Genomic DNA, 540,486 nt, shown 5'->3' on the forward strand with positions numbered 1-540,486 from the left:
TAAAACTCTGGTTTTAAACAAGGATCTTGTGGTTTGACTCATCTTGGGAAGCAATGGCAGCAACAAGGCTGGTGCGTTACAAACCCAGGGCAGAGAGGAACACGAGCGCTGAGCGCTCGAAGCTCCATCCCTTTGTATCTTGCTTTCTACCCTGATAAAATGTCTGTGAGCACCCTGGGCCTTCGAAGAAACTTCAAAGGAGGCAGCACACCCTCTCCTGTTAGCAATGAAGGCTGATGAATAATAGAGTGGACCCACCCACTTGTGCTTTAATCTGTCATGTTCTATGGAAATTAAGCCTTTCTCTTACAAGAAGGCAATTTGTGCTCTTGGCATCCTCAGCGAGAAAGAGCTCTCATCTCTCCTGCTGGATTATTGATACCTTTTGTATTAAGTAATGCAACGTGTAATTGGGCTCTTTGCCTGTTCTGAGCTGCTCCCCAGCCAGCACTCGATAGAACAGAGACCTTTTGAGATGGCGGGAGTAGGTGCTGCCGGCGCCCTGTGCCCAGGGCTTGCCGCTGCCTGCAGGGATGGGGTGGGCAGGGGAGAGCCGCGGGCGCCCGGGGTCTGGCCGGCCGTGCTCCCTGCCCTCTTCCTGCTCCGGCGGCTCGGTTGCAGCCAGCCTTCCTGCAAAACCCTTTGAAATACCCCTCCTGAGCTTTCCACCTTCCTCTCCTGCCAGGAAAACAACCCTTGGTGCTGGATGAGAAGCAGCCCCTCTCACCAGCCCCCCAGGGTGCTAAGGAAGCACATCCCTGGTAAACAGTTCACCCAATTGGGACACAGGTGTGAGCCCAGCTGGCACGGGCAGGTGTGTTTTCCTTGTGCTGAACTGGGGTTATAAACAAGCAGGGAGCTCAGGCCATCCTGCCTTGCCCTGCTGCAAGCTCCCCTGGTGAGAAAGGGCTCCTTGTCTGGGGCAGGCACCTGAGCCAAGCCGGGGAGCGTAGGGCTTCATCCTCCTCCTGCTCCATCCCTCGGCTTGGGGCAGTGGGCAGAGCTCCGGGCAGGCATCCTGCCCACCGGCCGTCGCATCTCCTGCCAGCCAAAACCCACCGGCTGCCTTTGAAGAGGTTGCACCTGAAAGGGGAGATGGAAGCTAAGGGCAGGCAGGAGCCAGGAGGCTGCCCAGCCCTGGGGAGCGGGTGGCCAGTCCCCCCTGTGCTGTGGGTTGGGAGGGGAGCCAGGACCCTGGCGGGGTGTGAGGAGGAGGTGGAGGGGCTGGGGCTGCTCCCCTGGACCCAGGAGCGTGCTGGGTCCTGGGAGGAGAGCAGCCTTCCCGGGGGCAGCGATGGTGCTGGCCTTGTGGCAAGGGGGGAACAGCCCTCGCCTGTCTGGGGTCTCTACCTAAGGCGTCGGGGTGTAGCCCGGTGTGGCCATGGGATGGAGGGACGTTCGCCAGGCGGGTGTTGGGAAGAATTGCTCTTTCTTCCGCAGCCTGGGTGAGGCTGGAGGTGATGCCAGCATTTTGCATACTTTGAGGAGTGAGGAGTTTCTGTGTATCCCATGATAAATTGTGTCAGGAATGAAGGTGGGGGAGTCCAAAATCAATAGGCTGGGGAAGCCAATGTCAGGGTCACACAGCAGTGCTGCCAGAAACCAGCTATGCTAAATGCTTAAATCCTTCCTTCCGCCGCCTTGGGACCTTCTCCTCTGCTTCAAAGGGAGCCCTTGGAGGCCAAGGAACCACTGACTTTTTTTTTTATATATATTTTTTTTTAGTAAAGGTCAGCCTTTCTGGAAGGTGCGTGTGTGTTTGGGGCAAAGCAGTGTCTGTCCCAGGAGCTTGAGCCATGGGAGCCTGATGGGACCAGGTACAAAGCCACCCGCTGCCCGTGCTCCCTAGCTTTCCATCGAACGCCGCTGCACGCAGGCAGGTTCCTCGCCTCCAGCCCGTCCTGCCTGCGAAGCCAGACTCCAGTTGCTTCCCCTGACGTCCTCCCCGAATCCCACGGGGGATCCACGTCCCAACGCATCTCTGGTTCACGTCAACCGGGAACTCTCCAGTGAGACCATGAACCCCCAGGGCTCTGCTGGGAAGCTGCAGCGGGAAGTGCCTCGCTTCCAGGGGGGCTGGATTTTGGGCTTGGGAAGGGGGGGCAGGACGAGGAGGGAGAGCACCCAGGCGATGTGGAAAGCTTGCCATAAGGCATGGGAAGAAAGGAGCGGTGCCAAACCCATGGGCTCCTCTCCAGCTCTTCAAAGCAAGCACGCCAGTCGTTAGAGAGAGGAGAGGAGAAGGCGGCGAGCTGCAGCTTCCCAGGAGGTGGGGAAAGGCAAGGGGAGGAATATTATATCAAGGGAGGGGAGCTGATGGACTCGAGTCTCCTAAATGAAGGGGAAGGAAGAAAACAAACGTGAGCAGGAAGGTGTAGAAGTCTTTTTACGGGAGAATTTGCAGAATCATTGAGATGCATCATCAGTGGCCAAAAACAAAAGAAAAATTCCTTAGCCCAAGAGATGAACTGCTCTTATTTAGGGCTCTTATTTTGTATTTTGCCAGTGCTGGGCAACTGGGAGAGGAGGAAGGGGAGCAGCAGTGTTTTGATCAGGAACAAACCCTGGCCAAGCCCAACATGTGTTGTTAGAGGCTATGGTTTACATTAGAAAAGGCTCTAATATTGTGCTACGGCTTCTAAGTGCATTTTGATGTGATGATGACTATTTTCAGCTGCGCAAATGGCAGGAAACACAGGCAGGGTATTGAGAAAAAAAGGCCATTTGGCTCCAAGAACAACATCCACCGGTGCTGGCGAGCCCTTGTCAGAGGGACAGCCAATGCTCTCCTCTCTGCCCCCATAACGTGCTACCCCCCGTGGCTTTGGCATCCTACGTCATGGCTGCTGCTGCAACGCTCCTCGTTCCTTTAACGATGATGAGGGTTGCATAAGCAGGAACCGATGCAGATTTGCTGTTGTCTCCTCCCCTGGCTCCAGCTTCCAGAGAGCGAATTATGGTGTGTTCAAAACCCTCTGAGTTCCCCCAAACCAAGCCCCATCCCTGTAATCTGGTTGAGGTCTTGCCGCAGCGGTTGCCGCTAGAAAATCAGCTTCTACCCACAGGGTCTGTGCGGCTGGAGGTAGGGAGGTGCTGGGCTCGGGGTGGGGAAAATGAGGTCCTGGAGAGGAGAAAATGTGATTTTGGGGGCTGGTGGGGAGGAGGCAGGGCCCGGCGCTGCGTGGCAGAAGTGCTGCCTGCCCACTGTGCACCAGGGAGGAGAGATGGTCCCGGGGGATATCCCTGGAGGATAAGACACCGGAGGAGCAAAGAGCACTCATGGCAGGGCGAAGACTGGGATAGGACTGTGATCTGTCCCCAGGCCAAGGGCATGATGGCCAGGGCCTCTCGGAGGCTCCCAAAGTCAATGGAGAGCTGTTCTCCTCCAGCCCCATCCTCTGCTGGGCTTGGGACCGGCGATGCCTCCAGCCTCCTTCCTTCCCCATGGATCGCCTGGCTGCCCCCTCCTCTCAGCCTTTTTTCCCCCCTTCTAGACAAAATAACAAGCTCTCTCCATTTCTGGGACTGCTCCCTTCTTTTCCAGACTTGCCTAGGCTCTTTCATCGCGCCAATAAAAAAGTAAATGCATCACACGTTGGCCGGGGAGAGCGGAAACCCTTAAACATCTAAGAGGCGAGAGCGACGCGCTGTGTTTTTTTGAGGCCGGGCTAAGCTCCCCGATGCCCTGTTAGGTCAAATGTCTTGCTCTGAAGAAGGAGAGAGGGGACTTATTAAAAACCTTTCATATTTCTTGTTTTTAAGGTCCTGTTTCGGGAGGCCGAGGCGTGAGCAGGGCTGCCGAGGGGGAAGGGCACCGGGCTGGCGGCATGCAAACAGATTGTGCAATATTTGCCTTGCACAGAGCTCCCATTGTAAAGCCTGGGAGTTCTGCTTTCAATAATTCCCCTGCCATAATGCCCCATTGATGGGGAGAAAAAGGCAGTATTGAGGGCTGAAGGGGCTCTGGCCCCAGGAAGGGTTAAAAAATAAAGAAAAGGGGAAAAAAAAAAAAAAAAAAAAAAAAAGATTTGAGGCTTAGTTTTAAACTTTGCTGTGTGGCCCTCGTGGCAGATCGCAGCCGCTGAGAAATATGCGGAGCCTGTTTGCATAACCCTGTTTGCAGCGAGGGCTTTCGAAGCCAAAACGCAAGTGCGGCCAGAGCCGGGGGGCGGTGGGGAGAAAAAAGCAGGAAAGGCTGTGATTATTTTCATTCTTGCCCCAGGCCACATAAAATTAATAAAAATAATATAAAAAAAAAGTAATATTCAAATATTTGGTTAGAGAACCAGCTGTGCAAATGTGAGGAGCTGTGCCAGCTGGAGGGACATGGAGGGACCTGGCCCGGGCACTGGTCAGGGTTTGCTGCCTTGCAGGTCGTGCCGCAGGGCTAAAAAGCACCAAAAAGGAGCATATTGGGCTTTGGGTGATGGCTTTACTCTGGCTGCTGTGTGATTTCTCAGCGTGGGGAGCTTGGTCCCAGCTGGAAAGTGTCCGCAGGCACGTGGAAGCGCTGGGTTGGGGTGCGGGTGGGTGATGCTTTGCCCACGGAGCAGCTGCGGGCCCCGCAGCCAGCACCCGGCTCACCCGACGGGGCTCCCCATCGCCTTGGGTTCGGTCACAGATCAGGCTGGGAGGGAGACTGAGCATCTTTTCTTGCAGCAGCTGATGCGACGGGGAGGAGCGGGGCTGTCCTCGCCTGGGCAGATGCAGGACCGAAGCAGGCAGGGTCCACTGGCTCGCTCAGCATCCACGGCCAGGCCAGCTGCCAGGGGAAACCTCCCCATTGTGCAACGCGCCGGAGCTCTCCAAGGAAGCTCCTGGCTCTTGAGACATCTTTGAGCGAGGCTGAACGAGTGACTGCCTTGAATTAAGAGTGGTCAGGAGGGGGATTGCTGCAGGCCCTGAGTACTTTTTCCATCCCTAGACCTTGTGATGCATTAATCACCCCCAGAGCAGCCTCTCAGCCGGCTGAAATTGTCCTGACCCTGAAACTCCAGAGTTGTCATTTCTTCCTCTCCCTCCCTCCTCCTCCTCCTCCTCCCTCCCAGCCGCTCCCAGCTCCTGCCTCCCCTTCAGAGGATTTCAGTGGGGCTGGTTTGAGGGTCCCACTGCACCCCATTTCTCCTGGGGTCTAGAGCGGTTTCCCCATACCCCTCGCTACTTTTCACCTTTTTATCATTTCTTGGAGGAGAACCAGGCTGTGCATCCCCCTTCCCCAGGAGGTGTCCGAGTGCTGCTGGGACCCCGCTGCTGTCCCCGAACCATCAGAGCAGGGTCGCTGCCAACAAATCCACTATTTATTCACCCTTTGGCTCTTGGAAAACCTCACTCCTACTGCCCACCTCCCGCACCTCCCTCCGCGCTCAATCCTCCGGCCCCAAACACGACACAGTTTATCAGCGGTCTGTGCTGCCTTAAACATCTGCCGCACCTCAGCCCTGACATCTCCAATTTCCTCTCTAATCTGTCATCTTCACCCAAACCGACTATTATTTATTATTTGGAAGGAGCTGTGATTATAATCCCTGGCGATAACTCTGTCTCCGGTCCAAGGTGTGCATGGAGCCATGTGTACGGGGCCGCAGGTCGGGGTGCTCGGGGAGCCCCACAGCCCCAGGTAGCTCAAGGGGGGCACAGAGAGATCTCCCCGGGCTGCAGGGGTCCATCGGGAACAGTGGAGGAGCACACAGGACCCAGGAGTTGGGGTCCCAAACCACCCCCCCACCTCTATTCCCTTTCAGTCAGGTCCAGATTTTTCCAAGAGGAGGGAATTGTTCAAAAAGATGTCAGGGGAGAAGAGGGAGATGTGCAGGAGGCAGGCAAGCGGTGGGAAGGAGCGAGGAGAAAGGAGAAGAGGAGCGGGTGGAAGAAATGAATGATGAACCCCCAGGGATTAATCAAACCTTGCTGAAGGGCTCGACCCAGCCCTGCCGCACTCCTTCGAGCGAGCAGGGGTTTCTGCCAGCAGGGAAAGGCGCAGAAAACAGCTATCCATCCCTGCCTCCCACTCCTGTCCCCCTGCACCCCTCCCTGCACTCCGCAAACCCCCCAAGCCCCGGCTGAAACAGGCTCTCTCCTTGTCCATGTCCTTGTGCCTGTCCCCTCTGCCTGTGTCTAAAGCCAGGAGGGAGAAGCCCACCCACCCTTGCCTTTCCTGGGAGTGGGGACCCTTGTGCTCCCCCCTGCCTGCTCCTCCACAGTGCCTGAGGTGCCGTGGGGTGGGCTGGCGTGGGGCAGCGGAGAGATGTGGGGCGCGGGGGGCTGGAGGCATCAGGGGAAGGGCAGTGCCTGGGGTGGGGAGAGCCCAGAGAGGGGACCCAGGGGAGGGGACATGGAGGGGACCTGGCAGAGGGAAGCCTGGGGATGGGGACCAGTGGGGAGCCCAGGGCAGGGGGCCAGGACCCCTCAGGTCCCCATTGGTACGGTACAAACAGCCACAGGGCTCGGCTCCCAGCTCTACCAGGGGTGGGTGAAGGTGGGTGGGTTTGCGCTACCAAAATCCTCTCTCCTGGGCCAAGTCCTGCCCTGGAGAAAGTCGAGGAGGTGAGATGCATGCCAGGCACGATGGCTTCCTGATGCCTGATGAATGCTGGCCCTGCAAAAGGAATTACACAGGAGCATCGCTCATCTCTCCCAAAAGCTCCCCTGAAGCATCAGGGCACCGACCTGGCCCCTTGTCCCAGCACCCCAAGCTCAGACCAGTACCCCTGCATGGGCAGAGGTCTCTAGTTCACATCAGACCTTGTCCCTGGCTGGCTGTGGCCATGGCCAGTATGAACGGCCCCTCTCTGCCTCAGTTTCCCCACCTGGAAAATGGGTGCAGCAGCACCCACCCCACTCTGTAGTGCTCTGCATGCCCCTGGGTGGTTTTCTTCAATGCTGGGAGTGTCCCAACAAGTTTTTGCAGTGTCCCCTTACCTGGGATTTATTTTATGCTGTGGGGGCTTCAGCTGAGCATCCCACCAGGGCCCTGGCCCACGTGTCACACGTCTTGGGGCAAGCAGGGAGGGAAGTATCGGCAGCTCAGGGAATGCCACGCTTAGGACCCTGCACGCTCCGGGGCTTCCCAGCTTTTTCCTGGAGCTGCTGAGCTGGGAGGGGCCGAGCCTGCAGCTCCCCATAAACCTGGCGGTTTAGCCCACGTCCCGGGCAGATGTTGGGACACTCTGCCTTGGAGCGGAGGGTGGGAAAAGGAGAGGGCGGCTCTTTCCCGGAGGGTGAGGAGGAGAGCTCAGCGCCCCTGGGCTTGAACTTTAGCACCCTCTTCCGCAGGAGTTTAAAGAAAAGGATCGTCGTATCCCAAGTGAGCCGTCCGGACAGCCAGGCAGGCACACGGCTGGAGCAGAGGAGAAGCCAACTACTTTCTCCAGCGAGGTTTTTATAGGATTCTTTATAAAGAAATAACACCGGCGAGAAAACACCAAGAAGCCAGGGAGTGTTTCTAGCGCTCAGGACGCTTGGTGAGCGGCTGTGGGGCTGCCGTTAATCACTGCGAGGAGCCCGTCCTGCCGTGCAGATGTGTTTGATTGGAGCGGCGCGAGGGTTATTTTCTTTTGACTGAAGGCAACCCAGCCCCGGCGGATTAAGCCCTTTGTGTGTGTACGAGTGTGCCTTCATGGGAGCTGCTCCCACAAAACTGGCTGCAGGGGTTTCAGGGACCATCCTCTAGGTCGGGGGGCTCTCCCGGAGGAGGGGGAGTCCTCCTGCTTCCGTGGCTCTGAGACGATGCCGGGTCAGTAGCTCCCTTCGTGGGCAGCGCAGTGTGCTCCGGGATGGCCGTCTATGCCCTCACGGGCTTCTCGCTCGTCAGCCTGCTCAGCTTTGGCTATTTATCCTGGGACTGGATGAAACCCAGTTTGGTGGCCGATGTGGCCACGGACCCCATGGAAAAATCGCTGCCTCCCGCCTTCGCCAGGCCACCCCACATCATCTTCATCCTGACCGATGACCAGGGCTACCACGACGTCGGGTATCACGGCTCAGATATCCAGACGCCAACGCTGGACAGGCTGGCAGCGGAGGGCGTTAAGCTGGAGAACTACTACATCCAGCCCATCTGCACCCCGTCCCGGAGCCAGCTGATAACCGGCAGGTAAGCCAGCGCCTGCTCACACCCCACTCGTGTCCCCCTTTCCGTCCTTTCCTTAGCTCTGCGGGGCTTAACCCCAGCTCACCACTAGACAGATGCCCCAGTGTGTTGGCAGATGATGGAGATCCTCCAGAGAAAGGCATCTTGCTGGCTTTCTCTAGAAGGCTCCCTGGGTAAATGGTTGATTTTCGCATGAGATAAATAGCGGCACATGGTAAGGCCAAAAATGCGGATGCCATTGGGCAACGGACGTCACTTTGGGAGGGGGTGGTCTCTGGCGAGGAGCTGTGTCCCCAGGGCAGTCCCATCCTGCTGTCACACTGGCCCTTGGGGATTTGCTGCTGGGCTGTGGGGTCGAAGGATCATTCTCCCCTGCATCTCCAAGTCCCTTGGACCGTGCTTTTCCTGCTTGCGCGTTCAGTGCTGCACTGGCCAGGGCAGGCTGGATGCTGGTCCGTCACCCTCCTCCATGGAGGCACAGCCAGATCTCCCCTGATCCTGGGCCCTTCTGCCTCCTGGGACAGATGGGGCTTTCCCTGGAGCAGGGCGGGAAGTCAGCACTCACCATAGGAGGCAGATTTCATCAGATCATCTCCTACTGAGGAGTGGGCCCCAGGGAGGTGCCTATGGATGTGGTCACCTACTGCCTGGGGGTGGTGGAGGCCACCGGGGTCCAGGCAAAGGACTCTCTTCTCTCCTGGTGGCTCTGGAGGGATCCCAGGCATCTCCAGGGTGTGCAAAGCAGGAGTGGGCACCCAGGTGGGGCACTGCAAACCCCTAGGGATCAGTGCACAACTCTTGCTTGTGCTGCCCAGCCCTGGCAGAACCTAGCCAGCAACCCTAGGTTGGCAGCAGCGGGGTCAGCTGCTGGTGGCACCCTGGGAGAGCAGCCCAGTGTGCTTTTGAGATGTCTGCTGAGCCCCCTCTCTCTTTTTTTGCATCTGCTTTTGGTACTTCTGGATGGATGAGGAGCTCCCTATCTCTGGCATGGAGCTTGCTCCATGGGGTTGGGCTGGGTGACACAGAGAGCTGCATGCATTTGGGGTCTCTGGTACATAAAGCTCCACCATCTCTCCACCCAGCGCTGCTCCCCATCACCGCTGATTCCTCCTGGCTCTTCCCCGGCAGGTACCAGATCCACACAGGGCTGCAGCACTCCATCATCCGCCCTCGGCAGCCCAACTGCCTGCCCCTCGACCAGGTCACCCTGCCTCAGAAGCTGCAGGAAGCCGGCTACTCCACACACATGGTGGGCAAGTGGCACCTTGGCTTCTACAAGAAGGAGTGCCTGCCCACTCGTCGGGGCTTCGACACCTTCCTGGGCTCCCTGACGGGGAATGTGGACTACTACACCTATGACAACTGCGACGGGCCGGGTGTCTGCGGCTACGACCTGCATGAAGGGGAGGACGTGGCTTGGGACCAGAGTGGGAAGTACTCCACCTTCCTCTACACCCAGCGTGTCAGCAAGATCCTGGCGTCCCACAGCCCCAAGGAGCCCATCTTCATCTACGTGGCCTTCCAAGCGGTCCACACACCTCTGCAGTCACCCAAGGAGTACATCTACCGCTACCGCTCCATGGGCAATGTCGCTCGCCGCAAGTACGCCGCCATGGTGACGTGCATGGACGAGGCGGTGAAGAACATCACCTGGGCCCTCAAGAAGTACGGTTATTACGACAACAGTGTGATTGTGTTCTCCACTGACAATGGCGGACAGACCTTCTCCGGGGGAAGCAACTGGCCGCTACGGGGCCGCAAAGGGACGTACTGGGAAGGCGGTGTCCGTGGCATTGGTTTTGTCCACAGTCCCTTGATCAAGCGCAAGCGCCGGACCAGCTGGGCGCTGGTTCACATCACGGACTGGTACCCGACTCTGGTGAGCCTGGCCAGGGGCAACCTGAGCAACGTCCCAGGCCTGGATGGCTACAATGTCTGGCCTGCCATCAGTGAGGGCAAAGAGTCTCCGCGAACTGAAATCCTGCACAACATTGACCCCCTGTACAACCACGCCAAGTACGGCTCCTTGGAGGACGGCTTCGGCATCTGGAACACGGCCGTGCAAGCCTCCATCCGGGTCGGGGAGTGGAAGCTCCTCACCGGTGACCCGGGGTACAGCGACTGGATCCCCCCACAGACCCTGACCAACTTCCCAGGGAGCTGGTGGAACCTGGAGCGTCTCACTGACGGCCTGAGGAAGTCCGTGTGGCTCTTCAACATCACCGCTGACCCCTATGAGCGCTACGACCTCTCAGACCAGCGCCCAGATGTGGTCAGGACCCTCCTGATGAGGTTGGTGCACTACAACCGGACAGCCATCCCAGTGCGGTACCCTGCGGAGAACCCACGGGCTCACCCGGACTTCAACGGCGGTGCCTGGGGACCTTGGGCCAGCGAGGACGATGCGGAGGAGTGGGAAGGCGTTGGGAAGCCCCTGAAGAGTAGGAACAAGAAGAAGAAGTGTAAGATCTGCAAGCTGCGCTCCTTCTTCCGCAAGCTGAACACCAGGCTCATGTCCAACCGCATCTGACAGGAGACTCCCCCAGCATCGACCCAACCTGGCCAGGGTGGAGCTCCGGACAGCAGTGCCGCGGGGTGGGAGCGAGGGAGAGGGACAGACAGGGAGGTGGCCAGCACCTTCTTGCTTTCCCTTGCTCCAGGGTTCACCCCAAAACACCTCTCCTCTCTGGCTGGACTGGTGGCTGCAGGGAGGTGGTCCCGGTAGGTGAGGCAGGGCTATGTGGGCTCAGCCATGCTGCTCAGCAGTGGTGTCCGAGTCTGCTGAGTTGGGCTGGCCCATGCACAGCGCCTTCCAAAGCGAGAGACCATGTTCTCAAGGACTCTGCAGGCAATTGGAGGCTTTAAGTGTTGGCCATTGCAATGGCAGGAGGAAGCACAGGACCCTGGGGTGGCGATGCAGAGGGGCTGGCCAGGCTCGGCGGCTCTGCCTGCAGGTTGTCCCTCGTCATTGCCCTGTATATACGTGCTCCTGACTTTCTGTGTGCTGCCAGGCAGCTGCCTTGTTTGCTCTTGCTCTGGGAACTCGAGGGCCTGCCCCACACCCAGGTCCACAGCATTTCCCTGTTATACTTCTTTGTGGAAGGATCGATTCCTGACCATGGATGTCAGACCTGACACCACCAAGGCTGGACTCAGCCTTGCTGCTACAGGGACCTCATGTGGGACTGTGGCTTCTCCTCTCTGCTGGCTTGGGGTGCCAGGAGCAGCCCCGGTGAGGAGCTATGGCCCACGGAGATGTGGCTGGAGGCATTCAGAGGACAAATAGTTCTTCACGGCCCCACATTTGGGAGGCAGGTTTGCCGCAAGCTCTGGTGGACTTCAGTGGGTCAGCCACCCAGCAGACCCTTCCATCCACAGTTCTGCCTGGCCAGACCGCCCAGGTGCATGGCTGTCGGCACCTATATGTTCCTCCCCATGCATCCAACCAGCCAACCACCCCAGCTGCCCCTTCCCAGTGCTGGGGCTGTCCCTGTCCCCACGTCCCCGCTGCTGAACCTAGGGCAGAAGGAAGATCTCAAGAAGGTCTCTGCAGAGGCTGATGTGTTGCTCTGTAGCTGCAGGACTTCGAAGCCGGGGGGGGCGGACGGGGACGACTCCCGGCTGCCAGCGCCGCACCGTGTCCCCTCGTCGCAGATGGGCACCGCTCTCCCAGCAGCGCACGCGTAGGGGGGGAAACACCTCCCCATCATCCGCCTGCCATGGGGAGCCAACCCATGCGATTGCCGGGGGCCAGGCAGCTCGGGAGCTGGGGCAGCCAGCAAAGCGCCGTGCCCCCGCGCCTTCGGCGGGGTGCGAGCGTGCGTACGTGCGCTCAGAGGAGAGCTGGCGAGGATGAAAGAGGGTAAATAGCTTTAAAAGCATTTTGGATGCATGGTGCATTTCCATTTACACAATGTGTTTTACATTTCTCCCCACAGGTTTCTCTTGGTGCAGCATGTGTAGGCGAAGGCCCTGCTGTGAATTTTGAAAATAGTTATTTTTGTCTCTGGAAAATGAGGCCCGTTAGGACTTGTCAGCTCTTGGATGAGCAGTGTGGGCTTTTTTTTTTTTTCCCTTTTTTTTCCCCCTTCTCTCTCCTTTGCAAAATAACATTCATTTAAAATCTGTCATTGAAAGATGTGACAATTGGCAGCGTGCACGCTGAATACCTTTCAGTATGCTTTCAAGCCCTGTGTGTGAGAGAGGGACGGGGACGGGAAGAGAATGCAATGACACATTTGTATTTCTTTTTTTTTTTTTTCTTACTCTTAGCTGGATTATTTGGGGGAATTGGGATTTTCTATAGAAACAAAGAAAAAAAAACCTGCTGACAGCAAGGCAGAATAGAGGAGGCCTCTTGTTGCAGCGATGGAAAGGAGTTTGCAAAGCCAGAACGTGGCAGTGTGTGCACTGGTCCCAGCTGCTCCACGCACGCCCATCACCGTGCCGTCCCGTCGGCCTCCCACATCCCTATGGGCATGTCCCCTGCAATGGCATCAAGGCCAGGTTTCACAGGGGGACTCAGCTCCTCCATCAGCCCCATCTCCATCCCCAGCTCCCTTAGCACGTCGCTCCATGGGGACCGGGCCCCGCAGCATCACCCTGGCCGAGGTGAGCCCCGGGAGGATGCTGCACATCCTCGAACTACCTCAACCAGCCAGCCTGGTCCCCCGGGATGCGCACTGCCAGCATGCCCGTCGGCAGCAGGACTGCGGCACTGGCTGCCATTTGGCAAAGCCAACCGGTTGCTGAATATAAAGCAACACTTTGCTGAAGAAGAGGAGGCCGCTGCAGGCTGAGCCAGCACCGGAGGAAGGCAGGGGGTGAAGGCTGCGGGGGGCTCAGGCATGAGTCTCGGCAGAGGGGAAACCAGTGCCGGAGGGAGCGGGAGAGCAGGGCTGGCCGTGGGGCGGCGACAAGGCTCGGGAAACAGCTTTCATTTCCATATTTATATAAACGCATCCAAGTTTAGTCCTTCTTTTAATTTTTTTTTTCTTCAAAAATGGAAATTTCCATGAAAACATGTTTGATTTTTCTCCCTTCAGTTTTACTAATAGCCCCAAGAAAAGGTTCGTCTGGTCTTGCTTCTTTTCCAGTTTCTGATCTGCTGGGCCGATGCTGGGTTTGCACAGTCAGCCTAGCCATAGCATTGGGTCTGTGTTCTTTTTTTTAATTAAAAAAAGTTGCATTCTGAATTTTTACAAAAAGAAACAGTTGAAGGAAAGTCTTAGTCCCCCAAAAGCAAGAGGAAAAGTAGGCAGGAGCATCTCTGGGTGCATGGAGAGCTCAGAGCCTCCAGCCTGGGGACAGCAGTTGTCCTTCACCGCGTTTCCAGTCCTGCTGTATCTGAACCTTGGGGTGGGAAGGGGTGGGTGGTGGCCGCTGCACGGGCTCCCCATCCCTCATTAATGGTCTCTGTGGGGAAAAATGCAGCGATGTGCCAAAATCCCATGTTTCACACAGTTCAAGCCCCTTGGGAGTGCCTGTGCGCTCTGGCTGCCGTGGGGTTAATGCAGCCCGTGAGATGCTGCTGAGCTGGCGGTGTTGCTCCCTGCCCGGCCCTGATGCTGCACCCAGGAGGGTGCACAGACAGGCTGAGCGCTCCCCTCCTTCCCAACCTCCCTTCAAAGAGCCGCGCAAGCCCAAGGCTGCTCCCAGCACCGGGCAGGAGCTGGGTGCAGGATGGGGCCCTGCGGAGGGGACGGGGCAGGGGGATGTGTCTGGGGCCACTGGGGCTCTGGGCTGGGGGGGAGGCGAGAGCAGGGTGGGATGGAGAGGTAGTGTCTGCCTCTCCTCCGTCGGGATGGACTGGCTGCCTCCAATCTGATGGCTGGAGGGAGTCGGAATGGGGATGGGATGGAGATGGTGGAGTTGGGATGGGATAGAGATGGGGAGGGGGGATAGGATGAGGATGGAGATGGGGATGAGGATGGGTGGAGTTGGGATGGGATGGAGATGGGGGGACAGGATGAAGATGAGGATGGGATGGGTCAGGCAGGACTGGGGATACCTGGGAGCTTCTCCAGCCCCACAGGAATCTTCCACCTGAGAGACGGAAGGGAAGAAGCCCAGTGGCAGGAAAGGGGATGGATATCTCAGCAAACTGCCATGGTGGAAGGGTGGCGGGACACCCTGAGCACCTCATCCCGGGGAGAGGGTGCTCTGGACCAAGGTATCTCATGCCAGGCAGTCATGCTCTTTCTCCTTCCAGGGGTCCGAGGACGTGCGGTTTTGCAGAGGTTTCTCCCCTGGCAGAGCCGGTGCGCGATGGCCTCAGGGGGCCGCATGGCGCCTGCTGGGGGTCCCCACGATCCACGGCCATGTCTGCAGGAGGGTGGCCCACGGACCCTGGTGTCGGGGAAAGGGTGGCCTGGGGACACCCTGATGTCAGGGAAAGGGTAGCCCTGAGAACACCCCATCCCAGCCAAAAGCAGTTTTGTGTGGCCGCAGGAGCGAGCGCTGGGGCCCGCAGGGACAGGGCACGTTTGCAAACACAACCCTAAATGTAAATCAGCCCTCCTTACCATGGTATTTATAAACCTTATCTTAAAATAACCCCAAATTCAGCTTCCCAGAGGACAGCAACTGAGCATCCCCCAGACCCCAGCTTGTGTGCGAAACTGTCCCAGTAATTTTGGGATCTCTGCAATATGTAATTGGCAGCCCCGCTGGTTTTGCACGTGTGGCACTGCTGCAAGCTCCCCAAGGCCCATGCAAGCCCCGTCCCCTGGGAGGAGGGGGGACCTGCCGCAGCCCCCCGGGGACACGCTGGTCCTTCCTGAGCCCCGTGGGGCAGCTGCCCATCCAGTGCATTTGGGGTTTGGCATCAGACCTCAGATGCCCATCCTGGGGCAGTCCCATGCCGGGATGCAGAAACTAAATATCTGCAAGTAGAGCTGGAGCAGGCGTGGGGAGAGCAGGAGGCATTTCTGGAGAGGCAGCCAGGTGATGGAGAGGAGCCGCTGGGGATGAAGGTTTCCATCAGGTGGCCAGACCCCAGCATGGCAGCAAGAGAGCAGCTTGGCTCTCCAAAGCCCTGCAGGAGCAAATCTTGGCGTGGCCAGGAACAGAGACATTGGTGAAGGAGAGACACCCAAAGAGGATCCTGAGGCCCTGGGAGAGAGCTGGGACTGCTGCGCTCCCCGGGAGCTGGTGGGAGAGCCCCCAGCCCGGAGGGGGAAGGTCCCATCCAGAGCTCCTGCTCCCCTTGGGTTGTCCCCAGGCACTGGGGAGCGGAATCATGCAGTGGTTCCTGCTTGGGAAAACATCATCGGCAAAGCAGAGCGTGTTCAGCACCCAGAAGCCTGACACCCCCTCACCCTCAGAGAGGGAAAAATGCTGAGGAAAGGGGAAAAAAACTAAATAGAGAGGAGGGCAGGGAGGGAGAAGCCCTTCCTGGAGAGCCGCGTCTCTGCCAAGCTGGAGAAATCTGGGGAGGGAGGCAGGGTCCCCGTGGGGGGCTTTGCCATCACCCCCTGCCCCGGGCAAGGGGTTCAGGGTTCAGGGCGTGGGGGTCAGGGGGAGGAAGGGGCAGATCCCTGCTCCCGGCTATGGGAGCACGCAGTCACGCGTGAGGGGCTGAACACGCGTGCCAGCGTGGGGGTGGGCCTGGGAAAGGGGGGGCAGGTCACACTGCGGCGCCCACGGGGACACGTACATTAGTGCAGGCGGGAGCGAGGCGGGGGTGCGCAGCCACCCACGGGCATCCGTGGGTCTCTGGTGTGGGGGGGCTCCCGCCTGCAGGGCTCTTCCTCTCACCCTTCGGCTCTGAGGGGCTGCTGCGGGCTGGCAGCAAAAAGCCAGAGGAGGAGAGCGCTCCCCCGAGCACCCGGCTGCACCAGCCCCCGCAGCAGCCCCCCGCCTCCCAGCATGGCCCGGGGGATGGTGAATGAAGCCCCCTTTGGTGTGGGAGTGGGATGGGAAGGAGACATGCACGGACAGGGAGGTGTTTTGGGGACCATCACGTCCCCAGGGCACAGATCGCGCACATGCATCGCCCTCACCCCAAGTGAGGGTGCCCAGTGTGCTTTGCCTGCGCGGTGGCATGGCCAGGGTGGGTCTGGAAGCCACCAGCCCTTGGGAACCATGGCCCTGTCCCCATGCCTGTGAGTGGAAATCGGGCCCCCAGGGCCACAGGGTCTGCTCTGGCTGGGCCACACAGGTGTGGGAGACTGGATGCGGGGATGCAAGGTGGGGATGAAGGTGGGTAATGGTGCAATTAATGGAAAAGCCATTAGACCTTTCTCCTCCTCCCCCTCTTCTTCCTCACTCCGCCACTTGCTGTCCTCCTCCACTTCCACCTCCTTTCTTCTCTCCCTCTCTCTGCTCCTCCTTCTCTCCTCTCAAAGATTTCTCCCTATTTTTGTCTGGTTAGAGCCTTTTCTTTTCCTTTTAACCCTTCCATGGCAGCCTGAAAGGGAACTCAATCCATCTCAGCTGCCAAAGGCGATGCCCTCGCAGCCAGCAGTGGGAGCCCCTTCTCCTGGGGAGGCAGGAGCTGCTGCTGCAAAATCATCCAGAAATGGGACAAAAGCTTAGCAGAAAGCTCTGCTGGGGGGGTCAGAAGGTGGGAGGGTGTAAGGGGTGGTGTAGATGGAGGAGGGGGTGCTGGGTCCCCAGTGGGTGCTGCCAGGGGTGCTGGCAGCAAGGTGGGCTCAGAGGGAAACCACTCCCCTGAGGTCTTGGACCTTGTTACTCCACTTTTATTCCCCTTTTTGTCCTTTTTTTATATTAAACACAGCAGAGGGGTGGCTCAGCAGCAAAACACCCAAAGAGGAGCGGGACAGACCTTCCTTTCCTCCTACCCCGGCTCTGAGATCTCCCCACCTTTCCACCCCGGCTTGGGCACTGCAAGGAAACGGCAGCCCAGGACACAGCCTTTTTGCTCCGTCTCTAGCTGTGCTTTAGGCCAAGCCACTCGCCCCACGGCAGGGGGGACCCACGGGACCTGCTTCCCCCTGGAGAGAGCCAGCAGGCAAAGCAGGGAGCAGCTCCCCGGTGCATCCAGCCCTCCCCTTGCAGAGAGATCGGGGCCAGCCCCCCCCGGGGAGCCCGGCTGATGGCGGGCCGCTCTGGGGACCTGGGGACCTGCCATGGTTTCTCCAGCTTCTCCTGACACACTTCTGCTCCATCTGCTCCCACCTGCCCCGACCCCGTCCCGCAGCCCCCCAGGCCCAGAGGGATGCCGCTGCGGGCACCAGCAGGGCCTGTATTTTGGGGGGGAAGCAGTTGCCGGGGCGACAGCATCCTCCTGCAACATGGAAACCACGGTTTCCATGGAAACCCTTTTTGCCCCAATTATTCTACCACTACCACATCCTTTAATTTGCCTTTAATATTTGCATTTTAGACTTCCCCCCCAGCCTGCAGCAGCCGGGTGACCCCTGGGCAGGCCCCGGGGCCGGGTCCCCAGCAGGGCCCTGGTCCCCACGGGTGGGCGGCCGGTTTGGGAAGCAGTTGCCCCGGCAACAGAAACAGGGCGTTTCTGGCAGCGGTGGTCGCCATGGGGACGGGGATGCTGACGAAGGCTTGTGAAGCTGAGAAGACAAATTGCCCTCATCATTATCTCTGGGCTTGTCAATCAAACATATTCCCTTATTTACCTCGGTGAGAAGAGAGCCCCGGGAGCACACGGAGAGGGAGGGAGGGAAAGGAGAGCTGCTTGCCCCAAACTCTGCACTGGGGAGGGAGCATTTCCAGCCCCTCGGAATGGCCACCATCACCTGCAATCGCTTCACCGAGGAGTACCAGCTCTTCGAGGAACTGGGCAAGTAAGTTGGGGCTGGGATGCTTGGAGCAGTGCTGAGCCCCGGCTGGGGAAGAGCCTCAGCGGTGCTGGGAACTGCCAGAGATGGGGGAGAGGAGACAGGCATGGAGCCAACGTACCGGGGAGCGGTGGGGGGGACTCGGGTGAGGATGGGGGCTGCCAGCCCCAGCCCTGCCTGCTCTGTCCCTTCCCGAGCTCGGGTGGCTGCTGGTGGGTGCTCGGCCAGGGGCTCAGGTCACCCCAGGGGGCTGGAGCTGCCCCGGGGAGGGGGCGGCTGCCCTGCTTATGGAAAAGCCGCTCCCGAAAGAGGACGCTGCCGGCTCCCCTGGGAACTTCTCCAGTCGGGAGGAGGGATGGGACAGCCGAGGAGGAAAGCCAAAGCAGCGGGCGCCCCTCACATTTCTTTTGGGAATTCCTCTGTGTGGATTCACTGGGGTTTGGCTAGTCCTGCAGGAGACCCAGCCCACCTGGCAGCCCCTGGAGAATCCCGGCGGCTCTCGGGCAGACCCAGGGTGTCTCCCACCCCTGCCCGTGTCCCAGCACGAGTGCCCCCGAGTGAGCCACAGCCCTGCCTGACCCGGCTCTCCTGCCGCGGAGGGCTCAGCTCGGCAGGTCCAGGTGTCATCGCGTGTGCCTGGATCAGGGTGCGTGTGTGTGTGCAAACAGAAATGCCCGTGCATGGCAAGGCGATCCTGGGGGGCACTGAGCAGGAGATTTCAGGTCCTCCATGCAGGGCAGAGGGATGCTCCATGTCTCACCAAGCGTGTGGCTGTAAAACGGGTGCAAAAGCGAGCAAATGTGTGCCTGTGTTTTGGTTTCTCCACCTTTTTTCGGAGCTGGTGTGTAAATCTGGGGCGTCCAGCCACGTTCCCCTCGGAGCGGTTCAGTGGCGTGGTGGTGGGCTCGGGGTGCCTGTGCCGGGTGGCTGGTGCCTGTGCTTCAGGTGGGCAGCTGTGTCCACCCGTAGGCATGGGCACTTGCTCCAGCCCTGCAGCCCCGTATCGCCCGGGCACCAGGCAGCCTGCGCCGAAACGTGCCCCCGCGTGCGTGGGTGTGCAAAACGGGGGCGAGGGAGAAAGGACAGGACAAAGATGGAGAAATCAAGAGGCTGAAATAGGGGAGGACTTTGTGCCAGGCTGAACGCCGCTAATATTCGCCATCCTAATGGGGGGGCCAGGTTGCTGCTACAAACAAAGTGCAGCTCCTTGGAGGCGAGCAGACTCTCGGTCCCAGGACGTGCACGTCCATCCCCTCGGCGTTGGGGTGGCTGCAAGGGTCTGGTGGGGAGCAGCAGGTTGGGGAGCAGGTCCCTGCAGCGGGGACAGTCCCAGCCGGTGCTGCAGGCAGGGGGGACAGGCACCCGCCGGGGTGCTGGTGGCAAGTTGGGGTTTGGGACCTGCTTTTTCCAGAGGTTTCTCGGGTTTTCTGGGCTCTGAGGCTCTGCGGTGGTGGCAGGGGGTGGGCAGGGAGTGGGCAGGAGAGGCAGCGGCTGCTGGGTGCCTGTGGGGAGGCTGCTGGGCCCTGGCTGGGCAGCCGTGGCTGCGGGGATGTGGACGGGAGCTTGGAGGTCAGGCGCGATGGGGGAGGACCAGGAGGGCTCCTGGAGGCATTTGGGGTGCGATGCTTTGCTGGGTGGGCACCGACATGGAGGGCTGAGCACCCAGACCCAGGGGCTGCCCGCACCACCCGGCACCACGGTGTAAAACCACCTCAACAGATGCATTTTAACATGTTCACGAATAAAGGAGCAAAGCTGGAGCAGGGGCTCGCCAGCCTCCTACCAGCACTGCACCCCGGCCAGCCTGGCCCCTCCAACCTCCCGGGGCGATGCCGGGGCAGCGCGGCTCAGCCGGCAGCTTGGGGCAGTGTCCCCAGCTCGGAGCATCCCACATCTTTCTGCTCCACTCCAGGGGGTCAGGGACCACCACAGCACTGAGGCATGTTCCTGAGTTAGGGGATTCACTGGGCTGGTCACAGCACCGTGGAGCTGGTTGGGGATTTTCCACCGGGACGGTTTCTAGCACATCCTGGCACATTCAAAAATCAGCGGTTTCCCATGGGGAAATTTCCGCTTCGTGGGCTTAGAGAGGGAAACCAGGATGAAGCGCTGCACCTCCGCTCTGCTGCAGCAGCTGCTCATGGTGGGAAACAGCATTCTTCCCCCGGCGAGATGCTCCGGGCGCTGGTTGGGGTGGGGGTACCCCGGCGGGTCCGAGGCAGGGCAGGCAGCACGGCTCTCCCCCACCCAGACCCCGAAGGGGAGCAGCATCCCGCAGGGGCTCAGAGCAGAACGGCTCCATCTTGAGTTTGCTGTCCCCAAGGGACTGGGACAGTGGGGAGACAGGGTGTCCCCGAGTCTGGCTGGCAGGAGGGGAGGTGTTGGGTGCCAGGCTGCTGTGCCCACTGTGCTCCTTTGCTGTCTCCTTGGCTGTCACCCATCCTGACACCCAGGCAAGCCGGGGGTTTGAGGTGCTACACACCCAATGGTAGCACCACGATGGGGCTTCGTGGGGTGGGCAGAGATGGGGAGGGGGTTCTGCAGAGGCTGCCTATGGGGCACGAGCCCTTGGCGCATCCCTGCACCTCCCAGACAAGGGGAAGGCATCTGTCCCGAGCAGGAGACACGGAGCTGGGGAAAAACCTGCTCCCACAGCAGTCTCAGCAAAGCCCAGCAAGTGAGGGGCTGCTCTGATCCCCCCCGCCGCCCCGTGCTTGCAGGAGGGGATGGGGTGAGGGCGAGGGGCAGCGTGGAGGAGATGGGGAGAGGATCCTGCCCACGGCCCCCCAGAGTAGGACAAACATGAAGTGCAGCTCCATCGGTGCCTCTGAATCCGCCCCCGCAGCAGGTTCAGGGAGAGGCTGGAGACAATTACCGTGCCGAGCCGTACGATCAGCCCCTCCGCTCCCAGAGCTGCAGGAGAGGGGTTTTATTAAAAAGGAAAAAAAAAATATATGGAGAAACAAAAAATCCCCAGCCCACACGCTTCTCTAGAAAGGAGATAAAATGCCTCGGAGGAGGAGGAGGTGTTGAAGAGAGGGAGGGCGGCAGCAGCGCAGCCCGGCACTGGCAGGGAAGGTGTGAAAAAGGGAGAAGCGGAGCATCCCAGAGCTGCTGCTCGGGCTGGCAGGAGGCCGTGGGGACAGGGCATGGGGGTCACACCTGGCCCGGGGGACCAAGGGGCTGCAGGGCTGGGACCCAGCAGTGCCAGAGCTCGGGGCTGGAGGGACAGGGCTGGCTGCTGGGCTGCAGGTCCAGCGTCACCCTGAAATGGCAGCTGTCAGGAGGGACATGGACGCGGTCCATACCCATGGCCCTGTGGGTGATGTGCCCGTCCAGTGCTAAAACTGGGACATGCTGTCTCCTCTGGGATGAATTCCCCACCTCTGAGCCAGGCAGAGATGGGAGACCCTGGCTGCCACCAGGGTTGGGGCTGGCACGATCCGAAGAGCCAGCGCCCTGGCAGGGAAGGGACCCACGCTGCTGCCGACGGCCAGGGAACAGGACGCGTCTCCTTCCAGAGGGGTTTCTTGCACCAAGATGGGGCTGAGATCCCTGCCTGGCCGCCCCTGCACTGCCCGCGCTGCCCCGCAAGCCCCTGCTGCAGTGGGGGATGCCTGCACTTGCAGGGAAGGAGATGCTGGATTTACATGGAGTCAAGGGGGAATTTTTCCCCCAGGCTGGGAAGGTCCCACATGGGGCTGGGAAGCATGGGAGCAGCCTGGCATGGGGACCAGAGCCCGTTTGTTGTGAAATGCCCAGCAGGGTCAAACACCCAAGGTGGGGGTGGTCTCGGCCAGCACAGACCCCCTCAAGGACCCGACTGGGACAGGGCTATGGCAAGTGTGCTGTACCCCTGGGTGTCCTGCACCCACACCCAGCACCTCATGTCCCCCTCACTTTCCGGGCTCACAGGGTCTCACTTGTGCTTCACAGAGCACAAATCGACATTTGGTTTCTGTTAAAAAGGCCTGGAGGAGTGAAAAACAATGAATGCAGCCAGGGGTGTGAAACCCTGCGCTCTGTTGGTACGGTGCATCCCGTCCCCAGCCGCCACATCCCACTTCCCACGGCTCCCCCTTCCCCGCAGTTTGGTTTAGCTCAAATAAATGGATGAGCGAGTGGCTGTGGGCACTGGGACCAGGAGTGGCGGGGGGTCCCCAGCCTCCAGGGGGTCTGGGACACCTACATCCCTCCAACCCCACGTCAGGTCCCGCAGCAAAACCTTGCAGCTGGGGTAGAAACCCCGAGCTGGGGCGGTGGGCATGGAGGCTTCCCTGCTTGCCGCGCTCACTCCTGCAGGCTTTCCTGGCACTGCAAAAGCAGCACACGCGTCTTTAGGAAAAAATGGGAAAGATGGGTCACAGGAGCTCACAGGACCCCCCAAACCCTGGGCAGTGCAGGGTTCCTGGTGGCATGGGGAGAGCGGCACCGTGGGGCTGGCGATGGCTCCGGTCTCCCCCATCCATGGCAAGCTGGATACGAAGCATTTTGCCCCCCGTTTCCAATTAATCCCCCCTAGACTACAGGGATATTAACAGTTCAGCTCTTCCAGCAGCCAGGATTAAATGGCAGGACGGGGAGGCCGGGAAGCGCCAGGGTGCTGTTCTCCCGGCTCCCGCCTGGCACGTGCCGTGAGCGATGCTCTGCGCGGCGGCGCTGGGCGCGTGGGCTGCCGGCTCCACCGGGGCTCCAGCCCCATCCCTGCGCACCCTGCCGCTCGCCTGTTCTCCTAAAGATCACATGCAAACCCAAATTGCCCGTCTCCACCCGCCCCCACCAGTAAAATCAATTATCCGCCGCCGCTTGCCAGCCTGCGGCCTTTTATTCCTCAGCAGGGAGCGGGAGCAGGGCAACGGGGAGCGGGGGGAAGGTGGAGCAGGAGGTGGGATTGCTTTTGATAGTTGTTATTTTAGCGATTGGAGAGGTTTGGCAGGAAAGGGAACCTGGTACAAAGGTTGTGCTCAGCAGGGCTGGAGCGTGCGTGTGCGTGTGTGTGTGTGTGCAATGCCGCAGCTCCCAGCAGCGCGCTGGCATGCTTTCAGTGCAACGAGCTGGCAGAGCTTGGGATACAGGGGCAGAGGGGCTTCTTTGGAGCATCCCAAGCACCCGTGTTTGTTTGCCTGCCAGGCTTCAGGAGACCCCTGCATGTTGGTTCACATGTGTGCAAGCCGCAGCACCGTCAGTCCCCATCCTGCTTGGCGCCAGTGGTCCTTACTCGCAGGGTCCCCTGGGCTGTCCCTGCCGGTGCCACAGGTTTGCAGCTGAGGGGGACCTTGCACTGCTCACCTGCACCCGCGGCTGGTGCTCGCACCAGCTTCTGCAAAGTGCTGCTGTGATTGCAAGGTCTAGAGCATGCAAAGACGCATACACGGGTAAAAGTGAAGCGGCTGAGTGCTGCGTGGCAGCTGCAGCCATCCTGGTGTCCCTCGGGAGCCAATACAGGGTAAATCACTGCCCCTTCTCTCCCCGGGGATAGGTAGGGCAGAGCCTGGGAGGGAGAGGAGGAAAGGTGCACGATGCCAGGCTGTCCCCAGGGGAGCAGGGAGGGTGGATGCTGCATTCATCCCCACGTCTACCTGTGTCCATCATCCCCCAAGGACAGCGCTGCAGGGAAGCTCACTGAGAGCCCTCCATGTTTTTCCCAAGCCCCTTCCCCAGCCAGCACCCATCCCCATCCCCATGCCCGTGGCTGCCCCTTGCCCCACAGGTACGTCAGGGCTGAGCCGTGCCCTTGCCCGTACCAAGCCCTTCACCTCTCCCTCTGGTTTCTTGTCTTCCCAGGGGCGCTTTCTCCATTGTTCGGAGATGCGTGAAGGTGTTGGCAGGACAAGAGTATGCGGCCAAGATCATCAACACCAAGAAGCTGTCTGCTCGAGGTAGGTGCTTGGGGCATTTTCACGGAGGCGAGAGGCAAGCAGGGTTTGCAGAGCAGGGAATTTTCTCCTCTGCACGGCGCCAGCATGATGCCTTGGATGTGTGATGAGGCAGGGGGTGTTTGATGTGCGGTGGGGGACCCCCTCATCCCACCCCGTCTCCACTGCGGTACACACTGACCTCCCTGATGGATGGGGAGAACATCCCAAGGGGACATCTTGGTGGCTGCTCACCGCATCCCATCTGATTGCAGGGATGCGCCTGCAGCTCGGCTGTGCCAGGGCTCGGGGCGGGGAGCTCCCGGACTCCAACCTGCCCGGGGAGCCGTAGGACCCCGTTTCTCTCCCTGAGATACCACCACCACCCTGCATGCCACGTCATGGCAAAATCATGGTTACAGCCTTGCAGCAAGTCAAACTGCTGCTGGCCTCGGGCGCTGGGTAGCGCAGTTATTTCAGGAGCATCGCCTCCCCAAGAGGCCCCCCGCTGACCCCGCTCTCAGGGACTGCGATTGCCTTACTTGTGTACCTACATCAGTGAAACGGGAAGGTCTTTTGGGTGTGGGATTGATTTCATTCCTGTCTGGAGATGGGCCCTCGCCCCTCGCTGCCATCTAATTAATCACTCCGATGGAGCACGCTGGCTGCTTTGCTGCTGGAAGGGGCACTGGCCGGTCTGTCCTGGCTGCTCCTCGGGGCAAGGCTGAGCTGAGCCAGCACAGAAGAAGCTTCAGCCAGCCCTCGCCCCGAGGCAGGGACCCCTCTGCCCCCAGGCATCTGGCAGAGGAGCTGTGATGAGGAGGATGGAGAGGATGGGACAGCAGCTGCTGTGTCCCCGGCTCTGGCTCCTCCTGGCCGAATGCGTTGGGGAGCGCAGGATGGGTGCCAGGAGCAAGCACCCTGCTGGGAGGTTTTAATTAACTCGCTCCCTCGGTTTCTCTCCCTGACGCCACTGCTCACCTCCGAAGGCAAAAATGAAACACAGAAAACAGTGACAAACTCCTTTCTGACCTCAAATTAAACCAGTCCTTTGCAATCTCCCTCCCACAGCGCTGCCAAAGTGGCACAGCACTGACACTGAGCTCTCCCAGCTGCTCCCCTCTTTGGGGATGCAGACCATCGCCTTCCTCCGAGGCCGAAGGCTCCCAGCCCCGGGCTGGGCTCCTGCCTGCGCACCCCAGCTGGCAGCGGGGCGGGCAGCAAACGCCTCCCGATTTGCAGGGGTGCCTGGAGGAGCAGATTGAGCTGCCTTCCCTCTGCTCCTCCTGCCTCCGCTCGCCCGCTCCGGCAGTTTGCCCCTCTCCATCCTCTTCTGGGGTTTGCACCATCCCTGCAGTGGCTCTGTGTCCATCTGTCCCCTGGAGAGACCTTGCCAGGGTTATTTTCCCTGCTCTGCCAGCTGAAATCACTAGCTGCTTTTGCTAACAGTCTTGAAATCCCCATTTCTGCAGTGCTAGCATGGGGCATGGTGCTTCCCCACGTTGGGAGCAATCGCCAAAGGGACACATCGCCACCGGGATGTGCCACCGGCTGTGTCACACGCGAAGGGCAGGAGGGAAGGTGTGCAGGGAGGAGAGGGGTTGGGGGAAAGGTGAGAGGAGCTGCAAAACATCCCCATGGTCTCTTTGGACATCCTCCCGGTTGCCTACATGGGGAGCCAGCAGGAGAGAAACTGGAGTTTTTGGAAAAGAAATGGGTTTTGGGTCCAGGCCACAGCTGGATTTGTGGGGCAGGAGAGGGGCTGCGGCCGTGGCTCGCTGCCCCCAGCAGCACTTCACTGCGTGGTGGCCATGCTGTCCTGCATGGGTGGGAGGATGCTCTGACCCACAGCAGCTGCCCCACAAGCTCCCAGGGTCCCTCTGCCTGAGCGACATCCCTCTGTCCCTTTGTCCTTCTCTCCCTCTGCCCTGCTGCTCTGGCAGAGCCATCCCACCTATGTGCAAAGCCCCTGCAAGCCGTGTCCCGGAGATTGGCACAGCCAGAAGGCTCCCCGCCAGCCTGCGGCCCCATGCAAGGGTTGTATCATGATGCTCAGAGGAAACTGCAGACCCGGAGACCCAGCCCTGGGCTCTTCCCCCGCTCCCAACCCGTCCTTGCTGTGCGTTGACGGCAGGACAGCTCTGCCCAAGCGGAACCCACGCAGCCTTGGAAAGAGCAAAGCCCCCGGAGCACAGCCTGCCTTCGCTCCCTGGGCAGCGGGTGCCTCGTTTCAGGCAGCTCTTCCCCTTGCATTTCGCAGCTGAGCCCATGACACCAGGGACAGCGATGGCCACGCTCCCTCAGGACCTATCCTACCAGGTGCTTGCACACCGAGGTGTGCCGAAGGGAAGAGCCGGGGTTACCCAGGGCTGCGTACCCAGGCGCTGCAGCCTCGCAGGCATGGCAGCCTCCTCCGCACCTGCACAGCTTCGCCCTTTGAAGGCCAGCTGGATGCGTTGGCGTTTGCCCGCCGGGGCATCGCTGCTGCGGACTGCCCGGGGGTCCCTGGGCCGGTGTCCCTGGCCCTCACCCCGTACGGATACGCACCTTTCCCAGCCCCTCCTGGGTCCCGCTGGGTCCCTGCTGCTGTCCCCTTCCCCTTCAGAGGGACCCATCTCTGCCCCCCTTTAAAATCCCTGATCCGTTTTCCATTTTGCCTGGTTTTCACTGGTCTCCCATCCCTTCCCCATGCTGTTTGCGGTTTATCGAACCCCACCAGCCTCCTGGTGCTCCCCACGAAGCTGCCTGTGCCGGGCTTTGCATTCGCAGGCGTTTTGGTGGCGACAGATTGCAAGGGTACAAAGAGGGGGGCAGCGGCTGGGGAGGCCGCACAGCGCTGCTGCTGCCGCAGCTCAGCCGGGGAGCCAGAGCCGAGTCAGGTGGCTCATGGCAGGGAAGGGACGGGGCAGCCTGTTGCCCCCTGCCAGTGGCCACGCTTGCCCCCGAGCAGCCAAAGGATCTTCTGGCAGCGACGTGCAGGCACACAGAGCGGTGCCGGGACCCGCTCCATACTTGGGGTTGCCTTCACCTCTCTTTCCTCTGATCTCTGGCCTCTTCTAAACAAGCAAAGGAGCTTTACTGGAAACCAGCAATACTGGGCTTCCCCATTTGGCCCCAGCCTCCAGCCTGCAGATGGGGAAACTGAGGCAGACAGTGATGATCAGTGACTCACCCAAGTTCTGGGGTGACTTGTCCGTGTCGAGCCCCACGGTTGCTGAACGGGGGATACTGAGCCCTGGGGAAGGCTCCAGCCCCTGCAGGGAAGGGGCTACGTATCCTTCACATCTCAGCGGTCGGAGACACCCGGGTTTGGTTTGATGCAGAGCGAGACTCTGGGGTGCGAACCTGCAAGGTAACAGCGATAGTGCTGAGAGACGAGCAGCCCTAATTATATCCTCGCTTCTCCCGGCTGCTGGGTTCCTGCTAGCCCAAAATACCTCCAGACAAGGCACCTCCACGCAGGGTGGCTGGGTCAGGTGTAAGGAGGCAGAAAAGTGCAGAGGCAGGGAAAAAGAAACAGAATGATTTGAGAATTCTTCCTCGGCTGCCCCAGGGCTGAGGCTTTTTTGGCTCAGCTCAACTGGCTTTGCCCAGAGCTACACTGTCTCACATCCCCGAGCCTGGCAAAAGCCGGGGAGAGGGACCCGTGCTGCCTGTTTGGAGCCAGGCACCAGGGCAAAGCAAATTTTCAGAGCCAGGGTTTTGCGATGTAGGAGAGCAAAAACATGACGTGAAATGGCTGGGGACGGAGAGGGGGAGCGGAGCGGATAGCCCTGTTTCAGCTTGACATTTCTCGCTGGTCGGCTCCATCTTTGTTCAAATTGTACCAGTCGGGGCCAGAAATGTCCTTGCTGACTGCCTGTGCCTGGCTGAATAAGAGAAAACCGAGCAGGCGCTGCTGGCACTGATACCTCAGGCAGCTCCAGGGTATTCGGGAGGAGATGGGGACTCGTTCAGCAAAGAGAAGGGAGAGAGGAGAGCGAGGGACCATCCAAAGCCCAGGACTGCCCATGGCATTGGTGCTTGGGGGGTTGGCTGGGGGCTGCGTCTGTGTGGGATACCGCCCATCAGGTTCCGATGCTGAACGTGTCCCCAAAAGTGTTATTCTTTAGCAAAAAAAAAAAAAAGGACAGGTTTGCTCCTTGCCAGCTGCTCTGTCCCCCCAGGTTTCCCGTGCTGGCAGCTCCTCTGAGAGAGCACAGCAGGGACTGAGAGCGCTTTATTCCCTTTCCCCAGACCCTAATTTAGGGCTGTTGCCTCTTTCAGATCACCAGAAGCTGGAACGAGAAGCCCGGATCTGCCGCCTCCTGAAGCACCCCAACATCGGTAAGCGCACCCTGCTCCCCCACCGCGTGTCAGCCGAAGAGCCGGCCAAATCTGCCCGTGCTCCATGCCCAGTTGCGCTGCCCGCCTGCCCTCCCATGCCCCCGCCGGGGCTGCGGGGGTCCCCACCAATAATTCAGCCCTGCTCGCAGCAGCACGGGCTGTTTGTCCTTCCACCGCCCAGGAGATGGAGCAGGGGCTCGGTGGCAGCCCACCCTGTTGATCCGTGGAGCTGTCCTTCCTCTTCCTCATGGGGAGGCAGCATCTTCAAACGGGGTCATGGGAAGAAAGGCCCTTACCGAGCGTGGGGGGATTGAAGTAGGTCCTACCTAACCCACTTGGCCAAAGCTCCCTCAGGGAGAAGCGGGGCCCCAGTAGGCTGCAAGGGGCTATTTTTAATCCTCTCCCCCCCCTCGGGTGCTGTATTCCTCTGCATGCTCCAAAAAAGCGGCTGCAGCTCCGAGCAGCAGCAGCAGCGCGGGGCGTGTAGGAGGAGCGATGGAGGGGGGGAAGCGAAGACTTTCCCACCGACCGTCCATCTGAGAGTAGCCTCCTTCGGAAAAGCTGTTTCAGGAAAACTCCTGAGCCCCTGCAAAAGGCAAAAATAGGCCAGAAGGAGAGAGAGAGAGGGGAGGGGAAAAAACTGCAGTAAAAAAAAAAAAAATCCCAAACCCCAGCCTTGAGAGTGATGCTGATGCAGGCTGTCGGTCCCCAGGGATGGTCCGGCAGTGGGAGCGCCGCGTCCAGAGCCATGGCTCTGGGGATGAACCCCCTCTCCCCTCTGCAGCAGCGATGCGCTGACCCTGCTGGGATCCTGCAGCTTTTGGGAAAGCATTTGGGGGTAGGACAGGAGCTCTGCAGCCCTCTCATCGCGCAGCCAGGAGCTGGGAGGTTTCCCATTTTGGCTGAGCTCCTCCCTGGCCCCCTCACTGCTCCCCGTGGCCTGGATCTTTCCCACCCTAGGAACCGCTGCAGCAGATCCAAGGAGCCAGACCCAGGGCCACTGGGACCAGCAACGCCACTCCTGCCCCATAAATATTTCAGTTCGGAAAAAGCCTGTCAGCTTCCAGCTGCCTCAGGCACACAGCTGCGTGGCAGGTCCTCTGCATTGCCGGGGCACCGGACCCCGCAGGATCCGGCCGCCATCCTTCCCCCTGCCTCCGCTCCTGCAGGACCGATGCCCAGCACAGGAGCTGCCCTGCCGGGGTCCTGGTGGGGCATCCAGCCTCCCCCAGTCAGAGCAGCAGCCGGGGCCTTTCCTCTGCACCAAAATATGCGTGGGGATTGCTGAGCCCTGAAGAAAACACACCGTGAAGTGTGTGAATAGCAAGAAATACTAAAACTGGAGGAACCCACCCTACGAGGACTTGCAGGATGGTAGCTGGGCCATGCAGCTGGAGCTCCCCAGGCTCCCAGCCTGGCACCAGCTTTTCCCTACCACTGCCTGCCTTTCTCCCTTCCCTCTCCATCCCCTGCCCGTGGGGCTAGCAGGGTCTCCAAGGACAGAAATGCCTTGTTCTGCGGTTCAGCCCCTCTCTGCCTCCTTCCCATCCCTGCACCACACCTCGCTGTTTGGCCATGACCTGCAGAGATAGCAGGCTTCTAGCAACCCTGCTGCACAGGACTAGAAGGGGTTAATGGCATGAGATCCTAACGAGCCCAATCTCGCTGCTATTTATACCCAAGAGGCTCTTCTCCACCCCCCCACCCCACACCCTCAACCCCCCCCACTGCTCCTGCTGCCTGGAAACTTGGGCTCACAGCTTCCCTTGCATGCAGCACAAGCCAGCTAATTACCCACCCCGGAGCTGGAACGCGCTGTGCCACTGCAGACCAGCCCTAATGAGAGCAAGAGGAGTCTCTGCTACCAGGGGCATGGGGAAGGCGAGGCAGAAAAATCCTTCTCCATCCCTCCCCAGGAGAAGCACCGCAGCTGCTGAGGGGCTTTGCTGGCCCCTTAATTTGTTCCCTGCAGCAAGGTGGGGTCCCTCTGTCTCCCATGGGAATGCTGTGCTCTGCAGGTGGGGGTTATTGCAGCTGTGAGTCCAGAAGAACCAACGTGTGCCTTGCACCATGCCTGCAGGAGAGCCTTGCATAGGAAGCCATGCACAGGCAGTCAAGGGCAGGTCCAGCACCGGGTGATGTATTTGGGATACCTGCTGTTTCCCAAAGTTGCGTGTCCTTGCAGGGAAGTCTTGCTTTATCAAGGAAACTTTGGCTACACCCAGCCCTGGAGTTTCAACTCCGGGTACCCATCGTCTTCGGCCCCTCAGTCCTGACACTGTGTCCTGCTCCTGCCTTGGCTCTCGGCACTGAGCTGGAGTGGTTTGGCTGGTGCAGCTCTTTCTGACTATGGTCAGTAACAGATACTTGCAGGACCTGGCTATATTTAGAGGGGCTGCTCCTTCTTATACCTTCTCGGCTCCTGGCAGCCACGGGCATTGGGACTTCCCCAAGCATATCTGGACCATCTGCTTATAGTTACACTGGCCCTATCCATGCTGAACTCGCCTAATCCCCCTTTGGACGCTTTGGCTTCTGCAGGACCCCAGGTACAATACCCCCAAATTCCTCTCGGGTGAGATGAAATGGGAGAAAATGTGTTTCCTCCAGCAGAGGAGGGCAGAAAAGCTGGTATTATGTGTCATTGAAAAACAGGGAGCAGACAGAGGTGTCGGAGCGCAGGGGATGTCTGCGGAGGCCGGCAGTGGGGAAGGATAACCAGGGAATATGATGAGAAACTTGCATCCATAGACAAGAACGCGGGAGACCCCAAGAGGAAAGATGCCGTCTGGCTCAGCAGACCTCCTCAGCCCCTTGCTCGGGCCGGGTGAGGCGATCCCGCTGGCATCTCGCTCTTGGCAGCTGCTGGATCTGCCCACTGAGCTTGGAGGAGTAGGACCACCCCAGCGGCGTTTGCTGGCCTGGGAGATAACAGCGATGCAGCGCAGCGTCTGCACTTGGTGGCAGGGCTTGTTATCTCCCCCGGCTCAGGCTTGAGTCTGGAGGATGTTTCCGTACAGGGCTCAGCTGATTTAGTTGCAGTAAAATGGGCTAGGAGCAAAAATTCCCACAGAATCATTCACCTGAATGTTTCCTTTTCCTCCCTGGTTTCCAAAGATCTCAAAGATGTTAAAAAGTTGTATCAAGCTGAAACCAGGTGAGCAGAGAGGAAGGGTTAAATATTTACAGCCTCAGGGAAATTGGAACAAGATGTGAGGTGGGAGGCAGAGGATGCTGGACCAGGCTCTATTTATATGTCCTACCTGCTTCTGTCCCTGTCCCCTTGCTGCACATCTGCCTGCTAAGCTGTGAGCAGGGATCTAAGCCTGAATAACCCAAACCCAGCTGCAGGGTAGCAGGTTTGCACCAGGCTCTATTTGGCAAGACGTGCCCCAGGGGAGAGCGTGCCTTCCTCCGAATGAAACTCATCCTGCAGTGATTCCTGGATATCCCCAACCTGAGACCTCCCAAGGAGAAAAGGAAGGTCACGAGCAGAAAATAAAAAAGCCCTATCGGTGCCAGGGCTGGCAGCCCAGCGCCCTGGCTGAGCAATCCCTGCGCCTGGGCACCTCTCCTGACAGGGCAGAGGGCTGGGGGCACCCGTGCCCAAAGCCTGCCCAGTGCCCAAGATAGCCCAGCAGCTGCCCGGGACCTCGGCCAGGCACCAGCCCCAGGCAGTCCCTGATTTGGATCTGACCTTTGAGCCTTGCACCGCTGCCCAAGGCTGGGGCTGTGGCTGGGGTCCCCCTTTGAGCGGGGGGGACCGCCCATCCAGCCGGCAGCAATAGCAAGAGGAGGATGGAGGAGGAATAGCCCTGCTCTGCTCTGCTCTTCCCCAGCTCCTGCTTGTGCCCAAAGGGGATCAGAGGCATTCCCGGGGAGTGGGGTGGGAGCCAGGCATACCCTGTAACCCTTCTGTCTCTGCCACAGTGAGGCTCCACGACAGCATCTCCGAAGAGGGCCACCACTACCTGATATTTGACCTGTGAGTAATGGTTAAATGCATCTCTTAATCCACCGGCAGCTGCATGCTTCCACCCCAGGGCGACGTGCCCTGCACCCCCACAGCCCCCCCTGAGCTTTGCCCCATCCGCCACCTCACCCAAGTCCTTCCCACAGGCTGGGTTTGAATCAAGCTCAGGTCCCCCAAACCGGGCAGAGGGCAGGTCCCTGCCCTGCACCCCCACGGGGCCCCCGTGCATGGTGCAGCGGCATTTCGGGGGGGTTTGCCAGGGCTGAGTGTGCTGTAAATCAATCCAGCTCCCTTGTGTGCTGCGCTGAGATGGCTGAGCGTGACTCCCCCCGTTTCCTCGCAGGGTCACCGGTGGGGAGCTGTTTGAGGACATTGTGGCCAGGGAATACTACAGCGAAGCGGATGCCAGGTGAGCAGGGACACACACCAGGCCACGGAGGGGACAGCAGTTGTCCCCTTCTCCTGCGAGCTGCTCCCTCCCAGGGTCCTACGTGTCTGGCTTTCTGCAGCATAAGCTCCTTCCATGCTGGGAAGTGTTTTACAGCCGCTCTGCAGCGTGTACTCATAAACCAGATGTGTAGTGCAAAAAAAAAAAAAAAAGCTCTTTTTAACTCACTCAGCTCCTGTGCCAAGAAGTGCGTGTGTTACTGCAGGGCTGGTCCCCACCTCGAACCAGGCGGCTGCCAGCCATCGCCCACAGCATCCTCCTTCCTTCCCGGGGCTGATGGCATAGCCCGCATCTGACCTCCCTGTAAAGGAGCAAGGCATTGGGGCTCTCTGGGCTGGGGGTATCGGGGCTCCCCAGGCAGGGGACAGCAGGGGTCCCCAGGCAGGGGACAGCAGGGGTCCCCAGGCTGGCAGGGAGGAAGCCCAGCATCAGGCTGGTGCCCCAGCCGGGAGGGTGGTAGCACAGACACCCTGCAGTCCTCACCCTTTTCCCTCGCAGCTACAGTACAGAAACAAGCATTTCTCTGGCATTTACCACTTGAAAGCACTAAGGAGGAGCAGTCAAGACAGGCTGGGTGGGAGGATGTGCTGGAGCTCCGCTCTGTCCCACGCTCCTGCTGGCACTTTCCAGGTACCCTGCTGCAGAGGCAGGGGACTGGGTACCATTTCAGCCACCCCTTTGGTCCTGGCAGCTCGGCCAGGGGACAGCATTAGCCTCATTTTTTTTTGAGGGGACATGATTTGGCTCTCTCCAGTCTGCAGATATCCCTGTGCCTGTTGGCTTTGCCCCCAGGATAAGCATAGCCCGTACAAATGTCCAAGGGGGTGGAAAGCTCTACACTACCTCTGTCTGCATGGAAATATCCCTTATTTCTAGGCAGAAAGCAATCTCATTTAATGGACTGCCTGCACTGAATCCACTTACAACCCATTCACTTATTAGTGTCATACAAATAAAATAAAATACATGTAAATAAAGACCTTCTGCCTTGCATGCAACTGTTTTGGAGCAGAAGTGCTCATCGCCTCAGTCTTTTTCCCTTCCTTTCTCACGCATGCAGCAGAGCTGAGGTTTAATGAACTAGATATAAAGCAAACAGACGCAGTGAGAGCTGCCCGCGTTAGAGGAGGCCAGGGAAATGGGGCTGAAGCGAAGGTTAGCTCTACGTCTAAGGATCACATCTGCTCTGCCTGGGTTTGGAGACCAAATCTGGGCCGGCATTGCAACTCCACCACTGATCTCCAGCTCCCCCCGCAGTGTTGCGTCTCTGGGGACCCCACGCGCTCTGCCGTAGCCCCCGTGCTCCTGCTCGCCACGGCTGGGTGTCCAGCAGCTCTGGTGGGGTCTTACTGGGTTACAGCTGCTCTCCACAGGTGTGTGGCTTTCGGTGGAGGGGAACACTGAGCTGTGCTGCGGGGCTGCTGGTGGGAAGCACGATGGGGAGAGGGGCAGAAAGGATGAAATGCAGCCAAGTAGAAGTGTCTAAGTAAACTCTGCCTCGCTGGACACTTCTGTGAGCTTTCTCCTCTCTCCCACAGCCACTGCATCCAGCAGATCCTGGAGGCCGTCCTGCACTGCCACCAGATGGGGGTGGTCCACCGGGACCTGAAGGTAGGAGCAGCAGAGGAAGGGCCTGTGGGAGGACGTGGGGACCCCATTTGCGATGCAAAACCCTGTGGAGCAATGCCCAGGGTCCTCCAGGGCAGCTGAAGCACAGCAGGGAGGAAGACCATGTAGGGCTTCTGGAAAGCCACAGAGCAAAGACCAGCTCCAGGGTGAAAGAGCATGAGGGAGAGAGGGTAGGGAGGTCCTTGTAGTCCATGGTCCTCTAAAGATCCACGGACATCATGACACACAGAAGGACAAACCGGTCAGGAGGAGCCCTGACCTTCCTCCCTGCTGTGCTGGAAGCTCCCCCGTGATGGCAGAGTCCCTGGGGGGGGGGTTTTGCTCCTCTCCAACCCCTGTCTCCTCCTGCAGCCTGAGAACCTGCTGCTGGCATCCAAGCTGAAGGGTGCCGCTGTCAAGCTGGCTGACTTCGGCCTTGCCATCGAGGTGGAGGGGGACCAGCAAGCATGGTTTGGTGAGTAGGACTGGCCCGAGGTGGGCATCCTCCAGCCCTCATTGGTGTGTTTGGTCGGGGGGGTCTCCAGGAGGGACACGCATCCCCAGGACCTGAACCCTGGACTATGGGAGTGCCCCGGCAGCACCAGCCTGGGAGGCAGGGTAGATGAGGATGGCTCCAGCTGTGCCCCTGGAAACAGCCCAGTATTGATCCAGGGCACAGGCAAACAGCTCCACAGGGACTCAGTGAGTCACTGAGATGTCCTGGTGAGCTGGACAAGCTGGTGACGGAGGCAGACCCAGGGAAGGAAAGCTTCGTCCAAGAGCTGGAGGTGCATGCCAGAGCACCCCAGCCTTCTGCACCATCCTGGGGTTTGGCTGCTGTTGCTGTTTGCTCTGCTCTCGGGGGACACAGAGGTTTCTGGAAGGAAGGTGCCCATCCCACCGCCTCGGCATGTGCCAGGGCTCTCTGCTCTCGCGGTGGCTGGCCGGGCACCAGGCAAGCTGTGTGGGGATGGGGGCTGCCTGCCAGCAGTGCATGACAAGCTGTCTGTCCCAGGTTTTGCTGGCACCCCGGGATACCTCTCCCCTGAGGTGCTCCGGAAGGACCCCTATGGCAAAGCCGTGGACCTGTGGGCTTGCGGTAAGTCAGACAGGGGCTGAAATGCCGGGAGCGGGCTGGGCTGGGCTGGGTGGGATGAGTCAGGCTGTTGATCCACTGTGTCCCAAGTCAGAGTTGCTAGACACATCTCGGGGAGGTCAGGGCGGAGGATTTACCCAAGAGGTGGCACATTACCCTGGGCTGTCCCCAGAGCAGCACCCTGCTTCCCAGTCCAGTGGCACCTTCCTCTGAAGGATCAGCCCCCTTGCTGCACACCCAAAGCTCCCAAGCAGGGGAGATGCCAGCTCTTTTGCCCTGCAGTGCTGGTGGAGTCAGGCGATGCCTCCGCATAGCTGCGGCCGCAGGGGAGCCTTCTTCCACCCGCGATGGGGAGGAAGCATCACCCAGCCCTGATGGGGCTGGGCGCGGTGATGGGGCTGTGCGCAGTAGCTGCCAGAGCCATGTGTCTGGCTCAGCCACGTATCTCCCCAGCCGCTGAGCACGTCAGCATGGAGCTGGACCCACCAGCGAGCCTTTTGCTTTTTAATCAGAGAGCAAATCCTTCCGTTTCCCTAATTTCTCAGTTTCTCTGCTTGAGTTGGGCCAGTCCACAGGCTGGGTCTGCTCATACCTTCCACAATGAGCTCTCTCCCACTGATCCCACATCTCCTCTCCTGGGCAGGTGTCATCCTCTACATCCTACTGGTCGGGTACCCGCCCTTTTGGGATGAAGACCAGCACCGTCTCTACCAGCAGATCAAGGCTGGGGCTTATGATGTAAGTGGGTTTGTCTTGCTCCCCCCTTGCACTGTTCTCCCCTCTCTCCTGCTGTCCCTACGTTGCAGTCTGCTGCTCCAGAAGGCAAATTCAGACAGATGGAAGCAAGTTTCTTTCCTCTGCTCTGATCACAGAGGGTTGGCCGAGCTGCCGTGCCCAGGTGCACACACTGGCACGTTTCAGGTCCACTTTGCAGGACAGATAGGTCTTGTCCTGGGCCTTCCATCTTTCTCCCTCCACCCCTGCTCTCCAGTTTTCCAGCTGGCAGCTCTTTCCAGTTGCTACTGTCTCTCCAACCTATCCCATGGGCGGGAGCAAAGGGTTGCAGGAGAACCAACCCAAGTGCAAAGGGACTTCTGCTCCTTCCATTGCTCCCTGCCATTTCTCACCTTGGTCCCTTTGTTTTCGCAGTTCCCCTCCCCTGAGTGGGACACAGTCACTCCCGAAGCAAAAGATCTCATCAACAAGATGTTGACCATAAACCCATCCAAGCGCATCACGGCAGCGGAGGCTCTGAAGCACCCCTGGATATCGGTGAGTTTGGTGGCACTCACTGGTTGGGGTTGAAGGTCCAGAGATGTGGGGGTTTGCAATAGGGGAACATCTCACTGAGGAGCACGTGTTATCAAACATGCTGTCCATCTCTTTTCTCCATCCTGGAAGACGGTTTCCTGGCATGGTTTCTCCCAGTGCTCTCAGAGCAGCCTTTTCCCCAAAGCTTTACAGCAGAGAAAAGCCCAGAGTGTGAATGCAAACAGCGTGTCCCAGGGGAGCTCCTGATGGAAGGGACATGCACGTTCCCAGCCCTGGTGGGGACAGGCTGGTTTCTTGGTGTCACGCTGTGCTGGGGGGGCCTTTCCTCAGGGTGGGTGGGAGTAATCTTGTGTTTATCCATCCGTCCACCCCAGCAGCAATCCTCCCCTGCCCCTCGCTGCACCCCGCTGCTCTGGCTGCTGGTTCTCACTCTGAATCAGCTCCTAAAGGCAGGAGGAGTCCATGGGCTTAACCCTGGGGCCCCACACCACGTGCAGACCCGGAGCACACTGCTAAACGTGGCCAGTCAGTCGAGGGGTTAACTCAGGGGGCAGCCAGCTCTTCCTGCAACCCCCCCCCCACCGCCAGAGCAGATCCTGCTGACTCCAGAGCTGTGATCTCCCACTGCCTATTAAAGTTTTATCTGCTGCTGCTGCTGCTGCACAGCGTGCAGCACGTGTGCATGCGTGTGAGAGCGGGGCCGGGGGAGCCCCTTCCCCCTCGGCGCCTGCTCTGAGCCGGGTCTCTCTCCTCCCAGCACCGTGCCACCGTGGCGTCATGCATGCACAGACAGGAGACGGTGGATTGTCTGAAGAAGTTCAATGCCCGGAGGAAGCTGAAGGTAACTCTCATAGTCTCCAAGCTGGCTGCAAAATGCATGATAAGGTCATTGGGGCGTTTGTTCCCCAAGTGGGAAAGGACAGGGTGGTGTCTCTGGGTCAGCGGTATGGGGGTGATGGACATTTGGAGATCCCTGTTGTGAAGAAGGAAAAAGAGGCCAAGTGGAGTGGCGGCTGCATCTGGCTGGGGTTCCCAACTGCTTAGAGGAAAGCTGTGGTGAAGGAAAACACTGAGTCACACAGCAGCCCTGGACACTGGGGCAAGGACTTTCCAACTGGAGTCAGCGTAAAGAAAGCTCCTCTTTGGGGCAGGACATGGATCTGAGCGGCACAGTGAGACCCCTTTGCCTGATGGCCAAGCGATGTAGCAGCCAAGGAACAAAGTCATCCATAGACAGGCAAAAAGCTCTGGCTCACCCACACCAGCAGCCCCAGAGGCTTTCCCTTCTCGGATGCTGCCGTGTGCCGCAGCCCGTACCCCCTCCAAAATCACCATCTCCCCAGGCTTCACCATCGAGCTGGAGCACCTCCCTGAAGCACCCATCTCCCGGCTGCTGCTCAGCCTCAGCCAGCAGCACGGCGCAGGGAACGGGCTCTGGAAATCGCAATGTGTCCTCCAGAGCCGGAGACACAGAATGGGACGGTGCTGATCTGTGCCACGGTCAGACCCATCATTGCTCCAGGCCTGAACACGATGTGGCACAGAGCAGTATAGCTGCAGGATACTAACAAGATTATCAAGAAAAGAAACTGGCTATAAACTACTATTACTTTTCAGCTAGACAAGTGATCAAATTAGTTCAGGCATACACTTCAAAATAGTAATCCATTACTGTAAGCAATTAGTCCAAAGTAATCTCATTATATGCTGAGCAACTAGTTAGTAGAGTCAGCTGGAACAGAGGAAACATTTTTATGAATGTTATTTTGCAGTGGTGATCTTTGCGTGGCTCCCATGAAAAATTCCTGCCCTGCTGCACGTAGCTGGCACGGCTTTAATTGCCATTAAATCCGGTTCCGCTCCCGGTGGCTCCCCTCACCGCCAGCTGCCGGCCCTGGTCAGTGGAGTCGTGCTACATCTAGGGCAGGGTAGAACGAGACCAAAATGCACCCCAGGGATATTTAATATCCCTTTAATCTTGGAGGGAAAGCAGTTTTGGAGAATGCAACCCAATGCCCTGGCACTGGGGATACGGAGTCGGGTACCGAGGGCTGCTTTTGATGACAGGAGGAGAATATCAGCCCGTGGGCCAGTTTCCTTCCAGCGAGGTGGCCAGGGGACAGGTGACGCACAGGGCTTTCCTCCCCCAGGGCTGGCGGGAGCGGCAGGGGTCCGGGGGGCCAGGGCCCAGCATGCCCCTTTCCTTCTGCCTTCTCTGTCTTTCAGGGAGCCATCCTCACCACCATGCTGGCCACCAGGAACTTCTCCGGTAGGTGCCGTCTCCGGGGGCTCATCTCCTTGTCTTACAGGGTGCCCAGGGCAAACCCGTAGGATCCCTGGAGAGCCGGCTTTGCCTCGGGTGTCACAGTGGGGCTGAGGTCCTGGTGCCTCTGGGGATTGGGTGGTGGTCCAGGCCAGGCCACCTGGTACCTCCAGGCTGGCTGCTGGCTTAGGATGCAAGAGAAAAAGTGCCTGGCTGAGGCACAGCAGTCCCCAGAGGTTTAGATTTTTGGGATTTGTATGCACCCACCCATCTGGCTTGTGCTGGGGTGGGGATGTGAGTGCTGGGGGCAGCCAGGGCTCAAGGCAGCTGTTTTTGTGTCCTCCTGGAGATGTTTGTGGCTCAGGGAGAGCATCCTCTGCACCGGGAAAGTGTCGGGAAGGTCCCCAGGCGCCACTGGCAGCAGGGTCCCTTGGGTCCCTCCCCAGGCAGGAGGGTGCTGATCCTGCGGGGACCCCCACTGTCCTCCTGATTCCCTACGTCCCGAGGGCTGCATGGAGACAGAGGAGCAGGGACAGAGCACGGCAGCCCAGCCTGTGCACCAGGAATGGTCTCTGTTGCAGCCACAAGCTGCCCCCTGCCCCAGTGCCCTTGCTGAGAGCTGTCGCCTCTGGGGACACCCTGCTGCCTCGGAGCAAGCCATGCAGCTGGGATTTCAGAGGCAGGGATCATCAGGTCCCAGTGATTCCCAGGCATGGAACCAAAAAGGAGCCGGGTGACTGTAAAGCTCATCCACTCACTGTCACCTCCAGCCATCCCCAGCGCTGGGGATGGCCCCGGCAGAGGTGGGACAAGCCAGCCAAGCCTGGCACATGGGCTGAGCGGGCTGGTGGCAGCTGTTTGGTGTTAGATGGGTGTTTTGGGGTGTTTCGCCAAGGCGCCCCAGGAGTTGAGTGTAGTAGGTGGGCAGGGGGTAGATGGGGGCTGCTGGCCCAGCCAGGTGCTGGAGGAGGGTCACAGCTGGGGCTGGTATCTGCATTTGTCGTGGGGGGATCGTGCTGACACATTTAGCACTTGTGGGCAGTGTGCGGCAGGGCTGGAGGAGTCCAACAGCTGGGGGGATCCGGTGTCAGGCCCCGCGCCGGCAGACGTGGCGAATGCAAAGCATCAAAGGGCAGGAAATTCAAAAACATCTCTCGTAGCACTGCCTGTCCCACGCACAGCCCAGGGGCTCGCCGGTCCCTCCTGCCCAGGAGCACAGCGGGGCCAGCGGGCGATGGGATCCCATGTGGGGCTGAACCCCATCGATCCCACCCTGCCCTGGGGGCGCAGGGGGAGCGGGATGGCTTGCGCAGCCTGGGGGGCTGGGGCAGTGCCGGCAGCGGTAGGTGGGCACCAGGGAAGGCATCTGCTTTTCATCATTGTCAAAATGTGGGCTGCAGCTGTTGGGCCGACGGGCCGGCAGCACATGATCCCGGCAGCATGGGGCTAAAATTAGAGGGCGGCAGGCGGGCAGCCCATTCCATTGCGCTGCGCCGCGCTCGGTCACCAGCACCCCCCGGCCGGAGCCCGCCTGCCACCGGACGGCCCCGCCAGCCCTCTCCGAGCCACCCCGAGGACTCGGCGTATCGAGGAGATGGGTCATGCCCCTGGCTGAGAGCCACTGGGGTAGGACGGGACGGTGCCGGCAAGGTTGCCCCTGAGCTCCTGGGGGTTGCACCAGGGGTTGCTGGAGAGAGGACAAAACCCACCGGCTGGTCCCGTGGGGTCCTGCCGCTCTGCCACCCGGCACCATGCTGCTGATCCTCGGCCTCCTGGTCTTGGTGCCCTGCCTGGCTCTCCTAACCTCCTTCCTCCTCTCTCCAGGAGGCAAAAGCGGTGGCAACAAGAAGAATGACGGCGTGAAGGTAAGCCCCCTCCCTGCCGCTCTCTCCCACCTGCCCCTCCGCTGCTGGGGCAGCGGTGGGGGTCTCCATGCCATGCTGGCGGTCCCTGCGACACCCTACGCTTTAAAGGGCAGCTGTTGGCCCGGCTGTCCCGGTGTGTCCCCATGCCACCAGCTCAGCTCCTGCCAGGACAGGCAGTGCACAGGAGGCTTTGCAGCGCGGCGAGCAAGGGGAGCTGGAAGGGTGCACGGGGGGAATTCACTGCTGTTTCATTGCCTGCAAAACACGCTCTCCCCTTGCTGCCCTCAGGGACGGGGAGAGGCAGAGGCTGGACCAGCAGAGGGGACAGGGGGAGGCAGCTTTGCAGCCCGGAGCCACGACTTCAGCCTGGCAGCAGCTGTCCGGCCAGATGGGCGTGTGCCCTGCTGCGGCTGGTGGGGCTGGGCTCACCCCCCGGCTCCTGTCCCATCCCATCCCCAAGGGCTGGTGTGCTGCTGGGTGGCGTATGGGTGCCTTTAACCCTCTCGGCAGCACTGCTGGCTCCCTGTGCCCAGTGCAGACAGGACAAAGGAACTTGGTGATGCTTGACAGAGCAAATGGCTTGGTGATGCTCTAAAAACAAGCCGGTGCTTGGTGGACCTTGTTTCCTGGGTGGCAGAGCCCTCAGGTTCGCCTGCCCCTCCGAGGTGGGGCCACAGCTCTTCTCCAGGACAAGGTGGCTCCTGGAGGCAGCAAAACCCTGCTGCTGAGCAGCTTCTTCTGATGATACGGAGATGTGTGGTTAGCGAGCTCTGTCAAACTCCTCCTGCAGGAAGGAATGGTCCATGCGAGGGTCTTTCTCTCCCTACCTGTTCCCTTCATGAATACAAGCCATCACTCAGCAGGGCAGAGCTGGTGTGATCACATCCCCCATCGCAGGGCAGGGGTGCGAGGTGTCAGGCAGAGCTTTGGGACCCTGACTGCAGCATGGCTGCTCTCCTTCCTCTGGCCCTTTTGTAGGGACCCAGCTGTTGGGCTGTGAGGGGCGCAGGGTTTTGGAAGAGCAGAGCCTTCAGCTGGCTTCTTCCCTCCTCAGTCCAAATGGTCAGTGGAGCCAGAGGTCGAGGGATGGCTTGTCTTTCTCCCACTCCTTCCAGACCCAGCGGCTGGGACAGGACAAGCCTGCAAAGCTTGAAACCATGCACAACCCTCCAGACCTGGGCTCAGCTCCACAACAGACTGTTCTGGCCATGCAGCATTATTCGGCAACATGAAGCTGATGGCCTGCATTGCTATGAGAGGACATTTCTTTAGGCTGTGGTGTCAGGATATCACGTGGCTTCCAGGACAGCATTGCTAGGTTTGGACAACAGTGCTGGCACAGAGGGGACAGGTCCCATGGGAGTCACAGCAACCGATCTGCCAGCCACTGCTGGCCTGTCCTCTGCTGCTCTGAGGTCCCGGCTGCTTTTGGGAGTCACCTGAGAAGTGACACCCCAGGTAGAGCTGACTTGGTACAAGTTGCTGGAGTATAGGTGAGAGCAATCAGGAGATGTGTTTTTAAGCTGTAAAAGGAGAGATTGGTGGATGGAGAGGCTTCATCAGGCACAGTCCCGAATCTAATTTTCCAGCAGAAAGGGACAGCCTTGAATTTAATCTGTAGCATCGCCAGGATGGTGTGGTGGTAGAAGACCATTTGCCAGCCCAACTTGCTAATGATGCTGCCTCTTGGAATTCAAAGTAGCTTTGAGGACAGACGTTATCCTGGGAAGAGGGGCACTTGCTGTCGTAGCAAAATAGCTAGTTTGGGTAAACAGTCTTCTGGCCCATCACTGAAACTCAGCAAGGACGGTCTGGTTTCAGAGCAGGATGGGAGCGGCTGGGTTGTATCCCCAGCCCTCAGCCCCTCGCTGGTGAGCGGGGAGCAGTGAGTGAGGCTTCATCCTGACTGCAGTCTACCAGCCGACACTCAGCTCAAGAGGGTGTACAAGCTCTGGAGATTGAGATTGCTTTTTTATTGCCCCCTTTCCAACAAATGGAGGCGAGACAGCTTGGCTAGATGGCCAAGAAGGTAGAGGAGGAGAAGACAAAGTAGGGGCGAGCTCATTCCCTAACAGGTTTCTTGTGTTGGCCACCTTCAGCATTACCATTCCCACCTCTCATTCCCATGCTCAGCCTGGGGGAACTCTCAGCGTAACCCACTCACGGGGGCACGGGGAGGCTGGGTGCTCCGGGCAAAGCTTTAATGGCCCACCGTGGGCAGCTGGCAGATGTCAGGGCATCGCTGGGCAGTGTTCATTTCTGTCCATCTTGCTGGAAAAGCAAGGCAGAAACATGGAAACCTGCCTTGGGCGGGTGGGAAGGTGGGAAGGGAAGGGTCCTGCCTGCTCAGAGCAGGGCTGTAAGTCAGGGCAGGTGGTGTGGTTCATTGTCAGAAAAGTTGTGTCCCCATTTGGAGAAACCTGCTGGACTGACTGTCCCCATGAGAGCAAGCAGGTCCCAGGCAGCCACCCCTGCCGTTCCTGCCCAAAGCTATGCAGGTGGGCAGCAGGTAGCTGGTGCTGCCCTCCAGCCTGCCTGCACAGTCCTCTGGCACCGGGATGGTGCTAGCCCAGGCTCAGAGGGCTCAAAACTCACTCTCCCGAGGAGGTTCCTCCCCTACTAAAAGCATTCACGGGACCAAAAATCCCCCTCGAGCCCTGCTCTGGGGTCTGTGGGAGGTCTTCTGGTCCCAGCAGCTATGATACCTTCACTGCCCTGTGTAGTGTCACATCTCGTCGCATTGTAAACTAATGAAATCACTGCCCCATGTTGCATCCTGTCCCGTCCTAAATTAATGAACTCACTGCCCCGTGTTGCATCCTGTTACTGTATGTCCAGACTCGACGCGGTCACTGCTTTGTGTTGCATTCTGTTGCGTCTGAAATTTCTGCAGTTTACTGCCCCGTCTCATGTCCTTGGGTAGCAGAAGCTGTCAGCCCTTCCTGCAGACAGCCCAACTCCGGCGGCTCCATTTCCCATGAAGTTCCTTCCGAAATACTGCAGCTTGCTCTGCCCTTTAGGACATCTGTTGTTTCGGTGAAGGAGGGGTGAGGATTAACGTAGGACCTAGCGAGGGAGGGGAGAGCTGCACCGCAGAGGGGGAAACTCAGTGACAATGCTGGTGGGAGCCACTTAGGATGTGAAAGGAGCAATGAGGGGGAATGGATATCAGCAGTTTTTACACTGCAGCCCACCCATGCACCCTAACGGGTCGCTCCATGGACTTTTCCAAGAGATTTGCACTGTGTGTGCTGCTTTTCCCTCTGCAGGGCAGGCAGAGCCAGTGCCTCGTTAGATATGCTGGTAAAACACTGTGGTTTTTGGCACTGTAGCTTCTGATTCCTGCACGCTGGTGTTCCCTGTCACCTGCTGTGATTCATCCCCTGGGAGCTGGAGGTGGAAAAAGGGCCTGAGGCCAGCATGTGCGTCCCCCTGTCTCCTAGCTAGATTAAAGATGGAGACGGGGAGCAAAGCACAGCAAAGAAGGAGAGCCTAGAAGTAGTTTGGGATTGCAAGCAGAAACATGGCTGTGGGGTCATCCAACCCAAAAGCCTTAAAGCCTAGTGGTAGTGGTCAAGGATGGAGATAAATATGTGCATGCGTAAGGTCTTCTCTTTGGAGGAGACTTGTCCTGATTTAAAGCATTGGAGCTGTGTGCTCAGGACAGCTTCCCACATGGTGTCTGCCTTGCGGGGTTGAGTAGCAATAGCCACGCTGGCTTTAAACCAGCCAGCTTAGTACTGGTCTAGGTCCAAAGCTAATTGAGCATCTCCACGCTAGTCAGCAGCATGGGAAGATGCACCCAGAACAGCTCCAGAGTCTGTAAACATCAGTACGGCATTCACACCGGGTGCAGGGCTGTGCAGGTGGGGGAGCTGCCTTAGCTTTTCAGCATCCCACTCCTGTTCCTGTGAGCTTGCTGGCCTGGTCACGAAGCCAGCAGAGTGGTCATCGACTCCTAGGGGACTCCCTTTTGGACTAGGCAGGTCCTTGGGATGAGCAACACCAGAGATTATGGCAGGTCAGGAGAGAAAGGTGCCAGCAGGAACGCGGGGAGGGAGCTGGCATGGCACCACCAGCACCGCAGCCAGCGGCACATCCCTACGGGAGCAGCAGGTTGCCCCCCCGTGCCTTTCGTTTGCCCCTCCACGAGGACCACGAAGGGTGGCTCAGGAGCTGCTGCCTCTCACGTGCCGCTCTCTGCCTTTCTCACTCTGTGTCTCTTCCTGTTCCATCTCTTCTCCTTGTTTTTCCAGAAAAGAAAGTCCAGTTCCAGCGTTCAGTTAATGGTGAGTGTCCTTCGTCTTCCTCAATACCGATATTGCTGGGCCTCTCTACATGTTCCAGCTTCCCCCGTTTTTGGAAGTTACCTCCGGGTAGGGAAGAAGGGACACTGGGGTTGGAGGGAACATCCTCAAAGCCGTATCACCCACAAACCCCATTAACAGGGTTGGTGCAGGCACTTGCTGGCCACCAGCTGGTGGGAAGCCAGCCCTGGTTCTTGCTGATGGGTTCTCATGCCGTTTCTCCCAGTTCTCCTGACTCAGGTCTGCAGGCTGCATCGGTCCAAGGAGCCTTGGAGAAACACCTTCCATGCCTCTGCGGGGACTGTATGGTCATGGGACACCTTGCCAACCTACATCGGGGTATTATGGGTAATACATAAGCAAGGCTCTGCTGGGAAGAGCTAGCAGAGCCATTGCTCTAGCTCCGCTAGCAGAGTCGCCTTGATGGGGCTCCTGGAGAGAGATGGGGGGTCAGTACCCCCCTCCCCCCCAAATCTGTGTAGTGCTCAGCTGTTTCTTGAAGGAGCTGTGTCTCAGCCTTCAGTGGTCCATGTGGGTCTTGGAAGCACTCTGTTTTATTGTACATTTCTCTCCCTACTCTGCGGTCAGTGTGGTCTCTCTCACTCCTGCACAGTCCCCTCTTTCTCATCCCAGCTCCTCCTCGCTGTTTAATTTGTACATCTCTCTCTTTATCGTACAGTCAACATGGTGTCTTCCACCCCTACACAGCCCCTCTCCCTGCCCCTCCTGCAACGCTCCTAGGAACCCACCAAACCCCCGCGGACCTGCCCCCATCTCTGTCCCCACAGGCGTCGGTAGGAAAGGCAGCGCCGTTCCTACAAGACCCTCCACAGCCCAGCTCTTGTGCCCTTGGCTACAAGGAGTGGAGGTCAGGGAGGGCTCTGCCAGCACTGCCCTAGAGCTGTGGTTGAGGACGGGTTGGACCTGCTGGCGTTTTCCTTGGTTTCTGTCCGTTGGCACAGTCAAGCTCTGTGGGGTCGGACTCGGGGGGCTGTCGAACACACGAGCTCTGTCTGGTGTGGGGCAAAGACCCCTCTCACCGTCCCGTCTCTCCTTTCTGTTCTTTGCTCAGGAATCGTCGGAGAGCACCAACACCACCATCGAGGACGAAGACACCAAAGGTACCGGCGGCAGCACCTGGGAGGGTGGGCAGGCTGTTTCAGAAGGGTGCCCCAGGGTCGTTAGTCCAGCCACCCCTAATGAGATATTGGCTACAGCAAAACCCATGACCATCCAGCTGCCTCGGGGCCTTTCAGAAGTGGCTTTCATTCCTTAAGGGTGAAATGCCACAGGTGGTTTTGCTGCTGGATCACCACCACGAGCAGCTGGGGCACTGCTGGCGAGGAGCAAGGGGCTCCCAAAAACAGGGATGGTCCCTGAAAACACCCATGGAAATGGCAGAAATCTGCAGGGATAGCAGCCCGGCCACCTGCTCCTCCAAAATAAATGGCCCTTTGGGAAAAGCCTCCATCCTCCAGGGTAAATCCCTGCCTTCTGCCTGCCAGAGCCAGCTTTCTAAGAATAACCCAGGGAATAATTTATTGGTGGTAATTTGTAAAGTCTCTCAACGAAGTGATCTCAGCACAAAGCAAGATGGACTGTGGCCTGACATGAGAGTTAATGGGACATTTGTCCTCCTGGGGAATGGCTCCTTGAGAGCAGACACAGAGACAGGTGGTGCTTGGGAAGTGATGGGGCTCCCTCTCCTCCTTTCTGAATGACTCTCAGGAACGTGATCCCTTTCCTTTCATAAGCCACGATACAAAAAAAAAATTAAGTCAAGCATGACGCCGATTTGCATTTGAAGCAGAGCCTCATTAATAAGCCCAGGGTTACCTCTGACAGCTCCTCCTGCATCCTGGGGAGCCAAACCCACTTTCGCAACCCGGTCCCTTCCCAGCTGAGCTGGCAGTGCCCGGGGTCCCTGGCAGCAGCCGCACGGTGCCGTGCTCTTCGTGGGGTCCCTCCTTGTCTCTCCTGGGGTGGATGGCCACATCACCCACCTGTCCTCCCCCGCAGCAGAGACCCTCTGCTCCCATCTCAGAGGGAGGTGAGGGCATCCTTGATCCAGCCTGCCCTTGGCTGGCCCCTGCTCTGAGTTCATGGATTAGAAAGTCCTGGCTTGGCAAGGCTTTGCAGCCAAGACTAGCCTGTGCCACCTTTTTGGGCTGAGGGCAGCTCACCACTCAGTGATTAACCCTTTTGCTCTTTAGGAAAATACAGGGGTTTTCAGTTTTGCCCTGACTTTGGAGGTCTTTCCTCCCTGGGGATGAAGAGCCCTTCCCCACATCTCTCCCCCAAGTCCCTCTCCTGCTTTTCCCCTGGACAGTTTCCAATGGCCCCCAATGTCTGCCGTCTGTTTCTAATGAGAAAAAGATACCTCACTGATATTGCAACGCCAGCACTTTTGGTTTGTTTTCTCCTTTTATTTTCTTTTTCTCTTTAAACCAACAGTACGAAAGCAAGAAATCATTAAAGTCACAGAGCAGCTGATAGAAGCAATAAGCAATGGCGACTTTGAGTCCTACACGTGAGTGTGCCCAGCGCGGGCTTGGGCTGGGGTAGGGGCTCAGCCTCCCGGAGCGGGTGCTCTCCCTGTGACAACCCAGCCCAGGAGGTTTTACTGCTGCCCAGGCTGACATGGTGGTGGTGGGGCACGGAGACCATCCAAGAGAAGCAGGGGACATAATTTTCCAACCCTGGTGCTTCTTTCACACTAAGCTTACCATATCTCTTGGGTCTCATTATTATGGATGAGCCCATTTTCTGGTTTGCAGAAAGATGAATAACTGTAAACGTGATTTATGGTGGAAGAAGGAACATTGCATCCGTGGTATCCATTATATCCAGATTGCCGCAGGCTGCTTGGAAGCGTAACTGCTTTCTACTCACTGAGCTGATGCTCCTAAGAGTACACTTCTTCTATGTTCAAGGCCGATTTAATTAGCGATTTCTGAGCAAGTGCAGGTCTTCATCCCTGCCTCAGAGAATTGCAGCAGGGATATTTTGATACAGAGCAGAGAGTATGAGTTTTTCCTTGCTGTTTTTCTTTCTTACAAAGAAGATGGCGATGTTTTGGGAGGTTTAATTGGAGATGGTGACTGATGGAGAATTCACCCTGCCTCGCTGGGGTCCTGGCTGCAGTCGATGGGTGGAGGTGAGGTGGGGTGGGTTTCATGCAGAGTGCAGGGACGAGGCCAAACTTCTGCTTGAATTGCTCACTGGTGCAGAGGCTCCTTGGTCTCAGGCTGAGGGGGAGTCATCCCGAGCACAAGCCATTTGGGTTTTACAGGTTCTCCACCAGAAGCAGTGAAATAACCTCTCCCTTTTTTTTCCCCTTTCCACCTCCCCAGGAAGATGTGTGACCCTGGGATGACTGCCTTTGAACCCGAGGCTCTGGGCAACCTCGTGGAAGGCCTGGATTTCCACCGATTCTACTTTGAAAACCGTAAGCAGCCCCCTTGCCTCCCGAGGGACCCTTCCCACCTCCCATGGGCCCAGCTGTGTCTTGACCTCCATCAGCTTGCTGGAGGGAGGAGGGTAAGGGTGGCTTTGGGAGCATCTGTGTCTGATCTGCAAGATCCCAGCAGGAGATGAATCAAGCCTGTTAGGTCACCTGGGTCTGGGCTGTATGCAGAGTTGTTGTTTGGTTAGCTGCTTTCTATGTGGACCCGTCCTGAACCCACCCGTGCAGCATTTACTCAGCCCCTCCAAGCAGAGAGCTTAACCCAAGCATCTCCTCTTCCCACATTGCTTCCGCCCTGGGCAAGAGCCACCCAAACTCCTTCCCCTGCCTAAAGCTGCCTGTACTTATCCCCTCTCCAGTGTGGTCCCGGAACAGCAAGCCCGTGCACACGACGATCCTGAACCCTCACATCCATCTGATGGGAGATGAATCTGCCTGCATCGCCTACATCCGCATCACACAGTACGTGGACGCGGGAGGGATCCCCCGCACCGCCCAGTCTGAAGAGACTCGCATCTGGCACCGCCGGGATGGCAAATGGCAAATCGTCCACTTCCACAGATCCGGCGCACCCTCCGTCCTACCGCAGTAAGCCCTGTGAGGCTCCGGGAATGGGGCAAGGGGGGCATGGAGGGGACGGTATGGGCTCCTTGTGGCATTGAGGCTGCAAAGCGGGTGGGGTCCTGCCCTGAGCATCTATGGTGGGGAGGAGATGGCCGATGGCTGTGAGGTGGCAATGGGGAGAGGGATGCTCTGCCAAAGGGATGGTCGAAGCAAACTCCTTCTCCGCCTGGTTTGTGTTTTGCAGCTGAAGCGCGGTCCTGCCCGTGTGGGGTTTGTCACTGACTGACTACCAAGGGGAGACCTCCTCCGACATCTTCACCTACGGGACTTTGGCTGTTGGCTCTGCTGCTTGGTTCCCGCTGGAATAACCCCTCGCTTCTCACCGCACACACTCAACGGCCCTGCCGGCGCCGTGCAAGCATCCCATCAAACCCCCCACCCCACCGGGGCCGTGGCACTGGGCCCCCTTCCTCTGCATGAATGAAGAAAAGAGAAACCATGAACCTAAACCCGAGCATCTGGCCAGTGAGATGATGTGTGCCGGGGTAAACGCCTCCCTCCTCGGCTGCATGGAGTTGCCACTGCCTGGCACATCTCCTGAATTGGGCTCGGACTCATCATCCGCCTCCATCCCCGCCTCTGCTGGGAGCCCCCCCGAGGAAGAGGAGGGCAGGGGGGCAGTTGTGAGCTGCTCTGTGCCGCACCCTCTCTGCGCACTGGTGGATTTTGCTTTGCTGCTATCGAGGTTCCCATCTGCCGCCATGGCTCCCGCTTGCTCCCAATCCAAGCTCCCGCTTCCTGGCAGCCTCGGCCAGGAAACTGGGGTTTAAACCCTTCGCAAATTCCATATTCCATGTGCCCCTGGGCAAGGAGGGCAGTGTTCAGATGGGTGAGTAAAGACTATCTGTTTGTTTTACCTTCCCAGGAGCGTAGGCTGGCTCCTTCCCAGGAGAGCGAGTAGGTTTGCGCTCTAGCTCCAGGCGGCTGCTGTGCCAAGAGGGATGCTCTCCCTCCTTCCTCCCTTCTCCCTTCGGAGCAGGGACTGGCGAAGCTGGGAAAAGAGAGGAGGAGAAAGACGACTGCTTCCCAGCACCGCATCGGCATAGCCGGGAGCCGGGGCTCTCCCAGCCATGCCATGGCGGTAGCACCGCTCCCGCACCCTCCTCCTCACCCACCACGGAGCCTGGATCCTTTACTCCAGCACCCAGCCCTGCTGAGCACCCACCCCTGCCCCTCGCATGCAGCACCCGGCGCTCCCCCCGCACCCGGCTCCCGGGCTGGGATGGGGGCGGCCGAGCTGGCCACCGATTCGGGGCGCAAACCTCCATCGCCCACACGACTCCTTCCAGCGACGACGAGGAATGCAAGCTTTATAAAGTAACAAAACTCTGCAGAATCTGATCGTGCTTCGAAGAAAACAAACAAGCCTTTAGCTGTCTTCTACTTTGAGCGCATGCCTTTTTATAGGGAAAAGAAAACAATCTACTGTGTATTTCGTAACTTGATTTTGAGTATTTGCTGAAATGGATCTTTATGTAATAACTAGAAACATTCAACTGTTTAGGGTGGGGAGGGTGGGGGGATTTTCCGGGGTTGCTGTTTTTTGTTGCGTTTACATTTGGAGAGGCGTTGTGCCGCCACGATGCTCCGACCAGGGGTCCCGTGGCTGCCAGCCCCCACCCCGTGCCGCGGCGGCTCGTCCCATCCCGTCCCGCAGCACCGGGCGGGCGAAGGCACCCGCCTCCCCAGGGCACCCACCTCCAGGGGCACTCACCTCCAGGGGCACCTTCCCGCACCCCACGGGTCTTCCTGCAGGGCAAACCCAGGCGGTGGCTCTTGGGGAGCCACCGGGACGTGGCTTTCAGGACAGAAGACATGGCCGGGAAGGGGAGTTTTGGTCTCACCTCTTTGCCGTCAGGTAGAGGTCCGATGGTGGGTATTTTTCTGGCAATTCTTCTGTTGCTTGTTCTCTTTTTTTCCAACTGGAACCTCTTTGCTCGTTGACGTGAGACTCCTGCAGTGCTGCTGCCCCGGGGGACTTTCTAGCTGCACTCTCTTCATCTGCATGGCGTTTAACTTTCTAGACGGTGCGTGTGTTGAAAAACAAAGAAATGAACAAAAACCCGCTTGTTTTGGACATAAAAAAAAGGGAAAAAAAAAAGAAAAAAAAAAAAGGAAATGTTTTCTCCATGTAAATTCTGAGCGTGTATTTTGCCTTTTCTGTGGTTTTGAATGCTTTGCTCTCTGTCGAGGCAGGGACGGCTGCTGCGCGAAACGCAGCCACATCCTTGCAGACTGCAAAAATATTTTCCCACTGGATGGAGTGGTAGAAATCCAAACTGTTGGGGCATGAACAGGCCCCAAGAGGTGTTTTGGTGTGTCCTGCTGTGCCGGCGGTGCAGTGGTTGCTTGCTGGCAATGTGTGTAGGAGATGCCTTTTTGGGGGCAAATCACACAGGTTCTCCATGGGTGCAAATGTGTGTCCCCATGTCCTTGGTAGACCTGTGCTGTTTGACCATGGGGCTGCATTGGCTTGCAAGAAATGGGCCCAAAGCAGGGAAATCCATGCAGGGAGAGAATTAGCTTTTAAGGCAGTGTTTGGGTGTTTTTACAGATCTGTTTTTCTTCCTGTAGTCACGTAGTGCTGAAGTTTTTTTCATTTTTTAAAGGAAGGACTCAGCTCTTTCACAGTTCTCTCTCTCCCTCTCCAGAGCTGGCTCTGAAGCCAGCCGTGGTGAGTGTCTCATCCACCTCCTGATGCTCAGGCTCTCTGGGTGTTAGGAGTATTTTTGGAGATCGATATGAGATGGATGAGGAAGGAGGAGGTCATGGCAGGGCTCTGCATGGGGGCTGTAGCGCAGATGTGATTTCAGCCTGGTTTTGGAGCTGTCGGTAGCTGTGGACCTCAGGTGGGCTGTGAGGGCGAAGCTGCTCCAGCAGCTGCTGCTGGAGAAAGGTCTGGGACAGGGGGTGCAGTGGGGTTTGCCAGGGATGACGGATGAGATGCTGGGGTAGATACAATCTCTTTTCGCTGAGAGCCCACTTTGGGCAGTCGCTGCTAGGGAGGAACGTCTTGGTTTCCAGGGAGGCTTTGAGCTGTCTTCTTGGAGATGGTTTCTCCTCTTTGAGGCTTCCCTACTGTCATCTCTCCAAGGACAGGATCCTCTGGAGGCAGCTGGATGTCCTTGCAACATCTAAAATGCTCCTGATCCTTTCCAAGGGAAGCAGAGTCTGGGGTTTCAACTCCTTTCTAGTCTTCCAGTCAAGCTGAAGTCTGACCAAGGAAGGCCCAACTTCCCAACCTGCCCATGTTGGCAGCATTAAGCACCTGCACTTTAGGGGTCTGTTCTGCCTGGTTTCTCTTCCCCACGTCACCCTGCTTCTCCAGACCAGGTTCCTGTATCCCCAGAGCATCTCTGAGCAAGCACTGATAAACCACCGCCCTTTCTTTTAGTAGCCATGGTGAACAGCTTCTGTCTCTGTCTTCCTTCACATTTCCTGATTTCTCCTAAACTTGCAGGAAAACTAAAAAAAAAAAAATAAAAATCACCAACTGCCACCGTCCTTCTTTGGCTCACAGGGGACGCTGCCCTTACATCTCTACTTTTAAGCTGTTGGCACCATCCCTCACACATACTAACCAGCATCGCCCCAACAATCCCACCATAGTTCTGGGGATGACAAGGTCCAGGACATGTTCCCAATAAGCGGTATGGACAAGGCCACCTTGTTGGGATGGAGTTCACCACCACGGACCTCCTGTCCCCAGCAGGCTGGGGCATGTTTCATTTCCTAGCACAGACACAGCCCGACCCACCTGGTCACCTGGCCATCAGGGTCAAACCAAACTCAGAAGTCCTCCAAATTGATCATCTCTTCCATCTCTCATAGACCACAGGGGATATCCGAGTGGAAGCACTTGCTGTGGCAGCCTCAGGCTCCCAGCTCTGCGGGTGGGCTTGGGAATCTCCTGTTTTCCCTTCCTGGCTGCCAGGGTCCAGGTACAGCTGCAACATCATCATTTCTCAGGTCTTGCTGGTGTAGCCATTCTGGAAGAAGAAGAGGCCACTCCTGAGCCTCTGCTCTTTGCTGGAGGAGTGGGCGCTCCTCTCCTTACCCCAGCCAGGCACGGCTGGGAAAGCTGTCTTTTCCCGCGGAGTAAATGCCCCATCTGCCAGGCACCAAACCCCCATCTGACCCCAAACCTGCCTCCCCTCCCTTTGTCCTCCATGAGTTGATGCCCCCATGGAGCCCCAGAGGTCAGAGCAGGCAGTGGCAGCCATCTGCCCCCACTCTGAGCTCCCAGTCTGCTCTGCAGCCCATGGCAGGATCACTGGGGAGGACCAGCAAACAGCAGTGCGCTGTTTGAGAGGGCAGCCACATAGCCCCGTGGACCAAGAGGTGTCTGTCAGCAGAAGATCCCATAACCATCTCCTCTGATCATCCCAGGAGCCAAGCTAACCCTTCTTCCCCACCGCAGGACACATCTCATTGTGTACACCACTCTCTTGATGCAACCACCATCCTCCTGATAACGGGGTAGAGACCTCACCGTTACCCGTTTCCAAAGGGTCCAGTTCAAATGTCCCAGCTCATCCATACCAGACAGGGAAACCCAGACGTGAACAGGCTGTGGGAACATCAGAGGAGGGGCTGGTGGCCCCTCTGGCATCCGTCCCCAAAAGGCCACCCAGCGGCTCCCTGCCCCTCGGCTGAATGTCCTTCCCACCCGCAGGTCGACAGGGAGTGGGAGAGGGGGTGGTGGAGGGGGCTATATCGAGCGGCTCCTTCCTTCTTTGAGTTGTTGTCCCTTTTTTCTAACTGTTGCACAATTTTAGGGCTTTTGTAACATTTTTTTGGACAAGCAGGGAAAATATGTTAACAGTGGTTTAAGAAAAAAAAATGAGATCTCTCTCTTATATATTATATATATAAAAAATATATCTATACATACAGGAAATCTCTATGGAAATATTTATTTAAGATGGTTGCAAAAAATATATTATAATTAAGAGTATACCAAGCTTTGTCAGGTAACAAAAAATCAGGCCCCAGGGAGGGGTAGCTGCCTGTCCCCTCGTGTCTGTCAGTCCGTACGGTTGCAGCTGAAGCCTTTCTCTTATCTTTTTGTAAGTGCACTCGAGCTGTCGAGCAGTGTGACCGTGTTGGATTCAGCGGGAGCTTGATGTGGGGGGAGGGATTGATTTCGTTTCCTTTTCCTTTGTTTTTTTGGAACCTGTGGCTGTGAACAGAATGATCACTGCTCAAATCGGATGCTCTATTTGGGGAGGGCGGCGGGGGGACCGGGCGCGGGGTGGGTGCGGGAGGGAGGGCGAGTGTCAGTTTTATTCTTGGTGTTCAAGTGCAATAAATAGCTACCAACTTCTGAGCATGGAAACGGATGATTCTCCGTCACTGCAGTGACTCAGACCATCTGCCACCGCCTTGTCCCTCCGTCACCGCGCTCCTGTCCTCGAAAGCATCAAGGCCGGGATCAAGCCTTGGGCAGCGGCTGCAGGCAGCAGGTGTTTGCTCCTGCCTGCAGGATGCTGGTACCCTGGGCGCTGCCTGCCCCTGGCCACCAGCATCCCTGGGGCTTCGGGAGAGCTTGATGTCACCCCCAGACTTGGCTCACCCTTTTCTCAGGGACAGAGCTCCGGGGGGGCTGCAGGTGTCTGGGAGACCCCATGGGGGTGGCTGGGAGGTGGGGACCGAGCTGTCACCCTTGCCCACTAAGAGTTTTGGGGGAGCTGGTGCTGCAGGGTGGGGGACGCAGAAACCCCCAGCCGAGCCCGGGATGGGTTTGAGGTGGCTCCCAAGAGCAGCTGCCGGGCTTTGCCCATGCAGGCAAGTTGGTAGCCCGGTGGGGCTGGGGAAGGGATGCGGCAGTCCCTGCCGCTGCCCCGCACACCCCACTCGCCCCCGCCGTCCCGCAGTGGCCGGGGTGCCCCGGTGTCGGCCCTGCCATGTGCCGCGGCCCCGGCAGGTGTCAGCACCGGACCGCTGCCGCCACCGCGGCCACCCCTTCCCCAGCCCTGGCCGGGCGAGGGGCAGGGACCCGGGGCACCCTCGGGCCACCCCTCCCTGCCCAGCCCATCGCCGCCCCGGGCGTGCCGAAGGGTCTTGGGAAAAGCCTGGGAGAAAGCCCAGGGCTCACCGGGAGAGCAGCGGGACAGGCTGGGAGGCCGAAGCGTGAGGGTGCCCGTCTCCGGGGACGTGGCGAGGATGGCATCGGACCCCAGGCCACATTGCGGTGCAGGGTACGGATGCACCCCTGCCCCGAGCGAGCCCCACGCCTCCCCATGCGCAGCCACGTGTGGCCCTGGGGACACGTCCTCCGGCTGTGCCGCTGCCCCGGCACCTTTTGCCCTTGGTTTCCCCTCATCGCTGTCAGCTTTGCTCCCCACCGCATGCCCGGCATAGTCTCTGCTCCGTCCTTCCCATCGGTCTGCAATGCAACGCTGATTGATGGCAGCTGCCAAGGGAGAGCCCAGAGGATCCCATGATTACAGTGGGGATTTGAGGAATGTGGCAGGACCCCATGCGGGTAGGAAAAGATCAGAGACATGCAGAGACCAGACCAGCTTGGTCAGCCCAAGGCACCTCCATCTCCGTGCCGTGGGAAGGCGTCAGGCTCTCCTGGTTGCTCTGGCACATTGTGGCTGCCAGCGACATCATGAAACGCTCGAGCCCATCACCTGCTCCATCACACCATGCAGACCCCCGTGTGTGCCCCTCCGGGGGCCAGCCCATCCCGGGCTCCCCGGCCAGCACCCACAGCGATGGCTGGGCAACACCATGACCTCCCAAGGCCTCCCTCTCAGTAAATAGTGTCAAGGTTAGAGCGAGGAATTCATTGGGGCCATAAATGTTTATGGCAGGCCCTCCCCGCTCCACAGCCACCATGGCCTGAACTTTCCATCAGCGACACTTTTATGGCTGGCCTCTAATGATTAACCCAGGGGCTAGCAGCTGAAGGTACTTTGCAGCGTGGTTGTGCTGCCAGAGCCCCACGCACCCAGAGAAGCTGGGGCTGGGGGACCCCCATCACGGCATGGTGCGGTATGGCGAGGAGGACGTGGAAAACCATCGGTGCTCCTGCAGGGAAAAGGAAGAGCAGAGCCGGCCAGGGAGGGCATGGGGAGGCAGGCGCGCAGGAGGAGAAGGTGTGGGAGCTGGCCCTATGCTCTCGGAGGGGTGAAGGCAATAATTAAATCTCTTCCACCCTAGGGAAGGGTCATTAAGGAAAACCGCAGCCTCATGCCAGGATTCACCCTGGAGGCTTGGCCCACGGTGCTGGACCCAGGGCTGCGTGGCCCATGGGATTAATAGCCCAGTGCACTGGGGCTGCATGCATAATCCAGACATAAACCCTAATTTTTCTGTTTATCCTGGGTTTTTGGCTTTTACTTGACCAGGACAGAGATTTGCAGGACAAAGCCGGGGGGACCTGTACCCCCCATCCCTGGAAGCCCCCCTAGATGTGCCCTTCTTGCATGCTGAGGCCCCCCAAATAAACCACGCAGAGGCTGTGTGACACACACCTTTTTAACAGCGAGCCAACAGTACACGGGAGAAGGTGCACACGACACCGGAGTGATGGGGACTGGCAGCGTCGGGTCCAAACAGCCCCATCCAGGAGCTCACTGGCACCCCCCAGGCCAGCAGCATCAGCAGGAGATGGGGTCTCTGGGATGTGGGCCCCAGGCTGAGCTACCCCAAAATCACATGCAGGCACTGAAACCCAGCCTTTTGCCTTTCCCTGGGAAAAGCAGCACCCAGAGCTAGGGACAGCCCTCGGATCCCCCTTGGGGATGGACACGGATCCTCCTTTGGCACTGGGTCCAGTTGAGACCTGTCCCTGACCTCCTGCACACATAGGGAACAGGTCACCCAGCCTCTTCCCTTCCTTCAGCTCACCCCAGCCCTGCCAGGCACCATGGGGAAGAGCTGCCCTGACCCACTGAGGTCCCTGGGGGATCTACAAGCTTGGAAAGGTCCAAGCTCGTTTGTTTATAAAGCTTTTTTTTTTTTTTTTTCCCTTCTAATTGTTTTTAACTGCTCATTTATTAGGTCAGATTTCTTTAGCAGGGCACTGATTTGTACTGGTTTTGCTGGAGTACCTCCACGTGAGCGGAGTGTGCTGGCACACACTGTCCTCAGGGTATGGATGATATTACAGTCCTTTCTCACATGTGTTTGTGGGTTATTGGAGTTAAATACACATGAGCAGAGAACAGACCAATGCAGAGGACCTCCTCCTCCTCCCCACCTCCTGCAGCCTGAACATACCTGGAGCCCGAGCATCCCTGCATGGGGAGGGCAGGGCTGGGGCCGAGGGTGGGAGTGGGGCAGCCTGGACACTTGAACCAGACACCGTCACACGAACGCACGGACTCGTCACACAGCTTGCCACACTGAACAGAAGCACCTCAGGGGCACCGGGATGGGCAGCAGCTCCGTCCTGGCAGGGCCAGGGCAGTGGAAAGGAGGCCGGCAGGGCTGGCAGCTCCTGACTGCTCCCCGAAAGACCCCTGTGAGCCATCCTGAAGTGCTGCAGTGCAACCTGTGCAAATTGGGAGGGTGAGCCCTGCCCCAGACTGTGGGGCTCTGGGTCCCCTCACATCATGGACTCCTCCTCCTCCTCCTCCTCCATCTCCCGGTCCACCTCGATGGCCGTGTTCTCATAGCTGGTGATGCCCCCGTATTTCCGCATGTGGACCATCAGCGGCTTGGGGGACTGGCTGCCGGCCAGGCTCGCCACGTACATGCCAGTCCGGTTCTCCTCCAGTGATGGTCCCCAGTCCATGGCGGGCCGGCTGGCTTGCTGGACTCGCTGCGAGGAGACAGGTGAAGGGAACACGGGCATCTGGCACCAGCACCCTTCCACTCCCTGGCTGGCACCCCCACCCAGCAGCTCACCCACCCCTCCCAGGGGATGGTGTGCTCTGCCAGCCCGAGGGACTGGAAGAGCCCCCGATGAGGATTGGATGGGGCCAAAAGCTTGTCCTGAAGCTTTTTGAGAAGGCAGCTCTGTAGAAGTGCCCTGCTGTGGGCTGGGGAGGCATTATGGTCTGTGGGTGCCGGTGGCAAGGGCTTGCAGGAGCTAGGAGCTACTGTAGGAATATGGCCCTGTGGTGTGGGGTTAGTCACCCAGGCAAGGGGTTAGCCTCAGCCAAGGTGGTTCCTGGCCATGCCACGGCTGTGCCAAGCCAGGTTGCAGCCAGTAAGTGCTCCAGCTGGTGAGTTGCTGCCTGGGGAGGGCAGCAAGCTCTGCTGCCTCTGCTTCTAACAGCCTGGGGAGAGCAGCAAAGCCCAGCCAGGGCTGGGAAGGCTGTGAGCAGCCAGGAGCTCCGTAACCTGCTCCTAGGCGAAACCTTTCAGCAGAGGGATCCCACCTGTGCTGCCTGTGGCTGCCTGCACCGTCTGGCAGCTGCCTTCCTTGCTCTGTCGTTGCTCCTGCAAAATGGGTGCAAAGTCCTACGTGCCCACGCCTGCCCTTCGCTAGGGACAATGTACTTCCCCATAGGGGAAGACATAGCAGGATTGTTTTGGAAGGGGGATGCGCACAGGGCTGCCCTTTGGGAAGCGGCATGACTCAGTGCCTGCCTGGCATTGCGGGAGGGGACGCTGCTGGAAATGCCCTGGGATGCGCCATCTCTCACACCCCATGGGCAGCAAGGAGGGATGGGGACATACACCTCCAGGAGAGAGGATGCAGAAATTGTGGGAGGATACAGGCTCAGCAGCAGCTTGTGGTCACCCCTGCATATTTCTGGGGTGTTCCCCAGCAATGCTGGGCCCCAAAACACCTCTTACCTCCCACAGCGTCCCTTCTTCTCGGAGCACAGCCACCACCATGCCCAAAGGAATCATCAGGCAGGAGAGGACTCCCATGAGGATGCCCAAGACCTCAGCCCAGGTGGGGAAGCGGTAGGTGCCGTACTCAGAGGGCTGGTACTTGACAATGTTGTACACCAGCAGAGACTGCGGGATGGGAAGAAAGCAAGGTCAGCCCAGAGCCCTCTGAAGGTATCATGCTCAAAAAAGGCCTGGAGACCTCCCAGCAGAACCAGAATGGTCCCTGGGGCAGGAGATGCCAGCACAGCGACTTCTTGCAAGGGGAGGTCATCTAGGGATGCTGGCACCACTGCAGCTCTCCAGCACCATCCAGCACCTCAAGCTGAGCAATTACCATCATTGTTGCCGGGGACAGGACCATCCAGCAGGCTCTGAAGTAGGGCCCTGGTTTGAAGCCCAGCATCATGTGGATATCTCGGCAGAACCTCTTCATGCCTGGAGGAGGGAGAGGGACTCAGAAGCCGTGATTCCTCCCCCAGAGCCAGGTGCCTGTACCAGGTTGCCCTGCACTGACCAAAAGCGGTGGTTTGCATCCTCTACAGCAAAGAAGTGTCTCTCCTCCCAGATACGGAATGCAAGAAGGGGAGCCCAGCTGGTGCTGTCTGAGGGACCAGGCTCAGCACCCCAACTATCTCTGGAGAGGTGAATCCAGTGATGGCCAAGAAGAAACAAGAGGTTGGAGCAGAGGTGTTTCATGCTCCATTGCGAGGCTGCTGGCTCCCCTACTACTCTCTCTAAATCCCTCTCTTCATGCAGAGCCCACTCCCCCCTGTGCTCCTGTGGGGACAGAACTCCTTACCATAGACACGTGTCACCACCAGGCAGGTAGTGATCACAATCACCATGAGACCGAAGCCGGCACTGTAGTCATCCAGTAGTACCAGCCAGTACATCCCACCCTGTGGAGGCAAAGCACAGTGGCCAGCATCCCTGGGACCAGCATCACAATAAACCCCCACCCATGTCCTCCCACTTTTGGGGACATGTCCCCGTAGCCCCTTTGGATGCACTGGGGACGACAGCGGTCAGGCACCCTCAGGAGACATCACTCTCCTTCTGGGGTTGCTGCAGGGACAGGAATAACACTGTGTCGCTCCCCTTGGACCTCACATCCCCAGGAAGCCCAGGCTCATCGATCGTCTCTCTTCCACCTTGTTAGCCCATGTGAATACATGTGTCTCTGCAAACTTGTCCCCTGCCTTAAGCTCTCCCTAAAATGAGGCCCCAGCTGGTCCCCACGATGCATCCAGCCCCACACCCTTACCTCTGTTGTGAGGATGAGCCCCATCAGGAAGAGAGCAATACAGATGACAGCTGAGAAAGAAGCTTTCTTTGGCCGCAGGTAGTAGGGAAATTCGTCTGTCACTGCCGTAACGATGGTCTCCATAAAGGCAAACTGCACACAAAAGAGAAGAGGGTCCCCTGAGCCCCCTGGACTGCCTGGACACCACGGCTGGCTTGGTGGGCTCTGTCCTTACCTGGCTGTCCAGGCCCAAGGTTAACAGCATGAAGAAGAACAGGAAAGACCAGAATGGAGAAAGGGGGAGCATTGTCATGGCCTGGGGGTACACCACAAAAGCCAGGCCAGGACCTAGGGGAGGCAAAGGACAGCAGGGTGAAAAGGGGGTGACAGTGCTGGTCACGGGGGGATGGAGGAGAAGAGAGGAGAGCCCAGCAGAGCAGCACCGTGGCAGGGACCTGCTGGGACTCTTGCAAGATGGGCAGGAGGGGTCCTGCAGCAGAGGGGGGAGAAGTGCAGGAGAACCAGCCTGCTCCTTGCTCAGGCCTTTATTGGACATCACTTGGTGCTGCTCAAGGTTTGCAGAGCAGGAACCAGTCTCTCTTCTGGCCAGCTGAGCATACAGCTCCAGCCCTCACACTGACACCCTCAGATGCCTTCCATCCTGGAAGGGGTGCTGCTCAGTGCACCCAGGCAGAGGGTGAAGGAGAAAGGGTCTTCGTTTGGCCTCACCTGCTTTTGCCACCTGGTTAACAGGGACCCCAAGCTCCTGGGACATGTATCCCAAAACGGAGAATATGGCAAATCCTGCCAGGATGCTGGTGATGGCATTGCCCAGGGTCACTATGAACGTGTCCCTACAGAGGAGAAAGAAGATGCTCTGAACATGCCCACTCCTTCCCACCCCACATCAGTGCATGGTGGCATTGCCAGCTGCAGGTGCCACAGTAAAATGACCCAGTGTGATTCTCCTCCAGGGCCTCTCTTGGCATGTGCTTTCCAGGCTCAAAAGGGGCATATATCTAATGACCTGGGTCATTTTGTGGGGTTTCTCCCAAGCTTGCTTTCCCCAGTGGAAGAGATCAACCCAAATGTCCAACACCCAGACTCTCCTCTCTCCTGGTAACCTGCAGTGGATGCTGGGGACAGGACAAACATGCATAACTAGCCTCAAATATCCTCAGCCTTCAGCACCGGCAGCCCAAAACTTCTGAGCCAGGCACTGTGTCTTGATGCTTAGGAGAATTTTCTTCCACAGATCCCTGTGTCCCTCTCGAGCCTGTGCAAGCTGCCAGGTATCTGTAAGGTGCTTGGGCAAGGAGCAGCACTGGGTGACCGTGTGCTGCATCGCCTGCTTCTGCCGACTTTGAACCCACCATCTGAGATTTTCATGGCTCCCCTCAACCCACGATTTTTATGAGACAGCAGCTGGCTCCCACCTGTAGATATTCTGATGGAAGGTGTTGTACGAGGCAAAGGTGAGGAGGCCCCCAAAGCCTACTCCAAGGGAGTAGAAAATCTGCAAGGCTGCCTCGATCCACACCTGGGGAAAGGAAACAGGTCTGAGGAGAGCAGGGGTTTGGTAACCTCCCCCTGAGGAAGATGGAGTTGGAAATATGCTTCCCCAGAGCCCCCGGCACATCTTCGCCAGTCCTCCAGGCATGCAAAGCCCACAGGGTCTTTGCCTTTCCTTGCTAACACACTCACCACTCGCAGTGGGTCAGTGGGGTAGTGGAAGGGTTGATGAGAGCATTTTAGAGCCAGCCCAGCATGGCATTAAATGCCCTTGTAAACCTGGGTGGTCTCTGCTACCAACACTGCTGACCTGAGGAAACGCCCAGCTCTGCATGCCAAGAAAAACAGAACAGCCGAATCCACCATGGGCACCCATCACCACCCCCAGCCTGTCACAGGGGCTGGGCTAATCCTGCCCACAGTCCTGGTACCCAGCAGAGGTGGTGAGCACGCCATTCCCTGCATGGACAGCCAGAAATGCAGCCACGGGGCTGGGCCGGGTGGGAAGAGCAGTATAGACAAGGTGTGGAGCAAAGAGAGATTGCTGAAAGACAAATACTTTTGGTCTGGGAGCAACTGAGAGAGGACTATGGGTGGGGGGTGGCCAGAAAAGGCACTTGAGTAAGGGAAACACCTCTGTTGCATGCTGGAGGTGGCAGGAGAAGGTTCATTTTAGTGTCTTGAACAAATTGAACAAGATCCTGCTCACCTTGGAAGACAGCAAGTGATCAAACTGGGGCGTGAGGTAAAACCGGATCCCCTTCCAGGCCCCCTCCAGGGTCACACCACGAATGAGCAGCATCACCAGGATGAGGTACGGGAAGGTGGCGGTGAAGTACACGACCTGCGGGAGAGCAGAGCCAGCTGGGAGAGCCGGGAGTGAGAGCACAGCACAAGCGCTCCCCCCTCAGCCCTGTCCCCAGGGTGGGACACCGCATCGCCCGGCATCACCCTGCAGTGCTGGGGTCCTTGGGATGCAGCAGGGCCAGTGGGGTCAGCCCTGCTGGTGTCTGGGTGTGCAAGCCATCCCCGAAGTGGCCTGTGTCCAGCTGATGCTGTTTATGGGTCTCACTTTCCCAGATGTCCAGAGAATCACAGGCACTGGTGAGCATCGCTGTAGATCCCCCCAAAAGAGCCTGTCCAGCCCTCACCTTGCCAGAGGATTTGACTCCCTTTAGGATACACAGATAGACGATAGTCCAAGAAAGGAGCAGGCACAGACACAAGTTCCAGCGGATCCTCCCAGGATCCCCGATCCCAGAGCTCCCTTGGATGTGCAGGACGTACCGGCTAGGGCAAAAGGAGAACCGCAAGTAAGCAGCCACAGGCACCCCTTGCTATCTTCCAGAGACCCTCTCTGAACCTAACAATGCCTCTGCTGCAAAAAATAACCTTGTCAAAAATCTCAGCAATGAGAGAGCAACAAGGCGCTGGCACCTATTTGCCAGGGAAGGGGAGCAGTTGGTGTGATTTCTCCACTGAGCATTAAAGAGCCCAGAGGGGATGCCTGGTGGCTTGAAAGCAAATTCCCAGCCGGTCCAGGCATGGGATGCATTTCAGTCTAACATATCTCCAGGCCAACAAAGTAGTGCTAGATCATAGACACCTCCTACATCCCAGGGACATGATCCCAATGGCTAAACTGAGATATCACCCACAGCTGACCCCAAGAGCTCATCACTGCACCCACAACACCCACCATGGGTGTCCACCATGCCATGAGATACGCAGCACAGACCTTCACCCCTCATCCCATCCCCCTGCTCTCCCCAGTTGGATGGCAACCATGTCCCCATGGCCAGACCAGGCTGACTTCTCTACCTCCAGTACTCCTCGCTGGGGCTGACAGTATCGGTGATGTTGACGGGGAAGGTGGTGTTCCCCGCCTTGATGACGTGGTGGTCCAGGCACAGGTCGGTGTTCCACCAGTTGCCGCAGTGCTGCCAGGGCAAGTCGCTTGTGAGGGATGCAAAGAGGTAGAAGAGAACATAAGCAATGATCATATTGTAGTAAATGGCCACCAGGGAGACGATGAGGATCGTGCCCATGCCAACGCCTGGAGGAAGGAGAGGGTAAAGAAGGAGTGAGCCATCTCTCTGGAGCGGAGCACATCCAAAACCAGGGTCAGACACTGGATCTCAGCAGCCAAATGTTTAACCAGTCAGAGGTTCACCTGGTGGGGGAAGCCTCTTATGCCATTATACCTTCCGGACATGCCTTCTCTGAATTGATGATCTATTGCATCATACAGATGATTTTACTCCAACTTAATCTTGAGAGTAAAAGTATTTGATTTGACCTTTTTTTGAACTACCTTTGTCTTTAACAGTCATTGCTTGGCTTTGATGCTGGATTTTGTAAACTAGCTGGCTTAATAGTTCTCATACAATTTCTAGAGCTGGTCATGACATCATGAAGGCTGATAGATCTTATATATATCTTGCAGCTACTAAAACAGCTAACCCAGAAGTCCAGCCTGCTCCACCAGGATTCCCCTAGGATTTAACCATGGATTCTCCCAAGAGCTTTGAGGATCATGGGACGATGCTGCTCGTCCATGTCCTCATCAAGCAGCTCTTCCAGAGGCCCTGCAGAGGCTCTGGACTTCACTCACGCACCTTTAAAGAGAGGGCTTATCTTCCAGACAGCGAGTGGCCCCAGGCTGGAGAACTGGCCAAGTGACAGCTCCATGAAGAAGATGGGGATCCCGCAGATGGCCAGCATGATGAAGTAAGGAACCAGGAAAGCTCCTGCAAGAAGCAAGAAAAACACCCTAAAAATAACAGAGCAAACACCGAAAGCCTATCTATGACAAGGAATAAAGTTCATTCGACATCTGTGGCCCTAAGGGATCTACACCAAAATCTGGAAGACAGCAAGGGGCGGCAGCTCACCATTAGTGCAGGAGGAAAGGGCTGGGATTCACCCGGTGCCATGCTTTCCCACTCCACAAAAAGTCTCTTTTCTCCTTGAATCTTTTGCAAACACCATGAAATTCTCCAAAGATTATTGCATGTGACAAGCAGTTACTCTGGGAGTAGTTGAACAAGCTGGTCACTTTGCACCATCACACCAGGCTCTTGCATTGCAAAAGGCTTGCTCCCTGCCTTCGATACCTGGGAAGCATTTGCTGACCCCACTGAGTCCTGGAGGACACCAGACCAAGAAACTATTGGAAACCAACGGGGATGCTCAGGAGGTATTTGGTCCAGCACGGAGCTGGGGATGTCTCCAAGGCCATGAGTGCAGAGATGGACTGGTGAGTCCCTTCCACACATGGATACATGTGGTTAATGCCCTACAGCAAGCACAGGGGGCAGGAGGAGGCTTCACCCCGCAACAACAAATGCTACTTCCCAGCCCCAAGAAGCGGAAGGGGCATCTCCTCAGAGACACATCCCACCAGCCCAGCTCAGCGAGGGGGAGACATGGCCACTCCAAAGGATGCCCGTGTACCTCCTCCATTGGTGTAAGCCCTGTAGGGGAACCTCCAGACGTTTCCAAGGCCCACGCAGTATCCGATGCAGGAGAGGAGGAAATCCAGCCGCCCCGTCCAGTTCCCTCTGTCTTCCGGGCACTCGGAGCCCAGGTCCCCGTCCTGGCTGCTGGGGCTCACCAGGAGGTCTGGCGTCACCGGCTAAGAGAGAGAGCAGGGGATGGGAGAGGGCAGCCGGGGGTTGAGGAAGGAATAAAAACAGGGGATGAAGAGCCGGAAAGAGGGAAGGAGTGCCAAGAGCTCGAGTGTGAATTGGTGACCCCAAGTCTCAGCATTGATGCTTGTGCCTTGGGGACACCCCGTCCCAGCAGTTCTCTGTGCACCACCCCAGCTGACATCCTGCTCTGCAAGGAAAGGGGATAAATGCGATCCCACCTGGCCAGAGCTCCCCTGGGAAAGGCAGGATCGCCCCAGTTCACCCTGGGAGACCAGGACCCATCTTGCAAGCCCAGTTTCCCAAGAAATCCTTCCAAGGGGCCATGATAAACTTTCCTGATCTCCTGCAGAGCATGGGCGTGAAGACAGCAGGGGAAGACGCATCGCCAGCGTGCCAGGGAGTGCGATGCCCCCAGCCCCTGCCGTGCCAGGCACTCAGCTGCCATTAAATGCTCCGTGCGTTTTTCACGCTTTTCCAACTGCCAAAAGCCTACACTGTGGTGGTTTAGTGACGTGCTCCCAGTTGTCCCTGCTGAACAAGCTCCTTCCAGCTTTCCTAATCTGCCCTGGATCAGTGAGGCACAGGCAGCTCTTCAGCAGGCAGGGGATTAACCCATTCCCTTCCTCACTGGAGCTGCCTCAGCTCTGCAAGAGGGAGCTGCGAGTCCTGCAATACATCTAGGTTGGGGTTATGCACCAGGAGGGCTCCTTGGTGTCTGCGTGTGTACGCACATTGGTCCTGCAATGAGATGTTTGGTCTATCTGCTTCCCCAACCTCCTGACCCTGGGAGAGCAGTGAAGGCATCCCTGATGACTCCCATCCCACTGGCAGTCACCAAAGTTGAAAGCCCCAGCCAGCAGCTGCTGGATGACATCCCATCACAGATATCTCCGAGGCAAGACTGGGAAGCAAAAAGGGGTGGGATGAGGATCCTGCCCCTGTGCCACTGTGTGTTGCTGTGCCCCTGCCTGGGTGTATGTCGGGTTTGGCTGGTATTGAGGCACGGAGACAGAAGGATACTGGGGTCCCTGCTGACAGAGCACCAGGACCAGGGCAGAAGGAGCCCATTTGGGAGCCTCCCCTTCCTCCTGGACTCTCAAAAGGAAAAAGCAGCCATCTCCATGTCCCTGAGTTCACAGATCATAGGGAATGAGCCCATGGGATGTGGTTGAGGGAGAGGGACCTGGGTTTGGAGGGATAGCCAGAACAAGGTGTGGGTCCCCTGGCCGCCAGCGTGGATGTGTGCTCAGAGTCCACAGCAGACCTCCATCCCCTGGGGAGATCAGAGCTGGCTGACGAGCAGAGCCAAGGGGAAGGTGGCAGCCACCTCCTCTCCTCCTCCTCCTCGGCTGGACCGCAGGATGCTCCTGCTGCCGGTTCCCATGGAGACAAGGAGCCGTGTTGCTGATGGCGATGGCCACATGCTCCCACCCGTCACAGGGTGCGCCCTGCTCCTCCAGCCGAAGAACGAAGGCACCCAACATGGAGGTGAACACGTCCCCACCCAGCGCTGGGCAAACTCTTCCCAAAGCCAGCCTGAAATGCACAGCCCCAGCAAAGGCGTTACACTAAAACCCACCATTAAAAGCCCATCCCCACTGGATGCCACCGTCACAAGGCAAGGGCTGGAAGAAAAGCTTCAGAAACACAGGCTGAAAAGTCAAAATGTGACCCAAATATAATGCTGTTGCTATAAAACCGTTACTACCTGGCAGCCCTCCTGCAGCTGTTTAACGCAGCTCTCCAGCTTAGCAACTTCTCCAAACTGTGGCCATGCCTGCTAATTAAGCCAGCCTGCACAGCGGGCATGACCCATAGCAACCTGTGTTTGCGGGTGATGGACAGACTGCTCTGCAACATCCCTCCCAGAATTTTCAGCTGCTAAAACCTGTATTCACAAAGGTCCTTGCCGGGTGGGGACAGAAGCTATGGGGCCAGCACAGTTTGGTCTTCCCCCAGAAAATGCTTCCCAGTCCATCACGCTGCCTGGGGAGCTCTTGCTTTCTAGGTTTGCATCACAGAAAAACAGCAAGCAGGGATGCTGGGAGATCATTAAATCCTCTCGCCTAATTCCTGCACCTCTGCCTGAATCCTAAATAGCTGCAAGAGGGCACAGGTGGAGCCACATGACCTGATGAAATGCAGGTGCCCATCCATCAGATGTAGCGTAGAAGCAACAAAAAGAAAAGAAAGGAACCAACCGGACCTTTTCCAAACTGTACATAGCCCGGTCCCCATCTCAGTCACCCTTTTCAAAGGCCATGGGATGTAGTTTGTCACCTGTGTCTCAGTGATGACCTCCTCCCTTATTAATATCTTTAGCTGCAGCTCTGCAGTTTAAATTCGGGACCCCAGGGCAGAAAGCAGAGACTGCTCAGGAGTCGGATAGACCCCAAGGATGGTGACATTGCGGTCTCCATCGGGCAGATTGGGGAGGCACAGGCCAGGGACGCTGCTGGAAAACACACACGGAGGCTGCTCCATGACTGCAATGCCCAAAAATGCCCCAAATCATAGCCTTTCCATAGAAATCACAGAAAACCTGGCCTATTTGTCTGACTTAAAATGCATTGCAAAATGCAGTATTTAAGGATCTTTGTCCCAAATAACAGAGAGATGCACACCTCTCTACTTCATGCTGCTGGAAATCTCACACGCCAGCTCGATTCCAGCCCTTTTTTTAGAATTAATGCTCCCTTTCAGCCTTTGTCATAACAGGAATTTTCTTTTTCAGCAGCTGTTGAAGTGCTCTAGTGCTATGATATTGCTCTAGTGCTTTCCACCGTCAACTGCCATCTTTCAAACCGGGCTCCCGCCTCGCGGTTATAAACAGACGGAGACTAACAGCTCCCTTGGCAACCACGTCCTCTTTGAACACGGCATCACTTTCCATTATTCACCAGAAGATGCTCCCAAAGAAGTCAGCAAAGCAAAGGTCACCAAGAAGAAAAAGCACTTTAGTCTCTGCCAAGATAACTGGCTTCCATAAGGAAATTGCCCTATGCTAATTATTTTCTGCAAACCAATTTACTTAAACCAGTGCAAAACTCAGCTGTATCTGTGCAAAACCAGCCGGATTAAAGTTACTTTTTCATCATATTTTGTCTCCATTCAAACTGGCATTGTGGGGTTATTTTGTCAGTGTTTTGTGCGTGGACCGCAGCCTTCAATTGGGAGAAATGCCACCTGACGCCAGATTTCTCCCCTGCGGATCTGAGCCGCGTGCGAGCACAGTGCGTCTGTAAAGCGTGAGTCACTTCAGATCAGTTTGAATTGCTTGTTAATCTCTTCGAGAAAAAAAAAAAAAAAAACAACATAAAAATTAATTCAAATGTAATATCGCTTAGAAAGTGAAGTAAATAAAGCATCTCTACGGTGTGGAAGTGCCCCTTGAAGGGTTGCGCTAACCCCGGTTTCCCCCAGCACATGCCAGGAGAGGGAGCAAGCGATGCTGGAGCCAGCACAGGGGGTTTGGGGGCTGGAGATTGCTGAGGCTGAAGCAAACTCATTGCAGCGATGTCCAGAGCACAGGGAACATGCACAGCTGCAAATGCTTATGGCTTTTCATCCGAAAACCCTGGGGAAGGAGCAGGGAAGGTTTGAGGCAGTTTGTGGCAGGCAGAGGAGGGCAGCGGCTCAGGCAGGAGGATGCTGCTTGGCAGCCTGGGTGGCTACGGGGAAAGGCAGCCCAAATCCTGCCTCCCACCACTGTCCTCCACGGGCTTCAGCCTGTTTCTACCAAATAACCCCCAAAAGCAAATAAGCAAACAAATAAAAAAAATCCACTCAGCTCTTCTGGAAATACTGTTATGCAAAAGCCAACCTGAAATCCTTAGAGCCTGAGAAAGATCTTCTCTATTAGAGAGGAATTTCCATATGTCTAAAACAGGTCTGGTGAGAAGGCTTAAAACTCCGGCTCACCGATGGGAAGCAGATCATAACAAGAGGGCAAACTCCTCCATCGGCCACCAGCAGCTCCGGGCAAGCCCAATGCCAGCATCGGACTTGGTGTTCCCAAGGTGCCGGGTGGCTGCAAGCACCAGGTTCTCTATCTGGAGCTCAGCAAGAGTATTTTTGGGTAATGAAGGAGAGCAGGGCCCTGAGCAGCACTGGGAATGAGGAGAATAACTCAGACACATCTGCTTTTCATTCTAGCTGATCACTGTGGGACTAAATGAATTCCTGAATAAATGTTAAACAGGATCACCAGCAGCAGAGAAATTCTTTCAAGTATCTCAGAAAGCCTTTGGAAGGGACAAAGACAACTTTTAATGGATCTTGCAGTCACAAAGTCATCTGAAAAAGCAATCTGTAGGAAAGAGGAGGAGAGGGAAGAGCCAGACGATGCCTCCAAACAACAGCAGAGAAAGGTAGGCAGCCCTGAGGCTGCCAGGGCCAGCAGATAGCTGCTGGCTTTCACCAGGCCACTGCTAGCTTTTTTACATCATGTCCCGTTATCCTAGGAATTTCTTGGCAGGGATGAAACTCTCCTGGGTTTTCATTCATCTGAAGACTGGTACAGGTTGGAGTCGCCCTGCCCTGTGGTTAGTGGGCACGGTTTGGCAGAGGCAGAGCCAAAGGGGCTCACACCCCTGGGTCTCTGCCTGGGATGCTCTGGGAAGGGCTGACCCACCAGCAGCAGCATGTCCCCAGGAGGGAGCTGTGGCTGCCAGCCTCTGCCACCCCGCACCACCGTGTCCCCATGTGGGATGGGCATGAGAAGGGGTTCAGTCCCCAGCACGGGGGGAGGTGGGGACCCAGAGAGCCTGGTAAGAGCCAAGTGGCAGTGGAGGGGAACCTAGGATAGGAAAGCCTGAAAGCTGGGTTTAAAGAGGGTTTCCAGCAGCATATAAAAAGGGTTTCTAGTTCTGCCAGCTGCCAAAGGGCACCAAGGGAGTTCAGGGTCCAGCACTACCCAGACCCCTTTAAATCCTATGGAGGAGGAGGCAATCCCAGCTGCAGGTGGGAAAGCCATTGCCCAGCTCCTTGTGCTCATCCCGGTGAGGGGGGGAACCCCTCACCACCCCCTGAGACAGTCCCCAGGGCTGGCGGGAGCAGCGTCCCCGGGGTGCCACGCTGCGGGGCGCCAGCTCTGCCCCCGGGTGCCCACCCACAGCCGCCCAGCCAGACACAACATGAATCATCGCCGGCAGCACCTGCTCGCAGGGGAGGGATGGGAGAGAGCATCCAGCCAGCCGGAGCGGGCAGCAGGCATCTCTGCCCGCAGCACAGGGCCTCTCTGGTCTGCTAATTGCAGCGAGGCAGGAGCAGTTGTTACAAAAGGCCCCCCCATCCCTTGCCCCACTGTCCCGCTTCGGCCCCATGCACGCACGCTATCCCCGTTCACAATCCCTGCCAAGGAAAAGTCTGCCAGCTGTACGTGGAGGCTCCCTGGGCAGGGGATCACGGGGCGATGGGCATGCATTGCACCCGCTCCCCTGCTCCCAGCCCTGGTGGGGACCCCCGCTTCCCGGCTCTCACCTCCCGGAGATGCTGCTGCCGAATCTTCTTCATCCCAGAATCCTGTTGCTATGCGCTCCCCGCTCCGACACTTTTTCCTCTCGTTTTCTCCAGTGATAGGGAGGGAGAAGGGGGAGCGGACGAAGCGATAACAGGCAGGGAGGGGTGCCACTTTCCTGCTGGCTGGGCTGGCAGGGTGGAGGGAGGCAGGGGGGACGGGGAGAGTAGGGCTGGAGGAAAGATTTGCCTGGAGTTGAGGCTGGCTGCGTGCTGGGAAGGGAGGAGGGGACGGCTCTTGGCAAGCTGGAGAAGGGCTGTCTGTCAAATGCACCCCTGCCAGGGAGGGGGGGGTCCAGGACCTCAGCCCCCCGCCAGGGCAGCGAGGAGGAACGACTGCTGCCTTACTTGTGCCATGAATGCGTCAGGTCTCTCTAGTGATGGACCTGACTTTGCAGGCACCCTGCCACTGGGCACCCCCGGGGTCCCACGTGCCCCAGGCAGCAGTGGCAGCAGTGCAAGTGCAGATGCCAGAAGCTCCCAGCATCCTTCTGTCCAGCTCTGAGCTGATTTTCCTATAGCAGGACACGGCTGGAGCCTGAGCAGGTCAGAAGTGACTTCTCCCCATGCTGCCCAAGCCCAGTCCCCAGCCCAGGGGAGGGGGATGCTCAACAGCCATCGGTCCCTTTGGGTAAGACCAGTGCATCCCGCTGTGCTGGGGGCAAGAGCAATCCTCGGGCAGGCCCCAGGGTGAGCAGCCAAGCATATTGTGGGCACAATGCTGGCACACAGGTCACACCTCCAGGGTTCAGAAGTCCCTGTTGAGCCAGCAGTGGGATCCTACAGCCCCAAAGCCCAGGGAGATGCAGACTTTTCCCCGTCATGCTCAGTCAAATCCCCAATGAGGTGGCAGAGAGCTGATCTGTGGTTTCTCCCACTTTCATGGTGGGAAATGTCCCCTGCAGGGCTGCGGGAGGGGACAACCCCACATGCCCCAGGGCCAGTGTGGCACCAGGAGGGCTGCTGTCTGCCCCAGGACCCACAGCAATGCCTCTTTCCCTTGATAATATCCTCTTGTCTTTCACTTTCTCCCTGAACTGTGCCCAGTCCATTAGGATGTGTGTCCCTTTTCCTTGCAAATGCCCTACAGTGCTCCAGCCTGCCCCAGACCTGTCCCCAGCTGCTTTGCTCAGGTTTAAGGCTGAGCAGGCAGCACTGGGGATGTGGAGGACAACGACAGGGCTGGGACTGAGAGGACTCAGCCTGCCCCATGTAAGAGCAAATCTCCCTGGCATCTAATGGCAGTCGTGCTCCTACAGCCCTCCAAGCACTTCCAAAAATTTTCCCCGAAAGGAAACGGATCCCGAGCATAAAGACACATTTCTGCAGAATCCAACACGAGGAAGTGGCTCAGCGTTTGCACAGTGGGTCTTTCAGAGCTAACATTTACCCAGATTTCCCAGCGGGAAAGGAGGAAGAAGCAAACTATATAACCCAACAAACATCTTTTTTCACACACTCACAGCTTCCTCAAAAGGAAAAATCTTTGGGAATTCACCCATCCAGGTTTTACCTGCCTTAGACTTACCCATCGCTTCTCCCTCTGCTGAGATGCTGGCGGGGAACGCTGGGCCCAGAGATGGCCAGGCTGATGGCCAGGGCCCGCGTCGGGCACTGTCCTAGCCTTACCTTTCCTGCTCGGGGCAGGGATGCTTTGTTTGCCTTTCATGCCTGTGTGATCTGAATCACCCCTTTGGCTTTTTCCCTTGGGATCCACCTAAAAAGAAGTGTCCCACGGCCACCACCATGGCACAGGAGGGAGAGGCTGGTGCCACCTTGTTACAGCTGCCGCAGCCCTGTGTCGCCAGCATGGACTGAGCCCTGCACAAACCACCCAGCCTTCCCTGGGTGGACTTCAAGCCCCCATCTTCTTGTCTCCAGGGCGGTATTTACCAGCAGAGACATCCAGGGCTGGTGCTACCCTGAAATGTCCATGTTGATACCGCTGCTGGTGGGGTGCTCTGTGTCTGGAGCTCCCTTTTCTGGTTTGGCTGGTGATGGTCTGGTAGCACCATCAGCTCTCCTTTGCCTGGGACTGCGTGGGAGTAGACACCCCACGCTAGGAATCTGGGGTGTCCCAGCACCTCATTGCAGAGCTGGCTCGAGTCTGGCATCACCTTCGAGCCGACAAGAGACCCACCTCATGGGACAGCTCCCGCCAGAAGCAGTAGGAGCCAGAGGGGTGTTCCCATGAGGAGCAGCGCAGCCCAGGGACCCCAGAAAACCCAGGAGAGCTCAGGCAGAGGACAGCGGTGTTGCACAGCTGTCCACATGCCCTGATCCCCAAGGGCCCGGCACTAGGGAGCACACACAGGGCTTGCAAGCATTTTTTAGCAAGCTTTGCCTTCTCCCACCCCACCCCTGACCCACCCCTGGGACATCAAGTAAACCTTTCCCTTCCCATGGGCTGAAGCATGGGTGCACTGGGATGGTAGGGCTGCAGGAAAGCAAACGTGTCTCTCCATCCCGATGCATCCCGACAGGCACTGGCACTGCCCGCGCTGCCTGCCATCAGTGGGAAAAGAGAGGGCAGCACACAGGCTGGGGAAACACCCTTGCCCACCCTGCTCAGGCAGCCCACCCGCATCCCAGCGGCAGCCACCCGGGAAGACACAAGAAGGTGGCTGACAGGAAGATGGGATCGTGCCCAGATCCGCTCCGCGAGAGACGAGGAAGGCGACAACGGCAGCGGCACTCCGGTTAGTCACTGCTGGGAAGCGTGCCATGCCGGAGGCTGCTGGCAGGCCGGCGGCATTTTTGGCCACCTGGTGTGCGTGGCCTTATTTTGATGATGATTTCAAGATTTCTGTGAGGAGGGGTGCAGCCGGGCAGCGGGATCCAGTGGGAAGCTCAGAGGAAGGATCAGGAAGAAACTGCAGGGGCTTGTTAGGGACAATCCCCAGGGTCCCCTGGCTGTGGGGCCAGGCTGTCTCCATAAGGACCAGACTCCACGTGGGGCCATTCGACTCGGGAGGCAGTTGCTGCAGGTGCTAAAACCGGTTGCCTGTCACCTGCTGGGGGTGCAACTGTCAAGGTTACACATGTCCAGGAGGTTTGGACCAGAGGTCCAAAAGCTGGTGGGGACATGGGGTTCACCAGCCCCTTTCCTGGCACGGGGGGGACCCTGCAGGGCTTGCCAATCCCTGCCCAAATGACGGCTGGAGGGAGGCAGGGGAGGACACAGGAGCGGGGACACGGCAGATGCATTTCGTCACCCGGCCAAGGGGGGTGTGTGTGTGTGTGTTGGGGGAAGGGGTGGCTGGGTGTGTGGGTGCATTTATTGCCTCTTCCCGCCAGCACCGGCTCCCTGTGCACACACGGGTGGCAGGGACCCAAGGGCACAGCCCACAGCTCACTGGACTTTTACCCTGCTGTGCAAACAAGCAGGCGCCAGATTAGGGTATCAGTTGGAATTTCATCCTGTCAACGGCACCCGCAGTCTCTCCAGGTGGGTGGTGGAGCATCTTCCCTCCAACCAGGCCCCTTGCCCACCCATGAGAACCCCAACACAGCGAGTGAATTTGAGAGATGCACGTTTTATCCCCCACCAGGACTCTGTTCCCCTTCAAGCTTCCCCCTTGAGCAACACCTTGCAGGTGATGGTGATGCTCGGGGCTGGGCTGCCACCACCCTGTCCCCGGCCAGGGCAGGATCCCACCGGCCAGTCCCCACGTGGCAATGACAAAATTGGATGTCAAAGACAGGCGAAGCCTGGCGAGGGAGGAGGATGCCTGTGGAGGAACCAGCCCCCGGCGTGGGGACCACACTGGAGTCTCCGTGCAGAAGTGGACCCCAGTTGCCCCAGTCCAGCCCAGATCTTTGGGCAAGTGGCCCATCCAGTCTCATCTCTTTTCCCATATGGCACCGGCTCTGTTTCCTTTGCCTCCCCCAGCCTGTTTTAGCTCCTGATGCCCCACATCCCCTTGCAGGGGTGCAGGGAGGCAGTGGTCCCATGCCGCAGGCAGCCCAGGTGCCATGCCAGTCAGCACGGGGTCACCAGGGTGCAGTGGTAGGTGCAGCCACTGTTGCAAGATCAGGAAAAAGCCCTTTGCTCTGTCCCTCTCTCTGCAATGCCACCTCATCTTGCCCCTGCTCCTCCATCTCCTCCACCCATGAGGACTTTATCCCGCATCAGGTGTCCCTCCACAGCCACCTGCCCTGCCCGGGCACCTCAGCACACGTGTCCCCACCTTGTTCCAGGCAACGCTTGGCACATTTTGGGGCTGGAGGAGCCATTTTGGGCAGGGATTCAAAGGCAGACCCTTGCTCGGTGCCCTGCAGGACCAGGGGGATGAGGCCAGGATGGAGAGAGGAGAGTGTTGGGCACTGATGCCAGCTGTCCCAGGCACTATCTCACATCCTCGTTCTCTGTTTGCTCTTCTTGGACAAGGAGGATATTCAGCCCGTCAACAGCCATAAAACAAGATTAGAGGCCAGGAGGCACCAATGGGAGGTGGCCACATCCATGGGCAGCTGGCCTTGTTCTTTGGCCTCTCTACCAGCCCAAGCCCAGCCTCACCCTTTGCCTGGCTACCCCCAGGGCTGTGCGTTTGCAGCCATTGGGTTGCCTGTCACGGCCAGCTCTCTCGGTGGCAAACGCCATGCCACCCCCAGCAATGCCCCCGTGGGACAGGCACACTGCATGCTACAGGGGCCAGGCTGCTGCATCAAGACATCTATCTGCACCGTTTTTGGTGGGGCTGGGCAGGACCCCTCACTCCTGATCCTGGCTGCACTCAGGGGCATCGGTGCCAGCATGACCCTGGAGCCAGCATCCCTCCCCTGCTGCAGCACCGCGGGCTAGCAGGAGACAGCAACAAACCCGTAGCATGCGGGATTCCTGCTCACTTTTATTTTCACCGATGCCTAAAAAATAAAAAGGAAAACCAGTTCTGCCTTATATACACAAAATCTGAGCCAAAGTCCTGAGTCAATGCAAACATTCATCATTGCCACCAAGTGCAGCTGGCAGCTGTGGCCAAGGGAGGCATCAGCAGCCCCCGTGGGCGGGAGACCCAAATCCTGCAAGAGCTGGAGCAGGGCGGTGGGCACAGTGGGATGGCAGGAACACATTTGTAAAAGCCGTAGCATGCCTGGGCACCTTGTTTTCTGGGCCATGAGGGGCTGGGAGCAGTGTGAGGCTGGTGGCAGACAGAGTGGCCAAGGGATACGATGCACAAGCAGTGTCGGGTGTGATGTGAGGGCTCGGCCAGGTGCTCTGCAGGCAGTGGGGGACATATCTGCTGCTCCACCTTTCTGGAGCTCAGAGAAATGGTGCTGGGAAAGGCCATGCAAGCTGCCACGTGAGGCCCATGCACCCTCATCCCTGTCTTGGTCTTGGAAAGCTGCAGCCCAGGAGCACCAGGTGCAGCCCCAAGCAGGAGCTGCAGACCCTCCTGTGTCCCAGCCGTGCCCTGCTGGCCTTTGGGGCATGGGAAACCCAGGCCAATACAGTGGTCAGGACTCAGCAGGGTGAAGGAACATCTCAGCTGCAGTTCACCAGCAGGAAAAGAGGGGTATCAGTTACTGGCTTAGGCACATGGTGGGCAAGAGGTAGTGCAGTGCATGGAGGAGGGGGGAGATGGAGAGCAAAACCTGGAGTCCTTTAGGTTTTGAATAAAATAGGAAAAACCTACTTCTCTGTCTTTCTGGAAACCACCTCTCCATCACCTAACACCAGGACACATGCCAGCCCTTCCTCTGCCTGAGATGGCCCCTGTCCGCCCTGGCAGCAGCTCCTAGTGCCCACGGCAGCTGCACTCCCTTGGAGCAGCACCACAAAGCTCTCCCGGTATCGGCCCTTCTGGACAGCCTGAAGCTGATTCTTGCACCCTGTCTCAATGGCAAACCTTCTTGTTCCCCTTCCTTTCCCCACTGGAAGATGGTCTCAGAGCTCAGCAGGGTGGTCCAACTCCAGCACACCTGGCTCCTCTCCTCTCCTCTCCTCTCCTCTCCTCTCCTCTCCTCTCCTCTCCTCTCCTCTCCTCTCCTCTCCTCTCCTCTCCTCTCCTCTCCTCTCCTCTCCTCTCCTCTCCTCTCCTCTCCTCTCCTCTCCTCTCCTCTCCTCTCCTCTCCTCTCCCTGTGCTCCAGGTGGAGGATGGCTGCAGCGCTGCCTTGCCATGGCACAGCCGGGGCACTGGAGCTGCCGGACATGTCTCTGTGTGGCTCTTTGTGGCTGCAGGGGCAGAGCTGGGGGCGCAGGAGCAGGCGTTGCCAGGGTGGCTGGAGGATGTGGGTGGGGATGTGCAGGGACTCTTGCCAAGGGTGCGCTCCAGCTCACCACCATTGCCATGGTTTGAAGGAGTCCCCCCTTGGGTCCCACGGCCAAGGGTCCTGCCTGGCTCCCGCAGTCCAATTCGCTCTGCCTTTGTCACCCCCCATTCCCAGCATGGCAAATCCAGGATACCAGCTCAGTGGAAATTTGTTTTGCCCTGAGTGCAGCCAGGTCTTTTTTTCTAGTTTGGTCTTGTTCAAACTGCCCCAAAAGTGCCAGGCAGCTGGATCACCAGGAGGACCAAAGGAAGTGTCCTACGAGCTCCACCTGAAGCACCGCAGGAAAGCCATCCTCCACCACCACCCCCTTCCTTCTGCTGTCACTAGGACCTTGCCTTGGTCTACAAATACCAGAGACCAGACCGGTGCATGTTTCCTACAGGAGAGCAATACTACCTAACCTATGGTTTTTACGTAGGAGAGAGCCCACCAGCCCCTTGGGAAGGTCCCAGTGCCACCTCACCCAGCCTCGCTGGCCACCCCGTTGGTTCAGCCGAGGACCATTGTGTCTTTGGGAAGGGGGTGTCACTCTTCAGAGCACACGGACCGGCTGGGCTCTGCTACATAGTGCTTATGTCTTGGTGTCTATAGCTGGTGAAGGAGGTTAAGGCATGAATTCCTCCTTGATCATCAGCGGAGACGAGGAGACGAGATTCGGGGCACTGCTGCTGCAGAGGCCTCCAATGGGTCCCGGTGTGCCGACAGCTGGCGGGGTCGGTGTGGTGGTGCTGGTGGGCTGGCTTTGCTGCTGCATCTTCTTTTTGTTCACCTTCCTCTCCTTCGCCCTCCGATTTTGAAACCAGATTTTCACCTGCAGAAAGACAAAGATGGCAATGCAGAGATGGGGACAGATGCAGCCAAGGATGACAACCCTCGGGGTCCCCCTGGGGCAGGGGGAGCATCCTGGAGTTTGGAACAGAAGGTGGAGATGCAGAACAAGGTTGGACCACTGCCGCCTGCTTGGGCTGCAGCCCTTCCCCTCCCCAGCCCCATCTCCACCTGGGACGTGGGTTTTCCTGGGACACCGCAGCACTGACCTGCCGTTCGGTGAGCCCGAGGGCAGCGGCCAGCTCGGCCTTGCGGCGGATGGTGATGTAGCGGCTGTAGTGAAACTCCTTCTCCAGCTCCAGGCGCTGGTGGTCCGTGTACACCACCCGGTACTTGTCTTTCGTCCTGGTCTTGCCTGGCAGAGAGAGCAGAGCAGGGTGAGCTGAGAGGGGATGGAAGGGAGGGACAGGAGCATCACCGAGGACATGGAGGAGCTACACAGCCACCTGTGTAGAGCTCAGGAGAATCATGGCAATGCCCTGGGGATCAGTGGAAAAGAGAGTTGTGAAAGTCTGACTGGATTTCATGCCCATCCTGAGTAGCACCAGGGTCTTTCTCCGTGTTGGAAAACACCCGGGCATTGGGGAAATTGCTGGGTGGAAAGAGCAGGAAGGATTCAGAGGCATCTCGAGAAAATGGACGATAAATCCCACATGCCATGACACACCATCCCAAGAGGAGCAGAGCTGCAAGCCGTGTGGTGGGCTGAGGACAAGCTGCCTGCAAAAATACAGCTTGGGAGGGCTGAGAGAAGCCATCACTCAAAGGCACATGGATCAGGACAGGGGAAAGAGGGAAAACCCAGGGATGACAGCATTTCTCTGCCACCAAGAGGGTTATTTTCCTCCTCCCAATATCGAGCTCAGATGGAGGGCAGCAGCTTTTTCATTTGGTGCAGTCTTTAAAGATGCACTGCAGAAAGCCCACATGGTGCATAAGAATTCCCAGGCACTGGATCCATGGGCCAGCCGTGTTTGACCAAAGCCAGCCCAAATCTCACCTTGGGGACCCCCAGATATGGACAGAACTTGGGGCCATCGAGCCCCATATCTCATCTGCACAAGGCATCACCTGCCACTTTCTAGCAGAAAAATACAGTCAAAAATAGCCCAGCTGCCTTCTCCGTTAGCTCCTTCATTAAATCGCACACATGCAGGGTGAGCTGCAGAGCAGGACCCAATGGCTTGAACTCTGCCTGGGCTGGGGACTGCGGGGGGTGCGGGTGGCACTTCGAGGAAGGGTGCCCATGCCCAGCAGTTTGCTGACAAGTCCCTGGTGCTTTCCTCTGCAGAAGAGCCCATGGGCAGGGAATAAACACAGCTGTGAATATTTGCTTCTCCACCCGAAATAACAAAATCCTGTTCCAGGGCGTGGGGAGGGATGGAGCCATGCTTTCAGCTGAGCAGCCACTTTCCTTCTGACTGGAAACCCAGCCATTTGTTTGCAGACACATTTTCTCATCTTCTCCTGAATTTCTGCTGCTGAGAGCAAGCCCAGAACAGCTCCATGGATTTCTGCGGGGCTGCCCTGAGTGTACCAGCGTGGACAGGATACTGCCCATCACTGCTGCAGATGTGCAGGGAAGGATTTCTAGTGACTCAGCAACCCGTATAACCTTGCTGGCAGCCTGCTTCCCCCAGGAAAGGAGACCTTTTTGTGCCTGCCATCCCGTTCATCTGTTCCCCCTAATGAGTCCTTGGCACATCCGTCAGTTTGGGCCAAATCTGATCAACATCCAGACATCTCAGCAATATTATTAAATTCTGACCATCCTAGTGGAAGCAGGAGTCTGGGTGGCGCAAAGCAAAACTGTGCTTCAGAGACTCCAGAGTGGACTCAACCCTAATCAAACGTCAGAGAATCTCCACACAGCAAAACCCCAACCCTCAGGCTGCAAATCTGTTTCTCAACCAACTCAATTTTATTTTTACGGGTGTCTTCCCCCTGCTTCCCCGTTGCAAGGAGATGGGGACTTTCCTAAGCCACCTCTGGTGCTGAAAGATAAATGTAAATGAGGATCAGAGATAGGACAACCCACGGCCATGGTACACTGCGAGCAGGAGAGGGGCTTCCCTGGGGTCATTTCCCTCACAGCATCCTATGGGAATGGGATTTAATTTTCTATTAAATAAGCAAAAACCAGCAAAGGTCCAGCTCCTGCTGTTGGCCACTGAGCAAACCATGTGTGGAAGCACGTGAGTGTGTGTGCACCCCTGGGTGCACGTGGGAGCCGGGGTGGGCACGGGAGGCATCTCACCCTGCTGGGACTTGACCCCAGTGCTTCCAGGCACAAAAGCCTTGTGTGTCGTCCTGCCATTGCTCCTGGAAGCTCCTGGCATGGGCTCAGCACAGCGTGAGTGCGATGATGCCAAGGGGCTGGCTGGGATGGCCAAGGGTCCCAGCGCGATCCCTAAGCAGCACCAAAGGGAGGAGGGTAAGAGCACGGCAAGGCTGCAACACAGCCATGAGTAGAAACCACATCTCCCAGCACCAGGGCTGGACTTTAGCCACTAACTCATATTTGAGGGATGTGATTAATTCAGTCACCACTTTAGAGAGCAGGGAGCCCAGCTCATCCCGGGGCTGTTTGGAAGCGAACACCTAATCCCTCCTCACCACCGCCGAGAGCAAACCTGCCTCTGGCCACACGGGGTGACTCTGCAGGTAAGAAGAGGATAAAAAAGCTAATTTGATTGAGCAAGATGTGTATGGAGATGTGTGCAGACACGCGGCTGAAACACAGTGATTTAGTGCAAGAGGGGTCTACAGCAGCATTCCTGGGCATTTGTCTCCTCTTTGGCACACATTGGCCACGGTGGCTTGAAACAAAACCAACTGCGGCCCAGAGCGGGGCTGGAGCGATGCTGGAGGCACCTGGCCCACGCGGGACTCCGTGCTCTCCCCTCACTCTCCCACGGGACCCCTGCCCTTCCCATGGGGTCACTGCCTCCTCTCGCCGCCCCGCAGGTGAAGGGTTTGTCGGCGTGAGAAGGACTTCTGCATCTCAGCCCAGGAGGGGCCTGTGCTGAATTTGCAAACACAGCGATTCCCAGGGACTTACAGAATAAACCAGAGGCGCCGGCGGAGATTTATGTGGGGTTTAGCAGCTCTGTGAGAAGCCGGGCTCCCTCTGTTTGCTCCAGGCTCAGGGACTCCTGCAAGTTTTTTTCTTTCTCATATAAATTTAACTTTTTTTTCATATGAAAGCAAAAACCTTTCTGAAGAGATAATGACTTAAAAATGATCTTTTTTGCAATACTGCTATTTGAATACCACTGCTTGGAGAAAAAACAGCTGGAAAGCAATGGAATTGACAGATAAAGTAAAAAAAAAAAAAAGAATAAAGAAATAAGGTGGTTTGTGAATATCATGTATGCCATGGATTTCAGCAGTAATTATTATTTCCTGCTGCAGCTGTAAATAGATCCATCACAGCTTGTTCTTTGTTACTCCCTCTTTGCCGTTCAGCCCTAATGAAGCCTCTGCTTTGCCCCAAGTCTGGCAGACACCCGGCCGTGCCGGTGAGCTGTCACCGTGTGAGCTGGGCACCAGTCTCTTGCTGCCCAATATCAGGTAGCAAAGACTCAAAGCAGAGGGCTCACAACCAAGCCAGAGGAAGAAAGTTATTCATCTCAACTAATTGCTGGTTTCAGTGATGTTTGCTGAATTCGGGAATGTATTGTGGGTGATTCACAAGGAAAAGAAAAGGACTCGAAAGAAATACTACTGACAATGAATAATTCAGCTACCTTGAATATGAATGCTGGGTTACACTTAACTCTCTCCTGGAGACTTTTTATGGCTCTGTGAAAGGAAAGAGGAAATTTGGGATGAGCCAGCCCAGCTTCTTATGGGGAGCCCTCGCACCTATGGGGGAACCCCAGCACTGCAGTGGGCAGCACCGCCAAGCAGAGGGATGGAGCTGCTCCTGCATTTCCAGGGAAGCCCATCGGAGGTGGACTGGGCTGTCCCACAGCACTGGGATAGCCCAGAGCTGCTGCTGCTGCACCGGCAGGGAGCGCAGATGGGGTGCATGGGGTGCAAAGGGGATGCCGGTGGTGCCTCCTAGCACAGCTGCTAGCCCCTTCCAGCCCCACTATGCACTTAAAGTCTCTCCTTCTTGTCCTCAAAAGACCAGGCAAAGGAACTGCTCAGGCAGCCAAATGGAGCCATTCGTGGGGCCAGTGGGAAGAGTTTCGGCTTTGGGATCAAGGCAGGGCCACTGGCTGCACGGGGAGAGGGTATCATTACCACTGTTAACGTATAACCCTAATAGCACTCACCTGAGCCGTGATTAGATAAGGGAATAGCTTTAATGTGCTGTGCAAACCCCAAAGGACGCGCTCCTGAGTGTGCATGCACATGCACTCGCACACACGTGGGGGGACGGGGTCCTGACCCCCAGCCTGGATCCACTCCCCGTGGCAGCCCTGCCCCAGGGATGGGGATGCTGGAGCTCCTGCCCTGAACCGCAGCTGCTGGGGAAGCAGCGACAGGGGAAGGGAAAACCAAACCAGATCCCTGTGCCCACCATCCTGGGCTCTGCACCCTCGTGGCCACGGCAGAGGCTGCCAGGGAGGTGGTAATTCACCCTCTCCAGCCCTGGCCTGCCCAAAGGATGGCTTTCAATAAGAAAGAGTCCCCCAAATACCCTAACAGATAGGCTATAGGGTGATGGGGTATTTTGAGGCTGGTGTTGAGCAGCTTTAGGAAGCACTGGGAAGGGGCTGGTTCAAACCAGGGAGGAAAGAGACTGTGGGGTGGCACCGGCACCCAGGGAGGAGGCAGAAAATAGCAACGGAGCAAGAGCTGGCATATATTTTTTGGAGCTTGTCTTTTCCCCAGTCACACAGAGTGATGCACCCAGCCCAGTGTGCCCAGGACGGCTAAGAGGGGATCAGGCCAGCTCCGAACAGAGCATCCCTATCCATGGGACACAGCCCTCCCAGTGACAGCAGGAGCAGCACGGCTGCCAGCAGCGAGGAGCATAAACCTGTGCGCTTTTCTAAAGGTCTCTATTATTTCACAGGTCAAAGCAGCTCAAAATTGCAGCAGCAGCAAACCCTGGCTCTGTGGGAAGTCACTATGCAGCCATCAGGACTCCAATCAGGGCAGCCGGGGTACGGCAGCTCCGACCTGCTCGCCGGAGCCACCGAGATGAGAGTCCGCCGCGGTGCTGGCTGTCGCGCCCCACCGCAGAGGTCCCCGAGGCCTGGGGACGCGGGTGCATTGCACGCTGCTTTGCACGGGAGGTGCTGGCGTGGGGGACGGCGGTGTTGCTGCCAGGCTGGCCAGCCCCGCGGCTGCTCGGCGGCTCTGCACGCCCTGCTGCTCGGCAGCTCCTCGCATGACTGGCATGAAAAGCCTGAGCAATGTGCTCCCAGAGCGTGGTCTCACCTTCCTGGCGATGCTCTGGCCGTGCAGTGGCTCCATCTGTACAGCCTCGTCTGCCTGTCTGTCTGTACTGGGTGCCTTTCCACACCATCTGATGGCACTACAATATTTTACTGCTGAAAAACATTGGGTGTGAAAGTCCCGTCACCAGTGAGCACCAGGGAAAGAACTTGTCCACACTGGAGTTAGAGTGCGGCAAGACGCGGTGCAAGGCTGTCCCCCCGGGTGGGTGCTTTCTCTCCATGATAAAGCTGCTTTATTCTGAATGAGCAGCATCTACTTGCAAAGAGGATAAAATCCTCTTGCCCCAGAAGAATCAGTGCTCTATCAGGATTTGCCATTCCTCCCTGGGGAAAATATCAAGGAAAACTTCCCCCCCCCGACACCAGCATAGCTCAGGGAATGCTATGCGTGGAGAAACTGAGGTACAGAAGCAGTTTCAAAACAGAGTGGAGTCCCAGGGGCTCTGATCGCTGGTAGGACTCCCCAGACAGCTTAACCCCCAGTCCCTCCACGGAGGGAATCCCCACACACACTGCAAAGAGGGGGGCAGCCAGCAGTGCAGTGCCCTGTGACAGAGACCCCAGGCCTGGGAGAGGGCTGGGGTCATCTCCTAATGCTCGGAAGCCTCCAGGTTGGTTGTAGTCACCCCCATCTGGCAGCCAGATGTGCTCCAGCTGCCTCCGAGTGGAGGGGTCGATGCTCCCTCTGCTGAGCAGAGGCGATGGCAGCCACGCTATGCAGTGGTGATGCTGATGCTTGGGACAGACAGCCCAGCTCATTTCACTGTCCCTAAACCTCAGAGGAGACCTTATCCCGCTCTGCAACTGCCTGAAAGGATGCTGTAGAGAGGTGGGGGTCGGTCTCTTCTCCCAAGTAACAAGCAATAGGATGAGAGGAAACGGCCTCAAGTTGCCCCAAGGGAGGTTTAGATTGGATATTAGGAAAAACTTCTTCACCAAAAGGGTTGTCAGGCACTGGCACAGGCTGCCCAGGGAAGTGGTTGGGTCCCCATCGCTGGAGGTATTTAGAAGATGGGCAGATGTGGTGCTTGGGAATATGGTTTAGTGGTGGGCTTGGCAGTGCCGGGTTAATGGTTGGACTTGGTGATCTTAAAGGTCTTTTCCAACCTGAACGATTCTATGATTCTATGATTCTAAAACCATGCCACTTGTCCTGATGGCGTTCTAGTCTCCTGCACACAGAGGATTGAGATCTATGCTTCCAAAAAAGCCCCACAGCTTTGCTATAAGTGCATGTGTGTGGCTGGGGGTTGCTTGCCTGGAGGTTATGGGACTGGCAGAGCTGGGAAAGAGAGACCGGGGCTTGGTGCACAGTACAGCTGCACAGGGCAGCCCAGCTGCTGGGAAGGGGCAGAAACACCTGGGCAAAGAGCCGGATTCGGAGAGCACAGACTGGTGTGCAGGAACACAGGCTGGCCCCAACTGGGCTCCATGCTGCCAGCACAGCCGGACGGGGCCAGATCTGCACCCACACCCACACATGTGGTTGAAGGCACCCCTCCTGCAAGCCTCATCTTCCTCCCAGGAAGTGCAAGCCCCAAGAGGATGAGGAGCAGGTTGCCGGCGGCTGCAGTGAGCCGATAGTTCCCCATCACAACCCCACATTCTTGGACACAGAGCAACACAACAGGAGATGACTCAACCCCGAGGCTGGGCATTGGGGCAAGCATTTCCCAGCCCTGCAGTGATTCAACCCTTTATTTTGGCAACTGGTGGATTCCTTCGGTTGCTCCCATGGTTTTATGAGCACCGAGCCAAGCACCACCAGCCCGGCTCCCGTGCTGGGTCAAAGACCACACCAATGCAGGAGGGCGAGGAGAGCCGGGGTGGCGCGTGGGCTGGCGAGCACATGCGGGCTGGAAAGAGCCCTTTTCAGAGCATCGCCTTCATGCCAACCCTGTGGCACAGAGCCTGGATCCAGCTTATCCGGACTGGCCACCTGGCTGGATTTGGCCTGGCTGCGGCAGGAGGAGGAGGACAGTAAGGTGGTGGTGGTGCCAGCTGGGCACTGTGACCCCTCTCTCCCTTTGCAGCCCCATCGGGCTCAGCCCATCCTTACCATGGGGCAGAACGGGGGAAGGATCCAGCCCCTTATCCGGGCGATCGCAAAGCTAACAGTGCTGGAGTGGGCGTCCTTGAAGGGTCCCCTGTAGGAAACATCTGCCATTGGCCAGAGGTTTAAAGTGTCCCTCTGCTAATCCCAGGGTATTAGCCAGCCAAGCCCATCACGTAGGTACCACCAGTGCTCCAGGGAAGCCCTTTTTGTTCAAGGAAAGTCAATTCTAGGAAAGTTTGAAAGGCCTGTACCTTGGCCAGCAGACTAAGCACTCAACAAATCCCAGCTGGGGCCAGGAGCAGGTTGTGGGTTAATAATTCAAGGGAAGAAGACCGATGGGGCTTGATGCATGCACACGAGTGACCCGGGGGAGCAAAGGGTCTCACGGGGAGCAACCATGTCCTAAAGAGGGGTCCCCCACGTAGGGACTGACCGGGGAAATGCACCGTCCTCCAGCCACCACCATCACCCCAAAACATACCATGCATGGCATGAACCCCACCTGTCCAGAGGAAATGTTTCTGTCTCATTATTGGGGTTTTCCCTCTTTCCTCCAGCTTTCATGGACCTCACTAGGGCAACAAACAGAGCTGGAAAACTGAGCTGCAAATAGTGAAAACTGAGACAGAAAACTACAAATCGCCGCTCACCCATTCTTGGAGCATTACTGTTTGCTCTCCACCACCCCAAAACCTGTCCGGGCACCACAGACACTGATGCCACGCAAAGCCCTGAGCACATGCGCCTCCCCAAGGGATGCCCCAATTGCACTTTCACTTGCAATATTTAGCACTGCGGGCCCCGGCTTGATTAGTGACCTAAAAGCCAGACCAGAGGCAGTATCTGAGGATTTGCATAACTAACGAGCAGAGGGTGAATTTCAAAGTTCAGCCAGCCGCCGTTTCCAGCCACCTTCCTGAGCTTTTTATAGAGCCGGGGTGCAATTCACAGGGAAGTTTGCAAATAATTGCGAATAAGGAGGAAGCATGAGGCTCTGACACGCTGCTCGTGAAGATTTTATGAGCAGAAAAAGAGGTGACATAGGAGAGAGAAATGAGGCCTGGGGACATCTTCCAGCTTGGCTCCCTTTAACTCCTGATTTCCAGCCCACAGCCCTCTGGTGTCGCAGTCCCTTCTGCTGCAGGGTTATCTTGACTCAGCCGGGTGAAGCACGCACGTATTTAGCAACAGGTATATAAAATCATCCCCCTGTAAAGCCTGACTCTGCAATGAGTCACTGGGAGATTTCTCATTGATTTTTCTCTGGATCACATTTGCAGAAGCCCCCAACACACTCATATTCCCTGTGAAACATTTTCTTTTACCACCCCACAGCTCTTTCCCAAAAGCTTTCAAACTGTGGCCAAGAGCCGTTTATACAAGGCAAGACAGAGAGGGAGACTTAATTTACAACCTTCTGAAGTATTATGATTTATAGCATTCGCAATGAAACTGTTGATATTTATAGCAAAAAAGGCTGCGTATTCATTTCCTATTCCCACTGCGGTGAGATGGGTAGTTAATCAATCCAAGACCAGTTTATTGATTTCAATAAAACAATTCATCTACGAATTTCACCCTTATCTATGTCAAACCCATCTCTGCCCTGCTCTCTTTCAAGCTTAATGGAGAAAGGCTCTTTTTTTTTTTTAATTTAAAGGGCAGCACTGGAAAACACAGGCTCCATCCCACCATTTCCCAGCACATGGTCCCACCGCGACCGAATCCTGCAGCCGCTTGGCACCAGCAGCACTGGGCTTGGACCCAGCAGAGATGCAAGGACAGGTCCTTAATCTGCAAGTGCCTTAAAAAGGGACCTCGCTGGTCATCCGACCTGGGGAAGCACCACAAGAACGGGGCTTTCACCCTGGCACCCATCCCCACATCGCTGGGGCTGGGCTGGGCTGGAGCAGCTTCTGCTCTGCATGCAAGGGGAACAAGGCTGATTTATTTCTCCCTTTGTATGTATTTAATCTAAGAGATACAAACTAAGCAACTAATGGTATTTTTCCAGAATTCAATCAACTCAATTGTCATCTAACTCAATCAGAGGCACTTTGAAGCCCCTATTTTATCTCGGCCCCACTGCTGGGTGTAAAACCGTGCCCTTGATCCAGAGGAGAGGTGTGCTGATGTCTTTCTCCCCTCATTAATTTTCCCTTCCACCTCTCTCCTCAGAAGAAACCGAGACATTCGGACCTACAAAACCTGCAGAAGTGGTGGGTTCCCAGCTGCAGAGGGGGGCTGCAGGATCACACCCCCCTCTTCCACCCCTGGGCAGAGGGAAGCCCTCAGCCCCAGCATGCCTGTGGGTCTCCATCACTGGGTATGGGAGGAGGCATTTTTCCTAAATAGGTATATTCAGTGCTTAAAATGGGCCCGGAAATACCAGCCTGCCTCTCCCCTCCTCTTTCCAGACCAGGGCTGGTTTTTTTCCATTTATTGGGATGTTCTGCCTGCTCCACCACAGCCACTGGTCCCACTGGGACAGCCCCATCCTCATCCCTGCCACACGGATCCAGTGAACACGAGGAGCTGTTTTCCATGCTGGAAGACCCCAGGCACCTCTGCATGAGCCCCTTGCACGAGGGTCTCTATCCGGAGCTTGGCCAGCCCCACGCAGGGACAGCGGGGAGCCAGAAACAAGCCTAAAATTGGAGACACTTTGCAAACAGGGAGCCCTGGCCCCGATGTCAGGGATATGGGGCAACCAAAAGCAAATTCACCCCCAAGAGATGCACAGACCACTCCTGTAGTGAGTTTGGCCCCAGCAGTGCTCTGCAGAGCTCATGGCCAGCACGGGAGAGAGGGGTGGCGGGTCTGGGCAAGCCCGGCGGGCAGAGGGTCCCCAGGATGGGTCCAGGCTGGGGTCGCAGCCTGGAGGGGAAGATGAAAGGGCACAGGCAGGGCAGAACAAAGGGCCCCGCACCTCACCTCTGCTGCCAAAGGAACTGGCCACCATCTCCATGACAAAGCGAAGCGCTTGGCAATTTGGGCTGGCCCCAAGGGGGGATCTGCCCACCGCCTTTGAAGTGGGCAGCAGGGTCCCCCCCGCCCAGCATGGGCAGGGGACTGGGGTCACCCAGACGCTTCCCCCCCACTCCCAGGTCAGGAGTTCAGTGGGGACAGAACCTCAGGGACAAGGGGACAGGACCCTGGGGACATGGCGACAGGACCCTGGGGACAGCAGGGCTGCTCGGTGCCCAGGCCAACGATAGGCACAGGAGCGGGGGCACCCACTCATGCGGTGTACAGCACCCGCACACTGTGCACCCGCACACACGGCGTGCTGCTCCCAGAGCACCCACACGCACCCTCCACGTGGCATCGACCCCAAAAGCACCACGCTTTGCACACACACTACATGTGTGCACACGCACCACACCTTGCACATGCACCACACATGCATGCACACATGGCACCTTGCACACACACTGTGTGTGCGCGCACACGCTGCGCATGCACACGCACACGCACACCCTGTACCTTGCACACACTGCACACGTGCACACGCGCACTGCACCTTGCACACGCACGGTGCACGGCACTGTCCTCAACACACAGCACCTGACATGCACACATTGAGCGTGTAGCATCCCCTGTACACACTCACTGACACTGTCTATACAGCAAGCCCCATGCACACATACTGCTCACGGCACCTTGCACACGCACACAGAGCCTGTAGCACCTCACGCACACTGAGTACACCTTACACGCATACGCACAGCACATGCAGCACTTCCCTCCTCATATATTCATATGGTACCTTCCCTGTACGCATATACACACACACTACACATGCATGCAGCATAAGGTACCTTGCACACACATGCACACTCCTCACACACGGGCTCTCACATGCAGGTGCATGCCGGCTCATAGCCGCAGCCCCGCACGCTCACCCTTGCACGCAGGAGACACCCCGTCCAACACCCCCTTGGGGCTGGCAGGGCCCTGGGATCCCGGGGGGTCTGGCTCTGCTCACCCTACTCACTGGCAGCAGGCAAGGGCAGGGGTGCAGGGGCAGAGACCAGCTGGGAAAAAGGACCTTCCAACCATATAACCCCAGCTGCCAGCAATGTGGAAGGACGGCACCCTCCCTGCCCATCCTCGGCCCCTGCCACCTCGGCAGTGGGGTCCCCCTGCTCTTTGGGAACCAGGCGTCATGCTGAGGGCAGGCCAAGCATGCTGTCCCTCCTGGCACTCCCCATGCAGGGAGAGCTGAGGAGCAGGATCCGGCCCCGCAGGACTTCAAGCCCAAGGATCCTCTGCACCCAGAAAGGCGCAGGGTTGCAGGGCTTGGGGATTTTCCTTACCGCTGCTGCTGGTGCTGGGAATGCTGCGCCTCATCCACTCGTACGGGGTGCGTCTCTGGGCGTTAGGGGAGAGCTGGGGGACCGAGCTGCTGATGGGTGGAGGCAGGAGTCCAGAGCCCGGGGGCTGGATGGGGTTAAATTCTGGGGTGCTGAATCCAAACTGCCCCGGGCTGGCGGTGGAAGGTGCAGCGGCGGTCCCGTAGGAATGCCAGTCCTCCTTGGCAGGGGTGTAGGGAGAGCCCCAGGCGGCCGCCGGCTGCCCGTGGTGCGGGTCGTTGTTAATCCCCGGCACATGGTGGTAGCTGGCGAAGTCCGTGTACTGGGGTGGCCCCGGCACGTAATTCTGGGGGTTGAGGTTGAGGCTGGGATGCCGGACGGGGCTGGGATACATGTTGGTGTCCTTATCCAAAAGATAACCTACATACATCTTCCCCAGTTGGCTCCGCGCACATGCTGCACCGCTGTGCCGCTGGCTGCGGGCCGGGTTTGGTTTGGCAGGGAGGCAGCCACCCCTCCTTCGCTGCTGCTCACCTGGGCGCCTTGGGGAGCTGTGTCCTGGGGCCAGGCACCTCCCTGCCCACAGGCTTTTATTGGGCCCAACCTCTTCGCAGCATTTGCATTGAAAGGCAGGTTTGCATTTCAAAGTGCAGGAACCCCAGCGGGCGACGGGGGCGAATTCAAACCTCCCACCCCAACTGCAGGGGGGCCGAGGTGGTGGGTGACTCTGGGGAGCACCGAGGACCCCACGTCCCCTCTGCTGTCACCACCCCACAGCTGTCCCCACACCACCAGCCATGGTGCCTTTGAAGCAGCCGGCTTTGGGGACACTAGGGCATCGCGGGTGTCACCCACAAGGATGCCCCAAGGGAGCCCACCCCGTCCCTGAAGCCGTCTGTACCCCAGGAGCAGGGTGCCTTGGTCTGAGCCCTCATATTAAAGCCTGGCTGCGGGCAAGGGACAAGCTGGGCTGTGCCTACCACCAGCCCTGTCCCCACATTGGGGGACACCAAACCCTTGCTCTGGGGTGGTGCTTTCCCATGCCCAGTAGCAGCACCACCTGATTTGGAAATGGAGGGCTGGTGGGAAGGGAAGTCTCCGGGTCCCCCTGCATTTACTCCATCTGAGGGCAAACCCACCCCTCCAGCCCCTATAGCAAAGCTCAGCCCAGCCCCGGAGAGTGGGACAGACGGACAGACAGAGCCAGCTGTGTGCGGGGGGAATGCCCCCACCGTGGCCACAACAGGGAGTCCCTGGGCTCCGACATGGCTCCAAGGGGCTCCCAACCTGGTGGAAAGAGGAGTTTCTCATCTATTTTCTTTCTTAAAGAAGCAAGAAGATCCCCATATGTTTTCTGATAGGGAAACCCAAGCAGAAACAAGACCCCCGCAAAGCCGTGTCTCCCTGCAAGGTGGGACGTGGGAGATCACCCAGTTGTCACCCATCAGGCCAGACACAGCTCTGCTCTGGAGGGGGATGAGGGACCAAGGACCAGCTCCAGGCCAGAAATCCCCATCATCTGCAGCCGGGAGCCTCCTCCCCGCCAACATCCCCCTCCCTGCCAGTGTCACACTCCGGCTGTGCTGGCCACCGCCACGTAGTCACAGTCATCGTTTGCAGGCTGGCTTTTTCTCCTCAAACCAAAGCACAGCCCCGCAGAGGCTCCAGGAGGGTGTTTTGTCACCTCCCCAAGGCCACCTCTTCCCTTTTCTCTGCACCAGCCCCTTCCCCTACTGGAAACATGAGCGGGGTGAGGACTGGTCGGTCCTCACCCTCCCAGGAAAGAAACAGCCTGAAATTTGACAATAAGAAACAGAAAGAAAAAAAAAAAAAAGCGGGGAAAAAAGAGATTTAGGATCAAATTGAGAGGAAGGGATAAAACAAGAGACTTTCAGAGCTTTTTCCTGATACGAACCTGGGACGTGTTTCCAGTGTGGAATTGCCTCCCAGATTTGTGGGGTTAAAAGGAAAATGGTAATAAAACCAGCAAAGCCTCTCTGACTCAAGGAGCTCAGTGCATTTGATGCACGACCATTTCTTGCTTTCCCCCCTGCAGCCGGTGGCAGATGTCCCCAGTTTTAGCTGGAGGGTTGGGGACAACTCCGCTCACTCCCACACCAGCCCTTCCTCCCCACAGCATCCTGAGCTCTCCTGTGTTTGTGGAGGGATCAGCACGTCCCCGAGCCCCTGCAGCACTGCTGTCATCTGTTTGCTCACGGTGGACTTTGCGAGAGCTCGCTGTACCCACCTCACAGCCCTCCCAGCCACAGCCAGGCCAGGCTGCTGCCCTTCCCTCCCTGCAGTCAAGCACAGTGCGCTGGAGCCATAACAGAGCAGCACCCCCAACCCTGGAGCTGTGGACCCGCAGCAGCTCTGCATCAGCCCTGGGTGCCTCGTCCCATTGCTCCAGCCCCAATTCCAGCTGAAACTGGGTGAAAATATTACAGGGATGTCCCTGTGCCACATCCACTCCTTGCAAGGAGGTGGGAGCCAGGATGAGATCAAAGGGGGACGGTAACAAGTAAGGGATCTGATGTGCAAGAAGGGAGCAGAGTAAAACCCCAGCAATGGGAAATCACCCCCAGAGCTGGCATCGCCCAGGCTCTGCCTCCTGTGACCTGGAGAGGTACTGTGAGAGGTGAGCAATTTGCAGCATCCTCCCTGTGCCCCCCAGCATCCCCAGCCCCTTGCCCAGCCTTGTCCCGGCTCCCTCCCTCGTGACAAAGGTGCCATCATGACCGTCCCACCCGGTGACGATCTCAGCTCACACCACAGCACAGATTGACTGATGTGCCATATAACCCCATCTATTCTGTTTTTTTCCCCAAGGTCTCAGCACAGCCATGGCTTTGTTTAAACAAGAGAGCCAAGGCCTTATTCTTCCTCCTCCTCCTCCTGACAGCAAAGAGACGCTCACTCAGGGAGTGGGGAAAAAAAGAAGAAAATCCCCCCCGAGTGGATGGCGGGAGGTACGGAGAGACGCAGGTGGCTACTGGGTCCCACCCCAGGGGAGGCTGCATTTCAGGGATGGGGGATGCTGGGGTTATTCCTGCTGCTGGCTGTTTCACTGGCGGCCCAGGCCCCCCTTTCCTTTTTCCCAGCCCATGGAGCCAAGGCCAAGGGCTCAGGCAGCTGCCAGGGACTGGGAGTCCAGGGGTCTGGGGGCAGCACCCCACACCTGCATCCTCCCCGCAGGAGGTGAAGGGCTTTGCGGGGCACCAGCATCGCCAGGTGCCTGCTAACAGCCGTGCCGCAAGCTCCGTCAGCACGGGACGAAGGGGGCAGGGGAAGACAATTGGGCCATAAAGATCCATCGACAATAACTTCCGTCTTTTCCTTTTCTTTGGCCTGTTTATTGCTGGTGAGGATTACGGTTGGCAAAGTTTACGTTAGGGAAGAGCCAGGTGAGGAGCCCTTCATGGGCTTCCCTCCATGGGCTGCCCAAGGAGCATCCCAGCTGCTAGATTGGGGCTGAAGGGTGCGGTTGGGGACCCTTGGTGCCCCAGGATGCCACTCGTACTGGGGTCCCACGAGTGAGCAGGTCAGGGGCTGCCAGAGCCCCCAGGGATCCCCAGCTGGGCGAGAGAAGGTGGCAAGTACCCTTTCCATCCACCCCAGAGACCCCCAGCACCAAACCCAGCCTGGGAAGCTCCTGCTAGTCCTCCAGACCTGAGATTCCTGGTGGAAACAAGGTGGATGCAGCGGAGAGGGAGAGAGGCCAGGGTTCCCCAACGCTCCCTGGGGCTTGGTGCTGCTATCCCTGATCAAGTGATGCCATCTCCTGGAAGCAGGAGGGCTGGGGAAGGGAGGACCGGGAGGTCCCCAGGGCCAGGCTGCAAGCAGCTATCACAGATGGAGCAGGTTTGCAGGGGAGAGCACCCCACCACCTCCTCTTCCCATGGAGGAGGCACTCATCCTGGGAAACCAAGCCCCGCCTTGTCCCCCCGCTTGCTCTGAACCCCCACCATGGTTTCAGCAGGACAGGGAGATGCCCACAGAGGGTTGAGTAGGTGCCTCCCATTGCTCCCCTTTCCCCCCAGAATCTCCTGCCCCACCACCTCCCTGGCAGCCCCGTGGGCCCATGGCCTCCCCACTCCCCCCAGCCCCTGTCGCTCCCAAAGGCAAACCTGTGGCCTCAGACCAGCACATCCCAGAGCTGCATGGCCCCCCACACGCCCCAGCCCAGCCAGCACCTTCCTCCCATTCTCCAGCTTCTCCTGCCACCCGCCTGCCAGAGGAGGACAGAGAGAGCAGAGCATGTCTCCTATGCATCATTCCTGCCATCCACTTTTGGAGCAGCATCCCAGAGAGCAAGGGACAGGGCAAGCACAGCTGCCCCACCAAATGCCCCAAGAGCATCCCCTTCTCTCTGGCAACAGAGACATCAGTGCAACCCTCTTGCAGAGGACAATCCCCTGCCCCATCTCCATCAGCCCCACTTCAGACTCCCATGTGTTCTTTGGCTTTTCCCAGATGCCTGAACTGCGTCTCTGCTGGCACTGGTGTCCCCATGCTGAGGAGGGCTCTGCAGAGCTGGTCCCCAGAGAGATGGGTGCTGGACTGGGATAGCCCAAATTGATGTGCTGCCAGCACCTCCCTACAGCCCCCCTTTCCCCTCCCCAGGGCTCGGTGTCGCTCTTTGGGATCTGGATCAGCTTTCCTGGCAAAATGCAAATGCCACAAATCTTAGGACTATCCTCAAGAGGGCACTGGGGACAGGGACACACGCTGGCATCTCTCATTGCTTTCCAGTGCGTTCGGGGCCCCTGCTTTCACTGGGTTGGTGACGTGATTCTCCCTGCACTGGCACAGAGCTGGGTGCTCGCCATGCAGCTGATGGGTGCTGAGCACAGCTTGCCCACCTGGCCTGCAACAGGAGATGCGGGGTCTCGAAAGTGGCTGTGTAAGCAGAGGGTTAACGATTCCCACATTAAGTGGCTGCAGATGTGTGGGAAAGTCTGGGGCGACCGGACGGCATCGCTATTAGTATTCACTCAGGAGCCTGCCGCTGCCTCCCGGGGCTCCGCGGAGTACATTTAATACCAAGGCTCATCGTGGGGGTTAGGAAGAGTGCGTGGGATGGGGGCGGAAAGGCCCCGAAGCAGGGAGAGGCAGCGGGCTAGCATCCTCTGCTGCTGGCTAGTGCCTCCTCCAAGCGCCTGAACCTGGGGGATGTAGGGGATGGGCCAGCATCTGTGGGGACACAGCATCATATGGCGTACGGTTCAGCGCTACCCCCTGACACCACTGTTGCCCCGCGGTGTCTGTGACCAGCGTTCACGGTGCTGCAGGATGCTCCGCAGCCTGGGATGCTCCCCAGGGTGTTGTGCTTGGCTGTATGGTCACTCTGGAAGGAGCCCAGCACCTTCTGCCTCCCCTTCCTCCCTGGGCACTGCTGTCACCCACCGCCACCCTGGCAAAGCAGGACCACGCACAGGGTAGCGGTTCCTCCAGAGGCTGGGGCAGAGCTCTGGAAAGGGCTGGATGAAGCCTCCATGCAAGTCTCCCCAGGGCCCAAGACCTGGATCCAGCCAGGAGCAAGTTCTGGCGGCTGCTGTGCCAGATGGGTTGCCCAGATGTGGTGCCGTGCTCCCCAGCACCCGTCGCTCCTCTCTTGTGGTCTGCAGCTCGACACCACACAAGAGAGAAGAGCAATGCTGAAATTCCTGGGCTGACTTTGAGTTGATAGAGGCTCAGAGGAACCAAAGCCAGGGGCGAATCTGGCCTTCATTAACCTTCAGAGAAGCAGGAAAGGCTGACATCTGCTTCTTCTTTCTTACCTGCCTCTCACCTGCTGGCACATGGACCTGTCGCTGACTCCAGCATGGCCGTTCCCACCATCACGTTGGGTCACCTGGCTCTGGTCTCTCTTTCCCACGTCAGGTGCAGGATATGGGCTTTTTCTTGTGGTCCCAGCTCCACCTGGGATGGGGCAGGAGGTCAGAGAGCTGCTTTGATCCAGGTGATACCAGAGCAGTCCAAATACCCTGGAGTGTCCCTATCTCAGTGGCTGCTCTCCCCACCAGAGATGCTGCACTACATGACCCCAAGCCCCCACTAGCACTTAACGATGCTTTATTGAGGCTGGAAATCTCAGCCGAGAGCAGCTCTGGCAGCCCACACTGCAGCTGTCCCAGCCCCGGGGGAATCACTAAGTCCTGCAAGCGCCACAAATGGGGGTGCAGGCGCCAAAAATAGAGGTGAGCAACGAAGGGGGGGATGAGGCAGAGGTGGCTGAGCTGCTCCCCTCCACCCACACACTCACACAAATGAGTCCCTCTGGCTTCGGTACTTCCTCTGAGCTGGCCTTTCCCAGGAGCTGCCGTAACCCCAACGTGCTGTTCCTGAACAAAGTGCGTGGCCCTGGATGCTCCCTGGGGACATACAGCGTGGGCCGCCATGCGCTTGCCGGGATGCTGTGGGCTCTCTGGGGCTCTCCCAGCATCCCAAAACAATGAATCCTGGCCTTTGCAGACTTCTCCTGGGAGAGGGTTTTGTTTGTGCTAGTTGTCCCTGCTCCCAGCCCCGGAGTGGGCATTGGCGTCATCCGTTTGCAGGGGGGAGATGGGGGGAATACGTCCCACCTTAGGATCAGGAGGCTCTGCCCTCAAGCGTGGTCCATGCTAGCTTTTCCACCCCCTGCTCACCCCAGGTAGCCCGTCCCTGGTACGAGGGGCCCCACAGGATTGTACCAACAGGTTTCTCCCTCTCCCACTGTTTTGGGAGCAGCAATGCTGTCCTTGGAGGGGGGACGCTGCCAGGAAATAGCTCTGCTGACCTATTCCCAGCAGCCCACGTGTCCCCGCACAGGGACCTGCCAGACATGTCTTTACCCCTTGGGAAATGTGTCGGGAAGAGCCATGTGCGCAGCACGTCCCCTCTGCCGCCTGCCCCCCACATGAGCCGCCCTCACGCTCGCTGGCTCCTCTTCTGCACGACAGACCGTCTCGGCTCGGGGGGGCTGCCAGGGCCCCCTGACACGTGGCCACCGCCATGTCTGGAGTCGGGGAATCCGGCCAGCCCGGCGCAGGGGAGCAGCAGGGTCTCGCCCAGCCATCACCACTTCACCCCACCATGCAGCCTGGCGTAAGAGCCCCTCCAGCTCCCAGGGGCCACCTCTCCAGCATCCTTCCTTTTCCTGGCCTCCGTCTCCTGCCGGGGCTCAGTCAGGCCCGCTTCTCCCCTGCCCTGCCTGCGGCTGTACCTGCTCAGCTGCCAGACCCTGCCAGGCACGGAGCCGGCACACGAGCCCTGTGCAAAGTGCCACTCATTGCCTGCGGATAACCAGATAACCAGGGTTGCCACAGCCCCGCTCTCCTCACCCTCCGTGGCTGCACAGATTAAAGACCTTCCCCTTTGGTTTTCCATCAGTGCAAAGAAAATACTGAGATAACGGGCGATAAGCGGCAATCTCGTGCGCTCATCCAGCCGGGGAATCATTAGCTGTGCCCATTGTGCAGGCATTCATTAGCAAGGCAGGAGGGGATGAGTCTGCCTTGCAAACAAGCCAGGAACACAGATTTCAGCAGTGTTGTCTTTATGGGAAGGGCTTTTTCATTCTTGGAAAGGAAAAAAAAGAAAGATAGAAAGGTATCTTTTCAGGGGAGTCTCCTTTTTCAAGATATCCAGTGCATATTTGCGGTCTTTTGTGTTTGGATCAGACAAAAGCATATCCCCAAGATGAAAATGGTGGCAAGAAATGCTGGGTCAAAAGAGTTTTGATCCAAAGAGCTTCTGCACCTTGTTATAGTGCTGAAACAAATTGCAAAGAAATCTCCTTTTGGACAAATGACAATGTTTTGCCTATTGAGAGATTCTCAGAAACTGTCTTTGAACTCATCAAGGCATGGGAAGGATTTAAAGCAGGTTCATCAGCTGGCTTCCATCCCCCAAGGCAGGAGGGGTGCAGGACAGCTGAGATGATGGCATGGCCGAGGTGGAAACTCCTGCCACCTCTCCCCGCTCCATGCCCCTCGGCAGCCCAAACGGCCCTGAGTCCCCACCAAACCCACCCTCTGCTGCAGCATCCCAGTTGGACAAGACCTTTTATTCCCCTTTCAAAAAAAAAAAGGATTGGGAGGGTGCGTTGGCGGTCCCCGAGTGGCCGCAGCCGGCCGGGGGTCAGCGGGGCGGGAGGCACAGTGCCGGCACGGCACGGCCCGGGGAGGCGTCCGGGGGGAATACGCGGAGTCGGCTCAGTACAGGCCTTCTTTAATAAAAACATGAGTCAGCTGCTGGCGTGGGCAGCGGATTTTCTAAACATCCCCTCATATCCTGAGAAAGGGGAAAAAAAAAAAAAAAAGAAAACGGGAGAGGGGGGCTTGAGGAAAAAAAAAAAAAAGAAAAGAAAAAGAAAACAGGGAAAAAGGCCAGAATTGAAAGCAGACACAGGGAGAGAGCAGCTCCTTCCCTCCGGTTTAAGGAGGCGAGAGCCAGGCTGGTCCGGGCTCCTTTTGTTTCCCGTTAGCCGGGCCCTCGCCGCTCCCCCTCATCGTCAGCCTGCAGCAAAACTCCCCTCTCCTTGCAGCCACTTTGGCTTCTCCTCCTTTTTTTAATTTTTTTTTCCCCCCATCGCACTCTTCTGCCGGGCTTTAATCACAAGTTTTGCTCTGCAAAGGGTCCCCGCAGAGGGTGGAGGGAGGAAGTCGGAGGGACTTCGCTGCTCATTGGTGAGGCAACCTCCCCCCTTCTCCTCCTCCCGAGGTCTCTTTTATTTATACACGCACGCACACACGCGTGCACATCCCTCGGCCCGGCTCTTTGCTCCACGCTGGGGCCCGAGGCGGCCGGACCCCCTCCCAGGTGGGCTGGGGGCCGCCCAGGGCTCTGCTGAGATGCACTAGAGGAGCAGAGTGAGGGCTTGGCGGCAGCCCAGCCCTGGCACAGCCTTGCCTATCCTTTTGATTTTATTTTATTTTTTTCCCCCCTCCTCCCCTCCACTTCATTTCTTCCCTTCCCTCTCTTTCTCCTTTAAGTGGAAAAGCCTTGCCAGCTGGGGAAGGCTGGGAGGGCAGGGAGAGCCTCGGCAGGCAGCAGATAAAGAGTGCGGAGGAGGAGAGGAAGGAATTTCGGGGCGGCCAGCGCCCGTGGGACGTGCGGCACAGGCGCTCACCCAGTGGGACCCTGCCCAAGGTAAGCCCTCGCGTTGCCCACCCGGGTGCCGGCTTGCTCTCCTGCTCTACTCTGGCTCTCCGGCTGGGAAACCTCGCGCCGGTGGTGGTACAGACCCCAAGGACCCTCTGCCCGAGCCAGTCCGGTTGCTCTGGAAGGGGCTTTGCTCCCCTGCAAGGGGCTGGCACTCCAAAATACCCCACCAAGCCCTGGGGAGGTGGTGTTTGGTGGAGAGCAGCTGAGCTTTGCAGCATCCCGCAGGAAAAGCCGTCCCATCAGCTCTCGCCAGCTCCTGGGCTGGGGCGGCTGCAGGGATCCAAAGGGACGCTGAGGCTGTAGGGCAGAAGGGGGTCCCTGCTGCAGCAGGAGCGGGACCCATGGGATCTCTGCCTCTCCCTAGGGAGCTCTCCGTCCCTCCCTGGATCGGACGGTTACCCTGGCTCTCCCAGCCCAGTGGCTGTGGGAGGGCTAGGGTGTGCATGGGGAAGGGGCTACTTGCTGTCCCCAGCAAGACATCTTTTAGAGGCGTGAGTGTTCCCCACTGCAGAGCAGTGTCACCGCAGCGTTAGACCATCCGAACACATCCACAGTCATCCTTAAATGCAGGGTGTTCCTAGGACCACGCCGCTTCACTCTGTGCCCTTGGCGGGACTCCTGTCCCTGTGGGCCAGGCCAAGGTGGTGAGGGACATCTGGAAGCCCTGCTCAGGGCCTGTGCCCTGGCATGCCAGGTACCGGAGGGGGAGAGCCTGGTAAAACCCTTCTAGGCATGGATGTGGGCAACTGCTCTGCTGTCCCAAGAGCCCAGGAGCTGAGGGTCTCCAACAGGCTGGAGCTGGTCTGGAGTGAAGCTGTGCTGACTCAGGCAGCCCTGACAGCCTGGGGACAGGGGGTTGCACAACCTGCAGGGCTTTGGTGCTCACACTGGGACCACTGCGGGCTCAGAGCATCCAGCTCCTGCCCTCATCTGCCAACAGGGAGACTTTCAAAGCAGGACTTGCGGTGGAAAGGGATGTTGTGCTGCTCCATCCTTGCCCTGGAGCACCTGGGGCTTCTGCTGAAGCAGTGGGCAAATAGCTAAAAGTAGTCAGTTTGGCATGCAAACCCTGTTTGCAGGGGCTTGGTTGGCAGTCCCAAATCTTTTCAGAGGGTCTCCCACCGATGCCAAGGACCAGCAATGTTGAGCCCCCATGCTCCCCAGGAGCCATTGAAGGGTTGGTTGAAGGGTCATTTCCGCCTCAACACCCTGCAGGACAAGGTGTCTGTGCACCCCATGCTCTCAGGAAAGGGGCACGTCTCGTTCAGGCAGCTGGAGCCAGTGGCAAAGACGCGGCTCTGCCTGTCAGAGGGAACATGCCGGGCTGGCTCGGAGGGGGAGCCACCAGGTAGCCACCCCAGTTGGCAGCCAGCCCTGGGAACAGTCTGACAGGAGGCTTGAAGTCACTTCTTGACTTTGATGTCACCCAGGCTGGGGTGTGCTGTGGCTCCAGTGGTAGTTGCCAACCCCAGGCAGAGTCCCTGGGTCCAGGAAACACCCCCCGAGTCAGTCGGTGCATCCAGAGGGGTCAGTGTTTTGGAGAAGCATCAAGTCACAGCGACCCATCTGCAGCACGCAAAGGGCTTTTCTCTCTCCCTAAAACCAGCTGTCCCTTCCTCCAGCTCAACAGCATGGAGGGTTCTCACTGAAGGAGCAGCAGGAGGGACCACAGCCACCACATTACCTGCCTTCGGCTCATCTCCCGCATCCCCGCCCAGGGCTGGGGGTTCAGGGTGCCCACAGTCTGAATGGGGAGCACGGTCTGAACACACGCACAGCCAGCTGTAATGCTGCAGTCAGGGAGAAGTTAGCCATGGCTTGATGTCCAAAGTCCTGGGCATTTCTAATGGGGTCCTGCAGGGCCCTGGCCTGAGCTTGGTCCTCTGCCATCTCTACATTAACTACCCGGGCGACGGATGAGCACACGTACTGAACTCTGACCTGGCACCAAGCTGGGTGGACAGCCAGTCTGCAGGCAGATCAGAGCACAGGAGGATCCCAAGGGCTCCGGGAGGAGTCTGGTGTCGACATGCATATGACAGCATGCTGCCATTAGGAAGGAAATATTAAATGGCTGTGCGTGATCTTGGGAACTAACAGCCCAGGCAGCTTGTACAGTGGGAAAGGATCTGGGGGCTGTGGTGGACACAAACCAGATTGCAGCGTGGTGCGGGGAAACCCACAGCTCTTCCCATGGGATGTGCTGAAAGGCGCATGGCTGGAGGCAGCGTGAACAGGCAGGGTGGAGGGAGCGGGTCCTCCCCAGCGAGCAATGCCGAGCGCTTCAGCAGGGATGCACATGGAGTGGAAAGGCTCAGGGAGAGCAGGGAGTATGATCAGAAATCCAGAAGAGGCTGCAGAGGACTGGGAGAGGGGTTGACGGGGCTCGTCGGTCACTGGGTGTTGTGGGGAGGTAGCACATGGTCTTCATGCACGCAAAACGTCACTGCAAAGAAAAAATTAGCTTTTAGGGGAAATGTCTGTACGTTTAAAGACATGAGGCTGGCTGCCTTCAGCCCCACAGGTTTGAAAGGACACGTCAGGCAAAATTCTGGCTGGGGAGACGTGGGCACTGCAGCAGGGCAATGACCCCATCATCTCTTTCAGCCGCACTTTTGATGGGTCTGTGACAGGATTTCCAAAGCCTTCAGAACACCACTGTTAGGAAGAGGAGAGCACTGAGCCCTTCTCCAGGACTAGGGCAAGGTGAAATTGTCTTGGTGAGCACCAGAGGAAAGCTGAGGTTAAGAAATGCTCTCTAGCTGCAAGAGCAATGCCATGCAAGAAGAGACCATGTTGGCTGGCCATGGCATCGCCTGAACGATGGAGAGGTGTGACTGGTCGCTGCCAGAGGGTCCAGGCAGGGACTTCTGCACCCAGCTCCACCATGGGGCCAGGCGGTCCCCGAGGTCCCTCTGGCGCCAGTGTCTGATGCCATGCTGAAGCAGGATGGGATTGCAATGGGGTTCATAGGGTCAGGCTCTGGCAAAGCGTCTTCCCGGGATGCAGCGGCAAAGGGCAGGGAGCAGAGGAGCCGTGCGGTGGCCGAATCCCATGGGAGTGCAGTCAGAGGTGCTGGCAGCAGGGGCTGCCTTTGGCCCAGAGCTGGAGGGAGCTGGGGACCATGCAGGCTTGGGGCTGGCTGGATGCATCTTATCCCTGAGAGGGAGGATCCGGGCCGAACACTTCGTGGAGTTTGTTTGTTTGTACTTTAACCAAGGGAAAGAAATCCCCTGGAGAGGAGCTGCGAGGGGAGGGTATAGACTGCGTATTGTTTCCTGAGAGGCTGGAGCAGCTCCAGGAGGCTCCTTCCGCTCTGCCAGGCAAATTGGACATAACGAGGCTTGTTTTAGGGGTGGCTCTTTCCCCTCCTCCTCTCTCCGGTTGCCTAATTAGGCTCTCTGAGCCAAGCACACCTCTGCCCTGCTCCGCTCCCACCGGGATGCCTCCTCCTGGAAGTGCAGCACTTTCCTGGCACCACGGGGGACACGGGGCAGACCCAGCCGGGACAGGGACACGTGCTGGGGATGCACAGAGGGGTGCTGGGATGGGTCATGGGCTGAACAAGGGGGTCCCACAGGTCCATCACCCCCCCAGCCTGGTAGCGAGAGACGTATAATGATGCGCTGCCCCTCACACCCTGCTTTTCCATTGTCCCTGGGCACACACCTGGGACACAGGCTGTGGCCTCCCGCAACCACTGACCTGCAGAGCCAGAGGAGGACCGTGGTGTGGAGAGCCCGTGCAGGGAGCAGGGAGCTCACAAAAGCTCCCACAGAAAGGCTGCTGCCAGGAAAGCCAGGTTGGTGTAGTGCAAGTGGTGTGCGTCCTGCACCCATGGATGGACTCGTCCTCTCCAGGGCATGCCTGCAGGGGCACCTGCTTATCTGTCCAGGTCTCCACTAACACCCATCCTATGCTCTTCCCCAGGGCTCAGCAAGAGCCGGTGTGTGATGGGGCAGGCTGCAGGGTCCAGGAGCAGGGAAGGGTTGGAGAGTGCAGGGAGGCAACCAGGGCACTGCGCTGGCTGTCAAACCCCAGGCTGCAAACCAGGAGACAGAGGGAGTAGGAGGTTCCATACCATCTCCCTGCTACAGAAGGGGACTTCTCAGCACATCCCCATGGGCAGTACCAGGGCTGCTTGGGGGGATGAGGATCCCAAAGCAGGCAGGAGACAGGCAGGCAACAGGCAAGCCTGCCCCTCGGTGCGAGGCCCCATCCTGCCGGTCCCTCTGCCTTCCCTCTTCTGGCCCGTCTACCATGCAAAAAGAGTCTGTGACTGAAATCTTAATGCTACCAAGACACAGTAATTGGCACCAATTAAATTGCTACATTCATGTTTGAATTGCTTTAACTGGCGAGACACACTGTCTTATTTATACAAAAAAATATGTTTGCTTGTGGGTTTGTCTGAACTGGGGCCAGCAGAAAATACACCATTTCGAGGCCCGCTCTCTGAAAGCGCATTCTCCGCTCGCAAACTGGAAGTCACCTCGGTTTCAGCCTTTGCTGAGCAAATGGTTGCAGAACAGAAACCCTGCTTTCCTCAGGGCCGAGCGCTGCCGGCATCGCGAGAGGGGTCCCCTCCTCTCTCCTCACAGGCAGCAGCCAAGTTTCCCTCTCCAGCCTGGGAGTTGTTTGGGAGAATATAGCCTGATTCAGGGAGGCGAATTCCTGGTGCGGGGAGCAGGACTCTGTGCCCATTTTAAAGCTGTGCTCAGGGGAGGGCAGGGGGTGCTGGCAGCTGCCAGCCCCAGCACCAAGTCCTGCCTCGGTTTCTCCTCCGGAGGATCCATGGGGTTTTGGGGGCAGGGGCTGTTTACAGAGCATGCGTTCAGAGGGGAACTGATTTCTGCTCCGTGACTGAGGGCAGAGGAATCGCTGGAAGTTATAAAGAACCCTGTGTGCAGGATGGCAAGCACAGCTTGCGCTGCCTGCCCAGAGCACGTAGGAAGAGGTTATCCAAGAGGGAGGCATCCCTTGTGCAACCCGCAGTTGCGCAGGGGATGTGCTTGGCTTTCTGTGCACCCCTCACTCCAAAAAGCTCCATTGTTGCCCCCAGGTCCTCTTGTTACAAGGAGGTGGGGGCCAGCCCCTCATCATGTGCAATTGCCTTCTGGGGGTCTGAGCCCTGCTTGCCAGCGGGGAGGGAAGGAGGCACGGGGTGAGGGTGGCTGTCTCCAGCGCTGCGGTTCGGCTGTCTCTGAGGTCCTGGTGCTGGGTACCACCATCCCAGTCTTCCTGCCCCACGGGTGGGCTTATGGAGGAGCAGGCAGGATCAGCCCCCAGCACCAAGAGCGGCACCAGCAGCTGCATTTTCTCCCTATCAGGGACCCAGAAGTAGCAGTGCCAAATCAAACACAACCCCCAGATAAAAGCAGCCTCTGCCCTTCACACCCCAGTGCTGGCTGGCCCCATCCTCTCCCACCCTGGCCCCGGTGCCAGGCTCCTCTCCAGGTCCCACAGATAGGTGAAGGGTGCCCTGACCGCAGAGCTGGTGAGTGCCTAATCCCAGCCACGAGAGCCTAAAACCCCAGAACAAAGCGATTAAGCTTGGGTCCCTCATAGGCAGCCGAGAAGAGCAGAGCCAAGCCGATACATCCACAGAGATTACCTCCTTCTCCCTGGCAGATCCATATCTCATGGAAATTTTCAGAGGATCAGGTTGCCCATCCTTTGCTGGGACACAGAGCTGGAGAGCTCATAACACTCTGGCTGCTCCCAGGACTTCACAAAACTCCTGCATCCTACTAGGAGGAAGGGGAGAGCAAGATGGCTCTATTTCTCCTCCTGCCTCCATCACCCTCCCCTTTCAGCTGATGATTAGTGGTTAATTAAAGCCAGCTGGGACCTTTGGCCCCAGCCCTGGCCCCACCATAGCAACCACTCTTGAAGAGAGACCGTGAGTAGGTGATAGAGATAGAGATGCTGATGTGTTGGGGTGTGTTTTCATCCTTGTGTATACCTTAACAAAGTGCTTCTGTTGAATAGCTGTGAGAAGGCAGACATGGCTTTCTGGTAGCCATGGCATGAGAACAAGGAAAGCCCTGGGGGCAGCAGGGCATGAGATGAGCAGCCAGGATGGTCCCCAGCCCTTGCTACCACATCCTCTGCTTCTCCTCTCCATGCTGCAGGTGGTGGGGAAAAGCATCAAGTGAGTGGATGGGCTCTGCTTGAAGAGGCCAGCCCCCATCCAGCCCCACATGCTTGGGAGCTGGGACCCCCAAATATTCCAGTTTGGGGATGGAGGGGTCAGAGAGCTCTTTGAGCAGCTGCCACCAGTCAGCCCCCAGGCTTTGCTACCCGGTAGGAGCTGCCTTTTCCTGGGGCCAGCAGCAAGGCGATGCAGGGAGCTGTGTGGGTCCTGGCCCATGGTTTGGGTGTCCTGCAGCCACATTCATAACTCGCATTGCTCACATGCTCGGGAAGCAGCGTGGTATGTTTTCCTGAAAATGTCTTTGCTGCCAGGGGCAATGGAGAAGTTGGGGAATGGTCATGGGCAGTCCCGGCTGGGCTCTGTCTCATCCTTTAGAGCATTCTGCTGGAGAAGGGCACTGGGAAAGGCTGAAATGCTCCCAAGGGGCACATTTGTGCCTTCCTCAGGGGGTCATCGCACTGCAAGGGGTGAGCCCCAAGGCCGAGCAGAGCCCTGCTCCCCACACCCGGTGTGAGCATCCCCAGTCGTGCACAATGCCAGTCTTCAGGGCTGTGCTTGAAAATGCTGGCCAGCCCCCAGCACCACCATGGGCCAGTCCCAGCACCACCATGGCCCTGGCACCGTCCAGCTGCCCTAGGGAGACCAAGGGGGCCAGGATACAGCCAGGGCGAGGAGCAGGGTATGCAGCAAGAGACAGCCAGGCACCACATCGGCCTTGCCTGGCACATGGCAGCCGTTCATCCCAACATCCCCATCCCTCCTTCCCCAGCCCCAGGTGAGCCCTGGTCCTCGCCCAGGGTTTTCCCACCGTCCGGGCCAAGCTTGCAGGCTCTGGGGAGCAGCCCTGCCGGCCCCGGGACCCGGCCTTTCCTCCGAAAGCGGAAGCGGGGGAGCATGCGCAGCCGAAAGGGCCATGAATACCAACACTCGGGGCTGGGGGATTATTTATAACGCTGGCACCTCTCCAAACAGATGTTTCGTTTTATTTTGAACTTGCACTAAATAGGTCACTTGTTTCCTCCATCTCCCATGGGCTTAAAATGGAGGGGGAAAGCAGGGGGGATTCGGGGTGAGAGAGCAGGGCTCGCTGTGGTCCCACGTCCCCCCATGCCAGCTCCTCTCAGTGATGCATTGCAGAGAGCCCACAGCTGGAGGTTTGCTGGATCGCGTGCATGGATGTTGCGGTCCCCGCACGCTCGGAGAGGGAGGATGGCTGCAGCCAAAACGGGGCTGCGTGGGGCTTGCCACCCCACCCCATTCCTCACGTGTCTGACCCCAGCACTGCTGAATCACGCTGCTGGGGCTCAGCGTGGACTCGTCATCCTCCCTGGCAGCCTCACTCCCTGCTCCACAGTCCTCATTTTCGGCTTTCTGACAGATGCTGTCAAAGCCTGCGATAGCCCGTGGCTGGCCCAGAGGAAGCTGGCTGTGCTAGCTTGTGTCCTGCCGTCTACTGCAGGACCAGCATCCTCATGACCATGCAACCACCTTCTCCAGGCACCACCGAAGCTGGGGAGCAGGGTCTGGGGTTCTGGGCAGGGACTCTGGTCGCACCAGTCCTGCTCTCTGCAGCAGAGGCAGGCAGGAGAGCTGTGCCTGTGTATGGGCACGGTTTCCCTGAGCGCATACTGCCCCAGAGGTGGCATCTGCCCATGCTTTGACCATCTAGAGAGCTTGTGGTTGTGGCTTTAATCACATATTCACAGACCAAGGAGCTCTGGCAAAACTGCTGAGAGGGTTAAGGCATTTGCAACACTGCCTGTGAGTGCTTGCAAAACCTCACCTCTGCATGATTAAAAGAAAACCCCAAACCCAGGCATGTTGCAAGCAGGCATCCAGGGCTCTCAGCATCCCTTGGTCTTACCAGCTCCTGGGTAAAGCCTCAGGACCCCCTTGGCACTGGCAGGCAGCCACACGAGGTGGGTTTTGCCCCTTGGGCAGGGACAAACCTGTGAGACCCCAGGGACTCCCCAGCCCCTCTGCTCCTCAGCCTGGTTTCAGATTTCCCACCTCTGCGTTTTATCAGCAGCTGTTTATGGGCCTTGGGACGACAGGCTCCCCATGTGTGTGCCCTGCGCAATTCTAGCCATGTGCTGGGAAAAAGAAAAAGGACTCTCTGATGATAATCTGGCCTGTGAGTAAACGCGGTGTCATGGGAGCCAAGGGACCCCAGAGGAGAGATGTTGCAACTCCAGACGGTTCCAGCCAAAGGAAAAAAAAAAAAAACCCTCTCAGTTTTATTTAGATTAAAGGGTGGGAAAGAAGCAGTCGCGGAGGCCGGGGGGAGGGTGGCAGAGGAAAACGGGACAAGCCAAGGAGTTTCGCTGCCGGACAAGCAAGGCTTGGGTTTCAGGGGTTGCCAGCCTTTGCTCAGGGAGCTTTTTGCCTTCAAAAGCAGGAGACGGTGCCCCCACAGCCAGGAGAAGCCCTCATTCCCTGGCTGTGAGCAGCATTGATCATGGGATCCATACGGGGCTTTTTTTATTGCATACGGGCACCCATGATCTCACTTAATGACTCAGATGCTCTTAGACAAAGAAGAAATAAAGTATATTTTACTTCCCGCTAATTTGCACCAGATGTCCCTGCCCTGCTTGGCAGGATGGTGGGGCCAGCGAGCATTGTGGGAGCGCCTGGAAGCGCAGCCCCAGCAAGGCAAGGGGCTAGAAATAGAAAGCCAGAGGAAGAGAAAGGACCAGTGGCTGTGTGAGAGGCCTGGCTTCGTTTCTCCGCTCCTTCCTTTGCCACGGTCGTGCTGCCACTAGCCGAGATGCCCTCACGGGCTGCAATGGCAGCCAGCACCTCTGCCCAGCACCGCAGGAGCAGGGAGGCTCAGGCAAGGGGACCATGGCCAAGGGAGAAGAGCAACGTGGGGCAATGGATGCAGGAATTGCCCCTAGAAATGCAAATGTGATTTGCTGAGACTGGGCTGCACACCCTGATTTCCAGCAGACAGCTCATCCCCTTGCTGGTGATCAATGGTCTGTAGGGACCAGAGCTCTTTCCAACACGGCCATCAGGGCAGCCGCGGCTGCTCTCCCCCTCCCCAGCACACCAAGCTGTCCCCTTCCCTGTGCGCCAGCTTTGCAGGCTGGTTCCCAGCTCCCACAGCTCTGGGGGTGCTTGCAGGAACCCCATACTGGTTCTCCGCAGGGCGTTAGTGGTTGCGGAGAGGCGAGAAACGTGGTCTAGGCATGCTTGGGAGGAGGGCAGTGGACTGGGAGACCCTCCTTGCCGTGGATGCCTATCTGTGTAGATCTCCCATGGTTTAAGGCATTTGCAGGGCTGGAAATGGCCCTGTCCCACGTGATCCATGCTTGGGGATGGACAGTGCCGTGCGATGCTCGTGCCAACAGTGGCTGCCATGTGTGCCGAGGTGCTCTGCCAGGAGCATTGCACTGTACACACTCTGGGAGCAAGCACAGAGGGAAGGGGGCTCAGAGGTGTGGCAGGGCACGACGAGCAAAGTCAGAGGAAATTCTTGCCTCGTCACCCAAGAATAGTCAAGACTGAGACCACACAACATATTTTGGGCATTAGCAAAGGCATCTTTGGCTTACTAGCATCCTTAAACAAGAGATAGGTCTGGAGTGGTGGAATGGTAATAAATCAATAAGGTTTGGTGATGCTTGAGCTCCTTAGCAAGGCACTGTGAGGTGGGAGGATTGGCAGATATGGCTGAAGGAATCATCCTCTCTAGGTAAAGGTGGGACCATCCCCAGCAGAGGCTGGATACAGCTATTCCTTGTATCCAAAACTCTGGGCGTAGCCCTGCTCCCGCTGCAGAAATTCCTGTCCAAGTTCATCAGCCACAGAGGCATCAGCCCCCAGCCGCTGCTCACAGCAGTGAGCGGGGGAGTGGGAGAGGAGGCGGAGGAGAAAGCTCAGCTGTCATCAGATTTGGGATGCAGGAGAAAAGGGAGCGGGCTGCTCTGGAGAAGCTACGAAGTCATGAGATGAGGAATCATGAGACTTGAATCCCGGTCCTGGCACAGCCATGGTCCTGCTGCGTGGCCTTGGCCGTTCCGTTTGACCTCTCTGCTCTGGCCCTCTCGCCTGTGTCCTGTCTGTGAGAGCATGGCTCCACGGGCCATCAGAGCCTGGAGTGCCCTTTGCACAGCGCTGCTGTTGCTGCGCAGGGATGTCGGGGGCCCCCCATTTATCCCCTTGCCCCACGCAACGTGCCGCAAAAGCACGAGGCCAGAGGTGTGCAAACAGGCTTTCAGCGGTGCCTGGCCCCAGCCAGCAATGGGACGCTTTCCTTTCACCACCACGGCAGTGGGCTGGGAAACCCGATGGCCCCGGCGCTGGCTCAGCTCTCCCTTGCCTCGCCTGCAAACGCCACTCGCTGCTCTCGGTGTCCGGAGGAGAAGTGGCTGCTAGGTGCGTTCCTGTGGCCACGCATGCAGCGTGCCAGCCAGGCTGATGTGATTACAGAGGAGAGATAAGGACAGCCAATGTGTCTGTGTCACTGGGCAGGGACAGTCACCTGTATCTTTTGTCTTGTTTGGACTCAAAACCCTCCCAGACATTCACAGTCCCGCGATGCCCAGCTCCCAGACTCACTGGGCGGCAGCACGGGGGTGAGCAGAGACGCGGCGTGCAGGCTGGTGGCGAGCCGTCCTCCCCCGTGGCCCTCAGCAGAGCCCCAGGGTGGCCCCAGGGACCTGAGTCCCCAGGAGATCGCAGCCACCCCACAGGTATGTGGGGCTGAGTGTGGGCGTGGGGCTGCATTGCCCAGCCAGCCTGGCCTCCCTACGAGCCAGCTGACCTCCTGTCTCCTCTCCCAGCCAAATTCCTCTTTTAGAATAATAAACAATGCAGTTCAAGAGAAAAGCTCCCTGCATTGCCAGGCCAGGGATGGCTTGCCCTCACATCACGATGCTGGAGAGGGGCAGAGGGAAGGTCTGCACCCACACTGGCGGGAAGGAGAGGATGGTGAGGGGTATAACGTGGTGATGGAGAGCTGGGACTTCACCTCAGTGGCTGCAAGGTGGGAGGCTGTGGTGGAGCTGCAGGGCTGAGTGAAGGGCGCTGGACGTGGCATCACTGCAGCTGCAGGACCTCCCTGGCCTCCAGGCATGTGCCAGCATGGGTGGAGGCAGATGGTCCCATGGCTTGAAAATGCTCAGGTCCTGGCAGCTGGGGAGGATGTAGGAGTCTGAGGGGTCTGTGGCACCCTGCTCACCCATAGGGCTGGGAGGAGACAATCCACAGCGGCTGAGCATGGTGTAGGTGCCCGTGTTTGTGTCCCTGGGTGGGATAACGTATGGGCGCCTGTTTTCGGACCACTGAGCGGGGCTGCACCCACCTCAGCTCCTCCTTGTCTGGCATTCACAGGGTGCATCTTATTGCTCTTGCTGAGAACAAAAGCTGAGACTGAGGAGGGAAACAACAAGTGCTCTCAAGGCTGGCAGTGAGCTGGGTGCATTTGCATCCCTTGCGAAATGCTTGTGTGCACCCACGTGTGCAAACACACATCTCCCCGTGACAGGGAGAGAAAGGTTTGTCCTTCTGCTAGCCAGGCTCTGCATGCATCCTGCAGGACAGGCAGAGCTCAGCATCTCTGAGCATGCCTCTTGCCCTGGCCAGAGCAGACAAACAAGGGAGAGGTCACCACTCTTTGCGAGACGTTGCCACCCTCCCACTCTGCTTGGGAAGCATCTCCAAGAGAAATGCCTTTCTGCAAAACCAGCAGCTTTATTAAAACCAGCTATGAACACAGGGGAGGCAGCCAGAGGCAGCAGGCGGAGGCTTCAGGGCTCTCACTGCTCGCTGAAGCAACACCCATGCTAGCCCAGCACCAGCATGCACCCGCGTCCAGCTCTGGCAGAGCAGTGGCTTGCCCCACGAGTGATCCTGCAGAGATCACTGACGGAGTGAGGGACCTGTCTGTGTGGGTAGAGGAAGCCAAGATCTCACCTGGAACAGGACTAACAGTGACAGCCATGAAGCTGGACAGGCAGCTAAAAGCTGGGCATGAGCTTGGGAAGACCTTAGCTGCTGGCAGGCAGACATTTGGGGCACAGGCAGCAAATACAGCCTGGCTTGTGCATGCAGGCAGGGAGAGGTGAAAGGAGAGGATCCCAGTTGTCCTTAAAACCTTGCACATTGAATAATGGATGAATCACACACCTCTGTAAAGGAAAATTGGGAAACAAAGCTAATTGTTCTCATGGCAGTGCCTTGGAGGGCAGCGAAATTAGGTTGTCCATCCTCCTCCTCTCTCCTGCAGGTTGGTGCTCTCTGAGGGTGGCTGCAGTGAGGTCACATTCATTTACAGCCTGAATTTCACCTCAGTCCTTTCATCCTACCCCCCCGCCCCCCCCCCAGCTCTTCCCTGTGAGTGCTCTCATCCCCTCTGGCAAATGCAGAAGAGAGAAGGAGTCACGGAGGGGTTTTCTGGAGCAGGGAGAGGGAAGCTGCTGAATAAGCTGGAGGCCTGGAAGGATTTGCTGGTAGATCAGACTTTTGTTGAGCCAAAACAAGAGAATAATAAAAACATCTGACAAGCGCACGTCATTTAAAAACCATTTCCTCCTTAACATCAAGCAGACCAGGAGGCCACTCCAAGGCCAAGAGGCAGCAGAGCCACTCAGTAAGAGGCAGTGCCTGGGGCCAGGTCAGCAAGTCCGGATTGCCACTAGCCATCCTTGTGCCTGGCGAGCAGCTCCCAAGAGCACTGTGCCAGCATCCCAGGGGCTTCTCCTCAGGGTCAGCTTTGGGAGCAGGTTCAAAATGCCATCAAGTTCAGCTCCATGTAGCAGCATCCTCAAGTTCAGGACTACTGAACTCCTTTCCCCCCAGCTTTGTCCAAGCACAGAGGAAGCCTTTCCCCTTATTCTTCCCCTTGTTAGCTGCTTCATTTTGCTTTTCAGAAATACTCATCCCCGTCCCTGCAGGCGCGATGGGGAGGGTGAGCTGTCACCCCGTTACATGGGGGACAGACCCCACTGCTCTTAGGGAGCTCTGGCCTCGTCTCTTCTGGGCTCTTGGTTTGCACCAGGGAGGGCTGAAAACACTCTGTGGAAAAGATTCCTTGAGGAATGTTGATAAAAGGGATTTTTAACTAAAAAGCCCTCTTAAATATTCCCTTAAAAATATATATATATTTAAAAGTTAAATACAAGAAACTCTTTTTTTGTGGGGTTTCTTTGGGCTTGTTTTGTTTCATTGGAAGAAGCAGAAAATGTGGGAGGGGGTGGGGGATCTGTTTTCTAGCAAGTTTTATCTCACTGGGACTGAGGAAAGCAAAAACTAAGGGGAAAAAAAAGGCAAGCGGTAGAGCAGAGGGAGGGAGAAAGGCAGGGCTCTGCAGCGGGGGGAGCGGCATTTGGAGCAGAGATGAGCAAGAGTTGACACAACTGCTGGAGCCTCCAGCAAAATCCCTGTTTACCAGCAGGAGATGCTTTAGAAACAGCTTCTTCTGCAGATCCAGCATGAGGGGGAACCAACCACCTCACTGGGAGGAAAAGGCTGAAAACTGGAAAGAGATGGGAGGTTTCTGAGGTGGAGAAGGGAACTCGGGGCTCAGGTGGGGGCTTGGGGACCCCCTGCCCGGGGCAGCTGAGGGACACCTCCTCTGCCGGCAGTGCTGTGCTCATCCCGCTTTGCTCTTGGCAGGATTTGGCCTCCAAGCCACGGAGCCCGCCATGCTGCGCCTCTCTCTGAAGACATCTCTCTGGCTCCTCATCCTCACCGGTGAGTGCTGTGGCTGGGGAGGTGTGTGCAGGATTGAGCCCTGCGCGGGAATCCTGTGCTGGGATGCTCACTCCAGGGCAAGGGGGAGGAAAGGGGCCATGGGGGGCTGTCCCCAGCTGCCCTGCCCGCGCATGGGGACACCGGGAAGGAGCACATGTCACAGCCCAACTGGGACATCTGGGCAAAGGGTGAAGCAAGGAAGCTGGGAGAGACACGGGGAGCCATTCAGGAAGACCTTGCCTGCTCTATTGCTTCCAAAGGATTTCCTGCAAGGTTTTGCTTTCATTCATTTTTCACTTTCTTGTAAACTGACATTGTTTCAGCCTAGTCCGTGTCCCGTCTGACACTGTCCCTGTGGAGAGGCAGCCCGCAGAGCAGGGAATTGCCTCATCTCCTCCTCTCCCCCTTGCCCGCTAAATGCACGACCTTTCCAAGCCTTTGAAAGTGCATCTGAGACCTACCTCTGCCTTTACAGAGACAGGCTCATTTTGGGGTCAGTGGTACTGTCTATACTGTCAGCTCCCCGGGCCATCTAGACCAGCTCACAGAATGCACAAAAGCCAAGAATGTGAGCAAACGTGACCTGGGTCTCCCCATTTCCAGTCCTCACCAAGGACGCCCCTTGGGCTGATGCGACAGCATCACAGCATGGCTGCCTCCCAGCACAGCTTGGTTCGCACCCAGTTTCAACGGCTGCCCCAAATCCCTCCCAAGCCTCCTCACCGCCCGATGACACTGGGCAGCACTGGGTGGCACCGAGGGTGCGGTTACCTCGCAGAAAGGTTGGACAGGGGCAGACAGAGTTAAAGCATAAAATGAGGGGTTCTCCACCCAGCATTGCCACAGAAAACATGGGCAACTTTGAACACTGCTAAACCCTGTGATGTCTTATTTCCTCTCCAGTAAGGGTTTCGGGAGGTACAGGGAATGAAGGGTGACCCACCAAGGTCAACAGGACATTTCTGAGGAGAGCATGTGTTTGTCAGTGGTGGCTATGCCAAGGAGGACAAACCCAGGAAAGTTATTTTTCAGTGTAAAGGCTGACACTACAAACCAAATACGTTGGCATGAGGTTGTGCTGCAGCATGCTTCTCCTTGGATTTCAGAGGAATCCAATTTGGTCTCATCTCCCTCCTCTCTCAGGTCTGCTGGAGGTAACGTCTGGGGGCAGCGGGCTGCACATCGAACCCGGAGACGCTGAGCTTGTCCTTGGCCTCCACAGCACCTTCTCCCTCTTGTGCTATGGGGATGGCATGCTGGTCTGGGAACGGGAGGGTCAGCCCCTCACCGCCTCGCTGGAGCACAGGGATGGTATCTTCATCAGCAATCTCACCCTCAGCAACGTCACGGGCCGTCACACCGGGGAGTACGCATGCAGCTACAGCCCTGACCAGGCTCCAGAGCCAGTGGAGAGGAAAGCCCTGTACATCTACGTTCCAGGTAGGGGACAGCATGTCATTGTCTCTGCATTTCCACAGGGTTTAGCAACCAGGAGGAAGAGGGCTTTGAATTATCATTCTGTCTCCAAGCACCTGGATTCCCAAAATCCTTCCTCCCATTGCAGAAATGCTCCTGTGGCAGGTCATCTGGCTGTGGCATGTCTCTGGTACGCCAGGTCATGGGAGAGGCCCATGTGTGGTGTGTTGGGACAAGCGATGGGGGAGGCAATAGTGCTAGGCAGCAGTGTCTGGGTCTCTCTCACCCTCCCGGGAGAGGTTTGGCAAGCCCACGACATGGCAGCTCGACTTTGCAACAGGGAGTAAGGGAAGAAGCATCCCACCAGTCTGGAGACAGAGCCCTGTGTTGGAGCAGTCCTGGAGGAGCTCAGAGCAGCCCTGATTCAGCTTCAAGCAGCTTTCTGTAACCAATGTTCCCTCTCTCCCACAGATCCCTCCCTAGTCTTCCTCCCCACCATCACCTCCGAAGAGCTCTTCATCTTCATCACGGGCTACACAGAGGCTGTCATCCCATGCCGCGTGACCAACCCGCAGATGCAGGTGACCCTCTATGAGAAAAAGGTGGAGAACCCCATCCCAGCTGCTTATGACCCACAACAGGGATTCAAAGGCTTCTTTGAGGATAAGACCTATTTCTGCCGGACAATCGTGGATGACCAGGAGGTGGATTCAGACACTTTCTACGTCTACAGGATCCAGGGTGAGCTGCCATTGTCTTAGCGTACCTGTACACCTGCTGTGGCTGTTCCTTCAGCCCAATGGCAGGGGACAGCAAAACTCTCCCTGTCTCCTTAGTGATGCGCCTGATCAATTTGGAGGCTGCATTTAGTCCTGTCTCCATTAGAGAATGGGTTCTGCCAAAGTGTCAGCTCAATCCCTCAGGGAAGAGACTTTCCAGTGGACCAGTCCACCCAGCATAAATGGACTGGGAACCCACTCATCCCTTCCTTCATTATTCCTTCCTTTCTTTTACCTTTCCCACAGTCTCATCTGTGAACGTCTCCATCAGCGCAGTGCAGACCACAGTGCGTCAGGGAGAAAATGTCACCCTGATGTGCACCGTGAGCGGCAATGAGCTAGTCAACTTCAACTGGGATTATCCCCGCAAGCAAGTGAGTGCTCCAGCCCCACAGGCTCTGGGCAGCAGCTCCAGCCTTTGCCCAAATGTCCCATGGCAATCACTCAGCAATATCCCATGGCAGAAGCAATGGCAGAATCCTATGGCAGCAATGGCAGAAGGTGCAGAATGCTGCTGCTGTCACACAGGGAGGCTTCATGGGGAGATCCTTGGATTAAGGCTGTCTGTCTCAGTGGCCTCTGATCAGTGCACGTTCCCTGTCCCTGTGGCAGCCAGACTGGGGTCCTCTACCCCCTCCTCCTCCCTCCCTGTGAGCCTGGCTTTGTAGCTCCAATGGCAGAACATGCTCTTGACTTCTCAGACCGTATCTCCTGTCCCCGTTGTGCAGGCAGGGAAGGCTGTGGAGCCGGTGACCGACTTCCTGCCTGGATCCACCCATGAGATCCGCTCCATCCTCATCATCCAGAATGCGGAGCTGGAGGACAGTGGGACCTACGTCTGCAACGTCTCTGAGGGCTACCATGAGAAAACAGACCGGAAAGATATCACGGTCCATGTGATCGGTGCGTCGCTGCCCACGTGCCCAAAGCCAGTAAACGATGTGGGCGTCCAGGCAGGATGCCCCAGGGTGACACCCTCTTCTCTCCGCACAGCCTCCAGCTCTCTCCCCTCCTCGCCTCTGCCCTTAGTAACTGTGGCAAAAAAACAACCCTCACCCCAAGTCACCTCTGCCCACCTCTTGACTTCAAAACATCCGAAATCCCCCACCACAGCTTTTGGGACCCTTTATGATACTTGAGGGTGTGGGTGAGAGCTCTTCTGCACTGTGCAGTGCCAATGCACTGTGAGGTCAAATTGTCACCTCCCATCTGCATCTGTCCTTTCATGTAATTTGGAGGAACCTGCCCCATCTCTACAAGATAACAGCCTTTTCCCTGCATGCTGCCTGCCCCATGAGCTCCCTTGCTCCAAAGCGTGGCTCTGCACCCCCACTTCCCTTAGACACAAGCCTGAAGCCTTGAGGGATGGATCTGGAGCTGCCCCACCACTTCTGTGTGTTCAGGGTGTTCTGTTCCAGATCCATGTTTGTCCAAAGGGCAGGAGAGGAGTCTCTTTTTATCTCTGACCCCCCTATCCCTCCTGCCCCCTCTCAGAGCGTGGCTTCGTGCGCTTCCACACCCACCTGCCCAGCACGGTGTACGCTGAGGTCCACAAGAGCCGCACCATCCAGGTGGAGGTGGAGGCCTACCCACAACCCAACATCATGTGGCTGAAGAACAACAAGACGTTGACCATGGAGAGCAGCAGTGAGTTCACCATCACCAGCAGGAACCTGTCAGAAACCAGGTGAAGGCCCATCACTCCTCACCAGGGTGCAGGGAGGGGATAATTCACAAAGTAAGCTGTAAATCACTGGTTGGACATGGGTTGGTGGTTGAATGCCTTTCTGTGAGTGGATTTCGAGCATGCCTCAGTTGGGTGGGAGCTGGTCACCACCAAGCCTTGTCAGTCCCCAGGTACCCTACCATACCCATCACTTGGGGACTGTGTCTCCTCCAGGTACCAGACAGCTCTGGTGCTGGTGCGGGTGAAGCAGGAGGAAGGAGGATTTTACACCATCCGGGCTTTCAATGAGGACGATGAGCAGGAGCTGTCCTTCCATCTGCAGATAAATGGTGAGGATGGGCATGCAGACATGGGGCTGATGAGTGTGGGGGTAACCTCAGAGAATGGCTTCATCCTTTGACGCAGGACCCTCAGGCTGAAGCCCTTACTCCTCTGACTACAGCTCCAGAGTGGTTTTGGTCAAGGGAAGAGCATTAAAGCAAGTAACGTGCTCACTTGAAATATCTCACATGGGGTCTCAGAGCAAGGGGGACAGGGAGGCAGTGCAGAGACCAGCAGCTTGGCCTTCATGCCCTGGCCCAGGGAAGTAGATGTGGGCAGCTCTGATGTCCAGCACCCTCCGCTGTGCTCGCCTCTGTTCTCTAAGCAACCTAAATGCAGACAGGTCTCCTTCATGACCCCCTCAAACCTTTCTCTTTTTGCTGTTAGGTTTCAAAAGTGAAACACAATTGCTGTGATGAGTCCTACCTCACTGTCCCCTCACCCCCAGGCCGTGTTAGGGGTACAGGGGAATCATGTTCACCTTCCATCCTGCAAAGTGAAGGATGACTTCTCAACGGTGTCTCTTGGTTTCAGTGCCAGCCAAAGTGGTGGATCTCAAGGAGAACAGCAGTGCCAGCAGTGGGGAGCAGACTGTAACGTGCTCTGCTGAAGGCATGCCCCAGCCAGAGATCAGCTGGTCTACTTGCAGCGACATCAAATGGTAAGTGGAGTGATGGAGCCCATGGGAACAGCTGGGCTCTTGCATTTATTAGAATAATAGACTAATATTTTATTGCATCCTGCTGGCCCGCAAGCCCAGGCATCCCATGGTGGTGTGTGGTCCCAGCTGCCTCACAAGTGCCTTTATCCTCCCCCTGGCCAGGTGCAGCACCAAGGGACAGCCCACCCGGCTGCTGGGGAATGAGTCCGCAGAGATTGGTCTGCAGACCAATGCCACGTACCACGCAGAGCTGCAGGTGTACCGTGTGAACAGCACCCTGCAGCTGCACAGGGTGGATGAGCCCCTGCTCCTGAGATGCACCGTGCAAAACTTCCTGGGCACAAACTCCCAGGACATCACTCTGGTCCCACATGGTGAGCGCTGCGGGAGGTGTTTGAGCCAGCGATGGGGAGCTAGACTTTCTTCTCTGTGCCTCCAGCCTGGAGGGGCTAGGAGCCAGGACTGTCCTCTGATGGCTGCAGTCCTCAAAGGCAGGAAGGCTGGGTATTCTTCCCAAAATGAAGCCTCCTTTGGGTTGAGCAGAAAAGGTTGCTCCAGGAGGAGTCTGGAGCCCTTATGTCCACTGACCATGGACATCCTCTTCCCATCACTGGCAGGGTCATCCCTCCAGGGAGGCAAGATGAGAGTGCCTGAGCAGGTCCCTGGTGTCTTGTTATTAGCCCACGGGTCACTAGATGGTGCCACGGACTAGAACATCCGTGCGCTGAACATCCCAAATATGAGGAAGGATGGCCTAAGCCCAGGTCCGGAGCTGCCAGCTCTCCCCCAAGCAAATCAGCCCCTCTAAGCTCCTTATACCCTCCCATGGTCAAACCTCTCCCAAGGCAGCAAGCGCTTCAACAGGCTGTAACAACCCATCACCCTATTATCCCTGGGGTGCTGGCCCTGCAAGCGTGGGGCAGGTCTGCCCAGGAGGAGAGGACAGGGACTGCCCCCACGCAGAGGAGAGCTGAGGGTCGATGTCTAGGGGTAGATGTGTAGCAGGAGGGGGATGGTGGCTAGAGGAGGAAAGGGGAAGGGTGCAGGCATCCCTCCGTGCTGCTGTCCCCTCCTTTCCTCAGGGTACCCAGGCCATGCAGGGTTGGAGGAGTCTAACTCCTGTCCCTGTTTATTGTTGTAGCCTTGCCGTTCAAAGTGGTCATCATCTCTGTCATCCTGGCCTTGCTGGTCCTCACCGTCATCTCCCTGATCATCCTGATTGTCCTGTGGCAGAAGGTAAAAGAGAAGTGTTCCCAGGCTGCCACAGTGGTACCCCCACGTCAGGGTGGCTGGGAAGAGCAAAGCTGTGAGCTCCTGCTGGCATGGGCCTGACAAATGTCCCACCCATTCCAGGGACCATGGCCCCCCCTGGCATCTGTAGGCTAGATGGGGCATGAGGCAATGGCTGCAGGGACAAAAGACTTGCTGACAAAGCCCATCCACACCCCCCATGCCCTCTCTGACCCTCAGTCTCTCAGACCTCTCTTTCCCCTTTGCTCCCCTTTCCAGAAACCTCGTTATGAAATACGCTGGAAGGTGATCGAGTCAGTCAGCTCTGATGGGCACGAGTACATCTACGTGGATCCCATGCAGCTACCTTACGACTCCACCTGGGAGGTGCCCAGGGACAAGCTGGTGTTAGGTAAAGGCTGTGCAGGTCCCAGTGGTGGACCCCTGGGGTCCTGGCTGTCTGGGGGTAATGGGTTTGGGATCTCCAAAAGAGACCAACCCAGGAAGGGCACAGAGATCCCTCAAGGTACAATGTGGTCCTGGGACAGAGGGACCATCTGGGACCATGGTGGGAAGCCAGCTGCTCCCTTTGGCATGAGGCTCTGGGTTATTCCTGGCTGTCCTTTCCTGTGGCTGGAAGATCCTTCCCTTTCCAGCCAGCCAGAAACCAGCCCCAACCACAAACATCATAGCTCACCACCACCTCCATGCCCACCAGGATAAATGCAGCAAGGCTGGTGTGGTTTCAGACAGAGGACTTGTCTTTTCCCAGCTCCTCACCTCACCTCTCCTCGAGGACTATCGCCAACCTTATCTCCTCACTGTTTTTTTGCAGGACGTACTCTCGGTTCTGGTGCCTTTGGACGTGTGGTGGAGGCAACAGCCCACGGCCTGAGCCATTCGCAATCCACCATGAAAGTGGCGGTCAAAATGCTCAAGTGTGAGTTGTCCCCACACCATACCTTTCCCCATCCCAAAGCTGTGAGGCCAAATGGTGCCCAAGTGCTCCCCTCCTCGCCCTGCCACTCACACAAGCTCTCCCCAACAGCCACTGCCCGGAGCAGCGAGAAGCAAGCCCTCATGTCCGAGCTGAAGATCATGAGCCACTTGGGACCTCACCTCAACATCGTCAACTTGCTGGGGGCCTGCACCAAAGGAGGTAGCTGAGCCCTGGGTGCCTTGTCTCCTCTCCCTGCTGCCCTGGGCTGTGCTGAGGAGGAGAACTATCCTCAGAGAGAATAATTGCTGTTTTCTGGTTCAGAATGATTCACCCTTCCCCTAGGAAAGCCTTGCAGGGCTCTGAAAGCGTTTCTTTCTGACCTGATTGAAACTGAGAAGGCATGTTTCTGTTAACCCCCACCTTCCTCCCCAAACACAAATTTCAAATTCCAAAAATACTTGATACCAGAAAGATGGCTTTCCCCCCTGGCCCTGCCTAGACATCCTGCAATCTGATAATGTCCCTGTGGGATGAAATTTGCTGCCCCAGGGAGCAAGCGGGGCCGAAGCAGGGCTGACATGGGTGCTCTCTCTCACCAGGGCCCATCTATATCATCACTGAGTACTGCCGCTATGGGGACCTGGTGGACTACCTGCACCGCAACAAGCACACCTTCCTGCAGTCCTACGGAGAGAAGGCACGGCGAGAGGCAGAGGTGTATGGGAACACCGTCAAGGAGGACCACGTGCAGAGGTACCTGGAAAGCAGCACTCTCCTTCTCCCTGATGCCTACCCCATCCCAGCCCCCATCAATGAGGGAGGCTGGTACTGCCAGGAGGATACCTACATTTCCTCCAGACCAGTAAAATAAATACTGGCCCAGCACTGGGACACAGTTGGCCACTCTCTTACTTTGTGAGACTGGCCCATGTGCCAACCAGCCACCTCCAAACAGCTCCTGGCAGACGGGGAGTTGGCAGAGCCAATCTGCGTGTCCTGGAGGCTGAGTTTGCTAGCACACACGCTGGCTGCTCCATGCCAGTTGGGAATATTCCCTGGCATCATTGACTTCACTGGCATAACCACAGCTACACTTCTAGTACAGAGACAAAGGGTTTCCCAGCATGTCTTAACCCTTGGAGACCTCAGCTCTGCATCTTCAGGGCAGGTCACGTAGCTACCGAGCCTGAGGGAGAAGTGCTAGAAGAAGTACAGTTGCACAAGAGGTGCTACAAGGAAAGGGAAACGGTCCTTCGTCCAGTTGCCAGCTGTAAGGGATGCAGGCAGATCAGCGCACAGAAACAGTCCCATGGGAAGTTAGAAAGCAGCATTTCCTTCCAGCACGCCAAAACAATAGTAAAATAGAACAGCGTTAGGACATCGGCACAGCTGCCCCCTGTGCTTTGTGCTTGAAGGCAGCGGAGATCTTCCCAAGCACTGAGCACAGCATCCCATGCCCATGGGGATGTGCCCCACAGCTCTGGCCATGCAGCAGGTTTCCCTTGCCCAGCACCATCACATGGAAGGCCTCAAGATGCTGCTTCCCAGATGCAGTTGTTACTCACTGAAGGGAGAGGTGCTCAAGGGTGCAGATGTTTGCTGATCCAAACTGGAAAGGTTTAACCCTGGACAGAGGTTTGTGTCCTGCCTGCTCAGTTCAGCCCTCTCTAGGCCAGTCCTGGCCAGCCTGGCAATGTGCACAGCCAAGGTGGAGGGTTTCGCCTGCCCACTCTGGCTTGGGTCTCCTGCCCTCCTGCCCTGTGGGTGCCTGTGGAGCTGCATGGTCCTGGCTCCCCTTCCTGCCCTCCTCAGTGCTGAGCTCGTGTGCTGAGCCAAGCCTGTGCTCTGCCAGGCAAGGTGAGCATGAGAAGCTGCAGCCTGTGGGCAAGGACACCTGGAGACCAGCCAGGGAATATGGCAGAGCTGTTTAAAGCTAGTGCTGAGGACACCACAGCTGTTAGGTGGTGGAAGGAGGTCTCCAGCGCCATTTGCACTTCTCTGCATGCATAACGCAGGGCTTCTTTCCCTGCTATGTGGGACATTTCAGTGCTGGGGCTGAGGATTCAGGAATTGCAGTCCCAGAAATCATTGCTCCCATCCCCTGCATCTCCTCCTCTCCTCTGGGTCTGAACAGCCTCTTTACTTCTCCCCACAGTCACCTCTCCTTGTCTGTGGAGAGCGACGGGGGCTACATGGACATGAGCAAGGACGACTCCCTGGATTATGTGCCCATGTCCGACATGAAGGGTGAAGTCAAGTATGCTGACATCGACTCATCTAACTACGGCACCCCATACGAGCTGGACAGCTATTCCCCATCAGGTAACAGCTTAGCCACAGTAGGAGGGAGAGATGCTTGCACTTTGGGCGCTGAATGCCTTTGCTTGCAGAGACGGATGGTCCATATTGCAAAGGTCACCTTTAGGACGAGTCCAGCAGTGGTGGCAGATGCCCCCGTGATGGGAGCTCCTGGCTCTGTCCCTTCATTACTGGAGGCAGAGCAATCCCCAGTGGGTCCTTCCACTGGCGGGCAGCCCACGAGTGTGCTGAGTAACGCCAACATCCACCTCTGCTTGCCCTCCAGCTCCTGAAAGAACAGACCGGGTGACGCTGATAAATGAGTCTCCGCTCCTCAGCTACATGGACTTGGTGGGCTTCAGTTTCCAGGTGGCCAATGGAATGGAGTTCCTGGCTTCCAAAAATGTACGTATGCCGGCTGGTCCATGGTGCCTGCGGTGGTGGAGGCCAACAACGCTCTGCCGTGTCCTGTGGTCAGCTTCTGCTCACTGTCCCTCTGTCCATGCCAACCTCCTCGTGGGAGAAGTGGCTGTGCAATTGAAGAGCTGCTGACCACTTCTCTTTGGAAACACAGTCCTGGGGATCAGCATGACTACATTTGCACATGACAGTTAACGCTGGCTCAGATTAAGCTTCAGACCTCAGATTCCCTGACTCTGAGCTCCTCCCAAGCCATGTGCAGCACAGCTGTGGTGTTGTATCATCCCTATTTACCAGGATGACCAAACAGTGATAACCTCCCTGTGCTAAAGCACAAGGCACCCTGCAGCAGAGTTACTACTCTCCACAGACACCCCTATTGCACCACTTGCTCTGAGCCCCCCAGGCCTCAACAGAAGTGCTTGTTTAGTGGAAATTAAGCCACCACAGAGGACTAGGCTCTGCGATTTCCTAAGGTCCGGCTTAGCCCAGGGCAGGCAGTAACATAGTTGGACCGTGGGAAATATCACACAGGGCAGGGCGCAGAAAAGGGGTAGGGATAGCATCAATGATGTGTGGAGAGAAATTCCTGGCTCTCTGCCTCCAGCCAGACAGTCTGATCCCCAAAAGTGCATGGTCAGTGCTCCCCCATGGAGCACAGAAGAGGAGCTCCCAGCTTCCCACAGCTTCCCACAGTCATGCTTTACAGTGGTGTAATATCAACATGCTCACTAGTGTGGCACGGTCTTGAGCAAACCTCGGGACTGTTCATATGGAAAATATCCAACATGCTGGCAAACGAGGAGGCACAAGCTAGGCTGGTGTAACTCTGATGTCTTCAGACTGCTGGGTTGGATTGTCCAAGCAGAGATGAAGACATCCCCTCCTTGCCAGCCTACCACCCCTCTTTCTTGGTCAGGCCCTGGCAATCCCCTCTCTGCTGGGTTGTTCAAATTGCCCTTGCCAGGTTTGTATGCCTGCTGCTGTCACGGGGGTAGCAGTCCAGGCAAGCAGCAAAAATGTGGTAGCTCTGCTAGTGGCTTTGAGCCATGGGTGTCCCTAGAGGTGGAGGTGATGCCTCAAACGATGTGAGGTGACTCCTGTCCCTGCAGCCCCAGAAACGGGCTAGTGCTAGAGCTGGGCTGCTTCCTCAGGCTGTTTGGGGGCCCCTCGCAGTGACAGTGCCCTGCCTCCCCCTTATAGTGTGTGCATCGTGACCTGGCTGCCAGGAACGTCCTCATCTGCGAGGGGAAGCTGGTGAAGATCTGTGACTTTGGCCTGGCAAGAGACATCATGCGGGATTCTAACTATATCTCCAAAGGCAGTGTGAGTACCAGGAGCCATGCAAGCCCTTTCTTCCCGGGGGTCTGGGCCTGGCATCCCCTACATGCTCCCCCTGAGAGTCGTCTGTCCATCATTGTGCCCCGGGGTGGTGACAGGGCAGGACTGCCAGGAGATGGTGTCAATGGCCAACCATCCTGCGCCTGATGTGCTCTGCATGCTGTGGAGTAGCAGAATTGCACACCCATATCTCCAGGCTCTTACAGAAGAACATGGGCAACAGCAGCAAAACTAAGGATTGTCCCCTGTACAGCCCATCGCTGGCAGCAGTGCTGCATCCCTTCCCTGCATAGTGCTGAGTCCGGTCCTGAGCTGCAGGCAGGAGGAGTGCAAGGTTAGGCAGCTTGACAGTGCCGCAGTCTGGGAAGAGGTTCACAGACTTCTGCTCTAACCACTAGACCACAGGGTAAGAGGAAGTGTTTTCCTGCAAGCAGCCACTTTCCAGAAAGACGTCTCCAATCTTTCGAGGCAGGAGAGGATGAAGCTGTCACTGAGCTTCCCCAGAACCTCCCCTGTGACTTCAACAACAGCATGGTCACTCCAGCCCTGGGGCGTTTGGGAACATGCAACCCCAAGCAAAGCAAGCCATGTAATTCCCAGAGAAACTGAGGCTGGGGTAGCTGAGGGCGGAGCCAGGCCCCTCAAACCCCAATCTTTATCTACTCCATGAACTACTTAACTTCTCTTGTGCTTTCTCCCATTTGCGTGGGATGGCAGACAGGTACTCAGTGCCTGGGCAGGGAGACCCTCCTGCAGAGTGGCTGGGGTTTTCCAGTCCAGCCTTGGCATAGCTGCTTTTCCTTCCAAAACAAGAAATGAAACTGGGCCCCTTTGCAATCCTTCCTGGAGATTATTTTGGTATTCATTGTGCAAGCAAATCCCAGGAACAGCACAGCCAGTGCTGCATACAAGCTGGTCAAGTGAGGCTCCTTTTCGTATATCTCTCTGAGTGAGTAAGGGCAGGAAAAAGCTGGATGTGTCCTTCAGCTCTTTTCTGGTCTTCCCATAGCCCTGTCCAGCCTGGTCTCAGGTTTCCAAAGTCCAGATAGGCCTGGACTCCCTTCAGGAGTGCTGTGGTCATGTTGTGCAAGTCAGTGGACTCCCCAAGAACTAGGGAACAGAGAACGCACACCATGACAGCTCATCATGGTAGACTGGTGGAAACGGATGTAGCCCACCCACTCTTTCCTCCTGCCTGCTGGGTTCATCTTTCACAAGGGAAGAGGAAACTGGTCCCTCCAAGAAGTGGCTGACAGCAGACATCAACAGATGAGCTGGGCTGATGGGCAGCTCTGAAGGGTCTTCTCTGCTTGTAAATTGGGTGTCAGGCTCTCATTTGTTGAAACGAGTGTTGTACATGCAGCTGACTCTCTCCTTGTTCCATTTTTTTCCCCATAGACCTTCTTGCCCCTTAAGTGGATGGCTCCAGAGAGCATCTTCAACAACCTCTACACCACCCTGAGTGATGTATGGTCCTTCGGGATTCTCCTCTGGGAGATATTCACTCTAGGTAAGTGCCCTGGAGATCATGGTGGTGTCTGTAGATCTGATAGCATGGTAGCAGGATCCCTTCCCAGAGACAATAGAAATCCATTTCTAACCCCCAAGTCCCAACCTTACCAGTCAGATTAGTGCTTCATTCCCTTTCTCCTTCTTTCCCATGCTGACATTGCCATTTGGAAGTGAAATGAAACAGGAAAGGTAAAGAAAAAAGGAAGCCTTGGTGTGAAATGCATGTTGGCATGGGGGTGGCAGGAAATCCACCAGCCTGATTCCCTCCTCTCCCTTTACACCCAGGGGGGACTCCATACCCTGAACTGCCTATGAACGAACAGTTCTACAATGCCATCAAACGTGGCTATCGGATGTCCAAACCCACCCACGCCTCTGATGAAATGTAAGTGCTGCTCATACGCATTTGCCCTGTGCCTGCCCTACACAAACTACAGAAGCATTTCTGCCTCTGTTCTCCCCACCCACTAACTCACCAGAGAGCTCTCTTCTCCCTCTTGTTAGCTATGATATCATGCAGAAGTGCTGGGAGGAGAAGTTTGAGATCAGACCATCCTTCTCACAGCTGGTGGTGCTTATGGGAAACCTCTTGGTGGATTGCTACAGAAAGGTACGTTCAAAGGACCCTGTGCTGGAGGGACAGAAGAGGGTCAATGCTCTGTGGAGGATGCTGCCTTGGTTAGGGCTCTTGATCAGGGTTTGGCAACCAGTGTTCATGCTGCTGTGCCAGAGGATTTTGCTGTGACTAAGGCTGCATTAGTTTGAACAGCCAATTAAGGTGGTTTGGGCATCCTGGGGACATTGCTGAGACAACTGGCATCACCAGACAGTCTGGTATCTTAGCAACTGCGGAAATCAGAACTGGCAGGAGATAAAAACCTGCCTCCAACTGTTTGGTATTTCAGAGCTGTGGAATTGTGCCCCTGATCTCTCCCTTAGGAAAGGTTCATGACCTGTCTTTGGTAGAGTCAGGGTAGCTGAACCCAGCTAGAAGATGCCAGCCCCTCTAGAAAAAGCCTAGCAGAGAGGGAAAGCAAATACAAGTGCATTTTCTCCACTCACAAGACCTTCCCATTTCTTTGGTAACCTGCCCTGCGAGAGCAGAGGTACCAGCAGGTGGATGAAGAGTTCATGAAGAGTGACCACCCTGCTGTTGTCCGCACAAGACCCACAATCCCTGGGCTGAACAACGCCAGGCTCACTCCCAGCTCCCCCACCGGCAGCATCCTCTACACAGCCGTGCACCAGAACGGGGGCGAGAATGACTATATCATCCCTCTTCCTGATCCCAAACCCGAGGCGATCTGCGATCTCCCTCAGGAGGCCTCCATCAGCCGGGCCAGGTAAAAACACTGTTTCTGAATATTGTCCCTTCCTCTGACTTCCCAAATGTGACAATGGGGGCCTCAGGAGGAAACGGGGATGCTCTGCTATGGGACAGACCAGGGGTGGGTTTACCAGGAGAGAAGGGTGGTGTCATCCCCATCTGAGGTGCTGCGACCTCGCATGAGCCTGCAGGGATGAAGATGAACCAGAGGAGCTGGGATGTGAGCTAAGATAGGGTGTCATGTCACATCCCCGTACATCAGCTGGCACAGCTGGGGACAAGAGACCCCACTTACAAGGAGCAGGGCACACTGGGGCGCACAGTCTGCAGAGCCCAGCTGGCTGTATGTTGTGTTTGAAGGCTGAATAGACCCGGGTCATATTGTCTGTCCCCCTGTGGAAAGCTACTCAGATAGACTGGGGCTGCCAGGAGATTGACACGTTTCTCAGCCATTTGGAATCCTCTCTCACTGTGAGACGGGACAAGGCGCTCATTTCTCTCTCCTCCTTGTCTCCCTTCAGCTCTACGCTGAACGAGGCCAACACATCATCTACAATATCCTGTGACAGCCCTCTGGGCCTCCGGCAGGAGGAGGAGCAGGAATCCGACCCACAGCCAGGCTGCCAGGAGCCGACCACAGGGCACCAAGAGGTGGAGGAGAGTTTCCTGTAGTCAGAGCTGGGCTGACTCTGCATCTCCCCACGGCAAGACCAGCCGAGGGGCTGACCCAGACATCGCAGAGAGCCATGCTTTGTGCTTGTACATCCGGACATTCCCACCTGTCCCAGCATTCCTCCTTCCCTCGCATGTCCCAGCGTTGGGTGGGGAATGAAAGACTTTTCCCCACTGCCATCCCCTTCCCCCTTACAAAAAGGTGGCTCAGTGCCAGCAACCTTGCAGATCACTGCCACATCCTCCTTGGTGATCAAACCACTGCAGGAGGGAGACATCTCACAGACCAACATCTTCTTTTCAAGTGGAAGACGTGGGTTGGATCTCCACAAGAGGCGCCACTTTCTGCATTGCTAAGATGATGCTCCAGCCTCTTCCCCCTCCAGGGCAATGAGTTTCATCTCCTCTGCACCAGCACTTCTCTGATGGTCTCAGCACCAGCCACACCGTGGTTCTGTGAAATGTCACCAGGATAGATGATTTGCTTGGAGCCCATTGCTGGGGTGTAGAGAACCTACAGCACCAACCTTCAGCTGCTGGAGATCAAGAGTACATTGGGTAGATTCTCCTCCAAGCACAGCCAAGTCCTAGAGAGACCAGCCAGTGTCTCAGAGATACTGAATCACTGTTTTCCTTTCTGGACAGCTTTTCTACGGTGGATAGAGCATCACAAGCACTACAGGTACCCATGGCTCTGGGGCACAACTCTGCACCCACCTAGAGGGGCTGTCACACCTTGAACCCTTTCATGCCCAGCATGGCACCAGGAGCCCTGAGAGCATGCCAGGAACTCAAAATGCTCTCACAAGAACTCTGTTGTAGTAGCAAACAGGGCAGTCCAATGTTGTTCATGTCGTCTGTGTGGACACTAAGCTAATTATTCTCCACTGAAGATTTAAAGGGAACAAATATATTAATCCACTAGCCAGGGCCAGTATAAGAAGCAATATGGCTATTCATTAATCTACTGCCACTAAGCCCAGCTGATCTGCTGGGAAATCATATAACCCCGCCAGCTGTAAAATCTTTGTGCCTTATCTTTGGGAAGAAAGGGCTCCCTGTTCACCCGAACACCCTTTCTCAGGATGGGAGGTCTCACCGGTCCCTCCTGAGTCATAGCAAGACTATGGGGAGCAATAAGGATGCCAGAACACCAACCCAGGGACATCTCAAAAGAGAGAGAGGGAGAGAGGCTGGGAAGCTCTTTGGTCACAGCCGAACTGTATCTCACACCCTGCCACTTTCTAGGGGTCAGGCACAGCCACTCACAGCCTGCCGGGGCTGTGGATGAAGTGTCATGGGGAACCAAGCAGAGCAAGAGGAATCGGGGAGGATTCCTCTCTCTTGGAAAGTGTTTTGAAGAATAAAAGGGCAGAGACCTTCCTCCTGCTTCTCGCCTCCTTCCTTGCTTCTCACAGGCAGGCCTGGGACTTCTTGTGCTCTCAGCTGCCACTTGAACGAGGAGACTCAAAGCAGGAGGAACACCAGGCTTTTGAAGTCAGTGGTGAACCCCACCTCTGCAGAGATGAAAGCTAGACCCCCAAAACTACAGCTCTGACACCATAGAAACCAGCGGGGTTTTTTTCTGAAAGAAGTTTTGCCTTGCACAGAGCTCTCTTCGCTGCATGCCCCCCACTCCCATTAACCCCTTCATTGCCCTACTCATGCACATCTCTCTGTGCATCCTACAAAAATTGCACAGGCAGGTTTACAAATTCAGAAATTCAGTCAGCATCTTGCTGGGCTTCTGCCACCTCAGGGCCACTGAGAATTATTATGTTTTCAAAATATGAAACTTCTGCCAGAAATCCCCAGCAAAACAGCTTCTGTTTTAAGTTGTCTGTCATTGCAATGCTGCCATTTATACAGCTAAGAGAGGAGTAGATGTTTTGTGGGCTGATGTCCTTGGTAAAATGTGAACATAAGAAATAGCACTTTTATTGGCAGCCGGTGGAGTATATTTTCAGCCCATGTGGTCAGATTCCCCACCATCCGTAGGAAACACACTGTGAATGACAACTGTTTTTCCATGCTCTGTTCCTCCTGCTTGTAATGAAGGAGCCATCTTCTGTGGCCACAGTTCATGAAATGATCCTAACCACGGAGAAGCAGTAACTCATGAGATCCTTGGGGTCAGACCACTTTATTGTTCTAACACGTAAGGTGCTTGGTAGGATCCATGTCACTGCCACTTGAGCCCATAGGATGGCCCATCCTAATAGCCCCTGTCTGCACCAGCTCCATTTTTAATTTACCCTTCTCTACCAAAGGTGACCAGAAGTATCCAGTACTCCAGGTGAGGTCAAATCTAGACCTTGCATAGGGCATTAATAGTTCTGGTCTGTACTGGATTTGACTTGCCTGGTGTAGCTTTGGATAATGTTGGCCTTCTCCCAGCCACAACATACTGGTAGTTTGGAGTCATCCTCTGACCAATCTAAGCATCTTCGTCTTTCTATCCTTCCAGCATTTCTAACCAAGATACTCCCCGCTGTTCCAGACATTGGGTCATCAGCACATTTTGTTAACAAACCGTTATTTTTGGGCTGGACTGACTAATAAAAATATTAAATACTTCTAGCACCAAGAGCAACTCTGGAGAGCTACTTTTACTACCTCCGTCCAGCCCAAAGATTTCCCCATCAGTTAACCCCTTCTCGCTCTCCCTTTGGCCATTTGCTTATTTACTTCACAAATCCTGTGCTAAACTCCATCTTGTCCAGATGAATTACTAATTAAATTACTAATTTCCCACTATCAAATAGTTTCCATGGTCCTGAAAAAGGAGATCTATTTCTTCTCCCTGCTGGGGGAACTCAGGTATCCTGTCCTATTAGCTGGGCATTAGCTACATTTGGATGCCTGTTGCATTTTGTCCCATTTGTAGATTTATGGCAATTATTCTTTGCATCAAAACCTGTTCTGGCTGCTGACAGGGTGCTAACCCCACCTCCCTCTTCCTTCTTAAATAGGTACACCAGACTCTTGATAAAATGGTACCATTCTCCACTCCAGAAAGATATGACCAAATATTTGCCTTTGGCCCTGCGATTGCAAGGGCCAAGTCTTGCACTTTGTGGTACTTTCCTGTCCTTACTCAACTATTCCTATCACCACTTAGCGAGGGCATGCACACCCGCTGCAGCGAGCAGATCTTCTCAGCCAGGGACAGGCTGGCAGCTGGGTAAAGCCAACATGTTTTGCTAAGCATCCCTGCAACTCTCCTCAAAGAGAGGGCTTGGCAGGGCTGAGGCTTACAGCAGCCCCCCAGACAAGCTCTCTCCGCTTGGGGAACCAGCTCCAGCCCCCTGCTCCCTCTCTCTCTGCTGCCGACATTCCAGTCCCTGCATGGCCTGGCGGGTGAGGGCCAGGAGAAACGATCGGCTGTTCTGGGCCCATCAGTTCTGTAGCCATAATTTCTCCGGTGAGACTCTGAAGGGAACCGGTCCCTCCAGGTGTTTAGTTTCGACAATCGGTATTTCTGTTTGGGTGTGGTTTTGTGTTTAGAGGTGGACCCAAACTGAGCCCTCCAAAAAGATGCAACAGCTTGGGCCCATCTCTAGTGCAATATCTTTTATTTGTAGATTATATTTTACTCTACAGCTGTTACATCGTTATCAGCACCAGTATATGCATAAGCCTACTGCCAGTCACTATTTCATACATACCTAGGTGTATCCCAGAAACTAATGCGACACTCCGGTGTCTCTTTCCACATTTAAGATGCTTCTCAGACTGATGTGTGCGCAGGTTTTAATCCTTTTGTCCTTCTCAGTTTGAGCGTGTTATTATTTTTTTAAGCAAGAGTGTCACGTTTAGTGTTTGTTTGTGTCGTGTTAAGAAATCTAGAGCACAGCGGACTTTACTTGTAACTAAATTGTCTCTGTTCACCTGCCGAGGGGACTGTGGCAGAGTCCCATGGGGACGGGAGGCAGAAGTGCAGTGCAGATGTGCAGCCAGGAGGAAGCCAGCCATAAGTGAGAAACGGCTCTTCCCCTTCTTCCCAGTCAGGGCTCTGGGTTGGGGGAGAGACAGCACCACAAATACAAGGTACTGGGCAGTGGGTTAGGTTTTGGCTGTGGGGAAGCTGGGCCTGTGTAAAGCTGGGCAGATCTGGAGAAGGGGATTTCACAGATGTCTCCTTTCGGGGGCTTTTTCTAAAATGAGATGTCAGCTAATGTGCTAAGGAGGCAAACCCCATGCTCCAACGCACAGGCGCGAGGCAGGGCTCTGGCCGGGCTCAGTGCTTAGCTCAAACCCCAGGACCTGTTTGGCCAGTTCACAGTGCAGACCATAGGATGTCCCACGTGGACAGGAGAGCAGCGGGCTGCCAAGCCAGCCCCAGGGAGCTCCTGCTTGGAGAACATGAAGGTTGCCCTTTGGCAGCCCTTGGCAGCCTTTTGGCAGCCTTTGCCCCAGGTGGTTGCGCAGGCAGAGAGCAGCCAGGGCACCTGCAGGTCCTCACTGGGCACCAGGCAGCTCCTGGGCCATGCACAGGTCCTTTCTGCAGCAGACCCCAGCCCAGCCTGGATGCTGAGCGGCCAGGGCTGAATGTAATGGTGGAGGTACGATGTTGTCTGAGGGACTTGCCCAGGGAAGGCCAGGCATCGTTCAAAAATCAGATTTCATGGGTCAGCACACAGGTTGCTGGGCTCCCAGCATAATTCCCATGTTTCACCTGGAGGGCTGAAGTCTCTGGGACATGCCAAGATGGATCCAGTTGGCTTTGGCAAAGGCAAGGGAACTGCTCCAGTTCAGCTCCAGCGGCACTTGGAGAGATGACTCTTGCAGGGGTGGGAGGAGGCAGGGAAGCCAACTCGTGCTGGGAGGCCTGCAGCGTCCCATTGTTCTTGTCCTGTCCTCCTTCATGGATTGCACCATAACTGCAAGGCTTGCCCAAAGCGTGCCCCTCCTGCTGTGCTGGCATCACGCTGTTACTCTGCAGCATCTCTGAACAGAAGCAGCACCTGCCTCCACGCTGTCTGTCAGAAACCATCCCCATCCCGAGGGCAAAGGAAAAAACAGAGTTCGGAACTAAGGTACCAAAGAGTTAACATTTTCCTAGGTTTACAGATGTATTGTAGGATTTGTACTATGTCACATCTATAGCCATGAGATATTATTTTTATGCCATAAACTTTTACAAATACGTTTTTAAAGAAAGAGTTTAAAAATAAAGGTGTTTTTCTTTTTGCAAAGTTCCATCTCTTCTTTTATTTGCCTGGTTTTGGTTGCTGCCACCTTTTCACACTCAGATGGGGCTGGGAATACAGCTTAGCCATGTGGTGGGTGAAGGCTAAGCATGTTAATACGCTGTGCATGACTCCGACACTTAGCGAAAGCCAAGCTGGGAGCCAGGCAGAGAGAAGCACGGCAAGGCAACAGCTGAGCCCAGAGACGTGGTAAGGAAAAGGGGCTGCGAACAGGGAAGGATCTGCCCCATCTCTCTGGTAACTGGCCAGCCTGTGGGTCGTGTTGCACTGGGAGGAGGTGAGTAGAGGGAAGGACACCGGGAACAGTTCCCCTGTGTATCCCCAGTGCAAGAGGTCTCCCAGTCACCTCTCCAGAAGTGCTGGGGTTCCCCAGCCCCATGAGAGACAGGCACCTCCTGAGTCCAGCCCAAAGTTTTCTCCTCTCTCTGGCTCCAATGAAACTGCTCCTCTCGAAAATGACCCCAGGCTGCTGAGCGGAGCTGTTTGCAGCCAGCTCTGAGCCACATGCTTGGAAAGCCCGGGATTGCTGCTAACAGTGGGTTTTGAACTGAGGTTTAAATATATCGATGTTGACCCTGTTTTCAGGCTGCATGATGCAGCCCCAGTGCAAGTCCCCCCGGCAGCAGTCATGCCTCCCTCATTTCCTGGAAACCCTTCATGTACCGAAAAACCCAAGGCACCAGCTGCAGCAGGAGACAGGTCCAAGCCCCAGGAAGGCTCCCCTCTCCAGCACGGCCTGTCCTGGGCTCCTGTCTTTGCTCAGTTTGCCGGAGAGGAGGTTTGCAGGCTCCCTGACCAGCTCAGGCTGATTCTCCCCAGATATGCTCTGAGTCACCTGGCACGGCTCAGCCATGAGAGGCAGACAGGGCATTTTTCTCCAGGAGCTGAATCAGCATGGAAAAAAATCACCTTGTCTCCAGAGAGGCTGCAGCAAAGGCTTGGGGGGGAGCAGGGAGGGGGAATTGGTAGACCTCAGCCCTGAACCCAGCTGGCTCCCACTGCCCGATCCCTGCCTGGCAGGCCTTTTGCATGTCAGGATGCACCAAGGAGGGGTCACGGGGCTGGGAATGAGTAGGCAGACATGGGGACTACCAGCCTCCCAGCAGGGCATTTTCCCCACCCCGAAACAAGTGTCCTCTCCAGTGATGAGACAGACACCTCATGGAAAAGCTCAGGGAAGCAGAGAAACTCAGACTGCAGAGACAAACCCTGGCCTGCTGCAACCAGGGTTTTTAGCTGTTTGGGTACCAGCAGCTCTCCTGGGACATGGGTGTTTCACATGTGTCGCCAGATTGCTGCAGAGCAGTACAGGCAGGCATGACACCATGGCCAGCTGTACTCAGTGCAAGGGTCCTGTAGGGCTGTAGGGCCCCACTCCTCGCCTGGAAAACAAGCCTGAGCTCCCAGTGCTCCCAACCAGGGCTCACAGCAGCCTCCCACTCTTCCCTCCACAGCCAGCCTGCAGCCAGCAAGGCACTGAGCAAGTCTCATGCCATCTCCCAGCGCACCTTCCTGGCCATCGGGGCCTCCACAGACATCCCTGGGCTTCAAGTGACTCAAAGTAAGGCTGCAGCTCCTCTGAGAGCATCCCTGCCCCTTGCTCAGAGCTGCTTGGGCACATGAGCCCCAGCAGCACTCCTGTGCCTGAGCTGCTGCTGGCAACCACAGGATTTGGGGTGCAGCCTATAGGCAGGAAGAGATGGCCACCAATGAGGAACGAACCCCAGCTTGTCCCACTGAGCATCCCCAGGTGTGCCCAGCCCAGCTTGCGCACCTGTGTGTACAGGCTGTGACTTGTCACCTGTGGACCACTACCATCAGAGATGCTCTGCAAGGGGCCTCCTCAAAGAGAAGAAGGGAGGCTGAGAGGTTGTTTCCCTTCTCTGTATTAAACCTATCTTTAATACAAGTTTAATACTTGTTCACACTGGTGAGTCAGTTCTCTCTGAGCTGGCATTTGTTCCTGGAAAAAAAAAAAATTAAGAAGAAGAAGGAGGGAAACAAACATCCTTTAAAAAGCCCCTTTGGCTCAAAAGGAGGAAAGAATAATCAGGCAGACGTCTCCTGCGGCCCAGCCGCTCGACGGTCCCCCAGCTCTGGGCAGGAGTCCCCCAGCGCAGCATGCTGCCTCTATCCCCACATCCTGCCAGGAAAAACTGCTGAGAGGAAATCTCTGGCCAAAAGCTGCCTTTCCTCCTCTCTGGACTCCCTCACACTCTCCAGCTATCCTTCTGGCCAAAACCAAGAGCTCTTTCCACATTCCCATGACTCTTAATCATCTCCAGCACAGTCAGCCATGCTCTCATCTCTTGGCCCCAAGACCTTGTCTTGCTGGTACCTCTCTAATTGCCCCCTTTGGAGAAGCCCATTCCCCTCCAGTTTGTGGAGGCATGAAGGGCAATCCTCCGCCTGGCATCTTTGCATTGCAAGCGCAGATTCAACAACCACCTCTGTGCAGACATTTTGGAAAAGCCTATCTCCTTCCACCCACGTTTCGCAGCCAGTGTCCCTGTCACCTCCCCATCAATGGGTGCAGCTAAGGCAGAGCCCTTGGGCTTGCCCGAGGCAGGACCTTCCTCCCTTGTGCTTCCCAGCACTGTCAGGTGGTGGCCATAACTTCCCACCCCAGAGCTGCCACGAACTGTCGTGAACTTCTGCTGCAGCATGAGGTTATCCAGAGACAGAGCAGAGAGCAGGGGGCACCCTGTGTCTGACTCGATCTGCTAACATCTTGCTGACTTGAGTGTCCCTAGGAGAACTCTTTTGCTTCAAGCCTACCCTCACCCCTTGTTTTGGAAGAGGTGTGGTCCAGGGGAGGGTTAACGAAGTGCCTAATTACCACTCCCAGGTGCCTGCCAGGTTGTCAATCAGAAAACAGCTTCAGAAAGCCTCCCCACCAGCAAGGTAGTATGGCTGGGTGAGATGGGCTCCTGGAGAGGAAGGGTCCCTGCTTGAGCTCTGTGGCTGCCTGATGGTGACAGGGTTGCTGTGAGCCCCAGGCTTGGAGGTACTGGGAGAGGAGAAGAGCTGGGATCCTCCTTGTGTCGCCCAGCCCAGCTGGGGACAGGGAAGGGTCTGCAGGCTGGACCCCAACATGTGTCCCTGCTGGTGAGGGAGGTGAAGGCAAGCCTGCAGCTGGCTGGGCTTGACCCTGCCCCTGCATGGTGCTGGAGTGGGGTTTGGGAGTGGTCCTCTGTAGCCACAAGACCCCACTCTGCACCAGGGATCATGCTCTTGGTTAAAACAAAATAATTTGTCATCTTCACAGGCCTTTTCCTACCTGGGAGCTGCCCCAGGCTGGAACATCTTTGTGGACTTCTTGTGAGGGAGTCAGCCATGTTCCTGTGTGGGTCCTGAGGACCTGAAGCAAGCAAGATTCACCGGGTCTGAGGTAAACCTTGTCCTGCTGAGGTAAAATGGAGTCTCCTGCCATCAAGGCAGGTCCCAGCCAGGCTCTTTGTGTCCCCAGGCAAGAGGAAAGAGTGCAGTATTCCCTGGTGGTTTGGGTGGCAGTAGCCAGGGCACATCAGGATTGTCCTGACCCCCAGCGTGGTGCAGTGGCCCCTGACAGCCCTGGGGCGCGGTCTGGGGCTGAACCCCATCCCCGAGGCAGGCGGGGGGCCCTGCAATGGGGGGGCCCCGCAGTGGGGTGCGTACATGGCCCCACCTCTGCCAAGGGGGTTTGTCACCAGTGACGTCTCAAAGCATCGCTTTTTTTTTTTTCCTCCCTCCCATTTCAAAAACAAACAAAAAAAGGGAATTTCTTAACTCGTGGTCAACTCAGAAAGGAGAAGCTCCTGCCAAGGGGGCGTTGGGGACGGTGCCCGCAAGGAGAGGCGCCCGCCGCTTGAGAGGATCCTTCAGCCACGTCCCTGCTCCACGCTGGGGGCACCGCGGTCCCTGGGGACATGGGTCCTGCTCTCCTCCTGCTGCTTACCGCAGCTGGCGTCTGGCACGGTAGGTCCACTGCCCTCCCCAAAGCCCTACGGTGTCCCCATGTCACTCTGGGGCAGGTTTGGGATGCGGTGAGGGTTTCCTGGGTGTCTGGTGTGAGTGCTCTATCCCTCCTTGGCTGAGGAAGGGCGACAGCCTTGGTGGGGATGGGGCAACGCTGAAGTTGGACTAATGGGTACTCGGCTCCTGGTGGAGAGTGAAGCTGGGCTCCCAGTCCTGTCTACCAAAAGCCTGCTGTGGGCTGGGATGGTCCCTGCTTCATGAGGCAGCCACCACTGCTATGGGCAGGTTCAATGAGCTTTGGCATAGGCAGGGAGCAGGCAAGAGAACATGTCTGCTCCATGGCACAGCAGGGAACAGACATCAGCTTGGTTTTTAGTGCAGACTTGGCTGTAGCAGCTTCCTGAAGACTGTCCAGAACTATGTCATTACAGAGGGAGGACAGTGGTGGAAAGAGGGTGTGTTACTTGTCTCTGTTGGCTCTGGAGCCAGCTGTGCTGAAGGCTGGCTGTTGGCTGCCTGCAGCACTGCCAGGATAAGGCCAAGCAAGGGGTATGGAAAGGTGCACGTAGCATCTCCTCAGCAGTGGAGAGAGAGGAAAGGAAAACTTCCCGCTGTTTGGGTCTGGGCAGGGGTTAGGAGGTTCAGCAGAAGGTGTGTCCTGAGGGAAGCTGTCTCTGAAATAACCCTTTGCCCAAATGGGGCAAGAGCTGGAGATGCTTGGCCTGCAGGTGAAAGGGTTGGGAAAGTTGGCTGCATCGGCACCTTCCAATGCATCTTGTGCCCAGCTGAGATGTTTGAGGATTGCTGTTTTTGGGTGGTGCTGGCATACACAACAGGGCTGTAGAGCCAGGTGTTAGACCTTGTGATGGAAACAGAACTCAGGCAGCCAAGAAGGGAAAGGTGAATACGCCTGGTTTTTGAGGCTGCAGAGATGGCCAAGAGATGATAACCATCAACCTCAAGAGTCACTAAGCCTGTTCTGAGGTTTGCAACCAAACAGACAGAAACTAGTATTGCTGATATCGTGCCTTAAGTGCTGGCAGCCTCTTGGATCTTGTGTGACACTTTCCTTCACTATCCTTTTGAGCTCACTCCCCACATGATGAGACTATGGTGGGAAGTCCCCCCTGGAAGGGGACAATCTCGGAGGGAAAGCATTCAACATGTAACAGGGAGGCAGTGGGTCCTTCTTGAGCCACTGCTGGGTTCATATTTTCAGCCCAGGAAATTTGCATTCTTCTCACTGTTGCACTGCATGATACTTCACTTCAAGTCACGTCTTTCTTTGACATGCTGAGCAGACTTTTTCCAGGTGTGCTGTGGTGGGAACTGGGTTGTAAAGGCTGCAGAGTTTTTGATTTCTTATGTCGTTTTGTTTTGTTTTGTTTTTAAGATAATAGGGACTAGGCAGGTCTGATGTAGATTTGTGAGACATCATAATGATATCTGTCTCTCTAAAGGTTCCTTGAGGCACGGGGCAATGCAGGTCACCAGCTGTGACATCCTTTTCAGGCACTGTCTGCCATGTCAGGTTGTTAGACACACATTTTTGAGTACCATTGCTGTTGGCCATCTGCAGCACAAAGCTGCAGCATGCCAAGGTTGTCCAGAGCAATAGCCTCAAGCTGGAGCCAGAGCCTGACTTCCTTCTCCTACTTCTTGGATTGCAAGTGCATCTCCTGAGAGTACCCAGGGCTGATGTGGTATGACCATGGTGATCTGGGCTCTTGCTGGGGGAGTGTCAAGGGATCAGATCCCAGCTTCGGATCAAGCAGAGGAAGGATTTGAAACCTGATCAGCTCGCGTGTGTGTTCTTGGCCTTCTTGAGAGGTCTTCCTGGGATTTCTTTTGTTTTCTTGTTGTGGACGAATCTAAACCTCTGAGGTAGAAGTCCCAGGCAGAGATGTGATAAGTACCCTTTTCCCTATCCCCTGCTCCCAGATACTGTAGATGATTCTGGGGAAGGTGTTCTCAGAAAGAAATCTTTTCCCTCCCATCGTTGAGGAGGGAGCAAGGGGAGCTCAGGCCTGGTATGGGTCCCTCCCAGGGCCAGACCTTAGCCCAGTTATCCCCCAGGACCAAGTCCAGGTCCTGATGACTGGCTTCTATGGTAAGGTTCTTGAGCCCTTCTGTCTTACCAGCCTTCACTTCTCCTTCCTCACCATTTCCACACCCTCAGCAGAGGAAAGCAATGTTTTGGCTGGCATGGGAGAGGCAGGGACAGAGCCTGCAGCTGTAACTAGAGGTCATGGTTACACAACCCAAGTGTGGTAAAACCTTTGGCCAGCAGTTACCGGCAATGCTGCGGAAGCTGCTGGAGAGCAGCAGAGAGACATCCCTGGGCTTCGTGCAAGATTGCACACTGGTCAGCAGCGAGAAAGCCTCCCCCAGCAGCCCTGCTTCCCCATTCTGGAAAAGGACCTGCTGGTCTGACTCATTCCACAGCACCCATGAAGGAGTGGACACTTGGGTGGCCTTCACCTGGCATTGTCCTGCATCTAATGTCTTTGCCCTGTCTGTCCTCACTCCGCTTGTGTGGTGGTTGTGCCATTGATGGGAGTCTCCAGTGACAGCCTGAAGGCTTCTGGCTGCTTCTTCACTGTTACGGAGAGCACCTACCCTGAGCCTTTTCTGGCCATAGCATCTCAGTAGTAACTGGAGGTTGACAACAACAAGGTGTGACATGACTCTTGTTTTTCTTGTCTTCCTGCTGTGGCCAAACCAAGGACTAGTTACAACATGGTGTTTCCCTGAGCCAGTTTGAATGCAGCTGTGAGTCAAAGAGCTTGGCTCCCCCATCAAATGGTGTTGAAGCCTTGGATATGGAGGGATAGCTAAAGCAGAGAGTAGTTGAGGGAAAAGCATCCAGAGATAGAGAGTAGAAGCAACAGAAATGTGTCAAGCCCTGCTAGAAAACAGTTTAGCAAAAAGGGAGCAACATTGTACCTCAGATATGTGGAAAATGTTGCTTTGCAAAGGATTCTGGGATATGTTTTTCTCCGCTCTGGGAATAAATGAGACTTTTCCTGTTTCCACAGAAAGATAAAAGCATTAAAAAAAAAAAAGGGGGGGGGGGGAGATAAACTGTCAAATATTCCATGCTCCAAAGCTCCCTGTCCTCTGCTGCTCCCCTAGGGGCAGTGAATTTGATCCAGGCCTTGTCTGGGTTTCCCCTGGGCAACTGCATTGTTGTCACGTACCAGCAATGCTCTCCAGGGCCTCAAGTCTTGTATTCTTGACCCTTCGTTGCATGGAGGGAGGCATCAGCCCAAGACTACTTAAATGATGCTCTTTGAGCTCTGATGGATGGGCTCTGGTGCTACAGCCCTGAGCACAGCTGGTAGTGCAGGACAGACATTTGTACCTTGGACATAGTCTTCCTCACCAAATGAGCTGTGAGCAGGGGTGGATGAGGATGGGCGCATGCTGCTTCTGCTGCGTTACAGGGACAGTGTCCAAGGCAGCACCTGGGAACAGATTTGCTTTAAACTGTCTTTGCTGCTCATGACCGTAAGCAGCCTTCTCTTCTCTTCTCTCCTCCCTGCAACAAGGGCTGTAACATCTGGCCACTACTCCCCTTTCCCCTGAACGATATACAAGTGCAGCTGGACTAACTGTGCCATTAGAGGGTGCTTTGCCCTCTCCCACTTCTGGATGAGTTAGGGGTTTTTATGTTCATTTGGACAACAAATCTTTCAACTAAAGAGTGCTTGTGAGTCCAGAGCAGTCTGCTGTGGAGTTTGAGGCATCACAAGACCAAAGTCAGCCCTCGTTTCTGCTGTCACCACCCAAGAGGAGCACTGCCTGCAGTGACCTCCTCTACAAAGAGCAATGCGTTGATAAGTATGGGCAGCTACCTTTCTACCTGCTATTATTTGAACCTGGGTGTCTTGTCCCTTTAAGATGTTGGGGATGGGTTAGCAACCGGGAAGGAAAGCAGAAGTGGGAGAATAGCCCTGGATAGGGGCCGGAGCGGGGTGCAGAGCCCCCTAAGCACAGATAGCCATTTGCAATGTGTTTCCTGTCCTCTCCGAAGGCCTGGCGTGGGGGTAGCAGTACCGTTTCTTCCCTAGCCCCGCAGCACTGATTCATTTCTCACTTCCCCCCACCCTAAATATAGGTGGTGACTCAAAGAACTCGCTGATGTGGCAAAACAGGGAAAAAAATATTTCCCTCTGACACTAAGGGCTGGAGTGGGACCCTGGTTCCCCTTTATTCAGCCAGCAGAGAAGCCATCTTCAAAGTAGAGATGGCATCCGAAATCCAGCTGGGTTGCCAGTGTCAGCGTGGCCTGGTGTGCTGTATGTACAGCTGCAGCAATGGGCTTTCATGGGCTGTTTACCTTTTCCGTGCCTCAGTTTCCCACCTCCAAATATGAATAATGATGCTGATTCACTTCATAATGTTTTGATGGTATCTGTGAGGAAAACACACTGTTTGACATACGTAGGTGTCCTTGAAAATCCACTGCCCAGCAACCAAAAAGCCGGTCTTCCCAAAAGGCATGCACTGACCTCCTGCTCTGCAGAAGCTTTCCAGGTGTGTTCTAGCTCATCACAGCACCAATGCAATGAAGAGAGCCCTATCTACTAGACTTGGCTTAAACTTCACCAAATGGTGTTATGGGTTAACCAAGTTCATATAGTAGCTCCAGCTCTGCCACAAAAGGAAAACTATTGCAAGAGGCAAAACCCAACAGGAATAACTTCCAAGCTAGCATCTGGCCTAATCAGCTCCAGATGATTTATTTTTCCGTCCCGGTGCTCTAAATGTTCACATGTGGGGTTTTCTCTCTTCCCTGAAATTCATTCCTTGGAGTATCAGGCCATATTGGTCTGGTGGGATGGAGAATGGCTGGAGTGATGCCAGCCAAATAGCCAATTTGAATCCCAAGCCCAGCTTCTTCCTGATGCTGAGCTACTCCATGCTCAGCAGTGTGAACTCCAGCAGAGCATTATTAGGGATCATTTTTGTATCCTCGCTCTTTCTCTTTTTCCTTTGTAGGCTTGGCATCCCCAGTGATCAGCCCTGACCTCCCTGCTCTGGTTGTCAACACGGGTGATCCAGTCACCTTGCACTGCTCAGGAGAGTCTGAAGTTGAATGGAAAAGCCAAAAGAACACATTCAGCAACCACACCAGCAGCACACTTAGTATTCCCAAGGCCACTTACAGGGATACAGGCACCTATAAGTGTGCTTATGTCAACAGCAGCGACAAGGGCATTGCAACCGTGCATCTGTTTGTGCGAGGTAACCATGCTTCCCTCTTCCCACATATGCTGGCAGAACGGCCTCCTATCAGGGAGCACAGCCATTACACAGGTCCTCTCTATGGCTGTGGTTGTGCATGTATTTGGGGGAGCAGTGCAGGTTCCTACTGGGGCAATGGCTCACCCACAGCCATGTAAGCCTGCATACAATGGGGCCCATGGCTGAAGCACTGGGGTAGAGTATAGAGCATCTACGTCCCATGCATATCTGTGAGTGGCCTGGACCTCTCCCTTCATTTACCTTGGCTTCCCTTCCTGAAAAAAACAGGGGTGAAAGTCTGTTCGGTGTTGTAATGAGCAGTGAGATCTGGAAATCAGAGAACTCTATTGCCAGCACCCCAGATAAAGGAAAGTCACACGAATCACATCCTCGCAACATGACCTGAACCCCAAATATTCTTTTACCCCAGAAGAAGTTATGCTGTGGTAGCTCCACCACTTGGGTTCACCCCTTCCCCTGTACCAGAGATACAGTGCTGGACAGGGAAGCTGCATGTCTGATAAATAAAACTAACACCATGGTGAAAAGTTTAATTAGAGGTAAGCATACTTCTCAGTCTCTCTTGCCTATCTACATTTGTGAGTTGATTGCTGTGCTCTCCTCAAATGCCTTAGCTGAAATAGAGCTTGTCTTGTGAGTTTTTGGAGGCTGAGTCAGGCAGGCGTTGAGCAGGGCTGCCCCAGCATCGAACTCCCACTGGGCACCAATGCTGGAGGCTTGCCTTTGCTGGAATGTGTCTCTCGGCTTCCATGCATTTTCTGATCCCCTTCTCTGGCCTATCTTGTCTCCTCTGCAGATCCCAATAACGTGTGGTACATCCCGACTTTCCGGATCTTTGCGACCAAAGGTGGTAATGCTGAGCTCCCCTGTCTCATCACGGCCCCTGAGTATGGATCCAGCGTGACTCTGATAATGGATGATGCCTCCCATCTCTCACCCGGGACCAACTATTCTTTCAGTACTGAGAAAGGAATAACACTATATAATGTGCAAAGCAAGCAGAAAGGCTCTTACCGATGCCAAGCAGTGATAAATGGAAAAATAGAGAAGACACCAAGAATAAGACTGATTGTGGAAGAAGGTAAAGGATTGGGGTTGCTGCAGCCCTCAGGGAGACAGCAATAGTTAAGCTGACCACAGTAGATAAGGAAAAACTCCTTGCCTGTGGTAGGAAAGACCTTCTAAACCTCCAATCTTTAAAGGGTATTTAATGGAGACAAAATTCCATTAGCTTCTGGCAAATTGGCTCCTTCAGGTGGGTCTCCATCAGTTCAGCAGTGTTCAGATCTTTGCAGGCACTATCACAGAACAGAGGAAAAAAAGTCCACCTATGTCTCTGATGTTCTCCAAGTCCTCAGGCCCTGATGCTTAGGATGTAACCATGGCAGAAGGTTCTCATTCCCTTTCAACCCTTAGTGCTGACTGCTGTGCTGTCCCCAACCTGTCCTGCTTCCCATAGACACGTGCACAAATAGGAGCGATGATCCCTAGGGAAGAAGGCTGGGGGTAAAGAGACTGAAGAGGATGGAAAGGAGAAGGTAGCCAGGCCCTGGGGAGTCTCCAAAGCACACAGGGTTACTGGACCAGCTGACGTTGAATCTTTCCCTGCTTGCCTTTGTGTAGCACTGGAGAAGCCTGTGTCAGTAATGATGGACCCTAGAGACCACGTGCGAATCGTGGGTGAACCTTTTGAAGTCACTTGCAGAGTAATTGCTCCTTCCCACAAGTATGACATCAGATGGGTGACTGCAGCAAAGACTGTAAGTTGTGCAGCTTCAAGGGGGTATCGGGCTTTCCTGGAAACTGGGAGATATAGGGTGGTAAGAACTGCCCAGACCCAAGTCACTTGCAGCAAAGCCTTGAACTGCCCAACCAAAGCAGCTATTCAAACAAACTGTAGAAACCTGAATATGGCCATCCTTTCCTTGAGATGGCACAGGGTTAAGAAACACCTGCCCATGGTCAGGATCTCACTGCAAGAGAGAAGGAAAGTATGTTTTCAGCTGAGTTCATTGAGCAGGAGCCACAGTACCTACTAAGGCAACATTTTTCCACCCAGCCCTGCTGGGGCTTATAAAGCAGCAAACATGTTCAGGACAGACAGTTCCCCAGAGAGAAGATATGGGTGAAGAAAAGGAATGCATTTCAAAATCTCTGTTGTGCTGACTTCTAACCTCTAGATGGTTAGATAAGGCCTGCTAGAAGTTCTGATTATATCTGATGCCTTTATTAAGGAGTTGAAATAACATACAAGAAATTAATGTATGTAACATACAGGGAATATCTGCCCTGAATACCTAGGTTTACTATGCCTCTTGGTCTCTGCACAGATGCCTTTCAGTGTCAGGGGCTCTATAACAAAGTTCAGCAGCCCAGAACAGGAGAGGGTGGGTATGTTTGTTGTTAAATATTCAGTTCCATCCTCTGCCCTTCCAAGAAAGCGCCTGATGTTCCCTCTCTGCCTGACAGGTCAGGAGAACTAAAAAGCCTAGCTTTGAAAATGAGAACTACTTCATCAGCGACACCCTGTTTGTTCCAGCAGTGACCATGGAAGACAGTGGGAAATACACTTGTATAGCTAACAATTCAGCAGGATCCAGGAATGCCTCGACAACGCTTCAGGTAGTAGGTGAGTGCTTCCCCAAAAGACAAGGAAGATGTGGGCTGAATCACACCTAGCCTTGAGTATTTGCTGCTTCTACCTCCATCTTGTTCCTAGTTTTGTTGTTGGAAACATCATTCTTGCTCGTGCCTGAAGGCTCACGTGAGAACTGTGGAGCTGCTAGGACAGGAACTGGTGTTCCCTTCAAGTCTTGGGAGGGCAGGAGGACATTTTTTGGATTCTGGATGAAAAATTGGAAAGCTCTTCTCAGTTTCTGTGTGTATATCTAAACAGCTTTAAAACAAAAAAAGACTGGGGCAACATTATGCTGAAGACCAGGAAAGGCTGGCTAGAAGGAAGGGCAAGCCACATGAGCAGAGTATGGATCTTTGTCTCTTCCAGTAACAGATCCACATAAGGGAATTCAGGTCTATTGTACACCTGTTTGTATCTCAAGACAGAAAATTCATCCTCACAGCTCGTAGGCTGGGGTTTGCTGATGACCCAAAGCCGCTGCATACCATGGCTGAGAAAGAGGGCTTGGTCTGAGTTGTTTCCAAGTGAGAAGCCAGGAGTTTAGCTAAGGGGCCTTTCTTCTATGGATGATCAGGAGGTACAGTTTTAGCCTCATCGCTTATTAGGATACAGCATGTAAAACCTCTTTCCCCCATGAAAGTTCGCTAAGATTTTCTAGGTCTCCTCAGGCAGAGTGTAATCCAAGCTGCCATGACAAAGAAGCAACTTAAAAGTACTCCTTTGGCAACACCATCTGTGTAATGCCTCATTCCCTCCTGCAGTGCCCCAGCTGCCCTTTCCAATAATGGTCCATTTATGAAGCTGGTATAAGCTGGTTCCAGGTCTCTGGACATGGCTGCTGATGGTCATGCTCTCCTCCATCCTGCAGAGAAAGGTTATGTGCTCCTGACCCCAGTGCAAGCCACCAGCCAGGAGGTTGCTTTGGGAGAGAGTCTGAAGCTGCAGGTCCACATTGAGGCTTACCCAAAACTTCTCCACTGGGCCTGGGAGCACACGAACCCCTTGAAGAACTCTGGGATTACCACATTCAAGGACACAATGACCTCTGAAAACAACTGGTATGTGCTCTCTCTCTTTGACACTGGCCATGGCATGTTTCCAACAACGCTTTCCTTGTGAGACACGCAGACCCCATGCTACTGGCTTACAGAAAAATCTCTGATTTTAAAGAGAGGAACTGTTCTGCCTTTCTGCCTTCTCTTTCCAGTATTATTAACAAACCACAGTGAGCAGGTCTGATCAGGTCAAGGAGGACACCACCTCTGTCTAACTTGGCAGCCTTCTCTTTAGAAAACCCTGTGGAAGTCGCTGTCACTTTTGTGGTCTGGTTGTTCAAGTTCACACTTTCCTTGTAGAAAAAAATTGCAGGGGTGGATGAACAGTACAAAAACCTGAATTCCCTCACTGCTCCTCAGACCTGTCCCTTTCTCTGCAGTCTGGAGAGTGTATGTACCGAGCGGCACTGTATGCCCCAGGTCAAGAGAAGCCGGAAAAATTGTTATGTGGATAAGACCTAATGGAGGGCACAGTCCTGCTCTTCCAACGCCTACAGCCAACTGAGGCCAAAAGGAGACTGAAAGGAAGAATCAGTCCATTTAGTGGGGAGTTTTGGCAATTCCCCTTTCATTTTCTTAGAAACCCAAAATAATCCACAAGAGGAACTGTGCCACTCAGCAAGTGTGATGGCTTTAGGGCGAGCTCTTTCTTGCATCAGGATCTGGGAAATGGGCTAGGGGCGGAGGGGAGTGGGCACTAGGGACCATGACTTGATGGGCGAAGAAATGGGAAGAATAACTCATTCTGTCAAAGGCAGGAGGACCAGCATCCTCCAGCCCTTCAAAGGCAATGATTTAGATGTTAAACTCTCCTGTCTTTCTGAGCATTCACCCACCCGCAGCCTTTCAGAAGTGCTGTGCACTTGGTGGCAAAAGGTCTTTCCTCTAAGGAAGATCAGACCCTCCCTGCTTGCCCTGAAGGAGCAAGTAGCAGATTCCCCTCGTGGGCTGGGATTAGTGCTGGGAAGCGTTCACCCACTCCAGGGCACAGGGAGCAGCAGCATCTCGCTGAGCCAAGACTGTGTGAGTGCTTGAGTTTCCTCAGCACAGCTTTCTTCACAGTGTTTACTCTCTCTGTGTGAGCAGGTATAACAACACGCTCTTCCTGACCCGCCTGCAGGAAGGAGAGGGAGGTCTCTATACATTTCATGCCCTCAACAATGAGACCAATGCATCAGTTACCTTCAGTATCTCTGTGAAATGTAAGTGCTTGGCATTGCCTGTTCTTTCACCCTGCTTGCCCTGGGACTGGTGCCCAGCTGGCAGCAAGCAGGGTGGGGTACCAGGGTGCTTCCAACCCTGTGCCCCCAGGACACACAGCCAGACTGCATCTGGGACCCAGCTCAAACCTATGCATAGCACAGGGGTTCCTGGTGTTTTATTGTTGCACACATGGAAAGTAAATCAGAGCACAGGGAACGTGCTCTTCCTCTGGTCGTAGCATTCACTGTTTATCTGCCTTCCCTAACAGCTCTTCCAAGGGTCTTCAAAATCAAGGTGCCAGACAATGACTCCAGCATCCTTCAATGCACGGCCATCGGCTACCCTGCCCCACGCATTGAGTGGTACCAGTGCCCCATTTACTCCGACAGGTAAGAAATGCCCAGGAGACGGAGCACCTCCAAGGTGTGTGCTTGCCCTCGCTGTGCTGGCATTTGCTGAGCAGGCAATACAGCAGAGCCTGTTCAAGTAAGAGCAACAGGGATGTTGCCCTGCTGAAAAAAGAAGCTCTTGGGGACTGTCTGAGGAGAGGGGGCAGGTACTACTCCTGAAGCCTTGACCTTGAAGGGTTCAGCCACCTGTGATTCATGTTCTCCCAATGCTTTTCCAAGGAACGTGTGGGTCCCTTGAGACGTGCCCTGGTGTAGGCTGCTGTAGAGCTACATCCTGGCTGGTCCTAGTCATCTTTCTGGGATCTCCACAGGCCTGAGGCTCCACAGAGCACAGGCTTACTGAGCTACAGCGTGACAGAAGGCAACTGCAGCTGCCTGGAAAGGGGCGGTTGTGTCTTAGTACCAGCCCCATTAAAGGAGGGAACTGCTGCCAGAGCTCTAGCCACTTAAAGGTAGTTAAGGCTCTGTCTGTACAGGTCTTTGATGTTCAGGGAGAGGTCTTTTAACCAGGCAGTGAGTAACATGTCTCACAGAGCTGCAACCCTAATTCCCAGTGTCTCCTCTCTAGCCTGATACAGGCATCAATTCGCTTATGAGCAGCTATGCTGCAGAGGAACTCTCATTCTCTCCTGCTTGGTGTCTCTGCAGATACAACGAGGACTATAGGCTGCTACTGAATGACTCCAGTCCCCAGGTGATGAATATGTTGCCCTTCCAAGAGGTGGAGGTGGAGAGCGTTGTCCCGTTCCAGGAGCTGGGTGCCAATTTCACCTTCTGCTGTGTGGCCATTAACAGAGAGGGGAATGCTTCAGACATGTTTCACTCACTCACCATCACCAGTAAGATACAAACTGGTAGCTTGGTGGAGCGGGGGAGAATTTAGGGGCTTTTGAGAGCCCATCTTCCTATATGTATATCCCTACTGTCTTGCAAGAGAGGTGGAATAGATTCCACAAGCCCTGTATCTTCACAGGAGGTGGGAGGCTTTGGCATTTGCTGGTCCTAGGAGCCATGTGGGAATTGCTGGGTGGGCGTAGCCTGGTGCCAAAGCCTGACCCACGCCATGAACACCTTTTAACTGCAGGACCTAGCTCCAGGGCACAGCTGCTGCTCAGCCCACTGGAGTCCAGGGGTTGCATCTTTTGATGGGCCTGTTCTTGCTGCACAGATCTTGGTCCCCAGTCAGTCTGACCTGCACCTGGTGCTCTTTGTGTGGAAATTGGGGTGCACAGGGGGAACCATTGCAGCCTTGAGTTTGGCATCAAGAACTTCCCTCAGTTCCCAGCAGCTCTTTTGGGTGTCTCCGAGGCCAGTGCTGGGTTGTGTTGCATACAGGGGAAGCCTAAGTGAACAGCTGGGCAAAATGCTCTGAAAGATGGGATTGAAATAGGAGTGGTTTACTCATCCCTGGTTTTTTGCTCCTCCAGGAAATGTCATGGCCCCCCCAAACAAGCTCTTCAGCCCTGTTCTCTCCACCTGCTTGGGCACATCGGTCCTGCTGCTCCTCCTACTCCTCTTCCTCCTCTACAAGTACAACCAGGTCAGACTCCCTGTTGCATAGCAAGGATTCACAAGACCTGCCCAGCCTCAGAGACCACGCTGCCTCTGCTGGCAGCCACAGGCAGGGAACATTCAGCTTGCAGGTACCAGGCAAGCTACCTCCTCATCTCCACTGCCTCCCAACTTCCCGCAGGAGTTTCCTGCTGCAGGGCAAGGCTCATGCACCAAACCCAGTGTGTAAACACCTCTCCCACCCTGATCCCTCAGTCCTGTAGCCCAGAGGTCATTGTGGATATTCCTTGGTGCCAGACAAAGGTACTTGCTCTGTGCTGTCAGTTGCAGCTGGTTTTGCTCTGGTCACCATGAATCCATGCAGTCAATTAAGCAGGGGGAAAAAAAAAAGTGGTTTTCAACTTGCATCGACTTTTTATTCTCCTCCCTGCTTTATAAAAAGCTGTCTTTATGGGGAAACAGGATGATGTTAGAAGGCGTTTGTCTCCAGGAAGACTTGGTCACTATTTTTATACAAGAACTTGCCCTGTTTTCTCTGCAAGACTCATTTTCAGCATTTGGATTCCTTCTCAGTTGTTTCCATAAACTGTACCAATCAATAGCCACCTCTGCTTCATCAGTGGGTGAAAATCTGCTGGTTTTTTCAGCTCTCCCTTTTGGCACTCTTCCTTTGACAGCCCATCAAGGCTGCAAATTTTGCAGTAAAGTTCTGGTGCTGGTTGTCAGAACATCCAGCAGAGCCCTCTCCCAAACAGGCACCTACAGCTTTGCAGGCAGAGCTGTCTTTGGCCAGTAGTCCAGAGAGAGAGGTGGATGGATGTGTAAGCACAGCTCTGAAGAAATAGCTTTTAGGAAGGCCTTGCAAGTCCAAGAGAAGCAGGACATGTTTATAAACAATCTTATCTATCTCAGCCATGGGCTTCTTGAGCCATGGCTGATTGCTGCAGTGCTAGGTGAATCATGGAGCAGAAAGCAGCAATGCTCACCCTCTGGGAGCAGGCAACAGCAAATAAACTGAATGCACGTGACATTCTTTATGAAGGACCTCCACCAGAAACTGTGCTGCTTGGAGCATCCTCTCTGGGCCTTTTTCAACAGCCTGCATGGGCATGGATGTTCAACTCTTGGGCAAGGGAAAAAGAAGTGGTGTGGGGGAGAAAACAGATGCTTCGCATCAAAACTGCAGGTCTTTTTTCCTTGGTTATGGTCCCACGTGCCTGTGCTAACCTAGCTTTGAGCATCTACCCATATGCTGCATCCTTCTCTGCAACTATCCAGGGGAAGTGGTGAGGAGAAGCATTTCAGCACACAGCTCCCAGTAACTGGGGCATGAAGTGATTCATCACAGCCATGGTCACTCCACCCATGCTTCCCTGTGTCTGTCTTGATGGACCTGAGACCACCTTTGCCACTCTGGTTGCAGGTCCTTGCCTGTCTCCTTGTACAGGAGCAAAGGCCGCACGCAGTATTCTCGTGGCAAGCTATTTCACTGCCTTTCTCTGTATTTGTGCCTCCAGCCTGGCTCCCTAGCCCTCCCTAACATGAATGACAACACCCAGCACAAGCTGGCAACTGCCTCTGCCCACGGGCTCCAGCACCGCTTCTCTCTGTCCTTGCCTGGTTACTTCTGCCATGAGATTTGTGGAAAAAGAGAAGAAATTCTTACTTCTCTTTCTCCATTTCTTTTTTTTCCCCTTGTAAGGGAAGCGGGGCTGGGCCAGCTCCACCCTTCTGCTGTGATCAGCAACCCAGGGTACCAAGGAAGGAGACACAGCAGGGACACCTTCCTCCAGTACCAGCTGGGTACAGCTCAGCCAGTGGTCTGGTGCTGTCTCTCCCAGCTCTGCCATCCCAAGTGAGGGCAACGGGCTACTTTAAGTGAAAGAGGCAAGAGAGCCTCCTTTAGTCACAGGTGATGACTTGGGGGGACTTTGTAACAGCAAAGGGACCAGGCTGTCCAGACAAAGCCTCTCTCAGGCCAGATTGAAAGCAAGAAATATTTGATGGGCTGAAACCTAAGTCTTCCCTCTATGCCTGCAGGGTGAGAGCTAGAGTGCATGCTGGGACTGGGGAACCCTCAGGACTTGAGGAACATTGAATAACTGGAGGCTCTTCCTTACAGAAACCCAAGTACCAGGTGCGGTGGAAGATCATTGAGGCCTGCGAAGGGAATAACTACATCTTTATCGATCCCACTCAACTGCCATACAATGAAAAATGGGAGTTTCCCAGGAATAACCTCCAGTTTGGTAAGAAACCTTCCTTGCTGCTTGCCTGGTAGCATGCAGCTCACCACAGAGCTGAAATGCTCCAAGGGACAAAGCCAAAGCAACTGGGCAACATCCAAAGCTGCATCCAGACATTACAGCAACATCCTTAATCAGGCCTCGCTGTCCTTTTCCACACAGGGTAGCAAATGCCAGGGTACAAACTGCCTCCAGCCCCCCCATTGCTCCAAGGAAGGTTGAGAGGATCACATCCCTCCTCTTGCATCTGGGGTCATTCCTAATGCATAGAGCCGGTGAGCCCATGTTTGGACGTGGCCTCTTTCATACCATCTTGGCTCACAGTAGAGTTCCCCTTAGATGTTAACCAGCTCTTGACTAAGGGATGTGTCATCTCGTCTGGGCTTAGCAGGAATCCCCACCCACCAGACATTTCCTCAAGGCTGCGTGCAGGACAACTGCTCACTCTCTTTCTATAAAGCATCTTATAGGCATGTTTTGTTCCCCTCTGCAGGAAAAACTCTTGGAGCAGGAGCCTTTGGAAAAGTGGTAGAAGCCACCGCTTTTGGGTTGGGCAAAGAAGATTCGGTCCTCAAAGTGGCTGTGAAGATGCTAAAGTGTAAGCCCAGAGCAACTTGCAAAGGCTGAAATCCCCCAAGCCTCTTTGGGCAGGATGTAGTGTGTGTTCAGCACATGTGTTTGTGCTCCCAGGCTGCAACATCTACTTTTTTAGATGTTTCTGTGATAAATACTGGGTGCTGGAATTGCGCTGCTGTCATTTTTGTGGACACATGTGGCCAGAGGCACAGACAGAGGACACAATTTCCTCTCTGAGTGTCTCCTCCTTTTGTTCCATCTCTCTGTCTACGCCTTTTTCTGTCCTCCCCCATCATCTGTCTTCCTTGTCCCTCCCTCACTCCTTCACACAGCCCTTTTCCCCTTGTCTTGCAGCATCGGCAGACACAGATGAGCAGGAGGCTCTCATGTCCGAGCTGAAGATCATGAGCCACTTGGGACACCACGAGAACATTGTTAACCTGCTGGGAGCCTGTACCTATGGAGGTGGGATCCCACAGCCCTGCTTCCCCCATGGACCCCTCCCATGGCCTTGCTCCTCTGAGGCTGTTACCTCTCCTCGGTCTCACAACAGAGACAGCTGATGAGCTCGGCGGGCTTTTTTGAACCTATAACTTTGTGAGGGCCTGTGGGCTGGCCATTTCCAGATACACTTATGTGCAGTGTGGGTTCTGCTGCCAGGGGAAGCAATCCTCAGGACAGGGCATGGTAACATCGCTTCTTAATGAACCTTTTCTGCCTCTCCCCCAGGCCCAATCCTCGTCATTACCGAGTACTGCCGCTACGGAGATCTGCTGAATTTCCTGAGGAAGAAGGCTGAATCCATAATTATCCAGGATTCTGCTCTGGACACATCTTTGGACAGCACTGCTGATTACAAAAACATTGACCTAGAGAAGAAATACATCCGCAGGTAAAAGCAGAGCTCTGGTGGCCACAGGGCTGAGCAACGCAGGGCCTGGGTGCTTGCTGGCAGAAGTGCAGAGGGCTGTGCTGGGGAGAGATTAAGGCCAAAGTTCTGGGGACTTGCAGAATACCAGGATGTGAAAGCCCCTGGGGTTGCCTGTGTTTAGACTTGGTTACGGTTCCAAGTTTTTCAAAGTCTTTGACAGCAGTCGTTGAATATCCCACAATAAATCCAGGCTTCAGTCCAGTCTGCCCTCCCACAATCTGCAATCAGAATTTTTGGGGCTTCCTGCACTGTTGGGCGCGTGGGTTTTGCGGGACCAGAGGCTGAGCGCTCCCCATCAGCTAAGGGCAATCCCTTGACAAAAGGGGAGCAGTACTTGGAGCCCCATACCACGGGGTGCCTGGGTCCCCTTTCCGAATCAGCCTCAACGCTGACTTTCCCTTTGCCCTTAAGCCTCCAGCCAAGCTGCTTCCTGCAGGCAGGGATGGGGTTTCTTCTCTCAGTGGCTGTGGAGAAGGGTAGAAGGTGCTGCTGGAGGGTTGCTAACAGCCTGCCTCCATCTCCGTTGCTTCTGACTCAGTGACAGTGGCTTTTCGAGCCAGGGTTTGGAAACATATGTTGAAATGAGGCCTGTGTCATCATCATCATCATCTTCAGCGTCATCAGATTCTCCGCAAGCCAGGGGTGAGTTAAAGGCTCATTTCTGTGTTTTTATTATTTCTTTATTCTGGCGATCCTGTCTGGTTTAGCCCCAGGGAACCAGGGTACAACATAGCTTGCATTACTCACCAGGTTTGCAGCAACTCTAAAACTTCACTTTGAATTTCAGGGAAAAGCTCAGAGGAAGATGATGAAACCAGGGAGGACCTCCGTCCCCTCAACCTCTCTGACCTGCTACAGTTCTCCAGCCAGGTGGCCCAGGGCATGGCATTCCTCGCATCAAAGAACGTGAGTGCCAAGAGGACAACTGCCCCCAGCATCCCAACTAGGAAACGCCAGTCCAGCCAGCAGGCACCAGCCATCCTGTCTGCACAAGGCTCAGGGTGTTTTTGGATGGGGTGGCCAAGCTCAGGCAAGCTGCTGCTGGAAATGGGCCTCTCTGCTCTGTTGTTTGGGTTCAGACACGCTGGGCCATGGTGACTGGTCTTCCCTTCAGAGCCTTTGTCTCCCACGGTCTCCCGGCAGGCCATCACAGCAGGGCAGTGTTACGGGGGAGAACCCAGGGCTGCACATCATGTTAGTCTCAACACTTTCTCTCCAGCTTTTACATGAGGTCAGAAACTTTGATGCAAAGCTTTCTCGCGTTGGCAGCTTCCCCACTGCCCCAGGGACAAGGAACCGAAAGTGGCCGTTGAGCTGTCTGCCAGAGCTGGCTCATCTAGAGTATGAGAGTAACCGTATGACTGTTTCAGAGATGGGGGCACAGTGTCAGCAGCTCCTGGCTCTGAGCCTCCTCCCACGGGGAAGACGGCGGCCCCATGAGTGATTAAAGGACTCGGCATAAAATGCCACAATGTCTTAGCACTGCAAACGAAGTGGTTGCAAGAGAGCCCATATTCCTTGTACGTGGTACCTCTTACAGGGGCTTTTTAAGCAGTACGTGTTCCCCCTGCCTCTAAGTGTTGTTTCGGTGTCAGGCCTGGGCTGTAGGGAATTAACTGGGACTGCTGGGGGACGTTGGCTGGGTCTCAGTTGCGCTCTCTTCTCCCCAGTGCATCCACCGTGACTTAGCAGCCAGGAATGTGCTCGTATCAGATGGACGGGTAGCCAAGATTTGTGACTTCGGCCTAGCCCGTGATATCATGAATGATTCCAACTATGTTGTAAAAGGCAATGTAAGTAATTAAAATGGGGAGAAGAGAAGGTACGGGGGTAGGGTGCAGCTGGAGCACGAAGGACAGGGTGTAGCCTGAACTGCCAGTTTGTCCCAGTCTGCAGGACTCTTTGCTCTTCCAGGCCCGACTGCCCGTGAAATGGATGGCCCCAGAGAGCATCTTTGACTGCATTTACACAGTGCAGAGCGATGTGTGGTCTTACGGCATCCTTCTCTGGGAGATCTTCTCCCTTGGTAAGAAAGAAGCGAGCTTGTAAACCTCTTTCATTTTCCATGGCTTACCACTGCCCTAATGTCTCTGCAGAAAAGTTTCCAAGAAAGGAGGAAGGTTGACAAAAATCTAGGTTTTATCAGGGCTATAAAATGCCGTGTTATGCTTCCAGAGGGACCATTAAAAGCAATGGATCCTGGATGATTTGCTCTAACCCAGAACTCCCTGAGAACGAGTAGCACTGGCTCAGGCGATGCTCCAGGCTGCCTCTTCTCACCCCCCCAAGGCTGGAGCGTTAAAGCCTCTGATCTGAGAGCCGCCTCTGCTCCTGTTACTGTCACAGGTAAAAGTCCGTATCCCGGCATGGTGGTGAACAGCAAGTTCTACAGCATGGTGAAGCAGGGGTACCAGATGGCCAGGCCCGACTTCGCTCCCTTGAAAATGTGAGTGGACGCGCTGAGCTGCACACAACGGGTGGCCGGAGCCACTTCACGGGGGACAGGCAGGGAGGTGGCACAGGGACCTTGGTGACGGGTCTGCCTGCCCTTGAGGTTCAGGTTGGATCCTACCAGGCTGCTCCTTGCTCCTGTAGGAAAGCAAGACCTGGGGCAGTCAGTTACGATGCTCCATCCAGTATTTCCCCTCTTTATGGACAGGAAGATGGCAGAGCTCATGTTGTATGCCTACATTCCTGAATTTGGTGGATTATTTTTTTTTTTCAGTCAGCTACTTTTGACCCTAGGACTGTGAGAAGAGAAGCCTGAGTAGGTTACAGGAAGGGAATGAGTTTAAGCTTAAAGAAAAAAGTACTGGCAGCATAAAGCCCCTTGTTGATAGATCAGAGAACTTTGCTCTGTCCACTTCTGTGCTCACCTTTCCCTGGAGCACTGCACATGCGCTGACCACGGGTTTTGAAGACAAGGGACTGCTCAGTACCGTGCGCCTGCAATAGAAAGCGCTGCAGGGAAGAGCCTGGGGCTGCAGACGCTCCCGCAGCTTTGCAGCAGCACAGTGCAACCGCCCTGTCCCTGTTTGGCTCTGCAGGTACAGCGTCATGCAGCAATGCTGGAGGCTGGAGCCCACGGAGAGACCTACCTTCGACCAGATCGGCTGCTTCATCCAGAAAGAACTGGAGGTGCATAAGGAGCAGGTGAGGACCTTTGGGGAGGAGAAAGAAGGGAGACATGCTTTCCCCCTACATGAACATAGCTCCTGGGTAACTTTCCTGGTGATGTCCCTTACCTTTAACTGATGGGAGCAGTTCAGTGTTGGTGAAAAGTCCAGATTTTCCCGTGCTGAAGGGTTCAGTCACTCCCCACCCTGACCAAAGGAGGCTGGACAAAGCAATACAGCTGCTTTGCAGCAATACAGGTAGCAATACGACCGCCAGCGCAGCAGCCCTGCCTCATTCCCCTGGATTTTGTGCGCAGCTGGACAAAAGGCACGCTGCCTCCTGATGAGCTGTCCTGCAGCTCTGCAAAAGCACGGGCATGCCTGTCCTGCCAGCTAGCCGTGTCCCGTGGCCACAGCAAAGGGTAGTGTTGAGTTAGCTGGTCACCCAGACGTCGTACACCATTGAAGGGACCTAAACACACTTGGGGTGGGTGTCTCTCTTTTTTTTTTTTGCTTTCAAGGACTACACCAACCTCCCCTCTACTGCTGAGGAAGACAGCGGCTGCGATACCTCTGGCTGCTGTGAGGAGTCCTGTGAGCAAGAGGAGAGCGGTCAGCCCCTTCTCAAGAGCAACAACTATCAGTTCTGTTAGCTGGTACCATCGCCCCGGGGTAGATCCCCGTCCTCCTGGCTCTGCAGAGCGCACGGTTCTGCTCTGCCCTAGGACGCAGACTCCTCCCGCTTTGGCTCTCCTCTCTGTGCTTTCTGACGTGATGAGCGTTACAGACTCCCTCCCTGACAGGATAGCGCTGGAGCGACTCAAAACCGAGACTCACCATGGGGTCCCTAAGGTCTTATCTCAAGTGTAGCATAGAGTTGTTAGGACGATAACACGCTCCATGTCTACAAGGAGCAGAGAGGACCCTCTCACCTGCCTCCCCACCCCCACAGGAGGCGGTGGGTGAGGTTTTTTTGTAGTTTTTTTTTTTTTTTTAAATACAAGTTGCAGCCAAGTAAGACATTTCCAAAAGTCACTCACATGACTGAACCCTCGTGCCTTATGAGCACATCTGGAACTAAGCCCTGAAGCTGGAACTGCTCCACACACCGGAGGCAGCCCTCCTTGGTGGTCCTGTTCTCTTCCTGTTGTCACTCTGACTCCGGACGGTGCAGGGCGAGTGTTTAGAGATAGGTAAAGCCTCTACTTAGCATTAAATATGCATTAACCTCTACATTTCCTCACGCAACCGACTTCTCTGCAGCTGATGCTTCTGCAGGGAGTGTTTGGGTGAAGCGAGCCAAGGAGACAACCCCAGGGTGATGTGAACTTGTGCCCCAGGAACAGGAGCGAGGGGCAGTTATTCCTCAGGTAAACTACAGAAGTAACCAGCGCTCTTCCACGTGAGCACTGAACACAACCCCAACCCAGGAAAGAATGGCAGCTTAAACAGATCTGGAAATGATCAACATAACACATATCCTACAAAACTTCTGAATTATTAAACATGTAGCAATCACTGCCTTTGTCACAATTATAGATATGCTCTTGTACATATCTTCCTGAGTGTATTTTTAATAGTATAGTTAAGGTAATTTTTTTTCATAAGCTAGGGCCTAATGCCCTTAAACTTATTTCTCATCTAGCTCTTGTTCAATACTATGAATGCCACAGCCACCTGCTCCTGTGTAGCTATCAGAAGTAGCTAACGAACCTTTGTAGCTTCACCTGACTGCAGGTAAAGGATCAATATTCCAGATACAAGCACTGACAGGGCTCGGGCAAACTACAGCAAGACAGAGCTACTGCACGGCAGGCGGCCTTCGTCAGGCTGTGAGCAGTTACGCTGTGGGCCACTTCTGATTATGTTAAACCTGGTTTTATGCTAACACCAAGTGATTCATTTCTCCTTACTAAACAGAAATACATTAGCTTTTTATCTGTCAGCATTATAAAGAATAAAATAAGATGTTTAACAAAACTAGTTTCTTCTAGGGCTTTAAGGACTGTTCTCAGAGGGGAATGGATCAGAGCACGGGTGACGCACTGGCCCATCCTTTTGCACCCTGCAACTCTGCTCCAATTCCTCAGACACTTCTCATTGCAAGTTCTCAAAACCATTCAATCTTGTGTAATGCAAAAAAATTATTAAAGGCAAGGTTTTAAAGCACTTTGCTCTGACTGGCCTGTAATTGGGAAAAATGAAGTAATCCCCACGGATGGATATAACAGGGGAGTCATTTCAGTTGTGATGATGGGATGTGTGGAAACAGTGACGGTGTTTGAGAGAGGTGTGTGGCGGCAGGCTGCGTGGCAAAGGCAGGGCAATGCCGAGGGCAGGGTAGAGGCAGGAGGGCCCTGGCGACAAGAGACTGAAGCTTACCACAGCAGAACCTCCTGTAGCAATGGCTTAGGTGCAGCAGGAGCCCCAGCCCCGGCTGTTAAACACATCGTGAAGAGAAGGCGCAGACTCTTTCCTATGAAACTCACCTCAGGAGCTGGCCTGTGCAGGGACCAGAGCAGGTAGACCAGGGGAGTCAGCCATCTGCAGAAGCTACTTTCTTGCCACTTATAAGAACTATACCTTAGCTATATTTAGCAGGATAATTTTATTTGATGCTCTGGTGAGGTGGCCCAAGCAATTTCTTGAGCTGTTCCTCTCAGAACACCTTGCTTCTGAGAATACCAGGCTTTTCCCTACCACCATGGCAGCACAGACTGAAACGGTGGCGCACGTGCACAGTGTTTGTGTGCTCTCCCACTGCAGTCCTCCAGGTCTTGTACACAAAAACAAGTCACTTGGCCACAGTTTCACCCCAAAAATTGGAGATAATTTATTAAACATTATCACTGACTGAAAAAAGTCACTAATGTCTCTTATAATAAGTTAATGTTCTTAACAGAAAAACCCCAAGCCATAATTACTGCATTTGCTCAGACTTAATACATTTACTTTAACAGTAGGTTCCCCTTCACAGAAGGGAGCTTTCAACCACACCACAAGCCTCTGAATCTTCCCCCCTGCTCACCCAGACAAAATGAAACTCCTTGGATGGCAACTTCACAATCTAGCATCCCGCTTCTCTCCTCCACGGGTCCCAGCAAACATCCATCCACCTTCACCTTCACCGCCAGCAACAGCGAGCTGGTGGCAGACAACGCGCAAAGCTTTACAGCCGCAGCCCAGGGTGTTCTTCAGACACGGCTGTAGGGGCAGAGGTCTCAGCACAACTCCTCTCAAGCAGCTGATGAAGCAACCTGGGCAGCATAAGACTTCTCTAACCCACGCAGGGCTGCGTGGACACGGGCAGGGCAAATGTGGCGCCTTAACAGAGCGCTGAGGCTGCACACACGGACACAGCTCTCCCAGCGCCTCCTCTGAGGGTGGAATACCGAACTCTGCTCGCTCTGCTGACACTGCATTTATCGCTTCTCCTTCATCCCACGGTCTTTGTGATTCTGTTCTAAGGGCAGGACAACAGAAATGCAAGTCCTTGAACAGAATGAAACTGCTAAAAAAAAAAAGTGTCCAGGGGACAGCACAGGAATTTTGAGTGTCCTTCCCCACCGCCCTACACAGCGCTCACGTAGCCCTCCAACGAGCTTGGCTCCCCTGGGGCTCACTCAGACAATTCTTCCTTTAACATACAGAACACTTTTCGCTCACTGTGTTTCAGTTTCTAAATCATTAGTGCTTACGTGAAAGGACAAACAATTCTAGAAACTTTCTGTAGCCGAAGCACCCCCAATCCTGGACCCAGGAGTGCAGCCTCCAGGGAGGCTCCCCAGATACAGCAGGTTAAAGCCGCATGGCTCCTTCTCCTCGACTAAAGACTCCTTGCAGCCAAGGCGTATGAGAGCTCTGCAAGATCTCCAAGCAGGAGTCAGTGTCCTAAGCTATTCTATTCAGAATGTTTTGCGAGAAAGCTTCTTGGCTGTCTCCCTTTCATGCCTGCTCCCACACCCCCAGCCCTGCCATCAAGATGCACAAGTCAGCAAGCAAGATTCAGAATTAAAAAACCTGTGCGCTTGACCACACATACTCCCCGCTACCAGAAACACCTCTCCCTTCTCCACTCGGCAGCTGCAGCATTTCACGCCACTGAACACAGGTCCATCGCACACCTCGGGAGGCAGCTGCAGCCTTCGGCAAGGGGGGTGACAGACCCGTGCACACAGCAGCGCTCACGACACTATGGAAGCACACAGCTCTTTGGTCATTAACAGCAGTCAAAGCCACTGGCATCACATCACCAACCTGTAAAAATAAACTCTCAAGCCAGACAGCTGCCCAAACCTTGCAGAAGCTGGCCCAGCCCACCCATCCACAGGACCAGAGAGAGAAACCAACAAGCTGTTTTGTTACTCAGCAACCCCTGTCATCCTCCTGCTTCCTCTCTTCGTCCTCTTCTGTTTCTGTTTTAATCTGGGCCACCCCAAGCCGGTACAGAGCATCGCGAATTACCACCTCCCCAGGCTGGCAGCTCTGTACGATCTCCTGGATCTGCCGATTCACAATTTCCCTGCTTGTGAGGAAGTCCATGAGGCGGTTGTAGAGGTAATAGTGCGTGGCGTTCTCGAAGGTGATGGGCCTTTGGCGGATGTTGCTCGTTTTGCTGTCGTTGATAGCAGCGATGATGGCGCTGTAAGGCTCCAGCTCTCGGCACAGGGAGATGCAGTGATGCCGAGCCGTTGGATCTCGGTGGCTGTTCTGCTCCGAACCCGTGTGAACAATTCGGCGTGCAGACGACTTGGTGATTGGGTGCTGAAGAGAGTGCTCAGCCACAGTCATGTCTACGCTGTAGTGCTGGTCTAGCAGTTCAGGGCAGGACACATACTGAGAGAGACACACACACACACATCAGGTAGAACAAGAAGCAACTTCCCCACAGATAAGAACAAGACAAAACTAGCGTTTGGTTGAACTCCAACCAGCCCTATGACCCGGGACAGAGGGAGGGCTAACTGATTCAGGCTTCCCCTAAATGCCACAAAGGTGGTTCTGTACATTCCCTCCTCGCTCGTATGCATTCAGAGATAATCCCAAGGCGCTGGCAACCCTCTTCCTCTCCCATTTCTCAAGTAATAGCAGTAGTTCGAGAGAAGTGAGTTGCTGTGTCAAAATAACTGACGTGCTCCAGAGTTCATGATTTGAACTGTTACAATGCACTTCCAGCACAGCTCTTCCTATTAAGGAGCACGAACCTAATACAACGCTCCAAGCAACACGTAACGCTTTCCGTTATGCTCAGAAGCTATGCGCTGGCAAAGCTGTGAGTCAGGAGACACTTATCACGTCAAATTATCTTGAGGCACAATGCAGGTTACATATACTTTTTTCTTTTTCTTTTTTTTTAATTTAATTTTATTTTAAATCTCACTTGAAAAACTTTTCCATATTGGACTGGCATAGCAGAGTGCAAAGGTGGATATAACTAACCGTTGGAGGATCCATGGGGTCAGAGAAGCAGCCCTGGTTTTTCCCCCACATCTGGGAAGTCAGGCCAGGACAGCAGAGGTCTGCACACAGTGCCACTGAAGAGGCTATATCAACAACGTACACTGGAGGCCAGTGACGGGAGGAAACCAACAAGTCCACATGATCCCGGGCATTTTCTCCTCTTACTATGTACTTTGAGCCACATACAACCTGGAAAGAAAAGGATTAACACCAAATGGCACAATAAAACTGAAAACTTAGGGAAAAAAATGTAGTCTTAAAAAAATTAAGCTTCCTTTCAGGTATTCCAGACAATACAGTAACCAGACAGTTACTTTTTCTAAAGATATTCTGTTTCCTCCTCATACACATTCACTTTATCTTGTTCAGGAAGAGGTGATTTTCAACTCCACCTCAGCAGCAACATCAAAACCAGGCTTCAGATCACTAGTCGATCTTGAAATCTCCTGCAGGACTGCTCATACTCCAAGGCCCCGAGGCAATGTCTTTCATTCCCAAGGCTCAGAGAGGCCCACTCCATTGCTTCTATTCAATGAGGGAGTTCCACACTGGTAACTCAGATAATAGTGAATAGCAAGGTAAGAAAAAACATTGCTGACTCCAGCTTTCCTTACCTGATGTGGACACACTTTATAGATTTTCCCTCCTGTGTGATCAGCAGAGGCTTGTGTGATGCTTGTCCCATTCTGTACAAACTCATAGAGCGCCAGGAGGGAGTAGCAGAGCTGGTCCTAGAAAAGACGGGCCCCAGAGAAAATCTGTATGGACTCCTCCAGAGAGGGAGAAGGCTGCAGGCAAGGTCTCCCAAATCCTAATTTGCACTTCAGCCAGTAACGTCCCAATCCCACACTCAGCATCGTGAGGACGACAAGCAATTACACGATGCTGAGCCTGTGACAAGGTAATTACAGGCTTCCTTTCTTCTAGCCCACAAAGGTTCAATTTATTTCACCATGTGTAAGTTATCCTATAATCTGCAGGCACTCACTTCTAACCCACCCCTGCCCTTAGTGCAGTCAGATGAGAAGTTAATTATCTAGGATGGCAAGTGTGAATGAGGGAAAGACAGTGTAGAACAGCTCCACTCCTGTATGTGGGCAAACAAGCCATTACCTTTGTATCTGAAGCCTCCCAGGGGATGCCACACTGTGTCAGAAAGCTCTGCAGCTCTTCCTCGCTGTAAGAGCTTATCAGCTCAAGCCTGAAGTTTTCTTCCTGAAGGAGCCTCACCAAGGCACTCCCATTACCTGCAAAGGCAAGAAACAAGTCTCAGCGCTCATTCTCAGGAAGGGAAGTCACCAAAATAATTTCTTCTGAAGACTACAGAGGCTGAGACCGCACAACCAACTGCCAGCAAGAGAAAGCTGTGAATAGTCCTATTTCCAAAGCGCATCACAGCTCACACTTCTCTCAACCCTTTTGCTAGTGAGGTCACCAGACTGAGCCCAGCAGAGCTGCAGACTCCATGAGCACTTGTCCATCCTGTCGTTTGAAACCTTTAAATGACCGGTTGGACTGACGTGAGGATAAACAAGTGACAGAAGAGCGCAGAGAAATGTGACTGCAGCCTGCGGACGGGGCAGCTCCAGGCTCACCCCTCACATCTCCTCCCTGGTTCTTCCTCTGGAGCTCCACTGCCACGAAAGCCCATGTAGCCCTTCTGCAGCTCAACCCTCTAAAACAGCTGCAGCCCTGTCTGCAAAGCCAACTCATACACTTGTTAAGCTTGCAAAGCCAGTTTTCCTTCTTATACCTAACACCTAAACTGTTAAGGGAACCGGGTGCTAACTAAATTTAGCTCTCATACATCTGAACTTATTCATCTCATGGTTTCTTGTTACGTGCAGTCAGTGCCCTGGATATATTGAATGTTGACAACACTGGTCAGGACTAACACATCCATCGCCTAGTCTTTTTTCAAGTTCTATAAAAACTTATTCACCCTTTAATGAGATCATGATATTGAGATACTAAGCACTGCCTGCAGCTTTCACAGTCCAAATATCAGTCTAACATGAAACAAATACTGACTGGCATTCACGTTGTGCATGCATCCCTCTGCAATCAGGCCGTATCTCATTTGGGGTGCAGTGCTCTCATGTCCCCCACGTCTCAAATGCATCAGAGCACACCAGTGCATGCAAGCTTCACTGAACAGGCCAAAGCTCAAGCTGCTAAGTATCCTGAAAACAGCTGAACTCACCCCAGCATTCTTGCCTTCTCTCAGCAGACATAACTTTTAAAGAGTCATGCAATCTTCAATTCTCAACTCTAAACATCACCAAAAGTCTAAAATCACTGCCACGTAAAGCACTCCCTTGATAAGCACAACCTCAGCAGTTACCTGGCACTGGGTGTGCATCCAGGTTCTTGTCCTTCTCAGTATTGATCACCATCGCTCCCCTCATCAGTGGAGGGAAGAAAGGAGCAACAATAGAGGCATCAAACTTGGTGATAGGGATGCTAGAAGGAAAAGCCACCTGCTCAATCACCTCCGTCTCCATCGTGGACCAGAAGTCTTCCACATTCACTTCACTTGATGGCAAGAATTCTGGCCAAGTAAACTAGAAAGAGCAAGAAACACACTGATCAAATACAAATAACCGCAGATCACTTGACAGTTTTGTGTCAGCCTCATTCAAGGCATGAGGACTACCCAGGAGAGTGCTCAGCCCAAATATAACAAGAGGACTTCAGGCTCCTAGAGTTCTCCACAATCACTTTTCGTTGGGTGAGAGTCAAAACCATTTATTTGACATAAAAGCCAGACATGCTGCATACTACTAGTAGGCCTTTTTTCCCCATTAGAGGAGACCACCTCAAGGAAACTGCTGTTGGGGAAATAAAAAAGGAATGCCTTCGTGTCCAAGGAAGAAGGCCAAGTTCAGCAACTTTCATCCAAGGTCCCTACTGTCAGAGGCTGCTGGACAAAAGCTGTGGTCCAGGCACAGAGAATCTTGTTTTCCCCAAACCATACATCAACACCTCTAAGACGAAGTGCAGGCATCACCACTCCAGCCACATCCTCTTGCCAGGCATCAGCAGAAAACTGCTCGCAAAGGTCTCGTGTAATTATTGTGCATTACGAAGACCAGAGTCAGCAAAAGTCATTATGATCTGCTTTGAACATGAACAGGATGTGAAGTTTGTGAAAAGCCTACCTCTATATTTTTCAGTGCCAGGACATTTTCCACATTCCTCTGGGCTATTTCCACCTTGGGGGTTATGCCACAGATTCCACAGATCATATCATTGTAATCCCGGACTGTTAGGCATTCAAAGGCCCAGTAGCCATTGCACAGCAGTTCCTGGAGCTGAACCTGCTCATCAGGGCTCAGGCTTTTTTCTGAAAAGAGAACATGCCACTGTTACAACTTTCACTTCCTAAAGTCAGTGCAGAGGTAGTAGAACTCTCCTATGCAGAATAAAAACAAACCTGTCCTCCAGAGAACTGTTACAAAGAACTGGTCACAGAGGTATTGATGGGTTTAGGAGATGATTTAACAGAAACGTACCACACTAGAATAGGTGAGGTTTGCCTTTTTATAACCTAACAATCATCAGCAGGTTACAGTTTGCTGTAAGTGTTATGGTAAAAAAACAAGAAGGAAAACCCACCAGTTTGCTCCTGAACAGAGTCGAGAATATTGCCAACAGCCACTCTGGGATCCTCTCCAAGTTTAATGTGGTTTCGGATTGCAAACAGAAGATCCAGGCTCACTAGCAACTTGTTACCCACATTGAAAAGGCCTGCAGTTAAAACAAGACGGTTATTGTCTGTCAGGTTCCAGCTCTTCCTCACGAAGAAATATATTCCTTACTGATACACAACATACTCATACAAGCAAGGTTCAGAGGATAACGGAAACATTTGGATAGTGCTTCTGGGACTGCTCCCTCTGCATATTAGCAAGATTAGCTCCTTTCACAGACTTGCCTTTAAATTTAAAAAGCTACAAGGAACAGCAGCCAATCCATCTCCTCAGCTCCATGCTGCCTTGCAGCAGGCCCGCAGTGACTGTCACTCAAGTCTCACTAGTCAACACTGAGAAACAGCGCTCTGCAGAGATGTCTTTGACTGTGATCTCAGGGGTTGCCTTGCAGAACTCAACATTTATCACTTACACAGAGGAGACCTACACTGGTGAAGCAAGGCACAGTCTTCCTCATCAAAGCATTTATACATGTTTTTCCTCACAAATATAGATTTACTTGCAGAAGAAGCAGAAGAATAGCGCAAGTCAAAAACAATTCAATACACTGTGGAAGGGAATAGGCTTTTCTGTGCAAAGACAATGCCCTGATACAGTCCCAAGGCTTCTGAAGGGTTTATAAACTGTAGTCATGCTGTAAGTTGGTATGCTTCCATTTTTCCTACCTGTGTAAATATCCGTGAAGCTATGGAGGGCCAGACACTGCAGGTTCAAGCACACTTTGACCTGAGCTGTAACCACCTGTAATCTATTAGCTGTCAGCAGCCAGCACTCCTGAGGACCAGCAAGGGAACTGTAACAGACAACAAAAGATGACTCAGAGAGTCAAGACAACAGCTTTTTCAGTCCAGTCCTGCAGTAACTTAAAACGTTCTGGTTGAGATGAGTTCATTAGTATGTCAGTCTAAGCCAGTTCACATTATTTCACACCAGAAAAAAAAAAAAATGTTACATTTTAAAATGGATTCCCCTGGCAGAGTCAGGTCACTGCTCACATTCTTTTAACAGCACTACAGCATCTCTCCAGCTCCATACATTGGGCACGCAGTATTTGAGAGGTGGAGAAAAATCTACGGCCCCAGCTGCCCCAGGAGAAGCGTCAGCCCTGTTGCTGTGGGACAACAAATGGCGACCAGTAACACAATCTACCCAACAGCCTGTCCCTGCACACACAAAGATTCAGAAAGGCCTGCTCCTCTACAGTACAGCTGCCGAGGAGGAGGTTCAGAGAGGAAAATGCCAGTTGCGCCCTAGTGGCAGAAATATAGCTGTCCACCTGAGAAAATAGGAATCAAAGTCAAAGCTAGCTCCCTCCCGCTGGCAGGGGTTTAATTAGAGCCTACGCAGGCACATGTGAGAGTCCCACACACAGAGCATCACAAAGCAGCCCAGCACAGAAGCAAGGATTTACAATGCACAGGTTGGTAAGTCACAAGGTGAGGGACAGGGTGCAAGACAGCGCTGTTCTGCAAAAATTACTGAGTATAAAAAGTATCTCTGCTGGAAAAATGTCAGTTAGTACTAGCCTGACCAAAGCAAACATCTCTAATTGGTATCAAGAGAATCTTTTTTGTTGAAGAAAGAAACACAACAGTAAACTACCCAACATTTTGCTGTGGGAAACATTTCAACTCATGCTTTCAGCAACAGGAGGGTGTTTGGCAGACTCATTGAGGAGATATCCTATGGGCTTTTATACAAATCTAGTTAAGGTAATCTAGCCTATACACTGGTAGTTTCTGAAAGTCCTTTAGGTTTCAATTTGGATATTTGTTCCAAAAAAGGATTCACTCAAGCCCACGCTAAGCCATGAAAAGAAGGAAAACATCATAAGCAAAAAGATCCACACAGGAAATATTCAGATCAGGAAGAGAGAGAAAAGGGAAATCACATAATGCACATCTATAATCCCACAAGTTTGCCTCTGTCAGCCTCAAAACATCAGAATGGAAAACAAAGAAGGGATGACTAATGAAAAGACTCTCTTGCAAGACAAAAAAGTTACATCTAGACTTAGCAGTCACTCTTTGATCAAGCCCTCCTGCTGTACGGAAATGTTAACTATGACAAACTACACTGCACAGGAGAAACAGAAACAGCTTATTGCTAACCAGCTAAACCCTTTCCATACACATGTAGCTTATGCAGCGTCATTTCCACCAGCTTCAGCACCAGGGCCTAAAGCAAATATTATTTCAGGCATGCTTGTAACATAGAATATCAGCACGAGGTTGAAAGAGTCACAAGTCTAAAACAGAATCTTACTTCTGTCCCCCTTTGAACAATGGGCTGTTACAGAGGAGGCACTGCGCAGATGGAGACTCATAGTAGTTTGACCAGGAGGTCTGCTCTATGGTGACTGTCTCCTCACTCACGTTGGACAGGATGAGCCGCGAACTGTTGAGTTCATGGATGAGCGTGAAGACCTCGGCCAGTTCCGATTCATTCTCTGGGATCTGCATTACCTTGCGCAGCAACTGCAGGGTGGATTGACGCTGGATTTCCTTCTGGGATGGGGTTAGGGGCTCGCTGGTGTTCAGCACATCGGACTGACCTGGACTGGCCTCCTACAACGCAAGTCAAACACTCACATATTCAACTAGGCAAGCATGGGGATGAAACATTAAGAAGCCCAAAGAAGTCATAAAAGGCAGCAGAAACACAGTAACCTCTGTACCCAGTAGACTTGACTTCTCCACTGCTCAATCATTGACCCCAGACAGTTGCTTCAAGCCTAAGTTACTTCACCAAAAATACTTTATTTACAGCCCAGCCTTTCAGGAACTCCTATAATACTAGGATTGCTAGACCATCATACATTTGCCACTGAACTGGAGTGTTAGCGCAGAGATGGAGGATCAAGAGGGTGAGGACAACCACCAACAGGTACAGAAACACTTCAATAATCCTGGCAATCGTCACTGCCTTTCTCCCTAGGTTATCAAACACATTCTCCCGTACAACGTGCTCAGACAGCCACGGCAGTCTGCACGCCTCTCTGGAAGCTAGAGGAGACAAGTGCTAAACGAGAACTAGGGACCCCAATGTATGAATACACTAATCAATCACAATTGATCAACTATAGTCCTTAGACATACACCCCACAACACACATATGCTATCAAGACAAAATGTACAAGCACGGGAGAATGAAACTCTAGGAGGCTCAGAAGAACAGCAAGAACGCAAACAGGCTAATCTGTTTAATCACTTAAACTCTTCTGCCAACATTTCAACCTGTTTTTCTGTCTAGTCTAGCAAGGAGATAAATGATCAGTCCAAAAGCGCAGAGACGACAATGAACTGTGTGATAGGAATGTTAAACAGATCTATAACCAGAAAATAATAAACTAAATGAGGAAGAGACAAGCCGCATGCCTCTCAAAATGCAAGCTGAGCTAAGCACACTGCTGTTCCTTACACAGCTGCTTATGTGTGAGTTTCACACAGGCCATTTCAGTTTGTTTGTATTTTTTTTAAAAACACTACACAAAGTTATGTTCTTCAAAATAAAAAAGGCAAGTGGAAGAGTCATATTACCACACAGACTAAAATGTAGTCTGTCTATATGCTGAGTGGGCATTTCAGCTAAGAACAGGACAGCTCCTTTTTTTATTTAAAAAAATTCTCTATGAGAAAAGCTAACCTTTGAAACTTCAAATGCAAAAAAATCCACAAACAAACAAAAACGAGAATTCATTATTTACATTCATGTAGAACAGCAGACAACTGAAAAACATCTTTTTACAACAGAAAAAAATACTACATCCAGAAATAAAGTCAGGCTGGAAGTAAAGTTGCACTACAAACCCCTAAAAATAGGAAGCTCTAATACAAGATGCACTAACCCAACTGGCATTAGCCACAAACTGGTCACAAAGCAGAGCATACTTGGGAGTTTCTTGATGAAGTCTGAAGTTCAACAAAGCCAACAGAACAAGTGTGACTTTAGGGGTGGGGGTGATTTCCCCAGCATGTACCGACACATCGTAAGCGTTTTTAAGCTACAGAGACATCCAGTGGTAGAACTGAGCGCACTCAGTCTCATTCTCAGCCCGAAGCACCACTGTTGCAGAAGCTGGACACTACAAACATTGTCACAAGTATTTTCAATAGGACATTATTCTGTTAGAAAACCTTACCGTAATGAAAAAAAATTAACATGTTCCCACAGGCACTTGCAAACTAAGGTACTTCCCTGCCCACCCCACAATAGCCATTTGATGAAACAAACTATTCTGAACCTTACCAGGGATTTTGCTGTTTTCTCAGCCCTGTCTTTGGCAAGATTGTATCCGCAGCTTGGACAGACTCGTGGCTTGTGCCTGTTTGTATACACGTAACTACAAGAGGGGTTCTTGCATTTCCCTCTGCCACGTGATGTGGCCAATCCCAGATCCTAAATGACACAAAAAAAGATGTTTGCTGACCTTGACTTTTAGGTGCTAACAAGATTCTAAAAAAGCCTGTTTGAACATCATATGCATTTTCACCACTTCATAACACCTCATTTAAAGGTCAAATAGCAGGCCCTGTCACTCTGCACAGAATATTTTAACTGGCACTCAAACATTTTGGCATCAGTTCCAGAGACCACAAACACTCACACATTAAGCTAATTCAGAAACCACTGATCCTCCCTGCTGAACTCAAGGAAGGGATGGGGATTATGCTAGGACATGAAGAAAAATCCAGTTCTTAACAAGGTCCCAAACATGACTGCAACAGAGTACAGTCACCCTGGATTAGGTCAACAGATGACGTAGAAAGTACAGATTGTCTCACATCTTAATGTATGAGATACATTTCTGCAAATCAGTAAAACAAAAATCACAGAACAGTCTCTTCCCAGAGATGACACTCCCCACAGCATAAGTCAGACCATCTGAAAAATTCTCACCAAAGTTACGGTGCAGCTGTACTTGTAGGAAGGGAATATGTCTGGTTTGACCTCCACCACTTTAACCTGAGACGCCCTGCTGGTCAAAGCACTGTGGAGCTAAAGATTGAAAGCAGAAAAAACACCACCCATAAGACACCTACTACTGAATACATACATCTATCTATTAGCATTTTTTACCCCCAGGAAATCAATTAACGTTCATTTAACATCAGAGGACTACAAGACACTGTTTTACATACTAAAGCATTACAATTCAAACAGAAGTATTCCAGCACCTTGGCATACTCTGTCATATTTCACAGGTGAAAGACTCAGTATCGCATGTCAGATTATCAAAGCACTGGCAGATCCTCAAAACATGTTCTGGAAGTAGCTGGGAGGTTCTCAAAGCAGCCAACAGAAGGATTGTCCAACAGCATCTCTCAGTTCAGTTCCTACACCCAGCCATCTAGCATTCGTGCCGATTCCGAGCTATCTCATAAGAACTGTCAGTCACAGATCTCATCATCATAAGGCTGCTACATTTTTATGTTCTATTTCTCACCACTCAAGTCATATCCCTCATCTGGGGAAAAAAAAAACCCACAGGATAACAATATGCATTTGAAGAACAAACCACACTTACCTTTTCCTCCTCCGCACTTGGTGGCTGCAGAATCGACTGGCCCAATTGTTTCAGCGTACTGGGCTTCAAGCCTGATGTTCTCACAGGGGAATGCTTGTCTTGAAGGAGGAAAAGGATGCAGCAGGTTAGACATGGGTTAGACAACAGGTCCTGTTTCATTCTGACGTCTTTGCTAAATGCCACCATAGTCACGTGAGATTTTTCCTCTGAACCTGAAATGACTCAAGCAGGTGCTTCATGGCCCATTTACCTGCACTCCCAGTTAGAGACAGAGAGAGTATTTTTTCCTAGGGTAGGTCACTATCTCCCTTCAGACATAAATTATTATTTGACAGAGACCACTTCAGCGTGGTGAGGAAAGACAACCACTCCCAAAGCATACCAGAGAATACTGCTTTTACCGGTATTCGCAAAGGCCTGTCTGTTGCTAGGCTGCTCGGTGCTGGCTTCTCTCCCCACAGTGGCCGGTGCGGGCAGAATGGCTCGCATGGGTCTTGCTGCAGCCAGCAAGGAGGGCTTAGGTCTTGGTTTATTCTTTACATCTTGTCCTTTGTGTGTAGCAGCTGGAGCATCAATTCTGAAAGACAAGAGCTACAACTGGAAAAAATTCCGTGGTTTCCCCCTCAACTTTAATTTTCTTCTCTTCCCTGAACTGTGCTTTATTAGCAAAATAATCACAGCTATTTCAGCAGCAAGGAGAAATAGTGCTAAGGGTACATCTGCCCTGTGACTACAATTTAATTGTCACTTTAAAAAAAAATTTGCTCTAATGGACAAAACAATCTCAAAGGAATAATCCTGAACTGGCAGAAAACAGACAGTAAACAGAACAGGGCTTAGAGGAAGTACTGCCAACAGCCTTCAATTTCTTGGATTTGTCTCATCAGTGCACAACAGACATCATACACTCCCATAACATATGGAAAACTGACTCACCCCGTTGGCTTCTTTGCAGAGGCATTTGGACTCGGCACCTCAGAAGACGGCGGCATCCCCAGCCCTACACTATCTTTTTCTGCCTGCTCCAAAGAAGAGTCTCCTTGCCGTTGGCTCTCTTGACCCAGCATCACTCCAACAGCACTCCCTCTGTCTTCAGCAAGCACACTGTTCGCAAGAATGTGAGCCTCAGAGATGATCACTTCCTTCCACTCTGTCTCCTGCATTTGCCCTCCAACAGGCACAGCATTCAGCAGCTGGCTGACAGCTTCAGAGCTTTCCAAGACAGACTTGGAGGTACTCTCGCTAACAGCTGCCGGTTCTGTGAATACTGACTGTTGACCTCTTTTAGCTGCCGGAGTTTTAAGAGAAGTGCCTGAATTTGGCTCAGATTTGCTTTTTGGTTGCTTTTCCTGGAAACAAAGAGATAGTCTCATTTCAGAGCTTTAGGCTTTCACAGATAAGTAAGTTCCCTTCACATATGCCAGGTTTGCCGTGGCCTATTCAATGCTGGATCAAAACAGCAAAATCCTAAGTGTTTAAGCAGTAAATTGTACGAGAGCAGAAAGCCATCATCTCCTATAACAGCAAAGCCCCTGTTAACATTTTATCTAGCCTCCTAGCCCTTCATGTGTTATTTTTAGACACTGTTTACTTTGAAGAATCAGTCTTTCTTAAACTCCCTCAAATACCACCATTAGCATCAACATCACAAACTCACCCACCACCCTCTGTAACAAGGACCCACCTCCTACGCTCCCCTTTCACGGCTTCAGCTCTCTGACGCTGTCTGTTCTTCCATATTATTGAGGAACCAAAGGGATAGAGAACTTTTATCTTTTGGATACGTGCATTCAGAAAAGCATGCATTTGAGCAAGTCAGGAAACAGATGATTACTCAGGAAGGTTTTTTAACTTTGAGAAAAATGTTTCCTTCAAGACTAAGGCTACAGAAGCCATGTATTATGGTTAACGAAGGTACAATGGAACACTGAATCTGTGATATGCAAAAAGATATCAGAAATGGAATCAAGAGTTTCTGGCACGATAAACACAGTTCTAAGCTCTCTACAGAGTTCATACTCAGAAGGATAATCTAGGTTTTCAAAAACTGACATCTTCTAACCAAGTACCTTTTCTTTCTAAGGAACAGGAAGGTAGGTATATATTTAGTTTCGTTTCTACTGATGTTATTACCAGTTAAAAAAACCTGCTGGTGCATGTTTTTCCCAAGGCACGACACCATAAAAATAAGTTAAACTGTTTATGCAAGTGTAGTCCCAGAAGAGCAGAATAAAACGGAAAGCCAGAAAGAAAACTCCAAGACCTTTCAGTTCTAATCAATGTAGGATTTAGCAGGAACAGGCATGCCATATTCAGGCAGAAACACTTTTTTGCAGTTAGCCACCTACCTACTTCAACAGGTTTACAGAACAAAAGCTAAGAAGCCATCATCCCTATTTGTATCCTACCACATAGGAAGCCCAGCCATCAGCTCCGACATTACAGTTTGTAAGCTGCCTAAAAAAGTTCTTGCCCGTAAATGCTTAATGGATCTATACACAAAACAAAGCAGGTTCAGAACAAACCCACATAAAGCCACTCCCTGTCAATGCAAATTTTCACACTGAGAACATCCTTTAGCTTGTGCCTGAGGAGCCTTGTTTCAGACAGAAATTTAATGAATGCACACCTCTTCAGAGCTGACTAATTACCATGACATGGCCAAGGTTTAAGGAGCAAGTGGTTTTTGCTGTATACAGCTAGTAGAGATGCCAATAACTTAAGCAGAGTAGGTATGGTGTGGAGAAAGCCTTTTCTACTCAAGCTTCACAACTCCACCAACACCTGGGAATTTCCTTCCAGCCAACGGTCAAAACATCATGAATGATCAGACACACAGCCATGAGTCAACAATACCCAACAGCACTTCAGCTTCCACTAGATCAACTTTATTAGCTAGCTCCCAAAGGATCACATACCTACTACAGTTGAGATAAATTACCACAAAAAAATGGTTCAACCAAATCCCTGAGCTCAGCTAGGGCTGTAGCAGGAAGAACAGGCAATGCCTTCCAGTCACAGGCACCAGAATGCAGGCAGAGGGCCAGAAGAACGTATGTCCTCTCAATGAGAGTTACCAAACACAGCCTCATCTATTCTGACACCATTACAAGTGGCATCTTTACCCAAGGTGTGGTGATTTCAGATCTGTCTCACCTTGGCCAAGTGTCCTCTGCAATGGTGACTTGCTCCAGCACAAGCAATGGAACACAAGTGCAGGGATCAATTCTGGCATACCTGACCTCCTGTGCTAGACCTACAGGTCTAGAAACATCACAGGCATTCACAAAACCAGCACTTTTTGTCTGAAAATCCAGGAAGGAAAGGCATATTTACCTTTGGGATCCATTTCCCTCCCAGGAAGTTCCCACATGTCGGGCATTTTGGTGGCTTATGCCTGGTGACGTAAGTGAAGGAACAGCCAGGATTGGTGCAATTTCCGTGTCCCCTGCGAGTGTAGGTGGTTGTCTGAAACGAGAGTTGTCAAGAGTTTCTCTACAGAGCTGAAAAACACAAAGCTGTGCTCATCGCTCCCTTTTTCCTCGTAAGCACTTTACAAACATTATTCAGCAAATCACCAGCCCTCCACTCTTATTCCTTATATGATCAACCACCACACAGCTGGATCAGAGTGAGTCAGCACCATAACTACTTGAGTCTAAATGTTCAGTCTATACAAGAGCCTTCAGTATTACCAGAATTTAGATCAAATTGCAGAGCAGAGATGAACAATGCATACAACCTACTGGAGAAGCTCACCTTGCATTTACAGTGATGTAACAGTTCACTTGTGAATAAGAAAAACCCATAATAAGATGGTATAAAAATGATTCGAACAGCAGTCCACAGTGAGGCAAGATGTGATTAACAGACTTACGTCAACAGGGTGACGAGACTTGAGGACAAGCACTCATGATGCAGAGGCAGTTTTCATCAGTAATTTGTTGTTGTATGCAGTGGTCAAGTACTCCCCGGTGCTTTAATGTAACTTGCTATACCCTACTGTAGCACCAGCAGCACCACTAGGTGCTGTTTATAAAAGCAACTAAAGCAGAACCTGTCATCTTTGCCAGGACAAGTGCATTAACACATTGAGTTTTTGTCAGCACAGCACTTCTCAATATTCTGTACCCAACACTCCCGAGGGAGCTGTTGTGCCATAAGTCCCTAACTAGGTATGTTTTTTTCTAGAAATGCAAGTGCTGCTGTTAGTTGTCTCAAGACACGAGACAATTTAAGCTAGACACTTCTCCTCAGGAACAAAAACCTGAGGTATTTCCATTCGCCCTAAGGCACCTGAAAGAATATCATGCTATGCACCACTATAAATATCCGCAGTGTTCCACCAGCTGGAAGCATAGAGGACCTGGAAAATGGGATTTGATGCTAGCTTATACAACACTAGGAGCTGCAGTACTGACTGTACAATGAAGTCCTACAATGGCTACAGAAATACAGGTGGCTGGAGTGGTCAGATTAGGGAAATAAAACTGTTCTTCCTCATGCAACGGGCCGCACCACCTTTTACATGGGTTCTCAAAACCTTAGGTCACTGCTCCTCTCCTGTCATGCGGCCAAAGCAACAGCCATCCACAAGACTGGGGAGCTCACATGTTCCTGTCACAAGAGCAGATTCTTGCCCTTAAAGGGATGGACACTGACACTTTATGAAGACAAATATGCATCCAAGTAGAGGACATAGATGGCTACACAGACCCTGAAAAGGGCAAGACAGAAACTGCTGTTGGCCAGATACGGTGCGATAGCATTATCTACTCCATCTGTTTCCAAGAACTCCTTGAGGAAGAAGGCAGCAGAAACAGGCCCGTATAAGACACCCTAGGAAGTCAGAGACCCCCATCAGTATACACAAGGCATAAAACCAGAGACAAGAAATATATCAACTGACACAAGGACTCCAAACTGGATTATCCTCAAGAACTGGACCACAATCAAACCCTTCCTACTCTAACATCTTTAAGACAAACCTATGGTAATATATCCATACCTTAAATCCATACATATCCATATAAGACTCTGAATTTCTTACCAATTTAATTGATGCTGGATTCTCCACAACAGAATGAGCTGGCAAAGGTAACATAATGAACTGTGTAGCAGGTGTGGAGGAGCTACTCTCTTCAGTATCCTAAAATGAAGCCAAAGGGAAAATACATGCAGAAAACAAAAGACACAGTGACCTGTGTCCCACCCTCTCACGAACGCTACCATTGAATATATGTCTTAAGGACTAATGAGACCAGAGAGCAGGAAAGAAGAGCGATCGTTTCAAAAGCAATGGCGTTACCAGGTCTGCTCTGGAAATTACCAAACTCTTCACAGCTTGAAACTGAAAACAGCAGATCCAGTTCTTCACAGAATAAGGTTTTCTATAACCAATCCCTAACACCTCAACTTATAAGGACTCCCTTCTACCTCTCTGCAACCAAGAAAACAGCTATCAGGAGCACAGAGTTAACATTTTTTCTCTCCAAAATCTTGTAGTCCAACTGTGGAACCCACCCCAAATACTGTTGTAAGAAATAATTTAAAAAACCTCAAGCAGTCATCTTAAGACACAAGTGATATCAGCATACGGCAGAGTCAATCTGCAAGCAGAGACGCTGCCATCACCGAGTTACAAAAGCTGCCATTTCCCTCACCACTGAGCGTAAGCACGCTGGGCGATACAGGATCTCCTGCAGCCACCAAGGACCTCAAGTAAAATGTGTTAAAACAGCACTCGGACGTTCAGGTGATAGGCTGACAGGAGGCTGAGTGTCACTAGAACAACTTACCTTCCCAGTCACCACCGTCACCACAGACACACCATCGGAAACCTGAGGACGGGCCACAGCGATGCTCCCGTTCGAAATGTCTGTGGAGCTGCTAACTAGAGTCTCTTCAATAACTACCCGAGCTGTCTGATACGGTTGCCCTTCTATTTCCAAAGAAGCCTCATCCAAGAGGATATCTCCAGCCACTTTCTCTGTCACAGGCCCAACATAGTGAGAGAGAACTTCTGATGCAACCACTTCTTCCACAGCATCTGGCTGACCAAAGGAAGCAGTCTCTTCTGCCAGTCCTTCGATGGCAATGCACTGCTCAGAAATGCCAACGTGGCTTGAGTCCACAGAAAGGACGTTTTGCACAGCATCGCAGGAGACATTTGTGACATTGGTGGAAGCCGTTAACCCTTCGGAAGCTGCCTGACCCTGTGTCACACACAGTTCCAGCGACTGCCTGCTCCTGTCCTCTTGAAGAGTGGTTTTGGGAATAATTATATAATCTGAGCGAGGAAGAATCTTACGGAAACCTGGAATGTCTGGAACTACTGCAGTTCGAGAGGACACCTTGGAGTTCTGTTGGCAAAAACAGAGTATGGAATAAATGAATACGAGAAAAGGAAGAGATTCAGTTCTCAATCCTGCTATTTCAGTGCCTACAGTTCAAATGGTTTCCTGAGGTAGTTTGCTGGGAATTTCTCCACATGACAGAGCCTGCAGAAACCTCTCAGCCCTGGTTTTATCATCCACTTTACCATCAATCACCCTGATGACATGACACAAAAGTAACTACTATCCCTGTCAGCCAGTACGAGACGTATCCGCCTTGAATTTCAAAACATTATCCTCTGACTGAACAGAAGGCAAAAGCAAGAGGCAGTGGCCTCACGCGCTGCTTCGTTACAGGCTGTCCTAACCAGAAATACAAACTGGAATCTGCAGTTAAGTGACTCTCCCACACACAGTGCTGCGTAAGCAGTTAAGCACCTCTCTCTTCACACAAAAAGAGCTAAAAGAAAGATGACTTACCGGGTCCAGTCCCTCTTTCTCTAGCTTGGCTTTCTCCAAGTAATAGCTTTTTTCAGCCACACTGAGCAACCTCCAGCTCTCACTGATCTTTTTGTTGATTTCAGATTGAGGGAGGTGGGGGAGCTCTTGTTGTACTTTCAAGTAAATGTCATAATAGTAGAGGAGGTAAGCAGATCTGAAACGCAACCAGAGACTGAAACCTTAACGTCATTCTACGTAAATTTCTTTGGAAAAAGAAATCCACCAGGTTTACGTTTGTCTCAAGGTCAAATGACAAGCACACTAAATTCGATTCTACTTGTAAATGCATTTTTTAGCCAAATGAGAACTAAGGTTCTGAGGAGAACCTCTGAAGTAAGGAGAAAGAGCCTAAGGCAAATTACTCTGGAGTACACAAACTTTAGATCGAGCAACGGTAGCACCCATAAAGGCAAGGATGTCAGAGCGGGCCCAAAGTGTCAAGCTAATTTTTTATATATGCAGTTTTACACTATGAAGTGTTCCAAGCGCACTGCAAAGTTCACTTTTATCAGAAACAAGGAAAACTGCTCCCATACCCTACACAGGTGTTAAAGGAAGACAGAAAGAACTTACCTAGGCTTTTTGGCTTTTTCTCCATGATCGCCAGTACTTTTATATTTCTTCTTCTTCTTAGATGGCACTGGTGATGCATAAGTGTAAGTGCCCTCTATTTCCTCCATTACCACAGTTACTTCAGTGCCATCATAGGGAGCCTCCATTGCTAAAAATACATATTTTACGTTATGCACTTGCCAAGTTAGACAACATTCCTCCAACAAAGACTGCTCTTAATCACCTTTGCAAACCGACAGCATCACTGGCATGTAAGATTGACTTCAATTAACCAAGATAACTACATGGTAGCTATTTATCTATTTTTAGACAAAAACATCTTTATTACTATGACCTCAATGCCATCGGTTCAGTGCAGACACACCGCACCTGCACCTAAAGGCTGCTATTTCCCAGGAACCTCTCAGATAAGTTTGGTGATCTAGGAGCCTTACGCCCAGCAAGCAGCTGTCCAGGGACAAGAGATCACGGCCGTGCTCACAAAAGCGAGGCCGAAGGCTGAATGAGCGCGGAAGCCTCATAATCCTCTTACCCACCAGGAGATCTCCGGGCCTCCTCGCTTACCACCGATGACAGCTCCGGCCTCCGCAGCGCCGGGAGGCAGAGAGGACACAGGAGATAAAGGGCAACGCTACCCGGGCTCAGGTGCAGCCCACCCGAGACCCGCCCCACGCAGTCGCTAATCTCGGCAAGCCAAAGCCCGTTAAACCGGGGCCCGGTCTCCCCCACAGCGCCCGAGGCGAGGGGACGCGGCGGGGCCCCCTTCGGCCCTAGTGAACCTTCCCCCCGGACCCCCCTCCCCGAGGAAAGGCCCTGGCGCCTCGGCCACTCACCGGGCAGCACCGGCGACGAGCGGTCGGAGAGGCAGCGAGCTGCGGTCACGTCCCAGCCGGGGCGCAGCGGCGCGGTGGAGGCAGCGGCGGAGCTACGGGCCAGCCGCATAGAGAAGAGCGGGCGGACGGGCGAGGCGGGGCGGGCCGCTCCGGCATGCTGGGCCGGCTGCCAGGCCGGGCCCGGGCCGCGGGTCGGGGCGGAGCGGGAGAGCACCGGACCCCTCGCCTCGGCAGCCACCCGCCGCCGCCGGAAGTGCTGGCGGCAACTGCATCCGGGTCGCGGCGTGAGGGCCGGCGGGGGCGGGGCCACGCCGGAGGGAAGGGCGGGGCCGGGCGCCGGGGCGGGACGGTGGCCGGCGGGGCTCAGTCTTCCCGCGTGTGCGCGGCGTCCCCTGGCGTTGTGGCGGGCTCCTGTTCCCGCCGATTCTCCTCAGGGCGGCGCGGGGAGGCGGGAGCTGGTGACGCGGGAGCGCCGCGCAATTAGAGCGCAATTAGCACAGGGCCCAGGCCGCTGGAAGCCGGCGCGGGCGCTGCAGGAGCAGCGCCGTATGCTTGCGTTTCTCAGTGGCGCTAGGCAGAGTTCATAGAATCACAGAAGCACAGAATCGTTATGGTTGGAAAAGACCCTTAAGATCATCGAGTCCAACCACTCACCCAGCACTGCCAAACCCACCACTAAACCATGTCCCTAAGCACCACGGCTTTTAAATACCTCCAGGGATGGGGACTCAACCCCTTCCCCAGGCAGCCTGGGCCAGGGCCTGACGGCCCTTTCGGTGAAGAAGTTTTCCCTAATATCCAACCTAAACCTGCCCTGGCGCAGCTTGAGGCCATTTCCTCTCGTCCCATCACTGGGGAGAAGAGACCGACCCCCACCTCGCTACAGCCCCCTGTCAGGTATTTGCCCGTTCTTCAGGTGGGTGCTCTGTTCGCTGGCACTGTTGTCAAAGGGAAATACCAGATAAAAGGACACCCAAAATTCAGATCCAGCTGAAAATCCAAGGAAGCTCAGCACCCCTCGACTGAGGCGGGGGCGGTTCCACAGCCAGCCGGCTGTGCGGCCAGCGCTGGGATGCCTCCAGAGATCTCCCTGTCACGAAACGCGGTATCGACCCAGGTGGAATAGCCGCTGCAAATATTCACGGGATCTTTGGGTCCCAGCATCTGTTTACCAACGTTTTTCACTCAGTTCTGAAGAATGAAAGTTTCCACGCATGACAAAGTTATTGTTTTCACACCTTATAGGGCTCTCAACCCGTAACCCTCTTCCGTTGAACCTTTTGGAAAGCACAATATTGTGTAGCTATTGCTTTAACACGTTTTACAAATTACACATTTTGGCTTTTTTTCTTTTTTCCTATTCATGTCTATTTCTGTGTTTTACATCATGACTTCTAACTTTAGAGAAATGTAAACCACATCTATCTCGTGTCTTCTCAGATCTCGGAGGAGCAGAATAAGGGCTCCTCTTGCCTAGTAAGTCATTAATAAAACCCACAAAGCAGTGATATGACAGCCAGTATTAGCTCTGCAACCAGTTATTTATTCTGAAGCCCTGCAGCCGTTTATGTGCTCTGCTAGTGTTTATGTGCAATAATTGGTGGCAAACTGTCTGTTCTACGTCAAACGCTGCGCGGCTTCGTCCAACCCGTGTACTTTTCCGAAGCTCCGTACTTTTATCCGGATCAATATATAACTGCTAGAACTTTGTTGGAATTATTACCTAGCCAAAAATTTTGGGGAAAAAAGGCTGATTGGCTTCACAGGACTAATGAACAACTGAAAAAACAATTTAAGAGACAAAATCTTAAAGGAAAGCAGCCATGTTTCCCTTGTCGGTCACGGAGGAGTTTCTCACGGCATGCATACTATCGATGGCATTAGAAGCTCAAACTCGTCCCTAAACTGGGCATTTTCACTCTTCCATGGACATACGGCTTTATGTCAGAAAAATGGTATTAACAGCATGTAAATTATTTTAACTGTGCCGTAACAGTATTTTGAGGAACAGGGGAAGCTGCTGTGTAGCGGTGTCTATTGTAAGGCCGAGGAGGGTTACAGAGGAGTACCTGCTGTGTCAGGAGGGGAAAGGCGCTCTCCCCCCAGGACACTTTATACACCATTACCTTAAGAAATGAAAGGTAACGATGGAGATTACACAGGGATCTCCCTCTTCATTTCCCCGATAAAGTACAAGGGCCACTTTGAAGGAGTTCAAAAGACAGCCAGGCGCGCTGAACTACAGCAGGTACCGGCGGTTTTTTTTGAAGAGCTGACTTCAGAGTCTGCTTAAATAGATGAAAAATCATACAGATTATTATTAGTTTCATCCATCTCCAGCTCCTTCATCTGCAAAGCCTTCCAAGGCTCAATCCCTTCTCCTATTCAGTCGACATAACGTTGTCATGCAAGTAATGTGGGGCTGAGGCATCTTTTCTGAGAACGATTTCACATCATCCCTGTGTCTGCCCTTCAACGCCACCAGTTCCCAAGAGGCTTCCACGACACCAGCCCCTGAAACGAAAGCGACGTGGGATTAAGACGGGCATGCCAGCGAGGAGGAAAACACTGCCAAGAGCTTCGGGGGGGTCATTTTCACAGTGGAGGTGGAGGGCTTAAAACCCCGATGGGACCTGCTCTGAGCCCGTCAATGGTGAGGGAGGCGTGCAGGTGATTTAAGAGCAGTTAGGTGGACCTGTTATCAGCTATAGTCAGCAGGGACAGTTCTCATTAGCTCTTCTAAGTCATTTTAAACCTCCCTGAGATTTGCTGGAACACTACACTGGTCATGGTTTCCTCTGAGAGTAAACACACACTGAACTAGTTCCCCTATGGCTCTGCACACATCTGCTATAGCTCCCATTTCACCCCGCCATGCGTGGTCTTTCTGCTGATAATAACCGCAACAGCACGATAGAGCCGCAGTTGGAGGACTGGAGACAATGAAGGAGCATCTGTCTGTCTGTAGAAGGGTAAAGGAGCCCCTTTTCCCTTAGAAATATCGCAATAAAAATGTTACTATTTTTAAAATGGCACCAGTGGAAAGGCAAAACGGGATTTGTTATAATTCTGATGAATTCTGGTATGTTTGGGAGCTGTTTGCAAGAACAAACATCAGGGATCTCAGAAATGTTAACATTTTCAGTGTTTCTAATTATATACACAGGTTTGGGGGGGGGTGGGTGTTACAAAACAACAAAACTTTGGCTCCTAAATGTGGCTGTCTGTAATGAACAGGTAGCTCACAGCACAAAATTATCGAACAAGAAAAGGGACCAAAAGTGATATATTTGATTTAAGTAGCAAAAGGTATCTTCTTGTTTTATCCAAAACAAAGCAGCTGTTAAACCGAGAGAGTTACTGTACCAACCTCTCATTTAATCTTCCAGGATCATAAAAATTTCAGTTTCTCCATGAGGCTGCTATAACCACACGTAGTACTTGGGGTATCTGTGTTTATAAAACAGAACCCGCCTCTCGTCTTTGAAATTGCTTTGGTTTCTGAGTCGCCATTCAACCAAACCTATTCAAGTACCTACCACCTATTTGACAGTAGTCCAACTAGCACGTATTTGATATGTTTCTTTCAAAAAGGTTACATAAAGCATTTTCAAGACAGTTATTCAGTTTTTCCTAAATGATAAAATATGAGCAATGATTCATATTACTTCTCTATTCTAGTTATTTCAATAAAATTGTTAACAAGGCTTAGAGGTGACCTTCATATTTTAAACTAAAATTTGATCTCTACACGGTTTTCTACTAAATGAGGTATAAAAGTATTATCTGTTAGGTGATGAAAATAATAAAAGCTATGAGAAGAGGCACGGTTAAAAAGACTGTCTAGAGAGTTTATGAAGGAGAAGAGAAACCTAGTGATACATTTGTGTAAAATAATGAACAGTACAGAAAAGGCTAGGCAAGCATTCCCCTTCCTTCTTTATTGCAGATAAAGGAAAAGGGATAGCTTTTGAAATTGAAAATTCTAATTTCATACAGATTTGGAAAGTGAAATTGAAGCATAACCATTCAAAGCTCACGGGAAGAAATACCTCCAGCTTTGCTGCCCGTTGATCACGGAGCAGCACAGTACATCAGCAAGTATCCAAAACCCACTCAAACTTCATATGGATAATGCATCCATCTAGAAACCGTGTCAGGATAAACAAATAGGAGCTAAACGACTTCCTATTTAAAGAATAAGCTCACCACTATCTAAAGGACTAGGAAAAGTTCCCTGAGGCCCCGTGTTACCGTAAGAGTCTATTAGAAAGGGTTGAATACAGTGCTGGTGGCTCTTAAAGAGAGGCTTGACTAGGTCTGACACTTTCTCTGTAGAGTCCTGAATATATTTTCTTTAAATAAACATTTTTCTTTCCCCAGGAACATCAGGACTAGTGTGTCATTGTCCCTGTTTTAGCTGGAGTTCTCCCCAGAGAGCCTCAAGAAACAGATTACGAGTTTTCTCCCACTATCTGCGTTCACTGTTTGCTTACAAAAAAAGCAGTGGAGCCCTGAGATGCTGCATGGTCTTTCTGTGGCACAGCCGTGACAGCGCCCGACCCTGACGCAGCTGCAGAAGAATCAGCCTTGCAGAGAGCAGAAAGCCGGCGTCCCTGACAGTGCAGCGGCTCTGCAGCCCCTTCCAGAGCAGGCAAGACTGGCACCGCAGCTCTGCGCTCTGATGAGCAGCGCCTGCGCGAGAGGAGGGAGTTATTGTCTTCGTGGCAGTAAATGGGAGTCCGAGACGGAGCCAGCACAGGGCTGCACGCGGGGCCTGACAGCCCATCCCCAGAAGGCATGTGAATTCTGTCCTTCCTGCCGGCTGCAGCTGCCGAAGTGTTATTATTTTCCAGTGTTCGTGCTGTGCTGCTCTCTCTGACAGGACGTATTGCTTTATTTCATTACAGTTTTGTTAAGTGGCATGTAACATTTTTCCGAACTCAATCAAGATAACTGCCTCCTTTCTTCAATGAAGGTGTTAATGATTTTGATCCATGTTGGGTTTTTTCCTGTTGTTCCCAAAGCGGTGTCTTTGCTCAGATCCTTTCACAGCTTGTGAAGTACAGAAATGTCTTTAACTGAATGGTAAATACATTCGTTAGCAAGGAGCTGCCCCTTATGAAGGCATCACCTTATGAAATTCGTGTTCTTTGTGCCGAGCCTGTTAAGTATGACAAGCTTGGCTTGGTCTCTGTGGTTCGTGAAGGAAAAGCTACTCAAAGACTTGGCATTTTAGGTTGCAGCTCTAATCTGACACTTTACCAGCAACAGTAGTGAAACCTACTCGACAGCAGTAATTAGCTATGTGATGTGAGGTGGGTAAACACTGCTTCTCACTCCCCATTTTAATGATGAAAAAAATGAAGCGCAAAGAGATGAAAAAGAATACCTGAAGGCTGATATCTCACAAACCCACTGAAGTCACTCACTGGTTGACACAGATCGCTGATTCTAACTCCATCTCAGTCAGTTTGGGGGGAGGGGGGGCGGAAAAAGCAGTCCCAGGTTAACAAACAGGGAATGACCATACAATAATGAAATGTGTAAAGACTTTCCCCACCTGTATCCTACAGCTTTCTGCATCCCTGAGAGTTCAGAACAGTCATGTGTGATGTTTGGGATGCCCTAAAATATTCTCAACCCAAGACCAGTGAACTGGATCCAGATAAACATCTATTCCTGTCCCGCTGAAACTGCACCTTTTGGCACCGCTGCCCATAGCCACAGCTGTCACCAAAACAGCAGGACTCCAGGCTGGCCCCGCACCGTAGCTTAATTCTTTCTCAGAAACGCAGAGCCAGCAAGGAAGGGGAATCTTCCAGTCATATTTTCTGGGTGAGACTATCTAAAGTCTTTGTCTACAATGCAGACAAAAGACCCACATGTTGTGCACACGGCTGTAAATTAGGCGGCGTTGGGTTGGGATTTGGTAGCTGTGTAGCTGCAGCAGCAGGCTCCTCTGACGGAGCTGGGTGCGATTCCTCAGGAAGGCTGAGCCTCACTGTGTCACAGCAGTGCTGGCCCTCAACCCTGCTAGAGTAAAGCTTTCTCAGAAAGGCTGGCAGAAGTTCTGGCCACACTTTTCACTGCAGCATGGACATACAGTAAAAGGCAGCACAGTGCCAGGAGTGAACGCAAGAGCCAACAGCTTCTCTCCTGGCACGGCACAGCTGGTTGCCTGCAATAAAGGGTAAAGCTTGACTGGGCGGGAGACAGCAGAGCCTTCTTGGAGCTGAGCTGGAATTGCAAAATGAGCTCCCTCAGGTCCTGGGAGCCATGATAAACTCCACTAATTTCTGGTCCCAAAGCAATGAGGCTGGTTTTTTTAATCTTGTCTCCTGCAAGATAATTAAATACATTTTTTTTTAAGAGATAGCCACCAGAACAAGACACTCCTTGCACTCACATCTTCCCCTAGAGATACAATGGGAGAATGAACAACCGGATAGATGTCAATCACTTAGTGCTATATTGGAAAGAGCTCAGATACCGGTACAGGTAGTCTGGGATATATAGAGTACATGTGAACCCCTCCAGAGTCTTGCTCATTCTCCTGCTCTGCGGTGTATATGAAAACAACGAGGCTCCGGTTTGCTCTCTGATGTCACGTTTGAGGTACGTCTGGGATGCTGACAGCGTGCCCCACTGCTGGGCCTTCAGCAGCGTGGCTAGGACAGAAATCCTGCAGCTTCCCCTTCAGTGGTAGCTGATGGCTTACACCGCACCGGTGCTCTGTGACAAGTACTGGAGTGCCACCCCAGCAAGGAGGCAGTTTTCCTGAAGACAAAAAGCAGCTCCAACTGTCAAATACAAAAGGTGCAATCCTGGCCTCTGTGATGTTAATCTGGTTTCAAACAGAGCAACTGAGTGGAGAATCAAGTACCCCGATGGATGGTTGGTGTTTTTACAGTGACATTCAGAGCAACTCCATCTCCTGGTGTTTTGAACAGGATAATACCATTACTGAGTGCAATACTGCTAATCTCGTCTCCACTCTTTCCACAGAAGGGGAGAACATCAAAGCTTTAACATCTGCGCCTCCTACCTGCTGTCTGTCTACTGTCTCTCTCCTCTCCCCTCCCTGTTCCCCAGTCCATTTTGAGCTGAAACCCTTGCCTTATCACATTCAGCAGTTGTCTGTTGATTACAAGAATTAAAAGAACTTTGAGCTGTGGCTCGGCTTGCACGACAGAGCATTTCTAAATGGCTGCAAGTCTCTGGCAAGGAGAACTCAGTGCCAGGGTCTCTTTGCATGTAATACCTCGAAGCGACTTGTAATCTTCATCAGTCTGGAGGGTCCCTGAACAGACCCTGAGCAGCACGGTTTGCATGGAGAGACACAGTCAAGCTGCCTCCAGCCTCCAGAGCTCCAGTGTCTCACAGAGGTTTTGTGGACTGTAAAGTAGGATGATATCCAGGAATGAAGTCACATGCCCGTGCTTCCTTCTAACAAGTGCTAACTTGTTTATACGATCCCCTCTGATAATATACCGCTGGAAAGTCCCAGCCAAAATCATTTCTTTGTCGCACTGTTCCGGCTGCACCTGTTTGTTAATGCCAAAAGGCATCTATCTCATATTTACTAGCACAACCACACGGCAACAGAAGGAATGAGCTCTGTATAGCATTGTGCTAACCATGAAACTCAAGAAGTCCTGGCTGTTATAAAAGGGCTACAAACATCCAAGAGACAGTTTATTAATACAGCAGGTTGAGCTAACCTAATGCCTACAGTACAATAGAGATAAGATTTCTTAAATCAAAATAGACTGATAAAAGAGTGCATATCCTTGCAACTCTGGATTGAAAATATCAAATCTGCACTGAGTTACAACCACTGCAACAAGAAGGATATGTTAAATTCCATTTAGGAACCTCATTTTTAACTTGCTTTTATAAATCACCGGTCATCTGAATGCATAACTGAAGAATTTTTGCCATAGGACGGGCATTCTGGTTTTTGAGTGGGCACAGTGAAAGGTGTGCATATGAGGAAGGAGAGTATTCATTTATTTCTCCCAAGATGGTGCAGGGTACCAGAAACACCAGAATACAAGGGGGCATGACCAGACCTGATGAGAAGACGGTAACAAAGGGGAAATATATGCTGAGAAACAGAAAGCAGCTTCTCAGAGTAGGATCCATTCATCTATGGAATGGCCCTTTCAGGAACCAAAGGGAACCCATGACTTGAAACAGAGCTTGAAGAGACAAAACAGTAATGAATACACGGGAGGGAGCAAGGAGATTCTGCCCCAGCTCTTCCATTTGACAGGACTCCCGTGCGGCGGGTGCCATGCCCGTTCGTTAGTGCTCGTTAATGAGAAGTCTCAGCCAGAGCTCAGACTTGTGATTTGTCTTTAATAGAGGAGAAGTAGGTTAAAAATTCCAGGGGGGGACACACACAAGAGCCTCTAAGGAAAAAGAGAAGAAGGGGCTGCTAACACTCACGTAACAACTGACATCTTTTAGGGTGTCCTGTGGTGAAGGGCAACATTAAGATACAGTTCCCTAGAAAGCCAATTACCCTCATGCCCCATGACTCCAAAATTCATGAAGTGCCAATGGGGTAGAAAGCCCCATTTAACTTTTAAACCACTTGATGAATTTCAACAAAATTTGACAGAGGGGTCAAGGTCTCCACAATGTTGTATTTGAAAAGTTTTGTGCAAGAACACAGCAGGTAGAGAGTGCCACTTGTGTGAACTGACACGTTATTAGACACCAGAGAGACAGGCAGCAGGCATAAGGACATTAGGAAACCGTCTTTCCTCGTTCTGTGGCTCACTGAACTACTTACAAATATATTTGTCATGATCTGCAACTCACAATTCCACAAGGAGCAGCTCAGCAGGATAGACTCCAAGCTCTGGGGAATGTGAGCCACTTTGAGACCCTTGAATAAAAGGGTCACAGGTGGGGGACAAACAAGTATTTTGCTAAAAAAAGAGAAATAAATGTCTCTGCTAATAATTGATGCAACATGGACCACAGATTAGTGAAGACATGACCCGATCATAAAAGCCATGACAGCAGGTTGCTTTCTAGCTTCTTAACCTGGCTGTGACAGATGTTCTGCCTCAGGAGGTCACCCCCACGCTGCTCCTAAATTTAATTTTTTTCTTGCTGATTCCTGGGGTATGCACACAATGCTGTAAATTTTCTTTGCAGCCAGGGTACCCCGTCCTTCTCGTCATGGGTGCTGCAGCCCAGAGCTTGTCATCTTCCAAAGTGGTTTCAGCAGAGGAAGCTCCTTCTTCCAATTGCACAGCAATCATCAGGGAGGGAAGCACAAGACAACAATAAGAATTGGCTAAAAATTGCTTTTTTTTAATTAGCTTCCTTGGAACAGCAAACAACTGTGTTGGTATTTCTTTAGAATCATTCTTGTCCAAACAATTCAGAAATGCTTATGAGCAGTGGAGCAAAGCCTGCGGTCATCCTTCAGTCAATACTCATACCCCACATTGAAAGCAGTAGGTGCTGCTGAAAAATTCCAGGCACTGTCACCATTAAAAACCCTCCCACACCTGGATTCACAAATCATTACTTTTTTGAGAGTCCGGAATAAATATTTACCCCTGAGAATTCAAAAGTTGCTTTTCTCTGAGTATTTAACAGCACTTTCCAAGTAAGGTCTGCCTTCTTAATACACCACTGATGGAAACATAATTATTGTAAGATGTGTTCACTTAAAATGCTTTTTATTGCAGTAGCGCTATTCAGCTGGCGCATACAACATGTTTTACAAGCCTCTGGGTGCTGCACTTGTCCTGTTTCACAGAAGAGGAAAGCAAGGCTCAGCACTTTAAGATCAGCTCATAGGATTTATCAAAGCTGGAAGAGAGAACTAGCTGAAAATAATTTTACTTTCCATTCAGAATACAAGGAAATAAAATATAAGTGCTGTTCTTTGACTCAAAGTGGAAGAAGTAGCAATTAAAAGTTCCCTGAACAGGGGACACCAGGGACAGTGAGAAGTCAGCACTGCCCCTGTGTTGCTGGTCTGCTGGCAGAGCTGTTTGTTCAGGCACCTCGGTGGGGCTGGGGGCTGCAACCTCTTCCACCAGTGCCACTGGGTCCAAGAGCGGGGGCCAACCACAGCCTGAAGTTTCCCTGGGCCTGTTTGTAAATGAAAGGGGGTAAGGAAGTGACTGCTGCGCTCACAGCGGGGATGGGGAGTGGAGAAAGGAGGCTGGAGCCGGGGGGTCGGTCTCTTCTCCCCAGTAACAAGCGATAAGATGAGAGGAAACGGCCTCAAGCTGCGCCAGGGCAGGTTTAGGTTGGATATTAGGGAAAACTTCTTCACCGAAAGGGCCGTCAGGTCCTGGCACAGGCTGCCTGGGGAAGGGGTTGAGTCCCCATCCCTGGAGGTATTTAAAAGATGGGTAGACGTGGTGCTTAGGGACATGGTTTAGTGGTGGCCTTGGCAGTGCTGGGTTAACGGTTGGACTTGATGATCTTAAGGGTCTTCTCCAACCTAAACAACTCTATGATGAAAGCTGCCAGGCAGCACAAGAAATAGTCCTGAGGTAGACTCAGAGAGGGACACATTTGCAAGGCACCAAGTTCCTTGGGAAAGGCAAGTTTGGCCACGATGACTGTGGCCTCCTGTCACTTGTGTCCCTATGTCCTAGAGAACAGGGCCACATGCACAGTCATGCTGTGGACATACCCAGAGCTGCACACACGACGTGACACCCACAAGGTGCAAAACTCCACGACTGATGCAAATTGTAGGGAAACTTTTGCCTCATGGTTGTTTTCACCTGTGAGGGCTTGAACAGTGCTGCAAAGTGCTGCTGCTTTCACCCGCGTAGAAACAGCCGTTGATGAGTCAGAACGTGGAAATAGCTCTGCTGACAGCGAAACAAAGACCCTGGTCTCCTGCCATAGCGTAGAGGCAGTCACTGTGTTTGGAAAAGAGCGGTTCCCAGTTATGCATTCCGGTATATAGAGTGATTGCTCAGACAACCTAACATTTCTGCAGAACCTTTTTACCTCCTTCAGCCCTTTTGTTTACCTGCAAAACTAGTGGCTGTTGAACACAGAAAGTCCGGAGGAGAACAGCGAGAACAAACAGAGGTACAGCAAATGAGCCTTGCCAGGAAGGACAGGAAAAAATGACTTGGTTTAGTCTGGAGGGGGTGGAAGAGATGCATGATAATATCCTTTAAATATGTAAAGGTGTGGTACAGAAGGTATTAAACTACTATCTGTGTCTGCCAGGAGACAAGAAGTAATAGATTGCAGTAAGGGAGATTTATTGGTTAGACATTAGGAAGGGCTCAGAATAGACTGTGCAGGGAGTGGATGAAATCTCCATCCCAGGAGCCTTGGAAGAGGTGAGACAGCCTGGGATCAGGAATGGTTTAGCCAGAGGAGTTCCAACTCCCTTCCATTTATTTCCTATGATCTTTTCTTATACTATTCTTATAGTATGTACATGATTAAAATACCCCAGAACATCTCCCTGCTGTCTGGGAAATCTATGAGAAGTACTCTAATAGCTGCATTTCAGAGAGAGGAGCTCTTGCCGGGCCGTTCTAGCTGCTTGGGTTGCAGTGAGCTTAGCTCATGTCCTTTTAATGACATAATTACAAAGACCAGGATTCCAAACAAACTATTGGGTATTAACGACCCAACTCTCACTGATTTTGCATGAAGCCAATTGGAATTTCACACAACGAAGGACTGCAGTGCCAGGCAGACCTTACAAAGACCAAGGAACCCTATGCTTTATAAGACGTCTTTGCCACCGTAGCAATCTCGTGTTATTGCACTCCTTGAAGCAAAGGACATTTTCAATCAGTTCTCGCCATGCTAGTTTTGCTATCTTAGCTTTGCTTAATTGGGTACTGCAGGGTTGTCTCGGAGAGTTGAGATCTGCACTTTGAAACCACTAGATTCTTTTATCTAACCTAGGAAAGAGAAATGGGATTTCACATAGCAAAGTTGTCAGTAACAAAACTGGACCAAAAATGCCGAACCACTGCATAAATGCATTAGCCGGGGTCCACTTACACAGCCATCGGCTGAGTTCAACCTTGGCGATTAGCTCCCAGCAACTGAAGCCCTAAATTATTGTTGTAATAATCATGTCTGAATTCCTGTCTGAAGTCAACTGCCACTGCAGGAATCAAGTCAAATTTTACTCTGGCCTCGTTGCCCGGGTTTGCTATCGCTGTATGTACATTCACCGAGCCTTCAGGTCTGACTGCTCCCTCCCCAGTTTTCACATGCAGATATCTTGCTGATTCCTGTTTTGAAGGTTTTTGTTTCTGGTGCTCAAATCTTGGCTGACAGGAATGCAACCGTGCTGTGTGCTGATTGCAGCTGGCAGGTGGATTAGAGCACATTCAGATGGCTGTGAAATGCCTCTGTGAGACAGAAATAGCAGAACAACGGATTATTTCACCATGAAGAGCACAGAAACTGATGCAGACAGTCACATCGAGGAGACAAGCTGAGGAGCATGCAGACATAAAGCACTTTCTGCTTCCACGAGCCCCAAGAGATCTTCCCAGCTCAAAGTTTTGGGGATCGGCTGCCAGTTCCCTTCCTCCTCACCTAAGCTGGTTGATTTCTCTGAGGTGCAGGATGTTCTCAAATTCTTCCGAAATATGTGGGAGCGACAGTTGCCAAGTAACAAAAACTCGTCACTCTTTTCCTGAAATGCACAATTCCTCGTTCTTCTCTTTTGTAGAATGGACAGATGAAGCTGTGATTTAGGACACCAGTCCAGGATCAGGATCATTTGGACTCCAGTCTTGCCCCTTGATAAATCTGTCGGATACAGAGTTCAAGGTGAAGTAGGGCTACGACTGCCCTTGTGGCTCTCAGCTTCAGAAACAAAACTGGGGATGCATTTCATGATTCACTGAACTGACTCAGTGACCAGTGTAATGAGATTTCATTAAGAATACAGCGATGCTGCAGCCAGGGAGAGGCAGCCTGACATTTTATCAAGAGGTGTCCTTCCCACACACACACTTAAAAGCCCTCATATGGCTGATCTCAAGCAAGGTTGGAACAAAGCTGATAGATCCCACTCCTTTACAGGAATTATGAGCAAAATTCAACCCATTGTGGTATTTGTGGAACTAGAGGAGGTCCACAGAAGAGCAAATAAGATGATCAGGGCTGAAGAAGCTGCCTTAGGAGATGTGACTTGAGCTAGGAGAGGAGAAAGCTGGAGAAGGAGGACAGCATCAAGATTTACCAAATGAAGAAGGCACTGGGTAAGCACTGCTTCAGCTGCTGTTCAGCAATCCCACAGTACTGGAACCAGAGGGCATTTGCTGAAACTAGTAGGGGATTGGTTTTAACAGATAAAAGAAAGTACTTTTTTACACTGTGGGGAGTGAACTTCTGGAACTGGCTGCCACAGGAGGCTGTGGAAGCAGACAGAATCGTCAGAGTCAGGGAGGGATTAGACAAAATCACAAACAAAAAGTCTAGAAATGGATACTAAATGGTCTAGACATCTCTAATACAACAGTTGTGGCTGCTGCTAGGGGTATAAGGGGAACGGACCACTAAAGTGGCCAAGTTAACATGCTTTCCCTAAACAGCATCTTTTATTGCCTCAATCTAAGACAGGATACTGGATGTGGTGGATCCAGATTTGCTGTTATTTCTTACTTGTCTCTAGTTTGATAGAGGCTCTGTTCTTCCTACACCATGGCAGAGTTCATTCCCCGTTTGATGTTACTCATCCTGGTCCCAATAGAGCCAACAATCTATCCCACGTTCCATCAACAACTGTGTTAACCTCCAAATTTCATCCAGGGGCTCATCCTCTCCTGAATATCTTGAAATCTTGTTCTGTGAACTATTTTCCTTCTTCCTTCCACGCAGCAGCAAGGAGAACCACCTTGAGGCTGAGCTGCGTGCGAATCCTGAAGACGAACGGTATCTGAAAGTTTGTGACACATTAGCAGAGTGACACAGTGACAACTCCATGCTTGTGCACTTCAATAAGCTAGTTATAAACGAAAGGGTTTCTCCTCTAATGTTCACAGTCTTTGCTACCACACTGGAGAGGACTGAACTAATGAAGATCTCCTGTGAGCTCCATGAGGCCTCTGCACTATTCCTTCTGTACTCATTACACTGAGCAGAACATAGACCAGAAAAAGTATTCTTTGCTGGCTATAAATCATGAGTGACACTAAGGTATTGCTATTAGTAACAGAAAAATGCTTTCCTCCCACAACCTCATTCAGCCCCATATACATACAACACTTTGACAAAGAGTGCTGGGTTGTCTGGATAGAAAATTAAATAGAGATTGTGTTGTCTGAAGATAAATTGGTACCTCCCTTGGTGTGTGTGAGTGACTTTGTCTTTTTCTGATTTGTCTTTTGACTTACAGAACACTGAGACTAGAGATAACGATGAGCTTTAAAAACCTAGCCTTCTTCCCCTCCCAGGCCCTCCCGAACAAATCCCTTCTCTGAAATGAGCTCAAAGAGAAGATAAATGTTCTGGCAGTAATACACAATATTGTTTTTGGCACTTGAAGAATCTCAAGCTAGATAAGGGAAAACTGAAAGGAAGACAAAGCTCTGTTTTTTCAAATGCAAGGGACCAAATTCTGCTCACCCACATAAACCCAGAATCTTTTCTTTTTTTCTGGATTATTGCGGTAATTCCTGATTTTCACCAGATTAGCCGATCCTAAAGCCTTATTTAAGATCCAGCACATTCAGAGGCCCTGCTGAAATCGCAGAATAACAGAGCCGAAAGACAAAGGCATGCAAAGAAAGTGCCAGCTCCACAGCTCCTGCCCAAACAAAGGCTAATTTGGTTTCAGACCGTGTTAGCTGTGCAATGATAAGATTAACAGCTGATATCAGGGGAGAGGCTGAGCTGTCTGTGACCTCCTTCAGCAGAATGGCACTCCAGCCCCTCTCCTATTAGCATATGTTAGAGGAACTGCTTCTTTCCTGGTCTAGTACGTATTTCCCTACAGAGCCTTTGTGAAAAGCTCAGAGCAATGTTTCTGCTGATACATTTGTGGGCATATTGAATAAAACATGTGCCATTTGATGTTGGTCGCTTGGGCTGCCACTGGTGATGGGAGAGGGCGCATGTTACTGCAGGGCAGAGAGCCACGAGGGGCTGGATCTGGCCTTTGTAGGAGCAGGATGAAGCACAGGCATATGCAAGAGTGTGTCACGTCTTTGATTCTACCAGAGCCCTGACCGAAGGACCCAGCTCACCCTGCATTGATCTAAATGCTGGCTGTATATATTGCCTTAAGACAAGGAAAAGTAAAAAAGCCCAAACCTTTGCTCTCTTTATGCTCATTAGCTTGTTACAGACATACATGCTTTGGAAATCAAATGGGAAGGGATTTTCAGAGCAAACTGTGTTTTAGAGGCAAAATTGCTAGTGCTCCAAGAGCCTCCTGTGCCCAAAGCACAGCCTTTGCTCTGCAAATTTCAATGTGCTTTGTCAAGCCTGGAAGTTTGATAAGAGACTCTGGGACTCCTGAGAGCTCTTAGAGCAGCCTGTAATAGGGAACAACAGTTATTGATGCTGCTGTTTTTAAATGGCGATGTTGCCTCATCTCAGCTGTTCTTGTATTTGTCTGGCATGTGAGTAATGGTTGCATGGGATAGCTAGAGGCATCCCCACCTGTGGTGTCTATTCAAAGTTAATCATCTGCTAGGGGTCACTTGGCAATTAAGAACTGTTCAGTGGTACTTTTTATAATACAAGATTTGTATGATGTGACCAGAAAGAGTGTCCTAGCATGAGAAAGAGGGTGTTTCTCAGGGAATTCAGAACCTCTCTCCTAAAAGCTGTGAAATATCCTCGGGTCAGTTCAGTGAAGCAGCATTTTGAGAAGGATGTCAGCAAGAGTCAGGAGGAGCCCTAGAGGAAATTCATTTGGTCACCAGGAACAACACTGTCTTCCAGACAAGCTTTGATGAAACACTTGTTCATTTTAATTTTTGTCACCGTGTTTCCAACTCTGTAATGAAATACATTATCCCTATCAGCTGTTGTGCCATTGATATGACTCATTCCGTCCCACGTCAGTAACACCAGGGCCAGCTCTGCAGAGAGGAGCCTGGCTTGGCGGGCATTCACTGATGCACCTTTGGCAAGGAGCAGACAGTGGGAAGATGCCTTTGACTCCAAGAATATCTGTAACTGCTAGAGGATCTGCCCTTGACACCAACAGAGCAGGGTTGTACCCTGTCCTGAGCTCTAAATAGTTCAAAAACTTAAAATGCCTCTGGTCTTTGGTTTCATGGAACTGATCATGGCAGTAAGGCCATCTTCAGCCGAGTGCTAATATTTGGGGAACCTTAATCTCCAAGAGATTTCTGTTTTATGGAAGCAAATTCATTCCTGTCTTCTATGCAGTCATGGCAGTCTATAACATACTATTTATTTGCCCAAATCAACCTTTGGTAAGAAGCTTTGCTTCTTTGCTCTCCACCTTCTCTTGTTCTGTTTGGCAGTGGACACTGGGGCCACTTTCCCTCAATAAAGGCGTCGTGGTTTTCCACAGGGACATGTATACACAACCGAGAGCTGATTTCCTTGCTTGCAGTGGATGTGGAAGGTTGTTACTTTTTCCAATGGCAAGGAAAAAGCAGCAAGCTTGCAGGCAGAAATCATCAGTAAAGCTGCACAAGTGTATTAAATAAAGCAAACGGAACTTTGCTGTTACACTTCAAGTAAATAGTTTCTCCTTCTCAGTTTGCTCCAGCATAAAAATCTCTCTGCCCTATAAATGCCATTGCCAGCATTTATTTGTGAAGAGCTGAGATCTATTTATTTATTTATCCATATTTACTTTAAAAGTTTGGGCTCAAAATTAAACAGTCATTCATAATGATATCTGCCTTGCTTCACAGTCAGATACCATGTGTGGTGTCACAGGACAAAACCTTTGGCAAGGCCCCTAGAAGAGCAATTTAGCTCCTCATCCATCTCAGCTGGCAGCGTGATTGGCTTCCAAGCTTGCATTGCTGAGTGTGTTATTTTACTCTGACATGTATTATTGAGCGTTAAATCACTTTCTGAAGTGTTTATTGGTAATCATTGAATTCTTTCCACTCATTTAAGCTGCTTTTGAAACATAAACATTTCCTTGTATCTTGGAGTCTGATGGAACCACGGGGAGAGTTCCTTGGGAGGATGGATTGTAGAAATGACCAGCTCATTAGACAGGGACAGAATTTACCAGTGCTGTGGAGGAGAATATCCTCCTCCTTCCGTCAGGATGAAACAGCAAACTCCCACCGTCACGCCATGGCACTTCACGTGGGAAAGGTTTACTTGTGTCTTGGTTCTCCCATCATGTCTTGGCCTGTCAGGAAGCAGATGACTTTTGCTGGAACACCAGTGACCTCCTGACAGGACCTTCATAGAGTCTGAAGCTCCCTGAAAAGAAAAGTGGGCTGTGATCTGCAGAATCAGGTGCTGGGGAGGTTATTAGGCATCAGCATGGCCATGCCTCCAAGTGTGGAGCATGGTCTGCAGCCCCTGCCTGGCAGTGATGTCTCTCGGGAAGGAACCAGAGATCACTTTCTTGTACCTGTTTAGGAACATGAAGGAGGTCATCAGAGAAAGAAATAAACAGAGAGATTAAAATCTAGTGTGGCAGTCAGAAGCTGAGCTGGAGAACAAGGGCCAGAGGCAGGTCAAGCTGGGGAGGAGGCAGGAAAGCCGTATTTTCAAGTAAGTCCTTTGACAATTCATCTCTTGAGGACTCCAGATGTGACAGCCCAGCAGCCTGATCCAGGCTGGCATACTCAGCACTGCAAGTCCTCTTACCTCTTGTCCTTGCTCCAGTGAAGACCTACAAATCAAAGTTTTTCTTTTCTTTTTGTCTTTAATGAGGAGGTCTGTGGAGTCTCCTTCCTGCATCTGGGAGTTACTTTCCAATCTGATGAACACTGACTTTTAGAGACAGCACCAGTGACGAGCTGCTGAGATCACAGTAGCAATCAAGCCTCCTTTGATGGCAGAGCTAAAAATATGCTCCCCAGCTGACACAGCCTTAGGGAGGAGAACATATAGTTTGGTATGAAAGAATACATCTTCATTTGTCTCCATGTTGTCTTCTGCCAGAGCACACCACATCTTTGATAACCATGCAAGCAGGTTACATCTGTCTTCTGAACTGAAGCACCCATGTACAGACCCATACTACCTCCAACCCGAGAAAGAGGAAAGCTTTGAAACCCTTTGAGGGACTTGAGAATAGTGTCATTTGCAGCTTTGCCTCTCTGGTTGTGCTGGCACCCGTCAAATTATTGCATGGCAGGAGCCACATCTTAGGGTCTGGAGGAAATCACCTTTGCCAAAACCCTAGGTTCAGTTCCAGTCCTCTTGACCAGCTGCCCGCAGCTCTTTCCTTTCCTATCATCTGCTTCTCTGCCTGCTCTCCTCCTTGCTAAATCCAGGGCACTGGCTCACAAGCTTCCTGGCTAATGAGATGTCCCCAAAGCCTTGCTTTGTCACTTGTAAAGCAAACTGTGGTAAGCAGTGTCACTGCCACCTCCTGGGCTTTCCGAGGATGAGAGCTCATCCCATGGGTTGCAAATGCAGATTCATGCAAACGCTTTGCAAGAGATCATGGATTGCCCAGCTTCAACCTGCACCGGCCCGCTCCCTTCCCAGGCCTGCGGAGTGATGGCACTAGCCAGCCCGTGTTTGCAGAAGAAAGTAGGTCTCCTTCCCCTTAGAGGCGTTAGCTAAAGATGGATCATTAAGGCTTTTGGGTAGGAGATGTATGGATGAACAAGCATACACAATGAAGGTTCTGCATTTGTAATGTGTAATATGTCGGGGGGTAAAAGGTTGAGCAACCCACTTTGGCAAATGGAAATAGCAAAAAGGGCGTATTTTGCTGGCTAAATGAAAGCCTCCTCTGTGTGTGTTTTTTCGTGCTTCTGCATGTATAATTTGAACTCAGAGAAAGGAAAAATTCATTTGTTTGGTCAGACAGAATACACCAGATTTATTGTTTTGAGAGATACAGGGGAGTATTTCTATGTGGCTGCGGTAGCTATAATGTTTTGGCAACACAATCTCCCACCAAAAAAAAGCATTCACTCAAGAATGTCTCTGGGCTCAGTCAGCCTCAGTCCTAGAGGTGGATGTCGCATCCCTAAACCTCTGTGGGCAGTGGTCCGTTGCCAGGAGTCTGTTTGATGCTCCCATTTAGGGTGTTGGCCCTGAAGATATACGACCTCCCTCTAACTGAGCCTTCAGTGTGGATGCTTTCTGGCTTGTTCTGGCAACGGAAGAACATAAGGAAGCCGTTCCGGTAGTTCTTGTTCATCCATCCGTAGAGCAGGGGGTTGACAAATGTAGAGCACATGGCTCCAACATGGAAGACGGTGTACAGGAGTTTGTACTCATGGAAGATAAGAACCAGATCAAGATCAATGGCAAGCTGGAATATGTGGAAGGGGAGCCAACAGACTGCGAATACCACAACTACCATCACTAGCATTTTGGTTGTCTTCCTCCTCCGGCACTGGTTTTCATTCCTAGAAGTGGGACTGACATGGTTTTTCAGCTTGAACCAGATCCTGGTATAGGCATAACAAATAATTGCAAGAGGAAAAACATACTGCAGGAGGAGCATGGACAGGCTGTAGATAGTGGCATCTCTGTTATTACCAGAAGGCCATTTCTCTGAGCAGACAGCCATTTTGAGGTTGATGGATGGGATTTCCTCATACCGGTACTCTCTGAAGATGGCCAGAGGACCTGCTAGGACAGCTGCTGCTAGCCACATGACAGCTATGATGGTGAAGCTGAGCTTCTTGGAAATCCTGCTGTCCAGGTGGAAAACAATACACCGGTACCTATCCAGGGCAATCACGGTTAGCGTGAGAGTGGACACATGGACACTCAGAGCTTGAGCATAAGGGACCAGATGACAAAGAACAGCTCCAAACTTCCACTCATCCAGCAGCGTGTACACTAGGGTGAAAGGCAGACAGAGCGTGTCCACCATCAGATCTGCCAGGGCCAGGTTAGCTATGAAGAAGTTGGTGACGGTCCTCATGGTCTTGTACTTCACTATGATGTAGATGACCAAGGAGTTGCCGATGAACCCCAGCAGAATGATGAGGGAGTAGGCGGCAATCAGAACGACCTGGACCCCTAGGATCTTGGTGCTGTCCATCATAACACTGCGGGACCCAGAGAGATCCTGGCTAGGAGTGACAAAGTCCTTGGCGTGCCAGCCGTGTGGCAGCTTCTCATCTAATGCTGTCTTCTCCACAGTGAGGGTGCTGTTGGCTCCCTCCAATGGTCCCATGCCTGGCCTGAGCCCTTCTGTCAGGAGGAGGAGGAGGTCTGGAACACAGACAGAGCAGAAGTGAGAGCACAGGAGACAGCAGAGCATCTGGAAGAACTGAGACTCACACGGCAGTGACATCCTCCTTCCTTCTCCCTTACCCCCCATCCTCCCTCCCACTGAATGGCCTTTCAGCTCTCTTACACCTCCTGTTAGAGCCTATGATCAGTTGAATGCCGATTCCCCAAGGAAAGGTCAGGGGAAAATGCAAAGTTTCACACAAGTTTCTGGGATTCTGTTTATTTGAATTGAACAGGGAAAACCCCCTCAACCAGCCAGGGCTAGACTAGTAGGTCCTGAAAAGATCTCCTGCTCATGGAGGCCCTTTGCACACTGCCTCTCCTGCTTCTTTGGGCTAGGCTTTGCAAAATAGCGAAGTTGCTTCAAACAAGCCAAAAATTTGGGACCTCTTGGGGCTGACAGAAGAAATCGATGAGGGTGTCAGTCATCTTTGATGAGATTTACTTGTCTACAAAAATGCCCTGAATCCTAACTCCTTAAGAACTAGGAAAGGAGAAAAATAATAAGACACTCTCCAATTCAAAGTGTTCTTCTCCACCTCGCCATAACAATTATTTCCAGATTGTGCACCGGGTTTTTTCAGTTTCTTATTTCTCACCTGTCTGGGTGAAAATATCTGTCACCCTGTCTCTGCATAAGTCTCCACCACTGCTCCTGCTGGTGACCCTACCACCCAGCTCAACCCAGTGTGACCAGTACCCCCTGCTCCCGACCCCTGGCAATGGGGTTAGCATAACTAACGCCATTTTATGGGGCAAGCAACCATTCTCTGTGACCAAGCAGGTCATGTTCTCATTCCCTTTCCCTCATTATCAGGCCCTGAAGGTCCTGTGAACCAAGCAGACAAACCAAACAGTTTTCTTCTTCCCCTCCCTGCCAGACTCGAGGTTCCTGGGTGCCAGGCCGATTACTCCCTTCCTTGCCAGCCTTAAAGGTCCCAGGCACCAAGGTGTTGTTGATGACCCCGTCACAGAACAGGGAAGCATAACAGCCCACAGATCACTGTCCATAAAATCAAGCAATTACAAGTCCTAAGTGGGAACTGCTGGACAGTGAGACCCGTGACCCGCCGTGGCCGGGGACACCCCCACCGTCCTCTGCTTCCTCCAAGGATTGAGTGAGGGACTCGTCTTCTTTCATGTGATTTTCGAGTCTAGATTATGATTGTTATATTGCTACAGCAAACCATGTGTTAGGATTTGACCCGATCTGCAGAGGGTCCAGGTGATCACAAATTATAAGTTAAGTTGTATTATAAATTCTGTATTACTTAGGTGATTAGAAATCAGAAGTTAAGTTGTATTATAAATTCTGTATTATGCTACTTGTAGATTGTACTACATTGATTCTGCTTGTAGAAATCCTGTGCCTTTCCAATCATAAATTCTGTGCTATACTAATCACAACATCCTGTTAAGGAAATAAAGCTTTAATTGTAACCACGATTTAGTGCCATCATCAATCTGCCAAAGATCCCTAAAAGAACCTGTCTGTCCCCTCAGTGTCGGTGACGCCCAGGCATCCGCCGGCTTTGCCAAGGAGGGAGCTCCTGCAGGGATGTGCACGTGCAGGGCGCAAACAGCTGAAGCTGTGAACAAGCCTCCCGCAGAGCTGTTGCTGAGCGTCCAGGCACAAAGACGCCCGAGAGCCAAAGCCCCAGCGTCAGCGAGCCTCCTGCCACGTGGTGCTCAAATATCTGCGTGAATATGGCTTTGGGAGCGGGGAACCGGACTGATGAGCCAGAACTGACTCAGTCTGGAACCCGCAGCTGGCGTTTGGTGCCATTGTAACAGCAGAGTGTTGTCACGGCAGGATGTTCGTTCAGTCCAAACACAGCAGGAGAAAAGCTGTTACTGGCTCCTTCTCAGCCTCCGTGTCTCAGCATTACTGCTGGGGTACGTGGAGAGGGCTGGATGTGGCCCCTCACATACCCTCTCTCCCCAGCACTGTGTGTGGGACCCCCATTCCCACCACACACTTGATCAAAAGTGAGCAAAAGTCATCATTCTGCCCAAACCGGGTGGTCTGCAGAGCATCATGTTTTCTCTGACCTGCAGAGCGAAAGGATAATGCCCTGCTACGGAGGGAAGGAGGCACAGGGCTTAAACGAAGCTGGGAATTAGAGGCAGCCTGCTGGGCAGCTTCTCAACCTCCCTGAGGAGCAAACTGCTCTGGGTTTGTACAAAGTGAGATGGGAGCACTGCTGCCTGGGTGCTGGTGGGCTTCCCGCAGGTCCGTGCCCCGCAAGCCAAATGTTTAAGGACAGCCTGTCCTTGGGAAGGGAGAATGCTTTCTGTGCAGAGCACCGGCATTTAAGCTAGTTCCTTAAACAAATAGCATAAAATAATGGTGGTGAGATGGTAAAGGTGGCAGCAATTACATTGCAATGAATAATAAAAGTCTGCTTGTTCTTTCATTGCTCCTCAGAGCAAGGGTTGTGATTCCCCCTTGGGAGCTGCTCCTAGGAATCTGCCCAGCCGGCTGCAAACCGGGGACCCTGTGGAGACCCAGCTAAAGAGCTGCCTGCGGCAGACCGCCCCTGCTTGCACACTTGCTTTCTCCTGCCCTCTCCATGACCACTGGCTTGCCTAATTTGGCTAACTCTGCTGGCCGATTTATGCCAATGATTCCTGTAAATGAAATTGTTGGGGTCATATACCATGGTAATGGAGACCATGTAGCTACCGCTAAGAGGGTAGGAAGGTAGCTTTCAGCAGCTGGAGGGAAAAGTGGGTGGATTTGCTGGAGTGAGGGTTTGCTTAAGGGTGATCCCAGACCTCCATGACCCAGCTGCCCCCAGCCCTGGAAAGGTAACCTCAAAGACAAAAGGGGGGCCCCAACTTCTGAGGCAGGAGAGAGGAGCTCAAAGCCACCCTGCACAGCCGCCGCAGTGGGAAACAGAGCAGGGGAACAGGGAACACCCCGGGAAGGCGGCACAGCCACAGCCTCTTCGGCAGAGCCCGACCCACACACAGCAGCACCCAGCCCAGAGCCTCCCCTCAGACAGCGGTGCTCAGCTGGCCCCAAGGCAAACCTTACTGCCAGGAGAGCAGGGTCCGTGAGGGAAACAGAGCAAGGGCTGGGCACACTTTCAGTGGCTGTGCTTTCCCTGCTTGCTCTCCATCTGGGTTTTTATACCTTCCAGATTTTCTAGCATTACTTTATCACTATCACTTGTTATCCCCTTTTCTGTGGCTTGCCTGTCCCATTTATCTTCGGTACTCAAGTCTTGGCATGACACCAGTGGACACTCCCTTCCCTTTTTCCCCATCTCAGCCACCGACTGGCTGCTGGTTCCCGTGTTCACATCTCAGGCGATTTCCTTTCGCTGGAGACTGGCAGCTACCCACCATCTGAGAGGAGCCAGGAACATCATGATTATTGGAGCTTTTGCTTCCTAACAAAATGGCCTTAATGGAGTTATTATTTGATTTGGTTTGCTTTGTTTTTTTCCAAAAGAGAACTATTAAAAATCAATTACGGCATTTTAATTAAGAGACAAAATGGTCATAATAAATGTTCCCATGCCAGGGGCTGCCTGGAGGTCGCAGGGATGCTGCTAGGAGTGGGCCAAGGTCTGTTCCAGCAAGTAATGGAAGTGCTGGCATATGTGTAGGCTGCTGCCAGGTGCACGCTCCCGTGCCCAGCAGGCCTGCCAGGCTAGATGGAAAAATCCTTGGAGCTGAGAACCAACTTCTTTTGGGAGAACAAAACAGCAGGGCAGACCAGGAGGAGGCAGAAATACTACCCTAAGCTCTTTCCTCTGTGCTGGGCTGCCATGAAGGGATGCAGAAACAGGGTATTGCCTGGATCCTGCTGTCACCCTCTCCTCCAGCTGAGGTTCAGCCTGAGGCAGGGCTGGGACCCCGGGATGGCTCCCAAAGGATGCAGAGAGCTGTGCACTGTGCCCTGTGCCAGCAAGCTTCAGCCTTTGGGAAGAGGGGAAGAGGAGGGGGAAGCACAGAGGAGCTGCGAAACCTCAGCCCTTCGCTGAGCACATTGCTCTCGGTGACTGCGAGAGACAGTGACCACCGTGACAACTCCAAAATCCATTCCTACAGAGGGCCTGGACTGCCCTGGGGCTCACACGCACCGCTGCTTCGTGGGGACACCCCGGCTCCCTCCATGTCCCTGCTGCAGCCCTGGGCACGCAGCCAGCCTGGTCCAGATCTGTCAGGGCACATCCAGGCCTGGCAAAGCCATCTGCAAACCCCAGCAGGGTTCAGAAAGCTGGGCTGGAGGGGTGGGCAGAGGGCTGGAAAAAACAGGGCTTGTTAATTAAAATTCCTCATTTTGTCCCAAGCAGTGAGACTGGGGTCACTGCAGCCAGCAGGCACGCAGTGTGGGGGCAAGGGGTGCAGAAAAGAGGGAGGTAAGGACACAGATTGCTCAGAGGTTGGTCAGAAATTACAATCCTATCACATTTATCATTGATTCAAAAGGAGGGAGTGGCGGGACTTGGGCCAGCCTCTGCCCTCTGGCTGATGACAGCCACAATCTCTTTCTACAGCAGCACTGGGGCATGAGGGCTGAGGCTGATGGATATTTTCATGGCTTGGCCCACTGATTTATTCCATGCTGTGTCCTTCCTCCAAAGCAGCTCAACTCCATGAAACCGTGTCATCTCCAGCAGCGCAGTCTGGAGCACCGGCTTATCTCATCCCCACTCCCAAATCTGGCAGCAGTCAGGAGTCCATGGCAAAGAGGTCTGAGACCATCCCTCATCACCAGAACCCGGTTGTCATCCCGGGGCAAGCCACCTTCTGCCACCTTCATGTTCCCCTACAGCACTCGAGAGGCAGCAGTGTTCAGCCCTGCACCCCACAGCACAGCACTTAAGGGAGAAGAATACAATAAACTGAGATATGGAGCTTAACCAGCTTGCCAGAGGCCACACAGCACATCCACACCAGGGCTGGGAACAGAGCCCAAGTTTGCTAACTCCAGCCTCCTGCACTCACCACCAGAGAGGACTCTGCATCTCTCAGGATAAAACCTGAACATAGATTTCAGGAGCAGCATGGAAATGCAAAATGTGAGTGACGGAGGGGAGGGCGTTTTGCCTTCTCTGTGTGATGGGCTGGTTTCAGGGCAAACAGCAGCTCTGGGATGATTTCCTGAAGCCAAAGAGCAGATAGAAATTGTCCCAGGTCCTTCCATCCCCAGTGAAGGGGTGATTGCCCCACTATGACACTATGGCAGAAGGGAAGACCCTCTGACCTGCCCATCATCCGCTGCAGCTTTGTAAATTATCTATCCAGATCAGGCCCATTGGTGCAGAAACCTAATGGCATCAGACACGCACTGCCACCCCTGCACTTGCAAAGCTCCAGGGCCCCGGAGCTGCTCCTGGGGGACCCCAGGGTAGAACTGGAACTGGGACACAAAGTGCAAGGATGAGGAGATACCCCAGGGATTTCTTGCAGTTCCTCACTCTAAACATTTGCATGTCCTTGCCTAGGCTGGAGCCACGAAAGACTCTGAAGGGGACAAGGCAAGGAAGATGCCTTAGTCACTCAGCTCAGGACAGGATGAAAAAGAAGGTGATGAGAAGAGATCCGTTGGGCTGGGATACGCGCTTTCTCCTGGAAATTTCTCCTACAGAAAGCAGGGGGAACAGTGCAGAGCCGTCCGCCCCACAGCACGTGCCATGGGAGCGGAGCAATGCTGGCTGGGAGACAGGGCTCAGCGGGTGATGCTGCGATGGAGCCACACTAGTTGTCGGGGCTGCAGAAGGGAAGAGACAGCCTGGTGGAAGGATCCTGGTTAACCTGGGGAGTCTGTTGCCTCCTGAAATTTAGGGAGTCTGGGGTAGATGAGACAAGGGAGGGGAGAGAAATAACAACCCCACTAACAGAACAACCAGGGAGCAAACACAGCATCCTGCTTTGGGACGGATGAGAAACTCTGTGGGTGAAATGCAGGCTACAACAGGACTGTAAGAGGCTCTCTCTGTTCAACAATTAACATGCAATGAGTGCAGAAAGCAAGCAAGCACCAATATTCCTCCTGCAGTCCCCTGTCTCCCTTTGCATCTCTCTCTTTGAGGGCACTGATCTCTGGCAGCGAGCCGAGTGCCAGCAACATGTGCAGTCCCAGCACGGAGGAGCTGACGGGAGGTTTGTACCAAGCCACAAGGAGGCAAATCGCGGGAGAGATCAGGATTTCTCGGACAGCCACACACCTCAGCCCCACACCTGCAGCACGCTGCTCTGTAGCTGTACGTGCCCGGTTTCTGCAGCCCCCTGGAGCAACCTGCTCTCCTGACTGCTCTCGCTCAGCATCCTGCTTCCCAGACTCCCTGCTTCTGCTCGGGGACCGTTCAAAACTCTCCTGCCAGTATTTCTTGTTCACTTTCTCTATTCCAGCTCTGGGCTGTCGGTCCCCAGATTCAGTTTCCCAAAGATGCTTGGACATTTTTCGCTTGAACCATGTGGCGTGGCCAAGACCTGGCCTCATCTCAGCCCTGCTGCTTGGACCAGCCCTCCCCGACCCACCTGCAAAGGCCAGAGCGTCCTCCTCCGTCGGGAACCAAGCCGCTCACCTCCAGTTACCGTCTCATTGCCGGCCAGGATGGCGCACTCGGTCCTCTCCACTCTCTGGGAGTCAACCTGTGGTAAAGGGGTGAAAAGGACTTTTCTGCAACTGTCCTCAGAAAAGCGAGGAAGTCAGGCGAGGATCTGGGCTGCCGGAGGGTACTTCATTGCCGGGGGTAGCTTCGGTACCCCACCCTGAGCATCCGGAGAGCACCCTCTTGCAGGGTGACTGACAGCCCCCGTCTCACAAAGCTGGATGCCGTGTTAGCTCCTGAATGAGAGAAAGGCAGGGAGCGTGTGTTTAACAAACAGAAATGGAAAGGGGGAGGGAGCCTGCTGCTGCTGTTTATACAGTGTTCAGCCACTGAGGGGCTTCTTGCATCGAGGAGAGAGAAGCTTCTCCACCACATCCAGTTCCCTTTCCAGGGAGAAGTGGTGGGAGCTGGAGGTCTGCAGGCTCCTCATCTGTGCCACTGACCTGGGCAAGTGTCCATCTGCCCTCACTCTGCACCTCTCCCATCTGCTCAGGCTTTAAACTCGTTTGGGACTGGCATGGTCTTGTCCAGGGGTGGAACTCCCCTGCAGCAAGGGGTCTGCAGGTCCTGCAACTCAGCAGAGCCTTCGTGGACCCCTCCCTACCCTCCTCTGCCTCGGCACCTGTACAGCACCCTGCACAGAGCAGGCTGCTGCTGCGGGACAGGCCTTCGGGTACTCTTGGAATGCAAATAAAAGTAATGGTGAGAAGTTTTAGCCACTTGGCAATGGCTCACTCTGTTCCAGAGCCAGATTCAGCGTGGAGCTAGGAACCCGAGTGAGTTTCTATTTTAGGGTTCTCAGCACTGCCCACAGACCTGGAGCAAGAGAGAGGGAGAGGTACAAAAGCAGCATCCTCATGTCCAAATCTACAAAATCCAAGCTTGCGGGAGCCCAGGAAAGCACCCTGCGGGCAGCACAGGGAAGCAGGAGAAGCACAGCTCCCTACCTGGCCAAAGGTTTTGCCTTCAAAGAGAAGAGGTCAGGTGTGTTCCCAGCATAGGATTTCCACCACAAGCAACGTGTGAGTTTGCAGCCCACCTGGACTAGGAGATGCTCCCAGAGGTTAGGGATGAAGACACTTCTCCTTGGCTTTGAGTATCTACAGCTAGAAGTTTAATAGAGGAGTCTTGCTCTTCACCTCCACAGTGGACTTTGGTTTCCTTTTCTTTGTGAGAATGGAAATGAGAAGGGTTTTCAACTAACTTTCTGTGCCGCAAAAGTCATGATGTACCAGGAAAAAGAAAACCCTCTAATGGCTCAGCAGAAAAAGGAGAGTGAGAACATTCCTGAAGTAAGTCACGCAGAAAGTGGCACGAGAACCCAGGACTCAGACAAGAGTCCTCGTGAGTCCCATCCTTCTTCCTCTCCCCATCTCCCCTTCAGGTAGGAAAGGGCTCGGCACACCGGCACTGACAGCCAGCCAAATCCAACAGCTGCACTAGCTGGATTTTTGTGGGAGTTTTGTGTCTTCTCCCCCTTCATTTTCCCTGAGGCTGTTGACTTAGCTGCTCTGGAAAGCTGAGAGTGGAGGGGAGCAGGATAAGACAAATCTGCTTGGAAGGGGCTGTTGCCATCTCCCAGCCGTCCGCAGGGAGAGGCAAAGAGCAGCTAATGGGAAGTGCATGCTATTCCCCATGTTCCTGGTGGATGGATACTCCTCCTCTCCAGGGTCCTCAGCAGTGGATGGTTGATTTCTGCTTGAGAGAGATTTTTTTCCTCCTTTCTCTTCTGGCGTAAGACTTGTCTTGCCCATTCCCCAGAGTCCTTTGCGACAGCTCCCCACTCTTCTCTTCCCCGGGCTGGAATAAGTTGCCTGGGGAAAAGGCAGTGATTGACAGGAGAGAAACTCACTGCAGCCTGAAGCTGCATCAGGACCACTTCATCAGGACCATGGGGTGAATTCCAGTCATTTTTGGCACATGGTGTTTGCTGGATGACAGCAAATGCAAACTCTTAAATCATGGATTAGTCAGCGCAAGTCCCCAAGACTGTCCTCTCCCATGGTCTCAGGGATCCAGTGGAGAGGTTAGCACCAAAACCTGCGATGCTCCCAAACATCAGCTCACCTCTTTGATCAGATAACTTAGTCAGCTGAAGAGCCCCCATGATTGGCAGAACAGACGGAGCTCGGGAAGGGATTGCTGCCTGAAATCCATGGTGATGGACACGGTCACGAATTGTCCCCCTGCAAGCGATCGCCCTGTGACACGGAGCAGTGCAGTAAGAAGGGAAGGTCGAGCTCTCGGCACGCCTGGGGTGTCAGTCCAACTGGCAGCCACCGAGCCGAGGTTTGGCCCCTGCTCCCTCCACGTTCCCCAGCTCTCCCCCCGGGAGCCAGGCTCTTCTCACGGCACTGCAGACGTGGGCTGCCTGCCAGCCTGCCTAATCTCACCCAGCTACAACATAATTACTGCCGGCAGTGAGTGCATGCAGCGTAGCCACGATGCTGCCCGGCCCCCAGCTTCTCCGCAGCTACGGGACACCCGGGGTCCACTGTGCCAGAGCCCCTCGCCCTCTCGGTGGGTCGAGAGGAGCCGTCGTGGCACAGGCTGTCTGTGGCAGCCTGAACACCAAGGTGCAAAAAGGCCTCCCCATGCAGCTAACAGATCCCAAAGCAGCTGAGGGTCTCCCCGGCCTCAACCAGCAACTACACCCTAAAGTACGAGGATGGGGAAGTACGAGGATGGTCCCTTGCATCGTCCTAGGGTGTGGGAGGCTCCACAGTCCCGAGCAGAGGTGCCCAGACCCTTAAACCCTGGGGTATTTGCACACACAGGCTGGGTACACACAAAAGGTGTGCCGGGAGCCTCGTGTCCTTTCAAACACGATGGGATTGTTCAAAGGATCTTTGCAGCCCAAAAGCCTTTCCCAGTGGTTGGGTTTTGATTAGGCAAAAGCGAGTCTGCTCACCTGCTCTTCTGAGAATACAACAATGAATTTTATGCTTCAGGGAGCAAAAATGATGTCAAAAAGCTGAGAAATGGGGCAGAGGAGAGCGCCGTCTTTTCATCGGCCCGTAATCTGCTCTGCCTCAGAGAGCAGGCAGGTCCTCGGTCTGAACACCTTGCAGCTGTAAGCCATACTCTGTAGCTCAACTTCTGTCATAAAAGAAAGGCATATTATCTGATTGCTCCCTGGGAGAAATCTCTAAGAAATCTGTTACCAAGGCTTCCAGATGCTCCAGTTCATCCTGCTTCATCTGGAGCAGCAACACTGACATACTTAAAAAAGCAGCTTTTCATTTTTCAAACATCTGTTTAATTCCACCTGCGTGTAACCAAAACATTTCCACTTCTCCTTGCTGCGGTGTCAAGCCTGTGTTTTGCTGAGCAGCCTCAGAAGCATCAGCATGTTGTGGTAACACAAAAGCCCCTTTTCCATTTGAGCCCTGGAGTTCACGGATGCAGTGGATTTGGGAGTCTGTGATGCATTTGGGAGCTAAATTAGCCACAAAGCTGCTCGGAGGTGGGAGGGAGGATAGAAAGCTGTCTGCACCCTCTCTGAATTTAAAAGCAGGTTCTCATTTCATAACTGTTTTTTGTCCCCATATGAACATTTCTGGAATTAGTGGAGGAGCAGAGATAGCATCAGGGACAAGGTTTTGCTGAAATACCTGAGCGATCCAATACGGCAGTGAGAGGCGCTGGAGAAGCGGGAGGAGAGGCGAGCTGCCTGGGTTGGCCTGGGACTGCCGCAGCTCCACGCTCCTCCAGGGCAGGCAGAAGACGGGGCTGTTGAGTGTGTCTGCAGGACAAGAGCCAGTGAGCCAGGAAAGAGGAGATTGTATGGAAAGAGATTAACGGGGTTTGTGTCCTACCAAAAAGGACACACATCACCATGCTTCAGCTCCTGGCAGAGCCGGGAGCAGATAAGGACAGGGCTCCAGTTGGGGCAAACCCACAGGGCTCATTTGATTAAGTTGATGAATGCCAAAGTGGGTTTACCCCTTCAACTCCCTTCCCACCCCTTGATCATCAAGTCAGGGCAGAAGGACGCGGGGCAGCTCAGCAGGTTTCCCCTGGGCAGACACCAGCGCCTCGGAGCCCAGAACTGGCCCCTGCATTTAGCTGCCATTTCTGCAAGTCACTGCACTCAAAGCTTTGCTAATTTATTAGAGGGTTGTTGCTTGTTGTTTGTGTACTGAGCCAGCTAGAAAACAGCTTCTGCAGAAGAGGATAATTGCAGTCAGATAAGCTCTTCAGAGCCGGGATTGCAAAAATATGATACATGGTACACCAGCAGTTGTCCGGATAAGCTAGAAATCTGGCTGAGTTTTTGGGTAGGAGCGTGTCTCCCGGTCCATCACAGACTCCCTGTCTGACTTTGGGCAAATCACTTGAAGTGTCTGCGTTCCCTGTACATAAAAGAGGTGATAAAAATGCTTCACTCCGGCACACGCACAGACGGAGCGGTGGGCTACGTGCACTGCGGGGGACTGCGTGCTTGGATGTGCGGTCAGGGCAGCCTTGCCAGGACAGCTGAGGGATGACACTTTTGCCCTGTGGGATTTCTTTCTAAGTTGCCCATATCATTTCGGCAGTGCGTTCTGCAATCAGGGTCTTGCTCTCCCAGGCTGGATACTCCTGCTTCATAGTCCCACGATGAAGTTACAAATCTGGGGTCAGCCTGTCACTCTCAAGGTGACAGACAGTGCTATAAATGTTGGGTTGTGACAACGGGAGCAGGCAGAGCTGGATGGGCTGATGGCAGCCCCAGCGTAAACTCCACGTAAGTGTCAAGACTAAAGGCAGTGCAAGTGCCTGGGAAAAACTGAGGGCATGGCGTGTTTTCTATGGGCTTGGCGCTGCCGAAAGGCACCAGGTTGCCAGGAGCTGAGCTCCAGTGCTCTGCACCACTGTAGAGGCAGGAGGATCACGTTTGCTGCTTCGCTACCTTGCTCCATCTTTTCTAGTCCTGTGGGGACCCACATTAGCCATCAGCAAGGAGCAGCTTATCCGCGCTGTGCTCAGCTCTGCAGTGCCGGGCCGGTGGCAGCGTCAATGTACACTGGCTCTTCACACCGGGGCAGGAGGGTCAGATCCACTCCTGATACTGACCCAGGGATTTGGCTGGGAATCCATTTGGCTCCGTGTTCCCCAGAAACGTGACTCGGGAGCCACCGTCTGACACTGAGAGATAGGTATGACACCGAGTCCCCCAGGAGAAAGAGCAGCATCCCCAGGGTACGAGCTGAGCACGCACAAGCCAGGCGGAGACCGTGCTGGAAAGCACAAAGCCTTATAAAGGCAGGGCTCTGGGTTTGTCCTTCTTTCAGCTCTTCCAGGCGATGAAAAGGATGGCTCACAAGCCTAATTAACTGGAACATGCTAATACCACTGAGCTTCCCTGGCCAGCAAATTTGGCACAAGGCGTGTGGGACACTTTCCAAACAACTGTGCAGGGGAGCGCGTGCCTGCAATTTATTATTCGATGAGCAGCGTCTCCTCTCTGCCTCCACTGAAAAGCTCAGACCAGACACATGAGGGAGGTGAGTCTGGAGCCTGCAAAACCACTTCGAAAGCCATTTCATGCTGGAGGGAGAAGAGACTTATTTCTCCCCAGGTGTTAAAGGTATTTAAGGTGCCAGGGGAAATAGAGCTTTGCACAGCATTACCTCTGTGAGCACTCAGGGCTTCTAAACGCTGCAGCATGTGGTGCTCAGCTTCCCACGGGGAAAACCTTATTCCTTCAGGGTGACATTGGCTCTGGGAAGATGTGCAGCCTCCCGTGACATCCTCGTTTGAGGACCAGGGTGGTGTGCGTCATTTTGCAGAGCGAACTAGAGGAGCGCAGCCTGCCCTGGTAGCTGGAGAAAGGGGAAAGGTGGCAGGGGCCCTGGAGCCATGTCTCCGGGGTGGGCTATTCCCTGTTTTGACAGCTGTCCTGGGCAAGTCAGTGCCCCGGCTTATTCCCCTGGAAAAGGAGGGGGAAGGAGGTGCCTAGCTCCTTTTACAAATAAGTCAGTCTGTGAACTTTGAATGGGGAGCAAAGAGCAGGGCTCTGAAAAAGATCAATTCATCCCCATGGTAAGATCATCACTCTCGGCGTTTAGCATGCACCGCTAAAACTGGAGGCAGAAGATGCAGCCTCCCGAAGGCCACCGCCTGCCTCTGGCCTTGGCTTCAGCCCGGCTGCCTCCTGCGGTGGCCCTGGCCCCAGAGCTGTTCGGGACATCTCCGGCACAGCGCTTCGGTGGCAGCGAGCTGCCCGACCGAGTGCTGCCGCAGCCTTGCTGGTACAGACACCGGGAACAGGCCAGAAGATTTGTGCAATATTCCTAGGACCACACCGGTTTGACCATCCATCCTTCCCACCCTGGGGCCAAAGGACTCCTCCTCCCGTGCTCCTCCCCATCACCAGCATCGTGCCCGTGCATCCCGCCTCCTCGGCTGCCTGCCCCTCCGCCTCGGCATCGCCTGCGTGGCCAGGCATGGCAGCATGTGCTTACAGAGGGCACGTCTCTCCCTGCTCCCTACCCATCGCATCCTTTGCAAACATTCATTCTTATGGCAACAGCTCCAGAAGGAGAATCTTTTTGAGGATCTCCCAGATTTTTTTACAAAGACATAGCCACTTGAATTATTTTCCTTAAAGGAGATGGTTATCTTGCTCAACAGCAACTGAATTTCTTTAATTGTGTTTCTGGTGACCACTTTGGTAATGCTCACTATGTGGCAATAAGAAAATGGAAGGCGGAAAGGTAAAGACAAGTGCAAAGAGCTGCTTTTAAATCCTGCCTGGGGTCACAGGAGGGGGCCTCCAGGCTGAGGCTGCCGAGCTGCAGGCAGTGATGGGTCTAAGTTTTTTCCAAAATGAGTGAGATTTTGGAGCACATCTGCATCTTTCTCAGATAGCAAAGCCCAAGGCAAATAGCAAGGGGGAACATTTATGCCCAATAACCTGTGCTTTGAAGGAAATGCTGCACCGAGAGATCTTGTTCTTCTTGCGGGGTCTTCTACAGAAACATCCCTTGGCTTTTTGAAAGCTGCATGATGGTAAATAAATTTGCTCCATCTCCACTGAATGGGCTGAAGATTTTCATATGTGACATTTGGGGGTGCTGCAGAGAACTGGACTCTGTGGGCATCTTTAATGCAAGTAATGAATACAGCAAACAGCCTCAGACCAGCCAGGGGAAAGCAATCTGGGGATGTGACATGGCCACTGGTCTGGATTTCATGGCTACTGTGTTCTGACCATGGAATATGGATGACAACCCACAAAAGACTCGAGCACCTTGAGTGGTCAAGCCTGTCCAGCCCATTTTTGGAGGACGGACTCATGAAGACCTTTCCCACGTCCCTGCTGTATGGAGATGAGGTCAGAAACCTCAAAAAGAAAAAAACAAAACAATCCCCATGTTTCAGGCCCTGCAGAGGCAGCTTGACGTGTCTGTGAATGCTTGGAAGCCTCACCATGAACCAGGCATCCAAGTGCAGCAGCGGAGCGTTACGGGGCATCCTTCACCTGGGGCCCAGGCAACGGGCTGGCTGGGGAGCTGAAGCATGACCCATCCTGGGGAAGGCTGAGAGGACAAAGCTGTTTTGGCCAAGCCCTGTGCTGTGTGTGGAATATCAGAGAGGTTTCATGCATAGCTCAGAATACACAGGCAAACAAGCAGCAGCCAGAAATGTTAATATTTGCAGAAATCTCCTGGTTTTGGCGCCTGGGTGTGGGGAGCTGAAGGACGCTGGTGGAATGCAAACATGGATTCCTGGCTGCCCGGAGGGACGGCATGGGGAATCTCACATCTCGGCGTGTCAGACCGCCCGGCAGGCCAGCTCGTGATGGTTTACACGCAGAGTCCTGGGGAGGGAGACTGGGCTGAGAAGTTCAGCAGCCATATGAATCTGGCCCCTAGGAATTGAGCTATTTGAGCATCCCTGGGAAAAAAAGCCATGATTAAGTGGCGTTCATCCTCCTGTGCCTGTTTCCTACACACCATCACCCGTGGGCTGTGAGTTAAACCCTCCCACAGCCCCAGTGCCCCCAGCGCCATGCAGCAGCCAAGGGCTCAGAAGAGCCCCAGTCCCATGGTGCAAACTCCCTCCCTCCACGCAGTAGGAAATGGATTTCTCCATGCTGTTTCCTAACCTTCTCCATGAGCTCCTGGACGCACAAGGGACAAAATGACACAAACCTTTAGATCACTGGTCTTACTTGACCTGGGTCCTTTCACAGCATGTTTGGGATGGTTTGAACCTGCTCAACAGCTCTCACCATCTCCATCTGGCTCTTATCTGGACCACGGTTGCCACTTCATGGGGGTACTTGGGGCCAGTTGGATGCCTTTGGAGCACAAGGCTCTGGCCTTAGCAAAACAGCGGTGTCATTTGGGCCTGGGAAGAAAATACTGGCAAATAATGGCCTACCCTTTGGTCACCCTGCTCCTCCAGCTATTTATCCAAAGATATCATATCTCAGAGCATTGCTTCATTTCCTGCTCGCTTTTCTAACCGAGGCCTTTAAATCATGTCACTGCAGCTGAGGTCACGGAGGGATGCATAATATTTGTTAATGGTGATGCAGCTGTTACCTTGATTCACCTCATCACTTCTTCTTTCACTTTTTTCTTCCTGCTTGCTGCTTTCCCTTTCCATTTCTTCCTCCCTCCTGGTCTCAGCGCAGGAGAGAGCTGGCAGGACCCCACCGAAGGAGAACCTCCTGGGGTGCAGCCTGCTTTTGGGGACATGGGGAGTCTGGGGATTTCTCCTGGACCAGCAGCACCACACTCCCTCCTGGCCAGGGATGCCATGGGCAGTGGGAAGGGCTGGCTCCAGGCTGCCCCATCCTCACTCCCATAGTCTTTCCGCTGGGGCTTGTCCAGGTCAGCACGTGGAAAAGACCAGATTTAATTCAACTCAGTGTCTGAAATGTGGAAATAAGGACCACCGAAGGATCCCAGGGTAAGGACAGAGGATAGGACTGATAAGTCTTTCAACTGTGTTTAAAACAAACTCCCACATGTGGACTTTCAAACCCCAGTAGGCAGCTGAGCTGGGAATTGCCAAGTGCTGCTGCTCTTTGTTCCCTTACAGCCGCACCAAAACCGCCGACTCGCCCCGACGTCCGTGGCTGGGGGACCCCCCGCCCCTGAGTTTCCACTCTACAGGGGCCGGGCCGGTGGGTGCAGGGGGGCCCAGCACAGCAAGCGCAGGAGTCACCCGCTGAGGGGCTGCCCAGCACCTCCCCGGTGCAGGACCCGAGTGCTCCAGCCCCAATTTACCCCTCTGCTCCCTCCCCTGCCCCGCGGCCAGGCACCGCTCAGGCAGAGCCGTGCGGGAGAGAGGGACCTGGAGGAATCGAAGTCCTCAGTGTTTATTTGTACTCAAAACAAAGTGAAAAAGGGAAATCGAAATACAAAGCTTCTCAACCCCTGTTGAGCTTTTCTGCCTCCATTTGGAGAGCTGACACAAGGGACCGATACTGCGGATCAGCAGTTTCTTCCCCTTCCACTCATGTATCACGGGTGAAGCCCTCTGGCAGCCGGACCCACCGCGCTCCCCCCTTCATCTCCCTCCTTCTGCAAGGCCAAACAGTGCCTCTGACACCCATTCTCCAAGAATACTTGTTTACTGCACGGAGCGGAGAACTGCGAAGGGGTTTGGACTCAATCCATGAGCTTTCGGCCAGACCCTTCCCAATCCACGTTATCCTTCATCTCCCCAGTGCATAATCAGGCTCTCCAAACACGGCGTTCTCAGGTCCCAGCCCAGAGCTTGGAGCCTCCCAAGAGGAATATGCTAAAAAAAGAAAGAAAAACATTACATTGCCAACTGAAGCGAGTGCTGAAAGGAAGGAGATGCCAGGAGCACTTAAACAAGAATTCGAGACTGGGGGACGCTTGGGCGTGTGTTTTCAATCCGCAGACGAGAGACGTGTTCATTGGGAAATGACTGCCACTCTCTGTTAACTTTAGATCTCGTAGTTGATGTCGCAGAAAGGTAAATGGCCACGACGAGGGCATCCCCGCCTGTATTAGAACTTTCTTCTGCGATTGATGGATTAGTGCAGCATGTGGTAAAATGGTGCTGCTCCTCCTTTGTCTCCGAAACCTGCGTTTGCAGCTCAAACCTACAAAGATGGAGACGAGCAATTTTACACGGGCTATCGGTCCTGTCGGCAGCGAGCAGAGTTATTTGGGAAAATTGAGTCAAGACATCGGGGGTTCAGGACTCCCTTGGGTGCTGTGGGGTGTCCTGCAGCACACGGACTCAGCTGGCAGCGCCATGCCCTGGTGCAGAGCATCTCTCCCATGAGAGCAGCATCCCGCAGCCCCAGGCCAGCCCTGGGGGCAGGGTATCCGCTGCCACGGCCCCAGCCCGGTGCTGCAGCGGGGGGACGCTCCTGCTGCTCACACTGCACAGAGTGCCCAGGACCAGGCTCCAGCTGGGGCTAACAGGGGAGCTGATGGTGGAGCTCAACACCAGCTGAGCTATCCCAAATTCTGCTGTTTAAGGCTGAAGCTTCAGTTATCTGGGTACAGAGGGACTCACCTTCTCCAAACAACAGGCCTGCAGCTGCCATGGGGTGCATGGAGGTGCAGGCTGGAGGCTGTCACCTCCCTGGGCTCCGTAACCAGCCTCGCGGGGAGGGATGAGCTCTCCAAACATACCACAGGCGCTGATTCACGGGGACATCTCCCAGCACTGATGGCTCGGGCTGCTGGGGGAACGTAACCTTTCGCAGCACATTCCAAATCTCTGCTGAAAAGCAATTATTGATGCTTTTACCTCTGTGCAGAGCGGTACAAATAATAATCATATCTCTGCAAGTTGCAACAGGTCAGGGAGCAGCACCGTGGCTCACCCCAGGCTGCGTGTCCTGCGCTGGGTGTCTTGTCTGCTGGCTTGTGTGTGTGTATATGTGCGTGTCTGTGCATAGTCTGTAATGCTGGAGAAACGGTAGCAAAGCCAGGAGATCAGAGGCTGGACACAGATGACGAAGCCATTTCCCTCTCAAAAGGATGCATCTAAGCAGATGATTCAGCTCCTATCCAAAATCCGCCAGTTCAAACCAGCTATGTCTTGGGGATTGCTGGTGCGTGGTGGGAGGATGACACGTAACGCCAGCCGCTCTCCCGCTGCGCAGGCGCTACCCATTCGCGCAGCGGCTGCAGCACACTGGGCTGGTGGCATTCACTGCTCCCAGCAAGCCCCGGCCCGTTTGCATGGTGAGATCCAGCCTCGCGGAAGCACAAAACTCCGTAAATGTGGGGAGTGAGGTTTTGGTGCATTAAGTCACAGCTAAGTCAAGATTATTCAGTCGTCCCTGGATCCCTGTGTCATCCCTGGGTCCCGGTGTCACCGTCCTAGTGACATTCCCATGGGGACCCCGCTGAGTTGAGCAGTGGAGAGGGGAAAAACAGAGCAATGGGAGCAGGTTCAGCCTACTGGAAACAATTCCTGCCCGGGGAGTGCTTCCCATCCCCCAGCGCCTGGCGAGCAGCAGGGGCTGAGCATCCCTGTCCCACTGCCACCACGGGGACTGGAGCAGGAGGGTGCAGCCAAACCCTGCCTTGCTTAACCAGCTGGAGCAGGTCCTGAGCCCCCAGAATAACCATGTTGGGGCTGGCAGCATATTTGGGCATGGCCTGACCTTGTTGGTGTCCACGGATGCCACTTGTTTGGCCGCCCAGAGGCATCAGAGCACTTTCACAGCAGCCCACATCCTCCCCCCTTGTCCACGGCACCCCCTGGAGCTCCGTGCTTTCCTGGGGGCACCCCCAGCCCACCACACACACTCCAGCATTCGCACTGCCTATGCCAGGGCTTTGCAGAGCAATGGGGACCAACGAGGAGCTTCAGCTCGGCACTGCTTTGTGCCCGGGTGGTTGCAGGAGGCTGCCCGGGGTGCATCTCGCCTGCCATGGCCAGCGTCCCCCAGGACCGATCGCTCCTCATGTAGTCAGCGATGCTCCAAGTCCAAACATCAGCGTGGGGCTGTGGCTGAGTGTGTGACCCCGAGGGGCTGGTGGGGACAAGGGGGAGGCTGACGCCTACAAGCAGGGCTGCTGTGGCCACATGCCAGTGAGCACGCATGCACAGGGCAAGTGAAAGCCTGGGAAAATCCCTCAGACAAGCAAACAAAGATGAGAGGAAACATTTTCTGCATTAATTGCACTGCTCTACTGGCAAGAAAACGCAGAGCAGCAGGAGGGCGGTAGACGGACACTGCCTGGCACAGCTCCCTTTTGGGGGGATGCTCTGATTCTAGCGGCGGTTAGGAGAGAGACGGCCTCTGCAACAGCTGCTTGTCCCTGAGCGTTCCCTCCTTTTGCTTTTCTTTGCTTTTACTTCCAGTATCGACAGCTCTCGTAACTTTTCTCACATGTCCGTCAGTGTTTGCTGCTTCCCACAACATCCCATGGCCCAGCATCAGCTGACCACACAAGGATGAAAACCCTTCCTTCTTCCTTTTGCCAACAAGCCTGCAGCCCTTGTGATTCCTGAGCGAAACCTGAAGCTGTGACCCCAAAGCATCGGTCTGAGCTGCTCGTCAAAGGTCCTGTGACTTGCAGAGCTGGCTCAGCTCCTGCAAGCTTCAGGCCTCTGGCGAAGGGAAACTGGGGAAGAGAGGGGAAGGCATTTCCCCCCGGGGCTCATTTCCACGCTGTCATTGCTGAATGCAGCAGCGGGGCAGTGCAGTGCAGTGCAACGCAATGCAGTGCAGTGCAGTGCAATGCAATGCAATGCAATGCAATGGAACGCAATGCAGTGCCGTGCCGTGCCGTGCCGTGCCGTGCCGTGCCGTGCCGTGCAGCGCCGTGCAGCGCCCGGTGCGCAGCACGCGCGCCCCCCGCGGCGGCGCGCGAGGGCCCAGCAGCCGTCCCGCCCGGCGCACACGTGACCACGTCACATGCCGGAGCCCCGCCTAGCCCCCCCCATCGCAGCTCTCGTCCAATGAGCGGGCGGGCGGGTCGTGCATCCGCGCGCCGATTGGTCTGGGAGGACGTCAGTCAGCGAGCGGGGCGGGAGGGAGGCTCAAAACTCGTAGGCTGCGGGGCGCGGTGCGGTGCGGTGGCGTGAGCACGGTGGGTGCCGCGGGGAGGCCGGGGCTGTGCCCGGGGGAGCGGGGGGTGCAGGCCGGGGCGCGCACCCTGAGGCTCGGGCCCGCAGCGGGCTCTCGCTAGCCCGGGGCTGAGCCCCCTGGCAGCCGGGGGGCCACAGCGCACGGCACCGCCGGGGTTCGCCCCAGGGCTCCCCAGGCTGTAGGGCGGCTGCTTGCTGTGCCTGAGCCGGGGGACCCCTTCCCTTGGGCCCTGTCGGGGGCACGCGGCCTGTTAGGCCCTGTCAGCAGTTTTGCTGAAGTAACAGGAAGCAGGCGGCTGTTATTCTGCAAAGGGACTGACCCTTTGCCGGGGCTTCTCTGTAATTCCCACTGTTCGGGGCTTTCCAGGGCTGGGTACGCCCAGTGCGGTGCCTGGGCAGGCCCTGTGCCTCCTGCCCAAGGTCTGGTAACCAAGTCCTGCCCCAGAGCACCCAGCAGAGCCCAGCATGAGGAGAGGCCGAAGTCCACCCTAGCCCAGAGAGAAGGGGGAAGGGGATTTTTGGGATGGTGGTGGCAGGAAACTCAGGGTGGGACCCGTGTGCCAGCAGGGATGGCAGGCAGGAGCCAGGACCGGAGCCTGCGGGAGGAGCTGACGTGTGCTATCTGCTGCGAGCTCTTCAGCGAGCCCGTCATGCTGGACTGCATGCACCACTTCTGCAAGGCCTGCATCCAGGGCTACTGGGAGAGCTGCACCCGCATCCCCTCCTGTCCCCAGTGCCGCCGTGAGTTCCCCAGCCGGGCTTTCCGCACCCACTACCTGCTGTCGGGGCTGGTGGAGAAGGTACGACGCTGTGGTTCCACGGAGCACCGGCACAGGATGCAGGTGAGTGGCTTCTGGTCGGCTCGGGAAGAAGGGGATGGGTGCCGCATCAGCCCTGTGCGGGCAGCAAGAGCCCACCGCCCCGTCCTCCTGCGGTCAGTTCCTCTGCCAGGGAGCCCTATGGGTGCCTTACCTGGCCCGAGTGCAATGGCATCTGTGTCTCTTCCTGACTCATTCCCTCTCCCTATTTCCTTCCAGCCATCTGTCTTTTGGACACTTTCTTTTCTTGCATTTGTTTCCCTCGCTGCTGTGCCCGACTTCCATTGCAGCCTGATTGTTTCTGACATAGGGACCACGCAGCCGGGGGTGAGGGCTGCTTGTGCCGGGTGTGCTTGGTGTGCTGTCAGTCCCTGCACAAGTCAGTTCACAGCACACAGGTTTTAAACCTTCTGCAAACAGATATTCCAGGCTGGAGCTCCCAGTCTTAAAAATAAATTCGTTTCATTATGTGCACACACACACATATTTCTCAAGCCTGTGCGTCAGGTGTTTGCTTCTCCTTACTGCCTTTATAAGAAATCCTGTCACAGCCTCTGTGTAATGCTGGCCTCAGGAACTGGGATTGCTCCTGAATCACAGCAGAGTAGTGAAAAGGTCTCCTCACCTTCTTTTCCTTGTTCCTGCAGAAGCGCCTGGAAGATGCTTTGCAAGCTCGTCAGAAGGAGATGGAGAACTTCTTGCGGAGGAAGCATGCGACGCAGGAAGATATCTGTGGCCTGACGGTAATGCCCTGTGATAGCTGCTTTTTGTACAGCCCCTGGGTTAATGTTCATAGAGGGTCTGCGTATCACTTCAGCTGATATTTAGCTCAGCTTCCTGTAAAAAATCAGGCAAATAATTATGTAGGGATCTGAACAATCTCCCCTGCATGTAGGCCAAAGCCCATCACTACTGAATATTCAGTGGAGGCTTTGGGAAGAGGCATTAAGCACTCATTAATGCAGTGTTTACAAGGTGTGTTGGTGCAGCAGAGCCGAGATAGGGTGAGTGGTGAGAGCTGTCGGCAGAGCAGCCTGTTCTGGCCCTGCAGCGCTGCCACTTTGGGAGGGGATTAATTCTTGGAAGCTCTAAAATCCTCTTGTATGTCTGAAGGGCTGGCACCAAAGCTGAAGGAGCTGGGTCAGCAGCAATGTTGGCACTGCAGAGAGCAGTGGCCTTGTCACAAGGACCATGTTTAGATTCGCTGCGAAGCTCTGAGATGATGCGAGGAGCCCGAGTGCTCTCTCCAGGTTTGAGTGGCACCAGGCCGCCTCCTTGTCACTGATCAATGAAGCAAGAACAGCCACAGGCTGACTGCGCTTCCTTCTTGAGTGGCGTGAAAGTATTACAAGCCAAGGAAGGAGGGTTTAAGGAAAACACAAGTAGTTCAGAGGTGAGATAAAACTGATGGGACCCTGCCTTCTGACTGGAGTCTCTGATCCCCCCTGCCTGCAGTGTGTTTCATACCTCTATCCCACTGCCAGGTTTGGAATACACCTTTGAGGTTAATGAAGAAGTGTTAGCAAATACACATGTGCGGCCGATGTCCTGTTGCAGTGAAAGAGCTGACTAAGAGGTGCTTCAGGAGTCAAGGAGCAAATTGCGGATCTGAACGGGGAGGCCTTGCATGTCCTCTGTGGTTCTGGTGTGTCAGCACGAGCACCTGCTAGAGCAGAGGGAGGCTGGGGTGCTGTGCTGGCTGGTGAAGCTTCAGATGTACTCTGGGGGAGACAGATTTCCTGCTGGTAGAAAGAGATGTGTGTTTCAGGAAGCGCTCCTCAAGAAAATAATGAGGGCCAAGGTTGCACTTAGAGATTAAAAGCTTAAAGATTGGGAAAATGAAGAGTCATTGGCTGTTTCTTGTAAACAGGCAGGAAGGCAGTGAGAGCACCACAAGGTCGGCTGGCCGACTAAACAACTGGAAAAAAGTGACCTCTGAAAAGAGCCGAATGGGATTTTATCAGCGTTAACTACAGAGATTAGTTCCTGCACCTCCCCCGTCTCTCCCATACAAACAGGAGCCCTGAGAGAGGGAGGCATCAGAGAAAAAGAGCAAGTTACCAGTGTTGGGCAGCTCTGCCTAAGGTCTGGCATGATGTGAAATAAATCCCAACTAACCTGAACAGCTGAGTCCGCAGCTCCAGAAAAGCAAAAGAGCTCCAGTCTTGCACACAAGCAAATTCCTGGTGGTGTGGGAGAGGGCTGTGGGCTCCCACTGTGGCTGTGTGCAACGATTTCTAGTTAAGGTGACCAAGCCGTTGGTAGAGCTTGCGTTTGTGTGGTTTTGTTTTGTTTTGTTTTTTCCCCCCTTTGGCTCTGCAGCCTTGAAAGTTGTCCTTGTGTCCTGTTCTCCATCCAAAAAGTTGTGGGTATGTCTGAGACTCTGATTTCCAGGACTCTAAGCAGATTAACAGGCCCAGCCATCCCATGCACCTACTTGTGTTTTAGGTGCCACACTCAGATTCTGCCTTTTCCCTCTGCTCAGAAGGTGTCTGGGGAGCTGACCTTCAAGATCCGTGCAGAGTTTGCCCGCCTTCATCAGATTCTGGAGGAAGAGGAGAGAGCTGTGCTGGCAGAGCTGGGCGAAAAGGAAGAGCAGTTGCTGGCACGGCTGCACAGGGACGTCCACCGGCTGGAGGAGGGGATGTCAGTGCTGCAGCGGGACATAGAGCGCATAGAGCAGACCCTGAGCAAGATGGAAGAGGTGTCGTTGCTGGAGGTGAGCGTGCTTGGCTGACCCTGGCAGGAGGCTGAGGGGTGTTTCAGGATCTGAATTTGGGATGGGGAGGGTCTTAAATGACAGCACTAGGCTGTACCTGGAAGTTATTCTCACTGCCATCCCTCCGGATTATCTACCCAACCCCTTGGAGCCTGGAGGCTTTAGCCACATGGGATATGGTGATCTCTCCAGTGTGGTGGGTCTCGGGAGCCTTCCTCCTCCCTTGTCACTGCTGTGAAATTGCCTTGGCTGCAGTGCCCAGGCAGTTTCCCCCAGGGTGGGGGTCCTGGCAGGTTGGTTTCCTGTCTCTGTGCTGTGTGACAGCAGGAGGCAGAACAGGGAGCTTTTTTTACAGCTGCATGAATTACAGACAGTGACTGCTAATTCTCTCTGCTCCTCACTGCAGGTGGAGAGCCTGGATATCAGGTAAGTGTCTGGCATGAAAGAAGCTGTTTCCCTTTGCAGAAGCTTATCTCTGTCCCTGGCTGGGACCACATGGGGAGGGATCTTATCTCAAGTTTTAAAAGCATCACAAATTGCTCAGTGAGCTGCTGGTGCTGTGCTAGGTGGGGGCTGGTCCCCAGCACATGTTGGATGCTCTCCCCAGGGAGTATGTGTGTCAAGACAGCTGGGCTGGAAGAGCGGATGGAGATGGGCTGGTTTGGAATGGGTGCAAGAGCCATGCTCGCTGCAAGCGAGAACAAGGCTGATGCCACAGGCTTTGGGTGCTTTGGCTTCTCCCTGCCCTTTCTTAGCTTCTTACAACACACAGGGCTGCAAAACTGACCCTGAGGTGCAGGATTGTCTGAGGCTGTGAGTAGCTGAGGGCCAGAACTGCCATAGGGGAGTGTGTCCCTGTCCCCTCCCCGGGGGCCACAGTGGGATGCAGCCTGGCTCCGCAGGCCTGGCCTGTTCACCCATGCAGGAGTCCTGCTTGGGTGTGCTAGGTGCTGGTCTGCCGTGAGTCACTGCTCCACGAGCGGTGCTGCCAGATCTGTCTCGGTCCACAACGCCTCTGCCCTGAGCCCCTTGCCACGCCAGGGGTAGCGCCACATCAGGGGGAGCAAGCAGCTGCCAGGGAGGTTTGTGTCCCATCTTTACCAAATCCGTCGTGTGCAGTAGCATGCTGCAGTCCTGACCGCGCTCTTCCCGTGTGCCTCGCTAGCAGCGCGGCAGAGGGGTTGACTGCCGCTCTCTCTGCCCCAGGCCCTCGGTGCGTGTTGAGATCCAGCCTGCCTTCGACCTGGAGCGCTACAGGGACAGCCGCAGCGGCCCTTTGCAGTACATCTTCTGGAGACAGATGCTGCAGTCCATCTGCCCCAGTGAGCGGATCGGCATGAGGGATGGATGTGCTGGGTGGTGGCAGGGCTGGGGATGCTCTGCAGAAGGAATATGCAACCGGTAAAATGCTGTGCTCAATGTCTCCACAGCTCCTGCCCCGCTCACCTTCGACCCTGAGTCAGCCCACCCCAACCTGGTCTTCTCCAGAGACCTGACAGCAGTGACAGAGAGGGATCGAGCCCAGCCCGTCCCCATCAGCCCCCGGCGCTTCCGTCAGTGCGTCAACGTCCTGGGCTCACGGACCTTCGACAGTGGCCAGCACTACTGGGAGGTCTGGGTGGGCAGCAAAACCAAGTGGGACCTGGGGGTGGCCGCCGAGGCTGTGGATCGGGCGGCGAAGGTCAAGCTGTGCCCGGAGAACGGCTACTGGACGCTTCGCCTGCGGAACAAGACAGAGTACTGGGCCACCACCACTCCCTGGGTGCGCCTGACTCCCCGCCGGCCACCCCGGAAAGTGGGGGTCTTCCTGGACTGCCAGGAGGGCACCGTTGCCTTCTTCGATGCTGGGGACATGTCCCACCTCTTCACCTTCCACCATCTCTCTGCAGAGAGATACTGCCCCTTCTTCAGCACCTGTTTCAGTGATGGGAGGGACAACATGGAGCCCATGCGCCTCTGCCACCTCGCTCTGTGAGGGACAGGGGTGCTTTGGAGACACCAGCCTGGCTCCGTGTCTCTCCCCGCAGTGCTGCCGGTGGGCTGCCCGGGGCTATGCTGCAGGCTCACCTTGCACACATGGACCTGGTGGGTGTTGGAGGGGCTGTTTTGCTTTCAGTTTTGGGAGGGTGGAGGGGGATGAGTGTCTTCCCGGCTCCCATCTGCCCTCCCTTCTCTGTGCCATGGTCTGTGGGTGCTGCACCGCCTTCCTGGAGGTGCCTGGCACCCCTTGAAGACCAACCTGTGCCTGAGCATTGCATGTTTCAGTAACCAAAGCCACAGAGCTGTGGTGGAGGTGGCCGCAGGCTGCTTGCACCTCCTCTTCCTGTGCACTCCCACCCATAAACCCTGGGGAGGAGAGGGTGGTGGTCCCAGATCATCATCAGGTGCCTCTTGATGCTCAGCTCCATGTCCCAGGGGCGCGTGGGCTTCCTCTGCTCCCAGAGCTTCGTGGGGAAGGGCTGCGGGCCAGCGGCAGAGGGAGCTCGGTGCACAGCGTGGGACCCACCAGGGACTGTGGCACTGCCTCCTCTCAACTCTTGCACCATTAAAGCTCATTAGAAAGACCAGTGCTTGCTGGACCTGCTTAGGGCTTGCATGCTGGGGGGGGAATCTATTGCACTGGGGTGTAGCAGAGCCTGGGGGCACAGAGCTGACCCCTGCTCCAGGCCAGGCTCCTTCCCTCCGCCTGCAGCACAGGAGGCACAAAGAGCCGTTGCTCTCACTCGGCCCTTCCCTGGGAGCGCTCCCTGCACATCTTGCAGTGGCTCTTGGCCTTTTGCTTCCCCCCCTGCCTCTGTGGGGCTGCTCGGGGAACGCGGTGGGGGTTTGGCAGCCCCGTGGGGTGGGGAGGCTTGTCTGAGCCCAGCCGTAGGCTCTTGGGTTTTAAGATCCAGTCTCCTCTGGCCTGCCTGGGTCTTAAGGATTTGTATATGTGAGAAATGCAAAGTCCCATTTCAGGCCAACTTCATGAAAGCCCCAGCAGCCTTCACTGCCTGGAGCGAGCGGTCCCAGCGTGCCTCTTTGCCTGTCAGCCCCACTGGCAGCGCTGCCGCTGCGGGAGGGTGGCCGGGGGCTCCGGGGCTGCTGTGGTTGGTGCCTGGGGGTGCTGGCCGCATCCCCAGCTTGCTTGGCCTCGCTCACGAGTCAGCGGAGTTGACTTGAGGCAGGAGGTGCTGGGGTGGGTCCGAGCCTGGCTGGTGGGAGCCGTGAGTGGGAGGGAGGATGGCAGTGCCTGGGGTGGGTGGGATTGTCCTGTTTATCCCACTCAAGTCCACTCCAGGGTGAAAGCAGAGGCTGGAGCTACCCCGATCCTGCGTAGCCCCTGGTGCTGGCTAGAGCCTGCAAATTCCTCCTCTGCAGAGGCTCAACTTTCTGTGCTGCAGGAAGGGCCAGGCACGGGGGCTTTTCAGCTCCCACAGCTGGGCACAGGGACACTGGCCAAAGCAAGTCCTTCGCTGGTCATCCCCCGGCCCAGCGGGGATGGGACAGGGGGCCCCGTCCTCCCATGGTGCCACAGGGGACATTCCCCCTTATGGTGCACCACCACTGCAGCGTGCCAGGGCCAGGCTCCACTGCAGCACCCGGTTTTGGGGTTGCCTAATGCCTGTGCTGGGGCAGGAGAAGACTTTGTGCTCAGCCGGCGGGCGGGGTGACCCGTGCAAGACGCAGGCAGATGTGCTCTCCAGTGCAGCAGCACCAAGCAGCCTGGAGCTCTGCAGACATGGGGTGGAGGTGGGTGCAGAGGGGACCCAGTTATTGGGAAGCTGCTGCTCTGTGGAGCCTTGCTTGGGGGTTGGGTGTGCTTGGAGGGGCTGTCAGGGGTTTCTGCTCCGTCCCAGTCCCCAGTTGGGCTTGAGCTGGTGGGTGAGCTCTGCTCCCTCCCTGCTGAGCCCCTGGGCTGGACTCTGAGCCTCCTCTCAGGGCTCCTGCCTCGTCCTCTCGCTGTCCCCCAGCCTCAGCTGAAATAAGAGTGGAGAAGAAAGAGCTGTTGGCTTGGAAATGCTGCTGTGAGCAGGAAGAGGTCCCGGTGCAGGGGGCTGTCATCCCCCCTCCAAGGGCTGGGAGCCTCTGCGGGAAGGTGAGGCTGGCTTGATCTCAGTGGGGAGCTGTGGCTGGGGGAGCTGAAACCCATCACCTCCCTGACCTGCCCCGCCACTGCGGGCAAGTAAGGCTGGGCAGCAGCAGGCAGCCGTCCCCGAAGCAGGAGCAGGAGCGGATCCGCCAGGCGCTGGCAGGCAGCGAGCGCAGCCGGGCTTCGGCGGCTGCCGGCAGGCAGGAGGGTGGCAGCCAGCTCCCGCTGCCCACCGCTGCCGCGTGCCGCGTGGGCCGGTGTGGCGGCACGGGCTGCGAGCAGCTCGCTGCGATGTGCGCCAGTGCCATCGCTGCCACCTCCTACACCTTCTCCTTGCCAAAGGCAGAGCTGGAGAGCAGCAAAACCTGCTTGTCCCAAATCCCTGGGCTGAGCAGGCTCCCGAGGAAGCATATCCTTCTTCCTCCTCCTCCTGCCGGGCTGCACGCGGTGGCCGTGGCGTGCTGCTCCCAGGCACAGCCACGTTTCAGGTATAATGTCCGTGCCTGGCCCTGCCAGCGGGGAAGGGCTCTGGCAGGAAGGCTGGGGCAGGCAGAGCCCCTGCCCTGCAGGCAGCACGTACGGCAGCTCCTACGTGCGGGGAAAACGCTGCTCTGGGCTGCCATACGTGCAGCGGTAGCCTGGCGAGGAAATACTGCCTGCCGTTAAACGCTGTCTGAAAAATGCATTTCCCTGATAAACCATAGCACCGTGGAGTAGAAACCACGGGTGCGGTGTGAATGCAGTGACCGGCTGGGCCTGGCCCTGGGTTCAGGCAGGAGGGGATGGGGTGGGCGAGTAGGGGAAGCGCCCTCGTCTGCTCCAGCATCCACGCTCTGAGCCTGCCAGGGCTGGCTCTCGCCATCTGCCCCAGGACCAGGCTGTATTTTCCCTGCAGGTTATCTTGTCGTTTTGTCCCTGGGTGTCCTCAGAGCCACCCCAGTGTGCCTTTCCCATGGCCATGCCTGGGTCTGGGCAGCGTCTGGCAGCCCTGGTCCGCTGCCGCCACGAGTCTGTGTCTTTATCCTGTGCTTTGGGGAAGCCCTTGCTTCCTTGGGTCCCCCCACGTGCCGGAAGAGGGGCAAGATTTTAAAATAAGATCCTTTTGTTTCCCAGGGCGGCAACAATGGAAAGGTCCCATCGGTCCCACAGTTACCCTGTGTTTGTGATGGAAAATTCCCCGTCGTGGCGGGGAGAGCCCTCCCCGGCGTCCCGCCGTTAGATGGCAGCATGGACGGGCTGGTCCAGGCCACCACCGCCTGCATGGTGCCACATTTGGACTGCAATGGGTGGAGGATGCCAAAAGTCCTTGATTTTTGGAGTGCCAGAGGATCCCCCCCGCCCCAGGTCAGAGCCTCTGTGCTTCTTACACTCGGCCTCTCTGGGCAGCTCTTGGGTCATGCATTTTCTCCAACATCTCAGCGGTGTGATGCGATTCATCCCTCCGTCACTGTCCGCACCTCACCAGCTCGGTGCTCATCTCTCAGGCGCACGATGACCCCTGATGCTCACAGTGGTCCCCGGCGTGGGTACGCTGCCGTGGCGGGGAGCCCGTGGCTGCCCCATCTCTGATCACAGCTCCTGGCACTGGGGAGGGGTCTGATCCCGCAATCGCAGCTCTTCTCTTCAGTGCTGCCCCTCTGTGCAGTCCCCAGCTCTGCCCCATCACCCCATCACCATGGCAAGTTGTAAAAATCTCTCTCCAGAAACGTGCAGGGATTTGGGCACCCACCCGGGATGGAGGGACACCGCTGCTTTCTGCTCCTTCGGGATGGAGGAGGGAGGTGGTCCAAGATGAGCGCGCTGAAGAGCAATGCCTCCGGCACTCTCAGGGTTAAGAACTCACTAACTGGGCCGGGGGGAGTCGGGTAAAATAAATTCTGTGGCTTGGAGCCCCTCTGACGGCTCCGGGAGAGGGACAGGGTGATTTCTTCCATGGGTTTGGCAAGGAGAGCAGCTGAGCGCACAAGAAGTTTTGATGCCTTTTCGAAGCCATGAGCACATGGTTCTCATTCAGGCTCTTTCTTCGCTGTCTGCAAGTGTGCGTAATTAATAACCCCACCGGGCACAGCATGGGGCCGTGCTTATTTATCTGCTCAGCGCTCGCTGGGTGCGCAGGCAGCTGGCCGGGGCTGTGCCCGCCATGCCGCCATGCTCCCGAGGCTCTGCCATCACCTCCATCCGCAGCGTGTTCGCAGTCGGTTTGCACCGAGCTGGAGCCGCTGTTGCTGGCAGTGGCGGTGGTGTGGGGGCAGCGCCGCTGGCACGCATGGACTGGCACTGTCACCATCCCACTGCCAAAGTCCCGGTCGTGTGCATGGGTTTCGGTGTACGCCTGCCAGAGAGGGGTGCGTGTGCCACATGTAACGGTGCTGGGGGGTAACGTGGCTGCCTTTACGCTGCTGGCAGTGTGCGTGGATGGATGGCGTGAGTGGGGGCCCCCAGTGCTCCCCCAAATGAGTAGGGGTGCAAGCGTGTGCAGAGAGGTGTTAGAAAGTGCGTGTGCATCTTTGTGTGCCCCTGGGGGAGCGGGGGCTTGGGGGCGAGCGCAGGACTGCGTGCCTGGGTGTGTGCACACGGGTGGGAGGTACGGGCTTTGCGGGGCATGCATGCAGGCATGAGGGTGTGCATGCAGGCAGGTGTGAGCTGCGTGTGTTCACACGAGGCGTGCGCGCACCGGCGTGAGAGGGTGTTTGTGTGCATTCCCTCTGGCCCGAGAGGTCGGGGTGCGCACCCGGCTGCACGCAAGAGAGGAGACGTGCGGGCATTTGCACACAGGCGATGCGCGGTGCACACGGATGCAGATGGGGCGCACAGGGGTGCACGCAGGCGTGCAGGGCGTGCGTTCGCACGCATATGCACACAGGTGTGGGGGTGCCGATGCGTCCGGGGGGGGGGGGGGGGCAGGGGGGATGCACACCCATGCACACAGGTGCGGGACGCACTTCCACCCAGCTGCAGGGGGATGCGCGCCCACGCACGCAGCTGCGGGGCACCCGTGCGCACAGGTGCGGGGGGGTGCGGAGACCCCGCAGGTGCACCCACACCCCCCCAGCCCCCCGCCCCGCCCCGCCCCGCCCCGCCGCCCGCCCGGCGCCCCGCAGGCTCGGCGGAGGGCGGCGGGCGGCCCGGGCGGGCGGAGGAAAAGGAAACGGCCCCGGTGCTCCCCGCCCGCCGCCGCGCCTTGCCGCAGCTGGGGCGCGGCGGGAGCAGAGCTCGGGAGCGGGGCGCTCCGCACCGCATCGCTCCGCGCCGCCCCGCACGGACCTGCCGGCAGCCCCGGAGATGAAGAGAGTTTGTACGCTGCCCCTCTGGCTCTGGCTCGGCATTGTCTCGGAGGCAGGTGAGTGCTGCGGGCTGCCCGGCCCCGGCCCGGGGCTCGGCCGTTCGTCCCCGCACCTGCGGGCGCGCTGGGGGTGCGGGCTGCCACGGCGGGATGGGACGGGACCCGGCGCTGCCCACCCGCATGGCCCCCAGACCCCGCAGGGACCCGCACTGCCTGCTGCGGCGTCCCCCATCCCCGACGGGGACCGCCACAGCCCGCCCCGGGGTCCCCCCATCCCCGATGGGGACCGCCACAGCCCGCCCCGGGGTCCCCTAGCCCCGCCACAGCCCGCCCCGGGGTCCCCCCCGTCCCCGATGGGGACCGCCACAGCCCGCCCCGGGGCCCCCCAGCCCCGACGGGGACGCGCCGCGGTGCCCCCCCGGGTGTCCCCCGACGGCTGTGACAGCGTCCCCGCAGCGGCAGGACGGGACGGGGGGAACCCTGCCGCCGTCCCTGCGGGGTTCGGGGCCGTGGGTGAGCCCACGCCGTGCCCGTGCCGCGGGTGTGCTCGCTGCAAGCACGGAGAAACCCCAGCGGGCTCCGGCAGGAGGGATTTCTCTGCGCTCCCCGGCCGGGGAGGGCAGCCCGGAGGCCGGCTCCTTGCTCTGTTTATTTATTTTTTCATGCACAGAGTCATTAATTTGTGAGCGCCGGGCAGCGTGTAGGGGAGGAAGGCGCAAAGAGGCGGTGGTCCATGCGATGCCGTCCAGCCTGCCTCTCCCAGCCGATCGCTGGCAGCTCTGGTCCGCCTGGGAAGTCACCCAAGGCAAATCCCGGTGAAATGCTTTTCCTTCCCATAGCACTTCTGGGGCAAAAGGCTGTTGGGCAGCGAGTTGAAGCCCCTGGCTGCAGCTTGGGTCAGGTGGATGTGGAACCACAGCAGAGATGGGGCTGCAGTGCCCTTCCAGCGGGCAGAGACCGTGGGGCAGAGCCCGTGGGGCAGAGCAGAGCTGGGTGGGCACCGCCAGGGCGGCGGGGACAGGGCACCAGTCCCACCAGCTTCCCCCAGGGAAGCTCCTGCTTGCACGGGTAAAGCATTTACAGCCTGGATCAGAGCGAGACCGACAGAAAGTTAGTAACGCTGGAAGCGTGCAATGTGGGGAGATGAATTTTGGGAGCATAAATAGAATTTTCTGTAGCCTCGGCTCAGTGACTCACTCTCACCGGTGGTGTTTGCTGCTGTGGTTGAAGCGAGCTCACGGGAGGACCGCAGGTCTGGCCGCAGCAGTGCAGAGGTGCGGTACAGACAGCATCGCCGGCAGTGGTACCGGGAACCTGCTCTGCCCAAAACGCTGCCGATGGCTCTGGCACCCCGGGGCTGAAGGACCCACAGGGTACCAGAGCCCAGGGGTTGCTCCCGGAGGCAGGGCAGAAAGCGACCTGCTGCTGGCGGCATGGCGGCGGGAGCTGCAGCTGTTCAGAGCTCTCTTGTTAGCAATTTGTACAGCGTGGTGTAGCTGTTCCCAGGTTCTTTCATCTCCCGGAGGTGCGGGGAGCAGTGCCTGGGAGGCTCTGGCCGGCGCGGCTGCATGATGTGTGGGCCTCGTCAACGCGGGGCTGCGCAGAGCTTTGAAGCTCTCCGGTGCTGCCTGATTAGCGCAGCGACGAAGGGCGATGGGAGCTCAGGTGGGGGACTGTACCCTGGGGATTTGCTGCCTCTTCTCTCACCTGACGCCAGTTTGTCAGTGTGTAAAGGACCCACAAATTCCTCATTAACCATAATCCCAACTGGGTGCAAATATTTGCTCCCCTTGGGAGCAGGGATGGGGATGTGAGACTGTTCCACCTGGGAAGGGTGAAATACTCATCTCGGGATCACGAAAGGTCTGTTCTGGCTCTGGGTCCTGTGTCCTGCTTGTTCCTGCACGCCAGTACCCGGTTAAACAGCCCGGCACTAGGACGGGATGCCGTGTGTCAGAGCACATGGGCTCTCCACGCGTCCTAGCTCTGCGGTGCTCCCAGGATGGAGCGGAGTCGGGTGCTGCCCTTTGCCGGCGGCGTGATGGGGGAGCGGGTGGAGGTTCAGCCCCAGCATCCTAGGGCAACCCTTTGTGGACGGCGATGAGAGCGTGGGCTCCCTGAGCCGCGATGCTCTGGGCGCAGAGCAGCGTTGACCACCCCACAGCCCAGTAATCCTGCTGGAGACTCTGGCTTGCCGCTTTCAGGAGCATATGCCCTTTGCGTGAGGGAAGGGCCCGTGCTCGTGCAGGACCTCAGCCGATCGCCTTGGCTGGCGTTGCCTGCCCTCCTCTAAGATCACGCAGACCTCCCCGGCTGGGTGTTCGGACAGCCCCGTGCTGACCGTGCCAGCAGCAACATTCGCCTTCGCAGCTGGGAGTTGAAGCAGTTGCTTTATTGCAAGTAATAAACGTGGGCCGTTTCAGCAACACCCTTTCATGCAAAAGCTCGCAAGTGCACAACAAACCCTGCTCTGGCTTAACCCAGTTGCTTGTTAGTGCTGAAGCAGAGCCAAGGCCTCCAAGGAGGAGGTGAGTGATGGGAGGGACGCAGCCCGTGGTCCCTGGGGGCTGCCGGGGAGGGGGCAGCCCACGGCCCTTCTGCCCCACCGTCTGCTTAGGGGTGAGTTCGGATGAATGGGCTGCAACTGCCACTCTGGGATTTGGCTTGGGCCCGCGAGCCCGCGGCTCGCTGCCTGCACAAATGTTTGTTGTTGAGCTCAATTTGACGGCTGGTCGGGGGAACGCTCCCCTGGCAGCACAATGTCCCTGGCCGGCGCAGGCGGGGCAGGAGGGGGCTTCCTCCAGTGTCTCCCACCGCACTCCGCCACCTCTCTCCTCTGGGCGCATTCCATGCGGGATCGCTGTCCCCAGGGTGTCTCTTGGCCCCATGTTGGTGCGGTATTTTCCAGGGCAGGCGTGGGAAGGGCAGGTGCTCCCGGCCGGCCAGGAGGGAACAGGCTGTTCCTGGTGTCCCGGGGCAGTTCCTGGGGAGGGAAAGGGAGAGCGGGATCCCACGGGAACGGCAGCGGGAGAGGGCCATGGCCAGGCAGCAGTTTCTCCTATACTGTATGGGGCATCCGCAGCACTCAGGAGGTTGCTTTGCAGAGTGGCTGACGAGCAGGAGGGGGCTCTTGATGTGTCCCCAGGTCTGCCCAGCTCTCAGCAGTTTCAGGGGGGGCAACGTGAGCCCTGGAGATAGCGCCCATCTGACCCACCTTCTCCCCAACCACTCGAGCTGGAGCAGCAGAGGTGTTTCCAAATGAACGTGGCATCTTTGCATTCAGCTTGCTGGACTGAAACAGCCCCAAGCAATGGGGGCAAGGCGGGGGGTCCCTCACCCCCAGTTCGGGGGGCTGTGTATTTAAACCCAGTGGCAGGGGAAAGCTGCAATAAGCCGGGGTGATGGGGGTCCTGGGGGGGGTCCTGCAGGTGTGGGCAGAAGCAGAAAGCCCTGTGATGGCCAGACCCCGCAGGCTGCGCTGCCCGCAGAGGGTGGGAAGCCAGAGCGGTGGTGGTTTCCGTGTGAGGAATGACTAAACGTCGCAGGGCTCTTCCGCTGGGAAAGACGGGCCGGAGCATTTCAACAGAGGGCTGCAAAGTCACGGCTCGCCTGGAGAAGGCAGTCCCTGGCAGATTCCCGTGGTGGGAGGATGAGGAGCGTGGCGGGGGACTGGTGGCTTGTTGCATGCCACCGTGCAGAGGTGGAGTTCATTGCCATGGGGCCTTGTGGGTGTTAGACATTTTCCTGGGCCCAAAGGCAGTTGTGCATGGAAAAATATGTGGATTTGCAAGGAAAAAATCCACAGGTGGTTAGCTAAAGCTGAAAGCCCCCTTTCCCATCCCAGACTTTGAGCCGGAGGTGCCCAGCACCATGTTTCACGCTGACCTACCCCAGGCAGCTCCTGCAAATCTCCACCTGGGCAAGGGGCAGCAGGGAGCCAGGCAGGCAGCCCCCAGAGGGTCCCACGCCAACTGGGTGCCATGGGGGGGACCGCAACCGCGCGGTGCGTGCCAGTGTCTACCGGGGAGGCCAGCGCTGAGACTTGCCCTGGGCCAGAGCTGGAATTATCTTTTTGTCCTTCATTAGGAGAAAAAAATACTGCTGCAGCTGCACTGGCATCTAGTGACTGGTTAAATTAATTCCAAGGGTTTTATTGCCTCTGGCTATCCCAGACCTTTGTTTCTTGTTTCACGTTGTTAAAAGGGAGGATTAGCCGGGTCCCAGGGGGGCTTTTTCTCTCTGGTCAAAATAGTTCTGATGTTTTCGGCACACAGTATTATTGCCCATCTGCGGTGCCTTATTGTTAATGCAAAATAGTGGAAGCGGAGATGGCCTGTGGTCAAGTCGGCAAGGAGGCACGAGCCCTTGAGCCCAGCGTCACCGCTCGGTTTGTTGAGCAGCCGTGGGCAAATCGCTCCATCTCTAGGTGCAAGTTCAGCAGAAGGAGGGTGAAAACCTGGCCCCGCGGCAGCCAGTGGCGAAACTCCCACTAAGTTTTATAAGCTGAGAATATTAAACAGGGAGTCTCTCCTGGAGTCGTTTCCCTGCTGAGGTAGCAGAAACAGGTTTCAGCCAGTGACTTGTGTTTCACCTTACAACTTCTCCCACGTGTGAATTGTTTTTCTTGCTGCGTTTCTGCCCCCTCCTTCCACAGGGCGAGGATCTCCAGTGCAGGCTTTGCGGGCCAAACCTGGAGGTGCTGTGGGACAGACATCATTTGCTAATGAGGGAGGATCGGTTCAGGGGGTCAGGAAAAAACTCCAAACTGGGGAAACGTAGAGATCGAGGTGGTAGGGAAAAGCAAGAGAGAACTCCGAGTAAGTGCTGTGGTCTCCCCTTCTCTGAGCATGTAATAACCAGGCTGCTGCTGCTGCTGCTCCCCTGCTCGGCTTCTGTGCAGTGAAAGGCAGCAAGGACTCCAGGGCTGTCCTCGGGAAGGACCATGAGAAAGAGCTGAGTGGGTTGCAGACCTTCCTGCTCTTTATCCTCCATTACTGATGGGCAGAGCCCTGGAGTGAGCAGAGAGAAAAGGGTGATGAGATTTTACCTGCCTGCAGCAGCCAGTCCAGAGCTGGTTACAACTCCCAGCAGAGCCTGGAAAACCCTAGTGTGGTTGCAGAGGGCTTAGCGAGAGAATAAGCTTGGCCCTGCTCCCGGTCTCGGTGCACGCAAAGAGGGAAGCGAGTCAGAGTGGCTCGATGATGCTTTCGGGACCCGTTGCTGCGATGTGAGCTGTAGCCACCCACCCGTGTGTAGGCGTGGAGGGGTTAAGCCTTCTCCTGGCCCCGGCTCCAGTTGGCTGGGCGAGCGCCAGCCGGTGCGCCGAGTCCACCCGCCTCAGTCTGCAGTGCTAGCGCCGGTGACGCGGTGCCCGTGTGCCATCCCGCCACAGCTGCGCTGCACAGCACGGCGAGGCCACCCACCCAGGCAGGCTCTGGCGGCCGGGGCAGCCCCCTGGGGAAGGGTTAAGCGAAGACGAGAGGTGCTGATGCCAGGCTGGGTGTCCAGGTTCTCCCTTGGCGGAGGTCAGCGGTGGTTCATGGGAAAGGAAAAATTGGCAGCTGGGCCGGATGTCCCTGCATTTCCCCTCTTCCTGCAGCCGCCTGAACGACGTTCCTTATTTAGCTTTCCTGACGGACAGGAGGAATCTGATGGCGGAAACTGTCACTGCCTGATAACAGCTCAGGGACCCATTTATGATGGGCGGCACGGCAGGGAACAGGGCAGCGCTCCTCCTCGCCAGGAGGGGAGAGCCGGGCAGCCGGGGCTGCCCTTTGCACCGGGTTTTCGGGGGCGGCTGCGGGTAGGGAGGGGAGGGCACTCGCAGCCCTTCCCTTTGTGCTGGTTTGTGTACAAACCCCCTCAGTGCTATTTAAAAGACTCTCAAGGCCAAGGAGCGATGGCGCATATATATTATTTTGGCATTTTTTTTCTTCTTTTTGGTGAGGCATCTGAGCTGGTGGAAAGAGCAATGGATGGGGAGAGGGGAGGCGTGGAGCAAAGCCACCCTGCCAAGGTCTGAGACTGGGCAAGGCTTTCCACTGACTGGCAGTGAGGACGTGAAGGGCAGCCAGGTCTGGGATGCCTCAGCAGGAGCTGGGAGTGATGGCCAGTGCCAAGAGTTGAGCACACGCATCAGTACTGGGACCGGCTCCCGTACAAGGGTGCTCTGACTGAGCAGATAACCACTGCAAAGGAGATGTGACTGCATGTTTTATTGTCCCCAGCTTTCTCTCCATAGAAGATGGCATCTTGGTAGTGTCTGAGCCATTCTCTCATATGTGCCCATAGTGACCAGCCCCAAAACCACAAAAGGTCCTGAAATAGAGCCTGTATTTTAATGTATCCATTGATTTTTATCTTGCATCTGTGGAGGCCACCAGGCTGCTCCCATACCAATAAGAGCATTGTTTCCATGGCAATTAATGTATTTAAAAAAGGGCAGAATGTACAGCGAGACTGTTTTGTTTTTTTTTTTTTTTAAAGAGCAACCCCTAAGCAAGGCAGCCGTGCCGCTGGCCTGGACGTTGGACTTTTAGTATGTGCAATGCACAGATTGGCGTCGCTGTGCTCTGCGTTGGGATGCTGGGCATGGTGAGCCGGCTCAGCTGGGCTGGGTGGCACGGGGCTCGCTACAGCCCCTCAGCCCTGAGATCACCAGTCCTCTGCTGCTCAGAGTTTTGTGTTCCCTGGGGTGGTTAGAGCTGCGTGCTCTAAGGTGCGTGTCTCACCGTTTCAGTTTTAGCTGAGCAATATTAAAAATCTCCCTGTGAGACTGAAAACCTCAGCAGGAACTCGCAGGAGTTGTTTCTGTGCTCTCTGAGCAATCCGCTATATGACCAGACCGTTCACCTGAGCATCCATGAGTTGCAGGATTGAGATTTAGGTCATCAAACTATGCTGGTACCTCAGGACCAAATGCTTTTCACTTCAGCTACGTTCGAATTCCTTTTGTGTTTGCTTTTGGTCATCAAACGGCACAGGCAGGGAGATTGGTGTGAAGGAAATTGCTATATCAGTCCATTTGTGTTCATATATTGCTCTGTTGGTGCCACAGGTGTGTGCAAGGCTGGTAGATACGGGAAGGAAACAGGAGCTCCTGCTGCAAACCCCAGTGCACATTTCGGACGGCCATGCTGGGGATGAGGCACCCATGGGGGATAAGAGGGCTTTGCATCCTCCTTGCTATTCTGAGGCAGAAAAAGCAGTAAAGTTCATATTGCAAGTTATTTGTTTAAAATTATACGTGTTTCTTATGGTGTCATTTCCTAGCGTGATGCATAGTCGCCATTGCGGGGAGATGAGTTAACTTCCTCCTGTACCTTCCTGGGCAGGAGTCATCTCACCCAGTCCCTATCGGATAAAAGTTTAGCGTATAGCCTAAGGCACTTGCTCTACAGTCGGTGGTGGGGAGAAAGGCTTTTCTGGAGGCACTCCATCCCATCCTCTAAGAGGTGTTGAAGGAATTGCCTTTGGGGAGGTGACGGCTGAGACTGCTCCCAGCCTGCGTGGTGTCCGCACACGTGCGTGTCCCCAGGACCGGCACTGCCCCTCTGCTGGGTTGCGTTTCACCCTGCGATCCACCCTCTTCCTCACCGGCCGCCCCGGCTCCCTCCGCCTCAGCAGCTTGCAGCTGCAGGAGGGGACAGGCACAGTCCAGCGGAGGGTAAAATGAAAGAGCAGCATCAACCAAAACAACTGATGGCCCCAGTCTCAGGAGACGTGGCCAGGAGGAGGCCGGGAGGTGGTGGATCATGTGGAGTGAGCAGTAGACAAAGGAAGGAAGTTTTTATTACTGGGCCAAATCCTGAAGTCCTTCAGTTGTATTTTGGCCAATGCCTCAATGACTTCAGTGGAGACTGGTCCGAGTAAAGAGAGATTCAGGATCTGGCCCCTGGGTAATTTTGTCACGTGGGAAGCTTATAAAGAATTTGCAAGCTCATGATGGCTTTTCTGAGTGGCCAGCACTAGCCAGCGAGCAGTGCCCGTGGCAGCCAGGCCTCCTGCCTGGGTCACCATCCCCTTCCTCCGTGGGGACACAAAGCGCCCATCCTGCAGCGGGGTCACTGTGTTGGCCACTGGCAGGCCTTCACGGGGCTCGGCAGACCCCAGCCAGGTGCATGGAGTTGGGTAGCGGCTCCAAAGGTTTGTGAAGGTCTGTCTGCACGTTCACAACTCCCGGGAGACCCGCGGAGGGTTTTTTGGTCCTCCATCATCTTCCTGAGTTACAGAGGCACATGGGCTCTTCATGCAGTGGGGAACTCTGTAAAAGGTTTACTGGTTTCATGCGTTCCCCCCAAAAAGCTACAAAAAGTGCAGGGCTGCGTAGCAGACCCTGGAAAACCCTCCATTGGTTTCCCTGGGTGCGGAAGGTCCCGCGTCGGCTGGGGGAAGCACGTACGTGTCTGCGCAGACACAGGCGTGTGCGCTGACAGTGGGGTTCAGCTCTGGGCTTCGCTCTCCCTCTGTGACTTGTTTTCCTCATTTCTGAAATACTGGCATCTGCCGAGATGGATGTTAGACGTAGTGACCTAAAAAAATAAATACTGACAGAAGTAAGGGTCAAGTCAATAATTGCCATGGATGACAGTAAATCTTGATGTTTACTGAGGCAAGAAGGTTGGGCACGAATTGTGGTTTATACTCAGATTTGGAAACTGCCAGCTCAGAGTGATGGCAGCAAGCAAAATCGCATCCCGCAGAGGTGACAGCATCCAGCACCCACAGAAATCAATCACTCATGCATTGGGTTGCCCTGCCTCAGCAGAGTCCCCGGTGAGGCATAATTTGGTCTAAGTGGCCATCATCCCTTCACCATGCTGCAGTGCTTGGCCCTCAGGAAGCAAAGGGCAGAAGTTTAACAGCAGTCCTGAAAGCGTGGTGGCCGGCTGCGGTGCGGGATGCTCCCATGGGAGATGTGTGCATTCACACCAAGAAACTCCCGTGCCACTGGGCAGGCAGCGCACGGTCCTTGTGCTGGGATGAAACACGGGGGAAGCAACCACCTTGCCCGCAAACGGAGTTACCCGCTGACACCTTTGTGAAGCAATTTAGCTACTGTAGGGTGCATCTGAGTCTGAGGACTCCTCATTTTGTTTGTTGGTTGTTGCTAAACTATGAGATTCAGCAGATCCTGGGCTGCTGTCTGTAAGTGCTGGCTCTGGCAGTGCCGGCGGTGTTGGGATGGGATCAGGGCGTATCCTGTTCTTCATCTCCTCCCCGTGCTGTGACATCCCAGTGTGCAAGTGAAGGGGAGCCACAGTGTACCCCGTACAGCCCTGTTCTGGGCAGACAGGCTCAGACCCCAATGTGTGCCCCCTTGAGTGACAGCGTTGTGGTGGGATTTTCCCACTTGGTCAGGTAGATCCACCACGCTTGCTTGCTCATGTGCTACGAGGACTAACGACATGAGTGGTAGCTTGATGTCCCCAGTTTGAATACTTGAGGATGGGTTTTGATGTCCCCCAAGCCTCCTGTGTCGTAGGGAGGCAGGAACCTGTCCAACAGCATAAGTCACACCAGAACTGTGCCCACGCCAAGATGCAATGCCTGCTGCCATGGTGCCTGTGTTGCCCAACATTGCTCCTCCACAACCCTCGCCATTTCACAATATTTATGGCCGCTCCTCACCCTTGGCTGCTTAGACAAATAAAGCCTAATGCAGCCTGAGGCAGTTAATCCCTGGTTCTCCAGCCTCCCAGCAATAACAAGGTCTGGGTGGCATTTCAAAGAATGCACTGGGGGAGAGGGGGAGCACCGGGATCTATCTTTTATATGGTAGTGGAAATACAAGCCTGCCTTCATTGAAGATAAGTGGTGTTGGCTGGGCTAAGCTCCTGCTCAGAGGTTATAGCGGTGATGGAAGGCAGGAGACTCTGCGTGGCGTTGGCCCCGCAGTAACCTTTACCAAAAGAAAAACACTTCTTTAATACAATAGTAGATTAAAAAAAAAAAATAAACAGGGCCCCATGTGAACTTAGGAAACCTGTGCTGGCATGAAGAGAGATGCGCGTGGTGAAATGGCCTGAGCAGCACCTGGAAGGGCTCTGGCCCTTGGACCCACGTTGCTGGGAGTGGGAAAGGGCCAGTGGCTGTCCTCAGCCCCTTGGTTCAGTGTGGTGCCGAAAAGGCTTCTCCTGCCTTTGTGGTCCAAGCCAATGCGGCTTCCCTTCATTCACACCTTGGCTTTCCCATGGTGCTGGGAGGGCCATCCCCAGCCTTGCCCCATGGCTCTAAGCACCAAGCACCTTGCGGTGACCAAATGGGGACAGCCAAGGAAGTGGCGTGTTGTCTCTTTAGCGCAATTTCCCTGTTAGTACTTGTGCTCCTTCGGTGGAAGTCATTAGCATGTGTAAACGCTTCCTTCCCGTAGCGTCCGCTTGCGTGCTCTCCCCGCTGAGCTGCGTGGCAAGGGAAGCACCTTCGAACGGGAAAACAACAGTCAGCCTCTGAGTATTAGCAAGAGAGTAACTGGGTGTTTATGAAACTTGGTAACCCTCTTGTAAGCTATTTTTAAAAAGCAGCATAAGGTGTTTTAGCTTGCTGGCCTTCCAATAGCACCAGAGTCCGACACTGCCATTTAGGCTGGGTGTTTCACTGTAGGAATTGTGCTATGATGTACATAGTGTGACATTTCCAACTCAGCCTTTCTTGGAAGGGAATTAAATGAGTTTCATGGCTGCGTGAGGAGTGTTATGTGGAGGTGGAGAGAGAAATCTGTGCAGATGTTAAACAGCCAGCTAATCTCAAGTGACGTGAATGCCCCGATACACTTCGGCTCTCGGAGATGATGATTATCATCTCCTGCTGCAGCGGGTCCTGGCTTGCAGTCACAGCTCTGCGCCAAGAGAAACTGAGAGCACACGCGTTTGTAACTTGCCATCGATGCCCCAGGCAGCCCCGCGAGGCCGGCTTTCCTCCCAGTGCCCCGTGTCTCTCCATCTTCAAGTCTCTGCCCAGCAGGGAGCAGACCAGATCACTGACCCAGGGGTGAGGAGCAACCCAGCAAAGCCCTGCGTGGGGGAAGAGATTTGCAGCACTGTCTAGAGCCTGTCCCTCTTCAGGATCCCGGAGAGAGCAGAGTAAAATTTTTATTAACCACATCAGGGAAGACTCCAGGTTTGGCCGGCTCCGGCTGCTTTCAAGGATGGCAGAAAGCCGAGCAGCACAGTGTTTTTCAGGAGAGTTGAAATTTCTTATCTCCTGCGTTGCCGTAGATGTGTTTACCCCAGGGAGCTGTACCTCCTGCCCTGCTCACGTGGATGCCAGGAGGGCTCTTAGATCTGCAGCAAGCGCTCGGAGCTCTTCCAGCAGCCCTCTCTGCTTGTGCACGTCTGACCTCGTACCTGAGGTTTCCTTCCTCTGCCGCTACCTCTGATGACTAATGCTGCTTTGAAGAGCGTGTGCCTGTGATCTTCCTGCCTCCCCTCGTGCCCACCCCGTCGGAGGCGGCAGAAGGGGTCGTGCAGACGCGCGCGTGTGCGCACGTGCGGGTGTGCATGCAAGAAGCTGCGCCGTGGAGGAGGGTTCGTCTTCTCCCGCTCCCCAGGCAGCAGCGCGCTCTCATGCCCGTGACCACTCTTCCCTTTGCTTTATTATTATTATTTTTAGATTATACTTGATGCTTGAAAACCCTGCTTTGATAATCAGGAAGTTTGAATTCCTCCTGCACTTTGCTTGTGCTTCCTACTTTCTGGACCCATCCACGTCTAATGTAGCTTTTTCATGTTGCGTTGGCTCTGGGATAAATCCATTTTCTTTGTTCCCTGTTGCCTTTCATTAGAAGGAATAAGGATTCCTCCTTTCTTGCTTGAGTATCTCTTTTTTTCCAAGCCAAAGCAGCCCAGTTCCTGCTGCCCTACCCTCTGTGGCTCGAGCAGGGATGGAGGTACAAATAAGCTGCATGATGGGCTTGCAGGGAGCCTGGAGCAGATGGGGAATTGAATCCAGGTTTTCCAAGGCCAAGATAATCACCTAATTGCAAAACTGTTTTTTCCCACTTAGCCTGTTCATCAGCTTCTCTTCCACTCAGCAGCAGGAGATCAGCTTGAGGGTGGGTTGTGCTGCAGAGGAGAACAGGCACTGCCAGCTCCAGGGCAGCTGTTTGGTTTAAGGGCTCCGAGTTGATTTCAATTCACAGCTAAGTAGCAAACATCTGGATGCAAACTCCAGGGACATGAAGATGGAGGAGCAGGTCTTTCGTGCTTGGCACAGTGCCTCCCAGTCCAGCTGCATGGCTTGCAGACCCCTGAAAAAGTCCAGCACAGTCAGCCTGGCTGCAGCAGCCTGGGCGGGAGGCAGGCAGGGTCCGCAGGCTTTGCTCACATTGGGGAAACCTGCCCTGAGTGGGGTACAGGGGTTTCTTCAGTGTCCTGCTCAGCCTGTCCATAAGCCAACGGTCTTGGGAAGAGCTAAACTTCAAAGGCCAGCAATTAAGCCCACACACAAGGAAAAAGCAAACCTACGACTTGCTTTTTTTCTTTCCAAATGCTGCTGCCCTTTTCTCTCTGTGCTCAGTGCCAACCCGCAGGCTCTGTCTGGCTTCCCGGTCAGCTGCCTCTGCCTCCTCATCTCCCAGCAAGAGTCGGATGCCGAGGCCTCGCTTAGCTTGAACTCCCATCTTTCCCCAATGGCAGATCTGCGGCTTGCTTTGACAGGAGCTTCACCTGAGCCTCTGGGAACAGCTCATCATGGAGCTGTAGTTAATGATGTCCAAACTGAGGGTCTCCTCTCCGCTGCTTGTCAGGCTTTTCTCTTCCTCTGTGTCCATGCAGCAAAGCCCCAGTGCTGTGGGTGGAAGCCCCTGCCCAGGCACTGGAGCTGGTCCTGGCTCTGCCTGGGCTGTCACCAGCCTCAGCGTGGGCAGCTGGGGCTCTGGGGAAGGGGACGATGCCCTGGCGTGGGCAGGAGGTCCTGCCCTGAAGCACCCGCTCTGTTTTGGCAATGGGTGGGTTAGAGACTCCTAGACCTGGATGTCTCACCTGGATCACTGTGTGCAAGAGCTGGTGGTGACTTGTCCTCTGGGAGCTTATCCCTCTCTTTGGGAATCTCTCTGTGGGTATCCCACAGTGGCAAAATCCAGTTTAGCTGAGCTACTTGGCAAGGTACTTTGTCATCTGCTCGTCACTTCATCAGGTACAGCGTGAGCAGCAGTGGATAATGATTTCCTTTAGTCGTTTACCCTTTGTCACTGTATAGGCTATGGTTTCTTCTCAGTGGCTGAAGGCATCTCTTTAGTGTCCCATGGGTTTGTACCCTCTGCTGCCAGAGGTACCTCAGCCCAGTAAAGCCCCTGGGGTTACACCTGAACAGACACGGGCTGGAATTAAGCTCTGAATCCTGCAATGGTCAGGCAACTCCTGAGCAGTCCCGAATAGGTTAACTGGAGGTAGCTTTTCCCAAGCCCCCTGCACAGAGATCCAGGGCCCACGGGGGGATGTCCCTGGCCCATCCTGGCCATCTGTTTGTGCTGGCAGTGCCTGTCTGCCAGGTACCAGATTTGGACCAACACTCATTTCACACGAGCTGTGGATCATCTATTGCATCCCTTCAGGTTAAAGATGTAATGAACGGTGCTGATTTCTGTTACCGGTCCCCTAAAGCCATCCGATCCCTCTGCTCTTTCTATGCCACGTTAATCACATCCTGCGGGGGCAGAGAATGTGAGCAGGGCAAGTTTTTGAAAGAAGTAAATTAAAACAGGAAGAGAAGCAACTTGACAGTCCTTAAGATGTGGGAGGATAATTTTAATTGAGTTTTGCAAGGGTTTAGCCATGCAGTTAATAGGGGCCACTGGAAGAGCGGTGGCTATGTATGCTAAGCAGGGCAGCTCGCCTTGGGCTCCTGCAGAGCCATGGCGGTGGCAGAGTGGGAGCTGCCACAAGCGGTTTGGCAGGCCTGAGGATTTCTGCCCCTTGGGGAATGAATCCTGCGGACAGAATAGGTCCTGTTCCTGTCTGAGGGTGCTGGGCTCCCCCTCCCCTCCCCGCGCATCCCGCTGAGCCAGAGCTGCCCTCTGAAATGTCAGGGAGAGGAAGCAATCCTTGGCTTGTTAGTTTCTACAAGGAAATAAAACGCACAGATGGCTCAAGCATCCTCTATCTCAAAGGCAGGAAAAGGATTCTCGGGGCAGGAGCAGGCAGCCAACAAACCCGGAGCGATTCAGGGAATGGGGGACCAAACAAAGCGGCGTCTGGCCAGCCCCTGGCCAGCAGCAGAAGGGGTGGGCCGGCGGCCCGCCGAGGGGAAACGAGCTCTCTGATGTGCGGGAGCATCCCTCGCCCGAGCGGGAGCAGCAAACAGCCAGCTCCCCCGGGGGTCGGGGAGGCTGCTGACAGCAGAGATCCTGGAGGAGGTCTGCAGGGTGGCCCCGGCTGACCCGCTGCCCCAGGCCGGACATGTGGCTACCTGACACGGGCTAACTTTGGCTCAGGACGTAGCCTCTTGGGGAGGATGGAGTAGGGAGCGAGCGCGGGGGGGTGTAGGGAGAGGAAAGACGGCAGGAGACAGAAATGCAAACATGGCCTGACAGCCGTGGGGCAGGGGGAGGGGAGGAGGAAAAAGCAGGGTAAACCTGGCAGGATGGAGCAGGAAACCGGGCTGAGCGAGGCAGGGCGATGGTGAGAGAGTGCTTCCTGCGGGGGAGAAAGGCGGACAGATAAACACTCCCGGACAGGCGCTCGTTGACGCCTCTTTGGGATGCTCTGGGATGACGTGGTGGCAGGTCCCAAGGGCATGGGTGGCTGTGCCCGTGCAGACCAGAGCCCTGAAAGCAGGTGGCGGCGTGGTCGGGCATTGGGTGTAGCCGTGCTCAGCTCGGGGCAGCTGGCTTGTGAAATACCCTGATTTAAATCCCCAAGGCACCAAGGGACCAAGGCTGAAGGTTACAAAGGTAATTTTGCTCCTCAGGACAGCCCAGCTGTCTTGAAAGTGGCTCCTGCTTTCAAGCTCCTCTGCTTGTGTCCCTTGCTGACGCTGCCAGCTTGGAAGTCCAAAAGCTGAAAGAGCCCAGGGAGCTCTTGACTTTCTTTGCCTCGTTCCACACATCAGTGTGAGTGGTTACGAGATTTTTGTGCCTTGCCAGAAAAGAACCGGTTAATTAAAGTTTATGAGCAATGAGAGGCTAAACAGGCCTGTTGGGGTGCGTGCATTGAGGCCAGAGCAGCCTTTTGGAGCGAGGCCGTGGGGCTGTTTGGCCAGACCCGTGGGTGCTGGGTGCGTGGCTGTGCCGCCATGGAGTGCCAGGGGCTGCGGGAGCAGAGCAGGACGCCCGGCCTCATGGTGCTGCTGGTCTGGCTGTTGCTCCTTCTGCTTGTGTCGGGACCATGCTGCCATTGCAGGATGCACTGCTCGCATCTCTGCCCACCCCCTCCCACTCCCCGCTTGGCTGGCAGGCAGGGGGATGCCTTGGCTGGGGTCTCCCCTGGCCGTGGGTGCTGAGCTGGAGGAAAGCCCTGACTTTTTGCATCCCCCAATTGCCCTGTCTGGTTGGACACACATCCTTTCTCCTCACCTGGCATCGTTGCAGACCCATGGTGCTTGGGGCATCTCTGGGGCTGGTGCCAAGAAAAAAGCCTTTCCACCAGCTCTGGTGGCCCCTTCCTCTGCCCTCGTATTGGTCCCTGCTCAGGGGGCTCCTACCTCCATACTTACCCCCAGGTGTCTCTGGGCAAAGTTAATGTCTCGTTCTGCTTTTGGTGTTGGACAGGAGGGATCAGACACCCAATAATGATGATCGCCTCTGTGTTTCTGAATATTGACCGAGGTCCTATAATTATTAGTCCCTTGTGTCCCCTGAAAGAGGACAGCCTGCCCCAGTTGGAACAAAGGAACATCTGATGTTTTGGGAATATCCTCACTAAATGGTGAGGACATAGACCCACCACACTTTGATTTGGTGACATTTCAGGGCTTTGAGGTCCGTGGATGAAAATCTCTAGACCAGAGGAGTGTTGTCTCGCCATTGGTGTTGCCCGCCGTGAGAAGGGGAAGGTGTTGCCCCAGGCCTGAATGAGCTTTTGGTGCGTGGGGGTCAGTTGTGTGGCTGGGACAGCGATGCTGCCATAGCACAACACAGGGCGCAGAGGGGCTGATCCTGCACAGAGGAGCACAGCCCCCGTGTTTAACGCTTTCTGGGACAGGTCTGAAGCAATGGTTAACCCCGGGCTGCAGAAAAAGGAACATCTTTCATGAACCTCGTAAAAGAAAGGACCTGCTTCCTTTGCCCTTGTGCAAATACATAGTTTTGGGGTATTTACGGTTTTCTATCACTATTGTTTTTAATTTATTCATTGCTTACACCTCAGCCTGTTTCCCTCTTGCCCACAGAGCCCTTTAGCACGCCGCCTCTCCATTCTTCCCCCAGCCTCGCCATGGGCAGGGGTGGCTGCTGGGCAGAACCTGCTCCATTTTGGTGTGAGTTCCTGCTGTGGTTTGGGGCTCGCCCTGCCCGCTGTGAGGCTGCAGAGAAAACACCTGGTGTTTCATCCCCACGTTGGCCGGAGCCTGCCATTCATTTCTCAGCCTCGTGTGATATCTCACCTCTCTGCAAAACAAGCCTTCCTCCGTGCTGGCAAGCACCAGGAGGAGGAAGAGGAGGAGCTGACATCCCTACGTCCAAATTCCCCCTGCTGCTCTGCCAGCTGCCTGCTCCTTGTCGTGACGTGACACTCACGCTTTCCCGCTCCAACCCCCAGCTGGATGCTTGCCCCGTGCATGAGGAGGGATCGCTCTGTGCAGGAACTTCAGCCCTGTAGGTGGGAAGTTGGCCCGGCTCTGCCTCCAGCACGTGGACTTTCCGTGTGTCTATGAGCAGCTGCGGGTCCTCCAGGACCAGGGCAGCCAGTTACACCAGCACGGGGTTGGTGGGGAAGAGGTAACTGGAGCAGAGGGGGAAGATGGCACCTGCAGTGCTGGGGTTAGTTCCTGCGGGGCAAGGGGAAATGGTGTACATGCGGTTTCGCCAGCAAATGCTGCTAATTCAAACAAGCCCAGCTTGGAAGGCCAGAGGAGAGGTCTGCAGAAAGGGCAGAGCAAGGTTTCTCCTCCCTCTCCCCCAGTGCCAGGCATTGCTTCTCTTCTGCATCAGAAAGGGTCGTTCAGTCCCTGTTTCCCCAATTGCCAGCAAGGTACCGGAATTTTGTTGTTGGCTGTTCCGCAGCAGGTGTTTGCTCACATAGTAACTATGGTGTGTGATTTCATGTCTAAGTGCATGCCTTGCCTTGCTTGCAAGGGAGGAGCCCCACCACCAGCTTTGCAGCCTGCATGAGCAGCTCAAGGCAGCCAAGGCTTTAGGCTGGGGGTAAAACCCAAGAGAAATGGGAAATGCTTTGCAAGAGGAGCCACATCGGGCTATCCGGTAGCACTGGGCGCTGAGCAATCCCAGGGCATTCAGAGCACTGTTGAGCCCCAGCCAGGGACAGGCCAGAGCAGCTGCCTGAGCCCGGCGAGTTGGAAGAGGCTCATCCGTGGTGCTTTGCATTGCAGATGCAGGATGTGGGTAAATTCAGGGGCTCCATCCTGGACCCTTGGTCTGGGGATTCAGCTGCTCAGTGCAAATCTGCCAGAAATCCCTTTTGTAGAAAGATCGCAAGTTTCTGCCTTGCTTTGTTGGGATGCTCATTGACTGGGAATTTTTGCCTGAACACAGCAGTCTTTTGGGGGGCAGTAGCAGGGTCAGGGGGAAAGGACACTGTTTTTTTTCCCTTCCAGCCTATCTTTTACCCCAGTACAGCACTGGGCTGGGCAGGCTGGGTATGCGAGGTGCAGGGAGACAAGCGGGAGCGCACAGCCTCATCTGGACCAACTTTGCTCCGTGCATGTTATTTTGCAGCTCTGGTGACAAAACCCCGAAGCAGTAAGTTTGGTGGCAGGAGCGTGAGCTGCGCCGGTTAGCTGGGGACACGCAGCGGCTGTGGCCAGAGCGATCCAGTCCCAGCGCCGGGGAAGGAAGTCAGCGAGAAGGACAGAGCGTGAACAAAATCCCTCTCCGGAAAGGCTCCCCGTTAATCAGTCAGCGGGGCCGACTCAGCAGAGAGGGAGGGAAGGGGAAGCAGAGAGGGGCTGAGGTGGTGTGCGGGGGCTCGGAGGGAGGATCCGGTGCAGGGCTTCCTGTGAGTGGAAGCAGAGAGAGAGTGGGAGCCATGCCGTGCCATGCCATGCCATGCCATACCTGCACCTCTGCCCATGTGCAGCCTTTGCACGGGTGCCCAAAGCCATCACTCGCTGTGGCAGTGCTGGCTCTGGCACAGGCGTTGCTCTGCAGTGATTTAGCCATCTGCAGCCATCACAAAGGAAAACCAGGCCCCTGGCAAGGCTTTCCCACAGCGTGCTCAAGGTCAGGCACAAGGCTGGAGCCTGCGGGCTGCTCAGTCTCTGTGAGACACCCTGGGGTGGGTAGCACTTTCCAGGGCGAGCATGGCTTCCCCACCAGGTAGGGAGAGCCCTGGGATGCAGGACCCCAGCAGGCAGCCCTGCCATGCTGAGAGCAGCAGTGATTTCAGGGTGCAGAAAGAGGTGGACGGGGCTGGAGAAAATGAAGGAGCCACCGGTGATAAGGAGAAGGCCCTCGGTGCAGCCTGGCCCCTTTCAGAGCCACACACTGAGAGATCAAGGCTAGGAAAACCGCTGGGAAACACACTTCTCCGAAAATAGACAAGGTGTGAGTGGCTGTGGGATCCTGCTTCCTCTCCCCGCATCCCATCAATCCCCCTCTGTTTATTTTAATATCCCACTGCCAACTTGCTTGGAAACCATCTTGAAAAAACAAAGCTCGCCGGGGCTGCTGCATACCTTTTTAATTACATTAATGCTCTCCCCGTGCAAGGGCGCGATTTAGTGCACACGAGAGAGCGGGCTCTGCTTAGAGGGACAAGGAGATAAAGCATCGCCGGGGTTGGAGGTGGGGAAGGAGGGACTCGGAGGAGAGGAGACGCTCCATGCTCTGGAGACATCTCCCTCGCACCCAGGGATTTGACGGAGACACAAACCATCTGTATGTCGGTTAGCAGAGATTTAATGGCCAAACCCAGCACCAAGTTCAGTGCTGGGGAGAGTGAGACACGGGAGGGCTGTAGCAGGGCATATGCTCCCCCAGGGAGGGAAAGGGCAAGGGCAGCAACGGGGTGGATCCGTCTGGCAAGCACAGAGAGGGATGGAGAATTTTTGGGGGGAAAGCTGATGGCCTTGAAGATGCTTTTGGAGGCTGGGAATGGCTCTGTGCATCCCTTTGCCTGTCCTGGATGCCATGGGTGGCTGTGGGCATCAGCATCCCAAGATGCCAGCCCCAGTGTGGGGTGTCGGGGTGAGTAGTGGGTCCCAAGCATGAGCCAGTGCCTGATGCAGGGAGTCCCTGAAGCTCCCGGCAGTCCGGAGCTGATGAGGAGGCTGGACGGCCACGAAGGCCGGCCCGGCGCTGGCTGTCAGCAGCGAGAGCGTCCCCAGCCCCGCGCCGCGGTGCTTTCGGAGGCAGCAGTGGTTCCTTTTCCTGTTGTACTTGCGGAGGGCCGCGGACAGGATGCATCTGCAGGAATCCCACAGCCTCAACCTGCACAGATTGTACTTTTTCTTTCTTCCCTTCCACCCCCCGGCGTTGTTTGCTAACAGGTCACCGAGCAGCACGTGAAGGGAGGCAGGGGGTTATTTCTGCAGCCATCCCACTCCCCCCGAGCCCAGCGGGGGGGCAGATGTGCTGTATAGCATCGGCCGAGAGGCTCCCACCGCCCTGGACTGCTTTTTTTAGTGGTTCAAGCAAGAGGGACCACCCCAGTTTTGAGACCCACTTCGGTGCCTGTCGCAGCCAGCCCCAGGGATTGCCGTGCCAGGATTTTGGGGATTAGCTTTCTGCTCGCTGCCTAGGGCACCAGCAGGATAAGAGGGTCTGCCGTCCCCAGCCAGCCCTATGGTGAGCTGTGTCTTTCACGTTTTGGGTTGAGTGCCGTGGGGCTGCTTGCCGGGGCGATGGACTGGCAGGCTGTGGCCATCTGGAGAGTGGTGTTTGCACTGGGATAAGCATGTCCGGCATTAATAGGAAATGCAGCTTAGCGGTCAGATTCCTCTCCTCCTCTTTTTTTTTTAATAAACCTTGTTACATTTTGAAGGGATTTTACCAAAAATGCACTCATTTATTTTCACAGCCCCAGGGCACATTTTTGTGCATGACATCTGGAGGCGTGAGGCGGGGTGTCCTCCATGGGGGCCAAGCACTGCCTGGTCCCAGGGGCCGTGGTGACGCCGACCCGACCGACGTGTTGAATGACGAACGATGGCTGCTGTTGTTGCTGTTGCCATTGAGAGAGTGGTGTCTGTAGAACGGGCCGTGGGGAGCAGGACCCCCGTGCAGGCAAAGGTGGACTGGGGCAGCCCCTGGGCTGAGGGAAGAGGAGGCGGGAGATGGCGGACAGAGATGGCCGGCGCCCCGCCGTTGCCATGGGGGCAGCCGTGGGGACGGCCACTTCGGAGCCGCGCGCAAGCGGGAAGGAAGTGGAGAACAATCGGGGAGAACAAGGCCGGCAGCCCTGGCCTGGCCGTGCCGGCGGTGCCGCTCAGCACGTCCCTCCACCGCCGCATCCCCCTCGGCGGCCTCTCCTGGTGGCGGCGGACCCTGGGCACCCCAGCTTCCCCACAGGCATGGCTCCTCACGCCGCACCTCAGGGTCCTTGAGTCAGAGGGACTGGTGGCCATTTGGTGTCTCCCAGGGCAGCTTTAGTGGCTTCCCAACATTCATGGCATGGCTCTACCAAGGGGCTTCCAAGGTCCACAGTCCTCAGGCCGCGGTTTTGGAGGAGAGGCGTCATATGGTGTTCCTGCTGCTCATGAAACTCGTGGAAACACCATGTCCTCGAGACCTCTCCCTCTCTGCCAGATCTCTCTGATACATGGGTTTGAATGTTACAGGGCAAGGAGACAGACATGCACAGAACGCGGTTGCAAAAACCACACGTTTCTGTAGAAAATTGAGCTAGCAACATATTTTTGCATTCTTTTCTTCCCTAGCATTTAGCATCTACCTGAGTCACAGCTTCACATTTCGCAACTTTTTTTTTTCTTCTATTTCTGGTTAGTTTGCTTGCTTGTTTTTGCAGTCACTGAGACTTTTCTTTTGAATTATCTCACGTCTCCAGAAGCTGGAGTTTTAAGATAAAGATCATGAAGTAATGACAGTCAGCAACACCATGCTAATGAAAAACAAGGGGTACGTCTCTGAGGGTAACCGGTACTTCGAGATGTTTTGTCCATGAGGAGCTCACTTAGGGTGCGTGTCTGGCATGCCGGAGATGCAAGCACAGGAGAAGTGGGACTCTCCCAGACAAAAGCTGGGAGAAGAATTGCATGATAATGTGTTTAACTGCCCGTCCTTGAGCCTGGATAATTTCACTTCTGGCATGCCTACCCGGCTGTGGTGCAGGGAAGGGGGCTGCTGTAATCCCCAAGGTTTGGTCCTCTTCGGGTGACTGCCTGTACCTGAGAGTGCCCAGCAGGAGAAGGGCATTCAGTGAATGCCTGCTGGCTTCTGAGAGCACATCTGTACAAATGCAAGAGTTTTGCATTTGTGGTATCTGGGCAGATGGGTTTTTGTCCCTTGATTACAACAAACTACACGCGTAGAGAAAAATCTCCCACCAGACTCCCTCCAGTTATCAGATAAGGTGATTTCAGAGCAGTAGTCCAAGTGAGCTCAATCTCAGTCACCTGGTGAGGAATGGCCGCACCCAGATTCCCTGATTTCTGGTCTTCCATTCTTTTTCTGGCCCTCGTCTGTGCTAGTCTGTCTGTCTGAGCCCACGGGCTCTCTGACCCCAGCCCTAGAGCTGTTGCTGAAGAGCAGACTCCTATGAGATGTTTCCCTCAAGAGGCTTTGCCCCTTTCTGGGCTTGTGATGCCAAGCTACTGCTGCCCACAGCGGTGGGTCCAGAGTAGCAGATGTCTGCATCATCCCCTTTCTCCTCTCTCCCCACAGATCTGGTGAGCAGCTATTCTATGACCCCACCTACTCTTAGCATCACCGAGGAGGAACACGTCATCAACGCCAAGGATACGCTGACCATCACCTGCAGGTAAGGCGCATGGCTCTGCCTAGACTGCTCTTACCTCTGATAAGTGTTGGAGGACCAGGCAAGGAGAGCCCACCAGGGACACCTTGACTGCAGTACACCTGCAAATTAGCACGGCTGACTAGAAATCTGCCACATTCACGAAGCATGAATTCATCTAATTAATTAATTGAAAAAGAAGATGAAGATGTCTCGGAGGAGATGGTGATAACCTTTGCTGTAGTCTTGCAAGCAGAAGGAAGATAGAGAAACATTTGTGTGATCTCATAGCTTTCTTGTAAGGTCTTTAGGGAAACTGGCCTTCCTAACTCCCCTTGTCTTTCTCTGACATTGCTTATTCTCACCTCATCAGGGGCTGCTAGGGTTGTAGTTCCAGTTTCTAAATCTGGCAGGTCATTTTGGGCGACGTTGAGGAATATCCATGGGAGAAGGCAAGGCTGCACTTGGTGGTGGCTGTGAGAGGCTTCCAGCTTCTCTAGGAACTGGGATTTAATGCTCTGCCTTGTACACGTGGAGGTGAAGAGAAGCCCTGGCCAAGCCAGGTGAATAATTTTGTGAGAGGAGCTGGAGAATCTCTGGTCGTTTTGGAGACTGTGGCTCTGAGAAGGTGATGTGCCTGAACTGATTTGTCCCATGCTGGGACACTTGGCTGTACATGTTCTCAGCACTACACCCTATCTTGGAAAGAAAGAAAAACAAAAAAAAAACAAGTGGGAGAATTGACCAAGGTCAGTTTTCCTGACAAAGCTGGAGTTTCCCTTCAGCAGCTGAAAGCAAATCCATGCTTGGGATCTAAGTGCTAGGGCGCAATGGGGGTATAAATTCAGCGTGGGCCTCAAATGGGTGTTTCTCAGTGTTATATATAACCATGGAGCAATTACTGCAAACACTTGGCTGGCATTGTGTTCCTTGTCTTGTCACAAACATATTTAACTTTTCCTGGAACAGATGGTATTGCTTTTACTTTGTGAATCAGTTCATAGCCAGGGGATAGGGGCAGAGATTGTTGATGGCCATACTGAAGTGATTTCACTCAGTCTGGGAAGCTAAGCAGTTGTGGGCTTCATATGGTGACCTGAGGAGCCGTGGTGTGTGCTAGGTTGTAGGAAACGCGTGAGTTGGAGAACTGTGGTCAGGCATATAGCTGCTGTGGGGGCACAGAGGAAGAGAGAGGAGGCTGGGGACGCCAGTGCTCTGCCATGGTGGTTCTCTCTGCAGGGGGATGCGGGAGCTGACGTGCTCTGTTGAAACCTTGGAAGAGGAGAGGTTCAGTGAGATTATTCCAAATGAGCTTATAATCAGGCCAGACCCTTCACAGCAGTGGCCCAGGGAGGGACACAGAAAGTGGTTTCAAGAGCGTGGGAGAGGTGTGCACTGCTGGTGCCCACAGTGAGCCTTGCGCAGGCGCCCCGAGGACTCTGCATCGGGCAGCGCTGCAGCCGTAGCGTGGCATCCAGGGCTGGCTGCTGCGGGACTGGTCCCATCCTGCCACTTACCTGGGTGACTGCCGTGGAGCAGGGTGCCTGAGAGTGCTACACACGATGGAACGGACCTGTGTTCTTGCAGCAGCTTAATGGGTACTTGGGACATGCAGGGACAGCCCTGTATTGCTTGCAGATTGAGCCAAGGCTAAAGGACATACTGAAGTTAGAGGTGTGGTTAAAGAAAGTGTCTTCTGCAGTCAAGCATGAACATACCTGTTGAGCACCATGAAGCGGAAAGCCTTTCTTTTCGGGTAACCCTCCTGGACTGGGAAAGACAAGATTGCCCTTTCCTTGAGCGCTTGTTGGATATCGATTAGTATGAAGGAAAACCACATGAAGTGGGGGGAAAAAAAAAAAATCTTATTTCCAGTGCAAACTCTGCGTGGCCTGCCCTTGCAGGGAGCATCGTACAAGCTACAGAGTGTCTCCAAGTGGCAGCAAGCTCCCTGTTTCCTGCTGCAGTGCCAAGGCTCATCTTTCAGGCTCGCTAGGCGGTATCCATACAGTGGGCTGGTATGGACACAGCTGAGATAAGGAGCATCCCTACCCCTGGCTCCCAGGCGCTGTGCAGGACTGAACTGGCCAGCAGAAGACCAGCAGGACCATCTGCAAACAGTACTAAAACCTACGCACCCTCTGCCCACGTGCTTCTTGGCTGCCCTCTGTCTCCTAGATGTGCTCCTCTGGGATTGTGCAGGGTCCTTCACACCATCTGCAGGTAGACAAGTCTCAGCATCTCTTGCATGGCTCAGAGGTTCCCGTTCTCCCTCTGAGCTCTCAAGCCTGTGTTTGTCTAATGTCTTGAGGAGAGGATTTTGACTGTGGGACACTGTTACTTCATTTGAATGAAAAGTAAATCTTTCCTGGTCCCTGGCTCTCTAATTACACCCAGCTGCTTCTCCAACCTCTTCTCTGGACCATGGCCCACCCTGGGAAGACCTGGCTTGTGTTAATGGGAGCTGAAGGGAAAAACATGCAGACCACCAAGAGAACAGGCAAAGGAGAGGGTGGCGGGGCAGGGTAGGGCAGAAACAAATACAAAATCAAATCCAGGATCCAGGGATTCCCTGCTGAGCATCGTGTTGGAGGTGGCTTCAGTTTGACCCTGGTTTTCCCTTGAGAACAATGTCCTCTGGCTGCTCTTTGAGCTGCCCTGGAGCCAGGAGTACAGGGCTGCTTGAAGCAGTGCTGCAGCAGAAAGCTGAGCTCGAAACCCGCCATGTGAGACTCCCTGGAGACCTTTCAAGCTTCACCCACTGAGCATGAGAGTCCCGCAGCCGGCTGCACTCTCAGGCTGCCTTGCAGCAGCCTGAATCTCTCACACCTATGGTTCTGCAGCCCCCTTCCTGCTCCACAGCCCACCTAGCCTCATCGGTGACCAGAGTCCGTGCCAGGCCATGGGGTAAGCGATGCCTCTGGAGCTGGGGATGCTTAACAAAGATCCAAAGACACAGCACACCCGCAAGGAGCTACCAGATGTTGGGGTAGCTTTTGCAAATGGCATCACATACAGACATGTTCCCCCCATCACCCAGTGCAATGCACCCTTGAGAGGTCCAGACAGAGCAAGGGACCAGTTTAGGAGCATTCCCCAAAATACAGATCATGCCAGGGCTGGCTGAGAGCCCCAGTGATGTTTTGATCTAAGCAAGTGGCAGAGCAGGGCAAAGGGGCTGATGCCCACATGGACAGTGCATCTTTTATTAGCTTCCATCCCGAGAAGGAAGGAAAGAATATTGTGAATCTCTGCATTCATGCCCTCAGCAGCCTGTGCTGAGGGAAAACGGAGAGCTTGTGCTGTTCCGGCTCGTGAATGTTGGAGCAGAGCCCACAGGAGCCGGCTGCATAACAGCAGAAACCTCCGGAGGGATCGACTTGGTCCTGGCTGTGCCAGCCCAGCCCAGCCCATTGCATCCCATCCTGCAAGTGCTGGGCACTCAGATGGAGAGGGAGCGTCACCCAGCCGTGGTATTTAGAAAAAGAAGGGCAAGGTTGTCCTTTGCTGCCCGGTGACTTGTTAATAGAGCTGACTTGCAGATGGCTGCAGATGCACAAACCCTGCTCTGGCAGAGAGGAAGTATTTGACCCCGGAGCCCTCTTGGCTCCCGTGGAGGAAATGAGCACTATGGCAGGGCTGAAGGAGCCTGAGGACAAGGCAGTGCCCCGCCATGGCTGCTCTCGAGCAGTGTCCGGGGACACACATCACCTGCTGCTCTTTCCTACGCGCGTGTGACCGCTGTGAACATCCTCTGTGGTGCTGATGAGGGATCTGTCTTATCCCAGCTAAGCCACAAAGCCACAGCCAGCTTTGCCCATCATACCGCGCTTGGGAGCTTCAAAGAGGATTGAAGAAAAACGGTGCCAATTGCAACGTCTCCCTTGAAGAGCATCTGTCCTGAAAAGATTTAGGAAAACAGCTGCGGAGAAGCCTACAGTGCATCTGTTTCCAGCTGGCATCAGCAGGTTCCATCGCCCAGAGGCACATTATCACAGAGCTGAAAGAAAACAACTTGGGAACAAATGTGTGAAGGTGACAGATAGGAAGGAGGGAACCATCCAAAACTGCTGCCTGAACCTTTCCCCAAATTCAGAAGAAGGTAGATTCAGAAATAAACCCAAGTGAGCCTGACCTGCCCTCATCCCTGCCTTCTTCTGATCCTCTTAACACACCAGCAATGCTAACTTGGGCTCACACTGATGCCCACACCTTCTGTGTCCCCACTGAATCTGGTCGAGCAGCACATGATGCAAGGAATGACTTGGTCTAGAGCTGCCCGTGGGCTGGTCAGCAGGTCTGTTTGTACTGGCCCATCTGTGTTTATATAAATATGTGTCACTCAGCTACTGCTAGCCTTGATGGTTAATAAAACAAGTGGATCTGATAATGCGTGAAAATCCCAGTGGGTAAACAAACAGAAAGCGGAAACGCTGGAGACTTGTACAATTACCCTGCTCCACGTGGAGTGCCAAAAATGCCTGAGCAAACGCAAAGGGCTTTGGGGCTCCTTTGCGCAGTCGGGGTCTGAAGCTCTCGGCTCTGGGTTGAGAGTGGGGCCAGCCTCGCGGCCTGTGCCCAGTGCAGCAGAGCAATGGGCATGGCAGAAGCCACTGGGTGTTACTGGTTTGGTGATGAGATTTACTATTACTTTTCCCTGCGCATGCATAAGATGGGAAAAACTCAAAATTCAAGAGTCTTGTTTTTATTGAAGTGTTTGTGAGACTCTGATCCTTTGGAAAAGCCTGCCGTGATTTGGGGACGCAAGCTGCTGGAGCTGCGCTTCCAGTCCTGCCGCAGGCAGTGATGGCATTTTTAGCGAATGCAGAAGGTTGAGTGGGGTCAGAGGGGCTGCGTGACTGTCCCCAAGGGCACGTCACGGCCTCCAGAGCCCTTGTGCTTGGTGACACGGGGAGAGTGCAGCACACTGTCTCCGAACGCATCTGCGGTGAGCTGGGCAGCGGGAGCTGGAAGAGAGCAAAGCCTGCAGGAAGACAAATCAGCTGCTGAAGGCAAACACAAAGGGGCAGGTCTTTCCCCCACACTCGGACAGAAATCCTGTCCTCGTTGAGTCGGAGCCATTGTGCCCTCCGATGGCACCTTATCTCGCTTCCTCCTTGCTGTCCCTTGCTGTCTGCATCCAGCTATCGGTGACAGTCACGGTCTGGCTGCGCTTAAAAGCATCTGCCCGCAGAGCTGCCCTGGCAGAGGAGCTGCGTGTGCCAACACGCCTATTCCCAACTTGCATAATAGATGAACCCGGTTTCCCCCAATAGAGCAAACGGTGCTGACAAAAGGCCATTTTTACCCCCACAGCTGTCTCTTGCGATGTCTTCTTTTTTCCCGTTTCTTCTTTTTGCACATTCTTAAGTGCCTTTCAGCTACACTGGCAAAATTTCAAGTGGGGACTAGGCCTTCCTCTGAAAGGGGCTCTGATTTCACAGAAGGAAACTTCCAGCGTGGAATAAAAGCTTGTTTTGTTTGTAGTAAACAAGCGCAGTTATAGCAAGCTATGGTGGCGCGTGTGTGTGCGTACATGTGCATATGCAAGCCTCCCGCTCTGGAGATCCTTGGCTATATACAAATACACACGTGCACGCTCTGTCTGGGGGTTTCTTGCAGTTTCTGGATGTTTCCGTTTGTCTTTGGGCTGCTGGTGAGCAGGGTCTGTGGTCCTGCCCTCGGCAGGGTGTCTGTAGCTCAGTGCCCGCAGAGGTGGGAAGGGGCAGCAGCCCCGGGCCAGCCGGGGGCTCGGGGGCTCAGAGGGGCTGTGGGGTGCTGTGCAGAGCAAGGAACCCCCTCCCACAGCAGCGGGGAGGGAAACAGCTGGCAGCTGGGCAGAAGGTGGTCAGCTGAGCCTCTCCTTGTTTTCTCCTTGCTGTCTTTCATCCCTGACTCCCTCCTGCTTTTCTCTTTCTCGTTTTCTTTCCAGTCTGCTCTCCTGTCCTCATTCTTCTTCCCACTCCATTCATCACACCACGAGCTCCAGCCAGCAGCTGTACTGAGCCAAGGGAACTCAACACATCTGTGTGTTTTCTTAATAGCTCTGGACCCTTTTAATAATGAGGGGGAATAGAGAATAAATGGAGCCTTTCTCTCAGGGCTCCCTGTCCTGGCATCAATACCAGTGGAACAAAGTCATGGGAGGGGGAGACCTGCTTGTGAGTGGGCTGATGTCTTACAGCCTGGCATGGCCAGAGAGGTGGCCCAGGGAAGGGAACGAGCCTGTGCTTGCTCAGTGATTAGTAAAGCTGCTTGCCATCTCCTCGAGCCTGTTTTTCTCCTTGGAGGATGGCCGTTCCTCCGTGCCGCAGCCCGAGAGCAGTGGCTGGCTGGGCCACGTGCAGATGTGCGAGAGCCGCACAGGGCAGTTAAATCCCCACCGCGTTCACCCTGCTCGGCCCAAAGCTAACTCTCCTCTTTGCCCATGTCTAGAGGCCAGCACCCTTTGGAGTGGTCGTGGCCTGGGGGCAAGGTGGACCCTGCTGGGAAGGAGAAGGAGATGGAGTTCGTGGCCTCAGCAGCCCCCAGCAGTGGCCGGACAATCCGAGAAGACGACTGCGAGGGGACTGGCACGAAGCCATACTGCAAAGTCCTGGTGCTGACAGAGACCCAGGCGAACGACACAGGTTACTACCGCTGCCATTACAAGTACATCGATGCCAAAATTGAGGGCACCACAGCAGTCAGCACCTACGTGTTTGTGAGAGGTAAGAGCCATCCAGCCACATGTGCCTTCAGGCTAGGGGAGCTCAGGGGCAGCCTATGCACCAGCATAATATCAGAAAGATTAAAAAGCCCGACGTGCCCCCCGGCCCCCCAGGGCAGAGCATGGCTGCTGCAGGCTCAGGGAGGGGGCCAAGGGCTGGCTCCCTGAACTTCGAGGGAACCAATATCCATCCACTCCTGGGGAATGGTGGCAGCGCCTTGGATTCAATTAGGGTCCCGGCCCGGGGGCATCACTCCAGCCGGGCTGGAATGCAGGAATTTAAGGAGTGAGAGCTGGGACTCCACTGCTAAAAAAAGCACCAGAGTTAGCTTCTGGGCAGCTGGGGGCTCTCCGAGATGCTAGCAGCTACAGATGATAATGTTCCGTAAAGCTGAGACTGAGAGAGGGAGAGGAGGAGTGGTACAAACATGCCACATTCAGCCTCCTCCTGTCCCCTGGCTGGATGGCCCTGGAGCAGCTCCACCATGGCAGACCCAGATGCTCCTCTTCACACTGCCTGCACAGGGGCTGCCCACGCAGGCAGGGGATTAAGACATGTTTTGGAGGAGGAGGAGGGCTGTCCACCAGGCTTGGAGCTAGAACCTCAGCTCAGCAAGTGGCTGCAGGGCCAATACTCAGCTTCTCCGTGCCCCAGGGGCTTCTCCTCCACCGTCTCCCCCACTGCTCGCAACACGCTCCAGCAAGATAAATGAGCACTGTCCCCTGGAAACAGTTGGCTGAGCTATTTCTCTTTCCACCCCCATTTATTCGTTGGTGCAGTTGTCACAAGCCAAGCAGGTCATGACATACAAGATGCATTTTTCAGCAGTCCCAGGGCAAAGCCAAATTTGCCTCTGCAACTATGCAGAAAAAAATGCAGGGGCAAATCAGAAAAGCTGGGCAGCTGCTGGAGAGGCACTGGGGTCTGTTTGGGCAATTGCGTCATCTTCCCGTGGGCGCTGCCGCCCATCCTAAAACAGGACAGAACTTCCCTGGGTCCCAAACATGTTGGACGGGGGTGTTCAGACACTCTAGAGTGTTGTATCAGGATGGAGGCAGAGAGCTTCTTACTTGTGCTGAAAATAAGTACAATCTAACAGGCTTACATGCAGGGAAGGCATTTGCAAGAGCCTGATTTTCTGTGTGACCCAGCAAATGCCACTTGCTTTGCCCCCTTGTCCACCTTCTCTCACCTCCAGCCTCACCTGCAGCTCAGTAATGGCTCTCCTGTTTACCAGACAGCAGCAAGCATGCACGTGCGGTGTAGCTTAGGGGCAATAAATCCCACGCTGTCAGGGCCCATGGGACTCACAGCGCCTGTGGACAGCGTGTGTGCAACAGATCCAGCCAACACCTTGCAGTGTTGCTGTGCACATGGCTACACAGCACATGTTCCTATGCGTTCCAATCAGACTGTGCCCTGTTATGGCTATCAAACATCCAGGAAACCTCAGAATCCGCCTTTCCATACAGGACAGGCTTTCAGGCAGGAGAAGGGACATGTCAGGAAAACCCAGGCATACAGTAACCATAGCCATTGCAGAACATCCAGATAAAGCCCTGTCTGTTCCTGCTGAACTGGGCTGCAATGTGAAACCGTCCCTCGAGAGCTTGGAAGGGCTGATGTAAGTGTCGGGGATGTTTGGAGACAGAGTGATCAGACCACAGATTTATCCATCAACCCCATTTCTCATGTTAAGAGCTTGGTGGAATTGCCAGGAATAAAATATCTGTGCTTGGCTGGAAAAATGGGTTCTTCTGTATTTTACCTGCAGCTCAGTTCTCAAATAAACTCTCCATGCATATGTCTCATTTCCCATGTGTCTGGTTAGGTGTGTGTTTTATTACAGCTACAGATAGTGCTGTAAACATACAAAATGCCTCATCAGGGTGGAATAGGATATGTACAGCCTCCATCTCATAAGGCTTAGCATATATTAATGAAGAAGATGCTAAATTATTCCCATCCGACCCATTAAGACAGCCTTACAGAAAATATGTGATGTGGTCAGAGAGGGGAGTTAGTGCATGAATCACAAGCTCATTGGCAGCAGGACCAGCCCAGTAAATCAGTTAGTTCTTGGCTGCCATCTGAGCTGGGAGGGGACCTCATAGTCTTTTACCTCTGGCAGTTGTGCACCTCCTCCCTCTCACGTGCCCAGGGCTCGGGAGGGGAATGAGGAACGTGTTCACACTCAGAAACAAATCTGTCATTTCAGAAGACAGCAATCCTGTGGCAGCACAAAACCCCAGGAAATGAAGATAAGAATTCTCTGGGCAATCTGTATTTTCGTCAGAGCTGACCAACACGTCTCCTGTGCGTGGCTTGTTTCACCTAAGCTGTAGAAAAAAGCGCTTCACCCAGAGCAGGTCTTTGCAGCATGACTGTCACTGAAGCAACAGCTTTACAGATCAAAAACTAAAGGAATTCCCATATGCGCTTAACAGTGAGAGCACTGGCTTGGTTTGGGTTGGGCCCCATGTGATTTGAACAGCAGGATCCCCAAACGGGGATCATTACGAAATTCATCTTTGACTTGTCATTTTAGACAGGCAGCTTTAGGGGTTGGGTAATCTAAGGTTGGACAAACAGATGTCCTCATGCTACAGTCCCTTGAAATCAATGGTTTAGCTGCAGTCCAGGTGAATAAAGAGTAACGTTTAAGGCCACTGTGATCGTTTGGTCTGATTCCAGCATGCCAGAAGCCATAAAATCTCCCCTAGCAGGTCCCTGGGGGAGCCCCACGTCTCCCAGATGGGGACCCACCACCTCCTTATGGAGCCCCCTTCACCCAGGGGACAATTTCCATGAACAAAGCCAGTCATGACCATGTGCTGGGTGGATGTTTCCTGAGACATGACTCTTACAGAAGACAGACGCTGGCAACACCAGGCATCAGAGACACTAGGGACCAGTCTCTATTCAGAGCATCCTGTGAGGCATGTGTCCCTGTGGAAATGGGCAGGCCGGGACTGATATCACAGAAGAAATTATCAATCAGTGAGGCGCTGCCAGAGGACAGCAGGCAGCCTTGCAATTCATTGTCTCTTCCAATTTTGTCTTCATCCCATTCAGGCAGCCTAGGTGGCTGCTGATTCTATGCCCTGTTTGGGAGAGCCCAAAGAGTAGAAAAACCCTCAGACCAAGAGCGCTGCCAAGCAGACAGGCGAGCAGGTGCCTCAGCAGCAGCTGGCATGAGGCACTGCAAGACAAACCTCACCCTTCCCACCCTCTGGCCAGCCATGGCTTGGGATACAAGTGTATTTTGCATCTTGGTCTCACCAGCTCTTTCCAGTGTATCTGAGAAAGAACCAGAAATGGGGTCCATGCTGCCCTGTTAACTTGCCATCTCTTTGGGATCAGGTTGGTCTTTGCCCTCTGTGTCTGGATGATGCCTGGCACGATGGGTCAGGGCCAGGACACATCTCCTGTATATGCTGCCATCAACTCCCTTCCACTGTGGAGCCCCGCTTGGGCTTTTCTCATTTGACATGGGCAATGCACTGAGCAGGATGGGGCAGCCCCTTCTGCAGACGCTTTGCTTCTTGGTGCTAGTTCCACGTGTTTAGTGTAACGCCCCTGGCCTTGCTAAGACATTTCACTGATTAATTTTGGGTGGTTTTGCTCTTCCTGTCAATATTTGTGCTTGCAGCAGTTGGGAGGCAGTAGGGTGGCAGCCCTGGAAAGCTCAGCTCATCTGTTTATCTGCCGGCTGGGCTGGCTGCAGGATGACATCTGCATACCGTTCTGCTGCAGATCACTTCCTCACCCTGGAAGGTCACGCTGCCTGCCGCTGCATCAGGTCAGCACAGCTCCGCACCGTCCCTGCTGCGGGGCCACGCACAGTCACCAGCTGGGCAGGCGCTGAGCCCAGGACGAGACCCGCCGGTTTCACAAAGGGTCAAACTCAGGCAGAGACCTTGAGGGGGCCAGGAAAAGGGAGGTCATTTCCAGCACTGCCCAAATGTCACGCAAGTGCCGCTGCACCGGTACGCTGTTTGGTGCAGAGGAGCCGGCTGGCCCAGGTGCCCACCTCGGCTGCTCCCTTTGCATTCCTGAGCTCCAGGTGTCTCCTCTGACTATCGCAAGTTGCAGATGAGGCCATCCAGCTCGACACCACTCCCTCTGGCAACCTCATGCTGTGTTAATGAAAGCCAGAAAGCCTCCTTTTCTTCTGGTTTGTCTCTCTTCTCAGTTCTTTCCTTGCCTCTGTTTAATTGTTCTTCTCCTTATATCTCTTCTTCAGATTTTGAACAGCCATTTATCAACAAGCCGGAGACCCTCCTCATCAGCAAGAAAGAGAACACTTGGGTACCATGCCTCGTGTCCATCCCAGATCTTAACATCACGCTGATCTCGGTGAGAGCTCGGCCAGTGGGAGACTCCGGACTGACATGTATTGCATTTGTTCTGCATTTGTAATTGCCTGAGTGGAAGTGGGACAGGCACTACCAGGAATGGAAAATGCATGGGACACATTTTCCATGGAAAGTACAAGCCACTGGCTTCCTCGTTTTATTTGCTGGTTGAAGCTGTGCTGTCCAGTTCCCTTGGGCAGACCCCACGGGTTTCCTGCCAACCTTGATTCTCTTCCCTGGAGCTCTATGAAACAAAACAAGACTTTGTTTTAATCCCATTTCCCCACAGCATCCCCTCTTTGCTCTGGTCTCTGTGATCTACAAACCCTCTAGGTGGTCAGCATCCTCACAAGGGAGGAGGCTGCAGCCCTGGGGCTGAGGACTAAAAACAACTCTGTTATCAGTTTGCTTGTGCCTTTTTTTTTCTTTTTTTTTCCCTTTTTTTTTTTTTTTTTTTACAATGCAAATACATCCTTCCAGGATGAGTGTTACTATTGTACAAAGGCCTCCAGGGACACTCTGGGGGCCAGGGGCCTTTCCCTTGCCCGGGAAGGACGCTACCCAAGGTCAGCACTCATCCCGGTGAGGCTGATGTTTGGGACATCAGCATCAATTTCCTTAGCTATCTTTATATGTTTCCATTCCTGGAAATCTCTGGCCCGCTCTGCAGATGGGGAGGCTTGTGGTGCAGGATATGGCTGCTCGACTGCTGGGGGTATAGGGGAGGCCGCAATTCCTAGATGACAAACCCTCGGAGGGAGAGGGCGGGAGGCCAGCGCAACATGATGCTGCATCGTTTCTTCCCACAAAAGGGATGTGTTAGCCAACGCAAAGCCTGGAAGGGGCGGGGTGGGAATGTTGTTACCCTCTTATTTAAGTTGGCAAAATGTTGATTTTTCCAGCAAAATTCCCTCATCCACCCTGATGGGAAAAGCACATTCTGGGACAACAAGAAGGGGGTGCAGGTACCCACACACCTGATCAGGGACTCCTTGTTCGTCCAGTGTGAGACTGTCATTGACAAGAAGGTCTTCAAATCCAATTTCTTCATCATCCATATAGCAGGTAAAGATTTGGGAAGGTGCAGGGGGGGCAGTTTGGATGGCTCTGAAGTCCATCAGTGTGGCTCATGGGGTTGTTATGGTCCTCTCTAGCTACATCGGCTCTGCATGCTCTTTATATCTCCTCTGCTCTGTGCCAGACAGAGGTACACCAAGCAGCAGGAGGTCACACCCAACCCTCCTGTAGCTGCATAGGCTGAGTCAAAGAGTTAATAGATCAGAAATGTCTTTTCGTTGCCTCTTCCACATCAGGGAGTGAGCTGTACGACATCCAGCTGTATCCCAAGAAAGCCATGGAGCTGCTAGTGGGAGAGAAGCTGGTCTTGAACTGCACAGTGTGGGCCGAGTTCAACTCCGGTGTCCGCTTCCAGTGGACTTACCCTGGCAAACAGGTACCAGCAAACAGAGCGGCTCCCTGTGCACTGAACCACTTCCCTCTGAGTCGTCCTCTCCTACGCCTTCACTGTTCTTCTTGGCATCACTGGCAGGGCCAACGATCCTAACCATGCTGTGCCCTGCACATCTCGGTCAGAGCGCTTTCCCATTTTTCTCTCCTGCAGCAGAAGGCAGGCAGAGGGAAAACCCCTTTTCCTGGCAGAAAGTACCCTCCTTGCCAAGGTGTTATTACTCTGGGGCTCTGCTGGGCAAACACTGGCTTCGCTTCCACCAGTGCAAATCTAGAGCAAACATTGTTGGTTTAAAAGGAGCTGTTCTAGCCAGACAGCCCTGGTTACCAAAGGCCTGTGAGGGGGTCCCTTCCTCACTGTGTTTTCCTCCTGTTGTACCCTCTGGCTCTTGTGAACAGTGAGACAGAGGAGTCCTCGCAGGGCATCATTCTGTTCACGTACCTATAGGGCTCCCAGCCTGGTTACTGGGCTGCAGATCAGAGCAAAACCTGTGCTAAACTCTGACCCCAGCCTCCGGCAAGCAGTCACGCAGGGCTCGTTGCCTTTCCATCCCTGAGGATGGCAGTCAGTGGTGGAGACCCCTGTCCAGGGAAAGGCAAACACTGGGCAGTAAGAAGTGCAAACGTGAGGAGCCCATCTGCACAGCCCCATCCCATTCGTGTCTTTCATCCCCTTCTCTCTGTTGTCTCCCACAGACGCAGCGGGCAGTGATGGAGCCTGAGCGCCGGTCCCTGCAGACACACACAGAGCTCTCCAGTATCCTGACCCTCCACAACGTCAGCCAGCAGGACCTGGGCAAGTACACATGCACCGCCACCAACGGCGCCCAGATGCTGGAGGAGAGCACCGATGTCATTGTGCACGGTACGGCGCCTTCCACTCCCTCGCAGAGCCACAGCCAGAGCCGAGCTGCAAGCAGAGCAATCCCCAGACTGCTTGGGTAGTGCTTGGCCCAAGGCTCAGTAGAGGGAATCCTGCACCTCCATCCCACTCTGCTTTAGTGAGACCCAGCCTTCCTCCAGTCCCTCAGCCCTTCTGCACCCCAGCGTCACACTGGGAGCACGATCACATTCAGCAAGGTGCCAAGATGACGAGAGAGATGCAAATACCAAATTGACCCAAATGCCAGTGGCATGGCAGGACACAGGTCTCATGGCCCTGTGGCAGATGCAGTGCCCCTGTGGCATGGCTGGCGTGGGAGGCACCCAGCTGCAGGTGCGCAGGGCAGCATCGGCACTGGCTGGCTGTCTCCTGGCAGCAGAAAGTCACGGGGCAGCACAGCCTCCCTGCGTCCCCGATGGCTCCCAATAGTGAGGCAGAGGCAGTTCTTCTGCGGCCAGAATCGCAGCACTGTGCTGGCCTGCCCGGCCCTGCCTGGCACCCACTCCCTTCTGCTCCAGGGAAGGGACCCTGCTGGGAACAGGGATGTGGAAGAGGGGTTGGAGGTTGTATGGGAAGAAGAGGCAATAGTGTATTTTGGTAGTTTTGACTTCATCATTGCAGAGAAGTAGTCATTTTCAAATGTACTGCCACAACACCCCACCTGTCCTTGGTCCTTGCTGTCAGGCCCTGTGGAAAGCAGCAGAGCTTGGTGACAGACTGTCCCTTTGTGCTCTCCTCTCCTCCATGCTCACCTTTTTTCTTGCAGAAAAGCCCTTCATCAATGTGGAGTGGAGGAAGGGCCCGGTGATAGAAGCCACCGCAGGAGACGAAGCCGTGAAACTGCCAGTGAAAGTCGTGGCTTACCCCCCGCCAGACTTCCAGTGGTAACGCACCTTTCTTAGCCTGAGCCACCTTCTCCTCTCCTCCTTCCCTCTGCCAACTAGGGAAGCCTAGCCTGTCCTCCTTGCTAGGTCCCTCTGTAGCCAAGGTTGTCCCAAATGTCACCTTTTTCCACCCATGGGGGTCATTTCTCCCACCTTTTCTGGCTCTCAGCTGCACAGCTTGGGATGGGAGGAGGTGAGGTCTCGGGGAGAAGCAGCAAAGGTCCTGGCCTGGCTTGGCAGCTCTGCGCTGTCTGGAGGGGACAAGTGAAGCTCCCACAGGAGCTGCCCCTCTCGTCCCCATGCAGCAGGGATCATGGCTGTGCACCGCATCGTGCTGCACTTCTGCCAGAGCTGGCTGGGAGCTGGGAGCTTTGCACCTGCACGCTGCTCAGGGCAGAGCTGCAGCGTCCCTGACCCCACACACATCCATACGAGACAATGCGCAGATCTGTAACTCGGGTCCAGAGAAAGCCCAGGGGTCTCTCCAGAGAGGTCCCCAGCGCTAGCAAGGGGCACCCTGACTGCACTCTAGTGGGAACCAGCAGACCCCTGCCCAGCTGCCAGTGGGACATTTCCTCCCCATGGCTGCATTTTCTCTCTGCCTCCCTGCAGGTACAAGGACGGGAAGCTAATTCCCAAGCAATCTCAATCTTCAATGCAGATCAAGGATGTGTCAGAGCAGCACGCTGGGACATACACGCTGGTTCTGCGGAACAGGCTGGCGGGGCTGGAGAAGCGCATCAGCCTCCAGTTAATCGTCAACGGTAAGGGAGGGGGCCAGGGCTGGGGCCGGGGGGAGAGCATTGAGCCCATGGCCCCAGCCTTTGGGCTGCTCCCAAGGTCAAGTCCCCATTGCTGTCCTAAAGCAGTTGGTACCTATGTCATCTCCTTCTCCCCCATTGCTGAGGGAGGCTCTGGTTACTGTGAGGCTGGTTGCTTGTGGCTTGGGGGATACGGCACAGTTTTGCTCCTGGCTCCATCACTCTGGGCAGGATATGTCCTTGCTCAGAGGCCGTTTCCCAGCTGCAGTCAGAGATGCTGCTGAGGGTGACCCTGACTGACGCGGACGTAAGGGCAGGGCAGCTGCGACACACATGAAGCCTGGAGCTGCAGCAGTTCCTCTGGACGGGAAGCTCCTAGGGAATTTTCCCCTGGCAGAAACTGGTCCTTGTCATGCAGGAACGAGACGCCAGCACAAAAAGTGCTGGAAGGGCACTGCTGCTTGGAGATGTGTCTCCAGCAGGCTCTGTAGCCCTGTGCTGGGGGCTGCCAGACAGTGCTTTGAGCCCTGCAGCATCCAGACAGTCACACTCCGCAGAGGAAGGAGAAATGACGTCACTTGAATCTGCCTAACTATAACCTGGTGTGCCTTGCAGGCCTGAGCTCCCCAGGACCTGCCCTGAGAGCCACAGTGCTTTAGTGCCCAGTCTCTCTATAAACGGGCCTGGGGAGGGCTGTGCCTGGCCTGGGGATGCAGCGGCTGAGCCTGCGGCCGCTCACGGTGTCACTCTGATCCTTGCAGTTCCTCCGCGCATCCATGAGAAGGAAGCCTCTTCCCCGAGCATCTACTCCCGGAGGAGCCCACAGGCCCTCACCTGCACGGTCTATGGCATCCCGGCGCCGGAGGTGATCCAGTGGCAGTGGAGGCCGTGGATGCCCTGTCGGATGTTCTCCCGACGCAGCCTGTAAGTGCCATTTCTTCCAACAGCCGTGTCTTATCAGGCCACCAGCCTGGCTGGTCCCAGACACCAAGGGCTTCCACAGCTTCCCCTGCGTCCTCGGCCATCTGCATCCGGCAGCACCTGCAATAAAACTGCTGACCATTGTGCTAATGGGGAAACTGAGGCAGATTGCAGAAGAAATTGTCACAGCCCCTTGGGGAGACCCTGAGACAGCAGCTGGGGCTCACCCCATTTCTGCCCTAAGGTCCCTGTGGTTTTTTTGGTCCTTCATCTTCTGCTGGGTAATGATGGAAACAAAAGTGCTCATAGGCAGGGGAGCAGAGCTGCTGCAGGTGGGGAAGAGCTGCTGAACCTGGGGGAAGCACCGGATCTCTGCCAGTTGCCGGGATGGTTTGCCAGGAGGGTGTTTGTGCAGGCAGCGCCAATAGGTAGGCAGGAAGGGTGCGCACCCACTGCCTGTGCCCTGGGAAGCTGGGGCAGCACCAGGCAGGGCTGCAGTGGCGTTTTTTAGTGGCAGCCTCGCAGGAAGAAGGAAAAGGGATGCTGGGCCAGAGCAGTCAGGGCGGAGGACATCAGGGTGCCTGGAGGAAGCCAGGTCCTGCAGCCCTGTGTAGGCTGTTGCCGAGCCAGGGACACCAGAGAGCTCTCCATCACATGTGAGTGCACTCTGGCCCTGTCAGGAAGCAGAGGGGCCCATGAATTATGAGCACTGTCTCCCAAGGCCACCGTATTTCTGCCTAGCATAGCTCCAGAGGATGCAGGAGGCTTCTTTCTAGCTTCCTGTTGTTTACACAGCTCGCCGGTGTGCTCGCCCCGCCAAGCGCTCTGCCCCGCACTGCCAGCACGCACCCTTGCCACTGCTTTTGGGCACTCAGCTCCCCCCTGCTTCCCTGTCACCGCAAGCCTTCTCCCTCCACACCTCCCACCCTGGATTTTGGGCAGACCCTCCTATCTCCCTGCCCCACCTACATTTCAGAAGCACCCTGCAGGCTGTAGCATCCCCGGTCCCTGATAGATTTGGGCACTTCTCCCTGCTCGCCTGTCTCAGCCCAAAGAGGTACCACCATGCCCCTGTGAGACACCAGCAGCATCTCTACTTGAGATGTTTCCCTCCTGGTATTTGTTGAATCAGGGGCAGCAGGAGCACCCTTGGGTGCTGCACCGTCTGCTCTCCAGGCCAGCACCCAGGCAGTCTGTGACATCCCTGACTCGCAGTCCCAGCAGGGGTTTAAGGCCTTATTGCTGAGCAAAGTGGCATCAAGAACTGCCCCAGGCACACATGAACTGATTTCACCCCTGCCTTTCTCCACCCTTAGCAGGGGAGGATGAAACCACAAGTCTGGGGGTGCAGACACTTCCTGGGACACCAGTACCTGTTCCCTGCCTCAATTTTCACATCTATAGATGCTTGCCTCACTAGTGATTGTGGAGCACCCTAATAAAGCACATTAGAACTGTGTAACAGAAAGACCCAAGAAATTTTGCAGAGTTAGAGGACAGGGGCATTAATTCTCAGAGACAAAGCTATTTTTGCTGCCTTTTTCCCAGCTGACCTTCTCTCCATCTCTCCCCTCTTTCTCCTGCTCCTCCTCGGCTGCTGGATTAGCAATAGCAGGCACCGGGCAGCAAGGCGTCATCAGCGGGACCGGATGCCCGAGTGCAAGGACTGGAAAGATGTGTCGCAGCAGGACGCGGTGAACCCCATCGAGAGCATCGACACCTGGGTGGAGTTTGTGGAGGGGCGGAACAAGGTGAGGCTGTAGCCCCAAGCCCATCCCGGAGCGGGGAGCTGGAGACAGGCACCCTCGGAGGGGTCCTTTGCAATCAGCCAGCAAAAGTGGCCTGGAAAGGAGCCTGGCAGAGACAGATTTGGGGAGGACTTCACACCTCTGCTTGTAAAGTAAACCATCAGCAGCCATTCCCAGCTCTGGGGCTCCGCAGTACCAGGCAGCCCCAGGGCGAGGGAGAGCTGTCATCTTTGAGAAATTACCCTGCGTCCAGAGAGGCTCCCGCTGGGGCTGACTGCACAGGAGGGTTTACACTGATTGCTGTTGGATGCAGGGTACCCAGCTAGGGAGGGTGTGGGAGACGTGTGCTGTGGGGGGGTCCCGTGGCCATTTCTGAGCTGTTTTGGGAGAGCCAAACCCCACAGAGCAGCCTGGGCAGCTGGGAAGGGAGAGCAGGAGTCATAGACTGACCAGGAAATCTCCGGCCTCAGGAACGTGCATGTGTGTGGTGGGGCGTTTCGTCCGGCTGTCCCCATCCCAGTGGGGCGAGGGTGGCATGGAGATGCTGGCATCCATCCACCGCAGGTTTGTGAGCAAGAGCATGTGTGCCCCACAGAGCCCACTTCTCCATCACAGCGTTTCCTCTCTGGAAGGAACATCTCTCCCTCACTGCAGTGTGTGACCTGCAAACAGCCAGACACTTGCTGCCTCTTTCTTTCTGTCTCTCTGGTAGCCGTGAGTGTCAGGTCTGCGCCATGACGGGGTTCCTGTTCCCGCTGGTGCTGGGCACCAGCCGCTCGCAGAGGGATGCAGAACAAACAAACGGGCTCCGTTTCCAAGAGTCACTTCCTGTTTTCCTACACACCTCCAAAGGCACTTCCCGTCCCCTGGCCTGGCCGGGAGTGCGTCACTCTGCCAAAAGGGTGGCAGGGGCAGATGCCGCTCCTCCCAGAGCAGCCAAAGGCAGAGGCAGGGACTGGTGTCCCCCGGGGAGGCGAGCAGGGGTGGTGGGAGCTCCTGGGTGAGAAGCCCTTGTGTCCCCCTCCAGATGTGACTCTCGGCTCGGTCCCTTTTGATCTTTCCCTTTTTTCTTCATTCTCTTCCTCCTGTTCCTCAGCTGTGTCCTTCTCATTCCATCTGTTTGGTTGTAACTGCCCTGGAGGTCCAACTTAAGTTGTGCAGCCCAGGGACGTGCAAGAGCTCTGGGAGAAGAGAGCTCTTCCGCTTGTGGTGGGATGCTATGTCCTCAAATCTGCTTCTCCTTCTCCTTTCTGCCTGTCTTCTGTTACCATCCTCCTCTGGTTTTCATTCTGTCCGGAAAGACCAGAATGAGCCGCAGGGTGTGCAGTGCACAGCCATGCACTGCAGACAGTAGGGTGATGTCAAATCCAGAAACCCCAACTCAAACGTAACTGCAGATTAGAAGGAAAATCCCCAAGAAACAGGAAAGGCAACACACAAAAGTGCCAGCAATAGGGTCGCTTCAGCTGTATTGAATAACCCCAAGAAACGGAAAAGGCAACGCACAAAAGTACTAATAATAAGGTCACTTCGGCTGTATTGAATGTGCACTGAATGAATGACTGTTCCTTCTGATTAACATGAGCTAAAACATTGCCACTTAAAACGGAAATGCTTTCCAGAGTCTATGGGATGAATAGTAAAGGCAAAGTAGTTTCCCTGTAGGAACACAGGTTTTTTGCATTTCAAACATGATCTCATTAGAGGGATTTTTGCATGTGATTACTTTGTCGTTTAAACTGGGAGGAAGGAGGAACCTGGGCTTCCAACTGCAGATCTCCTCTAAGGGGAGTTCATGTAACACATTTGGCAGCTCACACGTGTGTGGCGTGAGCCGGGAGGAGGAGAGCAGCCTCACTCCCCACCTGCCTTTCCTGGCTTATTTGGAGGCAGCATCTCCTGGGTCCATGCTCCCAGGACAGCAGCCTGGCTGTTTGCCCAGTCTTAGGCATGCCTTGCTGGAAGGAGGGAGGAGGAAGCTTTTAGGACCATGTCTATGTACACTTGGAATTTAAAGGGAGAAGATGACAGATCTTCCTGGACTGGTGAGAGCTGGGATGTTTTCACAGGTCTGATTTCCCCTTAGGGATAAAAGGAGTGCTTGCAGGTCTGTAAGTACCTGTAAACCCCACTGAAAGCTGTGGAACACTAAGCAGTCGCTTCACTGCAGGGGGCTCAGGGAATCAAAGCCTTGGTGTCCTTTCCCTTTCTCCCCACTGTTATAAAGTTTGGCAGGAGCTTAGCCATCCCCTCAGCGCTGCATCATGTTCATGTCCCCCTTGCTGGGCACAGGCCTGTCCCCGTGGTGACCTGAGGCACTTAGCAAGAAGTTTGCTCCCATGGAGAGGCATCTATGCTGGCTGGGCTCTGTAGAAAGGAGCAGAGATCAGGAATAAAACCATGTTGCTGTTGCTAGAGCCAGCAGATGAGACTTGAAATGCACAAAGGGCTATTGAATAAGGGGCTATTTTTGCATAACCCTTTCCCAGGTACAGTTGTTGCCTCGGGCCAGGCTTGCTGTGTGTTTTGCTGTCTGCCAGAGAGCAGCACTGATCCTACTTCTCTTTCCTTTTGCTTTTCCTAACTCCTTCTTATGCTTTCTTCCCCCATCAGACAGTCAGCAAACTGGCCATCCAGGAGGCCAACGTCTCAGTCATGTACAAGTGTATCGCCTCTAATAAAGTGGGTCGAGATGAGCGGCTGATCTACTTCTACGTGACCAGTGAGTATTGCGGACATCCCCTCCACCTGCATCAGCCGAGCATTCTGCTTGAAGTAGGCAGGTCCCTAGACCTGCCGGGTCCCATCAGTCACAGTTACCACCTTAAACAGTGACCAGGAAGCCAGCAGGAAAGCAGGGCTACCCCAGGGCTCTGCTGAGTACCAAAAGCCTGGAGCCCTGGCAGCAGATAGCGCAGGCAGAGGTTGGCAGGCAGAGCTGGGGATGAGCCGGCGCTGCCTGTGCCTAGGTCCTGGAGCAGCCCTGGCAGGTCCTGGGCTGAGGACGTCCTGCTGGCTCCGGCCCAGGCAGCTCCCTGGGCTGGGGATGTGCCTGGTCCAAGAGCATCCTCTAGTGGCACTGCCCGACGCACTCCAGGCAGGGTCCTGCTGGCCCGAGCCCCCCGGCAGGGTCCCCACGGGATTTTGGTGGTGGGAGAAAGCTGAGAGCCCAGCAGCGTGGGCTGGAGACGTGGCCCATATGGGGCTGCGTAAGCCTCCTGCCAGCGGTACCCCATGCTGGCAGGAGTCTGTCCCTGTCTGTTGGGGACAGGGAGCCCGGCAAGGGCACAGCAGAGGCTTGGCTTCATGCCTCTCTAGACAGACCCCAGAAGCCTGAGCTCACGGCCCTCATAGGTACTACCTGTGCTGTCAGAGCCACTAGGTTTTGTGGAGGCAGATGACCATCTTCAATCATTGCTTCAGTAATGCTCTGCACGTGCAGTTGTCCAGCCTGGCTGTGCAACTGCCTGCACGTGTAAAAGCATGCACGTGTGCAATCCAGACTGCTGCAGCTGAGCTGAGAGCAGTAACAGCCTAATTCAGACCTCCCAGACTTGTTTCACTTGTGACCCCATCTTAATTTGATCCTGGGACTTCAGCATACCCCTTGGCACTCGCTGGACTTAAGCTGTTGGTCGCTAGCAGTTTGCATGTCACAGTTCTGCTCTAGATTGGTTTCCTTTACCCTGGCTGAGGACACGGGGGTCTCAGAGAGCTGAGCCCAAGGAGACAATTTCATTGTGTCTGGCAGCTCAGCCATGAAAACTCATTCACATGTTCATTTCCTTCCTGAAAGCCATTCCAGACGGGTTCGAGATTGAGTCCCAGCCCTCAGAAGAGCCCATAGAGGGGCAGGACCTACAGCTGAGCTGCAACGCGGACAACTACACCTACGAGAACCTGCAGTGGTATCGGCTGAACCTCTCCAAGCTCCACGACGAGGAGGGCAACCCCCTTGTGCTGGACTGCAAGAACGTCCACCACTATGCCACCAAGATGCAGGGGGAGCTGCGCTTCCAGCCTGACTCCAACGATGCGACCTTGCTGCTCACCATCCCCAACATCTCCCTGGGCGAGGAGGGAGACTACGTGTGTGAGGTGCAGAACCGGAAGACCCGGGAGAAGCACTGCCACAAGAAATACATCTCTGTGCAGGGTGAGGGTCCGCAGGGCAGGCGGGAGTGACGGAGGAGAGCTGGTGCTCTTGCTGCCATCAGCTTCCCAGTCCATCCCCAGGGGAAGCCACGCAAGCAAGCTTAAACTCAAGGTGGCAAAGGCAGGGCACCTGGGTTCTCAAGACACCCTTCAACAGGGGTCAGAGACCCAAACTCCCCCAGCAACACAGATATTCTTTTGATCAATCAGTTTCTCGTTTTCCCCTCCTCCTCTTTGTGCTGCTCCTCCAGCCCTGGAGATCCCCCGCCTCAAGCAGAACCTGACAGACATTTGGGTGAACGTCAGCGACTCCATAGAGATGCGCTGTAAGGTGGATGGCAACCACATTCCTGAAATCAGCTGGTACAAAGACGAGAAACTGGTGGAAGAAGTGTCAGGTACAGTGGGCTGGGGGCAAATCAAAGGCAGGACATCAGATCTGGTGGCTGGAGAGCTGAACACTGCTACGCTCTGGGAGTTGCTGTGCCCAGGCAAAGGCACCCATTCTCTGAATTGGCTGAACTCTGTTTTTAATCATGTTCTATCCCAGTTTGATGCAGTCTCACCAGCCAAGTCTATGCCCTAGGGCCTGGCTCAGCACTGTCTGTGCATGTGCACATTCAGCTGGAGAGCAGAGAAAGATAAATCATTTGTCTTCTTACTCCCAGCCCAGTGCCTGGCATATCTGCTCAGGCAGGGACCAATCCAAATCCCATGGAAGGAACATGGGAAGGATCCAGGCACATTGCAGAGGGAAAGGAACAGGTCCTGGAGCTGAAGCAGAGTTTGACACACCAGCTGGACTGCCTGGACACCATCCCCATCCAGCGTTGTCTGCGGGAGTTTCATCCCCTCCATACACTGCCTGGGGAAGGCCCCTCCAGGGCATTTCTGGGGCCATCAGGCCACAGAATAGAGCCTCTACCAGCTGGTGCAATTTCATTCTGCCATTTAAAATGAACCAGCCAAAAAATAGGAGCCTTATTTTGAGCCCGAATGAGTCAGTATACTAATCTCCGCTCCCTGTGAGTGACCACCACAACCCTCTGTGCCTTACAGGGATCGACCTGGCGGACTTCAACCAGAGGCTGAGCATTCAGAGGGTGAGGGAAGAGGATGCTGGGCTCTACCTGTGTAGCGTCTGCAATGCTAAGGGCTGTGTGAACTCCTCAGCCAGTGTCTCTGTGGAAGGTACCAGCAGCCACAACACCCCTGGGGATGAAGGGGGGGAGGAGGAGCGTGGCCAAGGTCCCGTGCCTCTTCCTTGTGACACCAGGCAGCGGGAGGCAGCGAAAGCCCCTCTGCCTTGCTGGTGGCGTGGTGCTCTCACAGGAGGATCTGTAGTCCAGAGCATGTTTAGCTCAGGCAAACAGGCGTCCCCAGTCTCCCCACATGCTGAAGCAGGCCACAAGGAATGGCTGAGCTGGGGCACGGAATGGGAATCTCTGAACCTACCATTTCCCTCCTGTCCCACAGGCTCTGATGATAGGACCAATGTGGAGATTGTCATCCTGATCGGGACTGGGGTTATCGCTGTTTTCTTCTGGATCCTCCTTATCCTCATCTTCTGTAACATCAAAAGGGTACGTGACTGTCTCTGTCCCAGGGCAGGGGAGGTGGCTTAGCAGGGCTTGGGGCAACACCATTGCTGTGATGTGGGGCTGTATGACAGCACCCGCTAAAAGGAGGTCATTGAGTGTTGCTTCAAGTGCTCTCACTGCCAAGGACAGGGTGCATAAGGGCTGTGGTAAAGGAGGTGACAAGGAATGGCCTTTGCCAGAGGGAAGCAGGTCAAGGCAGGCAAAGGAACCAAATTCCCTGTGGGAGTCAGCACCCAGTGCAGGGAGGGCATCTCCTCACCCTTTGTGTTGGCTGATTCCTGCAGCCTGCCCACGCAGACATCAAGACGGGCTACCTCTCCATCATCATGGACCCTGGCGAGGTGCCCTTGGAGGAGCAGTGCGAGTACCTGCCCTATGATTCCAGCAAGTGGGAGTTCCCACGAGACCGCCTGCGCCTAGGTGAGCCAGACCTCCTCCCTGCCACTGCGCGCTGCAGCCAGGGCTTCCCACCAGCCCTTCAAACTCACCCTCCAGGTTTCTTGTACACCTCTGTGGATTTAATGCCTTCTCTTTGCCTCAGGCATCCCATCTTCTTCCCCAGACTGTCCCTAAAGCCCAGCTGTGCCTGGGAAATCTCTTTGGGTCTGACTATGGACAGGTCTGAGCCAACTGTAAGCCCAGACTCTTCCAGTGTAACTACACAGGCATCACTGAGACCAGAAGACCTCTGGGCATGCTTTAAAACACATTCCCATATTCTCCAAGTGGCAATCTGGACAGAACAGCCCAGTCCATGGCAGGTACCCCGAGTTCAGGACCAGGATTGCATCCATTATCTTCCTCATGCTGAGACACCCACCTGCAGTCTCTTCCCTCTGTCTGGGAGGGTTAAAAGGGCTGTAGACTACCTTTGAGGCACAGAGCTGTGACATTAGCCCTGTCTGCTCTGCTGCAAGGTGTCACGTTTACCTTTCCCACACGCTCTGCTCGAGGGCAACAAACAGCCCCTCGCTTCTGCAGGGCCATTTCCTTCCTCTGCTTTGTCCATGCCAGCTCTGTCTCAGTTCCTCCTATCATCCTTTCTCTTATTCTCACCGACAGAGCAAGCAGCCACCTGGGAAGGGCACACGTTCCACTCCTTCCTTTTCCTTTATGATGTTTTTTCTTTCTTCTTCCCATGGTTTCCTGTTGGGATTTTTGTTTTTTCGTTCCATTCTGCCTGCGCTGCACCTGCCTTCCTTCACACTGCCTCTCTCCTTGCCCATAGGTAAAGTCCTGGGTCACGGTGCCTTTGGGAAGGTGGTGGAAGCATCAGCGTTTGGGATCAATAAAAGTAACAGCTGTGAGACCGTAGCAGTCAAAATGCTGAAAGGTATGTGGACAGCGAAGCAGAATCTGCAGTGTGTGTGGACAGCAAAGAATGAGGCATCTGCCAGGGAATGTCCACCCTGTAAAGGACTGTCTTTTGCATAAGGCATTTGTTAAGGCCCTGGAAAATGTTTCATCTCCCACAAGCACTCCTGGGTGCTTCTGCTCAAGCCAGCCCTGAACTAGGGGAGAGAAGCTGGAGCCAGCCTTTTAATTTATGGCTTCTTGGCCTCAGCACAGTTGATCCTCTTGGCCTCCCCTCACGGATACTTTAGCCCCATTCAGCTGCACTGGGAGGCAAGTGGCAGAGCAGACAGCAGGAACTTGGGGAACTCGGCTTTCAAGGAAATTTAGCTGTCTGCAAAGGCAAAGAATGAAATCTGTCTCAAAGGACAAACGAGAATCCAGAGCCCCTCTTTGGCAGATCACTAAAGGAAGTGTTGCTCCCAGTTGCCTTCTTCCAAATGGGCCTGTATTTCGTGTTTATGGGCCAGGTTCAGAGCTGGGTAAGGAAGCAGGTTGCAGCTCTTACCCAGCTCTGAGGGCTAAATTGGCTTTGCACTCAAAGCCTGGTCAATCCAGAGTGAGATTTTAAGCTTTTATAGCCATGCTTTCAAACAGGCATCCAGAACATCATTCTGTAATTTGGCACTCAACAAAATACCGAGGCAGCCTCTGGTCAGCAGTGGCCTGTATGTGGAAACTGAGCCATGGCTCATCTCAGCAGCACTTACCACTGCAAGCGTACAGATGATCTGCATAGCAATTGCAGAGGGAAGCCTGGCCGTGCATGGCTGCTTTGCAGTCCTTTGAGGCATGGCTCTCGCTTGGCCCATCAGCTGCAGTTCAAGAGGATGCTTCTCTCTCTCAGACTAAATTTACAAACTCCCAAGTAAGGCAGAATGCATATGGGGAAGCAGAGAAGTATGAAAAAGGCACACAAAACCAGAGAACAACCCCTGAGGGTAAAACAGAGGATCAAGAGTTGGTGTGAATTCGGCACTCAGAGAGAAAATGCAGTACAGAGAGCTGGCAGGGGCACAACACTGTGTTTGCTATTGGAGAGGAATCAGGAAAAGATATTCCGGGTTTGAGCTGAGACAGCTTCTATCTTCAGTCATGATCAAAAGATTCAGATGCTTTTTGTTTCTAATTTTCCTTCAAATTGTTTCATGGCTCGTTATCTCTGTTTGGAGGCCGAAAGGGCAGAGATTCAAACGTGTATGTAAGCCTCAAGTGATCTTTTTCCCTGCACAGCTATCACAAGGAAAAATCTGTTGGGCACATGTTGTGTTGTCCTTTGCTCTGGGTCCCTGCAGCACCCAACGCATTACAGCAGGGATCCTGGCAGCTCCAGACAAGGCTCTGACATTTCATATGGAAACACGCAATAACAAAATGTACCAAGGCTTCGGGGTCACAGCCTCCTCAGTGAGGCTCACATTAACACTCTGCTAAGAGAAGCGTGGTGAGGGGGAGTGAAAAGCTGTGAGGAGTCATCATGATGTCATGTCTGTGTGTTTCCAGAGGGAGCTACCGCGAGCGAGCACAAGGCACTGATGTCAGAGCTGAAGATCCTCATTCACATTGGGAATCACCTCAACGTGGTGAATTTGCTGGGTGCCTGTACCAAACCCAATGGTAAATATCCCAGGGCAACAAGCTGAGCCTGCTCCCAGAGATCAGTGCTTGTCCCCTGTGTCTTTTCTCCTGGCCCCATGTGTGACCGCAGGGACACATGGGGATGTTAGCGGTGTGTCTGTGTGCACTTAGGGCAGGTGCCACAGCTCAGCGGGGCTGCACATAACATGAGTTGGGGCAAATTCTGCCCATCCCAAGCCCTTACCTCTTTCCCTGACCTTTGGTGTCTTCTCGCCAGGTCCACTCATGGTTATTGTTGAGTTCTGCAAGTATGGAAACCTCTCCAACTACCTGCGGACCAAGCGGGAAGGATTCAGTCCTTACAGGGTAAGTAGCTTCCTTTGCCCCTAGGGACCTGTCTCATGTCTAGGGAAGGAAGATGTGTACCCTGAAACATGATCTGACAATGGGAAAAAGACACCCTCTGTCTAGCAGCAGATCAGCTTTACACAGTGATCTTGTGTCATGTGCACATCAGGGAAGTAATTTCTTTCTGCAATGGAAGATAGGTGCCTCCAGGCCAGAATTACAGTCTAAGAACAGGAAAAGACTGTGCAGCTCATGGGTGCAGGGGTTACAGTGTGTGTTGCCTGCTGAGGTTTTTGGTTTGGTCTCCTTGCCAGGAGAAGTCTCCCAGGCTGCGTATTCAGGTCCAGTCCATCGTGGAGGCAGTGAGAGCAGACAGGAGGAGTCGTTCTGGGACTAGCGACAGCGCTATCTTCAACCGCTTTCTGATGCACAAGAGCCAGACAGCACAGCCGATCCAGGAAGGTAATACTCCAGCCTTGGCAGCAGCTCCTCACCTGGCCCACCAAAGAAATGCCAGACTTGGCTAACTTGGGAAATGGGTAGGGCTGACAGTGGGGAGCTGGGACCCAGCCTTGGAGCTGATCACTGTTGCACAGCAATTCCCTGAACAGGGCTATTACAGTCATCCGTTGTCTCTTGTAATAGACTCTCGAAACCCAGAAGGGAGGATTAAATCCCTTTGGATTTTTTTAGCCTAAAGAAAGGAGAATTGAGGGGAATGTCAGTGGGTCCTCTCTAGGACAGGAATGATGAGCTGACCTTCAAAGTCCCTTCCAGCCCTGTTTCCCACAACTCTGACTGATGTGTGCTGGAGGCTGCACTCGTTCTCCTCACACTTGAGCAGGTTCCTGCCGTGTGCTTTCTGCCAGCTAAGCAGAAAATCCTAGAGGGGAGCTGGTTACTCCAGTTAGCACTGAGGACTAGCTCTATCTCGCCAAGAGGCTGGCTGTATCCCACAGTCCTGGAGAGAGGCAAGGAGGACAAGAGACCGCTCACTGTCTAATCATTTGCTTGTACTCCTGGACAGTGGATGACTTGTGGCAAAGTCCCTTGACAATGGAAGACCTGATCTGCTACAGCTTCCAGGTGGCACGTGGCATGGAGTTCCTGGCATCCCGAAAGGTGAGTTCACCCTTTCCTTTGCTCCCCTCTTCTTTTGTGCATGCCTGACCAGAGAAGGCCTGCCTACAGCCACTTCACAGGTGACACACAGAGAGATTCGGTGATCTTGCACACACTTCTCAGGAAGCCTGAGGTAGCCCTGTGTACACAAAGATGGGAAATTAGTCCTCTTGCATTTCATCCTCTCCTTAACCATCTCCTTTTGAAATTTTTATCTTTAGCTCCTTCCCACTTCCACCATTCCCCCATTACAGCTCAGGTTCACGAGGGGAGGGGGGTGCTTTGCACTTTCTGATGTTGGTTCCTGTCCCTCTGATTTTGCCCCTTCCTCTTCATGTGCCCTCAGTGCATCCACAGAGACCTGGCGGCTCGCAATATCCTGCTGTCAGAGAACAACGTGGTAAAGATCTGCGACTTCGGCCTGGCCCGGGACATCTACAAGGACCCCGACTATGTCAGGAAAGGCAGTGTGAGTGCCATCTTCTCAAACCCTATACGGATTAGGCCCCCTTGAAGTGGTCATAAACTACTGTGGGGATGGAATACACTGAGGAAAAGATGAAAAAGGAGGAGTGGAACCACTTGTGTGGCTGGGACCAGGAACCATTGGCCCAGTGATGTATGTGCTGTCCTCCTCCTCCACCAGCAGACCTCCATCTCCTTCCTTCTGCCCCTCAGCCTGTCTTTGACTTACTCTTCTTTCTTTATACTCTTTCCTCCCCCTTTCAGAGTCTCCATCCCTCCCTCTGGCCTAACCAAACCTCCATTTCTCCATGGAGAGAGGAGCAGGGCTATCAGCTCTGGTTTACTTTCATCCCTTTCATCCCGTTGCTACAAGAAGGACTGTCCTGGGATGTGTCCCGAACTGAACGCTTGTGCCTTGCCTCTCACTCCTGCAGGCCCGTCTCCCGCTGAAGTGGATGGCTCCAGAGAGCATCTTTGACAAGGTCTACACTACCCAGAGTGACGTCTGGTCCTTTGGGGTCCTCCTCTGGGAAATCTTCTCGCTAGGTGAGTGCTAATGAGGGTCACATGCTGCTGAGGGAGACCTCTCTTCCCACATAGCAGCTTGGTGTGTAAGTCTGTGCAGGAAACCCTGACGCTCTGAAGCGCATCTAAGGAGTGATGGGAAGAGACACTGGTGTAGGCAAAAAAAATATGGAGGCCATATCCACCCACGAACAGGGTGATGGGGAGACAGGCATGCAGAGGTGGCCTCCAGCTCACTGAGGCAAAGGGGCCTGACTCAGGCAGCACCAAGGACTTGGGCTGTGTATGAGAAGTGACCACATCTCCCAATGTTTTGGGAGGAAGGGCAGTCTCAGGAGGACTGGTTTCTGATGGCACGTTTCACATTTCCACCCCTCTTCGAATCTCCTTTAGGGGCATCTCCGTACCCTGGAGTCCAGATCAACGAGGAGTTCTGCCAGAGGCTCAAAGACGGTACCAGGATGAGAGCCCCAGAGTACGCCACAGCAGAAATGTGAGTCAGAAAACCTAGCGTTGGTCAGAGCAGAGCCCTCTGTGGGACGGTAGAAACCTCCCAGATCCCAGCATAGGGCAGGACAGGCCCCTCTGTGGGATGCGAAGACCTTTCAGCCAGGGTGGGGGATGAGCCAACACATCTGTCATGGTTTAACCCCAGCCAGCAACTAAGCACCACCCAGCTGCTCGCTCACTGCCCTCCCCCCTGGTGGGATGGGGGAGAGAATCGGAAGAATAAAAGTGAGAAAACTCATGGGTTGAGATAAGAACAGTTTAATAATTGAAATAAAATAAAATAAAATAGTAATAATAATAATAAATATACAAAGCAAGTGATGCATGATGCAATTGCTCACCACCTGCTGACTGACACTCTGCCTGTCCCCGAGCAGTGGTCACTGCCCCCCGGCCAGCTCCCCCCAGTTTATATACTGGGCATGACGCCATATGGTGTGGCATAGCCCTTGGGCCAGTCTGGGTCAGCTGTCCTGGCTGTGCCCCCTCCCAGCTTCTTGTGCACCGGGCAGAGCACGGGAAGCTGAAAAGTCCTTGACTGGTGTAAGCACTGCTCAGCAGCAACCAAAACATCAGTGCGTTATCGACATTATTCTCATCCTAAATCCAAAACACAGCACTCTACCAGCTACTAGGAAGAAAATTAACTCTAACCCAGCCGAAACCAGGACAACATCCTTCACTCCAGGCAGCTGCTTGGAGGGCAAGCCAGATGGGTTCAAATCAGAGCTGCCTAGGTGCCCTTGCGTACCCACACTGGGATGGGTCTGTAAGTGGGCAGTGTGCTTTCCTGCTCTGAAGGTTATCAGAGGTGTCTGAATTGGCTCCTTGTGCACTGTTCTATTCAGTGCATAATGAACCAACCCCCTTCCAGTAGGTCCACATGGCCAGTGTGCTGGGGGTGCCGAGCTTTCCTTCACAGTGCAGGTACCTGCTGTCCCAGCGAGCACCGCGTGGGTGGGAGCTGCAGAGTGGGGTAGGAGGGGGTTTCTGTGGCATAAAACCGGCATCTCTTCTTGGCAGTTACCGTATAATGCTGAGCTGCTGGCACGGCGATCCCAAGGAGAGACCAACTTTCTCTGACCTGGTGGAGATACTGGGGAACCTTCTTCAGGAAAACGTCCAGCAGGTGAAAACCCCTCTGTGTCCCTGCTCAGCTCCAGACAGCGTTTTCTTCTCCCACTGCTAGCTCTCTTGCTGCGCCCTACTCTGACTCCCTGGCCAATGCAATACCCTTGCGTAGGCCAAGGGATAACACAGCGTTTCCTGGATCAGAGAGGTCTGTTTCCCAGAGCTGCTGGGGAGCTCATTTCTGCGGTAGCCCTCTCGCTCCATCCTAATATAGCTCCACTCCTTGCAGGGTGGGTACCCTCTCAGTCGTCATTCCAGTATTTATTTCCATCCTAATCCCCAGATGATTATTTGAAATTTTTCAGCTGAGTCAAAGCCTTGGCACTCCTGCCTCCCGCACACCCGCATAATGAAAACCAGGACTTCACCAGGGTTTCTGAAACTCTGTCCTCAGATCTAAATGTCAGGGCCGTGTGAACCAAACAACTGTTCCCTTACAGCAGTCAGATATACAAATTTCTCTGAAACTATTACTAATCACTGCCATGCAGTAACGCACCAGAACTTTCAACTGCAATGAGCATGCAGCTCTGATTTTAACATTTTCATAATGTTCCATTTCATAAGATGATAGCTAACTGCTTAAATATGAGTACTGTCTCATCCTGACGTCCCTGATTTTAACCTTTCGGCACTGGATCCCAGCACAGGCATGACTAAGCCACAGTGACGTGCCCCCAGAGCACACTGCTCTGTCCATGTAGGCTAGAGAACTGTAGGTGCCGTAGGACTGGGTTGTTTTCCTGCTCACACACACGTCCATGTACCTGCAACACTTGCAGCTACTTAACACAGAGGGCGCAGAAATCTCCAGCCAGGTATTTTGTCCCAGAGAAACAAAAGACAAACCAGAAATTTTCCTCCCCAGCTCTTGCCAGCTTCTGCTTGTAGAGCCCTTTCTTGCGGGAAAGCCCTCCCCTTCTTGTAAGGCCACTCACTGTTCTTCCTACCAGGAAGGGAAGGACTACATCCCGCTGAACGACTCTCACAGCTCAGAAGATGATGGTTTCTCCCAGGTGCCTTCCTCTGCCCAGCAAAACTCAGATGAAGAGGACTTTGACATGAGGATACGCTGCCACAGCCTAGCAGCAAGGTGAATCCCCTCTGAAAAGGGCAGAGAGAGCCCAGCAGGCAGCCAGCAGCCTGAGCTGTAAGGGAGCCTGAGGGATATGGGGTGAACCCAGTAGCAAGAGGTTGGAAAAATCCCAGGTGATCACATGTGATCCAAGCATTTAGGCCATAGCATCTTGCTTATAAAAGCAAAATCACTTTCCTTTGCTGATGAGAAAGAGCCCTTGATGTGTAAGCCTATGGCATTCCTTCTCTTGCCTCCAGCTACGCTGCCAGAGCATCACATCCCACTAAAGGCATCATGGCCCAGCAAGTAGATGAGGAATGAAGGTGTCAGCTGCTCTTCTGCTGGTGCAGGAGCTTCATCCTATCTGTTCCTAACTAACCCAAACAATTAGGCCTAGGCTTCTCGTCTCTGGGGAGCTGTGATAGTGTGATGCCTGGGATTGATGTGACGTTACTCTGCTTATCCAGAGTGGAGAGGTAATCAGGGCCTGATTCGATCAGGAAGTCTGGGTGCTCCCCACTGCAGAAGTATGGGGTTAAGAGGCCTAAGGTGCCCTTATTCCCCTCCCAAAATCCACCATTTGGGTCATCCACCTCCCTGTGTACTTTGGTTGCAAAGAGAGGAGGTTGGGTTCAGGTCCTGTTTATTCAGGACATTGGCTCTGTTGGTTTTACTGAATACGGTATGCTTCTGTCGGCAGATACTACAACTGTGTCTCGTTCCCTGGTTGTTTGACGGGAGGAAATCAGATCAGGTGTCCATCCAGGATAAAGACTTTTGAAGAGTTTCCCATGACACATACAATGTACAAGGCACACCCGGTGAGTAGCACCTGAGTGGGGTTGAGCAGGGGGCAAAGAAATGTTCAGCTCTTTCCTGACACCTTTGCTGTTAAGATCGTGGAAGGAAGATCACTCCTATCTAATGTCAGTCTGTCTGTGTCATTCCTGTTCAGTCCGTCCAGTCCTATGCACATTCATTTCTCCACCTAGTACATAAGGGTTTCTCTACAGAACAGCTCGTACTGCCTAAGCGTGAAATAGGGAGGTTAGATCTACAAGCAAGGACTATAAAGGACCTCAGCATGCTCTTCACCCTTCTCAAATCTGTAAACTCGGCCTGGTTAAGCATACTGAAACCCAGCCAGGACTAGGTAAATCCAGAGTGCTTGTCTGCACCTCCCCTATCTCGACCCGCACGGCAGTGTGCAGTAGGAGCCCTCCTGGCCTCTCTAAACTGGGCTGGTACTTACATCTTCTATAGCGGCAAAACTTAAGTCATCCCCTTAGTCTCAGAGGAAAATCTCACCTCTCGCAGATTTGATGGTGATACATCTTCCAGGCAGGGGGCACTCTTTTTTTCCCCAAAAGTGGCACTGAACTGCACACACAAATCTTACCTTTGTACGTACTACTTTTAAGAAGGCACTTAAGGAAACCTGTTCCAGCAAAACCGTGGAGCATGCTGGTAAAGTGCCCCTACTCCCTTTTTCCCATCACAGACACACATGATCTCATCTCCTGAATGATTCCTCCTCCCTTCCCACTCTGGTCAGCCGACAGGGATGTTACTGATAACTCCTGTTGCTTCCTTCCAGGACAATCAAACAGACAGTGGGATGGTTCTGGCATCTGAGGAATTTGAGAGGATAGAAAACCGACACAGAAAAGAAGGTGGATTCAGGTACTCCTTAAGTCTAGCCACTCAGACCTCCTGGCTGCCAAGTGCAGCGAGACCAGGAGGCAGCTCTCGGTGTCTCCCCGTAGGGTATGCCTCCTGGGGCTCTCAGCAGCAGCAGGGCTGTGGGCCCTGAGCCAGATAAGTCCATGCACGCATTAACGAGAGGCAAAACGCATGAAGAACAGACCTGCCTGCTGCTTCCTAGGGTTTAAAAATATAAACTGTGCCCATTCAACTGATCAAAACATGCTCCACAGGGTATGAGAATGTGTCCGTTAAGATAATGAGGCACAGTGGAGTGATGGGGTTAATAGGACTCTTAACGCTTATTGCCATTTTCTGGTGAAATGTGTCAGGGCTTGTTCAAGCAGTGGCAGGTGGGATGGATGGAAACTCTGCGGCTGCCACCTCCCTGCCCCAGCCCTGATTCGTGTGGTACAGGGCCCCGACGTGGCATTGCAGGGATGGTACAGGCCTTAGGACTTCCCACATGCCAGTACTGTGCCTGGCAGGTTGAGCTGGCGCTCTCAGGGCTGAGGATGTTGTGGATGGTTATGTCCTTGCCCCAGGCTTGGAATCTGGGTGAGAACCTGTCCAGCTCATCTCTGCTTGCTGCCAGAGCAGGCTGGGACCTCGTCTCCGTGACAGTGTGTTCAGTGAACCGTGTCAGCTCACGTGTAGACAAGGCCAATCCCAAGCCTCTTCCTCACCTCCTCTGCCTCCCGACATCAGATCAGACTGGTCATTGTCTTTTCCCTTAGCCATAGCCCTGTGGCCTCTCTGCTGTTGTATCAGACTGTCTCCTGCTTCTTGTCCTTGTCCTCTTTTCCCCAAGGCACATTCCCGTTGTCTCCTACACCATGGGCTACCTGGCGTCCCATCTCCTGGAAAACACTGCCCTTAAACCTCTCCTTGAATGTGTCCCTGCCCTTGCTCTTGTGACTTCTTGCCAGTCACCTGGTATTGGCAGGCGCTGAGATGGGGTTGCTCCCACATCTTCATCACCTTCCTTTGTTTCCTTTCCCCCATCCTGGCTGTTGGTTTGTATCAGTTTCTGTTACTCCTGCCAGGTCTAGGAGCAACTGAGGCAATGTCTCTTGACTCTCCCTGCTCATTGGTGTCCCAACCCTTCCCTGGGCTTCCCAAAGGTATCTAGAAGAGCTGAAATAACTCTGTCACTGAGTTATGTGCAGATTTTTCGCCAAACATACAGGCTGTGCTTAGGTTTAGAGCGCGGCCTGGTGTTGTGCTTTGAAATGGAGGTGTAGGTTCATTCCTGACCCTGCCTCTGCCCCATGCATTAGCAGGTGATGTTTTCTGAAGCTGGGATCTCTCTAAGCAGGACAGAGCCTTTCCAGGAGTGCTCAGATTGATCTTCTGTGTCTCTCTCCCTCACAGCAGTAAAGGGCCCATCCGAACTGCGGAGCTGCTAGGGGAACAGTCGGACCTGCGGGGCAGATGTCGGCCATTGTACGGGTCCCAGGTCGGAGGCCAGACTTTTTACAACAGTGAATACGGGGAGCTGTCAGAACACTCTGAGGACGGCAGCTGCACCCCGCCTGGAGAGGGGGCCAGTCCCCCCACTCTCCACGCTTCCTTCTTCTCCGAGCAGTACTAACGGCATCAGGCCCTGGAGGCGCCTGCCGCAGCGTCCCCTCTCACCCTCCAGGCCTGTCGTCAGGCTCACTCAGAGCTTCTCCTTCAACCTATGCCCAACCCCAGCAGGGAACCTGCCCCAAACGGATGGGGAACACCGATGTCCTTGGAACCGCAGCACGGTGGCCCACGCAGCACCTCCAGCTGCAGCTTCCCCGTGCCAGGACCGGAGAGAGCGCCTCGCTGATTCCTCGCGTTTCTTTTCTCCCTGTGGCTCAGACAGATGCATTCTGCCAGCGAGCGGGTGCCTGTGTTCAGCACTACAGCACCTTCTGCTTAGCATCCAGCCTCCACTCGGATCAGCTTCCCATTCAAGAAAGCCCATTTCAGGTCAGATATAAATAGATCTGTCTTAGTCTCAAGTTTCTTCCTGGTGTGCAGCCTGAATGTTTTTCCTTGGATTGCTTCCTCCTCCTCTCCTCATGATGTCAGCTGCGGAGCTGCAGAGCAGAATCAAAGGGAAGAAATCCCTAGTGGTATTAGCAGCAAGAGCAGGACATTTTAAAGAGGTGTATGGAGAGATCCAGAGAGATCTTTGTAAATGTTCATGCACATTGTTCATTCTGGGTAGGTGCCAGCGTCTCCATCTCCTCTGCAAGCAACACCCACACCCCTCTCATCTCTGCTGGGGGAAAACCTGTCAATCTGCCTTATCACCAGGATTATTTTAGCCATCTCAACACAGCTAGTGCTGAGCGGGTCATCAGCTGATGGCTAGAGTCCTCCCACTGAGATAAATAGCAACTCTTTTTGCAGGCGCTGTGCAAAACAGGGTTTTATATACTTTGTACTGGGAGCAGGTTACTCACGGGTCTGCTGCTCTCGCCTTCCTCTTCTGCCAGAGCAGCGCTGAGATCATTTGTTGCTCGAGTGAGAAATTAAAGCAAAGCTGTGTTAATTTCAGCTGGCTTCTAAACATAGAGCAAAAATGGGTTGTTTGCTGGGAGGAAAAGGATCAAAGTGGTAGGGAGTGAAATGTTTATTTTCAAGTTGCTGCAAGGGCTTTGGAAACAATGGAAGGAACAGAGCTCCAGCAAGGAGGTGCCCTGGGCTGCATCCCCTTGTGTGCTGGCATCTGTGAGCACAAGGAGGGCAGCACCTGGCCAGGGCTCAAGCCCCAGTTTTCCTGGATGGATGGTTCCGCACCATGACCCTTCCTGCCGCCCTAGTTCCCTGGCTCTGAGGAGGCACTCTCTGCCCAACGGGCTCCTCTCCAGTTCCTGTTGCAGAGCCGCCAGCACAGTGTACCTGTCTCTGGGGGACTGAGAAACATTTATTTGCTGATGAAACATCTCATCACTTGAGCCTTTTGTTCCTGAGAGATACCACGTAAATCCAGAGCTCTGGGGAACCTCCGCAGCCCCTCTCTACAGACTTCTGTGCTGCTGCCTCACCACTTCCCACCTACTTCTTTCCATCTTGCTCACAATCCGAGAGCTCAGCCACAGAGCACGGTTACGTCACCGTCGGAGGAGTCTGGGTGAAGAGGCTCATCTGAACAGCTTGTCATCATCTCTTCTCCCACATGCCCATGGCTGGCAGAGCTCCTTGCACCAGGGCATCTCGGCACCAGGGAGTTTCTGCTTGTGGGCCACACCTCTGTGCACAGAGCCAAGGGTTTGAACGTCTAAAATTGTGTTTCCTGTCAGACATGCTGCTTTCCCAAACTGTATTTCTTTTCCAGCAGAAGGTTTTATGCGTTTCCTGACGTGAGCCTGTGAGTCCTTACAGATGACTTTCCCAAGTCTTAATTATAGTTCTCCGCACAAGTGTAACGGGGAGATTTATTTAGCATATGGGAAAAGCATGCCTGTCATTCAGATTCTCTAAGCCTGTGCAGAGCGCCCAATGTCTCCCTCCCTTTTCGTGTCAGCAGGATGACATGGCTGTGATTTCCATGGCGAAAAGAGGCACAAAACTGGACCAGCTTGAGCCAAACTGGCTCAGGAGGTGGAATTGGAAACTGCATGTGACAATGAATTCCCTGCCTTCTACTGGTGTCCCCTGAAGTTGCCAGGAATTTAAGCATCTTTAAGTAATTGTTATGACTCAGTAAGAATCCTCTGGCAGGAGATGCTGGAGAGCCAGGCCAAGGAAGTAGGACGGCCAACGGGGTGTAGGCCAGACCAAATTCTCCTGCCCTCATTTTGCCCTGGCTTTTGAGCTGGTGGTTCCCTTGACATGAAGGTTGCATGTGCCCCATGCTGCTGGGGGTCTCCACCGGCATTCACGTGGGTGGAAGGTGACAGACGGCTGAGCTAAATTCAGGCTGCTCGCCTGGTGATGTGCACCCATAGGACCCAGGCTCTCTTGTTTCCAGCGCTTCACGAGCAGTTCTCTGCCTGGAAACACAGCCCCAGCTGAGAGAGGGCCCAAGAAAGAAGCCTATAAATGAAATAATAGTTGAAAAACAGAATTCCAAAGTAGCTGCAAGTCCTTGTCCACGTGTGAGGGATGGACACGTACTAGCAAAGCCCGACACTTGCAGGGCACTGGCAGGACTCCTCAGCAGGAAGGGTACAGAGGCATCTGAGCACCCTGGCTGGCTGTCAGCACTCCCAACCAGCCGGGCAGCTGCACTTTGTCTCTAGGTTCAGCTGCAAATTGCTCACAAGCATCCTTGTGGAGAAGGGTTACTTCATCAGAGCCATTGTTAACGATCCCCTGCTTCACTCTGGGGAAAGCACTGGTGTGACACCTGATTTTTGAACACTCAAATCATTCGACTCCACAGAAGTTTATTTTCTCTCTTTTGCATCATCTTGATGGGGGGGGTGGAATCAGATCCTATTGTATCCGCGTCAACAGCATTCCACGAACAATGCAGCCATGATAGGAGCAAACGCTGGCTCCTCTTCAGACACTCCTGCTGATGAAGAACGATTGCAGTGTGAGATATTGAAGAGCTGTTGAGACAATTGTACTTTCGCTCTCTTAAAAGTATACTAAAATTAGCGTATACAAACCTGACACCCTTCCCCACACTCTTGCATTATTTCTGGCTTTTTTTTTTTTTTTGTTTTACAGTCTCCAGATAAGCATGAGCATGAAATGAAGCTGGTCTGTTTCGGTTTTAAGATGTGAGGCAACAGTGTTGTCTGTCTTCCCACAGCAACAAGGGAGTATTTCAACTTTTAAAACACAGGGTTCGATAATTGTGCCTGCTCCATTCACAATGCACTCTCTGTTGTGTTTTGTTTGGGCTTTTTACTGGAGCTCAACATTGAAGCTAAGCTATTTATCATCCTCCTCCTTTAAAATGACTGTTCCCAGTCTATGCGCAGTCTCATTTTTCCTTACACAGTGTTGGTGTTGAGAGGACATTCCTCCCTCATGAAAACAAAGCGTTGGGTCCCCTACTTGCAAATACACGTGCGTCTCTGAAGAAAAACCTGTGTATTAAGTAACACTTCATTTATATTGCAATATTTTAACCTGGTACCTGTTGTTGCTACAGCAGCATTCAATGTTTCAGTGGGCTGCCTTCGAAGCAAGTAGGTTACAACATGGGTTATGTGTGAGTACAAAAGTGTGGTCTGTGTGTGTAAGTGAGTGTTTTGTGGGTGAGTGTTTGGGTGTTTGCACGTGCGAAGTTTTCCTACCAGTGAGCGTATGTGAGCGTTTGTAACTCACGTTGAGTCTTGTCTCTGGAAGTTCACGGTTATATATCAAACCAGTTAGAACACTGCTTTCTTTTCTCTCCTCCTATAGTACTTGTTATCCCTTGTCATTAAGAGTTTTGTTGTAATATCTAAATGTGAACATGAATAAAGTCATAACTGGCAGCTGCTCTCTGGTTCCTGGAGGCCGCTGCTGCCCGCGGGTGCTGCAGCGCTCGGCTCCCCACACAGCACCGGGCAGCCCGACTCTGGCCCAAGCAATTAGCACATTTTGGTTTTATTATTTTTTACTTTCGTGTCCCTTTTTGCATTTCCCCGCATCCTCTAGGAAACAGCTGGCCTTTGTGGCATTTCCATCCAGGATGAAACTCGGTCTTTTCTCATGATGAAGCCGGATATGCTTTGGTTAAACTTGCTGACAGGAGCCGGCGGCTCAGCGCCCAGCCCTTCGCCCCGCCGCCACCTCCCCCAGATCCCCGACCCTTCCTCGCCGCCTCGGCCCCGGGGGTCTGGGATCCCCCTGGCCCCTCTCGCCCTCCTTCACCACGGCGGGCTCCGAGAGGGACCGAGGGCGGCGGAGCCCGCACCCCGGGCCACCCCCTTCTCCTCAGCGGGAGGAGGGAGGCGCGGCCGAGCCCCGCAGGTGGCGCCCTCAGCGCGGCGGCGGGCCCCGGGCAGGAGGAGCCCCGGCGGGAAGGTGGCGGCGGAGCTCGCAATGTGAAACCTGACGGGAAAGCGAAGGGCGGGTGGGAGTCACGGGCGGGAGCTGGGCTGAAGGAAATGCTCCGTGCCCAGGGAGCCCTGTAGATGGAGCATAAATGGATTTATGACCATTTCCCAAGAGAAAAAAACAAAACAGGAGCTGGGGGTAAAACCTGAGGGACGCTCCGTCCTTGCCTGCGAGGTGTGAAGCAGCCACAAGGACTCTCCTCTCTTCATCCAGGGACCTGCCCGTCTGGGGCGTGAGGGGTTGAAGCTGCTCTGCTCATGAAATACCCCTTTTTTGTGCTCGGTTGCTCCTCTCCTGCCTCTCTCCAGCCCTCGGACGGGCTGGGAGGCAGGAGAGGAGCAACCGAGCGCTGGTGGCCCCGCCATGGCTCTTGCTCCGTGAGGAGGGACGGGGGCCAAGCGGGCAGCCCTCCCCAGGGAGTCGAGCATGGCAGACCCCCGATCTCCGGCAGAAACGCAGCCCGCAGGAAGCCAGACAGGGCAAAATGCAAAAACAGCCTTTTCTTGTGGTTAGAAAAGGAAACTTGGAAGTCACCGTCTGGGCCCTTCGGCTTGTTTTGCTTCTAATATGGCCAGCGAATATTTTCTCAGTGCTTTTCAAAAGTGCTTTGAGATCTTTCTCCGAAAGGCGATGCAGAAATAGCAAGGAATCCTTCAGCCTCTGAGTACTCCCTGGCCTCTTTTTGCATCAAAACGATGCAGAGCTCTTAGTGCTGACAAAATCAAACTACTCCAGTCTGCACCGCAAGAATGACGGCTCCGAAACATGTCCTGCATGGTGCGGTATCGGTGTGTTTGCCACAACTCTCACCCTCTGGCCAGGGTGAAAGTTTGGGTGAAATGTTGAGGGGCCACTAACGGCATGTGGTTTCTCACCCAGGATTTACCAAGAAGGGCAGAATTTAAAAAAAAAAAAATAATTAAAAAGTGGAAGCGGAACATTCAGCTGCTGCTTGAGCAACATTTCCTGAGTTGTACTGACATTTCTGGAGAGCTTTTCATCATCAGCTTCTCCAAGGATTTTACGGAGCCAGAGGCTACACGCCTTTAGCAGAGCCCATAGGTCCATTCTGCTCCGAGATGCAGGTTTGCAAGCCTGCCGCTTCCCTCGGGAACGGCGCGGGTCTCTCCGAGGGCAGGATCAGACCCACCGCTTACATCTCAGCGAAATAAATAGCCTGCGCTTTGATGGTGTTACCTTCCACGCGTATGTGACCAGCTGCATCACAAATGGACAAACTACAAAACCTTCCAAAAGAGAACAGTTTAATGAGATGCTTAGGTTAAACCCCAGGCTTATCGGAGGGCCTTCCCGAGCAGCTGGGCAAGTCACCAAGGAGACCATATCTCAAAAAAACAGCAGCACAAACGGTTGTTCAGAAATTTAGAAACTATTCTAACCCACAGCCCTGCCCTACTTGTTTGCTTTGCCATAAATAATTTTCAGATAGTTTGCCCTTCAAAATCTGAGAAGGCCATTATGTTTTACCTCCCAAGAGGCTGAAATCCTTAAAACTATTATGTTAGATAGGGTAATTCATCAAGTCCTGTATTACAGTATTTCATGGTATTCACGTTTATTAACATCGTTTGAGTGTTTGTAAGGCTTCCCAGTTTAGTACGCCAGAAGTGAGTAATGCCGAATTGGGCAGGAGTGAGGAGATCCTGACACGGAGGCTGTGCTCCCGCCCCAACAGCCCGTTCCGCGTTAACCGGACAGACCAGACCGCACACACCCCTTCGCACACACGGCCCCTTTTCCCCCCATTTCAGACACGCTTTTAAACCGCCTCCTCTATCTTTTCGATGGTCAGCACTCCCCATCTGGAAATCACAGACGCCGAGGCGTCATGGGAGCCCGTAGGTGTCCCTACATCTAATTCCCTGGAGAACTGCGGGTCGCTGGAGCCAAGCGTTCCTTACAGACGCCGGTGAAGCAGCGGGAGAGGCCCGGGCCGGGCACCGGCTCCCCGCGGCCCCGCTCCCGCCGCCGCCATCGCCCCCCTCCTCCGCGCCGCCACGCCCCTGGTGACGTCACGCCTAGGAGCCCCGCCCCGCCGCCAGCCCCGCCTCGCAGCGGGCGTGGTTCTCCCCAGCTCCGCCTCTCACCCTCGTGGCGCTGGGCGGGGCGTGGCGCGCCTGCGCAGTGCGGGCGGCGCCGGGCTGCAGTCGAGGCGCCGGGCGCGGAGCCGGCGGTTGAGCGCGGCGCGGCGGAGGAGGGAAGGCGCGGGGGCCCCGCCGCCCCCGGGACGAGCCGAGCATGGAGCGGCAGTCACCGGCTGCGGCCGCCGGCCTGGGCAGCGGGATGCGCCGCCCGCCGCACTAAGGCGGCGGCGAGCCCCGAGGCGAGGCGAGCCCGGCGGTGGTGGTGTGCGAGCGCGACTGAGGCGGCGGCGGCGGCTCCCGGCGGCGGCTCCCGGCGGCCTCCTCGGTGCCGGCGCGGGGCTGTGCGAGGAGGGGGCCCGCCTCCTCCCTTCCCCTCGCCCGACACGGGCAGAGGCGGGCGGCCGGGGCTCCCCCGCGGCGGCGGGCGGGCGGCATGAGCGCGGCGCCCTGAGGGGCCGGCGGAGCGGGGCTCGCCCCGAGCAGCCTCCCCGGGGGGCCGCGGCCGGCGGATCGGACTCGGCTGGGGCCTGCCATGACTCCCCTGGCTCCTCCCATGGCATGAGCCCGTCCTCTCCTCCCCCCGCCGCCTGCTTTTGGTCTTTCTCCGCTCCTGGGCTGTCAGATGGGATAAAATACACCCGGGCGTGTGGGGCTCGGCGCTGCCGCGAGGGAGCGAGGGGAGCGGCGGAGGCAACCGGTGACGGCCGTCGGCTCGCCCGGAGTCGAAGATGAGCTGGCGGTGGGCTCGCCAGCACCGGAACGGCGGCTCCTCCGTCCTGCTGCTGCTGCTGCTGCTGCTCTGGCACTGCTGGGTCCGGCCGGCCGGCGCCGACAACGCCAGCCAGGCGTACTACACCGCCCTCATCAACGTGACGGTGCTGAGCCCCGAGCGGGGCGGCCCCACGCTGCTGAGGATCGACCGCGGCCGCTACGGGCAGGATTCCCCCAAGGTGGAGGTCAAGGGTCTGCTGGTGGCTCCCGTCCCCATCAACGGAGGTAACGCTGCCTTCCCAGCCGTCGGGTGCCTCCTTGGCAGGCCGGTTGGCCTTTGTCTGAGCTGTGCAGACTTTCCTAGAGAGCTCTGACAAAAGGGCAGGAAGAACTTGCCCAGAGGGAAATAATAAAAAATAATCCATAATCTGACAGTGCCGGCTTTAATAACGGCTCTGCAAAGCATAGCGTGTTTTCCAGCATGGACCCCAGTAGGCTAGTCGTATTATGCGATGAAGGTGTTATTTCTAAACTAATTACAGAGAGTCGGTAGCGATAGTTGCCGGTGTTTGGCTACAGCGTTGCCATGAATCTCAGAACAGCTGGATCCCCATCTCACTGTGATAGATATGCATCTGGATGGCTTTGGCAGCTGCATGAAGTCATGATTGTTCAGTGTACGTTTCTTAAAAATGCTGCTTAAGCTGTCCATCAAGACTTGCAAGGACTGAAGCCATCAAGCTGTTATTCTCATGGCCAGTCCAAAATGTGCTTGTTTGCGGTACTGAACACTCTGTGGTGTTTCCAAATAAGTTTTCTTTTAATTCAGTGAAGCTGTTGTCCATCAATTGTTTTTTTGACAAATATTGGGTTTTATAGAGAACGCTAATTTAAACAAGTGAGGGTATTGTCTTGATTTTTGCCTGAAACGAAACCAATTGCTTCAGTCATAATGATGTGCTTTTAGTAGTATCTTATTTTGAAAACCCTTCCTGACATTATCTAAACTGCCATCTTTAAGAAATGGACCACTTGATGGATCGCAGTGGTCCCAACCTGTCTCCTGGACAGTAAACCTCTGAAAAATGCATTAAGTGAAATAATGTAGTCAGCTAAAACTAGACTCTTAAGTGGTGAATATTAAGAGGTTTTTAAAACACAGAACTATTGTATTATTAAAAGTGAATTTGAGAATTTACCAAATCTCAAGATCAGGAAAATACTTTGATGCTTCTTCAGAGCAAATTGCATGCTGCTGGGCAGCCTGCTGTAAGCTTCTAGTATGTCTGAAGCAGACTGCATCAGTAGATGCTTGCCAGTTTAACTGAAGCTCGGTTTCGTTAGCTTTACAAAGTGTTAACTAGAATATATTAATAGAGCATATTTTGAGTGGAAGGGTGAGGAAGCAGAAATTGTTGAGCAAGTCTACTGTAAAATGATTTTTCACTTGTACTTGGAGAGTATGATCAAGGTAGGATTTGGAGTCAGCTGTCATCAGTCAGCTCAGTCTTTCCTTCTTCTGCTTCCTGGTATTCCTCACTTATACACACACCCACCCCAACTGCTGTATGAAATCAGGAGGCTGTCCTGGAAGTGTTAGGCACGTAAACACTGGTATTGCAAGTAGTATTTGCTGCCTTTTAATATGTGCAAGGTATCAAAACACTTGATTTATTTAGTAGCTGCGTTATTTGTCAAGAAAAACTTTTGTTAGTAATTACTTTTTAACCTGCTTCTGTAACTTTTTCTGCTTTCTTCTGATATGGTCTTCAGTAAAGTGTGATTAAAACATTGAGGGAGGCTGACAGCATTTTCACTGGAAGCTAATAATGAGAGAAGAGCTAAGTAAAACTCTAAGCAGTCCATAAACAGCGTTTTTCTACCTTACTGCTAAGTATTGTGTGATGAATAACTTCAGTGAGAAGGCAGATCAGGAATCATGAAATGGCAGACCTCCATTTCTGCAGGTTTGACATGCTGCAGTCATTAAAACTTTGCCATCAGTTGTTGGGGAGATTGACAAACAGCAGGACAGAACTCAACAGGAGACTGTTAAAGCAAACGTGCAGCAGTTGTCTGAAGTTCTTCTGAATTGTTCTGTGTAGATTGTTGTATAGTATACATTTTATTTTAATTTTGTCGAGGTGCACTTCATGTGGCTTAAAAATATTTCATATAGTAGGAAAGATTGGAATATTTAATCTTTTAGTTAAGATGTTCTTGAACACTTAAGGGTCTTATGTTTATATTCTTCCACTTCTTTAGATCTAGATTTGATAAAAGGCGATGCTGTCTTGCTGGAAGTAATTGCTCTAATGCCTTTTTATCAGCCTGTTAATATTGTTGTAGAACTTGTTTGCAAAATACTTTTTTCTAATGGCTCTTAACACGAGTAGCTGGCACCGGCCTCTGCTGTTAGAGCAGTAAATGCTCTACCCCAGTTCTCCTGTTTCTGAAGAAGAAAAGGACTCTACAACCGTTAGCAGCTATGTTTGAAGATGCCTTGACTCTGAAACTGCTTTGATGTCAAGCATTCACCCATTCACGGGCTGTCCCTTGAAATTTCCGTGAACGTGGGTGATCTGTTACCACCTTGGTTGCGTAGACTGGGGCATCTGTGTTTGAGAGCTGAAATGTCCTTACTGTCACATTTTTGCATGCTGCATTAAGATCCCTTATTAATTTCCTGCAGGGAAATAAATGAATTTACTAATTCAAGATTTAGGGCCAATGAGCTAGTGCTGAACATACACCATTCGTAGTAGCACAGCCTGTGATTTGAAGTGTTGTGCTCTGCAGTGTTTTGTGTTCTTGAATATGCCCAATATTTTATATACTACTTTTTGAAGTTGCCAGTCGCATGTGATTACCCATCCTTTAAATCTCAGTGCAGAATGATCTATTCAGTCCCTTCTCCTGTTTCTTTAGCAGAATTTCTTTAATCAAATTCAACCTTGTCATATTAATACATGTATCAAAAATCTTTCCCTGTTCTTTTTATAGGCCCTTGTATGAAATTGATACTGGCTTTCACAAGCAATGTTCCCCTGGAAATGATACGGCAGTAATTCGCGTGACCGCTTGTGAATGTGACTTGTGAAGGTGTAGCTCCAGTGAGCTGTTGGTCACAGTTGGCCGCTGGCTGTAAATACAGCACCTGTGTACGCATATCTTTCCAAGTGCATTAGATGCATGATAGCAGCAGAGTTTTTCTATTAATCTCTCTCCTGTTCTTCCACTTCTAGTTCCTTTTCTTACTTCCTCTAACTTGTTAATCTTTTGTCATGACTTAAATAATTTCTTATTCAAAGAGTATTTTAAACAGCTTCTGGATATGAATGCTTACAGATTATCAAAAAAACGCTCCTCTCATTCTGCATGGAAGGATAACGACGAAATGCATCTTCACAGCCTGATGTAGCTTTTCTGATGGTGTAGTTCAGATTTGTATTATCTCTTCAGTGAGGTTACCAAGCACTTCTCATTCAGTCCCTTACTCTGTTATTTTTGACTTTGGAACCAGCTACTTCAGCCCAAACGTCGCGCAGTAGGTACTCGTGGCAGCGTCTGTGCGTGCACCGTGCAAGCGTTCAGCCCTGTGCCGCTCCAGTGACCTCTGCTTTTGAGCATCTTTGGTATTAGGTGCCTGACACCAGTTGCGGTCCCCACCTTTAGGTGTCAAGCATATTCCTCTTGCTATGACAAACCAAGCTAGAAGCCCTTGAAAACTCACTTTAATGACTCTTGGTAGAAACTGCAGCGCTTTGTGGCTTAGTTAGCTCAAAACTGTTCTCCATGCTGAACAGGACTTTTCTCTAAGTGTTGAGTCTGGGTTATTGCATGTCGTTCTGGGTTTGGATACAGAGTTGAGGACTGGAAATGTCAGCCCCGTGTGCTCTCAAAGTCCCTCGCAGATGGTCGGACCTTGCCAGGAGGTGAGGTTTTGTGCACCTTGGGTAGCGGGGAAGCAGGCAAGGTGGTTAAGACTGGAGATGGGACTGAATGGAAGTGAAATAGCAGCAGACTCAAAGCTGAACTTGAAAATATTGAGGCTCACTGAGTCAATAGGTCAGGAACGAGGGGGTGAGGGGAGATGGAAAGGGACTGGAGTCTAAAGGGCTTGCGGGGAGGTGATGGTTGTATGAAAGCTGCATTGGAGAAAGAACTCGTAGAAAGGGGAGATCTCTGAAGGGGTAGTAGGGTTGTGGCTGGGCAAGGAGACTGGGAATTTGAGGGAAAACATGTTAGAAAAAGGTGGAAGTGGGGAAGAAACTATGGGCACAATGTTAGGAATGGAGGTATATCTTGTGCATGGTGCTGTAACTATAGCATTTTGTAGCATCTGACACTTACAAACATGTTGTGTGAACAAGTTTTAGCTGCAGAAGGCTTAAAACTGACAGTTTCCTGGTAACTGCAGAGCTTTAGGTAATATTCAGAGAGAATTTTGTGTTCCTTTCTGGCCCAGAATCCAAAATAATAAGCTTTAGGAAAATGCAACGAGCAAATGTAGCACTAAATATACAGTAGTAGAAGAAAAGTGTTGTGCGTGTATCCGTCCTTTACCATTGGTCTCCGTATCCAGCTTAATTAGTAGTCATTAATTGACAACAAAAGTGGAGGTTATATAGTGTAGTCTATAGCCATAATTGTGGTAATCTTACTGAGCTAACAAGATTAAATCTGGGCTATTACAGGACTCTTCTAAGCTTCAGTGATTTTCTTTTGTTTAACTTCTGTCCTGAAACAAGATTACCTCTTGTTCAAAGAGTTTCTTTTAGTGTTAAAGCCAGCTTTAGTCAAAGCAATTACCTGAAATAGCTCTTGAAAATAAAATATCACTGTGCATAATTCATTGACGCAACTTTTAAAAAGTGGAAATTATAACTGGCTTGAATAAGGACTATATTGATAATAAGACAAGTAGTAATGAGTTGAAAGGAAATATATATATGTTACAGGTATTAAATGCTAATGGGATAGCAAAGAACTAGTACCCTTCCCTGAAAAAAGCAAGAATCAATGCTGCTGTGTTGCTTCTGTAAATTTCCCAGCTGAATTCCTTTTCTGGGGATTTTATCGCAGGATTATAATTAATGTGTTGCACAAGGCCGTCTCTTTTGCCAGTCAGGTGTGCTACAGAGCCCCTGCCTGGGCAGCACTGCTGGAGGGAGGGAATGGTTCGAGGCACAGGCTGCTTGGAGCTGCATCTTCCCCTGGGCTGTTTTCTTTCCCAGTGAGTCTCTTGATCTGCTGCTCAGAATATTGCTGGTGTTTCTCCACCTGTTGTATCACAGGGATTGAAGGTCAAACTTTAAAATTATTTCTGTATGTGTAGCTGAGACAGACCAGCTCTAGCAACCGGTGCTGGCCTCAGAGAGTGGAGTATTAGCTGAGATGCAATCAATATCAAGGTATCTGACCTTTAAAAAAAAAAAAAGAAAAGAAAAAGAAAACCCATGGAATAAAATAGTTAATGCCCAGGGTGTGGGATCATGGCACTGGCCTTTTTCTGTAAAAAGGGGACAAAGTCTGATAACAGTCAATGCAGCAGCCTTGGCTGAGGTGGAATGTCACAACTATGTTCTAAGCAATGCAAGAGCAACATAAACACCCGGGATAGGAGAGAAAGCAAACCCGGTCGCAGTTCAGAAGCAGAAGGAGACAGTCTGCATTCAGGCAAGTGTCTGCTTACTTCTGACAAAGCCTCTGACAGCCGGTCTATTCATTTCATTTTTGCGCCCACAAAATGGCTATCCCTCTTACAGGAGGAAGGCTAAAGGACCTGGTCAAGCGATTGGAAAAGATAAGGAGGAAAGTACCGGTGCTGTTCTAATGTAAGCTTGCCAATACTTCTTCAGTGGTTGAGGAAACCTGGTTGGATCTATTGCATGATTAACTATTTCTTTCACATGAGTCCCTAAGATGTTGTCGCAATCATTAGTCTTTCAGCAGAAAGGGCTCTTGAATTTAAAAAAATGCTTAAGGAGAAACAGTTGTATGCAAATTGAGCAGTCCTGTGTGTTCTGCAAGAGAAGCTCTCCTGAAGTTGAGAACAAAGGTGCAGCCTAACTGTAGGTACTTAAATCGCAGCTGATCCTTCTGTAAAGAGGTTCTTCTGTGGTGTTGGGGCTTACAGGAGAAAGGGAGATGTTTACAACAACGTTGTACATAGCTCTTTAACCCAGCAGGCTGCCACTTCTAACAGAAAATTGTTTTTTTGCCAACACGTTCATGGTACGTAGGTAGGCGTGGAGAAAGAAAAGGCAGAGTAAATAACTTAAATTTTAAATAAGCTAGAAGAATAGCACACTTATAAGGAAACACGCTTGGATGGCTTTCTGTATGCTTATATCTTCTGAAACTATGAAATGACATGAGTGACTTCTGATCGTATCTTTTTATGTGCAAGTGATTTGTTTTAGAATAACTTTAATTTAATGTGAAGCCGCTTTTCATTCTGGCATGGACATCATCCAGGTAATACTCGCAAGCCCTAGTCTTTTAGATCCTAACTGCACTTTGGACAACGGAGCATAGACGGCATGATAATGGAGAGCTATCGATGATGATTCTTGCTGACACCATTCGTTTATCTATGTCCTTCACAATGCCAACTGATGTGCCTGGCACGTTAGGAGTATAGCAGATGTTTTATTTTAGCCAGCTTGCTAGGCTAGAAGGGTGACCATGAATATAACGCTTTCACTCTTTTCTGAGTGGATTAAGTCTATTGAAAAGATGAGCAGAAAAACTCACTTTCCACTATTGTTCCTGAATTTTTTTTTTAGTTAAAATTGAAAGGATTACTTAACATTTGTGTGGTGTAAATAGGATACTATGTAAAGAAAAATGGGTTGTGACTTGCAGTTACTTAGTTCGGGTTTACCTAAAACAAGCAGATTTTCCTTAATGTTTTTGTATTAGTTAAATAGTGCTAAAATAATATTGTCAGCTGTTAATTTTTCATTGGGACATAGTGAATCCACCTCGTCAGGAATAACATGCTGTATGCATTTGAGTGGTGTTTGTTGGTCTCTATCTGGAAAGCTTTTATCTCTTAATATCTTGTTTCCTAATCCTGTTGCTCTATCAGTAATGTTTCATAGCTCTGTCCGCAGCTGGAAGACACTTTGATCTCTACCGTGATAGGGAATTTTGTACTACTTTTCCCACAGATGCGGTTTCTGTTATCTCTTACTACTTTCTCTGTTGGTTTTTAAGTTAAAAATTTCAAACTGTACAGATTTAAAGGTGCCTACATAAATTTCTGTATTTGAGAATGCTGCCTCCCTTTTCAAGGTGCCTTTTGCCTTTCATTGCTTTTATGATTTTTCATTCTAATAGCCCATTACCCTATTTTTGTGGCCTTTTTTTTTTCCACTTGGTATTTATTTTTAAGCGTGATTGTACTGAAGCAAACTGTACATAATCCATAGGATTACTGCTGTTCATCCATCCCATATATTTTAAGTAAATTTATGTCGGCCATAGTGTCTACTTTCAGAGTTAATTTTGGCAGTTTGGGGAGATGCTGTGGACTTGTGGCCATTTATTGAACGGTATTTTCCAAAGGACGTATCACACCTGAGATTCTTGAATCTGATTTCACTGGAGAAGGATGGGATTTTTAGCTTTCAAGGCTTGAGCAACTTGCTATCACCGCCTGCTTGTGCTTTCCTCCTCCTGCATTTTTTAAGTGGAAATATTCTGAACAAGGGGGAAGTGTGCATTAAACAGTAAACTGCTTTTATCTTAAGAGGACAGCAAGATTTGTTGCGCATGTGCTGTGTTATGGTTCTATCACATTTTCAAAAAGGACTATAATTCCTTTAAAAAATTTACTGTTCTCTTAAATTTAAGAGTACAATAACAAGCTACAAAAGTGCACTCAATATGCAAGTGCGCTCCTGTGGTCACTGCTGGTCATGATGGCCGTCACCAGTGCTCCAAAACGCCGTGTGTGGATCAGTGCTAGCTAGCAATTTCCAAAGGGATTCGAGTAATAATGTCAGCGCGATGAAGAAAATACTCCATAAAATTTGGCTTCAGGCATCTCTTTCAGATTTTCCCCGATCCCTGTGTAAAACAAAAGCACAAATACAAAAATACAGCAAATAGCCCTCCACGCCTGCAATGTCTCATACAACCTTGAAAAACAATCGTGAAAAGGATGTGCTGGTGTCTGGCTCCCCCCCTCCTTCCAGGGCAACAGGGAGAGGCGCTTCTCCAAATTCCGAGATGCAATGACTTCCCCTACAACTGCCACGATATAGATTCATCTGCATGCGTTTTCTTCAGGAAAGCAAAAGATTTCCTTTCTCCTTTCAGAAAAGATCCTTTAGCTATTTGAACCTCCTTTGTTACAGGTTTTAACCTGGGCTGGGTTAATGCTTAAAAAGATCTTTTGTTTTGTTTCCAGCTGATAGGTTAATCTGGCTGGTTTTTGTGGTAGACCTTTTGCTGAAATCCCATAGTCTGTGCTGAAGAACTCACTTCTTTAAAAGGAAAATTTTACGGGACACTTCATTTGAATTGTTCTTAGGACCTGTAATGTTTTCAGGGCTGTTATGCAAATAAATTTTTTGTTTGCCTTGAAAAATCACTGTTTCTCCCAACCATTTTTAGTAGCCAAAGATTCTTATGCTCTTGGCATTTGAAAGGGTGAATATATTTGTATTATAAGTTACCGTGGACTCTGGGTTTCGAAAATCCTTTAGTGACATGACCAGTGCATCAGACTAAACTGCGTGGTTCCCGTTGTGTAAACAGAAATGTCTTTCATCGGTTTCAGCTGTTGTACCGGGGAGTTATCCTCTGCATTGCATTTTGTGCCTTCTGTACCCAGCTCTGCGTGGGTCTGGGTTGTTCCAGGATACATTACAGCATCAGAAAGGACCAAAGAAGAGCTTTGCATACTGTTGAATTCAGACATCTGGCGTTTGCCATTTCTGTCGCTCTTCCTTTTTACCATCAATACCTGTTTCGCTGACAACTTGAGTGCATGGTGTTTGCAAAACCGTTTGTTTCTTTCGGAACACGCTTCCTTGTAGACAAAATGTGCATACATGAAGAGCTGGTGTTGGCTGCTGGGGTTTCACAAGATCAGCTTTTAGCATCTCCCTTCTTTACAGTAGCCTGCACATGGCAGATTACTCTGAAATCTTGTTTTCACAACCTCCTTTCTTTAGTTATACTTCCCACTGCAGTGATATTTATGACTGCATTAGAAAGAAAAAAAAAGTGATACTCCCCAGAATGACTGAGAAGCAGCTGTTTCGTAAATGCCTGTAGTATATGAACCATATTCTAATGTTTTTCAGCCCGTAGGCAGGTATTGATTCAAATGTATGTTCATTGTTCTAGCTGCACTAGAGTTAAAAATAGCTTGTGTTAGTGAGCCTAATTCTCGGGCATGTAGTCACAGCTTTCAATGTGTGAGACTTGGGTTTTTTAAAGACTTTTTTTCATAAGAATGCAGTTAGCTTTAGGCTTTATTAACAGGAGTATAGTGGCTTCCTAGTGCATAACGGTTAAGTAATTCAGCAAAACTTAGAGTTAGGGTTTTTTTTTTTGCCTGTTCCAACAAATTGCCATCTGTGTAAATGTATTTCCCATTTCAGTTGCAGATCGCCTGGGCTGTGACCCTCGAACACGTTTCCAGGTTCCTCCAAACACCAAGCAGTGGATTGCTTTACTGCAGCGAGGAAACTGTACGTTTAGAGAGAAAATACTGCGAGCAGCTTCACATAATGCCACAGCCGTGGTCATTTACAACAATATATCCAGTGAAGAACCTGTCACGATGACTCATCAAGGTAAATAAAAGGGAATCTCTTTCACTGTAAATTTTTTTGCCAGAGTACTCTTTTGCCGTATAAACTATTGCTAAAGAGCTCTTGGCAGCGCACAGATGATGCTATTTGAATTAGCCTGTTCTCTAATGATGTTTACATGTATGAAATATAGTGAAATAAGTCAATAATTCTGAGAAGTTACTTTCCTTTAGCATACATTTTATCCAATGAGGAACACTTTCCTCTGCAGTGGGGGTACGGGTGTTTTGGAGTGAGGAAGTATCTGTAAGATCTTAGGAGTAATGTATTTCAAACCTTGCTGAAGAAGAAAAGCTAACATATAATGGAAAGTCTAGAATTTTACAAAGCATCTGTACCTGAAGAATTTTTATAGTAGCATGTCTTCAACTGGCTGTTATGGTGGGGACTTTCAAATATTAGCAATTGTATCAGGATCTGAGCTTGCATGCTTTTTTTAAATGACAGTTTACAGAGGGTTCCCTTTCTATGGTATGTCTTTGAGTGCCATACAGGAATCAACAAAACTTAGTGATTTGGAGAGCAGTTGCCTCTGTACATTGTCTAGAATTAGACTATTGCTGGTCTAGAGTAATGGTGAAATTCTGGATTTCTACTTTTTGGGGGCTATCTGTGTGTAAAATTTTGCTGTTACTAGTGAGTTACTTTAACTGGTGGGAGCCTCATACATTAAACTTTTCCTTGGTTAAAAATGATTTTCACAATTCTGATCACTACATTTTTCATTTTCCCAGAAGGTTTTCTCAATTTGGAATTATTTAGCTTAATCAGAAGACACATATTTCTATATTTGATGGCTGTACTGCTGGCTGATTTTTTTTTCCTAGAATATTTTCAGTCCTTTAAGCATAGGGAGTTGCTTGGAAACTGGAATTTCTTAATTATTGTTCTGCGTATTGTCACACAATTGGAATTGAATTATGTTACTAAAGTGCTATGGTTGCTTCTTTCTCTCTTTTTTACAAGGGAAATGTCTTGTGGCTTCTTCTGGTTTAGTGGGGTTTGACCTTACCAGTTCTACATACCACAGGAATTTTCCAGGGAGATTTTGACCTTTGTGTAGCAATTCAAGGCCTGTTGACAATCCATTTTTATCTTAGGTACCTTCCTTAGACATTTTTCCAAGTAATCTGCAGGCAAAAAGTCCTATATTCTAGTGAAACGCTTTTTACCACTTTCCTCTTGTGTTTTTGTTGCTACTTCTCTCTCTGCTGATGTAGTACCCTCCTAAGCCTTCAGCTCCGGTCTCTCTTTGAAATACCTGTAAGATTTGTAAGGTCTGCAGTCTCTTTAGCAATGATTCATGATCCCTGTGGCCTGGAATACCTTACTGTGGCAGAAAAAAAGGCTACTAATAACAATACAGCTCTGGCATTGTTTGCTCTATTACATGTTAAATCATATAATGGGTTTGATTATAACTTTAATACCTTCTTTCTTGTAATGCGGTTAGATTAGGCAGGTGCTTTCATAGCAATGGGATGGTGTCTGTCTTTTATTAGAAAATCCTAGTTTACTCGGTGTTTCAGCTCTGAAGACCAGTGTGTTGCCTTTGAAACTATATCAATAGGTCCAGTGGTTCTGGTAGGTTGAAATAATGTCTCAAGTTATAAAATGTGAGAGCTGCTGTGGGTAAAATGGTGTCTTGTAAGCTAGCCAGGAAACTGTTTGGATACTTGGTATCTGGAAAAAAGCTAATACTGCTTCAGCATGTTGACTTCCAAATATTTACTCTTACTCATGGCAAGCTTTAAAAAAAATGTAATTACTGGAGATGATGCGTATTTTATCTTTGAGTATTTGAGATACTGGTTTTTAGCTGCATGTACTCAGTCCCTGGTATCCTGGAATCTCTGTCACTGACTTGGGCTGTAGGCACTACCTCAACATTAATATTGGACTTGAAGTGTTCGAACTATGCGACAGACTAAAAGTAATTATGTAGAACTGAAATGCCACCTTAGCACCACACTGTAACGAGGACGAAAGTCGCTCCGCAGCTCTTGTTTTGCTCGCGTTACGGATCTCCTTAGCAGTCTGCACTTTGCAGAGCTTCCTATAAATGGCTTCCTGTTTGCTTGGTGTAAGAACTGCAAGCGTGTAACTGAGATATGTAGACCAGTCCTCTGGTGTTAGCCCCAGCACAGGGAGGGCTTGGGATCCAGCATTCCCCTCGATGGGAATTATTTCCAGTGGGATATAGATTCATGAACCTATGCTAACGTGATGAGCCTGTTCACACAAATGTTATGTGTAAAGCAGCCGTATGCACATTCAAGGCACTCTCGGGTCGTCGTTTTTCTGCTTTTTCAACCGTATCACTGCTTGTATGCTTTTTAGGTGGTGAACGACCACATCATCTGCTAATTAGATGTTCTGGTGCACTACATCTCTTCTCGTTAGTATTTTCTATCCCTAAAGGTCAGGAGGACTTGACCCTGTGTATTTGATAGCTGTTCTGCTGCTGATTCAGTTAAATGTGTTAAAAAGAGTTGATACAAAGTGAAAATGAAAGTGAGCCACCAAGTTGGTCTTATTTCCATACGATGTCTAGGGCTGTGCAGTATTTCTCTATTCTTTTAAAAATATGTTCTTCACAAGACAATTTTGCAACTGTGTTATGATGACCAGGTTCATGGCTCTACATTTTCTTTCCATAGACAGGTGAAAATAGACCTGGTGTCATTTTATATCACTGTAACGTAATTTTTATACTGCTGCATACCAAACCTTAGGAATATTCTGTCTTTCTGGTGAAGCAGGGAGGAAAGCGGCAACTGCTGATAATGCACGCTCTGTGAACTGCACGCTTTCCTACTTTGATATTTGCATGAATTCCAATCACCAGCTTAGGCAATGTCTGCGCTAAAAATAAGTAAAATATTACATAGATTTATGTATGTTGCCTGCCTGCAGAGAGGTGATTCCCTATGAAAACAGCTCAGTAAGCAGTTCTTACCTATGGGATTAACATTTTATCCAAGTTCTTTTATGCTTGAACACACATTTGAAAATTTTAGTCTTATGGAAATTTGTTCGCACTCAACGTATTACTTAGCAGAATGTAAATTCCTTCTGGTGGCTAGATAAGAACTGTCACTCTTGAATCAGTCTAGCATCACCGTGTCAAATGGACAGTTTCTATTGCTAATATCAGAATTTGCTTTTTCTTGTGTGATAGTCCACTAAGTCTCTGCCCCTTCAACTTCAATTTGAGTTTTAAAGTAGGTATTGACCTTAAGGAGTTGGTGAACTTTTTAAAAAAATAAAAATATGTATATTTCTGTTAATGTTATTTGCAGCATTATTTTCTTTGTCTATATCCTTGTATGTATTGCTGTGCACATGTAAAACTTTTTACACGTTCTTGTAGATGTCCTTTATCAACCTAAGTGAAGGACGTCTTTCCCAGCACAGGTTGTGTTAGACTATGATATCACTGGCAGGAAGGCAGTTTTATGAGTGTTTTTGCTTGCTGCTTCTGTTAAAGCAGAACAAATATTGTCTAATGTAAAAAAGAGCCTATGTGGTAGAGAAAATATGTAGTAGCTATCTCCTTTATAATCAATTATGGGAATAGGAAGGAAAGGCAGGTAAAATAGCATTTTAATTCTTTTTTTGTTTGTGTGTGGTGAAGACAGTCCTGTCAAGTATAAAATAGTTAAATTTTATATTGAACTTCTCTATTAAAATCTAGACTTTTGTGTGGATTTATAGAAAAGAATATAAGCCAAAGAAGCCTCTAAAGTTAAAATGTCATACTCGGAATTTATGGAACAAATAGAAAAATATAAACAAATATTCAAGAGAGTGTCGAAATGAAGCTGCTGGATTCCAATAACCACTGTTGATCAGTGCTGAAGAAATTTCCTGAAGTATTTAAACAACATCTAATATAATACCTTTTCCAGAGTATTTACCTGATACAGGTAACTCTTTAAAAGTCTTCAGAACAAGTTGCAGGCATCTTATCAGGGTCGGTCTTCATTGTACTTCTAAAGAAACGATGCGTTCGTCTTCTTCAAGAAGGTGTTTCTGTCCCACGAGGTGCACAGAAGACGGCATTCCCCTGCTGTGGGAGAGCTGCCCACCGCTGGCTCCCAGCAACAGTTTCCTTTCAAGGGGAGGATTTCTGACGGCCTTTTGCTCGCTTAAAAACACGCTAGCACAGGAAGCAAGGTCTGTACTGGCTTTGAACTGTGGTAAAACTTAAATGTATTTTATGTGGATTATTTTAGGTCACTGGGTCAGAGACAGGAGGGATGGGAAGTAATTTGGAGTTGTTGCCATCTAATGGCTATGCCATGTTCTTGCCCTAATTCGGAGCGGGTAGAGCAGACTGCAGAGATGGGGCAGTGGAGATGCCCCTCTCCTCTGCTGGGGCACTCTGACTGTCGGCAGCACATCTCTGCTGCTTGCCTTTTTTCTCACAAGTGTCTCTTTATGTAACTGTGAGCTGAACTGATGCGTGAAAGCTGTGGCAGGGTGCATTGCAGATTATTTTGCACAAATGCGTGCTGATGAATATTTCAGTTCTGTGCCAAATCCACTGCAAAACTTTCCCTGCATTATTGAGACCTACTTTTAATCCATAGTTCAAAACTAATTTTATTGTGTATTACAATAGTGTTATTATAACTTAGTAATTTACCCTGGAATATTAGTGAAAATGAAGGAGAGATGAGCCATTAAAGTTGAAGCTATAAAAAAGGCAAAACAATCACTAATCTAACCATAGTTTGCGTATCTTTGATCATTTTATATTGTTTATTGTTTACATTTGCTAATTGAAAATGTGGGGAACAAGTGTCAAGAGTGTTACAGTTAATCCTGTTTCCCACTGCATTTCTTGGAGGTATACTCATCAGGAAAATCTGTCATGCAGTAGATGGAGGTGTCTGACACTTCACGAGATGTGGAAAGGAATGTGTTTGAAGCACAGATTCTGGACCACAAGGAAGCACTTGTCTCTTCAAGATAAGCCAGGGAAACCCCTTTACAAAGCTAATATATCCTCAGTGCCTTGCAGAACTTCTTACCAGTATTTCTGCATGGTATATGCCTCGTCCACAACTGAAATAACAGCAGTTAGGCTCATTTTTCCTTAGCCAGCTGAAAGGGTAATTAGTTCTGTGACTGTGAAAAGGCCCATGGGACTGTTAGTGACTGTAAGTAATTACATTCTTTTTCTTTATCCAAAGTCTGAGCTCCAGCAGCAGAGTAATTCCCAAAATCTATGGATTTGGTGGAATCAAATTTATTATATTAATCTATGAATGTGCTATTTATGAAGCTCTAAAAATACTTCATAATGTCCTTGGGTAAGACGCTCTTGCCATTTGTCTTTTGGGTTTTGCTGAACTTGTTTGGAATGACCATCCAGACTGATGAATCTGTACGGACGTTGTCTGCAGATAGAAGATACAGGAGCATCACAGGCTACCCTGATGAGAAATCCCTGGGGTTTTTAGCTCCAGCTTCCATCAGTGGGAATACAAACTGGTATCCAGAAACAGCAAAATGGGAGCCACCTACTAGCACCTGGTCACATTACAGAATGCAAGATTACGTGGACTTTGAGTTATCAAAATCCAAGTGTGTCTTAAATTGATGAAGGGACCAATAAGGTCACATTGCATTCATATTATTGATTAATCAAGAATGCAACACTGTAATCAGTGAGTGATAAATCCAGATCTAAGGTAACAGGTTTTGGACATTGTTCAGAAGTATATGTGAAAAAAGGTTGTTTTCAAATAAGCAGAAATATCTTTTGAAGATAAAAAAGACATGAGGAACCTTTTTTCAGTAGGGTGTCATATGTTAGGATTACACCATTTCCCTAGTCAAAGCTTAATGTGACCCTTCTGCTTTTTATTAATTTGCATTTGTTCAGAGTTTGAATATAAAATTTGGTCTACTTTGTTAGCATACTAATACCTTAAACAGTAGAAGTATTCATTAAATAGGACTGCAAATGCAGTTTACTCACCATAATACATAGTTAAATGCCTTGTAAAACTATGTGAATAAAATAAAAAAAAAATCTGTGCACAGATTGTGGAAAGGGGATGATAAAATGATAAATTCCTTTGTACAGAGGGTTTTTTTTATTCTTCCGGCATTATTTAAGTGGAATGTCCGTTTCCTCTTCAAAAAAATTGCAATGCAAGTAGATGCAAAGAAGCATTGCTAAAAGGAAAAACATTGTGTGAAATGTCTGTAAAATCATTGCAACATCTGTCTGCTTTTCCCTTATCTCGGCCTGTTTTTCCCAAGTGTAAAGAACCCAAAAGGTCACATGCATTAAAAAATATACATAAATATAATTCCCAGAAGATAAAAGTCCTTCTACTCCCTAGAAAGGGAGTATGCAATATATGTAGAATAGTCAAGGCAGTCAAAAGTGAGGGGAAAAAAACCAACCCAAGCCTCGAACCCGGCGTCCTTACCATTGTCAGTGAACCCTGCTGCAGCTCTGGTTCCAGAGATGTATAAATTCGCCCTTCTGGTCCTCCCCCTTCCCAGCCCAGCCATGAATCTGGCCTCCCGGTGCCCATCACAAGTGCTGAAGTAGCATATTTTTGCTTTCCAAAATCAAGATGGGGCAGAGATTCAGGAACTTGTGGGAGGTTTAGAGCGAAGAGGTGGGTGCATCTTGTAGCTTAATAAAAGGATCTTAATTTTCTAGCAGTGCTTAGTGTCATATGACTTACGATAGAAGATAAAAAGGAGCTCCCTGGGTGAGGCTGACGGAGAGGAAATGATCTGCAGTGAAGCCAAAGTCTAATACCGCTCTTCTACTTACTAATACTGTATTGTACCTTTGCGAGACTGTTTAGTGTCGGTTTTCCTGAGTGGGGTGTGCTGGGTGTAGCAGGGGGAGCTGGACCTTGTCAAGCTTGAGGAAACACAAGGGCATAGCTCCCCCATCTCATGTAACAGCGTGATTTGGACTTGTGAATGAAGCAGGAGGATTTAGCTGTGACTACCTGTTTTGATCTTATGCGGGTTCCTTCTTAAGAAACATCTCCGTGAGTGTCAGAATAGAGCAACTGGGTTATGAAATAATGTGTCAGCAGTTGTAATCTAAATATGGCCCAACAGTTTCCTCAACTGATTTTGCTATTTAGCTCTCCTTTTAGGAACTCTTGGTCATAGTAGATTATAAAGCTGATGTAAAATACGGCAGAAACATTATACTGAAGCACTGTTTCTTGTTTAATGAAGGAGGGCGGGCACTGGAAAGATCATACCTGCTTAGAAGATTGTTTACCACCTATGGACTTAATAGTTTAATGTGCTACAGGCTAGCGCAATAAGAATCTGATTAGGCTTTAATATTTATTTTGAAGTTAATTGTGTCACACCCATCTTTGGAAAGCTACTCTTGCTGTTTCTGGTTTTCTAATCATATGCCTCAATCATATGCCTGTTTTTCTTAAAGGAGCAGAACTTTGTGAACGTCCATCACATGTCTATTAGCAGTACAGCAATGCGTGGTACGTTTCAAAATACTGAAGTGTATGTAGGCGTATTTAGAGGGTATAGTGCAGTGCCCTTTCTTAGCCTGGCAGAGTAAGACCTGTTGAAGCTCTCTTGCTGCAGTCAAGGAAGAGTTTTGAGTGTTCTGCAGACATAACTTGACTGTATTTCAGCTGCAATTTATAGAAGCCTGGTCCTTACTGAACCTGAATATCTGCTTCCTTGTCCCCTTAAGTAGACAGTCTGAATTCAAATTTTAGCCTCAGAAGAGATTTTTTTTTTTTTTTCTTCCTCAGGTTGTTTTGCATAAGTTTGTGTAGCAAAGAGACTTGTGATTTCTGCAAATATCTGCTCTGTGTTTTGGGACAGCTAGTTGCTCTGCTGGTTGTGTTTAACTGATGCATCCTGTGAAAGCCTAACGTCTAGGTAACAGTTTCATATACTGCTGTCCTTTAAAATTTTCTCATGGCAGTGTGATAACATCTGTTCTAGTAGCTGACGCTACATAAAATAGGCATCCTAAAGTAAATTGTTTACATACAGACAAGAATTCAACATTTTCAATCTTAAAGTCAACAGGAAGAAAAAAGTTTTTAAATGCTATCCAGTCTCATTTTAAAATTAATGTATCTTCTTGGCATTAAATTCTTACCTTGCTTAGAACTAAATAACTGGCAAATATTACAGGTTTTTTCTGTTTTCAGAAGTATTTGATTTGGGACATCTGAAACAACATATTTTACTCTTGAGATTGCACTCGCGTTTTGACAGCTTGGATGTGCTCCTGTTTACTTTCTGATTAGATCAAAATAAAAATATGTGCAGCTAGACCTGTTTTAATCACTCTGAAGATAAGCCAACGCTCTTCCTCTTGGTGTCTGCTTTTCCAAAAGCCTGTTTTAGAATGTAAGACTTATTCTTCACGATGAATTTCTCTATTTTGCATCAGACTAAAATTTTAAGGTACCTGAATAATATGTGCATTTTTTCCCCCAATGTTGTTAAGTACTACGGAATTTATATTTAAAAGCTGTGCTCGTCAAGCCCACCTTTTCTGGCAGTGCAGCTTTGCGTACAGCTCAGTATGCCTTTTCCCTTTCCCTCTCCCTCTCCTCACCTTGTGGGTTCCATGGATTATATCCTCTGTGGCTAAATCCCTTACCTTGTAGGGGTAATTCTTGCTTCTGCCTCTGCTCCCTTGCAGCTCAGATGTCTTCTGGTGTTTTCACAGAACTCGCAATTCGTCTCTCAAAACTTCATATATAACCATAGCACTTCATTTGTGCTTTCCTGTTTTTGTTGATGTTTTGTGGGCTCCCAAATTCTGTTGGAGTGGTTTCACTGTAACTTAATGTTATTCCAAGAAATCTGTCACTCACAGTAATAGGATTGGTCCCGTTCCTGGGTACTGAATAGTGTGTGTTGCTGTATCTTTATTTCTGATATAACGCGTTCAAAAATGCTTAGCGTACAGTTAGGGAATCTTTAATAGAAGAATTCTGGTTTGTGAAGATGAGTGGTTCTATTTCGAATTACATTATCATTATGATGCTCTGATTATTGCAGTCAAATTGGCAGGGGCATTTCCATGTCTGAATCATGCCCTGAATCCAGCCTACCAGTGAGTGTCGGCACCATTCTTTACTGGGAAGGTGGGGATTTTGCTTGCCCTTTTTAAGGAAGTACTCTGAAATTTCCACCAGCAGCATTATTCGGATAAATGTGTGTTAAGTTTAGGTTTTTCAGAATGAAGTCATGAAAGGATTCAGTTACAATTAAATATTTTCCGCTCTTTAAAGAGAGAACGATATTCTTTTGCAAGCGTGAGATGAGTGCAGTCTGTCTGCTCCATTCTGTCTGCAGCATCAGCAGGCGCTATCAAAGACAGAGAATTACAAGGACTTTAGCTGAAAATAGCAGCCATTAGAAAAGTGCTAACCTTTGTTACAAGTATCTCACTTAATTCTCAGTTCTCTGCAAACCTTGTTACATCAAATCAAAATAGTTCAGTGCCTCTTACAGGTGGTCCAACGTTTGCCGTGCTTGAGATGGGGTCTCAGGTTTTGCCCTCCCCAGCTGCGAGAAGGTGGCCGAAGCATTGCAGCAGTAGCAGCAGTTCGGTGCCAGGTTGCTCAGATGCCCAGGAGGAATTGTCTCACTGTCCTTCTCCCCGAGTATTGACCAAACGGCTGCTTGGGCTGTTGACAAGCCTAGAAAAAAAAAAAAAAAAAATCAGCTGTTTGGCAGTTGCATTTTGCCAGGCTGCTGTTCCCTGCATCCTCCAAGGGACGGTAGGTGGATGGAAGGTGTCTGAAGTCTGCTCTGTGAAACGTGCTTGTCTTTACCTGGGTATCCTGGCCGTAGTTGTCTGTATTTTGAGCTTCAGACAAATGTTTGGTAGTCAAGAATCAACAAAACAAACACAAAAGGAGACAATTCTTTTCTTCTGATGAGACTAATAATTTTTGAAATGACTTTCTATTGACTTTCTAAATGTGCTCTTTTAGAACTGCTGGGAGCTATGGATAGATTAGCGAGAGAACAAAGCAGTTTCCTTACGAGCTCTACAGGAAACTTCTGGATGGTGCTGTTTTTCCCATCTTCTTGTTTTTAGTGTCTTCTCAGCTTTTAAGTCCTTCTCTCTTCTCTCCCAATGTAATATTATACAGATTTAACGATTAATTGCAACTTCATCCCTTTTCATACATAGCGTAGTGTAACTATCCTAATTAAACATGCACGTGGTAAAATTGCAAGCTAGAAAGAGCTGTCTGGGCTTGGATGATGGCAATTAAATGATTTATATTTACAGATGTCAATATTTATCTTATGCCTACCCTCTGTCCTAGCTCGTCATCTACGTTTGAGTGTGCAGTGCATTGGCTTTAGTTAGCATTCCACCTTCTTTTCTTTGGACGCTATGTTCTTGGCTGAGGAGAGTATTGCTTTTCATAAGATTATGTAGTAAGAATATATTCTAACTTTTACAAACACTGTTAGTCTTTCTGTGTTCACCTGAGGATTTTTTTTCTGCTTAAGTTTCAGAAAAGCAAGGTTTCAAGGTGCTAAACTAAATGAGTCAGTGTCTCCTCCTGCCCCCAATTGTTCTCAAACAGGGAGCTCTTGCTAAAATTATTTAGGGTGATGCCCCTGACAAAAATACAGATGAACCAAGTCCCAGTTTCCACTGAGCTTCGGTATGTTAAACAGGCACAATTTATTTTTCTTTTCTGCAGTTCTCCTTGGCTCTTGCAGGGTCAGAAGCAGCAGTAGCACTTTGGCTGTTCCCAGTTGAGTCATTTGGAATGCAAATCACTTTGCAGCGATGCCAGAGGTTCCCTTTGTGCTGGGCTTTATATAAAACACACGACAGATTGTCAGCGCTGTCACATTCCCTGGGCAGCAGGGAATAGGTAGAGGCTTCAGCTTTTGATTCAGACAGAACTGGACTAGTATCGGGAGATCTTAGTCAGCTTTGCTTTGCAGACAACTGTAAATCATGTCATAACGCTACATTGAGTGCTTCTGACTGATATTTTGATACTAACACAATTCCTCGGTGCAAATAAATACCTGCTGGGGAAGCTTAGCAGAACGTGTGCTCTGGGGAATACAGTCCCCCCTGCGCCCTTCCCCACCTGTCTTCACTCTCCGAACTAGATAGGAAGAACAGAAGCGAAGCCTAGGGAAAATAGCAAGCAGTATAAATTATCTGCTCTTGATTGATCTTGCACCATCTCAGCTGCAGGGTTTTGGGGTTGCAGGAGCGTGTGCTGCATCTACATACAGAATCTTGCAGGAAAGGTGGCTTTTGTCCTGTAATTCAGTGCTGCCAGTCTGGGCAGGGGCTCTCTTCCTAACTGGACAAATCCAAGTAGATTTCCTCTGAAAATAAAGCAAGTAGTGGATTTTTTACTCAGTTTCTGAGCTTTGCTGCCTATTAAATATCTTGGTTGGTTTGCATGAAACCAAACTCAGTGCGTCTCAAACTGAAGTGTCTCTGGAGAGCTGGGCTAAAGTGGACCTTGTGTGAATCTGTGGTATACTAGTAATTAAATAAGTTGTATCCACTAATTGTGTTGGGTTTTGGTTGCTATTCAAAGCTTTTGAGTTACTGTGATGCTTATTTCAAAATTACTCATTCAGAAGGAAACACTGAACGTTCTTTTCCTACTTAGACCCCTGTTACCAGGACAGGGCATGAATGTCTACCATTTCAATTTTAAATAAAGAAAAGTTGAAATTTCTTGGGGAAAATTATTTTGGGGCTGTGCAATATTTTTAAAATTATTGTGCAAATCTTAATTTCTGAGATTATCAGCTTTGATTCTTCTGAGTAGTTCTGTCAGCACAATCCACAACACCAGTGTTAGGGAACTTGCTCTGAAAAATGAGGGTAGTGACTGTAAGAGTTACTATTTGGCGTGGTGAAAGAGTAGTGAGATAACTTATAAGACTGTTACACAACTCTATTAAAGCCTCCATTTTGGAAAATTATGTAGCTGTCTCTGTCTTTCACCGTGACTTATTGTGTCCTGGGTTCAAAGATGCTGCTCTTCTGGGTCTTTGCATCATTTTGTGGATACAATAACTTCTTAAAAATCAGATTTTGATTAAAAGACTTGGAACAAATTCCTTGTATTAAAATAGGACCTCATGTTCTCTCTTCACTGCCACACTAGGTCCTCTGTAACTTAAATCCACTCTAAATCCAGATCTCTGTGCTGAAGTCCCTTGCCTTATACAGTTCCTCTCTGAGGGAATGTGAATTGGAGCAAGCAGATGGAGCACACAGATGAGCAGACTTTGCAAGCATTTTGAAAATAGGTCTTGAAAGAGGTTTTAGTATAGGAAGCAAATAGATCTGGATGGATAAGAATGGCACGCATAAGGCTTTTTTCTTTCTGGCTTTGGCTTTCCTGTAAAGTTTGCTTTCCTTGAACTCAGGGCAATTCTGACCTATGTTCAAGATCATCTTTTTTATGGCGCCTCTGCTTTTAAAACATAGGTGCTCTGTCTGTTCTGCAGGTGATGTCATTCTTTTTCAGCAGTCTTGCAGTTTAATTCTCTTATTATCCTTGTGCCAAGAATTTTCCCTTTGGGACAGGAGGTCGTCCAGAGGCAGGACACTATGAAAACCAGATGGGCTACACATTCAAAATGGAGCTGATGAAGCTGACAGCCTCTTTGCGATCTTATCAAGCATGTCTTTGTATGGGTGATAAAATCAGGACTCAAACTTCTGCCAAGTTTGGGTTTTTTTTAATTTCTCTTCTACTTTGCGGCTAGACTTACTTGCTTTACTTTCACTTCTGTCTGAAGTGATGTCGGTAGAAGTTTGGCTTTGTTGCTGCTGTGCTGGAATTGTGATTTGCAGGTCCTTGACAACCTCGGTGCCATGTGAAAGCCTCCTAACCATGCAGGGGAACTTGCCTAACTCTCCAGAGCAACTTGTACGCAGCACTGTGTATGCTAAGCCCACTCTATCATCGAACTCATCTACTAAGTGTTTTTCTGTGAGTTTACCTATTTAGGTATTCACAGCTTCAAATCTGGAATAAATGTACTTTTTAAAGCTAGTTCAGGCTGCGCACAGTAATTATAATGTGGGAAGTACTGTGTAACCACTGGTAGAGATCTGTTACTATGTGTGGAGCTGCAGACAGTTTGCGTGTTAATGCCCTGATTTGAAAATCTGGGTTTGAAGGACAAGCCATGAGTTGGGTGCCCAGTAGCATGTTCCTTGTGCCATAGATGGCTTACATTAACTTCTCTAAGTTGTCAGACAGCTTTGCATTTGGAAAATCTTGTGAGCAGCATGCCGTGTTAATTTTAAATATAAATTAAATATTTTTCTCTTTTTATAGGAACTGGAGACATTGTTGCTGTCATGATTACAGAATCAAAGGTTAAGGAGATCCTGAATTATTTGGAAAAGAATATCTCTGTCCTGATGGCAATAGCAGTGGGGTCCCGCGTTCCTCCAAAAAACTTCAGTCGGGGCTCTCTAGTCTTTGTGTCAATATCATTCATTGTTTTGATGATAATTTCTTCAGCATGGTTAATATTTTACTTCATCCAGAAGATCAGGTACACAAGTGCACGTGACAGGAATCAGGTAAGGGGGCTCCTTTTTCCTGTAAGTTCTGGAGGTGATGTTTCTGTATACAGGAGTCAATAGAGAATAAATCATTTCTAAGGAATGTCCATCAAACTAGTGTTCAGAACCTCTTTGTTCCAAGGCAGAGCATGTTCCTGGACAAGTTTTATGTAGCAAAGACTTTTCATCCTGAGCAGCACCAGTACAAGATCACATTACATGACAGGAAAGAATAGAATTGAAGCAAAATGTTTGGGGTTTAATGAGTGTAAGTCCAAGAGGAAGACAGAATCTATGTTGGCTGAATAATACATACTGTATGTACATTGGGAATGGGGAGGAAAGTTAAGTTGTGAATGAACCTGTATAGTGTAGGGAACACAGAGCTAATGTTACAAATTCTATGCATGTTATTAAGGATAGCTTTAGTAAGAGTTAAGGTAATTCAGAAGTTGTATAAAGGGATTTCCAAACTATAATCTGTCATGAATGTTAGGGTAAGAAAACTAAGGTACAGAGCTGCTTAGCCATCTGCATGAACTTTCAGCTTTATTCAAGATCACACTTGGTATGGACTGCCTGATTCTCCTGGTCATATATTTTACTTAAAATTTTGTCCAGTATGCCTTTTTTACATTCTTTTTCAACTCTAATTTGTTTAAGAACTGAATTAAGAATGGCCAGACTCGGAGATCTTGACTAAATCAAATCATCAACTCAAATATGGATTAAACTTTAGAAGTAAATGTTTTACTAGCGTGGACTTAATGACCCACTGCCTCCATAGTGTGCCTTGGCTTTTATTGAGAAGGGTCGGTAAACCTCAGGAAATCTGCTGTGCTCTCTTTGCCTTTGTATCTCTCTGTCAAGGCTAACTTACAGAGCTGCTGACCTACTCACTGTGTCCCCTTTCCCCCTGAATCAGAGCTACTACACAGGAGCTCACTCTGAAGCAGTGCTTTGGATCTTTAAAGCTGTTTTGTCAAACCTAAAACAAATGCAAACTTATAAAGCCTCAGTTGTGACAAAGGATTTCCTTTTTAGCTTCTATAAATAGTGTTTGATGCTGCAGGTCCCATGGGCATCCTGTAGATTTTCCGAAGGATGTCATTCTTAAATGACCACACTGTAACCGGTACTTAGTGTGGTCCCTTGGGGTGGTGAAAGTTTAAATATAACTATTGCTCAATGAATGTCTATGGAATACTAAATTGTGCCTGCTGCATCCCCTACATGGTTCTAGGCTTCTTCCAAATGTCCGTGTTTCAAAACAGTTGCTCCATGGGGAAAGGGCTCTTATGACCTTTTTTCTTTCTTTAGATTTTTACAAAGGTCGGGAGAAACTTGATGAAAATTTTATGTGGTTTAAAAAGCTGAGCTTATTAAACTTTAATAAGAAGGTGGCGACGGCTACAGCTTGTTTTTAAAGAGCTTTGAGAGCTTTCACAGAGAGAAGGCTGTACTGTTAGTGATGAAATAACTTGTTTTAGGCTATGATCTTGTTTTTAAGTTATGTCGAGGCACACTTTTTAAAAAAAAAACAAACATCAAAACCATGTTGTGTTTTGTAGATAGTGCAAGTAGATACTGGTATTTCACATCATTACTCTTGCGCACTTCCACCAGAGGTATGAAACTCTTTTGTGTGTGGTGGTGACATTTTCCATCAAGACGGTTCTGGGTTTTAAAAGCAAGCATATGCTGTATGCCTATGCCCTAACTTATCAAAATAGCAAATCCTGAGCATTTCCAATGTTAGCATAAAAAAGTATTTGTTAAAATTAGAAAATGGAAGAGATGGATCTCTTAAATGGGAGAGATGAAAATTATTGTTTAGCAAATTTATTTACATAAGACAACATGTATAAATTTTGGATGAGTTTTGTAGAAATATTACGCTTCCAATAGGAAAATAATCTTTCTTTAAGATTTCTTGTAGCGCATATACAATCATATGCAGTACAACTAAATATAAATACTACCCATAGTTACTTAGTTGGTAGTGTTGAGCATTTAAGTTAAATGCCTTTTCAGCCTTGTTCCTCTCTTAGTAATCACACTTTCGGTTATGCAATGATTATCTGCTCCCGCAGCGTGCCAGTCTGTTCTGTGTTGTTAAGTACTCAGCTTGTTCCAGGACATGTAATTTAGATTTGCTTTAACTGACCGATTTCTCGCATGTTGAAGTTAGGATGAGATTTCTGACTTCAGGAAGTTTCCCCATCCCCATTCTATTTCTGATGCTGCATTTCCTACGTGGGTATACTTCAGTAGTTGGGACTGTCTATCTGATTTTGGTTTTTTTTTCAAATCCATACTCTAAGAAATATAAAATAAAGAGCTGTTCTTCTGTGAGAACCACAAAAAAAATTATTTAATGCTAGAATAATGGTGGTACAGTTAGTGATCTTGACACAATTGTGGTGGCCTTCTGAGGTCTTTTTCTCAAATAAAAGCAGCCTTCTTAGTTTCAGTTTCTATGCAGAGAAAGCATATGATACGGGGGATATACCTTATGAAGGATTTGATTTTCAACTGTATAGGAGGTGGGCACAAAAAAATGCACATTTGTTTCAAGCTGTATTGGAGGGTTTGATAGGTGCAGTTCACATTCTCAGAAACAGCCCGTCTCTTTCAAAGGCAGAGTACTTAGTACAAGACGGAGGTGAAGGATGGAATACGTGAACTTCCCTTATTGCAGCCAATGTAAACCCAACCTGATGTCTCAGGTTCCTGAAACAAGAAGACTTGAGCTCTGTTCCACTCAGTGCCCCGTCTCTGGGATCCCATGGACCAGCTGGCAAACAGCCATTCTTCCTTGGCTGGGAACTGGGCATTGCAGTAGGAATCGGCCCTTGAATTGCAGAAACGGCTCCTTCCATCTGACAGTGGTTATCATAAAAACTGCATAAACAAAAAAAATAGCTTGGCCTCTGCATTCAGATTGAAGTTCATCTTCAAACCAGTATTCATTTCAGCTTTATTTAAGTCTGTATTGGCTTATTTAGATTTCATGACCTATAATTTTTTTTTTTCTTGGTGAGATCCTGGTGGTTTCAGGTAATAGCAAGAGAGAAACTAGGTTACACTGAGAGGATCTCTTATGTCTCAGAATAAGATCAGCCTGCTCAGGGAGAAAAAAAAAAATAGTAATAATTCAAGCTTAAGCAGAGAACAAGGAGTATACTACAGCATACTGAATAAAAAGCAATATGAACAGAATGTAACAGAAATCAAGAGGGCATGTTGCTTCAGCTTTTATCGTGTGGGCTGGCTTTGATTAGTTTTGTCACACCAATGTTGGGTCACTTTTATGGACTTTTATACAGTCCATGAGGCTTATGCCCATGCTTATCGAGTGCATTTGTGGGCTCAACTGTTGGATTTTTTTTTTCTTCTTGACAAATCTCTAACTGTGGGCTTTGCTGTGTACGCTTTTTGTCTTATGTGTTGGCCTACTGCCACAGAGCGTAATGCAATGTTAGTATTGAGCCCAAATAAGTCATTATAAAGGACAGTAATGAAGCTGGATTATCAGGGTTAATTTGTGTTCTTTTCTTTGTCACTTTATTAGCGTCGTCTTGGAGATGCTGCCAAGAAAGCCATCGGTAAATTGACAACCAGGACAGTAAAGAAGGGTGATAAGGTATAATAATAAGATTTCAACACGGTAAACTTGAGCATCGTGCTTAACTTTTGCCAGGGGAAACAATCTGAGTTTTTCCTTTCTGCTTCTGATTTATGACCTTGCCTTCCTTGTTGGGGGCTTACTTCGTCCTGTGGCAGAGTATTTTGTGTAACTTTTAGTATTAGTGTATGCTGTAAGTCTGTACATTTCAAAGAAGTTTTTCTTGCTTAAATACTACTTGCACTCCATCTGGCAGCTGTGACTGAGAGTGGTTTTGTGTGCTAGCTGGCTGGGGGGGGGGTTACTGGTAGGAGGACATAAGGCTAGCATTGTTTACATGGAATTCTGTAAGCTTAGAATCATTCCGTATGTAAGTTGTGTAAAGTAAAAATAAATTTAAAAGGTAATAAAGGACAATCTCTTATGTAAAATATGAATATCCAGTAAGCTGAGGGGGAGTATAAACAGGTATTTCATTAAAGATAGTAAATGTTACTTCAAGAATATTTCTTGCCAGTATACAAACTAAAATATATGGTGTGTTAAGTCCTAAACTTTTTCCACTCTTATGAGCAGTACTGCTTTGTCTTTGATTCTGAAAGGAAAAAACAGTCGCTTAATTTTTGCTCTTTAATTTGCAAAAGGCAAAGGAATTCTGGCTATGATTTGATTTTTTTTTTTAAGAGAAGATGATTTCCTTGGGCCTTTTTATTGCGATTTCTTTTTATCCTTCTTATCAACTCTATCAGCAATGGAAGATTGGGAAGTGATGGAAAAATTTGCTTCCAGAGAGAAGGCAGAAAAAATGTCTTTCTGCTTTTTTCTCCCGTCTTGTGTAGTTTTATTTCAAGACAGCCTACTACCCTAAATCTTTTCTGTGGGTATGGGAGTACATATAGATAGCGGGAATTTTTCCATATTAAAAGAAAAGATGCTGTCATCTTGACATCATAAATTCAAAACCAATAAGTGACGTGTAGGTTGCAGGACCGACAGCGTGAGATGCACACGCAGGTGAACAGAGGGTAGGAGCAAACCTGTCCTTCATCGGAGCAGCCCACGGGATCCTCTGCATGCAGCACAGACTGGTGCTGACCGGGGAGTGGCTATTGTCTTGTGGGGTTCCTGTCTCGGTGGCTTGCTGGTAGCTTGCTGGCATCGAAAAGAATAATGAACTTGAACTAAAAGAAGGCACAGTCTGCTTTTGTGTCACAGGCCCAAACATTTTAAATATACATTGCTGATGCCATGTCTACATCCAAGTGAAGTCAGCCCTTTTTAATGAGAAATTTTAAATTTCATGTTTAAAAAAAAAAAAAGTAAAAAAAAATAAAAATTTAACTTCTGGAAAATGGAGAATGAGAGGAGCCAGTCAGTGATCCTCATCTTCATGTCTGGATAAGAATGATGATAATGCTGCAAGTAAGCAACAGACAAATATGGGACTACTCTGAAATTGCTGGTTTTGGCTATAAAAGGGAATTCCAGGATTCTTATCCTGCCAAAAGAAACCCTGAATAAAATAAAGTTTTAGCTCCAATCTGAAGTAAAGCCTCTAGAAAAATCACCACTATATTTTATAGTGATTCAACTGAATGTTAGAATCATCTTAGGCCCTTGCCTATGTTTCAAATGATCATTTACCAGCTCCAAATGAGGGGGAAGTTTTGTACCTATGAGATACTTTTCCTTCTCAAGTCATGTTGGAATGTAACAACCTAGTCATTGGTTTTGTATCTTCTTAGTAACAGCCACTTGGCACAATGCAATTCATGTACTAGTCACAACTACTTTTACATTTGTCATAGCCTCGACTCTTGACTTGAATTTTCATTCTATTCATTTTAGGAAACAGACCCAGACTTTGATCATTGTGCTGTCTGCATTGAGAGTTACAAGCAGAACGATGTTGTTCGCATTTTACCATGCAAGTAAGCTAGTAAAGTTGCTTTGTTTGGAAACTATTCTTTCTTCGTGCTCCTTTGGTTCGTTTCATGTAATATGTGCATTGTGATTTACAGACACATTTGTCAGATGTTTCCAGTCCTAATAACAGACACTTTATTTTAGACTATGATACCAGAAGGTGTGCAGGTGGGTGCTGGCACTGTTATGATAGTGGAGATTAAAAAAGGTTTATGATCTTGAAGATGGGCAGTTTGGGCATATCAGCAGTGGAGCTGTGGAGATTGTCAGGGGGAGTGCAGGTTTAAGGACCGAGTGGTGGGCGGACACAAAAAACTTAAGTATAGTGAACGACGTACAGCTGCAGCATTCTGCACAGTAGATGTGCTACACGAGCTGCTGGTTTCTGAAACAGTGTAGGAAACAAAAATGCAGTCTTTCCAACCTTCATACCTCCTCTGACGTCAGTCAGCCACTGTGCGATCATCTATCTTTGGTCTCTCCAGCGCAGTGTGTTCTTGGCTTGTGCCTGAAAATTCGTGCTTGCTGGATATTCTGCATTGGTACTTAAAATGTAACAACTTCCCTCTCCTTATATGCCATTCTCTTGACACGTGCAGGTTTTCAGCTTCTTTCTATTCCACTTCCATTCTTGAGTTGTTTCAGGATATTTGCTCTTTGAGAGATGTTTTTAAGTGCTTTTCCACCTGGTGATTGGTTTTGATCAATCAGTACATTTTGGTAGCTTAAGCATTACCAACGACATCTTTCCCCCTTGTATTCTGAAATGCAAAGCTTCCTCATTATCTCCAGACAAAAAATACATGTAAGTTATGTTGTATATATGCAGCTAAGATTCAGTAATTTGGCCTGTGCTTGGTATATAAATAGTGTTCTGCATGATACTCTAGAAGCAACAAAGTCATGGTGTTGGAATCGAGCTTCAGTCACGCAGCAGCACATAAGAGCTCGTTATCGGTCTTCTAAATCCTCCTGCAGGCTGCTGTGAATATCTGGAATATTTTTCTTCTAATGCACAATGAATTTCTATCATTATAAAAGGAAACAGTGTTCTCTTATTGATTCAAAATATGTGTGCATTCTGCTTCTGAAGGCAGAAGTTTAATTCAGATTACTTTTCTCTATGTTCTTTACCTCTCGGACTGTGGGAAACAATGAACTGTTTGAGATTCTGTGTTGTTGTTTAGTTAATATACACTACAAGTGTTTGTTTAGAAACTCCCATTAAAATATTTGGGAGTAGAAGAGCTTGGTCTCAGATCTGTAAAGATTTGGGGAGCTTTTGGTCATGCGGATGTGTGTGCATTTCTTTTCTAGTATTCGGTCACTTTTAGTGAAAGATGATGTCCTCTTGGCCGTAAAAATGTACTCACAAGTGTTAAGTAAAGATCCCAGAGATTTATGTCCTATATTGTAATCTCAAGTAAAGCTTGCATATGTGAATTAAGCCCTAGTCTTTGATTTGTTATGTAGAAGATTATTTGGAAATTAGAGGAGGAACTCCTGGAAACTGCACACCAGTTTTGGACCACTACGCTGATTTTTTTTTTTTTAAATTGCCTCTTAAAGCTTTACTTGGGTAGTTCAGGGTAGTACTGTGAGGCTCAAGGATGTGGAATAGAGGTCCACACGTCCCACTGCTCTGTGCCTTTCTCTTTGATACTGAAAAGAGGTTGGAGGGAGTTCCTTGCCAACTTCATCTGGTAGGAAGGCATCTCCCACTAAGGACAACACAAAATTGTGAGTAGAAGTCAAGTTCCTTAGTTAAACAACTGCCACTGTCCAAGCAATGGATAAGTTGCTAGTATCAGCAGATGTGATCAGACCATTTAACCAGGATGATCATTGATTATTTATTTTTTAATTAAAAAAGAAAAATTTTTTGGAAGTCCATTTCTTCCAGACACCTTTGGTGAGCCACAGCCCTGCAGACCCGAAGCTCCCTGCTCGCAGGGATGGTTACAGCTGCTTCAGGGAGCTGGATGAAGGTGCACCTGGCTGCCGTCTCAGCACAACCTGTCCTGTGCAATCTCTCATGTAACGGAGGTCTCTTCTGTAGATCCTTGTCTGTTCCATTTTTAACAGTAATATAAGGTCAGTGAAGGCTCAGATTACATTCCTGCCGAAGGCTGTATGACAACTTTTATGTTCACTTTCTACTTCTCTTCTTTAAATCTCACTTTTCATCTGCTGCAGTTCAGCTTTGAGTGCAAAACCATCTTGGCTAGATGGAAACATTGAGATGAATGCTTTCCACAAGACATTTTTATATTTGTAGGTGAACGGCCAACTAGTACCTGCAGAGATGAGCCCAATAAATTTCAATTTGCATGTAAGACTTTTCAGTCTTCAACGTCTGAGACGCGTCTCCCCAAATCTTGTTTTGGAGGTTTAATCCCTTTCTACTTCCTGATATTTCAACCTCTCATTTTTAGTGCAACATGCAAAGTTAGTTAAAGAAAAAAAAAAACAACACACAAAAAAAACCTACAAGAGAGTCTCTAAGACAGATGAGAAAATAAATTGCAAGAAAACCTTGGAGAAAATGGCTTGACCAAGAGGAAGCAAATGAAAGGCTAGAAGTTTTTCTTACTGTGCCTGTTGAGGAAGCTATAATCATTAGACAGTAGGAATCACTGACATATGACATCCTTGCTGCTTTCATCAGTTTAAAAGTAGGATTTCTCTTTGGTGCTATAATTGCTCTCTGCAGTTAAGTATGGTCTGTCACTCTGCCTCAGCAGAGAGGAGTCGGGTTTGGGCAGACACACAGCACCTAAAATTCTGTAGTGAAACACCGTATTTGTGATGAAAAGCTTTGTGGCAGGTGGGAAATTGTGGCCAATTTAAAAATAAACTTAAATGAAGATTACTGCAAACAATGCAATTGAATTTCTGTCATTCATTTTGTGCTTCAGAGAGAGAAATATGTTCAGTACCAACAGCCTATGGACATACCTATGGCTTTTAGCGCACAGAGGGATAAGGCAGCCATCTGTCTCAGACTTACAAGCCTGAGGTCTCTGTCTTTTGTGAATATCATTATGTAAGTTAAAAATAAGTAGTGTAAGCAAACGTCAGAAAGAAAAAGACAAAAAGACAAACCTCATGGACAATTTTCTTTATTCAGATAGTTTTACTTTACCATCACACCAGTGCATCTAGGAGATGAAGGGGCACTGGGTGAAAAGTGATCAGGAGGGGGTAGTGTGAAGGACTGGTGAGAGATAAGGGTAGGGGAGAGCAAAGTGACAGGTTAGAGAAAAGCACAGAGTGACATTGGAAAGGGCAGAAAGATGGCCTGGGAAGGAAGGAATTTACAAGGTGGGAAGAGAATTAAAGTAGTGAATAAGTTAAAATAAATGGCTTTTAAGTTAAATTCATAATATTTCCTGTACTACTGGGCAAGACGGGGGGGGAAGTGACAAAAGCAACTAAGCCAGATTTCTATCAGTTTGATTCTGTGCTGCTGCAAATAGCTGCTGCGCTTTTTTTTTTTTAAGAGCAAATTAACCCAGTATCTCAATGCTACCCTTCCCGCTTACTGCAAGGCCTCTGCACCACTCCCACTTTCTCTGCCGCCTGCTTGCAGGGACAGTCTCTCTTTTCCCCCAGCAATGCTACGTATTTGTGGAAAGCGCTGAGGCTGCTCTCCCCTGGCGTTGCGTGCTGGGGATGGAGGCATGGCGCCTTCCTTCCCGCTGCAGCAGGCCGGACATCGCTCCTCAGCTGCGCTAGCTGCAGAGGGCTGCCTGCAGCAGGGAAGGACGGACTATGTGCTGCTTGCTGGCCCGGCTGGGAGGTTTGTAGTCCAGGGCAAGGGGAGCAGCTGCCTCCAGCAGTAGCCAAAGATGCTACTTTGCAGGCAGCATGTTGATCAGGTCCCTTTGGTGGGATGCTGCACTGCGAGCAGGGAAGTGTCATGAGCTCTGGGGAAATAGCACTTGTAAACTCGTTCAAACCCTTCTTCTTGTGTGACATGCGAATTTGGAGGCATTACACCACGGAAAGAGATTTCTAACTCACTTCTTCCCTCTGAAATGCTGCAAAGAGGCTGTGTTGTACAACAGAGTTGGCATTACAGTGTTTATGACAAGCTGGAGGGCAACTGGCTTGGGTATGCTGACAGAGTGGAAAAATACCTGCAGGTCACCTGTTTGGAGTTATGCCCGCATGGGAGACTCCTTCCCTGCTACCGGCCTGGCTGCTGGCCGCGCTTCTTCCAGCCCCGAGGCTGGAGAGGCAGCAAAAGCTGTGTCACACTTGACTCCCCGGTGCGTGGCTCCTGGGGGAACGTCGTCAGCTGCTGTGACCTAGAGCAACTCGCTAGGAAATCTTCAGATTTATGGTCTTGGGAAACAAGTGGCAGAAATATGGAGATGGAGAGGGTTTGTGATAGAAGAAAATGCAAGAGCTTACTTTGGCAGACTGAGTTTTTAAAATAATTCATATGTTTACTATCTTCATTGCTGTATAACTGCTTTATAACTCTTGGAAGCAGAGAAATCCAGACAGAGTCTGAGCCACGGTGATGGTATCAGCAAGCTTTTTAAGGAGTAGATAAACTGCCTAAGTAGTAGGCAGAGCCATGCTGATCTAAATCAATAAATAACCTTTGGGGAACTACACTTTTTTTGAAACACATTAATAAACATCCTTGAAGGTTTAGGAAGGAAAAGCAAAGAATTAAGAGGTCACAAAAATAGTTGAGCCGTTCTGGCGTATTTGAACTATATCAAACTGCTAATGACTCTTTAAAATAACTCATAATATTTAGCGGACACATGTTGGCATCCATATCAGTCGCCTGCTTCACTTGATCCGAGTGCTTCTACAGCACTGATTAGCTGATAACGATATATTAAAGTTGTTTTCATACTTCTGTGGAGTCTTGATGTCTGCTGTTTCCCAAAATATTAGATTTTCAGGTTTGTCCTACTCTAAAAAACAGACTTCAGAGTCTTAAAAGGAAACATAAGCAACTAAAAGCCACGATAAATAGCATCTCTCTGTTTCAGAAGATTTCAAACCATTTTCTGTCACCCAGGATTTCTAAACATTGATTCCTGTAGTTTTGTGAGTCATAAAGGGAATGTGTTAAGAGCTAATAACGACAGAAGTGAGTTTGTATTTTGTGCAGTTATTTGAACAGTAAGCAATGTATATATCCTGCTTTTCGTGATTGCCATATTGCTAAAGGACTGTCCAGCAAAGCGACTAGCTGAGATTCTGTAAGTTTCTGTTCCTGCAATATCTGGGATATAGATAAGCAAAGTTCTTTTGCTCCCTGTCCATCTTCTGTTGACTATATTATACCCTGTAAGTCTATGCATCTTTAGTACAGGTGGGATATATAGTTGTAGCTGACTGGAACCTAATTACGTTGGTGTACTTTAGTCCCTCTATCAGTCTTAGTAGCCATAGACAAAACCATTATATACTGTCTTTTTCCATGCATGTTTGTTAACAAATGCATGAGGCCTTTTTCTCCAGTCACTTTCCAGACATTTAAAAGAGAATTACCTGGTAACATGCCTCATTTGGTCTCTGGTTTTAAAATCCCAAGGGATAGGGAGCAAAGAAGTCCCAAACCCTATGACGAGCTTACTGAGGCACAGAGCAACAAGTACAACCTGAGAAAGGAGAGGACGGAGAGTATCGCAACTTCATGCTGCCTTGGGGACATGCATGACCTCTTACAGCCCGTGCTGATGCCTCAAATAGACGGCAAGAGCTCCTTGTTCTGCCACTGCTCCTTCGCCTGCTGGTTGCAGAGCACAGCTCTTTGCTGGCTAAGCAGCCCTTGTAACTGCTGATCTTTGTAGTGGTCACCGGTGTGTCATGTTCGGGTGTGCCTGCTCTTACTGGCTTTTTGCTCTGCAGGCAGTACCGCTGGAAATGAAAGATCTGTGTCCTTACCGTAGGCAGTTATTCAGACTAGGTTATTATGAGTATTTGCTAAAGTTGTATTGTGTAGAACATCTAGTGATACCCATTTCTGCCATGAGTATGCTCTGAAAAGTTCTTTGCCTTTTGAAAAGCCAGTAGGACACTTCCTTTAACTCTTTTAATTTAAATATGTTGTTTTGGTCTCTGCATAGCCCTTTTTTGTTATATTGGTTTATATCAATCCCAACACTGTTACATTTATAGTCATGTATGTGACTAAGATTTTGTATGCAATGTAGGTGGCAATTCAGACTGTTCTCTATTGCAGAGTTCCCTGCTATGCAAGTAGAAGCCCAGTTTGCCTTTTCATTTTTGAAAGATTCTTCTTTTTTTATGACCATCATATGATGATAGACATGTTTTCCTTCCTGTTTTCAAGAAATACTGATTGTAGGAAAAGCCTTCTTTTTACTTAGATGTGATAATTATAAAAGCCCTTTCAAAATCAAACAGAAGTGCGTTTGGGTTGGTTGCACTGACTTTTCAATAAAATTGACTGCTGATGGATCTGTGCTCTTCCTACCCAAGTTATGGCCAGGTTCTACATAGAAATTGAGACAAGACTTTACACAAGGTTTTGGGGGGGACTTTGTTACCCTAGTTATTTTGCCCATGTGCATACTCATATCAACAATAAGGGGGGGAAGTAAAAAAAACCCTTCCTTTTAAGTGTTTCTTTCTAGTTGAACTATTAGTAAAGAGTGGCAACAGCAAGCAAGAGGTTTTTTATTTTTTTTCTTATTGCAATCAGCACACAATACTGGTAATTCTAGAATTTGTTCTGCTGGCTTAATTAAACAAGAAACTGTCTAAAAGTTTGTTAAAGTAGTTCTCATTGTATAAAATAGAATTGTTTGCAAATTATATGTGCCTTGTGTGTTCTTCTAGGCATGTTTTCCACAAAGCCTGTGTGGATCCATGGCTTAGTGAGCACTGTACGTGTCCGATGTGTAAACTGAACATTTTGAAGGCACTGGGAATTGTGGTAAGTTGCACTGTTGTGAGCTTCTTCCTCCCATGTCTGAGACCCAGAACAGGAGGAATAATTGTAGGGGAGAAAGGGAGAAGGGTTTTCCAGTACCCTTAGTCAGAAAATGTTTGGGTTTTCTTACCAATTTCTTTGCTGCTGCTAAAGCTGATTTGTTGTTGTTCCTTTCCCTGGTTGGTCATTGGTAATGTATTGTTGTATTTCCACTTATAACAATTTCTTATCTACTGAAAGTCTACTAGGTTCTCTATAATCTTCCTTTTTCTCAACTGCTTTCAACCCTTCTTTGTTAAATTTACTCTGTAAATCTCTTGTTCTTGTTGTGGTCTCCCGCAGACACTCTTAAATTTGTTTACACATTAAAAGCCATGCCCTAGCCAAGGCCAGCGAGCTTTCCTCAAGCAGCGCATGGCTCATGGGATCCCTGAGGACTGCTTTTGTTGACCAGTTCACAAAGGGATAGAAGTGAAGAACCTCAAAGAGGATTTTTCCATCTTTCCCATATGAGGAAAAGATTATAAGGTGGGAGCAATGCTCTTTTCAGAAGAAAGAAATAAGGAAGAAAGAGAAGAGCATATGAAGATACTGTCTAAAGCAGCTTTTGAATCAAGCCAGTGAGAAAAATCAGGCCTCCATTTTTAGCTGTGTCAGCTGCAAATTTGCACATTTCTGAGAAATAGTTACGGATATGCTGTGGATGACCTATTTTTGCAATTAATAACATACATGGATTTTTAGAGCACGATACTGTAGAATTTCATGCATGTCATCATTGCTCGTGGTAGTAAACCATACAGGCATAGGCTATGATACAAGCATATTTGAGTCCCTTTCTTGAATCTTAATGCTTTTTTCTGCTTTTTCCTCCACCGCTTTAAGGTGAACCAAAGGACCAAATTCAGATAGAACTTGCTAAATCATGTGTGTTTCTCCTGTGTGATCTGAGGACAGTCGTAGCAGCTGAATAGTGTGTGTGTGTGGTTTTACTCAATTTATAGGTTTGCTACACATAGAATATTCACCGTTGTAATGTGGAATCGCTTGTTTTTCCAGCCAAACGTGCCATGTACAGATAATGTAGCCTTTGACATGGAAAGGCTTACCAGAGGCCAGCCAGCTAGCAGGCGATCAGCACTTGGCGATTTTGCCAATGACGGCTCTCTCAGCCTGGAGCCCCTGCGCACCTCTGGGATGTCACAGCTTCCACAGGACGGAGAGCTAACGCCAAGGTCAGGAGAGATCAACATTGCTGTGACAAGTAAGTTTTCTTTGGCTACCAGTAGAGTTCTATGGTTTTCCTGGTACGTGGCGCTTGCTTTGCTGTAGCTCTGTGCTGCAGGGCCGTGGTGAGAGGTTTCCCTGCAGGGACAAAGGTGACCTCAGTGTCTCTGTAAGAGGCATACGCTCCATATTGAAACCGATAACTCTAGGTACGACGGTGCCAACACTTTCATTATTAATGGTATATCCATTTAGATCTGCATGCAAGTTCATCACTGGATGAACTAAAATGGCAACAGAATAACCCTTCTGAATTTGGTAACCAGTACAAGAAGCTGGATTGCCAAAACCATTATTTACCCTTTCAGCATACTTTACATCCAATAATTTATACAAATATAAATATTTTAGCTGATTACTACTTCTGCAGACATTTTTCCCCTGAGAACATTGCTACTGGAATTCTGACATCTCTTAGCAGATGGTTTTTCTTACAAAGTTTGTGAATTAAAAAAAAATATTTGATGTGCCAACATTTGAGTATTGTCCAAGTGTTTTATGACATCAGAAAACTGTTCCTGCACTGCTTGCAAGCTCTTATGCATAAGAACAGCAAGGGAAATTTCCACTCACTGGATTTTACCTGGGGTTTTTAATGTATAACAGCACTATAATGAATACAGTATGTGTGGAATTGCATCATTTTTCCATATGCTGTACAGTCTCGATTTGATGCATGAATGGTTGTTTTTCTGGCTGAATTGCAAAAATAGAATCTATGCAATACAGTAGTCTAATTTTCTCCTTGTGTTTTGCTTATGTGCATCTATGATCTAGATTTTGAACTTAGTGACACTGTTTGCCACTGATACATGTGTCTGTAATTGATACAGTCCATTAGAGTGTTTCTTTAGATGCTGTAGCAAAGTAAATGTCTCATTAAAAAAATCTCATCTCATGAAACACGTAGTCCGTATCCAGGAATGTCCTAATCTGAGGAGGAAAAATCTACATACAAAAATCTAGATTCTTTACAAAGCCAGTAAGTCACTTTGTCATGCAGTGTTCGACATCTGATTCATCTTGTATTCAGCTCTATTGAACAGAGAGCAAATCTGTTGGTGTGTTGCTTTTCTTGTCATGGGTGGGAAAACTCAGTAGTTTAACTGAAACTTTTCACTACTTGGTTTTACAGAAAGTATTTTTACTGTCTGTTCCCAACTGTAGTACTGCTCTTGCACAGATGGGATGCCAGGGTAAAACAAGAAATAATCGGCAACAGTTCATTCTGACAATGTTTATAAAATAAAGCTTTAGAAAAGGCTGTTCAAATGTTTGGATTTTATGGATGACACATACATTCTTTGATGCATGAGAGTTAAACCAAAAGCCATATTCAACAAAAGTGTTTGTATTCCGATCTATTACTATGTGCCAGATTGATCTTGAGGAGGGAGAACTTTGAATAATGAACATTCTTTAATACTACTTTTTCTTTATACTGCTTTTTTTTTAATGTGTCTGTATGTATACACTAACGTTGAAATTATTTTTCCATGTTGTATTCCTTTATATTAAATAGAAAACTCTAGTTATGTTTTTACTCTTGAACAAGCTATCCTATTTTTTGTCGTTTTTTTAAAGTAACACTATAGCATTTATTCAGGCGGGAGGGGGCAAAGACACAAATTAAGTGTGAAAGGATACTGGGTATGCTTATGTCAAGAGCTGCATCTCAGCAAATCTAAATCAACCCTGACAACCTTTTCTGACTTGGGGGCGGACAGAGTTTTCATTACATCTTCCCTTGTTCCTGCATTTCACTTTACATTGTTAAGTAATCTTTCTTTATCACTAACCCTGGGGCTCAGCCAGGAAATATTGTTGTGCCATGCTTTTTTTCCACACCTCTCTCCACTTCTTCTTTGCTAGCCTTCTCCAGTCAGTAACTCTGTGGCTAACCTCCTTCTGCTTCACCTCCTGGTGCCAGTCATGGCTTAGAAGCCTCTTGCCTTCCGCCAGTGGTGTTTGAGGGAAATATTGGCATCGCTTTGACATAAGCCTTCTCCCACGAGTGATTTCCTCCCTTTCCTTTGTCAACAGAAGAATGGTTTATTATTGCCAGTTTTGGCCTCCTCAGTGCCCTTACACTCTGCTACATGATCATCAAAGCCACAGCTAGCTTGAATGCTAATGAGTAAGTAAATATTCAGATGTTTCTTTATATTTCTGGTGGGTGTGTGTCGTGGACAACATTGGGAACAAATACTAAGAGAATAGAGAAGAGTAAAAATGCAGTTTTCAAAGAATCAAATGCCTTTTCTGCTTTTCTCAAACGTAAGCCTCTGTTAACAGTAGGTTCCAGGGTAACATCTAAAGACCCTCTTAATTTATATTTAGCTGGATTGTCCGAGGAAATCTCCTTGCTAAGTGGAGACGTGGAATTGGGGAAAAGAGAGAATATTTCTATTCAGTTTTTGGTAAATAGTCTAGGCAAACATTAGATTTCTGCCATGAAATTCCCATGTTCAAAATTCATCTGGCAGAGCCAAAAAGTACTACCATCAGTTAGTTTTCACCTCAATTTCATAGTCAAATTTCATATTAAAAGAAAAAAATCTGTATTCCTGGTTGGCATACTTTCAGCTATGAAAAAAGGTATTTAAATAGGAAACTACCTTTTTGCTCTTAGGAGAGGGAGAGATGAAAGCAATGAACACACTACTGTTTCTTCTCCCAAGTGAACAGAGCAGACCAGTCTTCCGACCCCTCATTTTACTATGCTTAAAAATTGCAGTCAAATTAGTGCTTAAAGACATTCACGCTTTCTTAATTTTTATAGACACCCCCAATGCCTCCCTTCAGACAGGCTGGACGAGAAATGACTCTTAACACGTGACTTTCAGTCTTTTTCTATAGTTCTGTGTGTGGGCAAGTGTAAATCTGTTCCGCAGATATATTAACTAGGTACATCTAGCTATTTTCATTTAGATGTACAGAACGTCTGGGCTCATAATATATATTTAATCATAATTTATTTATTTGGGGAGGAAAAATGTCAACATCTTTCTTTTGTCTCTGAACATCTTGATGCAGCTGAGTTTCCATTAATGTGTTGATCTCTTACCAAAAGTGGGGTGAGATTCAAAGGCAGTCTCCTGTGCAGCCTGGAAATGCAGCTTTATAAGCATGGTTTGTTTGGTTTTTTTTTTTTTTTTAGATAAAAGTGCTTTTTTTACTTGCTGTCTGGAAAGTATAAGCTGTCCTCCTCAATAAGATGGGAACATGTCTAATAGTCTATAGTGTAAAATTTTAGACCATCTCAAGCTAATCTTCTTCAGGAGGTGCTGTAATAAGTTCCTAGAGGTTTTGGTCATCATGGACCTTTGATTACCATTAATTTGCAAATCTTCCTTTCCTCCTCTTTTCAGATGCTAATTCCAAAAGGGCTTAATGAAGAAACGTTTTAGAACTTCCAATAGCCCTATCAAGTCTCCTGATTATTTTTTTTTTCCATTTATCAAAATCTTGACATTGCAACTATCAATCAGCAACTTGGTAACATAGCTGTAGCTGAACAGAGTTCTGCACTGAAAAATAGCTTGGGAAAGCATGGAGCAAGATGAGTTGTGAAACAGGAATGTCTGGATTTCTGGGCATTTCCACATCGTTAGGAAGAAGACAAAGGAACTGTAGCCCATGTAGTATCATCCAGATGTGGGCACTGATAGCAGTTGCATTTCTGCCTTGCCTTGCAACTCTTGTTGTCTTTTGCTCAGTCGGCTCTGGGTCTATGTTTACTGAAAGGGCAAGCTGCCTCACATTGGCAGGGAGATAGGGCCTCCAGCGAAGTGTTTTCACAGTGATGTTCCCTTAGCACAAACAAAGGGCGTGCTGATGTAAGGAGAGCTGCTTTCCCCAGTGACGGGAATGAAAATGCAAGCATATACACGTGTATGATTTGAGGCAGACTTAAGAAAACTAGCAACCACAGAAACTAGAGCTGTCAAAAATCACTTATTTAGGTAACTGAGGTACCTAGCTGTAGCCTTTAACCTCAACAGCTTTTCAGCTGAATCCTTTGGGATCTAAGCAGCCTCCACAAGTGCTGCTAGGTTTGACTACTCATTTTAGACAGTTTAAAATGTGTATGTATGACACTAATGCTTAGATTTATTGTTTCATTGACACTTAACATTCCCCAGTGCCAGACAGAGCATTTCCTGTGCTGAATATCATGCCAAATATACGTCAGGTCCCTCTCACTGCAGTTTCCATTAAATGTCATAACAGCATACCTGCTTTTTATGCTGTTCTCCATATAAAAAGCAATGCTGGCATACCCTACGTTTGTTATGGTACTGTTTCAAGAGGAAGCTGAGGGTTTTTTCTTATCAGAAAACAACAGTAGCAAGAATGAGGCCATGTAATATGCTGATGGAAGTAAAAGGTGCCAAATATTCTGGATTAAAACTCACCTAAAAACGTGTTCTGATCCTTTTGTTTTCTATGTTCTTCCTGCAACTTAAACATATTTATGGAGAGCAATAGTTCTGGAGTTGTGTGTATATACATATGTAACTGTGTGTATATATATGTTTGTGCATATGTATATATGCACACACGTATGCATTTTTAAATAGTTTCTGATAAAAGTAAACATTGTCTAAGTGATAAGAAAATAAGGAACCAGCTGCTTTTTCTTGGTCTCATAATATTCATGCACTATTACTATTAAATGGTTTCGGTAGTGATTGAAAGGAACAAAAGAAGCACATTTTGCTTTGCTTCTTAGGGAAGGTCAGAAATTACTGTATGACTGTGTTTTAAAGTCCAAAAAAGCCCAGATGTCAGACACCACCACTTAGAGAAAGTTTTCAGTAGCAGATGGAGTTTCCTCAAAAGTTTGGAAGTGCTCAAACCTTTGGCTGTCCTTTCTGTTTAACTGGTCCTGTAAGAATGATGTAAGGAGTACAGACCTCTTGTAATGCTCTGGCCTTGTATGATTAGTCATTTCTCACTAACTTTTACAGGATTTTTATTTTTTAGTATTGGCAGTATTAAATTTAATATAAATATTTTGTTCCTTTTTTTTTTTTTTCCCCACAGAGCAGAATGGTATTGAAGAAACGCTTTCCGGCCGATTGCCTTGGAGAGAGACACCTATTTTTATGCATCATTTATCGATCATGCAGCACAAGCAATTACTTAGTACATTCTATTTTTTCATAAAATTTGCTGATGCCAAAGCTTTGTATTAAGGAAAAAGTAAAGAAATAAAAAAAACTTTAATTATGAAATCTTACTCTGTGAGAATTTTTATTTTTCTTGGACTTTCTGTGTTAGTACTTCATTCTGACAGCCTTTTGTAAATTTTATAAGGTGCTTTATTTCCTTCGAATGACTTCATCTTTGCAGATCTGTATTCTTCTCCTTGCGTTTTGGGCACACAAGCTAACAAGTGGAAGTCTCGCGCAGTGCCGTACTTAGGATGCCACCCAGCACTGGAATGACTAACGAGTATTATGAGCAATCGCTCCATACCAACTCGTTAAGGAAAAAAGCTGGGCCAAGCATTCTAGTACATAACGGGCTTACCTTGACTCCAGAGGAGAATTCATTTGAAATAAGAACATTTTCTCCAGTTCTCCTCCTGTAACGCTCCTGTGGCGCACAGGGAGGATTGCGGTATGATTTTTATCTTCAGGTCAGACATTGCTCAAGGTTTGCAACGCTGTTTTCTCAACAAACAAATCATAAACCTTTTTCTGTCTTTTGCTTTCACCCCACCCTTCTTTCTGATAAAAGTGAAGCTACTCTAAACCACTTCTTCCTTCCTAATACCAAGTGAAAAGGTAGCGTTTTCCCCCACTGTCAGCTGTGAAGCCTTCTTTCATATTAGTGACAGGGCTAGTTTTTGTTCAAATTCAGATGGTGAAAGATTGATAATGATCTTTATTGTAATGTAGAAAGTCTATGCAAACGTGTCCCTTCTTGCCATGCCTTTTTTACCGGTGAGGAGGCAGGGGGAAAACATCTCTCATCGTTGTCCTCACTCAGGCTGTTTCACACAAGTTTACTTATGCAAGCAGCATATGAGTAATTTCACAACAGTCAGTTAAAACATGCGCATCTGATTCACAGCCAAATGCTAATGCCTGAGTTAATGAAATGAGTAGATGAAGGTAACAAATCGGTAAGGAAAATATAACTGATAGAAGTTAAAACCTATTCTGCGTTTGGTTGGTTTTGTTGTTCTCGTATCAAGATGTAGACATTTAAAACTTAATGTTTTCTAATTTAATTAAATGAACAGAAAGAACCAATTTTACTGTAAGATTTAATTTTTTTATGTACTGGGAAATAGAGGGTTTAATTTAATTTTGTTTTTATGTATAGGCACTTTTAGAATTTAGGAACACAGCCAGAGCCTACATTAAAATAGTTTCTTAATTCTTCTCTGTCCAGCAGGCTTCAGCTGAGAAGGCAGCTTTTATAATAAAAAATGAAGTATGTGAGAGCTTCAGTACATTTAATAGGATTATTTTTCGGTATGTCCTTGTGAAATTTTGAAAGAAACATGAAAACAATCAATAGAGCAGTAAGTGCATCTTGAAAGACTGGAAAACCCCATTGGACTTACTCATGAAGAGAAAAAAAAAACCTCAAACGTACTGTGTCTGAGGACTGTCTCTGTGTAAAATACAGCATTTGTCAACTGAGCGTTGTTGCCAAAAACGGAGGAATGTGGTTAGGGCATGATGTAGGGTACAGGCTATGAAACAAAAGGGTGACATTTTTTTTTCACCTGTATCTCGACAGCAATAGTAAAATTGAGAAGTTTGTGCCTGTCTCCTGAAACAAAAATCCTTCGGTGCTTTTTAGTGCTGTCAGGAGGGATGCGCAGGGGCAGCCTGAAGAGCGTGGTGACCCAGATGCAAAAGGCACCGCAAACAGTCCCAGTTCATGTTTCTTCTACAGAACAGCAGCAGAAGGAGAAGTTGAGTGATACTGGGAACAAAATGGTTGACAGGGCTTCTGGTGCGTTTCCCTCCGTAGAGGATTTAAATAACCCAGGGCCATCTTCTTTAATCTTTCTTCTGAGCCTCTAACAATTGTCTCAACAAAGCGTTAATAAAAATACAGACAGTATCTGCTAGGTTAATTACAGGTCAGGCTAGTAATGTAAGTTTATCCTGCTAATGAAATAAGTATATTCAAAGATGGGCTCTGCACCATCCCAGAAACTCAATTTTTTGACTCTGGATAGACGCAAGAAGGAAATTCCCACAGTTTTTGTTGCCTCACATGCTTTTAGATATCCACATGTAAAAGATGAGTCGTAATGTTACTCTCGTATGCATAATCATAAGAGTGAGAGGAAAGGAGAAGAGCTGGTCCCTCTTCCCAGATGTTGCAAAGATGGCAGGACGGGGCTGACGGAGGGGTACAGCAGGGTAGAGTGCAAGAGGGAGCAGCAGTGCCTTGCTGAGCAGCTGGCTTCGAGGGAAGGGTGCTTTATGAAATAATCCTGCTCTGTTGTTCCTTCACCGAGAGGGTGTCTAAAACAGATTGTCGGAGACAGGGAGTGCTCAGATCGGATTTGCACGTTAAGAAGTCATTGTGCTGGAGGAGCTGTGGAGGGAGTGCAGCTTGTGGCAGGAGGTGGCCCTGATTAATGACTCAGGGCATTAAAATACTTCCAGATGGAAAGGGAACAGCGGGTGATACTTACTCCTGATGCACCTGCAATGCTACATCAGTCTCTTGAACTTTTGGCCTTGATGTTGTGCCCACTTCTGTAGCATCCTATGGTAGGTATAAAGATAATTCCAGGGTGGTATGTTTATTTTCAGACTCAATACAACTTATCTGAAAAGTTCTTTGTAAGTATATAATGAAGAACAGTGGCAGAAAGCACTGAAGGATTCATTTTCATGTATTAAAACTGAATGCAGACTTCCCATTTGTTTCCCATACCTAAGGGATAAATCTGGATCTTTCTTGGTAAGTGCAAAATAGGAAGAACAGATTCATGAATTTGGAACTGTGGATGTTGCTACTTGTCCTTAAAACACATTTATACAGTAAATTTATCAACTGGACTGATGCCACATTTTTAAACAAACACTAGCAGTTTTCTGCATGAAGATGAGCGTCGCTGGGTCACGGTGCCCTGCCGACTCCGTTTTTCTAGCCGCAAGTTGTGGGCAATGACACCGGCCTGGTTATTAGAGCACCTGGAGATGGAGTGTTGAAAAACACTGAGCAGCAGCTGGATTTTCAGCCCTGGGTGGGCTCTGCTGAATGGTAGGGGAGAGAGACATGTAGGAAAAGAATGAATGATGTGTCCCGAAAGTGGTGTGAAAGCCAAGCGATTTGTATCTGTATGGAAACATGCAGCCTCCCTGGCAGTGGGTGGCTTAAATTTCCTTTGCCAATAAGCAAGAAAACATCACAGTAAAGAGCTTTAGAGGTGTTGGATATACAGTGTACAGTGCCTTTTTCCAGATTAATTGAAAATATTTGTTGTCAGATGACCTGTCTGCCTGTTGATTAAATCTCTCCCTTGAATCTGCCAGTGTGGAAGTCTGGGTGCACACGGAGGAAATGACGGCCTGGGCTGTCTGCTTCCTAATCCCGTGTTGGGTTTTTGTGTCATAAAAACAAAAGCAACACTGAGCTTTTAGAATCTCCTTTGTTTCATTTCAGCATTGCCAGTTCAGTATGTAACGTTTCAGCGGGCGGAGGAAAGGGAGATGAAACATCCAGTATCCATGGCTTATTTCAACTGCAAGCTGAGACTCAGTCATCAAAAATTAAATGATCCTGACTCATAACACATTTCAAGAAGAATCTTGAAATCAGTTTTATCTGGTATAATTTCAAAGTAGGTTCATTTTTTTTGTTTGAAGACAGACTATGATCAGCTGGAAGTCATAGTTCCAAGTTTATATTCCCTCAAAAACTCAACCTTTTTAATTTTTTTTTTATTTTTTATTTTAAGCATTGCCCAGGTTTAGAAACCTGTAAACTTGGGAGCGGGTTCAGATCTAGAAAGCGGGTGTTCGTCATCCCCTACCGACTGCTTCTGTGGAAGTATATTCCAACACAGTACACTTCTGAATACCTGGATATATGCTCCTGGCAGAATGAACAATTCGCCCCTATGCAATGTAACTACTAATTTCACTCATTTCAGTTAACTACAAGATCAAAAATAAATTAATTTGCTTATGATAAATTCCCCTTCTCAGTGTGAATGGTGGAGCGAGCGTGTGTACTGGCTTTTGGTGACAAAAGAGAGGTTTGGAGGAGCAGCAGATAGGTTGCCCAGCTTCAGTTTGCTGCTGTTCTTATCAAGGATTTGACCTGGGCACACAACTGCTGTGCAGCTCAGGCCGGAGTTTGCTGCAAATCAGGATGGCAGCTTGCTGTCACAGCTTGCAAAATGAGTTTGCATGGAGCCTGTCTACAGTGTCCCTGGCTCTTCCAGCCAGTGCTGTTCTGAGGCCTCTGCTTTGATAAGTGCAAAATTCATCTTTGCTTTTGCTCTTTCAACAATTCTACGTGTTTGGTTATAACTCTAGCTTTTTCTTTTTAATCCTAATAAGGACTTTTTTTTTTTTTCTTTTCTGAGTCTCTGTCTTTTGGGTGAGTGGGGAAGGAGAAAAGGTGTTTCGGACAGTAGCAGCTGAATTCTTCTTCCTCCGTGTCTTTTGTAAGCTCTTCATTTCAGAAGGGCATAGGCTGGACTTAAAATTTGGCAAAGAAAGGAGGATTTAAGCACCTAAATTCTGCCAGGGCTAAAACTGTAATCCCCTAAGCATCTTGCTCCACTGATGCCTGAAACTGGAGGTACCTTGGTTTGCTGTGCGTCTTCTTGATGAACTTGGAAGCTTTTCAGTTGCCTCCAGTTTGGCTCATGTGGCTGCCTGGCGTATTGTAATCTAAGCAGCCTTGCTCCCAGCTAATCCCCCCTGGGATCGAGAAACTGAGTAATGAAATGTTTTGGCTAAGGGCCTGATCTGATAGATGCTTTTGGAGAGAACCGTTTGTACGGCAGTAGGGCTGGGCTCCTTGCAAAACACATCTGTGGGTTTGGAGAGCCACAGGAATGCCAGGCCACCAAGGAAAAAAATGAATTTCCATTCCCCGCTCTATCAACAGCCACTTGGTGCTAGTTTCGGGTATCACCAATGTTGGAGAAGAGGGCTGGGTCTCCTTCGGTTCTGTGTAAGGAAATACGTGGGTGCGTAGTTCTGGAAGGTGGCTCTGTGTGGATGGAGGTTGCTGAGCTCTGGAGGAGGTCAGGCTTTCCACAGCATCGGTCGGATGATCCTTGGTGACCTCCTCGCTCAGCCTGCTCATTCCTTTCGACCCTGTGCCGGAGCGCTTTGTGCTGGTGTACGGCAGAGGGAACTGGGCGCCTACCGAAGGTTTCTGGGTTTCTCGTGGAAGCACGTGCCTGCTTTACAAGGCTGTAAATCAACAGCGAGCACCGAGTGCGAAACTCCGGCCTGCCCCAGCCTTGCTCAGACTTGACCTGTTTTATGTGAAAGAACCATTTGAGGTGGGATTGGTCATGCATGTGGAAAGCAGTTGCTTTGAACGGGCGGGTGAACTGTTTCATACGGCTGTTCCTGGTTTGCCTTAAAGGGTGGCTGTTTTTCCCGTGCGTACTGTGTTTGCGGTCAGCACCCGTGTACGAGGATGCTTTACTCAGCTGTTACGTTGTTCGCGTGTGTTCCTAACGAGGTTTTGTTCTACCTCTTGTAGGCAGTCACTTCTTTCATCGTAACTCCCTGTCCCCTCGAAGCCTGGTCTACGAGAGCGAGTTCTCAACCATCGAGCCTGCCTTGGACATGTATGACGAGAACAAAACCTGAAAGGAATCCATGCTCCTTCCTGGCCCTTTTTCTGTTTTTTTTCATTTCTCATTCCTATTGTTGTGTACTCTTTCCATGGATCTCCTTTGTCTGAAGAAGAGCTGCTTTTTCCAGAACACGAACCCGCCTTCTTGATTGGAAAGACGAAGACCAGCTGTGGTGGTTTCTGAGGGTGGCATCTTTGAGCTGACAAAGAATTGCGCGCAAGCAAGATTGTCTGATGGAAATTGCTGAGTAACAGCATGGGGAGCTGTGTCGGTCCAGCCGCGGCGATGCAGAAGAGGTTTTACGGTGGTCCTAAGAGTTTGTGTTGTACTGCAAATGCGTCTCTTATACAGGCGTCTGCTGTTTCCATTTTTTTAATTGTCCAGGTGGTTGGGCAATGTCAGAAAGGGAATTGGTTGCAGAGGAGATGGCCAGTGACTGGTAAAAGCACTCGTATATCTTGGTCAATCCATAACCTTACTGTGAAATAGCCCCTTCTGAAAGGGACCTTTATAAGTGCATTGAGTTTCCTACAATCCACGTAACCCCGGACAATGGCAAGCCAGTCTGACGTTAAAGCTGCAGAGAAGACCTGCATTTGCAGAAAGATTTCAAGGAACTTGATGCTTGTTTTTTTCTCCAATTCAACTGAAGCAGGAGAAAAATGGCCTACACAGAATATACTTTTGGTCCTTCCATGTGCTCCAGTCAAGTGAGTCTCTTTCTATAGAGAGGACATTCACAGAACCAGCACTTGATCTACCTGAAAACCATTAGACTTTTTGAAATATGCAGGAATCTAATTAGCTTTCTTTCTCACTTAACTTTTTTTTTGGGGGGGGGGGGTGTTAAAAAAATCCACCAAATTTTTCACCAAGGTTTTTTAAAAGCCAGCATGTTGGCATTACGCAGAGAAGAAAAGAGGTAAGCTTCTCATCCCGTTCTCCTGTTGAGATCTGCAACAGTTAAATAACAAACACATTCTCTAAGCCATGCCCTTTCCCACTGACATCAATAATGGGAATGCAGAAAGCAGAAGAAGAAAGGAAAGCAGCAACCGCTTTGACACTCTGCAGGAAAAATCAATTTTACCGGTGTGTGACAAAAGTGGTGGAGAAATGAATATTGTTTGCAAGCTTCTGAAAGAGTAACGCAGAAACGGAGAGCGAGAGAGGAACCTCTGGACTTAAGTCATCCACGGCGTTCCTCAAATGAGCGGACATGGAGGAGCGAGCGCTTCTGCTCCACCTTTTCCTACTGGACAATGCATAGCTGTTTAATGAATGTTCGGATTTTTCTCCATTGCAGTCTAAGTTACTGTAGGTGTAGAAACACATTTTTGTCCTTGTAATGTGAAACAAAGCTTCACCCTCTGTATAGGCATCTTGAGAAATCGGTTAAGCCAAAAAGAAAGGTAAGACATACCTTGCCACGCTTTAATTTCATCCGCTTTTGCTACAAGCAGGGGAATTTCCCCTCCTTTATTAAGTTTTTTAATTGTATAACAGTCTGCTTGACATATATCCTTACTTGAAGTGTGGTGCAGCTGTGTCTTTAACACGGATGTTTAAGAGAAAAAGGAAAGCCGAGCTCTGTAAAATGAGGAAATGATCCTCTTTGCGAGCATGCTTTGACTTTTGTTGCTGTGCATCAGCTTTATTTAATCTGATAATTCAAGAGTGGGTGGTGTGAAGTGTAGGGAGTTTTTTCTCATTAGACCCACATTTATATTTACCAAATGCACTTTTATTGTCATTCAGCTCACTCTAGAAATACACTTAAACCCCGAACTTTTTAAGAGCACAATTTTAACACCCACTTTCTCCAGCAAAGCAGAAGTAAAGGTCGCAGAAAATGCCAGCCGGTGGCTTGAGCGGCAGCAGGTCGTGGTCAGCATCCTTCCTCTCCTTGCGGATGTGCAAAGGGGGGCAGCTCCCGACAGCGCCGGCGAGCCTGGGCAGAGCTCCCAAACCCAGCTCAGGCCCGTACGGGGCTCAGCGGCGGCAGAAGGGCTGATTGAGCAACCCCGGTTTTCATAATTACATCTGCAAGATCACAGCAGGCAGACACGTGAGAGCGGGGGACTTCCGAAAACAAACACCCGAGAGAAAAATCACCATCTCTCAAGGATGTTATAGGGCGTGTTTTTATCCGTGGTGGGCAGTCAGGTTACAATAAAGCGACAAACACCTGGGTGTTCATGATTAAATACAAAAACGTCTGGGTGTCTCCAACAAGCACGCGGCACCCTGTGCGGCGAGCCCTGGCCGCCGGCACCACGGCGAAAGCGTGAGCTCGGTGCAGCGCCCCGCCAGCGGGGTTTTGGGTAGGAGAGCCCATCGTAGCACTGCGCAGGGTGCGGGTGCTCTGAGCAAATCCTCCTTGTAGGGACGGCCTCAGCCCGACGCAGGGATTTGCCCCAAGGCCACCGGGAACGTCACTGGAGTACGGTTTCAGCATGAAAACAAAACGGACGGTTTCTCAGCTCCAGCTGAGACCGTTTGCACCAGCTATGTACCAGAGTATACAGAAAAGCTTGAAAACGAATGGAAATTAAAAGAAACATTAGAAAGTACAAAGCCCCCAAAGACAAAATAATAAATAATGTAATTTATATTTTGTTAAATCTCCTTATTTCTAACTTAAGATCTTGGTTTCAATGGTGGGGAGGGAAGGTTTGCCTCTGATTGTGGAGATCAGGGTCTGGCATAGTGATATAAAAATGGATTCATGCTGCAGCATCTTGGATAAGGGAGCTGACAATGATAAGTGACGTCCTGGATTTGGAAAATCTTGCAACACTGGAAAAATTAAAAGCTAGTTCAAACAATTGATCCCTACCTGCGTGCTGGGACGTGCCGTAGCAGGCGTTCTTCTACTTAGTCATATTTAGGATGGGGAGGAGGCAGCACAGCAACATGGGTGATTTTTCTGGGCTGTGCTGGTAAGTTTGAGGTTTTCCTTTTAATATTAATCAGTATATAAAAAAAGCTTGATGAGCATCGTTGTTCTTGTTCTGCTGCAGTGGTGCTGTGTATGGTTGAGTCATTTCATAGAAGTAAAATATACTGCAATCTACCAAGAACTGTAAGTGCCAGTAACTTGGAAAATCATTTTTGAGGTTAAAAGTAAGTGCTTTTTAACAGAAAACATTAATTTTATGACTTCTACATATAAAAAAAGCTTTTATCTCCAAGTGTTTCTCTAAACTATTTAAACCATGGTACTCCACCATCTCTTTCCCCACCCCAGATCTCCTGTTCTATGAAAGTTTTGCATGTTCCCATAAGACATTTGTAAAATCAAGGTTTGCTTGTGTTCGTAGAGGCTAATTGCCAGTAAAAAAACAGACTGTAAGTGTGCTTTTTACCTATAATACTAACATTAGGTATTAAATTTGAAGCATGTTAAAATTTACGTAACGCCACTCACAATTACTCCCTCCAGTGAGCTCACGTGTTGGTACCTGTTTGCACTCTCCCCTTGCTTCTAGGATGCTTGCCTTGGCACCTGAGGATGCTATAGGAGTAGCCAGATATCCTACATAAGCCAAAGAAAAACCAAAAATAGTTAAATAAATGTGTTTAGGACTATATTATGAGACTTTTACACATCTTCTGTTTTCTTTAAACATGCTCATGTAAAAGAGTGCAAAGGCTCGGGAGAGCCAGGGGCTTTACCAGCTACTGAAAAGCAGAGGGAGGTCTGCAGGAGGCAGGGGTCACGCTGAGGCTCCAGGGCTCATTTCGCCCAATTTAGGTTTGAGGTAATGCCACAGTCATAGGTCGTGAGCTGAAGGATGAAGGCACCAGGGTTGAGCTGAAGTTCAGGCAGCTCTGCAGCCTGATTACTGGGGAGTGAGTTGACTTAGTTGTTAAAAATATGTATTTTTTTGCTTAGCTAATAGTCGTCTATTTTTTACAACAAAGTAAGTAGCACGGCGCCGCGCACGCCAAGGCACAGCGGGGCAAACACGAGAGCCACAGGGCTGCTGCCGGCACTGCAGGGTGGGGAGAGAAGGGCAGGAGGGCTCAGGGCAGGGACCCCAGGAAACACCTTGATCTTCACAGGTGAAGCTTTCGCTCCTTTTTCACCCCGTGTTTCACATCCATATGTGACCTAATTTTCCAGCCTGAGCCGTGCGTGATGTACCGTGACAGCTTGCATATGTGTTGTTATATTTAAAGATATCTTGACTTTCTTCCCTTCCTTGCTAGACTTGCTGCACTGCAGGGTACTGCCAAAAGGGCAGCCTGTGCTCCGGCACGCTGGGTGGAAACCGCTGAGTAGGAGAGGGGCTGAGAGAGGGAAAGATGTTCCAATTAACCAGATCGGGGGGAAAGCAGGAGAAAGGTAGACTGTACTTCTGCCAGTTGGTGCTTATTTCTACTTTGTTTCCAATGTCTTTGAAATAATCAAGAGAAAAGGTGGTACCCCCCACCCTTTCCTTGTGGGATGCAGTGACAAGAGTGGGGCTCTGGACTGGATTTCGCTCCCGGCGCAGGGCCGCGGTGCTGCGTAACCCCTGATCGGTGATGTCCTGACCAGTTGGCCAAAACCCTGACCTCGCAGGGGCCCGTCAGTTTTACCTGGAGCTTGTGAAGTGCTTTGGGGGGTGAAAGACACATGAGCCTTTGCAAAGCAGCACTAATCGACACCTTTTCATCTATGTCAGTTGTTTGATCCTTTCGTTCACCTACTCTTTTTAAAAGCCTGTAACGTTCCCAAACACTCTTAATTCTCCCCAATTAATCCCTGCCCTTCCACCCCATCGATTACTACCAGTTTGCTTCTCCTCCCAAGAGCCGGGTGAAGGTCCCCGTTGCGCAGGCACTGCCGCCTGCCCGGCCCCCGGCATCTTCCCCGTCGCTGTGCTGTCACCATGCCGGCCAGCCCCTGAGAGGGGATTCATGGCTCCAAACCAGCATCACGGTCTGTGGGAGCACGAAGGTTCCTGGTGGGTTGTTCTTGGCCAAAGCAGGCTGTTTGGGAGGTGGGCTGTTGTTGTGGGATGCTCATTCTGTGGATCCCTGCCTGGAGCAAACCTTTCACTCCTCAGCCCGCTGGCCGCATGGAGATGCCCAGGTGAACAGAGGTGGATGCGTATGTTGTGCAGTAACGTCTGAATGTTTATTCTTTTTATGGAGATAATGTCCAGGGTCTCCGGGTGTGGGGGCCCTGTGGTATAAGGTGTTGCCCAAAAAACAAGTCCCTTCCTTAAGGAGTTAATAATTAAGTATTACTAGTCCTGCAAAGTAAGAAGTACACAGGCTTTTGTTGAAAGTTGAAGTTACTTTTAGAGTGATTTCATTGCAAGGCTGAGGTATAACATGAGCTAGCGTCATACAGCTGGGACTGGGGTTTCGCAGACCAAAAATCCGCTAAGGTGCTGGACGCGCGCGTGGAAGCTCCCTTGCTCCTGCGGGGCACGGGCTATTGCCTTCTGCGCTTGCATCCACCTGCAGCTCGCTGCAGCTGAGCCCCTCAGGAGCAAGAAGCTTTTAATCTTTGCCCTGAGCTCAGCTCTGTGTGTTTGCTGCATCGTTTGCCTTTTTTTTTGCTGCTTCCCACGTGCTCCGAGGCTTGCCTTTGCTTGGCTCTGACTTGGTCTTCAGCTGCCCGAACCCCTCAGAGGGACAAGAGCCGTTAATTCCCAACAGAGCAGCTCTGCTGGGTTGTGGTAACGGCATCGGATCGCTAGATTTGGTCTCGATCTACCGTTCCCGTGTCTGTAACACCCTCTGGCTGTCTCAGGCAGTAAAGGCTGTATCTGCCCGCAGCCTTTGCGTGTACCTGGGCTGCGCTACGGGGATCTGACAGAAAACAGCTCAGCAGCCCTCCCATGCTCCAGCACAGGAAAGTCTGGGCTTGAAAATAAAGTTGATGCTCTTTGCTGCTCTCAAGCCAGGAAAGTTTAATAGGGTGTTTGGGGCCGTTAAAGCAAAGCTCCTGGTTGCAGATTCGTGCGGTTCCTGCACGGCAGCCAGCGTCCCAGCCTGACTGAGCTCGCTTTGTGTTTGCACGGGAAGGTACTACATGAAAAAGAAGCCTTCTCGGTTGCCACCACATCAGCAGGTAGACTTTTTCCACCCCGTATGTCTAGACTTAACTCTCGGCGCTGCTAAGATCTGTCGCACTAGTCCTATAAAGGGGAATAATCTTTCTGAGCAAACTGAGTGATAGCATCGCTCTTCTGCTTATCCAGTCAGCCCTGCTGTGGTTTGCAAGTAGATGTTAAATAATACTACAAGTTTCTCTGTACGACCGTGCCTATTTGGGATCACCTGCTCGAGGCCATGGCTAACTATGCACAGAATCCACTGAAACAGGATCATTTTATCACAGCAGAGAGGGGACACCCCAGCCCTTGGGTTTGGGAGACTGCAGCAAACAACAAAAAAAAAAACCCCAATTTGCGTGCGTGTAAAATGAAAAGCCTGTTTCAACTGGCTTGCTGCAAGGCGGACCACACCGGTGTGACCACGTAACCTAAAAATGCCAGCAGCTACCAGGGGTCTGGCCGAGCGACGGGGACGCTGCGGGGACGCAGGCGCGGCGGGCGGTGCGGTGCCCTCGCGACAGTCAGATCTTTCCAGCCCTTGTGAAATTGTAGCTTGACAGCAGCAGAACTTCTTGACATGTTTTGATGTAAGTATAACACTGTATCGTAGTTACGTGGTATATGCCAATATGTTAATAGTGTATACTGATTAGTTAGGGTTTGCTAATGTACTACATTTCAATAAAAAGCAATTTAAAAATATGGAGTTTGTGAGCTTGGTGTCTCTCAAAGCGCAGGAGGATGAGAGCGTCGCCCAGTGACTCCAGTCCCTCCAGTATCTCTTACATACATATCTTATAGGACAGTGTGGAACAACGTTGTCAAAAGATCCATTTTCAGAGACAATTTTTCCCACGCTCCAGAAAATGTTGTTTTATTTTGCTATACTAGTGCCTAGAAATCTCAGGCTGCATGGCTGCAAGTGGCTTATGAATATACAGGAGACACTAATCCACATTTCCACAGCGTTTGCCACCGAAAGATGGCACATAGTGAGCAGGAACAGAGACAGTCACACAGCGAAGGATCCTTCAGCATCTTCCCCCCATGCTCGAACCCTTCCCGCAGCACGTCCAGCCTTCAGAAACCACCGTGCTGCTCCCAAACAGAACCATGCCATCGGGATGAAGGCAGAGCCTTGAAAGCTCAGCCAGCTAATAAATATTTATATTACAGTAGTGTACAAAGGCTCCAACCAGGATTAGAGCACTGCACTTACACAGAAGATAGATCATCCCAGGGTTAAAGGATTTAGAGCCTAAAGAAAACACGGCATTCCCACCTTCCTGGGAGCTGGGCAATAAGAACAGAGACAGTAGATGTGCATGTTTTCTGCTGTTGTAGCGCACTCAGAGTTTGCAGGGAGACTCCCTAATGGTTATTAAAACAAGAATAGTGGTTCACTAAATTACTGGGAAGCTGCTCTGCCGCCAAGAGATGAGAAGGAACCGTGTCTCCTGCTCTCCTCTTTGCTGCAAAGACCTCCTTGGGCTTGATTGCAAGCCCCGCATGGGCTCCAGAGCTGCAAAACGAGAACCAAAATGAAGCTGGCTGCCAGGAGGGGGATGCTGGGCACCCCGCTACGATGCTGGTGGTACCTGGCAGCGCACATGCTTTGCAGCGAAAAGGGTGAATGAAATCCAGTCTCCCCAAAGGGGAGGCGAAGGCACTGCCAGCCCGGGCGGGAGCGCTGGACGTGTCCCCACCGTGCCGGGGGCCGCAGGTGAGGGCAGCGGCGGGGCAGCAGTTTGGAGAGGAGGCTGTAGCCCCCTGCAAAGCTGCACTGGGAGCTCCCTGCCAATAAATTCCAGTGTGTTCAATGGGAGGGAGCATTTAAATAGTCTGCCTCAGTTAATGGCAGCTTCAATGGGTCCCACGGGGTTGCACAGGGAGATTTCTCATCTGCCTGATTTTTTTACTGCATAAGCGCATTGCTCTCTTGCCGCCCTGACAAAGGCCTTTTCAGTGGAGGCTGAAGGCCCAGCGAATGCCTTCTGCAGCAGCCCAGCCACCGAGGGGCAGAGGAGGGGACCGGCTCTGCAGAGCGCGGAGGTGAACCCCAGCTGCCCACGGCACAGGGAGGTGGCACCGGCCGCCCTCCGGGGAGCGGGGCTCGAACCCGGGACGTCGCCTCTGCGGAGCCGCGGCCCTCGCTCCCGCGCCACAGCGGCAGCATGGCGCCGCCCCGCTGCCATGAGGGGGCCGCGCCGCTAGGGGGCGCCGTGGCCGCCGGCGCGGCCCCGTGACCCGTCGGCGCGGCGCGGCGCGGCCCGGCCGCTCCCCCTGCGCCGCCTCCCCGCTCCGGCCGGGCCGAGCCCAGCCCCGCCGAGCCGCTCCGCCACGATGTGGCTGGGGCCCGAGGAGGTGCTGCTGGCCGGCGCCCTGTGGGTCACGGAGCGGGCCAACCCCTTCTTCTTGCTCCAGCGCCGGCGGGGACACGGCAAAGGGGGCGGCCTCACGGGTGAGGCGCGGCGGGGCTGAGGGGAGGCTCCGGCCCGACCCGGCCGCCTCGGGGCCGGGGATGCGCGGGCAGCGGGGGGGACTCCTGCCCCGCTGCCGTGTCCCCGCAGGGCCCGGGCCGGGCCGGGCCGGAGGGGGCGGGGGGGCTGAGGGGCCGCCCCAGGACCGCGTCGCGGGTCCCGTCAGGGCGGGGCGGGAGCTGCCCGCCTCGGTACGGCGGCGGCTGCGGGGCTCCGGGGGTCGGGGAGGGGGGGTGCCGGCCCCGCCGGCTGGGGTGAGCCCGTCCCGCCTTTCCCCTGGCTGTGTGTGACCCCCGGCCTGCGCCTGGCACTGCGGGGCCTGCGGGCGGGCCTGCCCCGGCGCTGCTGCTGCCCAGGGGGCAGAGAAGGCTGACGGGGGGGCTGGGGTGATCTTCCCTTGTCAAAAATGGCTTCTTTGTCACACTCGTCTTGCCTTGGATTGTTGAGATGTTTTCTTTGTATCTTTTCTTTTGTTTTGGTGTGGTTTTTCAAGATTTAGAGGATGGAAGTCAGACGTAGTTTTTCATTAATATCTGTATGAAAATTGTGCTGTGCTTGGGCGGGGGGTGAGGTTGTGTGGGTGCAGCCCGATGAAAACTGCCCCCGGGTGCTATGCCCGATAGCCATGTTTGGTGACAGAAGCTGTTAAAATAACATAACTGTGACCAAGGCACAACGTTAACAGCAACAACAAATCCCCTCACTTTTAAAACGCCCCATTTACGTGCAAAATGCTTACACAGTTATGTGAATAACAAAAAACGTGCTTTTTACATTTGTGAATTATGCACAGCCAGTTTCATCTATTAGCCCTGTTAACCAGATGTACTAACTACAGAAGTGACGCAGCTGATAAACATCCTTAGCATAGTTCATCTTTTCACAATGTTCAAAATTTTTTTGAATTACTCCGTTTTATGTAACATAACTTACTTGTGTAATTTTGCATGTAGGCATATAATTGTATTCTGGAATTTCCCAGGTTTTTACAAGAAGAAATGATACCTGATGCTATTCTGGAAACATTTAAACTGTTCTATTCTTAAATGGTTGAAGCTTTGAGCCAGTTTACTTCTTGAGCTAGTTTAGCTCAATGAGAAAGTCTTCTTCAGAGCTCCTGCATGTTAAAAGCCACGTGTCCTCCTTAAGGAGCTGTACAACTGCACGTTGACGTTTTAGAGTTAGAATGTAGATATTCAGCCAAGCTGGAAAGGCGTTCAAGTTGCTGTTGTACTCAAGTTCTTAAACATGTCGTGTTACCGGTCCATATGTCAATATTTGACACATTCGATATCGTTATAGGAAGTATTCAAAATGACTTTTTAATCCGTATTCTGCCTAAAACTGTACACAAGAAACCTGGAGGCGAACCTGAGGTCCTGCTGTGCTGGATACATACCTATTTGTTTTAAGGATTACCAGATGAGCTTGCTATGGATGGTGTTTCTCCTGAAGTATGATCAGTGGTGTGTTCCTAATCTATTACTTGCTTTTGGATAGCCAAGAGAGATAAAGGGGAGGAAGTAGCGTGTCTCATGATAATGAATGAGATATGGATGAGTACAGCTTGCTCAGACATACCCAAACCGTAGGGAGGAGAGCAGGGAATTGCACCAGGGCCTCCCAAATAGTGATCCAGAGGAGTGACCATGCTCCCTCTCCAAGTTCTAATGTTAGAAAACTTTTAATCATGAGGATGTTGCAAAATTAATTTGCATTAAAGATGCTCATGGTACATTACCTAGAATAACAAAGCAAAGTGTCATCTCAGATATTTGATTTATCTAGTAAATAGACTTAATTAAAATAAATGGATTTGCTTTACAAGGTCTGGTGGTTATCAGCATTTATTCTGGAAGTGCCTGCTTTTTTTATTTAACATCATATAAAAATATTTTAACTTTTATATTACCAAATTTCGGTTCTCTGTGTTCTTTCTTTGTTTAATCAAAGTGCTTCTAGAAAGATCACTGAAACCTGTGAGTACCAGTTTTTCTAGAGCCATTTGATTCCATTTTGGATGAGTTATCTTACCTACTGTTTGCATAGGTGATGCTGAAAGATACAGCATTGAAAACTCTTCTGTGTTTTAGTTTAGTAGGCTTAAAAATCACTATTAGCAACAGAAGCCCCACAGAGGAAAACACGTTTCACTTTTATTAGAAAACTCTCCTAGGAAGGTGGAGGATTATAATGAGGTTTAGTAGACATTTAATTGCCATCTAAACTTCATCCATGACCAGTGGGGTTGGCTGTAGTTGGTTTATAGGTAATTTGCTTGTAGTGACTGGATGTATGTCTTCATTTTCTCGACCAAATGCCGTTGCTCTTGCATCGCAGCGTACGTGATATGAACATCAACGTGTTTCTGTAGTATTGATCCTGTATTTTTACTTAACCCAATTCTTTGTTTTGGTATTACATTGTTATAATTTCTCTCTCTTTGCCTCCTAGGTCTTCTTGTGGGAACATTAGACGTGGTTTTGGATTCCAGTGCCAGAGTCGCCCCATACCGTATTCTGCACCAGACTCAGGACTCTCAAGTGTATTGGGCAGTGGCGTGCGGTATGTATTGATGTGACTCTTGTCAGGGGCTGGATTTGTGTTAATCTCTTGTCTTTTTGGTTGAAATGATCAGTTATCCCGAATAGGAGTTTTCTGTGATTGCTCAGGAAACTTTCTAGAGCTTCTGGTGGGGTAGTGGAAGATGCCAGAAATGACAAAACTTCTCAGTGTTGTTTAAATTGTAGTTTAGGAACTTAAGGCTCTGTAAATGCTTCTGTTTCTGCAGATGTTATGAATTTTCTTTCTTCCAAGGTGTATCTGTCTGCAAGGTCACAGTGAGATTGTTCAGAGAATAAAAGCATGATGATAAGATTGCTGTGGGACGATGAGTGTTGTGCCAAAACCTGCTTACCAGGAACACGATACAAGATGGAACCATGTAGGGTCATTCAAGGGGCCAAACACTCTGGGGAATCTCTTTACTGTCTAGATCCAATTTATTTTTTTCTGTTTCTGGCCTGTAATAGATACGTAGACATACTATCACTGTAAAATATATTGCAATGGTATTTTTTAAAAACATCAAGAATCCTTGGCCTCTTTTACTTGAGAAAAGTAACTGCTGTATTAGAATATCATGGTACAACCTTCAAGTATCTGGTGGTGAACTTTGATTAAGGCTTTAGGTCCTACTGGTTGCTAAAGAGAAAATATCTTCAGACATATTCCTTAGTCCAACTTTGTAATAAGAATCTTCACTTCTCACTTTGTGGTTGAGACGTAAAATCCGATCATGAAGTAATCATTTGCTAAGCCCACAGATGTTGATGTCTTGTTTTCCCTGTTCCCATCTTCTCCCCAGGCAACCAACACAGTATTCTCCCTTGCAGAGCTACTTAAATTCTGCAGAAGAGGGGTTTAGAAGTTGCTGTGTTTCACAGAAACTCAGTTTCCCTTTTGAGGAGGGAAGAGGCAGAGAGGAAGAAAGACAGAAAACGAAATGGCAGGCCAGAAACTGCGTAGAAAAAAGCAGAATATTTACTGGCCACATATGGTGAAATTTTATAGTATCTTGATGCTCAATGAGTGAGCATGTTATTTTTGTACAATTTCAGGAGTGTTTAGTTGATATCCTCTATGTCTCAGTTACTTTTAAGTAATGCAGCATGGTAAAATGAGATGGGCTATATAACAACCAAATGGAGTTTGATAAATTATTATGCTGGAGTAAATACATTGTCTTCATCCAAGGTATTTTTTTTAATCATATCTGGTTCTCATTTTACTGTCTAAGTTAGAGTACTGGCATTCACTTAAAGTTATAAAATGTATATGGATCCCTAGTTGAAAAATGCATATATTTTATTTACAATTTATCATGTGTAAATATTAGGAGGCAGCATTCTGGTCGTGAACGCAGCTTTGGCCTTTCAGCACTTTGTTCTTACAACTCTCTTTGTAGGAATTGCAGAATTTTACTCCTTCTCGTATGTCATTCTAATGTTCTTAGAGAGATGTCAATTATTGAGGCCTGGCTTATTTTAGCAATTTGTCTGCTGTCACTTGGTGAGAGATGCACCTCACGAAACAAAACAGAACGCAGACTTTATTCCCCTGCCATTGTTGCTGGACCTGTGGGGCTTTTTTCCACAACCAGAGCATCCTATAATTGATAATTCTGTGCCCTTAAAATAAGCCATTTCATATTACTCCAAGTAATTTATGCTTTAAAAACATTGTCAGATGGCTAGGATAAATATCAAGTAAACTTATACACAGAGGCAAAAGAAAAAATATTTGTTGTCTAATCCATTGGGCTGTACACACAAACTCAAATTCATGGCTCTGCAGTCCTTTGAGACAAGACAGCGTGCTTGCTTCTGGTTTTTGGTTTCAGGTCCTGGAGGTACTTTTGCTTATGAAACCACAGATTAGCTGGCATTGGGTTTTGTGGTTAGGTATCCAACTACAAATACGTGAAGACTATTTCGTTGCTGAAGCTGCCTCTTAAAAAAGAAAGACAGGTAAAGCAGTAGCTTTAGGGAACTGCTGGTGGTGTCTGCTGCTTTCTTCTTTTTGTCATTAACCGCACGGAGGGGTCTAATGTACTCACAGAGAAATCGAGTAGTGGGAGTCCTGCTGTTAACATTTTTTAGATATCCCACTGCTTTTGTAGGAAACTTCAGAAGATAAATTTACTGGAATTTGGCAAAGAGAAACTTAAAAATCTTTGATTTGCATTTAAACAGATGTCTGTGTCTGCATTTAATGATGTTTCTTATCTTGTTAAAAAAATGGAATTGCTGTTTGTATTTCTTCTGCATTGTTTTCTGTCTACAAGAGAATATAGTGATAGCTGTTGACAGAGAGGAAGAAATCTTTTAGTAAACGCAGATCTTTGAAATAATGGCAACTAACTAAGGCAACTTTCTATAGGGAAGTTCTTTAAATTGGTTACACAGTGAAGCTTATCCTTTGTGAACTCTCGTGGACTGTATGGTTAAAGACAACTAACTGATACAAGTTTTGCTGAGATGTTTTTATTTAAGAAAGCAAAGAACTTTCTGACATGAATATTTTGGTTGCTTTTTGATTTGGTATTGTGTGCTCTTTGCTGACTGGAAGATGGAACCTCTTTGTAGGTGTAAAAACTTCAGTTGTTCTGAAATTTCAAGGTTCTTCTGGAAGTTCATTATTTTTATTCTAGAATTCCAGGAATTGAAAGAGTACTTCTTGTCTGGAACATAAGAATGCTTTTTGTCTGGGAAAAAAAGCTGTGTTTGCTATGCACTGGCAATTAGGATGATCTGTTGGTGGCAGCGGAGACATTTCATTAGAAACATAATGTTGGTGTACATAAAATATCCTCGTCATGTATCCAGTTGGTGTGTTTGTTTTGTCCTGATCACTGTTTGGTAATTATTAGTTTCCTGCTGTGAACTTGGAGGAAAAAACACCTTGTTCTAATTTCTTTTTTCTTTGCTCTTCCCATCATCTTTCGCCCCTTCAATTAGGATCATCTCGTAAAGAGATCACAAAGCATTGGGAGTGGCTGGAGAATAACTTACTGCAGACTCTGTCCATCTTTGATAATGAAGAAGATATCACCACCTTTGTCAAGGGCAAGATCCATGTAAGTGACATGGTTCCCTGAAGGACTTCCAGATCCTAAGAAAGAAGGGGGAGGTGGTTTGAAGAATTTTTTTACCCCTGGGAGGGAGGGAGCAAGAGCTCCATTGCAAAACTTCTCTCTGCTCCCTTTTCAGACATACATACATTTGGAATTGTTATGGAATGCATACAGTATTATCAGCATCATGTTACAGTCATAACATGGGACAAGTGTATTTGGGGGGGGAAAGGTTGTGAGCAGTAGATCTCAAGGAACAGCCTGCTTAGGATGCTCCTACTCATTAAAATATAATACCTCTTTAAAATCCTTGCCGATTATACCTTTGATGCAGAGAGAATGTTTAACAAGGGTTCATCTAGCAACAAATATGGGAGAGAGAATTCTAGTTTGCAGGCAATGGGCTTGCCCTGCCATGGTGGTCTGAAAGGCATCTAGGTTGTACAGGAGCTGCACCCCAACTTCCACTGACTTCTGAGTCAGACAGGTGTTTCTGCTTGTTGTGCAGTTAACACACTTCAGATTCCCAGCCCACAAATTCTCCAGAGTAGAAACTTATAAATACAGTTTTTTATTGAACAGCAGCAGCTTGAGTCTTTTCCAGTACTCCAGTCGGATTCTTTGTATTTTCTCTGTGTGTGAGAGAGATTGTGGTCACTTGTTTTTCCTTCTGGCCGGTCAAGATCTGACAGGCTGCGGAGTTGTGCCCTTCCTGGCAGATGATCTTCTTCCTGTTGAAGAAGCATGTTTGCAAGTGAAAACAGACTTCAGTTCTCCTGCAGGGTGTTCAAAGTGTTACCAGGCCAGCCGTGAGAAACTCAGTCAAACGTTAAATATCAACATTTGCTGCACGCATTCAGGAGTAGATCCCAGATCGTAGACTCCCCAACTATCTGACTGCTCTTTCTGCATGTCTTTACTATTTCTCTAACGTGACAGAAGAAATGATAACTGCTGTGTCGTGTTTCTTCTTTCTGTCTTCCGGATTGCTGCTGTGACCTTTTGCTGTACATTATGTCTGGCAGCAGGCATGTTCCCTTCCATTTCTTCTCTCTCTCCTCCCATGTCCTTTCAGGGAATCATTGCTGAAGAGAACAAGAATGAGCAGCCCCAGAGTGAAGAGGATCCAGGTAAATTCAAAGAGGCTGAACTGAAGATGCGGAAGCAGTTTGGGATGCCCGAGGTGGAGAAGTTGGTCAATTACTATTCCTGCAGCTATTGGAAGGGGCGTGTACCCAGGCAGGGCTGGCTGTATCTCACCGTCAATCACCTCTGTTTCTACTCCTTCCTGCTGGGCAAAGAGGGTGAGTTATAAGCCTACTAGTTGTTTTTCTGCCATTTCGCATGATCTTTTTGATGCAATGGATCTTTTGTGTGAACTTTTTTTTAAGCTGACAGTTTTTTCCCTTTTAGGAATCCTTTGAGCTCTAGCTCAATGTGTAGATCAGTCCTTGCACTCATAGGCACTTCAGTGATGCTTAGACTGAATGCCTGAGTCATTTCTCAAAACATTTCTCAAGGTGTACAAGTACACCTGAAGTTTTACTTCAACTGGATTAGAGAACCAAGCAATATTTTTATCTTGGTGAGTTTTATTTGGAACCACCGCCAGGACCCAGTATTTACAAAGCTTGAACTCCTGAGTCCAAAGCTAATTTCGTGTAAAGAAAGAATCAAAGCTTGAGTAATTGTAGTTGAAAGCATTTACTGGATGGGAGATAGTCCTTTTGGAACTGCATTATTTCTAGTCTAGTTAATCCCAAAGATTATTTCCAAGTATTTTTGGAGAACCCAGTTAAAGTATGAAGGAGAGAATTGTCCATGTGTAAGAGGGGAAAAATGCTGCTACATTGAGAGCTTACTTGATGCTTAAGTTTAATTTCTGTCTGTTTGTTGTTTTGCTTCGAGTTGTAATAGTAGGTTGTTTTAAACTTTTTTTTCCCAGTGACACTGGTGATCCAGTGGGTGGATGTAACCCAGCTAGAAAAAAATGCTACGCTGCTGTTCCCTGAGTGCATTAAAGTAAGCACAAGGGACAGTGAACTTTATTTTTCCATGTTTCTCAACATCAACGAGACGTTCAAGCTGATGGAGCAGTTGGCTAACATTGCTATGCGGCAGCTATTGGATAATGAGAGCTTCCTACAGGACAAGTCCCTCCCAAAGCCCAGGAAGCCTCTTAAGAACATCTCTGCATTAAAAAGGTATATGTTTCCAGCAGTGAGAAGACAGATAACAGGGGATTGCAATAATAAATCTGCATTACTGTGTAGCTCCCAGGTGCCACTGGGGTTTTCTCACTCTAGGAGCTGCATCACTTATTTCAGTCATTAACCCTCTCCCTATTCCTTCTTTTTCCATCCCAAATTGGTACCGAATTCACACACACCCTCATGTCTTTCTCATGCATGACTAGGCACTGTCAGAAGGAATTTTCAACTAGAAACTGTTGAAAATCCTGTTTAAAAAAAAAAAAAGTGTTAAAGAAGAAAATTACAACAGCCCCTTTGTCTGAAGTTGAAGATTTATAAAAAGTAATATACATTTGTATTGTAATAAATCCTCCCGCTGGGGACTGTTCTCTGCAGTTTCGGAATCTGATGTAATGTTTAAGTTTCGCAGATGCACTTGCATATTTTATCTTGTATTGCAGGACATACCTTGTCAGTGAAGCATGTCTGAAGGCTGAAAGAGGAGTCAGATAAGGGGTGGCATCTCAGTTAGAGAAGTGAATGCTAAGAATACACAGCACAGTCTGAAGGTTGTGATTGGAATGAACACTTAACATTAGTGTTTGAGTGGGTTTTTCAAGTGAGAAAAAACCTCTGTGGACTACTCTTTACTTTTCCCCAGAGACCTGGATGCTCGAGCCAAAAATGAGTGCTACCGTGCCACTTTCCGGTTGCCCAAGGATGAATGCCTGGATGGACATACAGACTGTACCTTGTGGACACCATTCAACAAGATGCATATTCCTGGTCAGATGTTTGTTTCCAACAATTACATCTGTTTTGCCAGCAAGGCAGAGGAGGCCTGTCATCTCATCATTCCTCTCAGGGAGGTGGGGATTTCTTACCTATTAAGACTACAGGCCTTTCTTGTCTTTTGTGTGCTTTTAGCTTTTGTGTGGTGCTTTATAGATAATGGAGAATCTGCTAGATCCAAACGGCCATTGTCTTTGTCTTCTAGGTGACAATAGTTGAGAAAGCAGATAGTTCCAGCGTCTTGCCCAGCCCTCTGTCCATCAGCACTAAAAGTAAAATGACCTTCTTCTTTGCCAATCTGAAAGACCGAGATTTCTTGGTACAGAGAATCTCTGACTTCTTGCAGAGAACGCCATCCAAGAAACCATGCAGCAGCGACAGGGAATGGAAGTGGAATTTGGCTGATCCTGGTTGCGAGGTACTAAGGAAATAGCTGGGAGGAGCATTTACACTCTTCAGAGTAATGCTCCTTACAGTGTGTTAACAGTGCTCATTACCAGCAAATGATACCTGTTTGTTAGACAATTAGCAGAGGAGGGAGGCTGCCTGAGCTCAGATGCTTTATGTTCTGTTCTTCAGGAGGTTCCAGAGTTGCCTTCCAGCAGCCCGCTTGCAGTTAGCCCCATGTCTGCTCTCAGCAATCGACCTGTCAACTTCTGTGCCGGGGAGGTGCCAACAGCCTCGCAGGGACTACTCAAACTCTTCAGAAGAAATTCTGAGGAACTCTTGGGACCCAAAGGGGTAAATAATATTTTAACTTAAAATAATTAACTCTAAATATTTTGCAGTAGGTTGCAGATTTCCTGTCCTGCTCTAAGATTCTGAAAATGCATTTTATCCTTGGTCAGTCCTGCAGTATCACTGCTGCGTCTATCACAATGATAGTCCTGCATAGATGTAACCTGACAGTCAGCTTACTTTATCAGTACTGAGATACCTAAGATACTTGACTAGAGGCTGAGAAATTAGTGTTACTGTGCTTCTGGGATGTAAATTCATGTCTGTGAAGCACTACTTTCTTCAGATCAAGAAAGCAGAGAACTGGTATCTCTTGCTTGGTAGTTAATCGTCTTAGACTATGGTTCTGCCTGCATTTATGTAGAGATTTGCAACGTGTAATGCCATTGCACAGCACATGTTAGTGTTTTAAAGACCTGACTTTAAGCAAGGTCAGAACTGATTCAGAACAGTGTAGATTAGTGTACACCTTTTTATTCGGCAGGAAGAAGAAAGGCTTTAAATGTCACAATGCATTTCTCTTGTGAAGTGTAGGCTTGAGTATATCCAGAAATCACCTGTTCTACAAACATAAAAATGCATTAATCTCCTAAAATGGCCATATTTGTCCCTGTGAAGGCAAAGGAGAAGATGAAGGAAGAGTCTTGGAACATTCATTTCTTTGAATATGGGCGAGGGATGTGTATGTATCGCACTGCCAAGACTAGGGAGCTGGTGCAAAAAGGAATCCCAGAGAATCTTCGTGGAGAGCTGTGGCTCCTTTTCTCAGGTAGGACGTTGTGCTGGGTACTTTGACAGCTAGCAGGAATTAGCTTTCTGCACATCTCAAAGGAAAAGGTATGAATCTTAGCTCATTTCAGAAGAAATTAATCACAACTCCACTTGAATGATACGTCATGGTGTTTTTGCGAAAAATGCAGTGATCGCATTGCTGAGATGACTTTCTTTATGAACGTAGTAGCTCTTTCGCCTCCTTTGTCTGCATTTCAGTGTTGGGACCTAGACTCGAACATGATGATTTAACAATGAGTTTGTTACTATACTTTCATATCTGTTTGTTGTTGATGAGTTCACGTAGTGCTTCCTGGCTGCCTCTTCTCTGAAACTGTGGGCATAAAATCTGTATTCCAAAGCTCAAGAGGTGAAGCAGTATTTGTTTGTCGTTACAGGGGCTTGGAATGAGATGGTGACTCATCCTGATTACTATGCAGATCTTGTGGAAAAGTCGATGGGAAAGTACAATCTTGCTACAGAGGAAATTGAGCGAGATCTGCACCGTTCTATGCCAGAACATCCTGCCTTCCAGAATGAGTTAGGAATTGCTGCCCTCCGGAGAGTCTTAACAGCTTATGCATTCAGAAATCCAACAATTGGGTACTGTCAGGTAAGAAAAGGAGTGTTAGACTGTTAGTCCTACACGGTGACCATGATTGACTTGGACTTTTTCTGCAGTTTTTTGTTCAGTTTCAAACTTTTCCTTCATGCTGTCCATGTGGTGGTGTGAGAGTAAGAAAGAAGTGGTAATGTTGCAAGATCTCTTAACTGTCCTTTGGATACAGCATTTAAATAGACTTTGCACATTTCTGTTAGGTGCAAGGACAGAGTCTTTTACCTAGTTTTCCTGCTAGAGCTTTCCCTAGTTCAGCAAAAACATCTTCTGATTTTGTTAAAAAGAGCAATTAAATCAAATAAGTGATGACGCACACGGGCAGTATATTGAAAACAAAGCCAGTTGCTGGTTTGTGAAACAACTCAGTGGAAATTCAGATTCATTTTGTGTATTGCTTTGGTATTAGAGCTTTCCATTATGTTGTTCTGTTATGACCAAATTGTTACAAAGCTTTTTATGAAAACTTTGAAAATTATACTTAGTCACTTAATGAAAGTGCTTGACAAAAAGTGGTTATATTATCTGCTGCCTCACAAACAGAGGAACTGAAACAGGAAGGTAAATTGACTCAAGGTCATGTATTGACTCAGATGCCAGTAAAAGCTGGAAATAGATGTGACTCAGTGACAGTTTTGCTGTATTCATACTTTTTAAGTTCAGCTGGTCTGTAATGACAGACTTTCATGAAGATCTTCATGTTTCTCTCCTATATCTGCGTATTTAACTCTGCCGGCTCGTAGGCCATGAACATTGTTACGTCGGTACTGTTGCTGTACTGCAATGAGGAAGAGGCTTTTTGGCTCCTAGTGGCTTTATGCGAGCGGATGTTGCCAGATTACTACAACACAAGAGTAGTGGGTGAGTCTTTGTCAAATTCATGCTGGAGCCTGGATTTTCAGCTGCAGTTGCACCAGCATCTCTCAGGAACGTTTTGTTGTTCAGAATGAATTAAATGTCATGCATTTTAAAGATGATGAAGCACAACCCTGTTCCCTTTAAAGTTGCAGGTGTGTGATGGAGACGTAGGAAGAGACACCACAGGCTACCAAGGTAGTAGTACTACCTTGTAGTAACAAGGAAGATGAAGTCACTAAAAATTGGTAGCAGGAGGGACCATTAGCAGTAAGGAGGCATATCTAGAAGAAAATTATTGGGTTATTTTTTTACCCATCTGAATGATGTATTAAATCTTTGGAATAGGCTCCCAGGAAAGGTTAGTGAAAGCACCGCTTCATGGGCTTTTAAAATTCATCTATATAAAGGAGAATAGTTTGATGTAAATACCATAATATCAGTAATCCCCCACCCCTCCCTTCAGGGGAAATGCATAGATCAATGAGAGATTCTGTTTCTGCATGCTCTGCAATGCATATGTAAATATGTTGATTTTATTCAGAACAGGGAACAAATCTAAATAAATGCGTTAATTTTAGTTCTGACGCTAAGAGGCTTATATGAAATTAAAGTGAATTTACACTATTTTGTTTAATAATTGATGAGCTTGCGTATAGTACCCTGATACCACCAGGATATAGTACTGTGATACCACCAATTTGAGTTTACCATTGTTTTTGGTTTGTTTTCCCAGGTGCGTTGGTGGACCAAGGCATCTTTGAAGAACTTACACGAGAGTATCTTCCACAGCTGTCAGAAAAGATGCAGGACCTGGGAGTGATTTCCACCATATCCCTTTCCTGGTTTCTCACTCTCTTTCTCAGTGTCATGCCCTTTGAGAGTGCCGTGGTCATTGTCGACTGTTTTTTCTATGAGGGAATCAAGTTTATCTTGCAGGTGTCATTGGCCATACTTGATGCCAACATGGAGAAGTTGTTACAGTGCTGTGATGAAGGTGAAGCCATGACTATTCTGGGCAGGTACCATTCATTGTTCTTATTTATAACTGAATAGTAACGGTACAACAGCTGAAATTAATTTTTGGCTCAAGTATGGAGGAATCCCATATTTCTGGAATTGTTTGCTTTGCAGCCTAAGGCATTCCTGCTTTTCAGTTTGAATTTGAACTCCAAAGGGTTCTTTACCTGAAATTCACAGAAGAATTCTGATCTACTATTAAGAACAGATCCTGGCAGGAATCGCATTCAAGAAACATAAAACTTTATCAGGCAGATATCTCCCAAGTCTAGTAAATGTAAGATTTTCTTGTTTGAAATGTGAATCTTTTCTATGTGCAGCAAGATCTTCAGCTTACTACTTGAAGCTTAAAAAGAGTAGATACCCCAAACATAGGGTGAAAATCAACTTTACTTCAGATACATTGAGGCTAGCGTTGCAGGTTAGCTGGGAAAAATTAAATTTTCCTACATTAGATTAATGACACGAAGAAGTTGAGAATGATCCGTTTAGGATATTACTTCTTTTCCTGGGCACTAATCCTGGAGTCTTGCGTCTGTTCTGTTTTTTCCCCACAGATATTTGGACAACGTAGTTAACAAACAGAGCGTCTCTCCCCCTATTCCCCACTTGCACGCCTTATTGACGAGTGGAGATGACCCTCCACTTGAAATTGACATCTTCGAACTCATCAAAACATCCTATGAGGTAAGGTTCTGGCTTAGTTTTTGCCCAAGAGATTTTTCTCTACTGACATCCAGTTTTATACTTTGTGCAGCCTGAAGTTTTGAACAGTGTTCATAGCTTGAGGTGCTCAAGGAGTGCAGGCCCAAGCCATTAGTCTTCCTGTTTGGGATGAGAAGAGCCTAACACTGTTGGCTATTATCGATTGCAAAGAGCCTCCCCACCACCAGTGGAGACTAAAATGAAGACTGCAAATAAGTACAAATTGCAGACCAGAGATTTCTTCCTGATTTGCCAAAAAAGTCTCCATTCTTACTTGTATGTGAGGATTGTCAGTGCTAGGGAGTTGGAAAGGGAAATTCAGGGTGAAAATTGTGAGGCATAATGCAGAAACATGGAAGCATCCCAGTTCATGTGCACAGGGATCCTGTTCTGGGATCCACATTATAGTAACAGGAAGGTGACACAAGAATGGTGCCAATGCTGTTGAAATACTTCTGCACTGGTGGAGGTGTACCTCATTATTCATACTGAGAACGAACTTGTAAGAAATTTGTATCTGAATGATGGAAAGAACACGGGCAAGAGAACTGGTGTTTGACAGTTCTTCTCTGCTACACTGTGGTAAATGGGGATTCATTTCCCTTTTTACCTCCTGTTCTTCATCCTGTCCCCTTCCAGCTGCTAACAGTCAGGCAGCTCTCATTTTGCTGGGTATTCTGTTTGTTTCTTCAAATCTGCCATCTCTATCTGTTCCTGGTTTCTTTTATAAAAGGGTGTCACCAAATTCATCTTACTTGTCTGACCTAGTCAGTAGAAAAGCCTGTTAACTTTGGTGTTTCTAACTGAATCTCATATGGGTCCTATTAAAAAACAGGGCTGGAAGGAATGCCAACCCGTCTATTCTCTTATCTCTGCCGCAGTACAGGATCTGTATTTCTGTCAGTCCTGACAGGTGCTTTTTCAGCTGTTCTGTAGAAACCTCTGGTGTTGGATTTCTCATGAATTCTGAATGACTTTTCTTGCAGGACAGGGGTGAATAGGGAATGGAGCTCAAGTTTTTTTCTCATTTTTGCTGCTGGTAAAAGGCTTCTAGGGGTTTTAGGTCATCTCTGAGGGGATAGTACACGTGTTAAAGAACATGTAATTGAACAGGACTTGTTATTTCTTTAGGAGATGATGTTGACCTGGTCTGCTTCCTTTCTTGTAGAAATTTAGCAATTTGAAGGCAGATGACATTGAACAAATGCGTTTTAAACAAAGGCTGAAAGTGATCCAGTCTCTGGAGGATACAGCCAAGAAGAGCGTGGTATGTGAATCCCAGATTGAATGAGCTACCAAGTGGCATATTAAGGGAATGTGTTTTGCTGTAAGCATCTAGAAAGTTTGCCCTGTAGCAGACACAGTTTTAAGTGACTTAAAGAATTTAAGTTAATGTGAAAAAAAATGGATTTACTAGCTGGAATAATGGATTTTCAGTTTTCTTCTTCACATGGTTCTACTTAATCTAATAAAATGGATTGAAGTGCTAGGGCATGATCAAATGAGATATTTGGTGTGGAGGGAGATAAAAACCACTTGTAGGTCTTGTAGAAGTCTCCACTGCCTAGCACTATCTGTTTTACTACTTGCCTGGAATCTTTGAGAAAAGCTAGCTAGCAGGTAATTATTTTCCTGCCATTTAGAGAGTTAGAACGTTAGGGAATTTTACAGAAGGGTTCATGGCCAAAGGGGACTATCCACATCTATTGCAATTATCTCCCGCGTCCTAGGTGGAGAACCTCATCCACGTGTTTCTTTCACTGTTGTTTTTCAATGCATCTGAGTCAAACATCTGGAGATAAGACAGAGGGGCAGCACAGTCTGCAGAGTCAGGTCTGCACAAACAGGAAATAAGCGCAGTGATTTTTGCTAGCCGCTCAAAATGTCAGCAGTTTCTGCTTGACCAGAAACTGTCTTCCTGACCTGTAATCCATAGCAATGGGAGGTATTGGAATGGTTATGTTTTCCCTCCTGTCCTGTGTTCTATCTCCTTGCACTTGTTCTCTTCTATGTTACATAGATTTTTCAGGTGAGTCATATATTTAATTTTTCTAGCTTTGAAATAAATTGTTCACTCTATTTTCTCCCTAACTATAGGTCCGAGCTGTGTCTAGTGACATTGGTTTCTCTATTGAAGAACTAGAAGAGCTGTATGTAGTGTTCAAGGTAAGAAGCTAGAGAGAGGAAGAATGTCTTCTGACACAGAGAGAACAAATACCAAATAAGTTGAAAGGGAAGCAATGACTTTGCTTTGATTCTTAATCCAGCCTATCAGAAACAGATGTTGCATTCTGTTATACGTGGTTATACATGGTGCCAGTGAGACTGGCCCTGTAATTGATTTTTTTTTCTTTTTTTTTTTTTCCCCCAAAGATGGCCAAAACATGTCCACAGTATTTGAATGATACTTATTCAGAAAGAGATCGTGCAGTCAATGGAAAGGAATGTCACATAGCACTTGGAACAGGGAGCTAGGGTTGACTGTACCTCCATTTTTATTGTCAAGTGTGCCATTGACTTGCTCTGTAATTGTGACAAAATTACTGAAGTGTTTGGCCTCTCTTTGTCAATGTATGTATTTTTAAGAGTGATATTACCTAACTGCATTTACCAAAGTCATTGCAAACTCAGTTGCACTGTGCTGTAGACTCAGAAAGAGGCTTAGTTCTAAAGCCTGCGTGTTCCCTTTGCAGTAAAGCCTGAGTGTCATTTAGTTCAAACCTGAAATCATGTTTTTTGTATTTTTCACTTAAAATTGTTCTTTGTGCTTTTTGTGAAATCCCTGTCTCTTCCTTCATTCCCTATTATTTTGTAGTGAAGTAACAGTAGGAATAATGGGGGAGATAAACAGCGTGTCCTGAAATGTCTCTTCTCTGCTTACTCAATGCTATTCTTGAGCTATAACAAAGTCTCCATTCCTGTGAATTGTTGTAGTGTAGTATAATCTGACCTATTAATCCTTTCCCTCCAAAGGCAAAGTACCTGATGAGCTGTTACTGGGGAAATAATCGTGCTGCAGCTGCCCGCCGAGATCAGAGTTTACCCTACCTGGAGCAGTATCGCATAGACATGGAGCAGTTCAAAGAGCTGTTCATCAGTTTGACCCCCTGGTCCTGTGGCGCACATACGCCTGTGCTAGCAGGGCGTTTGTTCCGGCTTCTGGATGAGAACAGGGATTCTCTCATTAACTTCAAGGAGTTTGTGACAGGGATGAGTAAGTGGTGTTTGCGGAGATGATGGAATATTGCAAAAATTGTTTCTGTCCTTTTCCGAGCAGAGAACTAAAAGGAGATAGTGATGTTTGCATTATCATGAGGGGAGGGTGACAGCCTTACAGGAAGCCTCAGACAGAACAAAAGATGCCTTTTTGCTGCTAGGCAGTCTCCTGTTTTGGGAAATGATAGGTGGTAAACCAACATGATGCAGCTTTGCTGTGGATTTCTTTACTGCTTCTGCACAGGGCTTTGTGCAGTTAGCGCTTCCTCGTTGCATGTGAACTCATTCTGTGTCAAGCCTGTGAGCAGAGGGTGATTCTTTATCCTAAGTGCTATTTTTCTTCACCGTTTTTTTTTTTTTTTTTTTTTCCTTCGCAGGTGGGATGTACCATGGTGACCTCACTGAAAAACTCAAAGTACTTTACAAACTGCATCTGCCTCCCGGTGAGTGATTGCTTTCATATATTGCTACTGTTGAGCACGGTCTGTTCTGACATGCAATTGAAAAGGGATGCCTCATGAATTTTGCTAATGAAGTGGGTGATACTGCTGTTCATTTAGTTTAGAGATCTTAATGTTTTCTTCTCTGTAAACACAGCTCTGAATCCAGAGGAGACAGAGTCTGCTTTGGAGGCCACAAGTTACTTCACGGAGGATGTTACAACAGAAGGTAATACAATACTGCTGCCTTTACCTCTCTAGTTTAGGCAGGAGTTGCAGCACAAATCCATGTGCTGTGAATAGGGATTTTTTGCAAAGCATGGTCTCATGGTGGCAGTATGTTAAGATTGCCAGCGTGTTTGAGTTCGCTGTCTTTGTTGCATGATGGGAAAGAAGTTTGGAGCTTAAACTGCTCAGTGCCCATTCCACGCAGGACCCCTCTGAAGCACAGTTGCAGACTGCTGAGGAGGAGCAGTGTGCTTTTATCAGCCCCTGTCTCCCACCATGATTTAGGTTTTTCATGCAAGTCTCATTGTCTCTCTTGTTTTTGTTTCCTTCTCTGTGTCTGTCTGTGTCTGGCCTTTTCTTCTGTTTTCTCTGGGATATTGTCCCCTCAACCCCTTTTTCTGCTGCTCAAGTATCTCCTTTTGTCTCAGAGCTGGATTTCTGCCTGCACTGTGAGTCTCAAGGTCAGTCCATGGATTATATGCATGCATTGAGCATGGCTGTAATGCTGATGTGATCTGCCAGCACCAACGTGCTATTTTAAATACTCTGAAGTTGCTGCTGCTGCTCCTCTCTCATGACCCTCCCACTATGAATAAAGTGCTATAAGTAATTAGACACCTTTCAGTATATTCTGCCTATTGTGTTTCAACCTTGGTCAAAATAGGTTTTGTCCGGCTTCTTTCAGTGGAGTTTATCTTTCATATCTGTGTTTCACCCTTTCTTTTAAGAGTTCTGCCCTCTGCCTCAGCTCTTCAACCCACTTTTCCAGTGTGGCTTTTTATCCAGTTCATCCCATCACCCTCTTGCTTCCATCCTGTTCCGTTCACTCCTCCCAACATGATGCGGGAGTGTGAGATCTAACTTCTGTTAAATATATTCTTGTATGATTTTAATTCATATGAGTTTTCTTATGTTCTTCGTGTGTTGTATTGCTGAAAATCAGCTATTAATCATCCTTTTATAATTCCATAATTTTTTAGAAACCCAAGAAGATAAAGGAAGGAGAGATGAGAACGGTCCAGAAAAAGGTAATTTCATCATAAATAGACCACATTCTAGTCTTGTCTTTCTCGTATTACGTTCATTGTCCTTTGCTGTGTCAAGGAGACCTTTCACAGTGTCCCTTGTGGACAGAGGTAAAGTGGAATGTGAGCCTGGAAATAAATCTCTCTTATGCCTTACTGCTCTCACTCTTTTACATACCAAGATTGTAGCATTTGTAAATCATGTTTGGGAAGTTGTCAGCTCATAGAGTTCATTTATGAGAAGTTCAAGCTGCTGCAGCAGTGTTAAAATTTTTGCTTCTCTGAGCTGGATCAGATAAACCAGCAGCAGACAATGCAGCCTTCCTGGTAGATGCTTTCCTGAACTGTCAATAAAACCAGCTTCCAGCATGGTTTTTGTTGGCACAGTGTTCACTTTTTAAGTCTGAAACCGTAAACCACCTGACAGTAGTGGCTTGGTCTTGTCTTGCAGAGGAGAAGGGTACCAGTCCACAGGACTATAGATACTACCTAAGAATGTGGGCCAAGGAAAAAGAGTCCAAGAAAGAAACCATTAAAGATCTCCCCAAAATGAGCCAGGTAAGAAGTAAATGTGAAGGTTTCCAGTTAGATGACTGACAACTTAGTGGGGAATTCAGCAGTATATGCAGCCATTTTGCCAGCATACTCAGTCCTTGCCTGTAGATTGCCCTGCCGTTTTGGTCTGGTGAGCTTTAGAAGCCTCTAATTCCACACGTTTGTGTTGAATTCTTCAGTGGACATGGACATTTCCACCAGTGAAATGTGTTTGATTCTCTCTGCCTCTGAGACCAATTTTTCGTAGAAGAACTGCAATCTGTGTTTTCCCTCCAGAGCAGTATGTTTCAAATATGCCATCAGCCATATAAACTTGTTCGGCTTTCTTGGTTTTGCATTGCCTCGAGTTACAGCTGCTTGGCGGAGAGCAAAGCATGTGGTTGCAGGAAAGAGTCTGATGACTGGTGTGATCTTTTCTGTCTCAATTTCCTTTATGGGTGCTACTTAAACCAGTTTGGAAATGCTTAAAAGCTGACCACAAAAGAGCAGCAGGACAGAAGTAAAACTTTTAAGTTTTCTCAGATGTGAATATGTGAGTACTCTGTTCATCGGTCAGCAAAAAAACCCCACCAGTATTAAATTGCTGGCTGTGTCTCAATTTAGCCACTACAACAGAGAGAGAGTTTCCCTGTATTGGACTGTTCTGAATCAGTACAATAAGTTGCCACTTACTTGGTGGGGAGGGAGATAAACAAGGAGGCAGTCAAGACGGTGCCTGTTGCTTCATCTCAAGGAGTGTCTGGCCAACGCTCTTAGTCATATGGTTTTGTTTCAGGTAGTCCTGCGAGGAGCAGGGAGTTGGACTCGATGATCCTTACGGGTCCCTTCCAACTTGAGATATTTTATGATTCTATGATCTGCCACTGTCAACTTTTTCAGCCTGAATTGTGATTTTTTGGTCTTTGTCTTTTAAAGGAACAATTCATAGAGTTATGCAAGACCCTTTACAACATGTTCAGTGAGGACCCGGTGGAGCAAGAGCTGTACCACGCAATTGCCACTGTAGCCAGTCTCCTTCTGCGAATTGGGGAGGTTGGGAAAAAATTCTCCAACAGGCCCATGAGGAAGTCTGAGGACTGCAAAGCAAACAATACCCAAGATCCTGTGAGTGAAGAGGAGTCACCAACATCTGAACAGAGTCAGAATTCGGCAGTGGAGCAGCAACCCCAAGGTGACCACGAGGACAAAACCTGTGGAGATGCTCAGCCTGAAAAAACACAGCAGGAGAACCAGACTCTAGGAGATGGGTCAGGGGAAGGACAAGGCTCTCCTTTACAGCTGCTATCAGATGATGAAACCAAAGATGATATGTCCATGTCTTCCTACTCCATGGTCAGCACAGGCTCCCTGCAGTGTGAAGACATTGCAGATGACACGGTCCTGGTTGGTTGTGAAGGCAGTAGTTCAGCTGCCAGGTATGGTAGTACCATTGATACTGACTGGTCTATCTCCTTTGAGCAGATTTTAGCTTCCATGCTGACGGAAGCAGCCCTTGTAAACTACTTTGAGAAGAAGGTCAACATTCTGCAAAAGATCAAAGATCAGAAGAAGGTAGAGAGGCAGTTCAGTTCATCCAGCGACTATGAACTTTCCTCCGTCTCAGGGTGAACTCAAGAAAGCAGGAATTGTCTTTGGGAGATGAAACAGGGAGAAAACGTGGTGGATGGCAGGATGGTTTGGTATTTTGTGTTTGGGGTATTTTTTTGTTTAATCAGAGACCAGTAACTACACAATTACAATAGATTCCAATCAATAAGGGGCTTCTGACAGTGACTGTTTTGTGTAGGTGCTGCTTTGGCTACTCTGGCTGACAGAATTAGATTTACATTCTCAAGAGCCATTAGAACCTAATAGCCCCTGACATAGAATTACCACCATAAATTATGCATGTCTGCCTTTTGCTATCTTTTATTTTAATGACGTTTTATTTCAGACAGTAACTGCTCCTTGCCTGCCCTTGTTTGCCGTAGGTTCCTGGGTAACTTGCACAGCAGATGCAGCCTGGCTTGAAACTACGTTCACCTCTGGCTGCCAATCTGTGAGAGCTAATGCAGTGTAGTCAAGTGCTATAGGACCCTGACCTATAAATAGTCTTTAGGTTCCTCAGTGCTGTTCTGTGACTCAGCAGCTATAATGCAAATGTGCCCTGCTGCTCCCAGCACCCTAAGGTCTAAACACAGACATTTCTCAGATCTGCAGGTTTATTTCAGATGTGATTTGGCATTTTCATAGTGTATGACCACCTTTTTTTTTCTCCTTCAGCATTCAGGAGTTTTCAGACAAACCTGGTTTTCTAGCAGTTGCTTTTCTAATCCTTTGAAAGTCATTGGTTTTAGTTGGTCTGGGAAGCCACGAGCTCCTTGACTTCAGTGCAGGAGTTATACTAAGTCAATCAACGGGCTCACGATGGTTATAATGAGGGAACATGTTCCTAAATTAGAAGTCAGTGAATCAGCCTCGGTGTTACAGGGCAGTGGCACACTGGTCTGCTGGACTTGCCGTGTTGATCCAGAAAACATTCATTGTTTCTTGCTGATTCTCTGTTTTTACTAGCTAGTGATGGGTCCGGTTTTTAGGAGGACCCGTAAGAATACTCCGATCAGTCAGCCCTCTCGAACGCTTGGGGCAGGAAGATGTGCGGGAGTGTCGTGCCACGTGCAGCTGCTCAGTGTGTCCTTTCTGAACGTCTCCTGTACAAAGAGTCTAGCAATGGATGTGCTTTTAGAAACTACTACACATCACAGGGCATTTATACCTAAAGAGGAAGAATTCAAAGCAGTGTGGCCCTCTGCCATCAGCCCATTATGGGAAACCTCAATAGACTACATCTCTTTCCAGTTAGAGACGAAATAACTGGGAGACTGAGTGACTGCTCTTTTAAATCAATTAAGACCAGAAGAAACTAAGAGTTAGCCTTCTGGTAGTAGGGCGTGCGCTCCGAGGAAGGAGAATCAATGCTGTTCCTACAGATAAATTCATCTCGGTACCCGGGCATCTGCCTTGCAGGGCCGGAGCGAGAGATGCTGCTGCTCGGCGAGAGCAGACCCTGCACTGAAGGCAAGGTTTGCTACAGCTTTTGGCTGGCATTTGGGATATAAAGGATGGGAAGGACACGTACGGTGGGGTGTTCCCATTTAACACTACTTGGTGTGCTACTCAGTGTTAATTCCTCCTTGTGACATTCTCTGTATGTATTCACAGCTGATACATATTTCTCTGCCTCCTCTGTCCCGTATCACTGGAGAGCAGCCATTAGTAAAACGGCTTTTACTAATTATTCAGTAATTTATTGTAATTTTTTAAAAGTACAAATAATACATGTGATTTTACACTGTCTGTCTGTCTTATCTGTCGTACTCAATAAACGAACCAGAATCCTATAGGCAACCTTGGCTGCCTTTTATTTCTCTGAGCTCATGGAGTATTTAGCGTGTTCGTTGTCTGTGGTGGTTAGCGCAGACTTGGTGTGACTGGGGTCTAACTTTTTCTTTCTTTTTTTGGTTTTCTTTTGGCTTTCCTTCTTTCTTTCTTTTGGTTTTCTTTTGGTTTTCTTTTGGTTTTCTTTTGGTTTTCTTTTGGTTTTCTTTTGGTTTTCTTTTGGTTTTCTTTTGGTTTTCTTTTGGTTTTCTTTTGGTTTTCTTTTGGTTTTCTTTTGGTTTTCTTTTGGTTTTCTTTTGGTTTTCTTTTGGTTTTCTTTCGGTTTTCTTTCGGTTTTCTTTTCCATCATCATCTTTCCTTCATCATCTTTCCATCATCATCTTTCCATCATCATCTTTCCATCATCATCTTTCCTTCATCATCTTTCCTTCATCATCTTTCCTTCATCATCTTTCCTTCATCATCTTTCCTTCATCATCTTTCCTTCATCATCTTTCCTTCATCATCTTTCCTTCATCATCTTTCCTTCATCATCTTTCCTTTCTTTTTTTCTTTCTTTTCTCTTTTCTCTTTCTTCCTTTTCTCTTTCTTCCTTTTCTCTTTTCTACTTCTTCTTTCGATTCCCTCCTCCTTTCTTTTTTAAAATCATTGTTCCCTGTGTTCACTTTCTCCCCGGCAGGGACTGACCGGCCCGGTCCCCCCCGGCAGAAGGCGGCTTTTGCCGGTACGGGCGCGCATCCCGCGTGCCCCCGCAAGCCTGGCTTGTATCGACTGCAAGGCGCTGCACGAAGCCTTCCCGTCTGAAGGGGAGTTAATTGATTTAACAGGCCAGTTAATTGATTTTTTGGGGCAAGGCTGCGAGGCTGCTGGTGCGGGCCTGTGCCCGGGGCGGCCTGCGCTCGGCGGACTCGGGGGCAGAGCGGGAGACTCGCTGGTAGCGGGGGTGTCACGTGGCCGGAAGGCGCGCGTTGCCATGGGGAGGGCGGGATGGCGCCGTGGTTCTGGGCGCTGCGGTGCTGCTCCTGCCGCCTCTTCCAGGTGCAGCAGGTGGGTGCGGGCCGGGCCGGGCCGGGCCGGGGAGCGGGCCGCGGGCCGCGACTGACCCCCTCTGCGCTCTCCTAGGCCAAGCGGAGCGGCAAGTGGAGCTGCAGCGTGTGCGGCCAGCGGCAGGCGGTGCAGAAGGTGAGGGGCCGGGGCGGCCTCGGTGGCGGGACGGGGCGAGCCGAGCCGCGGCGCTTCTGACACCGCCGCCGGGCCGGGGGGAGGCCTGTGTGGTGGCAATGGGAAGGCCAGCGTGGTGGTGGATAGCCCTGTAGGGTGGCGGTGGGGAGCCCAGCGTGGCCGTTAGCCCTACCCAGGGCATCGCACGCTCGGCCGTACGTGCTCGCTTTAGTTAGCCCTTCAGTATTACTCAAGGTGAAGCCTCACTTTGTGCTGTTTCCTTCTGGCTGCTCCCTAAGCCTTGTTTTTTTTTTTTTCTTGGTTTTTTTTTTTCAGATTTATGGCCAAGGGTCTGGCCTGGACTGTAGGCACCATGTCCAGAAATTAAACTTGCTGCAGGGTGAGGCGGAGGAAGCGATTGGTTGGGCCTCTCGGTAGAGTGTTTCATCTTTATCTGCTTGTTTCGTTTGATGTGGTACAGTTGATGCACCTCTTCACGCAGGGGGTGCCTGTTACCTAATCTGAACTCACAGGAGGGTTTTCTGTCCTGTTGTAAAGCCATGACACGTGCCAGCTTTGTCGTCACCTCATAGGAACAAGCTGTTTGTTGAGTGTAGTGTCCTGGCATGTTTCATTTGACAAGGAATTTTTTCAGATAAGTTTAGTTGATCAATAGCGTGTGTTGGTCAGGCTTTTACCCATTAAAATATACGCAACAGGGTTTGGCTTTTCTGTTTTGTTTATTTTTAAATTGGTCTTTCTTATTTACTGTTTGATGAGCTGACTGTGGAGGTGTCCATCTTACAGACTGACAAGCAGTGCAGAGGTGCATCCTCAGAGAGAAAATATCCTCTAACAGCACTCTAAGCTGTTGCTACCCAGCTGTTGGCATTCAGGGCTTTCACACTGTGAATCTGTTGAGTAATTGCTGCTGCTATTGATACAAAGACTCATTTAGTGCAAATATCTGGGTGTAATTCCTGCTGGGCTGGAAAATCTGAGTAGCACTTTCCTGTTTTATTTCATTCCTGAATCTGTTTACAAATCGCCTAATCTTGAACTGGTCTTGAACTGGTCCAGCTTCCTTTTTACTCAAGGTTATTTTCAGACATCAGTCAAAGCTAGTTAGATAACTTAGTTGTGCATATGCAGTGCTTCAGGGTTAAGCTTTGGGAAGAAAACTCATTGTTTGTTCACTTTATCAAAAAGGTTGCTATTTCTACTCTCAAAACATTGTGAAATTCAAAACGTTGTGAAATAACTTCCCTTTTTCCTTGGTTGCTTTGGATATAATTAGTGGGTTTGAGGTGCTGTCCCAAAAGACACGCTGTTATATCCCTAGTTATGATCAGCCAGAATTTATCATTTCATGATCAGTGGCTTTAGATCAAACTTGCTACCCTATTTGTATAGAAAGAACGAGGGCTACCCTCTAACTAGATTTTTTCAAGTATTTGGGCAATGTATCTTGCAAATCCTTCATTTAACATCTGCTTTTCTATAGATCCTTTTTTTTCTGACATGCCGCCTATCCAGTGTTCCTATCCATGCTTTCTATCCAATCCCTTGTGCTATGAATAGGTGATTTGAAAATTATAAATCAGACAGAAGCGTGTTCTAGAAACTCTAGCTTAAACCTCTATTTTAGGTGCGTAGAAGAATCTGTAAATGACAGCAAAAATGTAGCAGCCCAATGTGAAGACAGTTCGGTCCAGCAGGTAAGATACCTACAAAGCGGAGGTAAATACCAACCCATGCTGACCTAGGTGAATCCAAGTGAAATCAGTGATCCCTTTACGTGGGTTCAGACAGCTGCAATAGCGCGTATAATCAGAGAGGCTCCAGCGAAGAGAATGAGATGTATACAGAAACTCTCTGCTCTACTGGGATACTGAACCTGGGAACACGACCTGGGAATGTGTCCTAAACTGACTTGTGATTTGAGGCACTCAGCACATACATAACAATGCCAAAAATGAGAACCCTGTATTTTGCTGTTTTCAGTAATTCTCCGATGTTGTAGGAGGGAAGGGCAGAAGTCAGTCGCTGGAGTAAATATCTGGACAAGGACAGTGAAGATCAGGAAGATGGGGAGGAGGAGGCAGGTACAGAAAGGCAGCAGTTCTGTTCCCGGAGGAAGAACACTGTGGAAGAGCAAAGGTACAGAAAGAACTTCCTTTTTTTTTTTGTGTAATTCCTGTCCCTGAGTGGTGACATTTGGTTTGGAGGTGTGGGAGGTAGCTCGTCTCTGATAGCTGAACAAAGTACAGGTTGCAACGTACGACCTGAGCTGAGCAGGGATCTGGTATTTGGGGGTAAAACTTCTCTTATTGCTGGAGCCATGCATTTTATGAACATTTCTGGTGATTTGTGAAATAAATTCACAGTGGAGCTGATCTGTCCTCTTTGTCTTGGCCAGGAAACACCAGAAGACCTTCCTGTCCAGTGACGTTCAGGAGTATACAGAAGAAAATGGAGTTTTCCAGCTTGCCTACCAAGCCAAAAAGGTTAAAACCTCTGAGGTATTTTAGTTATAGAAGATGCTTCCTACCAGTAAAACAGAACAGTGTTCTCCTGACCTCTTTTGTGTCATCATAATTTTGAAGTTTTATGAGTCTTCCTCTGCTCTTCTGTTTGAATGACTGGGGAGGAGAAGAAAATTGTGTCAGGAGTTTCTCTCTGGAAGGTTTTAGTCAGGCAAACACAGTGCCAACTTGTGTAAGCTGAGTGGTTGAGCCGGATTCCTCTATCAGCACAGTTGCAAACTATGCTGCTTTGCCTTACCGAGTAGTGGCACCTGTGTAGTATGCGGTTATTAAGGCTACTGTGATTACCTGCAGCGCCATGAAGTTGGCCTGAGCCTTCACAGCCCCGAGTTCATAGGCCCACCCACCGCATCAGCCTCAGCTCTGCCTCAGAGGGCTGGTGAGAATCTGGGAGCAGCTGAGGGACCTGAGTGCTCTTTACCTGCTTCTGTGCAGCTCGGCTGCGCGTGCTGGATTTATAACCAAGCTCTTTCTTCTTACAGTGCAAGAAATGTGTAGTAGCAGTGCCTGATCAAGATGACAGAGATGCTGTTTCTGAAGACAGTATGGTTCCCGCTGTCTGTGAGTCCGTAGTGCCTGAGGAGAATACACAAACCCCAACTGCTTGTACCAAGCCCTCGAAGTGGGAAAAATTTCTCTCATGTTCTGACAGCTACAGCAAAAATGCTGCCAGGGGTACCTTGCCATCACAGGAGGGCAGTGGAAGGTTGGGGCTACACAGCACTGCTGCAGCAGATACTGGTATGGCCAGTAGATGCTCAGAACAGGCTGGAAAAACTCTACCTCAAGGAACAGGGTTTGACTTTAAAAAGTGTGTTGCTAGCACGGAGCGGCTTGCCTCAAAAGTGCCTGGTGCCATGGTGCCCAGCACCAGTTGCTCAGCTGAGGAGGATGTGTTGTTCGAAGAACCTCAAAGCCAATTGGTAAGGGCAGGACCTGGTATCTTAGAGACCACTGCAGGACGGCGCTGTTTGGATAGCACAAGGAGGGCAAACATCCGTGTTAACACCGGGCCAAAGCCTAGCAGTGTTTCTTGTGAACACCTCTTCTGCACTGGTGAGGAGTTTGATGATGATCTGTGACAAGTTCAGGCATCTTTGGCATTGCTTTCTTGTTTGGCTCTATAATGTATTTGGTATGTTTCGTTCTGAGGCAGGATTTTGACCTGAAGATGGCTTTACTCTAAGCCTTACAGAACTGCACTATTAAAGTTGTTTACTTGCTCTGTGGCTGTGTTTGGGGGAAGGGTACGAGGTGGGAAGAGACTGTTGCAGTGGGCAAGTACTAGGGTTACACAGTGTTGTCTAGCAACCTCAAGAGCTAGAAGTAGGTCAGCTTGGGGGGGAAGAAAGCTCCAAGGATTCCTGACCAGTACAATTAAATTCTGTGATTAGTTCCCCATTACCAGCTATAGCTTTTTTCCCCCCTGTGCTACCTCTTTGTTTAGATCTCCCATAGCAACCCTTTCTTGCAGAGCAGGCTTCAGAGCCAGCAAAGCATTTGATTTCTCTTCAGAAGTGTAGCCCTAAGGGGGTACACCAAGGTGTGTGCAAAAAGGCAGGCCTACAGTCCTGGGCTGCCTCCCTTGCACAGGGAGCTGCTTGATGAAATCACATGCTCTTAGCCAAGTCCTTCCCCTCTTTTAACTAAGTAATCCAGCTGTGATACTTAAACACTCACACAGACTCATCACAGAAGTAGTATTTATTTTTCTTCCATTCTACAAGCACTTAGGAACATGAGACAGAAACCCTTAGCAGGAAGAAAGATGAACCACTGTGTAAGTTGTACTGCATTGTTTGCTTTCAGTTAGAAGGGAAGTGCTTTTTGTTACACAGACCACTACAAGTGAGGTGGCTGCTTGGAATACTGGATGGCATCTAGCGCTGCCCCGATGTCACAGTTCTTTGTCTGCAGGAGTCGAGTGAGCCACCCACCCTCATCAGAGAAGCCCATAGACAGCATCTGGGACAGAGATTCGATGAGGCGAGGGTCTGCTTCTGTTAAGAGAAGAACAGTTTGAAGTTGAAGTATATCATGTAATTGGCAAACCAGCCACGGATTTAATACCATCAAGTAGGCAGGTTGGTACTAATTCTAGTAAATCTAGCATAGCTGGTTAAATGCTAGGGGACCTGCTCTCCTTTGTCTCCCAGGGGGGCAGATGTCGGAGGCAAGATACATAACCAGCTAAGGAAACTGCTGAGTCAGACTCAGCTGGCCTTGCTGCAGGACTGTGCTGTTGACCTCAGTTAAGTGGCCTGCCATACTGTTACTGGCTCCCACCAGAAAAATGCTGTCTTAAAGCCACAGGATGTACTAGTCTGCATCCTGCATTAACGCACTCTTGAAGAGTCCATAGCAAGGATGTGATTTAGGATACCACCTTTTTTCATGTTGCCTGAATGGCATATTAGTCTAAGGTCAGAAGTCTTGTTAACTTAGCTGCCCACATGCAAGAGGAGAACCACCTGACTGTCCCTAACAGGGTGCGAGAGCTGCCATTACCTGCTAACAAAGTTTGGACAACTTTAGCTGGAACTTATGTGACCTTGGTTTCTGCCATCTCTAACAGCAGGTCTGCTGATGTCGGGCAAGTTGGTGGTTCCTGAGTGAAAATTACTCTCGGTTATGAAACCTGCAAACATTCTCATACCTGGCGGGAGATGTGGGTAGAGTGCAGCTTCTCGCAGTCCTGTAGGGCCTGGCTGGGGAGGATCCTGAGATACATCCAGGGAGCTGGGACCCTCTGTCTCCGGCATTTGCAGAGACTGCAGTTCACCTGTGGAAGGATCCACTTCTTTGGAAGATAAGTGGGTCCAGTCCTCCTCGCCCCCTGATGAACTGCTGGACTCACTGTGTTCCTGAAATGGAAAGAAAAAGGTCCAGGTGCTGCAGTGCTTTCCAGGTAGGATGCATGCTCCTACTATCTGCCTTTAATACAAAGAGGTACATCCACAAGAAGTCCCACCCACCACCTTTGCTGTAAACCTCTAAAGCAAAGGTGCTGTATATCACATAATCTGCTGACATCTTAATATTCAATCCCACAATGCATGCTAAATGATTATCGTCCTTTCCTCAGCAAGCATGTTAAATTAGTGCCACAGTTCTTGTACCTGGGACTGGAAGCTGCCGTCTTCCATTTGTGTGGGCACAGGATCTATCACCATGTCTTGTATCTGCTCTGCAACAGCATTGATTTCTGTAGCAGAATCTGTGTTATTCCAGTCTGGTTTGGTCTGAACATTCTGGTTGAGAGTACTGCTGCTTGACTCGGCACTGTTCTTCTCTGGACTGGGAGAAGCAGGAGTCACTTTGCTTCTCTGTCCTCCATGCTCCACATCAATATCAACTTCAATACCTAGAAATGCATTTGAGATGGAGGAAGTCTTACAGAGATTTTTTTTCCAAAGCACACTCCTAGAAGAGCATGGATCAATGCTAGTCTAAATGCTGTAAGGTTTCTGTAACCCTACAGTTTGCCATGTAACATGGAGGAATTAAAATACAAAGCATTCTTTAAACAAAGAATAGTTAAGCACCAAATAGTCATCTTCCTCTAGACACACAAGCCATACATTAGAGGGCCAGGGCAGAAGTTATCTATGTCCACATAAGCCAGGCAAAATCCTGAGCCACCACTGACTTACAATTAGCGTTACAGTGGTGACATGTTAATGAAATCTTTCCTCATTTCCTTCCAAAGGAGACCTCTGAAAAGGTACCAAGTGGCTCTTCTAAGCCTAGGCATTACTAGTGCCAGGAGTAAATTAAGCCTTCAAGGTTTAGTAGCATGAGGTAGTTCCGGTATCCGTCAACAGCTGACTGCTGCTCCTGTTAAAAGGACCTTTAAGCCAGTCGCAGGGACTGGGATAACAAACTGCAAGTCACTTACCCAGGGGGCTCAGAAAAGCTGCAACACTCTCCCCAACATTCTTTAAGAAGGTGACGTTGGGGTCCTGAGGCTGGCTGTTAGTAGAAGCTTCTAGAAAAACAATTTCTGTTAGCACACACAGAAGCTCAGAGAGAAAGAGCACCTACAGAGCGTATCCCCATGAGACCTCGGTGCTCCTTTCCCGTCACTCACATACACTGCACAACAGAGACAGTATAGACACAAAAACTAATTCTGAGCTATCTCTGGAACAGAAAACCAGTGGCATTAGCGTTGTTAAGGCTCATTAGCCATGCTGAAAGGCAGATCTGGAGTAGTGACATGCTTGACCTAACAGCTCGGCTTGGTTTGGTTCCAGATAGTCTCTGCATCCTCATCTACTGCATGGGCCCACGCATGCCTTAAAATAATCCCACTCTGTGCTGAAAGGTGCTACTTATATTTCAAGCGAATTAGATTAGTTCCTGTGTCTGTTTTTCCACCCCGATTCCACCCTGTGCTGCAGAACCTCAGCTACTCCGGCTCCGCCACCACCTTGTTTACCAGAGCAACCCCTCTTACCTTCTGCAGTGGGCGGACTGGAGGCTGCAGCACCGGCCTGGGCTTGTTCGGAGCTTTGACATGGAGCTACAGGGCCGGGATATCCCCAGCAGTGCATCCACGGGAAGGGTGGAACACCGTGCCGCATTTTTCGGAGCCAGCGTCCTCGGGGAATCCACTGTAAAGGGTAACGTTCATGTGACTCTGATCACACAGCCAGATTCTGAGTTACTGAAACTTCTGACTTAAATTTGAGGAATATCCTATTCCTTAGTTCCCCTCCATAGATTTTGCTCACCTCAAATGGTTTTAGCAGTGGGCTTTGAAACATCACCATGTTGTGCTCCTTGTGGATGCCTTTACCCTCGCAGGTGCTGCACAGGTCGTAGTCCGGACAGACGGTGCACTTGAACCTGGCACCCACCACCGGGCCTTCACAGCCGTCACAGATCACATTGGGGTGCACCATGTCGCGGGGAGGCTCCTGGCTGCACTGCGAGCGATGTTCCCGCCTGCACTCCTTTTTCTCTGTTACGGAAAAGAAAGGAAACCTTGCATCAGGAACAAGGTTACTATTTAAAGGCTGGAAATTGGGCAGAGAAGGAAGCACAAACAGCCCTTGTCAGAGCAGTATTGACTTACTCGGTTTATTTTTACACTGGCTGCCACACATGTGCTGGGGGTATGTAAGAGACCTTAAACCAAGGGCGGAGGGGTTTCGCAAAGATACCTGCTCCTCAAACTGAGGATGCCTTATCCTTAACAGTCTCTTGGCATGTTTATTTTAGATTAGTACTGCACTACCCCACTTGGCTTCTCATCCTACCTTCCTAAGCACTGCAAGAACAAAATGTTTCTGGAGAGGGAGTTAGGAAGAAATGCCAGGAGGCGTAACAGATGGGAGTGGGGACAACAGCGCTGGCTCCTGTGTTGGACGGACTGCAGAGGAAGCTTTGCAGGTACCTGCGTGAACAGAGGGGACCAGGGAGCAACTACGCGCTGAAGATTAAGCTGGGATTAAGGCTGCCTAACACACTGTTGTGACTATTAAGGGTACCGGCGCTAGTCTAGCATTTCCAGGGAGACAGCGTGACAACAGCGGCTCGCACTGGGCCAGCTGCGATGACAGGGCTGGGAGGAACCCTGCCATCAACACCCCACCTCAGCAGGGAGGATTCGCGTTCTGGGGTACCACCCTGCCCTTATTTAACCTCCCCCCGAAGGCTGCAGCTTACGCCGGGCCCCTGAGGACAAGGGCAAGGGCCAGGGCTCCGTCTCGCCTTTTCGGAGGCCTGCCAGCGAGCAAGGCCGGAGACCGGCTACCGCCCTTCGTTACCTTTGACGTAAACACGAAAGACACCGTCCTGCACGTAGGGCATCGCCATCTCCAGCTCCTCGTCGGTGGAAAAAGCGATCAGGTCCCCGTCTTCGTCTGGAATGGGCAAAGCGCGGGATTAGGCGCCCGGTTCAGGCGTCGCGGGAGGGCGGCAGGGACCCGCCGGTCCCCAGCCGCCCCCTGCCCCGAGGCCTGACCGAGCGCCCCCCCGCCGCCGCTCACCCTTGTAGTGCATGCGGAAGGCGGGCGGCGGCCCGGCCCGCAGCAGCCCCTGGAAGAGCTCGGCGACGCGGTCGTGGATGGCCTGGTAGCAGGCGGGCGGCGGCAGGGAGAAGCGGCGGATCTCGCGGGCCGCCTCCTCCTTGCCCAGCAGGTAGGCTTTCACCGTCAGCGCCGCCATGGCTGTGGCGCAGCAGGAATTGCCGGCGGGAGGGCGGGCGGGCGGGCGGACCGGTGGCGGGCGGGCGGCGGGGCGGGAGCGGGCCGCGGCGCCGCCGCCTTATAGCGCCTCTGGCGGCAGGCCACGCCCCCGGCGTCCCGCCACGCCCACGGGCGACCGGCTCAGTGTGAGCGCCGGCACCAGGCTCCGCCCCCCGCGCCTAATCCCCGCCCCCCGTGGCCGAGGCTCCGCCCCCCGGCGGGGTCCCATCCGGCGCGGTGGGCGCTTTAGGGCTCTCGTTTCCCGCAGCGCCGGCGGGTGGGCGCCCCTCGGTTCGCCTGCTGCCGCCGGAGGCACCTGCGAACGCTCGCAGACGCCCACCTTCACTCTCTGCCCTGCTCGCCCGCCGTGACTACCTGTGCCGGGGTTCGCATCCCCAGCTGCGGTGGGGGCAGTGCCGGGGAGCGCGGTGGTCTCGGGGCGCAGGGCCGTACCGATCACAAAAGCACCTGCGGGGCCCGGGCAGCGGGGAGCAGGCGCGGCGTCAAGTACCTCCTGGGCGGCCGCACGGCCTCGGAGGCCCAGCGGCGGGGAGGCGCGACGGCAGGTGGCTGCGCGCCCTGGGGCGGCCCTGGGCTGCGCTGGTCCCCATCGCTGCCCGGCAGCAGCGCTCGGCCACCCCCGTCCTGCTCGTCACCCCCGTCCTCCGCGTCGGGGCCAGCCAAGCCAGCCTTCGGCAGGGAGCCGCGTGCCTGCCCCGCTCCCACCGCAGCGGCAGGCCCCGTCGGAGGGGTTCGCGCTCTCAGCGTGGCGGGCATAACTAACTCGTCAGCTAACGCTCTGCCCTCGACCCGGCGTTTCGGAAGGGGGGCTAAAAATAAAGATACTAGTATAAACACAACTGACATTAAGGAGGATGTTCTGGGGTCTTTCCAAGTTGGTTGGCAGCGGTATTTTTTTGCGGATCAGATACGGTTGACAGGCCTCTTAATCTGGCCACAGGAGAGTCCAACTGGCAGAATGCACCGTCTGCGCCGTCCAAGTGTAATTAAATAAAGATGGATCAATGATTATTAGGTTCCTCGTTGGTGTTAATTTCCTCTCCCCCAAGGGCCTGACCACTCTGGCTCTTGGTGACATCTTTCTTGGTTTAAGATAATAAAAACTTAGGAGAAACTGTGTCATGATTTATCATCTTCTGCAATCAAGAGAAGGATAAGTTTTAATTTCCACGATGGGGAGGTAGTTTATTTCTTGACCTAACGCATAAAACACTTGGCCTTCTGTATAGATAAGTTTTTGGCATACGTGTGGCAATTTTGAAATCACGACGCTTTTCTGGAAAACAGTATTTACAGTGAAAAAGGTTTTTAACTTAAAAAGTTTTCTAAGAATTTTGATTTCTAGGTATGACACGGCCAATATTCCACCGGGAAGCAATGAGTTAAAGTTTAAACATCAGCAGACTGAGGTTGAAGCAGGAATGATGCTGCACAGGGAATGATTCACCGGGTTTTACAGCACGAGATATCGAAAGGTTTGGGCGCACAGCGAAGGCCTGTTGCGCTCACCTTCCCTTTTGCCTCTTTGCTGTGTGTATCCTCATTTCTGAAAACGGCGGTGAAAGTTGCTGACTTGACATCGTTCAATTATTTTTTTTCTCCCTAAAATCGGAAGAGGGACCGGCGGTGGCAGGGCGCGGGGCCCGGGACACTGCCCTTGTCCTATCTGCCTTGCCAAGCAGCACCTCCGCACGTCCATCTCGTGTCCTGTTTCTGAGGACGCTGACGGCCGCTTTTGGTCTCATTTATGGAGCCAGAGACTTGTATTTTGGGACCCAGCCCCAGCACACGCATTCCTTAGGCACCGAGTTGCTGCCATCCCAGACAGGACCCATTCCTTCCTCCCCGCTCCGTCGCTGCCCGGGTGTTGGAAGCACAGTGGGTTGTCCTCGAGTTGCTGGGTCTTTTCAAGCCAGTTGTGTCTCTGGATTAATTGATTCTTTTATAATTATCAGGCAATGCACCAAATTAAAACCAGAAATCGAAGTTTTCCTCTGTGTGAACTTTAATCCAGTTGGCAAATATGGAAGGGGCCAAAAGCCAGAGGGAATTTCCCTTCTCCTGGTGGGGCATGCTGAGTCACGCTCAGCTTTCTGGTCGTGACATCATCCACTTCTACAAAACAGAAGGAAAACAAGGCTTTCACCAGCCTGCTGTTAGCTTAGCTCACCGATCACGGGACAGGGGTGAGTCGCCTCCTCCTCCTCCTCCTCCTCCTCCTCCTCGGGGTCGGGGATCTCCTGCCAGCGAGCCCTTCTCCTGCGCAGACCTGGCCCTTCCAATTGCCCCCAGCCCTGGGATGTGCCCCCGGGCGGTTTCTCAGCCCCCTGGAGAGGCCGTGTGAGAAGCTGCGCTGTATTCCCACATATATTAACTTGGGATGTTTTCCCTCTGGTTGCTGGAAGATCTGGGTTTTGGCATTCTCAGCGTGAAGCACTGGCTGCGTCGATGTTTTCTTATGGTTCTTTAGGAATCCCATAGCATCACGGCAACCCTTGCCCAAAGAGCGGTTTGTCAGCCCTAGCTGCTGAGCAGCCAGCTTCACAGACGGATGTAGCAAAGGAACAGCAAAGGGGACGGGAAAAAAAGCTGTTCAAGTTTAAGATTTCAAGCTTGCAAAGGAAAGGCTCAAAAAGGAGCAATTAGCATCCCTGCAGTGCTCTGCTTTCTCTCTACACCCACTTTCTGCTGGGAAGTGTTTAAAAATATTTGGTGAGATTTTTGCTCCAAGGGCACAATCACCAGAAATGCTCCTTATGTCCAAAATTTTCATGTTCACAGTAGAGCCCTGGCAGGATGAAGCGGGGGTGGGGGGCTGTCCGGTCTTTTCCTTGCTTGCAAACTGCAACAGAGGCTGATGATGATTTTCCAGAGGGAATTCTTCCCCAAATCATTGCTCTCGCCTGGGGTCCCCGTCACTGCCCCGGCACCGCTGCAAGGCTGCCGTTTGGTGGGGAGGGGAGGGCTGGCCCCCGTGCACCCCCCGGCCCCGGCAGGACGGTGTGCGGTGACGGAGGGACGGCGCGGGGGCTCGCCGGGCTGGGCCGGGTGCCACGGTGCCCACGGTGCCGCAGGCTCCTTCCAGAGGCTTCTGGAGCGGTGCAGGGTCCTCGGGACACATCGGGTCAGATGCTGGTGAGTCAGCCCGCTCCCGTGACAGCGTCCCTCCTCCTCCAGCCCAGCAAAAACACTGTTCGCCGCCTCCGAAGCAGAAACCCTCCTTCCTGAGTGGTGCGGGCAGAAGGAAAACCAAGCGGGTTTTTTTGCTGTCTCATTTTTGAGGCCGAGTTTTATGAAAGGTTAACTCTGCCACGTCAGGTGTTTACACAGGCTCAGCACCGTTCCTCACTGGTGTGACATGAAACTTTTAAGGGCAGAAAACTCTGGGACAATTTTTTTCGCTGAGACAGAGGAGCAGATAGGGAAAACGGGTGGAGAGCAGGCACAAAGTACAGACACGCTCTGGGTGTCGTGCAAATACGTAAGGATTTCGTGTTCCCAAAGGCGAGAAGGAACTTTTTGCCACCTACACGAATTGCTTGGGGTGAGCGTTGCTTTGAGACCCCGACTCGTAGCTTTTGCCCTGAATGAAGGCATCAACGTGTCAACACATCGAGGGTGAGCAGCCTGTCGTGACAGTCTTCTCTCGTGGCTAAGGAGCGTTTGGGAACTTTTGTACTGCAGTGAAACAAGCCCTGGTGACGTTTGAACACAGAGACCTATAAAACACATAGGAAATGAAGTTACTTTGTTTTATGAGAAAATAGCAAGTGCTCTTTGCTTAAAGCAGCGTGGGAAGGACCGAGCCCGACCTGCTCGCAGATGGGCCAGAGTCAAACGCCGGAGCCAAGCTCTTTAGAGAGCTTGACAAAATCAGCTGTAAATCTGGATTACATTTTATATCTAGACCTAATAAGTATTTTCTCTTTCTAATTTTTGTTATGGCCTCAGGACCTGTGGATTGCTATCGGATTGCTTTCCGTGGAAGGCCCTAATTTCTGCAACGTGCTCAGTTTTGCCAACATCAACCGTCAAAGATCATGAGATCCCCTTAAAAACCATCTTCCCTCTGTTATTTGCTGTTGGGGGTTTGAGTCTCTGCAGTTCATATTTTAAAGTCTGCTCTGCAAAATGACCAAGGCTCAAAACTTGCTTTTTAAAAACAGAATAAAAGTCAAAACTGGGGTAGGTGGGAGAGACTTCAAGAATAAAAGTGAAGTTTGCAGGTCTGATATAAAGATCGCAAGTGCTGACAATTTTGCTGCATCCCTCATTTTTTTCCGAGAGAGCCCGAGGCTTTTGTCACGCGAGGGTGGTATAAAGCTCATTCATTTCCTGGGACTTTTATGAAGACAAAGTATAACAGCAGAAATGAGATTAAGCTTTATCCTTGGGAAAGAGTCTAATTAATTGTCTCGGGGAAATTATTAATGTTATTCTGTTCTCTTCCGCTGCAGACACACCACAGATCCTGAGCAGCAGGAGCATTTTGCACAGCTGAAAATAAGCACCCAGCATCTAGTGCACCAAAACGTGTTGTGTTATTTCTCTGAACTCTTTAGCGGCAGCAGGATTTCACAAGCCTTTCCCACAAGCGGCTCTTACTTGTCTGCCACCTCTGGAGGGTTTTTGCTGTTCATTTCTGTGAGGCCTCTGTTGGCTCCTGGGTTTAACACGTAGGTTTAGGGTGAGAAAGCAAGCAGGCTGGGTGGGACAGAGCTTCTGGGTTTGTTTTGTTTGCTCTCCTGGTGGAAATGCTGTTGCTGGCATGGTTGAGGCTTTAGCTGCAGCCGCGGAGCGAGTCGGGGTGGGTGTGCTGGGCTGGGGTCTGAGCCCCGGGACATGGAGTCGGGGTGGGTGTGCTGGGCTGGGGTCTGAGCCCCGGGACGTGGTGTCGGGGTGGGTGTGCTGGGCTGGGGTCTGAGCCCGGGGACGTGGAGTCGGGGTGGGTGTGCTGGGCTGGGGTCTGAGCCTGGGGACGTGGCTGCTCTCCGTGGAGCCCACCAAACGCCCAAGGGCCGGGCTGCCCTGAGGCAGGGGACGCGCCGCTGGCTCACGTTCTGCAGGTGGTGGCCGCTTGGGCAATGCCTTGCAAAATCCAGGTGAGGAAGCACAGACCCAGCCTCCCTCAATTTTATTTCAGTATTCCCGAGAGTGACGTTCAGTGCATTTCCCTCCTCGGGGATGTGCCCGGTGTGAGCAGCGGCCTGTGCTGGGGCCCCGCAGCTCCTCGCTGGCTTCTGGCAGCGGAGGCAGAAACTTTTGGTGCCATCCAAAGGGCTCCCGCTGCCCATTTCCTTCCCGGATTTTCTCATCACCAGGAGAGGCCATTTCAAGATTGGACAAAATGTGGTTTATTTTACAAACTAGAGAAAAGCCTAAGGACACGGGTAGGGACAAGACCATCTCCTGCAGAAATGGGCGATCTGTGCTTTTCCTCACACACGTTTACGGGCTTCCAACGAGGCACACGTACCCCCCAGAGCACCTCGAGGCAGCCCCTGCACCCACCCCTCCTGGGCACTGAGCTCCCTTCACCCCTCACCTTTCCAGAAGGAAAAGGAGCGGAGGCTTGAGGACCCCTTTGCCAGAATTTCCCCGTTTCAGATGGATTCCCTCCTCAGCTGGAGCGCTGCCCGGAGGAGACGTGCCTGCGGAGCCTGGCTGGCTCCCAGCGCATCCCTGCCTGCCGCCTGGGCCGGCTCCGAGGCTGCGGCCGAGCATCGCCGAGCGCCTCCATCGCCGCGCGCCTCCATCGCCGCTCCTGCCTCCGGTGCTGGCACACGCTTTGCTTTACGTTACTCCCTAATTGATCCAAACATTTTGAGCAACAGACTTTGATCGCAGGAAGCCAGTCCCGCAATATTTACACGTCTGAGGAATATTTACTTACTAAAAGAGGTCCGGGGAATGGAAGATGACAACTTCAGCCAGAGGAATGACGTACCCGCGTACGGGGCACATGAGCTGCCGCCTCCTGTTCAACCTCATGAACAGCCACGGGAGTAAGTTCAGGGGATGGAGACACGTAAACTCAGCATTTCGAACCCGACCTCGCTGCACAGCTCCTCCTAGTCTATAATGAAATAAAGCTGGACCCATTAACAGAAGAAAACACGAGCAAAATAATTTTAAAATCTGGTTTCTTCTGCCCTTCATCCAGGCAAGCAGCTTGAGGCCGTAACCCCTGAATGCCAGGTCCTTTGGAAGAGCGATGGTGTCCTTCCAGGCGGCAGCTTCCATTTGCGATATTCATCTGGCATCGATTTTCGCTCAACAAACATTCGATGCTGTTTCCGTAAGGCAGAAGAAACGCGTCTGCGGAAATGGCAGGAATATGGGCTGCACGGCTACGGGGGGCTGCTGCCCCCGGCCTCGTCCTGCACCGCCCCCGCCTGCGCACAGCCCCCGCGCGTGGGGACGCGGGGACACCCCATGCACAGGGGCTGAGCACCCACCTCCCTGCAGGCACCCGCGCGCACCCCGGGCGCGGAGAGTCGGTTCCACACGGCCCAGTGCACGGGGACGCCGACACACGGGGCCACGCGCACCCCCGTGCCCAGAGATGTGTGCTGCCCCGTGCCCAGGTACGGCTGCGTGCGCACACAGACACACGGACCCAGACACGTACACACACACGCACAGACATATGGACACAGACACACGGACCCAGACACATGGACCCAGACACGTACACACACATGCACAGACATACGGACCCAGACACACGGACCCAGACACATGTACACACACACGCACAGACATACGGACCCAGACACACGGACCCAGACACGTACACACACGCGCACAGACATACGGACACAGACACACGGACCCAGACACGTACACACACGGACCCAGACACGTACACACACACGCACAGACATACGGACCCAGACACACGGACCCAGACACATACACACACACGCACACACAGGCATATGGACCCAGACACACGTACACACACACGCACAGACATACAGACCTAGACACATACACACACGCACAGACATACGGACCCAGACACACATACACACACACACGCACAGACATACGGACCCAGACACATGTACACACACACAGTCACACAGAGACTTGTGGACCCAGGCACATGCACACACATGCGTGCACAGACATATGGACTCAGACACACACAGAGACATATGGACCCAGACACACACGTGCACAGACATATGGACTCAGACGCACACACACACACACAGACATATGGACCCAGGCGTGCACACGTGCACACATGCGCACACGTGCACAGACCCACGAAGGCACGCGCGGGTGTATACGCATCTTCGTACGGACATACACATGTGCACAAGCACGCACGTGTGCATCTCTGTCAATAAGCCACGTATATAGGTATGTGTGTTTATGTATGTAGCCATGAACGTGCACACACATACACACGTGTGCACACACACGTGTATATGCACACACGGACACACACGGACACACACACACTCTCACACACTCACACACACACACACACTCATACAGACTCCCACTCCCACACTCCCACTCCCACACACACACACTCTCACACACACACTCACACACACTCACACACACTCCCACACTCCCGCTCCCGCTCCCGCTCCCCCCCCCGCCCCCGCCGCTGCCCGCGGCGGCCCCGCACTCCCCCGCACGGGGGCGCCCTCCGCCCGCCACCGCCCCGCCCCTTAGCACCACCCCCCTTGGCCCCGCCCCTTAACAACGCCCCCTTGGCCCCGCCCCGCCCCGCCCCGCCCCGCCCGCCCCGGCGCGGCCCGGCCCGGCGCGGCCCGGCGCGGGCGCTGCATGCGGGCGGGCGGGCGCTTCGCCCCGTTCCGCTCCGCTCCGCTCCGCTCCGCGCTCGCCGGGGCCCCCGGGGCCGCCGAGGCCGCGCCGCGCCGCGCCCGGGACATGCGGCCGCCCCCGCCGGCGAGGAGGCGATGAGGCTCCGCAGCGGCACGGCGCTCACGCTGCTGCTCGGCTGCCTGTGCGCCCTGCTCTCGCTCTCCTGGTACGGAGCCTTCGGCGGGCACAAAGGTAAGGGGGCTCGGCCGCCTCCGCCGGGGGAGCTTGGGGCTCGGCCGCGGCCCCGCCGCCGGGGCTTGAGGCTGGGGGGGGGGGGGGGGGCGCTCCGGGAGCCGGGCCCGGCGGGACCCCGGTGGGATGCGGAGCCGGGCGGGATGCTGCGATCCCTGGGGGTGCTGACGGGCAGGATCCTGCTGGAGCCTCTGGGATCCGGACCCGGCGGGATCCTGTGCGCCCCTGGCCCCGCGGGACCGTGGCCCGTGGGACCCGCGGTGCGGGCGCGGCCGGGGGTCCCTGCTCGGCCCCGGGGCGCCGGCGGAGGGTCGGGGTGCGGGGCGAGGGGCGGGCTGTCGTCTGGGTTGGGGTGCGTCGGGCTTCGCCTGGGTGATGCGCTGCTTTGCACCCCCGCCTTTATGGCGAAACTTTCGCCGGCGATGGGAACCACGCAGGTTAAATCCGTGTGGGGAGGTGGTGATGCCAGCAACTGGGGGAGCCCCTGGGGTGGGGGGGTCTCAGGGCAAACTGGAGGGAAATCTGAGCAGCCCTGGCCTCCCCACGCCGCACACGGCTCTTGCGGCTCGATGCTGAGTCCATAACTTCAGTGCATGTGGGACGGGTGCGAGGGCTGCCGGCTTCGGCACTTAAATATCGGTGCTGGTTTTGCACCGAGTAGGCGGGTGCAAAGCAGGGGTGCAGGGCCCCGTCCCGTCGAGGCTGCGGGGGAATCCCGTGCAGGTATTGCAGAGATCCTTGCCGCTGTTTTTTCCTGACAACATAATAGTTGCTTTTCCTCATCCTGTCGCTCACTAAAGCAGCACACTGGATTTATCCTGGCCTGGATGTCAATTCTGGTAGTTGCTTCTGAATTGCCTGTCTGTCTCATGTATGGGTGTGCAACCTCTCACGCCCGTGCTAGTCCCTCAGCTCTGCAGTTCCTGCAATTTCAGGGGTCGTTAAAGGCAGGCGGTCCGGCCATCTGGCCCTTGACCCTCTCTTCCCGCTCGCCATATAAGCATCTCTCCCCGCTACAGGTGAGAAGCAGCTTTTGCCGAGCATAAGGTGTGACTTGACGGCGTTGCAATCCCGCGGTACACCACGTGCAGTCACAGGGTGCAGCTTGTGCGTGGTGCAAAGCTGGGGCCGCTGGGGACAAGGGGAGGTCATTTTGGCTCCAATGGGCAGGATGACACGAGCCCATGTCGGTGCCCGTCCAGCCCAGTCCCTTCCCTGGGAGCAGGGCAGGAGCGCCGGGGATGTGCCGCCTTCTCCTGGCAGCTGCAGGCATCTGACAGGCGGCTGCTTGGGCTCCTCTGCCTCGTTCATCAGCTGAAGGGCTCTCCTCCCATGCTGCTAACGTGGTTTAAATCCCACCAGAGCGGCCTCCTCGCAGAGGTTTGGGTGACGGGCGTTTGCCATGCAGGGGTCCCGCCGGTGGGTCAGTTAGCTTCTGCCAGCGAGATTTTTAGCTGGACAAAATGTTTGCGCAACCAGGTGGTGGTGTATGCGCTTTCAGCCAGAAACGCTAGATCGTGGTAAGTTGTGCAGGGGCAGAGGAGCGCTCTGAGAGCTGCTCTCGTGTGGTTACCGCTGAGCAGTTGCTTTGCTCGTAGCTCCCTCCCATAAATGAAGTGAAACCAGCGTGCGGTGCTGCACGGGCTCCGAGCAGCCTCTCCTGTTTTCTGAAGCAGGGTGGCCAGCCCCGCTGGGTAGTCTGTGCCGTCTGGACTGCGTCGTCCTTTGACTCAGTTTTGTTTTTTAACAAGTCACTTTTCCCCATTGCTCATTCAAGTGCCAAAATAGTAACCTTGGGTACCACTGTCCCTGTCCTTCTTGGTAGGACCCTCCCTGGGGTACGTTTTCCTCTGACAGCAACAGATTGTCACTTGCAAACAGCGATCGCTACGAGAGGTCACAAATAACGCGGGTCAGGCTGTGTCAGCACAGCAGGTTTCCGGCTGTTATGGTCATTTACGTATCGGGCCGTTATTCAATACAGAGCTGGAGAAGACCTTGAGAGGTCATTCAGTCCATCTCCTGCCTCCACGCAGGATCGGTGATAACCAGCCCCTTCCTGACAGATGTTTATTGTATTCATTCTTAAAAACCTCCGATGACAGACACGCCTGAGCTCCCCGGACAATCTGTTTGACATTTAGCAGCCCTGGCATTAGATTTTTCTTACAATCTGAACAGAAATGTCTTTTCCTTCAGTTTGGTTTCATGATTGCTCTTCTTTTTCCATTTATTGGGCACAGGCAGAAAAGTTCCTCCCTTCTTCGCAGGAGCCTGTGAGATATTTGGAAGTTGTTACCATGTCTCCCCTTATTCCCTGCTAATGTAGATTAAACCATGTTGGTTCCTTTGGTCATTCTTTTTATGGCATGTGTTCTTGGTCTGCATTTGTTCATGTTACTCCCTTCTGGACCATCACCCTTTGTGAAGGGTGATGTTTAACCTAAGATACAGGACTGAAGTCACTGCCTTATTCTCGCTCAGAAGAGTAAGGGATTACTTCAGGTCTTTTACATACAATGATCCCGTTTATACATCCCAGCGTGTTTGCTTTTTACTTTTGCCACAGATGACTCGTGTTTCATTTTTTTTAATCCCATTGACCCTTCAGCCATTCTTCTCCAGAACTTTTCCTGCTTTTCATTCCTCATCTTGTATTTGCCTGGTTAATTATTCTTACCCTATCACATTACCTCACGCTTGTCCTTGTTGAACTGCGTCCTTTTTTTTTCAGACTGCTTCTTCTAAAGTGTCAGGATTGTTTTGAATTCTGATCTTGTCCTCCTGCGTGCTTGCAGTCCTTCTCGGCTTGGTGTAGCCTTCAAAGGCAATCAGCACGTTTTCTCTGCCATCGGCCGAGTCGTGGATGAAAACACCAAGTGGTATCAGATCTGGGATGGGTTCTCTTGGAACCCGCTTCGGTAAGGTCCTCCCAGTCTGTGCTCAAAGAGCAACAACCGGTTCACTGGTGGTCTTCTCCGCAGTGGTGCACCCACCTTCAGGTGGCTCAATCCAGCCCTTGCGTCCCTAGCTGTGTTATGGGGATGTCCCGTGAGACACTATCAGAGGTGTCTCTGAAATCTTTGTTTCTTCTCCCCTTCCTACAAGTCCTGGCACCCTGTCACAGGAAAAAATATGATAGAGTTGATGTGATTTGTTCCTGATAAGCAGAGGTTAGCTCTTGCTCAAGTTCTCCTCGTCTTCTAAGCACTTCAACTGAAGTTAAGCTGATTATTCTGTAATTTCCTGCATCCTCCTTATCGTCATCTCCTTATTTTTCAAAGACAGGCTTCGTGTTTGCCAGTCCTCTGTAACATCAGCCATCCCCCGTGAGTGGCTGGAGACGATTCCTGGTGATCCTGAGCTGCTCGTGTCGTTGCGTTCTGGGGAAGGCTGGCAAGGTGTCCACATGGCCTCCGATGGGGAATAAAATGATAAAAACACACATGTAAAGCATTGCAGAGCCTGCTTGTCTTCCCGCTCTGTGTTGGGAGGACAAAACAATTAGTTGAAAGAAAATAAACCAGGGCAAACCAGCTCTAGCGCTGCTTTTCTGTGACCGATGCAGGGTTTGTTTACCCGCTAATGGTGTTTTGCCGCGCTGTGGTTATTAGTAAAGTTTTGACTTTGTGGTCTGCAAAAACAGATGCTGCCTCTTTCCAATTATAAACGAGGTTTGAAATAGCCTGCTGCAGTAGGAAGAGAAGGGCAGCCTCAAATAGCACAACCAGTCACCCGGGCGGCCGATGGCCAGCATCACGGGGTGGTTCGGAGCTGGACCACGTGCTGTGCATCACGGTGGTGGGTGTCTTGGCCAAAGTTTAATATTCTGTCTTTGCTGATTTTAGGTTTAAGTGCGGTTTAACTTTCAAAACCCAACAGCTGCCTTGGAAGATGCTCTTCTGTAACCTGCCGTCGTGAGGCGGACCTGTAGGGTTTAACTGTGGAGGACAACCTGCAGTCGGAGGATCAAGCCTTCGTGAAGGCACGGGCAGGCTCGGGCATTAGCACGCCCAACGTGAGGATTACAGGGGGTGTTTTACTGAGGGCTCAGTAAAACAGAGAAGCTTTCATGACTTCAGATAAGTCACAGGTGTAGATGGGTCGAAGGCGGACAATTTAACCTACCTGCAATTAAATTGTTGTGGTTTTCTTCTTTCCAATGATGAAAACTGTTCAGCTCTCGTCCATAATGTTTGTTCTCATCTTGACTGACCGACCAGCCATGTACTGTCTTTCCAGCCCTTCTCTTTGCCCCTTGAAGCCTACTCCAGAGCCATAAATGCTGCAGGATATTTGGTTTTTAAGTGTGTGTTTGTTTTTTTTTTTTTTTAATCGAATAGGAAATTCTAAACCTTGTGTGAACCTTTTAGGAGACTCTGACATGCTGCCCCTTGGAAGTGCTGCATTTTGAGGTTGGGATTGCACCTCTGGGGTACGGCTGCGTAGCTCAGGTCGGCCCTGTACCCATGCTGCCTGTGCAGCCTTCCCCTGGCAGGTTTTTTTTCCCCTCAAATTTTCATGATTTATAGTTACCCAGTACCAGCCAGCTCCAGGTTTCCACTGTAAAACCACAACTGCAGGCACCTCCATACCTGTAGATTTGCCTGCAAAGTGGGGTTGCTCTTTGCATAGTGGCTTCTCACCCCTAAGATCAGTTTTGATTGTGCGGTGTTTTGGATGTCCATCCCGTGGGAACTGTTCTTCCCGTGGGCATTGTGAAAGCGCTTCAGAGTAGATGTGCGCGGCTCCTTGAAGGACTCGCCACTGGCATCCCGGGCGGGTATCTCGGCGCAGGTCTGAGCGTGAGGTCCCTCCCTTGACTTGCGAACGTGGTGGGGAGCGGGATGCCGGGGTGTTGGTGGTCACGGGGCACCGGCTGCAGCGTGGACGTTGCTCCGGTGCCTGTTGCAGCGGGGCAGGCTCAGGCAGCGTCTCCGTAAAGAAATATTGCTTGCTCCGTGCCGTGCACAGCGGGATGCTCCGCTCGCTCGGGGTGTCCTTTGTGAGAAGCAGACTTTGTCCCGGAGGGACGTTCCTCTGAGCGTGTTTACAAAGTCTTCTTATATAATGCATAAAAGCCATGAACGCTAATCCGCTCTAGGAGCAGCAGAGTCAAAGCTTGTGATACTGCTAAATACGAGCCGTATCTTGCGGCATGCGGGGGTTCCCGCTGCTTTTTCACTTCTGTTACCCGCACCGGCTTGACTTCAGGTTTTTGTAGTTTCTTTGAGGTCTTGGGCACAGGCTGCAGCCAGACAGGTGTGAGTGAGAGCCCTGGTCTGAGCCGGGGTCGCTTCCCTGCAACCCTTGGAAGCGTTTACCAGGAGGGGAGACGCCGGCAGCAGCCCCGGTGTGTGCTTCTGGTGGCTGGGGAGGTGCCAGCAGGGACCTGGCTGAGGAACCGTAGAGTTTAGAAATCTGTCATTAAAATGCATGGCGAATAAAAAGATGTGCAGGAGCATTTCTGAGAGCCTCTACTTGGCCTGTGTGGTGCTCAGCAGACATTGTGTGGAATTGGTGGCTGGAATGCAAAATTATCCCGCGTATGATTTGACCAAATTCATCCCAGGAGCGAGGGACACCATGCAATCTGTTGATATGCATTATCAAAATAAGTCTTTCATTGTCTGGAGTCACCTGTATTTCTGTTTTTAATTCTTTGCAGTTTTTATTAGGTCTTTAAATGGGGCTCTTGACCTGTACTGCACATGTCCCATTGCTGCTCCAACAACAAAGGCTGTGGTGGTGTGATGGAGTTGAAGTTACTGGAAGGGGAAGAGGGCTTTCTCCTAACCGGGACAGTGTTCCCCAGTGTAGGAGACTTGGATTCGGGTCCTTGCTATACCGTATCCCTCCCAGTCTTGGGAAAGCCAGTCAGCTGGTTTCATGCCTCGGTTCCCATATGCTTTCTGGGGACAGTGACATCTCTTGTCACAGGGCTTTGGAGGACACAGCCGTGCTTCTGTGACAGCGAGGTCTGTGTCAGCACATAGGAGAGGAGCAAGCAGAGGAGGTTAACACCCACCCCCCCCAATTACATCAAGTACTTCTCTTGGTTTAATTCTGTTACAGAACAAAACCCTCTCTCATTTGTGATTCCCTTTGATTCATCTAAAACAAATCATTGATTTGTGCTTATACCCTGAATGTTCATTGATTATTCACTTAGTGTTTAATGTAAAACACATCTATAGCTGGCTAGTTTAAGTGAAGTTGCCAGTCATCTCTAGAAAGCTTTGAAGCCTGCTAAGTGGTGGAGGAATTGCTTTAGCGATGGCTTGGGCAAGGCTGCTAGCAGGCTACTGCAGGTAGGCTTGGGTTATCCGCGGTTCTCCCCGTTCACAAAAACCAAGCCAGTCACCAAAGTACCAATTTCTCAGTTCATGGTGTAAAGAAACACAAACAAATATCCATCCTGGGGCGCCTGGCTTGGCACGGGCATCCGCAGGCACCCGGCGCTTTGCAGGAAACCTTTGCAGAGGTGGGGTCGAGCCACCTGCCTCAAAGTATTTGGAGACGAAGCTTTATGTTTCACGAGAGGATTTTCTGTATCCTTATCGTGCCAATTCTAATGTTGACGTTTTGTTTTTCACGAGACAGAGCCCAAGAGATCGGCGGGGCTCGGTGGGTGAAGAGGGCTGCCGCAGTGGCAGAAGTCACTGGTCAAATTAAAGGATTATGGAAAGTATTAAAATAAACAAAGGGCTTCAGCAGGGGCTGGCAGGTTAATGCTGTTAGGAGGAGAGGCTTTTCAGGGAGTGCTGATCAAGCATCTGCTTAACAGCTGCTTGATTCGGGGAGAAGATTGTGGGTTTTTTCGGCCTTTTTTATTTGAATTGAAGTGTAGGGGGTTTTTTACTCAGCAATACCCTCCTTGGGTTTGTTTTTGAGCTCATGTCAGGCTTCTCTTGCAAAGCAAGAAAATCTGGGAGGGGCAGATTTCTGTTTTAAATCATCTCTTTCTGCGTTAATTGTGGTACTGCCTGCTTCTCCTTCTGTTTTTTTGTCCCGGTGTCAAGTCACAGTCGAGTCTCCAGGATCCGTGCATTAGCATGGACACGTCTCTGATGCACAGAGACGGCTCTGTAACTCCATCTTCCCTCCTGCCTGCCCCTGCCTTGGAGTGGCTCCCCTAATATTTAAATATTCCTGCCCTTTTGCGCTACATACAGGATAAATACTTACCTAAAGGTTAATCTGTATTTTGAAGTGACTAGACACGTTTGTGCAAGATGTTTTCATTTCTGCTTATATTAAAGTGGACAGCAGTAGCATTAAAATGCTAATCATTAGGTTTTAAAGAAGCTTCTGTGCAAAAATTAATCTCTACCTGTCTTTTATTTTCATTATGAGTTTTGTTGAGTTGCAGTGTCCGTTCACTTGTAACTATAATTGTTGCACTGGTGGTTTAGGACTTGTTGGTAGTGGGATGGATGCTGAACTGGGGGAAGAGCGTGGCGTTGGCTTGTGTCGGTGCTGCTACCTGGTCCACACCTATTCCTCGATGAGTTTTTAGACCATCCTGATCACATTTGCAAGACTGCCTTAGAGCACGTAGGTTTTTCTTCTCTCCCTGTGATGGCGAGAGCTTTCTGGAAATAAGGTTTAACCTGGAGACCCTTTTTTGTCCCTCGCTACTTGTATTTACGCTGCAATAAATCCTCTATATATTGTCACTGCTCCGAGGAATTTCATGGCTTGCATAGGAGACCTGTGGTACTAAAAAAGTTATGTAGCCTTCAAAAGTCCTTGTAAATAATCAAAGAGAAACTTCCAGTACAGAGATACGAGCTACTAAAGATATGTGTAAAGCACTGCATGTTTGTATAGCCTGTTCCCGTGGAAGCGTAGTAGCGACACTAACCCTGCCAGTACCAAGAACAACTTCTGTATGAAGCTGGAGAAGTTTTCTGAGTGAGGACTAAATTGCTGTATTCCTTCCCAAAAGACGGGCGCTGTGCGGTGTCCCCATGGTGTGTCCCCATGCTGGATGTGAAGAGCAAGAATAATATTCGACCGTATGGGTTGCCTGGTGGATGGATGGACCTGGACGGTGTTGGACTCTCTCAGACTCAACCACTGCCACAGACAAGTACCTGGCAAATGAATTATTGAGTTAATGGTGGTGAAAGCGGTGTGGTGGTCTCTCCTCCCTCCTCTCTGTGCCCAGACTCTGATCTTTTGCTTTTATTTGATCTTGCCTTTCGTGTTTTAACTATTCCTTTTTCGTGCCATCTCTCATTGCGCTCTCTCTGGAGCTGGCTTTGATATCTTTTCTCTGTCTTCCATTTCCCTCAGTTTCCTCCCTTCCTTCTTCCTTTGATGTTGCAGAAAATGACCAGGATGGACATCTTCCCACACATTTCTCTCTCTCTTAATCTTGTCCAGTTCAAGTTATCCACCATTCGAGGAACTTGACCAGACGCTCACCTAATAGCGTGGCTTTGTTAAATCCAAGCAGTGATTTTTGGGTAGAAGCTGGTAAAGGCTGGGCTGCCGGGTGAGGAGGTGGTGCTGGCCCTTGCGCCGTGTGTCAGGGGTTGCTCTGAGTCCCTCCGGGTCCCAGCAGTGATGGCGAGGCAGGGTGCAGCCCCCCAGGACAAACCCTCCTGCTTCCACGGTGGGGACGCTCGCAGGGGCATCGCGTGTGGGTGGGTTGCGCTGCCGGGCGGCAAGAGCTCAGCCCGCACGTCGCGGATGGAGCTTAAACTAAATTGAAGGTGAAGCAAGAATCGTGTTTAAAAGCAGATTAATTTGCTGACTTGGGGGAGCGAGACGTATTTAGAAAAAAAATTGGAAATGCAAATTCTAGCTGGGGACAAACTTCGTGATTTGATGGCTGAAATTCTCTGCTTTGTCGTGCCGGTGAAGCTGCATGAAAGATGCATTTTCCCCGAGCTGCGGAGCTGACCTGGGGGGGGGGGGGAGGTAAGTACCCAGAATGGTGGATGAGCATAATTAGGACATGGATTGTGGGCTGGCTCCGTATAGATCAGTTTGTGTTTCGTTAATGTCTGGTTCCACCCTGTCTGTCTGTTTTATTAGATTAATTTATTACATTCTGAAAGTGCCTCTCCAGTGAGCTAAAGTATCTATTTACTGAAAGTATTTGGTTATCGTGAAAAAGTGTATTTGGCTTGCGTTTGGCAAATATTAACTACTTTCTTCTGTTTCTTTTGCAATTTAGTTGTCTATTTATCTTGGGTATTGATTGCTGAAGGCCTTGGTAATTATTTGCTGATTTTGGAAATAATGATTTTAAAGACTCGGATTACTTTTGTAATATTAATCATTACCTTGGTGTGCTTGTCTCAAAGGATGGGATCTCTCTGACAGCTCCAGTTGCAGTGTGGACATTTACTGTCTGAAACTATGCCGCTGTCTTAAAATAACGAAATTGTTACTGGCATTTTGTTCCTGAAACTAAGCAGATATTTGCAGAGACGCAAAACTGGCAGTCGCAATTAGCTCACAAATTTGCAGTTCCTGTTGGCGGGAGGAGTGGCCAGATTCTGGAGTCAAATAAAAAGATAATTTTATTAACTTTCTGCTGTTTCACTGTTTCCAAATTAATTTCATGCCGCATTGGTCTCAACTCTGGTGCAGGGTTGGTGGGGAACTGGGCTGCCCCTCTCCAGTGGCGGCGCAGCAGCAATGCAGCTTTGCTTTGTGGGAGAGAAGCAGTACTCGGAAAGGGTGTTACACTTGCAAGTAAATGTGCTGCTATACAGCGGCACATCTTGCTTTGGGGGAAGGTGAGAAATTGGAAAGTCTCTGCTGGGAGCTGAGTAATTGGCACCTGCTATTATTGTGTCCCTCCTCCCCCTTTTAATAACTTGTTTATAAAGATAACTCTCCTACAGATCTCATTACACAGTCGTAAAGCATGCTTTTTTAAAAAATGTATGCATTCCTATTCATGTCAGGTCTGAATACCTACCTCCTTATGTTTCTATAAGGAGGAGGGATAGCTTTTGTGTTGTCCAGGCATCTTTCCTCACTGCTGGGCAGACTTGTGGATGCCCATGGGGAGACGAGCTGTGTCCTCGCTATACCTGGAAGGAGATGTAATTCTTCCATTAATACAAAACCTGGCAGGCGGTTAGAGTGGCTGGGAGGGGAATTTTGTCTTCTTGTTGGTTTAGGCCTTGAAGCAAGGGATTGTGTTGGCTGTTTGAAGGATGTTGGCTTTCTCTCCATCGGAGCTTGCATAGTGACATACATTACTAGAGAGCACGAAACGCGACGTTTAGCATACGCCCCTGGGATCTCTAGTTGCAGTGAATCCCACTTCTTTCTCTTGCATCAAGTGATTTGTTTAATTGGTTTTAACAGTTTCATCCTTGTTCTTTTATTAGTGGATCGTGGCGCAAAAGGAAGCTGTGAGCGTTTTTGGATCCTGTCCTGGGTAATTTGATGACTAAGTCTCGTTGAGCTTCATCTCCGTGCAGGTGCAGTGGTGCATCTCCTGCAGGGGATGCGGTGGGAAGAGCGCGTCCTCCTCCTCCCAAACGCACGCGTGGGGAAGGAAGAGGAGGAGAGGGCAGAATCACGTCTGTGACAATTGTTTTCTGATTCTTTTCATCACCTTATGGAACAAAAATGATAAAAGGAGCCTCAGAAAAGAGGGCATTGCAGCAAGCCCTGGCAGGGGTGTAATCTCTTTTCTTCATACCATGGTATAAAGATAATTCCGATCGGGATTGAAACCGCGGATGGCAAATAATTCTTGAACAATCCGCTTATGGTGTTCCAGGATGCGAATGAAAATCACTAATGGGATAAAGAAGGATCTAGATAATTATCTCGGCTGCATTAAATCCTGTCCTTTCAGGAGAGTACTCTTGTGTGGACACTAATTTCATGTGTATGAAATGCTAAAGCTGACTAGACATTTTCAGAAGTTAGCCGATTCCAAAATAGCCATCATTGCTTGGTGATCATCTATCTTTTATCTACCTGGTTGGTCCTAACATATCTGATTTCTGGCCTCTGCTATCCTGTTTCCCTTTTTCCCCCTCCCTGCTGCAGGTTAAAGCTGCGACACGCATTCTCTCCAGGGCGTATTTGAAACCTCTTTCATCCTTTTCTTTTTTCATTTGGTCGGCTGTTTTGGGAGACTTCCTGGGGTTTTTTTCCCTTTTGCAGCTGGTAATGCTGTTGTTTTAAGTCTGACAGAAGAGCTGCTTGCACTATTAAGGTATGCAAGATATTTTTTAATTTGATCCATTTTTTTCCCCCAGCAAGAGCTCTGCCTTGCAGTGTGGGGGACGGCACTGTGCTCCAAAACAAATCCAGTTGTACAGTCAGTTAATGAGGCTCTTGTTGTAGGCTCTTTGCTGCCTTTGTGTTTGAACCTAATGGATGAAGTGGAGGATGGCAGGAAGAGAAAGGAATAGTTTTGTATTGACAGCAACCGTGACATTTGGATGGGGTCGGATCAGTTAACAGCATTCAGAGATCTGCCTTACGGGACCTCTGTTCTCCACGACCCCGTGGTCAGAGGAAATCTGCTGTTCGGAGGTATGGGTGACAGAAATGCACGTCTAAGAAGCGGCTGGTTCTTCGTTATCCCCCACCAGCTGCAGGCAGCTCTATGTGCCAGCTGTCAGAGAGTCCTTTCTCTCCAGCCTCACACTAAGCGAACTGAGGCATGCCTGAACCAGCTGCAGCATCCTTCGGTGAGCCAGGCAGCGCATCCGACAACAGGAGCCAGGTCTGGGGACTTCAGCTGAGACGGCTGCCCATGAGCCGTCTTCCAGCTGGAAGAGGAGGATGGGCAGTCAGCATCATCCCTTTGCACGCTGGAGGACAGATGCTGTGCATGGCTGTCTTGTCGGGGGAGACGTTGTGTCATTCACCGCATGGAGAGTGCTCAAATGTAGTTTCTCAGCGGCAGACCCTCTTGAATCACAAGGTTCCCATCTTTACTTGCTGGCATGGCAGTACATTAAGGTTCAGATGTCTTTTGGAAGTACAGAAGGGCTTCCTTGCTTTTAATGTGAAGTCAAACAAGGAATGCTGTCCTGTCCAAGGTGGACTTGGGTTTCCAGTCTCCTTCATGTGGCACAGAGAGGTTACAAGGGCCAATCCAAGGAACTGGTATGTCTATTTTTGCTGTGGACTGGAAGTTGCTCTCGACACCAGATTTGCCGTTCACACCACCATGAGCTGTCACTTGCCTGTCCCAACCAGAGGATGTCCTTAGAGGCACGTGAGGTGCAGCCCTCCCATGCCAGGCTTGGATTTGGGACAGGTAGCCTGCAAGAGGGTCTGCTCTGCAATTAGGCACATCCAGGTAAGGCACTTGCATAGTAGGGCTCTGTGTAGAGAAGAGGGTACATGGATCCTTGCTGCCTCTGGAAGGCTCTTTAAGAAATGAATTACATTTAAGAAACGTGGTCACCTTTCACCTTGGTGACATGTGTCTTAAACAGCAGCTGTTAAACTCAATTGCTCACACAGAAGAGTCAGTACCAAGGTTTGTTCACCTCCTGGTCGCAGTTACTAGCCCTGTGGCTCTAGGAGCAGGGCTGAACTTTTAACAGTGGTGCCTGGCGCAGGCTTTTGCCCTAAAGCTGCCGATATTCTGCAAGAGGAGTCTGGTGAGGTCTGGCAGTTGACCCCTAAAAATCGATCGGTTGCTGTGTAAGGCAAGATATCCATCTTATCTCTGAGAACACCAGCCCTCCTACATGCTCTTGACTTCCACAGACATCTTAATGGGGATTTTTACCTGGTTCTTGATATCACTGCATGCCCTTTGAATGAACCACTCGCTAAGAAATCTCAGTGCTTGCTCCTCGTTAAAGGTGTTTGGTTAGCGTAGTTGCTAGTTGAAGTCTGCTTTCCTCAACCCTATGCTGTGATGAAGTGGTACCTGGAGCTGTTGTGCCAAGTGTTACCTCCGTAGACCATAATAAACTATCTCCTGCCATCTCCTGCTTGGGTGAGTTGGTTTTCTGGATGTCTGCAGAGCTCTCTGTGTGTGCATCATTCAAGTCACTTGAGAAAGGCAGGTATTTCACATCTCTAGAAATCTGTCAAGACAGTGGCAGATCGCTTAGCCTGAGCGCTGTTGTCTGGGCTGTGGTTCATAGCTTCTAAAATGCAGGTCAAAAAGTATTGCTGTAATAGTTAAAGGTCAGGCAAAACGATGACCTTTAGCCCTTCATAGCAGCTGTGGTCATCAAAGGAGGTGTTTTACTGCTGGGGTTGAAACTTCAAGCACTCATCTGTTATTCCAGAGCGCTGGTTAATTATATTCCTAAGGCCTTCAAACCAAAGGTGGTCGCTTCTGCAGCTACCCCTGATGGTGACCCCATGGTGCTCAGCTGAGTGCAGGATCCTCTCTGGTGTGCCCTGGACGTGCCGGGTGCATGGGGAAGCCTTCCACATAGCTTCACCATGAAAGGCTGGGCTAGGAGAAGTGGGTCCATGTAGGTGGGGCAGTCATCAGTGGCAGAATTGGCCACTTAAAATCCACATCTGCTCATCGACATCGTTTGGTGGCCAAGATTGCTGCCGGGCTGGGGACGAGCGTGGAGGTCGTTTGCATCAGGCTTACGGATTCGGCAGAGAGGAGGAAAGGGGAAGATGTTGGCAAGAGAGGGCTCGTAGGTGCATAAAATTTGGACTGCCAAACAGTGCAGAAAAGGTCAAGAGCTTCTTTTGTCTGCTGGTGTGTGGCATAGCGCACAGGTGAGAAGGTGTGGAAATATTTGTACGTGTACTCTTGTTTCGTTTGGCTTTCAGGAGAGGTCCTTATCTCTTCTCCTGCTGCCAGCTTCCTCTGAGTTGCCCTCTTTCCCTCTGCTCTGCCTACATTTCTTGCTGTGATTTCAATTATTTATAGTATTTCTTTTCCCCTTAAACTGCTCCGCTGTGTGTGTGTGCTATTTAAGCAGCTGTCGCTTCCCAAGCCCATTCCGCTGAGAGGTGAAGAGACGATCCCTGTGCATACCACTCGTTAAGAGCTTTTCAAGGTTCTTCAGTGTGGGCAACTATGTGAATGTAAAATTGCAGTTGGATCTTATCTTACGGCAGGTTTTGATTGTGGCTGATGGAATAATGATCCGCTTGTTAATGTACAGTAACAGGAGGAAGCTGCCGAGGATAACAAGGGGAGAGGAAGAAGAGTTTTGCAGAGGAGCATGCCCCCTTTTTTTGGTGAAGCTTAAGCAGCCTACAACAAGAGGCATATTCTCCTCTCGGTTACATCAGTGTGCATCTGGAAGAACCTCATCAAAATAATTTAATTTCTTTTCGACACAGGCTGGTGTCACGGGGAGGGGAGTCCTTGGTGGCAGGGAAGCGCAGGCTTACCGGGCTGGTCTGAATTCAGAGCCGGGGCTGGGAGAGGCAGGTTTAGCTGTTCAATTTAGTTCTCCCGCATTTTTACCTCTGCAGTATCAAGCTTAGAGAAGAAGCAGAAAATATTTGTTTAAATCCCTTTCTTCATTGCTGCCATGTTCAAACTGAATTAACTCTCATCCAAAGGAAGCCTGTGCTATAGGAAACATCTGCCATGGTCCAAACTGTGTTTGAGGTCGGAATTAAAATGTATGTAACTGTTCAGCGGTGAGCGATGAATACACAAATCCTGCTCTTTGCCAACAGTTGTTTTGCGAGACATGATTTGTACGCTTCCCTTGTACCTGTGCGGTTACACGAATGTGTTATTGGAATACGAACCAGCACGACGTGTCTCAGGAAATAATGATTATAAGGTGAAGCAGCTTGCTAGAATGTCAAATAGTTCCTTATTTCAAGCTTACGTTTGTTTGTTTATTTATTTGTCTTCTACAAACGGTGTTTCTGGAGTGTACTAGTAATTGATGTGAGGATGTAATTGTATTCACCGTGCATCTGTGTCGGGGGGCAATATTTATGTGCAATGGCTGCTCCGTGAAATATTAGTTCTCCTCTTGGCTCCTCCGTCCAACGAGTTGACGTAAGCTCTCAGGGAAAATACGAACATTTTCTAGAGCTGTTCTAGATGCAGTCCTTACAGGTTTTTTTGATTGTGTAACTGAAAAGAGCTTTTGAAAAGATAGAACATGTCTCAAGTATAGACCGACCAGGGAGAGGCTGGCGCTTTGCTGTACTTGATGAGCTTTCAGTCTGCTGAATTAAGAAAAAACTAAAGCTCCCGTTTATGGAGTATTGTCTGAGGACCGGGACTCTTGCAGTATATTTGAGTGCCTAGGCTTCCTTCTGGCTTCTTTTGGGTAAAGATCATTCAAGTTTGAAAAAATTGTTCAAGTTCTTTAAATTGTGTCCTGTCTTTCAGCAGGAACTGGAGAGATAATTGAGATAATACACTGAGGAGCGACTGACGAAAATGAATGAGGCAGAAGTTTGAGCAGGAGTTGGTGGTGTGTGCTAATGCTGTATTTCTGGCACATGGTAGCAAACGTTGGTACCACGTGTATTTCAGAGGTTAATTACGTGACACTGCCAAATTCCTGATGGGTTAATGGATGTTTTGGTTCAGACTGACAGCTCCCGAGGCCCCAGAGCAGCAGGGTGAGGGTGGTGGCATGGGGTTCCTAGATGTGGAAGTGGATTGATGAAAAGCAAAGCCCTCTACAAAGTTGGCTGGGTATTGTTCAGCCCATTTCGCAGATGGGAAGTCAAGTCACAGGAGGGGTTCCCAACCTGCAAAGTGCATAAATCCCTTTGAAACCTCCCTCTGACCGTCCCTCCTGCATCGCCTCAAACACAGAAGCCATGTCTACAAAAGAATGGGTTTGCATTTCTCTGCTGGCACTTTTGCTGGCAAAGAAATGACTTTTATTGGGTTGCTCCAGGAGGTCTGTGCTTGTGCTGGGATGGAAAGTCTGCGGGGCTCGGGGCAGGGACCTCGAGTGCTGCGGTAGCTGCTGGAAGGACAGCTGGAGAAAGCATCCACATACCTGGGGCTGAGATGCTGCAGCATCTCGCCCTGCTCAGCTCTATGTTCTTCAGCAAGACTCCTGGTGCCAGACAAAATACATATGTGGGGAGGCAGGTGGTGCCAAAGCAGCTCCGGGAAAGCAGCAGTTGGCCATTAATTTGCTCTAAGGTTGCGTGGATTGATTCTGCTGCTGTGGAAACTCAAGTGGATGAAGGGGCAGGAGGACAGGGGTGGTAGGTCACACCAGAGTCTGCTGTCAGCACAGAGGAAAGAGAGAGATTTTTATGTTTTGTGGCGCCTCTTTTCCTGCTTTGGAAAAAGCTTCCTTTTTAAGTGCCTGTGTAAATGCTTTATAGCCCGAGTGCTCGGACTTTGAGTAGTTCCTCAGAAACCGATGATGAATTTTGACCACGTACAGCCAGTGTCTTCAAGTTCCTGAGGACTCTGCTCTCAGTTGTGATGTGTTTTTTTACTGCATTTAAATTAGTGATTTTATGTAACTTCTGAATATTGGCAGGCTTACAGTCACTTTCTCTGCCCCCCCACCCCCCCCTTTTATTTTTTTGATTAAGCTTGGTTTTTCTAAGGGACTGAAGCCTATGTCCTTCTTCCCAACAGGTTTCAAACTCCTAGTCTTGCTTTAGCCCGATTGGGCCATGGTATGGAAATCCCAGAGGTGATCTAAAATCCTCCAGGATTTGAAGGTAGCCAGAAGGGCAGAACAGAGAAGCTGTGTTGGTGCCTCTGCTGGAGGATAGTATGAACTCCTCCATCAGGCATGGGTGAATCTGTACAGAAGGCGTTATCTTCATAAAGCACCAGCCACAAGAAATGCTTTAATCAAAGCTTTCGGTTGAGTACGGGACGCCCAGATGTTGGGTTCCTCCCCAGGGCGGGATGCGCTGGTGTGGCTGTGGCCAACACTGTTCTCTGCGCCCGGTCAGCAGCTCAGCCGATCCCTCATAAAGTCCTGCCAAGTGCAGAAAATAAATAAGACCAAGGCTGTTTTTTTCCTTCTCATACCTCTAGCAAGGATTAGAAGTAACCATAGAAAGAAAAAAAATTTTTTTTTTTTTGGCAACGTTTCCATCCGTTTCGGTATTCCTGCCTACAGCCAGTGCCTCATTCTCTAATTTCCACTGCTCCAACTGCTTTGTTTTTTCTTCGTTGCAATCAAGATAATGCAGTACAATATTGCACTAAGAATTTCAGCTATTCAATTACCTTTCAGAAGTTGACTTAATTGGCTCTTTAAGTGATAGCTCTCTATTGTGTGCAATCAGCACGACTCAAGGAGGGAGCAAGAAGAGGACTTTGTTTCTAATCAATAAATAAAGGTCTTTGAAATAATACTGCTTGCAGTTTGTATCACCAGTTAAATTACACAGAAGATGATCATCTGTGCATTCCTTGCGGAGCATGGCTATAACAGAGTAATAAGCCTTTGCTATCAGCAAGTATGCGGACTATTTTTACTCTGTGTTTCCAGCAAATCCAATTCTCCCCTTGGATTTCCCCCCCCAAGTATTAGAGGAAAAAAAACAAAACAAAACTGCTGCAGAGCCTAGCACAGATGGTTTGGGAGAGTCTAATATGTAATGACTAATCATTTATTTTGCACCTCATAAAGTATGCAAATGAATGTGATACCTGATGATAAATAATTAAAAATGGAGATGCAAGGCAAGCGGAGATTATAGATGGAATGAATATATGGTAAACCAACTTTAAAAAAAAAAAAAGGCAATCCCAAAAGCCTAAGCTCTTCTTCCAAGCTAGGATCCATAGAAACAGCTGGTTCTTGGTGCAGGTTTGCCTCCAGTGCTTGAATCCAAGGGACTTTGGGCCAGCAGGATTTCTAGAGTTTGCAACCAGGGTTCGGCCAAAGCTACAAATCTCAGGAGCTGCCACCCTTGCACACCTCTGTTGGACCTCAGGTCATCACTGAGCTTATCCCTGCCTCGGTTTAGGCAGCAGGAAAGCTTTGCCAAGCAGACCAGGTTTCTTCTAGATTTTTTTTTTCCTAGTTAGTGGGGTAAAAGTGATTGGCTGCTTCATACTTTTTTTAAAGCTAAAGTTACTAGTCATAATTAATGATTTAGTCCTAATTAAAAATATTTTGAATCCAGAAAGGTCTTCTTGAGATTGCAAGAGGCACAAGACTGGAAGCCACCCTCAGTCCCCTGGTGCTGCTGCTGCCTGGGACAATTCCAGCTCCTGTCACCGTGGTCCCATCCCCGAATCCATCCCCTTCCCAGCCGTGGGGGTAGGTGAGAACTGCAGGTGCAGAACTTAATAGAGCCACAGGTTTTAGTGTCTAAGCATCCAGCACACTCCTGGGTATGCTGCATGTCTCTCTCCACTCCAATTCCAACACCTTCTGCACATGTAGGGAGTTTCATTTTGTTTGGGGGAGCAACCAAGGGATGTTCTTTGCAAGGATAGGCTAGCTCAGACCAAGCTGGGATTTAATCGACTAAAGATGCTTCTTCCTTTGCTCCCTGCCCCATCCTGGTAAGAGATGGATAATCGGCCTTCGGTGTGATGTTCTTGCTGTGGGAGGGAAGACGGTGGTGATCCAGGTTTATAATCCTGCACCGAAGAGCAGCTTTAAGACCATTTCACATGTCAGCTTCTAGGAGTTTGCACGAAACTGTAGAGGCAGGTTGAGCTTGCCCTTTTATCAGCTAGAAATAGCGATGCTACGGTGTCCTGGTCTAGCTCAGTGTTAAGCAGGTCCTTAAATTGCCAGCAATCTCCTGGCAGCCGCTGGCTGGTGTCAGGCGCCTTCATGCCCAGACACCCCGACAAGGCGGTGTTTGTTAGCGGAGGGTTGGTACGGTCCTGCCTCAGTGGAGAAGTGGAACTGAATGGTCATTTTGTGATGACAGTAATTGCAGCATCCGTGTAGTTTCGCCATCCAAGTGTTTTACTGATGATCCCAAGTGCTGGGTTGATTCCGTATGGACTTTGCGGAGCACCGCGGCGCTGGGAAGGTGTGTAGCATCTATTTATAAGATGCAGTAAATGCTGGTTTGCTCGTAATTTTGTCTGTATTGAGTTAAGCGCTATAGGGGAAGAAGGGGAAAAGAAACAACTTTTTTGTTGTAAATTTACTCTGTGGCTTTTTTTGCTCCTGGGAGGGGCTGTTATGATAAAGCCTGATATATTTTCATATCTGCCTATGAAGAATGTAGGATTTATCTTTCAAATGAAATTTGCTTTGCTGCACTGCCAGCAGGTTTTTTTTGAGTAGCTATTTTTGTGAAATATAACCTGAGAATTTGTATTGGCTTAACACTTAAAACGTAGCTAGGGGAAGATGGAATATTCATCTTTATTGTATTTGTTTCTCCTGTAATGAGACATTACTGTCTGTTGTAAAGGAAGCGGTCCCCGAGCCCAGGGAGCATGCCCAGTTATTTTCTGCTTGCTCCATTAGCTTGTGTGCAGACCTCCCAATTTTTTATGTGCATGTGCTTTTCTACTTGTTTAATCCTGCCAACTGCTCCTCTGGTTGGAAATCCATTTCTGTAATGCTGGGTATTACACAAATTTGTTGAAGCTCTTAATGCCGATAACGGAGGGGTGAGGCTGGTTTGCCCAGTCAGGCTGTGCTGACTTTCTGCTTTCCGTCAGTCACACAGAGCTTTAAGCTGCAGCTCACTGAGGGCATAAAATGCACACAGTAAAGAAAAATAAAGTTTAGGGAATGACTAGAGTGCTGTAAACATCGCTTGGCTTTTGATTTACAAAGTTTGAGCACAGCACAAATTGTATGGCTCACTGTGCCCTGTGGAAATCTCTCTTTGTATTCCTTTTTTTGAAAAATTTCCGCAACTAGTAATCATGGGATCATAGCAGAGACCCCTTCTGTAAATCTCTTTTTGGTCACCACTGCTGTTTACTGTTGCTCTGTACAGCATGGGAATCGAAGGTCCTCATTCACAGGAATATTCATCATGAATTGCAGCACGGATGCAGGCTTCGCAGCCCCGGATTTCAGGGGTTTGTTGTGTGCATGATGCTTCGGGGAGCAGAGCTGGGGCGGGTGAGAGGCATCTTCTCTCCTCGAGCGCTGCGGGTGATTTGCAGTGTTTGTGTAGCCGTTCCCAGCAGAGCTGAGCACCTCCCTGCCTGCCGTACTGTTCTGGTTGTTTTAATCTGTTGAATTTATCCGTGGCACTTTGCCTGGTGGAGAGCGGTGGGAATGTTGTCAGCAGTGGCAGAGAAGGATGCCAGGCTGCCTTTTTTTTTTTTATTATGTGTAGTGAAACCATACGAAGCCCATCCAGGGCCTCATGGCAAGGGTTTAAGTAGCTCTCAAGCGTGCCCGTACCCTTTGTTTAAGCAACGGAGTAGGTGACCTGCTCAAAGTTTAGTGTGAGTTTACATACTTCTGTTAACTTCGCACTTAACTATCCAGTTTTAATAAAAATAAAAGGAACGAAATCATTCTGGCACACTTTGATAGCTAGAGCATTTGGAAACTCGTCAGCTTCTCTCTCTTCTCTTTCCTGATTTCTTCCCAAGAATGGTTGCAACACTTTTCTTTTTTAGGACTTTGCCCTAATAATTACATCTGTGAAGATCCACTGGGATGGGTTATCCCACAAGCAGGATTATGCCCTTAAATGGAAAATAAGCTGACGCAACAGCCAAAGTTTGGGAAAAAATATTATTGTGGGAAAACTGAGTTGCTGGATGTGTTTATTGCATGTCGCGGAGCTGCAGAGTCAGGAAATGCTTGTTAGCGTGGAGAGGAAACGCTCGTGTCTTCTAAATGCTTGTTGCATTCTTTTTTTAATTGTTGTTAAAATAGGAAAACATACCTCTAATAAAATACCAGCTAATACGCCCTCTGTAAAATGGACGGGAGGTGTGAGAAAACATTCGAGAGACGTGGGGAGGCCAGTCTTGCTTTATGAACTCTTTATTTATTTGCTGGCTTCTGCTCCCTCCCTTTCCCGCCCAAGCCGGTGGTGGTGCAGGTCCTCTCCAGGCTGCCCGGCCGGTTCCCGGGCCCCGCTGCCTCTCGGCCAACGATTTGGGCTAAATAATCCAATTAAGCTTTGCAGCTTATATAACTCTTTTGGCTTGAGGCAGCAGCCAGACTGAAGGGATACAAAACACATCTGGAAATAGTGTACTAAACATACTACCCTGGCCGGAGCCAAACCAATTTGGACAAATTTGCTCATACGCACAAGATGTCCTTTGAACAGCGAGACGTGTGTGTACATCTCCTTGCTGAAGAAGTCGAAGTTAGAAAATGCTCCTATCCATAAATCGTTGCCCTGGCTGGGAAGCTTAGCTGGCTTTTCTCCTCTCCCCTCGCCTTTGGAAGATGATCTGGCTCTTCCTCCAGTGCCGGAGGATCAGCCAGTCCCCGTAGTACGCTGATCATAAATAACACATATGTTTATATATTTCAAAGGAAAGGACCTCCAGCACCATTTAGTCTGACTTCTTATCTGATACCCATCGTAGGAGCTGCTTTTTATTTATACTGAAATGTAACTTGGTGTATAACTGGAACATAGCTCCAAAGAAACAATCAAGTTTTTTTCTGAGAATTCATTATAAGCCTGGTAATTTATGCTAATGTTAATCACACTTAGTATTAAAACGTGAGCATTTTACGTCAGCTTGAGGGTTGGGGAGAAAGAAGAACTCCGCGATTCTGTGTTTCGAGTACTGTGCCCGGCACAAGCTTAGAAAAAACCGAGTGCAGGTTTAAGCACTCTCAGATGCCTATTCTCCTGCTGATAACCATTACTCTCAGTAGGGAACTTATGGGCATTAGCAGCAGAATGAATTTCCCTTCATGTGCAGTGATATGCTCTTATAGCTTCATTTTATAGTCTACTGTCTGATGTTAAAGTCAAGAATTTATTTGGCTTTGCAGGTGTGCAAGGCTGGTTTAGCACTCAGGTCCTGCCTGTTCCTAGGTGCTTGCACGGCCGCCTGCCCAACGCCTTCCAAATCTGTGCTGGGAAAGGGGTGTAGAAACGCCACTCCCTCCAAAATCTGATGTGCCACACATAGACACAGAGCTGCTGTGCTTATCCTCGGGAAAACATGTACAGAGAATTAGCTACAATCAATGTGCGCTGGCCGGGGTGCAAATGAGGGGTGCCAGCGCTGCAGGGACCCCGCAGGTGGTTTGGCAGCGGGTGTGTTTCAGTCCTGAGAGGGGACGTCGCTGAGGCACAGCGATGCCGAAGCAGCGCTCTGTGGCATCCTGACCCCGGGTTGGCTTTTGAAGTGGTTTGGCCACTTCTGGGTGGTCCCCAAGGACATGCACCCAGGCAAACCCCACAGCACCGGCGAGGTGGTGCAGAGCACCAGGTGGCTCTGCTTGGGGCTGCACCGACGTAGGGTTAATAAAAACCCAACTCACACTGACAGCGTCCAGGATCCCTTTGGTATCTTTGCACTAACAGGGCTTACTCTGGTTTGTTATGGAAAATTTAATATACTTCTTCCAGTGCACTGATTTATAAGGCTGTCAGAATGCCCCTGCTGTCACCAGGCTTTGGACATGTCTGTGGGAGTCTTCTGCAAGTATCTTCGTAGTCATAAATACCGATATACGGAGTCATGATCTTATAGGTTATACATTTTGGGTTTTTTTGCATGGTCATAAAACTAAATAACGAGTTCCTCAAAATAGGCTGCGTATCTTGAACCAGTCCTCCCAGCCGGGGACAGAGTTGGGGCTCACCTGTCTGCATTGCTCCTGTTCAGACATGGGTTTGCTGGAGATGATGACACAGCTCTGCCTCCACTTCTTCCACCTTGCTACTGTATTTGACAGACGGACTGTCCTCTCTTGATGTTTTATCCCTAAAGAAGAAGAAAATTGGATTAGTTTTTTCACAGCTACACACAGCGGTGATCCTGGGTAACGAAGCTGATCTATGTACGGGAAGCTTTGGGAAGCTGGGTACGAGGGGAAGTTATTAACAGAGGACTCACCCAGGGTGATTTGCTTTATGGATGTTTCATAAAGGCACTCCAAAGGATGAACTGATCACTAAACATTTCTTCATGTGCTCAAATGACAGCTTTTAGGACCAGAAGAGGTGCTGAGCAGCCTGGGTGGCCAGCGAGAGACCATTTCCAAAGCGGTGTTCGGATGCGTCGGGGGTACCTAAAGCACCCGAGTACAGAAACGACCTCCCTGGGCACTGCAGTCCAACAGTAAACCTCTTTATACAGGGGAACAGGCTCTCGAATTGAGCTCTAAATACTCGTGCTGCAAGTTTTAAAGGCAGTTTCCATCGGGGTGAGTCATGCTGCTTGTTTTCCTCGTGCCGTGCCGAGCCTCGCTCCCCCGCAGTGGGATTTTCACTGGGTTTTGACCTCTTGGCACCCCTGGGACAGCCGGACCACAGCGAGCGGGGTCAGGCCCTGCATTCTGTCCTTCCCACTGGTGTAGTTTGCCGTGATTCTGTGCAGTTTAACTCCCTCAGAACGAGCTGTGGCTTTGCTCAGCTGTGCTTGGGGTTCATCTTGTGCAAAGCCCCTCTCTCTCCTGTGCCTTTGCCGAGCAGCCGTGGCCCCTCCAGAGCTCTGTCTTCCCCAAATGTCTGGGCTCTTGGTTTGAGCATCTCAGCAAATCCTTCTCTCCTGGTATAAACCAGACTGATGGATTGATTCCTGAGGAGCGGCTGGGGACAGCGGGGCGCTGCCAGGGGAGCCGTGGCTGGATGCTGTGGCGCTTTGCTCTCCAGGCAGCCCAGTTCAGCGTCGTCCTGTGCGTGCTCCTGTGAGGACGTATGGCTGCGCTGGTGCTTTCTGGGCTGCATAAGATACAACTGTTTTGTCGTGGAAAAACTCTCTCTGTGGGCTCTGACGCTGTTTGCTGGGTGCAGCTGGTGGGTTCCGGCGAGGAGACGGCAGCTCTTCTCCTTTCGGCAGGCTGCCCGTCCATCCTGCCTTCTCCTTGCAGCACCTCAGTATGCCAGATTGAATCTTTCTGTAACATAGCTTCCCTCTGGGTGGAAAGTCTGGAAAACTGAGCCACAGCAGCTCACATAGCAATTAGCGTTACCTTATATATGCCACCAGTAAAGGTAACGGTGTGTGAAATACCGAAACCCCGAATGCATTTAAATAGACGTGTTCTAAGGAAATGAGAGGCATGAACAGCGCATCCACTCGCAGGGAGCGTGAAGTGTCCTCTGCCAGGACTGAACAGCACTTTAGGAATAGTCATGAAATTAAGCATAAATACCATGGTCTTGTGGTTCTGGGCTACGGGAAGCGTACCTGGTTTTGGAGGTGGTAAGCAGCATGCTATAAGGCTCAGTGCATTGTCTTTAAGCCATTAGGTAAACCTGACATTGCAAGAAAGCAAAACTTCTAAGGATGTGGTTTCACAAGCCATTTAAACTGCTCTCCGTTTGGGCTGTTGTCCAAAAGGGCATCCTAGTTCCCATGTGCTTCCATTGCAGCACCGGCTCAGTCCGCAGGATGGTCTGGCTGAAATTCAGGCCTGCCTGGCTTGAGATCGCCGACAGCCACTTGTGACGCCCTGCCCAGAGCTCGGCACGGGTGAGAGGGAGATGCCAGTAACATTTCAGAGCAGCGGCTTCTTGAGAAGCTTTCAGGCATCATTTAATAAGCAGCCAAAGGTCTTAGCAGTAGGACGCCCGCGTAGTCAGCATCCTCCTCCTCCTCCCCCAGCTGTTTATTTTCTACCCTTGAAGTGTCCCGCAGCCCCCACCTTGTGCTGTGCCGTCGCCAGCAGCTGTGTTGCCTTGCTGCAGGCATCTGCTGGAATAACGCTGCTGCTGCTGGCGTGGGGCTGGCAGGCAGCTCCGCGGCCGAGCTGTTGTCGGGTGTGGAATGAGGGCCTCCTAGCTCTGCCTTAGTCCCTGCCTTTTCAAATAGAGAAAAGTTAAATTACCACAGGTTGCTGTTGCTGGCAAGTCGGGAACTCCATCTTTTTGCACTTCGGTGATGTGTTTTCTGCAAGGGAAAGAAATAAGGGGGTTTTTTTGCACTCTAAAGCTGGCTGGTGTGGTTTTGTGGGGGAGGGTGTCAGCATTATTTGATAACCCTTTTTCATGTTTTCTTGGCTGCTGAATGAGAAAAGGGAGAAGCGGGTCTTCCTGCTCTTTTAGTGGTAGAATTTCTTTCTTCCCAAGAATTACCCTAGCATATAAAATGAAACGAGCCCTCAGATAGCATCAACACTTATAGTTGGTCTAAGTGTGCTATTTAATGGCAATGTCTTGTTTTTTCTCTGGAGAGAAGAAAATGTACCCCATTAAGTGCTCATGTTACAAGCCTGCACCCTGGGGGATAAATATTTCAAATATTAATGCTGAGTAATTTTTAAAAGGTTCTGTGTGCATTTTATTTTAGGAATTCTGCAAATTATTTAAGACTACTAAAACAAAATGCAATTCAGATCAGCTCATCCCATGATCAGTACGTGGAGGTTTAAAAATCTGCCTCTACCCACCAACAGAGTCACGCATCCGATCGGGCGTTCGTACAATAGGGAAATTGTAATCTGTTTGCTGCTGCGGATTTGTAGGTAGACAAGATGTACAATTTACATAGACAGTGGAGCGAAGGGAGCGCTCTAAATATTCTTTCACTCTAATACAGTTGCATGCATTGCAAATGAGTTACTCTTTTGGAAAAAGAAGTCAAACCTGACTTGCATTGAAGTTGTCAGCTATTAACATCAGCGGAGCCAGGGACTCCAGCCAGAACTTCTGTGATTTCCTTGATATCCCTTTGACTTAGTACGTCGCTCTAACTTTTCCATATGTGTTCTCTGATTTATAACACAGCAATACTTTATTTTGCTGTTGTCAAATTCTTTCATACACTCAGCCGTGCCAAAAGCTTCATATGTTATTGATTAAACAAATTTCCCCTGTTCCAGGATTTCGGCTGTTCTGAGTCTGGTGGTAACTTTAGTGGGATGACGAGTGCGATGGTCGATCGTACGAGGAGGTGGGGAAATACAACGTCCCGGTGCTTATTCCTGCTAATCAATAAGCTCTCCTTCAATCTGCAAAGTGGAACTGCTTTTTCCACCCGCTGCTGCCACATTGCTCCCGAGATGAGCTGAGCTCTCATCCATCAGCTGCCAAGTGCCGGTGGCTCATGGTCATTTGTGGGGGGGATGATGATGATGTTGGATTTTTGTAATGTTGGGAGGAGGATTAACAAGAATTTCATTTCGACTCCTTCACAGGCAATTAGCAACCGCTGCTGCTAGAGAAAGGGCGTGATGATAACACAGTGACCTTTGCAAAGATCAGCTTCCCTTCTTGGAGGGATTCCTTTCGGATGGACTTGCGAACCGTTAACAGTAGGCACAGAGCGGGATGCATGGGTGCTTTGGGGTTTGGTGCAACCAGGCCTCAGTTTCACTATTAACATAATTAGGTTGTAATAAGGGGTTTCCTGTTAGATTGTGAGACGTTTGCTCTGCTTCAGGATTTTCTGCTTCTTTAAAGCTCTAGAGTTGGGCCTTACCAGCACCCACAGGAATGCAGTCCTGCACGCTCCAGACATCAGTTGTTTCTCCAGGGTTGTTTCGGTTCATGAGATTTTACTCACTAGCTTCGGTACTCGTTGTGAGAACAAGGCGAAAGAGAAAGAAATCCAGTCTGGAGGTTTGCAAGTGGTGAGAGCCAGGCAAATCTGGTTTAGGTTTTTATTGTGTGTGATGGTTTGCAAGCCAGCGCGAAGCTGATGGCCACAAGTGACAAGTAAAACAACCGATGGCATGGCCAGCGTCAAGACCCATGTACCTGGACCCCGACGATACACGGACGAGGCTGCTGCACATTCCCGCAAGTGCATTTTCAATACAGGAGAGCAACACGCTTTCTGCTGCGAGTCTGTTGCCACTGCCCTAAGGTGCATCCAAGAGCGTTTTCCCTGCCCCATGCCATGGAAGGATGGTGCATTAGGTAAAGGTACCTTCTTTTAAGCCACACACAGGTTTGCTCGGTCAGGACTGACCATGTCTATAAATTCCCAGCCTTTCTCATTCCCCCTTCTCCCCCTTTCTTTCCACCCCTTGCCCAGATTTGCCTGTGTGATGTCCTCCCTTAAAAATCCTGTAGAGCTGCAATTATTTCGAGGTTTAATGACCCATGATTTCTGTAATGCTTTATTTTTTTCACTTTCAGCATGTTTTTATTCCCCAATCAAATAAAGAGTATTAAAAAACCCACCAAGAACAAAGCCCTCGCTTTCCATTTGAGAGAAAATGCTTCGAAAGCTGTATTTGTACTACACAGGTAAATAATTAGATTGCTAATGAATTGGCTTCGCTTTGAAGAAGAAAGCTGCAGTGTTCCTAATTAAGTTGTGAGGAGAGACACAGAAATTTGGGGTCTTTCTCCCAAATAACAAGGGAAGAAGCGACTGCCAACCTGGAAGAGGCAGGGACCGCCGTCAGGGTGGTTATTTACCCCATCTTGGTCTCAGCCCCATCTCATAGTGACTCTGTGCTTGCAGCACCTTCCAGCTCTTCTGCGCTGTTTAAGTTCCTCGTTTCAGTGTTTTTCCATGCAGTGAATTCAGAGAAATAATATACTTTCTCTGTGCAACACATTCCTTTTTATCAGTTTCAAATTAATATATGAATTGAATGGTTACTTACTCCTATATTTTGAGACAAGGAGAATGGAAGTCTGTGATATATTTTCATTATATCACTATTTTATATGCTTTTCATCATGAGTCCTAAGATGAATAATCTCTTTTTTTTTTTCTTTCCTTACAGAGCAGGGGTTTTTTTTCAGGCCTTTGATCATTCTCATCATCCTCTTCTAAAGCCCTTTTAAGTCTGTAATAATACTCTTTTTCAGATGAGGTGAAAACTATTCTGGGATTAGGCAGCATCATTTTAATAATGTTATAATCTTCATACCGTTATTCCCCATCCCGTTCACTAAGCAGACTAACATCTTGTTTGCCTGCCTCTCCATTCCCCCTTTTTTCCCTGGATTGCTGCTGCCTGCAGAGAAGACACTCTGATGCTCCGGTCTCCTTCCTAGTTAATATTGTTAACTAAGAACCATGTGAAAAATAACTTGATTCCCCCACAATTAATTTGCATCTATCAGCTTTGGCGTTAATTTGCCATTTTGTTGCCTTTTCTCCTGGTCCTTTGCTTCTTTTCTGGCTTTGACGAACTTATCTCCGTGTCAGTTCTGTATTTGACTACTTCATATCCTTCTCCAGATCCTCACTAAATCTATTAGACGGTGGGTTTAATACCAATCTGTATGCCTTCCTTTTGATTGTTAACCTTTTGCTGTGATGAATATTCACTATTTAATTCTGTCTTCTTTCTCTTTAGATCAATGACAGTATTTGCCCTCTTCCTTCTCCTTAGCTGTTTTGCAGCAAAATGAATTGCCATCTGATTCTCAGTCTCGTTAAATCCCTTGAATGCGTTGACAAAACCCCAGGAAAAATCAGAAGGACTAGTTCCTTTTGCAGAAGCTGCTGGTGGTTTATACCTACCGGGGATTTCCTTGCCCACCAGTGCTTTTGTTTGCAGCACGGTAAAACCCAGGGGATTCACGGTGAACTTGGAGCTCTTTGTGTTCTTCAGTGTGGTTCACCCATGGAGCAGGGCTGCAGAAAGAGATCCCAAACCTGCTCTGCAGGTACCCGAGAGCGGTCTGACGGCTTCTGCTGCCTTCTCTGCCCTGATCCAAGACATTTTAGGCATAGGTGGTAGGCATCACTGTTTGCTTTCCTAATTTCTGAGTTTCTACAACCTTGCTTTGGAGCCTGCATCCCTCCTGCAGCTCCCTGGGAAGCTTCTTTGGTCTGGGTGCAGGCACCCCTGTGACTTGCTCTCCTCCTTGGAAGGGGAATTATAATGTTCACCATCCGTGCTGTGGTTCACCATCCCCATAATGGGAAATATACTCATCCCCATCCCTGAAAACTTACTACTTAGGACTTTAAAAGCAAAAAAAAGCTTGTTTTTTGAAGGATCTGTGTGAATGTTGTCTGAACTGGATCTCAAATGCAAACAGTTGCTCCTGCTTTGGAATAATAAGACACAGGGGATATGTATTTTCCTCTCTCCTTCTGAGGACGTATGTGCTGAGACAACATTAAACTCCAGTGAAGAGACGTGCAACAGGAATATGATCAAAACCTACTGCTGCAAAAATAAGAAATAGTGACTTAAGGGTGCCCATGTTCCCTGGGTAGAGACTGTCAGTGGAGAGATGCATTGCATTTCTATCTCATTACGCAGAGCTGTTGAAGGTTGAAATGCTGTTAAATATACCACAGGCTCTTATTAAATGGCTATATTAAAAAACCACACACACACACACACCAGATTGCAGCCGGTGGAAGCGCTTTCTTTATTTGAGGGTCATTTTTTCAGACAGGCTGACTTTTAATAAGCCTCTTGCACTGGCTGATGTGTTAGCTCAGCATGATGGTGGTGTAGTGGGATGCTCAAACCCAGCCGCCAACCTGGGGGCAGCACGAGAGCCTCTGTGGCGCTGGGCTGAGCGGCTGGGTGGGTGCTGACTGCAAAGGATCCCTCTTGCTGCCATCGCCCACCCGGGCAGCCAGCACCTTTTACTGGGTAGGGAGGTTGGGTGCTGGTTTTTGTAACGTGCCAGAGACCCTGATGCTGCAGCACGGTGCTGCCTGCAGTCAGGATGGTGCTTGAGCACAGGCTCTTAAGTTGGGGCATAGCAGTGGCACTGAGGCGTGCCTTGGGGTGGTGGTGGCATCGAAATACACTATTCGGCTCCGATTCAGGACAGCACACTCTGTAGGTAGTGACTGAACTGAAACAAAGTGTAAATAAAGAGCAGAGGATGAACATAAGGAACTAAACCATAGGTGCTATTTTTGATGACTGCTTTGGCTGCCCGTGCCCATTATGCCTCTTCCCTGGAAGCGTTCAAGGCCAGATTGGATGAGGCTTTGAGCAACCTGATCTAGTGGGAAGTATTCCTGCCCATGGCAGGGGGGTTGGAACAAGGTGATCTTTAAGGTCCCTTCCAACCCAAACCATTCTATGGTTCTATGACTGCGATGGGGCTTGCCCCATCAGTGCCAGTGCAAGCACCGTTGTAACACAGCCCCTTTGCTTTGAGCTGGGAAACCCACGTGCCACCTCCTTCCCTCTCTGTTCCCTGCCCTGCCTGCCGCTCTCCACACCTACAGCTATTTCCCCAATAATAATGAACTTCCTAGCGGTACTAAGGACTCTACTTTCCATGTTACTTTCTGTCTTGGTGTTAACCACAAATTATAATATAATAAAGAAACTTGAAAAAGTTTCTTTAAAAGCTTTTTTCCTTTAAAACCTTTCTCCTTTAAAAACTTTTTTTCTTTAAAAAAAAAGTTTAAAGAAACTTATAATAAAGAAACTTGAGGTGTATTTTTATACGCCGCGACTAGAAAATGTCTGTTTTGGCTCAGTATCCAGGTGGTTTGGGACACAGTAGAGCTGTAAATGTTGCACAGTGCTTGCTGAATAAAGCATCCGTGTTTGCTGTGTGGCGATGGCACTGCTGAAATGCTCTTTCTTTCCACGGGGACGAACCAGCCCCCAGCAGGGTAGTTGCAACTGCTGGAGCCTTTTGGGATGTCCACCGTGCTAGATAACGTCCGCTCCCTGAAATCTGGCCTTGACTGTGTTTGATTTGTTGCTCGCCATGTCTTGGTGCTCAGTTCCTTAAGGCAAACCAAGTTTTCAGTGGCTGCGTATATCCTGAGCTGCCAAAATATTTATGATTTTAAAAGATGAGTCTAAGACTGGGAACAATGGTCCGCTGGCCCATGGAAGGGGAGAGGATGTCTCTCTTATCTTGCTCATCTTACAGGAGCGTGGTTAGTGTTTCTTTTGATTTGCAGGAAAAGACCTGCTGAATCTTCATCCTGCCTGGCAAGGGATACTTTTGGGGGTATTTTGGATGCTGAACTGTCCGCTCTTTTTCTTTCTGCTACTTAAGACAATATTTTTACTGTCACAACTTACCTGTAGCTCCATGTACCCCAGCCGAGTCGCTTCCCTGTGGCTTTTCGGGGGATGCTTTGGGGCTTTGTTTATGGTGAGTCTCTAAAGCTGGTCTCTTCCTTCTATTGCCAACTAAGCAAAGGGCAATATTTTGCTTTTAATGGTATAAAATGTTTATTGTAGAGTTACTGCTGATCCCTGTGTACCTGTGTGCAAAGTGTCTAACATCTGTGTGCTACACTGGCCATCAGATTTCCATGTAAAGCAGGACTAACCTTTTTCACATCTCAGGAGCTGAATTTAATTCACTGATACCGCGTAAGTCCTTATATCCCTTTTAATGGTCTGGTGAAATTCTGTTAGCAAAATACCTAATGAATGTTGCGATTCAATCAGGGCAATCTAGAGTGTAATGTGTGGAGTGGTGCCAGCATTATATAAATCATTAAACATCAAAATTAAAAAAATAAAACCCCTAATCATCATCTAACTCCGAGAGCGCCTGTAAATGGCTGGGGACGAAGCCAGGCGTGGGCAGCGCGGGTGCCTGGCTGGGACGGGCACGGTGGCGAGCTGGGGTGGGATGCCTTGTGGTTCCCCGTGCTTCACCGGCTCCGTTTTCGGATAGCATAGATGCTGTGGCATGGGGAGGGGGTTGTTTGTGTGCTCTGGAGTCCCCCCAGGCCCTTGCAAGTCCTAGATGGTTATTAATTAAAGGGGTGCTTTAAATAAAATGGAGAATAGTCATTGCAGAGAAATTTTCTGCAGGCAGTTTAGTTTTCTGCTCCAACTCCATTTGCGTTGTGACCTGGGGACTGCACTTTTTTTTGGCTCTTTTGGCCCTGGGAACTCTTGCAGCAGACTGGTCAAAAGGGGCAGTTGTGCTCTTGAAGCCAAGATTTTATAAAGATAAATGGTTTAGAGGTTTGGGGGTTGTTTTTAGTTTTTAAACAAAGTCTCTTGAAAGTCTTCCTAATGAGAAGCAAATCCAGCTAGCAAAGACCTTGCCTTTGCTTTTGAAAAGATTGAATTGGAGGGAAGTCTCTGGCTTTGGCCATGGGTCCACTCTGCTGGGAGAGGTTATCTGCTGAGCACAAAACCAAAAGTAATTGGTCCTGAAATACGGACATGTTTAAAATGCACCGCAGGCTCCCTGGGAGGTTGGAGTGCGATTTGAAAGACTAATGCAGAATACAGAATTATAACATTCCTGACTGTATATATAGATATATATATGGATGACTGTGTGAGATTTCAAGGTGGGGGTTTTATTGGCACTGGTCTGATTTTGGGCCCGTCTGCTGGTTCAGGATCAGATTAGGTATTTTGCTTTCACTAAAAACTGAAAATGGATAAGCAGAGTGGACGCAGATGTCCCATCCCTCACCTCTGCTAGCAAACGTGGTTTGCACTTAATAGCCACTTAAAATAAGAACAAAGCCACAGAATTCTCCATCACGGAGAAATACTTTTTATTAAAGGGATGCTGCCTTGGATGGACAAAAGCCCTTGGGAAGGCTGCAGGAGATCAGCTCTGCAGAACCCATGTAAGGCTCCTGGGGAGCAGCCCGTCAGCCCCACCAGCATGTGCCTGTCCCCTGCACACCGCTGCATCCCGGCTGCCGGGAAGGGAGCCCGCTCAAGCCATCCCTGCCTGCTGCTTTGCCAGTGCTTCGTGTCGTTGCTCAGCAAACCCAGCACAGGGTTCTCAGCTGGAGGCCCTCGGCTAAAAACATGAAGCCTGGCAGCTGCGGCCGGGCGCAGCCGGGGCAAGAGAAGGGAGCAGAGCGGGGGAGCTGATGGTCAGTGAGCGATGCTCAGCCAGACGCTTCCTACGGACGCTGTCCCTGTGCCGCAGGCTGTTCCCCCCTCCAGGGATGCACGACCCCCAGATCTGCTCCGGTGAGCGCCGGGATGGACAGATGGCGGCCGGCGCTCAGCTGTGCCCAGCGCTGCCTTCTCTGGCCTGCAGAGCTTGCTTGAAGCTGCTCAATGTACGCTTGGAGCCTTACAGCCATTCTGTTCCTAAAGATGGCTTGCGAAAGACTGCTGAGTGCAAATATTAGGCATGGCAAGGTGAGAACTGGGTTATTTGCAGGGCACTGGGCATGCACAATGTGTGCGGCAAGTACTGCAAGTTTGAGAGGTTTTTGGTCTCCCAGGTCCGTCCTGCAGACAGTCACCTAACACCGACTTTCTTTATTAAACCAGTGTATTTTAAGCCTGAAGCAATGTGTTATCTCTCAAGAAAAAGTAAGCTGAGTCTTTTTTTTAATATAGCTATAGCTAGGAGTTTTTGTCCTGCAATGCTTGAGTCTGGAGATATTTTAAGAGCTCTGCTGTCTTGTGCTGGGAGGGAATACAATGAATATGTAGATAGGGAGTGCTGCTGCTTTGAAAGGTAAGTAAAGGGTCTGTGCTGAACTGACACTAGCTGAAAAATTTGTTCAGCCTAATTAGCAGCAAATCACTTCTGTGTCCATGCTTGCCTGTAGAGATGGGAGCCAATTCCCCCCCCTTATTGTCTGCTGCCCTTTGTGGCTTTTCAGAGCCCTCCCTGGCTGAGCAGCTGAGGGTTTTTGCGAGGATGGCAGATCTGCATCCATGTGTCATTGCAGACCGACGAGTGCAAAATGGCATTACTGGAAATTCATGGGAAACTGTACGCCCATCTTGGGCTTTGTCTCAGACTGTTGACGCTGTCACCGGAACCGGTCACGATCAATCAGCTTTTAAATTTCATGAAATTTTAATTAAAGAATGGAAAGCCTACAAAGACATCATAGGACAAGAGCACTGAAAACAAATACAATTTCACTTCCAACCATTAGCCAGAAAAGCAGCAAATGGTTGACTGCACATCACCATTGCGGTCTAATGAAAAGTACAGCTCTTGGCTTCGGCGGGCAGGTCATTAGTGACTGAATAATCAGTGACATTTCCCTTCTAAATCTGACACAAACGAAGTGCAGTGCTCTGGAAAAAGCCATTAAGTGCAAAGCCTTGCCTTTACTTTGCTCCAGGTATTGCAGAACAAGATCTAATGGTAGCCTTTAGCTGTGATTTGGCTTTGATAGCATCCACGGGATAGTAACCCCCCGGTATGCCGAGAGCCAAATGCTTCCAGCCTTGCACAAGCACAGTTCCTGCCATCGTTTCGTGCAAAAATGGGGAGAGAGACTTGCTCCTTGCTGGTATTCACAGATGCTGCTGGTAAAAGATACAAGTAGGAAAACGTATAATCTAGAGTACTGGGGAGCTGAAAGGTATATTCTTATGTCTGAGAGTTACCAGGAGGTAAAGGTCTAGCTCCTCATGGAGTCAATTTAAAGCCTGACATCCTCCTGAAGCTGGGTGTTAACCTGTTTTTCTGCAAATTTGTAAATGTTTTCTTGATGGGAGTGGGAAGTGAGCAGCACCGCACAGGAAAAAGGAAGGACTGGTGTTGTTTATGTCTGTCCCTCAGCTTTCTCTGAATAACGTGTTGTCAGATGGACGGAGTAATCAAATGGGTGTAACTTCCTCTGCTCCCTCCCCATGTGCCAGTGGCTTTGAAACTAATGCTGAAAGGTTAATAGGAGCCAGACTGCTTGGGGGGGGGTCCCTTGTGTTGAAGCAGTGAGTCTTTAAGAAGGTTTTTTTGGGGGAAGAGACCCCATGGGAGAAACTTTTCCTAGGCAAAAGTGTTGACGGGAGCTGGACTGGGAAGCACTGTTGTCTTGGAAACTCTGTGCTTTGGAGCTGGGTACGTCTGATCTTTAAAATTCCTTTTTCTCTTTTTTTTATGGACCCCAAATTAGAAGTTGTCAATGCAGTCAGTATATCTTTTTTTCAACGGCTCTGATTTATATTTAGCCCTGTGTTGGGAAGTTCCAGTGCAGTATTTTTGGTCATTAGCTCTCCTGGTCATGTTTGGGCTAAGGGTTTACTATTCAGTGGATAAATCTATTTTGGTTGTAGTCCTGCGAGTTACGGCCTTACTGAAAACACGTGAGTGACCACAGATAAAAGTGTATTTTTAATGGGTAGTTTCATTAATAGTGGGGTAAAAAACAGCCCAGGAAAGTTCACTAATGGCTAACCAATTCTACTCCCAGCTATTGTATGGTTAGTTCCAGATGAAGGCTCTTGATAGTTTTATTGCTTAAAGAGGGCATGGTGATAAGATGATGTTTCATAAGAAAAAGCTTTATTACCCTATCAAAAGTTTCTTTTTTTATATATTACATTTATGATGCATCCTTAAGGTGTGTATCCAAACGCTTGGATTTATATAAGCATGCAGGCAGCTATGGCTGCGTGATATTCTTTATGCTGCCTTGTTTCAGAGAGCTTAGATCGCCAAAATCCCTTTTGGCTGTTAGAATTTGGGAGTCTCTTCCGAAGCTGGAGGAGGTGCTGTGCCCGCCCTTGTCTCGCTGCAGAGCGGCATACCCCTTGCCAGCATCTCGGTTTTCCCTCACTCGGGGTCATCTGGGAGATGCCCCGTGCCATCTGGAGAAGGCCTTCAAGATGCTGTCCAGGGGTTCTCCTGAATTACCCACTCGAACACCCTTTGGCGTGTGCTCTTAAAACTCTTTCCTTTGTGTACCATAAGGGAACCAAAGCAAGGAGCAAGGCAATTAAAAATGTTTATATTCCTTGGGTTTAGTCATGGCTTTAACAGACCATCACCACCAGTGCTTTCAGTTCTTTTTCACTTGTCTCTGATTCCCGGCTGCTCGCTCCAGCGGTTGCCATCTCATACGCTTAAACTTCTGGAGCTGCAGAGAGATGCAGAGTATTGCTCATAAAATTAATCCCAACAACTGACTCCCCTTTTCCAAGTATATAGTGAAGAAGAACTACCATGCAACTTATTTTTTGCTGCATGCTTTGGTCATAGAGAACGAGGTCGTATTTCTTTATGACCCAGAAACCCAAGTTAAAGAGAAAAATGGAAGGAGCTCTTTAATTGTAGTTCTGCAACTTAAACTGCCCTCTCTCCAACACAACCAATGGGTGCGTGCTGGACCACAGCTCCCTAAATCCATGTTTTAAGGCTTGTGGAGGTAGGGGAGGTATGAGTGATGGGCATTGCTTTTGCAACTTGAAACCCTTCAGAGCTCAGAGGAGAAAGCTTCTCTCTCTTTTCCATCTTAAGGTGACATTGTGGACATCTACCAGCGGGAGTTTCTCGCCCTCCGAGACCGACTCCACGCAGCTGAACAGGAGAGCCTGAAGCGCTCGAAGGAGCTCAACCTGGTCCTGGAGGAGATCAAGAGAGCAATCTCGGAGAAGCAGGCCCTGCGGGATATAAACCGGACCTGGAGCAGCTTATCTGGTGAATAAACAGAGAAGTTGAGGATCTCGGGCTGTTTTGAAGCTGTTGCTAATGAGGAGGTAGAGAGGTGTGCGTGTGTGTGTGTGTGTGTGCAGGGCTGCGGACAGGACGTGCTCTTCTCTCCCCTGGCACGAGCAAATTGTGGAGTTCAGAGGGACTTGGGAACTCTTAAACTCCTGTTTAATTAGAGGTGCATATGCATCATTAAACACTGAGATTTGCCTCGGCTGCGGATATTTGCCAATTTGCTTGCTTACAAGCTTTTTTTTTTCCTTGCAAGTTTTACATGCCATTTCCTATGGCTGTATTGAATCCATGAGGAAAATGGGTATCCAGAGAGAGGGAGGAGGAAGGAGTTAGGGTGGCTGAGCACCCCTCGCCAATTTATTTGTTCTTTTTTTTTTTTTTTAAGTTGCTCAGTTTTGGATCTCTGCAGAAAGATCCAATTTGACCTTCATTTTGTCTTCATTCTCCCCCCTCCTTCCCAAATATTTTGGGACTTCTTTAAGGCCCTCATGGCTCCTGCTGAACTTTAATTGGGTTTGTGGTAGCATGTTAAAGGTTGGCCTGATTTTTTATAACCCAGCAGTAGTCTCAGGTGGCCAGGCTGCTCTAAAAAGGCTTTTTGCCTTGCAGTCTCTTCCTGCCTACCATTCCTTGCAATTGATTCCCTTTTCCTTTTTAAGACGAAACCAAGTTAAAACTGTGGAATATCACCAACAAGAATGTGCTGCACCTTCCCACCATCTTCCATCATTTGCCACATTTGCTGTCAAAGGAGAACAGTCTGCAGCCAGCCGTGCATGTGGGACAGGGGCGCACTGGAGGTAAATGGGAATTAGTGCTGCTTCTGGTGCTCTTCCTCACCTTAGTGCCTGTCCCTCCCCTTTCCTCCGGGCCTGGCTGTGGTACGGAGATGAGCAGGACTGGAGGAAAGGCTGCATGCATCATGCAAGCTTCCTTGGGATCATGGCACGCGGGGTGGGTAAGCCATGTCACGTCTGCAAGTCTACAGGGGAGTGCTGTCTGTGCTCTTGACTGGCACTAAAATGTTCTCAGTGCTTCTGCCAGATGTTTTTTGCTGCTTTCCATCTCCAGAGTGCTCTAGACATTGCCTGGAAGGTGGTCAGATGAAAGCGCAGTTTGCAGGGTGCTTCATGGAGACTCTAACCAGTCTTACGGGACAAATCCCGTCTGGAGTAGGACTTTGGGTACTAGATGATTCCCTCCTGCTCCCAAATCTCAACCCAAAGCCAAAGACCTGACTTATCCCTCCTCAACTGAGATGCTTCTGGCCACGGAAGGGGTTTGGAGAACAAGGGTGGTCTTGAAGTTGACATTCACAGGCTGAAAAGGCTCCTAGGAGGGGGAGGGGTTTTGGGTGTTTCCTTAGGCATCAGTCTTTTGGGGAGAAAAGAAAGAGTCTATCTGATTGCCGTGGGTGCCCTGCCAGCCTGGCACACTGGGGTGCTGCTGGTTGGTACTGGGCTGGGGGACAGGAGTATGGGAACCCTACATAGCCCAGGAACCCGCCAACCTGCTGATCACTGCTGGTTTTAATGACGGAGCATGGCACCAAGCAGGTGAACCATGAGGCAGTCATGGGAGTGGAGCTAAGTGTCTTGTCCCAGCACCCCCCTCTCTAAAATCTCTCCTTGGCCCCGGGCAGTGTCTGTTGTGATGGGAATCCCCAGCGTGAAGCGGGAGGTGCATTCCTACCTCACCGACACCCTCAACTCCCTCATCTCAGAGCTCACTCAGCAGGAGAAGGAGGACTCCGTCATCGTCGTCCTCATCGCTGAGGTAAGACAGAACTTTGCCTGTTTATCCCATTTCCCTGTGTATCCCATTTCCCTGGCCCCCATCCCATCCCACTGTCTGCCAAACTTGGTGCAAAACAGGACGTCTGCCCACCTGGAGGCTAGCTCTGCTGCGTGCCAGGGCAGATAAGCCCAGCCTTGGGCTGCCATCCACCAGGATCATTAGGTGCGTCCTGCCCAAAATGAAACACCGACTGGGCCAGAGAGGGTCCGGGTGCGAGCAGGCAAACATTAGCAGCTGCCAGTGCAGCACGTGCATTGATCTTGCTGGTCTAAATCGTGATGGCTCTTGCAGGGTGCTTGAGTGGTTGTTCCCAAAATGTGCTGGAGCAGCCCCATGGCCACATTGAGGGGAGCTCTCAGACCCGCTCCTGAAGCAGCTTCGTTTCTCCATGTACCTGTAAGACAGCACTAACATCCGCTCCAAACCCAAGCACCTGCTGATTTGGGGCCGAGATGCCTCTTCGTGCTGGTGTCTGGAGCCCAGAATCAGTTGCTGAATCCAGGGGCTAAAAAGCGTTGATACATTAATCCGCAAGAGCTGCTTTTATCTGTGGGTTTAGATGGTTATTTTTCTCCATGGCTTTCCCCTCAGGATTATTTTCTTGAGCTTGAACTGCATTTGTCTTAATTTCCAGAAATCCAGTGAGAAAGATAAACCTCAGTGGCATGTTACTGGGAGCGGAACAAAGATAAATGTCTGGGTTTGCTGCCTGTTTACCCATAATTTGACATTTTGAGTAGCATTTGGCTTTTGGGTCTCTGGCTGGTATTTCGTACAAAGAGAAGGTGTGCACAGGTGGGTGCAGCTCAAAGTGCCCGGGACAAGTTTGGTCCCGGCCGTCGTTTCCCTTTGAGCCAGGACAGGTTTGGTGGCTGTTTTCACAGCGGGTGAGTTAAAGCATGAGAGGTTTTAAGTAAGTTGACCAAATACATCTTCTGTTTAGGACTGCAGTAATATTTATTTTACAGCTGACTTGCAAATAGCGTGCACGCTGTGGTGGCAGCACCTGACTTTCTGTGTGTACCTGTGACGAGGGAAGTGAACAACAAAGAAATTACTTCTGATACCGTGAAGTGCAGGAGCACACGTGCTGTAGCCCAGTAACAGCGATGGTAGCTGTTGCAGATCACCCCTGTCTCTGTTCTTTCTTGTTGACACAACGTTCTCCATCCGTGCAAGTGTCAACCACGGCTGTGCCTGCTCTGCCTCTTCCCTGACAGCACGTTTCTCAGTGTACCTGCACTGTGCATTGCTTGTTAGGGCTCTTCAGGCACGGGATAAAGGGTGAATAGTGGAGAGGTGGTGTGAACCTGGAGCGGACGCTGGGTAATTTAGAGACTCAGGACGATGAGTGGAGCAACTGAATGTCCTTTTTGGGATGGGGACTTCTCATTTCTGAGTGCCACCGCTAACCACCGTGGGTGTCATCCGCGGCGGACAGGCTGCCTGGGAGAGCCGGAGGCTCCTTGGCTGGCAGAGGGGAGCCCTGGGGCGAGCTGGCCGGCTCAGCTGTCACCAACCCCCCGTTTTGGTGGCAGCTGGGTGCTTGGAGTGGAGCTATGTGTTTGCTCCCAAAGCCAGGAGCATCTTTCCTGCCTTTGTTTTTCCTGTTGCTGTTTTCTTGGCAGCACTGGGATAAGAAATCAGTCCAGCACTGGGAGCCTGAGCCCTGTTTGGGAAAGGGACCTTTTTCCTCTTGAGAAAATCCTCCCTTGTCACAGTTCCAGCATGGAAGCGCTGTCCTCAGCTTGTGACAGACATCCCTGGCGTCTCACTTCTCACCTCTGCCCGGCACCAAGCGCAGCAGCAGCCGGTCCCGGCTTCTGTGATGCTGTGTCTGCAGATCCGCCTGGGACGCGTGATCCCGTGATCTCAAAACAATACCGCGACCAGGAAACAGGCACAGTTTTTGCTCCTGGGTCTCCTGCCCTTTGTTCTTGGATTTTGTTTCCCCGGTCACTGTGCAGATGGTTTCTGTCCAGTGCCTGTCCCTGTGTTTGCACTTATCTCGCCTGCAGATAGCGGCGCGCGGCGCTGCTGACCTTTGCCTCCCAACTGTTACAGGTTGCCAGGTTGATTGTGGGAACAAACTGTTGTTTTAGGAAGAAAAGCATCAAAATGAACCTGAAATGAAAAATGCACGCTTTATAAATAAACCTCTCTTTTTCACAAAAGGGGTGGAGATCTTTTTCTGCAGAGAGTATTCGCTTGGATGAAAGCCAGCCTATATAGAGAAAAAAATAAATAGCTCAGAAGTTAACACTTTGTGCAAACACTTGGCGCTGGCAGGGGCAGAAGTGCCAGGAGAGCACGTGGGGAAGATGTGCAGGGTCTTGAGTCCTTTGGGGTGTTTTCTGGTGTGTGATGCCTTTGGTTAACACTGGCCACAAAGGAGGGCTTCTAGGAGTCTGTCAGCACGGGGAGAGCGGTTAAACTGGATAAAAGGAGATATGGAGATGGTACAGAGGTGCTGACAGCACTGCCGGGGTGTGTTGAAGGTGATTTTTGAGCCCCAGGGGGCACAGACTGAGGCTGAAGGATCTAACACTGCTTATCTTTTGTTTTCAGACGGATCCACAGTACACAGCCGGAGTGGCAGAAAATATCAAAAACTTGTAAGCACTTCCAAATGACTATGGCAGTAGGGTCTGTGCCTGTAGCGAGGCCAGGGAACGGCTTCATTAAGGAGAGAATACACGCTTTTATGGTTCCCTTTTGTATTTTTTTGTTGTTTGGGTTTTTTTTCTGTTCTTAAACTCTGGGCTGTCTTTGCTATTGCCGCTTCCACTTTCTGCTTGTTCTAAAATGCATCCCATATGTAGCTTCCATTAGGCTGCTTTGTGCTTGCAGTCTTTATCACACGTGGTCATGCCGTTTCATTTTGCTCTTTCTGTCCTGTGGCTTTGCAAGAAGATGGATTATTTAGATTTCCAGTGATCCTGGCAATTGTTTCTGTGTCTAGTGCAGCCCTCTACCTGCTCTGCGGAGTCAGAGCAACTGGGCAGTGTGGTAAGCACACCCAAATGCTCCTGCCTCATTTTGTGTTCACATCCGTGATCCGTTTTTCCTCTGGCTCCAGCCTATTTGTTTTTCCCTTGTTCTGGGTGCTAGTTACATTTGTCTCTCATACTAGCTGCTATTTATGTCCCGGAGTCTTAGTGGCTTTTGCAGCTTCATCTGTGGCTATTTAGGCAGAAGCCGGTGACGGATTATTAACCATGAGCCGGTCCAGGCGTTAACAGCATCAGAGCTCGGAGGCAAAAGAAAAAGGTGATGAGAGAAGGGGCTGTGACTCCCGTCCAGCTCCTGCGGTTGCGTGCTTCCAAGGGATCGCAGTCGCCATAAGAAGGAGACGCGAAAGGGCAGCGCATCCTCCCAGCGCCCCGCGTCCCGGAGCCAATGATGGGAGAGGGGCCGGGACGTGTGCGGGGAGGGTTGTGTTCCCGGGCACTTGCAGAAGAGCTGAAACAGAGCCCTCCATCTTGCTGTGCAGGAGCTGGCAGAGCTCCCCTCCTTCTGCCTGCTGGCAGGAGGACGCACTTATCGGGGGATAATGGACTGATTGTCCGATGGATCCTGATGAAATTACTGGGCGCTGCTGCGGAGAGTGCTTCTGCATAGAAGGCCTGAAACTTTAATTGACTTAATGATTTGATTTCTCGCTGTCCTCCTCTCCAGTGCCTCCTGCCCTTCCCTGATTCACTGAAATTATTTTTCTTCCAAATTGAATTGAGGCGGTGTGGGGCCAGGGCAGGCTGAGCTCATATCGCAGGAGGGAGAAAGCTGTTGCTGCTTCGGTACAGGTTTTGTCAGCTCAGTGAGAAGCTTCTGTTTCACTGCTGCCTGAGGAAGGGAAGATTTGAAAATGTTAGCTGAAAATCTTGCCAGTCCCAAGGAGGGAATAAGGAAGGGAAAAATAAGTGAGAAGTTTTTGGCAATCTCGCTGCTTTGTCTCCCTCTGCCCCATCTCCCGTCCTGCAGCTCTGGACAAGAAAAGGAAATCAGCCTCACACCAAATGTTCTCAAAAAGGCAGTATAAAAATAACTGGTTTTCCTGCTTATCTCTCACAGTTACAGTAATCTCTGGGTTTTGCTTGCAAGGCTGTTGTAGGTACCTGTTTTTCAGATGGCTGACATTTCTTTCTGTTTGAGTTTGACTCTTTAAAGGGTTCCTAACCTCATTATAGAGAAAATATATGCTGATTTTATCAGTGTAAGGGAACTAGGTAGAATTGCTGCTGGTTGTCCTAACTATAGCACAGCAGTGTTTTAAGTAACCTCCCAGAAATGCATAACATAATCTCTGCAAAATGGCTTTTAATTACTGATGCATTTGGAAAATCTCTAAATGCCGGTAATGCCAGCAAGTCCTTTCTTTGGTGCACCAGTCTGCGGGTCCATTTAATCCTGTAGAGAGTACATGGTGCTCGTGGCTGGTCTTTAAAGCTGAGCCGTGTGTGTGTGCGGGAGGGAGGAGGGATGCTGGCGGGGAGCACACAAACGTGGGGCTATTAGAGACCGTGGGAGGGAGAGAGCAGGTTTACGACTCCGTGGCAGTCCCTGCTGATGTCCTTTGGTGAGGCCTGGAATTGCACTACCTGCTGGGGAAGTTTTATCTTAGAGGCTGTATTTTTTGTTTGGTTCTGCAGCTCAGTGTTTACCCAGCGATTTGGTCTATGAAATGGTGTGTTAGACGTGGAGGTATTTGTTTACTGCTGCATTTCTCCCTCAGATTCCCAAAGGAAATACACTCAGGTCTCCTGGAGGTAATTTCCCCGTCTCCGCATTTCTATCCTGATTTCTCCCGCCTCCGGGAATCCTTCGGGGACCCCAAGGAAAGAGTCAGGTAAGAATCAATGAGCTTAAAAACAAGCAAGCCCTGAATTAAGTGACTGCAGCATCCCCCCCCCCAACTCCGGCAGGGAAAGCTCCTCTGCAGGGCCAGGCGAGGCCTTAAACTGGCTTTATCCGAGAGCTGGAAGGACGTGGCGGGGGGCATGAACTGGCGCCAGCTTTGCAGGGCTTGCCTTGTGCTGTGGTGTTTCCATCACCAAGCGAGGGGGGCATTTTAACCCAGATGATGTTCATTTTGGAAATCCCTGAGTTTCCCAGTAACTCTTAGCTGACCAGTTTGAGACCAAAAGGGAGAGGCCGTATGCCATCCCCTCCTCCAAGAGCTGTGTCACCTTCCCGGCTTAAACCCAGCCTCGGCTGGATCCCCCGAGCAGCCCGGTATCTCGACGCTCCCATCGTGTTTGTCTCTTGCAGGTGGAGGACAAAGCAGAACCTCGACTACTGCTTTTTAATGATGTATGCCCAGTCCAAAGGCATATATTACGTGCAGGTGGGTTTGGTGCTGGGGGCAGAGGGGAGTTGGGTGTACCTGTGAGTTCACTGTGGCTCATACCCAGCTGAGTGAGGGCAAAGAGCATGTCCAGTTGTGTGATGCCGCAGAGTGGGAGCGGGTTTTAACCAGATAGGTTCAAAAGCTAGGTTTCTAAGATGTTTTAGACGTGGAGACCTCCTGCATAGGGAGGGCAGGAATCCTTGTTTCATTTACCTGTTAGATTGGGTGAGAAAAATCCGCTTGGAGCATCTTCCAGAATAAACTAGGTCTGTGCCAAAGCTTTCCTCCAGTCTACGGCGTGATTGCTTTGCACAGAGAGGCTCTTACTGGAACCTGGATGGGTCATTGGCACTGAGTGTCCTTTCCTCTTGCAGCTGGAGGATGATATTGTGGCCAAACCAAACTATCTCAGCACGATGAAGAACTTTGCCTTGCAGCAGCCCTCCGAAGAGTGGATGATCCTGGAGTTTTCTCAGCTGGGGTTTATAGGTAACGTTCTCCCCTGCTCACCCCAGTCCCATCAGGCACGGGTACAAGTACCTGCTGGTTCTTGCGAGCATTTATGCTCTTGGTCCAACGAGTTGTCCCCACGAGATGGTAAAATACTTGGACTTGATCACTCCCTATTTTTGCAGTGACCCTTGTGTTTGCACAGGGGAGAAAGATCCTCACAGCTGGTACTGCTGATACTCACTTTTAATAAAAATAAACCTGGTCGGTGGCCCAGCCGACAGCCGAACGGCTTAGACATGACCAGTAGCTTTTAGGCTGGATGGGATCTGGAGTTGCCTAAGAGTGTGCAAAAGGAAGTTTACATCAGCACAGAACTATTTTGGGAACAGTGCATGGTTGCAGTAGCAGCTTGATTTGTTATTTTGGATACTGGTTTGACTGGCTTAAAACTTGTAGTTTTCGGGGCAGGAAATGGTCTGTCCTGCAGCTGGCTGAATGTTTTTCATCCTTATTTCTCCCTACTGAATGGAAGAGTTTTAGACCTTTTGAGACTGTTGTGACCTGTGAGACACTAATGCTTTCTAATTCTGTGATGAATATTAAATCCAGAACTGTATTAGCAATGCCAGCAGTACGGGTACATAAACCAGAGCTGCATGCTATTTCCTTTACGTGAGAGACGGACACATCCAACCCCCACAGCCCACTCTCCCAAGTTTTTTCTTCCCAGCTCTGATTTTTGACCATTTCATACCATAGCTGCTCTCTCTTCTCTCTGTGCTGTAGGAAAAATGTTCAAGTCTCTGGATCTGAGCTTAATCGTGGAGTTCATCCTGATGTTCTATAAGGACAAACCCATTGACTGGCTGCTGGATCACATCCTTTGGGTGAAAGTCTGCAACCCTGAGAAAGATGCAGTATGTAAACAACTTCTGTTGAAGGGAAACCTTCTGTTGTGTGTGGGCAAACGTGGGCTGTGTCTCCAGAGGATCTTTTCTGTGAGCTCTGGTGCTAACTGACTCCGCACCAAACCGTGCCGTCCCTGTGGAGTGTGCCGCAGGGTGTCCTTGCAGATTGTGTAAGCAAAGACCTGGGAGTTTAGGTTTTTGTAGTCTGCAGCTGCCAGAAAAGGCATTATTTTTGCATCTAAGCACTAACAGGGTATTCCTCCTCCAGTCCTCGAGGAGAGTGGCCATTCCCCATTCTTCTGTGTTGTTTTTCATTCCGGTGTGCTCCTCTCCCTGAAGCCGTTCCCTGCTCGCTGACTGTAACCCCAGAATAACCCTTTGGCTCGGGGCTCGTGTGCCTGGAGCACACATGCAGGCTGCCCAGAGAGCTCACCCCAGATGACCCAACAGCAAGCCCGCTGCGCGTAGTGTGCCAAAATGAAGCCAGAGCACGCAAAGCTCTTGTTGGGGTTTCTAGGAGGGTGCAGAGAGGTGAGACGGGCTCCGTTTTCATGCTGCCATCTCGTTTGCGGAGCCGTGTCTGCACAAAGCCTTGCGGACAGCAGCACAGAAGCCCCCGTGCCCTGTGGAGGTTGTGTTTGAACTCCTGGCGGCGGCAGCGGCGGCAGCGAGGGGCTAAAGCGAGTGGGAAGGGCAGAGGAGGGGGGAGGTGACAGCAAATGTAAGATGAGCTCACCACCAGATACTCTGCTGTCTCCTCTCTGAACATATTGTATTTACTCATACGCTCGTTCACCCTCCTCCCCCGGCGGAGAATGAGCAGCGGAGTCCCCGTGCAGAGCTTGAAGCCGGTCGCTTAGGACAGACCTCATGGCCACAACTGCTTTGTGGTGGCAAGTGCCAGAGCAAGTGGTCGCTCTGGGGATAAATACTATATTTATGCGCTGGGGGGGACAGGCCATCTTCAGGGCTCTGCAGAATTGGGGCAAGGATGTGGTTTAATTTGGTCTGATCCCTGACAGAGGCTGTGACATCGGCTCCAGTCCCCCATGTGCAGCAGGACCAGTCTCAGGTGATGTCCATCATGTCCTCCTGGCAGTTCAAACCATGTGCTCAGGTGTGACAGAGCAGTCCCCAGGCCTGTCTGGCAGCCCCCAGGGTCCTCACAGCCATGGGCAAAGCCAGGGTGGTGGGATGCTGGGATGGAGCTGGGAACGATGCTGCTGTCTGTGCCCCCTCCCCTTCAAAATCTTCAGCTTGAGCATTGATTAAATGCAGATCCTGCTGTGCAGGATCATCTTCTCCTTAGCTCATCTTCACTCATCTTCTCCTACCTGGCGGAGCCAAGGTTTTCCCAGGGGAAACTGCAAGCCTCTTAAATGTGTTGCCTTTTTAAAAATTAACCTACTTTCCATGTGGATTTCTGGCTCCTTTCCCCCACTGTTTGCATGATTAACTCTGCACAGTGCCCTTTCAAATACGACTTTCCCTTGTAAATCCCACTGTGCAGAATCAAATTGGTAGCGGGGAGGATTTGTCTTTTTGATTGAAAGTTTGTTTGACCTGAGCTTTTGGTAAGTGCTTTGCCTGCTCTGGATATATTCTGCTCTTTCTTTTTTAACTAATTTTAGATTTACCTGGGGTAGAGCTTTGTGGAGGGATGACCTTCTTACCACCAGCCATTCCTCCTCCTGGCTCGCCTGAGACAATGCTGCTTTCAGCAAATGCTTCTTCAGCAGAAGGGAAAAAGGGGAGAAAGAGAAATCAGGAGACGCTGTGGCTCCCTCCATTCCCCTTCCTCCTGCTCTCCCCATCCAGAGTGAGATCAGACTGGATGGGGTTGCGTCTGGGGTTGCTGGCAATGAGTAGGGTCTCTCCCATTAGCATGGCTAGTTTTAATTTTCTAATGTAATGTGAGCTGGATTAGGGGATTATCTATCTCTTCTGCAGCTCGCAGGGGTCATGCCTGGAATTTCCCAGCTCCCGGCACAGTGGTGGTGGCCTGTGTGGGCAGCCCATCGCGGGGGCTCGGTGTGGCTGTGCCCTGCCTGGTGCCAGGCAGCCAGTGCCACACCGGCCGGCAGCGGGATTTCTGCCGGGGGTGCTCTTGGGTGGGAGGTTGCGAGAGCAGCTGGTGGTAGGGGTGTGTGTGTGTTTCTTGTCTTGGAAAAAGCAAAATTTGGGAAAAAAAAGCTCTCTCCCTCTGGTTTTTAACCCTGTATTTTTGTCCTGCTCCCCCAAACTGAGAGAAATTAACTGTTTTTAAAGTGTGAGTTATTGTCTCCACACTCTCAGTGTTTTTCCCGTTCGTCCTTTATTCCTTCTCCATCATCTCTCTTCCTCCACCCCACGGAAAATCACTGTCTGGATCAGAGTTGCATCTCCAAGTTTATTTACATGGTGGGATGGGTGCGAAACAGTCAAACAGCTCAGACGATGGCACGTGCCATACATCTGCCTAACAGAATCTGCCAACAAACTGAAAGCTCTGCCTGTCTGAAAAGAGCCCGCAATTGCTACCTGTTCGCTTGGGCTCTGAATCGTCCCAGGGCTTACTGTACCTTCAGACATCGGTGATCCCGAGCTCTGAGTTGTAGGAAAAAGGCTTTCCTGATAAGCCAAGGAAAAAAGAAATAAAGTTATCTGGCTCTCCCTACCTGACAGGACCCAGGGGAGACTTGCTCTGCATTTGCTAAGCTATGCTTGGCAAGGAGACGTTTGACACTTAAACCTGGGCACCCTGGCTGCCCAGCAGAGCCCGGCGGGTGACCGGCCGAGGGTCACGGTCGGGTTCCTCCAGGGTGCGGTTAAAAGCCCTCTTGCCAAATTAAAGCTGAAATAACACAGAAAGGCATAGAGATGGAGGGGCAGGGATATTTATCACTCCTCGTGCCCTTGACCATTCCTCTCCCGGGGCACAGTTGACTGTGGAGGTTTAAGCATGGGGTGCTGTGGGATTGTCTCGTTTCAGAAACACTGTGACAGGCAGAAGGCAAACCTGAGGATCCGCTTCAAGCCCTCGCTCTTCCAGCACGTGGGAACCCACTCCTCCTTGGCTGGGAAGATACAGAAGCTGAAGGTGGGTACCAGCTGCCTGTCCAAGCCACAGACAGCCTTTCTGCCAGGCCTGGCCTGCAGGCACCCAGGAACTGGCTGCTTTTGGGGTGGGGACATCAGTGACAGCAACTGGTGGGACGGTGGCGGCTGGATTTCTGTGCAGTGGTTGTGTTTTATTCTGAATTACAGTGAGCTCATGTAGCTCCTACTTCTCAGCATGGCAGTGACATGTACCAAGAGTCGCTGCAAGCTTTTAAGCCTTAGTACTGGTCCTGGCCACCCATCCTGAGTGCCAAACCATGATCAGGCAAGTGATTTCGAAGCATCTACTGAAAAACCCTGCAGAGATGACTCCTGGGTTGGTCTGACTTCCTTCCCACCCCCCTCCTTGTTCCTGGGATTTGCTGATAGGCAAACTAGAGCTTGCTGTGTAAGAGCTTAAATTGTGTGTATTTAAACATTAACAAAATCAAGCTTCCCACAGCTAGATGTGCAGGACCCACAGACACACATCCCTGGGCTGTGCTCAGTCCTGTGTCTGTCCAGTCCCCAGGTAAATGGATGGTGTAATCAGTTCGTATCGCAGTGCAGTGCCTGTCAGGCTGTGTAATCCAGTCATTTTACGCTATCGTCAGCCTCCCAGCCACCTTCTCCTCAGGTGGGGCAGGGACACTTGGACAAAGAAAGCTCTTCGGTGCCGGATCAGAGCGCAGAGCAGTGGTGATTCTCTGAGCTGCCTCTCCTGAAGTTGTGTCCTCCTGGGATCCAGCCACGCATTGCCCTGTCTGCTGCCTTCCCCAGATCACTTCCATCCCCCATCCTTCTGTGCTCTGCAAATCGAGAGCTTTTAATTTGCATTGCCCTGTTGCTGAGACCCCTGTTCCTCACAGCAAGAGCAGCTTGTGACCCTTTTCTGCCCTTTTGCTTTGCACCCACCAAGGACAAGGACTTTGGCAAGCAGGCCCTGCGGAAAGAGCACGTCAACCCTCCTGCGGAGGTGAGCACCAGCCTGAAAACCTACCAGCATTTCACCTTGGAGAAGGCTTACCTGCGGGAGGACTTCTTCTGGGCCTTCACTCCCACCGCTGGAGACTTTATCAGATTCAGATTCTTCAAACCGCTCCGCATCGAAAGGCCAGTGCCTGGGGGGGGTCGGCGGGGGAGGACGTGGGGACAGCCTGGAGCATGTGGAGACACTTTCCTTTTGCTCTTCTGGCTTATATTGAATTTCTTGCCCACCTGCTGCTTGGCTGCCCAGGGGGAGGGAGCAGTGCTCTTCCAGGGGGAGGATAACTTGTCCCTTTTTGGTGGGGCCACGTTTGCCGGAGCCCTTTGCTTTCCTGCGCTTCTGAGCAATCCGTGCTTCAGCTAATCTGGCGCAGAAGGTCTCCTTCCAAACCGTGTGCTCGTGGGCTTTTTGGGAAGATGCCTGTTAGGTTGAGCTGTTTGATGGTTCAGCTGGGGTGAAAGCCACCATGTCCCCCCTCGCTCAGTGTGGGTTTCCATGGCTTTGGTCTCTGTCACAGGTTCTTCTTCCGCAGCGGGAACATCGAGCACCCAGAAGACAAACTCTTCAATACGACTGTGGAGGTTTTGCCGTTTGACGTAAGTGTTTTATTGAGAATTGAGACGGGGGTGGAGTGGGAAGCAAGAGAGGTTTGAGAGAAGGGAACTGCTTAAAGCCGTCAGGAAAATCTTTGCAAGACTCGTTGCCTTTGAGAGGTGCTGGCTGGGAGCCAGGGGGTCACGCCTGGGGTGGTACCACCTCGGGAGCAGGGATGCTGCGCTGCACAGTCACTGTGGGAGCCATCCATGCCTGCGGAAGGGATGCTCAGATGGATGGGATGGCTGCAGAGGAGGGGATGGAGCCAGGATGGTGCAGTGGAAGCAACAGCATGAGGGCAGCAAATGCCCTCTTGTGTTGGGGCATGAGGCTCAGGGTGCCAGGTGGGGGGACGAGATGCCAAGGGCTGCTGGCAAGGGTGGTTCCAGGGTTGCTGCTGTTGCTTGGGACTTTTGGGTGGCTCTTGCCACTGGCCTTGTGCAGAGCTCCTCTCCTTCCCGCAGAGCCTGCAGTCGGATAAGGAAGCCTTGCAGGAGGGAAGAGGCGCAGCCGTCAAATACCGCAGGATGCCGGACGGCTACATCCAGATAGGTACAGCAGGGTGCAGGGTGGTAAGCTGCCCGCTGGGTTTGATAACACAGCCCATAGCCTTACTGTCAAGTGAATCGAGACCCTTAGTGCTGTTTGCTTGGCAAAGAGTAATTTCTGCTTGTTGGGAGCCAGGTTGGAAGAGGACTTAATTGTCATTGTCTCCTCTCCTCCACTGCCCTCCCTCCCGTCTTAGACTAGGTGTCCTCTTCAGGTAGTTTTCAGTCCTATGTTTCTGCCTGTCTCTGCTCAGAGCTGGGACCAAATTATTCAGATTATCCATTTACCTAACCTGGTCTTAAAAACCTCCACTGTGGGCGATTTTGCGCTCTCCCTCCACAGCCTGTCTCGGTACTCACACCACTTGCAGCTTGGACTTTGTCTCCTGCCACCTGAGCTTGTTTCAGTGCTTGTCCTGCCCCTGAACAAGAATGAGTGAGTGCAGCCTATGGGGACCCACTGGTGCGTGGTAAAGCCCTGGTGTCCCTGCTAAGACTTCTTTTTTTTTTTAAATAGACAATTAAAAATTCCCTGATATGTGTAGCTTTTTGCCATTTTAGCATTCCACTGCATGCTGTCTGGTTTCTGCCAGTTGCATTTTCAAAAAAAAAAATCACACCCAAAAATGGGACATAGCAACAGGCTGAGACCTTGCTAGCACTATGGATATGAGACTTGCCTCCATGGCACGGCTCCTGAACCAACATTTGGCTCTGACAGGACAGTGCTGCCGTCAGGTCACTCTGCCCCGCTTTTGCACAGCAGTGATATGCAGCCAAATACTCCCCATTGTGTTTTATTTAGCTGATTTTTTTTGTTCCAGTGTAGCATTTTGCACCGTATTGACATCCATGCTGCTGGTTTTCAGCCCGTCTCTCTCATGTCGGGGAGCCGCGGGCACGGCGCTGCCATGGCTGCTCGTGGTTCCCTCAGGGGGGGCTGGCTGCCAGGGGACCGTCCCCCTGTCACCCACGTGCTCTCCCCACCAGGCTCCTTCTCCAAGGGTGTTGCAGAGGGCGAGGTGGACCCGTCCTTCGGGCCGCTGGAGGCCATCAGGCTGTCCATCCAGACCGACTCCCCAGTGTGGATCATCTTGAGCGAGGTAAGCTGGGCTTCATCGGCAGAGGGATGGCCCTGCCCAGCTCTTGGCTTGGGGCTCCCTGCCGCCCCAGCTTCTCTCTGATCCCGGCCCTCTCTCCTTTCAGATTTTTATCAAAAAAGCAGAGTGATATGGGCGTGAGAAGGGTGGACACACGCATGGATCCCCAGTCCTGCTCCCTCCCCTCCCGCTCCCTCCTCCCCGCGGCGCCTCGCCCGGGCACAAGGACAGCCACGCCGGCGAAGCACAGGCCCGGCTGCCGGGAGGTGGCACACACCAACAGGCCTCGGCAAACTGGCTGGCACCACCCTCCCCAGCCGGTGCTACGGGGCCAGGACATCGTCTTCTCTGGAAGAAGATTAAAAAGCAAAAACCAGTATCCCATGCAGAGGGCTGGCTTTGCTCCCCTCAGCCCCTCACGGGTGCATGGCTGCTGTGCGTGCCACTCGAGCCGCACCGACACGGGACAGTTTGGAGTCGGGATGAGCTTTAGCAAGCGTGGGGACTAAAAGCACCTTCAGCCCAGGACAGGGCAATCACTGGCTGTATTTGGGGACAGAGCAGGGGCTTGGTCACGTTGAGTCCTGCCGGCTGACCCCGCAGGCGCACTGCGATGGAGACGGCCAGGGACCAAGGTCTGCCTTGCCTTTGCCCAGGCAATGGTCCTGGCCACAGCTGAGGATTAAGCGAGGGTGAAGACTGACCCTCCTTCAGCGGAGGAGGAATGAATCCAAAGGGGTTGGAGCTATAAGTATGGCAGGGAAAACAAAAAAAAAAATAAAATACGCCACACTGTGCCTGCCAGCATTGAACACAGCCCCTTAACTCATGGTGAAGTCTCCAGTGTCTTCATGCCTTGAGATTGAGTGCAGAAACCATCTTTTTAAATAGCTATTTCAGTTATTAATTGGTGTGAATTTTTTTTGAGGGGGGGAGGGAAAAAGAAGAAGTAGCCCAGTTCAAAAATAGTAGGGATTAGTGTAAATCCCAATGTCTCTTCAGCTATACACTGGAATGCATTATACTACTTTAATGTGCTGTATTTTTTATTATTGGATACATTTGATTTTTCAAGTACATCTCTATATATAAATATATAAAATAATGTGCACTGTAATAAAAGCTAAATTTAAACCTTTGATGCGGCGGTGAGAGTCCCTCATGGCAGGGAGGCACATGCTCCGGCTCTGCCCCCCTCTTCCCCTCCCCAGGACGGGTGGGCATCCCGGGGGGCCGGGGACCTGCGGTAGCCCCTCCACCCGAAACGGAGTCATTCCTCAGCGCTCACCAATAACTGATGCTCCCAAAGCATTGCTCGTGCTGGGGAAAGCACTTAGAGCAGCCCAGTGGGACACTGGTTATTTTTTTGCCCCAGCACCACAGGAACCTTCACCAGTTATTAAAAAAAGAAAGGTTGGTCAAGTCTCCTCGGCAGGGAGCAAGGAAGGCACTTGGGCACCCATATACCCACGGGTGCAATTGTGGAACAGTTGGCTTTCTTATAAAATATATGTTGCTTTTTTTTTTTATACCCACATACAGCTTAGCAAGGAGCTACCTGCTTGATGCCTCCTTTGGTTACCTGCGAACCCCAAGTTTGCGGCAGAGGTTGAAATCCAGAGAGAGGGCGAAGTCCTGCTGGTGGGTCGGTAATAAGTGAAGTCAGAGCCAAGTCAAGATCATTCAAGGCAATGCCCAACACAGACATTAGCATTTGGACTAGAGTCAGGCTTTTTTCCCAAAATTTGGACAAGGTTTTAGACAAGTTTGCCCATCCTTTCAAGTTAGTTTTAATCACAGCAGCTTTTCCCGTGCAACCCAGTCCTGTAACCCTTGGATGTTCGCCCCAAGCACTTTTGACAATCACAGATGATTTCTGCTGAGAAGAGGAATTTATTTTTTGTATCTCTGTGGTGTGATCCCTCAACATAGCTCATTACAGCAGTAAGGAGGAGTGATGACAGCATACGGGTTGACCCGTGCTCCACGAGGCAGAGCCAAAGGTGCTAGATGTTTTAGAGCAGACAGTGCTACAAAACCTGGCAGTGAAGCCCATCAGCAGGGGCAGAGGTTGGGCAGCGTTTGCTTTCTAGAAGAGAAATTATCTCTGAAGAGCAGAGCTTCGCAAGCAGAGGAGTGCCAGCATCCACCTCCCTTCAAAGGTAAGCAGAGAGCTGGGGAGATACTCGGTCACCGACCACGCCACACGCGTCCCTCCGCTCCGCGGGGGGTGAGCAGTGGTTTTGGGGGGGCTGCGGCCCCGCTCACCAGGCGCCGAGCAGCTGGCGGGGCCACGCCAGCGCTGCCGTCCATGTGGAGGAGTGGGGCAGCAGGAAGTGCGCCAGGAGCCCAGCCACCGCCAACCCCAGCAGCAGCCAGAGCAGCCGGGCGCTGGCGTACAGCGGCCCCAACCTGCGTGGGGAGAAAAACACCGTCAGACACCGCCAGCCGACCCAGGGCACGAAGCATGCTTGCGAGGGCTTGGCATCTCCCATCCTCCTCCAAGACTGTGCTGGGGAAGAGCTGGCGGGGCCACAAGCGTGTGGGGGCAGGAAGGGAGGAGAAGGGGTGATGCAAACCTGCCTTCAGTCCCACCTGCAGGAAGGAAACCTGCCCCAGGGACGCATCCTGCACCCAGCCTCCCTGGGTTGGTCTGGGGTGCCCGCAGCCCTCGGCTACTAACCGTCCCTGCGCAGCCACGGCATATCCCTGGAAATACTTGAAGCGGGTGTAGAGGTACAGCAGCCCACACACTGCAGCCACACCTGCGGGGAAGAGGGGAGCCAAGTCCTGATGGGCCAGGGGTCCCCGGACACAGCCGGAGCTGCAGCCCAGCTCAGCCACCCATGCCCCCGCTTCCCCCTGCAGATGGGGCCACAGCCACGCAAACCAAATGCAGAGGGACTTGGCTTTAAAACGGTGTGGGAGTTTAAATGGGGTTTCTTCCCTTTTTGTGAGGGATGAACCTCTCTACCCCCTGAAGTTGCCCCGTGGTGGCAGCCAAATCCCCTAAACCCACTTGGTACAGGATGGCCGGTGGCTGACTAATTGTTTCGGTTATGGTTTCTCATTCTGACGAAGCGATGCGGGTATCGCGTTGCAGCTCAGCTTCAGTTTGCACCTTCCCCGGTGCAGGAGGAAGCAGCAGCCTCGGAAGCAGAGAGCCACGCTGCTCCCAGCCACACCACCACCCTGCCGCCACGCGCCAGCCTGACCTTGTCTAAGAGAAGAAGCATGGGCTGCCAATGCCACCAAACATCTCCGGGCAGGAGACCAGCTCGGCTGCTACCAGCAGCTTCATGCACACTGGAGTCGGAGCGCTCCTCGGTCCGGCCTGCCAAAGGGTAACTTTGCTTTCCCCAAGTAACAGCCTCACGGGTACAGAGAGGACGTGCCCAAGTTGCAATGGGATTTAAACTGGGATATTTTTGGTTTAGAATAGAACAGAATTAGACTAGACAAGACTTATTTCAGTTGGAAGGGACCTACAATGATCATCTAGTCCAACTGCCTGACCACTTCAGGGCTGACCATATGGTGCACGTGGTTTGGGTTGGGGTTCCCCCCCATCCCTCTTACTTTGATGGAAGAAGATTCCAGCAACCCAGAGGAGCGAAATGAAGATTGGAAAATACTCTGAGCAATTCGCCCTGGTGAGAAGCAGAGATGAGTGTTACAACCGCATCCTCGTATGTCAGAGACCAGTTAACCGAAGCCAGAGAGCTGGAAACGCAGACTAGAGCAAACTGGAAGGGCCGATAAGAGGCATTGCTGTGCTGTGCCGTGCCGGGGAGAAGCAGCCTTTTTTGTGACCAAGGACACCCAATATCTGTATTTTGGAGAAGAAAAGCACCCAAACAACGCACAGTGTTCACCTCACCTGCATTCACATGGACCCTGCAATGACCCTGCCGTGGCTGAGATGGATATTTGTTTTTGCTGGACCCTCGACAGGCTCCGTCCTTGGCCCCATAGGCAGTGTCTTCACAGACATCTACTGCAGCTACAGCTTAAAAGCTACAAGGTAGAGGTTCCTTGACATTATTTAAGGAGCGTTCTCTTCCCCTTGGGTGAGCACAGCTCAAATTTGGGTGTCACACAAGTCATACTCCAAGAAGGAGCCTTCTTCCAGATTTAATTCAGCAGAAGGTAATCAGATCTGCAACCAGGTTTTCTTCCTTCCTTTTTCTTTTAGTGACAAAAATACAGATTTTTCTGCAAGAAAGGACGGTGGGACCTGTGCTATTAAAGATAATGGTTTTGTTTCTCAATTTCTCCTACATTTTACCATTCTCTAGGCAATTTAATCTTAAATCTGGCCAAAAATTTACCAAGCCTTGAGGAATGGAGCCAGATTGGGAGCTGGAAAAAGTCTGAAGAACTTTACACTGCAAATGCAGTTTGAGCCTCAGCGAGGGGAGGCTGCCAGGTTTCCACGAGTGAATAATAAATCAATACCTTTCTTCCTCTCTGTTTTTTTTTAATATGTCGAAACTAATTATCCATTTGTATCTTTTTCCATAGGGAAAAGAATAAAGGGAGGAAGAAGCCCGCAATGAAGAAATACCTTCTCAAAACTCAAGTTCCCTGAGGTCACCTCCTCTGCAGAATACAGTGGAGGGCTTCCCAGTACGCCGCGGCCCACAGCACGACTCAGTTAACGCACAGCCCGGTATTTAATTAAAAACCTCATCAACAGCTACCCCGCTAGCGAAGGCTGATGCCTCCCATGTAGGCTGGCCTTTCACTGCATCGCAAAAGGACCAAAGTGGGTGTTTTTGTCACGCCACAAATATTTCCTGCACGCTGGCAAGGAAATGCAGCTGCTTTGTTCAGGATTTAGTGCCGTGCTCGAACAACCCGTCAAACCAGCTCCAGCCAATTCCTTTCAATCGCTTACGAAACAGCACGACTGAGATGAAAGATGGAATCTGGTGCTTGCTGGAAGCCGAAGGGATCTGTGAACATTTCCAGTTTAGCTCCAGCATTGCTCTCTCCATAGGAACAGAGCAAAAAGAAACAGCCCTCGGCATGGGCCCGCGAGTGCCGACTTTCACAGTACAATGGCTTAAAAAAAGAAAAAATAAAACCATCTTCGTAGCTGGTTGTGCCCGCAAGGCCCTTTGCTTCAATTCAACAGCAAAAACTTACAAGCAAATATTAGGCTATTAATATAGCTTCAGCTACTCTCACAATTTGGAGCCAATGTTAATATGAAACTTAATTATGATAATGCATTAATGCTAAGCACCTCTTCCATACAGCCACTAATTCGTAATTTGGCTGCCTCTCACGATGCCAGAAGGAGGATTATTGGGGATGGACAGAAACACCCCAGCCAGAGCAAAGTGCTCCAAATCAAAACGCAGACCTCTGCGTGCAAAGCATTTACAAAAAAAAAAAAAAATCTAGTATCAGCAGCAATAAGTGAAAAGGTGACTTCAGGGTGACTTCAGTCTTTCCTGGCAGTGACATTTGACTCTAGATGGAGTCAGAAAGTTGTCAAAATCTTACTGAGCTCTGAAGATCCGCTCGAATTCAGGGTGACCTGTTGTCTCGGGAGGGGAGACCTTGTACTTCCGCCGGGCATAGATCACCTGCAGCGCAAAATAGGCTAAAAAGAAGAACAACACAGGAATGGTAAAAGTCCAGCAGCATTTTATTTAGCCAAGCTTTATCTAGCTTGGAATCAAGCAAGTGGTTAGAGGAAAAGAGCTGACACTGTCTAGGTTCATAGTCCAGGGCTGTCACACACGACCTGGAATAAATGTGCCATTTATTTCAGGCTCGTACTCTAAATTCAGATTTGGTTATCCTAGCAGAGCCCGCGTACCGCAGAGCTGATGTGCTGGCTGGCGCTTTGCATAGCCGCACGCCCGGTACGCAGCGGCAGAGCCCTTGGTGCTGCTCCCCAGCAGATCAGCTGCGCCCAGGAGGCAACGCACATTAAAACCCTACTGAGTCCACATCCCATAACAGAATTATGATTCTTTTTTAAAAGTATTTCGAGTATTAGTATACCCTCAGCCAGTCTGATGGGAATAATGTATAACACCTCCCACTATAGCGAGTGGGCACCAAGCTTCTTTCTGTACAAGGATGCCACCACGTCCCAGAGCAGCATCCAAACTGTGAAGCACTGGGAGATCATTAAGTCAATTAGGGATGTTCGTAAACATGGCAATATAAGGAAATGGCGAAGGGGGTGATTATTTCTTCCTCTTCATTCCTGCAGGGTAGCCCCGAGGCTTGAGCAGTTCAAGGAGCAGAAAATGACTGCCTGTGCCAAGCTTGGGCCAAGGTGCTAACTGTGCCTGCTACATCGCTCCTTTGGACATTCGTAAGTGACATGGAAAAATCACTTCTTAAGGGTGAAAACTTGTTAACTGAAGATTTGGACTGTTTCACTATTTGATGAAAGTTCTTACTCCCACAGGTGACTGCTGATGTTTCAAGTATTTATCTTTTAGGTGCACTACTACATTGTTGCCTTTATGGAAAATGAGGATTTTCATACAAGAGAAAGCTAAATTATAAAAACCAATTACTTTGATGGCTGTGACAGCGTGCTGCTAAGCGAGTCACTTGGATGAGCAAGGTCCTAACGTAGCAACATTTCCGGCGCATCAAACAGCGAGACAAGGAGCCAGGCTGCAAGGACTGCCTTGTGGCCTGTCTTATTCTAACAAAGAAGATAAAAGCAGAACAGCAGGAGAGAGAAGGAAAGCAGGAACAGATGTTGCAAGATTAAAGACAAGACAGATCCATGCGTGCCTGCAGAAAAGCATTAGAACGTATGTAGAAGAAGAGGGACTTAGAAATGTAAATAATCTGATGCTATGTAACCTGTGTATTACACAACATATTATCCATTTACATACAGAGACATTCATTTAAGAAAACATCCGTGTGTTCTAGTGTCTTCCACAGGGTGTGCAGTGACCCAGCTCTGAACAAGAGGTGCTGGGAGAGAAAGGTGGGGAGGACGAAGTTTGCTTTTCCCCTCCTGATTTGTGTGTGGCACGCTGATTATGGTCAAGGGTGAGGACATCGTCCTGCCTCTGCGATGCGGCAGGACACAACACAGCATCCCCTCTGTGAAACCAGAGAGCTAGGTCTGCAGTAACGCACGACCGGCAATTCAGCGGTGGCTGGCAGAGCTCTGGTAAAAACATGATGAAAGTGTGACCCATCCTGTTACCTCCTCTTCACATCAGATAAGCACAGCTCTCCTACGCAGCTATTTAATGCTCTCAGGGTCTGCCCAGCCACTTCTCAAGAAATGGACCGAGCTAAAGTTACTGCATCGTGCACAGCTCTGGCTCGTGGCATAAGCCTGACTGTGCTGGGCAATGGTCTTCATCCTGCTTCGTGCCTAATGTAGCATTCTTGTGACTGATGAGCATGGTAAGAGTAACTTCAGACCCAACCCCTCCATCAGCTCTGTCCTTAACATCTCGCTTGTACACAGGGGCAAATACTCAGACATGTCCTGCAACAGATCCCTTAGGGATGGATAATACATAAAACAACCACCCAAGAGGAGAAAGAGCCTTTTGGAGGCTGGCTAGCTGTCCTCCAGACCTGGTGTATGGGCAACGCATTAAGGAGCTTCATCCTTAATCACCCTCCAAAAACAGTTCTCAGAATGAAGTGCTGAAAAAAACCCACACTGCATAAGCCTTCTCAGCACGGACTTTTAGGGAAAAGAGTTCAATCTACTCTGCAAACCTTTCAAGCTATTTTTTTGTGATTCGTGTCTCAAGGTTAAACTCCTTTGTGGATTCCTACGCAGCTCATAGGGGCTGAGCTCTCCCTGCACTTTGTTCCTCAGTAGAAGTATCAGCCAGACCTTCATTCTCTATTTGATTATGTCCACAAACTTGTCAAACCATATTATAGCTGCTATCTGCCTCATCTGAGTGAATCTGGCAAACAAGCTCTGTGGGGACTGACAGACAGTGGCATTGCATAAGCTTTATTTCCTTTGAAGCCATGATAAAAAGGGGAACACCCCCCCAAAACCAAAAAAAACCAACCAACCAACCCAAACAACCGTGGTAGCATTGTTCTGCTCTCTGGTACAGCATTCAACACGGGGCAGGGGCATGTATCCACAGAGCACTAAGCTTTGCTAAACTGAGCATAACTAGATTAAAAAGGGGAAAGTTACTCGAAAGAATGCAGAAACCGTGGGCTCCCAGAAAATTAAGAAGAAAATAAAAAACAACCAACCCTGTACTAAGCTCAGCCATTGAATTGGGTCTCCTACATCAGGATGTGTACATATAGTGCACGTCGGTGTTTCAGTGCTCTGCCTTCTCAGACTGAATCTCAGATCTGTAACTCACACACAGAATGTCCTTTCAAAATATGCAAGAAAAGCTACTGCACAGCTCTGAATCAAGGTGACATTAGCACACGTATTTCTTACTAGCAGAGAGAAAGGAAACACACAGTATTTTATAATTGCTCCTTGGCTTCCCATGCAGAGACCATAAAATTTTGTCCGATCTAATGTAGATAAGAGGGTGGCAACACTTGCTATTTATCTGCTGGCTTCACACCTATGTATGGTTTGCACAGCATCAAAGTAAAATGCCTAAGGCTGCAACCTTTAAAAAAATACTTGAAGTTGTCATAAAACAAATATATTTGAGACAAAACTGCTATCTAGGAATTTGCTCCTGAGGGTTTCCCAATGGAAAGGGCTTAGCAACGTTTCCGTAACTCAGTTTCAAGTCTTCTCCATGTCTTCTCTTTGCGCACTGAACACTCCCTCCATCCCCACTTAGTTTAACAACAAAAAAATTCCTAAGACAAAAGTATCTTCCATTTGTAGTTGCTGATATTTCTCTGTAAATTGTTTGAGAGGAAATTACTGATAATTCAGAAATTTTGAACTCTGTTCTTCAAGTAGCATATTTGTGTTTTAAATAATGCTTTTATTAAGAGATGTATCATCTGATGGCTAAAAATACATCAGGCTGCTCAGAGATTCACATCCATTTGTAAGCAAAAAGAGGTGCGATAGCTCTGCAATGAATTAATTGAGTAATAAAACACCCCAAACAAACCTTTCCTCATAGAAATGTGAAGATTTTAATAAAATGGGACTCTGTCCCCACACCAGGCAGGGGCAGCGTCCCCTTCCGTGACCCTCCTGAAGCCCAAAGGACCCACAATTAAACACAAGAAGTAGACAGAGCTTGGCAGCCCTACTGCTTCTTTCTAAATGGCCTAAACCAACAGCACCTATTTAAATTACGAGAAGTCACCGAGTTTCTTTGAAGATGTCTGCATCTATTTCCGACCAGAAGGGCTTGCATTAGTTCCCAAATTACTGTGTGCTGTCGACTCATCTTGTCCTCTGCTCCGTGCAGCTAAGCTATATGAATGGAACACATAACGCTGTCGGTCACAGAGGAGAAATGCATGTGTACTTGGTGCTCTTTCCTATATACATATGATGTATGTTTTTGCACTGACCTCTTCATTAGCATATTCATTTATTTCAGCTACCTCCATCCCCTCAAAGTTACAAATTACCTGCTAAAATTCAATCACAGAAAATATTTTACTTGAAAGACATTCTATTGTTGAAATTGTTTTAATTTAAAAGTAAAACTTAGATCTTATTTCCTTCTCGGATGCTGGCTTTGAGGTTTATGAATCATTTTAGTCCTTATTAAATAATGAACATCCTCAGCCATTACACTTCCACAGGAATGGCCAAACATTTGCATCATTTTATTGTGTTAGAAAACAGCAACTTTCATTCCACAGAGGCTCCAATCAAAATACAGACACCAAGTTCCACAAAGTTTAATATAATTAGCTTAATACTACCTAGCATTATATAAAGGATATTTACCTTGCTCCAGGACTCCCAAAACTGTGACAGTGGCCAGCAGATCTATCTGATTTCTCATGTTGCTGACTGTGGACCAAAATCCTCGCCAGGTGCGACGAGGACAGCTGCTCTCCAACCCTCTCTCCCACCCTCCCACTACTGCATGCTCTACAACACAGCCTCCTTATTGCTCTGCAGCAACACGTGTTTCCTCCACCACACATTAACCCTCCCCACACCACACAATTTGCCAAAGCAGCCAGCCATCAGAAAATGTCCACTCGAGACAAGTGCCTTTTGCTGAACTATGTAACAGCAAAAGTTTTCCGTGTGCAAACTGTAAAATTCTTGAAATTATACTTACAGATTGTGTACCATGATTGAATTATATATTGCTGGCAATTTAAAGATGACGGGAATTTTTCCAGCCCTTTTATTGCTAGTTTTAATCAGCTCTAAAGCATCTAAATTATGTGTGATGTTGTAAAAAATTATTAACAAGCATTTACAAACTAATGACTTGACCTTCTGCCCTTATTCCAAGTAGTGGAGTTGACCACGTGAAAAATTTTCTAGACTTCAGCTAGAATAACCTAATTCTGTTACTGGACTCTGAATTTTTAAAAGAGCATTCAGATATTTTATCCTATTATTTAATACTGTAAGTTTACCAAATAAGAGTATGGGGTTTTTTCTAGCACTCAGTTACTTTTTGTAGTTTTCTGATGTTCCTAAAATTCTGCAGTACAAACCTTTTCCTGGCTAACATACAAAATACAAGTTCTCAGTTCAGAATGGATGGCAACATAGGATGTAGGAACATACGGACCTTCAGAAACGTTGCACTGACATCAGAATTATATCTCTGAAATGTAAAGTTTGAAAAACAGCAGTATTTTAGCCTTGAATAACATTTCTCCCCACTCCACAAAAGCAAAATATGGATCCGTTCAAAAAGTTATCCTGTGTTTTGGAGCAACTTTGTATGGATAAAAGACTACTCTGACTTTAAAGATTTTAAAACCAAAAAGGAGGGGGGGAAAAAGGTATCATTCATTATCAACTCAGGTTTTCCTTTAATTTTCGTGAAGAGAGAAGACAGGATATGGTGGAGCTATTGCATTTCTCTCTGTGCAGTCACACACAAATCCTCGGTACAGAATTTGTGCACAATACCAACCAGAAGTGACCAGACCTGCAGTTTCTCCTGAGTGGGACACAGCAAGTCCATTCTTCTGGTTTCATCGCCTCCAAACTCCATTGCGACAGCTTATCAAGTTGAAAACTTAAGTTAATTAATTCAAATATACAATTGTACACTTTTTTAAAAAACCCATGCATGTAGAATAGCAAAACCACTTGTATGATGTGACTTTAGACCCTCCAAGCTGCTAGCAGACCCAGACTGAAATAGAAATAAAAACATGATCCTTAACAGAATCTGTTGGTGACCCAAGATTTCATCTGGGGTGTCTAATGTAAAACTCAGAGGGGAAATGTCACCAGGAGTCTACTTCTGCTTACACCATTTCAACAAACAATTCAGGCTTTAGAAAACGCTTCCATTACAGAATTACATTAGCCTCAGGAAAAACACTAACATCAAGCAAAAAAAACCCACACAAACAAACAAACAAAAACAAACAGAAAAAAAGAAAAAAAAAAAGATTAATTTCTGAGCAGAGTTTGGGCACAAGCTGCCACTGACTCCTGAAAATCTTTGGAAAAACATGCACGTGCACGTCACTTCAGTGGGGGACAGTTTGGGAAATTTCTGGTTTACTCAATATTAAATACAATGCAGCACTTTTAATGAGACAATAAAGCAAAAGTTAATAAAGTAATAACTTCACAGTTCCCCACAGGCTAGAAGCAGCTCATCCTGGTATTGTTACTTATTATTACATTTGGTTCTTTATAAGGTTCTGAAGGCACAGGTCCCCTCCTCTCCCAAACACAACTCAAAACTTGTTGAGTAGGAATATACTCAAAACTTGTTGAGTAGGAATATACTCAAAATATACTCAGATTAAGTCAGGGTTCACTTTGTGAGGAAATCTGAAGGCTCTGAGGTGGGGCCTTAAACACAATAGCTGCATAATAAGACACCAACTTCAGTGCTTGGAGAATGATACATCAATGTTTGAAGCTGATTAAGATTCTTATTACATAGGAGGATGCTTGAAATTACAGTAACATGTAAAATGAATACAGCCTTAGCAAGAAATGCATGTGTCACACTTCGCAAATTCTTCTTTATCGCTACTGCTAAATCTGTGGTTGGAGAGCTCTGAGATCTTAGTTTAGAACTTAAGACGATATCATCAGTTAAAAGGCTAACTTGCAAAACAGGAAATACTACATAAATAACCAAATTCTTGGGTCTGCTGCAAGTGGTATGATTCACTAAGATAACTGCTTTGAAATGTTCGATTCAGAGTAATTTGTCAAGTAATAACTTGTTAACAAGAACATATTAACTTCCAAATACCCCCCACTAAAGCTAGGCTCCTTTGGGCACTGATGGAGCCACAGACCGTTGCTTTACTTCTCTTCTAACCAACATACATCTAAGTGTCCACCTTCAGAGGCTCAACAATCCAGCAGGGTCTCAAAGACCTATTTTGCCAATATTTTCCACAGCCTCTTCAACCCACCAGCTCCATGCAGCGGCTTAGGGACCTTACCGGCTTTAAGCAGAAAACTTCACACAACTTGCCGCCAGTATTTTATGCCTTATTCAGAAACGATAACTCATGCTTGCAGCACATGTTCCTCATCTCTCCCCTGCCAGCCGGCAGCATTTCCCATTCCCATTAAACTATTATTAAATGATGACTAAATGCTAATTAAATGGTGATTAATCAATAATTAAGGGGTCAAACACTCTACTACTTACTACACTTCCAATAATGAAGCTATAGCTTGTATACAATATGCTTTAGATCTAATATAAAATGTCACTTACCTCACTGTACGTAACAGATGTTGGGTAAGGAATCTCTCGACCTGGAGGAGTAACCCTGAGAGGCATCCCTGCTCAAGGGGAGATCACTGCCGCGCAGCCCGCTGCTGCCCAGGAGAGCTCCGCGGGCCCTGGGGGCTGCAGGTGTTTATATATCCATCACCCTCCACCCCATGACTACAGTCAATTTGCTTTACTTCACAGAGCGGTGGTACGGTCACCTCTTACCTCTCTGCTCTAAATATGAGGTAGTAATAGCATCACATTGGCTACTGGAGGATTAAGCGATAAATACAAAATTGTAAAGGGTTAACTATAAGATAGTTCCATACAATCAGTGGCAAGATATTCTGTGCGTTTTACAATGACATGTACTGATCGGGCTAAAAAACAGACTTGAATATATAAAAAGACAACAATAACAATACAAATTACCACAAGGGAAAACATTATTGTCACAGGATGTAGCACGGTGTTCAATACACCTGTTGCTGGTGGAAACCATCCAAATAAGGTTTCTCACCAGTGGTGTTCCCTGTCCTTTTTCACTCTTTCCAGTACACAGCGTATTTCTTCTCCATCAGGATGTACAGTTATTAGTATGTTTTTGCTTTGTTGTTGTACTTTTCATAATAAGGCTTGTAAGTCTCCATGTTTCAGCAGCTTGTGAAGCAGCATCAACTTAATTCTGATGGAGGAAGGCAGAAGGTCTTGAAACAGTGGATAATTCTCCTTTAACAGTGCATCTGAGGTCACTGAGCCTGTATAATTAAAATCACATCCAGTCATGTTTACGAAGTTACAAACACATACATTTGATTGCTTGGATACATTATAGGTAAAATTTCCATCAATAATTAAGTTTTCACAAAGTGTTGTTATACAGACACATCCATTCCCCATATAAACTAGCACAGAGGCAGTTGCTTCTTCAGGGTGGATTTCAAAATAACAGATACTTTGCTGTGTATCTAAGCAAGTATCTTGGGCTTTTATAGTATTGCCTTAGACATGGACAGTTCTACCCTTTTCAGGGACGATGACGGGTTAAATATGACTTGTTGCTGTCCTGTACATTTAATAGCATAAGGTCCAGTCACAAACATTTGTGGAGACAGCCACATAATAGTTTCATTGCGGGTCTCAGAGGTAGTAAAATGCATTGTGGGGGCTAAAGTAGCATGGGGATAGATATGAGGACAAATGTCAAAGCTAGGCTGTGTTTACCACTACCCATCCACCACAGACACACCGCCTCTCTCGGCAATTCATCGGGGGTAAAGTTAGTTACACGTACTGGGCGCTGCCAAGAGCATAGCTCTAATTTTTGTTTCTGGCTGATTCAGCATTTTAACAGTCAGAAGGGTGTTTCTGTTTGTGCAATTTAACACATCAGATCTAATAGAGATGTCCCTACCTTGTGGGGTAATAAAGAGGTATCTTCCTTTACCCCCTTTCAATTTTTTGCTTCTTACTGTATTGTTTGCTAGTGATTGTTACTGTTAAATTTTGTGCCTGGTTTCCTGCTATTCCTGTACTTCCATCGATTTTAAACATGTATGATGCAGAACGTACTACAGTTACCGTATTGACTAGCAGAAATAAAAAGTGAGGGCCTCCACCCCATGCATCAGGCGTGTCGAGGCGTAAACTGGCTCTGGTTCGCACTGGTGAGGATTACTCCCTCGCGAAGAACGAACATCCCTGCGATGATCCGTTCCATCTGCCAGCGAGGCATCCCGGTGCTGTCCCGGCTGCTGCTCCTGAAAGAAAAGATAACACAAGCCTCGGTGGGGGGGTCCAGATTGGCTACTTCTTTTAGTTAGTAGCTAGGATATATCCACCTAGCGCTAATGCGATGTTTAGCTCCACTGAGCTATAGTGGGGGAGTGGTTATAGCCCTGAGAAAGTCTATTAAAAGTCAATTGTATCCCATCCCAGGTAAAAGCAAATTTTCTTTCATCCTCCTCCTGCAGTGGCACCGTAAAGAAGGCATGTTTTACATCTACTGCTGCCATCCAGGGGTGAGCGGCAGCCTGGAGAGTGGCGGTTAATGTAGCGATGTTATGGATGATGGCGGTAACAGGGGCGGTGTTCGCATTTTACTTTCTGTAATCTGTGGTTAGGCACCACCGCCCATCTGGTTGTTTTAACTGGCCACGCCGGGGAATTATATGGGGAGTGTGTTTGGGAGATAACGTGTCTTTTTTCTAGGTCCACTATGACCTCTGCAATACCTGTCCGGGCAGCAGCTGAGATAGGATACTGGGGAACGTTAGTTATTTTTGACTCAGGCAGGGTGGGTGCAGCTCGCAGTAAGCAAACTATGCCAGTTAACTGACGCCCATGGGTAGCTGCTAATTTTAGCTCAGCTAAGCAAGGACATTTCGGGCAGCCAAAACACCAAACGCTACCGTCCAGCAATTTCCAGACTCTCCCTTGTAACACGTCAAAGCCTAACACGTTTCCTTTCACTGAAACTACTGCTAATTGGTGTCTTGATACCCTTTCTCCCCTGGCAATAACAAGTTTACTTTAGCTACAGGACATGTTTTACTTTTGCAGGTAAAGCCTGTTATTTTAACCCTTCTTCAGCCAGGCTTACCTTAAGTTCTCTGGGCATCCAAACTTGAGATTATTGCAGGTTGAGCCCCTGTGTCAATTAAAAATTTTACTAGCTGTCTTTGCGGGCTGACAGGGACATAAATGTGAGGGCTGTCTGTGTTATCCCATTGATAAGCTTCAATCCTCTGGACGGGCAGCCTAAGTTGCCATCTGGGACTCACTCATTTTTTGGCTTCAAGATTTGCAATTCCTCCCTAAGAAGTCTAAAAGGGTTATTCGCAGGGTCTTTGGGGGCAGACGGTTGTTTGCTTTGATCCAGATTCCATGAGACCGCTTGCTTTTGAAAAGCCTGGATCAGACTTAGTCCCAGTCATTTGGCCCTGTAGAGCTACCCAAGGTGTGCCCAGCATTAAGACTTTCTGCCACAGTTCATTACGCCTTTTTCGGGGGTCCACTACCTCACCAGGGGGTTTATGAGATCAGCGGAAGCGTTGGGGGTTCTGGGCAATCTGTTTTACTTGCCGAATCCATCTGTTTCAGCTTGGGATCACCCTGCTGGTGTCGGTTCATCCCACCCCATCTCTCGACCGTGACTGACAATGCCATGCATCATGTTCTGCCCAGGTGGGGATGCATCGAAGGTGGGGTTGGCCATCCTGACCCTCCTGAGCGTTATGTTCTATGTTTTGTCTTATTTTGTCCCTTTTTGCAATGAGGTGTGGTTTTAAAACAGCAGGGGCTCCCCTTACAAGTGGTTTAATGGCTTGGGGGTCTACAGGAGCAGAGATAGTGTAATTACCATATGCACCCCCGTTGTTTGTAGCCTGAAGGCAGGCAGCTTTAGTGACGGCAGTGGAAACTTCGCTTAATGATCTTATTGGTATAGCAGTAGGCCCCCCCATCCTGAGGGTCTATGCCTCCTGCCCAATACACTGCTGGGCACGTAATAGGGTGTGGTTCAGTGTTATGGTCTGGTCCCTCGTTCAGGAACACTCCTGGTCCCCAAAAGCCATCTGCTTCGCCTTGGTGGAACATAACACAACCTCCTCCAGTTAAGGAGACAGGCCACAGATATTCAGTCTTGCTTTTGCCAGGCTTCTGCTCATATTTTCTTGGCACATTGGCCAGTTGGAGGGAGTCCTAGGAAATGGTCCTTGTGGTATTTCTCTGGTTGCCCCCTTGGGGTCCAGCAGGTTCCTCAGTTTTAATCATAGGGGCTACCTTAAATTCTAATTCATCTAACTCTCATCACTGAGTTTTTGGTTGAGATCCTTCCAAATATCTCCACCCCAATATTCCACAGACATGATTAGTTTACGGATTTTTACAGGATCTGGGGGGGCTGGGGGCCTGAGTTATAATGAGTTCTAGTTTATCCTCTACCTTCCTCTTCTTCCCCCAGTTGTTTTTGCAATTGCGATTTGCAGAGATAAGAGTATTTCTCATCGCTTTCTCTGTTCAACCTCATTTTGTAACATTCTCACTTCCTGTTCTTTGCATTCCTTATCCTGACATGTTGCTTCTAAATACATGCACTAAAGGCAAATGGAGGGGTCTTGAGGGGACCATGGGGAAAACTGGGAATTTACTGGGATGAGAGGACAAACACAGGAGTCTTGATGCTGCTAGAGGGCCCACAGAGCTCAAAAGGCAAGCAGAGTAATTTTGCAGGCACTAGAGTGAAACAGGGGCTTCTGAGGGAACACGAGGGCAAGCAAAAGGAATGTGAGGGATTCAAAGGGCAAACAAAGTGCCCCAGGGCACACGCAAAGTCAAATGAATGGATCCTGAGGTGACATGGGGGCAAACTGCAGGCTGCTTACCTCTGAGTAATCCCCTTCTGCTTTCCATCCACAGAGAGCTGTAGTACCAGCTCAGCACACAACTCGAGGATGCCCGCCCAGGCAGTTGTGATCTGCAACACCACGCGCACAGACCAGTTCTCAGCAAGTTATGTGGATTTGTAACTTGAATATTGTCACCTGGGGACAACCATGCCCAGTTCCACCACAGGTGGGAAACAGCCCAGGAAAAACTGAGGATGGCAACTTAGGCTGCCCATCCAGAGGATTGAAGCTTATCAATGGGATAACACAGACTGAGGATACTGTTATCAAAATTCCCTTCCCTAACTATTATATCAATCAGTCTTCATAGCATGAAAGTGTATTAACTTCGTTAATATAGATATTAGTTCACGTTATACGCTGTAATGTAATGAGGTAGTGGAATTTTACTGGAGACTTTGGCATTGTTCATGCTTAAGCAAAACAAACTAAAGGACAGCCTGGCCCTGGAAACAAGGACTTTGCTTCTTGGAAGCTTTGAGCTGTCTGTGAAGGAGAAAGGATACCCCTGGACAACCAAGATAATGCCAGCATCCTAGCTCCTCTAACACATCTTTGAAACCCTCCTGGCATCATTTGCCATCATAGATAAGTAACTATAGTAAGACTGACTCCAAGGGTGTCTGGCTCAATAGACCAGCAGCAAGAATGCTGCAGAAATAGAGTGGCTTTGCAAAGTTTTACTATGATTAGTAATTGGTAGTGTAGTGACTAGTCAAATCGTGTTGTACCTGAACGTTTGAAATGTTAGGGAATTCTCATTCCCTAACCATTATTCCCTAACTATTGTACCAATTAATCTTTCTAGTATGAAATTGTATGAACTGTCTTAAGATATATACAGTTTACATTGTATACCGCACAGTCATGGTTAAGTAAGCATGACTAAAGGACCCCAGCTCACTGCAAGGAGGACGACAGCCCCCTCTCTGAAGACAAGAACCTTTGCTGCTTGGAATCTCAAAGCTGTTCATGAAGAACAAAGGATACCCCTGCCCTACCGAAATAACGCCAGCGTCCCAGCCGCCCCAACACCTCTGCGAAACCCCCTCTTTATCTGGCATCGCAGACAAGTAGCTGTAGCGAGATCAACTCCAGGGATGCCGAGGTAAAGCAAGAAGCAGAGGGATGAGGATGCCATAGAATTATAGTTGCTTTTCAAAACAGTCGGATGTGTGTGTTAAGGAGCGATGGGTCAAATCATGTTGTACCTGAATGCTTGAAAGGTATAAGAACTCGGCGTAAAACCCAATTTGCATGGGACACCTCATGCGCATGAATAAAGAATTATTCTTGTAATTCTACACTTTGTGTCCTGGCCTCACTCCTCGCTTGGTACGGGCCAGTTGCGAATTTTCCTGACAATACACCACCATCTCTGACAGTCAACAGTAGCTCTCAGGCGAGTGACACATTCCCAGTAACAAATGGACTGGCCAAGGCCCCGCCATGGGGCAGAGGCTGCAGGGGCACCAGCAACCACAGCTCCCGGTCCCCGCAAAGCGCCCCGCAGCCCGCCGGAACTCTGCCAGTGGAAAACTACCCCTCCCGGCATGTCGCGGGGCACGACATGGCCGCCCGGGACCACCGTGCCTGACGACACCACCTCCCGGCATGCCCGGCAAAACAGCATGGCTACCCGGCGGCCCGGTGACAGAGAAGTACAACTCCCGGCAAGCCCGGCAAAGCAAGAGGGACGCCATGAGGTGGCTTGGTGACAGCGGACTACAGCCCCCGCCGGACGGGCTCCGACATGCCTTTTCCTGGGGATTTTTCCTGGCCAGCGGGCCGAGGGAGGCGATTCTCCCCCTCTGCTCTGCCGGGGTGAGGCCCCGCCTGGAGTGCTGTGTCCAGCTCTGCAGCCCTCAGCACAAGAGAGGTGTGGACCTTTTATAACAGATCCAGAGGAGGCCATGAAGATGATCAGGGGTCTGGAGCGCCTGTGCTGTGAGGACAGGCTGAGAGTTGGGGTTGTTCAGCCTGGAGAAGGGAAGGCGCCGGGGAGACCTTATTGTGGCCTTCCCATAGGGGCTTATGTAAAAGAGGGGGAGAGACTCTTTATAAGGGCAGATAGCGACAGGACAAGGGGGAACGGTTTTAGACTGAAAGAAGGGAGATTTAGATTAGATATTAGGAAAAAATTCTTTACTGAGAGAGTGGCGAGGCACTGGAACAGGTTGCCCAGAGAGGTTGGATGGGGCCCTGAGCACCCTGGTCTGGTGGGTGGCATCCCCACCCATGGCAGGGGGGCTGGAGTTAGAAGATCTTTAAGGTTCCTTCCAGCCCAAGCCGTTCTTTGATTCTATGATTCCCCCCGCAGTATGTCCGTGACCTGACTCGGCTTGCTCCGCAGCACCACTACGGCCCCTCGGCACCCTCCACCCCGAGCCAGGCCCCCGCCCTGCCCCGCTGTGCCACCTTCCCCCGAGCCACCCACCGGCTCCCCGCTCCGGGAGCACCATCCCGCTGGGATGCAGCCCTCAGCACAGGCCTCCTCCCTGGTCCCCACTCACCTTCTCCATGGTTCCAGCCCCAGCCTCAATCCCGGTCAGCGATGCTCGGCAGAGGCGGCTCCGTTGTCCCAGGCTGCCTGCAGCAGAAGCCATCTGGGAGCAGCACAGCCCTCCACCCTCAGCTGCAAGCCCTCCCGCCTGCCCCGTCACCCGCAGCTGTAGCCCATGGGGATGACAGAGCCACTGCCGTTAGCCCCACTGGGGACAGCTGGGGCTGCCAAGGTAGCAGAGGTGCGCAGCTCCTGAGAGCAGCTTGCTGAAAGCAAATGGGAGAGCCCTTGGGTGCACAAGAAGGAAAAAGAGGTAGTGTTAAAGGTGACAAGAGAATAAATAGAGAGCTCTGCTGAGCAACAAAAGGGAAAAAAAATAAAAAAAAGAAAAACACCAGGGGATGATAGGGAAACAGAGGACTCTGGGGGCACAGAATGGTAAAGGGGGGTGGCCTGGGGCACACTGAAAGGAAAACAATGACACTGGAGCATGCCGAAAAGCACCTGGAAAACTCTTGGGATGGGGGAGAAAGCTGAACGGAAGACTTTGTGGCATACCGCAAGACAAACCCATGGTCAGGAGTGTGCAGGAAGGCGCACAGAGGCCTTGGGGGCAACCCAAAATGCCAACTGAGGGCTTCAGAGGGCAAATGGGGGGCTCTGGGGAACACCAAAAGGGCCATAAGGCATGCTGCAGGGATCAGTTTGGCTGATGGGAAGCTGAGTGCAGGCACAGCCTGTCCCTGTGCAAACCCCATCTCTCAGCACCACCGACACAGGCCTCGGCCCCAGGCACGCTAGGGACATCTCGGCTTGCCACAGGCAAACTCAGGAGCAGCCTGCAGACCTCACACAGGCCTGGAGGGGCCCTGGCTACCCCCAGAGCAATGGGAAATGCCACCAAGAGCCCCAAGTGTTCATGGCAATGCAAATGAAATCCCCCACAACCGTGTGAATGGCACTGGGGTTCTTTGGGAACCCCCAGGCACCTCAAAGGGGTCCAAGAGACCGAGGCACGAGCCCCCACTCCTTCAGACCCAATGGATAACCTCCTTCTCTCGGGAACTGTCTTCTGGAGCTTTCTATCAAGTCTAAAGGGACTGCAGGAACCACAACCAAGAGTGCAAAGAATAAAGCAATTGTTTATTTAATTTAATGTACATAAAAAACCCACCTGGGAGTAAGTCTACCGTGGGGCTCAGTGCCAATACACCCCCTCTTCTCTTGCAACACCTTAAGAGTCGTTACCGGACCAGCGTTCATTAGTCCGGTGGGGAAGGGCCAACTCCTGCTGCTGCCCTTGAAGTAACAAGTCACTCAGCAGCTGCCAGCCTCCCTCTGCTTTTTCCCTCAGGGAGAGGATTCAGATCTTATGCTTGAGAGGAAAAATCTTGCTCTTGCATGTCTGGGCTTCTGCCCCACCCCAAAGGCTACAGCCCTGCAAGAAACTTCCACAGCTCTTAGGTCGCCTGCCAGCTCAGCAGCCTAACTGAAGAGGTCGCACTTCCACTGTATCAAACCTTGGAACCCTAATGGTCATCGAGGATTTGAAGTTTACGGATGAGGCTAGATTTTAAATCCTGTGCCCTGATCAGTAAATGAGTAAACTGCAAACCCTGACTGGTAAACAATGCGCCGCATTACAAAATAAAGTAATAAACCACAGCTCCTGAGTAAGAAACCCTCGAGAACAAACTCCAAACAATAAACCGTAAGTGAAAAATACTGAACCTTCAGTTTTTAACACAGTTTAAAGCACATATGAATAGAATCCATTTACGGATCCAAACCTACATCACTAATTCAGTACTGAGGCACGGTCAACACCTGCTGCAAGGGCCTGGGCTCCCTTTCCCACCAGATCTGCCTGCATTCCTAATCCTTAACCGCACGGGGGTCTTATTCTCACCCTGATTCCCTGGTGGCCTACCCAGTGCTCCGCTCCCTTACCTTGACCCGCCTCCAGCACATACCCCCACATACATCTGTGTGTTCTGATTTTGGCCAGCGCTCGAGCTTACCAACTTCGGGCACCTTCTCTCTCTCAAGGTCATTGATCCCCACGCTGGTCCCCTGCCCTGGTAAGCAAGGTCAGACTTTTTTCTTCTGCTCCGAAGAAATGACTGTCCAGTATCACACGGCCAACTCATCTGTGAGAAAACACACATGCAGAGCACATCCCAAGACACCCTGCTGCACAAAAAGGACTGCTGAAATGTTGCACCTCAGTAGGTGTCGTTGAAACTTTTCTAATGAGGCAATGGTTTTACATAGATACTGCATATAACACGTTAAAATGATGGCCACCCCAACAGAGCACTTAGAACAAAACGTGTCCTCATCATGCCAAACTGTGTCAGCATTAGAAGCTTACTGCCTCACCTTTCTCTGGACGCCTACAGCAGCGTTAGGTGGCTCAGTACAAGTTATTTTTGTACACACATCAAGGCATTCAAAACTGCTGTATTTGTCAGGGTAGCTGTTAACTTACACACACTGTTGTGCACACATATGCTGGATCACTAAGCATACAGAAAAAACTTCCACGTGCTCTGAAAACAGCAAGTTAGGGACAGACCTGCCACCAGGCACCACATGTTCATTTTGTGTTTTATTTGTTTGGGAAAGGTGCTCACAAGTGTTAATTCATTATTTTGAACTACTTCCTAAAAGGAAAGAAATCATTAAAAATTCATATGCTAATTACACTTTGAAGAATGAAGCTGATGGAGAAATGCATGGAAGAATTCAACTTGGGAAGCACAGAAAGGACATGGACCTGTTGGAGCGGGGCCAGAGGAGGCCACAAAAATGATCCGAGGGCTGGAACACCTCTCCTATGAGGAAAGGCTGAGAGAGTTGGTGTTGTTCAGCCTGGAGAAGACAAGGCTCTGGGGAGACCTTATTGTGGCCTTTCAGTACTTAAAGGGGGCTTATAAGAAAGATGGGGACAGACTTTTTAGTAGGGCTTGTAGCAATAGGACAAGGGGTAATGGTTTTAAACGAAAAGAGGGCAGATTCAGACTAGATGTAAGGAAGAAATTTTTTACAATGAGGGTGGTGAAACACTGGAACGGGTTGCCCAGAGAGGTGGGAGATGCCCCATCCCTGGAAACGTTCAAGGTGAGGTTGGACGGGGCTCTGAGCAGCCTGATCTGGTTGAAAATGTCCCTGCTCACTGCAGGGGGGTTGGACTAGGTGGCCTTTAAAGGTCCCGTCCAACCCAAACTATTGTATGATCCTATGATCATAACTGACAGCAGACCAAAGAGTCGAGAGCTACCGAATGATGCCGATGATAACATCTTTTCAACAGGCATCACCAGAGTTCTTCAGCATTCAAAAAACAGAAATTGTTTTTGTCCTTCCCCAGCCATGCTACAGATTTGTCAGTGAAAACAGGAGGATGAAAATTTACTGCCTGTACCCATTTTTTTTTTTAAATGATGTTTCCATACCTTGTACAGTGGCATTCTGTGTCACAGTTAGGGCTTCCATATACTGTAGCACTACCAAAGCTTCTAAGCACAGATCAGGACTCTGTACAGAGCTGTTAGCTCTTCCAGAGCTGTCCCCTTCACAGACTATTATCTGCAAAATACAGTACAACAGCTTGTTTTGAAGCCTTCCCCCCCTCTTTAACTTTGCTGCACTGCTACTACAGGAGGACTTCTTGTAGCTCCACTGGAGCAATATTAGCTCCTTGGTTTGGAAGTCTCATGACAAGGCTCTAAAGTGCCATTGTTTTTTGGAGAAGACAAACTGTAATACCAAATTTTGAGTTGCTAGATCAATTTACTATAAATTGCTGAAAACTCAAACTTTAAAAATACAAATATTATCTATGAATGTGAAAACAATGCAGAACTTCCAATTAAAATCTGATTTTAAAAATATATATATATTCCGGTCTTCTTACTAATTTTCACCTGGTAGCAAATCTTTATCATTATATGTCGAGCTATGGTTATGTATATATGCAGTTCAACATGGAGAAAAGCTTCTGTGAATGACGCCCTCATGTTTTCTCCACTGTATGATAAGGATGCACTTAACGCACAGGCTACTAGATCTCAGTGCAAGGCAAAGAAATTAAAGAAAAATCATCTGAACTTTTAATTCCCTTCTTTTCCATTTTCTAGGATTAAAATCTATAGCTTTCAGCTAAAAATCAAGACTCTGAATACAATTTTTTTTCACAGAAACTGGACTTAAAATTATTTAGCATTGTCCATGTATAGTAAGCACAGGTGTATATAGTTCACCACACAGCAATTCTGCCTGAAACAGAACTAGTTATTAGTTTATCCGTCACAAATGTTTAAATCATCTAGCAGAAGGAATTCAGAGAAATCCAAGGTAAATTCTTAAGTGCTATGGATGAAATTCATACCCTACAATGACAGCAGCACTATTCTCACTTTATAACAGTTTAGGTGGTGCATAAGCCTTACGCAGGCTTGTCCTTCTCTGCCCCAGAACGGATTCCATCATTCAGGATAAGCGTTCATTACAGGACAGCTAGAACATCTGGCAAGGCACCACGGGAAGCTGTAGTAAATGTGGTATGATCGTACAGTGTTTCACGTCTGGAGTAATTTAAAAGCGGTGGGGGGGTGGCGTCCCTCATTGCAGAGAGACCATCTGCAATCATAGTTTTGTTTAACTCACACACTCTTTTTTTCCAGTTTTGTCCTTCAACCTGCACTTAGAAACCTAGCTAAGGCTTAGAGTCTCACCTTTCAGAAACCATATGGGAATTCAGCAGTCCGTTTTCCGTTATGCTTCCAAACACACAGAGATAGCCAGGTCTGTTCCTGTATCCTCACTGCTGCCAGAAGGCAGACTCTTGTTTAAAGACAGCCTCGCAATCCAGGTTTCTTCCACTGGACTTCCTTAGGGTGTTGAGAAAACCTATATAAGGCCAAGTGTTCCAAAAGGCGCTGAACGATTTTGACTCTTTCAGATGCACCCAGGTGGTGCACACAAATGTGCAGACGAAGGGAGAATAAAAGCACTTTTTGTCCTACCTAGCCCCATTGGCGACAGACGGTCACCCCAGGCTCCAAGGCGCAGTGAAGGTTATTTAGTGTTGCTTTGTGCCTTTCCCAGATACTGGAAGCAGCTTGGCTAGCACTCCTTAAAATGAGAATCTAGAAGTGTGGAGTTTACACAGTGCCTTGCAGGGTGTTGTAGAAGTCACTTTCTAGCTCAGATGGAACCCAATACATAGCATTCACAGCAAGGCTTGCTAAAGCCTTAGGCCGCAAGCTGTGAACGTTCACCTAGATATGCTGACCATATACTGAACTTGTACTTAGTTACGTGAAGGAAGGCCCTGAAACTGGTGTAAACCAGAAAGATAAGGTAGCCACAACTGTCAGCAGAAGCCACATCCATTAAGATAAGAAAAGGCATGTCCTGCCTGGAGAGAGGGAAAGGATCCGATAAGAAGTAAGAAGACCCCAGACCCAAATGTTGCTGTCGGACCGAACCGTCGCGGGAGGGGAGGGGAACTTAGACTGTAGGGGTATAATTGCCCGGGGATTTCTTTGTTCAGGGTCCCTCTCCGGAGGCACCTGGCTCAAGCTGGTTTTTTACCACTGTACCTCTCAATAAATTTGCCTGGCGTACATCATGTCAGAGACTCTGCTTCAGGGAAACCTAGGGTCGAGACTGAGGGGAGAGAAAGTGCCCAAGGAGTCGAAAAGGGGCACCCGTCAGCTCAACGAAGCTGCCCGCTGCGAAGGGGCTCCGGTCTGAGCAGCTAAAGTCTCGGGTGGTGTGCGTGCGACTCCCCAAATGGTGTGTGAATGCTCGGGCAGCGGCTGCCCCTTTAACACAGAGCATTCCTGGCCCTTCTGGCTGTTGCCAGCTGACAGCAGGAATGAACCGCGTCGGAAAACAGAAATTATAAACTTCTAGATATAAGTCATGCTCTTTATGTTATGCTCCAAAGATATGCATGCCAACATTTGTCTCCAGGCACCCTGAGCTAGAAAACAAAACAGCCTTCTACTCCTTGCAAGTTCAGGGAGGAATTGGGGAGGAGGAAGCAAAACACACACACAAACGGGAAAAAAAAACCCAACAAAACCCAAAAAACCAAACGACCCCAAAAAACAACGAAAATCCTTAGTCTCAGATTCCTAAAGGAAAGCAAAGGAACCCAAACTGCATAACTTGACATGATTGTTTTCATACTCAAGACTAGAAGTACAGTTATAAGGCCATTTAAGCATTATTAACATCGGTATTTCCTAGTAAGAACATCCCAGTTGTTTATGTTTCTAAACATAAGGTGGCAGCATCGGGACGCCAGTATCTAAAGCCTATTGGCACCATCTCTGAGAAAGCCAAACAGCTCGGGTACGCGAGTATGACACAAGCTGCTCTCTCTAAAGTTGAGAAATGATCAGAAATCTCTAAAGCCTGCACAAAAGAACTGTGAGCATAATTCTTTCATCTACTACCACTTGGCTGCACCTGCCCTCGTAAAAAGCCATCGTAAGCATTCCTGCTTCAGAAAAGGAAGCACGTTCCCTGCTTCTGAGCGTTTGTTTGCTTCAGACAGAGGAGCTCATAAAACCCAACTTGCAAGAATACTGTGTGGTTTGATACTTCTAATGGAACCTATGTGCATTTACATCCTGTCAGATTCTGTTTGGGCAAAAGAACATCCTCTGGTAGATCAAGAAACATAACAACAAGATGTGTAGCTAGCTAATTGGAGGAGGCATTCGGTTTTGAATATCTCTTCAAGCTTACTGTACTCATTCTGGGTAGAGCAAGTTTTGTTCTCTTCTGGAGCTGATTTCTGTTTTAAAAAAAAACAGATTTTAAAATTATTTTTATATATATTTTATAAACCCATCCACCTTCTTTGCTGATTACGGGCAAAACCTTAGCTGTGCTGACCAACTTCTGTTATCATAGCTTGATCATCTAAATGATTTTGATGCAAGACAGACACCCATGCAATGGGGAAATAAATGGTTATTACGACTCCCAGTATCGCCTCCATCACATCAATCAAATGGATTCCAAATCCATTACACCAATGGCTGTTGAATTACCAGCCCCAGGGGCACAGGACACAGGCAGTACAGGCTCCTCATGGAAGAAGTCTGGATTTTGAGGCCAAGGAACTCCGGGAGACTGTTCAATGACACCTTCGGTGACAGCAATTTAAGCTGGCAACACCTGTACTGTGAAAGAGGAAGCAAGTCTTGTGGTAAGAAAGTGCAAGTCTGATGACAGGGAACGATTCCGGGGCAGATCCTCCTCAGGAGGCAAAGGCTTTGTCGCTGAGGCTACCTCCTGAGGGCAGGGATGCTGTCATAAGGGAGAGAGAGGTAGGCTGTAGTGACATGCAATGTGATGATCAGCAGTATGACTGCCTAAGATTATGACTTGTCAGCCAAGCGCAGAAAATAGGAACTGAGGAGGAGTTTGGGCAGACTTTTTGGAAATGCTAGGGAAGCTATATTAGTCTTTATTTGTGTGAATACTAAAGGGTGGAAAAAAGGGGAGAGTTTCTCAAAAGAAAGCTTAGTCCATTTAAAAAAACAAACAAACCAAAACAAAAAAAAAGCACACAAAAAAACCCCCACAACCCAACTGTCAGGGAATCCTTAGTCTTCAATTTCATATTTTGGCTAAGGCCTCCCTGACAGTTTTTGTTTGTTTGTTTGGGGTTTTTTATGCTCTCACTACCAAACAGAGGACCAGAAATGCAGAGTGACAATGCACGGCTAGAAAAAATGGTGCAAGGAAGGATTCAGAATCACTAGGAACTACAGAAATCTTCAAAAACAGAAGGACCCAGTACAGGAGGCATGCCCTTCTTCATAAGCCACATGCAATCAGGATGCTGATATTTACAATAAAAAAAAAAAAAGGCACAGGAGAGTTTAACCTAAGAATCACAGAAAAGCCAACAAGTATTAAAAAGCACATGGTTTGGGGTGATACACACAAACCTTTGTATTTTCCTAAGTAAAGCATAGAACAGCATTCATCAAAACATAAGAACAGATCAACATCCCTGCAAAAGCAACAAAACCCATATATCTACTACAAGGGGGCACAGTTTCAAAATTGGAGTTACCAAACTTCTTTATTTTTAAAGAAAGTAGTGGTGCAGCTAGAAAAGTAAAAATATTTTCCAGTGACAGGAAAACTATTTAAAGACATCACATCAGCAATCGTGCTTTATTGCCTGTTAGGAAAGGCTAAGAACCAATCCAAAATAATTATTCTGACAAGGAGGAAGAACGACATCCCTCAAAAGTGGAGGTTATGCTGAAATGCAGAAAACAGACGCGATTGCAAACTGTCATATTAAAACACAATATGGCAGGTCAGAAATATGGCTTGGGGAAAACAACTTGCAGACAGGAGGAGAACTGATGACTCCTTTCTCAGCCGTATCAGGGACCGTGAGACTGTCGGAGAGTTCATGAGGCCAACTGATGGTCAAAACATAAGGCAGGCACCAAAAGTGACTTTTGCACCCATTTTGTTTCAGACAAACTTGGAAAAGTTCCTGTGCCAAAAATTTCCTTTACAGGAGTTGCGTTACCGAATATTTTAAACTGAAGTGTCTGTAGGATAGATTACAGAATGGATTAAGCCATCAGAATGAATAACATTACACCATATGGTATCCCTTCAAATGCTCGACTTGAGGATGAAAGAAGCATAATAGCTGTGGTGTTCTACCTCAGTACCAGGGGACTGGATGGTACCATACATAACAGCAATTTTTATAAAGGTTTCAGAAAGTTTCAGGCTTATAAATCCTATGTCCATTCCAGGCATGCTAGTAGAAGCACACTACTAGAAACTAGCTAGAAGAATTAGTGGATACACGAATAAGTAGTAAAGGCAGATAAAACATCAGCACAGTTGTTGTAAAGGAAATCCACGCCTGACAAATCCTTTAGAATTATTTGGAATAATGAGCATGTGGACATGAGAAATTCACCTGATGTACTGTATTTGGATTTCCAGAAACTGTTCAGTACAGACCCTTGCCAAAGGCTCTTAATCTGTGTGGCGTGGGACAACAGGAACAGTTCTCCCCCAGAGAAGCAACTCGTTAAAAGGCTGAAAGAACTGGAATAAATGGTCAGTTCATAGTTGGGCAAAAATTGCCAGCAGACTCGCACAGAGATCTCTGCTTAGCCCTAGGAAGCCATGTTTACGAAGGATTTGAAAAAGTCAGGTGAATATTGAGGCGACTGAGATTTCTAACAACGTCCCTCTGTGTAGTTAAAAAAATGCCCCACAGAGTTACTGCAGGGGCTAACAATATTGTGGGAACAGACAGTACAGCTCCAGGTGAATTTCAGTGTGGATAATGCAAGAAAACCCAAACAGGCACAGGGGATGGGGGTTCAAAGTCTGAACATTATACATTGCATGATGGTCTCTTGGAGAACTGTTATGATGCAAAAAAGATCTTGATAATTAATAGGTTTAAAAGCTCATTGCTCAAAAGTCAGATAGAAGGTTTGGAAATACTTGGAAAAGAAGAGAAAACATAGGAGGGGAAAAAAAATGTAGACCACAATTAATCCACATCGTTCATCCATCTTTAATATGGTGTACGGTGCAGGCCTCTACCTCTCAGAAACGAGAGCGCCGTATGACAAAAGGTACATAAAAGGCTGTATGAGATACAGACCACCTGCTGTACAAAACAGACTCTTCAGCCAGAAAGAGAGCAACTGGGAAAGGACTGACAGAGTTCTGTAGCTATCGTGGAAGTGATATTATTCACCATCTTCTATAATAGAAGTCTTAAGAGGTGGCAAATGAAGTTATGAAGTAGCAAGTTTAAACACACACACCCTTTTCATGCAGTACCTGGATATGCTAAAATTCACTTTTCTGTCAGATATTGTGAATGCTAGAACTTTGTATAGTTTAGTAAATCACTTGGACAAAGTTAGAGGAAATGTGCAAAGACATGGGCTCTAGCACACAAAGTTTATCGGCCACAGCTCACAATCACCGGAAAAATATTCCAGGGCTACCTCCGACAATGGACCAGAGACTGAACTTCTTTTGATTGAGTACGACAGTTCCTTTAACAAACATCATCAATGTTTCCTTGCTTATTAACTACTGTATTTTAATGTAGGCATGCTTTTTAAAAAAGACCATTGTGTGATCACCCCAGAGATCTCTGGCATATTACCACCGCAGTTACAACACCTGGTTTTGTCCACAAAATGCCCTCCTCCTTGAGGAAAAACACAAGATGTGTAGACAGCTTCTGCCATTAAACTCAATGCCTCGCAGCTGCTTTCCAGTTCATTTGAATGCATCTGGAGTTTCTTATAATTCTTAAGCTTATTTACACAAACAGAAGTTAAGAATAATGGCCGAGACCTTTAATCACAAGTATCTTAGATCAAAATGCTGCTGCTGTACATTTCCTTCAACTTTGTGTCAGATTTCCAACTATATGTAAAGGTATTTCCAACTCTAGTTCTCCAGCTAATTAGGAAGAAACCTTTTAGACAGTATTCTAAGAACCACTGTTGACATTTTGTTCTAGGAAATTTGTAATAAGATTTACTCATCGAGTCTGCCCCTTCATTTCCTTATGCTCCAGCGTTCTTCCAGGTATTCCAAAGACAAACATAGTCAAAACTATTAAAAGTGGTAAAACTAAACTCATTCACTCCAGAGAGTTCGTTTTCCAGGACTTAATCACACTTCTCTGACTGATGTTTAGGTTTGACTAAGGTGTGTTTACAGTACGTTGAGGGTTCCCCAAGGCTGCCATGACTAGAATTGCTGTATACACAGACAAGCCTGGAAGCATAGTTCCAGTTCACGCTCTCAGCCCATGGAATGCCACACGCTGGAACACACCAGGCAGCTCAGTGGCTTAGCACACAGCCAGGCACATTCAGGTAGGTAACCTGAGGGCTACCCACAGCTGCGCAGTCAAAGGAGTGCAGCAATTGGGATAAACACATTTTGGATGTTCATTATGTAACATGTTTTCGAGAGCTTCTAAAGCCATCCCCAACTAAGCTTGTCCAATTGAAGAACAGGCGCTGCCAGATAACAAGTAATGCTCAGTCCGCTTAAAAGTTTTAACTGCATCTTCTCAAGAGGCCGAAGGCATTCACCACCTTTTAAAGATCAAATCGAACTTCTGTCTCCCTGTCCCTCCAACTCTAACGTTCACAAGTCTATTCGTGATCAACAGTTTTATTGTTACAGGGGAAGCCCGCTATCACAGTAGTCAGGATAACAAGATAACAAAAGTCAGGTCAACCTTCTGGATAGCAGAACTTTTAGCTATTGACATTTTTGCTGGTAGTGTCATTGTGTATCATCATTTGTGTTTGGAGATACAAAAAAGTAGTATGAAAAGCTCACAAAAAGATAAGCCTATATGCTTATTAAAAAAAAAGTCCAAGAAGCACGCTTTAATAACGCTTTTTGTAGTCAAGGAAGTGAAATGTGCATGTTGAAAATACTTCTGCCTAACCATCCATCATTTTCATTATGGCAGTGCCAAAGAATAATCAGAAACTGAAGCCTGCAAAGTGCTATACACCATGTATAGGCATCAGCCTCTGTTATTTAAGAGGAGAGAGCTCCATTAATCAAGTCAAGACCATAAATCATGGAAGTCAAGGTTGGATTTCTAAAAACAAAGTTACTCTGATTATAGCAGAACTTCACTATTTTAAAAGTTCTTGTTCTTTAGCTATAGGTCATATTTCACCCTAGAGCCTCAATGCACTTTAAAACATGTAACCTTCTCTCTACGTCTAACTAGTACTTATTAGGGCTACATTTGGATAATGTACACAGGTGAAAACATGGAATGTTTAGCTCAAGAATCACACAGCCAAGCCCTCTTCATAAATATATTATCTCCACTCATAACTCTTGAGAATTCTAGAGTCTACTGGGCCACAAATAGAAAAAATTTTAAAGTATCAGCCACTTATACCAAAAAGGTCAACAAATACCCTAGCCCTATGTTATGGTTTAACCCCAGCCAGCAACTAAGCCCCATGCAGCCGCTTGCTCACTGCCCTCCCCCCCGCTGGGATGGGGGAGAGAATCGGACGAGTAAAAGTGAGAAAACTCGTGGGTTGAGATAAAGACAGTTTAATAATTGAAATAAAGTAAAATAGTAGTAATGATAGTAATAATAATATACAAAGCAAGTGATGCATGATGCAATTGCTCACCACCTGCTGAGCAATGCCCAAGCCCATCCCCGAGCAGCAGTCCCTCCTTCCCAGCCAGCTCCCCCCAGTTATATACTGCATGACGCCATACGGTATGGAACAGCCCTTTGGCCAGTCTGGGTCAGCTGTCCTGGCTGTGCCCCCTCCCAGCTTCTTGTGCACCGGGCAGAGCACGGGAAGCTGAAAAGTCCTTGACTGGTGTAAGCACTGCTCAGCAGCAACTGAAACATCAGTGCGTTATCGACATTATTCTCATCCTAAATCCAAAGCACAGCACTCTACCAGCTACTAAGAAAAAAATTAACTCTATCCCTGCTGAAACCAGGACATCCTAGTTAACAGTTTGCTTTAGAAGGGGCCAAAGACGTTCTTCATGAGCCAGCCTTCAACCACTCCAGCCAGCTTTAGTCAAACTCAACAACAGTGAGGGTGTGCTTGGGGGCAGCTCTTCTAAGAGCATCTGCTGCAGCTCGGATCACCTTCACTCCCCAGTTACCAGTTGACACTCTACAAAGTTATTTTTCTTGGGGTTACTTGTGTTACTTGAGGTTTTGTGCTCAGATGCACAAAATCAGTCCCGGTGATCCAGACACGTAACGGTGAAAGCCGCAGAGGAAAGAAAGGCCCACGATCACATACCTCTCCACTCCAAAGTCTCTGCCTACAGCTCTCTAGTCTCCTTAAGTCTCATCTCTTCAGTCAGCCAGGGCCCGTGACCTACTTGGTAAAAGCAATTCACAGTCACAACAGAAATAGCTGTAACAGTTGCATTTCACCAGTTTTATATGCATTATATATTTTATATGCTATTATATATTGTGTGTTTTATATGCTATTATATATTTATAGCAGCATTTCCACAACACAACAGGCCACACAGCACACCACGGGGGATACTGGGCTCTTTAAGCTAATTTTTATCTCCTTATTTCTAAAGGGAAAGAAAAACGAAGACTGAGTTTTTCTAGTGTAATTAAAGCACAAAACAGCCACCTGGGCAAGGACTGTCCGCACTTCCCCACCCGCACAGCAGCCGATGGAAAGGCTCCGCAGGGGAAGAGCCTGGGCGGGCAGGGGCACTGGCCCCTCAGCCCTCCCCAGACGGCAGCCTACCCATGCCGGAGCGACTCCGTCCCTATTACACAAACCGCAACGGCGACCCGCGGCGAGGAAAGGCCAGAGGCCTGCCTGCCCTCCGACGGTCCTTGGGAGCGCGGGCACCCAGCCGCGCCGCGCCTGCTCGGGCCTCCGAAAGGCCCCGGCCCCGCCGCTCGGCCCGGGGCGGAGCAGAGGCTTCCCTCGCCCGGAGCCGCCAGCCGGGCCGCCCGTGGCTAGTGCTGGACCAGCGCCCGGCCCCAGCGCGGAGCCCGCCGGGGCACCCCGGGGAGGGAGGGAGGGGGCGGGCAGCTCCGCGGCGCAGCCCCGGGGAAGCCTGAGCAGGAAACGCCTTGTTTGGGCCTCGGAAGCGCCATAAAAGGCGCGGAGGAAACGCCAAATATGGTCGGGCCGCTTCCGGCCGCCGCGGGAGCGGCGTTTCCGCTCGGCCTTGGCCGCCCCGCGGCCGCGTGACGGGGCCCCGCCCGCCCGCGCGCTCCCGGCGCTTGGTGCGGAGGCCTGGGCGGCGCTGGGCGAGGAGCCGGGGCCTGTCCCCTCCCCGCGGTGGCCCCCCGGGACCAGCTGGGCTACCGCCGGCCGTGACGCACGGCCTTTCCTGTCGCTGGCGGTCAGGTCTGAAGCCAGGCTTTAAATCGCGAACAGCTGAGGTTTTAATTCGGGCAAATGGATCTGCTGCCGGCGACGGGAGGAGCGAGAGGCCTTCGCTTCCCTCCCCCCGCCGCAGGTCCTGCGCGGCCTGGGGGCCTTACCGGCAGGGAAGGCGAGGGGTTTCCCCGGCCGACGGCAACACCTGCTGTTTCCCTGGGAACAGCCTCCTTAAGACCGACTTCTCCTCCTCATTAGGCCAGGAGCAAACGAGAATCAGGAATCCTGGCTGCTTCAGGCCAACAGCAAACAAAAACGTCTCGTGTTTCTGTGTACATCACACGTACCGTCAATGCTTCCTCAGCCCTGAAATCTGCTTTCGTTTTATGCGACGAAGGCCACGGAAAGAGTAGGAGCAAAAGACCCCATGCATTTTCTTTCCTTTATGTTACAAACAGGGACAAATGCAAAGCACAAGTCGCTGCGATTTAGACCAAATGCTGAAGCTTAAATTATGAGCGCTTTCTAGGAAGTTACACCAAAGGGTATCTGCATGAAAGTGGCCCTGGTTGGCGTATATCAACAGTTTTTACAAATTTTTATTATTTTTTTTTTCTAAACCAGAGGCTCCACGGTACTGGGGAGCTTCCTGCAATGAGACGCAGTTCAGAGAAGCGACCCCCCAGCTGGGTGGGAGGCGTCATTTGCCAGCTTGCAGGCCATTACAGGCAAGCTACGGTGCACAGGTACTGAGCCCTTCCCCCAGAACGCTGCTGGCTTGCGCTACTCGACTGTACCGCTTTTTGAGTCGGGGTTAGCGTGGGACCAACAATAACCCTACGTACCTGGTTCAGCACCTCTGAACATCCCTGCAGGTGGACGCTGCTACCTGTGGAGCACCGGTGACCGATGCCCGCAGCTCTGGGAGGCCAGAATGCTTCTATTTAAAGGGAGACTGCGGCACCCTCCAGAGAAGGCCCGAGGAGGTGACAAGGGAGAGGGTGAGGGTGGATTTCTGGAGGCCTCCACAAGTTGAAAGGATCTGCCGTCACAAAGTGGAGAAAGCATGGGGCAGGTAGGACCAGCGTTTCTTTGAGCTAGAGAGGCCTTGCAGATCCCGTCATCTCCCTTGCACTGCTGCCTTGGCAGCCACAGGCCAGTCCTGTGTGCAGAGGTGGCTAGGAGACCTCAGAGAGGGAGGGGTGCTCTGGCCTTCGTTCCTGTGTGGCCCTGCAGCACTGCCTGGCTCGGTCCACTTTGCACACGCTGCACCAAAGAGCACCTATCTATCTATCTATCTTCTTTGCATGGCAATTACCATCACTGCTCATTTCTGTACAAAGTGCTTGGGAGAACCTGGGGCGCCCTCAGGCTCATCAGGCTTTGCTTGAGAGCCCACTTGGCCAGTGTTTAGCACAATCACAGTTCCAGAAGGCTAGGCCAGGAGTTAGCAGAGACTAGCTTGAAAAGACAGCAACATCTTTCCAGTCTAAATGATTCCATGATTCCATGATCTACAGCTTCCCGAGGAGGGGAAATGGCGAGGAGGTTGGTGCTGATCTCTTCTCCCTGGTACCCAGAGACAGGACAAGACACGTGGGAATGGTTCCAAGCTGCATCAGGGGATGCTCAGACTTGACATTAGGAAGCATTTCTTTACCGAGAGGGTGGTCAATCACTGGAACAGGCTTCCTAGAGAGGTGGTCGATGCCCCATGCCTGTCGGTATTTAAGAGGCATTTGGGCAATGCCCTTAACAATTTGCTTTAGCTTTTGGTCAGCCCTGAAGTGGTCAGGCAGTTGAACTAGATGATCACTGCAGGCCCTAGATCCCTTCCAACTGCACTATTCTATTCTATTCTAAACATCTGAACAGAGCAGTGCCCACAGATCGGAATGGGCTTGGGCTGACTCCAGCTGTTTATTTTGCTGCTGACTTTGGGAACCGGAGGTGGGAAAAAATTTTGTGGTTAGCTTTGCATAATGTTATTTGCTTCCTTCTTTGAAGCATCACATCTGAAGGCCCGTCTTCATTGTCTCGTCTCCCATAAGAGGATTTCTGTGGCTTCGGACATGGGTACATGCTCAGACAGTGCGAAGCCACATATTCAGCTTGCCCAGTCAGTCTGCCTTGGCCAGAGGCTGGAGCCCCTTGGGTTGAAAAGAGCTAGTGCTTTTCTCTGAAAGGCCCAGCAGGGCCAGCTGCAAAGTCCCTGGTAGCAGCTTGCAGACCGCACCCGGCACTGCAGGCACAAACCAGCACAGAGACAAAGCAGCACAGGCCCTTCCCCACAGCTTGTCCCAACCCGCTGAGGACAGTCCTGCCTGAGAGGCGACAGGCTGGGATTTACCAACTGCTCGGCTCGTAGGTATCTTTCAGAATTGCTGCTGTTTGTCCGTGGAGGGCTACATCCCCAAGGACTAGCCCAGAGGTTTCAGCAGGTTGCCCTTCCTAGCCAGCAGGGTCAATTTTGGCAAGCAGTAGGGCATGCTGTGGCCGACATGCTTGCCAGTTTATGCTGTGGCAGATGCATTCATCAAGGCCTATATCTGCATCCCAGCTCCTCACAACCCTAAACAGTAGGGATTTGTAGAGAGCCCACCTGAAAGGACTGACACCAGAACCCTCCTCCATACCTGCACCGCCAGTTCTCATGGATGCAAAACGCCTCTGGATTCACTCCGCAGAGTTCACATACCCCCTGAAATGTGTTTCAAACCACCGTGCAAGGAAGCGCTTTCCTCCTATAAATGCTGAAACATCTGTACTAAAGGCTATTAGTCAGGCCCGCGCACTTGTATGCCCCATCTTGTATCAAGGAGGAACTCGGAACAGCCCCCAGCTGAGCAGAGCTACCTCCCGTCAACCCGCCATTTGGCCTGAGCTTACTGTATTTCCAGCCTAGAAACTGCTCCGTATCTCGCCATGCAGTAAGATTTCTGAGTACCTGTGAACACACAGCTGAGATTCTAATTTTCAAACCTCATTTTCAGCACTGAGAGAATTGTTTTTCTTCCTAAGATTAGCTCACATGCTTCTGGAGGTGATGCACCTAAGGCAAGGACGCGCGTGCTCCATCCATGCCTTTGCGAGCAGCTGGACTTAGGAGCGATCGGTCTCCCCTCCTTTCTGTAAGCAGGTATTTCTCCAGGAGACAAGCAGTGCTTGTTACTTCCCAGCCGCTCAAGGAGTCGGGGTTGCTGCAGCACTGTCTTCCTACGTAGCAACTTAAAGGAAAATGTAGAAGTCCGCACGATTTGATATTTTATTTATTTTTTTCTGAAGGGTATTGTACACCAAATATCCCATTGGCAGGAAAGCGCATTCGATGTGTTTAGAAGCCAGACAGTCACTTTCATTTTAACAAACACAATTACAAAGTAAAAATAAACCACAAAATAATGAACCGCATGTTCATAACATACAAAAATTGCTGCCTACTCAGTAGGTAACTACAACATTCCAACTCCTGAATATATATATATATATATAAATTTACATTTTTGTAACAAAAATAGACTTTGAGAGGTGTGGGGGGTTTTTTTGCTTACATTCCGTCCCCCGGGGCTTTCTCGTGCTCCCCTCCCCACCCGTTCCCTGCTCTCCCTTACATTCTTCGAGTAGCATCCCTTTTGCTTTAAGGCAAGATGCAAAGCATCCATTCACACAAATGCATGACGTCAGCAAGGCTTCACAAAAAAGGCACCAAGACTTGTAACTTTAAAACCAAAACTTCTGCCACATGTGAGTGTCTCATCAGGTGATATTTACATAGCATCACTCTAACATGCTCAAATACAGTAAGTGCTGTTCCCAAAGAAGTTTGAAACTCATTACAGCATTGTCACTGAAATAGAATTAACATTTACAAAATATGGCCCTGCAAACTCCAAATAATACAATATGGATATGCAAAGATTTTTCACATCAATAGTACCTAAAGGAAAGCAAAACCATGGCACATGTACAATTTACATCAGCTACATACTTAATCAAAAGTCCTTTCTTCCTAATAAAAGACTATTGTTCACGGGGAAAATTATACTGAACTTATATCCACAGTCCATGCAAATTAAGTCAGTCAACAGAGGTGGGAAACTCAAACGGCAGTTGTTTCAGGCAGCTGAAGTTTAAAGAAAAGTTAAATAGCCTTGCAACGTATGGTGCTGGGGGAGTAACTGGAGACTCCGTGTCTGATAGTACCAGTGGAAAAGGCGAATTCTCCTGTTCCAGAAGGTAATCTCAGCAAATCTCAATTGTCCTTGGAGAAAAGGCTGACGTCATGTCTGAAAGTGCTGAGGTCACCTGCGAGCTGAAATTGTTGGTGACCCCTGGAGATGAGAAGGAGGTGGCCACTTGGGTCTGAAAAGTGGCGGTGCCGGAGGGGTAAGTGGTCGCTACGGAAGGAGAGGGGAAGGTGGTGTGCGCAGGGGAGGGGTAGGAGGAGGGGGCAGGGGAGGAGTACACGGTGCGCACTGGCGAGGGGTAAGTGGTGGCGATGGAGGAAGGGTAGGATGTAGTCACAGAGGACGAGTAGGCAGGGATGGGGGAAGCGGTTGAGACCGGAGCTGCCTTTTCCACTTTCTTGTCCTTCTGCCTAAGGTGGATTTTAGTGTGCCTCTTCCTCTCATCGCTTCTGGCAAACTTTCTGCCACAAATGTCACAGGCAAATGGCTTCTCTCCTGTGTGCGTACGGATGTGCGTAGTCAAGTGGTCGCTCCTGCTGAAGTTCCGCATGCAAATGCGGCACTGGAAAGGTTTCTGTCCCGTGTGGATGCGGATGTGCCGCGTTAGCTCGTCGGACCGCGAAAACCGCCGGTCACAGGACTCCACCGGGCAGGCATAGGGTCGCTCATGAGGAGGGGTCTTGCTGGGACGGTTGGGGTATTTCCTCATCCTGCTGGGCTTGATCAGCTGGGACTGATAGTTAGTGTTGAGGGTCTTCAGCTCTTGGGAGCCAGTCTGAGTGGCAAACGCCTTAATGGTGGACAGCGGCGTGAGGGAAGGCTGCTGGGCTCTGGTCTCAAGGGCTGGGAAGGGCTTCTGGTCAGCCGGGACGAGGCTGAGCTCACCCTGTTGCTGAGGGAACAGGTAATCCGGGATCATTGGCACCTGAAAGTTGGTCTTAGCAGACGGATAAGCTGGAGGTGGGTACTGGATGGGGGCTCCGGAGGGGTTGGGAAAGGACTGGGTCTGCGGTTCAGGGAAAACGTCAGAGCTGGAATTGGGGAAAGTTGGTGCAGCCGAATAAATGGGACTGTTCTCACTGGCTTGGACGGAACAGCTCAGAGGGGGGCTCTGCGAGGAGGAGGACGGTGAGGATGAGGAAGGCGTGGAGGCGGGGGGTGCGTTAGCCATGCCCACCAGCCCACTGACCAGGCTGAAGAGGGGCTCTGGCCACAGGGTGTTGCTACTGTTGGGGGCCGGCTCTAGGGAGAAGCGCCCGGTGTAGGTTATCGGTGGCAGCCGCGTCGTTTGGTTGGGATAGCTGGTTTCTGGCAGGGTTTTCTCGTTGTTCAGGGAGATCTCGGGAAAAGTGTCTGGAAGGAGAGGAAGAGCGATTACTTCCAGCCGCCACTGCAGCTGCTGCCGGTGCTTCGCGAGCCGTCCCCGCACCGCGCAGCCCCGGATCCTTGCTTCTGGTTAGTTAATAATTGAGCGTACCATATTGCAGCGCCGCTGGCAGGGCTCCAGCGGCAGCCAGCCCGGAGCCGCTGACGCAGACGGGAGAATCCCCCCGCGCAGCCGCCGGGACCGGGACGCCGCCGCAGCCCCGAGCCCCCGCAGGCTCCGCTGCCCCCGCGGCGCACCGGGACTCCCCGCCCGCCCGCCCGGGCGAGGCCGGCGCGCTTACCTGCAGCGAGGTGCTCGAAGTGCTGCTCCCCGGGCTCCCCGGCGGCGCCGAAGCCCGCGCTCTCGGGTGCCCCGGTGGGGGCGAGGAACTGCGGGCCCCCGCCGCTGAGCAGCATCATCTCCTCCAGCTTGGGGTAGTGAGTGTCCATGGCGGGGGGAGAGTGCGGGAAGGCGCCGAAGGGGTCGGAGATCTGCAGCGGGGGCAGGAGCTGCATCTCTGCCTTGGCCGCGGCCATGAGGGCGCCGGGCTGGGGCTCCGAGGGCCGGGGGCGCCGCCGCCGCGGGCCCGGCGGACGGGCCGGCTGCGGCGAGGCGGCCGTCGCCTGCTGGGTGCCCTGCGCCGCGGTGGCCCCGGCGCTGCCCGCTGAAAGTGTGCGGCTCCCCGCCCGCCCGCCCGGGGCTCCCCCCGGCTCTGCCCGCTGGAAGCGCTCGGCTCCCCGCCCGCCCCGGAGCCGCCTCTATATATCGGGTCCCACCGGCCGCAGCCCGCCCCGGCCCTGACGTACATGGCCATATATGGGGAGCAGGAAGCCCTTATATGGACGCGGGCCGGAGGACCCCGCCTGGCGTCAGCGCCTGGCACCGGGGAAAGCCGGGCCGCGGGGGCCCCGCCCGCCCCGGGCCGGGAGCCCCGCGCCCGTTGCGGGCCCGTCCCCTGCCCCGGGCAGCGCCGCCGCCGCCCCGCCGCAGCCCCGCCGGCCCCGGAGCGCGGGGTCCCCGGCCCCCGCCCGCCCCGGCCAGCCCGCCGGAAGCCCCCGCCGCACTTTCCATATTAGGAAACGACCTTATAAGTCTCGGTTCCGGCGGAGGCTTCCCGCTCCTTATATGGCCGTTCCGGCCCCGGGTGGCGGCGACGGGGGGGGGGGGGCGGCGCGGGGAGCCCGGGCGCGGGAGCCAGGTTACCGCCGGGCCGCGCGCACGCCCCCGGGCCGCGGGAGCGCGCGGAGGCCCCGGGAGCTCGAGGCTGCTGCTGCCGCCGGGGCGGGCGGCACCGGGAGCCCCCGCTCCCCCCCGCCCCCGGTCCCGCTCGCTCGGCTGGCGGTGCCCCCCCCCCCCCCCCCCGCCCCGGTCTCCGCGGAGGGGGCCGAGCGCTCGGCAGCCTCGGTGCGGGGGAGTTTTCCGGGCGCTGGCAGCGCGCCGCGGGCGGGGGCTGGCTGCTCCCGGGAAAGGGGAATCTCTGGGACTCCGGAGGCCGGCCGGGAGCGCCCTGCTCCGCCCGCTGCGCCGGGAGCGGGGCAGAGCCAGGCCCCGTGCGCTTCCCTCACGCAGCGGGGAACGGGGCACCGCTAAAACCAGAGCCCCGGGCAGCGCCCGGCCGCAGCCGCCATTGAGTTCGAGGCCCCGGGAAAGCGGCAGCGCTGGGGACTCCGCTCTCGCGCCCTCAGGGCTGCCCCGTGACGCCGCCGCCGCTCCCGCAGAACCGGGCTGCTCCCAGCACCGGCTCCGCACGGTAACCGGCGGCCGTGCGCGCAGGGGCCGGCAGAGCGCGGAGCCGCGGGAGAGCCCTTCCCGGGCCGGGGGGAACCTCCCGCGCTATAAATAGTGGCTCGACGCGGCCGCCGCCCCGCCCCGCCCGGGCGGCCCCGCTGCCGGCGCGGGGCTCCCCTGGCGCCGGGCCAGGCGGCACCGGCGACGCAGTGCGGCCGCAGTGCGCCTGCGCGGCGGCGGCGGCGGCCGGGGCTTCCCCGCAGTGCGCGGGGCTCCGGGGGCGGCGGCGCGGCCCGGCTGCGGGAGGCTCGGCGGGGGCTGCGCCGGGGCCCGCGGTTCCGCGCTCCGCCGCAGGGACGGAGGGGAACGACGGGCGCCTTTGCTTCCGGTGTCGCCGCGGTCTCCCGGCCCGCAGGCGCTCGCTCGGGGGCATCGCCCGCCGCCCTTCCCGCAGCCTCCGGGCCCCGTGGCGGGGCCGGCCGTTCCCCGGGGAAACCCTGGCGCGGAGCCGGGCCGCAGGCCTCGGGGGCCGGGCAGCCGCCCTCTGCCGAGGCGCGCGGCCGTACCGCTCCCGGCACCGGCGCTGCCGCCTCCCCGATTCGTATTCGAGTTGCGAGCAACGGCGGGGCTCCGTCTGCCCGCGGGCAGGGGAGCTGCAAGCCTCGGCCCTGCGCCCTCTTAACGGCGCTGCTATACTGAGGGCCGCTCCCGGCGGCGCCGGTGCGTTCCCGGCCGAGCACCGGTGACGGGCTGCAGCCGCGCAGCGCCGCCGGGAAAAACGGCGACAGCTCCCGCGTCCCCGCAGCCCGCGGTGCGGAGCCGCAGCTCATGCGCAGCTGTGCTGCGATGCTTGCTCTTGACGGGGAGAAGCCGTGCTGCTTTCCGACCGCCAGTGCGCTAGGCCAAAGCTCTCGTCTGAAAATGCGATTCGGTGTTTTTCCTTTTTTAACAAATGCAAACATCTGCTGCGGGTTTTGAGAAGCCCCACGCATGATTACAGCTAGTCTCTGGTTTCCACCAGCCTGTCACAGCTTGGAGCCCTGTTAGAAAGGGCAGAGTAGCAGAACCTGACTTTTTCTACAAACACCGTGGTTTGTTTTGGCTCCTGAGCATCTTGCTGACGTTGCAGAAGCCATTGCATCCTCCTTTCCCTCTTTTCTTTTTTCATGACCAGAAGGAACTTTATTTCAACCAGTACCCGATTCTCAGAGAATTTCACTCATATCCCCTGCCTACGTTAGGCCCGATATTTCTTTTTAACTGAAGTACATAATTCAGAAAAGCTTTTTTTTTTTTTTCAAAATCTGAAGTAACGACGAGACGGAAAATCTATTGCTCGCTTTCTTTTCAGTTACCTTAATTTTCATCAACGTAATTCTAATTTAACAATTCATATAAGAGAAAGCAAGAGGGTTGCAGACAGAGCAGCGTAAATGCCTTGAGCTGCACATAAATTAGAGGAATCCAGGCTGGTTTGTACCACGTCCTCCACCGTTCCGGCGAGGGTCCCTGGCTTCGGCGCAGTGCTGGAGAGGCAGCGATGTGCACGGATGGCTCACAGCCCGGACGCTGAGCGGGGAGATCGCCTGTTGTCATTCCCGCACCGGGACAGACGACGTCTCCTCGTTTTCTGAACTCATGTTCTTGTCTTCCCTTTTTTTTTTCTGAACGCAACATCAGGTCTGTAGGAACTACCTTAAGAGAGTCCGATTTTTACTACTAAAACCCAAGATCTGCTTAGTTCAGCCAGCCGCTTGTTAGACGGAGGGATGTTGCGGTCAGACTGGAAGTTGTGAATGAAGGCTTTTGTAGTAAGTGGAGCCTCTAGCTATTAGAATAATATCTCTGTTTTGTTTTCTGGGTGCCATAATTTGCATGTCCAAAGAATTTGCTACTATAGATCAGTATTTTAAAAAGAATATCTTTCCAAAATGGCAGTATTACAATAAATTTGTAACACTTCACTTAATGCTCCCAGTGAAAGCACAGAAGCGTAAGACTTTGCCACTGGATCAGTCACAATTTTATTTGGAAGTTTAACAATTTTGGTTGTGAACGTCTCGTGAATAAACACGTGCGATACTCTGGGTCTCCTCGAAAGTCGGTCGTCACCAAGCGTACTCGTCTCTCAATGCATTTCGGTGAGAGGAATGCTATTCCAAGGACAGAGAGCGAAGAATGCTATGGGGTGAGGGAAAGAGAAGTGAGACTGGGGTGTTAAGCTCCACAAATAAACCACCCGTCTCAGGTCGCTGGAAAATGCCAGTCTCTGCTTCAAGTTTACAGTGCAAAAAATCTACACTAGTAGATTCCTCCTTTTTTTTTTTTTTTAAATTTGATGTTGTAATAAACACCAGCGTTCTTTTCTATTTTCTGATTCATAGCTAATTTTTTTCAGCTGCATTTCTTTTCTGCACTTAAACAAGAAATTATTGATAACGTTGATAATGTGAGTACTGCTGTGGCAGTGGAATCAGCCAATTTGACAGATTAAAATTCCCCAGTTAACAACAAAATTTATTAAAATGTTCAATTCTTTTCTACATATTTGTTCAAACGCTTTTTCTCCCTTCTGCTCTAGAATGTATCATATCAGCAGATGCATCAGCCTATTGTTTTAAGATTCTTGCATGCAAGTTACCTGTGGCAGTTTGCTTAAAAAATACCTATTCATCACAGATGTTTTCTTTCCTGCCTCCTAATAGTCTAGAAAGCACTACATCATGCTTTGAGAAACAACTTCAGCCTGCTCCTTTGCAAATTCACATCAAACATCTGCATTGGGCTTTTATGCCTTTTCTGCATTGTCCTAACAATCCCTTAGCTGCGGGCGGTGATGGACCCATACCATGATCAGGACGTCCTTTGCGCTGCTGTGTTTAAACGCGTCTCCCTAAGTCACTCTCCAGCCACGGAGTTGGTTTGTCTAGTTGTAGGTTTCTTCTCCTAACAGAAATGTGTTGGTAGGCTTTTAATTTTTTTTTTTTTACTTCTTTTATCTTTTTATTGTTATTCTTAATAGTGATTTCATTTCTTAAGTGGGATGAGCTTTTAGCCACAGTAGTCCTTTTATATCATTGATTACTTCTTGTTATCTGGTAACCATTTTAAAAACAACTTCTCATTTTCGTTCACTTTTCTTTGTCTAAACTTTGCCTTCCCCTTAAATTTTACAAACTATTTTCTTCAGTGCCAGGAAATCATTCCTGTTTTTTGAGGCTCCAGTCATATTGCTGAATATATCTGATTTCTGCTTGCTCATACCAACTGTAATCGGGTCATGATCCCTAAGTAACCGTGGAAGTCCAGCTCCTGCAGGTAAATTACTTGTCTCCGCTTGGCACAACAAGGCCATTCACCTATGGAGTACATTATCTTTTATCTCCAAAAAACCCAACCAACCAACCAACCAACCAACCAAAAAAGCCAGTTACACTTTTAAATTTTAATAGTTTTAAGTACTGGCAGCATGAGACCTCCTGAATTGGGCTCAATGACAATACCAGAGGCGGATTTAGCAAAGAGACCAAAGGAGCTGTGACCTTTCCGCCTACCAGCCCTACCCCAAGCGAAATGCCCGCTGCAGCCTGATGCACAGCCCCTACGTGACTGCACAGCCCCGTGTTCAGATCAGAGCTGTACCTGTCCACGATCGCACAAATTGCCATTCGCTACAGGTACGAGATGAAAGAACAATTTATTCCTTTTTGTTTGTTTGACATAGTTGCCTGTAGTAGAGCTTGCATACTGTTGTTACCTTGCCCTAGTCTTTACTGCGTACCACGCTAATCCACAGGCATTCAGCATCATTCACATCACTTACCAGTCACGCCACAGCAAGTAACTGGTAGCACTTATTTTCTTTGATAGGCTGAACCCTTTGGGATCCAGCTCTTGTATCTGCATTGCTCTTCCTGAATGAGTGGTGCTTGCGAGCTTAGCATTCTTAAGACACAGGAGGAACGTTTCCATTAAAAGTGGTATACCACACTGAAATTAGGAAGAAAATTACAGTTCAGTAGATGGCTGTGCTTAGTCAGTTCTGTTATTAAGGAATTTCAGCATTGGTTCGTCTTGTGCCTGACTGAGGGGAAAAAAGAAAAAAAAAAGCATGTTTGTTTATTCTTCTAGAAGGTGAAGGGAAAGTGCGGGGGGGTCAGATGATCTGCGTTTATCTGGCTGAAAATTAGACATCTTGAGGCAATATTTGAGGTTCTCACGATTGGCAATGGAGCAAGACAGGACCCGCAGAAGCCAGTTCATCCTTCCTCATTTATATACCTGCCCTGAACGAGCTCCATCCCTCTCTGTAGATGCGTCTCACAGATGACTACAGAAAGATTCTGCATAATGTTTTTCTGCAACCATATGTAATCTTTTTGGCAGTTAAAAATTAGCTGAGATGAATCCCGGGGTTTGTTTTGCTTGCTTGCTTGGTAGAAACTGATACAAACTATTTTATATTCAGCTCCAGTGTAACTTTCAATGTTAAATTTTTTCAACTGTTTTTTCATTCAAACTAATTTGTTGTATTATTGTGCTAGTAAAAACATCATGGTGCCTTTACAAAACATTTCCACACAATTACAGCTGCGTCTCTCAGTTGTTTTTCATAACTGCTGCTTTCATGACTGCAGCTTACGTCCAGGTCCAGGTCGTGCCACCCTGTACGGTGACTGAAAGTGAAGTGGTTGCTGTTACCATTGGCACTGGAGATAACTGGGTTCAGCTCTGAATGCAAAAGTTAGCCGACTTCCCTGTCTTTTGTCTAGTCTTCTAATATAAATTTTGTTTTAATTAGATGCACTTTTCACTTTGTCCACAAACACGGTTTCCATGTGTCTGGAATGCCTGTTGGCTTTTGGCAAAATTCAGTCATTTTCCTTCAGAGATGTTGGGTTTGCCTGGATACGTACTAACAGCAGCAGCAATCATAACGTCTCCACGTCTCTCACTGGCTGTTCAGATACACGGGCCTCCGATTGTCTTTATCCCAAACCTCCAATTACCTCACTCCGGTCCCTCCTCTGTTTCCCTTGGGCACTGTTTTTAATATTCCAGACTGGAAAACAAGTTTACATAGATATCCCTTTAAAAAGTGTTATTATTCTCTAATTCTGTCATTCTCTGCTTATTACGTTGTATTCTATAAGCCCGAAGAGTTAGAAACAAGAGGGGGTATTCCAGCTTTTTTAAAGAAATGCTGTAGAGTTGTTTCTTCCCTCTCACTGCCCCCCCCCCAGAACCAAGCCATCTGATTTTAAAAGCTGTGACACTTTTATGTATTGTACTGTAGGACATTCTACAGATATTTTAAACTTATTTCTCATTAATTTTGCTTTCTCTGCAGTTACATTCCTTACAATAAAAGTCTATCGCTTTTAGATGGGGGCACAGCGGGAACAGATACAAACACATTCATAATTTAAAATGAAAAAATACCTAAATTTAAAGCAACCTTTTCAGTCCTCTGCGGAGCGAGAAACAGGTTTTTACCAGCACCTTTTGAATGCATGGCTTTGCTCTGATGCCTGAGATGGATGTGTTTGCTGCAAAATTCTTACCCCGTTGCGGTGCGTGGCGCTGGGTTCTGCAGGCAGGCCCGAACGGCGTTACACACCTCCTTTGCAGCCGTATTGTCGAACCGCAAGAGGGAACTCTTCCCTGGGATTACTTCAGGAGCTGGGCGAGGTCTACAAAAATTAAATAGAGCATGGGTTGTGTAAGAATCAGGTTGCTTGCTCGGTTTTTTTTCCCTTGATCTCAGACATTATAGATGAGCAGAAAGGTGACGTCACTGATTTTCCTCAGAAATCTCAGGCAGCTGAGGGTTTTCGCCTCAGGCTTTCATGCTCTAATTTAAACAAATCCTTTAAAAATAGTTCATTTGGGATGCATGACTTAATAGACTTCCAAAGCCCGTAAAGGTTGTGTCATTGCAAAAGAGCTGCTAGACACTACTTGAAGTATTCAAACATCTCCCCCAGTGCCAAAGCGTCCCTCCGCTCTGGTGAACTCTCCTCTCCAGTGTAGATAATTTGGCTGCGGTTGCTAAGAGACAGTGCTTGCCCTGCTTCACCGTTAGCCCTGTGACAAATGGTGTTAGGTCTCCTATGGAATCAGGATGAGTAAGATGATTAACCGTATATAAGGCTGTCCTCTGTTGTCCCTGCAGAAGTATTGTATGAGGAATATTAGAACGGTGGAGGTAAGTAGTGGAAGAAAGGCAAAGCAGATAACAGTTGTGAGCATTCAACAGGTGTGATCTACGAACAAAGACGACAGTCTGGCATCTCACTGCTCCCGTGACGCAAGCACTCATTTTCCTCCTTCAGCAGTAACAATTTCACGTGTTCACATTCTTCTTCAGGACAGAAATCACTGATACCATCTACTGTATGTGTACGTATCTTTAGAGATGAAGGGTTGTTTCAGATGCCAGGCAGACTCAGTGTACTAAAGGCTTCTGACATTAGATTAACATTTCATTTTTTTGGGGGGGGGGGAGGAAGGAAATATAAATTACAAGCAGATACTGTCTTGCCAAAGAAGACTGAGGCCTAGCAAGACCATCAGCATCTGTACCATAGCACCCTGGATGAACATATATGTGGAATTGCTATTCATATGAAAGAAAAGACCACAGGGATTTTATTACTCAGTAGGACTATAAACAACTTACTTTCAGAGAAATTACAGTTACTTTCTGAACAAGTCCTGGCTCTGTAGTTTGACTTAGTGAGGAAAAAACAATAAAGCAAAAAGCAAAAAAACCCATCAAAGCCAGACTAGACAGACGGTTACGGTTCTGTAATCACACCCTGTGTGTACAAGTGGCCAGAGATCTTTATCCAGGGCTTACATAAGAAATGTAAACTTCATACATGAATATGAGCTGCGCTATAAAGATGAACTGAATGCAATATAAGGGATGTAAAAAAACACTGGACATATTCTTTGGAAGCAAGGGAACGAGAAAATAAGCAAGAGCATTGGTGCCTTTTCTTGAGATTTGTTGTCTGCCTCAGGATACCAGCTAGGATAGCTAATATCGAGGCATGCGACACTTAAATTCCTCATAGCGGTGACGGCAGAGGAGACTGATTTTCAGGGAGACCAACAGACAGGATGTCCTGCTTGAATCTGAGCTGTTCTAGATGAGCTCAGTAAGATGGATTGTCCAGGGTAATATACCCCCCACTTTGTCATTAACAACTGCTGCCCAGATGAAACTGGAGCCTCTGATGGAGGCCTTGTATTGTGTAGGGGAAGCTGGGCGGCTGCTAGTGACAGAAAGAAAAATGTTGTGAAAGAGCAATTTCGTTGTACGTTTGTAGCACAGTACTAGAAAAGACCATGAAACTACATAGACTGACCTTTTTGGGTGGCGCACAACACAAAATTTTTTTGTCCATTATGCCCAAAAACTTTTTTGGCAGAAATATATTCAGCATTGTGGAGCTGCCACATACCCGTTCAGACACCGTGTTCCTGTGGCCGTGAGCCTGTCTCCAAGCTATCATGACAGCAGATACCTGCACAGCCATGTCCCACCGTCTTTGCACTCAGGCGCTTAACATCACACAGCCCACGACTTCATTGGCAATGAATCTTTCCTGTGATGCCTGTGTACTTAGAGCCGTGGCCTGATGTGTGTGGCAGAGCTCATGCTGATATTACCTTGGTTAACTCAAACCCGACGCAGCATCTCTGTCCATACGCGTCTTGTTTGTCTGTATGAGCCCCAATGACCCCTTTTGACTTCAGCAGTGGAACTCTATCTTGCTGTTCTGGCTCAGGTGTGTTTGGCAGGAGATACTGATTGACTCTTCAGAGCTCCTTCCATGCTCCTGAAAGATGCCATGCTGGCACATGCTTGTAGGCAAGGGCCCAAACTCTCCATAGGCCCTGTAAACCCTTGGTGAATGCTAATTCTTCCTTTCCAAAAGAACTTGGATACATTGTGCGACACTCCTGTGTTTACATAGGAGGTCCTCTTGCCTCTTTCTAAATTTCAAACTTACTCACAGCATCTTCACCTTGCCGAAGGCTGGCAGCCAGCAGTACCGATCAAGGCACAAGTCTCAGGAACAGCCAGGATATAGAAGTCTCCCTCAGATGATGCTGTAGACTCAAAAAATAAAAATCCTAAGCAATTTAAGATCTGGTAGTGTCTCAAGACATGTAACAGAATGAACTATTGGCCAGATTCAGCCTGCTAAGACATCTGGACTCTAACAGCACATTTCAGACTTTTATGTCGATGTGTAGTCTAGATTCATTGCTTTGTAGAGCATTTCCTGCAAACAAACTATCTATGGATCGTAAAACCACAGAGTTGAGTCAACCAGTGCTTTGAGTGCATCCTTCCAACAGGCAGAGGAGTGAGGGATGTCGGTGGAATGCGGTAGCCCTGGGACTTAGCACATGGGATAGAATCAAGGGATACAACACAGGGGAGAACCAGGTGTGGGTTGGGACAGCAAGGGGAAGGAAAGGTTCCCTCTTATCATGGAAGAAAAAACAATAGCAATCACGCCTAACATGTTTCTAGGACTCCACAAAATGTTTGCACTCCAAATATAAACGCTGTACCATTTTGAAAGTGCTCCCATTGCAGATGGTCTGTCTGGTGGGGCAGGAGGTATGGACTGTGTAATGAGCCATCTGCAAATGCTTGGGCAAGCAGTGATTCCTAGAAACCATGTGCATGTTCCTGTGCTATGATCAGGGGGTTGCTGTTCAGCCTAAAGTGCCTCACCTCATTTTCCATGGAGCAGAGTGAGACAGACAGGTTGTAAATATGTTAAGACAGAAAATGAGCCCCAGAAAAAGCCATTCTGCATGCCTTATGTACCTTGACAATGAGCTGGAAGTCCTCTGCTCCTCTGTGCCTGTTATTGGTGGCTTCCCACTGCTTCTGGCAACATGTGTATGCAAGTGAAAAGTAAGGGAGGACTGCCTGGCAGCCTTCCAGAGGCGTTTTCTATAAGAAAAGGGTGAACACCTGTACAGCGTAGCAAGGCGCAAGAGGCCTACCAGGATTCTTCTGGAGAACAGAGAGAGCCAAGGGTTTCTGGCAGCAGTGTAACCTCATTCACACTGATGTCGGCCACAATCACTGGCAAAAGGAATCTCTCCCACAATTTTTATTTTCTAAACCAGGCTTTGTTTATTAAAAAACTAATCTGAATAGCGGACTGTTCACTCTGAGCTATTTGTTGGAACCTTGAGACCAAAGGGAAAGTCTGGAACAAGGAAGAATTACTTGTGGTGGAGGACCAGGTTAGAGAGCACTTGAACTGGACATACGTAAGACCATGGGGCCTGATGGGTGTCGTGGTTTAACCCCAGCCTAACTAAGCACCACCCAGCTGCTCGCTCCCCGTCCCCCCCCTCCCAGTGGGATGCGGGAGAGAATTGGAAGGGCAAAAGTAAGAAAACTCATGGGTTGAGGTAAGAACAGTCTAATAATTGAAATATCATATCATATCATATCATATCATATCATATCATATCATAATAAATTGTAGTGAAAAAGAAAACAACAACAAAGAGAGGAACAAAACCCAGGAAAAACAAGCAATGCAACTGCTCATCACCCGCCGACCAACGCCCAGCCAGTTCCCGAGCAACGATCGCTGCCCCCAGCCAGCTCCCCCCAGTTATATACTGGGCACGACGCCATATGGTGTGGCATAGCCCTTTGGCCAGTCTGGGTCAGCTGTCCTGGCTGTGCCCCCTCCCGGCTTCTGGTGCACCGGGCAGAGCAGGGGAAGCTGAAAAGTCCTTGACTGGTGTAAGCACTGCTCAGCAGCAACTGAAACATCAGTGCGTTATCGACATTATTCTCATCCTAAATCCAAAACACAGCACTCTACCAGCTCCTAAGAAGAAAATTAACTCTAACCCAGCCAAAACCAGGACAATGGGTTGCAGCCGTGAGTGCTGAGGGAGCTGGCTGATGTCACTGTGAGGCCACTCTTGATTATCTTTCAAAGGTCATGGCAATCAGGAGAGGTTTCTGAAGAATGGAAGAGAGCAAATGTCAATTCTATCTTCAAGAAGGGCAAGAAGGAAGAGCTGGAGGACTACAGGCAAGTCAGCTTCACCTCAATCCCTGAAAAAGTGAAGGGGAAAATCCTCTTGGAAAGTATTTTCAAATACATGAAGGAGCAGAAGGTGATTGGGAGTAGTCTGTGTGGATTTATGAAGGGAAAATCATGCTTAACCAACCTGGTAGCCTTTTATAATGAGGTAACTAGCTTGATGGATGAGGGGAGAGCAGTTGACGTTGTTTACCTTGACTTCAGTAAGGTAACCTCTTCATTAATAACCTAGACTGCACCCTCAGCAAGTATACAGACGATACAAAACTGGGAGGAATGGCTGGCTGGTACACCAGATGGTTGTGCTGCTATTCAGAAGGACCTGGACAGGCTGGAGAATTGGACCGAGAGGAATCTCATGATGGTCAGCAAGGGAAAATGTAAAGTCCTGCACCTCAGGAGGAATAACACCCTGCGGCAGTACATGCTGGGGGGCAGCCGGCTGGAAAGTAGCTTTGCCTGGAAGGACCTCGGGGTCCCGGCGGACAAGGAGGTGTCCGTGAGCCAAGAATGCGTCCTCGTGACAAAGCAGGGCAGCGGCACCCTGGGCTGCGTTAGGAAGAGCGCTGTCAGCAGGTCAAGGGAAGCGATCCTTCCCCTCTACTCGGCACTGGTAGAGGCCACACCAGCAGTATTGTGTCCAGTTCTAGGCTTCCCAGTCCAAGACAGACATGGACTTACTGAAGCAAGTCCAGCAAAGGGCCACCAAGACGATTAAGGGACTGGAGCATCTTTCATATGAAGAGAGGCTGAGAGAGCTGGGACTGTTCAGCCTAGAGAGGAGAAGGCTCGGGGGAGTGTGGGGAGGAGATCTTGTCAGTGTGTCTGAATACCTGGTGAGAGGGAATGAGGAAGAGGGAGGCAGACTCTTCTCAGCAGCGCCCACTGGCAGGACAAGAGGCAATGGGCACAAATGAAAAACCAGGATGTGCAACCTGACCACAAGAGAACACTTTTTTTAGTGTGAGGGTGGTCAGACACAAACTGGTTGCCCAGAGAGTTTATGGAGTCTCTCCAAAGCCCAGCTGCACATGGTCCTGGGGCAACCTGCTCTGGCTGACCCTGCTTGAGCAGGGCAGGGGAGTTGGACTAGATGATTTCAGGAGGTCCCTTCCAACCTAAGCAATGTGTGATTCTGTAAATATTGACTGTTCTTACAATGAAACTTGCCACACGGGCAGTAGGTATGATGCTTGTATGATTAAAATAGAACCCGTGCCCAGTGATGCCAGATCTGAATGTGCTCCTACTTGTCCACAGAGTCACAAGTGTATATTGAAGTGCTTCTTTGCCTCTTTACAGGCTCAGAATAAGTACATAAATCTCCCTAAGATTACATCTGAACTGCAACTTCTGAACATCTGCTTCTCCTTGCTACACACACAACACTGGTGCTGACTTTACAGGCTAAGAAAGTAAGGCATCTGTACATACAAAAGAAAACCCATTCAGCTATATGCGTAAATGCAGTTGAGATTATTGCAAAATTTTTCTTACAGAATTTGCTCTTTGCAATGATTTTTTTTTCTGTCATGTCACTGCCAAAAATAAGTATTGCCGTTTCTTACTGTATCTCAGCCAGTATGGCATAGGAAATATTTCCGTCACATTTTCTGTAAGTTAGAAGGACATAAGGGTTCAGCATGCTCAGCCCAACAGACAGAACATAAGATGAAAAGCATCACAATAGATAACTGTAGAAACAAGGCTTTTGTTAGCCGTTTTTCTTATTTGTCATTTTGTTTGGTCCTGTTATGAGTACTTTCAAACCTTGTTTCCAACAGGAATCTAATAGGTCTTTCCTTCTCAGGCTGCCATATATGAAGTCAAGTACAGATGCACTGGGAACAGAAGGGCTGCGAGCACCTTCTTGGATAGCTGCGACCCTGGAGTTCCCAAACATGATATTCCTGACAACTCAAATGCTGCTTGGAAAGAAACAGTTATTGTAGTGTAGAAACACCTTCTGGGGAGGTGGCAAGAGATGAAGTGAAGATCTCTTAGCTGCAAGAAAAGCTTTGGGTAGGGATAAGGGGCTGTGAGGGGATGTGTGTGTCACCAAAATGAGTAGAGGAGATGCCTGCTGGAGCAGAGCAGGAGGTGGCCATCGAAGATGCAGGAGTGAGGAGCTAGCGGTGCCATATAAATCATAGCCAGGGCAGTTGCAGTTGCTTCTGTTGCTGTTACCTGTTTTAGGATCTTGTCTCTTTTCACAGGTTTCTTTCTCTTTTTTTTTCCTCTTTTATTTTTTGGGCAAGTAGGATTTGAACAAAATCCCCCTCGTAACAGGCACTTATAAGTGAACATGCATGTTTAGGGAGATATTTTACTAAACTTCAGTGATGAGTTTACTTATGGCCCAGAGTAGAAGTTGGAGTGGTTTTCCAGATTAGAGGAGGGACAAAAAAAAAAAATCTCCTGATACTCATAGCTACTAATAGTTGCTTTAAAAATATTTAGAAAAGAGTGGGAAGTCCCAGGGAAAACATTAGTTGCATCTCTTTTCTTATCTGGCTGAGTCAGAGCATCTTAAATGATAAAGAGGTAAGCTCAATCACGTAAAGTTAAATTCTAGGCCACGCCACTGAGCTAAAGGTCAGAAGGATCAGTCCGTGGTCATCTTTTCTGATGCTACTCACCCCTCCCCTTTCTGCTCCTCATAATGAAAGGCAGAGAACATCACCAAGCAGGGTCAGCTGCGAAGCCCACAAAGGCCGTTCAGACAACAGCATACATTTCCGAAGAACAGCAATTCCCAAGTCCGAGACTTCTAATGCTGGAGAATACATCCCTTCTCTAAACAAACAGTCTCAATATTTAAAAATTTTCAGTGCTTCAGTAGTCTAAATTCTTCCAGAGTCAGCTTTCAACTAATCAGTATCATTACATCTTCTGCTGGAGTAATAAACCATCTGTTCCCGAACTCCTCTTTCCTTCAGAAGTGCCTTGGAGGTGGCTTTCAAACCATCCCTTAGCTATACCTGTATAAGCATCTTACAATATAGCAGGTTATCTTGTCTTTGAATCCATCTCGCAGCTTTTCTCCATGTCCTTTCCAATTTTTTGGCACCCATTTTGAAGTCTGGAGCCTAAACCAACACTCAGTTCCACAGCGAGCTCATAAATTCTACATACAGAATTAATTCCACTTCCTTATTTCTTTTTTTCTAGTCCCCTACTTAAAGAACGAAGAAATACATTTGTTTCCATAATGATGGCATTGGCTAGCCAGCTGATGCCTGTTTTAAACATGTCCTTCCCCAGTAGTCCAGCTGCCACCAGTACCCATCAAGGTAAAGTTCAGACAATTTTTCCTAAGCAAGTTATTTTAAAAATGCCGTGAGGCATTTCGTTCAGTTGGGTGATTTATTCAGCCTCACAATTTGCTGCTTTGACAGGTCAGCACTGCATTATTAAGTTAAATTGCGCTTTTTATTTGTAAACTAAAAGATTTTTAAACTTGGGAAGCTCACTCTTTAGTTAAAGTTTATTTACTTAAATCATACTAAGTTCCAAATCGATAAAATATTAGAAGTTTATGAAAAATCTTATTTTTCAGTGGTCATGGTGGAGGAACTTAAATATTTTACAGTTAAACAAGTAGAACTTGTGTTACGATTTGGATAAATGAAACACAACTATATGAGCTTTTATGAAACGTCAGGTACAAAGAACTTACTTTCTCTCAAGACGTTTTAAGTTACTGAAAATAAAATCTAGGATATTTTCTCTGCAGACCTCTTAGTAGTATCATTAATACAATGCCACAATGGTCACTAGACACTGCTGGTAATTTCTTAGTTGCATGTTTCTCAGAGCAGAAACCATCTTTCAGGTTTAACCTCGTGGTTACACAGCTGCTGTTACTGTTGTACTGATCAACAACAACAAAATAAAGTGTTGGGTAGTACCGGTTTGTGATAACCGTGTAGGGTAGGAATCTGGTCATCCTAAGAATCACCTTTGTCATTTCCCTCTCAGCCCGGTTCCTTCACGTTAATAGTTCCATTCAGCAGCTGAATATCTTGTTTTAAGATATGCAGAAAGTCTTTTGAGTTCAATGGCTTCTAGATACTAGTCTAGTACAAATAAATGAAATAATGAGGATGATTTTTACAATTCCATTTGAACAGACAGCTTTTGGAGCAAGAGCTGTAGTCCACAGCAGAATGTTTGAGGTGAATAAGAAGTATTTTACATTTGCAGCTTTGCCTCACAATGACTGTGTTTCCCTCCACTTTGAGATGCCTAGCCAATGCAACTTAAAGGTCCTTTCCAGGAGTTGTTTGTAAAAGGCATTGCTTTCATCTGACTTAACGTGAAGCTAACAAGCTCAATAAAGACCTGAAATGACTAAAAGCAAGCAGTAAGCTCAGGCCACCCTCCAAAAGGAGCTACTGTCAAGCAGCTTTACAGATCTCTTTACTATGTAGATAGGGAAAAATGGTGGTCCTTTGTATTAAGACAGTAATCAAAACATAATAGTCTAACCACCTATTAAAAAATAATGGTGTGGTGTGAAAAAAATAGGCATGAAAATTTCACAAAATGATTAGAGAAACAAGAAAACATGGCCCTACTTATTCATAAATTCAGCTGTTAGCAGCAAAGGTGAAGATGTAAGTATTTTGCCAGGTTATGACTGAACTTTTAGCAACGTTACGAATAGCTGAGTAAGAAACAGTTTGATGTGCTGCTGGCTGCGGGCACTCCCTATTGCCAGTGGGCTGAATTGCCCCCAGTGACACCAAGCTGTCCCTGTGAGCAAGGCCCCATGAACAGTTCGGATGCTACGCCTAGATTGCATCTGTCCAAACTTAATCCTGTCCTAGCTACATCGTTACGTAGCCAAGCACTGTTATAAGCCTACCTAATTAAACGTTCTTTTCAAAAATCCTGCCTTGCGTTGCCACATTTGGAAAGCGGGACCCCAATACAGCAGAATCCTTGGATGCGTGTGATTTTAGGTACAAGATTAGTCATATGGGTTTTTTTGCATTCTGACATCGTCAGGGCATGGGCTAATAATATATCAATTCACATGCTCACACTGAAGCATGCATTTGAGTGCTTTCCTAAATTAAAGCCTATATGAGGCAAGTTTGCAGCATTTATTTTTAAATAACGTAACAGAAAGGCAAAGGGGAGCTGCATGAGGATAATCGCTGTCTCTTGTGCAAATATTGAAGTACTGTGATTCAGCCAAGGCACAAAGCTGTAAGACAGAAGACCTCACTACTTATATTGCTTAAGAAGGACTTAATTAACGTAAGACCCTACTTTACTTGGTGGTTTTAACTAAGTGCTGTCTGTGGACTGTTTCTCTTTTGCACTAAGGCAAGTGTCTCTGGGAAATGGCAGCACAAGGGCAATAAGAATTTGTAGCCTGAAGTGGAAGGGACAAGAAAAGAGGAGCATGCCTAATCTTGTTCTGCCACGGGCTTCAGTACTCCAGTCGGCAAATTTAGTGATTTGACAATGCTGTTTTAAATGACATTTCCTACTTTCTGTAGCACACACAGTGCTACAAGTTGTGGTTATTTACAAGGTATCACAAGAACACAGAGGCAAACCAGCCTGACAACAAAAGGTTTGGGAGTTAGACAGCAAAACACTAGGAATTCATCACAGAAATACCTATGAGCTCTTAACTGGAAAGCTTTTCTGCTTAACCTGGCAGAATACTCTCCCTCTTGCTATGGTGGTTCTCTACCAGAACAAAAACAATCCGCTGCTGCGTACTCGGGATGTTATAGCAAGGACGGCAGCTTATTGCTCTGATGATTTGTCTTACAATTTGTCTTACAATTCTCAAACCTCATGGGTTTGGTTTTTTCCCACTCTCACTGCAGTGTTGGATAGTAAGTAGCTTGAAAAAAAAAAATGGTTGTTATTACAGCAATCTATCTCATATTGTCTCCAGCCTGTAACAAGAATTCAGGAGGTGGGAGTTTCTTTTCGGGTGACGCTGGCTGATAACCATGTCACCGTGCTGAAGGGAGATTCTGCCTCCTTCTGCAGAGGCAATTAATCAGCTCCCACGTCACAACAGCAGCCCCCAGCCACAGCCAGGGCACCCTCCCCTCTGCACCTGTGTTTGAAAGTGGTCTCTTGCTTCTACTTGTGCACAGGTACATTTTCTTTTCCATTAGTCAGCTTCCTATCTCGTGCTAGCACACGCTCAAGTGTTGTAGATGTGATCATGCACAATGCATGCATACATATAGCACAGTATATCACTATATATATATTTTTTTTAATTGACTAAACATAGCAAAAGCACACGAACAGTTCAAAGGCAGATCTCTAACCTGCTCAGCCTGTGGTGGCAAAGGGCAGCAGAGATCTGCAGGACACCATGCAGTGACCGCAATAGTCCCGGTCACTCCGGCAAATAACGTAGGCCAAGGCCCTCTTCTCTCTGGAGCGCGAGTGGCGTGGCAGTCGGTACGTGCTCCTTCCACCTCCACCCTCTGCTCTCCCTCTAAAGGAAAATAAGATGGATTTGTCCAGACTGTTAGAGAGACCAGTCCCCGGGCTGCCTGCCTGACCTGAACTGGGCCTGGGCCCCGGAGCACTCTGAGGAGGTGGCTAACGACGCCGAAGCATGGAGAGCCACGGAGCTGTGCCAAGGGCAGGGCCCAGCTAACAATTGTCTTAACCATACCGGAATACTGTGTCTTTTTTGTGATACCTAAAAAGTGAAGAGGAGGAATAATTTTTTAATCCATTTAAAGTTCCTGGATGCATTTCCTAAGAGATTAAGTCTGTTATTTAGAGAATAGTTGCTTCCAATTCCTAAAAATAGCATTTTTTCTTCATTTTTGGCTCTTCCCCAAACAAATCTGTTTTTTATTTTGCAGTGTTTGCATATGGAGCTGGCCAGGATGTATAAATACCATTTTAAATAAGTCAGTACGAGAGGTTAATGGAAGTTTAAATTAAGATGGATAAGAATACACAGTTTATGGATTTCTTGAGTAGGAGCAACAGGTCACAGATCAAGTATTGAAGTCTATATTGTTCAGAAACATTCCCAGTTATACTGCCTTTCTTCATGGATGTTACCAGTGTTCATCCTGTATTTAATGGACTGGTACATGGAGTAAATAAGATGGTCAGTTTTCCCACATTTCTATTCTACAGCAATTAAAAATACAGTGCTAGATACTACTTTGAATCAAAAGGGATTTAAAAATGCACATAATCTCCAAATATCTTTCTTCCTCTCACTTATCTTACATGTTTTTAATGAGAGTCCACCACGTATCACTATGTCAGGCAGTTAGCTTCTGAGTAAGAACTATAATTTGGCTTTTCTGTATTATATTTTTAATTGGCAGATATAACACTTTTTTTTCCAGTTTGCTTTCATGAGTGCTAATACACACATTGCTGCAATCTCCTGGGTGAACGACAGCTATGTTGAAACCACCTACAGCCCTGCACTAGAACAGGTTTTTTGCTCTTACTACGTCCCTGGTTATAAACCTGTCCTTCCCAAGGCCTTGCTGTCATCCGCAGCGATTGTCAGGAGCTCAATAAGCTACAGCCTTTTTCCTCCCCTAGTTTTAATATACTTTGTTTTATTCCTAATTGTAGCTTAAAATTGTGCAAATCCCTTGCATTTCTTGTACGCAATTTTCTAGGTAAGGGGATAGTATTTTTTTTTTCCTTTTTTTCCCATTTCTCAAATATCCATTTGCCTCTTTTCCTTTAAAAATACAGAATAGAGAGTGCTGGGGGGCGGACAGAGAGAGAGAACCCTCCTTGGGAAGCGAGCTGTAGCAAAACGGAGCTTGCCTTTCCTGAGTGCCGGTGCTGCTTCTGGCTCAGTATCCATGGAAACCTGATTCCCCATCCTGCTGCAGGAATTAATTGAAGATCCCAGCCCACTTGCTCAGGGAATCACGATGATATTAATTCACATCAGGCTATCAGGCTCACTTTATTATCTCAGATACTCTTTTAATTACTTTTTATCAGAACAGAAGGTTGAATTAGCTTTCACCAACTTAACAAAAAAAGGCCATCTAAATCTTTACCTCCTGAAAACTAGGGCACAGCACATAGAGGCTACATCTTGGAAAACAGTGATTTCAAACAGAGCTTGGCCAACATGTCAACAACAGGAGACGGCACGCAGCTGGGAGTGTGCTATGCAAATTTCCCGCGTCATATACTCAGCTCTGTTTTTCACCTATGCCGCTAGCTGGATTATCCTGGGGGGAAAAGTCACCGTCCACCCTTCAGTATCAGAAGATACCTTCCTCTTCCACAGTTCATTCTGTCCTAGGATATAACGTGCAAAGCTTCAAAGACAATAAGCCAAAAGGGACTTTTGCTAGGGAATATTGTTTCCAGACTTCTTTTTGAAGCTTTTTTTATTAATTACAGACATAAGCGTATCAAGTTCCCACGGGATCTGCTCCTGGATCACCCATCTGTGGATATCTGCCTTTGAACTTTCTTTCCTCTTGCTTTTATTTCCTGCTTAATTCCCTAGGTGCTGTCCCCATTCCCTTTATTTCTCCCTGACCTCCAAATCATCTCATCTACTCTGCGCCTTTTCTGCTTGGACATAGATTTTCTCTGTTTTCATCTTTCTGATACTTTGTATTTAGCAGCTGGTCCTTTCGTAACCATGACAACTGCCTCATGATGTCAGCAAAGGATCTCGCTGCTATCTGAGGAACTGGATCTCATTAAATGCCAGGGATGCTGCTTGAGCTGACATTTGGTGTTCTGCACCCAGGGGAGGAGTCTTGTTTGGAGTCTTCTATATTTTGCCTGTGAGCCAGGAAAGGCCAATTTCTTATGTTAGTGGTATCCTTCAGACAATTGCCCTTCTCCATCTCTAGTTTGCACTACTGAGACACAGTCCCTCCCACAGATGCGGACTGTTCAAGGAGCATTATCACAGGAAAGATGGCAGGGATGCTATCATAGACCGATCATACTGCCCTTGGGTTAGAGCCAAGAAGTTACGTGGCATTGCTCTCTCACGTCTCAAACACTGACAGCTTATGAGAAGAAAGCGATTGGTCTCAAGCCGTAATCCCCGGTGCTGCAAAAGCTGCATATACTTGCTACAGAATAGTTTTGGATTGACGGAGAAAGCTAAGCAGCACTGTTTTCTGACTGGTAAATGCAGGCAGGGGAAAAGTGAAAGCAACGTTTTGAACTGCCTCAACAGCAACTCAAGACACATTTGACAAATACTTAGGAGGATGAAGAAATACCATAGGCCCGTGAAAGACCGTACTGGAGTACAAGGACACCAGTATTCTTAAGAAAAATAATTTTCCCTTCTAGCTGGATTTACAAACTACGTGTTGTGTTATATTGTTACTCACCACCAAGACCAAGAACCCCTTCTGTGATTAACCGGTCCTCAGTCTCAGGCTGCAATTTCCCGGCACCTTTAGGCATCTAAGGATTCAAATGCTGTCAGAGATAAGAGTTAGCCAAATGTAGACTTCCAGGGAGAAGAGAAACGAGCAGGCGAGCACCTACTTCCCACCCGTAGCAAAGCGAGGCCTTCTGCGTTCCTCCTCTCCCGACTGACTTGTACTTCCTTCCTCTTTCTCCCCACGTCAGTGAAGACCACCAGGTGCTGTGGACCTAAAGTCCTGGGGTAAAGTAACACCTCAGTGAAAACACCTGCTTCATGTTCACCTGCAGTAAGAATACCAGTTGTTTTACTCGAAGAAAGTGCTGACAGAAAGTATAACGAAATTAATACAAATTCATTATACAACCTCTTCTGTCTTTCTTCACTCAGTTCAGGCTACTTAGACTTCAAAAAGAACCTTAAAAAAAAGGTGAAACTAGCAAATACAATTTGGTGTGAGCTTAGAATGAAAGGGTGAACACAATGAAGCAATGGGGCAGCGAGTCTAGAATAAGCAAAAGTACTTTTCTGTAGTAATACACAACGGAACTCAAGGCTGGATGATGCCGTACAGGCCGTAAGTATGAACAGTTACAAAATGGACTACATAAACTAATGAAAGGTGATCTATTCGTGGCTATTAAACACAATGTCGAGAAGCAGCCTCTGGCTCAGGAATGACCGAATGGTGTGCTGGACAGTGCGGGAAGGAGAAAGAAAATTCACTCTGTGCTTGCTTTGTTTGCTTTATATTATCAGCACCCACTATGGAAACTCACAGCCGAGAATTAGATGGGTTAAGGAGACCTGATCTGTCAGTTTTTCCAAAGGCAAAGCTCAATGAAGCACAGAAAAATTCTCCAAAAGTTCAAAAGTCTTGCTTTTACAAAAGGAACAATTAAGATGTGACACAACTATATTAAAAAAAGAGGGCTAAATATATAATCTCTCAGAATATAAGAGTAGAAACACCACAAAACAAAAAGGAAATACATTTTTGCACAGGACCTAACCCATGGAACTGTCACAAAATACCACAGAGACATAAATTCAGCAGATGCAAAAAACATTGAGCACTACGTCTGGTTAACAACACGTTTCAACCTGGATTTGTTTTAAAGAGAGACTCTTCCCTCTCCCACCACCACTGCTCCTTCATAGCATAATCCAAATTAAATCTTGGCAACTAGTAAACAGAAGCATCATTACCCAGGTCAAGACAGTTCATGTTCCTTGCAGTCATCTACCTCCGAATCGCTCAGTCCCATCAGAGATATGAACCTGGGTTGGCTAGACCACATAGCTGAGGTAATTCAGCAGTTGTGTCCCGAGTTTTTTGGGGAAGGGTTTAAAGTTTGCCACGGGAACAACAGGAAATGGAAATCCTGTGTATTTCAGATCGAAGGGTAATTTAATCAATCATTTCTATATGACGGCCTTAAGAAGAAGCAAAAAAGAGAATCCTGTTCCATTATGACAGAAATTTCAAACCAGTATCTTCACATCTGAAAGGCTAATGAGAAACTATCAGTGCTGCTACATACTACACATAGCGTTCTGTTTGGCTGGCTTGTTTCCCACAAGCAGTTACAGTTCTTGTACAGAAATTAGGTACTGCCAACCCCCCTCATTTCTACATTAATTTGCCTTTCTTTGCTGTACTTAAGAAAACAAAATTTAGTGTTTCTCAAAAAGGTATGCACTAGTTCAAATTCGGGTGCTGTTCAGGTGCTCTATTTACCTGTATTTATCCGGTAGGTCAGATACCGTTATCAGTCAAGCTCCTTCTGGCCTTCAGATCTTTTATAAACAATCTTCGTGCTTCAACCTGCCTCCTCCTGTTTTGCCTCTTTAGGCTTTCATTTTTCACTTCTCTACAGCCTTTTAGTAGCTTCCACCGCTAGCCGGACACACTGGTCAATAATTTGCTTTCGCTTGGAAATGCTTTGGCGTAGCAAGGCGTAACGTAGCAGTTCTACCAAAGCTATTTAAGGTTTTCTCTGTATCACTGCAGACAGCTTCCCCCAACCCCCAGCTCCCTTCCCTCTATATTTGCAATGTTCTAAGTGGAAATGGCATTTGCTACACCAAAGGGAGCAACATCTGCAAAGGGACGGGAGAACCCATGATTCCTCCGCTCCTAATCTAGCAGCAAAGACCTAAGTCTCAATGTTATTAATTCTAATTTTCTTCCTCACTTTAGCAAATGAAATGTTATTTTGGCAGCATTTCTTAGTCTCATATTCAGCCTCCTTTTCTGGAGAATCAAACTTCTACTCTTTTCAGGATTTTGCATGGGTTGCAAAAAGAATCTTTGGGTCCTACAGCGGAGAAAGGACCCAAGATGACTCAGAACCTCCCAAAAGCAGCAAGAAGAGCGCTACCAGTTTTCTTCTGCTTGTAAACATGTTTTCTCCACTGCGCAACTCCACAAAAGTCACTGAAGTGAGAAAAATCACATTTTTCCAGTCTATGAAGCACAATACCTCTGTTTCTGCTTTTGTGGCTTTTCTGAAGGGCAACTTAATCAGAGTTTAATGCATTGGAAGTGGGGAAGGAGGCGAGAACTTTTGCATGGGGAATTATTTTTTGGGAATAGAAGTTTCTGCTAATGCAGGGAATGGTGCAGCCCTTCAGAGAAGGAAACCCAGAACAGGTCAGCTCTGGTTTCTTATAATAGTTTTGTTAGGGATAATACCAGTAATCAAATTAAGCTTGTCAAGTTTGGAGTAGGCCGTCAGATTTCCTTTATAAATAAGGCTAGGATACGATGAGTGTTTCAGAATATATGTATTAGTATTTTCCTTCTTTCATTAGACTGAAAAGTTTACGCCAATCTGTCCTTTCACAGAATGAACGTGATCGTAAAAAAAAAAAAATCAGCTGAAAATCGGCAGCTTCCCTTTCAGCTTTCTTGTTGAGAAAACCAGTTAAACTACAGGGTTTAGAGTAGATAGAAGTGCAGCGATATTCAGCAACTAAAACTGTGGAAATGCCGCACATTTCTCCTCCCCTGCCACAGGGAAGCCGTCAGGCCCCTGCCTTGCCCTTTCATTTCTTTCTGTACTGCTGTTATTTTTAGTTTGGCAAAGTTTTGCCTAGTGAAGATTCGGCTGATCTACATAAAAGAGAATAATGGAGTACAAGAATACAATTAATAAAAATAATGCCAAAAGTCATGGGCAACAGAAATGTTTTCCTGTCTTTCAGGAAGATTTAAAAATCCCTTTCGCAATGGTTTCCTATATTTAATTATATGTGATCATACATTTAATTACATGTGACATTTAACTGACATTTATTTCCCAGTTTTTCTTGCACATCTTTACAATATACCTGTCTTTGCATATTTGCACTTGGCAGTGTAAGCGCTGGGTGAGTTAGCTCTAGCTCACTGCTCGGATCCCAAACCCAGGTACCTACTTTCAAGCACAGCTGCTTTGAGTCGGATTTGAACCTGCAGCAGTCCTCAGTGTTATTGCCAGTTTCTGGAAGCAATCAGTACCTTCTGATTCCAGCATATTCAAAGTTCTCCAGGTATTTTACTTTACAAAAAATTAACTTACTAAATATTCCCCAAAGCTGCTTCTTGCTAATCAGATATGCTTCACTTTCCATTCAGTATGCTTGAACAAAATTAATTCTAAGGGATTAACATATAAGCTTTCCTGTCTCTTCAGATTGCAACATATTACTCTTGGATAGCACATGACTTTTAAATTCAGCTGTTAACTGCTTTGGGTAACCTTCAGAGAAGAACAGATGCAACATCTGTCTCCAATATATAATGATGTGGCTATCGTTGCCTACCGCTAAGTTTTTAAGACGTACAGAAAGAGTTCGTGTCTATACTTCCCGGTAGTGTAGAGAATTTATTATATTACCCAGTGCTTTATTAGATTAATATGATCTTGCAGTTAAAGTTTCATATTATATACACAAATCACAGGATGGACAAATAGATTGATTATATTTGCCCCGAGAGTTCCAAATTAATTTTGTTGTTGACGCACACTCAAAACACCAAATAAACAGACTTATTTTCTTAGTAGAAAGAGATTATTATATTTATTTATGTCCAAAGAGCTAGAGCCTACACTTAGTGTCACTGTAAAAAGGAAATTAGATTTGAACACTTTTATGCTGTAAGAAAAATAAAATGAATTATAAGACCTAATTACTAACAAAAAAGGGCCATTTTCTTAGTATGCAGGAAAAGAGATGGGGAAAAATAAATTCTTCTTTCTCTTACCTTTGGGTCTTTTTCACGCTTGCATTTGACATCAGAGTTTGTCTGTCTTCTAGTGAGCCATACATAAATAAAAACAGAGCAGCTTTGCACAATTGCAAATCCTACACGGCAAATTACCTGGAAAAAAGGTAACTAGGAGGTCTCTTCTATTAATGTACATTGTTCCTTTGACTCAGCTTCAGTTTCTTCCACAATTAAAGGACCAAGCCAAAACGAGACAATCCAGAGATCCAGACATAAAAGCAGCAATGCAATTGTAGCTGTGCAGCTTGGAAAGCAAGCAGTAAGTAGAGAGTTCAATTTTTTGACTGAAGTTAGATTTGGGCTTTTTTTTTTGTAAATAAGGCCAGGGTAATCCTGTCCTTGTCTGTGGCAATTGGACTCGATGATCTTAAGGGTCTTTTCCAACCTTAACGATTCTATGATTCTATGAATTGCAAAGCTGGTGAAAGGAAGATTCAAGGCACTTTGCCATTATGGAATAATCTGCTACAGAAAAAGTCTTTCTCACGCTTTTGATCACCAAGTTCGTGTTGTCTGAGGCAAGAATAGTTCATAGCATGTTACACTGTAGCTGTATCTACACCGCATCAAAACCATCTTGAAGATTTCCCACTCACCTCACTTAACACCGTGCTATTTCTGGTTCTGGGGCGGCCGTGGGATAGAAAGCATTACTCTGCAACAGTCTTCAGGAAACAGTCATTCTGCTGTTCCTGGTGGTGGCCTCACAATTTTACTGCACTTGCTCTTGCTTGAAACCTTTGACACCATCCCATGCAACATCCTTGCCCCTAAATTGGAGAGATATGGGTTTGATGGATGGACTATTCAATGGATAAGGAACTGGCTGGATGGCAGCATCCAAAGAGTTACAGTCAATGGCTCTATGCCCAAATGGAGATCAGTAACAAGCGGTGTCCCTCAGGGGTCCATACTGGAACCGGTGCTCTTCAAGATCTTTATTAATAACCATAGACAGTGGGATCAAGTGCACCCTCAGCAAGTTTGTGGATGACACCAAGATCAGTTTTGTCTAGCAGTTGATACGCTAGAGGGAAGGGAGGCCATCTAGCAGGACCTTGACAGCCCTAAGAAGTGGGCCCATGTGAACCTCGTGAAGTTCAACAAGGCCAAGTGGAAGGTCCCACACCTGGGTTGGAACAATCCCTTATATCAATACAGACTGGGGGATGAATGGATTGAGAGCAGCCCTGCAGAAAAGGACTTGGCGATACCGGTAGATGAAAAATTAGATGTGAGCTGGCAATGTGCACTTGCGGCCCAGAAAGCCATATCGTATCCTGGGCTGCATCAAAAGAAGCATGGCCAGCAGGTCAAGAGAGGTGATTCTCCCCCTCTGCTCTACTCTACTCCACCCCACCTGGAGTCCTGCATCCAGCTCTGGGGTGCCCAGTACAAGACAGACATGGACCTGTTGGAGCAGGTCCAGAGGAGGCCACAAAAATGAGAGAGCTGGAACCCCTCTCCTATAAAGAAAGGCTGAGACAGTTGGCGTGGTTCGGCCTGGAGAAGAGAAGGTTCTGGGGAGACCTTATTGTGGCCTTTCTATATATAAAAAAGGGGATCATAAGAAATCAGAGAGAGACTTTTTATGAGGGCTGGTAATGACAGGACAAGAGGCAGTGGTTTTAAACTGAGAGGGTAGGTTTAGACTGGACAAAAGGAAGAAACTTTTTCAATGACGGTGGTGAGGCACTGGAACAGGTTGCCCAGAGAAGCTGTGGATGCCTCAACCCTGGAAGTGTTCAAAGTCCAGTGGGATGGGGCTTTGAGCAACCTGATCCAGTGAAAGATGTCCCTGCCCATGGCAGGGGGTTGGCCTAGATGATTGTTCCAACCTAAAAATCCTTCTATGACAAGTGCTTTGGGGCCAACGCTGGGTTATGTGTTTGTAGAGTACAAATACGCAGCTACGCATCTGTAGAGCACTGAACGCACATTGGGCCTGGTCTAAGGCCCGGTCTGGGCAGCGTTGCTTCTAGAATTCTTGCAATGTGCAGGTGGGTGGGGAAGGGAGGGAAGAGCAGTAGTTGTTGTTTCCTGGGATTTTTTTGGTTTATCATTTAGCATAATGTTTTAACCTTGAATTATCATGTATGCTATAAAACAAATCAAACATTTTAACGGAAATCTGATAAACCCCTTAATTTTAGATGTGTTGCAGCAATTAATTCCACAAGTTAGCAATTATAATGTTAAAAACTCCCATTAGAGACAAACCTTAGGCTGTTGCAATGAAAGGAGCTAAATTCACTTTTTCTTATTCCCAGAGTAAGCCCAAGGAATTCATTTTCATATTATATAAGAGTTTAACAATACCTCCTCTTGTCCTTTTTAAGTAGTAGAACAGGAGGAAATACAACGTGGCTGTATTGCACTCACTCTGTTAACCTTCCCCTTTGCATTTCCTGGCTTCTATTTCTAGATATTCAACTTCAATGGTACGAGAACAGGAGGTTTTTTGCCTTGCATTCAATAACATTTTCCCTACTTTGAAAAATAAATGTTACAGGCATTTTAGCTAGCTCATCTCCTGCCCTACCTCTCAGCAGGTTATTGTTCCTGAATGTATATCATGTACCTTTTATTTATTTCTCAAGGTTGACCTGTGCCAAAAATTCAAAAATAAAGCACAAGTCTTACTACAAAGAAAATCTGAAGGCAAAAATGACTTCAGAATATTAAAAGATAAACTAATGCTTAAGTATACAGTAAGTTAAAAATCACCATCTCCTGATAGGGAAAGTCTAAGAGTAGTTAGAATAGTGGTAAACTGACGGGTTTTACTAAGCCCAGCTTGTAAAAGCTGAGGGAAGAAGTGTGACTGTAACAAAACTGAAACATAACACAAACACGTCACTGGAGGCAAGGTTCCCCTCCGCCTCGTGCCTGAAATAGCCCAAGTCTGGACTGTATCCTGATCTTGAGTTTGCTTCAACTGTTCTATTACTGAATGCTCAGAGTTTTTATCCCAAGCTGAGCAAGAACTCTAAAATCAACCTGCCTGCGAGCTCATTGCTGCTTCCTGATTAATATGCCAGAAGGTCTGTGTGACATTTCTCTGGAACGTCTCCGTGCTCTTGGGACTGATGATTCAGTGCAGAGCTGCTTGGAATTTCTACAAAACTTCAGCCCTCCTCGCTTCTCAAATGGCTTCCTTCTACCAGGCTGTCAAGCTAAAGTGAAAATAATTGCTTTGTGTGCAATAGCAAGGGGAAGGATGGAAATTTCACAGCACAATGCATGAGGCAGTTCACTAGAAAGAGGAAGCTGCATTTTCAAGAGCAGCATAAAATGCATCTCCCATGTTTAATTCTTTCTTTTTTCCTGCAGTTAGGAAAGAAAAATCATGCCAAATTTTAAGGCGCATAGTGAGTAACACTCAAGCTAAAGGAGCATGCAATTAAGATCTCTCTAAGGTCAATTTGATGAAGTTTGTTCCTTGCTTGTCATAGTTTCATGAAAGAGATGAAGCAAAACGCTGTGTTTAGAACAGGGCTAGTAACTGGCAAAGCAGACATGGGAAAGAACTGGAAGTCTCAAAACAAGTATAAAACCACAGACCAATTTTGGTTTTCACGACACTGAGACTGGCCTCACCACAGATTAAATGGTATTCACTGGAAAAGACCCGTTTCAAGAAAATGAACGCCTCGTCATCCCTCTCAAAACCCAGCGGCTGCCCCCACAGGCCTGCAGATAGGAAGGTGCCAACCCGCGGCCTGCGCGTAAGCGATGCTGCTGCAAGTCAGCCTTCCATTCACAGCAAAACACAACAGGGACAAAGACAAAAGCAATCACGGGATCCCCTGCTAAGCAGCAGCCACGGACCTTACAAACATTCTTCCCACATGAGCTATTTCTTTGTAAACATGTCTTAAACATATAAACACATATACGGAAGTAACTCCAGCGGGGGAGTCACAGCCCTCTGCGTTCGATACAGGCAAAGAAGAACAAACGGACAGGATTTACTGCCTGAGCGAGGCCAGCAGTACACTCGCAGACACCGAGGAAGACACGGTGTTGACTTTTAAGCTTTAGTCACACACTAAGCACCCACTGCATAAAAGAAAACGATTTCTGGGAATGCTGGGATAAGTGCATTGTATGCATATTATATATGACATGAAATTATATACTTTAAGCTCCCTCACAGGCAATTTCAGAAGGAAAGGAACCGAGCAATTTTATTCAGAACTTTTAACACATTTAATTATATATCCAGATTTTTAATTTTCTGAGATAACCATTATGTTGAGAAAGACCTACAAAGATAACAGAAGTGTTGTTGAAAAGGAACTCAGTAGAATACTTTAAAATCTGATACACTTCAGAGTCATTAGTGAATCATATATTAAATCCACAAATAATGCAAGTTAAGATGCATTGTAAAAGCTGTTGAACATAGATGTGAAAACCAAAGGAATCTACAACATCTAACTGCTAAATTCCTTTTGATTTCAGGGGTACAGGATGACATCATCAGATGTTAAAGGAAAATCATGGCAATAAATGAAAAAAAAAATAAAAAAGGAAGAGAAAAGAAGAAAGCAACTTGAAAGGACTATCTTCCAAGAAGAAATAATGTCTTTAATCACCTGGAAAGAACTCTAGAAAACAAGATGTACTGGGCAGTAACAAATCATTGATCACTATTTGATATATATTATGGCAGCAAGAAAAGATCACTGTATGCAATTTGCATTTGCATAACCTCACACGCAGGGAGAAGGTCATTCTGCTTTTAAGGAGTCTACGTTCATTACCAAACACTTCTGCACAAAAAAGGACGCAGGCAAAATGCACAAAATTCAAATCAGAGTGTATTTTATAAGACAACATTTAAAGGTTTAGGCATGTAAAGTTTAGTAAAATGCCATCTTCTATGTCCACAAACCCATCTGAGATGCATGGTTGAGATGCGTGCCCTATAGGAACGACAGTGTCAAACTAGGATTAAATGAATAACAAACTAAACGATGTATTCAATTACTTCGTCCTCTATTGTGAGTAGTTCTAACCAGGCCAGGATTTTCCAGACTTCATAGTTCTAACTGTTTGTGCTTAACATCTTCCTTTGAGTCGCTTTTGCCAGCTGGGTGGTTTCTTCTACCACAGACGTGTCCATCTGCATACAGTGACTTCATTCAACCGACGTACGTTCCTCTCGGCCCCTGGCTTTGTTGTACCTACATGCTGACTGAGAAGGTCTCCTTCCCCTGCTTCTGGCTTTTGCTTTCTTGTTGCATGGACATTTACCATCGATCCTGGCACACTCTCTGAAAAGAATCCCAATTACTTTGGTGGGACTGTTTCTCCGATTTCACTGCTAGAACATATAATTAATGAATTCTGTAAAAATCAATGAAGGTTACGACTGCTTTTTCTGCAAGCTGGGTATGGCAGCATTTGCAGTGTCTTTTACTATGATGATGGCAGAAGCTCCATAGCAACAGCATGTTTGCATTCCTACCGGAACCACATTGCTCCTGTACCGTCTATCGGGAAAACTGTTTTGATATGTATAATCACAGTTATTTAGTTTGTGTGCTGAAGAATTTATTCTGATTAAGAGAATAAAGTTTTAAGCAAAAGGCTGTGTTTATTTCTCCATAGTTAGCACAGGTTTCACTGTTCCAGCTTTCTTGGCGTTGAGAGTGACAGTATTTCTCTGGTGTTAAGGAACTGGAAGTTTTTGCTTCCTCATCTGTAATTCACTAATATACAAACATGTGCAAAAGCTGTTTGGAGGGTTTAAACAAACATTCCCTGAAATAATTCTTCACTTCTCTCGTAGAATCTCTGATGCTTTTCTTTACGCGTACCCATTTCAAAGGGTCTTTGCCCACATAACGCCGTCCAAGAAAAGCTTTTCGTGAAGTACACACAAGCGAACCGAACCGGATTAGATAAAAAGCAGCCGAACGGCTGGGCACAATTATATGACGTATAACAATTAATTCACATTGGCTAAAGCCAGAACACTATGGATATACCGTTGTACCCCTAATACTACCACTTATAGCCAGTAGAGTAACAGGCTCTAAAATGAAACTTAAAGTGTTTCACTGATCCTCGCCTGGAGCATGGCCCATTAAAAAGAACATGAGGCCTGGTTTCACACGTCAAATCAAAGGCAGAAGCACACGTACATCATACTCAAGACACTTCATTGCTTTGTATCCTTGTTTTCATTTTGATCCCTGTCTTAGGTAGCCAAATGACATTTATGATTTGGAAACAATTGTAATGGTTTCTATATGCTAGAAAGAACACAAATCATCCCCCCTCCACTTGGCAGGAAAAAAGCACACCAGCTCAGGACAGGTAATCGTACTCTCGTTCCATGGAAGTCAGGCTGATGAGAATTGCACCCATCTACGGAATGTGCAGAACGGCTCCGAAGCCTCCTGGTTGTCCACATTATTTAACAATGACAGCTCTAGTGAGTCAACACCATAAACCAGGACGAATGCTCCTGACCAGGTAATAATCTCTGGGATCCAAAAGGATTATCTCCATCGCTGTGCTAGCAGACCAAGCTGCTTGCCACTCATCTCTAACCTATTGCCTACAACTCACAAATCCAGTGGTACTTTACACTTGAGTGTAATGAATATACACTCATCCTCTGGGAAAAGCGGGGATATGAAATGTCACAGACATATACGAAGAGCAAAATAACCACATAATATTTTTTGCATATGCCCAGAAATACAAACACCTTCTATTTACTACATAAACATAGCAGCTTCTGACTGCTGGGGTTGGGAATGTCAACTCTGAGCTGGCTGAAACAGAAGCAGCACCAAATCTGCCTCCTTCCTGAGGACACCCACGGAGGCGGACGGCTGGCAGGTTTGACATTCATAGCATTGGCAGGAAAAACTGACAGCAAGGGGGGAAAAGAGAAAGACTCCACCTACACGAGAGTCCCAAAGGAAAACTACACTTGGGGGAAAAAAAAGCAAAAAAAAAAAAAGCTAGGCTGAATTTCAAAGTCAAAAACTCAACTCAATCAAAATTCAACTCAATCAAAACCAGAGACTCAGTCCATTACTGCTGTTATTAAGTTCCAGCTGGAGACCACAGTCCATCAGCTTGAGACCTCAGTACTATCCAAAACATCAAGTAGAAAGATGCCAGTAGAACCCTGCGAGCTGAATTCCTCTCTTAGCCCAGTCACTACAGCTGCTAGCCCTGGCTACCCACTCTACTCACTAGCAGGGCCTGTGGAGGACCAACTGTTGATGATAACCACAGAAAATTCTTCACAGCCCCTTTTTTTTGCATAATTTCACACACGCTCTGCATCTACTGTCTACACCACAGGCTTTTCAGTAAGTAAACTGAGTTCTTGCTACCTGCTGTGCAAGACTGCCATTATTTCCTCACCAATCTAATATTTCACGCTTAGCTATAGCGGCTACGTAGTATTGACTAAACATTCATGCTTCTGCACGTGTACCCAGAAACAGATAGTCATCATTCTCTAACTCTGCACGTATCAATTCTTTCCACCCTCTGTCCTCCCCAGAAGTTATTTGCAGCTGCAATTTAGGTAGGTGTCCTAGATGCGTAGCAGTAACAGTCTTTGATTGCACAGTGATCTGTACCCGCAGGAGCAAAAAGGCCACTTGAAAACACACTTGTGATATGAAGCCAAGTCCTCCGTTAACAGCTGGGAAGTGGACACACCTCAACTGAGAGGCAACATCGACGTGAGGAAACAAAGCCAGGACAAACCACATTCTCAAAACTTGCCTTGATTTTTACATGGCAGAAATAGCAGGACTCTGTATTAGTTTTCATATCTTTATTCAACAATGGAGAGGGGGAAAGGCGGAAGACTAAACACATAAGAAAGACATGGAGATAAATTAAACCAATTTAGGAGCACAGTTTGAGAAGATAACAGAACAGCAGCCTTTTAAAGAAAAATATTCACAGGCATCAATAATAAGAAACTGGAGCAGGGGGTGCAAGGAAACGATGTAAACTCAATAGCAAAGAACAAAAAGCCATACCTGCAACTCATAAACCTATAAACCTATTCTAATGACACATGGAGATTTCAATTCAAATTATCCGAGACATTTAGCTGTCAAAATAAACTGGAAGTAAAAAGTGAATAACTGACTTCCAAAACCTCTCTCCCCCACCCACATCAATAACTAAGCCTCTATCAAAGCAACTTTTGTCTAGAGGTGTCACCATATACTTGTGTTCAGTTATGCTTGGAGCACCACTTACATGAGCGACCCACATAAAACAGCAGCAATATGTAATATTCAAAATTTTGTCCTTGGATAATGCTTTTTTTGTCTTGTCAGCTACTACAATCTTCAGCAAGTTGATACAGCCTGAACAGACACAATATAATGAGCTTTTCCAAATACTCTTTAACCCCAACAGAAGAGCGGTATGTACAGGTTCATGACCCTTACGCCTCAGAGGGAAACTTGGCCAGTAAAGCTGCTTCTAGCAGAAACGTCAAAATAACGGAGTAGGGAAATAAGGATTAGCTGCCACCCTGTGGAATGAAAGCACATCTGCATCGATAAAACCTTCCGTATCACACTCTGGGGAGAAATGGAAGAAAAACAACAGGTCCTTTGAAATAGGAGAAAAGAAATGAGAGCAAAAGAGCAAGATATCGAAGAGATCATACACGGTTTTCTTTAATGGTCTTCACAAAAGAGAATGTAAAAAGATATGTAGAAAGAGTCTGGGTAACAAAGCAAGCACAACACGAGATTAGGATGCCTTAGGGTTTCTACATTTAAGTCATTATACTGCAGCAAGTGAGCAAACTTATTTAATGACTCTACAAAAAACTAATGAAAGAATTCAAACAACTCCCTCTCCCCCAAAAAACCCAGTAACCATTTCACATCACGGTGCTTCAGAGCATGGGTAAAAAGGTGACAGTGTCAGGAAGAGGCTTTTCCCGTGCATGCGTGAATTCCAGACTGCTCACTGCTCACCGAACAGACTGAGCAGTATCAGAGAGAGGAGACTGGACTCACTGACCCAAGGCAGCTTGGGCTGGCCTTTTCTCTGTTTTCCCTCTCCTGAGGTAACAGCCTTTGAGCATCACAGAGGCTCCACTGATCAGTTACTGTATTCTTGTGGTCACAACAGCTGGTTTTTACAAAAATTGGCTTTTAAATGCAGTTTAGATTCTATTTAATTCAAGATATTCATTGCCCCAAATTAGCAAGTGACAGCAGCAATGCTGTTATTTCCCTTCAGTTGCTAGATTCCCCAGTAAGGCCTAGGAAAAAGAGAAAGCTTGGAAAATTCTGTGATTTGCCTTTGGCTAAACTTATATCCAGCACATTTCCTTATACAACTGAGTGTTGCTAGTAGAGGGCCTTTACATTAGCTCTATGCTGGCAGAGATAGCCGTTCACTAAATACAAGGCTTAGTCATGAGAGCCCATTCCTATCTCCCTCAATAACATATTAGTTTCTTATAAATATAACTCTTTAAATCATTACTAAATGTTTCCTATAATGCAATACATGCTCTTGTGGTCTCAACTATGTCAGGGCAATCCACAACTTGTAGCTGAAATTTAGCACCTGCCTGAAAGCATTATGTTGTTTATTTAACTCTGATCATATGATGGAAAAAATAGAACAGAAACATATTGATTTTTATTTTTTTTTTTTTAATAAAGAATCCCCAGCCCTATTCTAAATTCTGTTTTTCTTTCCCACAGTAACCTCCTGGTATGTCCTGTACCTCCTTCAGTCTGTAAGTCTCCATCTACAATGTTGCAGATAAAAGACCTCCTCTTCCTCAACATCAGAAAGAACCTCAGACCGTCTCATGTTCCTATTAGGATTTCCATATATTTTGAGATGCAAGGTCAGATACTCTCTATACCTCTTGCTGCTTCCTGCACAACCTTCTGGCTTATCAGCCACTCCTCCCAGTTTCGTGTTATCAGCAAACTTGCTGAGGGTACCCTCTGCCCTGTCATCCAGATGGTTAATGAAGATGTTGAACAGGACTAGCCCCAGTAGTGAGCCCTGGGGTATGCTGGTAGCTGCTGGCCTCCAACGAGACGTCCCAGGACTGATCCCCACCCTCTGCGCCTGGCTGTTCAGCCAGTTTTTATCCACTTCACTACCTGCTTCTCCAGCCCATGCTTCATCACCTTTTCTATCAAAATCTTATGCCAGACAATGTCAAAATCCCTTGTACCCAGGTGATCGTGTATGGTTAAGAAATAAGAGAGTCAGTGGTTTTTCCTGAAATGCTTGCACTGTTAATTAGGTTGTTGACTTAAAAAACAAACAAACAAACAAAAAGAACAAATCCATCTGTTCTTCAGAATGCTAACTCTCTGTTGCCATGGTCACGAATTACCATAGTAACCATTAGATACATCTATATTTTTAGATTAAAATTGCTTCTATTTTCACAGAATATAGATCCAATTGAAAGAAACTACTCATTCTTACCAGGAAATAGTACAAAATTCAGAGTATAAATCAGGGCAACACTACTGAAGTACACAAACACACAGAAACTGGTTAATTGCAATGGGGGGGGGGAATAAATGACAAACATTGCCACTTACAGAGCTGCTTCCTGCAGCTAGAAAATGGTTTGAATGGACAACAAGAAGATTTGAGGACAGTTATTCTCTAACACTATTGTCTCAGCAAGCCTCACTGGAAAGCGGCTCAATTAGAAAGCCCAGCAAGCTTAAATAGCCTTTTTTGTCAGGGGTTAACCGCAGTATTACTTCATATTTCTCCATTAGAGCCCCAGTTCATTCCCTCCCCCACCTTCTAAGCAGGACCTTCACTCTCATACGTAGGAAATATTGATGTTCAACCTGCCATAATTCAACTGTTATCAGACAAGTCTCTGCTCTCTCATTTTTGGTGATTTTGTGTTATGCTTATACCCTCTGGTGGACAAAAAGCAATTCACAGCCCTCCCTGTGCCTTACTGCCGTTAGATCAGCACTGTGCTAACAGGAACTTTGTTGTGAAAACGTTGAATCAAAACCAAGCATCGCTACGTAGTCTCCAATTTCTGCACTTCAAGGAAGGTCCCTTCAGTCATCTTTACCTGCCTAGATCTGTCTCAGCTTCTCCATTTTCTTACTGGGCTTTCATTCAACCAACACTGTCTCCTATTTAGACATGAATTCATGATCACATGTCAAAATAAAAAATTCATTTATCTCTATGTGACATTCACAACATTTGAGAAATAATCTAACAGAGGAGTCAAAAGTAAAGAGTCCATCAACTCAGTGCTTTCCCAAAAAGGCAGCAGCATGAATACAAAAGGGTTGTATTCAATACCGGGTTTGACGATCAGGATAATTTCCCTCCTAGTTTTATAAAGTCACCAAAAATTTTCAACTTGTTTTCTTTTTGGTAAGTTACTGAGCATTACTTATGATAACAAATTAGTTCCCTTGTATGTAAAAATTTTATATGCTTCCCATCCAGCCTGACTCTCCTCACTCACCTGCTGCTAAGAACATGATTGAATTCCCCATAAGTCAGCATAGCAATGCGTTTCTACTGCTGCCACAAATCTTTTAGATAGTCTCAGACAGTTGTATGTTACAGAAGACTTGAACTCTTGCTCCTTTAGAGTTCGCTCACTTTTGCAGCCTTCCCACAAACGTTACTTCTACCATGATTTGGCTAAATGCAGACAGAATGCTCTTGTCCAAAGGGTCTGCAATAAGCATATTTCAGCCACTGCAAGAAAAGGCAAGTGCATCAAACTACGCTATTGACAATAGCTGATCAGATTCCACCTGGGAATCCAGCCTGAGGCCTTGTTGTACAAGTCACTGTATGATTCTAGGTCATAGGATTAAATAATAGAAAAAGGCTAACTTTCAGCTCTAAAAGACAGTATTTTTCATGTCTCCATAGTCAGCAAAATGGAAGCCGTCTCTTGCTTAATAAGAGAAAACGTAAGAAACATAACCAGGTCATGAAAGGATAGGAACTGAGAAACAGAGCAAGGAAGTAACGGTTTGCTTGTAAGGGGTTTACAGAAAGGTTTTAGGCAAAGAAGCAGCAAACACCTAAATTTACCTGCAGAATTGCAGAAAGAACCCACCAATTTGCCACTGTTTCTTTTCTCTTTGTATTATTTTGATTCCAGTTCTCGCCAGAAATAGAGCACTGGCAATTCTGACATTGAATTTTGGGATTCTACAGATGGCTGCGTATATGAGCGTAGCAAAGTCCAGCATTTGGTTCATCCAAAAAAGTCGGCTTTGTTGCCGGGGGGGTTGTGTGTGTGTGTAATTTCCCAGATGAATGTATCCTCTGGAGCTCCCTGCTGGTGCTTCCCCAGCATACCACATCTACTACAAGGTGATGCGAGATACTTGATACTCATCTGGTCCTCCCTGCAGATCAGCTGCGTGCTGAGGTAAAATTCAAACTTTATTGTTCCGAAGGGATGAAAGGTTCAAGAATCTCAATGTATGTAGCTCAAGCCCAGCTTAGAAAGGTAAGACACAGAGAGAGCGGGGCTGTAAGAGAGAAAACAGGCTCTAATCTGTAAAGCCCAGAGTTTAAGCATTGCTTGAGGATCAGAAAGTCAGCAGTATTTCCTGGACAACTCTGTACTGTACACAGCCCATCTTCCACCCTAATTCTATCTCACAAGACAGGTTCTTAGCTGCTATGCAGGTTTATTGTCTTCATTTACTGTTCAAAACAATTGTTCTCACAAGTTACTCTGCACACCTCTTAAGATCTCTTCTGAAGCCTCTAGGCTTCTTAACAATACCTATAAATAAGACTGAGTTAGGTTTATAGCATCTTATAACAGCGCCAAATTCCAGATGAAAAGTGACCAGGAATCCTTTCTCCTCAGCAACACTAAAGCACATCCCCATACAGCACATGCATTTCTGCACATACCAGCTCTTAGATATTAAATTTAGTAGGCTCCAGACCACAAATAGCACACAAGAACTCCTGGGCAACTGGCTCCAGGTGGCCCTACTTGAGCAGGGAGGTTGAACCAGATGACCTCTAGAGGTCCCTTCCAAGTCCAACGACTCTATGATTCTATGAGCTCATATAGCTTCAGAATAATTTGCTGGTTTTCCACATATCTGACTTCACAGGGCAACTCAGAAAGCAGCACCACAAGATGCTTCAGCCTGGTGGCACATTACAAGTTCTTAGTTGGTAAAACAAGAAAAGCTATAGTACTGACCAGTTAGAGAGAGAGAGATGTGATTCAGCATCTCCCCAGCAAGCAGCAGAGTAACGTGACAATACAGTGTCCCCATGAGAAAGAAGGATAAGATTTTTTTTTTTTCCTAGGTGTCTCTCTTAGGCAATACGCCACACTTTCCAGCATTATATGCAAGTTTGGAAGACAGACAGGAAAACTCAGGTCAAGTCAACAGCTGCTCTCAAGCATATAATGACACTTCATAGTTAACATGCAAGCCTCCTTGATACAATGCTATGTGCAGATCAGAGAACCAGCCGAGTATTCCGTAGTTATCCCACCTTCCTCCTAAGGCACTATATTTCCTGCTGATTAAGATGGCAAAGAATAAATAACAATTTCTGGAAAGTTGGGGTTCTCTAGAAATCTTGCTTTTCAAGGCAGAAATGACTTGGCTGTATATTGTGAGGGAGTCATACTTCCAAGAGGGAGGTATAAAAAAGAAAGCCCAGCACTGCAAAAGGACAATGAATGGAACTCAGTTCACTAAGATGGGGGAAGGTGTAGCTTCCCCAGAAGCAGCTTTGCAATTTTAAGAACATCAGCATCCCTCTCTCTAATACCCCCTCTACCTACCAAGGAAGTTAATCTAGTCTAAAAGAAATCAGTCCCCCAGACTTGGAAACGTAAGGCTGGAGAATCAGAAACTCGATAAAGAACAGTAAGAAATTAAGATGTTTTGTCGAAGTGCAGCGTTTAAAACCTGACAGTAGTCTCCCCTACATTTTCCTAATTCTTACCCACCATGGAGGATACTGCCAAGCAAGAAAACATTTTTCCCTTTTATGCAGCAAATGATTTAAGTTTCTCAGAAGGGAAACCACATTTCCCTATTTTCTTTTCCAACAGCAGAACACTGACTCAGTATTATAAAACACGGAGGTACATTTCTTTCCAAAAGGCAGTCATGGCTTCACTTTGTATCTCATGGTATTTTAGGATAATTTTCAGGCACACAAAGTTTGACACACACATACTAACCCACCCCTCCATCTTCAGGTTATCATTTTCTCTTACTGCGTTTCTCTCTGTGCCGAGGCATATTAGGAAAGGGGTAGAAACACTGAACACAACGGGTTCTACTGCTACGTGAAGATTTAACCATTTGCTTAATTGCACAATGAAGCCCACAGATGATACTGAAGAGAAACTACATTCCAGCATTTCCTGCTGAAAACACTGAACAACAGCTGATAAAAGCATTTTATCAAAACAGCACATTCAGCGTTCTCGTTAACAAGAGAATTTCTATGCAGGACCGTGCCATCCAATGCAGAACTATATCTAGAAACTCACTAAGAGGTCACGTGGGTGGTGGCAGACCTGCAGAGGCTTTTGATCAAGCAGAGCACAATCGAGCAGTCACATTTGTACTGGAAGAAGAAAATTGTGTCCATGCTAAGACATTGTTCTTGCTCTGGGTAAGTTCTGCTGCTTGACATCATCAGCTTCGTATCACACACTAGCTAATAGTCCGTGACACTACTCCAGACTCTCTCTTACAACCAGAAATCATTTAATTCCCCTGTATAACAAAGGCCAGAGTAAGACTGACCTGTACTTACCCACAGGCTAATGACATCGAGCATCAATGCTAAGTAAAAGATACTTAGCACAGGACCTAGCTCAGGAGGCAAATCCAAATGCCAAAACCGAGTCTTCAGAAATTCTTCCTGTGCTTCAAAGCAGGAAGAGTTACTACAAATGAACTGATTCTAGAAAACATTCTGGAAAGTCGCTGTATGAGAACAGAGCAATCTGAGACTATTACAACGCGTGCACAAGGAAAGGGCATGAAGATCAGCATAAGGGAGACTAACCAACCCTTGGCTTCCAAATCAAGCCCCTCACAATGATTTACATAAATAATTTGCTATGGAAATTTTTTGTTAATTCCCCCCCCCCCCCAAGAAATGTGGTCATAGAGATACTTCGTATGTAGAGAATAATGGTTCTACCTTGTTCAGTACAGCAAAATCCAGGACAGCAATTCCTCACAACTGAATCTTCCACATAATCAGTAAAGATTTTTCTCTCTCATATGGAGAGAGGAATTTCCTTTGGAAACAGAAAGAATTCCTGCTTCAGGACATGCCTTTACATGTACTAGTGAGACATGTACACAATGTTTGCAAACAAACTAAAAAGAAAAAAATACTTGGGCTTTTTGTGAAACTCAAAATTCAAAGCCAAATCAAGAATTTTCTACTGGCTTCTGGATAAGGCCTTGTGGATAATTTAGGACAAGTATTTCTGACAAGATGCAAGTTTCTGACATGGTTTGTCAGGACTTCAATTTTTAAAAGCTACAAATAAAAGTAGCTTAATAAAACCAGCTTAATTGGTTTCCTAAAATAACTAGTCAATGCATAATGATTTGCCACCAAGACAATGGGAAACAAGAAAAAATTCAGTCCTAATCTTCAACTTTATGAACTTCTGAAGGGCTATTCCTTAAGACAGAAATACTTGTGGAACGTTACTTGCAGAATTGCTTCTGTACATTGTCAACAGCAAAATACTGGGCTCTGTGAAGAATCCACCGTAATTTCAGAAATGTGACAGCAAAAGACACGGGCAAACACAAATGCCTGCATCTAGAGCTAAGAATGGTCTTCAGTAGGGAAGGAGGAGCCAGGTTCCTTGATAACTAGTTTCAGTAAAGATTAAGACCATCAAGTATTCCTTCAGACAACCATGTCTATAATGGTGCTTCCCCATCATAGATCTCAACAACAGGAACACTACTCATCTCATAAATTCCCATTGACTCTGTTGGCATGTGTACAGGGGATCTCCCCTTAACAACGTTCAACAGATTAGAATCCAGTATAGCTTGGCATGATGTAAATTCTCTCTGCAGCACTGCAATTTCACTCCCATGATACATATTCTACATTCAATGTAGCTCTGTCGCAAGTGTTACATATTGCTCAAGTCTCAGGACACTGATAAACATGGCACATAGACAGAAAATCTGTGCAAGGGCTGCGGTAGGATAAAGCAAGAGGACTGATTAATCACAGTATTGTGCCCTGCTCCCTGCTTTTTATCCCCCATAAATGGAATCCTGGAACTAGCAAAATTAATACATCAGCTATTTATCAGTTCTCATGCCCTGAGGATTAGATCTCCTAAAGCTGAGAGATAAGGGCTTCTGAAATTCTCAAGTATGCCTGCAGACTATACTGAGCCAGATTTTCCCCAGTCATCTGCTAGAATGAAAGAATTTGTCTGTAGTAACAAGCATCAGGATGACATGGAGTTAAACCACTAAATGGCAAAGCTACAGTCTCCCTGCCAACTTTTCCCACTACATGGGACTCGCCTCACTCTGATGCTCTCACAGGAATCACAGTTAACAACAGAACCTGAAATAAAATTCAAGCAGCTTCGAAAAGAGCCAAAATCTTACAGATGCCCAACTTTCCTTCTCAATAGTTAACTCTTACAGATACCTGTATCCACTCCATCACGTGTGCATATAACAGCACATTTTCTTCACTACTCAGTTTTTCAATTATCTCCCTTCACCTTCCAGAAAAAATAAAATAAAAACCAATCTCTTCATCTTCCAGTACTAGTAACGGGAATCTAGCATACTCCTCCCATGAGCTAGTCCTTTATGTTTGAAAGCACTCAGCATACATCATTTCAGTCACCTTCTCAAAGGGGATGGACATGACAGGTATGGTCCATTCTTAAGGAGGATGAATCATGGTGGGCACTTCTTAACAACACGCAGCTGCAGAAGAATACCCAGAGCAAGATAAGACATTTTAGGGAGCCACCCACCCCTGTGGAACTCCAGTGTCTAATATTTTTCCAGCTTCTGTGCAATGGATGTCTCTAACCCCAGTCAGTTCTTCCAGCAAAGATTCTCCCCAACTAGGGTTATACAGTGGGAATTCCAAAGCAACAGGCTATGTACAGACATATCAGCATTCCCTCCAACAGAGAGATGAAAAGGAGAAAATTCCTGAGGATATGTATCCTCTACTCCATTTTCTGAATCCCAGCCTCCCCCTTGCCTTGGAATGAGCTCTACAAAGCAGTATCTGTTATGTACATGAATCTCAGCTCCCTTCCTTTGGGGAGTTTCCCCTCAAAAGTGACAGGCAAATCCCGGGACACAGACAGGTGCTGGGGAGGGGGAGGTCTCCTTAGGATGACTCGCCAGAAGCAAGAGCACCTGCAGCTTTCTTCTTAGGGCGGGCTTTCACACTTCTTACTGGAACCTGAAGAGAAAGAAAAAGAGGCATCTTAGGTTAGTTTACTAACACCTAAATGTCCAACAGAAAGATACAAGAATGCAGAGTGAAAATAAGACAAAACAACTACAACACAATGACCCTATTCATGTCATCCATTGTTTCAAAAAAGCTTTTTAACTCACGAAGCTGAACAAGCTTGAGAAGTGGGCCCCTGTGAACCTCATGAGGTTCAACAAGGCCAACTGCAGCATCCTGCAGTGGGTCAGGGCAACCCCCGGTATCCATACAGGCTGGGGGATGAAGGGACTGAGAGCAGCCCTGCCAAGAAGGACTTGGGGATGCTGGTGGATGAAAAGCTGGACACGAGCCAACAACGTGCACTTAGAGCCCAGAAGGCCAACCGTATCCTGGGCTGCATCCAAAGCAGCGTGGCCAGCAGGGCAAGGGAGGGGATTCTCCCCCTCTACTCTGCTCTGGTGAGACCGCACCTGGAGCCCTGCGTCCAGCTCTGGCACCCTTGGCACAGGAAGGACATGGACCTGTTGGAGCGGGGCCAGAGGAGGCCACAAAAATGATCCGAGGGCTGGAACACCTCTCCTATGAGGAAAGGCTGAGAGAGTTGGCGTTGTTCAGCCTGGAGAAGACAAGGCTCTGGGGAGACCTTATTGCGGCCTTTCAGTACTTAAAGGGGGCTTATAAGAAAGATGGGGACAGACTTTTTAGTAGGGCTTGTAGCAGTAGGACAAGGGGTAATGGTTTTAAACTAAAAGAGGGCAGATTCAGACTAAATGTAAGAAAGAAATTTTTTACAATGAGGGTGGTGAAACACTGGAACGGGTTGCCCAGAGAGGTGGGAGATGCCCCATCCCTGGAAACATTCAAGGTGAGGTTGGACGGGGCTCTGAGCAGCCTGATCTGGTTGAAGATGTCCCTGCTCACTGCAGGGGGGTTGGACTAGGTGGCCTTTAGAGGACCCTTCCAACCCAAACTGTTCTATAGTTCTATGATTCTAACCATTCCATTTGGTTTTGGTTAGTGAACAAATCACTCTGAGCATATCCATCAAATAGCAACCAGGAGAGGAAGACATTCTAAAACGGGACAAGTGTGATTTTAAAAAGAAAAAAAAAAAAAAAAAAAAAAAAAATCAGAGTCAGCTGTCTCGACAAAAGATGAGACACAGCGATATTTCTAACTGGTAACATTCACATAACACTTCACTGCTATAACTTTACTGCTTCTTGACTGTTATCCCAAATGCTGTTCTCTGAAAGATATAGAAACACCTTGAACTAATTTGCACGCTTTAACTCCAATGTCTTTCATTCTAGATATTGGCAAGAAGAGTGCATTTATGATCTACGATGCATTCAGCCGTTCTGGGCAATCTCAGAGATCTCAGCCAAAGGCCTATGATTCCTACATCTGAACCAAAGATCCAAACAGACTGAGCATAAAAGCCAATATGAGCGCAAAAGGCTTTATCGGAATTTCTGTATTCACAATAAACAGCATAGAAGAGTCGTTACTGTCTTTTCACGATTTCACTTCCAAAATTCCTTACTAGGAAGCTTGGGATCAAATTTTGTTCCTCTTGTTTTCCTGCTCCTGTCTAATATGCTAGAGAAGAAAGCAGAGGGGTCAACTCAGAAGTAAGCCTCAGGAATTTCATAAAGATCCAGGCTGATTTTAACGGATCTTGAGACATACATGTCCATCCTTGGAGATGTTCAAAAGTCATCCAGACACAGGCCTGGGAAACCAGCTTTAGATGGCATTGCTTGAGCAGTGGGGTTGGACCGAGGCCCCCCAACCTCAACTATTTCGTGATTGTGTTACAAAGAGTACTTATTCACACGCAAAGGTGTCCGGTACACTGTAGAATCAGGTTAACAGTACAATTTAAAATGATGCTCTAAGCAATCCTCCAAATTATTTAATATTTAGCTTGCAAAGCTCGACAATGTGAGCCAGTCATATGGCACTCTCTATCTTAAATAAAAATAAAAAATAAAATTAGGAGTCTGAGTTGAATCAAGCAAATAGGACTCCAGCTTCGCAAAAAGGGAGAAGCATTTTATCACGTATAAATCAAACCACAAGAAATGTTCAAGAGTCAAAACCTGGAAAGCAGCACCTCAAAGAGCATATTCTACAAAACACACCAACAGCTAAAAATAAAGATTATTAAGCTAAAACGGCTCTTGGACACAATTGCATTTATTTTTGTGTATGGCTTGTTTTAATAAGAAGAATACAGGCAACTCATGCCCCATCTGAATATCTTGGATCATCCCATGGTCACATGGAGGGGACAGCTCAACAATGACTAGTTACCCAAACTTCAAGACAAAACCCCCGGGGTGGGGGGAAGCGGGAGGGATGGGGAGTGGTGCAGAGAGGGAAATTACGTTTTCCCCAATATCTAATATGCAGAAGTCCAGGAAGGCCTAAGAGGTACAGAACCATTGCATTTTAAATGAGGAGAAAGTAGCTGTCCCAGGGATAAATGTCACAGTAGTAGTATATATTCAGACTCTAACAGACAGGAGAGATGATACAGTCAACAACACATGTTAAAAATATCTAATGCCCCACCCTTCAACACACAACCTGAATGAAAGCAAAGCTGGGTCCTGGCTTATGACGGAGGCTTACAGACATGATAAAGATACAAAAGCTAGAGACTAGTATAGCAAGTAGACAGCAAGTCGTCTGATGTAGGACTCAACTAGCAAAGACTTAGCCCAACAAGTTTTATATAAACAGGTTTTAAATGCATCGAGACTATGAAGCCAGAGCCTTCCAACAAAGCTCACAAATCAATTGCCTGTGCTGGAAATAATTTATATACCAGCTCACCTCAGTTTTCATTATCTTCTTAGGAGTTTTGAGACTCTGGGTACGTTTAGGAAGTTTGTCTCCTGCATCTTCATCTGATGGGTCTGTTCTAGTCTCTGACGGGGTTCCATTAGACCTCTGTGCCACACTGCTCTCCTCTCCTGAGGAGTAACAGGAAGCTAAGGAATAAGAGAGGAAGTTTTAGCAAATACTTCTGAAAAAAATCACACGACATCTAAAATGGCCCATCCAGAAGGGCCACATGAAAGGCAGATGTCAACAATCCTTAAGAAGGATAATCCCAAAAGTAGAGAGATGTGTGAGTAGACGGGTAGGGACTAGGGAAGACAACGTAACTTCTCCCAGATAATTTGGAATCTTGCAGTCCCCCTGAAACCCAGTGCATGAAAAGTCCAGGGAACCGCTCCTCCCCTCCTGGCTCACCATATGAGGCCTCCTACAATGGCCCAGCAGGGGTGTTCTGTACCTGAATCCTCAATGGTTTCAAGAAGACTCCCACCAGAGGAGTGCAGCTGTGGCTCATGGCTTCGCATATGCACAGTATCTTCATCTCGGATCAGAGTGAGATCCTGCATGCTGAAACTTCGCAGCTTCTCAGACAAAACTCCCTGGCCCTAAGAGGACATAAAAATTAGGGTCAAGAGCACTTCACCTTCACCAAGATCACCTCACATAGGATCATTTAGAAAAAGAGGAAAGGTGCCCTATTCCCCACTAAGGTACTCTGGAAAATGCAGAGAAGGGAAAAAGAAAAGTATGCTCCCAAGACCAACAGGGAAGAGGTTAAAGCAAAATCCATTCCACTCTCCCTCTGCTTTTCATAAGTCAAAGGATGGGATTAACTGCAAGGCAAACTAGAAGAAAGGAAAAGTGGATTGGTGCTAACAAGTACGAGCATCCCTAACAGACCCATAGCACTAATGGCTGGCACACAAAACCATACTGCTGGGGAATTCCTGAATGTTACAGAAGGTGTTGCATTACCTTTGCAGCTGCAGTAACTGCTGCATTGGCAGCAAGGTTTAACCCTCTCTTGCCAACTCGCATCATGGTTTCATAGCTCTTGTCACGAGCCTGAGTAATGTATTCATCAATTTCCTAGGAAGGCAATGTGGAACACGGCATTTAGCTCCTCGTTACGAACATGATTAAAGTCTCCCCACCATCACCCTTAAAAACCCAAAGCTCATCTGGACCTCTTTTTCCAGGCTACTGGCATCAGCTGTCATTGATCACGTAACTGCAGTTTCTCTGCTACTTACAGAAAGCTTGCAAATACAACTTTTACTTAAAGTATGCCATCTCCAAATTTTAACAACTGAAACAAAGCAGTTGCTTATACTGACAATGTGAAAAAACACCATGGCTATAGAACATGCTGCTCCTATCATGATTCCAAGAGCTTAACTACTGACAGTGACTGTAAGGGCTCATGACACTGGGTTAGCCACACGTGCTTTCTAAGCATTAGGCAAACTACTGGCTACATTACCATCTTCAGTAAGCTGCAGTACGACATCGTTGTCAGAGACAGAGTCATTCTACATCCACTAATGTAGGCGCAAGCATGATTCATGCATTTCAGTTTTTATTGTGGCATAACTGAATCCAAAGTCAGTCAGCTCCCAGACAGGTCAGTATCTTCTAACAACAAGCGAGTACCTTCTCCTTATTGGAGAGCGTTGGGTGCACAAACTTCCTGTAGAGGACACTGGAGCCCTTGGTGTAAGGGGAGAGCAGCCAAATCACAAATGCAATTTTCAGCTCGAAATAAAAGGGAAACCTGAGAGAAAGAGGGAAGAAAACAAAAAAGGAGAGAGAGAGAAAGATGGAGAACTGGAGTCAAGATCAGCACAGAGACAGATAGAGATAACTGGTAGAGAGCAGCATAGGCAGAAAGAGCAAGGGCAAGATAAAGGCTCAGAAACAAAAGAATCGATATATCAGGTCAGAATAGCAGAACCCTCTTTGGAATCCTAGGACATACCTTCTTCGAGTCTCATTTAGTCTTTCATCCATAGCCATGAAAACTCCATAAACAGGGCATCTCTCAGCCCTGCAAACACACCAAATTACAATCTGATAGCTACTCTCGTCATTCCGAAGTTTGTTCAGAGAGCATCCACTGAATGTTAATATTACATTAGTTTCCCTCTCATTTTCCAAAGTTTTCAACTACATAATAAATCTCAAGTTCCTGCTGACAGCTCAGCTTCTGAAACTTCCAGTAGGTACTCCTCAGAGAAGACACAAAAGGAGGCTCAGCGTAAATGAAAAAGAGCAGGCAGCATGTAAGTCTCTCATCTCTAACCCTTACCCAATAAAGTCTCTGGGAAGATACAGGAGCAGAGACTGAAACAAGTGAATGCAAACTTTCTGCTGTCTCTGTTAGCAATAAGAGACTTCTGTTTTCAGTGGTCCACTTCAAGTACGTGAACAAGCCAAAGCTCTTGTACTTTTTATATCTTCTTCTGCTTTTCAAAGTTTATGCAGGAAGAGGCAAAACTGCTGAGCACTTCTGTAAGGCATGTGTAGCTATTTCATGTTTCTTTAAAAGATGCAACTCTTGACTAGTTTTCTTTCAGAGATGCATGCAAACACTAAAGCAATTTAGAACTGAAGGTAACCTGTTCCAAAGGTGCAGCTGAAGACATGTAACGATGATTTGGCATTTTTGGAGGCCTCCATATTGCCAAGCACGACAGACAGCACTGCAAGGACTAAGAACTGCTTCCCCCAACTCCACTCCACCCCACCCCAGCTAGTGGAAGAGCATTTCATCATGCAAAACACCCTTCAGAGCATTGACATGCACCTGATCTGCTCCTCCGCACAACAGGCTCGCAAAGCAAAACAGGTCCCTTCCTTCTACCATCTTTTTTTTTTTTTTAAGTGTCTTTTAGACCACCATTTCTCAAACTTTACCCATTCATATTAACAGCTTCTCAAAAATATTTTATGTTATGAGGGGTTTCATATTTCATATGGGGGGTTCCTATTTTATGAATGAAGATCCTCTTACAGATACTGTGTATTTATCCTAACTGTTTGCAAGTATAGTAGACGAAACAGCCAAGACAGCAGCTGCTATCCACAATATCTACAAACCTGCAGACTCTTCATAGGGATTGAAAACTCCTGAAGGAGAAACAGTTTATTCTAACACTACTCCTCTCTTCTTTAAAAAAAAAAACAAACAACCAGCAAAAAACCCCATGCCACCAAGGAACTCACCAAGAAAGAACAATGTCTGTCAGTGTTTCTGCAGTGGTGAAAAAGGCAAACACAATCCAGTACATCATCCACTTCACCTGCAAAAGAGCAATCACTCAATAGACATCCATCAGAACCCAGAAAAAAGCAAAATGTCCTATCAGTATAAATGACTCATCACCTCCACACATTAAGATGAATTCAACAATGAGAAAGCATATATAACCAGTAATGGAGAGGGTCACATACCAAATGGTACATTATAGTTTGGGAAAACATGTAGGATTAATGTGCTCTAAATAGATAAATGCATACAGATACACTGATGAATGCATGCCCTGTAGCAATATCCTGATGCAACAGTGTTAAAGTCCCAAATCAGCTATCTAAAAAGAATAAGCAGTTCACTTTAAGAAGTTATAGTCTTTCATATATCATGATTACTGTAATAAATATGTATACACACACACACATGCAAAAGTTTAGTTTCAACTGTAGCCCAATATTTTCTTGATTTAAAGTTTTTTCTTGGGAAGAAAAAAACCCCCAAACCAACAGATAGAGTATTTTGCTCTAACTCATTAATAAGCATTCTTTACCATAATCATTACTGCCAGAAGTTAACATAAGCATTTCTTTTCTTTTTAAATAAAGGCTCAGTAGGAGAGGTAAGAAAGCCAAGAACATGCCACCTCAACCTTATCTTCTTGTTTAAGGTCTTGAGCATAGTTTACAGAGCGTCCTTTGTGCCATTATGGCACACCTGTATGCCTACCGTCTATCCGCCTACTTCCTCACACCTTTCACTGGAGCAGTAGGTATTTCTTTCAAAGCAAACATAAAATAATTCCCCCCTAACACACACACGCTCACACTCTGCTGTTTTAGTAACAAGTCTCTCAGCTACAGATCAATTATTCCTAAAGAGGAATCAGCTGAATTATAAAAATTGCTACCCAAAAATGTCCAATAGCAGAAGAGTCGATATCTTATAAGGGAAATTGCCAGTTTTCTATACTGTTAAGAAGTAAAAATAAATGTAAGTAGCAGATAAATGGACAGAAGAGGTCACCTTTGCTAAACGCAACTTAACACTCTTAGTGTCATCAAGAATGGGAAAGGAGAACTAAGCTGAATCAAGGAAATTCCACATATTAAATCCACACATTAATCCATATATTAAAATTACATGAACAGTTTAGTGACAGTCTTTGTTACAGCAAATGAAGTTATAAAAGCAGATATTTCCCCAAACTTGCAAGTGTTGGAAAATTTGGTGATCTGTTCTTAAAAGACCCTCCAAAACCTTCTAAAAAAGCCAATAAAATTATGCTGCCTCCAACCCCTTTAACACAGTGGATGGTTTTGATGATAGTGGTTAGTAGCCCAAATTATTTCCACTTTATTGTGCAATTTTTTCACAACATAAAGTAGCAAAACTTGTATTTTATGGGTCTCTCCTGCCTTTTTTTTTTTTCCTTTATCATCAGTTTGGACAGGACCAGGACCAGGTGTCATTCACTTGACTTCTAAAGCAACTCTATGAAACAAATAGGTAACTCTTCAATGCAGCAACATAAATCAGCTCTTGTATGGAAGTGCGAATAATGACAAATCGAAGGTGGCAAACAGGGATCCCTATGGGCGAGAGATTTCAGAGAAGCTGCACACCAGTAAATCTTACTTATGAAGGCAATAATAATAAAAGCAATCAGCAGATACATAGATATGTATAACATAATGAGGAATATGTTTTTTGCAGAAAAAAATTAATCTCACAAATGTAGCAGAATTCTTACAAGGTTTCCATAAGCTCGTGCTATAGTGCTTCCCTTACAGGCAGCATGTATGGAGTTTCTACAAAGTTTCCAACAGGCCTAAATAAACACTCAAAGAAACTAAATTGTCAAGGATAAAAAGGAAGGGACTCTTGAGGATTAACAATTGGTTAAAAAGAGAGGAAACAAAGGATAAAAATAAATGGCCATTTTTCACAACGGGGAGAGTTACCAGTGGAATCCCACAGGAATCAGTGTTGAGATCTGTGCTGCCCATCTTCATGAAAGATCTGGAAAAGGTTGCGAATAAGATGATGACAAAATGTGCAGAAGATACTTTTCTTATCCAGGGGATTAGGTATGAGTTGATTAAAGAATTCAGAAAGGCATCTATACCGATTGATCTCCAGTTGACATTTTGTTGCTAAATGTCATTAAATACAAAGTAATGAACTTACGGTATCTGCTTTTTCTAGGGAAAACTGTTGTGGTTACATAAATTAGCTCCTGCCACTCAGGAGTGGTCACTGTAGACAGCCTGATGAAACCGTAAGCTCAGTGCTCATCAGACTTTTTCATTCTGCTAACAGAATGCTCAGCAGTATTAGAAGAGGAAATGAGAAGAACAGAAAATATTGCTTTGTTACTGTTTAAATAAACTGCGTGCTCACATCTTTGATACTGGACACAGGTCCCTTGCCCTCTGTCTCCTCCTACCACCATTTACCCCACGCTCTACAGCCAAAGACAAAAAGAAATATAGCTCTTAAATCAACCAGGAGGATCCAACTTCTAGCTCTAGAATTTCCTGAAGTGCAGAGGATCAGAAACCAGAAAAGCAGAGGGGAAGAATCATTACTTTTTTTTCTTATGATGTTTGCAATCCACAGATTGCAAACACCTGCAAAAACTGAGGGTCAAACTAGGCTATGGTTTTTTTTCAGTCCATTAAAAAGGAGTCAGCTCTTTGCTGCTCAAGCTGATGACCACCAGCTTCAGCTAACTGCACCTCTGTAGTCTCCCCAACTTGCGCCAAGAACCTAAATAAATTCAGTAAATGCAAAATCATAAATAGAATGTAGATTTGACCATAGCTGAAGATGACGCATAAAAAGAAAGAAATTACTTTTAAAACAGTCTGAACTACTAGAAGCAGTTTGTCACAGCTGCTCGAGGACTTATCATAAATTTATATCATGGTGGGGGAGAAGAGTAAGTTTGCACTGTACTCTGATGCCAATGAGAGACTGCTTGTGGTAGCTTGGTCTGTGTCAACTCAACCTTCAACACACCACACTCTCCAGCACAGACCTGTAAGGTCTTTCTCCCCCGCCAATGTTAGTTCTGAAGCACTATGAACAAGCAGTAGTACGTAGACGCAGCTGGCTTTGAAAACGTGCAGCACAGCGTTCAAGTTTTCCACTGACTTTTCACATGAAGAACAGTTTGAACAGATATTGGCCCCCCTTCTTGTGTTTGATGAAATTGTTTTTTCCCCCCCATCTTTCTGCTTATGTTGAGAAGGAAGAACCCTCCAAAGATAAATGAATTAGGCAGATGGCAGTCCAGCATCTAAATGCTTATTTCTGATGTAGTCCTCTCAAGAAGAAATAATTTATATATAAGGTCTGTTTTAGCAGTTCAAATACATTTTCTTGAACCAACTCCAGTATTTTCACTGAAAATAAAAACAAGAGAAGATTTTCCGCTGCAGCAATCCAGGACTATCTACTTCAAGAAAACCGTATCAATGAAGCGTTAAACAACACTCCAAAACAAATGCCATACTTCTCCACATCAGCCCTAGTGGGGCTTACGACCAGGTGATTAGTTGATATTATTAAGACAACTTTGCAATACTCAAATAGGGTATCTCATTTCTTTTGCACCATCAGATTAGGCAAGTCTTACAGCAATTTAGGTAACATCTACCAAAAGAAAATCAGATAACACAATGTTTACGTTCTGCAAGGAAACACAGCACAGAAAATAAACAGGTTTTTACTGTAAACAATGCCTACAAATGCAAAGGCTCCATATTTACCGGGTCTTTGAGCTCCAGAACAAGCCTGCTATAGGCTGTTTTAAAAAATGAGGTGGTGTTTTTTTTTTCCTCTCAAGTTCTCAACAAAACAAATTAAAACTCGGAAATCTGAGTCTGTCTTAAAGTTAACACAGATTGTCTAACTGGAACACAATCATTCTGTGACAGACACTCATGAGCCAGAACAAAATTCTGGGTAAAAAATATGCATTTCATGCAGCAAATGAAGGTCATAGGCAACTGGAAAGAAAGACGAGAGGAAGGCCAGAGAAGAAAATAGTAATATGATACTGCTTCATACATAACTTCAAAGATAACTATAAAGTCACAGGATCATAGTTTCTTTCATGCTTTCTTTTCAGTTTCTAATATTATTACTAATAAACTTCAAAGTTTAGTAAGGCTCATCGTATTTCTGACTATATCTGTAATACTCACTCAAAACACGGTATCAGTTATCAACGCCTCCTGAACATTCACATTTCAACTTCTCTGCTGAGACCAGAATTAAAAAAACCAAACCAAAACCCAAAACAAATCCCAGAACACCTCAGCCAGATGCCGTGGTTTGTAAAGCTGTCTGCTACGGGCGAGACTCTCACCTCAGCTAGCGTCTCTTTCAAAAACCAGTGGGCTGAATTTTAAGCCAACACGTAGGAAAGGTCTAGGCAATTCTAGAGGACCGAAGCAGCGCGAGACAAAAAAGGACCATATCCTGCAATATTCGTTGTTGACGCGTCATTTTGTAAGGAACAAACAGAGCCAGTTGGATGAAGTGTCTCAGACGGCATCGCAAAGCGACACTGACAAATTATAGCCTATTCACCCATGTTACCGCTCTTCTCCATCAGGTTATTCCTCGCTCTAAACAGAAACTCATCCCACCCATAAGCCAAAACAGCTCTTGTCTCCACCGATCAACTCTGAACACCTCTTCTGTAAGAAGACGACACATCACACCACTAGAAAGCGTCTGGTGTTTTAAATACGGTAATTGTAACAATGGTGCAGATAGAGACAGGGAAATGATTCCAGAAAGGTGGATGAAGTCTTGACCAACAGAAAACACTGATCACAAGCAAGGCTGATAGGAAGACACAAACTAAGCAAAATTACTCAGCCTTTTGGAAGAAAACAAAAGTAGTACTGAAAAAGCAGTAAAAGGACACGGAGTCAGGATAAAGTTAGAGGAAAGAACTTGTCCTGGACTTTCAGATGCTTCCAGACTGCAGTGTTTCCCCCGCTTTCCCCTCCTCACTCAGCATCTCCTGAGAAGAAAACAGCCCACGTTTACGGTGTGAAACCTCCCATTTTGGTAAGCGCCCTTCCTCGCCAACTTCTCCAGAGGCCGTCGGGGCCGCTGCCGCTGGGGCGGCCCGCCTGACCCGAGGGCCCCGCCGCGCCGGGGAGCCCCCGCCTCGGGGCCGGGCCCGGGGCTTGCGGGGCAGCCGCGGGGGGACGGGGCGAGCCCCTACTCACGTATTCCTTCACGTTTTTCGTCTTCACGGCCTTGTAGGAGGAGTACGCGGGGTAGAGGGTGCCGAAGATCAGCCTGCGAGAAGCACAGACCCCTCAGCGCTCGCCGGCGCCCCCCGCCGCCCCTCCCCGAGGCTCCCGGCGGGGCGCCGGGCCCCCGCGGCCGCCCCCGCCCGGGGATCGGCCGCCCCCACCGCGGCACCGCCCTCGGGCCGCGGCAGCCTGCGCCGACCCGCCGGACGCCCTGCGAGACAGCACCGGCCCCGCGGCCGCCCCCCCCCCCCGCCCCGCCCCAGCCCGAGGCAGAACCGGCTGCAGCCCCGGCTCCGGGCGGCGGCCGCGGCCCCCGGGGGCTCCCCCGTCAGGGCAGGGCCCCGCGCGGCGGCCTGCACATCCCGCCGCCCGCACTCACACCACGAGGCGGGAGATGATCCAGGAGACCATGGCGGCGCCGGGCGGCGGCTCGGGGCTCGGCGGCGGCGGGAGGCGGCTCTTAAAGGGCGGGTTCCTGCAGCAAGCGCGGCCCCGCCCCGGCGGCTCGGAGGGGAGGAGTCGGAGGGAGAGGGCCGCAGCGCGCCCCGAGCATCCCGCCCTGCGCCGCTGCGGAGCCCCCGCCCCGCAGCCGGGAAGCGCCCGGGGGCGGCGGCCGCGCTCGGCCGCACCGGGGCGGGGCTGGCGGGGGCAGCGGGGGCCGCCGGGGGAGGGAGCCCCGCCGCCGCCCACCCCGGGGAGAGGCGGGCGAGAGCGGCGCGGCAGGAACGGGGACCCGCTGGGGAGATGGCAGGAGAGCAAGGTGCGCGGGGCCAGAAAATTACAGAAGTAATCCTCATCCCGGATCACGGGCGCTTCGGGAGGGAGAGCGATCGAGACCGCAGGAGAAGCCATCTTCCGTAAAGTTGCCTCCTCTGGGGAGCTCAAGAAAACAGCGACTAAATACTGCCAACAAACAGATTGGTTATGTTTAAAAGCATTTCAAAGTCCCACGGCTCCCAGTTCCACCCAAAACCAAATGTAAAAAAAAAAAAAAAAAAAAAAAAAAAAAAAAAAGACAGAGGCCAGGGTTATCAAACCAAAGGGATGAAGCGAACAGTTGTAGCTTCCAGGATAATTCAGTGCTCTTGTTCTTAGAAACTTCAGCTGAGAGGCCAAGGATGGCTTAACTACACAGGGAAGGCTGTACAAAAAAAAGGGAAAATTCCTTGTTGTGTACGCTTAAGCATACCAAAGTGCCAGAAATTGCTATATTTTAACAGCTCACCGAGGAATACTGTTGAGAGAACCCTCCTCCTCCCCCGTCAGCGCCAGAGTGAATCAGCGGGCCCCTTTTGCCCCCCCAGGTAGCCTGGATGCATGCGTTACAGCGAAGGACGGAGCAGGCCCAGCACACAGATCTCTGACCCACGCTAAGATGACCGTTACGTAAGCCGTTTTTTAATAAAAAAAAAAGAAAAATTGCTTTGATAGGAAACGATTGTGGTTCTTCAGCTAACCAAAACAAACCCTGAGGGAAGGCACTATGGCAATGTCTCATTACTTGCCAAACAGCCTTTATGAAAAAGAAAGAGACCAAAGAAAGGGCCAGAGCAAAAACAAAGAGCTGCTAGGGAAGAATTTTCTCATGAGTGCATGAACTTTAGTATAATGAGCAATGATGAAAGATACAGAACACTAGCAACTTTCCATTGCATGTAAGAGTTGAAAACACAAACGTCTCTACAGGCAGCGACAGCATTTTGTCACAGTCTGCTTTTGGATATGAAGGGCCACAAAATGACTGCATAAGGGACTGCACAATTTACGCCACTGATGGCGTAACCAACCTACAAATAGGATAAAAGGAATCTGCTCTCACACATCCAAGTAACTCAAACGTGCGCAACCTTCACCAAAATAATTTTATTTCTAACTGCACCGGTTTCATACCAGGGAGGAGCATGGCAACAGCTCTGGTACTTGAATAACGCGTTCATACTCCGGTGAGTGGAAGATGCAAACAGAAAATTCAGAGACCAAGTACAACATAGGAAAAGTGTGGGAGTGCTGAATAACTGCAGGATGGGTAAGTGACACCTAAATAAAATGTGCCTTAGTGTTTTAAACCGTTTAATGTGCTGAGGAGCAGTATGAAGATTTACAGTGCGTTAGAAATAAATGGTGGTAAGAACAACAGAATACGAACATTGGTAGAGCAGTGGTCTTGCGAATGTCTTAAGCGGCAGCTTGTTGTTAAGCAGCTCGCTGAGCTTTAGAGCAACTTGAGGAAATGTATTTTAAGCTAGCAATTTACAGTTAGCAATGAGTAGCCCAATTTCTTTCCATATCATAAAGAAGAATGAGAAATTAATTCATTAACTTACCTTCCCACAAGGAGAAACGACTGGTACCGAAGGGCTATTTTTGGAATAAAAGCCAGAGGCAGGTCAAATTGAAATAGAGCGATCTATTAGTTGTATTCTTTTTATTAAGTTATTAGTAATATTGTATAGTGCTGTGTAATTAAGATCTTAAGACCTATCTGGCAAAGCAATTTGTGGATTGTTTTCAAATTAAGGCTGTGTATTTTTCTAGCAAGTATGCTACTGCTGAAATAAGTCATGACAAATTTGTGTTACACAAACAGTTAAATCAATCTATTATGGCCTACACAATAAGGCATGGGAATTAAACTAACTGCTCCTCGAGTAGAGCAGCTTAAGCAAAGCTACATTTAGAACAATGCCAGGTCAAATCCAGGGATCCTGCTGAAGCCGAGGTTCAGGCAGAAGCTGCTGTGATGAAGAGGAACAGCAATTAGTCAGGGCTCAAGAACACAAGGGTGCCTCTGGAAATGTTTAGCCGGATAAATAAGGGTCTTAGGAAGAAAGGTGGAGTGGAAGAACACAACGGGAACGCTCTCTCTGAAGCTTAAAGGTGCAGATTGTAATGGCAGCGTATCAAATGCTGAAAACGATGAGGAAAACAGAAAAGGTGCAAGCTGACAGTATAAACTGACATTGTTGGAGGTAAGGCCCTGGAATTAGAAATTATTCTGAGAACATTTCCCTTCTTTACCTGTTTTGCTTTGTGGTTGAAAGCTGCTTAGTTAGAAGCAGCCTTCCTAGGCGAAGCAGCTGTATTTCGTTACATCTAGTTCTTGAAACTCACTTTACCATTTCCATATTAGCCTATATAAAGGCAGAGAGGTAAAATAAAAAGTTCTTGTAAGGCAGGGGGATGAGGGAGATGAGAGAAAAGCAAGATCAGTTCTGCCTGGGTATTTTTCAGATGCCTGGTGGGACCACGCAGCTCTTTGCCAAAGGTTGAGAATAGGGATCTCGGAGACAGTGCCGATGAGGAGGAAAGGAAGCTGTGGGCTGATTTCAGATTCTGAGATGCACTGGGAGAGAGTGACCACAAGCAGGTCTATGCATCCCGGATAGATGGGGGATGAGTTTGGGAAAACACTGCTGCTGACAATCAGAAGGTAAGATTACTTACCGGTACCCAGAGCCTGAAAGATGCGTTGTCCACAGGTGCTTCCATGCCGTGCTTCGCTCACCCGCTGTGTAGTTTCACGCTCCTTTTCCACCCAGTACTTACAAGATAACCTCGATGCAAGAATACGCCACTAGCATGTGTCATACAGCTCAACCAATACCTCCTAACTGTAGAAGCTCAGAGAGCTATCAAAGGGCTATCAGAAGTGAGGAAGGGAAGTCATATGCACATAGGAGCAGTCATTTTAAAGAATATCCATGCCTGGTAACTTCTTTCGTCTTATTTGTATTGCAGGTAAATTCAAGCTACTGCTTGACACCCAGCTCCTCTGCTCCAATTCCGATTCCGCATCCTCAGGTTCTACCAGGGGCTGTCCCAGAACCTTTCAGAGGAACAACAAATGGATCACCACCTCTGATGTACTAAGCACTTAATCTTTCCCATATTTATGTTGCCCGGTTCAGTTGCCTCAGAATACAGTTTATAAACAGAGAAAAGATTAAGTGTTGGAAAATTAACCCTTGCAGACTGTTAAATTTTTAATCAATATCAAGAAAAGGAAGGAGTTGTTAGTTGAAAAGAAGTGAAATCTTCAGACGGGGGATGTTATTTCTTCCTCTTCATCTGAGACTGAGAGAAAAAGAGGAACGTGTCCTGTGTAACATTTTGAAGGCCCTGTGAAACTGTGGAACGTTGAACTGTGCTGAGTACGCCCTTGCATGGCTGAGCACACACCGAGCTTCAGTATTGTCAACGCGATCCAAATTCACTTGGGCAGGCCAACAGCCATATAATCCCGAATTCCTGCTTCCACTTGGCCGTAGTTGCACAGGACATTGGCTGAAAGACAGCCAGAGCTTAAAGCCATTAAAAATTGGTGCCTGCCCACTATCGTGGGCAGCTCCATTCAGTAATGGCACGACAGCGTTCAGTAGAACAAATGTCGTGACTGCAGTGAACTAAATTTTAAGACATGCAACTGAAATTTTTATTTTCCCTCTGATCTAAAATTTCTGATTTATAATGTCTCCATTAATCTGCTTACATTCCAGGTAATATATCAGTTGCCCCTTAAAATTTGTAACCAGAAAATACCGTGATAAAAACTACTGATTGTACATCTTAAAACAATTTTATAATCACTTTGGCTGGCTGCTTGTGCTGGAAGCTCTATATGAAGTATGGTAGAATGAGTGGTGGGTACTGGAGGGTGAGTGCTTATACCGACCCTTCGCACAAACCCCGTTAAGAGAGCATCCTAACGCGCGCCCTGGAAGAGTCCCCTAACCACGCACCTATAACTGTATAGGTGACAGGCCCCCGATTAGCTGTCGCTATGCAGGAAAGACAGTACGGTCATCGCTACTGGAAATCTCCATGCTTAGCATTAGTAAGAAATGCAGCAACAAGCACGTTTCAGAAATGAATGAACACCATTATCTCACCATAGAAACGCACGGTGAACAAACTTTAAAACTCCACACGTAGCTTGAATCATCTTCCCTCAAAAATGGGGTAGCTAAACAAAAAGGAGGCACAAGAAAGTCAACCAGAACAGATCAGAGGCACCGAGCAGGCTCTGTGCACAGATTGTACAGTCCAAAACTGTTCATCTTGGAAGACAGATGCACCGGGGGAGTGAAATGCCACATAAAAGAACTATGAAGCTATGAAAATGGTCAAAGGGCTAAACAGAGGACAAACGCTTCTTGGGAAAAAAGGCTCTGGAGCCCAGTTAAACTGCTAAGCTAACAAAGGTACATACTTTCAAACAAAACATCATTAAATCTTGCAACTCTGTCAAAGGATGCAGTAGAAGCTGTAAATACAATTGCGTCCGGCATCAACACGGTAGGCTTGCAGTGAGCTTCAGAGTCTAATTACAAGTGCCATAAAATATCCCTGACCACGTAAGGCTACAGCAGAGAGCAGAAGCTAAGCATGTCTGAAAGAAAACAAAACCAAAACAAACCCCCCGCAGCTGTCTGGGTTTGATATATATACATATATAAAATGTAATATATATGTAATATATAATATATACCTCCATAAATGTTATACGAGCTCTCTATATATCTGATTAGTCATAATAAAAACTTACGTGTTTGCACATACACAATACATGAAAATTCTATTTCAGAAATTCTGAAATTGCTGTACAGTAACAGCTAAATTTTGAGTAGTTTAACAGCATTCTAAGAGCTGACAATTAGAGCTTTTAATCAAGTGAAGACCTTTTCTTGGTAGAAAACGAGCAAGAATTGATAAGGGGATTCTGAATCTAGATAAATGCAAATTTGTGCCCCATAAAAAAAAAGTCACCTATTTGGAAAAACTTGCCAAAAGAAGTGGTAGTCTCCATCTCCTGATGCATACAATCCAGATAAAGGATAAAAGTTTTCAGACGTAAGTTACTGGAACTGATTTGCCAGATCAATTTACAAATTCTTCCTGTCTTCATC

The 540,486-nt window shown here is 50.3% G+C and overlaps 18 protein-coding genes, 2 long non-coding RNA genes and 1 pseudogene across 49 annotated transcripts; 12 read left to right on the forward strand and 9 right to left on the reverse strand.

The window, feature by feature from the left end:
- The first annotated feature begins 7,683 nt into the window (after positions 1–7,683).
- ARSI (arylsulfatase family member I) lies at positions 7,684–11,440 on the forward strand. The gene is made up of 2 exons (XM_009466809.2): positions 7,684–8,092; positions 9,218–11,440. Exons 1-2 carry the CDS (start codon positions 7,773–7,775, stop codon positions 10,617–10,619), a joined length of 1,722 nt encoding a protein of 573 aa, XP_009465084.1. The 5' UTR covers positions 7,684–7,772; the 3' UTR covers positions 10,620–11,440.
- A 6,197-nt stretch (positions 11,441–17,637) lies between these two features.
- CAMK2A (calcium/calmodulin dependent protein kinase II alpha) lies at positions 17,638–53,750 on the forward strand. 4 transcript variants are annotated; one of them, XM_087754232.1, is made up of 19 exons: positions 17,638–17,859; positions 23,638–23,732; positions 27,975–28,034; positions 31,965–32,019; positions 32,351–32,416; positions 33,994–34,066; positions 34,436–34,538; positions 35,079–35,162; positions 35,803–35,897; positions 36,309–36,431; positions 37,189–37,272; positions 38,658–38,700; positions 40,519–40,559; positions 44,816–44,848; positions 45,939–45,987; positions 47,321–47,396; positions 48,220–48,314; positions 48,692–48,920; positions 49,141–53,750. In XM_087754232.1, the coding sequence occupies exons 1-19, from the start codon at positions 17,798–17,800 to the stop codon at positions 49,142–49,144; spliced, it is 1,470 nt and encodes a 489-aa protein (XP_087610358.1). In that variant the 5' UTR covers positions 17,638–17,797; the 3' UTR covers positions 49,145–53,750. The 4 variants fall into 4 exon arrangements, with proteins under 4 accessions (XP_087610358.1, XP_009465082.1, XP_009465083.1 ...); XM_009466807.2 differs by having other exon boundaries at positions 17,640–17,859; positions 48,692–48,929; XM_009466808.2 differs by lacking the exon at positions 44,816–44,848 and having other exon boundaries at positions 17,644–17,859; positions 48,692–48,929.
- A 2,680-nt stretch (positions 53,751–56,430) lies between these two features.
- On the reverse strand, positions 56,431–70,885 carry SLC6A7 (solute carrier family 6 member 7). The gene is made up of 14 exons (XM_009466806.2): positions 70,647–70,885; positions 64,969–65,149; positions 64,131–64,262; positions 63,334–63,568; positions 62,664–62,802; positions 62,222–62,356; positions 61,437–61,540; positions 60,730–60,854; positions 60,236–60,348; positions 60,022–60,153; positions 59,557–59,656; positions 59,092–59,192; positions 58,716–58,883; positions 56,431–57,732 (listed from the first exon to the last, which is right to left on the reverse strand). The coding sequence occupies exons 1-14, from the start codon at positions 70,677–70,679 to the stop codon at positions 57,517–57,519; spliced, it is 1,914 nt and encodes a 637-aa protein (XP_009465081.1). The 5' UTR covers positions 70,680–70,885; the 3' UTR covers positions 56,431–57,516.
- Positions 70,886–77,560: 6,675 nt separating this feature from the next.
- Positions 77,561–90,003, reverse strand: CDX1 (caudal type homeobox 1). Its single transcript, XM_009466805.2, has 3 exons — positions 89,577–90,003; positions 77,994–78,139; positions 77,561–77,767 (listed from the first exon to the last, which is right to left on the reverse strand). The coding sequence occupies exons 1-3, from the start codon at positions 90,001–90,003 to the stop codon at positions 77,561–77,563; spliced, it is 780 nt and encodes a 259-aa protein (XP_009465080.2).
- Positions 90,004–98,253: 8,250 nt separating this feature from the next.
- PDGFRB (platelet derived growth factor receptor beta) lies at positions 98,254–132,380 on the forward strand. 3 transcript variants are annotated; one of them, XM_087753910.1, is made up of 24 exons: positions 98,254–98,375; positions 98,549–98,705; positions 112,501–112,578; positions 113,722–114,018; positions 114,466–114,735; positions 115,020–115,147; positions 115,502–115,676; positions 116,268–116,460; positions 116,674–116,789; positions 117,316–117,442; positions 117,605–117,816; positions 118,584–118,678; positions 118,952–119,084; positions 119,508–119,612; positions 119,721–119,831; positions 120,212–120,365; positions 121,768–121,934; positions 122,197–122,315; positions 123,534–123,656; positions 125,070–125,181; positions 125,469–125,568; positions 125,688–125,793; positions 126,288–126,526; positions 127,032–132,380. In XM_087753910.1, exons 3-24 carry the CDS (start codon positions 112,530–112,532, stop codon positions 127,180–127,182), a joined length of 3,282 nt encoding a protein of 1,093 aa, XP_087610036.1. In that variant the 5' UTR covers positions 98,254–98,375; positions 98,549–98,705; positions 112,501–112,529; the 3' UTR covers positions 127,183–132,380. The 3 variants fall into 3 exon arrangements, with proteins under 3 accessions (XP_087610036.1, XP_009465078.1, XP_087610037.1); XM_009466803.2 differs by lacking the exons at positions 98,254–98,375; positions 98,549–98,705 and adding an exon at positions 112,195–112,411; XM_087753911.1 differs by lacking the exons at positions 98,254–98,375; positions 98,549–98,705 and adding an exon at positions 112,195–112,386.
- Positions 132,381–135,704: 3,324 nt separating this feature from the next.
- Positions 135,705–157,479, forward strand: CSF1R (colony stimulating factor 1 receptor). The gene is made up of 22 exons (XM_087754113.1): positions 135,705–135,786; positions 136,152–136,352; positions 141,357–141,602; positions 142,420–142,704; positions 143,247–143,383; positions 144,093–144,252; positions 145,130–145,319; positions 146,403–146,518; positions 146,788–146,908; positions 147,578–147,768; positions 148,357–148,469; positions 150,564–150,690; positions 151,181–151,285; positions 151,618–151,728; positions 151,993–152,155; positions 152,733–152,836; positions 152,982–153,100; positions 153,865–153,987; positions 154,109–154,220; positions 154,541–154,640; positions 155,242–155,347; positions 155,832–157,479. Exons 2-22 carry the CDS (start codon positions 136,304–136,306, stop codon positions 155,961–155,963), a joined length of 2,910 nt encoding a protein of 969 aa, XP_087610239.1. The 5' UTR covers positions 135,705–135,786; positions 136,152–136,303; the 3' UTR covers positions 155,964–157,479.
- A 621-nt stretch (positions 157,480–158,100) lies between these two features.
- HMGXB3 (HMG-box containing 3) lies at positions 158,101–178,505 on the reverse strand. 3 transcript variants are annotated; one of them, XM_087754056.1, is made up of 20 exons: positions 178,253–178,505; positions 177,420–177,567; positions 176,826–177,000; positions 175,809–176,372; positions 175,061–175,159; positions 173,347–173,478; positions 170,947–171,359; positions 170,412–170,587; positions 170,011–170,108; positions 169,383–169,481; positions 168,732–168,881; positions 166,749–167,050; positions 165,149–165,276; positions 164,389–164,520; positions 163,932–164,116; positions 163,115–163,334; positions 161,884–162,017; positions 161,385–161,501; positions 160,750–160,959; positions 158,101–160,146 (listed from the first exon to the last, which is right to left on the reverse strand). In XM_087754056.1, exons 1-20 carry the CDS (start codon positions 178,359–178,361, stop codon positions 159,676–159,678), a joined length of 4,062 nt encoding a protein of 1,353 aa, XP_087610182.1. In that variant the 5' UTR covers positions 178,362–178,505; the 3' UTR covers positions 158,101–159,675. The 3 variants fall into 3 exon arrangements, with proteins under 3 accessions (XP_087610182.1, XP_087610183.1, XP_087610184.1); XM_087754057.1 differs by lacking the exon at positions 175,061–175,159; XM_087754058.1 differs by lacking the exon at positions 168,732–168,881.
- An 18,891-nt stretch (positions 178,506–197,396) lies between these two features.
- On the reverse strand, positions 197,397–205,133 carry LOC104014192 (neuropeptide Y receptor type 2). The gene is made up of 2 exons (XM_009466800.2): positions 205,118–205,133; positions 197,397–198,598 (listed from the first exon to the last, which is right to left on the reverse strand). The coding sequence occupies exon 2, from the start codon at positions 198,558–198,560 to the stop codon at positions 197,397–197,399; it is 1,164 nt and encodes a 387-aa protein (XP_009465075.1). The 5' UTR covers positions 198,561–198,598; positions 205,118–205,133.
- Positions 205,134–218,168: 13,035 nt separating this feature from the next.
- On the forward strand, positions 218,169–227,075 carry LOC104014244 (zinc-binding protein A33-like). Of its 3 annotated transcripts, XR_015703885.1 has the most exons (8): positions 218,169–218,225; positions 218,791–219,065; positions 219,689–219,784; positions 221,527–221,760; positions 222,116–222,186; positions 222,967–223,082; positions 223,191–223,845; positions 226,946–227,075. XR_015703885.1 is itself a non-coding variant. In XM_087753930.1 (7 exons), exons 2-7 carry the CDS (start codon positions 218,793–218,795, stop codon positions 223,733–223,735), a joined length of 1,335 nt encoding a protein of 444 aa, XP_087610056.1. In that variant the 5' UTR covers positions 218,169–218,225; positions 218,791–218,792; the 3' UTR covers positions 223,736–224,327. The 3 variants fall into 3 exon arrangements, 2 of the variants coding, with proteins under 2 accessions (XP_087610056.1, XP_087610058.1); XM_087753930.1 differs by lacking the exon at positions 226,946–227,075 and having other exon boundaries at positions 223,191–224,327; XM_087753932.1 differs by lacking the exon at positions 226,946–227,075 and having other exon boundaries at positions 222,167–222,186; positions 223,191–224,327.
- A 1,883-nt stretch (positions 227,076–228,958) lies between these two features.
- FLT4 (fms related receptor tyrosine kinase 4) lies at positions 228,959–289,862 on the forward strand. Of its 2 annotated transcripts, XM_087753928.1 has the most exons (30): positions 228,961–229,172; positions 251,071–251,167; positions 257,579–257,853; positions 262,100–262,212; positions 263,114–263,276; positions 263,525–263,664; positions 264,375–264,543; positions 265,328–265,445; positions 266,058–266,209; positions 266,968–267,130; positions 268,734–268,878; positions 271,489–271,597; positions 272,672–273,031; positions 273,282–273,428; positions 274,090–274,221; positions 274,507–274,613; positions 274,916–275,051; positions 275,860–275,964; positions 277,488–277,601; positions 277,840–277,928; positions 278,225–278,372; positions 278,938–279,032; positions 279,379–279,501; positions 279,932–280,043; positions 280,416–280,515; positions 281,556–281,661; positions 282,617–282,756; positions 283,442–283,562; positions 284,339–284,424; positions 285,820–289,862. In XM_087753928.1, the coding sequence occupies exons 1-30, from the start codon at positions 229,115–229,117 to the stop codon at positions 286,037–286,039; spliced, it is 4,143 nt and encodes a 1,380-aa protein (XP_087610054.1). In that variant the 5' UTR covers positions 228,961–229,114; the 3' UTR covers positions 286,040–289,862. The 2 variants fall into 2 exon arrangements, with proteins under 2 accessions (XP_087610055.1, XP_087610054.1); XM_087753929.1 differs by lacking the exon at positions 284,339–284,424 and having other exon boundaries at positions 228,959–229,172; positions 285,820–285,953.
- A 2,711-nt stretch (positions 289,863–292,573) lies between these two features.
- RNF130 (ring finger protein 130) lies at positions 292,574–348,013 on the forward strand. 4 transcript variants are annotated; one of them, XM_009466798.2, is made up of 9 exons: positions 292,576–293,528; positions 302,867–303,061; positions 316,432–316,682; positions 320,239–320,310; positions 322,141–322,223; positions 329,056–329,152; positions 330,209–330,413; positions 332,480–332,573; positions 335,486–335,681. In XM_009466798.2, exons 1-9 carry the CDS (start codon positions 293,261–293,263, stop codon positions 335,499–335,501), a joined length of 1,281 nt encoding a protein of 426 aa, XP_009465073.1. In that variant the 5' UTR covers positions 292,576–293,260; the 3' UTR covers positions 335,502–335,681. The 4 variants fall into 4 exon arrangements, with proteins under 4 accessions (XP_087609926.1, XP_087609925.1, XP_009465073.1 ...); XM_087753800.1 differs by lacking the exons at positions 332,480–332,573; positions 335,486–335,681 and adding an exon at positions 341,156–348,013 and having other exon boundaries at positions 292,574–293,528; XM_087753799.1 differs by lacking the exon at positions 332,480–332,573 and having other exon boundaries at positions 292,574–293,528.
- Positions 348,014–349,566: 1,553 nt separating this feature from the next.
- TBC1D9B (TBC1 domain family member 9B) lies at positions 349,567–373,084 on the forward strand. Of its 5 annotated transcripts, none has more exons than XM_087753537.1 (23): positions 349,567–349,772; positions 352,246–352,356; positions 355,311–355,429; positions 356,502–356,730; positions 357,372–357,630; positions 358,280–358,487; positions 358,616–358,828; positions 358,990–359,151; positions 359,767–359,917; positions 360,318–360,532; positions 361,279–361,396; positions 362,127–362,412; positions 362,968–363,097; positions 364,284–364,382; positions 365,213–365,281; positions 366,089–366,329; positions 366,709–366,774; positions 366,929–367,000; positions 367,410–367,460; positions 367,980–368,027; positions 368,476–368,582; positions 369,495–369,994; positions 372,637–373,084. In XM_087753537.1, exons 1-23 carry the CDS (start codon positions 349,655–349,657, stop codon positions 372,641–372,643), a joined length of 3,579 nt encoding a protein of 1,192 aa, XP_087609663.1. In that variant the 5' UTR covers positions 349,567–349,654; the 3' UTR covers positions 372,644–373,084. The 5 variants fall into 5 exon arrangements, with proteins under 5 accessions (XP_087609663.1, XP_087609658.1, XP_087609659.1 ...); XM_087753536.1 differs by lacking the exon at positions 372,637–373,084 and adding an exon at positions 351,094–351,257 and having other exon boundaries at positions 349,667–349,772; positions 369,495–371,966; XM_087753532.1 differs by lacking the exon at positions 372,637–373,084 and having other exon boundaries at positions 369,495–371,966.
- On the forward strand, positions 372,873–378,380 carry MRNIP (MRN complex interacting protein). Of its 5 annotated transcripts, none has more exons than XM_087753545.1 (8): positions 372,873–373,004; positions 373,080–373,139; positions 373,455–373,552; positions 374,767–374,836; positions 375,142–375,278; positions 375,538–375,640; positions 376,147–376,225; positions 378,240–378,380. In XM_087753545.1, the coding sequence occupies exons 1-8, from the start codon at positions 372,945–372,947 to the stop codon at positions 378,278–378,280; spliced, it is 648 nt and encodes a 215-aa protein (XP_087609671.1). In that variant the 5' UTR covers positions 372,873–372,944; the 3' UTR covers positions 378,281–378,380. The 5 variants fall into 5 exon arrangements, with proteins under 5 accessions (XP_087609671.1, XP_087609672.1, XP_087609667.1 ...); XM_087753546.1 differs by having other exon boundaries at positions 375,538–375,625; XM_087753541.1 differs by having other exon boundaries at positions 376,147–376,720; positions 378,240–378,369.
- Positions 377,351–381,890, reverse strand: SQSTM1 (sequestosome 1). Of its 3 annotated transcripts, none has more exons than XM_087753539.1 (8): positions 381,661–381,889; positions 381,439–381,534; positions 380,401–380,630; positions 380,124–380,280; positions 379,563–379,649; positions 378,784–379,028; positions 378,321–378,528; positions 377,351–377,664 (listed from the first exon to the last, which is right to left on the reverse strand). In XM_087753539.1, exons 1-8 carry the CDS (start codon positions 381,836–381,838, stop codon positions 377,507–377,509), a joined length of 1,359 nt encoding a protein of 452 aa, XP_087609665.1. In that variant the 5' UTR covers positions 381,839–381,889; the 3' UTR covers positions 377,351–377,506. The 3 variants fall into 3 exon arrangements, with proteins under 3 accessions (XP_087609665.1, XP_087609664.1, XP_087609666.1); XM_087753538.1 differs by having other exon boundaries at positions 379,563–379,652; positions 381,661–381,888; XM_087753540.1 differs by lacking the exon at positions 379,563–379,649 and having other exon boundaries at positions 381,661–381,890.
- A 135-nt stretch (positions 381,891–382,025) lies between these two features.
- LOC148056146 (uncharacterized) lies at positions 382,026–387,937 on the forward strand. Its single transcript, XR_015703817.1, has 3 exons — positions 382,026–385,497; positions 386,337–386,555; positions 387,433–387,937. It is a non-coding gene; the product is annotated as an uncharacterized LOC148056146 (long non-coding RNA).
- Positions 387,938–389,666: 1,729 nt separating this feature from the next.
- On the forward strand, positions 389,667–442,120 carry MGAT4B (alpha-1,3-mannosyl-glycoprotein 4-beta-N-acetylglucosaminyltransferase B). Of its 3 annotated transcripts, none has more exons than XM_087753953.1 (15): positions 389,667–389,922; positions 425,962–426,141; positions 426,828–426,968; positions 427,811–427,944; positions 430,534–430,580; positions 432,698–432,811; positions 433,234–433,309; positions 433,687–433,801; positions 434,552–434,682; positions 437,645–437,752; positions 438,671–438,864; positions 439,257–439,335; positions 439,798–439,885; positions 440,872–440,984; positions 441,088–442,120. In XM_087753953.1, exons 1-15 carry the CDS (start codon positions 389,826–389,828, stop codon positions 441,109–441,111), a joined length of 1,641 nt encoding a protein of 546 aa, XP_087610079.1. In that variant the 5' UTR covers positions 389,667–389,825; the 3' UTR covers positions 441,112–442,120. The 3 variants fall into 3 exon arrangements, with proteins under 3 accessions (XP_087610079.1, XP_087610076.1, XP_087610078.1); XM_087753950.1 differs by lacking the exon at positions 389,667–389,922 and adding an exon at positions 397,951–398,017; XM_087753952.1 differs by lacking the exons at positions 389,667–389,922; positions 440,872–440,984; positions 441,088–442,120 and adding exons at positions 397,951–398,017; positions 440,706–440,843.
- Positions 441,691–452,153, reverse strand: LTC4S (leukotriene C4 synthase). Of its 2 annotated transcripts, XM_087753954.1 has the most exons (6): positions 450,856–452,153; positions 446,496–446,595; positions 444,561–444,631; positions 444,197–444,315; positions 443,665–443,746; positions 441,691–443,393 (listed from the first exon to the last, which is right to left on the reverse strand). In XM_087753954.1, exons 1-6 carry the CDS (start codon positions 450,911–450,913, stop codon positions 443,083–443,085), a joined length of 741 nt encoding a protein of 246 aa, XP_087610080.1. In that variant the 5' UTR covers positions 450,914–452,153; the 3' UTR covers positions 441,691–443,082. The 2 variants fall into 2 exon arrangements, with proteins under 2 accessions (XP_087610080.1, XP_009465069.1); XM_009466794.2 differs by lacking the exon at positions 444,197–444,315 and having other exon boundaries at positions 443,104–443,393.
- Positions 444,658–450,822, forward strand: LOC148056147 (uncharacterized). Its single transcript, XR_015703891.1, has 3 exons — positions 444,658–445,005; positions 445,506–445,653; positions 447,217–450,822. It is a non-coding gene; the product is annotated as an uncharacterized LOC148056147 (long non-coding RNA).
- A 4,428-nt stretch (positions 452,154–456,581) lies between the features above and the next one.
- Positions 456,582–460,733, reverse strand: LOC148056148 (uncharacterized; annotated as a pseudogene).
- A 17,166-nt stretch (positions 460,734–477,899) lies between these two features.
- EGR1 (early growth response 1) lies at positions 477,900–480,902 on the reverse strand. The gene is made up of 2 exons (XM_087754159.1): positions 480,503–480,902; positions 477,900–480,188 (listed from the first exon to the last, which is right to left on the reverse strand). The coding sequence occupies exons 1-2, from the start codon at positions 480,735–480,737 to the stop codon at positions 478,891–478,893; spliced, it is 1,533 nt and encodes a 510-aa protein (XP_087610285.1). The 5' UTR covers positions 480,738–480,902; the 3' UTR covers positions 477,900–478,890.
- A 3,027-nt stretch (positions 480,903–483,929) lies between these two features.
- On the reverse strand, positions 483,930–535,125 carry REEP2 (receptor accessory protein 2). 4 transcript variants are annotated; one of them, XR_015703873.1, is made up of 12 exons: positions 534,960–535,079; positions 534,551–534,623; positions 529,271–529,347; positions 528,024–528,092; positions 527,699–527,819; positions 527,021–527,134; positions 526,503–526,650; positions 526,037–526,194; positions 523,030–523,198; positions 487,494–487,622; positions 485,753–486,991; positions 483,930–484,110 (listed from the first exon to the last, which is right to left on the reverse strand). XR_015703873.1 is itself a non-coding variant. In XM_087753841.1 (9 exons), exons 1-9 carry the CDS (start codon positions 534,989–534,991, stop codon positions 523,124–523,126), a joined length of 867 nt encoding a protein of 288 aa, XP_087609967.1. In that variant the 5' UTR covers positions 534,992–535,079; the 3' UTR covers positions 516,063–523,123. The 4 variants fall into 4 exon arrangements, 1 of the variants encoding a protein (XP_087609967.1); XR_015703875.1 differs by having other exon boundaries at positions 483,930–486,991; positions 534,960–535,125; XR_015703874.1 differs by lacking the exon at positions 528,024–528,092 and having other exon boundaries at positions 483,930–486,991; positions 534,960–535,078.
- Between the last annotated feature and the right edge of the window lie 5,361 nt (positions 535,126–540,486).

The sequence above is a fragment of the Nipponia nippon genome, unplaced genomic scaffold, assembly GCF_047370975.1.
Source record: "Nipponia nippon isolate SJK-2023a ecotype South Korea unplaced genomic scaffold, ASM4737097v1 scaffold_17, whole genome shotgun sequence".
Classification (NCBI taxonomy): domain Eukaryota; kingdom Metazoa; phylum Chordata; class Aves; order Pelecaniformes; family Threskiornithidae; genus Nipponia; species Nipponia nippon.

Coding starts and splice junctions, on each gene's coding strand:
- ARSI (XM_009466809.2), top strand. CDS start 7,773: ATGGCCGTCTATGCCCTCACGGGCTTCTCGCTCGTCAGCCTGCTCAGC. Junction 8,093..9,217: donor AGCCAGCTGATAACCGGCAG/GTAAGCCAGCGC, acceptor CTTCCCCGGCAG/GTACCAGATCCACACAGGGC.
- CAMK2A (XM_087754232.1), top strand. CDS start 17,798: ATGGCCACCATCACCTGCAATCGCTTCACCGAGGAGTACCAGCTCTTC. Junction 35,163..35,802: donor CGTGGACCTGTGGGCTTGCG/GTAAGTCAGACA, acceptor TCTCCTGGGCAG/GTGTCATCCTCTACATCCTA. Junction 40,560..44,815: donor AGAAGAATGACGGCGTGAAG/GTAAGCCCCCTC, acceptor TTGTTTTTCCAG/AAAAGAAAGTCCAGTTCCAG.
- SLC6A7 (XM_009466806.2), bottom strand. CDS start 70,679: ATGAAGAAGATTCGGCAGCAGCATCTCCGGGAG. Junction 60,154..60,235: donor CCTTGGGCCTGGACAGCCAG/GTAAGGACAGAG, acceptor TTTTGTGTGCAG/TTTGCCTTTATGGAGACCAT. Junction 58,884..59,091: donor TGTCCCCGGCAACAATGATG/GTAATTGCTCAG, acceptor CCCATCCCGCAG/TCTCTGCTGGTGTACAACAT.
- CDX1 (XM_009466805.2), bottom strand. CDS start 90,003: ATGTATGTAGGTTATCTTTTGGATAAGGACACCAACATGTATCCCAGC. Junction 78,140..89,576: donor TCCCAGCACCAGCAGCAGCG/GTAAGGAAAATC, acceptor TCTCTCTGCCAG/GCAAGACCAGGACGAAAGAC. Junction 77,768..77,993: donor TCGGGCTCACCGAACGGCAG/GTCAGTGCTGCG, acceptor GTCTTTCTGCAG/GTGAAAATCTGGTTTCAAAA.
- PDGFRB (XM_087753910.1), top strand. CDS start 112,530: ATGCTGCGCCTCTCTCTGAAGACATCTCTCTGGCTCCTCATCCTCACC. Junction 112,579..113,721: donor CTGGCTCCTCATCCTCACCG/GTGAGTGCTGTG, acceptor CTCCTCTCTCAG/GTCTGCTGGAGGTAACGTCT. Junction 118,679..118,951: donor TGATTGTCCTGTGGCAGAAG/GTAAAAGAGAAG, acceptor TCCCCTTTCCAG/AAACCTCGTTATGAAATACG.
- CSF1R (XM_087754113.1), top strand. CDS start 136,304: ATGGGTCCTGCTCTCCTCCTGCTGCTTACCGCAGCTGGCGTCTGGCAC. Junction 136,353..141,356: donor CGCAGCTGGCGTCTGGCACG/GTAGGTCCACTG, acceptor TTTCCTTTGTAG/GCTTGGCATCCCCAGTGATC. Junction 146,519..146,787: donor CTTCAGTATCTCTGTGAAAT/GTAAGTGCTTGG, acceptor CTTCCCTAACAG/CTCTTCCAAGGGTCTTCAAA.
- HMGXB3 (XM_087754056.1), bottom strand. CDS start 178,361: ATGCGGCTGGCCCGTAGCTCCGCCGCTGCCTCCACCGCGCCGCTGCGC. Junction 177,568..178,252: donor CTCGTCGCCGGTGCTGCCCG/GTGAGTGGCCGA, acceptor ATGTATTTTTAG/CAATGGAGGCTCCCTATGAT. Junction 169,482..170,010: donor CAAGTGCGGAGGAGGAAAAG/GTAAGTGTGGTT, acceptor TTCAATCTTTAG/CTCCACAGTGCTTTGACCAG.
- LOC104014192 (XM_009466800.2), bottom strand. CDS start 198,560: ATGGGACCATTGGAGGGAGCCAACAGCACCCTCACTGTGGAGAAGACA.
- LOC104014244 (XM_087753930.1), top strand. CDS start 218,793: ATGGCAGGCAGGAGCCAGGACCGGAGCCTGCGGGAGGAGCTGACGTGT. Junction 219,066..219,688: donor AGCACCGGCACAGGATGCAG/GTGAGTGGCTTC, acceptor TTGTTCCTGCAG/AAGCGCCTGGAAGATGCTTT. Junction 221,761..222,115: donor AAGAGGTGTCGTTGCTGGAG/GTGAGCGTGCTT, acceptor CTTTTTTTACAG/CTGCATGAATTACAGACAGT.
- FLT4 (XM_087753928.1), top strand. CDS start 229,115: ATGAAGAGAGTTTGTACGCTGCCCCTCTGGCTCTGGCTCGGCATTGTC. Junction 264,544..265,327: donor CACCGATGTCATTGTGCACG/GTACGGCGCCTT, acceptor TTTTTCTTGCAG/AAAAGCCCTTCATCAATGTG. Junction 268,879..271,488: donor TTGTGGAGGGGCGGAACAAG/GTGAGGCTGTAG, acceptor TTCCCCCATCAG/ACAGTCAGCAAACTGGCCAT.
- RNF130 (XM_087753799.1), top strand. CDS start 293,261: ATGAGCTGGCGGTGGGCTCGCCAGCACCGGAACGGCGGCTCCTCCGTC. Junction 293,529..302,866: donor TCCCGTCCCCATCAACGGAG/GTAACGCTGCCT, acceptor TTCCCATTTCAG/TTGCAGATCGCCTGGGCTGT. Junction 322,224..329,055: donor GTTCGCATTTTACCATGCAA/GTAAGCTAGTAA, acceptor GTGTTCTTCTAG/GCATGTTTTCCACAAAGCCT.
- TBC1D9B (XM_087753532.1), top strand. CDS start 349,655: ATGTGGCTGGGGCCCGAGGAGGTGCTGCTGGCCGGCGCCCTGTGGGTC. Junction 358,488..358,615: donor TCATCATTCCTCTCAGGGAG/GTGGGGATTTCT, acceptor TTTGTCTTCTAG/GTGACAATAGTTGAGAAAGC. Junction 361,397..362,126: donor CTACAACACAAGAGTAGTGG/GTGAGTCTTTGT, acceptor TTGTTTTCCCAG/GTGCGTTGGTGGACCAAGGC.
- MRNIP (XM_087753541.1), top strand. CDS start 372,945: ATGGCGCCGTGGTTCTGGGCGCTGCGGTGCTGCTCCTGCCGCCTCTTC. Junction 373,553..374,766: donor GCGATTGGTTGGGCCTCTCG/GTAGAGTGTTTC, acceptor CCTCTATTTTAG/GTGCGTAGAAGAATCTGTAA. Junction 375,279..375,537: donor AACACTGTGGAAGAGCAAAG/GTACAGAAAGAA, acceptor TGTCTTGGCCAG/GAAACACCAGAAGACCTTCC.
- SQSTM1 (XM_087753538.1), bottom strand. CDS start 381,838: ATGGCGGCGCTGACGGTGAAAGCCTACCTGCTGGGCAAGGAGGAGGCG. Junction 381,535..381,660: donor CTTCCGCATGCACTACAAGG/GTGAGCGGCGGC, acceptor TGCCCATTCCAG/ACGAAGACGGGGACCTGATC. Junction 380,281..380,400: donor CACTGCTAAAACCATTTGAG/GTGAGCAAAATC, acceptor TACCCTTTACAG/TGGATTCCCCGAGGACGCTG.
- MGAT4B (XM_087753953.1), top strand. CDS start 389,826: ATGAGGCTCCGCAGCGGCACGGCGCTCACGCTGCTGCTCGGCTGCCTG. Junction 426,969..427,810: donor GGGACAGGGGCGCACTGGAG/GTAAATGGGAAT, acceptor GGCCCCGGGCAG/TGTCTGTTGTGATGGGAATC. Junction 440,985..441,087: donor TGTGGATCATCTTGAGCGAG/GTAAGCTGGGCT, acceptor CTCTCCTTTCAG/ATTTTTATCAAAAAAGCAGA.
- LTC4S (XM_087753954.1), bottom strand. CDS start 450,913: ATGAGAAATCAGATAGATCTGCTGGCCACTGTCACAGTTTTGGGAGTC. Junction 443,747..444,196: donor TGCTTCTTCTCTTAGACAAG/GTCAGGCTGGCG, acceptor TCTTCCCCGCAG/GTGTGGCTGCAGTGTGTGGG. Junction 443,394..443,664: donor GCCGTGGCTGCGCAGGGACG/GTTAGTAGCCGA, acceptor CTCCCCACGCAG/GTTGGGGCCGCTGTACGCCA.
- EGR1 (XM_087754159.1), bottom strand. CDS start 480,737: ATGGCCGCGGCCAAGGCAGAGATGCAGCTCCTGCCCCCGCTGCAGATC. Junction 480,189..480,502: donor CTTCGAGCACCTCGCTGCAG/GTAAGCGCGCCG, acceptor CTCTCCTTCCAG/ACACTTTTCCCGAGATCTCC.
- REEP2 (XM_087753841.1), bottom strand. CDS start 534,991: ATGGTCTCCTGGATCATCTCCCGCCTCGTGGT. Junction 527,820..528,023: donor CTAAATGAGACTCGAAGAAG/GTATGTCCTAGG, acceptor TCTTTCTCTCAG/GTTTCCCTTTTATTTCGAGC. Junction 527,135..527,698: donor CGCTCTCCAATAAGGAGAAG/GTACTCGCTTGT, acceptor TTGCCTTCCTAG/GAAATTGATGAATACATTAC.